Source organism: Strigops habroptila, chromosome 13 (genome assembly GCF_004027225.2).
Source record: "Strigops habroptila isolate Jane chromosome 13, bStrHab1.2.pri, whole genome shotgun sequence".
Lineage (NCBI taxonomy): Eukaryota > Metazoa > Chordata > Aves > Psittaciformes > Psittacidae > Strigops > Strigops habroptila.
In genome coordinates, this window is record NC_044289.2 from 4,548,573 (window position 1) to 5,125,288 (window position 576,716).

The window sequence follows — 576,716 nt, forward strand, 5'->3', positions numbered from 1 at the left end:
ACAGCCACCCCCTGCTGCTGTCTCCCCACTTGCAGAAGAGCATTGCAGCAAAAAAAAACCCCAAAAGAATATTTTCTCATTAAAGGAAGAAGGTGCGGAAGGGGAGGGCGAGGCGACGAGCAGGGAGATAGATTGTGCTGTGGTGCTGAGTGTAGAGAAGCTGTACATTAATCATTGAGAGGAGAGGGGGGAAAAATCCTACAGCTCTATCAGGAGAAAGTGTTTGTTGGTGTGAAATGATGCTGCAAAGGTCCTGGTGTGCCTGTGGCTCGGTCCCCGCTCGGGAGCTGCTCTGATCCCAGCTCCCAGGCCCCATTGCTCAGGCTGGGAACACCCGACCCCCCTCCCCTTGGCATGCAGTGCCCTCCCTACTCTGCAGTGACCTGCACATCTTTAACGTCTCATTAATTCTGTCCCCCGTGCAGGATTTGCCCATGTGGGAAAGAAGAACATTGTAAATAACATCCCGAGCATTGCTGCTACCAACCATCTGAGCAGAGTGCAGCACCCATGTGAGTGCTGGTCCCTTTGGGTACCCCTGGGTACCCTTGTCCTAGGTGCATTTCCATTTACACAGGGATTATGAGGGATGCTTCTGCTCTGGCTCATGAGTGCTTGTGGCGTGGTGCTGCTGCAGCTGCGGCTGGAAGGAGAGGTGCTGGGCGTATTTTCAAGGTAACTGATCAAAGAACTCAGCTGGACACGCAGTTCCCACAGTTGTCTATGTGTTCCAGTGTCCCCTGTCTGTCCGACATACATCTTGGTCCTTTGAAGCACTTTCAACCCTGCTTGGAAGAGGGAGAGTGATTGCTGCACAGTACAGCTGCCCATGGGTTCTTCTTCACAATTAATACTTTTACTATTACTATTACTAATAATACTATTCATACTATAAATGCTATTACTATTACAACAACAGCAAAAGAAGCTGAAGCTCAGTCTCAGGGCTCCTGTTAGCATCAGTACACACTAGCACTGGGCAGAAGGGAAGCTGGGCATGTTCTCAGCTGAAGCGCTCTCCTGCTCACACACAGGACCTCTGGGTGTCAGTAGTTACAACTGAGAAAATTGTTATTTATAGGTGGAATGAAGTTTGCAAAGGAGACAGCTTCGTCAGTGGTTAATAAAAACCTAATGCTTCCTCTGTTCCGACAATAGTATAGTATTACATATAAAGTTTTGTTTGGTCTTTTTTGTGTTAACTAAAACTGCATAATGTGTCTGTTAACGCTGGTTTTAGTTAAAAAACCTGCTGTCTTTAAAAAGATGGGGGGGGGAGGGAATGGTGTTGGTAATGCAAAGGTTTTAGTCTGGACAACAAAGAAAAGTTCAGTTATTGAGTTATTGAAGGAAAAAAGCATAATCCCTGTGTGCGTTGGTTTGATCTGAGCCGAATTCTATTGCAATTTATGGCACCTGCCTTTGACTTGAGAGAAAAAAGCCTAGCCAACTCAAGCACCTATAACTGTAATAGTAATTGCTATTATTTTTAATTTTGGTACAGAAGTCCATGGATTTAGGGGAGTGTGGCTGTTTCCATCAGCTTAGTAAAACTATTCACATGGTCAAAGTTAAGCACACAGCTAAACCATTTGAGGAACAAGAATTTCTGCAGGCAGATAAGAGCCTAATAACGTGATGATGAGGGCCCAGACTTCCACAGATAGCAGAAACTAATATTTGTGATGCAACAGTCTTGCATTATTCAGTAGTTAAAGATAATTCTAAGAAACAGAACAGCTTGAGAATTAGCAAAACCAGCAATAAAATATTCTTAGCTGACTCCGGGGGGAAGGAAATTGCCATGTACAGGATTTGCATTCATCTTAATGTTTATTAAAAATGAGACAGCACTGCTTTTCCTCGTGCTCGGCTGGAATAGCTCCATGCCCTGCTGGAACCGTGTGTCCTCCCTGGCCCCTGCTCAGCTCCAGGACCTGCTGAGATCTCTCACTAACTCATGGCATATGTGGGTTGTTATTGGTGTGAGGGTGATGGGAACCCAACCAGCCGCTCGGGGCATGCAGGAGGAGTTCCCCAGGACGATGCGAGTGCTTCTGCCAGTGCTAATTGCTGATTGTGTGCCTGGTCAGGCTCCCCACAGGGTGTTTGTGCCCCCTCCCAAGGCCGTTGGTGAAACATCAAGGGAAGAGCAGCTTAAGAAAAGCTAGAAGCTGATGGCCCTAAAGGAGGTGCATATAGGTGCATTGCAGTGCTCAGTAATGCCAACATGAAGGAGTCTGCGCACTCATGCACACATGGCTTTGCTTCTGCATGTGCAGAGAAGATGGAGAAATACAACTGGGAGCAGCCAGCTCAGGCTTCTTCCTCTGGGCATCAGCTGGCCTAGGGTGCTTGGTCATTCCCTAAATGTTTTTGAACCATTCCTGGCAGTAGAAGGGCTGGCTGCTCTTGGGAGTGCTGTAGCTCACGTGCAGACCTGCAGGGCAGCAGGCAGGTGAAGGGTCTGAATGTTCTGGTGCAGCAGCCATGGGGACTACCAATGTGCTAGTAAAGACCCTGGAATGTGCCCGAATTGCGCTAACACACAAAGATCTTGTGTTGCAGGAGCAAAATCACCACCCAACTGATGAGCACCAACAGTTCAGTGCAGCACAAACGCATCTGCCTGGGGGTGTGGGAGGAACTGCTGCTTGAAACGACAAGGGCTGGGGGCAAGACATACTTCTTGCTGTAAGGAATTAAAGTTTCCCACTGCCGGACACATGCAGAAGTACCCAAGACCTCCCAGGCTCCCACTGATGTCTGCACACGTAAGACCCACACCTGCCACCAGGCTATCATTAACCAACTCACTGCAAGGGTAAGCATGCGATTAGTAGTGAATGAGCTGGGATGGGCGCGTGGGGAAGGAAAAGGAAATAAGACACATAAAAATAACTGAAAAAAAAAAAAAAGCAAGTGAGACTATTCAAAAGGGGGACTTTATTTTCATTACACTGGAGCCAGACGTCAGTGCACCAGTTCAGCTTTGATACACAATAAATCAGCAAACCCGTCACTCAGTTTGGAAACCAAGATTGCAGTGGCACTAAAAACACACTGAAAACATTGACTTTCTTCCCTTTTTTTTTTTTTTTCCCTCTTTTGTTTTTGGTACAAAAATGGTACAAACAACAATACAAAATATTTGTGCTGTTGACGGTTACAAAAAAAGGTTTTTGAACTGGATTAACGGACGCAAACTGCTTTTGCGCTTCAGCGTGAATACAGCAGAAGTCTTCCTTGAGAACAACCACAGTCATGCGGGCTGCTACACAGCTTCTCCATCGGAAAAGGAAACATGCAAAATCAGAATTGAAAGAAGAGAAAGTGCTCCAGTTACACATCTATATGTTCTGGTTGCTTTTTGCCCCTATTTGATTTGTAGCTTCAAGCACTAACTACACTATGTACACAGTGTGTGAGCAATTGCATATGGGGTCGGTGTGTACTGGAAAGAACTTTTATTTTCCCCATGGAACTGAGTTAACTTTGCGTGGGAGACACCTACGTTGTCTAGCTGCTGTTTTAAACATATGCATTCATCGTTATACAGCATTCCCCCTCCCCCCCCGTTTTTTTTCCACAGTTACAATGAAGAGCTCCAAAAGACATCACAAATAAAAAAGTCCCGTATTTTACCTTTGTTGGTTTTTCTTTTTTTTGAGACTAAACAAAGTTGCAATCTTGGCATATTGTGTTGTACAGACCCTGCACTGACCAATATCATTCTCCAATGCCTGACCGTCTACCCTATGCGAAGCAGCTGCAGGTGATACAGCCATCTCCTAGAGTCCCACTTATTCCTGGAGGCTGGATTTGGACCTAACTATCCCTAAAACCCCTATGAGAGAAGCCCAAAGTGGCTCAGCTGCAGGGGAGTGAACTCCCCACCATCACTACCTTACATCCACCAATGGCATTGCCCGGTCCAACAAAAAAGGAAAAAACATAAAGTATGGAAAATGCAAACCCAGAAGCCAAGCTATGAATGACTAGCACATAGGACACCTAGAACAGGCTTGCCTGTTCACTGTCATTAATTACCTGCTGAGTCTCCTCTTTGCCTTGAACAGCATTTCTGTGACTGATGCTTCTCCCTGTTTACAGGCTACATAATAAATAGGCTGCACTGAGGTGTGGGCCCCACTCTGCCAGCGTCAGACCTGCATGGTCCTTGGCTTGGTGATGTGCAATCTTCATGCCTAGGAGGTGTCCAGTGTGCCCCAATGCCCTGGCAGCTCACTGTCCCTGTCCCTTAGTGCAGAGAGCTGCTGTGGTGTCCCCTGGCAGTGCTATGGGCTATGGGGGTGACAGTGGTATTTTGGGAACGGGCTCGCCTCCACCTGCCTGAAAGCAAGTCCTTCCCCACCAGCACATGGTGCGCAGAGTGGGGACTTGCATGTGTGGGCATCACTTCTTTAATTAGTTTAAGTTAAGTTTAATGTTTAGTTTAGATTAGTTGGAGAACAAGGATTCTGGTCTCAATGTGTTAACCACTTTTGTGGCCTGAATTGTGCCTTCAGACAGAGTTGCTGTTTCCCCGGCCTGGCTCCTTGTAAGCCACTTGTCACCTCACTGTCACTGTCAAGTGGTGAATGGCAATGGTGAATGAGCATCAGAGTGGGGGGACAGAGCACTGACACAGTCACCTTTTCAATGGGGTCCCTTGGATTAATGTAAATTTTCTCAGCTGGATTATAAACCATAAGTACTATTAACAAGCAAAAATGTTTGCAAGCACTGATCTGTTTTCATTGCTCGATGTGCTCCTCGCTTACCTTCTGCTGTTCCCACTGCAAGGAAAGGGGCCTGATGCTGCTGCTTACTTGTGGGGCTGTAAAGCTCAGTGATGGAGGGAGGAGGAGGAGGAAGAGGAAGAGGAAGAGGAGGAGGAGGTCCTGGAGAGGGAGGTTGAGCAGAACTGGGTCAAAAGACAATAAACTACTTGGTTTGATTTATGGGCTTGTGGAGTGGAATGGCTGGATTGCAAACGCTACAGAAAAAATATCTGCTGATTTAAAAAAAAATAGTCACCAATGGAAACAGGTTGATTTATTTTTAATCACTCAAACAGTTTTGTTTGACTTAAGTTGCATAAATGTTCTTAAAAGCCCAAAATGTTTAGACAAGCTGAAGTCTGACAATGTCACCTTCATGGCCAAGTGGTTCCTGTCAATGCATGGCACGCCCCGCCGGGTGACAGCGGGGCGATGCTGACTGGCCCTCCAGCCTCCAGCCCTGCAGCAGCCATCCCACACTGCTGCCGGTCCCTTCCCTACCTGAAAACCATCACATCAGCCAAAGCCGCAGCAGATGATAGCAGGAACCAAACGCTCTGCAGCAGGGACTTACTTAGCTACTGCTCTTGAGTAAGTGGTGCCAGGTAGATTGCACAGCTTGGCTTGCAGTGGAGACCCAACTGGCATTGTGGGATCCACATGAGCATCCCAGGAGTCGCCCAAGAGCTGGCAGGCAGCAGCAGCAACCCAATGGATAGAGAACCATCAGCATCACCCCGGCCCACGAGCTGCATCCTTCTCTTGAGTTGGAGATGAGGTTACAGTGATGGACACAAAACACTGACGGGTAGTCATTAGCAAGAAACACTAAGTGCATTTTTATTATTCAGTACTTCTGCTGTGACTGGGCAGCTTCTGTGGAGGTGCAAAGCCCAGATGGTGAAATACTTCAGCCCGTGGCTTTTCGGAAAGAAAGGGGAAGAATTAAGCCTGCCCGTGGGAAGAGAGCAGTGGCTCAGGGCAATGCAGCCCACCTGCGCCAGCCGGCTGAGAACAGGGGCTGTGAAGTTTGCTGAGGGTGGCCAGGAGGAAGTGTACAGTATGTGGCAGAAGCAAGCTAAGACTTTCATAGTGGTCACACAAGCAACTGAGTTCTCAGCTATGGAACAGGAATTTGGGAAGGTGTCAGGTGCCAGCAGTTTGCCAGGCACTGCGCTTCATCTTGGCTGAGGCATGTGCTGTGTGGCACAATGTCCTCACCTTGCTGCTGCCATCAGTGCTGTCCCACTCCTGAGGCCCAAGCCATCACCTCCTGCTTCCTCAAGAAACTTGGGTGAGAGAGCTGTGAAAGGACAAACTGACCCATCGACTGACTGACCAGGACAAAAAGAAAGATCGCATCCTTGGTAGTTATTTACATACCGGTAATGTTGGAGTCCCCTCGGGCAGACTTTTACCACATTCCACTTCATACAAGACACATTTCAAATGCTCATTAATTTACAGAAATTGCATTTTATAGAAAATATGATACAATGAAATATAAAATGCACCAGGAGCATTTCAAAAATCTATAGAGACGATCTTGCAGCCTAGTATACCCTCTGAAACGACGTCCACTCATCACCGCAAGCTCTCGTCCTCTCATTCTCGCTTCCCTCCCACCCCCCTTTAAACTCTTAGCATTCAACTTGAGAATTAATAGAGATATCAAAAAAAGCATGATTATCCCCTGGATAATCACCTTCCAATATTGTGCACATTCTTGGATTTAAATGAAAATATATCTAAGCACTTTTACAAGTTTTAGCGAACCCACTGCAAAATCGTCTGCAGAATATAAAACACAGGTAATCCAAGATTTCATAGCACATTAATTAAGTGGCTCATAATCCATTAAATGTGGTTTATATTACACATCCATGCAGTCTAAATCATTTTACAAACATTAGACATAAACCCACTAGTCCAAATCAGTAAAGGAAAAATGTAATAAAAAAGCTAATAACTATTTGTTATTGGTTAAACTGACCCTACATATAAACTAGGTAGTATGCTACCATTTATAATACTGATGTTGAATTATGCCTGGATGCTGCAAAACCTCTTGCTTACTTGGCAATGCTTGAGCATATTAACCACAAGATACTTAACAGGCCCTCGTTGCCCTTCTCCTCCAAAAAACCACATTTACTACAGATAGCAGCGCCTACCCATCAAATAGAAAGGACACACATTAGCTGAGTTACACAATATTGTTGAGCTTTGGCTACTAATGCTCCAAGGCATTAATATTGTACTAGACTAACTTCATACTTACGGATGGCAAAAGTGCTGATAAACTGCTCCTGCCCTTCGCGCTGCCATGGTCTCGAGCGGAGCCACTGCACAAACCCCTGCTTCCACCAGGAAAACGGCATCGGCTTTCCTGCTAGCAGGAATCCCCGGGGGTGTGGGACACCACCACCTAACCCAGTTGGTATTTACATCACTCCGGAGGTCATGGGAGCCAACACACACCAATAGCATAAAAACAAACAACTGGGCCTTTGGTCATGTCATGATTTACTTTGTAGGGTTTAGGCAAGGGCTGTCGGAGATTTCTGTTGCAATAACCAAAGGCTTTATCAACGCTATAGTTCTATGCAGCTACATTGAGTGTGACCAGGTGGCGGCAGAGCCCCTAGTCGGTATTTTGCATCTGATAACACTGAATTATATACAACATGATGACTAGTTCACCACCTGCTGAGGCTTAAAGATGGCTGTTCAGATTTTGACTCGAAACATCTTCCCCCTCCCCGACCCCCGCATCCTCTTCCACCCAGAACGAGTCACCCCCTTAAAAAAAGAGGCAAAAAAAAAAAGGGGGGGGGGGGGGGTGGAGAGGGGAAAAAAAAAAAAAGAAACAACAAAAAAAAGAAACAATCTCCAGAGTTCCTTTTTGTTAAATCCTTCCCAGCTAGAACTGGCTTAAGGTCACAGGGAGTGCTGCCCAGGATGGTTGTATGTTTGTTTTCATCACTCCTGAGATTGAAGGGAATCTGATACATGCACCAAAAGGCACTTTCAAATATATATATATATATATATTTTAAAAACAGTGCTTCTGTTCTAAGAAATTCAAGTTAAGACAGAGTGCCTTTCACTCTCTTTAGTCATAAAGCAGGTAAACGAGCAATATCCCAGCTGACATTAAAAAACCAAACCAAAAAAAACCTGCAGCAGAGACAAGTGTTCATGCGAGACAGCTCAATATTCTAAAAAATAACATTGGAAAGGAAAAAAAAAGGGGGAAAAAAAAAAAGAAACCTCCTATGTCACCACTAAAAATAACAACACAGTCAGCAGGGGATATTAATTAAAAAAGCTGCCACATCTGTACAGTTCTTGCTTCTGCACCGGCTCTTTTTGTTAATGTTGTCGTCTGTGGGTTTGTTTTTTGTGTTTTTTTCTTCTTTTTTCTTAATATTCTTTTTTGTCTTCTTCTTTTATTTGTTTTTAAATAATGTGAGGTCAGTTTAATCTTCCTCGCCTCCCCCGTACATGTCCGCCAGTTTCTTGAACCTGGGCCCCCAGTCGTTAAGGTAGTCGTAGTCCTGGTCCCCGGAGCTAGAGGAGTTGAGGGAGCTGACGGAGCCGGCAGTGGAGCCGCTGCCCTCGTAGTCAAACACCAGCAGGGAATCATAGGGGGGGGCTGTGGGGTCATTGTCGGCCGCACGCAGGCCCTGGGAGGGGCAAACACAGGGTGTCAATACCCACCATGGGTGTTATGGTGATAGTGCTAAGAAAAAAGTGCCCAAAGAAGTGGTAAATGCTCCATCCCTGGCAGTGTTCAAGTCCAGGTCGGACGGAGCCTTGGGTGTGAGGTGTCCCTGCCCATGGCAGGGGGTTGGAACTAGATGCTCTTAAGGTCCTTTGCAACTTAAACCATTCTATGATTCTAAGGAAGGGAGTTCAGGTCAGGGTCTGGGCTGGTGGGATGTTTGGGATCCCTTTAGCAAAACTAAAAGAGGAGGGGGAAAAGAGAAATGAGGATGGTGTGAAAATGAGGGTTCTGCAGCTTTCCCATGCTTGGATACCCCCCTGGTTGAACCCTCCCGGATGCCCCCAGCAGAAACCCACTAACTCCCAGTGCCACTGTAAAAAAGCCGGATTGAGTGGGAGGGGAGTTATTTCCAAGGATCCAAGTCTGGACCTGGAAAGCTTTCAGTTCTGGACAGCACGTTGTTTCTGGGGTTGCCTGTTAAGATTTCCAGCTTGACCAGCACTCAACCAATAACCATTATTTGAATTTTGATGATTTGGATTCCTTTAGGAAAAAAACCCCAATATTGCTCCTAGCAAAATTCTGCAATTAAGAGAGACTTGGGATATGAAATTCTGGGCAGAGGGTTGGGAAGCACTGCTGGTCCTGTGCATTGTGGGCAGCAGTGTAGGAAGGCCACGGAAATGACCTCGGGATATGAAGAAAAAGAATTGCTTTGCTGCAGCCCAGCATCAGGAAAAGCCTGGTGGAATAGACCTGCAATAAAACACAATGTTCTGCATTCATACCTTCCAAAACCCCAGTCTCAGCATGGGGAGATGGAGCAGGTTTTACCACAGCAAACAGCAGCCGGAGTGTGTGTAAGAGTGAGTCTTCACGCACATGGATGTGTGTAAATGTGTGTGTGAAGGATGGGCAGGAGCAAAGGAAGAAGAAACTTTAATGATGAAAATAAGAAAAAAAGCACAGCAGGAAGTGGATATAATAACAGAATTAAATTGCTATAACATTTATTTTTCTAACTTAGAAAATGAATGGTGTGTTTTGTCTCGGAGGAAATAATGCATCGATTGGTTTGTAACCACTCAATCACTCAAAACTAAAAACAAGATAAGAAACACTAAACGGATAGATATTTGTACAAGCAGATAAAGGAGCAGTAATCTAACACAAAATAAAGAAACCCTCTCTCATCTGAGATGAATTTCTCCGTTCTGTAAACTCTTTGAGGCTTTAGACCAAATAGAACTTACTAGGAAGGCACAGACTGGTGAAGTAACTACAGGAGCCCCAAATGGGACCTTAGGCTTTGGGGAACCCACGCCGCTGCCTTGCCACCACCTCCCTACCATGATGACACTCCTTTGCCCACATCCAGATAACTCCTTTACTTCAGTAGCTGCAATATTCCCAGTAATCCAAGGGAGACTGGAATCAGGTTATACTGCCCAGATGCTGAAAAGCATGGCGTTTGTGATATCTACAGATCAGGAATCTTCGTCTTTTTGCTTGCACTTTGGCTTTTTACAGGCTCAACGCCTTTATTAGGCCAAGTCCTGTGTCCTTTGCTCATGCCACTTATTCCCCTAGTTTGCACCTGACTTCTCATGTGAGTAATAGCATCACTTGGTCTGTGCAGCCAGGAAAATGTTGCATAGCTGATCTTAGCTGGCTGCTCAAGCTTTTAATATGTGACACAAGACACCCTACAGAACATACCTCATTAATAAAGTCACCAATATCCCCTGGATGTGGGATTACTGGTCTTATAGGATACTGCGGTTCAGCACCAATAGGTCTTTCATCCACCCTTCTGACTCCAGGTGTCTTGTTCAGAACATGATCCATGGTCTCTGGCTGCTGGAGCTGGCTTAAATCATAATCCTGTAACAAATGGAAAGGCACGGAGTGAAACGAAGAGCTTTTCGTTCAGATCATCTGCTCACCCAATGTACAAACAAGTTGAGAGGTCTAATCCTATTCCAGCTGAAGTTCAATGGCAAATCTGATCCGCAGGTGTGCAGCACCTCTAACTATCTAAATTACAGATGAACCTGACCTCTGAGTAGCTCATAAAATTGACCTCCTAAGAGTGTATCTTAAAACATGAGTAAAATGAAATATTTAAATTCTTTGTGAATATTTTATGTGGCGTCTAAATCTTTGGGATAAAAAACTGGCTTTTGTTTGCATGTGCACAGGGATACACGTAACTTTTAATGAAATATGCAATATAATGTAAAGACACTGCTGGTAGACATATTATTGCAATTATGTTTCTACAGAAGTAAAAACATTAAAATGTGCATTGCATTTATGCATGTAGGCCTTTCAAAGTAATTATGTTCTTTCTGCTCATGAAAAATCCCAACAGAATAGGTTTCTATCAAGGAATGAGAACCAGGTAATATTTTATTAAAAATGTATTCATGTAGGTAATGGTGTTTTGCTGCTCTTCCTTTGCTCTTATTTTTAACAAATCCTTTCTAAAATATTTAAGCCTACAGCGTAGTTGCCTGAAATCAGATACTTCAGCTGGTTTGAATGCTTATAGCAGCACTTTGTTCTACCGGTGAAACTATTCTTGTGCTCAGACGGGGATGATTGAATCTCCAGGAGCAATATTTATAAATAACTTGTCAGTGACGAGAAAAAAGAAATCCTAATTGCAAGGATTTTTCTGTGAAATAAGAACTTCTCAAGTTTTGTGCAAAGTCTCTGCCTCGGCTCCCCAAGATGGCTATCGCCAGGCTCACCTGCTCGCCTTCAGATGCCACTGGGACCACCCTCAACCATGACTTTAGGACTCAAGCAAGCAAGAATACAGCCACTATACGATGCAGAGTCACATAATTTGTGTGAACATTATATTTGAGAGTGTCACAGGCTCTTTACTTAGGTAGGAATAAAAACCCCAGTGTCTTAAACATGAGCAACCAAACTTTGCTATTTTAGTTGAGGAAACACATCCTTAGCAGAGGGAAAGCACATCCCAGGAGTGCAGGCGAGGGAAGTTTTCATGCAACATCAGCATCGGTGTCTGTAAGAAGCCACCGCAGAAAAGCTGACGCATTCAGGCAGACTGTGGCTTAGGGCTCCGTCACCAAGCAAAGCTTTGCCACCATACGCTTTGCAGTGGAAAAGAAAATCCCCAAATGTATTTAGACACTTCTCACAAACCACGTTCAGAAATTAAAAGAAATTAAAGAAGCATTAGAGATGATTAAGTAAATGCAGGGAAATCCCACAGAGGCTCTAGGTTCAAGCAAGCCAAGGCAAGTGCCTGCAGCCACGGTTCTGGGGAGGGTGGTAGCTGCTGGCTGGGTTTTATAAGGTCTCTGATGGGAATGGTAAAATACACAAATTTAATGACTGAAATAACATAAATACTGTTCGAATATGAGTGCAGTGGATTGATTTATTGTCCCTCCCCAGGAAGTTGCCTAGGGGGTAGAAAAATCCACGTGGCATCAGACTCCTGGCACAGTCCTGCTTCCATGGCAGAGTCCCAGTGACATGCTGAATCCCCTGGACCTCCACTGGCTCTCACTGATGCCCATGCCACACCAGGGAAGTCAATACAGCTGCCTGGGCACAAACAAGGGGAACACAACCCTTTGCAAGTACTTTAGTGAAAATACTGTGGTTTCTGCCTTTTTGAGAGTACAGATTGCACAGCTGCTCTTTGGCCAAGACCCACAGGCTCTTCTCACCTGGTCTTCCTCTCCACCTCCCTCTTCATCGTACTTCAGGATATTGTCCCTGACGTCATCCTCAGGGTCGATCAGGAGCTGCTTGGTGTGGCGCTCCTTCTCCCGGCGCTTCATCCACACCACGAACAACAGAACCATGGCTGCAACAGGGAAGAAGCTCGGTGAGCTGCAACCTCACATGGCGCAAGACCAGGCTGCGTGGGCCAGAGCGTGGTGGTGTGTCCCAGTGCCCCACCTGCCCTCTTCCATTATGGAGAACCTCAGTGGCTGCTAGTAAGAGGAGTGTAATTTTGTCCTATTCTATGTTCTCCTTCATAAGGGAGAACTCAGTGAAAGCTGTAAATGCTGTGACAGGCCTCCACTACAAACATTTCTTTAAGATCCATCACCAGTGCTGATGGGGCTGATTTTTACCAGATGTAAAACACATAATCAAATGGAAAGCAAACAGGCAGTGTGAAACCTGCTGCTTTCTGAAAAGATTTGATCTAAATCCTGAATTTTCAGGATTAGATTTCCACCTTTATTTTATTCAGGGGCACAAAATAAAAGTGGAGGGAAGAGAGCTGCAGAGGTGCGGAGAAGCAAATGGGTACAGATGGCCCACGTCTTGTGCACAGGCAGCTCTTCCCCCAGTGTGACACAGCAATGCCCATTCAGGTCACAAGCCCTGGTCATGGGAGTCATTTTGCTGCTGTTTGCAGTTGGCCAAGAAAGACTGGTTTGAGGAGGCTGCGTAACGCTGGGTGCTGTAATTGGATTTGGACTCCCTCATACTCCTCTTTGGTACATGAGGAAGGCTTTCTAGACTTCCAAGATCACATTAGCCAGGACATTAGCATACACATTTGGCTACTGACTTGCAAAGCAGATCTAAGATCATTTAAAATCCTTTCAGAGAGCAGGGCTAGCTTTGTAGAACAAGGGAGAGCAGATCTGGTAGCACACAGCCAACCTCCTCAGGCATCAGCATTTACATGCCAGGCCCTGTCAAATCTCTCTCAGCACAGTAACAGTGAGAGATGACCAGTTCTTACCACGAGAAGTTTCTCCCAACTTAAACAACTTTACCCAAGGGGAATGCTGGCTCCCTGATCCACAACCTCATCCTTCTCAAGTACACTCATGTCTCAGAAGCTGCGCGCTCCCTGTGACTTACTCTGTGGAAGCTGCTCTGGGAACCTAAGTCTCCACTAACGTAAGGCAACCAGACCTTGTCTTCTTCAAGAACCTGTTAATACGCTTGTTTTTGTTCTCATACTCAGTAGCTGCAAATAATGACATCAAAATAGAAATTAAACCTGGGCAGCTGATGCAGTCACACCTCCCAGTGCCTGCTTCCCCCTCCATTCTCCATGCAAGCCACACACCAAGCTGTGACAGTGGCGATCTGCATGAGAAGGGACAGATGGATGGACAGTGGAGGTGGGAACACATGGCTGAGGTTTGTTTCATCTGAGTCAGCTCTTGACCATGCCAAACCAATGCATCCAACACAAATTAACCCATGCAAGATGTAAGATCCTGAACGTTCTTTGTATTTTTCAGCTGCACAAGCAACCAGTTCTTCTTTCCCTACCTCTTCACTGAGCCTTGGTGTTGCTTCACCAAGGGCAAGGATGGAGAAGAGACCAGACCCTGGGGACATGGGTGGGCAGCTCAGCCTGCAGCCCCAATTTGTGAGGAGGTGGTGAGGAGGATCCGAGTTCTTCCTCCCAGCACCAAAGTGTTTATACCCAACAGGAATTCAGTGAAGTGAGTAGAAGAGGATTGGACAGCTAATTACTGCCATTGTGTGCCAACTGGCTGCCATCCCCGCCTGCCAGCTAACAGAATTGTTTTCAGATAGTTCAGCATTTCTTTAATGCTTATCCTGGATCTATTCAAGAGAGAAAAAAGAAAAGGGAAGAAAATGTAACTCTTATCGGCAATATAAAGCCTCAGCTATTTAGCAGACTATTGAAGTTCTTTTCTCGTTGTTCCTTTTCAAGTCTCTCACAACAAGATACCTGCCTAGTCCACAAAGACAATATTATAATGGTTACTAGGGTTTATCTTTTTCTCCCCCCCCTTTTTTTGATGCTACTTTTTCATGCAGTTGTAGAAAAAACCTGTGCCATTAACGCCTTTACAGCTACCTTGGAAAAAAAAGGGACCTTCAAAGTGTCAATAGTGGATGTAGCGCACTCTCCTTCCTTTTATTCACTCTGCAGAATGGAAAGTGCTATTACTGCTGTTAGACCCATTTTCACTCTGCATGTAGTTTTCCTTGAAATCTATTGTCTTCACCCTTCACAATTTTTTATTGCATTGCTTTCCTAAATGTGTTATTTGTGCAGCTAATACATCAGGTATTGGGAAGAAGAAAAAAAACCTTTGAGCAAAGGAAAAGGCAGAAACTTCCTTCACCTGAGCAACCTCAGATCTGTTCTCTTGCTGCTTCTTCCTTTTAAAGCCATCAAACTTTGACCGGCTGACTCAAAAATGGACAAATAGCACAAAAAAATCCCGCATCTGTCTTCTTCCAGGCTATTGTTTAGAGGTCACGATATAAAACAGATAGAAAGAAGGCAAAACACTGGAAGGATGTAAATGTAAAACTGCTCATCGCATATTACATTTTTCATCACTGATACAGTGCTTTTGCAGCTCTTGAAGTAAAAAAAAGTCAATTAGAATGACAACGAATGTAAAAACAAGCTTTTGTAATAAAACCCGTAATTTAAAATGGGATAATGTATCTGAAAATGAAAAAAGGAATCTCTTAAATCAAATGTCCTTCAGCTAAAGTTAATTTCAGTCAATGGGATTTTCAACTTTTTAAATCATATTTTAGCACTAGATTCATGCAAGACCAGCAAAATAAAAGCCCCATGTTTAAATCACCTTTGTGGCTTCCAGTACATCACTCCTGCATATCCCAGAGTACCAAACGTGGTGGGACTGAGGAACACCACATCTTCTTCTGGGTGTGCAACTGTGGTGTGTTTGCAACAAATGCCCTTGCTGAAGAGAGCAGCCTGGAACATTTTGCCACTGGGACCCCACACTCAGCGAAGGACAGGAATTGTGCATCGTGGCTAGGCACAGGGATGCTTCCACTGGCTTGGGTGGGCTGGAGAAGGAACGGGACTGCATGGCCACAAACACAGTTTTCTTGCTCATTCTCCAGACCAATACAGTAAATCAATTATACAACAATATATTCCCATTGCTGGCCCAGGAGGGTGGATGTTTGCCCAGAGATGACCCATTCTCTTAATGTACCACATCATATCCACATTAGATGACATCTGTAGCATACGTTGCTCTGTCTGCTCTCTGTTTAAACACATTGGGGGTAAATATTAAATGTGATTTAGCACCATAACTCCTATTAGCTTTAATGGGAGTCCTATGGTTTCATCCTGTGTTTCTTGATGAATATTTACCTCATTGTTCATTTCAACGCTCGTTTTTATCTATTCCTACTGTGCCAACTCCTGCTTGAAGTTATAATGGTATCATTTTTATTTTTAAGTGTGTGCACACATGGTTATTGGTAACGCTCATGCAAGCTTGGGACTAACAGCGTTGCTGGGCTAAAGGGATGGCTTTGCCTCGAGCAAAGAGATGGCCAGCCCTTCTCTGCGATGCACTGCCAGCTCTCCAATGCTCCTGACAAACTGGGGATCCTTCCTCTTAAAGCATTCATCATCCACCATGATTTTAAAATACGTAATTTTACAAGCAATGGGAATAACTATCATTGTCTTTTCCTTTTAACAACCAAAAAACTACAGCTATGCACTGGCTTGGCCAGGGACTAGCCAGACTCTTACAACCAGTGCATGAGGTACTGGGAACCAGTATATCCACAGCCAGCCAGGAATCTGAGAACTATGGGGCAGTCTGCCACAGGATTTTGGACAAGTCGTTCAACTTAGTCCTGCACTCACTACCTACAAGACATTGTCAGGTGTAATGATGTTTGTAAAGCTACTGGAAGTCTTAGAAAGAAAAGCCCGATGCATGCAGAGAGTGCTGTGCTCTAGCTCATTCTGCTGATGCTGCAGTGAAGGAGCTTCAAAGGCAGATGTGTGAATCACCCCCCACAGCTCAAAGCTCACAGCTCTGTCTCTTGCATGGAGCTTGCAAGGGTCTGGAAAAACACCATGTATAAAAGTGGGACAAAAGGGAATGGGATAGGAAACCTGATGTTTCCCAGCAACGTGAGCCTTGTTATACTTACTGAGTAAAATGATGATGCAGATCAAGATGGCAATGATGGCACCTGTGCCCAGTCCCGCCGCAGCCACCGCCCCAATAGTGGTGCAGTCGCCATTCTCGTCGCACGGGCACACCTTCACTTTGATGATGGACGTGTTGTACAAGGGGGGGTTTCCCGAGTCTGTCACAATGATTGGCACATCATACACACCCGCTTCCAGGTACGTGATTCGTAAACTAAGCTGGGCGTAATCGCCTGGAGAGACCAAGACAGACAGATGGACAGATGACAGACACTCTGGTAGAGCCCTACAGCCACACTTGTAGATGCAGGGCTCCTCTGCTACAGCAGTCTTCTGAGTCCTGAAGAAGCTATCAACAGCACACCCGGACAGGACAGTTTCAGACTTCTGCCCTAACAGTTGGGTCAACAATCAGCCTGCGCTTTGCAAAATATTGTGTTTGCACTGCTGCACTAAACCTACCTTGATGCCATTTGCAAATCCAGTTGCATGCGTTTAAAACAGCATGAAATGCAAATAGTAAAGCATCGATGATGCTCCCTCAGTCTGGGCTGCCACTGTGGAGGCTTTCTGCTCACCCACCCTCCCACATTGGGATTTTTGGGAAGCCCATTGCCTGTTGATGACATGCTCAACCAAGCAGTCCCTCTTGTGTTCCCTCCCATGGAGACACAAGAGCTGTGGGACTGAGCCCTGAGCTGTGAGGGCACAAGCCATTGCCCCTCAGCGAGAGGGACCAGCTTTGAAGCCAAAACCAGTCCGTGGCACCCTGATATTTTCCATCCTCTGCTGAAACTACCAATAAGAGGAGCAATTATGGCCATTTGTGGTTATGCACTGCAATGTAAAAATCCTTCACATGCTGGTAATCTTCACACTTACCTGGCCCTCCTTGTTCCATGGTAAATTAAAAGGCTGCCTTTATGCAATTATGGTCAGAGAAATGAACATTGATCCTGATTGTGGCTTATGACAATTACACTGGAGGAACATAAGGAAGACTGATAATAGCTTTTTCCCTCTTGGCCATTATGGATGATTTATACTCTGCTCACTACTGATAACTGTTCATAATTATGAACTGCATTAAAAAAAAGCCAAGTGCCAAGGCTTTTAGAGTTATGCTGCAGGTCTGATACAAATCATTTCTGATTAACTATCTTGTCTATAACATCGGCTATAATGTGCTTTAAAAAATAAAAATCAGATAAAAAAGTAGGAAAGTTTGGAAGTTTGAAACCACATGTGGCCTCATTAGTGAATCAGAGTCCAAATGTCCTCAGGATTGCCTGCCCCATTTACCATTCAGCCGTGTTATGGTCCAGTTCTTCCTCACTGCAGATGGCACACTTGGCAGCTCGAAGACAAAGGGCCCGACATTTGGATCGATGTCAGCATCCGCGGCTGTTATGTTGATGACATTCAGGTTTGGCTTTTCACAGATCTGTGCCTCCTTTGGCAGGAGCTCAGGAGCATTATCATTGATGTCGATTAGGTAGATCTGCAGAGTGCCAGTGCCGCTTGCAGGGGGTATACCTGAGTGGGAGAGGCAGAGACCAATGACCACCACTTGAGAAGCAGCAGGACTGACAACAGCCCCCTCTCTGCCATCCAATTTCAATAAACCAGGATTTTCACCCTCCCTCCTTGGACCTTATTAGGGACATACTGCACTTTCACGGTCCCTTGCTTTAAGAGGTATTATTAAAAGTTCCCCAAGCCTCCTAATGTTGCTGGTTTTCACTCCTGCAGAACATTGAGGTTGAGTTCTGCAGATTTGTAGCCTACAGCAATGTCCTTAGTCAAACTCTAAAAATACAAGCAGGCGACGTCAAGTTGCTAGTGCAAATTTTGGTACTGGCTGTTTTGAAGATGAATAACCATTAGAAAGATAGCTAACAAGAGGAAGAAGACGGCTTGGAGGGGAAAAAAGTAACTAATCTGTTGGTCAGCAGTTACAGTAGCACTTACTAGCCAGTATTTAGATTTGCAAGCTATTACACTGCTGCAAAGAACGCCCATCCCACAGTCAGCCCTAGCTTCACCAGCGAAAGGTCTCTGTTCAAAGCTATGAGCTAACCATCATCAAGCACATTGAGTGATGCTACTAGCCCATGCCAGCAGCAGTGTGCCCCAACATACAGTTCTTCATCCTCCCTACATTTGTCCCTAACAACAGGGATGCTGCAGCACAGCAGTCTCAGTCCTCCAGCCCCTTCTTGATGAAGAGCCACATCTGTATGACTAATGACCACTTACACAAAGTGATACCTGCCTTGGCAAGAGAGACCAGCCTTCCCAGAAATGCTGCAGCATTTTTAATTCCTCTCCCCACATATACAACTGGCAGCTCTTTGTTGGCCTGCCCACTGCCTCCCTTCCCAGGCAGCGTTGCTTCAGCAATTCTTTATTGAGTTTGTATTTTCAGTTCTGGCTCTTTCTCCCAGTGCTGGACGTAAAGCTACACAAACTACTTCCCCACTAGGCTTCCAAGTGTTGCTTCTGCTTCTACAGACTTTTCTTCCTACATTCCTTTCTCATTTCTCCTCCGTTTTTCAAAGGAGCCTTGAAAACTCTGAAGAGCCCTGAAAATCCTTCTTTCATGGTTCCTACATAAGCTCTTCAATCATTGATCTCATCCTTTCATCTAGTAAGCATGAGGTAGGTCTCCCTCTAAAACAATGTCTTTGATCAGCCTTGAAAGTTTCTGGAGAGACAGATGGGATGTTGGTGCTGAACATGAAAACTGACTTTTGGGACCAAGCAAAGTGGTTTCGCTGTTTTCACATTACCCAGAACATCTTCTGGGATGAATGCAAGGCTCACACTCTAACCTCTGAGATAGACTGAACAGGAACTAGCAGTCCTGAGAGGCGCTAACTGGCATGTGACTGAAATAACCTGCAATTGCTGCACATACAAATGCAGTTTTGTAGGGCTATTCGGTATCACTGGGCTCTGGGTCCTGGTATTTTGGTTCTTTGTGCTCCTGAGGGCAGTTCTGGGGCAGTCTCAGGAGAAATGAAAAGTAAACAGCTTTTGCAAATGTCCAAGTACTACAAACCATGGAACATTTCTCATATCTCAGCCTCAGCTGTCTCATGTAGAGAGAGCAAGTATGTGGATAGCACAGGTATCGATGGATTCTTGGACTTGATGCTCAAGAGATGAGGACCACCATAGCACCACTGACTCTAGTGGAGAAGTTGGTCTGCTCCCTGAAGTTGAGATTGAAATACTAATGACAGTAATTCAAAGAAAGAGGAATACACAACTGCTACCTCTGCATTTAACTGCTGCATTCCCCATCATTGCCTTTTTCACAGTTCCAGTGAAAGCAAGGTCAAGCCAACTGGCTTTCATGTTCAGCTGTAAGCAGGAGCCACTCCCATCCTGCTTGTGCAAAACTTTCTAAGGAACTTGGGCCACTGTCCTGATAAATCATGACAGAAATGAAGTAAACTGTGCGTGTGGTCACTAAAGCATCCTGGTTTCCTACAGGATTGGGCGCCAAAGGTAAGTTCCCATGGTGTGCTCTGATATTGAGGAAGGGGCAGGACATTGCTTCCTTCTGTTACAGAGCCCCTCTCCCTCCTCATCTCAGCTCCCTGTTTTATGAAACCTGTTGGAATATGATATATTTGAGCTCTCAGCTTCCTTGGGAGATTGGCTGAAACTGGCTGAAGGGTTCTAACACTATGAGGCTCCACACTTGTGCCGACATGGTGTGATCCAAGAGCCCCTCTCTCTCCTGGGAAACCAGGCTAAAAATATGCTGTTCATTAGGACTCCCCTTTCCCCCCTCCTTTTCACTGCAGAAAAGACTTTTCTTAAAGTGTGTATGTCTGCACTGTAGCCCAAGGAGAGAAAGAAAGCATGTCCAAGGAGTACTTGGCTGAACTTCTTTATCATATACTGAAACAGCAAAAAGAACTTCAAGAAAACAAGATGTTGCTGCTGCTTCAAGAAAAGAACACAAACCTCCACCAAAACCCTCGAGCCAAAGCCTCTTCTTAATGAGTACATGACACTGGAGAGCCTGGAACTTTGGAGAAATGTGGAAAGAGTCTATTAGCCTAGATGAAACTTCAGCTGTTATCCTAAGCACTCTAGACAGAATTTTAAATAACGTATTGCTTTATGTGCATTTTAATGGCTGCAATATACCAGTGACGGATTAATTTTTCAGAATACAGAGATTTATGTATGTCCTTACTTTCTGAGCTGCTGAATGATGGATGTGGAAGCGCTGATGCATTGCAGTGTCAGCACTGAAGCCAAGGGAAGGGGTTAACTCCTCATCACATTGTACTAAGTGCCTGGGATTTGCAAGGTCAGATGGTGAGGATTAGTTTGATGGGTTCAAGCTCTACCACTGCTTTTGTGAATAGTCTTGGCCAACTTATTTGATCTGTTTTGTGGGTCTTGCAGATGAACGCTGCTGGATCCCCTTGAAACTATTTTGGATTTTGCTGCCCTGGCTGCCTTTGTGGAGTGGAAGCTTAGGACTGGGTGAAGTCCTACCATTGATGGCACAAAGAAGGGGCAAAACTTGCTTTTTGGTACTGCTACTGAGCACTGAAAATCTTCCATGAGTTTGCTTTGCCCCTGTGACCCTGGATGCAATGACTGAAGTGAAGCCTGAAACCCCAGAGGGAGCAAGTTTTCATTAGCCCTGCAAGCACCACCGTAACTGCTCATAACGGACATGGCACCCTTCAGCCTGAGGGATGACAAGAGCTAACACACACTGCCCTGAAAGCACCTACAGAGTATGAGCAATATACTTAGGTGCTCACAGCTAAGCCTAGACTTAATTTTGTTGCTGAAGCATGGCTCTGGTTTGATGTGAGTGCTCAGCACTTGCAGGGGGAAGGTGAGGGTGGCAGAAGGGGAGGAAGACCCTCTTCTTGCCCAGGGAAACTACTGAGCCCTCCACAAAGGCTTTTCCAAGTGGAGGAACTGATGAATGAAATAACAGCATGGCCACATTCAGGTATCATTAGCAAAAAAGTCATCAACTCGTCCTAATCAGAATTAGGGAGAGAAATCCAGGGCAGCAGCAATGGACTGTGTGCCCTTAAGTGAGACCAGCACTGAGATTCACAGTGCTAATTTGACCAAAAACACTGTGTGACCTTAAATGAGTAATGAAGAGCAAGCCTTAGTGGGACTTCTCCAGGAGAAGATCTGTACTGTCCTCAATGGCTTTGGTAAGACAGTACACCTGCATTCAGATGCTATGATGATGGTGGGACGTTTCAGAAATGGTCGAGGCCAGAGCGAAATTAGCCCCGATGACAGACCCACAAACAGATACCTCTCATGAAAGCAACAGCAGTTCAATGGATCATCAGCTTATTTTTAATACCCTCCTGCCATCCCCTACAATTATTTCTGATTTCCTGAAGGAAGGTTTCCGGAATGCTCTGATCAGTGCCTTTGGGATGATTACCAGGACCGGTGTGTTTGGCAGCCCTTGGAGAGCATATCCCTTTGATATTTTTTTAAGTTCAGGCTACACTGAACTCCCCAAATCGATTTTCCATTTGTCCTCCCTTTCCCCTAAGAACACTCTCTGTATACTGTGCACATTTAATTTACTCCAGCAATTTCCCGTCCCACTTTCACATTTTTGACCATAAAAACCTGGGAAAAAGATAACTTATACTGACAACTCTGTCAGGGCATCATTTCTCCTAATGCATCACATTAGAGTCTTATTGAAGCATGAACAATGTGAAGCCTGGGCTCACCGTTGTCAGCCGCCAAGAATGTGGCCTCGTAGACATTATTCTTAATGTAGTCTGACTCTCGATCAAGGACAGCAGCAGTAGTGATCTGACCATTTGTGGCATTAATGTTCAGCCAGTTTGCAGGATCTGACAGCTTAGAGTATCTACAGAGAAAGGAAATAAATACACGGCAGTCTTTTCACTGACACATCCTTAATATTGCTTGAAATAAGGTTTGTCTGGACTCCTGACCCATGATTCAAAGGACCTCTGATAACTGGTTTTGTTGACAAACAAAACGCTAATTGAGTATCTGGGTTCTGACCTCTACAATTACTCAATTTTTTTATTTCTTTCATTTTAAAGGCTTTTCTTTTTACTAAGTGCCACTTACATGCCAGCTTCCTGCTGCTGGGAGTGGACATAGCCTGATGTCTCTGCAGCCAGGGAGAAATACGGTCTGTGATGACCACTGCATTTGTATGCCTGAATTAGAGGATGGATTCCTGCTCTCTCCTTCTCTTAATGTTGCCTTTCCTAAAATAGCTCTTGCTCTAAAGCCATAGATATTCTTGTTTTCTGCCCTTCGCTAATAAACAACAGTTTGGGAAATACCACACTGGAAGAATGTGAACAGTTTTCAGGCCACTGTTTTCTATCAGAATTGTATCTTTAGCATCAACTGCCTTGGGGACACTATAATGGGAACTCACAGCTGTATTGAGGCACAGACCCAGGTCTGCTTTCCTGAAGCATTTTTATATGTTCCTGAAATAGCAGGTAGGATGATCCTATGCATGTGTGAGCTTTGGAGAGAGCAGCAACAAGGGGGTCCTCTTGGCAGTCCCTACTGTGCCCTGGGGCTGGAAGAACCCAAGGGCAGATTCACCTCCCAACGACTCAGTCAACTCACAGACCAAGTCTGTTCATGTCCTACACTGCCAGATGTGAACATGGTTTGTTTTGGGCAAACTTTTTGCATGCTCTCCAGATCAATGTGTTTTGTTTACCTTTCCCACTTGCTTGTTTTCTTGGTTTTATTTTATTCCTTATTTACTAGAACAACAGTTTGAGTTGAGATGGACCCTTATCACCTAAACTGGAAGCTAATAAATGGCCAAATTACTGAAATAAACCAAAGCTGAGCTTATTTCATGGGTAACTCAGACCTGCTGATAGTTTTATATAAATTTTTGTAGTTAGATACACAGGCAGGAGGGAAGGTTTCTGGTGAATATCCCTTTCCAGAAATGGGCTGTTTGAAGCTGAAACTCAAAGTGAAACTTGAGCTGCATCAATCCATGTGAGCAGGAAAGCAACACACAGCTGCAAGAGCCCCTGCCAAAGGAAAGAATTACATTTCATGGAGCTAGACTTTTTGGGATGTTTTCATTTCTTTTTAATATCACTGCTGTGAGTTCCCTGCCCTTTCTCTCCTAAATGACCAGGGATCCAGTTTCAAAGCTGACTTTGTGAATGTGTCTGTGGCTAATGAGGATAACTTAAGGCGTGACATTGGTCATGCCAAGCTGTGCCTTACTGGAGGTGCTTCTGTTTCCTTATCTTTTATTTGTAAAAACTCCATTTCATCAAAGACTATTTAGAGGCTGAAAACTGTATGCAAGGGTCTAGCAGCTGGATCAGCTCTGAGAAGTGCTTATCATGGATCTGTAGGCTTACCTGTCTGGGTATCTTTTTCCCCTAACTCACCAATGCCAACTGTGAAGAAAAATCAATATATCCTTTGCATAGCTCACAAAGGAGGACCCCAACAATGCTCCACTGCTTTTTGCCAAGCCTTGACATTGGGCTGTCCCTGATCAAAAGGGGGTAAGAGGGATTGTACTTGGGTTTGGAAACAAAGTGCTGGTGTTTACACAAAATGTGTGTTCTGGAAGCCCTAGGAAAAAACAACTCAAGTAATTGGCTGCTCATATTCACAGAAAAGTCTTATAGGACCCTGCACTTGCTCTGTGTGATGACAGGAACGGTTTAGCAGAGCCGGTCCTTGTCCCAGAAATGGCAGATGCTCCTTTGGATTACAGATCATCCATCTCTGGGTTAGAGGGAGTATTCAGTCAGAAATGAGCTGTTCTCTCCTCTGAAAACCAGCCTTGGTACAGACATGAGGGAAATAAAGACCCTTCAAAGGCCAATATTTCAAAACGAATATAAGAAGAACTGGCTTGTTAGTGAGGATGGTCTCCCTCCTCAAAAGTCACAATACCTGTCTAAAGACAACAAGATAAGGCAGGGAGTAAACTATCATATTCTAGACCAGACAGCTCTGTGCCAGGTGAAATATTTCAAGCTCTTCCTGACACGAAATGTCACAACTGATGTAAGTTTAAATGGCCTTGTGCTCATGTTGTATACTCAGGTTTTGCCAAAAACACTGCGGTCCTTACAGACTGAGAGTAAAAAAGAAACAAACTTCTGCGCATGCAGAAGTAGACAGGAGCAGGAAATGCATTTCCCATCTGCGCAGATGGAGGCTGAAGTACTTGTGAAAAGTGCCACAAGGACTCTCATTTTCACACACACTTTCCTGCCAGTGCAATTCCTGTTGGGAATGTGTGTGAGCTGGGGTCCTGGACAATGGTGGGACAAAAAAACCCAGTGAGTGACACCCTCCTGGTTGCAGCATGGACTAAATTTGATCTTAAACTGCTTAGATCAAACATCTAACTTTTACAAGGCTAAAATTTTTCCAGCTGCATCCCATTCATAGCGAAGGCAACTAATGAGGAGGTTACATTTGGCGGCTGGTCTGAAGGGAAAAAGAAGGTCAGAACAAACCTCATTCACTGCAGAGCAGGCAAGGGCTGCTGGAGTGCTTTATGTGGACTGGCAATAGTCGGATAAAGACCAAGTGCCAATGGCATGTGAATGGGTGTTTGGCTGCTTGGGCAATATTTAACTATATGACATCTTAAAAGCCTGTTCAGCAGCTATTTGTAACCAAGCCAGCCTTGCTCTGAGTGGGCTGACAGCTCCTTTGTACTAGGCTTTTTAACACAGGTTGAACCTAAATCCTCTGGAAGCAACACAAGACATGATTAAAAATCCCAGTCATTCCCTTTGGAAACCTAGCCCTTAGCCCCTTCTGTGCCTCAGTTTCCCCCTGTAAAACAGAAAATAACAAAGCTGTCTTTGTCTATGCCTCTGTGTTTATAAAGTGCATAAACAACATAGGTCAAAGCATCCTTGACAAGGCAGAGACAAAACACTTAGTAGAATGCAGGTCTGACCTCTGTGGCTCTGTAACCATGCAGAGGCCCCTTGCTATTGACTGCTGGCACTTGAAGCTGCCAACTGCTCCTCTGCAAGCCAGTAATGTGGGGTCCAACTTTGCCTGCCCTCCTGCACCCAGCCACTCTGGCTTACCTGGAGCAGGGAGAATGGCGAGTTCACAAGCCTGCAGGATACTCTGTAGGCACTCGACTGAGGGTGCCAATCCCTGCCAAGCATTTTACTCATCTTGCATCAGTTAGTTTGTGAATTAGCTTTCAGCTGCTTTGCTCTCCAAACTTCTGCAGCTGCAATCCCCCACCTGTACATGCGCTCACTTGGCCGCCTGGTCTCCCACCTTACTGCCTGCTGCATGAAGCGATCAGGATCCACTGCTGAAAATGTTGTCAGGACCGTCCCCGTAGGCACCCCTTCCTCCAGCCTGATTAACTTGTGGTTCGTCGGGAAATACGGTGCTTCGTTGACATCTGTGACTGAAATGGTGACTCCTGCAGTCGACTGGAAGGACATCTGGATGCCACTGGCCAGGGGAGCTTGGTTTGATACCATCACTGTCAGCATGAAAGCTCTGTTCATCTCGTAATCGACTGCCTAAAACAAACAAGCAAGCAAGCATAGAGCCAAGCACAGGATAAATTTTACCTTCTGGCTGAAAGCTGCAAGATTTAGAAGGCAGATGATATCAAAGTCACTGCCTCAACTCGTTTCCTCCTGTGAGCTCAGTTCTTTTAAAGGCGTAAATCCAGACCAGCTTCAATCCAGTGGAGGATTTGGCCTTCCAGTATTTGGGTCAAACAGTTAAAAACCCCCACAAAATAAAAACTGCAAACAGCAGGGGGGATTTGCCCTGTGTTTTGTTCCGGTGCTAAGTGGTTTCCAAAAAAGAACTATCTGTGTTAGCTGAGCACTGAGTGAACAAATCCACCAAGAGCTGCTCTAAATGCAACACGCAGAGCCTGTTAAGAGGGACTGGACAGGTACTTAACAATGCTATTAGCATTTCGAGCTGCTGACTAAGTAACTGTGACAGTCTATGAGGACTCATGAGCTTGAAGTGCTCTTCATTCTTCCTCTTAAGTGAGTTTATAAGCAAAGGTGGAGCTGCAGTGAACAAGGCCTGGTCTGGTTTAATCAGGCAGCCTTTCCACTGAGACCTCTTGTCCTCTTGCAAGACACTTTGTGATTCCCTGAGGTTGCCTGCACACTCCTACAGATGTGATTTGCTGTTGGGTGGCCACCGGTCTCTTCTCAACAGAAACATAAAGATGCGTCTCACAAGCCAGAAGGAGTGAAAAGCCTTTGCTGGCACAACTGACTGAACCACAGTATAATAATAATTTCTAAACCACCCCACTAATTACTATGAGGGAAGTCACTAATCATCTGCCAGGGAGGCTTGAGTTATGCAGGATCACACCTCTGCTTGTTAAAGAGTGCTTTGCCATGATTTATAAATGTAGAAGTGTAACCATTCTCCCTAATCCCTTCTCCAGTGCTGAGTCTGCAGAGCGGACTCTTCCCAGTGTAAAATGCCACAGTTACATTGGCTTCAGTAGAGCTGTACTGATTTACATCCGCAAGATCTGGCTTCCATGTTCCGTTTAAAACTCCAGTATTGTCAGGAGAGAAAACAAATCACAGGAGGCTACATGAGAGAAACAAATTTCAGGGGCAAAAGGTAAAACACTGGAATCTCTATTCGATTGAAGTGCAAATGTTCCTATTGCTAAATGGTTTCCTGACAGGCAGGGCCAACATTTAATAAATAAAAGGAAGCATAAAGATTCCCAGTACACCCACCAGCACTGACTCACAGACTTGTCCCGCATTCAAACAAGACTCATGGTAAAGGATCCCATTTAAACCTTATTCAAGGCTTTGAAACAACTTGACTAATGCATTTCCTCAATTTCTTTTCACAACCCTATAATTTATATTTCTCTAGTCTTATTTATTTCCTTCTTTTTGTGCTGGCCTGTTTGCTAACCTTGCTGGCATGCGGTGGCAGTGTCCACAGCACTTTAGTCTTCAAGAGAGACCATCTGCCTCCTCCTCTTCTGTGTCTGAGTCCCCTTTCACATACTTTGTTGTCAAAAATATAAGGTAAAATCAAGAGTTTGTGCCTTCACGGCAGTGTTTGTGCTATTGTCCCCAGTGAGACAGGAGCCCCTTGCAGCCAGACACAGTCCAGCCCTAAGCAGAACTTCTTTTACACCATTATAAGCCATTTCTACCTAACAGTTCATACTTCTGATCCCTAAAACTGCCTCCTTCTGAGGATAACAGCACCCAGAGCACTCAGTGCTCTTCACAGTGCACTAACCCTTCCATCTTGATGCATCTCACTGAAAATGCTACATATTCATCAGTCCATGGTTTTAGGGACATGGTTTAGTGGTGGACTTGGCAGTCCTAGGTTAAAAGTTGAACTTTATGATCTTCTAACCTAAACAATTCTATGATTCTATGACAGCAGGATCCTAAAAAACCCCATAGAGCCGCTACATCTGGGACAAGGAGGTGCTGGGCTGTTGCTTACTTTCTAATTGTATGTCCAAGAACCACGTAACATGAAATTAAAAAGCAGCACCTTTGCAGATACCCCTTGATGGATGTTCAGTGTCTGATCTGGCCCAGCTGCTCTGAAACACCCACTTGGAGATGCTGCACATCCTCCTCCTTCACTAGCGTCTCTGACCTGGATGCAGCAGAGTGAAGCCTCGTGTCCTCCTTTTCTCAAGGTATTTTTAACTAAAGTGAACAAATTTTTCTTATGTTATTGTTGAGGCAAATAATAACTGAAGCCTCGGAAGCATCTCCATTATAAATTCAGAGCTCTGATCCATGCAGAGTTTATAATAACATTTTACTTAGCTGGCTGCCACAGGGCAGCCACTGCTGCTCTGGGAGATTGCCTTCAGACTCTGCAGTGTCTCATCTGAGTGCGAACTTTCTCTCTTCCCTTGATCGAGGCTTTCTTTGAAGATCAGGGTCTTGCACAGTTATGGAAATGTTTTGGAAAGGCATGAACAGAAAAAGGAAATGTTACACTTCTTGTGATTGGACTGGAGCTGGAGTTTTGCTGAGAGTGGCTACAAAAATGCCCTCCCCTACCCCCTCAAGAGCATCATCTGAACTCCAAAAGGCTTCTTGGTTTGGAAGCATTTTTGGCCTTCCATTTCTGACCCCCAAACTTCTGGTGAAGAGGTGGGATTCTTCACAGAACACCCTTTTTTGGACTGTTTCTGTGACTGCCATAGCCCAGATGCAAACCCCGTTGCTTGCGGCAGTGGGGAGTTATGTATAAGCAGCTTCAAAGAGCCACATAAAAATCCACCCATGTAGGGTCTGTAAATAAAAGGTTCATTACTTGACTTAATTTTTTACCTGAGTTTTCAACCTACATCAGTGATCAAACTAGCAAGAGTCTGCTCCAACACCATGAAGAACAAGCTCTGATTGGCCACCCAGTCTGACTTGCATACATTTCCCAAATCTTTAAGCATATTCACTTATTAACAGAGAACAAAATATTTCAAAGAAGAAGGTGGAATCCTAAGAGTCTTCCCTTCTTCACCATGAAAATTTAATCACAAGCAATTTTACTCATTCTCCTTGCTGAAAATACACTAAAAAGCCTCCTGGGTCGATAAGGGCAGGAAACTCTTGGTGCCCAGGAGGATCAGGTGAGGTTATATAGTGAAGACATTCAATGCAATTTCAAGCTTTGAGCTCAGCTTGACAATGGTGGATTTTCCTGTGGTTCTCTGCATTGTGATCACTGTGGGTTACACAGCAGTGCAAAGTCAACAGCAGCATCAGTGGTGTCCTGGCAAATCCTTCGTGCTTTTTGCCTGTAAGTTCTGAATAAGGGATGGTTCATTATGGAGAAGTCCTTGTGTAGCAGCGATGATCATGTAAATCCCCTGTTGTTCATTCTGATCTGCCTTTAAACTACAGCCGTGACACTTTACTAGGTTAAGGGGCCCTCCCCTGCTCCCAGTGAAAACATTGTGCTTCAATTTCAGACTGGCTGCTGATGTCTATGGAAGTTAAATTCTTGCATTTTACTTTGTTGAATGTTTTCTGTTTAAGCAGAATACATATATATATGTATATGTGTATACTTACATGCATATATGCATCCATATACATAGGTGTCCAGGACCACTCCTAAGCTTGAAGAGGTTTTGTAACCTTGCACCAGTTAAGGCTGTCAACCATCATTACAGAGCAATAAACAGTGGAAAATAAAAGGACCCTGCTGAAATACCATCTAGCAGGTAAGATGATGTCTCCCTTAAAGTTTCAGCAAAGTGGCATCTGCAGACACACACACATAGCCTAAGGGTCAGAGAACAGGACAAGCTCAACAAGCTCACACGTTCCTACCAGCATAACCTCACTGGCATTTCACTGATGTCATATTTCCTAATACCCAAGCTATGTATATTAAGAATGACTGCCAGTTATTAGCTACAAGGTGGTGGGGCTCTTTTTTTCATCATGTGTTTTCAAATCACATTGCTCTTTAAACATTAGTGTTTCATCCTATGTTGTTGATTAAAACTTTCTGTTAGAGAAGGCCAGACTTATCACAAGATGCAGGCTTTATGCATCACAACATGTATTATGCTTTTCAGATGCAGTGCACAGTGTGCATCGTGCGAGCTCTTACAGATCCCAGCAGCCTATTCGTGATGCCTTTGCTTTTTTGGTAGTCAGAGGGAGCATCCACAGGCATCTTATCTGGGAAGAGATTCAGTGAACTCTGAATGGATGTGGTTATGTTCTGGCTGTGTGCAGTGACTGCAAAAGCATTCACTGCCTGGGCTGCTGGCCTCAGTAACTGAAAGGGAAGCAAATGCTCAGATGAAGATAAAGTCATGTCCTTTGGAAGCAAGGAGGGAAACAGAATTTGATACTTGCTGTGGGTATCTTGAGGGCTCAAGCTCTCCTAATGCTGAAAGCAATAGATGGAGGAAAGAAGGGATGATGGATATTTAACAGTCTTATTTCAGTCTTTCAACAAGATCCTCTGCTGATCTAGGGAATGGCTTTCACGTGAGAGAAGCTATTCCGAGCTGAGGATCTGCCCCACACTCTGTGTTTATTGCTTGATACTAGGAAAAGGAAAATTTCTCTAAGATTTTTCTGCCAAGCAACTCAATCAGAGGAAAATCTCTCCTTTCTTTCTGTTACCAGGAAATGCACTCCTCCCGCAATCTCTCCTGCACTCCCTGCTTTCACAGAGGATCACTTGACTGACCCCCTGCAGTGAAACGCTATCCCCTGATTCACAGCTAATGGGGAGTTTTCTGGCTCAAGAAGGAGAAGGTGCAGCCTCTGCCCTAACCTCACCAGGCAGGGCAGGGCTGCACAGCCCAGGAGCCATTCCCTCTTGCAGTGCTCAAAAAGCTAAGGAGGAGCAGGACACGGAGGTCAGGCTCAGAGACTGGGAAGAGCCTTCAGCACGGGAGAGTTCATGAAAGCTTAGGGTGAGCTGGGAAATCCAGAACCAGTGGCATATGCTTGAAGTAAAAGTATTCAGTACTCCTGTACAGGGAGAAATGGGAAACAACAGATTTGAGCACTTGCATTTCTGGGGTAGAGAAAGTATGAAATAACTGCAGGCTTCCGGCAATCCCTGTAGCCTTAGCTAGCTTAAAGTGACAAGTCTGGATTTGCTTTCGTGTCCCCCTTACCTTCACAACGGTTACCATGCCTTCGTTGGTGACCGGGTCTGTCCGGATGGTGAAATGGCCGGAGGGGTCTCCGCTGATGATGCGGTAGATGGCGTTCCAGTTGGGGGAGTGAGGCTGGTCCCGGTCCATCACTGTCAGATTTGCCACCACCACCTCCACTCTGTTCTCAGGAACTTCTCCTGAATACTGCAAACAGAAGACAGGAGCGGTCATGGTGGGAGCTTTCCTCTACCTCTCCTCTTTTCTACATCAGCACACTGACTGGGAAATCAGTCTCATGAAGAGGACCATGGGGTCCACACATCCCTTTCTCACGTCAGGTTTTTGTATTTTTTTCCAAACAATTCAAAGCCTAGTTTCACCCCTCCACCTCAAGGAGAAGAAGCTATCACCAAACCATTGCCCAAGATTCAGCAAATGCTTGAAATAAATGAACAAAAAATGCTTTTGATGTTCTGTTCCAGCAATCAGAGAGTTAATTGTCAACAACAAGTAAAAATGGCAGACTAAAACGTACATTTTTTAGGATGACTATGCCCCTTTAACCTGAGGTATTTTGCCTCACTCAGATTTCAGTGGTGGCATTTTATTGCTTTTCAGTGATTTTACTTAATTTTCTTTCTTTCTTGCCCTTGATTTGATTTTGTCTCATTATTTGAAGTGTTTCTTGTGATTTTGCCACAGCCTTTCGTGGTGCTTAATTCTCTCATTTAGCACTGATTTTCATGGAGCATGGTCCGCTCAGCCGTATCCTGATGCATTAGCTGCATTCTCCTGCTTTCCAGCCTTTGATTTATCATACGGCTGATCAGGGATCCTGGCCTGTGAATACTTCCAGTGTTTGGGGCTGCCAGTAAGACACATTCCCAAATTTTCAACTGTCTTCATCTCTCAGCATCACCTATTAGCAGCACTTGCGAATCAACACTCTGATTGACATATGGCAAATTAAACACTGGGGAAATGATGGGAGCGGCTGGCTCTGAGTCTGCAACTGAAATCCTGGCGCTGAACTGCAGGAGCAGAGCACTACTGAAAACCTGGCCTTTGGTGTGCACAAATGCCAGGTTATGTAAATGATAATAAATCATTCCTTTGTTAGCACAAGACTCCCTTTCCACTTGTACCCCATACCCATCCATTGGAGTCTTTCAGTTATGTGTGCTTATATTTAGTATATATTATTCCACCACGGACAGCAAAAATACTCAATCTGGCTTATGTTAATGCAAATTTAAATTTGCCCTTTAGTGGTATCCTGAGTGGCATTTTGCCCTCTCTTCTGTTATGCACCTGTCCTAAACAAGTTTCATTAGTGAATGCAGATGGCATCTCTTTCCAGCCATGCTGAGTGGTGGGCAAGAACAGTGGGAAGCTGCAGGATGATTTTAATTCCAGTACACACTACAGCTCTTCTTTCCTCTTTATTTCCCATGATTTCACTCATTTTTCACCCATTTTCTTGCTCAATTTGGAATCTCTGCGGCACACAGCTAAAGCAGGGGAAATATCATACGGAAATTTATCAAAAGCCTCTTGAAAAATCCATTAGATTATGTCATATGTACACTCCTATTACCAATCTTGTCTGAAACCTGCTCCAAAGAACTGAAGGAGATTAGTTAAGCAGGATTGTCTCTTACTAAATCCCCACTAGTTATTGCCATTACATTAAATTAATGTTGTATGGCATGCCAGCAATGACAAGCTGATGAGCCCCTGTCTCTTTTAGGAGGTGGCTGCACTACTAACATCAAGCTTTTGTAGTGTAATTTCAAAGGTGTTAAGTACTTTGTGCCACCATCTCAAATCTTTGGCCTAGGACCACATTTCTTTGTCCGTTACTACTAAGTTTACGCCTTGCAGGACCAAACACAATTAACTCATCAAGAGCAATCTATCAGTTGTATTTGAGACACTGAAGAGGGCCAGTCCTACAGGCTGCTGAACACCACCAGCAGGTCATAACCCAAGACAGTTTACAAGACATTTTTAAAATACAAGGTGTATTAAAAATTATAATACACGAGCACATCTCAATATAAAGCCTGGAGAAAGATCCCAACAGCATATAAAGCTTTTTTATTAGTGTGAAACCCACAGTGCTTGGCATACACTGAGCAATTCAGCATACCTATTAGGTATAGTTAAGCAATGGTCAGTCCTATGCAGCACTGAGGGTGGATATTGTCTATTAATTACACTTATAAAGACAAATATTTTTCTGATGAGAACAGATTACCTTCACTGGAATCAAAGGAGCCATCCAAAACTCTCCAGGTTAAAAAGAAAATCTTGGTTAGATACACCATAAAGAACAATTTTCATCAGCTACTGGGAATCCAAACCGGCGCCTGCCTTTCCTCCTTCTAACACTCCCCCACTATCATTATTATAAGTAAATGCTGTAGTGTGTATTGTCCACAATTGTCTTTACCTTTAACAAAATTAACTAATGACATTAAATTACATCTACTAAAGGAAGGATGGCAGCTCAAAGCTACCCACACTTCTTTAATGTCATTCCTTCCCTACCCAGGAGTAATTTAGGAATAATGAACGATGGCATCTTTCACTATGCTGCTTTCCAGCATTCCTTGTGCTGTAAATTCTCTTTCATAAGATTACAATTGATTTTGAAATAAAGAGAAGCATACCTATCCAAACAAGGTAAAACAATGGGCAACGGAGGAGCTGCTGGAGTAAACATAAGATTGATAAAGCAGTGCTTGACCTATACTTGTAGCATTTACTCATCATGTTCCCTTGTATTTCACTTAGCTTCACTTTCAATTGTTGCATTTGAAGACCTCAATTTCCAGAGTGCCTTTTTAAAGACGATTCACAGGGATTTCTACGGCTCATCGTTACACACTTCCCTTCTCAGACAAGGATTTGTTCTAAACCTGGCATGTTCCTAAATCCTTAAATTCCATAGGGTCTTTTTCCTTCCCCTCTGTCATGGTTTAAGCCCAGCTGGTAACTCAGAACCATGCAGCCATTCACTCACTCCCCCTTGTTCTTTCCCCCCCAGTTCCGGAGGGATGGGGAGGAGAATTGAAAAGAATGTAAATCCCACAGGTTAAGAACAGTCCAGTAACTAAGGTATAATACAAAACTACTACTACTACCACCAATAATAATAATGATAAGGGAAATAACAAGGGGAGAGAATATAAAACTAAATGGAGAAAGGGAAAAAAACCCCAATAAACACAAGTGATGCACAATACAATTGCTAACCACCCGCCGACCAATACCCAGCCCGACCCAAGCAGCGACCTGGGCCTTCCAGGTAACTCCCCCCAGTTTCTATACTGGGCATGACGTGCTGTGTTATGGAATACCCCTTTGGCTACTTTGGGTCAGGTGTCCTGTCTCTGCTTCCTCCCAGCTTCCTGTGCCCCTCCTCACTGGCAGAGCATGAGACTGAAAAAGTCCTTGATTGGAGTAAACATTACTTAGCAACAACTAAAACATGGGTGTGTTATCAGCGTTGTTCTCAGACTAAAGCTGAAAACACAGCGCTGCACCAGCTACTAAGGAGGAGAAAAATAATTGTTACAGCTGAACCCAGGACATCCTCCCATAAAAGCCTGTGCTGGCATATGTCCTTCTCTCATTCTTCTGGAGCTGGCCTATCTGAAGTCATGTCTTGCTGAAAAGGTAATAATTCATTCTGACTTTTGGGTTGAATCAGATTATACTAAAATTGGTTAAGCCCAGAGTTTTCTTTCATCTCACTCAGTACCTGACAGCATATAAACATGCAGACAAATATCACTTTGGAGGAGAAAGGGATTGATGTAGGGGACAAATGACGAATTCACACAATGACTTGACTTTGTGCAATAAATCTGGAGCCTGGGCGGTGAAGCCATGCACAGCAGAGTAAAACCAATTAGCTCACTGCACCCACTCCTAGGGAGGTGTGGCATGGAGATGGATGAATACAAGGATAATTATTCAGGCTTCCTTCTAAAGGGAATTCCTTTTTTTCCAATGTTCTTGCTTTTTTCTAGCTGGTTTTGCTAAAAAGCTGTGAAAGCAGAGACTTCATCACATGAACATCTGCAGAAAGATTTTTGTGTTGTCTCCAAGATTTGCTAATGATGACACATTTGTTACAGGCAGAAGTAGTTTATGAAGGCTGAATTGTCTAGAGAAATAGTGTTTTATGACCTATAGCTACGGATTAATGCAGAAGAATAAGGGCATCTCAGTCTTCTTATTAGACTCTGAGCCCTTACCCTGACAGCTATGACTGCTGCAAAGTGCTGCATCTTCTCTCTAGGTCCCCAAAGTTGAAAGAAACTAAAATGAGAGCACACATGAGCACGTGGCATGGGGTGTCCCATCTCCAACTGCTTTCTGCCACCAGGCCACCCTGTTATGCAGCAAGCTCTGGATACGAGGTGAGGTGCAGCTGGGGAACCCAGGCACAAGTATACTTGAGGGCATACTCCTACTATCCAAGTGCTGACATGTGAGCCAACTGCTTACCTTTTCCACATGATATTTAACAAAGACACTTGAATAGCAGGGAAATTAATAAACAACTGCAGTCTGGTTGCCGCAATCTGTGTAAAATGGGGAAAAAAAAAAGATTAAAATCTCCTAATAAATCATTAATTGTGATGTGCCTGCCCAGCTGCAGCACGGAAACAAGCAAATGCCATCCTAATTGATTGCTTCTTATTCCATCTTTATAGGCCTGCATTTTGTATTGTGGGGGTTGAATAAGCCCAGAGGTGTAAAAAACCTCTAGATTGTACTCTGTGTATCTGCCAACTTGATATTTAGATCAATAATTCTCCTCCCCCCCAACCCCCCTACTCCTACTACCAGTAATTTAGCTTTTCTTTCTAGCAGCCTAATTGCTGTTTTCATAAGCCTTACTATCAATTCTCTGACCTTTAATTTCCAATATCATTTGCTGTACAGATGACTCTGCTAGGCTGCAAGTTATCCTACCCCTCCACACTGTACGGGTCAGACTTGGCCATCAGCTTCTGTGACACTTAAGTAGTGACTTCCAGGTTCTCTCTTCACCATTACCACTGTGCAGTAGAGACCACAAGCTCGCTTGAACCTCCCTAAGATCTCCATAAAGTCAACCTATTTTGCAAATCAGATTTTGAGATGCTCACTTTTTTATCACATTTTATTAAAGAACTACTTACTCTTCTGTGGTCTTGAATGATCATAGAATCATAGAATGGTCTGGGTTGGAAGGGACCTTAAAGCTCATCCAGTTCCAACCCCCCGCCACAGGCAGAGACACCTTCTGCTAGAGTAGGCTGCTCCAAGCCCCTGTGTCCAACCTGGCCTTGAACACTGCCAGTGACGGGGCAGCCACAGCTTCTCTGGGCAGTCTTATTAGATCCTTATATCTAATCTAAGCCTACCATCTTTCAGTTTAGAACCATTCCCCCTTGTCCCGTCCCTACATGCCCTTGTCAAAAAACCCTCTCCACGTTTCTTGTCAGCCCCTTTAGGCACTAGAAGCTGCTCCAAGGCGTCCCCAGAGTCTTCTCCAGGCTGAACAAGCCCAGCTCTCTCAGCCTGTCTTCATAGTAGATGATCATCACTTTGTAAGTACCAATGTCCTCATTTTTTTCTGAGGCAGCCTATGGCATTACTCCAGCCAGCAACCCCTGTGTAAGCCTCTTAGCTGTTGAGTCTTTTTCCTCATGCCCACTGCACTGCAGTGTCCCTGCTTCAACTTCACGTTCACTTGGATCTACTCCACAGTGCATCCATGTATGCTTATCATACTTCAGACTAGTTATATGCCATGGGGCAAATGCTTCCCAAAATGTTCTCTATAAAGCCCACTGCACTCTTGCCAGCTCACGGTTTTGCTCCATTGGTATGAGGCCCAGCTGTCATGGTGCTCATTCAGAAATGGATTGCTTGGGCTGACAGGCACCGGTTCGTTGCGTTCGGGCAGGAGTCAGCCTTGCCCAGCCGACCAGAGAAAAGCCCATGACAATTAGCTCACCAACTTTTAAAGGATGCTTTGGAAGTTCTGCCTTCATCATCAGTGGTTTGTGCTATCAAAATGCCTCACCTGCCTGCAAAGCCATTCTCACAGCTCCATGGTGCGGTGGATCCGGTGTACCCCCTTGTTTATTGGAAGTTTCTACAGGAACGTTGCATGATGTCCAGCATGGTCTCAGTGTGCTGGTTTCACTTCTGCTGGATGAGTTTGAAAAACAACAGCAGGACCTAAAGTTTTGCACTTCTGAAGCTGATCTTATGATGGGGTGTAGACAACCTCCATCATGTTCCTGCAGCTGATCATAGCCGTTGGCTGCATGCTTTGTCTTTACTGGTGGTGTTATTTCAAGACCTCAAATAATGACTAGATTTGATTAAATTACCAGATGTACTCTTTGAATATGAAGACAAAACAGGAACAGAGGACAAGAAAGCAAGACACTTTTTTAATTCGGAAGCAGCAGAAGAAAACAGTCTGATTTCAAACTCTCTGGCGTGAGGAAGGAACGTGGAGGTCTCGCCTTGGTTCAAAGACTCTTCGAGTACTTGCCAGGAGTTCAGAGACAAGAGCACATAATAGTAAAAGGATATTAAAGGAAAAAAAAGAAGTTTGCATGTCTGACAATGAGCACTATTTTTTTTTCATTATCAGATGTTATATTCTTGTGACAGTATGAAAAGATGCCACAGAACTGATGACACAGGACACTATTCTGCTGCAAGATAATCATTGCCAGATAAATATATGTTATGAAATGAGGTTCAAACTTTGCATAGAATTTAGATATTTTATAAAAATGCATTTCAACACAAAGGAGCTTTTTAAAATGTTCATATGAAAGGTTTAAGAAGAGATTAAAATTATGTCCTTGGAAAGGCATATAGCCTTGTCAAGAAAAAAAAAATTCTACATTAACCCCATGTAGGAAAGTTGTACTTTATTTCAAAGGCTATAAAGAACAACTTTAATCAACCTACTTGACTTTGGGGACTTGCACGTCTTGCTGAAACTCATGAAATCTGGCATAGTGTGGTTTCCAGAACACAAAAGCCTTTAATCTGTAACCTGGCACTCTAGCACATTCAAATCCTGATACTATCTCCTTGTTAGGAACTAAAATTGTGAATTTATCCAAAATGGGATCTCATCTCATCTAAATGATATAGCCTTTGCAACAGTGACCTTTAACAATAGTTATACTCAACAATAAAAGATTTTATGTCAGGAGCCAGTGGAAACAGTATATGTTAGAATTCTGATCTGATAGCAAAGCCTTTTATTTTCCAGTTTTAGATGAGAATCCTTTGAACATTTCATTTGCTCTCTTGTCTAACATACCTTTGTTCCTTGCCTTCAGAATGAACAGCAGGAAAAGGTAGCTGATAACTTTCTTCAGACTATTGGATTGTCAGGTGTAATTAGTAATGCTATCTTTTAAACAGAGGCATAGATTTTAAAACAGCTGCAACTGCCTACAAAATCTCATTCTTAATAAGGTATGTATACATATTTTTATATAATAAACCAGTTTTGCACAGATACATTATCACTTTACAGTGGCTGACAGCCCTATGCTTCCCTTCAGCTGCAGAGCTAAAGGCTAAGGGACTTGCCCCTGTAGTTGTAGAACTGGGGTTGGAACCATGTCCTGTCCTTTGCTGCCTGCGTTGGGGCAGGATCCTGAAAACATCATTAATTCATGTGCTACTTGATAAATCCATTAGGTCAGCCTGGATTAGTCTATCGATCTCCCTAGTGCATTGCCATGTAGCTTTGTGATCCCTGCTGAGCTACTGAGATGGAAAAGCTCCCAGACAGGAATGTTGGCAGAGATCCATGCACTGGGGATGATGGGCTGGATCACCAGCTCTTCCCCAGGCTCTGCACCACAATGGCTTCAACTGGGGAACATGAACAGGTTTGTACAGCTCGGGAAAAACAGGCCAAAAGAACCGTTTGTGAAGCTCCCACCATCTCAAAGGCCAACTGTGGTTTAGATACGTTGACTTTGAATTGCCAAAGCAGTGCTAGCATCCTGTGCATCACCCAGCGCGGCAGGAGGAGAGCTTTCCAACATGCAGACTGCCTTGTTTGCACTTGCTCTCCAAAATAACCATCTTCCTTAGAAGAGGACGAAATTAATTTGTTGGCATGTCAAGCCTCACATTTCTTTCCCCATCCTCAAACTGCGAAGTAGCAAATAACGCCCCTGTTTTGAACAAAACTTTGAAAACAGCTTTCCTGATTAACATGTAAACCAGACTGACAAAAATCATGTGACAGAGTTCAGCTCCTAAGCGAGCAAAACACACTCCACAGCTCTGACTCTGTATTTCTTGGTGAAATGTGTATAGAAGAGGATGTTTTAATTCAGACACCTGTAATAACATTTCATAAAGAAGAGCCTTAAGCTGATAATTCTGGTTTAAGATTTTCTTATTAACTGCCCACTCCTCATAATGAGTTTTTAATTTTTCTTTTTTTTTTTTCCAGATTTTAAGGCATATAAAAGCTGTTCGTGTGCCTTTGGGATCTGAAGATGCATATTTGGGAAAGGGGGAATTTTAAGAGGACTGAAACTGAATTTTTTATGTATGCTATAATCCTGGTATTAAGAATTTTAACAAGCTTCCCATGAAGCACAGCTCAGCCAGTCTGTGCGCTGACTCCCGCTCAAACTTCCTCTGCCCTGCAATTGAAATCTCTGTTGTTTCCAGATTAGTCTCAGAAATCAGCACACAAGGGGATTTTTTTCTTTATGAGTAGATTTGAACACCACAATCAGGTGCTGAAAAACCCACAGGGTCTGGTCATAAACAGGGTTATTGTTTATATTGACTAGACAGAGCATCTTTGTAGGAGAAAGTCACTGAAGCATGTTTTATTCTAAAGGTGCTGCTACCATGGTTTAAAGATGGGATTTTTTGAGCTGGTGCCTTGATGGCCAATGTTTATTTCCTTACTGCTGTATAAAATGTAATGGCAATGTTCATTGGTGGGGTGAGAGCACAGGAAGATCTGTGTGCTCCCACCTGCACCCCTGTGCTGTGGTTTCTATGGGAAGGGCGTAAGAAGTGTGGGACACATCTCCCCATTGCAGGGCTTCCTGAAGAGATAAACCCAGATGGTCCACAGAAAAACCCAGATGATTCAGCTGCAGCACTGCTCCGAAGTAAGCAGAGGAAACCTGCCCTTCCAACCTCACCTTCTGGCGGACTCCCCAGAATCACAGAATTGTAGAATAGTTTGGGTTGGAAGGGACCTTTAAAGGTCATCTAGTCATGAGCACGGACATCTTCAACTAGATCAAGATCTGGTACTACAGAAAAATGCATGCCTGCCTGCTTGCAGTAATTCAGAGCACAGAATGAAGACTAAATTAAATGCTGTGCAATTCATCAACCTTGCCATGAGAAAGAGGCTTCTCACTGAAATTCTGTTTACAACAAGAAAGTCAGCGCATGTAGCAGAGAAATGCAGTGAGAAATGGGAGATTATTGGGTTAAAGTGAAGGAGTCACTATATACTTGTAAATTTAGGAAGGAAAACATTGTTATTTCTTCTGTTATTTTTTGGCAATTAAAACAAGTTACTGCATTAAGCTGAACAGTTTGAAAAACTCTACCATGCTCAAAACCCCTATGTGAAACCTTTTAACCATCCTCTATGATTTTAGTTCTGCGTTTTGACCCTTTCTTCTACAATTGGGAAGTGTTAAGACATCCTGGACAGTTTGAAATGTTTGATAAGAGAAAACTCACAGCACTACCAAATCCTTTGCTAAATCTCCTCCCCCGCTTCCTCCCAGCATGTCACTAAAGATTTCATAAGTGAAATGTGCTTAATGAAATTCCAGATATATATCCTCTTAAAATGATATCCCTTGGAAGCAACTATTTTTAAGGCAACAGAATATTGAAGAATTAAAAACCTGCCGACCCAAGGAAGTTAGCCAACTTTAGAAGGGGATTTATTTCAGTGCCTTCCTATAGTGGAGTTACAAAATGCATTTAAATGTCTCAGCCTCACATCAGTGCCCGAGATGCTGTGTACTTTTAAGATAATGAAATAATCCACTACAAATGTGTATTTGCCTGAGACATCTGGCAGATGTGGAGATGTACCTGCCAGGGCTGTGTGAACAGCCTGGACGGTGCTGGGTGTCTACAGTCAGACAACTGAATTGGGCCCTCCAAGGCCAGGTGTGGCCTCAGGAGGAGAATTAGGATATTTAATACATATCCCAAAGCAGGAAGAGGCCCATGATCTATACAAAAATCATTAAAATTTGAGAGAAATGCTACAGGTGGATAAATGCTAGATAAGAAATGCTGGTGTGGGTAGATACATGAGATGCAGGAGCATTAGCATCTGATTTCTCTTTAAAATTTTATCTTGACTGACATACCAGGGATTACGGGAATGATGTCTAACCCACACACAGGTATCAGGTGGTGGAGACCACAGTGGTCTCCATCACAGCACATCCCAGAGTAGGAAGGGTATTTCTCTGTAGATGTCTCTTTGTTTCGACTACAGAGATCTTGTCGGCGACACCCAGTGTCACACCTCGTTGCACACACGTATATCTCCCACATCCCCTGGCACCTCCTTCTCTCTAGACAATTCCTCTACAGCACTATGGAAGGCGCAGTCTGACGATGTGGTCTACAGCTACTCCCTCCAGATCTCATACATATTAAACAGGGAAGGAGAAGGAGGAGAGAAGTCCCTGCTAAATGAGACATCGCACCAGGAGATACAGCACTGCCGGATGTTGCAAATGAAACATCTGATGACAAATGGGTTATGGCAAGTGATAGCTGATAGATGCCGTAATACTGCATGGGACAAGGGTGGTCTTGGCATTGTACAGGTATCATCTGTGTTTTGGTAATATGAACCTGACTGCATAAACCAGCAAAACAGCAGCCGAGACAACCAAATGTCATAATAAATTATCACCTATCATTACGATGCTGATGATGGATAGACACATGCCTCTCAACCCCATCAACAACAGCTACCTGAAAGCACTGTAAAGAAAGGAAAGCATCATGCTGTACATTACAGTGGGCTTATAATGCATGAGGTACACAGGCAGAGGTTGTGCTCTTAACTTGTGGATTTCAACTACTTAGGTGCTGAGAAGCAGGGCATGAGCAGCAGCGTGGGCTCTACCTCTTTTGTGGTGCTGTAGTTCTAACTGGCTGAGATTGTGCTCTCTAGCATGGAGAGAGGAGGTTATATTACTCTTGATTTTACACTGAGCAGTACACGTGTCCAATCTGAGAGACACCAATAGAGTATTTTTTCCTATTCCCTTTTTTTTTTTTTATTGTGACAGAAAATTGAAATCTGTAATGAAACTATCAGTCCCATTTTTTAAATCACTGGTCTTTGGCAATTTAAACTCCAAAGTCTGAAAAATTCATTACTACTAACTTCCATCAAGGGTGCTCCTGAAACTAAAATTACTTAATCAACTCAATTTAGCTTCTTGTATAGACCTAATTCAGAAAAACTTTATCTTCTTGAATTGTTATTGCAATTAATTCCCCCTCCTTCTTTTTCTGCAGCAGACGACATTTCAGTAATTAGATATTTTATAAAAAAGAGTTATTCATTCAGAGTAGCTTCACTTTTATATTTGATTAATCATATTACCACTGAGGCCTGAGTTTTGTCTCTAAGGAAAGTTTAATGACCTCATTTTAATCCTTCTTTTAACCACCAGGCAGGTGTCAATGAAGAGAAATAAAATTACCTTTTTTTCCCCCCTTTTCTCTTTTTTTTTTTTTTTTTTCCTTTTTGCAATCTCAAGATTACATTTGATGTTTGTTCTGTGTGACTGACCCATTTACAAGAAAGAATCTAGCTGATTCCAATTAGGTTCAGGACAGAATCAGGCTAAGCAGAGACTTGAACTGTGCCTTAATAACTAATGCTCAGTGTAAAGGTGAGGAACCAGAACTGTTTCACCAAATGGCAGTAGGTTTAAAGCACTGTACATGATTAATTTGGTGATAATTTGAAAATGAATGTACTGAAAGGAAATAAAACAAAAGCCACTGTAAATTTAGGTTTTGATTAATGGGGTCTATTAGTAAAAGACATATCAAGGAGACCACATTTTTTTACATGAATGCATATATAACCACAATATGTAATGGAATAATTCATATAAACCAGTATTTATCTGGGAGTAGAGACTTGGATATTATTGATGGCTGCTTGCCTTATATCAGTATCTATCTATGCTTTGAATCTAGCTATATGCTTATCTATATTTGTGTATTTGTACGTATACGTCTTTGTATCTCTCTATCCATTTTGCAGACTATACTAAGTAGTCTCAAAGGCATTTCATTCTTTCTGTCGTGTGCTACACTGGTGTAAAGACTTAGTAGAGATCACAGAAGGGGTTGATGCTCTTTTTATTAAGACATGAGGAATTTTTGTTTTCCCATAAACTGAGAAATATCTTTCATTTCAGATGAAAGAGGTGACAAAATAAAGAGTAAAAGTTGAGTATCCACAGGAGAACATGCAGCGTGTCTTGTTTTCCATAGCACTGCATTGAAAGGGCCTCCAGGCACTTAAAGATGCTGTGCCTGGGAAGAGCCATGCTGCTCACAAAAGATCTGCACCCCGAGTTGGGATCTCACTCATTCCTTATCAGAATCAAAACTGTGTGGGCAGCGCAATTCTTAAGCTCTGTTGTGCAGGCTTTGCACTTAGGTAGAGATCCATCTCCAAAGGTCAGTTTGATTCGGAAGGCTGACAGGATGTAAATAACTTCTACCAAGACGTAAATACTTTCCTAATCACAGCTACGTCTGGAGCAGCAAAGCCCCTGGCATTTGTATGGCAAGTTCTAGGCAAAGCTGCCACAGGATGAGAAGAAAGAACAGTTTCTGCTTGTGCTCCCTCTGTTTGTTACTGCTGCCTCTTGACCTAACATCCTTAGTCTAATTCATTGCTCATGACAAAAGGTTTTCATCAGGACCTGCAATGAGCAGCAGAAAGCCCATTTCAATTTATAAGCACCCAGTTCTTATTTAGAAACACTAAACTGATTTGTAGTTTTTAAGACTTCACCAACTATATATTTAATTGAAATGCACGCATTATTAGGTAGATGCTCACGTACTCAAATGCTACTGGGCATATTTGATTCACTTGAATATAATAATTTATTTCAGTTAGATGATGACAGCTCTATAACAGCCCAAGCTTTCCTGTGTAGTTTGGCTGAGCTTGGAAAATTGCAAGTGAACAGTCACCTGGGATTTCCCATGAAAGCCCAATTGATTTTTAATGACAAAGCCTGTCTGCAGGACTGTTCAGAGCTCCTGAGTTTGTTTGCATCTGTAGAACAACCCAGTCCTGTACATTTGCTCACCATAGTATTAGGTCTTTCCCCTTGCCAGCTCTGACCTGTGCTGTTCAACTTGATTTCTGCCTTTTACGACAAATGCCTCTAAATTATGCAAAGGGCATAATTTTGATGATTTTAGAATACTGCAACATCCAGGCTAATCTATATTCAAATGCCATTGTAGACTTTCTGAATGGCACAGATGTAATGATGGGGACTGTGAGATCTGAATGAGCAACTACATACAGAAGTTTATACACTGGGAAATTGGGCTCAAGATTTAAGACCTTGATTTTTCCAGGTCTGGACACATGCCCCGGTCCTGGGAGATAGTTAGCTACCCACTCCCACTGTTTTTTTCCTGGATCAGTGTGGTAAGACCACTTTTCAGGAAGCCCTTGGTCGGCATCCTGGTCCTTTTTTGCTGTCTGCAGGAGATCCCACTGAAATCCTGAAAATCCATGCATGTAAAAGGGATTTCTCATAATGCTCACATGTACTGAATGCTTCTGGCTACCTCCGTCTATAAATGTGCTTAGGAAACCCCAAACCGCTGAGAGGCTCACTTGGTTTCCTACTTTGATTTCCTACCTCCATTAAACACCCTTTCTCCAAACTAGACCTATTCACATCTTTGCATCGCACTCATTTGGAAGTCAGCATCTTTCAGCCTGAAGGAAAAGCTGAGGGTTTTCTCTGCTACTTTGCTATTTTTGAACGCTCCATTAAAACCAGAGCTCAGCAGGATACAACTGTGGGGCTGGAGACCAGGTGAAGCTTCACCCCAAGCTTTGCCACTTGCAAAAAAAGTCACATTCTTACTGCTATTTCTGCAGCTCTGGATAGCATTGCTCTTGCATTAGTTAATGCACAGCTATATTTTTGTCCTCAATTAACATGAGAAGAAATGCACACAGAACAAGGAGTACAATTTTGATTTATGCTTGTTTGCTTTTCCAGAATTTTGGCAAGTTCACAGAGCGAGAGGACTCAGCCAGCATTATGCCACGGCTGAGAAAAACGCACATTTGATTCCAGCAAATATTAGTGTTCTTGTTCAAGACACTGAAAAAAATCTTATCTGGATTACTATATACAAATTGGGTCAGAAGAAAGATATCTGAGCAGAGCCTGGAGCACAGCAGGGTCAGCCAGATAAGCAGGGGAATGGAAAGCTGGAATGTAACGAGGGGTTGGAGGAGCTTGGCTTCAACAGCTTCTCCAAACGATGTGCACTAGCCTATCAGGGTGGAGATGGGAGAGAAAATTGGAAGGAAACATCAAAATGAGAGAAGGAAGAACTATGGTAAAGGATAATGCTAGCATGGCAGTACTGCACTGAGAGCCTGCTCCACTTTCAAATTTCAAAGCATTTCTCAGCATGGGCTCACCAGCATTTTCAATGGCACTCAGTTGAGCCAGAATACCTGCACAGATTAAAGTCAGGCATTTTTAGCAGTGCAACGCCAAAACCAAAAAGCCCATTTAACTTGCATCTCCATGTCATTTTGCTCATGAAGCAACAAGCTCTTCACTCTGCAGATTTCATCGCTGACTGATTCAGCGCAGTACAAGCCTGGTTACTAACTCAGAGTTACTGTAGCAGCCAGAGATGAGTCTGATCTGACACGATTAAACAGCCCAGTTAAAGAGCAGCAAGAACTGCTTTTTCTGATGTACCTGCAACAAGTACTTGCTCCTCCAAGGACTAGTCAAATCCAGTTTGTAACTAGATTAACTTTATCCAGCTATACATGCTTTTCTGCTAGAATAGAGCCTCTCCATACACAGGGTGTTTGTTATTCTGTACCAGGTACTCTGCTTTGAGCTCACAGCCAGCCTTTGACCAGATTGCTTCTCCCGGGCCAGCAAGACTCAATGCTGCCTGGGTGCTGTGAGCTGGGAAGCATCCACCCATGCCCAACAGTCCGTTCCTAAACCTTTAGAGCTGTTCCTAATGGAATTCAGTGCCCAGATTAGCCAGAGAAGCAGCGTCGTGGGGAAGGGGATGCGGTCCTAGAGCTGCCTCTTTAAAACATACTCCACTGGATTCAGCCTTGGAAGAGAAGATTCTCAAAGCAGTGCCAAAGGGCAAATTTTAAAGTAGCTTTAAATAAGACCTCCTAAGGCTCAGGAGCTTAAAGAACTTCAATAACCCAGATTCTTTTTTTCCCTTCCTTTCTTTCCTGGTTTTTTTGAAGGAGATGTTGATTGCCAAGCAGGTTTTCCCAAGAACCCACAAGCTCAACTAATTATGAGCACTTCAGCCCTGCAAAATAATATTTCCCTTACACGGGCTACTATAAAAACAAGTTCTGCACAGTAGGCAAATTTAAAATAACTTTTAATTAACATTTAAGACACAGAAGTCTGATCATGCAAATTCATCTGCGTCTCCTCTCGGCGCCTGATTGTTCCTGATTGAATACGATAAAAATAGACTTTGTGTGAGTCAAGTGTAGGCATGGATTTCTTTCACTTCTCCTCCCCTCTGATTATGAATTTCCTTAGATAAAGTGGAAACCCCTGGATGGCCATTAACAGTATCAGGGGTCAGACTGGAAAAAGCATCCTACCTGATAGAGTTCACTGGAATTAAAGGCATTCCTTCTGTAAGCAAAAAAGATGCTCCCACATTACGCAAAATCTCACCCAAGACTATCCAGCGTTGTCTCAGCTGACTTTTAATCTCTGAAATACGAACACTAATTTCACTGCACCCCCTGGATCCGAGGTGAGCATCTGGCCAGAGGCTCAGCTACGGATCTGTATTAACACAGACAGAATGCAACTTGTCTGCACACGAGAGATAAACATTTGAAGGGAGGCTGAGGAATTTCCACATAAATAAGACATGTCAGAGGGCATGACCCTGTTATGAGGAACAAGGAGTCTGGTTAAGGGAGGACACACTGATACCAGTACCATTATCTTGTAACAGTAATGGAGCCAGTTTCCCAGTAAAACTTCCTACGAAGCCATTATAACGCAGCCCAGTTAAAATGTCACTATGTTACACCACTAAGCAACAATGTCACACGAAGAACACAACACAAAGACCACGCTGAAATCCCTTAGCTAGCCAGAAGAGTATTCCCTGGGTCATGGTCCTGCACTAAATCATTACAATTGCACAGAATAGCAGCCTGCAACGCTAGCAGCATTTCAGAGGATGCTCCACTGTCCTGGTACAGATTTGGTTCCTTCCCGATCTGGGACAGTCTCTCACGAGAGATTTCCTCACTGTTAGCTCTCTGATGCTTCTCAGCATGGCCAGATAGCATCACAGATAAGAAAACATTCACCTTCACAACAAACAGAGCTAGAAAGGACTAGAGGAGATCACCCTCGCCATGCCCCAGCACCTCACAGTTCAATGCAGGTAGCCCCGGTTGTGACTTCCAGGACTGGTCATGCCCCTTGCTGATGGAGGCTGCACTTAAGTTAACAGCTGGCTTTAGTTTAAAATTGTTTTCGCCTTGAGACTGTGATTCCTCTCACCTCCCAGTATAATTTCAGTTGGGGCTGCTTCTTCCCCTGCTCTTGTGCAGAGTCTTCCCCCAGCCTTTCCAGTGATGTTCTAAAGGATGTGAAATCCACACCAATCTATTTTCACGTAAGCAAGCAATCTTTCTGGAGTTTTACTGTGGTATCTTCAATTTGCACACTTAAGGATCTTTTGTGTCACTTCATTGCTCTTTTTCCACTTGTCATCTAGCACTACACTTTGATCACAGCCCATCTGGTATTTTGGATGTCCATTAGCTAACACACTTCCACAGGTTATCCTGTGAACTTGCATGCCTATGTCTAAACTTTCACGTGGTCTCTGCATGCAGTCTCTTCTCCCCCCTGCACAGTGTGCTCAGCTACAGACGTGACCTGACTTTCTTGACCATCACAGTGGCTGTTTTCTTCTCTCCCATCCTGTTGTTAAATTTTACACAGCAACATTAATTCCTGCTGCTGAATACATGAGCTGTGACACCAGCATGATGCAGTGTCCGCCTGAGCTACATTCTTACCCAGAAATGATTAAGTCTAAAACCACCCTGGCTGAATGACAGGTAATTTAGGAGCACTATAGGGTGGGCTTTTGTATGTGTCTATGCTGAATATGGTTCCTTGAGTTCCTTTCGTCTGCCAGCTTTCCAAGAGCAAACCACAGTTTCAGTTATTCAGCCTATTTTGTTTTTACAACAGCATCTCAAAACAGAAGTATTAAAAATATAAATATCCCATATCTCTCCAAACAGTACACAGTCTTAAAAGAGACCATGGGCTTTCTTACCCTCTGAGGAGCTGTGGATTTCCTGGAAAGATATTTTTGCTGGTTTTTAGAGGTGTTAAAATGCAAATCAGCCTATTTGAGGACAGCAAGGATATTCAGCTTAGGTTTAAAGAGACAGCCTAATGCTGTTCTCTCTGTCAGTCAGGGGAAAAACATATTATACTTTCATACTCATATGAAATTCATCCTGCCTATACCCGGGAATATATCAAAGATATTTGTTTCTGCAGAATCAGAAAATATAACTGTAAAACACCATTGGTTTTCAAATCTTTATAAAGTCCCATGTTCTACTGTGTGAAGCCCTTTGGTTCTTGCAAAACTCTTCAATGACTGAAATTAGATAAAGAATGGTACACATCAACCCTGCTTAGAAGAAGAGTAGTGTTTTCTAATCCATTTAACACAATCCTACATGTAATTCTCTTAATGGTTTTTATTCCTTCCAGGTCTAACACTCAGAGACATTAAATACTCAGAATTCACCTGAAAGCAAATTTCCATTATCCCGCCTGCATTAGATTCAGCTTTGGAAAGTGTTTTGGAAAGGCATTAAAACACACCACATGGGGAGGGACACTGCCTACTAGAAGGCACTGATGTGCACGTGTGATGTGACCCCTAACACAGCTCATCCTGCTACCCAAAGCCTCACCTCCTGACTTGGGTTTGGAAAGGACGAGGCAGCCTGGGTCATCTGGAACAACCTGTGCTTGAATGACATGGCCACTAGATGTCATTCCTTTTTCACTCAAATGGAAGTTAAAGTAGTATTTACCTGGCAGAATAAGGTCCCCCTGCAAACACTAGCAAGCTGGGGTGTGCTTATTGCTGTGGTGAAAAGTCCCATGGCCTGAGAGACACAAAACTCTAAGACTGGATGCTACGAAACTTTCCAGAGAACAATCCCATGCTGGCAGGAGAAATGACCACATGACCCAAGACTTGTATGACACTTTTATCTGATACAACTCTTCACAACTGTACATATCATATGTAAGAAGATATTTAATGATAGCTTTACAACACAAAGCTTGGTGTATTCACTATGACAGGTATGAAGCACATGTGCTGCTGTTAAACCCACCCTATACGCAGGCTGCAGATTGACACTCAGATCTGAAAAAGAGCTGGGTGCCTGTTTTTCTCTGATTCACGAAGAATTTAGTGGAATCTAGTCACTTTGTCAGAAAATTCTGGCACTGCTCAGGAGCTGAGCACACTGCATCCATGAGCACAGGCCCCAGTGGTGACGGGAGGGAAGGACCCAGACTCCATGGCTGGCATGGAGCACACCTGAGTCCACAGTGACATAAACTGGGCTCTGCACGACTTCCTTGAGTTCTGCTACATATTTATAGTTTATAAGGGTATGGCTAAGGGGAAACTTTAGTGCTACATTAATAAACACTTGCAGACCCCTTAAGGTGGAATGAAAATTCAGAATAATACAAATACTAAAAAGATTCCTCAAAGGATGTTCAGTGACTTGAGCACAATGCAGTCAGACTTCCTGTATTTTTAAAGATTTGGTATCAGTTTGAGATACATCATTTACTGCTTCTTGTAGACCATCATATGAATATAGACAGTTGATTTCTCATTTATTAGCATGTAGGCCTTTGTACTGCTCTGAGGTTTCTAAAATTGCTATGCATGTTTCAGATGTTCTGTGTCGTATCGGAAGGCTGTAAAGAACCAGAGCCCATCATTTCAACTCCCAACTCTTCATTTTTACCTCAACCAGCTTAAAATGTTGTTATTTGCAATCTATTTTTTCCTCCGTTGTCCCCCAGCAATAGCAACTGGGAGCAGATGAAAACGTAATAAAGAAATACTGTGCTAATATAAGGAAGACCTTTAACTGATTAAAACCAGATGTACTGAAGAATGTCTACACATTTACTGCCAGCACACACAAATACATCTGTTAGAGCTGCCAGTGAAGTACAAATTTTACTGGGTACCTGTTACCATACAGAGTATTTACTGCTTCCTTGAACTCATATTCAAGATAGTAAACCTAAAATATCTCTTACTGCTCAGGATTTCACTGCAAGTAATAATAACTCTGATATGTTATAGACAGTTGTTGTGTAACAACTGTATGCTCTTTGGTGTAATCAGACATCCTCTGCCACATTATTTCAGCTTCTTTAGTCTCTTAGCAAAACTGGTCACCAAACAGTTTTGCTAGTTCATGAATCATTCTATTTTATCTTTTTTCTCCCCTTTTTCCTGCTGAAAGTCTTTGTTGCACGGTTATCTATCACATTCCTTCTATCTACCAAACGGGCTAAGAGAAATGAAGGATATAAACACCTATGAATTACAAACATGTGTGTCCATGCATCATGGTGCTGATGTATCAATACTTACAGTGCTTGTAGTGAATTCGGGTGGGTTGTCATTCACATCTGTCACCGTAATGATTGCTGTTGCAGTGTTTGAGAGACCGTAGTTAAGATTTCCTTCCATATCTGTGGCTTGAACAATGACTATATACTGCTGAACTTTCTGGAAAACGAAAAGAAAAAGATCAGAAATAAAAATGCATCCTGTAAAATGCTTTGGTTTATTTTCCATGTAGAAGTGCAATCTTTACGCAGACTAAGAAGTTAATCAGATTCCAAATGTTAGTAAAAAATCCAGATAATATAGTCTATCGCATTTTTGAAGGGATTTTTGCAGAGATTGGTGGATATCACCTGTTTTATAGGAAAATAAAAATCTCATGGGCAAAATTCCTTGGTCGAAACAGACATTTTTGTTAGTTTTAAAGCCTCTTTGACAACATTAGCTTCTGCCCTCTGAAAACCAGTAAAAATTTTGCTAATGTGTTTTCATTGAAAACATCACTAAGAACATTATACTCCCAAAACTGACAGCAACATTACCCAGCAGCTCTCCAGCTCGTTCTGCTCACACAGCTGGATGCCCACAGAGCATTTTGACACTTAAAATACTCCCCATGTTTCAATCCTTAACACAATCTTGGTAAATAAGGAGAACTTTAGTCCAGTATGAAAAAACAACAACAACAAAAAAATACTCAGTGCAATAAACAGAAGTTCAGCAGAACTGATTCAAATTCCTGAGCACCCCAAGCAACATGGCTCTTAAAGAAAAAGCCTTATAGAGCCAGCCTTAAAAATCACACATTAAAGTTCTTCTAAAAGATGCTGTATGTCAATGTGACTGGAAAACAAACCTGAATAAAATAGAGGAGGGCATCTGATCTTGCATGTGTGTACATCTCCCTAGGATGTCTCTTTACTCAGAATATCTGCCCACTCCAAGAAAAGTCTCCTCATCTTTAAAACTGGCCTCAACAATAACTGTTTTATTTGGATCAGCAGAATTTACTATTGATGCCTACTCGTGTCATGCTCAGGGTACACGCAGAGCACTTCCCGGGTGGGTATGAAAGCAAAGATCCTCTCCTGAAACACAGGCACAGTGATGTGCCAAGAACCAGGGAGGGATCCAGCCAAAATCAGTGTGACTCAGGGCAAAACTACACATTACACCCTCTTCCTTAAGGTTTGGGGTGTAGTTACAGATGTGAGCTGGGATGCAAGGACCAAGTGTATCTGAGGGCGCATCAGAGAGCCTGAAGGGTGTGAAAACCAAATCAAGGCACAATCTTACACAGGAAAAGCTTTTTGCAAAGTCAAGTGGAGGGATTTTGCTGTGAAGACAGACGACTGCATGCTGGATTGCTCCTGCTCTCGGAACACAGCTTAGATACTCAAGGGCTGCTCCTCTCCTGTGCTGATGTTACAAGCCTGCGTAAAACGTCAATCGTCCTTTGAAATCTCAAAAGGCAAGAATCAGGTCAATTAGATCACTCCTAGATAAACATTCCTGAGGTGCTGTAACTGGCTTAATACTATAATTCTTCCAAATTGCTAGAATAATAGAGATCTGAATTTTATCTTTATTTTGATTCCAGGACTTAACTGACAGATATTAACCTGCTAAATTGACAACCCATCACATACAGGGATCCATCAGCAACTTGCAACTGGAATATATTATGGAAATTCACTTCCATTATCTCTTGCCACCTTGTATAATAGAACATGAGGGAGAAACTATTGTTAGCCTTTGGTTTTCCTCACACAAAGAGTTGCTGTTCATTACTCCATTGGTAAAGCACTGGGTAATTGGAAGGCTGAAATGTCCTTATTAGTGAATGTAATTTCTATTTCCTATTTAGCTTTTCCTTTCTTATTCTCTCTTATAGTCAATCTGGGAGGCTGACAGAAGTATTCTCTAACAGGCCAAATACTTGTGAGCCAAATTAGGTTTAAATCTTAGAAGAGGGGCAAGATGTTAAAAAAAAAAAAAGAACAAAACCACAAAACCAGGGGCAATCAGATCCCACATAAATGAGAAAATCAGGTCAGAGGCCCACATGAGAGATTCCATTTCAACAGCGCGTTTAAATGGCAAAGCCATCTCTAATGTTGCTCACTGCACTGAGATGGAGACACGTAATTCCTACCATCTCCGATGTGATGGCATAGCTGCAACATGTTAGTGTAAAAGCTTCAGTGCTTCAGCAGCAACTGCAGGAAAAAAATATGTTCCTTCCTTCCCACCAGCTGCGAGGGCAATAAAACAGCTTCCATTGACAGGGGTGCTTCTGTTTTAGGTCTTTTCCCCTACTATTTGGTGTTTTTCTATTTCACAGCTCTCAGATGTGCCCATTGGAGCGAGCTGGGACCATCGCGCAGTGCGCCTGTGGAGAGGGCATGGCAAAGGCAGCTCCGCTTCTGTGCCAGAAGCGATTCTAAAGCTTGTGACAGCGTTACCTGAACTCTGAGAACAAGCTGCAGACTGTGGGTAAGGTCACACCCTGTCTGCACAGCACTTTTTCATACCATGATCCAGCCTCCAAACTCCCACTGCCTTCAGCTCCTTTATTCACTTCTGAACCAAAGCATCCCCTGGAAAACTGAATTCTCCCATACAAGAGGGGGCAAGGGACTAGAAAGTTTCATTTAAAAGCTTTGTTAACTTCACCATTTTACTGCTTATTAGATTATACATACTCCGACAACACACGCACGTGTGTGTGAGCATACTCACAGACCCTGTCTTATTAATCTCAAGTTTACAATAAGGTTCTTTTATTTAATAAAGCACCTTTCCCTGAGCATCACAGCATAGTGATAATAAAATCCCACACAAATTCAGAATGATAAATTAAAGTTAAAAGAAAGATTTTATCAATCACATAATACAATGCCAAAAAAAGAAAATGCCCAGAATTCAGTGACGTACGAATGTACCAGCCACAAAGAGCTGGAGCATAAGGATGGGATGAAGGGAAGGATGGCAAAGGAGCACTGCACACGTGCAAGCCCAAGCCTAGTGCAAAAATACAAGGAATTATAGGAGATCTCAAACAGATGGAGTGATCAGGTAGGATCTTTAGGGGAATGCACATGTCTCAGATGGGTGCTGTATCTCTCAGGATACTGGAGGCAGTTGCAGCAATTAGGGACACATGAGAGGTGAGCTGGTGGTGGAAATCTAAGAGACATGACCAAAGTTGCACTGATTTCCATCTGCTGAAGAAGTAACTCACGTTTAGAGCAAAAGTGCAATCTGCCATGGAGAATGGTCTTGGTTTGTACGCAAAGTTGTACAAAACATAGACATGTAAAGCATAGAATGGAATCATAGAACATTTAGGTTGAAAAGACTTTTAAGACCATCAAGTTCAACTGTAAACCTAAGAGTGCCAAGTCCACCAAATGAAGTAGTCTGAGATTTATCAAACCTTTAGGCACTCACTTGGCGTCCATGTCCAGCTCCAAAAGGCTCCAGTGTGCACATGTAAGAGTGGTGCTTTTAGGTATCTAGTTTTAGTTTATAACTAATCCAATCTCCAGTGAGATTGGCTCCAGCAGATAAAAACAGTGATTTTTTGGTTTTTTTTCTGTAGCTAACCTTTTTGCTCTTGTGCATTAAGCTCATTTTATTGAACTATTCAATCAATTTCAACATGTCCTTCCAATTTGTCACAACATCTCCAGGGGCATCTTAGTTTGTTGTCCTAATATTATTAGTATTGTTACAACTATTAAAAAACAAAATAGGCAGCCACATGCCCCCAAGCACAAGAGACATTTTCTTGATGGCATTTTAATCATACAGAATAATTCTTATATTCTTTCTTTACAAAAATGACATTTTAGATAGCACAGGGCAGAAACGACAGCATTGCAGTAACACAAAATGGTCCTAACTCAGAGAAATGAAATGGTTACTGTATGTTTGCTCTGCTGGTGATGCTGTGCAATTAAAGAAATAAGCCTCTGCCCCAAGGGGTCTAGACTAAAGACCCAGCCCCAGTGAAGTCCCTGGGAGGTCCAGTGGACAGTATTTTTAATAAATCTAACAAACTGTCACGCTAGAAGAATGTAAATGCACTGCTTAAGCAGAGGAAAACACCCTCATCTTGATAAGTGCAGAGCTTTTAGTCTGACCTAAAAACTAAGAAGGGCTAAGCTTGCAGTATGAGCTTTGAACATACGGCAATATTAATTCCCTGTGCCAAGACTGAGGCCTCATCGGGATGCTGTGCACAATCCAGGTCCCCTGTATTCACTGCTGAGCAACCCAGATCCAACCAGATGCCGGCAGTGAAGAGCCCATCACAGGAGAAGAGCCTAGAAGAGCTTGGCTTGTTTAGTCTAGCCAAATGAAGGCTGATATCAGATATGATTGCTGGCTATAAATACATCAGGAGGATAAACACTAGGAAGGCAAAGGAGCAATTAAAACTAAAGGACAATGTTGACACAAGAATAAATGGGTCTAAACTGGCCATGAATAAATTTAGGCTGGAAATTAGTAGGTCCTTCACCACTAAAGGAGCGAGATGCTGGAGCAATCTAATACAGGGTCTGAGGAGCAAAAATGTTCTAAAGAATATATTAAATTAGGGATAAAATCCTTTTGGTCTAGGTAGAAATTATGACAAATGGAGCTCAAGCAGAACTTGGATCTCGGCATTCACTGCGTACAAAAAACTTCTTAGGAAGAGAAAGAATAAAAGTCCTTTCAGTCCAAATACCACAACATGTCTGTGTGAAAATGGTTTAAGACTTAACACTGATTGATATCACTGAACCAACCCATTCCATCCACACAAAGGAAAAGGTGCCTCAAACAAAATTATAGCTATTGCAAGTGGCTCTTCCCATCAAGAGACAGGCTGGCACGAAAGACAAATCCCTGGCTCAGCTGAGCACAGTCTTGCCAAGAGAGGTTATAAACAAAAGTAAATCATATCCAGAGAGAGAGTCTAAAAAGAACAAAGTATTTTAAAATGAAGTTCTTAGTAATGAAGTGCTGTGATCCCAATTTTCAAATGTGCAAACATAGTGTTTTTAGGAATGTGGCTGTTCCTGGTTTACACATGCAATTATTATAAATCACACAGGAGCTGGGTAACCGTGCATACTGAAGTCCAGAAACGCAGTAATTATGTGATTAAATTAATCTGCATTATGGACAAAGGGTTTGCAAAATTAGGACCTACATTTTCAAAGCTCTGTACAAATATTGTCCAATTAATTACCACTTCCTGAAAAATGTCTGACTAGCTAATTTTAGCATCGTGTCTGGTAAAGCAAATAGGGTTACCAGGATGTTGCTATAGGATGTATTGAGTAGAAATCTATTGGCGAAAGAGATAGGATTTAGATTTTCTATTTCTTTCCATGGTTATCCTCACATCTTCATTGTATTTATGTGTTTCTCCATCTCCCCTTACTCTTGCAATACCAATGGGAAGACTACAGGATGTTCTTCTGGATGTTTTCTAAGTCATTTCTTTACATACCAGTGAGGCTTTGATGCTTACTTTTTTTGGTACTAGACTGTTGACGGTGAACACACTAGTAATAAATATTGCACTAGAGCCAGGAAAGCTGATTTGAAAACAAATAAACATTCCCAAACATTCACTAGACTTTAGCAGAAATGCTTTTCCCAAGAAGATCTAACTAGCCATCATTTAAACAAAGCTCATAAGCAGATCTTTTAAAGCATTTACGCATTAATACTCCCTACTTAGCCATGGCTAAATACAAACACAGATTTCCAGAGGAATGCCTTATTCTGGGAGCTCAGTGGAGAAGGCAGCTTCCACAGAACCACCAGAGCACCTGACACCTTTCCCAGCTCCAACCCCCAGAGACAGCGGTGGTGGTGAGTGAGCTTCAGCCATGTGCCAGAGTCAAGCAGAGCCTTTGATATAACTTGACCTTTTCATTTCTTACACATAGCACAGCATTGTGTCATGTATGCAGCATCCTTGGCAGACATCAAACCCTGGGTCTGTGAATCTTAATGCACAAGCTGCTGCTTCCTGAGTTAAAAAGACAGTTTTGCTCCACCTTGACCTCGCTATACAGGACCAGCTACTATCAGAGGCGTTTGTGCTCCTGCTAGGGCAGGGCTAGAACAAGGGAGGGGACCCCATTTTTTAAACTAACTGGGCTTAGTGCTGCACAATTATGAACAGTGAAGCAATAAGACAGGTTTATTTTCTCCATCTGGCTAGGGTTATGTTGACTTTTCTTCCAGCATTGCGGAGTGTTTCCTGTCCATGGTGATCTGGCATATTTGATTTTCTGAGGTACCTGCGATTGCAGAGCTCCTGGGGCAGTGCCTTCTTGGTCTTACTCTAGCAAAGCACAGTTCATCTCCTGCAAACAGCAGCGTGTTAGTTAAGCTAGCTTTAGCAAAGGTGTCAATGTGAAACATCTCAGCCTCTGACATGCAGGTCAGACCCCCTGAATTCCTGCTACTTTCTGACCAAACCTGTCTTTCATCCAGATGTCAATGAACACCTTCAGCTCAGGAAAAGCCTCACTTTGCCATCCACAGCTCCCCAAATCACACCTCGTAGCACACTCCCAACTCTCCCATGCCATTAAAACCAAGCCCAGCAGCTCACACCATGGCATTTCAGCCTGGTGGCATTGCACAGAGAGCTGGAGGCTGGGGAAGCCAGCACACACCAAGCAAACACCGGTGGGAGATGCTCCTCTGCTGTTCTTCAGGGTTGAAGCACACCCCATGCTGAAGACCACCCCCAGCTCACACACACTCCACTCCCATGCATGTTGTACTTAACTGGAGCCTACAGAGGAGGCAGGAGAAGATGACATCTCATGCTAACCCTCTGCCATCATCACTGAGTGTGCATGACTCAGAAAGGAGGAAAATATTTATCCAGGAGTCTGAAGAGCACTTCTGGGGCTTGCTCTGACTCACTGCATGTCTTCACCCACTCCACCAGGCTGAAAGGGCTGTTCCACAAACCTTCAGAAACTAGCTTAACATATGCCAAGTCTCTCTGAAACGAATAAAGGTTCAGAGGCCACAAGCCAAACCCAGGATTGGCATTTGGCACTGCACCTATATTGACAATCAGCCTTTAATAGCTTTTCACCTGGCAGCCTGATTAATGAACAGCAATTAAACTTTTTAACACTTTCCCAGAGCACCAGAGACCTGTAACTCACGTTATATAGCTAATCTATTTCTCTCTAAAGCTACTACATTTCAAGATAGTATTTTAATGTGTTACAATTTACACATTTTAACCCATTCAGGACCAGCAGACAAACCATCAACTCTTCCAGCCTCTCCAAGGGTGGGTGTTTAATCTCCCACGTAGGTGTAAATGGGACCTGCTCCAGCTTAGCAGCTATTTTCTCTTCTGTGTAGCAGCTTCTGAAAGCAAAACAGCTTCTGGTGGTGGGTACGACACCCAGCAATAGTGAACTGAGCTTTTGTATTAAAGCATGAGGAAGTGCTCTAAAAGTTACCAGGAAGAAAGCAAATATGATCTTTTTATCACAGAGAGGTTATAACATCAAAGAATGCTGGAAAGCCTTTCAGGAGTCACTCTCTTTGGCCTTTCAGTAGTGTGAGACCAAACAGTTCAGTGGCTGTTGCCCCTGGTTGCCTTTTTTTCTGTTATTCAGACATGGAAAGTGATGGAAGTGTAAACCTTTCCAAAGGACATGCTGGGTACAGAGCAGACCCTAGCAGTCACACTGAAAGCCTTCCAGCACCCTGGCTGTGTGTCCCCGGACATACAGGACAGAAGATAAGTGAACCAAATTGAACGGCTCATCTGCCTAATTTCATTGTGAGCGCCAGGGGTTTGTGAACAGCCAGCTCCAGGAGCTGTGTTACTGACTGAGAATCAAGTCTCAGAAAGCGATCTGCTAGTTGTCAGGGATACAAAGGGAAGCTTAGAAATAGATACTGCTAACACTAAAAAGCCCAGAAGCAAAACCAGAACCCCCTCAGCAGAAAAAATGGTAACAATGACTGAGGATCTTGGTGGATCATTTTCATGACATTCTTAATGCTGGTGCTAGCAATGCTGTGCACAGGAAGGGCTGTATTCAACAAAACCAGAGATGCTTATGAGTGTGATATCCTGCAACCACATTCATATGACATACGTATACATACAGATATCTGTATTCTGTATTTTCTATAGTGAGTTTTATTCCCGAGGGATCAGACTCTGAGCCTGGGCTACCAAGATTTTGAAGAAACACCCAAGCTGAAACCCCACTGTGGTGGAACACATGAAGAATACGAATGCAGCGACTTCTGCCCAAGGAAAGGGACCCACTGGAAAATGTATCCACCAAAATAGTCAACTGACTCAAATGCACCATGCAGAGAATTTGCCACGCTCTGACCCCAGCTGGCCGCCACATGCAGCAGCAACATGGTTTGAAGTATGCTGTATACAAGGTTAATAACAAAGTTGGGTCTGTTTAACCTGATACTTGTTCTAGATTTTAAGTTGCAGAGGGTGGGGATTAGAAGTCACAAAATCTTTTAGCTGATGTTTGAGCACAGACGTTTGTCAAAACCTGAACGTAGTTGCTTAAAGAAATTTTAAGCCCAAAGAATTGTTTTTGTATCTGAAATAGTGCTTTAAAATTGTCCTCATTCCTCACAGTTCACCCAAAACGTAAATAGGACTGCAATACTTAAGGCTGTTGCAGTATTTTCCAGTTTCAGGAAGTTTTATAACATGAACATAACATTTGTTGGGATATTTTAGGTTTGTTTGGTTTTTTTTTGTTTTTTTTTTTTTTTGACAAAGAGAACACCAAGCCTGGAGCAAACAGAAAATAATGACTGGGCTGTCTCCAGAAAATACATATGAAAAGAAAAACACCATCAAAAAGAGGCCAGTGTTCTGAAGCATTTCTTTTCTAGTCTTAAAATGCTTCACATTCTGATGCTACCACTGGGGAACCTTACAGATTTCCATGCCCAGCCTATTGAAGCTATTCAGGTGCTATGGACTGACTTTAAAATTATTAACAGAATTATTATTAAAATTATTATCAGAAACTCTGTTGTAACAGTGTTTCTGTCCTTGGATAGTATCAACTTTGCTGTTTAGAAAGACAGTCAGTTAATAAGCCTCTCATAGGTTCTCTCATTTAATGCCAAAATTAGAACCACTGAATCATTAGAAATGGGTTACACCTCACTCTTCAGTGATCCAAACTGCAGATCAAACAGAAGTCCACAAGGAAGCAGGAGGGAAATAAGGGAAATGAACTACGTGCTTCTGATTGTCACCACTGATAGACATGCAAGGGGGTGGCAATGAGCTGGTATGAGCTACAAATAAATTTCATTAAAAAAAAAGAGATATGACAAATATCTTGTACAATGTGATTCTGACTACAGCCACTGAGTCGGTGCCAAAACAGAGAAGGGTTGTGATTAAGGCTGCAGGCTGCAGTTTGGAAGACCTGGATTTCTTTTGCATTTTCCCAAACACTCCCCAAGTGACCTTTAGTAGGTCATTTAATTTTTTCCATGCCTCAAAGAAATTGAAAATAACACTTCACGATGAAATTAAACCACTTTCTTATCTCACAGTGATATCGTGAGAATAAAAATCCATTAGTTTGCTGAAGCATTCAGCCACTCTGATGAGGAGGGTTGCAGAAGTGCCCTTCTCCAGCACCCTTCCCTCTGGTGGCATCCACACTGGGTACTGGTGCAGAAGTCGTCATTCTTCTGCATATTGGTGGAATCAAGAAGCAACTCTGACCCCGCAGATGCTGCTCTCAATTCCCATCAAGATTTTGCAGGCTTTATGCCCCCAAGATGCCAGGTCATCTAGCAAAGCACTTAAAAGGGGGCCTGAGGAATAAGCCTTCTAACGTTTGGCTGAGGCAATTTTTGTAAAACCATGAAATTACATTTGGCTTTCCTTGGGCAGGAAGAGATAAGCAATAGTTCAATGTCTAGGTGGTCACACAGCAGCCATTGCTGCTGAGAGGTGCCCTTTGGTAAATATGCCAGCACTAAATTGATGCTGCTTCCAGGCTGTGTCTTGCACTCTCTGACAAAAGGAACGAGTGTTGAGAGACAGAAAAAGTCCAAAAACCCCAGGCAGACCACAGAGAAGGGAAAGTAAACAGCAATCTGAGAAACAATTCTTCAAGTAAAAAAAGGACCTTCTTTGGACTTGTGCAAACTAAATTCTTCCTACAGTGTGTAACTTCTTGGTGATTACCCAAAGGCCAGGCTTTAGGAGAAAAAAAATATCCTAGTTATGTCCATTGCACTCTTACAATCCACAAAACCTTTGCTGTCAAATGCTGCCAGAGCAATTTAATAAACAGGGAGAATGCCTTAATACATTCTGAAACCTGAAAACTACCCATCATTAGCCCCACATGCTGTTTTCCTACTTTCTCTGCTTTAAGCCATTTAGCTGTTACAGCTCTTTTTCTTGTAAGTCTGAGTTCTGTTTTCATCAGCCTGATTTGTTTTCTGGTATATCTCGCTTGATTAAAAAGAGGAAGAAAAACCTTTCACAATTCAGGTAAAACCACCTTCTTCTTTAAGCTCTGTCGAGCTGGAAGCTTGAAAAAGATCATCAAGAAGATGAGTGTAAGTGAATAAATATTCATAATATTGCTCATTATTTATACTTGGACTCATTTTTGCAGATAGGCTTGAAATTCCACACTCACGACATTGCTGCTATAGTCAGACCTTTTTATTCTTAGGAGCACGAGGTTTTCTAAATCCTATCAATACAGCAATTAAAAAAAAATCAATGTAATATAGTCAACATAATATATGCAAACCATTTCCTCTAATCCTATACATATACACATGGTGAATACAACACAAGGATCCTGGATTTTAAAATTAATGGCAGGCAGGAGCACAATACAAGTCCTGGGAATCTGTACTGTGTTGACTCTGTATGGTCTAGATGAAATAAATTAATTTGGTGTCATTTGTTATCCATTGATAGGAATTATGTTAAGAAAATAGCTTGGCTAAGTCTTTGCTAGCTGCATATTCTCTATGCCTTCACCATTATGAACTGAAGGAAACATCCAAACAGCTAAGGAACAGGGTATAGTCAGAAAAGCTGCTAATTTAGATTTAGCAGAATGAAAGGTTAGTGGAAAATAGTCAAATAACTGAGAAGAGAGTAATGCAAGAATCTCCCTATTGTATTTCACTTAAAAGGTGTGTTACCCAGTATGGTAGGGTCATGTTTTGTCGATCTGCTGAGAGACAAGGTGATTGACAGAGTTACTGGAAAAGAAACTCAATTTGGTTGTGAAGTTGGAAATACTAACAGGGGCTTCTGTCAAAACCAGCAAATTGCTTTGTTTCCCTGGCTATGCTCTTCCAGGTGCTGTACACAAATACTATAAACACAATCAACTGGCCAGGTTAAGTCAGTGTAGACTCAGCTGGAAGACCAACCCCCCATTTAAAAGCCATCATGGGTACTATGCCTTGTATGCACCACTAATGTTTGGTCTACTAGATCAGCACCAGGCATCGAGCAACATGGGACATACAGAAAAAGTCCTTCCTGCCTCCTCCCTTGCCCTCCTCTGCAAACTTCGACCCTCAAAGCCATGGAAGCTTGCCAACTGTTTTGTTTCAGCAGAAACTGTAGAGTTGCTGTGTATGGCATAGGCCCAGCCCCTGCTCTGACTGCCACGTGGATGATCCCTGAGCTAACCTGCAAGCCTGCTGATCAGGGAAAGGTCAATGTTGATGTGAAAACAGGTGCAAAGGAAAAGGTCTTCCATGCTGTAGGAAAAGTAACCAAAAGCTTATCCTGTGAGTGAAGGACTTTGAGCTGGCTGGAAATTCTGACCCACAACATGAAACAGAGACTCATGAACATGAATGAGATCTGATCTTTTCATTTCATAGATATTAATAATGCTAAAGATGTAACACACAAGAAATAAAAATAAGCAGTTGATTCAACACTTGATTGTTGTACTACATCTTGGTGTAGAAGAAGGGATACAATTCAGACTAAATCTGATGGAAAAACCACCTCGGTCCAGACCAAAATACAGTAATAAAGTTTGTGATGACTTAACCAAATGCAACACAGCTACTTGGTGCAAATCACTCACTGAACAAGATCTAGGATTAATGGAGGATAAAATGCTATACTTTTCAGAACAGACATCTCAGCTGTTCTTTAGAAGCTAATGATCCTAATGCTTATATGTAGCTGTATTAGGTAAATAGAAAAGAAAGATTTTTTATTAAACATTGTATTAATAGATTTGAGTGAAGTCACAAATGGATTATTATGTGTAGTCTTACAAAAGGCAGGCTACCAAAACAAACAAATATTTGCAGAAAGCAGTCTTAACAGGTCAGTGCTTCCCATGGAGCTTACTGATGGTTCTCAGCACTCATTGGTCTCTGGGGTACAACATTTGGGGAATGAGAAACAGAGAGATCCTGGGAAAATATTGATTGCTATCTTGAGCAATCATAGGTTTGCAATAGAAAGGCTCCATGGCATTTGAGCAAACTTAGTTTTGGTGATGATGTCTGCATCTTTTGGGTTCAGTCAGCCTCAAAGACTCAGCAGAGAGACACTGCAGCGAGGCTTGAAACACAACAACTGGTCATTCGGATGCATTGCAGATGCCTTTTGAAGGATGTGATGCCAGCTCTACGGGAGCCCAGCTTCAGTGGGACTTCACCACCCTCCAGTGTATTTGTTTTCTGCTTTGGTGAGTAAAGACCTGTACAACTCAATATACTGCCTGCTCAGAAGGCTTCAGACAAGAGATAACACTGGGGAAGTGAGGAACAGGAATGAATGACTTCATGATAAACTGAAAAACTGCTGATAAAGTAAATGACTGAGAAGCTGAGCTGGCAGAGTGCCATTGAGAGTATTTGCTGTGATGAGCAGGGACATTTTCCTTCCCATATTGGGCCTGTCAGCTTGAATCAGATCTCCATTAGCAGAGTCACTGTATGTCCAGGTGAGACTACAAAGACAGCAATCATCGTCCAGGAAACAACCTGCTCAATGTCAGCAGCAGGAGGAGAAGGTCTGGTCAGAATAGTTTTGTAGACAGTGCTCCAGAAGCAGCATATTAATACACAAAGTGGGAAATGTAAATGCCATGTTTATTCATTTGAAAGAGGAGGGAGTTGACCAAGAAGAATTTTTGATAATCCTAAAATGTCCCAAATGTACAGGGAGACCTTTGTCAGGGCAACCTGGGCCCTTTCTTGTGACTGTATGTAAAATGAGGAATGAGCAGTAGCCACAAGTCATTTCAATAATTGAAGGCAGAATTTAATTTTCTTAGATCAGAGCCTTAATCAAGCAGCATTTAATTTCTACGCTTTTTGTCATCTAAGGGATCTTTGCAAGTGTCAAAGGCCTTTAAGTGACCAGAAGCAGGTTCCACCTTATGAGGGGAAACTTTATAAAGGAGTGAGCACCACTGCGACACCCTTGACAACCTCTCAGGTTTCTGTAACACAGAATTAACTTCAAATTGCCAAAGGCATGAAGGAAGAACTTGCCAATCACCTTTATGTGATGAAATGCAATTCTTGCGGTTATAAAATTGGAGGAATGTAACAGTTTCTTGGCTATTAGCTGCAAGAAGGAGTTTCAGCATTTCAGTTCTCTGCAGTTCTGGCTATGTTTTCTCTTACAAAACGTTTACGTATTGAAGGGCTGAATTTCACATATGAAGGAAAATGATCCTGAATTTAGTATCCCACATTACAAAATACCTAAAAGTAACAGACTGAAATGAAAAATTGCAAAGCATAATTCTGCCAAGATAATTAATCCTTGTTAACCCATGGCCTGATCATACATGGTGCTGCTCTGATGAATTTACTGAAATGCTATAAATAATGCCAGCATATTTTATTTTCTTTGTAGGCATAAATATTGACAAATTCATACTCATTAAACTTCTGTGGGCTAGGAATTATCCCTATTTCTCAAATGGGGAACAGGCAGAGGAATTAAGAAAAAGTTATTTAGAGACAAGCTGGGGTATGGATTTGCAGCGCCTTGAGTGCCTTATTCCCTCCACAGGATCTACTTCCATGCTCCCCTTCACCTGCAGTAAGCCTGGGGTATCTGATCCCATTTCAGGTGACAACAGGTTAGCTGTGCTTTGTTCAGGCTACGTTAGTTGAAAACAACAGTCCTTATTCTAGTACTGACACTTTCTCACAATTAGGGCATATCGTGGCATGAAGAATCCCTCAGAACTAAGCATATTTGCTTTGGTCATGATGTTGAATTCAAATGAAACCATGTCTGTGGCCCTGTGCTCTATAATCTCAGCTCCCTGTATGACACAAGGAAAACATCCCACAACTGCACCAGTATTTTTGTCAGAATCCAGTTTAACATCTTACCCTTGTAGCAGACTTAGAAGGGGCTGATGAGATCATAAGCTTAATGCTCTCCTAAATGCTGGTGAGACGTGAACTTTTGGATAAGAAAGTATTTATCCTACTACTATGGCAGTATATAATGTTAAGCTTCTGTAGACCTTCTTATCTCAGGTTCTGGAGGTGGTGTTCAAACTTACACTGAGTAAATGTTACATGCATTGCTTTATTCCTCCACTTCTCAGAAAACTGTCCTTTGAAAGTAGAAGGACTAGAAGGTGATGTACTTTGCAAACAAGAAGCAAGGCTGTAAGATCAGGCTCCATGTGGACCTTTTGGGACCATCCTCTTCAGGCAGGATGTGAAGGGATTTAGGACTCTAGTCCTTGGTTTCTCCTAAGAAGAAGCTGGAGGCTGTGATAAGTATTTGTCAAGATTTTTATGAGATGCATTAACTCCCTGTGGGGAATAAGGTGAGATCATGAAATGTATTTAATTTTATCCTAAGTTGCACTCACATTTGTGTCGCAGAGGTGAAAAGGTTGTATCTCATCCCACTAACTGCAGTGTTTACCTCACTCTTGGTTAATGGGAGCTGTATGGATTTTTTATTTCTCTTTTCTCCTGTCAAATATCAGAACAATCCAGGTTTAGAAATGCATTATCTGACAGCAGAAACAAAGTGTTAACTCAAACCAGCTGTAACAGGTCCTCACTTTGAGTCTTTAAGGTCTCTAACTAAACCATTAGCCCACAGAGCCATTGATTTAGAGGACAGACCTGGCTCCCCATGCATTCAGCCCTGTTACTTTGAAAGGGTAGAAGTAGAAAACAGAACACACGCCACAGAGATCCCATTTTCACTGCTCTATTAGAAACAGAAAAGACCATCCTGGACAGGCACCTTCCTCTGGTCTGAACACTGGAAGGTGCATATCTGTTGGAGGGAGAATTATCCAGGTATTACTGTGAGAGAGTGTGAGCTCGTGCCAGGGGCCTGGCATACTGTGAGCAGGCTGAAGTGGGCATCAAGGAGGTGAGATGACGCAGGAGCATCTCTTCAGGCAGTTTTCCATTTGTTTTATCGTGCACACACAACACAGCAGCGTGGGTGCCGGGTTAGCACAATGGATCAACCCGGAATGTCTGTTGTAAAAGTCTTTCCCTCTCTCCTGGAATACCGTGGTGGATAAACAGGCCCCCAGCTACACCCCAGGGGCACACAGCAGGTGAGGATTCAGAATTTTATGCTTCTGGAGTGCCATGCGGGGTTTGGGAGGGTCTGCATATTTGCCTGATGTTATTTTTCAGATTCTTTTTCAAGGGGAAGGGGATGTTCAGCCCCATGTGCCTAGTGCTGCTCCCTGGGTCTTTGTGTGCAGAATTGGGCCTCGGTATTTTTATAAAAGGGGAAAAGGCAAACAAACCAAATCAACAGATGGAACTCCTCAGATGGAAGGGGACATAGTGGTTATTTATTTAAAGAGCTGCTAAGGTCTAATGGAATTTTTCAAGCAGCATTCCATTTAGAACTAGCAGAGGTTTATTTAGCCCATATTTTCTGTTTGTTTTCAGTCATTTTTCCTAGCAAAGAACATTTGCTAGCAGTGCTCATTCTTACAGCATCTTCAACTGTGTATTCCCCAGCATTGCCCTGGTTGCTACGGAGACAACAGAGATGCCACAAACAGCGGAAAGCTGTTCTGGTGTGGAAGCAGTGCACTGAGGAGAGAAATGTCCCTCGGAAACATGAGATCTTCCAGCCCTTGTACACAGGCGTGGAAAATGGGTGAGATCTGCAGGACATACAATGTGCTGGACCCTGAGTCTAAATCGAGTGTTTCCTCAGAGTTGCTTCCCTGTTGCCAGCTGCTTTTCAAGCTGCACAAAAGCTGTGTGTCTACTACTCTAGACTTAATGCCAAAGAACATTTTCTACCTGGATTTGAATAATGTGAATATATTAATTAAAGTCGATAATGGCTGATAATGATTTCCATCAGCAGTAGAATGTTGCTATATTTATCATTATCTATGAGATTCTCGTACCTAACTGTAATTTATACAGAGAAGGCTTGAAGTAACGTGACTTGCCATCTTAACAACTTTTCTGATAACACCTTTAAAGTCACAGAACATTGTTTTCTCAGCTGACAGGTCCATTTCTCAGTATGTGAAGGAAAGCAAAGAGAGGAAATCAAGACCCTCAGGTTTTGCTTTAAGCAGCTTACCCTTGAAAAGGGGTAAGAGACTGGCTCCACACTGCCAAAAATTGGAGAATAATTTATTATTTATTATGGACATTGCTTTGCAGAACTCTGACATGGTTTGCAGACAGAAGTAGGGCTTCAAGTAAAGGAAGATGGGGAGAGGGAGAACAAACTCTGTGCCTTGGTCCTTTCTAAAATCCAACAGGAGATAGCTCAGAGGCATAGGGAACTGCACCCCAGCTTCCCTTAGGCTATGCTCAGGGGCCCTTCAAAGTGGGAGATTTGGCAGCAAGAAGTAAGAAACATCTTGCAAAAGCCAGAGAGGATGCAGCAGGAAGAAGGCTGGAAGATGTCTTCTGTGATCCACCTCTTGGGCTGGAAGATTGGGCAAGGACTGGACTTTCCCTCAAGGGGAAAAAGGGATGACTAGATCCTACATGGGAAGCACCCAAGTTCTCACACAGTGGAGGATCACAAAGACCTACAACCCAGTGGGGTGGAATTCATGAGGTTGTGCTGGTACTATCCCAGTCTGGATGCAGGAAGCATTTCCCCTGCTGCTGCTGTGCCTGGGCTCAGCAGGCTCCTGACGGGACAGTGCCTTGAAGAAGAAAAATCAGAGCTAGACACTGAATGTCAGCCAGTCATTATGCCTTCATGGCAGTATAACCTAAAACCAGCTAAACTATATCTGACTTCAAAAATGTTTTTTTATACCAGTCACTGGACATAGACATGCAACTGAAAATTCTGGGGAAAAACCCCACCAAAATAAGCATTTCCTAAGAAATAGGTCTTGGTGATATAAAATTTATAAAATATGAATCCATAAAATATACAAAACAGAGTCACTTTTAGCTAGCATGCACAAACCTCAGGCATGTCAGTAACTCTCATACAGAGGTCAAACCAGTTTGCAAAATAAAATAGGAATAAACCATCCAGAAAGCTCAAAATGTCTCAAAGCTGATGATGTAACTGCTCCTGGTTTCAGCAGACCTTGATCAAAGCCAGAACAACAGGAACCTTCTTAAATATTTGTTGTTAAGGTAAATCTAAAATGATTGTCTAGCACAATGTTAATTACATTGTACAGCAATCAAAACAGAGACGCTGAGTCTAATGAATTCCTGCTCTCACCTTTGGAACAGAACTCGAGTGTCTTGTTCACCTCCTTATTAGCCCATAAATATTCTAATTAGGAAGCAACTCCAGATGAATAGGATTAGCAATAAGGACATTTTAGACTAGGTACACAAGAGATACTCAAAACTCTCATGTCTTATCTAAGGCTCTCCTGACATTTATAATCATGTAGAAACGCTAAATTTACATAGCTCTGCCTAATTAGACATGGTTGCAATTATGTTTGTGGGCTTTCTTTTTTTCTTGCCCTTAGTATAACTTACACTGTCAAAACAGGAAGCAGGAACTGAATAGAAGCTTAGCAAAAAATAAAAGTATTTTCTGCTATTTATTTTTTGCTCGTTTTAATTTGAAATTCATATTTCAAAGCATTTTTTTTTTTCTAGATCCCAGGCAAGAACGGGCTGTTACGGATCCAAGTCCAGATCGCTGCTGCTTTAGATGTAAAAATGTGCTTTTTATAGATCAGCAGCATCTCAAGAGCAGGCACTAAAACAGGCCAAATTCTGCAAAAGGTGACACATGCTGTGCCTGTAGTAGGTGGGTTGCTCCTGGTCTTGATGAGAGCAGGAAACAAAGAAACTTGTTTCCTTTGAGGACTGTAAGCCCCCTAAAATTCTCACCCTGCTTAGTATTCTGCTGAATGCCCTGTGGTTTTTTTGTTTCAGTCCCTCTCCCCAGCCTGAAAGAGCCTGAGTCTGACATTTCTGCAGTAATTCTGTGTTTGCCTTCCTTGGCCTTCAGAAAGATAGTGAGAAGCAGGTAATCCATCAAGTTATATTTTCTGTGCAGCAAATTCTGGCATTATTGGGCAGGAATTTGATAAATGATGTGTACATTATAACTGAATTTCAATATATTGTCTTTGATGTCTACAATCACAGATAGAGTTCTTTCACCTGTGCTCAAACATTAATCAAAGTAAATGATACGCACTCAATTCAACATGCTTACACATTTCTGTTTCAGAACTAAACCATAATCATGAAAGCTCACCTGCATCGGCAGACTCCACCTGCACAGAGCTCAGGCGGCAGTCAAGGTAGGTGGAGATGGCCAAACATATGTATAAACTCTTGGGATCAGCATATTAGGAAATTCCCAGGGCAAACAGCAACGCATCCATTTTATTAACTGTTTATGATCTAATTCTCTCTACTCCTAAATAGTTTATTAGAAAACCAGCATCTTATCTGACTCCCATGTCACATTTCAAGCTTCACGCAAATGATGCCAGCAGAGTTACAGAGCCCTTGGAAGCCAGGCTTCCTGGTGGCAAAGGTCAGTGGCTCTGGGCACAGCAGTACTAAAGATCCCTTCTTAGTAATAAAGACTCAGGAAGGATGAGAGAGCAACCAAACAAAGGTATTGAAAACCTCCTGTTTACAGCTTCACTGCTTGGAACGTGGGAGAGGTGGCGAAACAACAGTTCTGCTTGTGCGGGTCTGTAAAAGCCAGACTCAATCAATTAAGAAACCAAGAATCCTCCTTTTAGCAAACTGAGGAAAAGCAGGTCACGCAGCAAATTGACTCATGTGAGCACTCTGTTTAATGCAGTGCCTAGAGCAGTAACATCCACCAAGTCTTGGGTCAACCCAAAACCAGCTGAAGCCCAAAGCCTGCTGAAGCCCAGCTGCAGCCTTCCAATGAATTTTACACTCAGGCTCCACAGAGCTATAAAGAGCTGGCACATTTCTGAATATCTGCATGAAATAAGTGCAACAGCCTGCTTCTAAAAAGACATAACTGGCATGTTTTCTTTGGCTAGGACATCAGTCTCATGCCTGTTTCCTTATCAACCTTTCTGATCAGGACTTTTATCAGTCCAGGTAGTTGGATCTGAAAGCTTATGATGACAGCCCAAGGAGTTGAAACGAAATCAATAACCATACAAACACCACTCCCATTCTCTGCTCGGCTATATTTAAGATCAATCAATATGCATAAACGACTAGCGACAGGCACATCTGCACTAGTCTAGCCATAATCAACTTTGTCTTGTCTCAGCTTAATATAATTTTCCACCATATTAGCAGTCTTTATGATATCCTGTCTTCTCAAATAGACATAATTCAGAATCACTACATAGTTCAATTGGATTATTTGAGTTGCACAGACCCACACTCGCGCACGCACACACACACACAAAGCCACTCTTCAGTAGCAGCCTCTCTTCACTCCACTGGGGTTGGGATTAAAGCCATGTTTAAAGTGTTTGCAAGGAGGTGACATCTGAGGCCATCACCAGCTTTTACCAATACCTCTGGCAGGAAAATTTATGTGTGTGTGTATACGTATACTTAACAGACTGGGAAAAGAAATGAACCAACTTATCAAATGCCATGCTGAAGCATCCATTAAAAATTGCATACACTTTTAATGACTTGGGTAAGGGTTGCTGTTGCATAAATTTATTTAACGTTAATGTCCCTAGTTTGCTGTAAATTTCACACTGTGAAATTACCAGGGCAATTCTAATGGAGCCGAAGCCTCCAGCTGCACTCTATGATAAAGGAGGAAATAATTATGAATTCCTCTGGGAAGCCAAAGAAAGTCAAAGATCTCCTTCGAAACTGCTCCCCGATGAGCTGCTCATCAGCGAGCTCTGGGGGTGCAGAACCCCTGCCCAGCGCCAGGGAAAGCACAAAGAGCAAGACACTCGTGCTGACGATGACTCCACCACCGACATTTAATTTGAAAGGATGGAAAGCTGGTGTCTGCAACAGCTTCTGCCAAGAAATCTATGAACAGTCAAGACAGAGCATGGAAGTGGGTTTTATGTTCCAAGTCAGGAGGATGCTGTGTAATTTTACGTTTAATCACCTAGCGTGAGACATAACCACCAAACATGCAGCTCCAGGAGCTCATGCCTGAAGCTCTGACAGATGCCTGTAGAATGAGAGGATGGTTATTCCATCTAGGATGGCATTTTCTATATCCCTTTGAATCCAGAGCTTATAGCCTTTGCCAGAGTTCACAAGAAGAGTGGAAAAAGGATAAAAAATAGTAACTGCCGAAACCCCTTTGTACCAACCTCCTTAATCCTCCATCCCTGCAAATGTCTCTTCCTCCCTTTTTGGTTTTATCCTCACTCTTGTTCTCCCTTGTATCTCCGCATTCATGAAGAGGCAGAAGGCTGCAGAACAGATGTTTCCCCCTTCTCCCTTCTTCCGCATCATTACAGGCTCTCCGAGCAGCAGGAGAGCCCACCTCGGCCATGAGCAGGTCAGGGAGACCCCAGCCCCTGCCTCCTCCCCACCGCCATGCTCCTTGCCTGGCAGTCAGCATCTTCCCTTCGGTCAGCTTTGAACTCAGACCCTGCAATGAGTGACCCCATAACTGGTCAGACTGCACCTCTGAAATGATAAAAGAACTCATTCCTGGTAAGGAAAGTAGAGAAATGTAAGAAACAAAATCACCTAATGGAACAGGCAGGCAGCATTTATTCAGTCTCTCCCTGTGCATCACTCACAATAACGTGTTTCAGTGTACTTCAGGCTTGTTTCCCAAGAACAAATATAATTCTTATTTATAATGCAACAAAGGATAAAGCAGGTTTCCTGATTCTGATAAGTGACTCTGTGATTATGTCTTCAATAAAAACCACCATGTCTTTCACATAATTCTTTCATATTTTACTCTGGTTTGGATCAGAGAAGGCACAGATGAGCTTCTCTGTGCCTTGAGTCACTTTGCTTATTTTCTCATTTATAAAACCCAGGGACCTACTGGAGAACACTTCAATGGTACTTAAGGACTTTTGAACACTGGATTGAACTTCGTAGTCTGGACTTGCAGCAGTGTAAAACCAATGCAGAACTATGGAGAGCGTCACCGTTTATCAGGTAATTGCATCCTGTGAGATGATAACGCGGTGGGGGGGGCTTGCAGCGTTATCACCGCTGATCATGATACAGCCCTCTCCCTGAATAGCAATCATCTGGCTTCCTGAATAAGCAGTGAACCAAGATGCTGCTGGGAAGCCTGGTAGCAAAACACCAGTACAGTGCCTCAGCGTGCTCCAGGTGTTGGCTTGCTGTACCAAAATGGGGTGAAAAATGTTAAATCAAATGCAGTCACCTCCTTGGACTTTCTACTTGCATTCAAATTCCTCTAACAAAAAACGTACCATCTTATTTTCTGCATCTTCTTTTAAGGTAGCTGTCACCATACGATTTAGAAATACCAAACATAGTAAGAATGGGAACTTCTGTGTCAAAATGTCCCACTGAAATTCAGACACCTCCTTCTCACAGTCTGTGCAACACTGTGAAGCCAACAGGGCCTGGACCTCATCGGAAAAAAATCCCCAAACAAATTCTGTGTTTATGTAATGATGTATTTATTTAGGGCCACTCCAAACACATACAGCTGGTTAGACTTGAAAATAACTGCATGTGAAAATGCAAACAATAATTTATGTAACTTTAAATGAGTTTTTCCAAGATGTTTTGATGTGTTTTCCCTCAATGTTCCCCTGCACATCTGCTTATTAAGTATGTCATTTAGCTTATCTTATTTCCTATGGATGTTGCAAGAAAAGCACCGTGCCTGTGCTCCTCTCTAAACCTGCCCTGATACAGCATCTGGGGTCAGCACAATAATGTGAAATCCATTTCTCAAATCTGCCAGTCAGCCTTTGAAGATGCTAATACTGCAGGCAATGGTCACTCTGAGTTACATTAATAGGCTCTTACTGCAAACAGTGGAATTAGTTTTCAGAAGATCATCCCTAAATACCCATTTTGATATGGTAGGATGACAGTAGTGGCAGAGACCATATAGAGAGCTGAAGGGGCCTGAGGATGAACACTGGTGGAGAATTATGACAAAGTGGTTTTTCATCAGAAGATGCCAAGAGTGAAACTGCTCCCATGGAAGGGCATTCAAAAACTCTCCCTCACTTGGAATTAATTTTTACATGGCAAAATTGTCCCTTTTAAAATTGTTTTAATGGTTTGAGATAACTTTGAGAAAAATTGATCTTTTAAAATGCCAAACATAATTTTAGCAGACCAACATCAATGTGACATTTTTGCAGCTATTATAATAAAAATGTTGATTCTCTCTGGATTTTTTTTTTCTTCTGATTGGTAATTACGATTTAAAAAATTCATTGTTTTGTCCAAATCTGGGGGTGGGAAACTTTTGTGGGACATTTCCTACCTAATCAGGATCATCTACATAAATGATTACTGATGCTTCAATTTCTGTTCCAATGCATATAGCCAAGAGATTCTCCACCTCTCCAGTTTGGGGGTTCACAGAAATGTTACCATGGCCAAAGGAGCTACCACCAACCCAAAGATCCATCCAACCTCCTGCAGGTTTCCCTGGTCTTTGAGCTATTTTCCTAGCACTAGTGAAGTTTGCTCACGGAAATTCAGTTTAAGTATATCTACATGTGCCATGGTCAGGGCAGTGACTGCTTTGCAAACAGGCCATCTGTTGAGGTCGCACAGTCATTCAGTGCCTCTCCAGCACATGCCACTGGAAGCTGCCTCCTTTCCCACCTGTAGGGCAGATTTTCCAATAGTGAGGAGTACTGGTAACCTCTCTAGATTTTCTCTTTATGCTCAAATATGCATTCATTCAAACCACATCTAGCTGCTGATTTACAAACAAATACTGTTCATTATGTTTTCTGTCAAACATCATGTCTTCCAATATCAAATATTAAAGGGGGAAAAATGCACATAATTCACAAATCTAATAATGCATTTCCCATCACACTCCTCTGCATTGCCATGGCCACAAATCAGCCAAGATGAAAGTATTTCGGGGCTGAAGTTTAATGGCTAAAATAATTGCAGAAACATACACATCTCCAAAACAAACCACTTCCAGAATGAATAATGTTTGGAGTATCCTCTCATCCCCTACTTCAGTTCACCTCAGTATAAGTTCCCCTGTGAGCAAAACACATACAATATATTGTATGGTATTTCAAACACTGCATATCTCTACAGCTGGACCAACTCCACTCTGCTTCAAGCAAAGCAAAGGGATTTGCAGAGAGAAGGATGCTGCTGCCCTTATCTCTCTGAAGTTCACCTTCCGAAGGTGAAAACAATGCTTCCTAAGTAGGGATTTCATTTGGCATATTCTTGCTTTGGTGGTATCAATTCCCTTCAGAAAAGCAACTATTTACCAGAAAAGCTTTACCAACTCTGCAAGAGTCACTCGCTGTTGACTTACAAACCCTGCTTCCTATCCTCAGGCAACGGGAACCGCCTTCGAGCATCTGCCCAACTTTTAAGCATTTAAACAAGATCCTTCCTCATAAACTGAGATGAATTCCATGTTGGTATGAAGCAAAACTGCAATCTATTTTTCAGAGATCTGTATAAATTAAGACTGGAAAGGCCAACTTATTGAATGTCTGGATAATATGAGTCACTGCATTTTTATTCAATTAGCTCCCCTTCTAAATTTTAGCCATCAGATTTGAGGTCACTCTGTATGTGACCTGTTTACTTTAACTGAAAGCTGCATTTACTTTTCTGGAAACGCATTTGGAACAGAAAGCCTTGTAAGTGCAAAACATGAATAGCTTGAATAAAACATGATTGTACTGACACATACTCTACTTAATGAGGATTTCTTCCACTAAATCCCCACATTTTTAAAAAAAATTGGAATAACAGAACAACAATGAAAGGAAAATATTTAGCCTAAAAATTGGGAGAAAAACTGGTGAGGTTACCATGACAAAAGAACAAAATGCCTCACTGTTCTGCTACTACAAGCTCCTAGATGCTTTAATGTGCAATGCTGGCTAAAATAAAACACAACTCCTTCCTTCCGGCACATGACACCGTGCTGGCCTTATCCAAGAGACCCTCTCTCAACCTGCAGTGAATGGAGAATATCCCAGATCTCAGCACCTGATGTTGTGATTATTTATAGCCAGTCTAGTGATGCTTGGAAGTGTCTAACAGGAATAGTTCTTTCCTTCAAAGCGAACCTTCTGCCATCTTTTTGGATACTAATTAGTACAGAACTCAAGGAATAAGACAGCATTTGTGGTGCAGAATAGCAAACTCCCACATTTTTGTCCCTGTGCACAAATTTCTGCCTTTTTGGAAGTGCTATATCCCCAGCAACTACGTACTCTATGATTCTGCCACTGTTCAAGTGCTCGGATGAGATGTACTATGAAGATACTTGATATATCTCCATTTTAACTACATTTTACAAAGCATGTAATAGCCTCTCCATTGTTTATACTGATAACTTTCCCTTTTAAGAATACTTTCAGAATACAAGACTCGATACCTGGTCTTCTGACAGCTGCATTCCTTTGCATTTAAGCTGCCTTTTTTTTATGCTCTGTTAAGAAAAGTCACTGCTGCACACTGAAAGATCCTGTACTCTCATTCATGCTCTATCAAATGTGTTGATGATAATATTTTAGTAAGAAATGTAGCCCAAGATGCTTATAGAAATTAGTTGTGTTATTAAAAAGACAGTAGTAGCGTAGGAAGAAAGAGTTAACAAAGCCTCTCTTTAAAATGCTAATAACAGACAATGGTCTGTGGATAAGTTAATTAGTGGAGCCAGCTTCTGCTTAATTATTTCACTTGACCTGGTGCAGATTCAGACAATAATCCCTTTAGAGAGGGGAAGGGGCTGTTGGAAAGTACGTGATGTACTGGAAATAAAACTTTAAATCTGCCTGAGCTAAGCAGGTAGACTTCTATCTGAAATTGGAATGATACACTCTTCTCCATTGTAAGACAAGCTCAAATGGAAAAAGAAATGCAGGTCTGAACCAGAGAGATTATGCTAAGGACCTCGTGAGCTTTCCACTCCGATACTTAACTTTTTTTTCCTCCTCCCTATTCAGCTGGGATTTTACTATTGAATAATGTATAAACCAACCTACTGTAGTCAGAGGTGGGATTTCAGGAGCAACTTGAAACAAATGCAACCAGACTGTACCAGAACTCTCTGAACATACTAAAATGTGTGTGAAGAAAGAAAAGGGTCTATAGACTATTAGTACAGGTGGGATTTTCTTATAGGAGAGGCTCTGAAGATTTCCAAATTTTAAAAAACAGGACTGATTAGGTTGGGTATCAGTTCTATTCTCGCTCAGACTCTATAACTGGATCCAGATAAACTCAAAGGTTAGTTTTATCTGGTTTGGGGTTGAGTAGGTCAACCCTAAACCATGCAGCTTTTCAATTTGGTAACATCTCTTCAATAGCATGCCCAAATATGAGTAAGAAGTCATTACAGATTAACATCTGAATCAGTACAATCTCAAAATCAAAGAGAGTCTAAGCCAAATGGAAAAAGAATCAAAAAAACAAATTAGGAGCTACTCTGGCAGGGCACTAAATAGCATCATATGCACTGTCTGAGTAGGAGGAAACTCTTCATTTCAGCCAAAGGCTAGGACTCATTCTTGGTGGAATCAGCTCCATGGGAGATGTGAGATGGCTGTAGGTTTACTTGTACATACTGGTTCTCCCTGTTCTATGGTTAGAGCATCCTTCTGTGCACGTCTTCAGAAAGAAAACACACAGGGACTCAAGCTGAAAAATTTCACAGAGCAACTAGAATGATAAAAGCAGCACCATTTCTCTGGTTGATCCTCTTTATTAAAAACATAATTTGATGGGGAATGACAGGACAGGAGCAGTGCCAAGACAAATGCAAGCTGTATGTGGCAGATCACTTTGTCAGATACTTATTGGAGAGAAGTGCCTCTGGTGCCAAGGTGGGCTCCCCATCAGCTCCTCTAACAGCTACATTTCACTGGAGCATAGGGATTATCATCCTCATCAGGAAAGATGAAGCCTCCTCAGCATCTGGTCTCCAAACATGAAACCAACTTCTCAAGAGGATCAGCATGCCCACAAAATCATGAGTTGTTCCTCATCCCTCACAAACAACTATGACACTCTCCTCCTTCAAAGGGCAAGAAGAGTGGCAAAGAAGATACAGTGTGTCCTGGTCACGATCAAGGCACTTTGGCAATGCCAGCAACAAGGCAAAAAATTACTGAAGACAAGTTCAAAATTAGCATTAAAAATATGGGTAGGACTGCTTAACCTAGGTCAACCTAACAGGTTGACCATGATTTTCTGAATCCCAAAGAGTTTATATTGCATAGACTGAAATAACTGGGAGAGCATGATAAGGTTTCATGGAAACTATCAGACTGAGCAGCTTGCTTAACCAAACTGGGTCTGCTCTGCCATGTTCTTCCAGGGCATGCAAATTGCTCCTTTGCCAAAAGCAGAGGTGTCAAGGATTAAATGCCACACATCTATTGGTCAAGGATTAGCAATATGGGCAACCATACAGTGCTCTCTGCCTGTCCAGGCGGTATGATTAAATAAGTGTTTGCTGTGCTTATGTCCTTCATTAGTGTCTATCTTTGCTTGTCAATGTTATTAACTTCCTAAACCCCACAGTGATGACAGGGACATTAGTGTCTAAGCACAGGGAGCATAATGAGTGAACATGTGCAGATGAAACCTTAGCGAGGCTGAGCTTACACAAACTCACATTCAAATGGTGCCAACAGATCATCACAATTTGTATAACCAGTTGGCCTCCAGCCCCTTATATTTCTGTCCTGATCATCTCGCTGGTGAATTATTTCTGGAGGTAAATACTATGGCTATTTTCCTATCTGTTCACTGGACTCCCATACGTTCAAACTATTTACCAGCCTCTTTTTTTGGAAAGCTTTTTTGTTCTTTTCAAGGCCAGTTTGGATGGGGTTTTGAACAACCTGGTCTAGTGGAAAGCGTCCCTATCTGTGGCAGAGGGTTGGCATTGGATAAGCTTTAAGGTCTCTCCCAATCCAAACCACTCTATGATTCTTTAGAAGTTTCCCCTATCATCTCCAAATCATCTTTTTTTTTTAGTGAAGCACAAACTAAAGCTATCATCTTCCAAGGCTCGTGCCTCAGAGCCCTTCCTCTATTGATTTTACTAGTCTACCTAGCTAGCAGGTTTTTATCAAGGAAAAATAATGAAAAAAAAACCTTTCCATACATGCAGGCTCCAAAATCTGATTGGCAGCATCATATTTAGAAAGTTGCAGCAATCATGCAGAAGACTGGAAGGTACAGATGATTCTGGAAACACCCAGCAGAAAGACACATAGCCATTGCTATTTGGGAAACACAAACAGGAAGACATATTCTTTCCAGGTACTGCAACAAGGCTTCAGAAACACTGACATAATTCCCCTTTTAATTAAAACAAATGACAGTATTTCTATAATGAGGCTTCATTCACATCTTTTCCATCCTGCAACAGGGGCTACTGAGGAATCCATTAAGCAATGCTGAACCAAGAGCACTCAGAGCAGATTCAAGCCCTCCCCATCTACTAACTTCTGGTATCTCAAATTACTACAAGTGGCCCTCCAGTGGGTGCATGACGCATTTCCACAGGCACTAAATGAGGTTAATAAAATGAACCTTCTTCACTGATGAGTGGCAGTGCTCCTCACCATAATTTGCTGAAAAAGGTCATTCTTGTCTGTAATAAGAAAATGAAATGCATGCTGGAATGATGGAGCGAGCTCAAATCAGTCCTATGCACAATGTGGAAACATAAACCAGAATCAACCATAAATCTACTGGCTAAATTCAGCTTATGGCTAATCAGCTCTTCCTTTGGCAGGATATGCTGCTGTGGAAATGGGATAATTTTATAACTGAATAATTTAAGCAGTTTTATCTTTAAGTAACGATTTCAGGCATATTAATATATAAAGCTTCAGTATTTATATTTTTGTTACATGGACCTGAAAAATTTTAAGGTATCAGGTTTAACACAGTATTCAGTGATAAATGACATTTATAGAGTGGCTTTCATCCCCCAGAGTGACTCTGCTCCACAAATCCCTGGGATGGCATGTGGCAGCCAACAAGGGCAGAGCCTGCTGTGCAACAGCACTGGGGCAAGCTGCTTCTCAATAGCAAAGAGAAACTGTCCAACACATTAAGGCCAAGTCTAGAACGGACAAGTAGATCAGAGCCTGACCTGCTGTTCAGAGGATTCTATAGTATTTTACCTGCCCATTCCTGTTAAGACTCTGGTAGTTTATGTCTGCCTTGAAGACATGCTCCACGGAGACTTACAGCCATTATTTGAATGCTGCAAGAAGTGGAAAAGCCACTTATCCTTGGAACTCTGTTATAGTCCATCATCTCAGCCATTGGAAAACAATTTGAGAGCCTATGAGTTTGGAGCCTAAATATAATGGCTTGTAGTCCAAATTCATAGAAATGGATGTGCCTCACTGGCAAAATAATCACTGATCTCTCACTCTCATTCTCTTCCTGTGAGTTCAGCTGTGGATGCATTTTTCTGCATGTTTTAATGCAGTGATATGGGAACTTCATCTTTAAAAGCAAGATCCTTGTGGCTCAGCAGAATCTAACTACCTTGGTTTAGTTCTTCTCTGGAAAAAATAATGGCGCGAACATGAAAACCAGAATTCCTCTCACTTTAAAGAACTCCTGTAATAGATAGAAATAACAAACAAGGTGCACGCTAGATTGTGCCTGTCAGAAGGTGACATCCTCTTACCAATTTTTGCATTAGTCCTCACTGCTCTTTGGAGATGGCTAATTTGAGTGAGGAAAATGGGAAACTCTTAGGATGCAGTTAGCCATTTAGATGTCACTTTCCCTCATTCTTTGTGTTTTGTCAGTACACATACAGGACTGATAATCTGCACAGATTCACTCATCTATCACTCATATTGTGTCAAGATCCTTCAGCCTCACGCTGCAGCAGATGTTCCTCCAGCCCTGCTCAGAGGAGGTGGCACAGGTTTGCAGAACATCACATTGATATGCAGTGAAGGGAAATAATTAACATAGGCAACGATAATTTAGAACATAATACATTCCTTTTGTTATATTCCAGGGGTGGAAAAAGGATTGAAAGCTGCTTGACTCTCCTGTTTCCTGGTACAGGAAGCAGAGCTCAGCCTGTGCTACTTGTTGGCTACATAGAGTATGTATAGAGTATATAAGAAAGGTATAAGAAGTAAGGTATTATAAGTATATAAGCAAGTATATAAGCAAGTATATAAGCAAGGCTCAGCCTGTGTTACCTGTTGGCTACACTTAGTAGAGTATATATTCTTAGAGTATTAGCTGGACGGAAGAGACAAGCCCAGATTACACCCATTGTATTTGGGTGATCTCAAACTAGTGGATTGCTGTCTACGAGACTGTTTCACAAAGGATGAATTACAGTAATCTAAATGGCTAAACTAATTCTTATCATCAGTGCAATACCTTGTTTACTCCCAGCCAACATTTGAAATGAAAGAACAAGGTTTTGAAAAATTGCTGCAATGACCTGGAGATAAATGCACCCAAAATAGTTACTACAAATGGTAAAACCCAATCCTTGCTCATTTTTTGGAGGAACAGAATACTGTTTTTTGTTTTTTAATGTAACATTTCAAAAGTCTGCTCTATCTGAAATGTCGAGTTGCACCAAAACCAGTGTTGGAAAAGAAATCAACTGTCTCTGCTAATAAGAAGAACTTTTCCTCTTCCCCACAAAAATCCTGCCATTTCATTCATAAATAAAATAAGCCACTAACTCAGTTGTTGGCAGGCTCTCCCTTTTATCTTTCACTCACTTGAGAAAGACTAGCAACATCACGTTTTTGGAAAGCCAAGTGCAGTAATCATAGAATCGTATTTCATGTATTTTTAAAAGCATTTGCAGCAGCTGAGAGCCAATCACTTTTGAAAGAAATATAAACATACAGAAATTTGGAAGAAGCAACTCAGAACTCCTGACTTTCTTCATTCTTTCAACATGAGATGAATGTGCTGGGAAGGGACTCCTTTCTCAACAAGATTTCAAAAAGTTAGCAACATTATACTACAACCACCACTTATTACCTCAAATAAGCTTGCATGACATTTGAGATGTCTCGACATCTATTGGCCTGGCAGCAGAGTGTGGGATCAACCAGCTCCCTTTCTCTCGTTGCTTTTTTTTTTCCTCCTGCTTGCTCAAAGTCCGTGTTCATAAAATATTTAGAGGAAGCTCTTCAGAAGCTGATATTGCCTATACTATAGCCCCAGAGCAGGTTTACTATACTACTGAGACAGATATTCTGCCACCAGAGAAATCAAAAGAACTGATGGGGTTGAATTTCTGCCCCAGGAGCTCACTGTCAGACTGACAGTCTGGACTCAATCCCTGCCTGGGATGCCAGTGTAAGCAGCAGCGGATGAAATGAGCTAATATGCAGAACATATCTGGTCCCTTTTGCATGGGTATAAGGAGAAATGTTACTTTTCAGAACGGAAAACAGAAATATGAATGTTCTGCCTGCTTCTGAGCCCCAGCTGGGGACAGCTGACCCTTTGTTACCTCTTACTATTTTCTTCCCACTGAAAAAAATAAAACCAGCTATGACGTGGAATTCAGATGCACTGCGAAATTAAGCTATGAGTTAGGTAGCATCTCCTAGTAGTACCACCCATTTCTGCAGCAGTCTGCCACAATTCAATAAGCTAGTATGGCCCCCTCCTATCCCCTGAACTTTGTTACAACTTGTTCATCTCATGTGTTCACAGCCTTCCCTACTAATCCACGCATTTTTGCTCTTAGCGCTATTTGATCTTTCCCTCCTAGCTTCATTAAATCAGCTACAGATTTCCTACATTTCCCTGTATTAGAGCAAGTATCTGCTTTTAACCTTTTCAGCTAAGCCTGGCTGTCTGAATGCACCTTTGAACCTCTGGCATACTCTAAATCCCTATCATTTTCTCTATTAGTTCAAGGGATAGAAGTTCCTTTGTTCCACCTTTGGCATTTCTCACCCTTAGGCATCCAGGAGCTTAAATCAGGCTGTTGCTAAACCGTCCTCCTTTAATAATTTTCAGGAAGTGCAGTCCAATTATCTCTATCTTCCTTGGGGATCCATTCAATTAAGCACAGTCATAATGAGTGAATGGATACCGTGCATTGTAACCATATTTACATCCAGATTAATGGGAACCAGGTAAGATAACTTTAAAGCCATCACTATTATAATACCTTGGCTTTTGATTTTGTTATTTTCAGTGTCAGAGACATTTAGAGTGACCAGCACAATTTGAGAGGCTGAGTTTTTAATTTCCTCTTTGGTTTACGGAAAAAAAGGCTTAGAAACAGCAGCAAACTACATGAATTTGTCTTAAAATAGGTTTCTTGCAGGTTAACCGAAACACTTCTCATGACACAAAACAAGCTGGAACATATTATCCAGTTTCTTGGACATTTAATGAATTGAAGGTAATGTAAGAAACCAGTAACAGAGCCTTGGGAGACATGGTCTAATGTGAGGTGTCCCTGCCCATGGCAGGGGGTTGGAACTAGATGATCTTAAGATTCTTTCCAACCCAAACTGTTCAATGATTCTATGAATATTTAAGTGGAGATGCTGGGAGTATTAGGCATGCAACAGAAAGGCTGAGCTAGAAACACCAGTTCTGAAACGACTTTTCTCCCCTCTGAAAGACAAATGCTGGATCTGGAACACGGGCCTGTCTCTCAGATATGGAACAGCTTTGACAGTTATTTTCATGCCTGCTTTGAGGCACCTCTGCATTGCAGGAGCAAGGCAGAAGGGTCCAATGGAGACTGAAAACCTGGTTCTGTTTCAACACAGCTTAACATAATAGTGTCATAGGCACTGATAAATGTGTCAATAAGCATTTGGAGAAATAACTGGTATCCAGGGAATTCATCTCGGTTGTAGTAGTTTCAGCTGAATAGGTCAGATTTGTTAACATTTTAATTTACACAAATCTGCATTCCAAGTACTGCTTTTCAGCTCCTTTTCCTAACAACAAGAAAATGTCAGCAGCAAAACCAAATTTACTCCTCTAATAGCCTTCTCCAGATTTCAGGAAAAACAAACAAAAACAAAAAATCCCAATCTGTGCTATAGTTATGGGAGTGCTTAAATACATTTTTCAATTTAGACCTACCACAATTTTATGTTCATAAACCAGAAACTTTTGCCAATTCCAGATGTAATCCTCCAAGGCAGCACAGAGTGCTGGGAATAAGCATGTCTTGTAGCTTCAGGGCAGCCCCAGGATTGTGCCCAGAGCTGGTTGTTCTGCCTCCATCCAAGTGTCTCTTGCCCAACCTGGCACCAGCCTGGGACACTCAACACACTATTTCCATATACAATGTGCCAGCTTGCCTTGATTTCCCAGACCCAGTGCGACAGGGGAACTAAAATGAAGCATATGGTTCCCCTGCAAGTTTTTAAAATACTTCAGATGCAATTAGACAAAATTGGGAAAAGACGATGTTCTGCTTATCCTTTCCCCCTAATTATCCCCTGCCTCTTTTTTTCAGCTGTTTTACTAAGATTGAAACCTCTCTCCTACTAAGCTATCGCGATCTGTGTCTCTGAAATAAACACAAACCAACAACCTTTCTCTACCTATAAAGCCGTACCTTAAAATGCTGGCCCCCACTGATGTCAAGGGGGCAGTAATACTTCTGTCATTTCCATAAAATCAGCATTTCCCTGCCAGAATTCAGATCTCTGCTCTGAGTACCCTGCCACCATCCGTTCCCCTAAGGGCTGCCACCAATCTCTACAGCACTTGTTTCTCCTCTTCCACTACAAGCATGCTGCAGGCTTCAGCCCTGCCTAGGATAATCCACCTGCTTAAGATTCAGCTGACTTTGTGGTTCTCTAAATAAAAAGAGCAGAGAAAGGTCAAATCTGCCCCAGGTTGTGCTTGCAAAGCCTGCCACGGCAGGTGGGAAGGAACAGGCTCTGGTGCTCCTCCTGCTCTCCCAGCTCTGCTTCTTGTCTTCACATCTGGAATGCTCTTCGCTCACCCGACCTTCTCCTTGGAAAGCTGTTTCACACAGTGTCTACCCCTGGGTTGGCTTGCCCTGAAACTGTGCCTTGGGCAAGCCCCAGATCCACGCCATTCCCAGTCAGCAGCCCCGTCCCGTGCTGGTCCTGCCGGCTGCCTGGGGGCACTCTGCTTGCTGCTGAGCTGCTGCCAGAGCTTTTATCCGCTCTCAGCAGCAGCTCCACAGCCACATTTGAGATTCATCCCAAAGCTTCTGTGCAGCTCTGAAATAAAAAAAAAACCCTCTGAGGTGCTGGAGGTTTTCACTCCTCTGAGTTGGGTGTCCCAGGCAGGAAACCCATGCACCAGCGCGCATGTTGGGCATCCTGCTCATGCCGTCCCTGTCATCAGTCACGGGGGAGGAAGGGAGAGAAAGGAGAACAAGACCAGTTTCTGGTGCCTCCTCTCAGGAATGCTCACTGGACTTATCTCTGGGGACTGGCCGAACTTAAACATCTGAACCTAAGACTATGTACGTCCTCACTTTTGTATCTGCTGTGTAGCCATCCTATCTGTGGCTGGTTGCTTACTGAACAAATGGTCCTTCCCATCATTTAGTTGATCAAGATCTACTAATTGCATTGGACAGGCAACACTACATGAACCACTGAGTCCAGTGGAGAAAAACTTCAGTTCTGGGATTCTTTCCCTTCACTGACCTCCGTCCCCTTCTTCCCCAGACACTCCAACCCACCACTGATGCTACATTGATTTTTATTTAATGTGTGAGGTATAACTGCTTTGTCCTTGAGCTATACTCACAACTAGAAAAGGCAGAGCTCTGAGAATTATACTATACAGCTTACACTGACAAAGCATGTTTTTAATCAGTAAAAATGAAATTTCTTCTGCATTTGGAAAAGCTGTACATTCCAAAACAACAGGGAGAAGAGGCATTAAAGGCAGAGCTTCATGCAAAACCAAAACCACTGGAAGACATTTTCCTAGTTTGGAAATGACACAAAGATCATGACACATGCAAAGTGTGTTGAGTACAGGCTGTGTAACTGCTTCCAAAGGTAACATGCAAAGAATTAAGCAAGACAGGTTTAGAAAGGGCTATCGATGTCTGGCACTTCGTCTCACAATAGAAGGGGAACAAATGCCAATTTACTCATCCCCCTGCTCCTTCTGGAATATTTTGTACACCTTTGAGTAGTACAAATTCACGCAAGAAAAGTATCAGCTTCAGGAGTTTGAAGATTCTCCCAGGGTTTCATTGACTGGATATGGATTCAGACAGAAATACCACATCAAAGCCAGGATGCTCCACAGCTGCTGCAGAAGCAAAGACTGCGATCTCCATGTCACAACTCAAACTTTTAGAGGCGTAATATTTAAAACAGGATTTGGGCTTTGCAAGTCAGTAACCCTCAACAGTGGGATCAACAGTAGGATGGCTTTTAAACTCACCTCTCTGTCAAGCCCAGCGGCCACAGTGACAATGTCTCCTGTCTCGCTGTTAATTGTAAACATATTCTGTGATGGGCTCTGTGGGGTCTGCGTCACGATGCGGTACCTCACCATCCCGTTTGCTGTAGTACTGTCATCTGCATCATTTGCCGTCACCGTCATCACGTAGGTACCTTGAAACAAGAGAAGATGAAACATCAGGACTATCTCATTGCAGAGCAGATTGCGGTCCATTGACTTGGAGTCATGCATTTTACTCAGAAACGTTATGGAGCAGACATCCCATTTCAACACAGCCAGCTAGGCAAGGCAAGGATTATGAAAATAGCAACACTGCTGAGACTAGATGATCTGTAAGGATACTGATTACACACAACTGGTACATAGTGAGAAGTCATATCAGGTTATCTATGATTAACTTCTAATTCTTTCAGTGATTGTAAGTTCTAGGGCAGAATTTTTTGTCCTGCCATTTCATAGTTTCTCACGGGAGATTTCTTTCCACCCAATCACTGCATTCACATGCACTTAGACATAGAGTTGAATACCCATCAGATTTCTTAGCAGCTTCAGAAGGACCCCACCAACATGCTCATGCCCAGTGCAGGAAGCAACTGCCTGCTGCCTTCAGTTCTTGGAGAAACATCCACCTTTCTGGCCCTTGCTGGGGGAAAAAAAAGTAATTCTGCAGAGCAAATGGAACAGCTGCTGCCCAGCAGGACAGAAAATCAATGATTTGGTGTGTGTGGCCAGCGATGTATCGAATCATTGGTTTGTTTCTTGCTAATCATCAGTGTCTTCATTTGCCTTGCAAAAAACAGTCCCTACTTTCTAGATACTGTTGGGAGTGCACTGATGCACTGACAGGCTCATTATTACTGGAGTTTGGCAGCAGGGTGTTGTATTAAAGTGGGAAATTATCATTATGAGGGTAAAAGATGTTACTTGATTGGATGGACTCCTGCAGCTGCATGGTCCTGTGACCCCCCAGAGCTCACAGGGCCTAGCTTTACGCTTGCTATACTGGTAGGAGAGAATGACTAAAAGGGCAGACACATACTGCTTACAAAAAGCAATCTGCAACAGTGGCTGAACCTAATGATATGAGACCTGAAAGGAGGAGTGGGAGGCAGAGAGAGACAGTGAAACCAGACACAACCTCACCTAGTAACCACCAAACCCAACAGCAGCAATGGAGAGATGGAAGGAACCACCTGAACACTGCTCATTTGGGAACTCTAAACAGATGAAACAATTTAGGAGTGCACTGTGCTGGAGGGATGCAAAGTGGTCCCAACAAGAACCTGAGCTGATTCAAGATAGAGCCATGTGCTGTTTTGCAGAAAGAGCTAAGTTTGTTCTGTTCACTTGCTTAGATGTGAGCCACTGGCAAACTTGAGGACATGTGGCTACATCAACACTGTACCATGTATCATCTAATTAGCCCAGATCCCCAGCTTGTCACAATGCTACCGAGCTTCTACTTCAGAGAAAGCAGAGAGCAGGAGAGCTTGCATCTGTTTGCGAGAGAGCTTAAAAACATACTCCATGCTCTACACAGGCAGATCTAACAATGGCTGTAACATGCCCAAATTTTGTACCCCAGCCAAGTGTTTTTAAGCCACGTGGCATGTAGACAATCCCTCCCCAGTATCTTCCCCAACTTTGGGAAAACAACATTTCTCAGTATTAGCAAGAAATGGCCTCATAAATTTGTATTTTTGCACTGTGCAAAGTGCTTTGCTGATCCCCTTCTTCCTGGCTCAATCAGGCTCTTTTTGTTCTCTGTGGGGATACATATTCCTGTGAGTTTTCCTACTTCAATAAGAATTCTAGATTAAAAAATAAATGAATGTGTAAAGCAAATTCTAATGATGAATACATTCCTATCTTTCCACAATAATCTGGATTCACATTTATGAAATGAAAACAAACTATTCAACAACTCGAACATTTTTCCAATCAATAAACTTCAGGAGAGGGAAGGAACACGGAATTGAAAGAAAGCTGTACAAGCAGTGAATTTTCTCCTTTCTCTTGAAGCATTCTTTTTCCACTCTTTTGCAAAACCAGTTATCATGAGACAACTGATACAAATAAAGAAGCCAACCCTTAGATAACTACAGGGGAAATGTATGGGAGAAATTTTAATAGGAAATGTGCTGAATGAGATGTTTGATTTGGAATTTATGTTATCTTAATGCATTCTATACTGAAAATATCTCTGAACAGAATGTCAAAACCTGGGGCTAATGAAAACAGAACTGGAAGAGGAAAACAGAATCTATTTTAGGACGTGTGCAGTCTTTGGACATATTCCAAAAAAGAGGTGGTATTTCATGAATCGCTTCTAGTGCAAGAAAAACCTCAGGAAGGAAAGTTATTTGGGCTACTAAGTTCAGACAAGGGCACCCCACAGTTGTGGTCCCTCCTCATCTGGGATCTCTCAGACTGCACTGTAGTTTCTAAAATAAACCAGGAAAGTGCAAGATGGTACGTTCCCAACTTGGCTGGGGAAACCAACAAGCTGCAGCTGTGGTGGGCATAGGGCGAGCTGACAGCAGCTATCCTGTAGATGGAGTGCACAGTCGGTCTCCTTCACTCTTTCCCGACCTTTTTGCTTCTTCCCTGCAGTGTAACATTGGACCGAGCACATCTGCTCTAGAAAAAGAGAACTATTTCAACAGCATTTGACCTACATCCCCATAAAGAGAGACGGGACTGGACAAATGTCTCTAAGGTCATGAATTAAGCACCATGGAGCTGTACTTCAAGAAGCAATCTGCTCCCTAACTCATACCTTTAATTTTGATTATGAAACCCAACCACAGAGAAAATAAAGAGAGGAATCTGGCATTAATTACTAACTCGTAACTTAATAAAATGGCTTCTGCAAAGGATCCTGTGTGGCTGCAGCACTCTGCAGCACATGATGGAAGTGCAGCAGCCACTTCCTTCCCCGGCTCTCCCTGGGGCTGCTTGTCTGACCATAGTCTGCTGTAAACCGGCTCAGATTGCTTCTTCCTCTGTGCAGTCTGGATGGTGGCTGATATACCCCTTCCCATTCCTATGCACACACATTTCCCACCTGGCAATGCTGACCCAAGGATAAGAGCACGATGGCATCTCCTGTTACCCATGCTAAGGCTACCATTCCTGAGGACCGCTCCATGATGCCGGTGTAACCTACATCACCATCTACATTCCACTCAGTTTTCTGTACATTTAGTCTGTCTTTAAGCAAGAGATATCCTCTAGATACCTGTGTGCTGCAGCAAATGACATAAACATACATCTATACACAAGAGTATTCAGTAGAGCAATGTGGATATATACTGCTACAGTCTCAAACATCTTCTGGGTGCTATATAAAGTCTCCCACTATACTAAGATGTTTGGTGATGATTTACCTGCTACAAAAGTAAATAATGTAATGTTTTTGTGTTCTACGCATGGGGATATATCTTCATATACTTTATATTAAAATAAAAGAAATACATCCCATACCCAGCCCCTATTACTACACAAATTAGGCACATATACAGTGGCAGACAGAACAGTTCTTACATGCTTGAGGATGGTATTGTTAGGGCTTCAACGAAAAAGCACAGACTGCCCAACCTGGCCCACAAGATGTGCGTATGTATTTTTTGGAAATCGAAGTATTAACCACACCACCTTTAAATCCCTATATCCTATCCAAACAGAGAGTGGAAGCAGTCACTATAGACCAGAAACACTAGGCAAACTTCTCACACTCAAGACTCACACGCTGTACTTTGCCAAGTTATCCCTGCCCACAGCAGAGGGGTTGGAACTAGACAATTTTTAAGGTCCCTTCCAATCCAAACCATCCTATGATTCTATGATTTTTGGGTCAGATCTTGCCAGTGGTGATGTTTCTATAAGAGAAGTGTATAAATGAGGCAAGAGGGACTTTATGCTTTCAGTGCATGAGAGAAGCATTAGCTTTACTTTTCTGCTCTGAAGGGCTTGCTCTCAAGCACACTGATAACATTAAGTGAATGCAAGAAGAGCCAAAACTCAGGAATTTACCCCAGTCTGTGCAATGTATTCACATAATGAATACCCAGTCCAGACAATGTTTGATATAACTGTATTAAACTACACACTTGGCCTACTAACTCAGGTAGATAACCTGTTGAAAGAAAACCATTTCTCATTAAATAAAGCACACAGCCTGTTAAATAAAATACCTAACCTAGTACATCATGTCAATATTAAATCAAATTTGTCGCATGTTGAACAGCTCTTCTGAGAAACAGATTGAATTATCATGCACAGCTAGTGATGACAAGATTACTGTGAATTAGCTTTCATTAACTAATGTGCCAAGTTCATATATCACCTGAGTTAAAATTAATGTATGGCATGATGAAGGAGATCTATCAATAAAAGGCAAGACCCCAAGAATTTGTAACTTCACGTGTTCCCTTTGATTGCCCAGAGACTGCCATCTCCTAGATGCTATTTATCAAATGAGGTATTTTTGTTTCAATCTAAGAAAGGACAAGGCACGTGAGAGAGATGCTTGAAAGCACTCCGTATGGAAAATATTCCCATTAGATTAATTAAGCTTTCTACAGGATAGGCAAAATAACACCTTACAGAACCTGGGGGGATGGAAACAAAGCGAGATAATTTTTACCTCTATATTCAGTTTTGTTTATCAATTTTGAAATTGATTGCATCTATTTGGAAAAGGATGCAAGAAGGTTTTGTTAGGTTCACTATATCTCTTTTGAACTGTACATGTTGAGTAAAAAAAGAAGCAAAAGAAGATAGTTGTCCTGTGTATGTGTAAGGAGATAAGCACACATTTCTAAACAAATGTCCCCCCAAATCACTCTGGAATCTGAGAATCAGCTCAGACAGTCCCCAAGCATGCCAAGGAGTGCTAATTCACATCAAGTTGTCTGCAATCTCTGCTCTCCCATCTATGCAACTTCACTTCTCCGTAAAGACTGAGCTTTCACGGCTTTAAGGCATACAAACAGTATCTTAGTTTTGCTCCCAAAGTCTTTGTTTCAATTGCTTCATAATTACCATTTTTCTAAGCTGGTTTGATATCCATTAGTAAGATTTAATGCATGTTTAAAAAAAGAGCTAATGGGCACTTATCAGGAATCAAAATAAAAAAAAGAAAAAGAGAGAAAAAAACCTTTCACTTTGCCCTTTATACCACATATCACTATAAAAATGCACAATCCTCAGTTTACTCATGTGATAGAAGCAGAAAAAGCTAAAACTTCATCCAGTTTTTACTGATAATACTAACTCTCTACTTAGCTTTATCTTACAGTTTATGTTTTTTAATGGCTGGTAATTGGTTGCAGAATCATTAAAGGTTGGTTAACCTTCTCAGTCTAATTTTGACCTACAAGATACTTAATTTAATCATTCCCCCATAGAAAAGGATTGAATCATTATGTGCAGACATGTGGTGATGGCCATATTACATTAGATCTTCATTAACCCAAGTTAATAATGGCTTAGTACTAATGGAAACCTCCCCTTACTCCTAATTTTTTTTCCTTCCAAACTGGAAAGCTCACTTAGTGAATACTCTGCATCTGATGCTAGATAGAGAGAAGACAGTAATTGCTGATGGGAAGATTAAATACTGAAAAGTGGTGTAAAATTTACAACATTTCCTAAAAAATAATTTTTTCCATTCAGAAGTGTTTCCTGGTATTAGTTTTCCTCCCCACAGAGGATGAGAATCTCATGCCCCTACTCACAATAGGAACACTTTACCCTTTAACTGATTTCATTCATTGCAACAAGTCTCAGGAACAGAAAGATAGAACACTAGAAAAGCAAAGGCGTCAAAACTAAGATGCAATGAGAAGGATGATAGGATCCTAAACAAGTCCTCAGAGTACAACTATACACATAATTACTTGTATACAGCTTCTCTATGCAAAATATGAACTTTCTTACCCATAAGCATGCTGAAGTGTGCCTGTGCTACAATTTTTTTTAATTGATCGATAAAACTAATAAGATTCTTCCATTCTAATGTGGGGATATGAGGTGAGGGACAGGAGGGGGCTGTCTCCAGGTATGCAGGTTGCAATGCTGATGAGCTATCCCAAGTTGGTTTTACTTGCCCTACCTGGGGTACCAGTAGCAGTCTGGACGGCACAGCACAGAGCTCCTTATGGGTGAATTTACGTTGCCAGTAAGTATGATTTTGAGAACAGTGTTTGGAGAACTGCTGTCATGTTAAAGACTAAAACACCTCAGCAAACAAATTTGTATCCTCAAGTTAAAAAAAATAAAGCTTACTCAATAGGTGATTAGAAGCACTTTCATGTACTCCTTGTTGAGGGTTTCAAATGAAAAATGGTATCATCAGCAAACTTGGTCAGGGTACACTCGATCCCGTTGTCTAGATCACTTAGGATGATGTTGAACAGCATTGGGCTCAGTATTGATCCCTGGAGGACCCCACTACTGTCAGGTCCCCAGTTGGAGAAGGAGCTATTCACCACCACCCTCAAGGCGTGTCCTATCAGCCAGCTCCCCACCCACTGCACAGACCACTCGTCTAGACCATAACACATCAGTTTCTCTAAGAGGAGGCTGTGGGAAACTGTATCATATACTTAAATTGCACCCCACATGCTGTAGATAGAAAAATAAATAGAAACGGCACTTTCCTTCTGAACGATATTCCTTCAGTCCTAACAGAGAGCTACCGTCATTCTCTTCCACCATTATTTTGTAATCATTGGCAAATTTTGACCTTTCAAGCAGCTAACCTAATTCATAAAGGATGCCACTTCCTAATTAGTGGAGACATCAGATTCTCAGCCTCCAACAAGGCAAGAGCCATCCTAATGAGCATAAAGACAGTAAGCAGTCTGAAGAGATGACTGAGCAAGTTGAAGAGGCTGCTGTCACCCAGAACTGAAATAATACCTTCTTACTGTTAAAAATGAAATAAATACCTCCGGAGAGGAAATGAACGGATGCACTGAATGCAGCACGCATGTGGGCATGGTCAGATTTGGAGATAACTCCTGTAGAGCAGTCTGGAGCCTACTGAGACCCTGCATATTGCAGAGAAATAACAGAAGTAAAACATTCAGCCTCTGAGCTAGTTTTGACTGCATAAATCAATGAGCCTCAGCTCAGCTGAGCTCCTGCAGATGAATCCTCTTGATTCCCAGAGCTGAATTCAGAAAATAGGGAAAGCGTGACTTCGGACAAGGTATCCTGAATACCACCACAAAACTGTGCTTGAAAGTGTGGCTGAGTTTCATGCTTAACTGAAGGTGTATGCAACTAGTGAATTCATGCAGACCCAGCTGCAAAACCTTAGACTTAACACGTCTTCCACAAGGCCTGAATCCAATCCTTGAATTTTGACAATATAATGTAATATAATAAATATATTATAATGTAAAGTAATACAAACACTGTAATATATATGATACTATGTTATTCGTAACTGCTGGTTAAAAGGTGGCAGAGAGTTTACTGTTGTAACTCCCTTCTAGCATGGCCTCAGAACACATTTCCACATTTTTTTTCTTTACATCAACTTGGCCATTTCTTCCGGAGGGAATAGCCGTCAGCCTGGGGATTTGCATTTTTTCCTCACCTACAGCCCTATAATTCACTTCTGTGCTCTTGGGACCGGATGCTTCTGAAAAGGAAATAAAGAGCACAGATTTCATAATCACTCACCTTGAAACAAAATGGAAAGCACCACCACATGTGTCTGCAGAAAAACAATTCCTTATCTTAAAATTGTGCTTGGCTGAGCAAAAGAACTCAAAAAAGACTATTGTGTATCTTAAGTCTGTGTGTAATGTGTGAGAGAATACATGGGTTGGACAAAGCCATTTCTAATATCAGATAAAGTGCAAGGATAAGAGTAGCACCTACTCAAGCTGCAGAAGATGGCACTGCATTGATGGGTCTATTTGGGCTTGTGATGAACCCAAAAGCAATGCACTCAACATGTGTAGAGCTCTAGGATGACTGGCAGAATCTGTTGAAAACTATTCCGGCTCTTGAAGATTTTACCATTTTAACTTTACATCATCTTTCTGAAGCATAGGGCATTGGGATTATTTCTAGGTTCTAGTGCTATCAACACCTTGGCTGCCCTGTGCCAGCAGCCAAGCCAGCTGATGTCCGCCAACCTGTTCAGGTGCTCTGTTGAATTAGGGCCTCCCTAACTGCTAAAATTAATTTGCCTCCAAGCTGGTAAAAGAACATTTAATGTTTTAATTACGAGCAGCACTATGGTGTTTTTGGAATGGTTTTTACTGGAAGAAAGGGGTTTTCACTCAGTGTTCTATTAATTTTTAAAGATGAAGCATCTTCTCTTCAGATCTCGGGCACTGCTGCTTTCATTTCCTCCCATGCCACCCAGCAACACCCGCTCTGTTCCTTCACTGAAAGAACAACCTGCAGGACACCAGTCATCTCTTTATGAATTGTACTGTCATGTTGGAGAAGAGGAACAAGCCAGAACACCAGAATACAAATTCTCCACATGAATATATATACAAACGCAACTATATGCCTTAAAAGATTAATTTCACAAGCCTTAAATTGCAGTTTAATTTGAAAACTAATTCAGCCTCATAATTGGCTTTCTGTTCAAATCACTGAGGCTAAAGATTTAAATTCTTAATATTCAGATGACTTTCAAGTTTCTGGCCCCATCTGTGCATTAGTCCATGGTGCTAATCTCTGAGGGAATCTGCTGGCACAGAAATAAAATAAACAAACTGGGACACTAGTAGAATAATCAGCTTTTAAAATCCTTGGATTTTTATATACTGCTTATTTTTATGAGATTTCTTTAACTCAATTTGCCACATATAGATTTGGCTTCTAGCTATTCCATTTTTCACATGGCATGTTATCAACAATTATTGTATCAGAGTTCCATGAAATCACGAGATTGGGAAATTTTAAATGACAGCATTCCTCATGTAAGAAATACTAATATTTCTTTGTTTTGGAGGACTGTCCACACTTAGCACCATTCACACCACTTCCAGGGACGGTAGCAGGAGGAAACTATCCTACACAGCAACATGAGCAACAAGGAGCTGGATGAAACTCTAGTTTAAAAGAAGCCACTTGGACTTTTGCTATTGGCTTGAAAGATGTATCCAGAAAGTTAGTGAAGTGGAAAGGATGAATGGGAAAGGAAAAGGCCAGTCTGACAAGAACAAATTGTTTTGGAGAGATGTGTTAATTTCTGACAATCTTTCTGTTAAAACAAAATAGATACAACTCAGAGCAAAGCACTCGAGTCGCTGCAGAGCATTTCACATTGACCTTTTCAGAACTGAACGCTTCAGTTAAGTGAGACATCCACATTCTACCGTAAGGTACATTTTGTGGTGGTTATATCAAAACTAAGCTTCTGCAGTGAACAAAACAATCTTTCCCCGTCACGTTTTTGTTTTGTGATTAAATTCGCCTTTTTTTCTTTTACATCTAAGCATTTTCATTCTATCTTATTGAGCAAAAACTGTAGAATTTCTTCTGAAACAGCACTCCCCACAGACACCCCTGGGATGCTGCAAGCTCAAAGGTACAAGTACAGGGCTGGGCTTATAGCAGGCAGTAATTGGTGTTGTAGACCCCAAGCCCCAGCTCCTTTCTGCTGTAAGGTGGTGGAGCTTGCACAGTGCAGCTCAGAGATGGGGGCTTTGGAAAGGCAGCATAATCCTCGCAGGGCAGGCAGCGTTGGGCAGTGAAGCTGTGCAACCCATCCCGCTTTATCAGTGCTTGAAAGGCAACTGCTGCAGCTCCAGGAGAACTTTGCTGATTAAGGCTGCCAGAGGGACCAGGGGAATTTCAGCTCGAGCTTGCAGCTGCATTTTTAAAACTTGGCTGTGTTCTTCATATAGAGGCAAAGTTCAAAGAGGCAGAACATTATTCAACATGAGTAAAACATGGTCTTTTAAGATACACTTTCAAACAGTGTAGTGTTAAATCAAAACAACTTCTGGAGGGGGAGAGTAAAGGAAGAAAGATGGTCCTATGGAAAAGAAAACCCTGCACCACTATTCCTGTTCTGCATTTTTGGAAGACCTGCATTTACACATTTAAATTGTCCAGCTGCATGACCTTAGGCTAGATAAGAAAGAAATGCATTAAAATGTTTTCCAGAGAGCGTCAGAAAAGGAAAAAGAAATGCAATTCACTTTAAGAGCCAGCACACATCTGAAGATGTACAGGGGCCAGGCTTTGACGCACGTGTTTGCACTACAGAGAACTTTACTCCACGAAGAATGAGCTTCTGATTTCAAGAACATTAGGCTATGGTGTAAGACACTATTTCAATTAAGTTATTATAATCTTAACCAGCAACAACAACCCATTATAATTAATAATACTTCATGATTTCTTTTCTATTCCTGTCAAGGGTTGCTTCAAGGTGACTTGCACACTGCAGAGAGCACGCTCTTTGGAAACCCAGGCAGCCTGAGTACTCCGCAGTCTGGGAACCCCTTCACTTAAACCCCATCAGACTGTCTCTAATGAGTCTCTTCACTTTGCTGCCAATTCTTCCAGCTCTTGGACAATCCCCTTTGAAGGATATTTGTATTTTAGACTAAAGCAAACTTGCTTCTTCTGTGGGAGGCTAAATGCCCATCAGTATCACACTGTGCCACAGGTTGGAGTACACATCCTTCCTGCATTCCCATTTTCTTGGTTCACTCTACCTCATTTTGGCTTATTCAGTGTCGAGTCAGTAGGCCATATCTTCCTTGGCCACCCTCCATACCCTGCCATGGCCAGGCACAATTTGCAGCTGTCCTACAGGGTCAGAGATGAGGCACAGTGTTCTTTGTCAGCTCACTGCATTCTGGCTGCTATGAGGGGACCACAGTGCCCCTGGTGCTGCAGCATCCTTGGAGACACAGCCCTGCCCGCACTGCCTGCACTCTGAGTGCTTGGCTTTGCCCTCTACCCTGGGGTGGGCTCTGACAGCACTGCTGAGCCCCTTCCTGTGCACTTCCAACGGGATCTGCTCTATTGATCCTGCTAAAGCCTTACAGGGCTTTCCCTGCAGCTCAAGGTCACTGTGCCCTGCTCGGTCTGTGCTCAACAGCATATTTCTGATGGTCTTGCTCTGCAAAATTTCCATGGGTAGAGCTTCAGCTCCATATGTCCTTTTTCTTTTTTTTCAAATCTGGGCAAAATTCCTACTGACTTCAAACAATCATTGGCTGCTTACATCAGCTACCCTCAGAGTCAGCATTTATTTGGGATACTCTAACACACTACTTTTCTCATAAGAGGTGTGCAAAATTATTAAGAACCTTGCAGATACTGTGGTAACTGAGTAATACTGCATTTTTAATCACAGCCATTATAAATGGGCATATGGAAGATGTAAGAAATAACAATTGTACAGGATATCCAGGGAAGCATTTTTAGTCCTCAGGCATAGTTCAGCAGCAATGAACAGTGGAAAATGAATGCTGAACTCCTCTAACATATAATAAGATTTTTTAGTTTGCTTGAAGCAAATCTGTACTTTATACATGGATATACACACATATGCATATACATATTTATAGATGCATAGACATATATAACGTACTGTTGAATCAATATTGAACACATTTTGCTGTTACCTCTAGGAATATGCAATGTCTTTCATTTGTCGACCAGTGCCACAAATAATCACGAATTCTGGCTGCATATTTTTATTCTTGCAACGGCTGGTGTGGCACCTCCTTCGTTACTATAATACTCTGAAGCATCCTGAACTATAAAAATGTTTCCAAATCTCTGCAAGATCTACACTTAGCTAAATACATTGTCTAGACTTGTCTCTGTACAGAACAGGGATACGGAACTTTGAGGCAAAGGAGGAGCACGCAGACATTCACAGAAACTATGTGACCTCTCTATCACTTTCTCAAAGACACAGCATCATGTTTCTTGCCAAGTACATGGAATGAGGGCCTCAGATACCCAAATTCCCATGAGGTTCTACAAAAGCTAAGAACAGCAATTCAATACTAATATAAACCTTTAAAAGAATAGCGATTAAACAGGAAAGAGGGAAAAAACAACCCACAACAAATACATCAAAGACAAATGTAATTGCTTTTGAATAAAACCAGATTGCTTTCTACCTGCCTGCCTTAAAGGCAAGCACTCCAGCCTGGGATACAAAACACCGAAAATCACTGGCAGAAGCAAGAGGCAGAAGTATTTTGTAGGCAAAGTTATCCTATTTTGATTTAATAGCTCAAAGGCTTATCTGGATTTCAGACAAGAAGAGGATGCAATTTACTGCTTTTTTCACACAAATGAGCAGAGCTAGTTAGAACATTTGGGAACACTTTGAATATTGATCTGTCCTAGAGTAAGATGTAAGAAATTTGGTTCGCTATGGAAATGTTGTATCAGCCTTCAAACCTTGATATGCCCCTAAGTGGCCTTCAAACGAAAGCCAGAAAATCCTCTGGGTAGATGTCAATAGAGGCTTTAGCACAGGGACTTCTCGCATCCCCTCTGCTGAGCAGGACCAGGATCAGCGCTTCGAAGCCAGTACATCCCCACCCAAAGCACATCCGGAAAGGAGCTGTACCTATTCTTTCCTCAAAAATAACATCATGTTCTATTCCCACAGCATGTCACCACAGCAGCCTGTTCCTCACAGTGCTGAAAGACAATCAATCACGCCTGTGAATCACCTTGTTAAAAACAGTGGCCCCCAGAGACTCTCCTATGACACCTCAGGCAGGGGAGAAGCCATGATAAATGTTTGCCGACACCAAATAAAGTCATGCGGGGTTCAACCCCTCAGCCAACAAACAATTGTGGATAAAATCTGCCTTGGAAAAATCTCCCTCTGATTTCAGGAGGCTTCCAATTGTACTGCTGACAGTTTTCACAGTATAATTTATGTTCCAAGAATGAATACACTTGGGTTAGTTATGCTCAGCAATAAGCTAAAACAACCCTGCTACCATATTGGAAACTACACGGTTACACTGCACTTAAATAATAAATCAACAATACAGTTGAAAAGAAAACATGAAAGACCTTTATAAATGTATTTTTCCAAGCACATAAACATGTTCATGTAAAAATCATCACTTGTATTCTGCGTACAGCTTACGTCCTCACTAATTTTTCACCCACAGATGGTTTTCCCCCATTTCTGCCTCCATAAGAAAGTCCATGGGGTGGAGGGTGAATCAAACATTTCAGTGGGAACATTCCCACTTCAACACGTTTGCATCTGGCCCCAAATAAGAAAGGATTTTCTTCACACCTTCACAGAGTTTTTGGAGTATTTGGAGTCTGCCTGGATTTCAGATACTGAGTTTGCAAATGACTAAGTATCATAGAGGCAGATACTCAGCATTTCAGACACAAGGTCAGGGAACAGCCACTGCCAGGTTGGCTGTCAGCACTCTGTAGTTAAACTAACAGCCCTGTACACGTGAGAACAGCAACACAGAGCATTACTCTACAAAACTGCTGCTTTTGCAAATTCCACATCTAGGAAGGGACCACCAGGATCCAGGTTCCTTCTAACCCCAGTCTGTGCTTTCTCTGCATCTAGAGGAAGATACACCAGATAGATTGTTCTCACCTCCATCAGCCTTCAACAAAGAGCTAGCAACAGCAAACCTCGCCTGCATTCCCTCCATCTCAAGAGGAAGTGAATCCACCACACCAGATTAATGTTGGAAAGCCTGTGAAACTTTAAGACTTCTTTTCAACTGTACCTGGTTTAGAGCCTTCATCAACAGATCCATTATAGACTTGGTTTATAAACTCTGGTCTGTTGTCATTCATATCAATCACATAGATGTACAGGTCAATAGGATTCTCCACCTTGTTTCCATTCATATCCACCGCATGAGCCCGGAGCTGGGAATAAGCACAGTGAAAGCACAGTATCAGCAATAGGATTTGTTGCAGAATGAGAGACCATGTTTTGCAAGAATTGACTTCACCTCATAAATACTTCCTCAAAATTGAACTGAGCAAGTATCTAACTCCAGCAGAAAGCAATGACGTGGCTTCCATCTCAACTCTACACACAGTTTTTCAAGGCTTAACATAATACTGAAATAATATTTTAAGATAGCAGCTGTTACTGGAAACACTTTAACTGGTGCAGTGATGTTATCTCCTCCGCTGCTAATAGACCACTACATTTTAATTTTTAAGATGCTATCTCCTCTGCTGCTAATAGACCACCACAATTTAATTTTTAAGATTGTCTGACAATCTGAAAAGCAAATTTTGCTTAGTTCCAAATGCAGTGAGGAAATGAGTTTGACTTGAGAAGTTTCTTACGGGAACCTGCAGCCTTTCAAAACCACAATAACATGGATTAATAAGTGAAGAGATTTCAGAATGACATTAGTATTGTTGATTGTTTAATCACAGTCTCCAGGAACAGCAACAGCTACTGACCTGGTTGCTCCATGCACCAAAGAACATAGAAACGTCCCTTTCCTTCAAATGATGGGAGCCCCTGTGGCACTAAGAATGAAATATTTTTCTCAGGCTTGACAAAAATATTCAGTGATGAAACATAACCAGAGCCACAGTGTTAAGCCCCTCAGTTAAACTGGAACTGTGGCTTTATCTTATTAGCAATAACCATCAGTAATGACGCTCGAAAACAAGAGCATCTGTTTTCGGAACAAAAGGGACAGATACAGCATGTCAAAATGAGTAATTAATAAAACAAAGCAATCAACAATAGTCTGGAACAATCAGTAATCAGGTGAAAAAAATGGATAGCTCTCTCATTAAAGGGAACAGATGGCGACTCTAAATGGAGTGTGCTGAATGGAGCTGGGGATGTCGGCTTCAGAGAACAACCCAGACAAGTGAGGAAACGGCTGCATGGCCCCTGGCTATGGCTGGGCAGCTATGCCCGGGGGTCAGCACTGCAGATTTAATTTGTCATCCCTTGTCATTTTGGCACCTGTGAGTGTTGCTGAGCCTCTGCACTGCCACCTCAATTGGGGATGGTGGTGACATCCCGCAAGGTTGGAGGGAAGAAGGGTGAAGGCTGCAGAGGATGTTAGCTTGGTGCAAGGGCTGGCTGGATGAGCGGGGCTGAGGGACAGAGGACACACCAGCTCCTGTCTCCAGAGGGATCGAGGCCTCTGGTCCCTCCCAGCAGCAACCTGGGCCATTGGGCCGCTGCCGGGAGTCGGAGCTCCTGTGCCAAGCAGGGCTCCAGCTCCTCTGATGCATGACAAATAAATGTGCTAATTGCATTAGCACTGGTTTCCGTCTTCCGCTCTCGCTGTGTCTGTGATTGATGCCACTCTCTCCTTCATCTATGGTGTTCAGAAGTCCAGAGCTTAACAAAAGAAACCGCACACTCTTAGGGTGGGCTGGATTAACATTTAATCAAGCAAAGAGAACAAACCTCCACGTGAAATGAGCCAGGAGAAAAACATCGCTTTTTTAAAGGAAGTCAAGCAGCACATTTCTTTAAAGACTGAAGAAATCTGGCTTTGATTTCCACACAGGATGTATAATTTGTATTTCACAACTTGTAATGCTCTTAGTATCTGCATTTCTTGCCTGCATACAAACTGCTTTGGCTCTCACCTGTTGAGTTATTCCTCATCACGTCACATGGAGCAATTCAATAACTTTACCAGTCAGAGGTCAGACTACCTTTGAAAAAAAAGTAATTCGGAGCTAAAATTAAAGTTATTATCTTCAAACTGAGGCAGCACTGGGCTCTCTCTTGCTGCATTTCCAGCAGCAGGAACAGTTCCATTCAGAGATAAAGCAGAGAGCAAAGCTGGTATCTCCCCCCTCAGATCTGGCTCTCTCCCTGCAAATTTTTAGTTACATTTGAAAGCTTTTGTTTGAAACCTCCAGGAGTAAGGGATTTCTCAGCAATGCACATCTATGTGCTTGTTGCACTTGCCAAGCACATGTACCCACAAACACATTGCTGCCTGCACTCAAAGGAAAAAAAGATTCAATAAGCAAAACTGGAAGAATCTCATCAAACCTGCGGTGACATGCACAAGTGTCACCTCTGTCTGCAGCCCAGCACCAGCACGTGGGCTGAGCTCTAGGGGAGGATAGTGCCTGGGCACACAGGCACTGGCGTCCTGACTAAAGGCTTTTGGGCAGCCAGGAGGAAGGTGCCCACTCCCCAAGCCCAGCCAGCAGACCCTGCCCCTTTACCTCCTGCACTGTGCCAGTGTCTGGGTGTCCCTAGCTGCACTTCTGTGCCCTCCAACACAGGCATTTCTGCTGTCCTTTCTGCACACTTTCTGCTCCTTTTCTGCCTGATTTCAACGAACTTTTCTTCTTTTTTCCTCTTGTGCTTGCTGGCATGAATTTTCTTTATTGGTATTTTAACAGCTTTTGTGCCAATGTCTCCCTACCCTTCCACAACACGTTGGTCCTCTGTGGCCAGTGCCAACTGCAGCAAAGGGAGAAGAGAGGCTTGAGCCAGATGGTTGAATCTCAAAACAGCTCAATGGGAGCTCTTCCTTGTTAGAGATCATTTCTCATTAGAGATCATCCCCAGCAGAAAGAAAAATGAAGGAGGGACACCAGTGGAGCAATCTGTCCACTAGAAAACTAGTTCTATCTCCAAGTCAGATCAGATGTTACATTTGGGATGATACACACAGGTGTCCCTGCCCACGGCAGGCTGGCTGGAACCAGATGATCTTTAAGGTCCCTTCCAACACAAACCATTCTGTGATTCTGTGATTTCCCCTCCTTAATTCACCTTCTTCCTTGTTCTCCTGCTGTACTCTTTAAATTAATGAGGCATCCTCAAACTGGACAACACAGTTTGTTCTGGAGTCGTTCATCAGATGTTGAGACAGGGCTCATTTGTGCAAGGCACAGTTTGGTTTGTGTGCTCCACAGCTCAGGCCTGTGACCAAGCGGGTGTTTGGGTGGTAATGATGGATGGGATGAAAAGCAGACGCATATGAATGCTTTATAGCACTGGGCAAGGCACAGAAGCTGATGGCTCTGCTCCGTCAGACACACATGCCGTTTAGAGTTGGAAAAACCACCAGTGGAAAGGCTGGTGAGCACAACCTGGGCCACGGGACACATGCCAGACACAGGTCATGCACAAGTATTTAAATGGAAGCTGGTGGCTAGCTGGAGACACAGTTAAGAAACATTTATAAAGTTGGTTTGAAGTATTTACATTGTCCCCAAGAGGGAGAACATGACAGGAGTAGAGAAGGAATAGGTAAAATGAAATGAAATACCTTGCAGAGGATTCTGAAAAATTAATATAAGTAGCTGGCTAATCTCTAGCTGGTGTGTTGCTGGGCTTACACCAGCCAAGGAGCTGGCTCGACATGATTTAACAAATATTGTTTAAAAGTATGACAATCATTGCTATCATATTCAGCAGCAGCTACCACAGGACTCAGAGTTTTTGTACTGAAGTTTCCAGTACAAACGTAGCTGTTGGCACACAAATGATTCAGTACTATGATTATTGATTATACTGGAGGCTGGTGGTATCTGAAGGTAGTTAGTCAAAGTCAACATAGTGAATTGTGTTAAATATGAGTATTACTTCAGCACTAATGCTACTAATACAAATATACACTATCCATCAGTGACAGAGCCTTTAAGCAATAAGCATACAATGTCATGCCCAATTTGTGTGCTCTTGATTGTGATTAAAAGTTCAAATTAGAGTATTGTGACACAAATGGCTGGCATTACTCACTAGAACTGGGTTCAAAATTCTGGAATTAACTCTTGTATCCCTTAACTTCTAATAAACTTTATTGTCTTCTTGCACTTCAAACAGACTATCACCCACCTCTTCTCCAGCCATTTCTGAGATAGTATTTCATCAGTCCGATGCTGAAGGTGTACACGTGTCTGGGACTGGATTAGGACTTGCTTCAAACTTTCCCCATAACGGACATTACATGAGTATCATAAGCAACGACTACTTATTGACATGTTTATGTTGATGTCTTTTGAAAATGGAGCTTGAAGAAAGTCTTGGAAAACTAACCTGCCAATTTACTATCCCTTTTACTTGCCAGGACTAACTGCAGCTTAATATGAAGCTGGTGTCTGGATCAGAAAAGACATTCAGAGTCACTAATTCTGTCAGCAGCACAAACGGGACTTTGGGAACGCAGCTAAATAAGGCCAAGAGAACTCATGCATATTAAATATTACTACCTGCCGAAACTTATTTGGCATGCAATAAAAATTAAGGGCTGACTACAAGGGGAAACACACACCTGCTGCAGTGAGATGGCACTCATGCTTGTGCTGGAAGCGTGCCCCAAGGCTGCGTCCCCAGACACTAAAGATGGTGGAGCAGTTCCCACAACATCCCTCAGTGCAACACGTGCAGTTCTGCACCACAACATGGTGTTTGGTAAGTGGCTGCAAAGCCCTTCTCATTTCTCTTTGCTCATACTTGCAGCTGACTCTGCATCTGGGATGTCTCAAGGTCCTTGGAGAGTTTGTACTCAGTTTGTAGTGCAGCCAGGAAAACAGATGAGGCCAAAATACAGCTGAAGTTGTGATTGCTCCCACTGCCAGTTGTGCTGGGATGTTAACGCAGGAATGCCAGCACACACTGCACCTGGGCAGACACTGCAAGTCCCAGATGCATATACATCTCTGCATATATAGTGCTCGGAATGATCCTCCCTGAAAGTTCAAGAATGATCTTGAAAACAGGGGACGTTCTGCTACAGAACTCCTGATCCAATTAGAATAACTCTGTTTCACCTTAGGGAAAAAGGTAAATTTCATCAGACAAATGGCTTGCTAAATGCAGGGAGAGTTAAAACACTAGCATTTTAAGAATGGTAGTCCTGAAGCAATACAGATAATTATGCGTAAGAAAATATGTGTTGAAGATGTGGGAGTTAATGAAACAGAACTCTTTGCATGTAGCCTCACAAACACTTGCAAATTATTCTTTTTTTTTTTTTTTTTTTTTAATATAATTAGGTTTTAGATTACCTGGGAATGAAAACAACAAGGACAACACAGTGACAGAGATGCTGGGAAGACTTCATTCTGGTTAGGACTACAGAAAACCTGAAGCTTTATAAACACATCTATCTTCAGCCAGAGCAGCAAGCCTGTATCAGGCAAGAGCCCTTGTCTTACTGGGTAAAAGGACCAGGGATGGTGCCTTGCAGCTCCACTAATATCCTCTACCCCAGCTGAAAAGTTAGGCTACTAATCCGAGATAAAGAAATCTCCACAGCAGATGCCAAACCAATTTATGAATGGCCAAGCTCTACAGTTCAGATCCAAGCCTACACCTCAGTCACTGCTCTTCCATTACTCTGTGTAAGTCTGGTTCCCAGTTTGCCTTTCCTTTCAGTTAGAGACTCAGCTATGAAGTGGCATAATTTCACTGACCTTTCCAAAACTTGCAACAACCAAGACTTTGGACACTATCTTGTTTCTGGAAGCTGGCCTAATTTTTCTAGTCTCTAGGATGGTTCATTGCTACTGTAAGTTTCTGCACTAGTGAGTCTTTGTTTTGTGCATGGTATATTTATAAATGCTTTGTAAAGGGTTTTCAAATGAACAATTGCTGGTTCAACATATCATCAATCCATTGCTACTGAGGCTAAAGGATCTAAAGGTTGTTTACAGCCATGGCTTAAAATGTTCTCCATCATCTTCTACTGTTCTGCTAATAAAATGCTCTATCACTCACTAGTCCTGTCTATAAGGTCTCATAACATACTTATCAGTTACTATATAAACTACATTTTCCTGTAACCTTCAGAGTGTGAATATGCTTATTTATGTTTGGATGTCACTGGTTCAAAGTTTCTGTAAGGAACAGAAAAGACTGGCAGTCCTGCGGTGTGTTTGAGGCACACCTACCCGGCCACCCTTGCCAAGGCAAGAATTCAGTTTACTGAATTCACTGTAACCACGAGGTTAAGTTTGTTATTAGGGAACACATGATTTGTTATTATGGAGGACAGTATCTTTTTCATCTTATGTTTTTGACTGAAAGCGTCTGATAGTAGAAATCACAATGGCTCCATCAGAAGTTTTAACTTGTGTATTGTATTACTGACTACACTGTTATAATAACCTGGCACTGCTGAAATAATACCGAGATGACACACACTGTATCTCAAACATTCCTTTTTCAAAACAATCTCTCTTCATATTTTCCTAGGCACAACAAGCAAAATAATTGTTCTTGCTCACAGAGGATAAAATAAATTTCCTTCAGATCTTCTTTTACCCAGGGGAAATCTCTTTTTCCACCCAACTAAAGAGGTAATCTATTTTCTTTATCCTTCCACCCCACTCCAGAAGCTGTGTCAACATGGTTAACTGGATACCTGATAAAGCTGTCAGAATGTGCATCTCCGACGGCGCAGTTAGGAATATGGTGTCACTGGAAGTGACCCGTGCCACTTCACTGACATTAGAGCATCCCTGGGAACAGCTATTACGATGCCTATAGATGTGGCTAATGCTGATACAAAGCAATCCATGAAACAACCTTTCACAACCATTCCAGGAGAGAACTAAAGCGTAGACGCAGGAAGTGTCTGAGATTTTGCAGGGCTATCATGCAAAGTACAACATATTTTTTTAGCAATTTGTGGGACTGTACCTGCTGTGCAATTATGCTGTGCAATATAGGGGCTAGGATTTATATCAAAACATAACAGCCAATTACACTCTAAATATTCTGCAGGTAGAGCATTTTATGAACTAGCATGAGGTACCACTTTTGAGTGTAATTAATCTTAATTAATTTCCTCATATTTAATATTAGCCTATCTGCATATTTAAAAACCTATCTGACACACCCCCATCATACTGCCTGAACATCTCCGAGTGATTTAAAATGAAAAATGGCTATACCAATTATTGCCTGTTTAACTGCAGTAAATGATTCTTAAATTAGTATTTTCTCCAGGCATGCTAGCGCAGAGATTGGCTTCTCATGGTTTTGGGGGGTTCGGTCTGCACACAAACTTGCGCGGATTTAAGCAGCAGTGTGAAGTTGTACCACTTCAAAGAAATGACTCTGACTTTGTGTCCAAAAAGGACATCAGTTTAATGCCAATTTGCATTGACTTGGCTGATTTAGCAGGTTACATTAAACGAAAGCAGAAACAAAGCCAACATCTCCATACACACACACAATTGCTCCAGCAGAGCGAGACAGAGACTCACAATGTCAGTTAAGCCCAAGCACCCCTGTGCAGTCAGCTCCTCAGGTCTGCTGACACAGGGAGCCAGTCCAAACTGTGATCTGGGCTCTGATGTTGAACAAAACCGCCATTCTTCTCCAAGCTGCGTGTCCCTCCTTGAACCCAGCAATGCTGCTACAGTTTCACTGTGAGCTTGTGAACCCAGTTTTATGCTTACATGGTAGGAAGCTCTTTCTTCTCTGTCCATCGGGCGAGTCACATACATCCTGCCAGACACAGGGTCAATGCTGAAGACTTCCATTGGCGGCTGGTCGGCTCCCACTCCAGTGATGCTGTATCTGATATGGATCTCTTTGTCCTTATCGGAACGAATCTGGATGAAATAACAAAGACAGCAATCAATAACTTTGGGACAAAAGCCATATGGATGTTTAAACAACTTAAAAGATCTGAGCCTGAAAGCTGCATAAATGTAATGCCGCTGTCAATTTTGACAAGGGAACTGTATGCCAAAGAATTGGTGAAAAGCCAGGAAAAGTATATTCCACATATTTTCAACTATTTTTCCTCTTCTTTTATTCACGACAATTCTCCAGGAACCATTGAAATTCTAACTCTTTGTCTTAGGATGTGGAAGAATCTATACGCACAAAAAAAAAAATGCTGTTTAGATGTTTTCGAAACCCTAGGCTCCTTGAAGTGCCCAAACTGTTCAGCCATACCTGGAGTCTCCTAGGCATTAATCACTTCTGAATATGCTGTCTGCAAGACCCCACTTTCTCAGTCCCTGTGACTGTGTACGCAAATACTCCCATGAAATTTGGAGAACTGGGGCTATTTGCTCCCTCTTTGTCCAAATCTGCTGGCATGACAAAGCAAGGCCAGGAACGCCCAGTGGGATGTTATCATTTCCTGTGGCTATTTCTTGAGGAAAAGTGTGCTTGGCACATTGCTTTTGAAACCCCTTTCCTCCCATACTTTGAGAACACCACCACAAAATGAATGCAGCACGATGAGTTACATGAACCTCGGATACAGAGCTGAGAAAATAAAACAGGGAGGTTAATATGTTGTCCTAGCAACCCCAACTATCTCTTTAAACCCAAATTTAATTTGCTGATCAAATGCTGAAAGAAGTTCTTGCAACAGCATGACTATTCCTGAAAGTGCAAGGTACAAATAAATTACCACCCCCCGCACCATCACAAACTGTCTTGGCAGTGTAAAAGCGACGTGCATAAATTTTTCCCCAACAGGTCTATGAATACAACAAAGTAGTGGGAAGATAATAGAAACTTCATAGCTGAGTGCATGTTAGCATCTCTGCTACAGCAGCTCGGAGGAGCCCAAGTGGGCTCAGTGGGATGCAGGAGGCCCCTGCACTCCCCAAACAGCCCCAATTTGGGGAGTGAAGGTCATTTCCCAAGGGAAGAGGAGGCTTTGCTTTGTCAGGCAAAGGAACAGGGATGGGGCTGTGGGCTGCTCTTGCACTCCTCCTGTATGTGACCTACAGCTATTTCTTCCTCTCCTGACGCGGGAGGCTGACAAGATACTGAATGTGTTGGTGCAGAGTAATATCAGATCCCCTGGCTTTGAGAATCTCCTTTGATGCCTTTGTCCTGATCGTTACCAAGTTTGTCCACTGTGTTCTTTGTACTGCCTCCACCAAATAGTCTGTTCCTGTTAACGGCTAATAATGTCAGTTATTACTAGACACTGCCGGGATTGATTCGTGCTGCACCTACACTTCTGGAGCTGAAGGTCAGGGAATACAGACAGTTTCATCTGTCTTTTCTCTACAGGATTCACTGCTTGTTAGGCTGTTAGTACCAAGAAAAACAGATTGGACTTACACTGGTATAATCACTTAAAAGAGGTACTGGGGACACTGTGAAAGTGCCCTCATGATGCACACAATGGTTTATACAGGTTTTTGTGGGCCCAGGGGGTATTTGTAATAGGGACCCAAGTAGACAGGCATGAAACCAATTTTCATTAGCAAATCTGTGGGCGAATAAGAGTAAATTAAAATCAAGCTTTGCTTGTACAACTGTGGTTTTAATGATGGCAACTGACTCACCAGCTCAACAATTGAAGTCCACAGTCCCCATTTCAGAAAGTCAGCTTTCACCCTGCCAGGCGGAAAGGGCTGAAAGTTGAATTCAGTGAATGTCTGTGCAAATGTATAGCTCAAGTCAGGGTGTTCAAGCTCTAACCTACTCTGTACACACTTGTATCTAGGCCTAAGGTAAGTGAAAATGTAGGAAGCCACTGCTGGACCTTTGAGCCAGTGTGGGGTTCCCATCTTAGAAAGGGTAACATGGGGGACACAGTTATGGGTCTGTCTCTATCACTGTGCATCTGCACAGCTCCAAACGACCTGTAACATGTCAGGATAAAAACAGCCCTTCACCCTTAACAAAGTTTTTCCTTAACAAAGGTGGAAGAAAAAGAGAAAACAACCAAACCCAAGGTCTTTGCACTTTTTCTGCTTTTTTGCTCACTGAAGCACAGGAGTCAGGAGAGTCTCGCCAGCCCCAAGCCCCAGCCTGGCTTAACTACGGCTATAATGAGCACAAGCACCAAACAGCACACCAGTCTCTTTTCAAGGAACCAAAATGGAAGCAATTTTAACCTGAATCGCAGAAGGGGAGAGCCTCTTACTTCTTCATGGACATTTTTCTGCTCTATTTCCTGTTGCATATAGTACCCAGATCCCATTGTGACAGAAGCATTAGAAATGCATAGAGAGAGACAGGAACAGGGAAAAGGAGTCTGGATTTAAATATTCAGTGCTAAAGGCACTATATTTTATTTTCAGGAAACGCAGATAAACAGAAGCTCTCTAAGGAAGCTATGTACAGCTTAATAAAGTGTATGCTATAGGATGTCCTTGCAGCACTTTTATTAGCATTAATAGGGTCTAAGTTGTCTGTATGTAAATCATTGGAGATCTAGGAGATGAATTATATATTAAGACCCACACAACTTACCCAATCATACTAAGAAAAATCCATGAGCTAATTATACTGCACTGAGCAAAATAAAGACAGGCAGAAATATGTTGCAAATATTCCGCAATAGCTCATTATTTGTTGTTAATTGACATCACACTATAATGGTTTGCCTGTTACCTGTACATAATTCCACTTCCAGTAAGAATACAAAGATGTGAAGTGTTCAGAAAAAAACATGTAAGAAGTAGCACTTGTCACAGAAAGTTGCAAAGACCACTGACAATGAAGCATGGAACGTAACAGAAAGTATTACTACCAGGGAGATATTCATCACACAAAGGAACATGCTTTTTATATTAGAACATGTAATTTTAGCACTCTTAACGAGATATTAAAAAAAAAAAAAAAAGTTTGTTTTTTTTTCCCCCCAGTAATCCTGTAACATTTTGACCAGAAGTTTCATTTGCATAATTCCCAGGGTGCAATTTAGTAAATCTTGTTGAGAAGTTAAGAACATTATCTGAATACAATGTAAGGTTTACTTCTTTTGTTGAAACCATTCCTGGAGCAGTTTACCATAATAATAATAATACTAAGAATACCCCTCCCCAACTCCCCCCCCCCCCCCAGTTCCCCAGGAGCTCGCTAGATCAGGAGAAAAAAAAATTACTGGTTGGGGAATTTTCTGGTTCAGCGAGTTGCTTTTTCCTTCATTTACGTCTGGGAAGTGAGAAGATGGTAATATATCTGTATTATATGGACAACATACACATGTTTTTTCAAATTCATTTATCTATCCTTTTAGAAAGCAGACAAGAGGTATGCAGGGTTCTGGATTACAGAACAGATGGCAGAAGAATAGTTTTCCTTAGCTGCATTTATACATTTTCTATTTGAAGAACCCTTGGAGCCTTGAGCCAGGCATGGTACAACACTGTGTATGATGTGCAGGATAGATGATGATGGCTGATGACTGTCGTAAGAGGAATTTACTTGTAAAGAAGTTTTTATTCTCTTAAAAATGCCTCCAGGATGGAGCTTTGAGTGGATTGTTCTACTGGAGAGGGAAGATGTCCCAGATCAAAAGGCAATTTATGGTGGAAGATGTGACCTCCTGATAGTACCTCATGAACAAACTTGAAATTTTCGAGGCAGGAGGGATGCTAAGAATCCTCACATACACTGACAACATACAAATGGACTATCTGGGAACTGCAGGACTGGCCACCAAAGCCACAGAGGGAACCTCCAGCAGAGCTGGGCACTGGACTTGAATTGCCAGACCTCCTCCTGGCTCTGGCAAGCAGGGACACAGTGGCCTTGCAGCCCAACAGTGAAGTAGGGGGCTGTAGAGTAGTCTGAGCTGAAAGCATCGATGCACCATCTAGAACAGAGCACAAAGGCTGCAGTCAACATTTGCAACTCAGAACCAGAACGCCAGGAGTCTGACTCAATCCCTCAATTCTTTAGAGTAATCCCAGGAACAGGAGAAATCTGTGTGATTTCATAGGTGGGTATTTTCCACTGTGGGTCCCGATATATAATAACTAAAATGTGTGAAAATGAACACTGCAACTCTTGAAGTAATACAGGACTAAGCCCTTCAGGGCTGGCTTTCTCCTTTGTAGCAATGCCATATTTAGATGGGCTTGAAAAGCAGCCTGTGCTTCTGACACAGGACTGCATCTCGCTTTTACAGCTAAAACCTTACGGTTCTTGCATCTCCATCAGGATTTACTGGGTAGCTAAGCTGTTCCCACAAGTTTTACTGGTAAGCAAAGTTTTGGTTGATGAGTTCCTCTGAGGAATCAGATTTTATCATTCTGTTTTGCTCCTGTTGATCCACATCCTTCAAGTGCTCCTAGCACTTCCATTTCCCACTGCTGGGTTTTGAATTTACAAGCCCTCTCATCCTAGCAGATAAGAACCACCAAAGATCCCTGTAACTCTCCTGTGCCAGGAGCAGAGGCAATGCAGACTATAGAAAGCCGTATGGTCAGCAGATTGGAGGACACCAGCGAGTCCATAAATTACACAGGTAAAGTAGCCCAATGGAGGTCGTTTAGATATCAGTAAAGGAAATGCCCGGAAGCCTAGGAAACTGAGTGTGCAATGAGAGGTTGAACAAACAAAGACATCTGAGCCTACAGAAGAGAAGATGGGACTGTAACAACAGTATTTCTTTACCTAACAAACTATACATAGAGGATTCCACATGGTCTGGGTTCTGCCCATCACCGTGTGATGGTGTATGTAAGTGCCTAGGAATGTATCTGGAGAAAGCATTGCAGGCCATTTACACACTGGTGCATTTTCTATCCACAGAACAAACTAGAAAATAAATTTCCCTTGAAGTTCTCCAAATTGCTCTATAATATGGAGTTAAGAATGCCCATTCAAAAAATACTTAGTTTTCCAGATCTCCCATAGAATACTATGCAACATTTGAACTAACATGACCTGGGGAGACTTAGACTTGATTTTTTTTTGTTTTATAAAACCCATTATAATTATTAATGAACACATAAAATAATGTAAATGATAAGCAGTATCTTTTATTATTAAGCTCTTAGCTATTTTGCCCATTAAGAAAACCAAATTAAAATAATTGAAGACTATAATCTGTCATGCATTCAAAATGCTCCATAGAAATTCAGACAGGCAAACATATTCAAAGTCTTTAAAAGAGCACACTTAAGAGTCAGTCTAAGCATTCCAGGATTGGCTCATTAATTTTAGTGGAAATACTTTAATTCAGCTACTCTTACTGCTTATTGAAATCCTTGCTAAGGACTTACTCATTTATTTTTAACTGATTCTGCAATATGTTTAAGACTCATTTATACAAAAGTTCCTAACTCTTATGTCACAATTGTTTTAGAAGCCAGTAAAGAGACACATCTCTAGCCCTGTATTTCCAAACAAATTACTGCATGCTGCTTAAAGAATCACATATGGTTTCAATAAATAGATGCAAAAGTCAAACGGACAGAGAAAAATTAAGACACATTTGTAGACCCAACCACGTTAAGGTGGTATTTATTAACTTCTGTCCCCTTTTATCATACTTGCCAATGATCCCAAGCTACTTCCCAGAAAGAAAAAAGAAAACAGAAGATCCTCTGAAATAATTCAGCTGTCTTCAGAGAAAACCATCTATTCTGCACCTTGCAAATAAGATGCTTTGACTTGGCAAGGCAGCTATCATTTTGAATATGTAGTTATTTCCACTAACTACAACACTGGTCTTAATAACAGCCTGCAAGTCTTTATCCTCTACTGGACAAAATGACTATCAATTGAGCCAAGTTTACCATGGCAGCGGTATTTGCAAACAAGGTTAAGTTAGGAAAAGTTCTCTATTGGCAGAGAAAGAACAGGTGGAAATGCACGTTTGTAACGGTGGATTTCTTTCTTCCCTCAACAGGGACTGGTTTCATCTCATACATAACTTTTTAATAACTTTGTATCTGGTCTAAAATAGCCAGATAAACAGAAGACAACCAAGCCTTTCCGGATTGAAATCCATCCTCCTATCTTGAATGCTTAAGTACACATCAAATTTCCTGGAAAAAGTGTTTTTCTCTTTCCACATATTGTAGAGAACGAACCAAGGATTACACTTAGACTAGATGTCTAATTTTTACATAGATGAGAGCCACTGCGATTCTTCCTGCAGTTACAAACAGCATTTAGCCACTACCATTACTACTAAGCAAAGGCTTAAGTTTCTACCTCTTCTTTAAAATCCAAATCCAAACTGTAAAAATGTTCCCTTTGTCCCCACAGCTGGATGTCTCTCAAGTTAAATCTTCCTCTGCTCCAGCTGTAATCTGTGCAAAGTGATTTATAATGCATTTATTTTGATGATAAACTAGAGTAAATCTAGTATGTCAGAGAGATTTAAGCCGTCATTTAAGTAAGTTCTTGATGTAGTTAATCGTACAGTCTGCATTAGAGAAAGAAATGAAACTACAAAATGTCTGAACCCCAAAGAGAAGAACCTCTCGCTCATGCTCAGCTCATGCTCTGCTGCCTGCAGAGGAGCAGGTTCCCCATCCAGCTCTCCTGCTTCTTACCGGGGGGAGTTTGCTTTCCCTGCACTGACCCTGTGAGAGCTTGGCTAAGGCACTTCGCTAAATGTTCAGTTGCTGAAAGCTTCCAGTGTTTCACAGGTTCTTTGGCTTTCATGTGTCTCCCTCTGTCCGAGGGCTGTTCTCCAATGCGGCAGCTCCCTTCAGACCAATTATGTCCACATGGGTACATCCCTCTGGAGCTTTCCCCCATGCCCGTCATTAGCTTTGATAGCCCTCACTCCCTTTCTCCCTTCCAGGTTTTTCTGAATTGTTTACCAGGGGTTTTCTGCTCCACCTGGACAAAAATGTAACATCGAGCAGATGGAGAACAGAAGCATATAAATCAAGTTCAATAAGGAGACTCTAATGCAGTGGGATAGAAGAACTTCTGCCTGCAATTCTGGCCCGACAGACTCACGGTCCAATTCAAAACTACCATTATTCTGCTTGGAATAAAAGCAAAATAACAATTGCCTAAGGGAACCATATTTCTCACACGATGAGATGAAATGGTACAAGTGCAGGATACCTGGTGCTCAGCAGCGCAAGCAGGCTCAGGGTCTGCTGCAGTTTAGCTTTGTTTTCTTACCTGCTGAAACAGCAAAGAATTTTTGCTGTAGCATGAGTTGTTTGGACACACCAACACTGAGGTCTGCAGATTCATAGGGCCAGTCTGGTCTCTGTGTAACTCTCCAGCCAGGCCAAAGTTTCCAAGTGGTGGCTTGGGACCAACAGCAGCTAAGATAAGAGCAGCCCTGCCAGGTCTCTGCCTTTACTAGTGAAAACTAACTAAACTTCAACTTGTGGCATGCTCTTCATGTTTAAATAATTAAGTATTTTTCATTACTTGCTATTATGAAGGTCAAGAAGCTAACGTGCCTGTACCAGGAACTGGCCAATGCTCATGGACCTTCCACATTTAATGGTAATTGATACAGCAGAGTGATTTCTAATGCAACATGTGCTTTTCTTGAGGCCTTTTGCAGCCAGTTCAGTTTTTAAGTACTCCACCGTGGAAATGCTTCAGACTGCAGCAAGATGAGTGAAAGGGAGAAGAGCAGCTCTGATGGGAAGAGAAGATTATTATGGACCAACAGAATACTGCCACGTGACTGCCAATGTCTTATCACTGCCAGCACATTGATAACACAAGCAACAAAACTAATTTTTACTACTCTTTCTCTTATCTTTTTTACAAGAGAGCAGATTCTTCACTGTAGTGACTTAAGGCATCCCAGTGGAGTTGCATGTGCTGCTATCAGGTGAATTTTGGCCCTCAAGAACTGATACTGGTTCATCCTATGCAAGATGCAAGGGACTGGTATTAACTAACTGGGATTTGAACCAGATGCACAAGCCCTCCTCTGCTATAGAGGATGCTCCACGACAAAAGGTCAAAACAAATACCTCTGAGAGTTTAAAACACACTGTTCTTATTCCTGTGTTAGAGGAGTCGTGACAGGCAAGAGATCATCCTTCATAATCTATTTATGAAGGGCTACACGCTGTTATTCTTACATAGGGCACGATCCTGTGGCACCTTCTTACAGCTGACTCTATTGCTGTCTGCTATGGTTATGCCTAAACAAAGACGAAGTCAAGAAAAATACATCACGGTAGTGGGACTTTGTCCTCATTTCTTTTTGAAGTGTGTCTGCCCTGAAGCCTTACGCCACATCTGCCACAAGGCCAGCATGGCAAAGAGAATCCAGCACCTTTCTGGATAAAGCTGAGCAGGAAATCCGAGTGCTCAGTGCAGAGGATAAACAAGGGTAGCAGATACTGACCTACACAGGAGTAACGTGACTACTGTAACTAACGATTGAAGCACTCGGCTAGTACAAATCAGTGTAGACTCACTGGCTTCAAGCAGAGGCATGCTGATTTATTTCAGCTGAAAATGTGGTCCACGGCGTTTAAAAATTAAGCTGCACAGCAGAAGAACAAGTGAATAACAATCTTTGTACAACAACACACAGCAATTTAACACAAGCAGCATTCTTGGTAGGACAGTGAGCTCAGACACCGGGAAAAAGTATTCAGTAGGGACAAACACACTTGTGTTTTTCCCAGACTCAAGGGATATAATTGGTCTTAGTATGACCTTTGCTTTGTAATGAGCTCTGGCTTTCCCAATCATGTATAGCCATGCACTGAATTCACATTTTGCACAACACAGATATTACTGATCATGGAGAAGTGGTGCTGTGGCATGATTGCGAATGCTAGTCTCAGCATAAAATTAAGCTTTTGGACCTGTTTGCAAATAGCTAACAATAGGAAAAATAATAAAACCCTCTAATGCGTATATTTTGGAGAACAAAATCTGCTGAGGCTCCTGTTTGAGATGTTACTTCGGGATGCTTGCAGAGCAGGATTTAAAAGCTCTGCAATTCTCAAAGTCTCTGTAATAACTTTAATTATAGGAAAAGCAAACTCATTTGTTTGTTCTGTAGGGTAGATTACATGGCACAGAATATGTAGAAGTTATTTCAATGGTCAGAAAAGGGAAACACCAAGTGTGAGGAAGCAGAAAATGAAGTTCCCCCTATGCACTTACAGGAGCAATGCTAATGGGCATCAGCGCAGGTCTAGACTTGATGATCCTTATGGGTCTCTTTGAACTTAAGACACCCTATGATTCTATGATTTACTGTCCACAGAACAAAACCAGTGAGATGACTTTGGTCCTAGGACTCACTCACAAAATACTGGATTGTCTATAGCTTTTCTGTGATGTCCAAACTCTGCCTCACCACTTCCAAGTGTCGAGCCTCCCGCATTCCTCTCCCAGCCAGCTCTCTTCTGCCCCAACATCCTGTCTCCTCCTCCTGCAGCTCAGTGACTTTGCTAAGGGTCCCCCCGGCAGCTGCAGCTCCACTTTGCAGAGGTACCTTCCCCTCTGGCATGAGTGTCCTCAGACTCAAACACCCAGCATTTCTGCTTTGAGTGCTAGGGATGGGAGATCACCTTCTGGAAAACATCAAACCTGGCTGAATCTGCTCATTTGGAATGAATTCACAGGGCTGAATTTTTGGCATGTTTTTCTTTTTCATTAACTATACTTCTATGCAGGTTACATCCAAGACCCCCGCTTACTTTGACTTGAATCCACATTAAGCTTATTCACATGACTTACTGATGTGCTTCCTGCCCACATGCTTTTAACACAAGAGGCAGACAGGTCTGCTTGAGCACATGACACCATACATTAAAAAAAGTATTTTCTGACATTTTTATGAGCATTTTTACATTTCACTTCTATTTACAGCACATTCAGTTTCTGAATTTAACCCCCCAAACCCAGTAGCAGTCCTCAAGAGCCGTAAGCACGGACACAACCACAAGCCTCCAAAAACCCCATAACAACAACTGTGTGCATGGTGGTACCTATACTTGCAGAAGGAGCAAAGCACAGATGCCTGAACAAGCAGCTGAGGTGCAAACCACTTGACAGATTTTCTGCGCAAACCTGCAGCTTGGTGGACTTGGTGAACAAGAATGGTGGAGTCCAGTCTCATCTGGGATGCTAATGCTCAACTACCTTTTTAATTACAGATACTCTGACAGACACACTGAACTTCTTGTTTAATTCTTTTGCAGTCTTATTAATTGATAATTTAATTTCCGATCTGGTGAATTACATGCAATTCCTTCATCATCAGTGAAATGACAAGTTGAGAGCAGAATAGTTTAGGTAAGCAGATTGTCAGTGCTTATGGCTGCAAGACATAATTATATACAGCCAACTGTGTAACGCGCTTGAAAAAATTATAAGCCTAGGCACAGAAATTAGAATTATTTCAAGATGAAGTTGTACAAATACAGCCGCAAAAAGCTGCAAAATCCTATTCATATATTCCAACTGTAGTGGGCAGTGCAGTGGGGTTCCAGCTCCTGCCACCATGCTAAAGAAAGTTTAGCTATAACACACAACATATAAAAGGCTGTTTAAATCTAAACATGGCTCCAGAAAACTATTTCAGATATTATTTATGTACTCGTAAACTTCTGGGCATCAGCTGATAGCTTGGCATGATGACTCCTCAGTGTGTCAGGGCAAACATTAAACGCTAAATTACCATATGTCAGCTTAGGGTAGCTAATAATTCCACCACATCTTGGACAACTTGAAGGCTTTTCTGAAACTGCTGTCAAACTGAATCTTTCCTCTGATCAATAAGGCAGCACAATGAAATACACTATTTGTGGTGTCTGAAAGAATAGATTAACAAAGCACTGTAAATGCAACTGGCAGGGGCTAACTCCATTTCTTAACCAGAGTGCCCAATACCCATGTCAATACTTTCACAAGGCAACCCATGCAAGGAAATGGCACGTGCCTGTCCACCACCTATCTGTTTCTCTGTTATGTGCACTTCTAGTTTGCCACCAGAGCCCCCCTACAACCCCTGAGCTTCATGTTACCTGCAGATCTAACAGGCAGCACTTAATTATGGGAGCGATGTTTGTTCCACACTGCTGGCTCTATCAATCGCAGCTGGAGGAGTAAAATAGAGAAGGACTGCAAGCATAGAGAACCTGTCTGACCCTCTGCTTGTTTTCCACACTCTAATAGAGATATCTCTGGCGATACTGAGAATAAGGACCAGCAGCAATCTCTGAGGACAGCCAAATAAGGTAGGAAGTGCAGAAATCTGCACGCTGGGCTTTATTTAAAGGGGTATTACCAACCCCAAATCGCACTTCTGCTGCCACTTTTACTCTGTCAAGTACAGCTACAACTAACACACACGATTACAGTAAGTAAAAGAGACTGGAAGGAAATGTTATTTCCTTTGTGCATTTTACAACATCAGTAACACATTTCAAGATACTCAACACTGGCAAATCGGGCCAGATTGTGTTCCTGCCAAAGCACCTGAAATGCAAGTCAAATTATTTCTAGGGCTTGCTGCACATCTCACTATGAATATGCAGAAAATCTGGCCCTGGCTTCTCACAGTGCAGCCACAGGTTGCTTGTAGCCTCTGTATGAGCCCTGGAAGAGATTTTTACTTAACAGAAACTGAAAGCAAAGGTGTTGCATTGCAGATGGCTTCACTGTGCAGCACCCGCCCTGGTCCTTGCTCCCACAAGTATCCCTCCAGGAACAAAGCTGGGAAACCCTGCCCCAGTTTGTTCTTTTGACACACAAACCAAAATTGAGCTCTTACAACATTTCTGTATTTTCTCATGCTCTTTAGTCTGTTCATTGTATCCACTGTCATATCAGATTTTATAGTTCGACTGTAAGTCAGAAATATGCCCTCTAGATCTTACAGAGCCATCCCATCCACTACCCACACCATCTTAAAGCCTTCTTGGAGACTGGTGGCAGCAGGAGCGGACCTGAAACATGGTGGTCCCCAACAACCATCAGCAGGCAGTCAATGAAAACCATTTCTTACACAGCATTTTTTGGAGCATTTTGAGTTTTTTTGTAATTCAGGGCACTCCATCCGATCCTCCATCGCTGATGGGTTTAGTTGTAGCAGTTGTTCTCCGGCTGCAGGTCCCTGAGAAAGTGCTGTGAAAGTCACTGGTGGCAGGAAATTGCCTTAATAATACTTTCAATTTAAAAAAGTTGATAATAATGCAGGGAATAGGTCCTATGGGAACTGGGAGGGTTGAAAATAATTCACCAGTGAAAGAATTATGAGCTGCTGACTTTCAGCATTTAATTGAGATGGAATTACAGGTCATCTTCCTCTATCAATCACATACTCAAAAGGTGATACTAAAAAGGAACGGATTATTATTTCATACAGTATCCTTTCTTAATCAGAGGAAATGAAAATAAAACAGTCTGTCACATACCAAAACCACGTGCTCCTTTGTAAGCCATGCCTCGGTCTCCAAGATAGCGTAAATCAGCATGGCTTCTTCTAGTTCAGTGGCTTTACACTGATTTCCACTGCCTGACAAGCTGACCCAGGATTTTTGTGGTGATTAGAGTGGGATATGGCTTCATGTTTATATCTAGGAAAGCTCAAAGTTGGCTCTTGTGCCTTTGAGAAGCTGGATGTATACGGGGGAATAATGTTTCTTCAAACCCTAAATCTTCAGGGCTTTTCTTTTTTTCTTCTTAATAAGTGGGAGGAAGATTTCCTGATCCTCTGAACTACCCCTGGGTTTGAATACGCTACATGGTATGCCTGTAAACAGAAGAAGAAAGCTCTTATGTGAAACTTCTTCAACTGCAGAGGATAACGGACAGCAAATGGGATGCAAGCCAAGGAACATGACAATTAGCAGAGAGAAAGTTTCCAGGGTTTATTCCATCAGTCAGCACTTAAGGAGGCTTTGAAGGGGAAAAAGCATCCTTTTTATATTAATCCACTACTTCTGCACTTTCCCCCTATTCCATGGATTTAGTGCTTAGCTGCTAAATATCTATATGCAGAGCTTTATTAAGAGGAGTTGGTTTACTTTTTGAAAGATTCCACATCCATTAGTTTACAGAGAGGGGGAAAAAAAAAAAAAAAGCCAAATCATTTTGCCTGCTGCAATATCCAGAGTTGAAATGACAATTTATTCTTCCCCAGCTTTTTCATACTTCAAGATGGGGATGAGAGAAGAGCTAGCATTTCTTGCAATGTTATTTCTGGTCACCACCTTACTAAAGAGTCAGGTTGTGCTACTGATGATAAAGCAACTCAATGAAAGCAAAGGGAAAATTCCCCCTATTTCACGCCCTTCCTGTTCTGTCTTGGCAGACTTCACATCTGAAGAGGCACCTTACTGTTCCAAGAGGAAATATTTTCTTTCTTCTTTAAAAAGAAAAAGTTTTCTCTAGCAAGAAGTTGGGCAACAGCAGGAGACATTATCATGCCAGTATTAATTAGCAAATCCAAATGAATCATAGTTTGTGCTTAGCGGGGTATGCTTGAAAACCATGAGAACTTTTAAAATGCTGTGTTGAGCATAATAGTTGCAGCTCATTTTTATGTATTTTTTAATAAGACTAACAAAGAAAGAGTAGCTTTGGAAGGGCACCTTATTCATTCCCTCCATGGCCCCATTCCCAGGCGTTTGTGCTCTTGCCCGTCTCTTTATTCCAAGGATGACTCCCTGCCGTAGCTCATCCCTTTTGGTTCGAGGCCACTACTGGGGGACAGCATTTTCCCTCTAATTGGGAGGTGGCATGTGTGGTTGTCCACACCGTGCCCTGAATCACCTAGCAGGAGGTGTGCTGTGACATGCCACACTTGTCATCTCCACAGCTCTTTGATCCCAAGTCCCCGGGACTCTAGAATTTGCCTTCCCTGCAGTGGAGCAGTGCTCCTGCTGCCAGGCTGCCTCTGTGCCAGGGCTCCCATCACTCTGTGGGTTGGTGCTTTCATGCACCCAACTCCCTGCCTCAGCATAGGAGGCAGAGCCAGAGAGTGGCTACATATGGCAGCAACTGCAGTGATAGGCTCTGATCTTAATTTCAGGATTATTTAGGTTGTGATTGAGCTGGGGCAGCTGCCTGTGCAAGGCTCATCAATTCTCTTTGATTTAGAAGACTCTCTGCATCTGTGTCAGACTGTGAACTTCAATTTCAATGCAGAGCTTCATTGCTGTTTTTCCCTCTCTTTCACTTCTATATTGAGTTTAAAAGACACAGGAGTTGAGGAAAGAAATTGGTGCACTGGCATGGGGTAAGCAGTAATGGGAGGTTGTAAGCATTCATTCAGGTAGCATGGGAGGAGAAAAACATGCCCTTACTAAGATGCCTACTAAGAAACACCAGCATTTCAGCTCCAAACTTCAGGGTGACGGTAAATAAACAAGAGATCAGACCAAAAGCATCTTTGACCATCTGATCTGAATTCCCTCAAAGGTTCAGAAGGTTGGTATAGAAAGGTTTCATTGGCTATGCTTGAGCAGGCAGCAGAAAGACCACACAGATATCCAGGATGTGGCCAGACCAAGCTGGGAAAACAATGCTGGTGATTCAGCTTTGGAGGGGAGGATGGATGAACCACCCCAGGTGCCCTTTCTGCCATAGAAGATCAACACCACTTTCCAGGGGAGAAGCTCTTTCAAGGTGGGTAGAGGCAAGGAAAGACAACCCAATTTTTAAAGGATTATGATCTAAACACAAAGAGTGCTCCAGTGCAACAAGAAAACTCGTACAATGAAACATTACGATTTTTTTCTTGGCCTGTGTATTTCTTGAGCCAGCTAAAGGAAGAGCAGTTGCAAGAAGCATTACAAACCCTATCTGCCTGTTGGCTGGGAGGAGAAAGAGAAAAGGGAAAACAAAGAAGATACCATCCCCTCCCCATTCTGCACCAGGATAACCCTGCTGCTTGCAGAAAGCAGGCTGTGGAATGATTCAGCCACTAGAATCCACATCGCACAGTGTGGGTTTAATTTATCTCAAACCTGTCCACTGTGATTCAGCAAGAACGATGATAACTGTGAGATTCACATGTCTCCTTACGCTCTTCCTCATGCTGGCAAACAGGATTGACCGTGTACAGAAAAGCTGGGGGCAATTACAACCTAAAGGACAACTGCAATGTCCACTGGGATCCAGAACATTCAGAGCTATTTTAACCAAATTACTATCGATTAGGGACAAACTAGAGTCTACTGAAGTTAATGGACAGATTTCCATCGACTTCAAAGAGCTGTAGAACAGCCTGTAGCACAGAAAACAACCATCAAAATGAGAAAATGCATTTTAGTCTAACCCTAATTGCATGAGATGAAAGAACTGTTTTAGCCAAAGCTTTCTGGAACTATTCTGCCTGAGACAAACATCAAACATCTCAAATAGTCAAAATCCAGCAAAGCTACCAGCAAAACAGAGTCTGATAACAGCAAGTGTGGCCAGCCACAGATACCAGAGACCTACAAACAGATATATTAGCTCTACCGACAGCTATGGAAGAGCTTTGCTAACTCAAGTAGGAAGAAAACTTTGCAGTTTTGTTGATGTATGGATATATACAGTAATCTAGTTTTACTTTCCACTCCAATTTATTTTCTCCAGAAAAAGATTTTTTTCTTCTTTTTCCCTGGAAAACTGTTAGTGTTTAAATCCACACCACGAATGTATCATTTGTCCTTTTGTCTTGACAGGACCTAATCATCTTCTCTGGGGGATGAATATGAAATCATGATACAAGTAGTTTGTTTAAACTAGCCTCTCTTACTGCCTAGAACATTTCATTGTCTTTAAAGCTATATATTTATGTGACAGCCAGACATCCATTATACCCACACATCTTAAGACCTAAGAGGCATAAAAAGGATTTCTTCTTTTAAATTTTTTAAGGAAAAAATTAGGCCTGAATACTGGGGTTCATGACTTCACCGACCTTCACAATATTAGGTTCTTCCCAGAGCTGGTGTAATTGAGTCTGTGGAAGAAATGTTTTGGGGTTTTTTTCCTATTAAAGCAGCTAAACTGAAAGAGCACTTCAAATAGCTTGTAGGAACCAGCAGCACCATATTTTTGTCAACTCCAGCATTACACTTCCCCAGCTTTCATGGATTCAAGAGGTTTAGCTGGTAAACAGATAAATCCCACTCGAAGTCACTTGTGCTGTGCTTCACTGGCAGTGGAGGCTGTACTGGCTTTCTTGATCACACAATAGTTGAGAAAATTTGAGGCAGTAATTAAAAGAATAACCATTCTGGGTTTAACGTTCCATCCTGTCTATTTCCTTCTTCTGTCAACATTCAATGGGACATTTTAGAATCATATAATCATAGAATAGTTAGGGTTGGAAAGGACCTTAAAATCATCTAGTTCCAACCCTCCTGTGATGGGCAAGGACAAGTCACACTAGACTATGCCACCCAAGACTCTGTCCAGCCTGGTCTTGAACACTGCCAGGGATGGAACATTTACCACTTCCTTGGGCAACCTGTTCCAGTGCCTCACCACCCTCACAGTAAAGAACTTCTTCCTTATATTTAACCTGAACTTCCCCTGTTTCAGTTTAAACGCATCACTTCTTGTCCTATCACTACAATACCTGATGAAGAGTCCCTCTCCAGCACCCTTGTAGGCCCCAAATGTATCAGAATAAGTACCAGAATCTGCCCATATAGATTTTTTTTATTTTGATGGATGGATGAAGATCCCAACACCACCATTACCAACAGGAAAAGAATGCAAACATACAACAAACATCTAGCTACCAGAGCCCTGATCACCAGGTCTTTTGGTAGAAAAGGATTCAGAACGTTACCCACCAAAAGCCCCAGGATTTCCAGACAAACCCTTCATAAAAACCCTTTGAGAAGTTCAAATGCAGAGCACTGCAGTAGTTGCTGGCAGCTCTTTCTGCAGCTATGCTGCCATTTTGAACTGCAACGTTCAATCAAGAGAGATGCTGTTTATCACTTTCCTTCACATTGCTTCCAGCTAAGTGTCACCTCAGTGGTCATGTGTGTGTGACTGGAGCACCGGCCAAAGAGCGTTTACCTCCATGTTGCTTCAGATAACCATGTCTGGGACTGAAAGATATGGTTCAAGCATCTCTTAATGTCCTATTATCCGTGGATCACTGACAGGGTTGATTGTAACAGTTTGACATGACTCCAAAGGAGCTGTACAGTCTATTGTATCAATAGGTGCCTAGGGAGCCTTTAATCCGCAGATGCATGTGTAATAACAGCATACTAAAAACACAGTATTTTTTTTTCCCCTTAAAAGTTGCTACTGCTAAAGCAGTACAAAGGAGCAAAAGGAATGCTCATTGTAAAAATAAAAGCCCTGTCTTTCTTCACATGACAAGCACAAAAAAAGTCTGAGACACAAAATTTTTCCCTTTTCAGCTGTAATACAAAAACAATCCAAAATGTTTATGCCAGGAGACAATTTGGAATGACTTGTTTTCCTGCTGAGCTATAATCTTGGTCAGCGGGAATGCTACTGATGTGACTCAAACTGTATTGCTGCTGTAGTGTGAAGGAAAGAAGGGGTGAATTGTCATAATTCTTAAATTAGCAAAAGTGGTTTTGTGTGTATGATGTGTGAAAGTACGAAAATAAGCATGGGGGGAAATGGTATGTTTCCCTTGGAAACTGGTAGATGGATTTGATTAAGAAACATCTACTTCCACGTTGGGTTCTCATGAGGTTCCTGGATACTGCAGAGACAGGCGTAATGTGAAGGCACACAGACAAAGACTATTTTAGTGACAGAACTGAAATGATACCTAGAATATACAATTATCACTTACGAAGTCATAGGCTCCTCTGTTTTTTCAGAGCAGATTCTTTCAAAACACCTATTTATGCAAGGAGGTCTTGGAGATGCCAAATACCCACAGCACAGAGAGAGGCATTCAAATTTGTTTTTCTAGAAAACGCTATTAAATAAAAAAAGATTAGCTTAATAAAGAATTCTGTTTATAAGAAAGGAGTTAGCAGATGCTTTGGAAGCATTTGATTGCTCATTCTTTAAACTGAACCTTTTTGCAAATACAGAATAGTTTTTTAGAAAGGGTATAAGGTACACAAACATCCAGGATCTCTGATGAGAAGAATGCAGACTGTTCAATCCTATTCCCATTTAGTCCTGACACAGAAACATATCCATAAGTTTTGTAAGAGAATAAACATCCATTGCTCTAGCAATTAAATCCTTTCTTGCAGAAGGGTCTTAAGGTTTCCACTGACAGTTGTGACAGAAGAGAACCACTATCTCCTGAGAATTTTAATGAAAATTTCTCAGATGTTGAACTGCACTTGTGTGACTTGGCACACTCCAGTCCCTAGGTCTTCAGGGGAAAACAAGGCTGGGTTACAAACCCCACATGATAAACAACGTTTGACAGTGTGTTTCAAAACATTATTTAAATAGAGACTTCTGTTCGAGTTATTAATGCCTTTAATATGGATTCACATCTCCTCTGTTTATTACTTTGTGTGTCTTTCTGGTTATTTAAAGCATTATGAAAAGAGCTGGTCAGCACTTCAGAGCTCCCACTGCTCATCAGCAACAGATGCTGACCGTAAAGTTAAAGCCAACACAAAAAAAAACCCCAACGCAGAACTACTTTTCCTTCTCTAAGCTGAGGGAAGGCAAACACATCCATCCTTCCCCTGTCCTGCTCCTCCCTGCTTCCTACTGGAGAGCAACACTGAGCCGGCACTGAGGTCGCCAGCTCGCTTTAACTAAGCACACAGGAGCTCTTTACAGCTATTAAGCACTGTATTACCTGGACCAAATCTGCTGTCCCATCAGCTCCCAGGGGAGTGCTAGAGAAGGCTCACAAGAACATCTTGCATCCTCAGAAGAAGAATCTGTGACTTGAGCAGTATGTGCCCCCTCCCCTTGCACTGTGCTGTCCTTTCCTCGGGGCAACACCTGGCTTTGACAGCCTGTGTGTTTGATGGTGTTGGGTATTACTCACATGGGAAAAGGGTCACGGTTTCCAAATCATGTGGTGGAGTAATGGGAAGACACAGCTCCCCAGAAGAAAGAGCCAGAACATCTCTGTGATCTGACATCATGTCAGGACACTGGGACAGTCAAAAGAAAAACAGAGATCCCCCATGCCCTGAATCATCTGGTCATCTACATTGGACCAGTCGTGGTGTCAGATCACGCCAAATGCATCTGGGCTTCCTTCTTGTTTGCTCCATCTTCCGCACCTTCATTCTGAAGTAATTCAAAGCTTAGATCAGCTGGTGAATTTTTAGCGATCATGAAAGCTGGGACCATTAAGCACAGGCAGAACAGGACAGACACAATCCAAAGGTAAAAACAATCAGTCCTATCTTCTACCCTACCTACTGGTGTAGTCCCAGGTGCTCTCAGTAATAGCTTCTTTCCCTGACATGCCAAATGTTTATATCACATTTTTCACATTAACAGCACAGCAAGGAAATGACAGTTCATGTTCATGAGTAAACTATATATATAAAGAGAGCAAGAGATCTAATCCATTTGAATACTGAAATCAGATCTCCGGGGACGCTTTAGATTATTGCCCTACAGGACATCTGGAGTTTTTATCTAACTTGATAGTTTTCCTAATAGCAAAATGCTACTAATGAGTAATATGGCTGGATGAAAACACTTTTGTAAAGTCACTTGCAACTGGATTAAGTGTATCAAGATGTTTTCTTTGATATTGTCTTGTCAGTTCATATCAAGTGACTCTTCCATGCTTTCATGTCAGGTAATTCCCAAGAAATTCATGGCTACAATCTAAAATAAACGTGTGACTTTCAAATCAGTGAGAGCTGAATGATAGGAATTTTAAATTGGTAGGATAAAACTGCTAGCTACTTCATAACGCTCATGCTGCTTCCAGATTTAATACCTGCCTTTTCAAACACTATCAATTCACTTAATATGTCAGTGGGGAATAACATTATTTTATTTTCCTTTATAAGGATCATGAACCATTTTCTCTTACAGAAATGTACCAATTACCCACATGCCAATTGTCCCAGACACACTCTGATCTTCCAGCATGGACATTCAGTTCAGACACACACAAAGCTTTCTGATGCTACAAAAGAACCACTATGGGCTAAATTCAGGACTGATGTAAGTAGGCAAATTTCTGCTGACATCAATGGAACCGCACTCCCCATCACAGGTTCTGAGTTTTGCCCTCTGCCCCAAGAACCTGACAAATGCCGATGGAAGTCAGAAAGAAACCTTTCATGTGAAAAATACCTCATTTAAGGAATTAGCAGAAAAAAGCCATTAAAAAAGAGGCTAGAAATAAGAGATTATATTGTTCCCCTTATGGTGGGATAGGCAAGTTGTGCCTTGTTCTACCAGCTGGAACACTTGAGGATTGGGAATTACTGCTGGGGCACGGCACGTGGTATTTGTACTGCTCCCTGCCCTTGTGGGATCACTGGGCTTGAGGAGTGCAATGGGAAAAAAGGAGCCAGTCTTCAGGAAAGGCTGTATTCAAGGAAACACCAAGGGGTCAGGTATGTGTGGTGGCACACCCTGGCCACTCAGTGTGTAACACTAGATGCCATGTCCACAGGGCACAGCGAGCTAGCACCAGAACCAGAAGCCGTGTATCTAAGGCTACCCTCACTAATTGGTCCTGCTGAGAGCTTGGGTCTATTAGCCAGGGCAGAATGCCACACTAATGAAGCTGTACTGCTTCTGGACCAGGGCTGGGAGCTCTGTAGAGCACTGCCCCATGCTGTTTAGGCTTTCCAGGCTGCTCACAGCCACCATGGCCATCCCTGCCTGCTGCTGCCCAGTGCTACGTTGATGTACCCCATGACTGTGCCACGGGAACTCTGCCTCCCACAAGCACTAATGACAGAACAAGCTCTGACCGGATAAAGGAGCTGTTATTCTGAAGCTGCATTCACCAACTACATCCCAGAGCTACCAGCTTGCTCTGTCTTTTGCAGGGTCCCATGGAGGAGACGCAGCACTGCTGTCTGATCCTGGGAGAGCTGGGAATTCTGCAGCAGGTCCCTGCCAATTGATTTCTGGTAATGAATTGTCTCTCTGTTTCAGCACTGTTTACAGTGATTTATTCAGAGTATATATGCATATACATTACATATGCAGCTCTCACCAATGCTTGGTAGACCTTATTCTGCATTGATTGGGGTGTGCTGGGAGATATGCCAAATGTAGTTAGCAGAGAGTATCACGTTGTATTCTGAAACATTTACCTTGAACTTACCAATGCCTTTCAGCAAGAATACTCATCTGTCCTGCTCTTTTGAGAACTATTAATAAAGCCTCACTTTGGGACTTTACCTCTTATACCACCGATGCTAACATAGGTTATAGACACAAATACCATTCTCAACAGACTGATGAGCTAACTGTGATATCCTAAACACTGGACGCTATCAGCCCAAAGACATAAACAGTGTTTTTTAGACTTTGCCCATCTAGGCAATACATTAAGAACAGAACTGTAGAAGCCAGCATTTCAAAACCAAACCTGCTTTGCTCCTGGGGACTGAGCATTGCATAATGTTCATCAAGGGTAAGAAATTATGTTATCCTCAGGCCGAAGCCATCACAAAGCTATGGTCAGAGCTTTGAGCTCACGTGGTTCTCTTTACCCCAGCAACATGTCCTGCATCTGTCAGCCCATTTTTATGATATCCCCAAGAACAAATGTTACCCTTCTGTACAATTTGCTTCTATCAACTGAAAGGTTAAAAACAATTGGGCAGACTTCCTCAAGAAACAGGGCTAAAACCAAACCACACTAAAAATCATTCCTTTGATTTCCAGATGTTCAGATGCCTCACACTGACCAACCTGCCTGAGCTGACAGTGAACTTGTGAGCAACTCTCCAAAACCCCACGTTACTAACCGTGCTGGAGTTGATCTGACCCCATTTGTGAGGATGATATAACATTAAGATGGGTTCATGGAGCAAAACTATAATGTCAGTCCAATACTGAACCAGACTATACATTTGCCTGATACTGTGGCTGGGAAATATTAAAGAGATGGGAAAGAGATCAGTCGCAACGGTATGATAAGTGACAAAGATCTCACTGTATCTGCAGATTGTATTGTAAAACCTCTACATGCCAGTATAGGAAAGATATTAATGAGAATCAGACAAATCTAATAGGATGTATCAAAAGCAGACACCAAACAGGGTGCAAATAATGAAAGAGAGAAACATGTGCAGCAAGAGAATAATGAAGCTAAAAATGGTGGTTTATATCTCTCGGACCACAAGTAACAATTTGATTTGCACTGACCTTCAGGAAGCAGTCACAGATTTGATTTTAAATAAGCAGGCTGCAGTGTCAGTGCTCATTCACTGCGCAGAATCCTGCCCATCTCCTCTTAGCGGCAGTTAAAGACAAGGGACTGAGGGGGCAACCCCCTCTTGAATTTTACAGCCGTTCCTGGCAGACCTAGAGACAAGTGATAAACCCCATGGCATTGCAGGAGCCAGGGATGCGTTACGGCCGAGTTGTTCTCCTACAACCCAGTTGTTTCATGGCATATTCCCCTTTTTAGCAGGTTGCTCTGGTATTGATTCAAATCAGCAAGAGCTGTATTGATCCCCCAAAGGGTTTGACTGTTGCACAGGAAGAACATTTCAAAAGACCTGATCCTTCCTTATTTTTCACACTTATTCCCAACAATGCAACAGGAGAGAGCTTGAGGCTTCCTCTGCATTCCTCCCTTTTACCGCTATACCGTAAAAACATTTCAAGAAGTGATCCTCGGTTGGCAATAGCATATTGGGCAGCTGAATTTCACCATTTAAAAATAGTTGGAGACCTCTCAGCATGGCTTCTTTGGATGAATGCCCCCCATGCTGGCTGGCAGGCCCCCAGGACTTCTGCTTGGATGAGGCCCTTCTTTGTTTTATTGGTCTTCACTTCGTTTTCATTTTAATGTGACAGTAAAAATTTTATCTTATAATCTAAACAAGGTAATAATTTATTGCTATAAAAGTGGCTGTCTTCTGTTGTTACTGCCACCATCATCTATTGGAGAGTAATATTTGCAACGTTACACAAAATTGTTATTCTATTAAAATGATAAAATGGCAGTGGTTTTATTACATGAGTGATTTTCCAGGCACTGAGATGCCCTTTACTGCAGACAAGAATCATAAACACAGTATTCACCAACACATTAGGGAACAATCCTGTGATTTTGGAAAATAATTGTAACAAACAAGTAAATTATGACAGTGACATGCTCAGGAAACGTATCCCCAAATCTTATCTACTGTAACTAAATAGTGCTAATAGCCAGGGACTCTGCTTGCTTTGCACTTCAGCAGTTTGTTCCCGAGAAGTTGGCAAATCATAAGACAGACGCTGAGAATTGTTCATGCACTTTTTGCAATCCCATCTGATCCAGGCTTTGGGATTTTAACCCTTTATTCCTACTGAAGTCTTAAGGATTTACCATCTGGTGCTGCAAAATCCACGAGGATGAAGAAGGGGAGAGGATTAAATTAATTAACAAATTCTAATCCTAAAACAGTGCTGGCGATGTTCAGGCTCTTCGAATTCTAATGAGGATTTAAAGTAATGCTGACTACTTCCCTATTAAAAAGAAGAAAATAATGTTACATTATCACATCCCCAGCCTTTGCCCACCCCATAAAGCATGCGTGGAGCATTTTATCTGACAGGAACTATTACAAGGATCGTTTGGTTATCCGAGGCACTTTCCCAGCCACATCTGCAACCAGGAGCACAAACCCATCTGCATGGTTCAGGGCTATGTGAGGCTGTTGCTGGAAAACATTATCAAGTTTATTTATATATTACTGTACATCCTCTAAGATTTTTTACAAGGTAATCCTAAATCAGGTAATACAACCTGATACATCTGACTGGCAAACAGACCTCAGATTTTACTCTCGTCTTTACTAACTCAAATGGACTTGCATCCATTGCCACCCAGAACTGGCTGACAGTCAGTGTCTGCCGGCAATGAACGGAAAGGTCAAAACAACATAAATACGCATCTTTGAGATGGACATCTATGGACAACTGTGACTCCAGTATGACATCAGAATGTGACAAACACAACGTGGGAAGGTGAGGCAAAGCAGGGAGAGCTTCAGCAGGGAAAACACAGTGTTCCCTTCCTAACACGTTCTGTTCTTGTCATAAAAATCAAGCATAGGATGAAAATCAGACTAAAATGATGTTTACCTGCATGTAACGCAGTGACATACAACATGCCCTCTCTGCAGCAAGCAACATTACAATGTGGAATAAAACAGTTCACAGACCCACATGCCATTAAAAGCACTCAGCTTCTTGGGTGAAAAGTGCAAATTTAAGCCATGTTGGGAAAGGAATTTTACCAGGGGGACCTGGGCCCTCTGTGCTGGGAAGCAACTGCAAATTTTCTGACATTGCTGTGAATTTGGAAAGGAAACATATGGAAACCAGATGACATGTTTCACAAACTGCCAAAGCAGATTTTGTGCGGCTCTAGAGAACATGTACTCCAGGGAGCGTCCACAGCAACTTGATGGTCTTGATGACTAACATTTGTTTTTGCATCTTTATGAAAAAGAACTAAGACATGATCATTCATCTGTCTTGTGTTTCCATACAGGTGCACGCTTCCCTCCTGTGCTAGAAGGGCAGATGTTGCTATCAAGTTCCTGTTAAAGGAAGGAAAATAACAGGATGGAGGGAGAGAGACTACTCAGGCGGATCAGAGCTTTGGGCTGCTCTCTATTCCGGAGAGCCCCTATGGGCAATGCAGATGCGCTGGCTGCAGCAATCACTCCTTGGAGCATGGGGTCTTTATGGGAACCGTACACTACATTGCAAATGAAATCAGTTTTCTTATTAGTCTCCATAGTGGAATAACAAACTTACAGAATTCATAATATCATAATATCTAGAGACCAGTGGTTACATTTTGATTCTCAAGCTTTTGAAACCTCTGTGCACAACCAACCTCTTCAAAATAAATGCAAATTTGGCAGTTTATGCAAGAGGGAAAGCCACTTGGGGGGATTAAAGGCTGATGTACTATCAACTGAGAAAATGAGTAACCCTGAAACACAGAACTAGAGCTCTAACATTTGTATATTGATCCTCTATAAACTAGTGCTGCAAGTAGATTCTTAAGGACACCAACTCCTTAGCTTTCAAGCTTTTTCTTTTTATTTTAGGTAGGAGGAAGCTGAAGAGATTTGACTGTTTACATGCCATGAACCCCGTTTTCACAAGCAGACCCTGAGTTTTAGAAGCACAGCCTGTAGCATACAAGCTCCAGGTTACATTATTTATATGTACTGATATCAAAGCTACCAAAGCCAATGGAAGCATTTGAGACCCTGTCAATAATTAAGCCTGTTGTATTTTATTCACATTTTGATGCTTGCTTTAGAGGAATGATTCACTGCACAATGGGAGGCACTTGCAGTTATTCCTCCATCTCGGCACCCTAAAAGATGCAATGGGTGATGAAGTTGCCTGAATCTTGACCAAACAGAATATTTGTTCTTAGGATGTCTCACCAGCTCATCAGGATGAGAACACATAGCTGCTAGTGAGCTTAAAAACTTCATTTCTAAGACAGTTTTCTCTAAGAAACTAGAGAAAAAAAACCAAAACCTTAAGCAACAGAAACCTGAATCCCATTCAAATTAGCCTGTCTCTGTTGAGACATACTGCTAGCCTAGCAAGAATAGAAAACCATTTTCTCTTCCATACATTGTGCTTCAGAATATTGTTACTTTTAAGACATTTTGTTCACTCCTTCAAAAGGCCTCATCAACGATGCACAATATGTTATAAAGACAGAGTAACCATGCACCCAAAATGTGCGTCTAAGTGTGTAGGTGCATATCCACTGGCAAAACTAAAATACATTTAAAAATACTTCCACATAGCCAAACAAAGCTGGAAGATGAGCTGGTAATTGAAGATGAGCTGGTAATTATATGTGCATTCCAAGTAGACTACACACAGTGGGGGGTTTAAAGCATTCATATAAATTATACCAATCAGCATAGAAAAGAGGAAAAGAAACACTGAGGACATCAAATATGACACTTCACTATACCTTATACAGGTAAGCACTAAATCATGGCAAAACAGTGCCTTAGAAAACAGGGACTAAAATGTCATCCTAAAATGAGTTCCATCTACAGCTTTGCTGCCTCTATAAATGCATATGATCATCTCAGTGATGGATTTGGAGGAGCCATGATAAATCACAGAGTTAAAAGACCTCATGGAATGTGAATACATGTGGAAATTTTCTTCTGGATAAAAAAAAAAGTACTGTAAATGAACTGGAGCCCTGCCTATTGCACAGATTTCTTTAATTGTGTGCTTAAATGTGGTGGTTCAACAGCTTCTGGGGTGTGGTAAGAAAATGGGTTTGTTGAACCCCATACAATGAGCACATGGGACGTGGCGGTTCTGGAGTGCCTGACCTACATGCCAGGGCAGCCAGCATAGCAATGTTTTGTTAGGAAATCTCCAGTCATGGTGCCTTGGGACAAAGGAATTAGAAAAAGAATTAGGATAATCTTTCCAGGCAGAAGATTTAAAGTCTGCTACAGTTATTCTCAATCGATCCCCAAAAGATTGCCAAGAAGTGTGTATCTTAAAACTGCTGCTAATTAGAAGGTTTTAAGACACTGTTATAAAACACCTTCTGCTTGGCTTGTAAGGGAAACCATTTAGACTAGTAGTACAGAGAACAAAACACTCATAAAATGTTATTTGTAGCTTCTATTATATTACCATTACGCTATATTATCACCAGCATAGCTACATACCTAACATAAAACCATTTAATGAAATGTTTGAACTTTCAGGAGACCTACCGGTAACCTTATTTTTAGCAATGGGGATGACATTTGTTGTTAGCAAAAATACAAACAATAATAATTACACATCTAGATGTTAATGGGAATGAAAACTTGTATTTACTGTTGCTGCCTGTTCATGACCACACACACAAATATACGGAATCCAGGATTAGTGATTTAAGAGTTTTTTTGGTTTGGGGATGTTTATTTTTCCTGTATGGGATGCTTTTTAAGTTTACATTAGAAGCAGCAACAGACAAGGAAGTAGGCTCCTTGAATGAATGCACATGAGCAGACTCAATTCTGCAAACTGAAGGACTCAATGTTCTTTCAATTCCTGTAAGAATGGAACAACCTTTAACAAGTTTTCATTATCAATTTGCACTCTATGCATTACGGCTCTTTTAAAACATGTATTTGGAATAAGTTGTGTTTAAATGCAAGCCGTGATGTCTGAAAACTGATTTTTTTTTTTTAGCCTGTAAAGATGGCTAATCTTGCCTGGCCAAATTGCATGACCTTTAACTACTCCTTAAATAGGAGCTGGCAAAAGTCTATCCCATACAATTACTTGAGATGACAATGTGAAAGGTGGGGAAAAAAAAAGAAAAAAAAAATTTTGCCTTTTTTTTTCCATGCTTTTGCTCTCCCTCTTTTTGTTATTTGCACTTTCCCCCTTGCTGCTTGCTTGTCTGGATTTCAGTGGTGAGCCACACACTTCTGCTTTTCAACTTTGGCATCAGAACTTGAGTTTTGTGGGATCGTCATAGACTTTGGTATTCATGCTATGCAGAAGACCACTTGCAACAACCAGATGTGAGAAAACATTCAGAAAAAAATACAGGTTGCCCCAAGAATTGATTTGTGGCGGGGTTTGTAGATGATTTATACTATTTTCTGTTTGTTTTCTTGCAATGGCTCACACAAAAAGCTTCCTTAAGACTTCTGTAAATGGAAAAATTGATGGCAGGTTTAGGTAAACAGAATTATGCCTGATCTCAATGCAATTATGAGGTCCCATTTCTAGCAAGCGAAGAGGGTGCAGACAGCAGGTCTGACGACTTTCCATTTGAAAGCTCAGCTACTCTGATGTCTCTATGTCTCTTTTTTACATGTTTTCTCATGATAATTTAGGATTAGCAGCTTTGAGAATCAAAACTGAGAACAAAGTTTCTTGAGCTTAAATTTAATTCTGGCTTGATTCTGATCCAATGCCTTTGTACATTCACCAACTGTGCCATAAAACATCACTGAGCGGAGGATCACCAACTGATCTTTAAAGTCCTGTAGGGTTTTTTTCATGTTGAAAAATGAAAAAAAGATTAAGAATTATGTGGCCTCAGCTTATTTCAGAATATGTGGCTAAGAGTTTAATATTACAGGATTTATCCCTTCTTGGATCCACTAAAGCGATTGTGTTTTAATACTGAATCACTGAAATCACCTGGTTTACGAGAGGGACCAGGTCAACTCCCGGTCATGACAAAGCAGTAAGATTGACAATTATTATTATAGCATGCCAGTGACTTCCAGGTGTGCTGGCTTTGCTCTAGAGACCACTAGAGTATAAAAAGAAAGGAAAAAGCCCATAAAATGCTAAAAAAAAACCTTAGCACACAGACATACAAGATTAGTCAACTCAAATGTAATGATTTACTGACCACCTGGACTACAGCCATAAATTCTGGGGAAAACCTTTCTTCCAGCTTCATCCAGAACACGTCCGTGTCCCGATTCTCTTCTACTCTCCCTCCCACTTTGTGGCTATTTCCCCCTATCTCTCCCAAGGGTGATATTAGCATTAGAAACGTCACAGTGGGCAACATCTTATTCCACTTTCACAGTGAAATACTCTTTGTAGAGTGTGTGTGCAAATAATAAGGGTGCAGTAAATTCCCATTCTATCTTACCGCATGCTCCCATTTGATCTTTATTAAGCTTTTAGCCACAACATAGGAAATAAATACTCAGCATAGCCATTCCTTCCCCTTTGAGAAATGTCCAACCAGACATGGACAAAGCTGCTTCGTCTGCAACCTTCCTAAATGTTTAGACATCCCCTAAAAGCACCATCCAAGCCTCCAAGCAAGCTGGAGCCCTCCAGTGCCAAGCATGAACGGGGAATGGACAAATGTAAGACAAATTGATCTTGGGGCAGCTGGAAATAGGAGGGAGATTCATGCAGGAGCTGAGAGTCTATCTGGAGAAATCTATTTCAAGTTGGATCAAGGCTAACCCCATTCCCAATGGTCATGCACTGTAGCTCACACCATAGTAAGAAAGAAAGGAAAAAAGCAGAGCCTGCAGGATCTGCTAGCAGGACACATTGCTGTGTATTAGGGGAAGGCCATAGGAAAGAAATGGTGAAATTCAGAGGGAACACTGGCTTTTTATGAAAAGGGATTAACGCAAGCAAGCCTTGGGTTTAAAATAGCCTAATTGACCCAAGCATAATGTAGTTCACAGTCACATGGTGAAAGTCAGGCAGTGTTTGAATGCCTCCTCATCATTTAATATAACATTTCTGGTAATAGAATATTTAAATCCTATTTTATCAAAATCTCATCACTCAAGTGTAGGAGCCTTTTGCATTGCTGGAGCATACAGTGTTATAAATTCATGAAGGTCATAATTGGCAAAGATATTATGCCCTTTGTAAACAAGATTTGAGTGACTGAAGCACACAGAGTTACAGAGTTTTCCTTTTCATGTGCCTTGCAAGCAGCAGACCATTCCCTTCTCCCCAAGATTCCCACTTGGAAAGAAATGTTCTGTAGACAAGAGGTCACCCCAAACTCACCACTGCCTCTTATCCCAGTGAGCAGACATGGAGGAATACTCCTCCTTTCTCATGAAACCGGACACGTAGAATGTTCAAATCCTTATTTAATTCAGGCATTTCACATCTGAATAATTAGTCAGGCAAGAGATCATTTCCCAGGATGCAAGGACTGATTATCCGTAAGTGTGACCCAAGCCTTCCCAGACCAGTGCTGCAGGTGACTTGGTGGCCGCAACATAACCCCAGCAAGCTTTCCTCTCTCTCAGGAGAGAACACATTTTTTTCCTCCCAGTTTTCTTTTTTTGATAAGGAAACTACTTCTCTGCCCAGATCTAAAAGAAGAACATCCCCCCAGAGCCACCACTGAGCTCTCGGTGTTCTCAGGCAGTGCTCAGATCTGTGCTGACCTCAGGCCTCTTGGGTCCCTTCCCGGCAGCAACTATTTAGCTCAATCCTTCCTCGTGGCACTGGGATCATGCAATGCTCTGCTCAAAGCTGGACATCTGAGCATGACCTGAAACACTGCAAAACACAATGCTTGTTACAGATCCCACAGCAACCACGTTGGCTCACATGCTGGAAGTGGTGGAAATATCAAGTGCACATAACAGGCTGTGGTTTCCTCTCCATAACCTCTGAGCAATCTAAAAAAGATTCACTTTGGGCAGTTGAGCTGCTCTGCATTTACATTATAAGAAAGGAGATGAAACTCCTGTGACAGTTTTATACAGGGCTGGCTCTCAGCAGAAGGCTGCTGTGTGGGGAAGCCGGTTCGTAAGGCTGTGACAAAACCAACTCTGCTCCCTTTGGCCTCATTTAGCTAAGACCTGGAAAACCAGTCTGGCTGCTGCCACTGGTATCACAAAAGAGAAAAAAAACCACCATAAAATTGCAAAATGGCAATGCCAACGCCCAGGGCAACCATTTCCATCCACATCGATCTTTCTCTGCAGGAACACAACTCAGCACCTCCTGGGCTCTCCACACTTGTCCCAGCTCCATCCCCTCCTTCCCACACTGTTTGGAAGCTTTGAGCTGGCTCTGACTTGGTATCCTTACAGCAGGTAGCAGATATTTGTTTGGGAAGGAAACAAAAAAAAAAGGGGAAGGAGGGGAGGGGAGAAAAACCAAACCAAAAAACCTTAAGAGCTTTATTCTTTAACCAAACCCAAAATTATTTTCAAAATAGGATGAATTGTCCTTCTATAGGCAAAACTGACCAAGAGGTTGGAGTCATCTGCATAAAATTCAAAGGCAAATCAGTGTCAGAGTCAAGACTGCAGAGATTTGAGATGAAGATTAAACATCTTTTACAGCCTTGTGCTTTGTCCACTTGAACCTATGCATGAATAAAAAGTGGCCATGTGGTTTTCCATGCTCCCCAGCTGTTCCCTGTGATCCAGGCCAGCTGAGTTGGCCAGTGGATTTTTCATAAGCATTCCCTTGGGGAACATCACTTGAGAGTCTGACCAGTGCAAACAAGAAATCCTTCCATGTTACTCTCTGCATGTTGTTTTCTGCTGTGCACTTTGCATACTATAGCATATCTTGGTACCCAGCTCTCATTAAATCAACATGTATCATCAGCTGCCCAGTGCATATCACAAAAACCAATACTTAATTTCATGCTCTAACAACCAAGTTGATCCACCAGTTACATACTTAAAACAGCCCCTGCATCTGGGGGCATACAAGAACAGAAAATACAAGTCTGCATGTTAGCTGAGAAGTTGATGTCTACTATTCAGCATTGCACAGCACAGTAACACATCTTAATAATTTATATATTTTACCAAATGTTCCCTTATGATCAGTAAGAACATAGTTTTTATATGGCAAATTCCAACAATTTCCAATTTTACAACTGCTCTAAGACTACGGAAATTGGTAGCATTTCTCAAGTGAGCGGACCAGAGTCAGAGTGGATCCTAACTGGGTACTAATTTAATATGAATTGTCTTACGGTTATCAGAAAGGCCTGTTTTTATTTGAAAAGGCTCATTATTAAATAAACCAGCTAGAATAGGATTTGACTGATTTTCCTAACATATCTAGTAAGCTTGATATAGCACAGCGTGAGAGGCAACCACTCCTCCCATTCAGATCTTAACTTTTGCACACAAGTGTCAGGTATATGACTTTTCTATTTCTACCATCGGTAGTAAAATCTGTCGTGAAACACAATGAGAAATCATATTTAAGATAAGATCTGCAGAAGTAAAAGGCACCACACATAAATGCTCCTGTACTAGTTTCTTCCTTCATGGTCATGACTTGTAGGTTGCTTTCCAGCAGGATATATCCTTAAAAGCCTTTTGTTCACATTCTTTATTCTCTTCTTACTTGCAAACACTTGATAAGAATCAAAGCCAACCAGCCACACAAAGAACACAGCCAAATTGCTCAGATGCAAATAAAGGGTTGAGATACGTATTTTTTAGTAATCAGGCCTGAAGTACAAAATTCTAGAAAAAATCTAAACCTTTGGTATCCAGCTATAAATGTAGGGCAAGGGAACACAGGCTGACAAGTAAATATTGAATTATACAGAGCCCTTGGTTAATATTTATGTTCATGCTCTAGATAGTCTAATATAATTGATCAGATCTGCACTTTAACATAAAATTATGAACATGCTTTTCACAATTGGTGTCTCTGCTGAAAGATGAGCTTTTGTGAAACAAAAATACTCCGCAGTTACAGTTACATTTTGCTAACGGAAAAGTGTCCATATTATTGAGCTCTTTGGTCACTTCTCACCAGAGACAGAAGGAAATTCAATCTAACAACAAAAAAAATAATCCCCAAACAGCATGTCCTTTTCTATTACAAAAAAAAAAACCAACAACAACCAACCAAACAAAAAAAAAGCTTTCATCCAACTGGGCTTCCCCAAAGTAAAGATGATGAAGGTGTTTTATTTTCTTCCTGTTACGAAACAAACACAAATTCAGAAGCTTGGGAAACTCTTGCTGTGGTGGAATCAAGGACGCAGAGATGCAGGGACACACTATGAGGACACCTGTTCTATGTGCAGTACATGGGGAGCTGGTATAGCACTTTGAGGGGCTGGGCACACAGAGCATGGCACGTCTCAACCATTTGTGCTGGGATCAGGTGGGCATTTTGGACAGGCAAGTACTCTCAGAGGTGAATAGAAAGTGGTGCGGTGGGATAAAATGATTCACAAGGGACGAGAAAAGGCAGAGGAGGTCTCCATTTAACCCCTTCTATGTAAACCTCTACCTCCAGTCAGCACTAAGCACAACCACTGCATTTTTATTACGTTATTAAAGTGGCTTTTGGAAGGCTTTTGTATTTATAAACTTACTCAAAGAAAATTCCAAAGAAGGCAGTGCAAGTTGTTATACTAACAAGACAAAAACCAATATAACCCACTGAGCTTTAGATGCTGAAATCAATCGAAGACTTTCCATTGACTTCACTGAGAGCTGGATCAGGATTTAAAGAGATTACAATTCTGAAGTTCATCTCTGTTGCAGTTCAGAATTCTTCTTTTGTTTCACATCACATTAAAGATTCAGCATCTCTTTTCCTAATGCTCTGAAATATAGTATGATCTATGAGAGAACAGAAAACAGAACTAAAGGAGAAAAAAAGCCCTCCTACACCTCATTAAGATCTAAAGTTTGTCCTTAATGCGCGTATGAACTCAAAATGAGTCTCTAAATAGAGACATTTTTTTGTGCTACAGGGTAAAGTGATTATAAATGTCTCTTTGTGCAAAAGCTTAGTGGTATTTTATGCAGCTGGCACTGCAGAGTTTGAAACAAATCCAAGAAAACAGATTGTATCTTTAAGGTTAGAAATCAAACTTTCCACTGCCGGAGTGCACACTTCCTGGTAACGGGCTAAGCTCTGACACCAGAAGCTACGCAAACGGGATCTTCACTGCTACATTAAGTGAAGTGTATTGCTGTCTTTATTCCCTATGGCCTTTTTATCTATTAAACCGTCATTAAACGGACATTATAAAGTAATTTAATGTAGTTTTCTGTTTTGTGTATTTCTTACCATTTTTTTCTAATACCCATTCAGCAGTCTGTTAGACATCTTTCCCTTAAGCTTTTTAGCCTACGTTTTCTACAGACCTGCAAACACCACAGGCACCTTTGTCAACCAGCAAAAGCAGTATCTTCAGTTTACAGGTAGAAATATCCCATGCTGCTAAATCTTGGCTACAATAAACCTCATGCAAGAATAGAGAAAGCTCACATCCACACACTGCGATTCTTCCCAGGCTTTAGAGGCATTTCAACACAAGCACATATTTTTGCATATATTCTATCTAGCTGATTGAGTTGACTCTCAAAAGCTTAAGAAACCCTATACAGCTGAATAACAAAATCCCACCTTGCCTTCACTTCTGAATCCTGCTCCCGCTCAGGGCTGGTGAGAAAGCATGGTCTGCAGGATCCCTGGAGGTTACTTCTGCCGGGCATGGCAGGAGCAGGCAGAAGGACTCTTGGGAGCAAGGAGCTCATTCTCCTCCACTCGAGTCATTTGGTGAAGCGTAGGTTAAAAATAGCCTCTTGAGGTTCATTCGAATCCCACAGAATCATGGAAGCCATGAAGTGGTCTGCTTTCTGCATGATGGACTACCCAACAACTGGCAGCTGTGTTCTAATTTGAGCTCCCAACCAGTCCTAATGAATAACCTCATGTACAGCACGGGCCGCAGAGAAAGGATTTGTCTCCTATTCCTAGCTAGAGGTAGATGAGGAAAAATCCTATTTTTGCCTAGAATTGCCATTTGATCTTCCACAAGCAGCCCTGCTTCTAAGAGAACTCCACACTCAACTGCGCTCAGTGGGGACACCGCAGTGAAGTGCAGAGGGCATGGAAGACGCAGGCTTGGAGAATGGCAAATGAGTCTGTGAACCAGCTGGATTTATGACCCACGGTTTGATCCAATGTGGTTTGTGGCCAGTAATTCCTGCCAGTACTGTATAGTACTGCCTTTTAGCTTGCTCCGTGCTACTCCAGTAGACTAGGGGAATCTATTCTTTCCCAGATCTGTGATTGCTGCCGAGAAATTTTGTCTGTGCTGTCATCTCACCTCTAGAACTTGATCAGGTGTATCCGGCATGGGTACAAAGCATATCCTCTGCCTAGGCACATAGAGCAGGGAGAGATTACATTCTTGCAGCACACTGCTGTTAGCATTCCTTACGTATCTGTAAACGTCTGGGTTCAGAGAGTGTGTCGGGTTAATACACAGCTCTGTGACTAATATCACTGGAGTCAACAGGAGCAGCTCCATGATTATGATCTGACTCAGCACAGGTACCAGAGTCGGCTGCGCAGCCCCAGCCTTGAATCTGTGAGATGCCCTTGCAGGAGCATCCATGCAGGGGAACTGATCTCAGCACATCATATCCCCTAGCTTAAAACCAGGTCCATAAATTCAAGTTTCCCTGGAAAGCACTGAGGGGAAAAGCAAGCAGATTACACTGAAAGTTTACCCACTTGGCCTACGACACGGGAAAGGCAAGTGCAAACATACTGTATCTCCCTGTTGGCATAATTCAGAACTTCGTCTCTTGTCACAGATACCTGCTCAAACACGACCTTGACTTAGTCCCTGGCAGCCGTGTATCACTAATAACCGATAGACAAACAGGCATATTTACTTTATGTTTACCTTTCTCTTTACCTTTGTTGCCCAGGCTAACGCTGCAGAACCAGGCCCCATGATTAGTTCTGCTGGCTGCAGTAACCTCGTGGCCCTTATTAAGGAAAAGCATTCCAAAAAACTGTATCCATTCCATTTTCTATCATCAGTCCTTTGTGAAAGTTGGATTGAAAGCACCTTGGTGATAAATCTACCTCTCCCAGAGGTAAAATGCAAAGAGCAGAGAATGATGCTCACCAGTGGAGAGAGGACGTGATTAAAATAGAGAGAACAGAGGATGAAATGTTGCCTTTAACAAGAGATGCTAAGGATAAATATTGAAATTCATTTTCAAAGAGGTGTTTTTTGCTTTCTGCTTCAAGAAAAACAACACAAAAGCCACAGCACGAATTAGCCTGTTATCATTCAGCAATCAGAGACAGCACCCTGCTCACTGGTAGTGGGAACTTCACTGATCCTACTAATACATTTCAAATATCTGGATCTTCCCATCATATTTACTATTTGCATAAACTGATATTCGCCTTTAAAAAAGAGCAGAAAAAAAGTTCTGGGGGGTAGCAAAGATGAAAGGCAGACTGACAGTCTGACTCTGCCTGGTTTGTATTTTCACTCCAGTGAGTGGAGTGTGTATAAATAATGCCTTTGATTGCTTCCAAGAGGGGGCTGGTGTCACCACGGTGTTTGAATCACAGCAGTTTCTCTTTGTATCACTTCTGTCAGTCAGGAACAATATAGAACTTTTTTGTTAAAGAAGCTTTTAATTTCACATAGTAATTACCTATTTGATCAGACAAAAGGTGCTGTGAATGAAAGTCATTTACTTGTTTGATGTGACTGAGACTGAGTGTCACTACAGCTGCGAGACTGTCAGAGAAAACACTAGTGGCTGATTAGATAAGCAGTCCTGCGTGGAAAAAAGGGTGAAAATGGAATGGGGGGAAGAAAGTCAAGTTCTACCTGATTTAAATACAAAGAATATAAGAAATCCTTCAGAAAAATAATTAATGCAATTATCAGAAGATGTAACTCCTACACAGCTTCACTGAGGTCAGCTTTCCAGCCACCAGGTTAAATGCTCTCCTCTCTCCCTCCACTTCATCAGACAAGGCCGATTTACAAAGCAACTAATGATCTGCTTGGAACTTGCTGAACACCTGCTGCTGTGTCACACGCTCATTCACACAGCAATAGAAATCACACTACAAGGACATGAAGAAGCATCATCTGCTTAAGGCAATCTACTACTATTCAGATAACAGTTTTGTATTTGAAATCAGAGATGCTGTCTCCTTGCCAAAAGGAGCCTTTTGGCACCTCCTGGCTCCCAGTGGTAATTTCAGGACACAGTGGGGATGACTTCAGCTTGTGGAGCCTTGTTGGCCTCTCCCACTGAATTATAAAAATTGTGGAAATTTGTGAGGCTTAGCTGGACTTTACACTCACCCAGATTGAAGCCCTGAGATCCTCCACCCCAGCTTCAGTTTTGGCTCTTGCACAGACCCAGCCACGAATGCAAATGGGACTCAGATCTTGCCTTCAGATCTGATGCCCTACCCTAAACAGAGTCTTTTGCCTCCCAGTATCCAGGCTGGGCCCACCTCTACTCTCTCTGAAAAATGATGAGGATTTTAAGGAGGGAAGGACCATCTTCATGGACAGGAAACTGATGAACTAGAACCTGCAGGATGAATTCACTCTTCTGATCATCCTGACTTGAGGCCAACAAAACCTTTACTTCACAGCAGCAGAATCCTCTCTGCCTTTTGTACAGGGGCATGCATGAAGCACAGGGCTGGTGGCTTCAGCTCCCCAAAAGCTTTCCCTTCCCTCTGCTTTCCTCTCCCCATCCTCCATGAAAGCAGCAAACAACGGGACTGCAGTTTCCAGCGGTTCATAACTGGTCGGCAAGAATCAGGAGTAAGTTGGGATGCAGGCTGCCTCACCCGTGCTAGCTGTTGCCCTCTGTGCACTAGCTAGTTAGTGCTGCACATGTTTAAAACATTAACCGGAAATATTTTATTCTGTTGGATAACATATCAAACAACACAGCAATGAAACTTTCAAGGGCTTAGAAACTGTGCCTGGAGCTACTTGAGAGGTCTTGTGGACTCCTTTCAGCAGCACACTGCCGGAGCGCTGCAGCACAGCCAAAGGAAGCCCAGAAACGGCTTTTTCCCCTTTTCTATGTCTTCAAAGTGACTCAACACGAGTGACTCACAAAGCACAGAGGCTGAATGCCTTGATTTCTCTTTCTACATGCTCTCGAACAAGGCAGAAGATAGAAGACAAAAGGAAAGCCCTCAGCTAGCTGACAATACTGTTTAGTGCATCCCAGATATGGAAGGCTACTGGTGTGATGTATATATTGCTGTGGGAAGGCTGGAGCTCCTATACAAGAGTCCTCATAGCCTCAGCCAGCGGGAGGGCATGTCCTCAGCTCCATTCATGTGAAGAGGGAAACTCTGCCCACTTCTGTCCTGCCTCCAGCCAGCACTGCTCAAAGCACTCACCTGTCTTATGTGACCCAAGATCTCCCCATTGCCTTGTCCCCATACCTGGCTCTTCGAGTGGTGGCTCTGCTGAACAAAGGGGCCCCTGCACTAATGACTGTCTCCTCAGATCACATGCTTCCAGCCTTGGCTGGGAACTGTTTTTGAGGAGCTGCTGCTGCACCATCTCCCAAGGAACCACACCAGAGCTACAGATGCTCTCACAAAGGCAAAGCAGACTATTTCTCTTTAAAGCCTGCTCTCAAAATCTAATTTCACAGCATGATCAGTTACTGCATTGGAATCACTTGCTTTCTCATTTGAATAGCATAAAAATGAACATATTAACAAATAATACTCGTAAAATTCACTGGACAACACAATGGGAAAAATTACACTGCATGAAGAACTAAGTTACAGAAGTTACATCACCATTTGAATCAGATGTAATATGCATCAACCTGGAGAGCCTCTATATGAAATTAAAAAAATAATTTCATTTTAAAGTAATATTTCATTCAATGCATCCCTTAGTGCATGTAACTGCTAAATGAAACACACTGCATGCTTGACAAAACACATCATCACCTTGTAAATGAAATACCCATGATATTAAAACTGATATAACATTTATTAAAACCATTATGCAAAGAACAAGGTTGGGTACTTGAACTGCTGAAAGCAAGCACTAGTTCTGGCCTCTCAGACATGCACCCACCAAGCAGCTTGTGGCTCTGAAACAATAAACGGAGACTTCTTTCTAAAGGTGAGAGTTCATCCAGATGGAAAGAAATCCACCTCTCCTTCCCTGAGTAGGGAAAAGCGCTGGACTACCAGGCAGAGCCGTGCCAGAGGAGAGGTATTGATGAGAAGCATTCCTGCCCTGGAGTAGGGCACCAAGGTGTCTGTTTTGTTCCACATGAGGTCACTGTAAGAGCACGTTAAATCCTCCACAAAGCTGAGCTTTCTGGTTTGACACTGTTCCTTCCCTCTAGAGTAATAGAAAAGTTTAATAGGAACATGTTCCAGGATCAAACACGACCTGTTTTCTCAGGATGGCAGAGGCTGAAGTACATGTTGGATTTTGATCTCTCGCCCATACAGATCTGCAGTGATGGCCAAGGGATATTACAATCCCCTGATCCAAAGTAAGGAATCATTCATTTATTTAGAGTCCCGAGTGGATAAGGAAGAGCTGAGCAGCAGTTACGTGCCGGAGGGAACACTGTGCTGAACCCAAACGGGTGATGCCACCTTTTCCAGAGTGGGTACGCAGCAGAAGGATTTGTGCAGCTCTGGACCATCCTTCTGCCTCCTTGCATAGTGCTCTTGCTGGTTCATCTTTCTGTGTATTTCAAGACATCTGGCAAGTTTTTCAATACAGCCATCTTTACCATCTTCTCCTTTTCAAAATCAAGCATTGTACTACTAATTAATCTGTAGGGGATAGGTCTGACTGCTTTAAAAGCACAGCTCTACTGTGAATGCTTGAAGCACAGTTTTAAAGGGAAATCTCAGAATTTTACTTTATACTATTGCTTCATTCTAGCCTATGACATTTTTAGCTTTGCACAAAGGATGCCCCTCTGCCGAATGCTAGCAGTTCAACCAAGTTACACATTATAAAACCCTTCTATTTGTCACTGCCTTCAAGACTCTTCAAAACGAATTCTGGTTAAGGTATGTGAATGTAAAATGCTCATTTCTAATGAATCACTTTGAAATGCTCTGTAGCAGAAGTTTGATTTTACCCTTCCACAGACACAAAAAGGAGTTCTTGCCTTTAAATGCTCTATGCTGAAAGAGGAATTTATGCAAACCACATATAGCTCAGGCTGCCAAAAAGGGAAAATATAAACCTTCCTCCCCATCCCTTTCAACAAATCTCAGTCTAGAACAGAAAGAAATGAAGCATACATTCAGCAAAAAGGGATTAAATGAAGGATGAGGGAAAATCCTTTTAAATACTAGTATCCACAGAAACTAATCTCCAATCACATCGCAACAGAGACAGGTCCCTGACAAAAAGAAAGAAAAAAACACACCTATACTTCATGCTGCCAGCCCTGCATCTTTCTCCAACCAATGTTACAGAAATCTACATGTATCTATATGAACTAGTTATCAGAACCCCAGTGCAAGCTGTGATTCCACTACGTATGTACCATCAGATGTGCTTACTTCTGTGGATGTCAGTACTCAGCTATCAGAAAAATCCAAGCAGATACAAACCCCATCACGGTCACTCTTAAAACCAAGGTAAACCTGGCATCTCTACATTTATTATAAACTGGTTAGAGACCTAATGAGGCTAAACAGTTTGGAGATTTCACACTGGGATTTGCACCAGTTTATGTACACAGCTGGCAGTGGCTGAAGCAGAAAGGTGTGCGTCCTGCAATAAAGCTTGCTTGCTGTGCAGCTCCTGCCTGAAAAACATCCATGCTTGTGTTTGAGCTGCCTGTCTGGCATGCTGTCATATACCAGATCACCTGCACTATTCTGGCAGGGAGCTGCCAAAATGTTACACATGTTGATGTCAACTTCATACCAACTTTGTATAACCCTGCACAAGACCAGTCCCCATCATCACACAGGCTGACACCAGATACCACTTATTCTCAGCTACCCTGACTTGTCATCAAATGAGAGTTATCCATTTCTAAGAAAAACTGAATTAAATCATGTCATTTAAGAACACAAGTTTAAATTTAATGACTGCATGCATAAAAGTATTAAATCTTTTGACTTTCAAATAGTTGAACATTGAGAAATTATACCACAGAAAATGTGCCTGGACTGACTTTTCGATAGCATCACCATCGACTGCTGGCTTCCATGAGTAACACGCAGTGTCCTGAAATGCTGGAGACTTTCTGGTCAGACATTTCTAATGTGATCAAGAGAACATCGTGACATTTAATATGGCAACACACTGAAAAAGGCTCTCCCACGCATCATTATGTAAACAGGTAGAGCTGCTAATTAATGAAATGGAGAAAGAAACTACTGGCAAGACTGGAAACTTGGGCCAAAACCTCCCCTGAGTAATGTTCAATCAACTGAACTAAGCCCAGCTAGTGCTCGCTGGCAGGTGCAGCTTTAGCACGCACTGAAGCAAGCAGATTTTTTTTTTGCAATATTCATTTTTTTTTCTTCCTTTCTTCCAATTACTAAGAATTTTTAAATTAATTTTTCTTTCCTACTACACGACTGGTATAATTTTGTATGTACAACAGCACTCCGCATCAGGCATGAAAACAAGGAGTCAAGGGTCAACCAGCACCTCTCCGAAGAGGGCACATATCCGAGTGGTGCCATCTTCTCCTAACCTCCTGCCATCCAAACAAGGCAACATGTTCAAAACATAGCGAAGCCGTGAACGCAGCAAGCTGTTCAAATACAGCTTGGCTGCAGATAGATCTTAGGGAAATTAAAGACTGTTTGGATTCAAATAGAGTTTTCACTGTTTCCATGCAGGAGGGAGTGGGACAAAGTTATGAGATTGGACGGAAATCTTTGGATGGTGGTAGGGAATACATGCTTCTGTGCAATTGGTAAAGTGTTAAAAAGCAAAGTATGAAAACTGAAACCAAGCTGGTTGGAACAAGGAAAAAAATCACTGTCTCTTAGTCATGCTCTAGTTTGCCCAGCTTTTATGCAATGATGTTCCTGGTTAGTTTTGCAATACTATTTTACACATGATGAGGACTGAAGAAGTACAATTGAAGCTTTACCATCAACATCAAAACCAGCACAGTCCGCCCAGTACTAAACTTAAAAAAATAGCAAGTACTACCCTACTCTACTCTCGCCAATACATTTTCAGTACAAATAGTTTAGAAATCCGGGGCTGAATGATTGTGAGAATTACCAAGTACTATTCAGGAACACAATCCAAGTGTATTCTAAATAAAAGCTATTCAGAAAGTGGGCTTTTTCTTTATCTGCAGAAAATTAATGAAGAACTAAACCTACATAAAAATCAGAATCTTAATTCCAATTAAAATACAGTCATATTTTGAGAACCAGTGCCTTTGTTCATAACTAAAAGTATAATACTGCTGATAATACAGAATGTGAACAATCAAAATAAATCTCAGTTTGGCTGAATTTTCAAAACTCAGTTTTGTGCAAATATCTATCAGCTCTGCTTTCAAGTTGCCACCAGCAGTATCTTAACAACTCCAGAGCAAATGCAAAAAAGAGGACGTGGGGATTACACTGGGGCATTTGGGAGACTCTGTTCAGTTCTCAAATATACCCTTTCTGATTTTTGCCAAGTAATTTAGCCTTTTCAGCATCAACAATATTTGTGCTCGCAATTCAATTGTGAATAGAAGTCTGAGAGCATGTACTACTAAATATCTGAGAACGAAGCCAGGTAGCTAAAGCTACAGATTCAGCCACATTCAATTTACAAGTGAGAACTGGAGCCACAGGAAGAGAGGCTGGACCTCAACCTTGCTGGATAATTTACTGCTTAATTTCTATCAGTTTGTTGTTTTACATTTTACCAGGTGTCAGCCATAACTCAGCTGCAATTGGTTTTTGTGTACTTGTATTACGAATATGCTATGCACTGTTTACTACTCAAGAGTGGTAACAGCAACTTGGATTTTACAACATTTTAGCATATCTATCACTTCAAATAGCTTAACAAAAGGAGATACCTCACCAGGACAAGCAGCCAACCTACCCATTCTGAAATAAATAAATCAGTTTTAAGATCAGACTTCAAAAGGGAAGTGGTAGATGCCCCATGGGTTTTCACAGAGCAAGAGCTGAGCGGCTGCTGCGGCAGCATCCTTGGGTGACACATCACAGTCCGTGCCCAGTGTAGATTAATGAGCAGCAGGAATGGAAGTGCTAATAATTAAGAAAAGGTTAAAATGTTCACACTGTGGGAGAATGATGCATAAAAGGGTACAACTGCTAAAAATCACTGCAGAAATACAGGTTTTTTTCATTTTTTTATTTTTCGGAAACTAAATTCCAACTGGGAATGTATTAAGAACGAGAAAAAATAAATCCTCAAGAGCAGAAAACCAACACATTATAAACTAAAGCTCTATTCTGAACCAAACATCATTTGAAAAAAGACACTCAGGGAAACACCCAGACATTACAAATCCCAAAATTAGTCTCAAAATTATTAAAAAAAATTATAAAAATCAGATGTTTTTCCCTATTAACGGTTTGTGTTCAAAGCAGCATTTGTCCCTCAAAACTCTCCTAGTAGAGCTCTAATTCACACTAAGAAATGGGGCCAAATTTTCAACGCACACATTCAGTACAACCTGTTATTCCATCATCACAAACACTCAAGTGATCAGCTCTGCACCAATCTAACCCATCATCTGCATGTTCCCAGGCCATGTTTCCCTCCTCCTCATGCAGCCTTTGTGCAAAGTTCACACCCAAGTGAGTTTCATATGCAAAAATTGCAAACTCTGGTCTCAGCTATTCTTATTCTTTTTAAACCCCTTCCCCACCCCCCCCCCCAAAAGGGAATTTATTATTTACTAACTGCACATTGAAGAAACTAAAACACACCACAAATTATTTCAAGGAGTCTGCAGGAGTTTCTTTTGAATAGGTTAAGAGTGGCCCAACTTCTGCATTTAAGAAGGATGTGCTGGCCAAGGCTCTCTCTATGATGGCATCTACATTAGGGCAGGCTCCAGGAAGCCACAGCTATAGAGGTCCATAGATTTGGGCCCCAGCAGCCAACTTCCGCTGCAGATAAAGTTGGTTCTAGCTGCCAACCTACACGTTGGAGAAGTATCAGTCCTGCTGTCCACAGGACAGACCTTCCTTTGCAGCCAGCACAGAGACCAGAATCTTGGTGTATGTGTAAAAAATTCTCCTTTACACCACAAGGGTCAGGAGACTTTTCTGTTGCTTTGGAGCAAGTACTTCAAGAGCAACTGCAACAGCCCCAGGCTCATCTGTCTTTAGCCAGCACCTGACACACACCTCTAGGGTCTCTGCTCTAGACAGGCTGGGAAATAATCTTTTTTGCCCATTTTAAAGCACATTTGAAAACAGAGAGGTGGTAAAATTGCCTAATACTGATATCCTCTAAGTTGCTGGGTCAAAGGCTCAGCCTCTCACAGCAGCTCAAGACTCTTCAGTTATAGGGAAGAGAATAAAGCCATGGATCCTCAGACAGCCTGGGCGCCACCTCTCCTCCTCCCAGCAATTCTGGACTGGTGGACTGGTCCTGTCCCCTCTGGGAACACCAGCACTGACAGTTACAGCTCACAAGCACCTTGCACAGCCACGTGCCAACCTGGTCTTCTCCATTCACCATGGCTATCTCCAGATATATGATTTACACGAAGGATTATTTCAAATCCACCCCTGTTTGATGCATGCATTTAGGAGTGCACTTTTCTGTATCTACAGAATTCACTATAAACCGGACTTAACACACTAAGAGATCACCACCTGTGAATTCTATCAGACTTCACATTACCTCATCCTCCAAATTTCAGCAGCCACATTCTGCTATCCATGAACTGCTTTTAACAATACAATGCGAGGAAGGAATTCCTATAACTAGCAGAAAAGTAACGTAAGGAATAGTGATGGCCCTTCTACAGAAGTACATTGAGATTTTACTATTATCTTTTGCTATTACCTTCATATACTTGTCTGAGATTACATATTTATCCTAAAATTCTATTTTTACACACACAAGTTAATTTCCACTTGTATAACAATTATTATTTGCAAACCACTAGTCTCAAACATAGAAACCAGCATATAAAGATTTTTTTCCTCAAAGATGGTATTAGCGTTGTACCACACAACACCTAACAGGAGAGCGGGGCCTGTAGAACATGGGTTGTCCCCATGTGTCCAAGGCATTCTGTCAGCAACTAATCTCTTAATCACCACAAATTCATTTCCATTTGCTTGCTGCTAGTATACTACTGAAACCCACAGGTCTCGTTTCTTTCCTCCCTTTCCTTACTCTAAACAGAACTCATTTTTAACGTCTACTGCAGAAGGCCAATATGATACAAAAAACCCCAAACATTTCACTACTCATGCACTCTTATTCATAATATCACATCAAATTGCTGAAGTAGTACCATATGGAGCTTGAGCACCAAGCCAGAACAAGTTGTTCAGCTTGTCATAATCTCAAAAGCTGTATAAAACTTAAATAATATCTCTATGAAGTGGAAGATCTTTGGGTTTAATATAACTCATCAGAAATGGAGTCTACATTTTCTTCCTATTATTTCCCATGTTTTCTCATATTCACATTCCATCTTCCAGTGTGAGCTATCAGCATAAGTGGCTAAAACTACAGGGCTGAAAGCCTCTAAAAGCATCCTGTCCATACTTTCTTCTTGATCATTCATCATCAAATTGAATGGATAAACATCTTTCTCAATCAGACAGATCTATAATTGTAAATAAAAAAAGCCCAACCACAGAGACTGAATGAAGAAGATTCATTAAATCTCCCATACTTTAATTCAATCCTTAAAGCAATATCCTCAGTTGTAAAATATCCACACTTGCACCCACACTGTCCTGTAAGAAAACACAGCAGCCTTTCAAGAAAACCGGAGTGGTGACATTTAACTGGTATGTAAATCCAAGGAGAGACAACAGTGGGAGTGCTCTGGGTTTCATCACCGATTGCTCTGTATTTACATTCTTAATTCCTGGAGTCACTGAAGATCTACCTTTTTTCTTTTTCTTTTTTTTTTTAAATTAATTTTTTATTTTTGTTTTTAAATATTTCTTACCCCCGTGCCTGAGCAGAAAGGTTTGGAGTGATGTAGGACTGGAGATTGAAGGTGCAAGAACTACAGACGTGAGACTTCAGCTGGCCTCCCAGTTTTTAGGGTTTGTGACCAACTCCCAATTCCGAATGGCAGAGCAGCAGCGTGGGTACCATCTGAGATGGGAAAACACATGGGGAGATCTTCCCAGGAACACACAACAGCAAAATTAAAACGTGAAGGCACAAGTAGATAAGACCCAAAATGGAGGGACAGAAGACAAGTCCAAGGGGAGCACTGGGAATGTCAAGACACACAGAAGGCAGGTATGTAATAATGTTCTGGAGGGGAGAGAAGGGCATTACATAACTTATTTTAGGGAAGGCTTATTTTAGCAGCTGTTTCATCAACCAAAGAATAAAAAGGACAGTACCAAATCGAGTACAATTTCCTAGTTCTTCATAGCATATATGTTCACACATATGCGATTAGGATAGGCAAGAACTGGTACTGAGAACTGCAGGCTGGCACAGGCAGTATAGAGACAACCACTATGCAGCCTTTTGTTTAAGAGAAAAATAGAACTGGGACATGTCTTCTGGAGTTAGCACGTATTGGGAGTTTCCAGAAAAACATTTCTATAATTGTTACATACGTGATTGTTCTTTTTTTCTTCACTATATGGAGAAAAAGTGACTTATCACCAGCCCAAAGGGAAAAGCACTTGGCTGCGTGGGGGAAGACAGGACTTGGTACATCTGTAGCTTCACAGAAAGAAAGGAAAAAGCAAGAAGTGCAGGGAATATCTAGGATAAATAAATGAAAGGAATCAGTCCTCCTTCCCTGATAAAAGCCAGCAAAGCCTGCTGGAGTCAGACTGGTGAGAAGGTGGGACCCATGTCACTGGGACAGGCAGCACTGACAGCCCTTGCCCCCTTGCACAGGGTAGTTTGGCCATTTCCACCAGCTTAGCGTGAGGTGTTGCTCTCTCCCTCAGGCCCAAGCAGGTTTGAGGACCAGCAGGAGGTTATCCCTGTCCACCTGTATTGTTACAACTCAAGAGGTCTGTATCTGAGCCCACAGTCTTCCTTATTCTGCATTACAGGTAGGAAATTGGAGGGCAACAGGATGGCTCCACAGCCCCAGGCCAAGGTTCACTCCTACCCTGTGGATGTTCCCACACTGCTATGCTCTTTCCTTCATGTACTTTTACCATTAAAGATCTGAAACAGCATAAAAAGTCAAGGAGGGCCATGCACACTTTCTGTCTGTCTTTATCATAAGGGCCTATCTCCTGACACAGCAAAGAAGAAACGGAAAATGGTCCTAAGCTATAAAGATCCACACTTTAAAGGCATCTGGGTATGAGGCAGGATTTGCTAAGCACCCAGGTACCTAACTCCCATCAGCCCATATGGCAATCTAAATCAACAGGGTTTAATTCTTTGCTGTGCCTGATCCTTCCCTGCACACCGCCCAAGGCAGAGATGTAGCTTCCATCACTGCACTGCTCCCAACACAAAGAAATACAGAAACATGTTTGTCTTCACGAATCCCCTGCAAGGCACAGCAGGGCTCTTATCTTTGAGACAGGCAATCTGGGCAACACAGGTAAGTGCCGAGATTGGAGTCAGGCAGGCTGAGCCTATGCAGGGTCTGCAGGCAGAGTCCAGCTCTGCCTCTGCTTGGGTCCCTGGGATGTTGGATGGGTCAGGGCTGTAAAGGGGTGATGGGAGATGGAAAGGAAACAAAGGCAGAAGGGGGTCTGGAGAGCAGGGCCATTCACAGCCCCACTAGAGAGCAGCCTCCTCCTCCCCTGGCCCCAGCAGCTCCTTTTGTGGCTCTTAATAAACACAGCACCTCCAAGAATTAAAATGTCTTTAAAATCTGGACAGGGTAAAAAGGAGAAAACATTATAAAATATGGGCTGCTTTGACATGCCTTGGGGTAGGTCTTCTGTCAGCACAGCCTCAAGGGAATCTTCCAAGTAGTCCAGAGAAACACAAGCCAGCCTTGATGGCTCGCTTACAGCAGATTTACCAGCATCAGGAGCTCAGACTAGACATTTTAGGTTCCTTTAAACAATGTGTTGAAAGCACCCTATCCCAGAGAAGAAAAAAGGAAATAAAAAAGCTGTTGTATGTAATTAGCAGCTCCCTTTGATGAATCCTTTCCAATGCTACCACCTTTTTGCAAATAATTTGTTTCTTGAAGAACAATTTTAATGGAGCCAAGACAGGCAGAACTTCAGAACAGGATTACAAGAGGGAAGATGAATTGTGTGCGACAGCACCCATTAACCTGGGCCACAAAACTCTCCCTGGTCTGCATTAACTCCTCAAATGTCTGATGCATAGTTATAGTAAAGACTGATGCAAAAGGAAACTCAAGTTTTCCTTCCTTTAAGATCATACCATCCAGCATTTATTCTCTTCTTTGAACAATATACACACTTAGTGCTCAGTACAAATGTCTGATGCATAGTTATAGTAAAGACTGATGCAAAAGGAAACTCAAGTTTTCCTTCCTTTAAGATCATACCATCCAGCATTTATTCTCTTCTTTGAACAATATACACACTTAGTGCTCAGTACTTATGAATACCCTCTATCCAATTAATACCCCATTAAGCAGCACGCCTGCAGTGACTTTATCCTCAGACCACTGTATGGGAGCTTTTAACTCCATAATACCCTGGCATTATTAACATATTAGACTACAAGGGATTGATCCAAAGCTCACAGAGGTTAATGAGGGCTCATTAAACTTTGAATTAGGCCCTAACTGCTCAGCAAACATGAAGTGAAACAGCATGTGTCAGATAAGATCACAGAAGGTGTAGTAAACTTTAAGGTGAAATATTGAATGCTGATCATGAAAAAGGCAGGCAATAACGGGGAATGTGTGTGGAAAGCAGCTGTGGGAATGAATTATGATTATATTACACTCGATATCAAGCAGGACAGATTTGTGTCTGTATAAACAGATATTGCCTGGTCTGACTCTGATGTGATTTTGTCATCATATGGTTAGACACAGCATAATATTGACATTACGGCTTTCCCTTAGATTTTAGTTCTGAATTTCAGCTGGAGAGTATGATACTAGAGACTTGAAATCAGTATGACTCCTTCCCTAATTACTGATTAATCAAGAGCCAAGGTTGCTTGCATAAAGAGTCATGGGGAGAAGGAGGAAGTCTCATTAAGAACAAGAGGTTAAAAAAAAAAAAAAAAGGAAGGGAGGGGGACATTTAACAACTGGATGGATACAGAATGAGAAGGAAAAGAGCTGATCTCCTAATAGCATGTTATACCCAAATGTTAAATTTTGTATTCATGTCTAATTAAAAAATTATAAGAAAATGTTTTAATACTTGCAGATACCATGGGTTATGGTTCAAAAAGAATAACAGAAAGTTATTTTTCTTTTAACAACTTCAGGAATACATATACGTTGTGCCATCCTGTTCCTTAGGTGCTCAAAAGACATAGCAGGTGTTTCATACATTTTGAATTGCATTTTCCTTTAGCATACAAAAATCTGTGCCATAAACATAACACTGTCTGAAAAATATTTGGTAAACCCAGACAGTTGTTGGAAATGCTTCCACCGATATTTTAATTCCTCTCTTAACAGGAGTTTCCCTGCAAAAACAGATGCTAACGAATAGTGTTTCTGCCATCAAGCTGAATGGGAATGCTTTGGTGCAGCGTTTTCTTTTTTCCATGGAGACATTAGAGGGTGCATTTCCCATCACTGAAAGAAAACTGCCACCTTGCTTCTCAAATCTTTGCTTTCAAATAATAAATAACTGCTATAATCTTCCACAAAAGATTTACACTCTGATGATGTCTGATTCTTCTACTCTAATTTCTTTTCATGGTGCAGTTGAATGCCATTTACTGGTAAGTAAATTGTATTATCACTTCACTGCAAACCACACCATTGAAAATGTAAGATGGCCAAACATTTATTTTTGTTTTCCAACTCACAGAAATCCCTTCAGAGAGCTGTAGATTAGCTAGCAACACTTTTTAGTGCAGATTCTTAATCTTAATTTCTTTCCCTCTCTCTACTATCATGCTTCCAGTGATATTACTTCAGAAATAACTCCAAATAGCTTGATGTGGTCAGGAACACTGCCTTTTAGCTGCCACACTTTTCACAGTGACTTGGAAATACAGCAAATTGGCCATTTCCACTGAATTATTCTAAGTCCCATAGTAACAGGGGCACCACAGCTCTGTATCTTTCTCCAGAGCAGTTTCATTAGCAGAGAGAGGGGGCTGCTGGAGGACCACAGGTTGACAGTTTTCTAAAGGGGCAACCACAGGCCTTATGCTCAATCTTTTCACAACACGATGTGTGCCTTTCATTTTTTGGACAGAAACAAGCCCACACAGCCTTTCTCCTTCCTTAAACTGCCCCACTTTTTACAACAATAAAATTAGCTTCTTTGCTTAAATAAATCTTACAGCTCACAAAGCCTCGAAGCACAAAGAAAGAAGTCAACTGCGAAACAGCTGAAAAGGGCTATAAACCCAAGCACAGATGCAAAAACCCCATTAAGGTCATGTAATGTTTTGTTTAAGATGAGTGGAGATCACGAGTGAAAGAAGGAGTCAAGAAGATGAACTGTCCCAGCACTATGGCATTTAAAGATCTAATATTTCCACTAGAAACTTCTAGTTTAGGGGTTTGTATCTTGAGTCATAGAGACTTAGGCTTAGTCTCCAAATCCCAATCCCCAAAGTGGAATTACTCACGTAAAGCTTTGCAAGGGAGGTTACACCCAGAGGGTTCATTATGACAAGGCTGAATACTCTGCATAACTTCTTTTCCAGCTGTACCCCATATAATGCATATGCATACATACATATACACATACACATACATATCCCAGAAACCATGCACAGACCTGAGGCAGGGAAGAGACCCCTTACATGGGTAATGTGAAAGTTTTCTAAACTATCATCTTATTGGCACAACAGTCTTTGCTGAGTCCTCACACTCAGCTGCTCTCTCCTCACTTGCCTGTCAACACCCAGGGATGAACTAGTGATGAAGCCCCGCACCACACAGTGCACAGCCTCACCAGGGCTGTGTAAGGCTGGGTGCATGCTCAGCAGCGCTCCACTGGTATGAAATGACACCACAAGCCACACCAAATCCTCATTTTCAAGCTTTTGCTAGCTTGCTCTCTTCTACAAAGGACACTTGAGCTTTGGTAAGAGCAGCTTCCTTTGCTCCAGCTGCTTCTAGCTAAGCCCTGAACTATGCTCCAAAAAATCACTCACCTTGAAGTCCTTTGCCAGCACATCTCTCTCATCCTTCATGAAGCATGAACACCCCCTACTCCTCCTGGAGGTTTTTTCTACAGAATATCCACAGCCAGGGTCTGCTGAAAACACATCTCACTTTCCCATAGAGAGGAAATCAAAACTTCCTACACCTGCAGTCAAAGCCCTGTCCCTCTTACAGGGTGAGCTCACCCTGCCCAGCTGCTCCAGGGGCTTTTAGGGGATGCCTGAGTTTCTGTTAGGTTGTGGAGGGAAAAGAAATTCATAGAATCGCAGACTGGTTTGGGCTGGAAGGGACCATAAAGCTCATCCAGCTCTAACCCCCTACCACAGGCAGGGACACCTTCCACTAGACCAGGTTGCTCCAAGCCTTGTCCAACCTGGTCCTGAAACCAAGCTCTGCTTGGGTGGCTTGGTTAGGAAAAAAAGGAATATGCTTGCATGACATATGCAAAAGATTGGATGTGTGTGCATATCTGGAAGTGTGGTCTCTGTGTGCTTCCAGTACATGAAAAGAAATGTAAATAAAATAGAGAATCTAAGAAGAAAAACTATAAGCATGGCCAAAGATATTGGTACTGCATAATGCTGAATGCTTGGTCTATATCCAGCATGGCACTATTCGTGTCCTTAGTTTCCAGGCACTAAATAGACTCAGACGAGCCACTGGAGCTACTTAAAGGCTCAAATTTAGGCACATACTTAAAATCTCTGTTTGGCTGAACAAGGGCCAAAACTTTCAGTACCATCTGCAGATACCCAAACTGCCTTGGGCAAAATGTTTTCCTTAATATAATCCAAGGTTTTGTTTGTTTGTTTTTTAGTTGTCTAACTGTTCAAATAGGAGGAAAATTAAGGAAATTAACAACAAATTTGAATGTTATTATAAATATGGTAAGAGCTATGGGAAAGAACAAACTGCAAAGAAATGGGGCCTTTAACAAAACTGTGGTAAACTACTGCACTTCCTCTCTTTGCTGCCCCATCATCTAACCATTGCTTACAGCTCTCATCAGTCTGCATTAGAGACAGCTGAGAAAGGTTTAGATGGTGACACCTTTATCAGTGAAAAATCTCAGCAGTTATAAATAAATTAACTGCAGCAGTGAAAGCTTAAAATTATCCCGAGAGTAAATTGTCTAAAATTTTAAAAGCTGACATCTGAAATTCCAAGGTGCTGAATTTAATTCTTCAGTAGTGCAGACTAGCAAGAAGATACGCTATAGTAAGGAATTAAAAAGCGTGGATGGTTTTTTTGCTTCCTATCTCACTCCAGCCTGATACAGTGAATTTCAGCAACAGCCTAGCTGTCAAGGTTATATCTGCACCATCATTCTGCAAATCCAAACTCACACCCACACAGTGCCACTATGTCTTCGGGACTCCATTTCAACTCATCACGAAGCCAAGTCCCACAGTAACCTATTACTAATGTGGGTGATGAGTGTTAAATAATGAACTACTGCAGCAAAGAGGCAGGTTGCAAGTTCTTTGTCTCCGTTCCTGTTTCAGCTTTTTTACCTTGTTACTATTTTTCTTTGGAAAAGGCATGAGCAAAACCAAAGCTTTTTTTCCTAGCAAATTAACCCACTGTTTTCATGTACACTCTTGTCTTTACAGATTTTCAATAGCTTTCATGAGCTGTGTACATTAGCTCTGACTACGCCTTCCTGTCTTTGCCTCTGCACATAATGACAGCCATACTGAACGGCTATTACAGTTATCTCACTTTCTGGAAAGGATGGGGATGTAATGATATGTTGCAATATGTGCAATGGGGTATTACAGCTAAATACTCTTTGGAGTGATTGATGAACTATTTTGCAGTATGCCTGGTACGACAGTTCAACGCGGGGGGTACTTATCCTTCTGTGCTTCCCACATTTCCTGCTCCCAACGTGAACTTGGAGCAGGAGCTAAAATGTAAGGGCAGGATGGGGGTGGTGGTGGAGGAATCGACTGAGACCTAGCAGAGAAAAGAAGCCGCTGCTTAGTGCCTGGGTCGTGGCGGACAAGCACCTTTGCATCATTTTAAAAACAAGCCTGTACCTTAGCAGACCCGATGCACAGATGTAGCAGCTGAACCCAGACAGGAAATGAAGTGATTGAATAGAGCCATCAACAAAAGATTTCTGAATACTCTGTAAAACTCAACTCCATTATGAGATTCTTCAAATAATCCAAGGACAGGCCCAGATGCTGATATCAGAGAGTGCTGTTCATGGCCATGGCAACAGCAATGTGGTCTTGAACAAAGCCACTCATCTTTCCTGCCTCAGTTTCTTCTTTGTGAAAGAAAGACAATCCCCATTTAGGGAAACAGGATGAAAAGATCAGATTCTGTACAAGAAAGTACCTAAGCAAAGAAGTATGTATGGATCATGGCTGGACTCGATGGTCTTAAAGGTTTTTTCCAACCTAAACAATTCTACGATTCTAACTTACAATATGTATTTAACAAGCAGCAGTTGGTGGCAGGGTCACAAATACCTGCTAGTATATCCCCCCCCACCGCCTTGCAGGGATGCTGAATGACTGGAAAACAGTTTAAAACATCTGACATAAGGTCAGACCAATGACCTGTTATCCCTGTACCCTCTTGGCTTGACTCACTGCACCCCAGATTTTCGCTGTCCTTCATTCTTCGTAACTTCTCCATTTTTCATGCTTGCAAAATTGGTGGCTATGTGATAGCTTTCCTTTTCAGGAATCTATTATCATAAATCTGGCCAAGATTTGTACCAACAGTAAATAATCATCCACATACATGAATGTAAGTTTTAAGACACCAAGTGCTCTTTAAACACTTTCAGAGCACTTAAAGTGATCATTACAGGATCAGTGTTGATCCTGTATATGATGGCACCTGGACCCCGACCCAACTTTAACCCATACTATCAACAATCAACTAAAAAAGCAACATCCTGAGATTCTGCTTAACTGTGGAGAAAATCAGAAATGCTACCAATGAATTTTGAAACTTCTGAAATATGCTGATACTTCTCCATCAGAGTGGAAGCAGTCTCATTGCTGTCAATGGCTTCTGAGAATCTCAGTTTTTATGTTGTGTGGAAAATTAAAAATTGGTTCCATTTCTTTCGTGCAGCTGGGACACCATGTTTGATGGAAATGTATCACTTCCAAATCACGTGGCATTTTATGATTTAGTGTTTCTTTATCATTTAGTGGGGCTTTTTTCCATTCATGTTACTATTCCCAAAGCATCTTGGAAAATGGCGAAATCTCAAGGGCAGTATTTTTAGCTGAACTGTGCAATGGGAGTCCTTGATATCTGTCTGCAAAGTGTCAATCACCTTAAAATCTCAACCTCACTTACGATGGTTCTCCTTGAGCAAGTAACAAGGCTGGGCTGGCAAAATGAAATTCTTCAGTAACACACTGACAAACTCAGACCCACAAAGCACCAAATTCCCCTTCAGTCTGGATTTGAATGCATAAATAAATAAGGCTCTTGCATTTATTTCTGTTAGAAGATTGTATTATTCCATTCTGCAATTATGGAAAAATGCAGAGCACAGGCAAGATTTAGTGTCTGAGTTTTTGCTGCAAGACTTACGTCAGTAGAAAGGCATTTGTGCTCTTGGGAATCAAAGTGAGATTCACCCATTTGTGGCAGGTGTTTTAAGCACTCAGCCTAACAACCTACCCACGCATGGCACTACAGCAATTCAACGACTAAATTAAATCTCTGAATATTAAATTAATGATGGAAATCTAAAATATTAATATATTCTAATTGAATATTCTCCGATAAATTATCTAGGCATTCTCAGCAATTTGATTTTACTTTCATTTCTTAAGGAACTTTCAGCTGCATAAATACAGCTATTAAGGCAATTCAAAAAGGGAACATTTTCTGCTCAGACAAGAGAACTCTAAACACAAAGAATCTAAAAATTTCTTTCATATGATTGATTAAATCATAGAGCCCAAGACAGCTGAATCATTAAATGACTGCTTTCCTTCAGTCCCTCTGGCTTTAGCAAGGACAATATAAATTCCCCATGGGTCTGAATACAAGGAAATACAATATGTATAATTACAGTATAGGCTTGAATGCTGTTGTAAGAGAATTTTAAATGGAGCATTTATGCTGTAGCTGCACTTTTCAATCCATAATGCTGGATGTGTGCATGCCTGTAAAGCCCATAAAGCACTGGGCATCTGCTTTCTTTGACCTAGATTCCCAAATGGTATTCACTGGTGTAGCCCCACCAGCTTTGGCAGGGACATGTGAATTTACATCAGGATCTGGCCTTCTATTTCTGTGAAATGCTGGAGATTAAGAATGACATCTTCACACACCAGGGAGAATGAATGTTGTTTGAGGAATATATATAGTGTGGTATGTGTTTAGGAACCTGCTTTAAACTATGTTTTTATAAGAAATTTCAATGGATGTGTCAAGAAAGCAGCCATGTGTTGTATTTCCCTTTCTCCATTCATTCCGAATGTGCCAAGCCCTTGTTTGGTAACACATACACAGAGGACAGATCAATACCAGAGCCAAGACTGTGGCAACACAAATGCTTAATGAACCATTTTCCTGCTAATCTTTCTCTCTTTGGTGTCAGGTTGGTTTGTGGCACGAAAACACAGTCAAGAGCTGCTACAATCTACACCCTTTACCCAGCTTTCAAAGAAAGGCTGTGCCTCTAAAGAGCAACACAACTTGCATGCTATCCTGTTTGCTCTCCACCCTCTGGGCTTGCTTCTTCCTATCTCTGTGTGTCACAATAATGACCAAATCACCCAATTTCTGAATTTCAGCTAGTGATGCTCACGGGGGTACCAAAGGCGAGACCTACTGAGAGCCAGAACTAGCAAAAGCTAGTAAGAACAAGGAAGATCTAGGCCTATTTGTAATCAAGGCTGTCCATGTCTTTCAGGAAAAGTAAGGTCTGATGTCCTCTGGGAAGCATTTGCAAGGCCTTTTCTCGGCCTTCTCTCATCCAGACAAATGCCATCTGTCTTGCAGCTGGGAGTGAAAGGATTCTGAACTGCCAATTTCACAGCAGTAAGCAATGCGGTTGATCAAGGAGGCATGAGGGATTTCCTACAATAAAACTATGTAAAACAGTGCAAAGGCACATGCTGAAATAGCCTTGATGAGTTGAAACAGCAATAGTGAGGGCTGATGGTCCAAGCCAGTGGGGATTTCACAGCTCAGTGTAACTCTGTGATTTTAGACTTTTGGAGAACTGTCTCACTACTCTTATTTCCTGCACCAGGCAGGAAGGATCTGTGTCCTACAGCACACAAATAGGCTGTGGAGGTCTAGAGTGTGCTATCAACTTTTTTCATATTAAGTATCCCATTTCACTGTAGAGCTTCACACGTGCTAAACCTGCCCATGAGTCCATCGTAGGGTTTTCTAGTGCACTAAGAAGAGCTGTCTGCTCCATCAACACGCACCGTGCAGCATGAAACCCAACCAATCAATACCTCTGCTAAGAAGCAATGCAAGAGTCTTCACGTGTATTATATTCTGCCAATTTTCCAAACCACTTCAGGACTTTCTGATTAAATTTACATAAAATGCATCCTTCCCTCTTATTCCCTGTTGTACACATTAGATTACTTCTAGTATGCTTGTGCCTGAGATTACCAGTGCTCAGATAGGAGAGAGCATGCTGTGCCTGTAGCATGCAATCAAGTCAGTTTGTAAGAGCACCAAGATCCTGTTTCAGTCATCCTCAGTGGATTTTCACTGCTGGTGTAATGATAATGAACAAGTTGTTTATCATAAGAGATCTAATGGGCAAATACCACATTTTTCAGTTTCAAGTTTAATAAAGGCAAGACGGAAAAATTAGGGTCTATGCAGATCAAGTTAGAGACATGCGATTCCTAAGAGATGTGGAAAGGTCCTGGAGATAAAGTTGGAAGTTTGGAGCATTCATAAAGGTGAATACGGTTGCAGTGGTTGATACAGTGGTTGATCCATGATTATCTAACCATGCCATGACCACAGACCAGTCCTGCACAAGACCGTTGGTCTTTTAAACTAACGCTTTTCATGCAGATACTTTTTGAAGTGCAGAAGAATATTAAATACAAGATTATCTAATAGATAACTGGATGATAGATAATTAAGAATTAGCTACACATGTAGCTAAAATGGATGAGTCAGAAAATAGAAGGTACTCAGCAAGGACACAACTATTTAATATATTATCTTAGTTGATCAGTGTGCCTGCATGAGTCATTTGCTTGGAGGAGGAGGGGGATTTCATATTGGTTTTGTATTTTTAATGGGAATTTTTATGGACCTCATAGTTGTAATAATGAGACTACCTGACAATTAGTAATGAAATTATCCTCACTACAGTAAAATATTTCACAGCATGTAAAATATTATTCCTAATACAAAGATGGAAGTGAAACACAAGGAAATTAAACCCAAGATTTTCATAAATGTTTACAAATAAATAAGCATGTATCAATAAAATTTGTTAACTGTTTTCTCAGCTGAAAGGCAAAACCAATATTTGCAAAACATTTTCATAACAATAAAAGTTATTTTTAGCTTATGCACGTCAGATGTTTATTTAAACTCTTTTATGAATATCTTTTCAATAGCCAAAACTAATCAGAAATTCCTATTATTATTTTTTACATATTATCTTACTGAAATACATTTCCTAGTTAGTGCGGTTGATGCATATGAACAGACATGGATGTTCCTTTGAAAGAAAAAGCCCTGTAATTAACAGAGGATTTTTTTTTTTTTTGGCAGGGATAATGTTTTGACATCTTCCTTTTTTCTTTTTCTTTCTAAAAACTTTTCATTTAATGTATTTTATCAGAATGAAATGGTTTAATGAGCAGAGAATTATAGTTGATCCCACCTGAACCAGACAGGTTCAGGTTTCGAGGTATGTGGCTCCCATCAAGCTGCATTCACTTTTACTATGATTTAAACTTCACTCAGGTACAGCCTTGCTAAAAATACTGACGAGTAACTAGTCAACTTCCATAAAATGGAATTTTCACCTTCACAATAGGAAGCAGGAGTAGGAGGGAAACTGAAAGATTTGCCTATGCATTTCAAAGTAGTCTAACCTATAAAAACGCAAACAGCAAGTGGTACTATGAAAATGTACTTCTGGTAGGGCTCTGGGGTTTTCAGCATTCAGATTTTTCATGCCATCCCTCCCTCTCCTTGCGGTTAACCAGAACCAAAGATAACATAATGGAGGGACTGGTTTCCATTAGCTACACCTATAAAATGTAAGCTAAAGCATGGTTCTCTGGACGAAAAAAAGCTCAGTGTCCAGGAACTAGCATTGGGTTTGAATGCTTTATATAAAGTAGCAGAGAAAACTGACAGACTCCATTCCGTACAAATGGACCTGAGCTGTAACTTCACGTGTGCACTTCTAGCTCCAGTCTGTGAGCAGATGGACACAAAAATACTCAGCACCCAGTGGGCAAAAGCATGGGAAATCAGATCAAAAATGTTACCTAGATCTAGGAGACAGCAGAATGCTCCAGGGCAATCTGAAGATTATGTGGATGGAAATAATCAGATAGTGCTGGTCTTTGAAGACGTTGATTTATCCTATTCTGGATAATTAAAGAGAAAAGTCTAATAGGGGAAGCTGTAACTCCTGCTAGGAATCACCCAAGCTTCAGGTTCAGAGGCCAGCACATGGCCCAGATGCTGCAGATGAGCAGAAATTCAACCCAACCCTGAAACATCAGGGGTGTCATGCTTAACCAAGTTGCCCTCTTTGCAGGATCTTCCCTGTCATTATGATACTTTCTGTATGTCAGGTGAAAAGGAAAGCAGCCCTTTGTAAGTCATTTCTTTCTTTCCAACCCCATATTTTACTTCATTTTCAGTGTTTCCTCTAGCATCTGTATTTAAAAGCTGCAATGGAATATATCACTGAAAATGTGGGAGCTCTGTGTTTCCATCAGCTAGGTAATCTTTCCAAGGTTATTCGTAGTTTAAGTGATGAATATAAATTCTTCTGTACCTATATAAAATTTATTATTTGTCACTTTTATTAATACTGGAGTTTTGTATTCTTGAGTCCTTCTCTTTCATCTCCAGACTGTAGGGGGAAAAAGCGACACAGAGATTTCAGTCCTTATAAATCAACAAATTGGTCATGGTAAGCTTGTGCCAAGTTGTCCTCTCACTGTCTAGTCAAAGCTCAAAAGAAATCAGCAGGGAGTGGGACAGGGCATGAGTTCATTTGCAAGTACCCTGCTTATTTTTCACAGGAATTAAGGAATTAATCTAAATTATTAATCTGATTTAGAAAGATATTCTTGACACATAAGGTTAGGCTTTTCTTCAGACATTTCTTCAACTTCATAGGACAACACACTAATGGGTCATTCCATATCCAGCTCTGCTGACCACACAAAGACTCCTTGGCTTCCCCCCCTGTTTTTCCAGGACAGACATAAAAACATTTGCCACCTGCTCCTTTTTTATTCCTTGTCCTAATTCCCTAATTGCGCAAAGAAATGATGCCAACAACTGGTTTGCCCAATACTTGGTGAATTGGGAACATGCACTCTCAGTCATTGCATGAGTAATTGCAGACTTCACCTGAACTTCCAAAGGACTCGGCAAGCTCCTTTTTTCCTCCCAGACATGGGCTGTGCAGAAGAGTATCAGATAATCAGTGTGAAGCAGGTAATGAGGACAACTCATCTGAATCCAGGCACTGTTTCAGGATGACTAGGTGAACTCCTGAGAAGGGATGCCAATGGCACAGTATTGTTGCTCGAATTAAGTTCTGAAATTTTATAATTGTCGCCATTTTCCTCCAAGGGAAGAGCTGAAAAAGTCTGCCAGGGAATTCTTTTTTTTTTGCAGCTAATCTTTTTACTGCTCCAAAACCTGAAACCAGCACCCGCAAGAGGAATAGCAGCATGTATGCGTATTTTGCTAACACTTTTCAACAGCAATAATGTATCAACCAAAAGTGTCTGTCAGTAGCCCCTTTTCCCTTCTTCTTCTTTCCTGTCATCCAATAATCATTACAGAAAACCACATGGGTGAACTTGATCTTGGAGATCATCCTTATAAAGAAAGAAACTAGTAACATACAGAGGATGAGGGATCCATCTGCAGCAGCGGCAGGCAGCCAACCTCCTCCAGCCCCGCCACGCATCTGTACCCCGGCTCTGCGATGGAAGGGATGGAATACAGCACCCCCTCCTCGCTGGGTGCCACCAAGCCCAGCTTTCCACCTGCAGCCGTTTTCTGGATGAGAGCACGGGCAAAGTGCCATCTTGGCAGCAACGCCAGCGTCTCTTGAGGGACTGGCTGGAAGGAGGCGATGAGGCTGCCGTTCAGCTGCGGGAGGGAAAACTGGGACACATCGCTTTGGAAAAGAAGTGTTTCAGCAGCGTGTAAAAGGCAACTTTTCCTGCACGAGAGATGAACAGCAGAGAGTCTGTGCTTCAAGCCAGATCTCCCATGGCATGGACTTGGAGCTTGCACTGCACCTACTATGTCACTAGACCCACTGCAAGATCACCACTATCATCATTATTTCTGTTTCTGTTTTCAACTTACCCGAACCAGCTGCTGTGGGAAGGGTCCCCTGGAGTTCTCCGGCACGTTGATGGGTGGGATGACCCAGTCCCGCTTCTGCCGCCGCAGGCCATTCGAGCTCTGATGCTGGCGCCAGGGGAGCAGAGTGTCGCTTTGCTGCTGCGCTGGTTCTCCAGGCATGGTCTTCCTTCCTTTTGGCTGTTTGGAAACAAGACAGCAAGACCAGTTAGTGTCTTCCTCGCTCCTTAAGACCTCGCTCCTTAAGACCTTGTTCCCAACAGCAGCGCTTCCCTGTGTGCAAATGGTCACACATAACCGTGAAAATTATTGTTATTAACATGATGTATTTCTGCATCACAAAGACAAAACACGCTCTGCTGGCAAGTCTGCTGCCACTTCATTTTCACAAATATATGGAGCTGTCACCCTCAAATCAAGATGCCTTCCAGAATATATTGTCTTCATTACACCAGCTGCAAGGAGATTTAGCAACACATTGGAGTAAAGAGGTTTCCAAATTTCTAATAAATGAAACCTACCAGAATGCAAGAAAAGAGAGAGAATTCCTCTACTGCCTATGTCATGGGTCCAGTTTCATAGTACAGAGTTACCCAGCTCCTTGGCATTAGCAGGGATACAGTAACCCTGTTTGTGGTTCTGCAGGTGTATCCTGCCAAACCACAACCAAAAGAGTCAGCTCTGTGGCTGCAAAGGTGAATCAATGCAACTTCTTAGTGCTTCATGACAAATGACCTTCTTATAAGAGCTGGATTTTGAACACAAATCCCAACTACACTTCTTCCCACATAGGCTGAGAAGTAGCACGTCTCATCAGTAACAACTTGTATTAGTTGGGGCACCTTTGAGTCCCTCTGCGTTAAGTTTTTTTTAAACTACAGATTCTGACCTTGGTATATTTCATTGTTGCACATTAAAATGTTGTGTGGCCATGGTTTGGACTTAAGGAGTCTGCTTCATTATTAGAAAATTTCAGCCTTATAGAATGATGAATCAATGAATTGTAGATTTGCAGAGGCTCTTCAGAGGTTAACCAGTCCTAATACTTGAATATTCTGTGGCTTTCTAGGATTCCAGGCATTACTTCTGTTAAGCCTGCAGAAAAGATAACTAACAAAGACAAGCTTTTTTTACCATATGGTGACCTGCACTCCCACCAGAAAATGTTTAAACTTTCATAAATCAGAAAGACTGCAAGTCATATTCTCTTCATTTGAGGTAAGATCCAGTGGGAATAACTATTCTCTGAAATTTACAATTTTCAGCTATTTTTCTTGCCCTCCCCCCCAAAAAAAACCGCAACAACCCAACAGCCAATGCCCTCCAAAAAACAGGACACACTAGGAAAAAACTCAAGGTATTTTCTGAGGCTCCTGCAATTTTAAACCACACTCACTTTTTCTCTTACTTCAAATGTAGAAACTCGAACATCCTACGCACATTTGCAAGCAGTTATCTGCAGACACTGATTTCAGTGGGAATCATTGCTTTAGTGTTTATGGTTTGATGCAAATACATCTATTAGCACATTTCAGTTCTTGAACTGGAAATGCAACGAAGTAGGCAGTCACCTCAAAACTATATAGTATATGAAAACTAAACAGTATGTGGAACTGAGTGGTGGCCTCAAAGCTGCATGGACCTTCTGGATGCTGAGAGATAGGCATCGCAGCCCAGAGACCATTCTCACAGTTTGATCACAGCTCCAATCCTTATTACATGTGGAGGGCAGACATCCACCAGCTGCAATGGTTGAAAGCATTCATGCAAAAATGCAGCTATTTTTTTTCTGCAGACCTTAAAAATGAGCCAGTTCCAGAGCTGAATTTCCACAGAACACACAAGTACGGTCTTTTTCAGTCACACACAGAAGAATGTTTCTCAAACCCTCCTCCCGCCACCAAGTTGACTTCTGTTTTGCGTTTTGCTGTGTAAACACCTTCAACAAGCATTGTCACTAAGCCCGTGCAAGATCAGTACACCACTGTTCAATATCTAGATGTTTTTTTCTAAAAAATACTTCCTTAAATGTATAATGAACACAGAAACAGCATCATGATGTGGCAGTAGATTTTCTGGGATATTCAGCATACTGGTAGGCACTGTTGACCTTATCCTTCCTATGGTATGCAATATGCTATGTCCGATAAAGTTTTCATCTAAAAAGGGTTTTATCACCAGAAAAATATCTTTTCTGAACACTGAGGAAAACAATGTTATCTAAAGAAGAGATCCAGAAATGAATGTCAACATGGAATAGGACTACCAGACATGAGCAACACAAAAGTGGATATCCCCCCTTTTTTTTTTTAATTCGCTTGTAATTCCCAAATGGGGATCCTTTGAGAGCAGGTATTTGGATCAGTTTGTATAATTGGGAAGTGAGCGTGGGGACAGATTATGAAAGGATGGTCAAATAATTTGTGCTCTGCTGAGTTTACACAGTGGAATGAGTCTGAACTAAAGACAGACTTGAGAATTAACACGAATCCCAAAGCTCCATGTATACTGAAATAATTAGTGTCAGCTCAGCAAGGCAGCACCAGCCTTTTTAGTCTTTCTGAAATACTTGCTGGCAGGTGACTAGACAGTGACTAGCTTGCTTGTCACTCTTGATGATGTTTTCCTACATTAGAATAAATCATCAACATGACTCTGAATTTGGTATGTAGAATTTCAAAAGCGTCTTGCAACAACAATTTTTTCTTTGAAACAACAGCTCTTTTTTATCTTCATTTGTTGACAATGCATTCTCATGACCTTAATTTCTCTGGTGTTGTTTAAATACGTTGTACATGTTTTCTGCTGTTTAAAAGCTGTGAGACAAATGCAGTAACAAAGTCTGGTGAGTATAAATGCCAGCACTATTCAGATCTCTGACTGAAACATCCAAGAACATCTCTGGAATAACAGCAGTGGCTGACCGTGAGCCCCAGAAAACACTCCTGTACTTCTGAGTTTGCAAGGATCTAAAGTTCAACTCAAAAGCAGAATGTGACACCAAATTAAATTAGTTACAAATACAGCTTCCAATTCTGGTTTTGCTGAATAACAGTTTTCACTGAGAGAACAACTGCTCCTTCTTTCATGGCCTTACTGGCCATATGCTTTCCAGAATCTCCGACAGACATTTTCAGAAGATTAAATATTCCTCTACCTTTTGCAGTGTCATCAGAACACAATCTGTCCAAAGTTCTTCTCATAGTCAAATCAAGCACCTTTAGTGCTACTGCTTTAGGGTGGTTTCGCACCAGTTGCTTTTCTGAGGTGCCATCACCTCTTACATATGGCCAAAGGATGATGGACATTTGAGCAGCAAAAGAGAACCCGGTCCATGAAGCGCACGCCCAGTGTGTTAAATTACTCTCCATTATTACTAATGGAGATAATAAATAAAATAAATTCACTCTCCATTCTGAAAATTACATCGTGACATTTATAATTCGTTACAACAGGATCAAACACCAAACATGGAACATGTAAGCATGGTCTTTGGCAATTCACAGACAATTAAATGAGGATATAAAATATCAGGTAATTCAGTAATTATGCCTGTCTATTACTTTAGGACATTGCTAAGCTAGAAAAGAAAACAAGGACAGAGGAAAACCTTCAAGTTCAAGGAGAAAAAGTGATTATAAAGCATGTGATGAATTAAAACAACAGGAGAAAACACCATGCTGGGATGTAAATTTGTTATGAAAATTTGGATCTGATGCCTTAGCATTCATATTAGGGCAGAATTTTTTATGGCTTACTGTGCTAGCTGTATTCTTTAAAGCCTACATTCTGGAAACCTTATTTTGAGTTGTCCAGTACCCCTCCAACGGGCTTATAAGCCCATAACTGCGATGTATGTCTGCACAACGCCAATATGGGCAAATCATAATGCAGCCATTGCATCCTCTGCTAACAAAATGCTCCTTTCTCTGAAAAGCTCAACTACAATATTTGTTGTGGGCAGAGACAGGGGAAGTCTCTCAGAAACCATCCTCCCCAAGTTCAGTCAAGAAGTCAGACTGATGAGCTGAGGACTAACAGCAGTACAGCGGGGCAGAATCTACCTTACAATTGCCTTGCCACTCTTTTGGGTTTTGTGGGACTATCAGTTAGAGTCAATTAAAAACATACTGAAGTCAACCAGAAACCTTTCACTGAGATGACAGGTCAAGCTTTCAGAAAGCAATGCGAGGTTGAAAGAGGAAGTCTCATTTGTAAGGATTATGCAAAGATCCTTCTTTTTAAAAGTTGCTCCACAGAAGGTGTAGGGCTTTCTCAAAGTCCATGTCAGTAACTTCAATAGCATCTTACAGGAGTAATTTCCAGTTCCTTTTCAGTCCAGCATTGCATTTAATGACGGTGAATACAACCTGCTGCATTCGGAAGAGGGTACGTAGCTAAACCCCTAGGAAATGTCAGACTTTAAAACCAAACCGATTTAGGAAATCCTACTCCAAACTGGTGAGGTTGTATGGTTCTCCAACTAACTCTATTTACACTATGGCACTGAGAGCTCAGGAAGATTCTTTGTCTGCATTTAGCACTGGCAATAAAAGATAAGTCAGAATAACCACCTAGCTAGCCAGTGTTAGACTATGTGGCTTGTCACCCTTTCATTTGTTAGGAGACTTGGACTAAACTCACAGAAGAGGTCAAAAAATAATTCACTGAAAGAACTGGACACTCAGGAACTCTATAGCCCCTCAAGCCCTACCCTGCTCATGCAAGTCACTGAATTTTCACTAGTCCACAAATAAAACCAGTGAGTGTGAAGAAATACCAGCTTTCACCTTCCGCTACACTTAGCAGTAGCCAGTCTCGCCAGCTGGCACGTCTCCCCTCCCAGCCAACCTGCCTTTGATATCCGTCAGCCTCTGGCTACAGAGACATCTGGAAGTTATTATCCAGCAGAGCGTATCACAAACCCATTTACATAATATAATATCATATTTTGTGTTCCTGCTTAGCTGAACATTTTGGATCACTCTAATGTTTGGGTAAATAAACCACCATTCTCTGCATATAAATAACAGTGCATTTTAGGGTACATTTGTTGGAGATTATTAATTTTACAGGCCTCAACCTGCAAAACAAAATGGTCTAGATCTAGCACTAAAATATATTATTCTTGGAATAAAAAAGAACTTGCAATCTGAGGAGAGGTAATAAGGCTTTTATTTCCAAAGTATCAAAATTATTTACGATTTAACCCGCGTTTTATTTATAAGCCCATCTTATTATTTTCCTAGTCTCTTTAGCACCTCCCACTAGATATTTTCAGAAAAGAAATAATACTTGGCTTGGTTTGTTTCTAGTGTCATTCCTGGGTTTAACTGAGACAACTTGTTTTTAATATATTTTCATCAATACAAAGGGATACAAAGCCACCTTTAGCCCATTGCTCAAACATTTTTCCCTTCATCTCCTATACCAATACTCATTTTGAAAACTGGTACCATTTTCCACCAAGGAAAAAACAAAAAATCTATTTAAAAATATTTAATCTGAAACATTTTTGCTTGTTTCCATGGTAGCTGTGGAAAAGACAGGAGAAAATGATATTTACCAAACAGAAAAAAAGACAATGAAAATATAGCTTAGTTCTTTAACAAAAGGAACATGAGAGAGCTGCAAAATAAACATTTGCATGAATTCTGTTCTAAGGAGACAACGCATTGCTGACATCAGGGATGGCAGTGGAGGACGAATGAGCCCTTTTTTCCCAAAATGCACTATTTTGCCAGTTTTTGATCTTTTAGCAGAGAGAGATATTTCATTTTGTGTTCTCGTACAGTATAATGAAAGGGTTGCAGAAAACAAACAGCAAATGTATTTATTTTAGGGTAATTGATTCTTTTTTATTTAGGTCATTGCTGAATTTGACAAAGTTGTAGACAAGAAAAAAGTAGTCTTAAGATCAGACTTTATTTTAGACTTTCACTTATTACAGCCATTCTATGTGAAGGTATTCTTTAGGAACTGCACAGGTAAGTAATCCATAATCTGTTCTTCTCCTTATCCACCTTCTAAAAATCTGTTATGACTAGCTGTATTAGCTCTATTTACTAATAGTTGTAAGCTGTGGTAAATTTAATCAAAGATAGCTTCATGTCACGTCCCATTACCATCATGGCATAAATTGCTATGCATGAGTGATTTGTGTCAAAGTGCTCTGAAAACTAGTGTTTTAGCAGCAAGATGTTCCAATGTGCACAGTTCTTCAGCAGGGGCATTAAATTAATGTGTTTGCAGAGAAGCCACTAATTGACAATGAGACGTGATTCTGGCAGTCGACTTCCACTTTAAAGATAATGAACAGTGTTCACATAGAGAGAAGAGCCCCCTCTGCTTCTAAAACTATACTAATAATTTCTGGTATAAACAGGAATGGAGGGAACCAATCCTGACAGGATACTTCAAGTGCCAAAACAAGCTGTTTGATCATCACGACTCACAAAAGCAAACAGTGGAATCTCAGTGTTTGTGACCTTTATCAAATCTAGCTACGTACAGCCAGGAATGTTATGTTTAGTTAGGAACTCATTAAACAAAATTACCTCTCCATTTATAGAAACCATACAAGTACAGTATAAAACATTTTAATTAAATCAGCTAGTTAAGCAAAAATTCATTACTTTTTTTTTTTTTTTTTTATCAGCTAGCAGTGGGGCTGCATGGAGCAGTTCACATTAGAGTCAATTAGTAAGAAAAATTGTCAGATTTGGCAAGTGCATGAGCTTCCAGAACACATTAGCTGACGGGGAAGAAAAAGTTTGCCTAAAATCTAACAGAGTTACTGCCCCCAGAGGAGGAGAATGAGCCACGTAAAATGCATATACATGCATCAGCCATGCCAAAGGCCCCTTGCTCCCAAGGAGTCTGTGTCAAAGCCGAGCAACTGCCTCTATGCGCTCTCTTCCTCGAGATCTGGAAAATGAGGCATGCATGCAAATTTGAGGTTGTTGGGTACCTGGCTGGCTTTGCAGGCTTTGGAAAATTTTATCCGATACAACTAATACAATCTGCTCAGTGTGACTGAGGAATAAAAACGTTCCTTCGTGCTATAGGACTGCAAAGCAAGAAAAAAGCTGAAGAAGCATAACAGGTAAAACCAGGGGATTTTTAAATAGGGAGAACAACACTCTGGCTTGTAGCTCTGGCAGAAGATCATCCTTTCTTTACAAAAGATGCAGCAAGACCCTTAGTGGGCAACTGTAACTAAAGACTGGACTGCAGATAAACGAGACATCCACTAAGGTGGACTCTTTGAATGAGAAAACTCTCATTTAAAAAAACCCCGAATATAATTTATTCTTTTTGATCAGAAAAACTAACAAAGTTCATGGCCCAAATAAGGACATTGTAGCCATAGACTGCAGCTTGCATCTTGAGCCAGAACATGGCTTTTCAGGTGGCTGCTGACCATGTGACCCACTGGGATAGAAAGAAGTTGATTTCCCAGTACAATTTAACTGAAATTCAGAAATCACCTGAACTCACGCCTTCTCTTTGCCTAAATGTTTGGTAAATGATCGCTGTTTTAAGCTGAAATCTGGTAAGCCACCAGCACACCTCAATATTCTTTGCTTTAGTACTAGCAGAACAGTGTGCTCACGTTCATTACTGAGCAGACATGAAACATGAAAGAAGTCTCTAGGGCAAGGGAAGTTTCGGCTGGGGTGGAGAGGCAGAGCTGTGCTGAAACTTATTTTGTAGTATGCACACCACAGTGATGATTAGAGGTATCTCCTGGACCATGCACTGCTTTCGAGATTTCAAATGATGCTCTCCCTCTTCCATTCTCTGGAAGAATCACATGCCAAAGCCGGTATATAAAGAATCCATCTGCCTTTGGTGGAACCTTTTGTGGTTCCCACAGGTTTCAAGCACCTGTGATACCCTTCTTGTCATTGTCAGGCTCTGAATACCACAAGATCCTCCAATGAACAGGAGAAGACGACATCATCTGCAAAGCACAGCTCCTGATGCACTTTTCTTTCTTATTTTAAGGCTTGAACATCTTATCGCAATATGAAAAGTTCTGATGAGGCTGTTTGCTTGTATAGCTCCCAACATCAACTTGACCTTTTCACATTCCCTTTGTAAAATCTAATCTCACAGTGCTTCTTAGGTAGGATTGTTTAAGAAACATCTAAATTACTGTTGTACTCTACCTTCTAGTGTTTACAAGAAGACACTTCTATCGTCAAGTTAATGTCATTCTCATAATTGGAAGAAGACATACACAATGGCTTCAGAACTACAAGTACTTCTCAAGAGCATGGCTATTAAATTACAGAATACTACCTAGCTATTACCTTCTCCAATACATACAGGACAGCAATAAAGGTAATAGATCTTGTCATATACTATATAGTAAACCCCACTACTTCAGCTTGATATTACTTCTCTCATTCTGCACATATCTTGTTGAGAAAAATGTGTGCAGTATCTGGGCTAACAAGCTGAGTTCTTCCTCCTAGATAAAACTTCTAACAAGTTATGTGAAAAATTGTTCCAAAACACATTTCTTTTGCTTCTAGAACTCTGCCTAATACAACTGTTCTTCATCACAGAAAGAAGCGGGAGCAAATCCACCCCTTAACAAGCCTGTGAAAAATTTTAATCTCATTTTATTTTTCTAAAGCCATGAGGTTCAGAAGATAGATGAATTAAAATAATCATAATGAATCAAATGTAAAAATATACCCTCTCTTCACAATGTTTGCAAGAAAAAAGATCATAAGAGATTTAAGAGATCACAAGCACCACTGCTACTTTAGCACAAAGCAAAGTAATTCATTCTAGTACTTCTCCCCAGTGCTTGTGTGCAAGTTTGCCCTTTCAAGTTATCCTTTGGTTATTTCAAGAAGCTCTTGAGAAAAGGCTGTTCTTCTTTTAATTCCTCAATTCCACAGCGCACCTAAGCAAATGCTTAAATCTGAACATGTGAACACATTCAATTCATCTCCATTTGCATGATGACATTTAAGCTTGTGTTTAAATGTGTCGCTGGATGGAGACAGTGTTTGAAATCCTGCTCTTCACTGGTGGCAACGACAGCCTGCTGAGGCCACCCGCCTCTGCCTGGCCCTCCTCACTCAGACCACGTCCAGAGAGCAAGGACCTGGCCTCCAGAGGCCGGGAGGAACCAAAGCTCTTCTTCACCCTGAGCTTCTAACCACCAAGCTGTCTCACCTTGCTGGGATACAGAAAAAGATAGGTGGACACTCACAGCCCCTAAAAAAAGGTTTATTTTAATGGATGTGCCTGCATGAAGCAATTTTTGTCTTCACTCAAACTCATGTTTAGACACAACTGTCAGTGGATAACCACAGTAGTGAAGGTTTCTTTACGAAACTCAGTCCGAAATATTTTTTGAAAGTGGCAGTAAGACTTCAGCAGTTAACAACAAAGAAAGTGAAACCAGAGGTCAAAGGCTTTGATCTCGCAAGAGCAAGGCACACATCACAGGCAGGCAGTATGCAGCAGTCCAAGGGTTTTGTTTTATCAGAAAAAAAGCTTATTTCCACATATGCAGTTCAATCCTCAGGACTTCTTTTTGTGTGAAGGAAGACAGATCTGGAGTGAATTTCACTTACAGATGATCTTTCTAGTATGGCTTTGAGCCCGACCCTTGGTAAGATGCTGACTATTAAAGAACTAAATGCAGCAAGTGCAGTGCTTGGAAACTTCCTATAGTGGGCTGATTTTCCAAGGCAATGAGCACCTGTATGTCAGATCTTATCTTGGCTTCACTGCAAGGCAATGTGATTCAACACACCTGAAAATCAGGCCAAGTATTTCATGTGTTTTCACAAACATCACTTTCATCTCATGCGATGATTAAATGCTAGATGTTCAAATTCATTTAAGCATGAGGTCAGACAAGTTCACCTGAAACATCTTCATTAGACTCCCACAATTAACATCAGCAGTCTCACTGGTAATTATATGATATTAATTTATTAGTCATCAGCTTTCTCATCTTTTCCACTGATCTGATTTGTTAAACCCCCAAACAATGTCTCACAAGCTACCTAAAGAAAACAGAAAGCTCTGTATCTACTCTCACTGACTGTGGTTAGTCCAGGCCTTGTTTCACTGATGAGGATACAGAAAAAAACTGATGCCAGCTCCTGTTTTACTGGACTTAGCTACTGTCTTGGATTCTCCCCAGAGGTAGTCAAACAGGACAGCCCCAGAATATTGACCCAGTACTTATGTGCATAAATATGGGCAAAAAAAGGCAGGATGACAAATACAGTCTCAATTCTTCAGCTCCTCTCTAGGGATAACACAGTTTGATGGGGTGGACTCCATCCCCTTAATGACATATACAATATCTCATCCCAATGCAGGGGAAGGAAGAAAACGGAACAAATGCAGCGGCTCTTTTTCCTATTTCTTTCAGGTACACCCACTTGAGAGCATCAGGAGGACCAGGAGCACTGGAAGCACAGCTCTCACTTCGGTTGTCATTTTCTTCCATCAATGGAAAGCTACATCTTCATTGCTCCCAGGCCTTGTGCAGAGAGAGCATCCCAGCTAGCACAATAACCGAGGTCATAAACAAGATCAGTGCTGAATAAGCCTTTCCTTGCCCAGGGACCTTTGTATTTGTGATCAGCAATAAAAGGCTGTACTGGAATTTAAAATCTCAGCTGGGTAAAATGCCAGAGATGATTATTTAAAGGCTTTAAATAAAAAAAAAAACCTCTGGCTGTAAGAATCAGCTTTTCAACATTCATATTGTATGGCTGTGGACTCATACCTGGGTTATGAAAGAATCCCAAAATAAAATGAAATGCAATAAAACACAAACTGAGCTTAAGCAAGGATTAATTTCTGACAGTAGTTCTGAGTGTTTTAAACAGTAGCTGCATACCCATATATTTGCAAGATTTTAATTGCACAATTCCCAGTGATTCAACATCGCAAGACTTTACATACTTCCATGCTCAGGATTTCAGAAACTAAGATAATGAGAAACTTAAGTTGACATAAACATGATTCAAAGAAAACAATGTGGTTTTTTCTAAAATAAGTCACTGGCAGCAGATGATTGACATCCTACATGTGCTGAATATATCCTGTATCTCCAAGCTCTTTTGCTGTGAATTCCTTTCTATGCTGTATTTCTATGATCTTGGTTTTAACTCACAAGATGAGAACTACAGAAAATAGATAAATAAATAAGAAAACTTGTCAGATATGCCTTAACCTGCTTAGACACATACAGCACTGAAAAATACAGAGCAATATGAAAGAGTGGGCCAGAACTTCAGATGGGAAGAGCCAACACGGAGTAGTGGAGGACGTTGGTTAGTGAGGAGTGATGTGGAGGAGCTCAGACTATGGCACAAATGGTTACACACCTATCCATGTACTTAGGAAGACTTGAGTTTCTGCAACTAAGAAGCAGAGGACAATCTGAAGACTGAAATCTCCAGCAATGTCACTGTTCACAAATATAATCTTCATTTTTAGACTTCTGGTTGAATCAACATCCAGTTGTTCAAAAGTGCTCATTGCACTGCTAATTCCAGATAAGTAAAGCCTGGCTTTACTTTGTTCTCTTCTGGAACATTATCCCACTCAAGATTATCTTTCATAAATGCTGACACAACCTACAGGGACTTTATGTTATTTCATATAAAAACCTTTTTTCTTTTCTTTCTCTTCTTCTTTCCAAATTATACCCACAGGTCCAACTGATACTTTCAATTGCAACAACAGGCAGCCAGACAAGAACAGTACAAGAAACTTTATCTAAGTATTTATTGTTATGCTAGAATATCACTCTGTTTCCTCTGGGGTAATTCAGCACTCCTGTGGGAAATATGTGACCTCATTTGCATTTTCTAATTGAATTGCTATCAGGTTTCCTGCAAGACTGAGCAAAAAAAGTTCCCAGAGTAAGTAACATCACTTGTATTAACCAGAAAAAAAGTTTATGTTCAAGTGGTTGCTGGGGAGGAGGGAAAATTGTATGCTTCATGTATCTTAAAATACATTCAAAGAATATTTACCTTCTTTGCTATCATTTCCTCCTACTAGCATGAAACTTTAACGTAGTAGTTAGAATTCTTTTGTAACAGCGGTTACCATGAAAATGTGTAGGTTTGCCCAGGTTATACAGTCACCTAAAGCAATTAGCACATTTGTAAGGCCAACACTATGAAGGAGAGGAAGCTGTTGTCGTACTGTGTCACTTACCATTAAAATGTCAGCTTGAGTGAGAGTAAGAGCACAGTTGTGGGACCTCATGTGCAGGTAGAGACACCAAACCCTCTGATTTTGTAATAACAGCACACACGGAGATGACTATCCCCACAGGAACCCCCCTGAACTCATATGCCACCGTGAAAGTATGCTGGCCACCATCAAAGCTCTCCCAGCCCATTACACAGATTTCCAGTCTTATACATTGTGATGATAAAGGATCACAAATCCAGAGGATCATGTATTGAGGGGTTTATCCTCTGTGCCCCCTCCTGGGAAGTAGACCACTGCCTCTACCTTGCAGGCAGGCTACAAGAGGCTGGGTTTGCTCCCTCCAGAACGCACCAGGAATTTGCAGCACAGCAGGGACCTCACTTCTGGTCCCCCAGGACCTCAGCCAGTATCCCAACAATGTTGACTTCTATAACATTTATTCTGTATTAACCTCCGTAATGAACCAAATGTCTAATAACTGTTATTCCAGGAGAGCTAATCATTTTCTCATGAAGCTTTAATCCATGGATAATCATGAACTAGATTCTGATTTATCCTTTCAGAGGAGATTCAGAGGGGCAGCACACAGTGGGGCTGCTCTAGCTGAGAGCCATCAGTCATGGAGAAACCTACAGGAACACAGAGGATGGCGAGCAAGGCAAAGGACTTGTTTGTGCTGCTGGTGCCAGCAGACAGGGATCAGTAGGTGCAGTAAGGCAAATTTAATGCCAATTATTTTTAACGGCTGGGAACTGTTGAGCGTTTTCACAAAATCAGTCACAAATTTACAAAGTGAAATGGAAATGGAGACATGTGCCAAAATAGAGAGATGGTCTCTCTCCCTCTCTCACATCACCTCCTCCCTTCTCTCCCATATTTGCTGTCTACACATCCTGAATACAACACAACAGCCTAAAATGTCTTTTAAAAAGCTATGTATTGAGTCTTACTGTACTATACAAAACCAAATATGAAATTGGTTGCTAGTAAAAGCCATGAACTACATTAGGGTCATGGCCTGAAACGTATTCAACTGGATATTTGATGCCTTTTTTTTTTTTTTCCGCATAAACACTATTATTTTTTAAAATAATCTCATAATCATATTTATTTCTTTAGTAAACAAAGGATTATTTTGCTTGTGAAAAACACAAGCATTTAAATAAAACACAAGTCAGATGCCTGCTATAGGGACTCACAATGAAACTGCTTATGACCCTGTCATCAGTCTTGTTTTCCATACTTTTCCAGCCTGAAACCACATACTAATAAGGCTTTAGAAAGGAGGGATATGAATTTTAAAAAGCTTAGCTTTTCCTATTTTCAACAGAGGCAGAGTTCAGCTAGATCAATTTCCAACCAAATATTTTACTGAAACAAAATTGTGTGCTTATTCAGTTTTCTTTCTGCTACCCTGAGGAGAAATTTAAAGCAATAGATAAGAGATCTTACTTTGTTCCTGCAATATTTAATTGCTTTTAGAAGAAAGCAGTATTTCTTTGGTTAGTAAATGGTAAATTCAGTTAACATAACATACAGGGCTTAATTATATCTTGCAAAAGCCAGAGTCTTACTGAAGAACAGCAGAAGTGTATTTATACGACTCTAAGCCATTCAAAACCTCAGAGGTCAGACCACTGGGCTACTGGTAGATTTAAATTTCTCTAAGTCTTTTCCTTCTTGTCTCATATGTGGCAAAAGTTCTCCAAAATGGCACAGACGCACATGGCAGCATTCTGACACTACGGCACAGAAAGTCTCTCCCTCTTTCCCCATCCTTTCCTGCCGTGCCCTCTCCTCCCAAGCACTGCAGAAAAGTGGAAAGCAGAATCCAGCCTTGATATTTTGACACCTACTGTGGCTCATTAATCCCAACTACAGCCATGGCCAAGTGACCTTGCCTGTCCCTGAACTAGCCACGACTGTTACCCAGGACACCCACCTTCATTCTTACTCTGCAGGTCTTCAAGATCCAGCAATAAATCAGGCTCCTCAAAACCAATTTCCTGCCAAATCCTGCTTAAATGTAACTGCCCAACCATCACAGAACTGGTCTTTTTTTGAGTAAGCGCCAGACAATATAACTGCATTTACACAGTGTAGTACAGGATCTTCAGCCCAGACTACACTTAAAAGGAAGGAGGAGAAAATGAAAAGGTGAACTGCTGCTGCCAAAGATGATATGGAAGAGGTGGGACAGAGATAGCTACTCAAGGAGCAGACCAGAAGAAATGTGTTTTCATGGAGCAGTCCCAATTACAACAGCACCATGCAGCCTACCGCTGTACTCAACTGAAGCAATACTGCTCTCACATTGCTGGGCAGGGACAGATCTTTCCTGCTTTTCAGCTACATATATGAAACTAAGAATAAAAGAAAGCATCTGTAACCCTGTGTCTCAAATACTGAAAGGTGCTGGCTTTTCACTCATCAGCTGTGGGGAAGGGAAGATGCTGGCACTGGGTGGAAGGAACGTCTGTGGTGCCATGTTGTGCTTCACTGCCTGGCTGGCCCGTGCTCCATGTTGAGCATATGTCCCTTATCAAGCAGCAGCAATGCTCCCTGTCCTTGCTGCACTGGAAGAGATCAAGCCCAAATTTCCCGTTTGGAAGCCCCCCTGGCGCTGCAGGGCCATGCAGATGGCTCACAGAGAGAAAGCAATGATGGCAAAAAACAGGGAGATGTCTTAGCACGGCAGCAGGAGCCTGTGTGTGACTCCAGGTCTATGCTGTCACAAAAGAAATCTGAACTTAACCATCAAGAATATGGTTGACTTTGACACTGGACAGAGGGAGGCACCCTTCATTTGCAGGTTTTATTTCAAGTCAGAAGGGTGAGATGCAAACACAACCTGTAGTATATAACAGAGCCAAGCAGTCATTTAAAAATACTAAATCATGAACTCAAAAAACACTTTTCTCACTGGTGACCTTAAATAATTTCTGTCAGAGAGATTCAAGGATCATTTGCAAGAAATTTGATGCTGCTCATGGTATCGTTGACCTGGATACTTCCTTGGGAAGCACAGGCCAGGGAACACAATCCAACGCCTCATGTAACTTCTAAAGGTTTGAGGAACACAGGCAAAGGAAGAGTGAAAGAAAGATTTGAAAACTTCTTACCTTGTGTCCACTGCGCTGTGACTTCTCTGCCATGAGAAGCCTGACAATCGCATCCCATCTGCCCAGGGTCTGGGGATCCCATGCGGTCACCATCAGGATCCGCTGCTTTGAGGGCATTTGCACTTGGTGGGCAGCATACATGGTCCCATCCGCCCTCACCTTGAAGTCCAGGCTGTTGGTTTCATACCGAACTCCCTTGTTACCCGCACAGTTATTAAATTTTACTAGAACAGAGAGTAAGAGATGGAAGAAACGTGTGAGATTGGCGTGATAAGGAAAGCAATCAAATACAAGTTTCAGACATTTAATTTTCACTGATGTCTTCTATATCTCTAATAACCATCAAGGAAATGATTTAACTGTTTCTTCGACCTTTCAGAAGCACTCTTGTGCTTGATCTCCATTCCCCAGGGAAGAAGTTGTAAGCCATTTTTAAAGTATTTGATACAGTTTCATTAGATTTCAAACACAGCTGTTCCCCATTTCTACAAGTGGATTTCTCCCTTGTCGCCATTATCTTTTAAATTCGACTGGAGTCTATTACCCACACTGTGGGTATTTTTTTGCACAGAATGTTCTCCATTTCCCTAACCCTTCAATAACCTACTTACCAGATAGCCTATTTGCACATTCTTAACTGAAATTCAAAAGCCCATAACAATTCCATTATCAGAAATCTAAAACCAAAAAGAAAATTAAATACAGAAAAAAAAATCTAAATTGTTTTACAGAACGCATCTGCTGCTGGAACCAGACCCCCCACCTCCCAGCCACAATCCCACCCTGGGCAACCCCTCCACACATTACAGCTACTGCAAAGAGGAACCATAAAACTTTGCTTCACAAACTACAACATGTGATTTAAAAGCCTGCACTGGCAGATCAAAGCTTCTCAGTTGCTGGTATATTTATTTTCGGTGATTTTTTGGTCAAATTCCTTCACAGCCTAGTTTGAAAACTGTTTTCATTGGCATTATGAAACATGTCACATACATTAGGCTGAAAAAAAGCTATTATATGACAAAATTGACGAATCTGATGGAAATGGAACCTGCAGCTAATCGCAGAGGAAACAAAACACTTTCTGCCATTGGAGTAATCCACGGGGCGGAACACACATGTGGTGAAGGAAAACATATTGTACCCATAAAAACATCTCAAATGAGTGAGAATGGATATATAGCTTTCCAGCTTGGATTGTTACTGGGGCTTTCACGCTGTGGCTTCTGAGTGCTCAGCAGTGATGCTACCAGCCTGCCCCAAGATAAGGAAAACCTGCTGGCCCACAGCTGATGCTTAATTTTTGCACAAGACAAACTAAGTCACATGAATCCTACCCAGGCTGGCTGTTGTGGGAGGAGAAGGGATGCAGTGGCAATCCAGGAGCGTGTTGCTCCTGAGCCAGTTTCACCTCAGCTGTCCCCTTTCTCCATACCACAGCTGACTGCTTCTGCAGTGCTGCTTTGAGCCCAATCAGGGAATAATCTGGATTGGAGTAAAAATATCCAAGGAATGGCACAGGAAAAAGGAAAAAGCAGCCAGGAAACTGCTCAACCAGTCCTCCTGCTAAATCCCCCAGGGCCATCACAATACGGAGAAATGAGGAGCATGCTGCAGTGGAGGAAGGGAAAAATCCATCCCCTTCTTCACCAAACTGCACCTCTCAATAACTGTGATCATGTCATAAGTATACATCTTACAAAGGCTTTCCATGCTACACATTCATTTAGTGCTCAGGCCCTTCTCCAGATGCCGTGTGCCATGCAGCATGCGAGCTATCCCACCCAAACCCACCTGGTGCTGAGAGCTACCAGCCAAGGCTCTGGCCTTGAGGTCAACCAGCATGCAACAGCTCATCTCCTGACAGCCAAAATTTCTTACTTCCCCAAATGAGCTTTCACTTCCCAATGGCCTGCTGGGGACAATGCATGGTCAATGCTAACTCCAAAACTGTGGTGCCACCATCAATCCAACCACGTGGGCAATCTCAAGTCAGTTCTCAGACCCAAGCCAGGCCCTGCTTGCTAACGACACAGTTTTTAGACTAGCCGGAAAAATACAAATTCATGAAAGCACTGAACAAGGTTAAACACACACATGGTTTGGTGGCACCTACAAGAACCAATGCTGCACACCCGAAGAAACCAAGATTGTCTCAGACACCCACGGCACGGCTCATGTTGCTAATGAAGAAACCTCACACCACCACGGACCACCCTGCTGCAAGGTCTCCTTCATCTCTCAGGAACTTCTGCAAATCTCCCTTGCATTCACAGCTACAATAAATATGTGTGAACACATCAAGTGCTTCGCTGCTAATAATGTTATTTATTTTCAGCTCCACACCATAGAATCATAGAATGGTCTGGGTTGGAAAGGACCTTAAGATCATCTAGTTCCAACCCCCCCTGCCACGGGCAGGGACACCACACCCTAGACCATGTTGTCCAAGGCTCTGTCCAACCTGGCCTTGAACACTGCTGAGGATGTTAGGAAGAAGGCACATCATATGGTGCGTTATTGCACTCCTCTGCTGCATAATGGCAATGTAAAAAGCGAGTTCCATTTATACCTCCAGAAGTACCCAGAGATCATATACAAAAAGATATCTGAAGAGAGAAAGGAGTGATAATGACTGCACATTAAAGACAATTCAGAACTTACTTTGATTTTATCGAGATTAAAAGAAAACCCTACAGCGTACTAGTAGTCTGAGAGGAAAAAAAAAAAAGAATAAATCCCTTCCTATACGTGTACGTTGTGATTTCAGTATTCAAAGTACTTAAACATCTGCTTAAGACACAGCACGTGGCTCCAATATGCTGCTCTGGTGTCATATGTCACTGTGTCGACTTTTATGCTCCATTATCTAAAAATGGCTACCTCTCAGACAAAGTCCCTCTGTGACTCACTAATTACTTCCATTAGTTTAAAACAAACTTGACTGGAGACAGAGAAAATCCTGAGAGGAATTGTCTGATTTTTTAAACAAGCACCGTCTCTGCTCCACACTGCTCTGCACAGGTAGCACAGGTGGATGGATGCTCAGCAATGAATTAACACAGCCAGCTCCTCTTTGAAGAGTCCTTAGGAGCTGCAGGCACAAAAAAGCTTCAAGGACATAGGGAATCCATAGCATTTCCTTCCTGAAGAGCAGCAGCGGACCATGGCTCACCACAGTGCCTTTGCAGAAGATCTCAACCACGCAGGGGAAATGATCCAGAAACTCATCAGGGCTGAAGTTTAAGGATCACCATGCTCACGGCTGTCAGGTGGAGCTGGTGCTGTAGGCACTGTTTATACACAGCATAGAAAACACATCTGCAACACAGTATAGACGAACTGTTCACACTTTCATCACATGGCTGCAAGGACTCTCATTAAGAATCCTGTGCTCATCGTCCTTGCTGCGCTCTGAAAATGAGTCCTTGGGATGTTATGTAACTACTGAGAGGCACTGCTGTAAGTATATGTCTATATATACATACACACACCATATATATACATAAAAAAAATATATATGATATTTTCCAAATATATGAGTATAGGTTTGGAAAAAAAATCGAACTATTGTTCTATAATAAATAACATAGCTCAAGGAAAGGAGATCTCTGTATTTTCAAATTCCACCTCTTACCACTACTCTTTGCTCTCACAGAAAAAGAAATTAAAATTTGAGTGGCAGAAAACTTTTTCTTTTTCTTTTCTTTTTTCTCCTTTGGAAAGCTCTAAGTCTACGTAATTTGCAGTTGATACAACTCCTGACTTTAAAATAATTTAATAAATAAGCAAACAAATATTGGCTCTGTTTACTAGACTTGGAACTCTCTGTGGACACAAATCCATCTTTCTTTGACCAGTCTGAAGTCTAAAGAACACTGCATGAATTTAACATTCAAAAGCTGCAGCATCAGTAATTAGGGTTTCAGATAAACAGCAGAGCCACACATCTATCATTTCTGCAGGATGGTAAAAACTCCACTTTTTTTTTTAATATGTGCTGGAAAAATGTTCAGTGATGCTTATCGAAAGCTTATGCTGAAAACAGCATCAAATGCCTGATGAAAAGAAAACCAAGAAGACACCCTCATTAGCAGGCTTTTAGGTTTAATCCTTTACCCTCATCATTTTTAATTGCTTCGCTATGAAAGCAGGAAGTAAGACAAAATGATATGTTGAAACAGGTATTGAGTGATGGGCGGAAAAGCTGCAGGAGTCTGCAGCAAACTGCTGGGCATCTGAGGGGAAAAAAATGGTATTTTTCTTCATTCTTCAAAAAAGACACAGGGTGGAAAAAAATCCAACAAGTTTTGCATTGTTCCCTTTTATTATTTAGCTTGTTAAACTAGCTGGACAGAGTCAAATGATCAAGCAAGGATCTTGAAAGATGTATGAATACACTGAACTTCCTTGCCCCCCAAATGTCTGAGAAATATATTGAATTTAATAGGACTATAAATGGTATAAACCAAAGAATTTGCTTTAAGCCTTACCCTTCTGGATTCTCCTTTAACTTCTCCTAGTCCATTAAAAAGTACCCCCTCTGGCAAGCTGCACAGGGCCAGAAAAGCAGGAGGGATAATACTTATTAGGATATACCCCCTGGCAGGACACCATCCCTCAGTTCAGGATATGGGTCCCTTCAGGACTCTGTTTTTCACTGTGGTTTTGGGGATTACTGCTGCAAAGATGTTTCTTTCCCAATGAACTTCAAAGCAGCAAACACTCACCATTATTTACAGTGGGATCCTATCTGCTTTTCAAGTTGTGCCTCGTGAACAGCTCCCTTCACTCTGGCGCGGCTGTGATAAACCTAAGCTGCCAAATCCACCCCTCACATCACTTCTGCGAATGCCGTTAAGACGAAGATGGCTTAACTGTAACCTCTGGAAATTTCAGATGTTCAGATAACCTGCAGAGTCCTGAGAATGTATGGAAATGTCCTTTTGTGTGATCTTTATCAAATCACTTGTATTTCTGCCCTCACACTTCTGGCCCATTGTTCCCTTATGTCTGCACTCATCCATCTTCTCTGGTTTCTGCTGGGGGGTGGCAGTCTTGGCCAGCATTCCCCTGCATGCACCATATCAGAAATCAAAAAACCCAGCCTCTTAGTAGATAGGAATCTGTTGCCTAAGCGCAGGCACGAAACCACTCAGTTAACCAAGGGAAGGTACGTATACCTGGGCACCCTCTGAGTGCATTAGATTGTTGCAAATGGATTCCTCCATTAAGTGCTAATGTGAACCAGGATGCACTTGCCTCATTGGGAAGCTTCATTTAGTTGGGAAAGTAAGTATGTAGTATGAACTTTTACATGGCCACATTAGCAAGCATCTTTCTTTATGTTCATGCAATTCCTCTGTGATTCCATGAGAAAAATGTTTCACACTAGTGGGAATGACCTGCAGTCAGTGAATTCCCCACGGCCACACTGGAAATTCCCTGCAAAGCTGGGATCTGAATCCTGAAATTCAGTCATCTCGCTTCTCATTCAAACTGCCAGATGATGCTGTCTCCATCACCCACATGCAAGTTAACAAGAAAAAAAAAAATTAAATGAGGAAAATAGACTGTTACGGACACTTCAAAAAGCAAATAGAGGCAGATTCTTAATCCCACAAACTGCTGGTGTATTTCCAAATTAGCACTGGGTTAAAAAATTAAGGAATATCACACAACTTATTATTGCAATCATTTTGTAAAATGGAGTCCTATAAACAGATGCAGACACATGGTGGAGTTCTGGGACTTAACTATCTTGCCTACAAAAGGCCAATGCTGAAAGGAAGGAAAGATTTTTTTCTCTTGTGCTAAAAGGAGGAGTGTATCTACTACAGCTACTACAGGCTCCTGACCACTCTGAAAGAATCCAGAAATGTCGCTGTTCCAGTGTTTAGTGGAAACAAAAACTGACTTGAGCCATTACACACAATGCTACATATAAGTCCAAAGTCCTATTTCTGTCCCACTCCTGTTTACAGTAAATCCCACACTATGGTACAATACACAACCAGATTTATTTCTTGCAGGTAATAAAACACTCAGAGACATCTCTTTCTGTACAAGAAAAAAATCCCATGTGAATAGAAAAAATGATGCCTGCAAAACCTGATAGAAACAATGTGTAATTTTCATCCTTCCATTACTAATTTTATAGTTTACATTTTCAAGCATGTCCCCATAAAAAAAAAATTACACTAATAAACTCTTGGTGTCTTTATTTAATATTTATAGCACTGAGGGAGAACCAAACTGGTAGAAAAACAGCAATTCAAACAGCTCCTTCAGAGTCTAATAAACATATCCCTAGTGATCAAGTTTAAGAGTATACAGTTTAAGAAAATGCTTTGATACAAAAAAGAATTGGAGATGAATGTATGTATGTTGGTTGGTATATGGATGTGTATGAAAATGGGCATGTCCACACCCCCAGCTTCACAAAGCATTGATTATCCGATAAGTGTTCTCAGAGTAAAACCCCAAAATAATGAATGAATTAGGAGAATTAATGAACTGCCCCACAGTCTATCATCTGCTGAAAATAGTTAGCATGCTTTAGCATGTTCTTAATGTTATTTTCTTGTAATTAATGGTACAGAAATCTGCTGCAATTTTCCCCATCTTCCGTATCTCAGGTCAATGTGAAACATTACATCAAATTTCCCAGTGCATTATTTATAATCTCCGAGCTATGACTGCTAATATTTGCCTTATTGGAATAATAATAAATTACCATAACAATTTACTATATGCAATTATGTTAAACAAAATCTTTATTTATCTTCTTGTAATCTTCAGTTATAGTGAATCCTCCTATACAGAATAAGCAATAACACGACATTCATGGCATTCCTAACCTATTATATGCTTGTTAAGAAGGACTACATGTGCTAGCCAACTGGCAATTCCTCTGAATCAGCAAACGAGTAACAATCCACCTCCAGCAGGAATTAAGGTAGACGTCAAATGGCATATAAAAGTATTTTACATTTAAAAATACATTTTGGATTTCCCCACTTTAAATTCTAAAGCTCAACCCCCTCCATGATCAAATTATCCATGTCGGTTTTGGACACACACTACTGAACTCCTAACCGCCCCATGTTCATTCACAGGCTGTTTTGTTTTCACAAAGTCAAGGCTGCTTCCAACAGGTTTTATGGGGAAAAGGGCAAGCCTTGTCATGCACAAGGCATTCATTAAAAATAAATAAAATATTTTTGTGGACTTGATAAAGCTACATGAAAATTCATCTTTTCATTTCCAGTCACCTAAATGCCTTCAACACCTTCTCCAGCTTTATATTCACTTGTAACAGCTCTTGCATACACAGGGTTTCTGTTTCCATGGCCAGATGAAAAGAAAAGGAACAATACAGTTCAACACAGTGAAATCAGGATCCTTTAGAAAGTCGTTCTGTCATCTGTACAGTCAGCCAGTAACAATGAGGAGTTAAGAGTACATTAAAAAAAGATCTAAATCCCATTCAAACGAAACAAAACCCAACCCTACAGTAAACAAAACCCAATTCCCAGACACTGCCTTGCCTCCTTCATATTCCCACCAGTGCTATTTTTCATTTACTGGAACGCAATCCAACTAAAATACATGTTTTTAAGTAAGTAAAAATAAAGAAGTGTATTTCACTTTTGGTATTGGAATTGGAGGGGAGTACAGACCCCTGGAGAGAAGGACTGTAGAATATGATAGAAAAGATGAATCACTCTGGCAACAGCCAGCCAGCCATTAATTTTCAGCAAGCCAGGAGTTGGTCCAATTAAACCAGGTTCCTTTCTCTACATTAACATGCTTTACTTGGTTTTTTTCCAAAGCTAAAACATCAGCTTGAGACCCCAAAGGCTTTTCTATTTAGGATCAATCAATCTACCTTGCTGCACTGTAAAACATACACTGTCAGCTCTGAGGCTAGCTCAAAAAAGAGCAACAGTGGAAAAATTTGATAAATCGACATGTTCTGGCAGTTAGAAGAGGGATTCTTCCTACACTGTCACTTATTTTTATCTGATTAGAAACAAGTATTAGTAAAGGGAATATTCCCATCTATTCTCTTCCTGGTATTTAGCACTGGGATAAGAGTAGTCTTTTCATCCCCAATTTTCTAAATCCAAGCCAGAAGCTTCCTATGACGAAGGCAGAGAGATACGACCCAGATTTCAAAGGGCAGTGAGTTTGAATTGGATTTGCATGATGTGAAACTCACATTCAAGCCTTTTCTTCAGCACAGGAATATGAACTTGCATCTATTAGCACCCCATGTTTGAGACCTTTTTCACTGTTTTCCACATTTTTATGCTCATGGCTTTTCCATGGGTCTGCAACCTCACTTCTGGGTTTCCAGCACCTGCATTGGCAACAATTGCTTTAATCGGGGTTTCATTGCCTATTTGGGATCCCTTTACCCTACTGAGACATTTCAGAACTGATTAACTAATAAATGAGCCAAGGACTGATGCCAGAGGCTGGTAAGAAGGACACGAATATGATCTGAAGTCCCCTGCAAAGAAGCACTCCAAGCTGGGATAACTCAGAGGATGACCCTTTTCTTCAGTGAATGCCATGGTAACTATGCTGTTGTTTTCCGTTCTTGTTTTCAACAGACATCTTTATCCTTCGATAAAAATCCTTTCACAATAGTTTCACTATGGCAGTCCCTCTCTGTTCTTAACAGTAAGGTTGACCAAAAGCTACTGCGAGGCGGAACTGATGTTTTAGCTTTTGATTACAAGGCTAAGAAAGAGAAGCTTGGTTTGGGCAATCTTGCAGATACCAACTGCACCACACTTTTTGGCCAATGCTCAGATTTCACAGGCAACCATTTTTGTCCTTTCTTCTTCTTTAAATCCCATGCATCTGTAGGACACTACTGACGTTCACTATGGCACTAATGAGATCATTTTGCAATTAAAGGCTAAGTAGCAACAAACCTCTCACCACTCTACAGGAGAGTTTGGGTTCTCTGATTAAGCAGCAGTAAATAAACCTGTTTCACTCTTGGTCTGGTGCACAGGCTTTCTATGATTAACTCTCCAAACGAGATGGACTGATTGACCCCATAGATTAATCAATGAGTTTCTCAGCTTCAGAGCAAAGTGCAAGTTGTGGCAGTTACCTGCAGTAGGATGTGTATTAATTATTATTACTACAGCACAGAGTAAATAAATCCCAGGGCACTTCATTTGGAGGTTTTACCCTTAGCACTAATGATTTCCACAACACTCTCATGTTTGTCAAACTACCTACACAGGAGAAGATTTTAAACATCACTACGCATTTCTTGAGGACGAAACTACAGATTGTAGGGTAGCTTAATGGGATAAAGGGAGGAGCCTATGTAATTGCAGGGCAAGCTCTAGGTTACAACAGCTGCTCGCCCACCTTCTCTGTCGGCTGGAGCGTCCCTGGGAGAAGCTACTGGGAGGCTGGGGCTGTATTTGAGGGAAACCCTGGGTATGCTGCACCAAGCACCTTCACCCCAGCACTCCTGGGCAGAGCAGAGAGCCTGGCCCTGCAGGTACTGGGAACATCCCTACATCCAGAGCAGAGGTGGGAAGCAGGCAAGCACATACAACTCCTGCACAACCGCAGCCACCCTGCCAGCTCCCACTGCCCCACCGATGGTGACCTGCTGGCCCTGGGGCTTCTTCCTCTCTGTGACAGATCTCTTTTCAACTTGCCAGAACTGCATTTGAAGGCCACGGGGAGCTGCAGGAAGACTTTTTTTTGGGGGGGGGGGAAGTGAGCACGGGCCATTTTCAGCCTAGGAAAAGAAGTTGAAAGAGATGGTCCAACCATAGCCGTGTCAGATAGCCTCAGGCTCCTCTCTCCTCACACTCTTCAAAACAAACAAACTCTCAACACCTTGAAACAGAGACTGCACATGTCATGAGGAAAAAAAATCAGACACACCAGTAAAGGCACTGAACTCTTCACGGACTTGACTTGCGTGTAAACACTGACAACTTTGGGCTTGACTGTTCTCGTCTTCCTTAGCCTGGCTCAGGAGCAAATGTGCATTGATCCAGAGAACGAAATCACAATGCAGTAAATGAATAGATGTTTCAAGCAAGAATATTAGAAATGGAAATTTCTGTTACCTATAGGAATCAAGGTAGGGTAGCTATATTTAACTTGCAGCTGCTGTGCACCTCTGCTCGTCTGCCTGCACAAAAAGCAGCTGCAGCCCTTACCTTCAGCTATAACCTACACAAGTCTTCAAGCTGCAAGAGAAATTAAAATTAGGTAGAATAAAACAGCTTGGTACCTGGTGGGCTCAACTGCTTTGATATTTAGACAAATTTAGAGAATTTTATTTATAGATGGAGACTCTGGGTTCTGTTTCTGGCACTTGGTCAGAGGGAGCAGAAGAAAAAGTGGCCTCAATGCCCAAGCTGCACTTGAGTGGGTAATAAATACTGGGCAAGTTGAGAGATGGCAGAGCTGCATTGCTGCAGAGCCATAGCATCCGGGGCTGGGCCTCAGTGTCCACTGAACTCCCAGGAAATTCACCCACAGAGCAGGAAATTAACTGGAAAAGCAAACCCACAATAAAACCCACCTCCACGCTCTCTGGTGTTGGTCATCAGTGAATAAAAATGAAGCTCCTGGCCCCTGCAGCCACCCTTGGATGGGCCATGTCCTGACAACTGCATCCCCGCAGCCGTAGTGCAGCTGCTGATGCTTCCAACAGAGACATAGGAATGAGGTTTACTGCAATTTTTGCCTTCCTCTTTCACGTTCACCCCCTCTGCCCCTTCTTACTCCGGTGGTCTCCACCAGAAAGGCAGCACTCTCCTCGCCTAAAGAATGAACTCAGGATTCAACTAGCAACCTTAAATTTAACAGAGTGCTTTTGGCAGGGCTCAGCACCATCAATTAAAACAGAGAGAGACTAATGCCAGTAAATTAGAGAACGTGACAAATGCAGCACAAAGCACCAACGATCCCAGAAGGTATCAAATTTAGTGTTAAAGCAAAGAAACAATAGGGAAGTCCAAGACATTTCAGAGTGTAGTGAATCAAATTAAATTGCCTGAAATTCCACATGGAATACATTTGACAAATTTCTTTCCCCCTCTTCAGCTTTCTGTTTGAGATGAACTGTCGTCTGGCAGCTTCAAACGTCTGGCACAGCTTCAGCTTCAGTTTGCTGGGGCTGAATCCAAACACGAACCTGAACTTTACCAGTTCTGCTCTTTTTGTAAACATACTTGCTGTGGCTGCCAAATGCTTTCCAAAAGCACACAAAACCCAGAATCCAAAAGGAAAACACTGACTTGCTGCAGTATAATTTGCAATTTACCACCTATCGGTAGCATCCTGCGTGCAGAACTGTCGGTCGATCAGAGCCCACCTTGGCTTCTGTTTCCTCACACATATTGAGAGGGGACTGGGAAGCAGGAGCTCCCACGGGAGGGATGCATCTCCCCTACTCGCAGTATGAGTCCCGGATCCACATCTTCCCCCAGGGCTGCGTGGGCAGCTGATAAGACAACAATTAGCAGTAGGATTCCTCAGACGTGCTGGGTAAGACAAGCAGTAAAATGTCATTATACACGTGTCGCTGATAGCAAAAACCAGTTTAGATTACCCCAGTGAGTAGTCTCAAGAACAAATTCATTTTAAGGCAGGGAACTTCAGGCAGAGGAAGAAACAGATATAAAGAGGGTTATGATCAAATTGTTCCTGAGCGCAGATAGCATCAGCCTTGATATATCACCTTTTTTTTTCCACTTTGCTTTTTAAAACAGAACTGTTTTTGAGAAATGCTTACAACAATGGCATATCCCTTTGAAGCAGGATGTGATTCTTCACAGCAGCATCCCACTACCTCTGCAGATTCTCTCTCACAGAAAACAAATCCTTTCTTCCTCCATTTTAAACCTTTTTAAAACTACCAAGCTGCATAAACTACCCAACTGCAGAAGGCTAAAGGAGGCCACCCTTAAGCTGAAGAGCAGCAAATGACAGAGGCGTGTGAATTCTGGCACAAGACACACAGGCAAGCATATGCTGTTAGAAAAGCATATTTTATTGTCCACAAAGCATTAGCCTGATCTCCGAGAGCCACATGGAGTTCCACCGCTGCCCAAAATACACAACATCTGGTTCATACCAACTCTGATTTATTTCATGTCTTCTCTCCCCTTGGATTTTAATTATGAGTAGATCTTGTAACCATTACATTTGTATTTATTTTACCCATCTAGATGTTTTTCTATGCTACTACCTGCAGACCAAAAGCCCTCTCTAAAAATAGTACAAAAATATACTTAAAAATATGCATCTGGCCTTTATTAAGGAAATCTCTCTGCTGAATTTTTAGGAAGCAGAAGTACCACTGAAACCACTGCTTAGCAAGCAAGCCTTTACCTGATTTCCTGAATAGGGTGAGACTAAAGAAATAGCTTTTTATTACAATAACTGACTATTGCTCCTCATATTAACCAGTCTGGTTACAAAAAAACCTCACTCATTACTGCACCCCTCTGCCTGTCTCTGGGGGCTGTCTGGGGCCTGGTGAGCCAGTTTCAATGGTCAGGTGTTGATACTCTAAAGAGTGATACTCTAAAGAGTGTATCTAAGGTGGCACATCCTCAGAGAAGAGACAGATCCAGGCTGTGCCTGAAGAATGAAATACTCTTTGTCCCCCGGGTAAGACAAACACAATCAGGAATGCAATAGTTGGAAGCTTTCATACTGAGAAGTTTCTTGCCTACATATTTTTCTGATGAAGCTCTTGATCTTTCTTGATCTTTCAAAGTTGATTTAGAAGTGACTTTTTAATTTGTATGGTTGAACAGCTACCACCATAAAAGAACATACAATGCAATAAATAAACACCACTTGCAAACCTCAGAACTCTCTGCCACCACTTCATCCATCAAAACTAATTCTGTAAAAAACAAAGGACGTGGCAAACCCAACCAACCTTTTTTTCCCATCTTACAAAATGACTGAAATCTATTTCTGGAAATGCCATAATGTTTCTATAAATGATTGAGTCTTCTGAAAATGTATCGTGGTCCCACACAAACACCCTCCACGAGGAGCAGCAGCCCTCCTCTCCCCAGGCCCAACGCACTGACTGGGCAGCTCAGGCCCAAGCACTTATGTAGAAATCCTGTCCTACTCATGGCACAGAATTTCTGGAAGTATGATGGAAAACAGAGATTGCTACAGATGTCTGAATTGCTGAAATTGGAAAGCAAAAAGGGCTGATAGCTGAGTTTCCCTCACCCCAATGTCAGCACATAGCAAGACTTATGTGTTGAACCCTCCTCTGCTCACCAATAAAGCCTCTGGGTGGAGTAATATGAATGTAAGGTACTCCTTGTCTCTGTACCTGTTTTTTAATTAAAAAGTTTTGCATGTAAACAGATACCTTCTTTTCTTCCAAATCCACACTGACATCCACTACTTATCATTCTGAAGTGATTGCTAGAGGAAACATGATTAAAATATAACGTATTCCAAGTTTTCCCGGTACTGCCCATCATCATGCTGTCTCTCCCCTTTCACATCAGCTCAATTGTGAGAATTTCAAGCTGACATCAAAAAGTCAGGCCATTTGAAGACATAAAAGCCAGCTATGAGGTTGTAATTTAATTTTTTATTTATGTATTGATTGGTTGAAAAAGCAGCATTGACTGGCTGATGTATTTTAAAGGTTAAACGAGTGTGATGAATGGTATCAAAGAAAGCCCTACCAAACTTTGATTCCCACTTCTTTTACAAACTACACGCTGTGTAAAACAGCCTAAAGATACATCGATCCCAAGTTACCAATAGGTACCACAGAGTGATGAACACACCTGAGCTGGAGACTCATCCTCTCCTTACAGATATGAGGGGAGCATTTGGCACTGACCGTAGGAGGACGCTGAGTTGGCTCTTACCGTTACCAACAGGGGTAGCACCATTTCAACACTTTTAATCACACTTTTGCAGTTTTTTACAAGACCACGCCTCAGTAAGGACTGTCAGCTACTGCTGTCAGTAACGTCTAGCTCAGTGTAAACATTTCCTTAGTAACGTGATGAAATTCCACCTTCAGGTTTATTCTAACTCCTAAAATAAATCTTTTCACAGAACATGTACGCATTCATTTATACTGCAGTGCTATGACCACAAGTTTTAATTCTTACTATTTAATTATTCAGCAGGTCTCGATTTAAGCTAATATGCAAAGAGAGGAAGAATGGGCACTTGTTTATCTCAGTTTTTACCAAATAATTCAAGTTGTTCATTAATCACATTCCTTTTCCACTATCTGATAAGAAAGAAAAAAAGCCCCAGCAACCATCCAAATAACAAAAAAAACCAACAAACAAACAAACAAAAAACAACCCAAAAAAAGAGACTCTCTTTATAGAAAAAGCAGCATATTCTAGAAAATCTGCTTGCATGAATAGACTTCATTAAACCAATAAAATATTTATGTATAGGGATGGCTCATACTATTGACTCAGCCTACAAGGGAAATTTTACTTCTTTTTTGCCCTTAGTGTCTAAAATATTAGGAGTGAATTGACCTAATAACAGATTATATGTTGGATTTTGGCACAGGTTTTATGAAGAATTTTGCCTGTTCTAAATTTCCCTCCTGTTCCATACCTGCAGTGACAATATAAAGTACATCAACCAGCAATTTCATGTCTATTACCAAGGGCTATACCTGAATCAATCAACCAAAATGGTCCCCAAAATGTCTACTAAATTAACCATCTTCTACTTTTTTTTTTTTCTTTTAATCAAAACTTGGAAAAAGTTGAAATAAGAAACAAGAAAAATATTACTCAGTCCATAATTGATACAGTTTTAATGACATTTCTGACCTTTAAAAGAAGTATGAACAACTCAGTCCATCGGGCAAGCAGAAAAAGTAACAAGAAAAACCAGGAAAGAAAAGAGGAACTAACCCTGAGGAGTCCTCTGCAGCTCTAATATGAAACCATTTCTGCTCTGTAAAGATAAAATGCCTTTAAAACTTCACCAGCCACTCCCCTCAATTTGTCTGAAGAGAGGTCTTATTGCTCACTCAGTTGTTCCTTTGATTACTCTAATACCCAAAAGTTTCTGATAAGTAGTCTGGTACTAAGGACATATCACTGTCTGGAATGTGGTTGCCAAAACAAAGAAGTATTTCCTTTTTCTTGCATGTAAATACTAGCAAGAGATCACACTTTGTCATCTGAATTTGTTACTGAAAATTGTCCAAAAGCGGATACGAACTCCAATGAGCCCTTCTGATTCATGCTCCATGATATATTAACAACTTTATCTTGTCTGTATGAAATATCAGGGTCCTGGGATTTTAAAAATATCCTGTATTTCACTACTGGAATATGTAGCCTTGATTATTTTTGTGCTCAAGCTTAGGTGTGTGCAGGCAGCCAGGACACCTCCGTGGCACCTATCTGCAGCATGCTTGGTTTGACAGCTGCTTATTTCCTTGAGCACCAAAGGGTTTGATGCTGTAAAATGAGAAGGTAGCGTGGAGGTATGACACCATCTGGGGAAGATGCCCCCAACCAGTAGTTTCAGAAAGAAAAATACAGACTGTCTTGCTTAAAACCACTGTCATACGTTTACATGGCCTTCCTCCTTGGGTATTTGTGCTACAGAACGCCCCTGTGGAGCAGTGATATTATATGTTAGTTCTCTACGCTGTTATTTCTGGCTGCTTAAGCAGCAAAGGACCAATATCCTGTTCAGCTATGCTCAGTTGGTGCAAGGGAAACCAGTGAGACGCTGCTCTGCAGCTCACTTCACACACCTCTCGTCCTTGTGTGGCACTGCTTGTTTTTGACAATGATTGACGACTCGCACCAAGCCCCTGCATTTCCTGTTACTAGAAACCAAATGGATATTTCTTCATGAGCTAACCCTTATCTCGCAAACTCTTTGAGCTTTAAGGGTAGAAAGCTTATCCTTTGAAACAGCCTTTCATTCCTAAAACACCTCCTCCTTTCTCCTGTGATTTACTGCTCATTTATCTTTAGTGGAAAGCTGATATTTCTGAGTTATAAACTACGTCTCAGCCTCTAGTTTATGGAAAAGCCAGCCATGGAAACCTGAGAAATGAAAAGCCAACACTCCCACCAGCATATTAGCTGGCTTTAGACCATAGTTAATGAATTGTCAATCAGACATAATTTTACATTAAATTTCATTTACATCTAAGCCACAGTGGACTGAGCAGTGGTGTACATATCCATCAATCAGTTTCCAATGACCATCCATACTTAATAACCTCTGTTCACCCTATAATCTTGTTTCCCAAATCCAGATTGACATCTACCAGGCAGACTGGCTTTCAAGAGAGTACTTCCCCAAAAAGTTATTCATACCTGAAACACAGAGCAGACACACGGCCATTCTTTTAGCAACAGTTTACTTCCTTTCCAAAATCACCTCTCTATTTCTGAGTACAGGAAAAGCACTTGGGGCATTTTGATTTAAAAGCGAGCTTCAAACTAAGCAGTGCCAAATATTTCAAACCAAGCAGGAAAACAACTAAGGGATTAATGAACTTTATGCACCTACTACTCAACATCCCACAGGAGAGCCACAGAAAGTGCTTCTGTCCTCCTCCAACCTCCTGCCCCAATGCTTGGTGGTGACAGTCTTGAAAATCTTGGTTCCATTTAGCATTATATGCCATTGTATGGTTTTAACTTTTATATCTAAAGGGAAGACTGAAGGATGAAGGTCCTCAGCTGCACCAGATCATACTCATGAAGTCAACTTCGCAAACAAACACCATCACTTTGTCTTTTGAAACTCTACCTAGTCTACAAGGGAACAGAGAAGACCCAACCAAAACATAGCAGGCTTAGGGCTGGTATAAATAACCAGCATCCAAAGGACTGGTAGGCAGCTACACTGCAGCCTCCTGAGCAGGGTTTATCTCCATTAGTTGTGAGTTTAGGCAGTTTTCTGACACTGTCTGAATGGCGAAGGACCAAAAGTTGATCAAGTCTGCAAAGAGTATGCTACGGATAAGCAAAAGAGAAAGCACTAACTGTTATTCTATTGCTACATCCTGCTAGCTCTGAGCCTTAAAATGTAAACTGAACAATATTTAGTGATTTATTCTGCTTAGCTCTAGATAGATAGAATACTGACGTATTCGTTTCCATTTTAGCAGCAAGGCAGGGTGTGGAGACATGAGGTGAATTCATGTCTGTTTACGCCACCTTTTAATTTAGCTGATTTGGGCTGAAAGGATTGCGTTAGAGATGAATTGCTCCTTAAGAGGTTTCTTTAAAGCAAGGAATTAAAAAAAAAATTCTGAAAAGCTTAGGGCCTCCTAATACATGTGACTCTTGCTGTATTTCAGCCCTGGAAAAGAAAATCATTATTGAAGCAGCAAAACTCTGTTTCTCCTAGTAATGAACAGTAAAAGCTTGTCTGGGGGAAAAATAGTGATTAGATTGTGACTGTGCGTTACTTCCAAATGTAAAGCCATTTTGCCTGAGACAACATTAAGATGCTAGGATGCAAGGTTTGATCATTAATTTTGGCTAACACTACACTTCAGTGTTGCTGCAGTCCTGGATTTTTTCTTCTCCCTTGATTTTAGACAGCCTTAATCATGCTTACAGTCTATTCTAATTGCTGAATCGTATCACTCTCCACCTTCTCTAAAATGCTTGGGGCAAAAGAAATAGTGAAGATTAATGACAGACGCATAATTAGAAGAAAATGTAAAGATCTTGTGTTAATCATTCAGAAATAATTTGAAAAATATGAAATTCTGAAGAGCTCTCTGAGTAAAAGATGATAAAATAAGCACTACGGCACAAAGCTAAGCAAATTTATATGTACCACACTGCTTGCAACCAGAAGAGGAGAGCTCACGCGAGCACATGCAAGTGTGTGGGTATGCAAGGGAGGCTTTATTAACATAATGGAATGCAGCATGGAAGACCATCTGTTTTAATTGAGCAAGCTTATTCATACAAAGCTTTGCTCCACTCATCTTGTTTAGATTAATGTTAATGTTCTATTAAAAGGTAGTTTATCATCCCACAGTAGAGTTAAAGTGAGCACACCCATAGTAATATTCTCACCTCGTATGGAGGGAGAGAGCTCGCTCATTACCAGGCTATTGATCATCTTACAGCAGAACTATTAAGGCTGGGAACCTTGGTTAAAAGTAACCAGAGGTCTTTCTTCTAGTGAGGGTAAAGGCATGATTAAATAACTTTTATTTAATTAATTTTAAAAACAAAAGAACACAGTCTGCAAAATTATTCTCAATTATACCTTTGGATAACTACAGGAATGATGCTTTAGCTAATAATACCTTTCAGGTTGTAATAGAAAGAGTAAGTATCAAACCAGGATAGGTTTTCTCTGGATTCCTTTTCTACCTGTGTCTTCTCACCATAACACTTGATCTGTCCTTAGCCTTTGCTTTAATGAGAAAGCAGGAAGTTGGGTGCTACTTGGAAGCATGCCTATCATTAAAAATACACACACAGGGCAGGTAAAAAAAGTGTGCAGCAAAGCACATTTTGTATATGAATCTGAAATCCCCAAATTGTAGGAGGCATTATTATATCCTGAAGGTTTAACTTTTTTGGGTTTTTTTCAGATTCTGCAAATATGGCAGAATCTGAAAATGAACTCCATGGCTGAAGAATATTGTACCTAACTGTTCTAGTTATTATTTTTAGAAGGTTATCTTTTTATAACAAAACTATGTGCCAGCCGAGAAATGAATCATTCCATCATTGTTTGGGGTGGGGGTTGGGTGTTGGATTATCACAATGGATTACAACCAACTATATTTACAACAAAAATAGGATATAATAATAAAAATACACCCATTAACATTGCTTGTAGAGCTTCATCCCTGTCTCCCTTCCCTCTCTCATTTTCTTAAACGCCATCTCGATCTGCTCAAGCCCAGCTCCAAGCCCCCAGTGAGGATCACATCTCCTGGCTGTCCCTTCCACCATGCTGTTTTGTTTCGTTGCACATCCCTGGGTCCCCTTTCTCAATCACACAAAGCAGCAGGTCAGTGTGTGACCACTCAAATGCTTCTCCCCCTCCCATGCCACCACAGCCTTAGCATTTGCTCCTCTTGTTCTCAACCAAGTAGCTCTTTCCTTTCTCCCTTGCTGCTCCGTCATTTTGGAATTGCTCCTGGTGAGCCAGCAGCAATGGTACCTTTGCATTTTCCTCCTTAAAACATACTTTGTCAGAGCAGATAAAAGAAGTCCTGACAGTGGCTAGGCAGCTGGTGTGCTGGACAGCTGCCTCTTGCGCAGAAACTGCTGTCTCTGAGGACTCACCCCATCCATCCATCTCAATTCATCAAACGTGTCCCGCCTCACATTGGAATGGCAAACTCACAAGGGCAAGGATCAAGTTTTTTGTGTTTATTTTGTACAGTTCCTAGTAGAATGGTGTCGACAACTGCAGCTGCCAAACACCATTACGGTACAAATGAAGTAACAAAAGAAACGACAAAAGGAGCCCCCCTTTCTTCCCCAAATTTCAAGCAAGATTTAAAAGAGTCCACTTACAATTTTTATTCTCTAAGAGAACATTTTATAATTACATTTGGACATATGAACAAGGAAGATGAAGGATACCAAGAAAAGATGAAATATAGGTGAAGAAATTCTTCACACACCATTCCAAACCAAATAATCTCACAAACCAATAGTTCAAGTGAGACTTCATCCCTGAATATCGAAACATGCCAGTCATTAATTAAAATTCAGAAAAGCTTCTTTGTGGTACAAAAGCATCACCATTCCCCCTCTGCAAAACCGGGAACCTGAGAAGGAGGAAAGTTAAATTGTTCACGCAAGAAGCCCCAGCTGACAGTTGCCAAATCATGAAACACTCTAAGCAACACTGGACCCTTGTTTTCACACTGGCTACAGGGATGTTGGAAACTACCCATTTTAGCCTGGGGTAAGTTTTAAGTTTCTCAATAAAACTAAACCTGAGAGTAGCCCAAGCACTGAGCTATTGAAAACCCCACCTGAGCTGACTCCAAAGTAATTATGCAGGACACAAAGGCATCTTCTCATTAAAGAGCCACACTCTGAGATTAAATCCTCTCTCAAATTGGTGAGCTCTATTGAAAACAAGACCAGCTGAGGATGCATGTGTATGAGCCACAATTTTTCACGGGAATGCTGGGAGAGACTTAAATGAACCCCTTAATTTGCAACATGGAATTATTTATGCTTCCCTTGGAAAGACAAGATGCATTTCTACCTCTAACAAGTGATATACATCTATAGCTAACAAGCCGTACAGCCTCTGAGCAACTGTCGACAACTTTGCAAGGGAGACGCACCAGCCAGAGATTACACTGGAAAAGTTGGTATGATCAGAGTCACAAATCACTGATTTCCTGAGTATTTGTCAAGCACCCATCCAACACTCCAGGCTGTGTCCAACACACTGAAATTACAAGTGATGAAATAAAATTACAGTACACAGACATCTTTGCCCCCATCTGTTTTCCCTGTTTATTGTCCTTTCCAAACAACTTCCCATGCTGAGCACTATCTACCCAGCCTGGCTGTCCACACTATGACCCACCCCTTTTGCAGAACAACTCTGGACCGGGGATGCAAGGTGCTTGCCTCACTGGCTGCTTGTTTTGTGGGGCATTTGCCACACTTTGGGGACAGTTATCATGGCACAGAATGGATCTGTACTGCACAAGGGCCTGCATGAAGCAGTTACAAGGTTGCCTGCCTCCAAGCACTTTGCTTCTTTGTGCTGAACCCAAGCAAAGAGAAGTGGGAGAGACATCTGGGGAGTGAGAAAATGCTGGGGCAGTGTGAAATTGTATGGGAAGTGTGAAAGGACAGGGACAGCACTCTTGAAGAATCACAGTGAGCAGACAATTAACTCCCATACGCTATTTCATTCCACCATCAGCTGTATTCAACATTACCATGTCCCAATCAGTTTTTTCTTTAGGCTGAAGTTAGACCGTGCAGTGTGTTTTCAGCAAGGTGTGCATGGAGCTGCCTGTCCTTCTGCTGGGCTCAGTATGGAAGCGGAGAAATCACATAAGCTATGATGTAAAACTATCTTTACAGCTTTGCTTAGATTTCCTGGCTACCTCCTACATCTCCACACACGGAGGGGAGAGAAAGCTGCTTCTCCAGAGCCAGCATCCTTTCGGGTCATTCCTCTCCCCTGACAATACTGAATGAGGTGCCTGCAGGTGGTCCAGGTGAACACGTGTACCTACATAAAAGGCACAAACCTAAACACCTTATTCAGTCAATAATCCAATGCAGAATGTGATTGGCATTTCTTCCTTGCAAGACAGATAAGAAATGCACTCAGGAACCTGTGACTAAGCTGCACAGGCTGTTAGCCAACACACTGTATCTACACATGACAAATTATGCATTCATCCATTGTTTGAAAGTTTTGAATTCACTGTTGGTGGTAAACTTTTTACTAGAACACACAGATGGTCCTGCCTGATCTTGTTAATGAAAAACTCTCACACAGCTACAAAAACAGACGTGATCATCTGTTTTTCAACATTCTGAAAAAAAAATCTACAGAGGTGTAAGGTGCTATACAAATGAGAATAATTAGCTTGTGCCATCTGTGGACATTAAAAAAAACAGATTATCTGTATTCCTATGCTTTATAATGATAAGCATTATGTCTCCAGCAAAGTACACACTTAATAACTTTTCAATTTATTGTGACCTTCTGCTCCAATTGACTAAAGGAACTATAATACTAGTGGTGCCTCATACATTTCTACCTTATAATTAGCAGTAATAAAAAATGCTATTAAAAAAATAGTGAGTCTGAAGCTCTCTGACAATTCACTGATTAATTCTGAAAACTTTAAAGCACATTGGAACATACCTGGCTAAAACATCAATTTTATCCAGTTCTCAGTTCCACTAACAAGGGTTGGTGCATGATCAAGTCTCACAGCTCACCTACACGTAATGGCAGTAGGAAGTGCACCCTGCAATGTTACATGGTTTGATGACAGGATAAGACTTTCCAGATCTTTTCAATCCAAGTTTAGTGGTTAGCTGTATACTGCCCTTGCACATGCAGTGCTGCATGCCTGAGGTCTTCTGGCATGAAGGGAAGGGATGCCCTTAGCATCTGATGAGGAATAGTTAATATCTAAGTACCTTAGAGGGAAAACAGTAAGAACGATCATCATCCAGGACAGGATTTCTGTATAACATCCCCTGAATACATTTAAACACACTGAGGGTGCAGAACTCATACTCCTCAGCCTCCAAAAAATGGGAAGTGAACAAGTAGACCCCAGGTGTACAATGCAAGATCCTGACCACAACTGCCGTGCCCCAAGCAGCCTGTCACCTAGAGAAGATTAAAATTGGTAACATATCCTGTGCTCACCTTGCAATCCTAGCACCAACCCCTGTAGCTGCAAATATAAAGATACACAGTCCTTACTCTTATCTATTACATGTTTTAATACCAACAAAGTTTATCTCTATTCATATTTGACTTGAAACCAGTAAAACTGCATGAGGGAACAGGCAGTAGACACTGAAAGCACTTTTTAATTGAGTAATCCGCACTCCCCACACAATTTAGTGGTTGCAGTGATTTAAAATCCATCCTGTACTTCTGGTCATTTTCATTTGTAGTTTCTGATTTGAGCTACTGTTATACTGGCTCACCTACTGTCTTTAGAAAACATTCACTGCTTTACCTATTACAGATGGTTAAGATTACAAGTGCGAACAGGGGAGGCCCAACTTACAACAGCAACTCTTCCTCGTCCATTTCCTAAATTTCTTATGGACACAGGTGAGGTTAGTCAGTCTTTCCTGTCAGTCTAAGGACTTGGTATTGCTTCTCCTATAAACCTTGTTTCTTTCAACTGACCCATTTTCATTTCTATTCCTGAAATACTTCCTATTTTCCTTCCTCTGATTGCATTCATTTGCGTGGTGCAAACGCACAGCCCTCTCTGTTCAAGGTTTGAGAGTACCCACCTTTATTATTACTGCTGTGCTCATTTAAGCTGAAGCATTTCCTAATTAATTTATTTTAAAATGTTTTATTCCAGACTCCCACTGGATAGGAAGTAGCCTAACTTTACTCTGAGATGACTTTGAAAAGCCTGCATGCACTGCTATGTCCTAAGTGCACTTTGAAGTCAAATCTGTTCACAATGTCATGTTCATAAAATGGGAAATGATAAGAAAAGAATGAGTTCTGTTATACAAATTACCAGCAATTCAGTGTGGTGCTTTAATGTCATTCCTGTTCTTTAAGGATGTCACTGAATGCATCCGGCAAGTAAAATGCCCATATGAAATTAAGACACTAAAAGTAAATGTTTGCTCCTATACTGTAAAGAACCTCATAAATGTCAGAGGTTTTTATTTCACACACACCACAGCTTGTAGAGACACCAGGAAATATTTGGTTCTAATGGGAAACTGATGTTCATTTCAGCACCATGCTGCCCATCAGAACCCATCTGAGTGATGCTCTCCTGCAAGTCTGAGCAGGCAGTCACTGCAGCTGACCCAAAGAGCACAGAAATGTGGTTTAGTTTCTACATTGTTTTAAGTGCCAAAGAGATGAGCAATTCACATACTACTCAAAAACACCTGTGTAAAGTTTTGTGTCCCTTCACATGGGCAAGCATAGGAAACCTTCGTTTCAACTCAACGGTAGCTCAAATGCTTTTGCACCGAACTCCCTTTTCTATCCTGCTGTGTTTGACAGCTCACCTATGCTTGTGCAGATGAAAGGTGACAAGTTTGTATGGGCTGGGCAGGAGGCATGGAAGGCTGAAGGAAACATGCTCTGCGTGCTCCTGCACTTTCCTACTTTTTGTGATCTCTTTTCTGCCCACACTGCTGGGCACAAAAGCAGCTGATGTTGCCACTCCACCAGTAGTCAAGCAAAATCCTACTCACTGTATTACCACATACAGCTCTAAGTCCCTCATCTTCTTTCCCTCACTTCCACACACTTCATCTCATTCCCATTTACTCAACAAAACTGTAATTTGGAATGGACAGGAGGCAAGGAGAGCTGAGGAAACAGGTAATTGGGTGATTGGCAAGCAGAGGAGAAAAGGGTGCTGAGGTTGGTGACTCAGCACATCACTCCTTTGCTGCTCCTTTCCTAATGTTTTGGAATATATGGTTATTTTGGGGTGTACCAACTGCATTAAGATGAGCTTGGCTGAATACTATTATCCTCCATTATGGTTTAAGCTGGATATTGCTATCATAACAATGGATCTATGTGCATCATTTTTTTTCCAGTATCTTCTGGTACCAAGCAATGCTGTAAAAGCCCAGTGCAAACACACGAGGCCAGATTGCCAAGAGAGACCAGCATCTCAGCAGTTCCTGCTGAAACACAGGTAAAAAATAACTAAGGGCATCATATCAGAGGTGCTCCATTCCCATTACAACATATGCAGACAGATGGTCAGCCCTCGGTGACTCAAACCTTGCGGTAAACCTGGCAACTTCATTAGGTGATTCAAAGAAGGCTCCATCCTTAAAAATCAGGTTTCAGCTATGAGAAGGGAACATCTGAGCCTCTGACCCCAGCCTTCTTTGGAAATAGAGGCTGAGCCCTTCTCACAATCCAGGTATTATCCTGGGGAGGAAAGGAAGGAGGAAACATCCAGGCACGAGTTCCACCTGTTCAAAGGCAGAATCCCCTTTCAAAGAGGAAAGCACACACTCAAGTGGCATGTTTTTCAGTCCTGGAAATACTTATAAGATTTTTGTGTTTGATTTTTGGCTTTAAATGAGTCAAATCAAAATTAAGGGATTTCCATGTGTGATATCGAACACCACACACATACACTTTTGCATAAGGGATTTGTGTTTTGTAAATTATAACCTTTAGCCATATCACTAGTCATTAACCTAATTTAAATCTTGATAAGGAGATTCTCTGTTTTTATCTCCAAAATTAACTAGCTCCTCACTTCGAAGATACAATCAGGATGGTGAGGTGAAAGGATATCACCAAGTAAGTCTGATTAAATCCACTTTTTATTCAGCAGCTCCTTGTACTCCCCTGCAGTGACACAAAAGCAACTCCCAAGCGACTTCCCCTCACTGACTGATAACGTGTCGAAGTATCCCTTTTGCAGTGTCTCAAAGGCTACTCGCTGCTTGCTGTTTCTGCTAACTGCTGTCTGTCATGTACTGCTAAGATTTATAAAGACACTGCTGGGATCACCTCGCGAGTGCCTTTCTACAATGTGTTCAAATGCAGAAGGTCACTCCAGGAATTACCCGTGCAAGAAGCAAAGGTAATCCTCGGGAACAAATCTGTTCGCTCGCTGTGCCAGTCTGTCGAGTAGCTGTGGTGGTGATGTGATCATCAGAAGTTTGCTATCAGAGTATGCCATGACCCCCTTGACTGCTCCCTGCTCTCTCGGGTGCTGCGGGATGCAGCTGAAGTCATGCAAAGGAGAAGGGTAAAGCTTTATCTGCCAGGAGCCAATAGGACAGTGCTTTTGTAAAAAATTCAGTAGAGATGCTGCCAGGACCTGGAACAAACTGGAACAAGAAAATCACATGTGTGGGAAGGCAGAGTTTGGAGGAAGAGCTGCCCTTGGGGCTCAGTGGTACCCGGCTGAAGCAAGGAGCCCTCTGGCTCCGAGCAGCAGCACAGGCCCATGGGATGTGCTGCAATTTAGGAAGAAATGAGCAGACAGGCGCTGCCAGGGTGCTAAGCAGCAACTGTACTCCTCTGGCTGCAAGCAGGAATATCAGGCAATGAAATCTCAGCCGTGCTGTTTAACAGGGTTTCAAGTATTCACGTGGGAGAATGCTGCAAGTCCTGATGTGAAATGAGCAGGTAAAGTACAAGCATCCAGATTTAATAAGCTGCTTAAAAAAACAGTTACTGAGGAACTTTTTTGGGCCAAACTGTAGCAACAGAGACACCATATGTTTAAGAAATACAGACAGACAGAAGTCTGGCTCCTCTATTGACTTGTGTCCTGCATCTCCAGACCAGCAGGAGAGAAGCCACAGAACTTTGAAGGCTGATTTGCCTTGGGGCATATTCTTCTGCATTTTTTTTTTTTTCTAGATAGAGCCGGGGTCAGCAACAACAGCTAGCAAAGACAAACAAAGCCCGAGTTCAAAGCAAACCCGAAGATAAGAGTTTTCCAGGGCTTCATCTAGAAAAAAACTTCCTCTCTACAAAAGGACATCCCAGCACTGACCGAAGTGCCTCAGATTTTATGGATGCTGCTGTTGAAGTAGGAAATTAACTGGATTGTGTATTTCACAGAAAACAGGTAAGAAGGATGTTGAAAAGAAATGTTATTTTAATTGGATTTCTTTGTTCTCTTCTTATCTTCAGCACCTCAACAATGCCTGCAGTACTCAAAATCTTCTGGGACTTAAGAAAGCTCCATTTCTTTGATTCCATTGTCATTTGAAACTTATGTGTGAAATATTATTGGTACGTGAGAAAAACCATTTGTATGCAAAGGACACCAATGCTAACTGCTGTAGGGTAAACCTGTTCCACACAACCAGCAACAGATGTAACCCAAGAATTCTAAATTTCAATCAAATGAATTTGAAGATTAATTGCAAAATCCATCAAAGTACTTTGGGGAAAAACGGTACATAAACATTCACGGACTTTTGCAAACTCCTGTAGCCTGTAATTAGATTTCCTGAATGCTATCAAATCTGAGGCTCCAGTGCAAACATGGACAGTTCTTGTTGTTTTAAGATGTGTACAGATACATGAAATGTGTCTAATTACCAACAGTTGTTTTGTTTCTCTGTTTAATTTCAACAGCAAAAATCCACTCAGTGCAAGAGTTTCATGTACACTGGAATAATTAACTGCAAAACCTGAATGCCTACCAAGTGAAAAGTAAAATACAAAACCAGAAAACAGTCATACGTACTTGATAAAGCTGTTTTGCCAGCAAAGTCAGGAGTCGTGGTGTCTACACCTCTCATGCAATTTATATCCAGATTCATTAAATTCTCATCTTTACTTTTCTCATTACAGAGAAATACAAAAGCCCTTCATCTTGCAATTTCATCTGGGTGAAGAGAACAGTTTGCATGAAGCCCTTCTGGGTTTAGCTAGACTGTCCCTGCAATGGCTCTCTGATGTCTGCAGAACAGGTCATCTTCAGTCACGGGATGTTTGGAAAGCGTCACCAATTTTCCCTAGATCCCCAACCCTCTATTCTGAGAACGAGTTTTAAAGAAGATTTTGGAAAGCAAATTCAGTTTCCCATGTGCGTTACATACACAAAGTAAGTTTCCCACATTACACACACAAGTTGCCTAAACGACAAGGAGACCACAGGGATGTTGCAGTGCAAATCATACCCTGTGCTCAACTGTGTTTGTGCTTTCCTATCAGCAAGGAATTTAAGTTGTCAGCATTTTTCCCTGAGAAACAGATGCTGATTCTATACCCAGAGCTAAAATCATGCAAGACTTACTCTCATATGCAATCCATGTCTGTATACATGTGTTGGAATAAAAATGTTAACACTTTTAGCAAATGCACAATTACAAACCATTTTGAGACTGAAGTCACAGGATGTTTAAATACACCCTCCCCCCCCCCCCCCCCCCCCCTTTAGGAACAAAATTACAGATGACATTCTTCAGCCTTAACTGTTCTATGGAAAATATTTCCCAAACTTGAAGAAAGAATACACTAATCTGTTTGCCAACAGAAGTAATTTTAGAGTTAACCAGAATACTTTTTATTATTATTGGTACTTGCATGTTTAATTTTAGAAGAGTAAATCATATAATTAGAGGTGATTATGTTCGAATGCAGCTCTCCATGCTATGAGAAAATACGGAGGGATGGTTTCAGATTTCTGTGGTTACAAAAAAAAAGGACATATTTTAGAAACACTTAAAAATACTGTATTAAACATCATTTTTCTGCAAGTGCACTGGAGTAAACCAATGGGTATCATCTTCATATGATGGGGTTCGGCATTTTGGCTTTCAGTGAGGCTTTCGTCAGGTTAACAAGCTAAACACGTTAGCTAAGCTTTTTGGTCACTGCCACACACATGAAACGCAGACATGTTCACTAAGGCCTGTGGGTTCTGGAGCACGTCAGCACACGCAGCAGCAGACCTGCACATAGGCAATGCCCAGGGCATGTGAGAGCTGCAGCACACGGGCAGATCATCTGTAAGGTGTTGATACTAGATCCAACACAGCCATCTCGGACATGCTGCCTGGCTGTCCCCCACCAATGTGTGTGACATGGGTCAAGAACCATTGTCTCATCTCACCCAAATTGCTCTGCTTATGCCATGAGGTAAGGAGATAGAAATAGACAGTGATCGGAGATCAGCTGGCACGTAATAACACGTTACTCCATTATGCCATGCATCGAGTTTCTGAGACTCCAAACTCAAGAGAGGTGCCTTAAGAAATTTTACACTCCAATGTTGCTCGGTGACATTGGGATTCAGATGACAATAATTGCATGGCGTCAAGGACAAGATCTTTGCCCCCACTCCATGATAGCACAACAAAGAGGTCCCAGAGCCATATAAGGAAGGCTGAGAGATTCTCAAGCCCCCAGAGCAATCCAGGACTATGAAAAACTACAAATTACTTTTAGCCATTATAACCATAATAAACTACTTCCATATGAGATCTGTGTCTTCCAAAGGAGTACGACTAAACCTCCTCTCTATTGCCAAACAGATTTAACTGCCAGACACTTTCTGCTGCTTTCCCTTGCTTGTCTTTTCCCCTTATCGAAAAGAATCAGCATTGCTGAGTTGAAGTAAACTGATAGCTACACAAGATAATTTTTTATAAAACACTTATAATTTCATATTGCATTAATAAGTTTCACATAATCTCTTAGACTTTGTTGGAAATTAGACCCTAAGGGAATTAGAAGCCTAACTCACCTTGACTTTCTATTGTATTTTGAGTCTAATTGGCTTAGCATCTTTTGAAAATTCTAGCTTTAATTATTTGTTACACTGGCTCTTAAAGTTACAGCTGAGTAAGAAAAGTGAATAAAAAGCTGATTATCCCACTTTCTAGGCAGGGTAACAACCTTGCAAGCACATCAGCTGAATCTCTTTTAGAGAAGCACTTTGGTCTCTCCAGTTTCCAGTCTTCAGGAAGCCAAATGCTTGGAGCATCCTGAAATCCAACAAGCCAAAGGACAGAAGCAGTAATGTTCACCTGTACTCCATGAGCTCAGTTTGAGCAACTGGCAAATTGGGGTATGTACTAACTTCTGTAACATGGACATTTTGTAAGTAACCTGTTTAATAAGCAAAACTAATTTTGTAGTCAGACTACAGTAATACCCCCCTGCACTACTTGTTTAGAGGTATAATATTATTTCCAACCTATCTAGAGCTGTGACGAAGGATGCTTCTATACTTGGTAAAGTAACTTTGTGGTTAAAAAGTTAACTGTGGTCCATATATTATTCCATTTTCCTAAACTCTGGGTGTCCTTCTAAGAAATCTTCATGTTCAAATTATGCTTTGCATGGAACTGGAACTACAGTTAGCAGAACCGGTATCCAAATCACAGCATCTGTGCATGCAGAAAGACCATCACCCAGTACCTCAAAAAGCAGTACAAGGCAATCAACTGTCATCCATATATGAATTAATGGTCTGTAATTTCTGAATTACATACATTAATGTCCACAGTACTATGAACACTATGGCCAACAGTAATCACTTCTCGGGCTTTTCTCAGAACTGCTCGCCAACCTCCTTCATGGTCCTTTTGCTCTTTCTGTGGTTCCTTTAACAGTGAAAAGATTCCTTTTTTCAAAAGAATAAAACCAGTATGTGCCACTAACTTCTCACTGCTGCACACTGGCAAATGTACAAACTGCAAAACTCAGTGAACTGCACGATACTGTACTTACAGTGCTTTTACATCTTGCTTGGCTTCCCTCAGGGCACAGCATCCAGCCTGCCTAAAGGTCTTAATACTAAGATACTTGGAAGAACAGAGAAGAAAATGCTTCCCTGTGAGTGGTGAGTCACTGACACAGGTTGCCCAGAGAAGCTGTGGCTGCCTCATCCCTGGCAGTGTTCAAGACCAGGTTGGACGGGGCTTGGAGTAAGCTGGTCTAGTGGAAGGTGTCCTTGCCCACAGCAGAGGGCTGGAATTGGATGAATTTTAAGGTCTTTTCTAACCCAAACCATGCTATGATTCTATGAAAGGGCAGTCTGTAATTGTGGCGTTTCTCTTGGAGATCTCCAGTACCCTCCAGTGCCACTGAGGATGGAAAAGAAAGCTTTCCAGTCAGATCTCTCTTCCACTGTCACTAAAATACTTTCATTAAATCTACACTGGGCTGACACTTGCCTCTTCCTCTGCATCTCTGATTTGTTAAACTAAACATTAGCATAGGGATCAGCTCGCAAAAATTGATACTGGGATAGAATATTTTCCTACTTGAGCCAGCCAGTGAGAGCCAGCCTGGATCAGCAGGGACTGAAAGCTGGTGCTGGGTTAGCCCCCTTTGGCGGTGGCTGCCAATGTGGAATTACAGCTGGCTCTGGCAGGCGGGCTTCCAAGCTCGGCTGGAGCTAACTGGCAACTTTGCAGGCAGTTTCATTTGCTCATAAAGTGCTAGGTAGGGAAATAATATGAATCAACTATACATAAATGAGGTGGTTTGTAATCAAAAAGGAGAAATAAAAAGAAGAATACACTCAAAGGTGTCTGTTCCTTTGGGTTATTACAGCAAATAGCCAAGGCACACACCTATAAATGCAGCTGGAGTCTAATTTCAGTCCTTATCTTAAATAGTAGCACATTCATGGATTTCACTGGCATTATTCCCAATTTACATTGCAGTAAATTGCACCATCTCCATTCCCTGCCTCTCTCCGGGAACAGAGTTCCCACAGGGCCAGGGCTCCAGAAATCCCTATGGAGGCTACATCTCTTGGTCAATCCTGTCTCTATTGAGAAAATGGATGCTTGCCTAAAGCACAGTCTATGATCCGTACATATCACGGCCCCAGGGAAGAGCTACTTTTACAGAGGAGAGGAGAGGAAAAAATGTATTTGTCCCTAAAGCTGGCAATTTAAAGCAGTGTCTCTATTGATAGATGGTCTATCTATTCGTACAAGCAGTGCTACAAGACCAAGGTGAAACACATTTATGGAATGCTTTAGAATTACCTGTATTAGAAAGCACCTCTCTATATAAATTATTGCTATTATTATTAGCCTCTAAAGTAGGTTTCATCCTGCAGAGATGCCACCTTAATAAATCTGAAGATGGTTTTAAAATGCAAACAGTTTGTTGGAATATTCAGCATTCAAACTTCTCCAACTGCTGGAAACGTAGAGTCCAGGAGAAAAGCCAAATAAATCTTACAGCTATAATGAAAGCAAGTTAACTTTATGCCTCTTCCCAATCTTGTTGCTATCCATGGCACAACTATATAACTTGGGGGGCTAAATTTGTTTGCACTGCAGTATGTGTTACTGCATGAGGATGTAAGACTTCAAGTACTCTATACCTTTTCTGAAGCATGGCAATAGGGTGCCCTGCACTGAGCTTATCAGTATTCTCTTGTTTGCCTGATCCGCGTGCTTCTGTTTGCAGACTGAGTAACCTTTGTGGAAGTGTGGAATGGGCAGCCAGTTAACATAAAATACAGAGAAGGTCAACGTGTGTCCTAGATGACCACATTTCACATTAAAATTCAAATACATCACCGTTATCTCGTATTGTAATGAGAATATGCAACAGCACAGAACAGTGTTTTTGTGGCAAGGGTATAAATATAATCACTTTCCAATATTCTGTGAAATGTGAAATCGTCTAGCCATGTTTTCAGAATATGACATTTTAAATAGCAACCCTACTTCCAAAAGGCATCTGATTTCCACAGTCACCAAAACGAGGCCTTTTACATTGGCATGTTTCATTGAGAATATTCCCACTGTGTGCTTCTGCCACCAACTTGCAGGTGAAAAGGGAACATTACATATTTAACTTGTTCTAGGTAACATATTAGGGAGTTTAAATGAATACTTGAAAATGCATGTTGGAGAGTTTTTCTTAAATTGCATACCAGAAACAAGCAAAATCTTTTGTACCACTACCACACCCCATACCACAGGGTAAGGGAACTGTTATCTGGGGGATGGCACAAAGGCAGAGCAAGAAGTCAGTCCTGTCCTACTGAATACAAAAATAAGAGAACAGACTGCAGATGGGCAGGGAGAGATGGATAAGGCAGGAGGCTTGAAAAATGGGACATACTTGATGAAAGTGATTTTTTTTTTTTTCTTAATTCTTCTAAAGGGACAAAATAAAAGTGCTTTTTTCCACTCTTAAATTCCACATTTTCATGTTCTCTATATTATCATCACATACTGTACTGGTTTCCTTGTCTGCCTGGTTACTTTGCCTGTAAACCCACAATAGCTCAGATCTCACGAGAGAATAAATTTCACCGATTCTAATATATACAGTTATGAATATAGTTTTTAGCAATATTGGCATCAGAGAACATCTGTTTACTTTGAGTTAATCAAGATTAATATTTTATCTTCTGTCTGGCTAAATCACCCACCTATATGAAGCATTTGGCTTCAGTTGCAAAGATGAAATCTTTTAAGCAACATACTAATAAGCACATACCAAATTTTTGACAGGGTTGTATCAGGGTAATAAATGATTAAAACTGACTGTTTTGCTTCATAGTCTATCCCATCCTGAAATAACTCAGGAGTACATGCTACACATACACATAGCCATATAGTGCTATGCTTACACAGAGAGACCAGCGTGGCATCATGGACACCTCCTGCTTATGTAAAGAGAAGATGAGTCATATTTGGAGCTCTCCAACTCTTTATTTTAACAATAACTATACCACAAGGCAACTGAGGGCAGACGGGGAACTCTCATGGCCCCACTGACCCATTTTCTCTCAAGCATCATTGCTAGGCTTATGGAGAATTCTATTAATTCCTCCAAGCAGGTACCCATCATTAACACGGGCAATCTGGATGTACAAGTTTCAAAGTCTTAAATTCCTTCTCTTGGAAAACACTTCTGTTTTGATCTTTTTTATGCAGCCAACCAGTAAAAATGTTGCACATATTTTCTGCACCTATCCAAAGAAAATTTTCTTTCACACCCTACTTCATGCCATATGTTGGAAGCTGAAAGAATGAAGGATTTAGCTGTCAGTCTCTGAAGGCAGTACAGGCCCTCTTCCAACTGCACACAGCGTCAGATCTGAAAGTATGACATTTCACTTTAGCTTCTGTCAGCACTATCTGCAGTGTATCACTGGTGCACTGTTGAAAATATTCTTGATAGGCAGCTCATATGCGCTGGATAAAGTGCTCATTAATCTTGCCTTTAAAGTACTGAGAAGTTGGGTGGTAAAATACTTCAGTGAATGCACTCGGCTGCAGTACGGAACGGATGTTTCCACTGTATTTCCCAGCCAACCAAGGGAGTCTTCAAAAAGCTGTCTGTGAAGTTAGTTCAGCGCTGTTTGTTTGCTTTTGGTATGCTGGTTTTCCTTATAGAAAATCTCCTTCCACACCAGTTGGCACAGCCACCGTGGTGGCATGAGTGATGCTGCAAGGCAAAAGCCCCAGTTGCCTCAAGAAATAAACTCAATGGGTGATTTTTACAACTGCTCTTCCCCCAATGCTCGAATACTTTGGTATTTAGCAAGAATAGCTCAGTCTGCAAGAACCTGGTTTTCTGACAAGTATTTTAATAATGTTTCCACAAAACAAGGACACTTCATGAAACATTTAATGAAAATATGGATTTTTGCTTGTTTTTAATCCCTTCCCTATTAATAAAAGATTGGGTTTTTTTAAAGATTCACTATTTATTTTTCTCCCTCTGCAACCTAATACAGCAGAAACAGACAGCAGGTTAGGCATTTGCCAACAGCAACAAGAAAGCAATAAAATGAAACAGAATAATATTTTTTACCCCCTACAAACACCTAAAACTCCCCGGGCAGAAAGTGTTTGATATGAAATTCATTTTGACAAGGGACGATCAATCACTTCTGGTGATGATCCTCCAATTTGTTATTACTGTTAAACTATTCTATGCTTCTATCAGCATTCACATAAGAAAACTGCTTCATAGCAGAACACACAAAATACTCTGCTAACAGCTGAAATACTGCATTTCCTAATAAAGTCAAACCCGTGTTTTGGATGGAGTCTTCTGGTGTAATTCTATGAGGAATAAAACGCCAAAGAAGAAAAAATTCTCGAAGAGACCAAACACCCTCTTTCTAGACATATACTATCAGTGATACCCATCATAAAATAATTGAATGCCATTTTAGCTTTATTGATCTTTGTAGTCTGCAAATATTCCTACGCTAGGTAGGTATGCTGGTTAAACCCTGACATGCCCACTTACCAAGCACCACATTAGATGGTGACATGAACCTGCAATGATCCGCTACAATAATAGAGCCTGCTGAAGCCTCAAAAACTCTTGATTTCAAATCAAGGTGGTAGGAAAGTGGCTGCACCAACTCTATGTCTACCTGAGGTCCTGCAGGAAAGATGTAGAAAGATATTCTTTGATTCATTCACATGAAAGCATGAATGAATCAAACTTACCCAAAAATGTTCCTTAGACTCCATTCACGCTTGTGAAACAGAAGCACAGACTCAGCATCCCACTCTCGCTAATGCCCATGCCTTGTTTTCCCATGATAAAACAATCTGACTGTCCACATTTATTAACATTTAAAAATATCTGCACCATGATCTCATATGCATGTAAAATCCTAAAACACATACACTTTACTAGGGGACCTCTCTCAGTAATAACATTCAGCCACAAACTAACAGCTTAGTGTTAACTACCCACTGCCAATATCTTAACATATACATTCTTCACAACCCATCTGCTTTGGAAAAATCTGGCAGAGAAGAAGTTCTGGCAGCGTCTATGAGCTATGCCCTACAGCACGTGGAAGATACAGGGAATAAACCATGGACAGCAGGTTCTGCAACAAAAATGTCCTGTCCCACCGTGCAAGCTGAATGACAGCTCAAGCCTTGTAGCTGTGCTGTAGCTGTACCAGGAGAAAAATGATCTCCAAGTCTTTGCTGAAAAACACCCTGCCTTCAGTCCTATCTTCCCTTCACAATTTTCAGGTCCCAGGACAAGAATAATCAGTGCGCTAACAGTGTCAAATGTGCATTAGTCAAAGGGGAGGCATGCATGCCAGAAACATGCCTCCCCTGGGAATTCCACTGCCAGGAATCTGGAAATGAACCATAGAGACCCCCAAATCTATTGCTCACCATTAGCTGGAGAAAGAGAGCACGTAAGTCTGAATACAACTACCTGCTCAGTGAGGCTCCTCAGGATAGAGCTTTGCCATACTTGTAGCTGGCTGGGATCACGAGGAAGGAAGAATGGCATTTCAAGGATACCAACCAGACAAGACCACACCAGTTAGAAAGAACACTTTAAGTGAGTGAAAGCACTTGCTAAGTCAATGTCTAATTATCACCCAAATGACAATACTAATATTTTCTGCCATGCCCAGGATACAAGAGGCTCAGACCAACTGATGTGTGGTACGTGGGAAGCGAAGAATGAGACCTCACTACACACATGCCTCCTGACTTATTAAGTCCATAGAATGTCTGGAATTGGAGTTTTGAACAAATAAGGCTTGACTCAGCCCTAGAGAAAGTAGAAAGAACAGTGTACAAAATGTTTTTTAAGTAAAACCTGTGTAAGCTTTAGACCTCCATATTAAGTCTTCAAACACTCCATCTTATAAAGGTACAAACATAATAGCAGATGCTCGCGTACACTCGGTGTGTGTGTGCCAGAACAACCGTTCTGTGCATCAAACTGCCATTCGTACAAAGAGCTACCCTAAATGATACCAGCCTATGGATGCACAGCTGTGCAGGGATTTCTACCTCCACATTTGCACACATACCTTATCACAAAGAGGAACTTAAATGAACGTGCTCAGTAGATGATGCTCATGCCCATGGTGATCCTGCCCCTTTATTCTGCTCTCGTGAGACCCCACTTGGAGGACCGTGTGCACACACTGTGTGGGGTGTCCTCAACATAAGGACATGGAGCTGTTGGAGCAAGTCCAAAGGAGGGCCACAAGGATGATAAGGGGGCTGGAACACCTCCTGTATGAAGACAGGCTGAGAAAGTTGGGGTTGTTCAGCCTGGAAAGAGAAGCTGTGTGGAGACTTAAGAGCAGCTTCCAGTATCTGAAGGGGGCCTACAAGGATGCTGGAGAGGGACTCTTTATCAGGGACTGTAGTGACAGGACAAGGGGTGATGGGTTCAAGCTAAAACAGGGAAAGTTCAGGTTAGATATAAGGAAGAATATCATATTCAACACCCTCTTTACTGTGAGGGTGGTGAGGCGCTGGAACAGGTTGCCCAAAGAAGTGGTAAATGCTCCATCACTGGCAGCGTTCCAGGCCAGCCTGGACAGAGCCTTTGGGTGATATGGTCTAATATGGGGCATCCCTGCCCATGGCACGGGGTTGGAACTGGATGATCATAACGTGCTTTCTAACCCAAACCATTCTGTGATTCTATGATTCTATGAGTCTAGTTCTGGTTCCACCCAAATAGTAGGGTAAATAGGGAGGGGGGATAACAAGGCAGATCTTGCCCTGAGAGGACAAAACAGGAGATCATTGAGGAGTACTATTAGAAAGGCACCTATGTGGTACGTGTGTACCTGGTGAGTCTTGCCTGAGACAATTTAATTGTAGCACACAAACTAAACAGCTCTCTCTGGCATGTCAAAGCGTGTAGCTTCACGTATCAGCACCTAAGCCATTTTCAGTGAAGCAGAACTGAAGTGTTTATGTGAAAGCTGCTTATGTGGCTGGCCACTTGAGAGCTCTCACTTTAAAGCAGCATGAAATAGGCACACTATTATGGGAATTAGGGACATTTCTCAACAGAGGGCCAGCTGGCAATCACAGGGAGACCTGGCTTCATCTCGAACGTGATTTTGCACATCTCGCCCTGACCCACCGCCCATCTGGATAAACACAGAGCACGCTGAAGGTTTACTTCCAGAGGCAAACTCTTCTCTGTAAAGACCACAGGAGACTCCTGGCAGTGCCTTTGAAAGGGAGAGCCCCACAGGCAGGGACGTCAGACAGACCTCGGGATGCTGGGGAATGTTTCACAAAGCTGTACTTGATACTGTGTTATGTTTTTGATTCACCGCTCTTTTACTTAGTAGACACGCTTAGAAGCATTAGAGTTTCCTCTGCAAAATTTAACTCTCAGAGAAGGCTCTCTTCTGACACATTACAAATTTCAATCAAAAAGTTATAACCTGCTGGAAGTGCCACATACAGTTTCCTATTAACCTTCCAGTGGCTACCATCACAGTATCTTATATAGGAGATTCAGTTCCATTATTTCCCTGAGGAAGTACTCATACTACCACAATAGGTAAAGCTGGCTTGAAAAATTCAGAAAAGACCTTGAAGTATAAATGCCCTGTGATAAAGTTGCCATGGCTTCATTGAAACAAAATCTTGCCAAAGGAATATTGAAATATTTCCAGTTGGAATTTTTCTAGGCACAAAGTCACATGAGAAATTGTCATTCCTTTTTTGAGGGTGAAATTTCAAAATTTCTCCCAGAATAGATATTTCCAATTTTACTGTGCACCTGCCTGAGGCTCAACCTGCCCTCAATTCAGTGGGAATACTGAAATGCAGTATATCCCCATTAATAAATCTGTATATATGTTAGAAAATGTATATTTAGCAATGGCAATTTCCAGCTCGGTACACACCTACTGACAAAGGACAGTTTCCATAAGGAAAAACCTCTCAGTATCTTGGAGGAGGAAAAAAACTTCTGAAGTTAATCAGTATTTGCAGCCTCCCCATGCCAAAGTCAGTCAGCACACACAAAGGCAGCTGGACCTGGCACACCTGACACTGAGCAAGGACCATCTTTTCCAGCTCTGCCACTGGTCTGCCCCATGGCACGAGGAGAACCACTTCTCTCAGCCTCCCACCCTAATGATATTGATGCTCTCCTTACCAAATGTTAGGAGATCTGGGGTTGAGGGATGATCCCATCTACACTCCATGTACTCCTGTGATTGTGAGACAGAGAAATCTCGATAACATCTCCGCTAGCCCATCCCAGCAGCTCTAGCGTGGACACTAGAGGCAGCGTGGACATTCAGCATGGAGGCTTGGGTATTCTTCCCTCTTTAAACTCTGCCACACCCCAGCTAGACCAGCTACTGTCTTGTCTTTCAATATGACTAACCACAAAGCTGGCAGTGAATATAGGACAAACCCACTATTTAGAATGTTTGCCACTGTTTGTGATTTCTGTTGTGTTTTGTATTAATTTCTTTCCAGAATGTGGTGGATATATTAATGATGGGGAAAGTTGCTGCTTTAACAGCAATAGAGTATCCCAATAATGCTTTTGTTTCCAAGTATTTTCATCTCAAGACTACAATTTAAGGCAACTAAGTATTTCACCATCCCTGAGAAACAAGTAATTATTGTCACTTCCATCTAACAGACTGAGGATCTGGCAAACACCAGTTGCTGACTAAAACAAACTGGAAATGGGATGTTAGGAGTTGCTGCACAGGACCAAACCTGGGAGCCATCTCTCCCAGCACGCTGCACCCTTCCCGATCAGAGGAAGATGGGGGGAAGGCAGTGGGAAAACCGGGCAATTCATCCTGACCCCAGGATCAGCTCACGTCCAAGCAGTTCCAAGCAGTGTCTCTTAGTTATCAAATATGATGTTTTGAAGCTGTGAAAGCTTCCCAGCCATTTAAATGCCATATTTCCCGTTGAAGATCCTCACTAAATTCTTAGTGTCAGTGACATCTTGTGGCAACAAACTCTTTGCTACAGCATATGGTAAACGCCAGCATGAGAGGACAGAAGAAAGCTCAGGGACAGGCAGAGTTTATAACCCTTTTCAGGCTATAACCCAAACACAAGGCATTATCCAAGTGAAAATCTACAGGCTTATAGCAAACCTAGAAACTATGTATGATTTTTCATACTTCTTGTCCTTTGCACCACTTGAATGCTTGGGCTTCTGAAGTCCATATGAATCATCTCAAGAGCTTCCCAGCTCAGTGTGCAAATTTGGCATAAAATACATTTAAAAAAATTGTTTGAGTTCATAAGAACTCAAATCATTGTGTTTTCTTTTTGTAGAATAAAAAGGGATTAGTGCATGTCCAGCTATCTAAACTGAGCTCTTTTAGGAAAAAATGTTGACAAAGGAGAATGTATATTTTTATAGCTCTGAAATCCATGCAGAAAATAAGTACTTCTAAGATAAATACCGCAACTTCATAACTTCAAAAAGTATTTGATGAAACAAAATCAATTTTCTTTAGCAGCATTTCATTTCCCTCTGTTCTAATACTTTCTTTTTTAGACTTTCTTCTGTCACTTTGTGTTGTTGGTCTAGTGAGTATATAAAAAACCACCAAGAAGTCTACGCCTTGATACACAACCTGCTTAAGCAACTGGGAATCGTCTTTACTCCCAGCAAACCTAAAGTCAAGCCCTTCGATAGCCTTAAACAAAAAGGTATTTTTGCATCATGGTTGTTTCTCAAACACTCACAACATTCAGCTTATTTACACAGGTTTGTACATATCAGCACTTGCTGTCAGTGGGAATTCTATATGTCAGTACTGCTATTAAGCCGCCTTCCATGCAGATTACTTGCATGGGATTTTAAAAGTTGAGGGAAAGAGGATCCTGGAAGAAGAGAAGCAAGGGAAGCATGGCAAACTAGAACTAGGTAATTAGGTGCATTCAGATTGCTAAAGGTCACAAGAGATGACATGTATGTGAAATATGTAGGCGTTTTTGTCTTACTGAATGCACGGTCTCGCGTTGTGAACTACAAAAGAGAGACAACATCCAGCCTTTTACAGCCTGAGGAGAAAACGTGTACAAAGGCAGAGATCTCAACAGGCAAACGGCACAGCATTAGGTACTTTCAAGTACCTCTCACTATCTTTCATTTGGAAAATTGTCTGAATCGTCTGCTCAGTGTCTAACACAGATTTCAGGCACTGGAAATCTCACTCCTATATGCTACAGCAAGACATTTAAAGATCTTCATTTCTCACTGCAGTTGTCTCTCAAAGCAGACTGAATGTTCTGGAAAAAACTCTGGACAAAACCAAATTTTTTTGTCAGGTGCTATTTAAACATTTGTTTAGACTCCTGCCTACTCTCCCATAATTGTTTCCCATTTAGACAAGTAATTAAAAAGCAATTGTGCTATTTCACACGTTACCATTAATTTACTTTTCCACTACATATCTGAAAAAATGCAAAATGAAAGCACTTGAGCCTAGATTTAGTCAGTCTAAATTCCACTTGAGTTCTTGCACCTCATGTTTCCAATTAGTGAGGTGTCTCTGCAGACCCAGCAACCAAGAATCAGGAGCCGAAAAGCCTGAAGCCATCTGCATCTGTGACTCCATGCAAGCATCCTGTTGCATAAAATACACCCTTATAGAATCACAGACTGGTTTTGGTTGGAAGGGACCTTAAGATCATCTGGTTCCAACCCCCTGCCATGGGCAGGGATACCTTCCACTAGACCAGATTGCTCAAGGCCCTGTCAGCAGAAGGGTGTCTGACCTGAGGCATTGCTTCCATGCATGGTTTCAGCCAAGGTTAGTTCATGGACTTGATTTAAAGACAGGTTATTGACAATTTATGTCATAAACAGGGATAGCAGCTTTTTAAAAATATATATATATATTATAGCCATAACCTGATCCAGAACTTCCCTGCAGCATTCATGTAACGCTTAGTCCTTCAAAAGACTCAAAGGCGGCTACAACAAACAGTTGTAAAACATGGCTTTAGTAAGGACTCTTTGTTGAAGAAAACCTTAAGAATGGAACTCTTCCTATGAGGAACCAGATAAGGAAGGGTTTCCAAGTACTGAGGGAAGTGTCTGATCTGTACTTATGAGCAAATATGAAAGAATGTCCTCTGTCCCCTAAAGGGTTCCTAGTTCACAATAGGCTGAAGATGAAATACTGGTAACAGAAATCTGTAAGTCCCAAGCCTTCAGAAAGCCAAAACTCTGTAGATATCTGTCACTAAGAACTGGGTTCATTTCCATGCCTGGCTTCATGTGTTCATTTTTAAATAATACAGTGCCAATTGTAAAAGCCACATACCTCCACAGCTGAGTGACAGTCCACTGTATTTGTACAAGCCAGAGTTACTGAAACAAGATTGCCTGTTGATATCTGTGGCCAATGGAAATGCATTTTGTAACATCAGTATGGACAGAACATAAGCAAGTAGTTAGGTTGTCTACAAACAGCATGAACCACAGCAACTCCACGAATGTGCTAGAGCAAGGAACCTATTCTCCTTCTGGGAAAACACTGGGAATGCATTAACTCTTCCTTTCCTATTCATTTTGATCAAAAGGGACACAGTAAGGATGGCATTTCATTTACTCAAAGAAAATAGTCAAGATTTGACCAGTACATCAACACCAAAGACAAACATGAAGCACACATCTAATGCAGAGAAAAGCAGTGCCATCTCCTGAAGACTGCTGAATCCCTTGAAGTCACCTGCAAAGCCTTCCAGGAGCAACTCAAGACTCCATAGTCAATGAAAGCGTGTTACATTGGCTCAGTCATCTTCAAGAAGGCAAATCACTGTAATTCCCTTTCAAGGCAAAACAATTTCAACCTCGCTTTCAGAAAGTTAGGCACCTCAGCACAAGTGGCCTTATTTCCAACAGTAGCAAGCATTGAGGCTCTCAAAAAGATGAATGGAAGCTGTGATTGCTCACCACTGCTGACAATCAGGTGGCTTGTAGTGTCTACATTTGCAAAAGAAAAAAGCTGGCTCAAAGTCTTCATTTTTACTGCAAGTGCAAGCTGGGGTATTTGAGTGCAGACAACAGCCTGAACGCCTTCCCTGCAAAGTCTTGCAACCTCCAGCAAAAAATACTAAAAGCATCGCATGGGTAATGCTCCTATTCACAATCTGAACTTGTACCTTCCTAAATATTTTAAAGGTTTGACATCAGCTGTAGGCATAGGTACCCAAGAAACGCGTGCCTTCTGCACCGCAGGCTCCCACGGGATCTCGGCAGCAGGCAGTTCTGTACTTACACTGAAGGGAATACTGCTGACGGAAGGCCATTTGCTGTGAAGGATGGACAAGAAGCTAAAAATGTCTTTAAATAAATTAAGTTGGATCCATTAGGCTGGAGCTCACTTAGGCCGTATATTCTTGCTGTATTTGGGGTGGGGCTGTGACTGGTCAGATATACTTAATAAACCTTTCCTCCATTTAGTCCATCTATTTGAAGAATCAGCTCCTCAGTAAAATACAGAGAAGGATTGCTTCTCAGCAGGAAAAGAGAATCAGCATTCCTTACTCTGAGATCCTGTCCTTCATGCACAGGAAAGAGTGCCTGTAAATCTAGAATTGTGGATCTGAAAAGCTGAAATAGGATTTATTTGGATGCCTTCCACATGCTGCAGGTACAAATTTCATAACCACTTACAATGCTCTCTAAATTTTGACATGGCTGTTCTTGAAAACACACACTTTTCATGTGGGGGGATAATTAACTGTACACCTTCTACCCACTCAAGAAGTATTAGACTGACTACATTACAAGCAAGATCTGAAATCTGTTGCGACTGCACCGTAATTCTTCTTGAAAAGGTGTTTAAAGTTCTAAGCATGATGACAATTCAGAACTATCTAAAAGCACAACCTAGGCCTCTTCTTTGCATTCTCACCAGGATCTCAGCTACCACGTTATCTCCATGTTCGCTGTCAAATTTTTTGCTTCTAAGCAATTAAAATGAGGAAGCATTATTCTGTGAACAAGGAATGTCCTGACATCTAAATCAAGTTAAAGAAGAAGGAAACAAAATTTTTTCTCTTTTAAAAATCATTGTGGGTTTTTTTTTTTTTTTTTGGTTGGTTTTTTTGGAGGGGGGTTGGAGGGAAAGAAAATAATTTCATCACCTACAGCACAAAACACTGGTTCAAAGCCTGACCTCAAGGAAAGCAAGAAAAGATAAAGTTGACTACTGAGTGAGAAGGGTGTCAGTGACTACACCCAGGAGAGGAGGAATTAAATTAATGATGAGAAATTAAGGCTGAATATTAAGACAGAGGAGAAATTCTTCATAGGGAGGCTTCTTTCTCTTAATGCAGCCCAACACTTCAATGCCTGCTTTTCGCCTTATGGAAAGATTTACAATCTCTGAATGTGTGTACTCAGTGCTTGACTTCCTATGGCTTTCGAAAAGAATTAGATGTCCTCACTGTCCTCTATGCCTTTGGAAGTTTTCTCCTCAGACCCTAACTAATCCTTATTCACTTCACTTGGTCCATTTCCAGGCTGAAAATTAAGCACTCAAGTGCTTTGCATAAGATTATGGGATGATGTTGCAGAAGCAAGGCTGAAGTCCCACCATGTGGAACATTTGAAAGGACCAGCAAGCATCCTGATAAACGTACAAGAGTGGCCAACCAATATTGTTCTGCAGGGTAGGCTGAAAGAGCAATCCAACACCTCTTCTCCATTTCTGATTCTTCGAAACAGAAATCCAGTTATGCAATGAACAAAGCCATAGTTTCAAACCAGAGTTGCAGCTTCTGTACAATCTGAAGCTCTTCCTAAAGGGAGTCTTTTTATGCTCAAAGTACAATAGATACTCATGTAACTATGAACCACCATTTTAATTTTTCTTTTTGCTTCATCAAGTATTTACTGAGCAGAAAGTACTACCTGTGATAAATGCTACCTGTCAAGACTTTACTTTGATCATGCTTCAAGAAGGAAGGATTTCCAAATCATTTGCTTGGAAATTTTTAATTCTTAAGTGGGTTGTTTGTTTGCCTCAAAGGAAGCACTAACCTATTTTACATTGTCAAAAATCTATTTTTAAACAAAATTTTCCTTTGTACTTTAAACATTCCCTAAAAATACTTCTTAGGCTCAATTAAAATGAAGTAGATGTTCAAACTACTGTCTGATTCAGCAGGTCTGTCACTGTGCTTACCCACTGCCTATGGAAGGATCAAATCTGGCCAATGGCTCTGTTCACCTGAATTAGGGTGTTGAGTTAATACTGTCATTTGTCATGGCACCAAAGTCCCTCTAACTGTGTCAAACCACAAACAGGAGAGATTCCTAGTTTTGCTTAAAATTCTTGTAAAAGCCACAAGCAGAGCACAAGTATTACAGCCCTCTCGCTAGCCCTTCCTATGGTTTATATTTAGTGTCAAAAATAAAAGTAGGAGGCTTGGTGTGGGAGGTGGTTTAAAAGGTCACCTCTATAGCTTATAGAAAGGATTTGCCTTGCTTCACTAAGCCCCAGACACTGTACTTCAATTTTACCAGTTAAATTTGACTTTGCAAGACTGGGCAGGAGGGGTGCAATTTATACAGTGTGGTCAGCAGAATCCACAGTGCAATGCATCACAGCCCAGCAACTGCAGAAGCAGCCCTGGGCTCGGCTCTGTGCAAGATAAGTTTGCAGAGAACCGAAGCAGCCTGTTTTTCTTGTAAAATGAAAGATTTGGAAATACATTGATATTCTGAGCTGTCCTGCTCTACGTGACTGGTAGCCTTCTTATGGAAGATGACAAAAAAATAACCAGAATACTACTATAATCGAGACATCACCTGTTAACGGAAGGATCCTAGCACTAATATTACCTATTTCAATCAACAGTAAAAGCAGTAGCAGGAGAATGATTCTCCTGGTAATGAAGACTTTGCTTTCTGCATTTGGAAGATGCTCTATTCCACTCCTTCATGTCATGTCTGAGGGAATTAATCACAGGAAGCACAGGAGCTATGGCTCTTTGTTTTGCACTTGCTGTTCTTAAGACTCAAGAATTTCATTAAAATCCTTTAACATTAAAAAAAAAAAAAAAAAGGAAAATCTTGGAGGAAGGGAAAAATAAAGCTTTTCCCCCATCTTATTTACAGACACTGCTAAGCTTCCTTAAGCTACTTTTGACTCTCTGTCTCATACCCCAACAAAGCAGATGTGAAGAACGCAGATATGTAACAGTACAGCACGCACAGCAGGGCTGCCAACTGTCAATAAATTTATGAACAGTTTGTAGATCTACAGGAGTTTTGTGAAAATCCTTATTCTTTCAGTAAAAACTGGCAAAGCTCTCCTGCATCTTGTAGGAAAAAAAAAAAAAAAAAGACAATTTGAGAACATACTGGTCCTACTTCCACCTGGGAAACACCCCCCCCCCCGCCCAAAACATAACCCTGACGTTGCTGGATCAGATCATTTCTGCATGGAGCCCTCTTTCAAATTTCTCTGATGCTGGAATGGTTTATGGAATTGCTGATCTTTAAAAGTAATTGGCAAACGAATTCTGCAGGATACTGAAGATTGTTCAACAGAACACAAATGCAGTTTAGTTAGCCACTAAAATAGAAATACTTTGTTTCAAAAATAACTTACTGACACTGGGGTTTTAAAAATAGCCACCCAGAATTACTTTTGTGACTAACCATATGGGATATTTCCCTTTCTGCCCCCCAAACCGGGTAGGTTGATATTCAAATGCTAATCTGCACAAACAGCTATGAGCTTTATTTTCACTGAGTGACTTCAATGTGCAAAATCTGTGCTTCCAAATGTAAAGGCTGTACCGAAACTGCTTTGCATAACTGGCTTAATGTGCATGAAATTATAGGGGCATCCTACAAATTAATCATTGCATGTTTTGGACTTGCACCTGCTTCAGTATCTGTAACTGCTATTTGCCTATACGGGTCCGGCAGGGAAAACCACACCTGGATACCCAAAATATATAAACCAGAGCGGACAACCTGGTGCAGGTGCAATTACAGAGGTCAGCTCGCTATCCAAAGCCATTTAAAACATCAGCCTCCAAGCTCCCTTGTTCTACAGCTAACTCCTAAATTCAGTTTTTGCCTCTCTCCAATTTTATGGATTGCCAAGGTTTGATTTAGAGAAATGGGGCAGGAAAACTATTGGAGAGAAGCTTTGCCTACAAATTTTTATTGTAACAGAGTTGAATTTATTCCAGTTGGCTTTTTGCAAATGCAAATAGGACAGCCAAAGATTTTACATTCAAGATTAAGCAGAATTTTAAAGGCAGGATCATGTCTGCCTGCAATGGCATCTCATGAGGTTCCACATCTCTTAGTGGGGTTGAAAAAATTATGAAGAAGCTACAAAACGTCCATTCTTCTCAGTAGTTTTCCTGGTCCTATAGCTAGAAGTAAAAGATTTTTAGGGCTCATGCTATCTGGCAGGCTTCACAATCATTTTGAACTCCTACTTCAACCACTAAACACGTATTATCCATGCTATGCTTCTACCAGCTACTTTTATCAGCAATATGTGTTCAAGGCCAGGTTGGACATGGCTTGGAGCAACCTGGTCTAGTGGAAGGTGTCCCTGCCCATGGCAGGGGGTTGGACCTAAATGAGCTTTAGAAGTCTGTTCTAACCTAAATCATTCTGTGACTCTATCAGGGACTTAACAAAATAAAATTAAGGAGCTGGTACTGTCTTCATCCTCTTTCTTTTTTTATTTGGTTTGGGCAATGATAAATACAAGCCTTTCATAACAGTGTATTTGTATTATTTTGAAAGTTATTTTAAATGTGTAGGCTTGAATAGTACAAGTGAAATCAATGGTGATGTTTCTTAGCATCCTAAACGTCAGAAGTGGTGTGTGTGCACACACAAACACCCCACCCGAGCAGGGGAGGGAAGCAGAAAGAGCAAGAACACACGTACAGACCCAGACAATCATCCTGGTGGGAAGAAAAAAAAGAATTGCCTTATATCAAACTGAGATTAAGTGGATTTCTGCCACTGCTGAATGACTTGGGAACTCTATTCACTTTAATGTACTTTGAGCTGTCATTCCCGTCTTTGTATAAAGACACTGAGTTTCTCAAGAGCAGCCTGAAAAAGTATTCAACATTTTCTGTACTTTCTATATGTATTTTCTTCCATTAAAATGATACTGCTGCATGTTAGCAGGAATAACAGAGGCCTCTTGTCTCCCCCAGTTTTCTGTTTGTATATATTATTTATGGGGAGAACTGGCTCCAACCACTGCATTTATGCTACCTAACACTTGCTAATATAAAATATTATTGTGACCTTTTTTGAGTTCTTAACACTGTCATTGTTTGAAGCTAGCCTTGGAAATTCAGAAAAAGCCCTGAAGGCTTTTCCTTGGTCCATGAAATTCATTTCAGATTTGACAGGTAATGATTCGAAAATCTCCATTTTGTTCTCTCCCCCTCAGCAATGTTCTGGTAGTCTCCAGACAGCAAACATCTGGACACATGGAAGTGCTGACCCAAGGCAGCAGCACTAAATGCAGGGGCAGTAGCACATTTAACTCACCTGCAAGAGCTGAGTTTTGAACTGCACTCCTGCCCTAGCCAGGGCCATGGTTTGTAAACTCATGCTCTGTGACACTGGTTTTAGCCCATCCAAAAGGAGTTCTTCAACATGGCCGCTGTTCATACAGCTACACAATGCCTTGGGACTGCTGAACCTGGTCTTTAGAGTCTCCCCTTCAAACTCTTGACTTTCCAGTGCCATGTCTGTGCATTATGTATGACTTCACATAACACACATTAACAGAGATCCCAGGGGACCAGCATTAACCTCTCGCCCATTTGTGCAGCAGAAAGCATGGGCAGAGCATGAACAGCAATTTAGCTGTGTCCTCGACTGGTCTGGGCTGGAAGGGATCTTAAAGCCCACCTAGTTCCAAGCCCCTGCTACGAGCAGGGACACCTTCCACTAGACCAGGTTGCTCCAAGCCCCCTTCATGCGCTCACTAGTCCCAAAACCATGTCCTACCACCAGGACAGCAGACACAGCTCTTGCTCTCAACTCTATCTAAGATCAAGTCAAGATCAAGCTGCAGCTACAAGCGCACCAGCCGCTTAAAGAAGGCAGCCTGGGGGAAAGCAGCAGCACTGAGAGCCGTTTTGCAGCCAGTGTGTACCTACGACAAGAACGCTTTCAGCTCCAGTAATTCCTTTATACCACAGTAGGGACAGGATGACAAATCTGATTATATTAAAGTTCGTTCTTTCACCAGCTTTCCAAAATTCACAAGCTCACCATATGGTTCAATGAAAGAATAACCTGCCTCTTTTTAGGTAACTATTGTTTCAGTTTTAACAGATTCAGTCCTTGCATGCATGCATTGTCATGTATACTGAGAATTCAGCTCTTGTATATTCATGGGCAAACAATCCTTTTGCCAAGGCCTTGCACAGTACGCCTGGCATACGACAATCAGCAGTTAAATAATGTTTGCAGATGGGTATTCTCCATTTAAGGGCACTTGTACCCAAATTTTAAGACATACTCAGGTGTCAATTTATCGATTATGTCAAGTTAACATTAGAAGCGTATGTATATGTATACAAAAATAAGCAGGGATGGAGGAAGAAAGATAAACTGTCTAATATATTTTGCCACCTCAAAATTTACCTATATTCTACTGCATCAGATTTAATATTTTATTTTTAATTTCAGAGAAGACGCATTGTTCAGTTTGTCAGTGAGAGGAAACTTATACTAGGTACTGCAAAGAGCTACTTGCTGGCACTGTATACAATTTGTAGGTAATTCACATTAAATTATGTCCTCCATTCCACTGTATATTACAGAACAAAAGATATGTCTGCAAGAATGACAATGTAACATCTGCATAGAGAATCTGTGACTATTATGCAGGAAGGCACATTCTTCCCACATACAACTTGTGGAAATGTGGATGACCTAAATCAAGGGCCACAGTTTGATACCACTTATGTCAATGGGACACTGCCGTGAAATAGGACAAAAGATAAATTCATCTCCCAACTACACCGAATATAAAAACACAGCATATACTGGAACGACAAAGTTTATTCTGAAGAAAGGATGGATTTCCACTTTTCAGCATCAGCGTGCACACACCCGCACCCATGTTCACACATGCAGGAACCCCAAAATAGGCATAAACAGCAGCAGAAAGTATGTGTCATACTAACCCAGAAGAGAATTCTGGGGCATGTAGGTGTGAGGCTATTTAAAGGACTTCCAAAAATGTCAAAATGTTAGCACAGATTTCTTGGGGTTTTTGCAAATAATCTGTTTTCAGCCCAGGTGGAGGCAGGGTTGAGGCACAGGTAAACATTTTGAGCCTAGATCAACACTGACTTTTTGTTTCCCTCCTTATACAAAGAAGGAAAAAGCAGAATGGCAGCCTAATCAGAAGGATGTTATCGAAACCCAAAGCCTGGAAGACAGAAGTAAAAATCCAGAGCAGTCTCTTGCATTCAGTGGAACAGCCCTTCCTAGTGTTAACAGCAAAACCCTAAGTCATTTTTCAGCAAATTTTCTCCTAGGAAGATTCAGTCTACAAAAGCAAATGAGAGACGTTCACCCCCCAGTGGGTGGCACCCACTCCATCAGATAGATACTAGGGATTCTGCTGCAAAGGAATTACTGGTTCTTCCTTTCTCCCTGGTGAGAAAGAGGAAGAAACAAGAACCCCACTGGGAACTGTGGAGGAATATTGCTGCCAGCCCCATTGCACACATTTGGAGAAGTGGCTCGGCATGCCTGCAAGATCTCACCAAGGGCCATTGCTGCCTAAGCTGTAACAGGAGGTTCAGAAAATCCCTGTGAGCACCATCAGAGGAGCAATCACAGGAGAAGTGGAATATTTTTTGAGATGACTCTTTTCCTCATACTACTTTCATCAGATACATAAAAGATCAAATAAACCCTCTAATTACAGTATGTGTATACATGCTAACTTACACATAACTAATCCCTATACTAATGAGTGCAGTATTTTAACATTTGAATTCTAAGGAATAAAGTCTTTGGAGAGCTTTTTAAAAACACCAGCAGTTGGGGTGCCTGATATTCTTCCTCCTGAGATTTTGTCGTTTAGAAGATATATCTAAAAACGCTCCTTTCCAAAGTGAGGCCCCAAATGCAATTTTTGCCCTGAAAGCCATCCTTCATAATTTGCATGTAGTTAAACACTATTCATTTTCTGTCAATTTTAACATTATTTACAGTACAATGATGCCTAGTTTTAATTGAATATTTAAATACATGCTTTCTAATACATGAATGCTTAGTGCTTGCAATAGGAAGGCAACCTTGCTCTACATAATTATTTCCTACTTTGGTTTGGAGTTTATTTTAATCATAAAACAAATGAAAGGAATGGGAACACAATTTCAGCTAGAATTGTATGTTTACTCATATATAATTAATAAGGCCCATATCTAACTTGCATTCCAAACTTCTCAAATGCATCTGTTTAGCCAGGAAATAATATGTCTAATCGGTCTAAATGGACAAGTTGCATCCTGTCAAAAAACCCCTTCCATTTGCCAGATGAAGCCCCTGTAGGCTACTGTACTGCATGCGTAACTTTTGCCAGGACATGTGGGAAGGAGGCTTTCGGATGGGAAAAAAAGGTCAGTTCCTATAAGGCAAACAACTAAGAGGAATAAATTCCCTTATGCTTGAATATTAATCACTTATATGTGAATAATAAACATGTCCCATGAGTCTAAATGATCCACTCATGTTTATAAATAAGCTATCCATAGAGATTATTCCCACATAATCTTCTGAAGACCCAATCTTGCTGCTATTGAAGTCAACAGTAACATCTTTATAAACCTCATTACACTTCCAATTTGTCAGACCTGTAATAAAATATTACAGTCTTACCATTACAGGATAGCATTTCTCAAACGTCAAGCTCACTGTCAGTTTCTCTAAGCTACGGAAACCTACATCCATCCTTTCAGAAACAACAATTCCACAAATTCCTTTCAAAATACACACACATGCACACATATACATAAAAAACAACAGATATATTTTATTGAAACCAACTGATTTTGGGAGCTGCTCCATCCAAGCTAATACGCACTGCATATCACACTAATCCATATGGTTACATTTTCAAAACAGCTACCTATGTATAGGAGAATTTCCAAATTAATTACACATAGTAAGGTTCACAAAGGTGCCCTCTCACTTAAAACACTGTTGCTGTCACAAGTGTAACACTTAAACCTTAAAAGGTGCCATATATTACCAGGTTTACCACTGCTTGTTGGAGTGGTACAAATAATTAAAAGCCACTCTAAGTTATGCAAGAAGATTATTCTTTGAGGGAGCAGTGCTTTAAAGGCTTTTGTTTGCTTCCGCAGCACTTAGCTATTTGTTTTCTTAGAACCGTTTTATTTTAATGAGTGCAGTTTTATATGGGTTGCACTGCCTTATTGTAAAACACATGAATATGAATCTGCAGTATTTACAGGAGACTTCCCCCCTGCGTTCTGCTCTATTTTGTCATATTGTCTGCAGTAGATATGTGATTTTTATTTTCCCTTTAGCAGTGAGGTAATTTGCCCATGTTATTTGCTCTGTGGGCATTCTCATAACACATTCTGAATTTATTTCATGATGTCTCTTGAAAGCACTGTGAATCCAAGACATGTCGAATCAAACTAATGAAGTAACCCCTGCACTAACAAACCCTCCCTGTCTCAACTCTGTTAGAAGCAGAAAGGACATAAGACTGATAGACAAATATTAAAGATATAATTCTTTCGGACTTGGTCCACATGTTCACGAGATAATGAGACCTTAACAAAGACATAGAGACTTATATGAAATATTAGATCTGACATTTCATTTGAGGTGAAAATTGCCAGTCCTCCTAAGGATATCTTTTCTTACCTGGTACAAGAGAAAAAAGGACTGAATTGTAAAAACTCGCTTTTTTCACAGCACTGATTTTGATCTTACCATGCCCATTTTCATTGAAGAATTTTAAACTGAATACAATGAAAAGCTGGTAAGGAAGAAAAAAAAGAAAAAGCAAGCTCCTGGTGCCTCACCAAGAGTTCTTTTAATTTTAAGACATCAACACCATGAAACAACCTTGCTGATACCACCATTATTCCCTAATTTGTGGCTGGCTCAGGCCCCTAAGATTTAAAATGCTCTACAGGAAGCAGAAAGGGTGAATGTAAAGTGAAAATGGGCCTCCTCCAAGTTAATGCTATTTATTTTGAAATACTGAGAGGGTTAAAACCAGTTTACATCAACTGAGACATTTTCATTCCTCAAGTTGCATCTCCAGCTGGGTTTGTGACCTTACAATGCAATGTGTCAAAAAAGAAGAGGCATCTGAATCTTTTATTCCAGCTGTAGTATTGCGTCCTGCATACATATATGCATTTTGTTTACGCTCCGATGTCACATCCCATTCCACATTGGTCACTCAAACACAGCTGCCAAAAGTTATTTTCATTAAAGCCTTTCAGTGTGTAGGTAGGGGAAGGGGATCAGGGCTGAGAAGCCGCCTTTTTTGTTTGCTTGCAAATTGCTAGAGGTTTTTTGAAGAGAAAATATCAAGAATACAGAAGAAAGGAAAAGCTTCCCAGGCAATACTGCAGAACACATAAACGCCATGGCAGACATTCACTCCAGGAAGATAAAAGAGTGTGTCTTTTACACATTTTACACATTTAATCATTAAGAGATGACAAGATTTGTAAAGTGATAATTGTAACTTCACTAACTTTGGGGCTTTATCCCAGCAAAACCAAGGGTACCCTACTGTAAACTACTGTAAATGGTAGAGAAACGTGGTGAGATATCCTCACGACTGGATCTTTTCCTAATCTTTAACTAGACTGCAGCAATTAGCCCTTAAGGTCTCCACAGAGCTCCAGTGTCATTCTTGAAGTTTGATCTCCAAATCACTGTGCACAATGGCCCAATCCAGATGGGATACTACCAATGTGCTTAATTTCAGTAATCTAGTTAATGTAACCACAATTATTGGCTATATTCTTCCTTTCTTCTCCTCTTCCTCACCCTTTCAGGAAAATTGTGAAACATGGGCAGGCTCATCCCTATACAAGCCATTTGTGCCAGCCCTTAAGTCCAGAACCAAGCTGGCAATAGGACTTTATCATACCATAAAGGTCTGACAAATGCTTCCAAGCTTTCCTGAATGAAAATCCCTGTGTCAAAAGTTACACAGAGCATCCTGCAGACCCCTGCATTTTCCAAAGCCATGTCACTGACCAAAAAGAGATCTTATACCAGCTTTCCAGTGCCTAAAGGGGCCAACAAGAAAGCTGGAAACGGACTTTTTACGAGGACACACTGGGACAGTACAGAGGGGAATGGCTTTAAACTGCCAGACGGGAGATTGAGATGAGCTCTTAGGCAGAAGTTCTTCCCTGTGAGGGTGGTGAGGTGCTGGCACAGGGTGCCCAGAAAAGCTGTGGCTGCCCCATCCCTGGCAGTGTTCAAGTCCAGGTTGGATGGGGCTTGGAGCAACCTGTTCTAGTGGAAGGTGTCTCTGCTCACAGCAGGGGTTTGAAATTGCATGAGCTTCAAGGTCCCTTCCAACCCAAATCATTCCATGATTCTATGATTGCTTAGCACAATAGTTCTTTATCAAGTTGCTAATATCTGTCGATATTAGCTTTTCCATCCTAAAATAAAGCTCATTGTAAACTTGTATAATCTTGGAGGATTCAGATGGAAGAAAAAATAAAAAGAAAAAACAGAAGTCAAGGGGAAAAAGGGGAAAATGACACATACCAGCAGACTGTGCCAGTTAACAATGTAATCTTTGCTCATAGTAGCAGCACAGCCTTAACATCCTACACTCAAAGGTCTCGGACATGTTTGATGTTAAATGACCCCAGTGAATCATATAGCAACCTTGCTCTCCTTGGCTACACATGCTTCATGAAAGATGAATAAACATAAGCTGGTATGCAATTGTGTATGTGTGCTCAGAGTAATCTTGAGGTATTATTGTGAATCCTTCCAGACTGTCTAAGCCCCTATGAAGAGCATGTTATAAAAGGCATTCATCATCTGCTAAGAAGCTACATCTGGGACATTCCAGCTCCTAGGTAGTCACTAAAACCATTTAACAGGGAGAAATGGCAATCAGCAAGATAATCAACTTGTACCACCCAAGAGAGAAACCACCCAATCCTTCTTTTGAACATTCATGCCTTCTTAGGGAGATTAATATCTGGAGTTGATTTTTAAGTAAAGCTACAGACAAAAGAGAGATAAAAATATTTTTTAAATTCTTCCATAATATTAAAACACAATCTGGAGTGATCAGTACCAATAAGAAGCCAAAGCAATTTTATTGGTTATTAAAACTGGACTGTTAAATGCTAAATTGGGGAGGCTAGAAAAATCCAAATTAATGCTTATTTATAGCACCATTCCCTTGATAGCTCTAAATAGCATCATTTTCATGGTTATAAAAAACACTGGCATGTGCTCCAATTCATTCAGTACAGGTCACTAGTTAGAGCCAGGACAGCAGTATCTGAGTCCCCAAGTGCTTAAAAAATCAGCTGTATCTGAGTCCCCAAAACGGGCCTCTATAAACAGTAACACTGCTAATACACCTTAGTATTTGAATAGTAGCCTCTACTTGACAGTTTCTTCTGCCCAGATATAACTATAAATATACAGTTCTCGACAACTGCTGGTGATTCTTCATTATTTTTGTTGCTGTTAACATGCTGGACACAATCCACTGAATTTCACAGCCTATGATGGAAGAACTGTTTCTCCTAAATTACAAGTTTTTGTTGTGAACAGAAATATCGATCTACCAGCAAATTGCAATTTTATTTACTCAATACCCATAAGAACAGGCCTACAGAAGTAATTTTAATTATTAAGTCTATGTTTAGCAATTATATGTTATGTACAAATTTCATTTCTTTTCTTAATTTTAATAAAAAGTCCATTCTGTGCCTGCTGTGTTCCTCTTCTACAAAGGCATTTAAAAGATTAGTCTTAATTATGGGTTTCAATATACAACGTGAAGAGAAAAAAACCCAACAAAACCCCCAACAACGATGGATGGACTGCATGGCTTTCTGCTAATTTCTTAGCTGGCACAAGCCCTGTGGCATTAAAAATACAGAAGGAAAATGACTTCTAAAGTTACTAAGGGGAAAATACCACAAAGCAAACTTATGCAATATCTGCATCACGCAGTGCATATAGAAACACAGACTCATAGAATGGTTTGGGTTGGAAGGGACCTTCAAAGGTCATCTAAGTCTAACCCCCTGCAATGAGCAGGGACATCTTGAACTAGACCAGGTTGCCCAGAACCACATCCAGCCTGGCCATGAATGTCTCCAGGGCTAAATCTTAGACATTTCCTATGCGCAATTAAGTCATATTTTAGATGAGTTTGGGGGGTCAGGTTTTCAAAGAGCATTTTGCTGGCCCAAAGACTCAGCTCAGTGCCTTGTAATGAGTGAATTATGTACCCAATCAAACTCACTTCACCAGGTTTAGGGAGCCAGCTGGTTTTGGCATTTTGCAAATCCCAGCAGGCACCTGCTGGTGTCCTTGGGGAACTGAATCCCTTTAGACAGCTGGATGCGCACTAAACCTGTCCACATGTCTGCCTAATGACAGACAGGGAGGAATATACATACATGCATACTGCCTGCATCAAACACAGCACCTTTCTGGGTCTTACACATCTTAGCACATCAGCAGTCAACACCAACGGATCTTTTCACTGATGTGCATTTGTACAACACCCCTTGATGCATGCTGAGGGAGGAGTAGTTGGAAACAAACATTAATGTAAGAGATATGATGATGATGGAGCTATGTGAACATTATCTGGTTTGGAAGTTTTTGCTGCTGCTGCTATGTCCTTATCACAGATGAGCACCTGGAAGCTGATGAACGTGTGAACATGCCACTGTCCTGGTGACAGCTCAGGAAAGCAGCTCTCAGCTCTTCCTTTCCACCACTCCCGTTCCCCCAGCCCAGCTCATTTATGGGGCCCAGACGGACTTTGCTCACTTTGCAAGTTATTCACTCCTCATGCCAAGTCCCTCCAAGGTCAGCAGCCATGCTGCTTGGACGATTCATCAGCCCCTCTCTGTTTGTCCAGGATCTCAATGTGCTTGTTCTTTTTTTTTCTCCTCTCTGCCCTTTTTCTCCAGTTCATTTCAGCCTGAATTTTTACAGCCTTTCTTCCTGGTGTCTCAATACATCTACATTCATCCACATTAGCTCTGAATGGCAAAGTCTCACTATCTGTTGGGAATGCTGACAACAGATTGTTTCATAATTAATTGAAAGGCAAAACCTGGACATTCTCAATCAATGCTGATGGGAATTACTTTGTCCAGCTTCAGTGAATCAGCAGTGCATGGCACAGGGAAACCAATGCTCAAGTTAAATACTAGTTACTTCACTGTGAGCTAAACATACAATTTAAAATCTGTGCTTATTTTAAGAAGCCTTTTAAAGACACTGCTTCGGTGGTGAGTAGGGTAGACATTTTGGGGTAGATTATATCTGGCTAAATTAGCTAATATTTGCCTTCAAGACAAGATTACATAATATTATAGCTTCCACTTTCAAAGTCAATGTGGATGTACAACAGGGATTAGACATTCATGGTTATACAACTATCCTAGCTGAAACATGGAAAAAGGGCTCTGCATTTTACAGCACCCATAAAAAAAATAAAGATCAATTCAGTGCACATTTAATCACTTCACTGCCCAACGGCTGTAACATATCTGCAACACACAGGTTATGGTGTACAGTATTTCTCACATGCACTCCTGTTCCACCAAGTATGGACTATATTGTGGTTTTGATAAAGCTGAAATAATTCTGTATTAAGTTATTCTATAGTAACGTTAATGCAGTTTATATCTGAGTGCCTCATGTGAACTGTAAGATAGAAAATGCCACTTCAGGTGAGGCCAATGGTCTAGAACCTCCTCCCCAGTTGCAGAGCCCATCTAACAACCTCCTAGCAGTGAGCTACAGAAGATATTATCAGCATAAGGATGTTGCTCATTACTTCCTTAATTAAAGCTTGCTCCAAAAGAATGAAGGTTTATGCTCTTTCCTAATCCAACACTGGCCACCTTTCTCACCTAAGTAATCAGGGCTCTCACAAATCCTATCAAGCTTTATGTCCCGTAAGATTTAATACGCTGGATCAGATTGAAGGTCCTGCTGTGATTTGCATCTCCTCCTTGCCAATGGCCAGTACTAGATACATTAGACATATAATACAAAGGTACATAAATAAACATGCATCTAGGTAGATTTATATATTCATACGTGTGTACCAATGCATGCAACTAGAATGCATATAACACATATATATAAACTTTCTAACGACGAACAATTTAAAATCCTTCAGTAATCCAACGTGCATGACAGCAGAAATCACACACGTATGTAGATGGAAACAAGGGAAAGCCAAAGGTGAGCAAACCTTTTTCTTTTAAAGGAGGAAATTAGGAAGAACCGATATGTTACACAAAGAAATGTAGCACATTTTTATTATTCTGAGAAGCTGACAGAGGAGCTACATCTTCTAAAGGAATCAACTTTTGTAAGGAACAGAGCACTGAAATACTTAACCATTTGAAAAGCCAAACCTCTCTATATCACAGTTTTGCTACTTATGGTCTCACCTGACTGAACCTTGGAAAGTTTTTCCTTCAGGACCCTTTTTCCACCAGTGCTGTTTACCCACATAACACCTCTCTTAACATTGGGTCAAACCAAATTAACAGAGATTTCACTAATACTTTTTAAATGCTTGCTTTATTCTGTTCAAGATACTTTATTAAAATCCAAGTTAATCTCATGCTCTATATTAGAGTATTGTACCTAGTGGCAGTAAAGGATCTGCCAGGCTTTTCATTATAAAACCCTATTCTAAACCACGCACACACACACACACACAAAAAAAAAAAAATCCCTCTGGGCTGAACCTTGGCATACAGGAAACTTGAAAGGAATCCGTTTTGTGGTTTTTGAATTCTAAGAGTGCAAAGAAAATTGATTTAAATTGTTTAAGAGACTATGTCATGCTTATGTAACTCAAAAAATAAAATTCATGTTTCTAAACAAACTCTTGTTCATTTATTAGTCTTTACCATAAGCTTTACAAAGAAATGCACCCCCCATCAAAATTAAAGATCTTCCACACTTTTCGAATGTATTTTCTATGTATGAGAACTTTTACTAATGCTACATAATGTCCTGCTAAACTCAGATGGGCATCTTCCAGGAAATATCCTGGTTACATCAAGAATGTGCTCAAATTGGTAGATATAAGTGATTTTAAAAAGATATGAAAGAAAATAATAGAAAAGGAAGAATAATAATGACTGCAACTCTGGAAGCCATAGGAAAACAGTCTGATTTTTGCCTTTGAAGGAAGAAGGGATAGTTACAGCATGAGTGGCTGCTCCCTTGCTGCTCCTCTGGTTTGGAGGAGGTTGACTAGGAGTTTTGAAGGGTCAATATTTTGCAATACAGGGGTATGGAGAGCGATGCATTGCTGGGGGAAGTGACACCTCTGAAGCAGGAGAGCCACAGCAGCCTCACATGCAGTTCACAGATAGCGATGTCCCCCACTGCAGGGACCCCACTCAGACAGATAGCCTCCAACAATACAGGAAAAACCCCACTGAGTTAATGAATCACTTCGAGGTTGCAATGCTTAACTTGGGTTATAGAGAAATTAAATGTTCTTAGCCCACTGGTCTCCAAATGTGGACCCATTTTTGCAGCTGATGATGCAAATCAGTGTGGTGAACACTCCTTGCCATGGCAAGGCACTCAACTCACCTTCCTGTTACCTTCTACTCATCATCAACACAGACACAACCCCCACATAACCCTCTTCCTTCTACACGCTGGGATTTAATCTAACTACAGCAACTGCTCTGCCACTTTCCTCTGCTGATACACATGGGTTGCCCTGTGGCCATACAATCCCCTTTCTCTTCTAGGGACCAAATGTCCTCCCCATCCCTCCCTCTGCTTTGACTCCTTTTAAATTCCTGTGGCCTGGAGCCAGCACGACCCCTGCCCCACAATCGAACTCGTCACAGAAACAGTGGTTGTTTCTTCCCTGAAGTTTTGAAATCCTCACTCAGTGGACAGATTAAAGGAAGCAGACATCGACTTCTGGCACTGCACTGGGAGCTGGATCCTGACTCAGCCCTTGCACTGACATGCTCCTGCTGAACTCAATGGGAGTTAATCCGTAAAATGACGGGCTAGAAATTGAATTGGGATGTCAAAAGTCAGTTCTTTATCTTCACAATACAAAATCTTTATTAAGTTCTCACTCAACCAAAACTTGGCAAAATCAATGGGGCAAATCTCAAAGTGCTTACTCAGTTTTTATAGTGTTAGGACTAAAGCAAATTTCTATTGACTCGAGTGGGAGCTTATTTGAGACAGGGCTCAGAAAACAGAGTAAAAACCTTGTGAGATGTTCAGAAGTAGTTTGAAGGTTTAAGCCCCGGGACCTTTTCCTCTCTAGGATGAGGAAAATGGGATAACCACAGAAAATTTTTAGAGCTGCATTCTTGTCAAAAAGCTTTTTTAAAAGCCTTAGTTCTTCCTTCAGTGCCCTGTTTCCACCAGTGCTGCTGTCTACCCATATAACACCTTCTTTTCACCCCTTCCTACAGCATGGAGAAACATTCTTCACATTTCCAAACAGATTTTGGCATTGAAGAAAGACAGAAATTTCTTGTAAGGTAGTTTTATAGCTGCCACTGGTGGTCTTGTTTTTTTATTTCCATGCCAGATTAGCAAACCGTGCTCTCCTCTGGTTACCCTTTCTGCCTCCAAATTTTACTGTGCAGCATGATACCTTGAGGGTTTTGTTTAGTTTCCTTCCCTGCTCCCTTGTCATTTCCTTCCCCTTTGCTGTCAGGTTAGTTTTTCTGTCTGCTGGTGACTCAGATTTTGGACTTCTTAACTTTCTCTTTTTCAAGCTCATCAGTAAAAAGCACTAACATCACCAAATCAAATCCACCAGTGTCAAAACTACTTCAAACTGTACTGCAAGGCCATGATGGAGTAGGGGCACAAATGCACCTCTGGATCCCGCAAAGCTGTGTTGTGGCTTCCATGTTTTTAGGTACAGTCCCTAAGTCCTCCAGAGCAGCATTTCTGCCTCATGATTTGTGAGAAGGCATATGACAGATTATATCAAATTATGTACCTTTAATACTGCATTGGCAAAGGTCCTGCTAAAAGTTCAATTACAGATTTCCTTCTTGTTCAGCATGTTCACTCAAAGCACAGCAATGTCTCTCTTGATCACATGGCTTTATTTTACTGCTCTGAACAAGGTTGCAAGGTTTGCAGCTACTGAAGTGGAATCCATCCTAAATAATCACAAAACACACCCTTTGTGATTTATTAATCTTATACAATAGGAGTATTTGTGTACACCCACTGAAGTAAAATGGGAGCACAATCATCCTCTGTTATCATTACAAGGCTGATGGAAGTCATTCTTGAATTTAAAGGATATTTTATGCAGATAACTCTACTAAGTACATAAGGAATTTAGGCACATAATATCAACAGTTTTCTGAGAAGAGGGTTCATTCTGTAACGAAGCAGCTCATTTATCTCTCTCAGTAGTGCTCTTTGCACTATCCACTTTAATTTTCCATCAGAAAGGTGAATAATAGAATTATTCAGATAATCCTCCCCAACCCCTCCCCCACTCCCAAAATCAATACAAACTTTGATTTGCCTTGAATTCTCTCCCTACCGTACAAATAACACAGAATTCAAACACTCACAGGTATGCATGTTTCATACAATATGAGGCATTAGTGCCTTGCATTGCCTTTGATTTGGCATTCTTTGAGTAACGTAGGAGCTGCCTGGGTGCTCTTTCCAACACAGGCGAGACAACGGGAGCTCTTACACTACCAACCTTCATTTACGAACTGGTACTAAGAAGCACTGAAAAGACAATCATTATTCTTTGTCTGGTTTCTAATTTATTCTGTGGCTGACAGACTCATTCCAGCACAAAATTCTCCATCCAGTACGAATGCAAAGAACCACTTACAGGTTAAGCAAGAAGGAAATGTTTTAATCTATGGATTGCTTAGCATTTATACATTTGTGCTCTGACAGATAATTACTTTCTTTGATTAAAAAAAAACAACAAAGGAGAAAATGAGCTGCACTATGCACTATTCAGTTTATTAAAAAACAGGACTAGGCAAGACAGTAAATTTCTCTGTGTCCCAAGTTCCAGGATCTTGTATCATGATGCAAAGCTATTCTCCTGGCTCACACTGTCAGCAAGACCAGATGAGTCTGATTAGTTCCAACCCAGAAATACAAATGGTTGACAGTCTGTACGAACCAACAGGGAACAGAGAATTCAGTGAAGTGAAATGCTAGAAACCTCCAACTGCACACAGATATTCACTGCTCCTCAGGCTACAATAAAGGAAACGCCAGGAAACGAGTAAATTTGGCCCTTATTCAACAAGCATGCTGAGCTAAAAGTAGAATGGCAATCCAGTTACTGCATGATTTCCTTTGTCTAATACATCAGTTACTTAAATATAGTTTTAAATGCTAAATCCTGAAGTTACATAGACTGCAGCAATGGGAGGGGTCCCCTGATCAAGGATATGGACATAATTACATTCTCTGCTCTAGGTGGAGCTGAAAGACCTTGCACCACAAGACGATTTTTTTCATTTACTTATCCTAGTGATGAACAAAATCTGTAGAAAGGTGCACCTCGCATTTACAGCATCAGATAAGTATTAGAGAAGCAAAAGATTAAGTCTGCTAAAACTTATAATAAGAGCGTGGCATCATTCAAATCACTGCAATTCTGCACAGCTGCTGAAATCCTTCTCTGCGATGAATGGAATTACAAAAAGTAAATGATAAACTCTTAATAATTGTGGAATATTGGTTTTGTTTCATAAGCTTAAATTACTTTTAGAGTGTTGCACAGGAGGAAAGGCCCATCTGCCTCTGAACATAGCCACATGAATGTTACGAGACAGTAATAACTAGGGTGGGATGGATCCTTGCTTAGGATTCAGGATATCAGAGTAGGTCTCAATTCCCCACTCTTCCAATCAGTCATTTCCTCCCTGTGCCGCCTATATTCCAGGAGATGTACTGAAGATGAGTACTCAGTATTGGAGATCACGTAAATACCTTAGAGACAGAAATATAATCATCTATTTAAAAAAGGAAGAAAAAAGCAAAAAACTGCCTCAAGGACAGCCTGGGTGAGCTCTGCCTAGTTGATTTAGAAAACACTTTAAAGACTCTATTAAGCTCATTAGTACCATTAACTAGATATATGCACTTGAATCCCTATAAATACAGGAGGGTAACATCATGAATAAGTATCTTCCTTTTTCTTTTTAATAAAGAGTTCCTATGGACCACGGATTATGGGATGTCTGGTTTCCTTCTGTGGTCACTCACTTCCTGACAGCAGTGCATAAATGGACCAATTGTTATTTCATTTATTCTTTCCTAGTAGAAATGGAAATTCAGTTAGATGAAGGCAAGGGTAACACTGTCAAATTCCCCGTCTTTTGTAGGAATCTCAGTTAATTTCCTACAATGAGGTTATCCTTCCTTCAGTAAAAATGAGGAAACCTGGCACAGAGCAGCTCAGGCTGAGAAGCAGTTGCAGAGAGCTGAAGAGCCACTTCTCCAGCCGCCAGATGCCCTTTCATAGGGCACATCATACTGTGTATTGCACATTTGTAAGCTTAATTCCCACTCAATCAGCACGTTAATTCCAACACTATTCGTCCTCTCCACCTGAACAGAAGTTTACAGCAACAGTTTTGTCAGCCACAGAAACATAATGGACCACTGGAGGCATGGGTGCAGCCTCCTCACTCACTGCTCCCAAACACCCAGATCCACACACCACAAGAGCAGGCGATAGCCTGGGGCCAGCAAAAGGCCCACAAATACCACTGTGGCATGCAAAATGATACCACTTGTTCTTCTCATTTTGCCCGGGAATTTTGGTCTCCATGTATAGTTTCAATAGGATTCTTTTATTAACCCATGGCAAATCATGAAACCTGATAGTTTTACCATGACCAGCCCCTAAAATTTTGTCAACTCTACCCAGGAGTTATACAAATCCTACCAAATTCAATGACAATATCTGTACCAACTTCAGTGGCACAAGATACAGTCCCTGCCTCTAAGTCTTGTGAAATGTTGCTGGCTTTTTGAGGGGCTCCAGCCTCAGGAAACATGTGACATCATTTCATGGCTCATTAAAAGCAAAGGGGTTTTCAGTAGTCCTCACTGTCAAGAAAATTTGAAAAAGTAATCTCTGAAAGCTCTAAAACTAAGATACAAATATAAACAATGCTGAATGTGTCAGGTCCTTCATATCACTCTCAGTTTTGGAGGTCTAATGCTTGTTTTGCATCGGCAGTACTGCAATATGCTATCTCCCACGCAAAACTGCATTAAAGTAATAACTACAATATTTACCTACTTCACCAGGGTGTTGTGAGAATGACTGCAAATGTTTCCACAGCGTTTTGAATATGTAAAATACTATATGTTTTAAATATTATTTTTATTTGCATACGACAATACAAACAAGCTGAATCCTGGATCTCAATCAAAGAAATAAAGGCAAATAAAAATCCAAACCTAACTGTCATGACTGTAAACGAAGGAAGCGCCACTGACAACAGTAATGCTAATCTAACCTCACCGCTGCACCATGCTTCAAATGGTCAAGGTCTTAAAAAAGAATAGATAGGACTACCTGCATATTCTGCATAATTATTTAAATGAAGAGTTACGTGTTTTCTGAGAGTGCAGGGAATCTGTCACTCCGGCAATGCCAAGCACCACATAGGAATACTTGTGCTTACACACAAACATAGCAGAACTTTGCCATTTATCACTGAAAAGACAACAATGATTTGAAGATCAAGGGCTTGCATCCAGCACATCATTCACAGCAAAATATCGTAGAAAATCTTTTGAAATGCAGAAATGGTTCTTCTGGGTGACATTCTTCCTTCTTTAAATCATTAGGAATGATTAAAAGTGGGGCTGCACTTTATTGGCTGGCAGTATTGTTATATCCCATCACATGGTATCAGAAGCTGTTTAACCCTGCCACCCTGGAGGAAGACGAGTTAAGTTCTGTTCTCAGAACAAATGAAAGGCAATCATACATCAGAGGTTAGACGACATTCATAGAAACAAAGACCCTACTCCTGCTTTGGATGTGTGCTTCCCGAGGAACCACCTGTAGGTACCTAAAGCCAAAAGGTTCTCCGCATCCTGGTATGTGAATACATGTGGAATCCAAAGGAAGAATTCTTGAGAGAGTTGTTTTGTATTTAAATCCAGATATAATTTTTTTTTTTTTTTTAAATCAGATATGCAGATAAAGGTCAGAGATAAACTAGAACCATGGCTGCAAACTTGTACACCTGGGTTGCCCTACATTTATGGGTGGCTTTTATCCAGAGCCCTGGTTTGGGTCCTATCTTGAATTATTCAAGACAGAAGCACCGTATAAATCTGAGTCTAATAAAGCCAGGGGGATCTCTCTGCCAGAACATCATTACCAACAGCACAAGAGATGGGGGTTTTGACTGGAATACAAAGATGCAGAAATGCCTGGAAGAAAACAGTAATTATTATCAAAGGTCCTAAAATCATCTGCAAAAGTGCTTGTGGCAAATGGTTGTAGCTGTACAAAATGAAATGTAGTGCCACAACCTGCAGACCCTCTGAGTGCAGGAGCCCTGTGACTTAGAAGGAGCTGGGCAAAGGCAGGAGGATGGTGCAGATGTGAGTGACCAGCACAGGGACAGCTTGTATTTTATTACTCTTCCTTCCCAAAGTGAGGGAGAGACATCACAGACCCGTGCCCTCACTCTTGCTGGCCTCTGATCATGGGAAGACAATGCAGGAAAATAAAAGCACCCACATTTTACCCTGGAGTTGCAAGATCCTCCAGGCTACCAGATAGAGAACCAGTTTGGCGCTTGCCTTTGAGATGGTCCCATAATGCTTACACTCATTCATCAAACATGCTGCTGGGATTTCCTGAAACATGCTCAGCCCATGTTTCTGCCCCAGGCACATCTCCAAATACCCTTCCCCTCAGCTGATACAACATAGGCTGTGGATGCTACCTCCAGGCTGCACATGGAGTTCTGCACACCAGACCCAACAGCACATTTTTCATTGCTGAGCAAAAGAAAAACAGAAGGAAGAAAGGAAACACTTGTTCCAAGAAGCTACTTACAAAATAATCACGGAACTGTGAGCTGGAGAGAAAAACCTGCCACCTGCACCTATCTCCTGAAGCTTTATCCTGCAGGAGGAGGACGGGAAGAGAAAAGAACAGGCACAAATAGGTGGTTCAGGAAGAAGCATCCTGGCGAGCAGCAAAACTGCAGGTCACCTGTGTGTTACCACTTGGGTTCTCTCACCGTTTGGGGAGCAGTGAATGTGACAGTCTCTATCTGGACCAATCCAAATATTGCATCCACACATGCAAAAATACACCATGTACAGAGGAGATTTATCTTTAACCCTGGTGCTAAGCATGAGCTATCTTTGGTTGTGATACAAATTCAAATCCACACCTTCTGGTAAAAGCAGGAAAGACAGATTTTGCGGTTGACCTCAGCACGGTCACCCACAATATAATACTTGTACTATGCAAACCTAGCAGCACTTAGACCGCAAGAGAGAAAGATGGAATAATTAAATTTAATTCAGGAATCCAGAATGAGGAACAGAAGGATAAATCTTAATAGGAACATGGGATTAATATCTTAGCATAAATAATAGTCTCAGGAATCGCATTTTGATGATTCAACAGTTCTGCTATAAATAATTCACATCAATAAAAGAGAGATAACATCAAATTCATTTGGAACATTGGTTAATCTGAGCATAAACTGAAGGACTTCACTCAAACTAAAGGACAGCTATAAGTAACTGCTCTACTATATGGGAATTAGCACTATTTCTGCACATTCACATGCATTACAACTTGCTTTCCAAGGTTGCAAGGGATAAGGGGTGAAGAAGGATAAAAAAGCTGGCAGTGGACAGAGCGTAAACACTGGCGGTGGACAGAGCTTAAACGCCGGCACTGTGGAACAGAAAATCAACACAGAACAAACTACTCTGCTGGGTGATCCCTTGCGTGCAACAGTAAGAACTTTTTCTAAATTAGAAACTATGCAGTACATCTAACTTCTTTTGTAAAGGGTAGTGACAAAAAGGGGTAGTATAAACCTGAATCCACATATGGGGACTTTCTGGTTGCTAATTCCAGCCTGCCTTCATGGTTTCCACCTCAACAGCACATATAGAAAATCCACCACCTGCACTAACAAAAAGCCCTTGTTCTGAAAAGCCTAAAAATACATACTGAATAAGCCACAGAGCAAAGAAGTCCAAGGGGCACAAAGGGATACCCAATCCCAGAGAGGAGGTTCGGATAGAGCTTGGTCTCATACTCAAGCTTCCTGAGTCCCAGGGTGTGACACAGACTGCAAAATTAACCTTCTCTCTGTCCCTTGGTTTGAACATGATCAACAAGATCAATATTAATAATGTATTTGTAAGGCTTATTATTTTTCAATGGTGCTCTTCACCCTAGGGAGGTTTCCAAAGCACTTTAACAATTATTTATATATGAAAGTCATTTTTTCCCAAAGAAATGCAGCCATCCTTGTGATGCAATGTGGCAGCTGTGCTGCAGTGCAAAGCAACAGTAAAACTAGTTGAGGCTAGAAACTAAAGAAAGAGACTGCACTGGGTAGAAACTGTGGGAAGTATTTAGGTAACAGACTGCAAGATTTAATTACACAAGTTGGAATCTGGCCAGCAGGCATGAACAAATGTTTTCAGTGTGTTGTGTTTAAATATCTTAATTTACTTTTTTTATAAATGCTATTGCAAAAATAATGAAAAATGGAAAAGGATACTTGTTAGACAGTGCGTTCCCAGAAAGCGAAAAAAATTTAATTCTCCAAAATGCTGTAAAATACATAAGAAGTTCAGCTACTATTGACATTTCCTTGAAAAAAGGCATAGATGCTTTACTGTGAAACACAAAGAACATCATCATCAGAAAAACAGGCACCTCTATCACTGTCTGCAGTGATTAGTAATGATTTCATTTTTCTCTCCTTAAGCATAATTAAAATGTCCAGATATTCTTGACTTCAGTAGATCATGGCTTAGACCCCCTGTCCTTAGTTCACTCAGTAACAGAACTTACAAATCCTTTTTTTCATCCCCCCAAGTTCTTCCAATGCCATTTTGTTTTAACGAACTGATATTTAGTATGTCAGAGTACAACCTATCTATCCTGACCCCACCTGACTGTGCTCCTTCATGCAACATGTACAAGCAGACTGAAGGTCACCAAGGCATGTCTGAGATCCTAATTAGCACTGCAGAGCCCTGAAAGCTAACCAGTCAATGTCCCACTATTCATCACATCCCTGAAATAACCCATCAGGCCTATGAAGATCTGAAAGACTGAATATAGGAAGCTACATGACAGGCCATGCATCAAAAGCACTGTACCACACAAACCAACAAAACATCATAGTGCATTTATTACCTTGGAAATCCCTGCTCAAATCTAGATATGTCCTTTTTGACCAAAAGATGTTGCTCCCTGAGAGTGCTAAAATAGGATTAGCTTGGAGAGAGAGCTTTAGCTTTCTATGGATAGGTATTAGGGCAATTAGAGATTATAATAGAGATACTAGTAAGTTATAACTGCATGGAGAGTAGAAATTTGCTACATTTAGTATATTATGTCTTAATGACAGATGAGGCTGGGATCAAATGACATGATAAACATGCACAGAACCTTTATTACTGAATATTGGGTGAATGCCATGAAGTTATGCACAAATAACGTATGTCACAGGTAATTGATAACACTCCAGCCCATCTATAAAAGACATGTATTCTTCACGGTTGGGCCAAATCACATCCCATACATGATTTAAATAATTTCTTTGCTATCAATTTTTCATCTCACACTTTACAAATCACCTTGACATCTGTCTGTCACTTCAAAGACCTTCTTTAGGAAAAGCCTTTTTGTGAACTTCATCAAACATCAACGGAATTGTATCTGTTTACTCGTTTGAACATCTTGAAATGGGCTTGCATCTAACATTTCTACCCATCTAACATTTCTAGTCATTCCTACTAGATTCACGTGTAAGAATTGCATGCCAGGGGCATGCCCAGGCACTTCAATAATCTTGCTTTCACACTTGCATTTTCAACTAAGCTTTAAGGCAGACGGACAAGCCCAGATTCAGGTGGTGTCAGCAGCAGACAGAAAGAAGGTTCAATCAACAAAGACCTGCTGGGTGTACCACCCCCACCAACATTTGAGAAAAAATATGGAAAGGAAATTTAAAAGATGTAAGAGGAATAGGAGTGTAAAGCAGTGAGACCAGAGGAGACACTCAGCAGATGGTGCCACAGGCATATTAGTGCTCATCTTCTCCCCTCCTGAGCACCTCTTGTTTCTGCTGCCTATCCTACCTTCGTCTATCTAAATTCTGCCCCAACAGACTTTAGAGAAGATGTTAGGCAAAAAATGTGATGCATCTGATCGAACTCCCATTCAAGTAAAAGGTATTATTCCCTGAATATCCAGCTTTTCTTGGTGCCAGCTGGAAATCCCTGCCTGTTGAGTTAAGGAAAGCCATACTGCAACACTTTGTCCATCTCTAAGTCAGGACGGGAATCATGGCCAGGGTATTGTACCACAGGGCAGCCAGGCTTCATCCCCATTTAAGCTCTTATTTGTACACAGCCCTGCTGCAAAGACACATTGCTGGGACCACCTCTCATCTCCCTTAAAGGGGTTGTTTATTTCTACTAATTCAGATCTGAACCATGAAATATTTAAGAAGATATTAGATAGAATACAGAAAAGTCTCTGAAAATAGACCAGTCCTGTAGCCACAGCTTTCACTGTTCTTCATACATTAATCAATAGTTCATATTTAATTAATTAGCACCAAGTTCACTTGGTGATGAAAGTAGAATTTCCATGAATAGGAAAATAAATTAACGTGAAAATCCTGCTACCAAGCTCTTCTAAAGACTCTCTCCCACGTGATAATGGATGTCCCTTCTTTATATTATTAGGCTTTTTCTGATTTTATTTTTTGGGCAAGAAATATCTTAAACTTTTATTGCAGAAAAGCCACCCGCCTGTAATGGCAACATCACAGGTTGATGTAGTTAGATGGTATCAGCAAACACCAAGGTACGTACCAGCACTGACTTAAGAGCACGTTTAGCACGTATGAATCCTAACTTCTCAAGACAGCACTAGAGTCTAAAAGTACAGAACATTTACCAATTAGAAAGCCAACCCAAAGCATCTATTTACAACCAGAAATTCAATAAAGTGCTGATATACTATAGAGTAAACACCTCTACTGATGCTGAGCAAAGTATGTTTAATATTCAGGCTCAATCTGCAATGTTATCATGTCCTTTTCATTAGAGCCTCAGTTTTGTTAATTAGCATTTACTCATGTAAGTAGTCCCTTTGACTTTAATTGATCCATTTTCATGAACATAATTTTATAGTTAAAGAATTCCTGGTGAATGCAACCAGCTGCCATTCTCAAAGTTTAATCCTTGGCATAATAAGGAAATAAAAATGAGTACAACACTTTTCATCAGATAGAAGAGTGTCGTGGTTTAAGCCCAGCCGGTAACTCAGAACCACGCAGCCGCTCACTCACTCCCTGTATTTCCCCCATCTCTCCCGGAGGGATGGGGAGGAGAACTGAAAGAATGTAAATCCCACAGGTTGAGATAAGAACAGTCCAGTAACTAAGGTACAATACAAAACCCCTACTACTACCACCGATAATCATGATAAGGGAAATGACAAGGGGAGAGAATATAAAACTAAAAGGGGAAAAGAAAAAGAAAACAATAAACACAAGTGACGCACAATACAATTGCTCACCACTCATCGACTGATACCCGGCCTGACCCAAGCAGCAGTCTGGGCCTTCTGGGTAACTCCTCCCGGTTTCTGTACTGGGCATGATGTGCTGTGGTACAGAATACCCCTTTGGCTAGTTTGGGTCAGGTGCCCTGTCTCTGCCTCCTCCCGGCTTCCCGTGCCCCCCCTCACTGGCAGAGCATGAGACTGAAAAGTCCTTGATCAAAGTAAACATTACTTAGCAACAACTAAAACATGGGTGTGTTATCAGCGTTGTTCTCAGACTAAAGTTGAAAACACAGCACTGCACCAGCTACTAAGAAGGAGAAAAAAATGACTGTTAGAGCTGAACCCAGGACAAAGAGAAACGTGTGTAAGACAACAACTGGAACAAGTTCAGGACAAGATTCCTGGCTACCAAATCCATTTTGTTATTCCTTACCACAAATACAAATCGTTTAGCTTGAGATAAGGTAGTATCTATTCTAATGGCAAGTCCTTCACCAGCTGTGCTTGTACTTTCTGAAGGGCCAAAAACCATCTGCCCTTCAAATATTTGGGAGTTAACAGACCAAAAGATGATCTGCTGAGAGCTGAGGTTTTAGAAGAAAGAGAAACAGTTCAAACTCCATCTGCTTCCCAAGGATTTGTTTTCAAGCTCTCACTTCTTATATTTGCTCTGTGCCTGTGACTGAACCTCCCTGTTTATACGTTTATCCTTCAAGCTAAAGGCTTCAAGATGGATTATGGAATTGCTTGTAATGATCCTTAACAGCATGATAGTTTAATAGAAGACTACAATAGCTGAAATTTGGAGGCTTTCTGAAGTACACTAATTAAAAATGGCAGCTAGTGTTTTTCTTTCAAAACTCCAGATCACATTTCAAGAATATCAGATTATGGATTTAGAGATACGAGTATGGGTCACTGTAAACTCCTCCAGGCTGACAGAGTGGGTGAGGGCACTAGATTACCTCCATTTCTAAAAGCTGTTCAGAGCAGTATCTGGCAGTTGTTCACATGTCATCATGGGCTTTATGTCTTTAAATTTATCCTTCATTCAGAGTCTGAGGACACACAGTGTAAGATCACCAAAAATCTTTAACTTTATAAACTAAAAAGAAGTCCCTTTAAATAATTCAGAAAGAATTAATATGTTTCAGGAAGCAAGCCAATTTACTAAGCTAATTGCTGTGTATATTTTTTTAGAGTCTATCTTTGAAAAGGTGGCTTTAATCACCAGGTGCCTTTAGAGTTTTCTCATGTGTCTGATTAGAGTCAGACATCTAATGGGCTGCAAAACCACGAATAAGAAATGCTGGTCTTTCAGATGCCCTGCTCCCTCTGATTACTTTGTGACCTTGCCATTTCCTAATTTTCATATATAAGGTAATATTCTTTTAACAATGTTCAACAAATGTCTAAAGGGACAGGACTGTGTTTATGTGAAACTGAAAAATAGAGGCCTCTTCAGTCAGTACCTCCCCCTAATGTGGTCAACCTGGTAACATGTCACCATTTTTTCCAGAAAGTCATTTGCTTCCAAAGAGACTGACATTAGGTTTGGTGAAAAAACTGACCTAACAGCTGTTAACAGAGTAAAGATTATGGTCAGCTTATGAAACCTTCTCCAAATACAACAGGTTTCTGATGCTTTAAAACTATTCCAAATCCCTAGGAAGAGAAGAAAAGGAGAAAGGAGAAACAATCCAACATCTCTTTGAAGATGCACTACAAAGTTATTTCCTTTAGTTTGGTAAAAAGGTAAATAGCAAACTAAACCAGGAAAACAGTTCTTTTCATGTGACACAGATGGATGACCTAGCAATTCTGTTTCAGACCACATTATGCTTTGATATATTAACAGTAGCATAATATTTATCAGCTAGTGCTACAAATTTCTTTGAAGATGAAAAACCTCACAAAGCAGGTTTGGGTGGTTTTGAACACAATTAGAAAGATGCATTTTGAAAACATCATTTTCTCAAATGAAATCTATATAAAAAGCCTGGCAGGGTGGTATTACAGGAGCTTTGGGGGTGGAGGTGTAGGGGATGAAGGGAATGAGGTAGAGTTAGCAAACAACGATTGGCAAGAACTGCTCCTTACCCATGGCAGGTTGGCGACAATCTGCAAACAAGTTCACAGCAATTAGCAGATACAGCCTGGAGCACATGCTCCACCATCTCTTTAGCTGGCAAATTCCCACTAACCACCTCATGGGGAAAAATGCTATAGATGGGCACTTCTCCATTGCATGGGAGGCACAGCACACCTTTGACATGCAGATATTTTGCAGGTTCTCAACTTGCAGCATAGCTAAGGTAGAAGACAGAGTACTTGTGTTTGCTCTGAGATCTCAGCAGCTCCTTCATGTGTGAGACACAATTAGGATTATTATTTATCAGTAAATTCATCATGATATGTTATAATATGCCATTCTTTGCCCTTCAAGACCTGAACACTTCAATTAACATTTTTTTCTTTTACTATAGCACACTGGAAAGGCATGAAGTATTCACTAACAGAGAGAAAAAAATAATGAAATACCACAAATTATATATGCAGCCAATAAAAGAAATCAATTAATTCTATGAGACATAAGATGTTAAATTACCAGTGGTTATCATCAACAGCCTGTTGAGTAATTGCCTTTGCTACTACTAGAGTAGGATGCCACAGAACACATAATTTAGAGACTCTATAGAGTCTGGACCATAAATGTTTTGATTATGTTAGCTAGGGGTCAGGTAGGCAGATAATAAATCATTATTGTTCTAGCATATTTAGTTCATTGCTTTTGATGAACCCCACGAATGGTGTCCAAATCTCATAGACTGCAATATTTTTACTTGGGTATGTACATACATATATTTTGGGGTTTTTTTGGACAGCAATATCCATTCTTGCTGGTTTCTTCTTTTTTTGCTTCGCTATCAGTGGAGCCAGACTTGATGGTGTCATCGATGGAGAGGGGGATAAAGGAGAAGGTGCAAATGTTGCAATCAACTTTACGCTGATGATTTCCTTATCATAAAGTCTGAGAAACTGCTTTGGTAGGTAGTAAAGTGGATGACCAAAGACAGCATGAAATTTGGATTACAACTGAATATACAAAAGGAAGTGGCAGCTGCAGCAGGGAAAGAAGCATTTCAGTTAGCTGGAGAATGTGAGAGGGAAAAGTTGAGCTTGCAAAAGTGGTTCTCCTACTGGGATACTAAAGATATATCTAGTGTAATGCAAAGATCTTCTGGAATATTCAACCCTTATAGAACTGAGCTTCAGGTTGCTGCTTTCTTCCCAGTCTCAGGAGGCAATGTATTGTTTCAACGAAAGGAAGATGACATGTTCTCTATTTGTGACGCTCAAGCATGCAGGTCATCTGGGAAAAGCCACCAGTGATTGCAGAGGTACCTAGTGAGCCAGGGTACTGAAAAATCATTATCATTACTGAGCACCCAAAGCTCATCTGCAGCCCTCCAACACACACTGTGCCCTCAATCCATACTGTTCTCCGGATTCTCTCTCCGACACTTGACCCCCTACTAGAGCAACAACTTCTCCTCTGCTATTAGTCTTTTTCTGTTGTGATGGGTATGTTGAGCTGAGGCTTCTAAGAATTGGTGAAGCAGATAACTAACCACCAAAGTCATGCCTTTTGACATTCCTGCTACTAAACACACATGTGTAGCTGCACACTGTCCTCACAGCGGAAACCTCAAGCCACTGTGTTTCTTTTATCCACCAACCAGGAATAAGAGTCTGGCCAGAGCTATCATAAGCTTATCTTTAGGCTGGGTTCTCCCATGAATTCAAAGGTAGTTTATGTATGTCCACTATTTTAAGAAATAGTCAAGAAACCCCTGCATTTTTATTTTTATTTTTTTTTTCCCCTGAACAGAATCAGAAGGAGGATATTCTTTAGATCTTCCTCTTCTCTAGTGGAAGATTTGACTTTGATGGAGAGAGAAAGAAATAAGAAAGGGAAGAAAAGCAAGGAAAAGGAGCAAAAACTAGTCTGCTCATATCTTTCCAGATCATTTTCTGGGGAAACAAGTTCTATTGCCCATGTCTCATTGTCTCAGCATGATTATTTAGCATATTTCAGCCCCATTTGGTCCATTGTAAATGCCATTTTGTCTAGCCGTGCAGACACAATTTCTCCCCCTACAGCCCCAAAAGAATGTCTGGCCCTTCCTTTTCTCGAGTGTTACAAACGATGGTGTGACTCAAGGAAGAAGATATTTTCTGTTACTTTGGCAAAGTTTTCAATTCCACTCACATTCTATCTTAGCTTCTCCTGGAACCATTTTATTATTTGGAGAACTCATTGTCTGAAATAAGAGGATAATCACTTTAAAAGGAAGGGATGCAGACAGAGGCCAAACTATGCATGGAGAATTTGAAATGTATATTAGACCAGGTAACTAAAAAATGAAGTGCTGAAACATCCTATTTGTATTGGAGTCAAGCTAGGATAGGAATGGGAAAAAAGTCAGTTTAGTAGCAATTAATTCAATTCCAGCTGTATTAGAGACTAATGTTTACCAGTAACAAGGAGAACGATGGTTGTTTAAGCCATTCTATCTGGTGTCTCACAGAATGGTAGCTAATACAGGAAATACACAGCAGGGTGATTTGTTTCTGCTTTTGTCCTTCACCACTTTCCACCATTTCCTTTTCCATTATATGAAACATTTGCACAGAAAACATCTGAGTTTTGCCCCAAGGTAAGGTAGTTATAGCAGAATTTTATGACATGATTCTAAGAAGAGCTGGCGATTGATATTAATTGAACAGCTTTTTTTTTTGCCCACCTCCCCCCAAATAATATTCTAATGGGCAGAATACATTACTAAATAAAAACAACTGATCAGTCATTTAATAATTTGGCAAGCTATAGCACAGGTAACAGAAGGTATCAGAAAAAAACCTTCACTGATTCAAGCAAGGCGTAAAAGCCCAACTAAAAAGCTACTCATGGTCATGCTAAAAGCTTGTATCCTATACAGCTTCTTGCTTCTTGCCAAATGCCCCAGCAATGTTTCAAGGAGCTATGATACCATCAATGGAGGTGCCAGAGAGGGGCTGACCGCAGGCAGGGAGGAAAATGCAGCTGCAATAGCTGAACAGGTAAAAAAGGCAAGAATGACCACTTTCATTACAAAAACACAGAGAAATTAAAGATGAAGTTAACTTAGTTGTGCTTATGCATGTGCACATGAGCAAGCAGAAGTAAATACAGAAGGAAGTATATGTGCTGGTGTGAAATGCAATATTATACCTACATCAGTAACTGCTACAGGAGGTTCAGAAGGTTGTGGATACACTGTAATGTCCTAGTCTGAAATAAATAGGTTTGCCACTGCTCTGAGAACAGGCATAAAAAAAAAACCCCAAAGCCACCCTTTAGATTAATACCCTGACAACAATAATACATTTATTAGCTTCAGCATCAGTATTTTTTCCTCCAATTCCTGCACTAGAATTCCTTTTCTCATGCAGGGTTTTTTCTTTTTCTCTCCTTCACCTTTTCCTCATTTTTTTGAATGTTTTCCTTAATCACTGCTGAAGAAAAACAAAACAGTGAAACAGAAAGGAAAAGGAAAGCATGTGAGAGAGAGCACAGAACAGGAGAGTTGTTACTGGACTTTCTTGCTTTGATTTTGCTGGCATTCATGAAAGATAAAAATATTTTTTAAAAGAATCTCTCTCACAATGACAAGGAGTGAACAGTTAAAATTGCTTAAAGAGCACAGGCCTGGGTTGTATCCATAGCTCTACCAGTGGGTTACTGAATGACCTTGCACACACCTTTCTGCCTCAGTTTCTCTGAGTGTAAAATAACTGCAATGATATTGACTTCCTGAAATGCCTCATTGCTTCAGTATCTACTCATGAAAAATACTATTAGAAGAGCTGAGCATAATTATTATCAGTTTCTGAGCCGTCTGCTGTTAGCTGGTGAGGTGAATCAGCTGACTCAGTAATGAAAAGTCACTTTTTCTCCTCAAGGTGTTACATGAAATTGTCATCTGAAAGACTTAGGACTTTACCTTAAAAAGAATTCAGCTCCCTGGAGTTCCAATTTCTGGCACTTTTTTAAACACTCAGGAACAACTGCACTTCCTAGAGACCTTCTCCCACAACAGATCCCACCATTTGCAGAAGGGTTCTTCTAAAATCCCCCAACTCCCGCTCAAAACTGGAACTCAGCTTCCCCTGAGGATCCCTCCATCCTTTGTTATCACCATGGTGCAGATTTCAGTATCTGAACCTACGTATTTTCACATGGGAAAGAGAGAGCACGTGCCAAATTTCTCTTGCTCTAGAAAAAAGCCTGACCATGTGACAAAGAGCAAGGAGATTTCCTCTGTCCTCCTCCTGTACCTGCTTTAATCCCACAGGCAGCTCTGAACAGCGAAAGCAGCAATGACAAAAATCCCTTCTCACAAAAGGACACAATGAACACCTTAGGGCAAAAAACCTTTTTTTTTACCCACAGTGTCTGCAGAGTCTTATTTCAGTAAGAAAGTGTTTTTATCCTAGAAGGGAAATGTAGTCTGAGGAAGGAAGCCAGCGTTCAGTCACTGTCTCAATGTACAGGATGTGTGCGTGCCCATGTGTGAAAACTGATGCTGTCAGCAAAACTTGCTGTCTTCTGACAGATACCCTGTGCAGCCTTCAAAACTTCTACAGTCAATCCCCTCACCTGTCAGCCTGAAAGATAACCTGGACCGGTCTTTCCTTCTTCCTTTTTCTCCATGAAAATAATAGAAAAGGTATGGTTCTATCATTTGGAAATATGAAGATTCTGGGATTCTCCAGCAGTCTCTCTCTGCGGGCTTATTTTAAGCATTTTTATCTTCCAGCTCAGTTAAAACTGTAACAAATAAAACTAAATGATGGTGTTAATTTCATCTGCTGCTCCATGTATTGCTGCAGTCTTCAGTCTTCTGCTGCGGTCCACCCTGCAGCGGCACATACAGCAGAGCCAGAGCAAAAGGCCTTCGCTGACTTTATACGATGCCTCAGCTAATAACAATCTGTCAATTTATCTTCCTCCACTGTTCTCTGCTGCTTTCCACAGGGGCTAACAAAAAGTGTTCCCAAAGCTTTTTTATTTTTTCCCTTTTGCAGCATATGTATGTCTATATAATTATCAAAGCATCACTTAACGTTCACTAAGACAGATCGCGTCGCTGAACAATTCATTTTCTAACACTGCAGCCTGGTATGACTGGGCCTTTTGGCAGTAATTGAATCCAGTCTACTGCTGTCAAAACAGAGAATTTATGAATAATAAATTGATTGTAGCCAGCAAAGCTAAGTCTGAGAGATAGCAGGTTATGTCAAGGAATAAGAAGAAATTTAAAACCACAATAAAGATTAATTTAGAATCAAATCTGCAATGCTTCCACAGTGCACAATGAAAGCAAATAAAACTGTCGTTCTTATATGACATAATCTATAGGGCCACAAAGTGCATGAGCTCACAGACAGAAATAAGTGAAGCCAAACCATACGCATACTCAAAACAGTAGTGCAGGTGTAAGATGCAACATAAGAACTCTACATGGTGGTGTGTTCTCACAGCCCTAATGGTTTTTAGGTTAGGTTGCCATGAATTATAGGAAGAGCTAATGTGTTTTATTAGACCAACTGACATGCAGAATAAAAGCAGGCAAGCTTTCTGACATGTACTTGTGAGGTCTTTGGGCTTGGAACAATCACATTTTAAGGTTTCTGTACAACCAAAAGGCAAAAATACAAAGGAACTCCACCCACCAACGAAATAGTAAGAATTAATGGCCACAGAGTAAAGGCAGAAAATAAGCTGTAGGGTTCAACCTTCCTTACAGCGAAGGCACTTACGAGATGGAACAAAGGGTCAAAAGGAGGGGCATGCTCCACATCTCGCTGCTTTCAAATCATGACCAGCTGCCTGTCTGGAAGGAGCATTTTAACTGCATAGACATTACAGGAGCGAGAGAGTCACTGGGTAATATTCCTACAGCTTCTGATCTGTGGAAAGTCACTCGGTGCCCTACCAGTCCCTTGGGGCCTCAGGCTGCGTTAACCTCTGCATGTCCTGTGAGCCACCAAGGGCTCTGCATGTCGAGGCTCCATGTTGCAGTTCATCTGCTAAAAGGAGATAATTAAGACAGCATGGTTGGTTCAGTGGGGATACTGCAGCAACGTCTAATAAATCTCCTGTTATTCCTGTTGTCTGGCAAATTGTTTTGTCTTCAGCAATCTTTAGCTCCTGGTGCTGATCACAGACTTAACAATCCCACTAAGCCTCCGTAAATGGCTGTTTCTGGATTCCTGCAAATTCAGAACTGGTCTGACTTGATGATCTTCAGCATTGCTTCAGCAGTTGTGGCTGAGAGTTTAGCAGGGCAAACAGCACAAGCACACGCCTGCCCATCACCCACGGGTCAAACCACAGGACTAGCATGCGTGGACTAATAGCTGCAGATGGTCCTCCAGCTTAATGGTTCCCAGGAAGCTGATGGGCTCACTAAAGTAATCATTAGCAACACATTATGTTGGTTTCATGACAAATTGTCCTCCAGGAATGTAAAGTTAACACGGGATCAAGCCTTCTCTTCAAAAGTTGGCCATTAACAGCTGTTTAATTATTCTACTTTCAAATAAAATGAGTAATCATGACTGAACTCAATTTATACAAGCCACACAGAAAAATTCTTAACTGCCTCCAATTCATGCTTCATCTAAAACAACAACTTCAAATAAGCTAAAAAAGAAAAAAATTGTAGAGTCTGGAGCCACCCTCTTTCACACAGTAAATTGGAAGTAACCACTTCCAACTCAGTGCATTTATGAAGATGGGTGATAAAGTAAGGAGAAAACACTGTTGGGATGAGGTCTTCTCTGGCAAATTGACTTCAGCATTACTTACTTTTTAGTTGGGGCATGTCCTGATACCTAGCATCCAGATTTCCAGCATGGCACTAGAGTGACCTCTGCAAAGCTTTGCAGAAACCCACCACACGTACAAAGCTCTATTCTGAAGCTGTAAATCTGAAGAAGAAAAAAATAACAACAAAACCCCACAAGCACAACACCACCACCGCCACACCAAACCCAACCAATCTGCGAGAAAATGAAGCCATAGTTTTATTGGCAAGATTTTCAATAAGGAAATGGTTCTCGGGACAAGATTTATTCCAATGACAAGTACAGTAATTGGGGCAAACGAGGGTAAACTTTCAGAACTATACGAATTGACTACCTGTTTGAAAACATCTGTGGATTCAGAGATACTCAGATCAATTCCAAGGGCAAAAGTCACAATTTCAGGTCAATGAAAATAGAAGAGGCTTTCTGTACAGCGTCTTTTGACTGCTAAGAACACAAACTCTGAAGAAAAAAAAAGGAGAGAGAGAAACCTATCTCTATTTGTATGGATGTCTGTATCCAGAAAAAAATTCTCCATGCCCTGACCTCTTATCAGAGCTGATCTTATTATATTCTTTTTGGATGGTATCAAGCGGTTCTATCATTATTAATAAGACATATTGATATGACATTAATAAGACAAGGTCTCTGCCGCAGCCCGACAGAATACAGAGCAGCTGATAGGCTTATGTTCTTCCAAAATTGATGGACTTTTCTTAGTGCTCAAATCTCCCCTTGCCAAGTGCTCTCCCATCTCACCTAAGAGGCCTAGAGAGAAGCAGAACTGTGGATGGGGAGGATGCAGTCAAATGTTCCACAAATTTATCTTCACCCGCCTTGTCTTCTCTTTCCTTCCACCCACTGCCAAACATCCGGATGAGGCAGTGACAAGGGACTCTGAATCCCATGGAAGAGCTTTGTAACACTCTCCCCTTCAGCAGACTCTCTCTCTAACACACATATGTTTGACTTCACTGAGGAAGTTGCCAGGGAACCCAGCCATGATTGAGAAGCAAATGTATTCAGGAGGAGGAATGATGCTTTTTCAAGGAAGGACCAAAATAGTATTAACGCTGGGTACACTTCCACCATCTTTTAGAAGAGGATGTTAAAAGTGCTTTGCAAATAAACAGCCTGCAACATCTTAGTTGGATAAGTATTGTTAATTTGCAGTGTCAAGCCTTGCACTGTATCAGAGATTAAAACCCACAAATGCTCAGGAAACTCTCCCATGCAGAGGATTATGATTATTTTTTTTTCTGCCTCAGGCTGCACCTCAGACATTTCACATACTTTTATTAAAAAAACACGTTGTGCTTCAAAAAGTCTAATAGTCCATGCTTACGTGTGAGGGATAAGACATACAAAGTCACGGCCCTTCCCTGCTGCTCTCTGACATGCCTGGTGGATATCCAGCTACTGGTGCTACCTGTCTAGGTATGTGCAGAAATGCCCTGTGGCTTTTCAACAACATCAAAAAAAATCCCACATTTGAGACTTTTACTCATAAAAGTGTCCTCAAAAGTTATATAACCTATGGAAAGCTTCAGTGTTCATTATCTGGTACTGTGTGACAACCCTTCTCTGTCAAACAGCGCTCTCCAACCTGCATGCCAGCTGGCTGTCATCCCATTGTGCTGCTAAAATAGACGGACATGGGGTAGGGAGCTCGGCTGTGCAGCTGCGGGAGAGAGCTGCTTCCTCAGTGCAGCAGGGAGGAGGAGGAAAAGGAGAGCAATGGGAAATGCTACCTTCTATTTTCAGGGAGAAAAAAAGAAAAACCCAACCCAAAAAAGAGAGTAGCCTTCCCTCCTCTACAAACCCTGTCTTGCCTCTAATTGCACACTCCACATGCTTACCACTGCAGCAATTTGGCCTTAATGTGCTAGCACTGTACCACCCTGCATCAAAGACCTCATGGTCTCTTCTGTCCTTCCAAAGTGGTTCTATGATATAAAAATCTATTTAGATATTGGGTGAAACCTTGGTCCTATTTAAGTGAATCTTCTTCTGCCTTAAATGAAGGCAACTGATTCCTACCCTATCCTTGTTAACCTGTACCCCAAATGCACGTGTGCTTTTAGGACACATTATAAATTTTATCAGCTCTACCACACTCCATCTGCAGAGAATATGCCATGTGCTTACTAAAAATGGACAAGTACCTACAAAGACAAAGATCTAATTCCACTTAAAACTCTTACTGTGCATATGATAGTACTGCATATAAAGTATGGCGTACTGCATATAAAGTCAAATCATCAGTACTGAATTTAGAAATTTTATCACTTTACAGCCATAATTCAGTTCTCTGAGATCCTAAATTTTGTGACACAATGCAGGTGTGCTCATAAACTAGCACTCATGTACAAAAGTACCTTCATCAGTCATGCAGTTCACACACATATTTATAGTCATCAACAATAAAAAGAGACATTTTCAAGGAAACCTTTCAAGGAACCTCTGTTCTCTCAGAACTAGTGAAAAGGTACAGATGAAAACTTATTTTTGGATACTGTAACTCTAATCTCATTCCTTTTATGCTCTGCAGCTCTGGGTGTCACTAGTCGGATTTTACCCTCTTTCATACTTAAGTGAATCTAGGCTAAATCCACTGATTTGACTGGAATTACTTGAGTTTTGAGCTTGTCTCCTAGAGCACGAAAAATGGTATTTGTAGGAAAATGAGTTACTGTATTTTTCTCTCCATTAACATTGATGTGTTCCATGTATCTAACAGTGGTGTAGTCACTGTTATGCACTACCAATAATGAGAGAAATGCAGTAGAAGATTGAAACCTAATTGTTAAATGATCTTTCTGATTGTCAGAAAATTAATGGCACACTGTGGGCCATGTAGTGCATGCCTTGGAAACCTCAATGCAAGTTCCTAACTCATTTCAATAATTTCAGTTTATACATCTAATTTGCTTTTAACACAGACATTTAATTTGGTTTTGTTTTGTTTTTTAAAGAAAAGCACCATGTACTGGGAATCTTTATGCACGCCCATGTACATAACAATCTCAAAGAAAGTGCTATTTTCAAGCAAATTATATGAAATGCAAAATTAACAAAATGCAAATAATATAAACAATCCAAATTAAATATTAAAACAATGCTATATCTGAATGACTGGATTTTATTTTCATAAGAAGCTGAACTATAAACCATTCTTACCAATGCAACACCCAGCTGTTTGGTGTTTAGCATCGGAATAACATTATTCTAGTGCAGCTGCTGTTATTGTTTGCTGTATTTCTGCCAACTCATGGAAGCCAGAGATGTTCATCTAGCAAAGAGGGACAGCTTGGATGAAAGCTCCAGTTTGACAGATGCTCCCATCAACAACTTTGTTACTCTGATTGACTACATGGTATTTTAGGCAAATTAACCTGTCCAAAAAAAATTCTTTATTGCTATGCATGAGGCACAGATGGAAATATGAACTTGACAATTCTGGGTACTAGCTTAGCAATTAACTGAGATGTTTCAATAGACTAATGAACTTTCATTCAAAGCATGCTCTCTGTCAGGAGAAGAGACAGGCTGTTGTTGGAGAAAGTGTTACAGAATGTCAAATAGATCTCGACAGCAATGTTACTATGAAGTCTGAAATATTAGAAAGGCACAGAAAGTCATTTAACACCTTTATAATCTCAGAGATCTGAGATGAATCTTTATTATCAAAGCCTGAAATTCTACCGCGTTTTACAGTCCTTTTGCTGTAATTCATACCCTGTGTAATAACAGTTCTGTAGTCAGTAAGGCTGTTCAGTTTTGAATGGTCACCTTTTATTGGAAAGGGGAAAAAAATATCAAGCCATCATTCTTCTATTTCATGAAGATATTAACATCCAGCTAAAAATTTATCTAAGAAATGACTACAGGAAAACCAAATCATAAGAAATACTAAGGCTATAAAAAGAACTATGTATAATTAGTATATATAGGTAAATATTAAAAGGATTAATTTGTGTGGGGATAAATGAATGTAAGGCTCTAGGGTAGCCTGAAGAAAACATATAGAAATGACTTAAAACCATGCATTTGATAAACTTAAGTGACATTTCTGGGATCAAGCTGGAATTGTGTATCTAGCACCCTTAAAGCAATTAATACTGGACAAATCACATCCTCATCAGCCTGTTTCAACAACTGTAATAAACATACTCTGTGGTCAAGTTGCCTTTGCTCTGCACAAAATGGCCATTACAGCCAAATCACCTGCTGCAAGGATTTACAGCAGGTAAAATCAAAGAGCTTCTCCCTGGTGCATGAATTCAGACTTCACACCACTCCGGGTTTACATGTTATCAGGACTGGGAACAAGCGGGGCAGGCCAGAAAGTGGCATTTTGCTGGATCAGAACCAAAAATCAGCCTGTTCTCCTGGGAATAGTTTTCAATCCAATTTATTCAACACAGGCAATATATTCCTTAATTTTTGACAGTTCCATTATATTTCTGTTTAGAAAAGACAGGCCAGGCAGATGCGGAGGGGGCGTTGCTATCTATGTCAGTGATAGGCTAGAGAGTATGGAACTCTGTCTAGGGACGGGTGATGAGGTAACAGAGTGTTTGTGGGTCAGGATCAAAGGGAAAACAGCAATGGGACACATTACGGTGGGGATCTGTACAGGCCGCCTGATCAATAGGACTCTGTGGATGAAGCGCTCTACAGACAGATAGGAGCAGCCTCACGCTCGCAGTCCCTTGTCCTCATGGGGGACTTCAACCATCCTGACATCTGTTGGAAGGACGGTACGGCCTGGCACAAGCAATCCAGGAGGTTCCTTGATTGTGTGGAAGACAACTTCCTCTTGCAAGCAATAGAGGAGCCAACAAGGAGAGGTACCATGCTTGACCTTGTGCTCACCAACAGGGAGGGACTGGTTGGAAATGTAACGCTCCAGGGCAGCCTTGGCTCTAGTGATCACGAGATGGTTGAGTTTGAGATCCTCAGGACAGTGAGAAGAGCGTGCAGCAAGCTCACTGCCCTGGACTTCAAGAAAGCAGACTTTGGCCTCTTCAGGAACCTCCTTAGTAAGGTTTCATGGGATACAGTCCTAAAGGGCAGGGGGGCCCAAGACTGCTGGTCGATATTCAAGAATCACCTGCTAAGTGCTCAAGAGTGTTGCATCCCAACTAGAAGAAAGTGCAGCAGGGGGGCCAGGAGACCTCCATGGATGGACAAGGAGCTGCTGAGGAAACTTAGAGGGAAAAAAGAAGCTTATAGAAGGTGGAAGTGAGGGCAGGTGGCCTGGGAAGAATATAGGAGCATTGCCCGGGAAGCTAGGGACCGGGTTAGGAAAGCTAAGGCCCAGCTAGAATTAAGTTTGGCAAGGGATGTAAAAGATAACAGGAAAGGATTCTATAGATACGTAGCAAATAAAAGACAGACTAGGGACAACGTGGGCCCTCTCCGGAAGCTATCAGGAGAACTGGCTACCATGGATTTGGAGAAGGCTGAGGTTCTTAATGACTTCTTTGCCTCCATCTTCACCAGCAAATGCTCTGACCACATCATGAAAGTCTTGGAAGGCAAATGCAGGGACTGTGAGAATGAAGACCTTAGGCCCACTGTAGGAGAGGATCAGGTTCAAGACCATCTTAAGAACCTGAACGTCCACAAGTCCATGGGACCTGATGAAATCCATCCACGGGGCCTGAAGGAGCTGGCGAATGAAGTTGCTAAACCACTGCCCATCATATTCGAAAAATCCTGGCAGTCAGGTGAAGTTCCTGATGACTGGAAGAAGGGTAATATAACCCCCATTTTCACAGACCCAGGGAACTACAGACCAGTCAGTCTCACCTCTGTGCCTGGCAAAATCCTGGAGCAGTTTCTCCTGGAAAGCATGCTAAGGCACATGAAAAACAACGAGGTGGTTGGTGACAGCCAACATGGCTTCACTAAGGGGATATCCTCCCTGACCAATCTGGTGGCCTTCTATGATGGAGCCACAGAACTGATGGACAGGGGCAGAGCAGTTGACGTCATCTACCTGGACTTGTGCAAAGCGTTCGACACTGTCCCGCATGACATCCTTGTCTCTAAATTGGAGAGACATCAATTTGATAGATGGACCACTCGGTGGATAAAAAACTGGCTCGATGGCCACACGCAAAGAGTTGTGGTAAATGGCTCGATGTCCAGTTGGAAACCTGTAACGAGTGGTGTCCCTCAGGGATCGGTGTTGGGACCGGTCCTGTTCAACATCTTTGTCGGTGACATGGACAGTGGGATTGAGTGCGCCCTCAGCAAGTTTGCCGATGACACCAAGCTGTGTGGTTCGGTTGATATGCTGGAGGGAAGGGATGCCATCCAGAGGGACCTGGACACGCTTGTGAGGTGGGCCGATGCCAACCTTATGAAGTTTACCCAAGCCAAGTGTAAGGTCCTACACCTGGGTCGGGGCAATCCCAGGCACTGCTACAGGTTGGGCAGAGAATTGATTCAGAGCAGCCCTGCAGAGAAGGACTTGAGGTGTTAGTTGATGAGAAGCTTAATATGAGTCGGCAGTGTGCACTTGCAGCCCAGAAAGCCAACCGTATCCTGGGCTGCATCAAAAGAAGCGTGACCAGCAGGTCAAAGGAGGTGATCCTGCCCCTCTACTCTGCTCTCGTGAGACCTCACTTGGAGTACTGCATACAGTTCTGGTGTCCTCAACATAAAAAGGACATGGAGCTGTTGGAGCGAGTCCAGAGGAGGGCCACGAGGATGATAAGAGGGCTGGAGCACCTCCCATATGAAGACAGGCTGAGAAAGTTGGGGCTGTTCAGCCTGGAGAAGAGAAGGCTGCGTGGAGACCTCATAGCAGCCTTCCAGTATCTGAAGGGGGTCTATAAGGATGCTGGGGAGGGACTCTTCCTTAGGGACTGTAGTGGTAGGACAAGGCGTAATGGGTTCAAACTTAAATAGGGGAAGTTTAGATTAGATATAAGGAAGAAGTTCTTTACAGTGAGGGTGGTGAAGCACTGGAATGGGTTGCCCAGGGAGGTTGTGGATGCTCCATCCCTGGCGGTGTTCAAGGCCAGGTTGGACAGAGCCTTGGACCACATGGTTTAGGGCAAGGTGTCCCTGCCCATGGCAGGGAGGTTGGAACTAGATGATCCTAAGGTCCTTTCCAACCCTTACTATTCTATGATTCTATGATTCTACGATTTCTTCTGTTGGGGAGGAGGTATACCTGCCCCATTATAGTCCTGTGCCTAACCTTGAGTGAAAGCCTGCACTGTGACAAAATGAAATCCACTTTTCCTACATACCTTGTAAACAGCTTGACCCTCATCATAAAATATTAAAGCCTAATATTGTAGTTGGTTCCTTCCGAGTATCAAGACTTGGAGTAGCCCCAAGCATGTCAAAAATGCATTGGAAATGCTACATTTTTAAAGCAAGGTAATGTGTTAACTGATATACTGTAATATTTAGTCTAAAAACCTCTAAACGGTTTTTAAAAGTCTTTAAACCATTAACTACTTGATGACCTAATAGCTCTAAAATGACCATTAAAATTTAAAGTGGTCTTTTTCAGAAGTCGTCAATAAATAAAATAATATGAAAACGCTGCACTGCCTCTATATTTAATCCTACTACAAGAAAATTGCTTCTCCTACTTAAACTAACTGCAATATTCCCACTGGTTTCAAATTCCAGATATCAGCTTGTAACTTGGACAGCTGCCATCCCATGGTGGTTCTTTGAGCTGACAAATTAATAAACCAGGTAAGATGGGCAAACAGCCCTGACCTGTGTCTTCACTTCACTTTCTGGGTACACCAAGGGCAAGTTGCCGTGCACCCATGCTCCAGCCCTGCGATGGCAGAGCAAAGCCCGACCCCTTGCCAATATACACCACTGGATAAAACACTTGATTCCTTTCTCAGACTGCTATATGGTGCTTACCTCTATTTCTCTTGAAATTATGCTCAGAGCCATAGGCAGCAAAATTAATAACGCAAACTATTATTGCGCAGGTCACACCTATTTCCTACATTTAACCACCACATCAAGCTGTACAGCAATGACAAATGAGAATACATGTTTCCAGTGTTCTTGTTACAGACAGAATCACAGAAAACAGGCTATTTTTGTTGAGCAGAATCTTACAGGAATGTTTTCTATCCACCATCTCACAGCAGCTTCCTCTCAACATTCCCTGTTTCACACAATTTCCCAATATCAAGTTAGGAGCATTTCATAACCTCTTGAGATATCATAAAAAACCTGAGGCAGCCAGAAGGCAAACATCCATTTAAGCATCTTTAGGCAGCTATACACGGTATTCACCAACACATTCCTCACCTAAAACACTTGCCCTGATGCTGCTGGATCAAACGATGAACACCATAGTTCAGAGCTATGGGGGACAATTCAAAGCAAACAGGGTTTGGGAAAGAGACTGAGGAATTATTCCAGCCAGAACAGTCAAGGTAGGCTGAGCCCCTTGAGAGAAACAGCAGCCTTGTTAGCGGCAAGTTGGAGGTCAACTGAGCCTTGTGAAGAGACAAAAAATAATGGGGAATCTCTTTGTTTAAAGGTGGTATTAGAGCAAAAAGCTCCGAGGAGCACTGAAACGGGATCTCTGGCATACTGACACATCACACTGAGACCAGTACAGTACTTCTGTCTCAAATATTTGTTTTATATTCTATATCACACAGGCCTGGGAGCATGATGTTATGCTGAAGCTCACCAGAGCCTCTTTGTCTGCGAAGGCTTCATTGTCCAACAGGGAGAAATGGGCAGACGACCTATTGACTACACACATCAATTCCTTTTGTTATCCTGGCCCATGAAACTCTGCCAAATTTTAGCACCAGTAAAACCATCCGAAATTCCCTTTTAACTTGAGAATGAAGTTTCCAGCTCTTTAAAACAGTCTCTTCTGATAGTAGGTAATGGAAAGACACTGCTGAAAGAAATGCTGTAGTGAAAGGCCAAGAAAAGTCCTGTTTGCAGGAAAGTGGAGTTAAAAGGCTTGCCTTAGTAACTGTAATCAAACAGTTAGATTAAAGGCAGTACTGGATTTCCTGAAGCCCACAGAAATCCTCAGGAAGGCCTCCACTCACACCCTCAGACAACAATAAGTTAGTGGCTGCTTTTTCTGTTTGAAAAGCTTTCCTATTTCTCCCTCCATTTTATTCATATCATGCTGAAGATAAAAGACCTGGTGACTGTCACATGCCTGGTACTACCTGCAGCATGGGGTGCATCAGAGTGCAGAGAAAATGAGCTCCATCACATAGGAGGAAAATAAAGCTGGAAGGACCGGTGAGGTACTGCCAACATAAAAGAGCAATGGTGGAGAATCACAGCCCCATCTCAAGTAAGTAATGGGACTAACCTTGCATGAGGACAAGTTTTGGATGTATTTTATGATGTTTTGAACTGATGGAAAGAGGAGGAGAAGGCGGCATTACTTGAAAAAGGAATATATCTACAGATATATATACACAAACATATATACATCAAAATATTTGCAGCTGTAAGCTTTCATAAATCACTGTACTGCCTTGAGTTTGCAAGATGTTTCTGGTGATTTCAACTACTAATTAACTGGTATTTTTCCCCTCATTCTTCTGGTTCTTTGTTCGCTACAAAAATGACAGTTGTAACTCCTATAAAATGTTGATTTGATTCAGAATACTTAATAAATTTACCCCCAACACTTCAAAAGCAAGATTAAGGAATGCCCTGCCAACCTGTTCCTGGTTTATAAATAAATTGTACTTCCTGACGCAGGAATTAAATGTGTTGTTTGGGTGAGGTGGTGAACTGCAGGCAGGCTTACGTTTTCTGTAAATCTATGACAAACAGGCTAATAAGCATTCTTTAATCTTTATTATGTTTTTAAAGATACCTCACCAATTTCACCTTTAACTTGCTAATTTACTACAATCACTAAGTTCCATTTTTTTGTATGAACAATAGTATAGAAGCATACTGTGAGCCTTCCTTTGCAAATAAATCTGACATACACACCCTTCTTCTACTGACTGATCAAAAAGAAATCAGCTAATTCTTAAAACCAAACCCTAATCAACCTTTCTTTTTCATTTTTCACAGCAAAGTTTTTACCTCCCTGAGACATTAAACTGACATCTATAGTCCCATTTTTGGTTGAAATTGAACTGTTTCAGTGCTCGCTGCTGTCCACACATCCTTCTTATGGGTGTAAACATTTGCTCTGGTTTCAGAATCAAGAGTTGGAGGCTGCATCCTGCCCATCATATCTAATCATCACCATACGGTCACCTACTCCTCCTGCCTATTACACAATGATGGATCATACCTCATACTATGGTTGCAAATTTTTCATGTAGGCACCATTTTGTTATTACGGTTTGCATTTGGCTTAGTATGGTAGGACTCTATCCCTATGTGGCACCATAAAACAGTAAGCATAAAATATTAGTAGTAATTACCAGTAGAAAATAATTAGATGAACATGGCTGTGACCTGCCAGTAACAAATCATGATAAAACACCAGTAGATAAGCATTCAGGATTCTTTAAAAGCATCAACACCAGCAGAAGCTGTGCTGGATAAGAGACAAGGCAAGAAGCCACTGTAATGAACCCTGGGAGCGCTTCCATCCAGCACAGACATCTGTCTGTGCTCCTCTATCAAGGAGAAAGACAGGTTCACCTGGAAGTTGAATCATCCACAGAAGCAGCATCTTTGTCTGCATCAACTACACAGAATGCCTGGGGAGAACAGGCTTCTGACTTTGTCACCTCATTTGGAGGCTGATACTAAGAAATTTAAGCACTCCCCTTTGATAAATGGGACATGGACTGCATGACAGAAGTTTCATTTAGAAAGGGGTGCTTTAGGACACTAAACCTGTAATGTTTTGCTCTGAACTTCTGTTAGATGATGAGATAACTCAGCAGTGTTAGAGAGGTTTCTTAGTGACTCAAAAGATGACACATTAGGAAGCAGTGTGCACCTTGTAGAGCATTTAATACTAAAAATCAGACATTCAGAAACAGAAGCTTTTCAGAGTCGATGATAAGCCACAGCAGCCACCCAGAGTCCTGCCCAGATTCTCTGGTGATGTCAATCAACACAGCTCCACTGATTACAATCACAGTTAAATACCAGACTTGAGCTGAGAATCCTTCTCATGGTTTCTTTTGTTCAGAGGCCTCTATATACTTATTTCTCATTTTTCAGCCAGGCAGCATAAAAACACTAATAGAAAAGAAGCATCCCCACGAAGGCGATAATGAGATGGTAAATCTAGCGATTCTCCTGGTGTTCCTGTAAGCAACAAAAAAGGAGCTGTTTGAAGCAAAGGTTTCCATCGGAAACACAGAGGGTAATCTTTTAAATACTGCATTTATTCAATAAAAATATTTTAGTGAAGTTGCATAGGCTACATTCTTGCATGGGATCCTCTCAAATCCTTTGGGTAATGAGCCCACATTCACAATAACAGCCGGGATCTCCAGGATCATGCTGCATTCTGATCTTCAGACAGAAGGTGCAGGAGCTTTGACTCCAGCAGGTCACATCTCTGGAGCAGAGGGCATATGTGGCTGTGCCACGGCAAAACAGCTACCTCCATCTCCATTGTCCTGGCTATATATTTCGCACTTTCTCTTTTCCCTGTAATACCTAGAAACAACCTATTTATTTGACATGCAGCTCAGAGCTGTAATAACTTTCCCTTTGCCATTACTGATGAAATTTGCATCCTCACTAATGCTTGGAATGGAGAATTATCAAAAATACCATTAAAACCATTAATGATTCTGTCACTAAATGGAACATCTTTAATGGCACCTACTGTATTAAACCAAGTATGCTGTGAGCAAAATGGATATTTATTGAAAAGTATGTTTAATTTGCAAAGCTTGGGTGTTGTCCAGCATGACTGGGTGTATGTATTAAGCAAATCCTTGTCCACAGATTACAACACAATTTCCCCTCATTAGTGAAAAGTGAGTGACATTTTGAACTTTTGTGGGCAGACGTATGTCAAGAAATAAGAGAAGCTGGTGTCTGGAAGCCAACTTGCCAGGTCGTAACTGCAGCAGGGCTGTGCAATGGCTCAATAGCACCTATGAAAACTGACCTACGAGAGCATCCAGGGAACGGTTCCTTCCCACCACTTACACCACAACCTGAAAAATGTACCAGGTAACTTGGTATACAGAAAACGTTAACCTGATACGCTCCCTCATAGCATGCTTTTCTATCACATTGAAAACAGAGAAGGTAGTAACGAACCTCTCTCCAGAGGTAGAAAAAATATCTGCCTCTACAACTCGCCTCCTGTTGATGGGCAGGAAACGGATTTGTACTAGCCTGGGATCACTATGCTCTGCTTTTGGTAGCAGCAGCTGGCTCACTGCTTCCAGTGCCTCGGAGGCATTATTCCCTTCATCAGCTGGAAGGGTGAAAAAGCTTTCTCTCCCTATTCCCTTCTTTGAAAACTCATACACACAGTGATATGCGGGAAGGATTGCTGGTACTCCACTGCTTCCCCGGAGCCTCTAAGCTGCTATAACTCAGCTGAGCACCATCTACCAAAACAATCATTTGTTTATATTAAATCTTACTTCAAACATGATAATGGTATCATTTTATATTTATACAGTGCTATTCATCCCAGAGGATCCCAAAATGTTTCAGCTACTTATGGGCAGCAGCTGTTTAATAGTGGATAGTACAACTGCACAGCAGTGCAGGACAGAAGCAGAGAAGAGCTCTGCATCCAACAGAAACTACAGGGGGAATTTAGGCAGGTGAAATAATTACCAAATTGCAATTTAGCCAAGACGCCTGGGGCCAACATCTCTCTGCTCACAAAATGCTGCCCTTAACAATTCAGAGGGCATTCATCTGTTGACAAATAGAGAGAAATGTCTTTGGATATTCATGCAGCTTGCTCAACTCAAAAGCAAATTGAAAATTATAATAAAACCTGTTCCACATTCTTCATTCATTAAAATTGTGTTTCTGCCACATTATTTCTGGGCATATTACCATCTGCTGGGAAGAGCTCATTAAATGACCATTAGGCTGGTCTCCTTTCCTTCCAAGACAGTGCAGAAGCTGAAAGTCTGTCCTTCCTTCATGGCATTAAACACGTAAATGCAACAAGACAAAATTTCATTTTGGCAAGAAAGATGATGGAGAAAGTTTTTAGTTGAAGCAACTGTGAAATAGAAGCAAAAAAAGTATAGGAAAAGTGGCTGTGGAACTGATGGGCAAAGCCTGCACTCTAATACAAAAGGAGAAAAAGCTGTTGGAACAATTAAGCTGAGGAGAGAATAAGCAAGAATCAGATTTGACATGGGAAGCACCAAAACCCAAAGCAATTCTCAAGTTCTCATGGCTTCCACACTACGGATCGGCTCTGAGACAACCTAAAGATGACACATTTACATTGCTTTTCTTTTCAAAACAAATTACTTCTCACTCCTACCAGCAGATCACAAAACATGAGAGCTGGAGTTAACAGTCACGAAAGTAATATTGCAACAGGAGAAACAGAAAGATGGCAAGAGCCTTGCACTCCAAAAAATAAAACAAGTTGAGAGCTAAAAATTGTATTTGGGGATTTCTGTTTTATGGAAGGCTTTTCTGGTGGAGAGAGTGCATCAGGGCGCTGATATTATGGCTTGTGTAAACGTCATTGCTTCATGGCTTCTCCCTCTTCTTCTCTTACCCCTTTTAATTTTTGATTTACCAGGAATATTATTAATAGGCAATAGAAATTGTCATACAGGATCAAGGCACTACAGTCATCTCCCTGGTTATCATGTCTGTGACATTCTTTCAAAACATCTAATTCAGATCAAGGTTCAGTCAGTGGCTGGTAGTCATAGAGTAATCCAGCAACTGTCTGCTGACCACTAAGTAAAATTCACAGATTTACCAAGGCAGGAAATTATGTCTTTCCCTGGAGGCATGACTATTTGGTGCTTTAGCCTCATTTCTCAAGGAAACAGCATTTAAGAATCTCTGTGTGCCACCCTTACTCACTCCCCTCCAGGTAACTTCAGAAGATTTTAGCCCACTTCAGCTCAATTTGACAGAAAGACAGAGATCTCAAGAACTTCATTTTCCAAGAAGTTGAAGAAAAATAACAGGCAGCTGGGGAGAAACTGTATTAGTAACTCCAGCGGGGAAAGCTGCAGTGTGAACTCAGCTCCTACCATATTCCCAGTAATCCCCCAGGACACGGTCCCCATGAAGGCTCAGACACAGCCAGCGCTGCTGCCGCAGTATGGGCTCTGGAGCAGGCAGGAAACCATGCTTCAGCAATTCACCTGCTTAGAACTGTTTGCTAATCTTTCCTGTTGCCACTGCTCTGGCCAAATAGATTTTGGAAACTTCCCAATGATATTGTGTGTCAGTGAGCTCCACAGACTAATTAGACACTGCAAAAAAGCTTTTCCTTCGGGGTGTCTTCAGTTTTACTATTTCCCCTTTCCTTGCAACCCAGAAGGAATTATATAGTCTCCATCTCAGACAGTAATTACCATCACCTCCTCTTAATTGATCTGGAGCCAGTGAGCAATAAGAAATTAAAATAATTAGCAGATATGCCTAGTGTTCCTGAAGTCCCACCTACTCTTCGTAGTCTATTTACTCTAGGATCAGCTGGGTCCATCACTTTGATGGTAATGCTGCACCATTCTGGCTCACCACACTGTTTGACTGGCCAAGTTTGCAGAAGTTTCCCGAATAATACACAAAGCCCAGCTGTAGCTGTTGCAGCGGGCAAACACTCCATCACCAGCACTGGAACCCTCATGAAACAACTCTTTCTGAAGCTCATTTGAAAAGAAACTGAGGCTCGCTGCTCTCCTGTCCCCTGAGAGAAAGAGGATTACGAGGAGGTCTTCATGCTGCCAACATTTATACATTTGCTCCACTTTCATCAGAGACAGAGAAACACATAAATGCAAGTTGCAAAGAGAAGCTTGGAATAAAAATAGCATATTTAAGGGATTAATTTCAGTTTTGTTCCTAGTGATTTAGGCATTGCATTAATTAATGTTCCATCTTGACTGCTGAGCATGGACAGATTTATTTTTTTTTCTAATAGGAAGAGTAAGCTTTGAGCACCATGTGGTTTTTCCCAAGCACTTGCTCCTCCAGTAGCTAAATGTGGAGATATCACTTAAAGCAAAACTATGCCCTCTCTCTGCCCTTAGCAAATAGTCAGTGGGTTTTAATTTTTTTTAGTTTTTCCTTCTATGCACAAAAAAGCTGCATCTATTGCCCTCCTTTCAGGAAACAGAGGAAATCCAGACCCCAAAGCAAAGTTCAATCTTTCTCCCCCTGCACTCTGTAAATTTAGTCAACAATATTAATCCACATCGAACAATTCTGCAGAGTACAACAACAAGCTGGTTACACAGACAGGGATGCATTTGGAATTTAAATGAGTTCCTGTTATTCTTTTTCTCTTGAAGCCTGCACAGTGCTGAAGAAGCCTGTCTAATGTCTCTTAAACAGTGAAAAAAATCAATTTAAAATATTTTTAACTATTCTGCTAGTACTATTGTCTGTACTCATGAAGGAGAGGGTGTTCTTGATTCGCCCCCCCTCCCTCCACAATTAAAGGCAATCATCAGAGATGATACATTACCCTGGTTGTCTTGACAATGCTTTATGATTAAAAGACTCAAACACCTTCATCTTACTGTGCATTTAAAAATCAAATGAAAACAAAGAATAATTCAGCATTCTGCAAGTTTGTTGTTTCTTCATTCCTTCTACTTTAAAATTCTTTTATTAACATGGCATTATTTCTATTGCAATACCACTAATGAGGCCAACTCATATCCTTGTTGTGCTAGGAGCTGTACAAACAACAAAATTATGATAGCGTATGATACTTATTTAACTGCATTCATACAATATATTCTCTCACCCTTGACTCAAAATATTGCCTAATGGTTGGGCTAATGCTCAATCAGGGGAGTGGTGGATATTTGTGCTTATTTCTTTAAGGTGAATCAGATCATAGCCCATTCTTCCTACACAACATTCACTGAATTAAAACACATTATTCCCTTGTTTTCTTTTCTCCAACAAATCAAGGGATTATTCAAATAAGGGAAAGAAAATCTTGGCTACCTTTCAAAGTAGGTTCATTTGTCTATTTGTGTTCTCTTGAACAGTACAGGTTACGTAAGTTAATGTGGACTGTACTATTCCACTTCTGGCTTCAAAGCATCCCTTCCACCAAAGTGTTCATTAGGGAACTCTCCAATCCATCACCAATAAGCTCTATTCCTTGCCCTCTTCTATTGTGGAATAGAACCTGAAGTTCCAGCCTGCCATCCTTAACATTCAGGAGAGCCTTTTTATTGATCCATATGAACTGGACACATGAACAAGTATGCCACTGGACAAGCAGAAGTGCTGAGTGCCCACAGATACCCTTTCCCTGAGTCAATAACAGAAATGAAGGCTAAGATTGAAATAAATGTTGGAATAATGACTATATGAAACAACCAGCTGTCAGGCTGAAGATAAAGTCCATTATTGGAGTCCCTTGCCTTAGACAAAACTCCAATTAAACTCTGGCCCTATGACACTGTACCCCAAACCAAAAACCCTAACATAACTTAGAGCGGACATTTTCACAGTAAAAACTGAGTACTATTTGCATGCTGAATTGACCATGACAAAGGAATGCATTTGCTTTTCTAGGCTTAAATATTAAATAGTATTTTCTCTGAAATCTTTGCTTAGGAAAAAAATCCCTTGCTCTCATTTGAGCTAAAAATTTTCTAGGTTGTTTTTTTTTTTTTTTTTCTCCTAGGCTCTTAGAGCTCCTTTATGCATTTTATTGTAAAGAAAGAAGGAAGAATTATGGTAATTTAATGTTTATTCTTTGTGAACCACTCTCAGCTCTTCTGTACAAATAACTAAATGCACTTATTAGTCCTAACATACTGAGAAATACATTCTATTCGAGACTGTCTCAGCGTGAAATCTATGGAAAATCAACTTCTGCCTCTTGCCCTTATTTTTCCAACAAGAGTTTGATATTTGCCTCTAGTTTTTTCTTACCTGCTGTTTCAACAGCAGCACCCCTCCAGATAGCAAGAATGGGGAAGGACCGTGCTCTTACTGGGACAGCAATTTTCTGTTTTATGATCAGACTATCCAGCCTTTGTACTTCTTTCAACAGCGTGCCTATCAGCACACACGATCAGTCCTGCAGGCTCCACTGGGCTGGGGCAGACACCATGAGAACAACCAGCAGTGCCAGGAGCATTGATGCCACTATTCCCATGGACTACAGCTAGAGATGTTCCCAGGACAAACCATCATGAATTGCAAAGATCTTGCCACAGCCCCAGGATGCTCACATACCTGTGCCAGTGGGGTAGCCAGGATGATGAGTATTGCACTAACACTGAACATTCCTCTCATTTTACTTTAAATGAAAGGCTCAGGAAAGGTTGCAATTTCTGAAGAAAACTTCACATCTCCAAAGTACCTGTGATAGTAAGTCAAACTGCAGTTTTTTTCCCCCAAGTCTGAAATTTCCATGCACTTCAGGCCAAAGCACTTTTAAAAGAGCAGAAGGACACATAGGTTGCTTGTGAAGTCAAGGAAGAGAAAAATGGCAGTTCAGATTTCGAACTGATTGAACTGCCCAGTGGAAATATCTCTCACTTCTCACTAACGAGGTAAAAAGCGGAGAAGCAACTGTGCTCCTCACTCAAGTGAAAGAGAACATGAAAATTAAGTACAGCATCTGCTTCGGCACTGGCTCTAGAGAGCTCAGCAAAGAGGAGCAGAGATCAAGCCAACCTGAATTTCAGCATCGGCTCTGAATGTGCCTTTTTGCCCTGGGAAAACTACAGCTCCTCTGGTGCCATTTTTTTGCCATCTGTAATATGATGATGATAATATTAATTACCTACCTGAGACAGTTATGCTGAGGTTTAGATTTTATCCCCACAGTACGGCACATTTCTGTAGAACTATAAAAGCAGATATGTTTGAGCTCTTAGAATCTTTTCTGCACTACAGCTGTATTTGTAAGCGCCCAGAGCTCAAATTGGCAAGTATTTGTTCTTCATTCTCATATTGATTTCAATAGGACTTCTGAGCACAGAGTGCTTTCAGGAGCAGTTCACGTGCGTAAGTCTCAGAGTACCACATCATTAGTGAATAGAAATAAATACACAATAAAAAATAACAGATGCAAAACACAGGAGGATATTCTACGTCAGAAACAAAAATCCGCAGCCTCAAAAGAAGAAAACAGATCAGAAAAACTTGGTTTTTTCTATGAAGTCTGGAGATTAACAAACATTAAGCACAAATACATAATATTATACATGTATCTCCTTAAACACATACTTTTCTGTCTTTCTAAAACAGTTCAAAATGGTAAGGAAGACTACACAAACGACTTGTTGATTGCACTGTGAATCTAAGAACTGTCTAATTATTGCTGCCATCCACTCAATTTCAGAAGCCAAGTTGTTTTAAAAGATTAAGTCAAATCCTGAGACTAATAATTGGATCTTTCAAGTTATTTTACCCCTCTCAGTACAGTAACTGCTTGTGTGTGTTAATATTCCTTTTCTATTTGTTTTTTAATAGCTTTAAAAACAAATGCAAATACTGATGATGCAAACTCTAAGAACAGAAATCATTTTTCAGCAAAGGACATAAACATGTGGAAAGGAAGAGAGAAATGCTGGGCTCAGGCAGCATATGCTGAGACCATTTTAAGAAACTTCTCATGTATTTGAGGTGGGGAGGTTGTGCAAAGATGCTCCCACTGATGGCTGAAGCGAGCCAAGCACCATGCTGCTGCATGGCTGTGTCTAATCCTAGGCCAGTTGAATCTGGGAGCTGCTCAGCTCTAAGTTCTCTTGCCAGCACACCTATTTATGAGAAATCCCTCCTGGCTCAATGGTCTGGGCCAACAGAGCATGTAACACTGACTGCGGCCCATAGTTCTTTCAATGCCAAGAGGCAGCAGGGAGAAATATCCCTCATATGGGCTTTAACCCCTTTAGCTTTGGAGTATACAGGCATTTTTGGAGGTCAAGGCACTGTTCAGTTCATTAGTGGGAATGCAGGGATAATGATGAATACTCATTGTTTGTCAGGCAAAGAGTTATCTACTACATCAGAATACAGCAGTAAGAGATATGCACTTTACTTCTCAGTCAACAGAAGACATTCGTTTTCTTTCTTGCAAATCAGTTCTCAATGGCAAATGTGCGCAAGGAAAGGTGGCAGCATTCTTCCTTCACATTTTAAGGGGAATAAGCTCTGAATTCTCCTTTCGCATGGTATGTTCCTTTAGAGACACATGACTGCTATATAGTTTTTTAAAGGGACGTTATTTGGCTTAGTACAGAGAGGTGAATTTGTCCTGATGGCTACAAGAAGGTGCTACAGAAAAACTACAGTTGTGACCTGCCCAACAAAGTTAAATGCTCAATTTTCTTAAAGAAGGCAGTTCCTCAAGAACATCACTGAGGCTGGATCCCAGAGAGGGTGACTGCCATGAACTCCCTGTCTTCATGCTGATCAAAATGCAACTTGTGCAGAAGGGGCTCGATGAACCTCAAGTGCACAGCTGCTTGTTTTACAGTTTTATTTTTTTATATTCTGAAAGTTTGTGTGATCTAATTAGCCATTTTATTTCACAAAAATACATTTTGGCACTGTTGGACTTGGAACGACTAAAATGCAAGGGGTTTGCTTATGAGGGAAGCAGATGAGTGCATGGAAAACAGGCATTATGCTTCCATTTCAGAGATACTACGATGGGAAGCAGAGCTAAGCTATACTTGCATGGAGATTACTTCAGTGATTTGAAGCTTTTACGTACTGTACTTTCATTTAAATCTAGCTAAGAAAAAATAGCAACAATGCCTAGCAGAAGCACCTAAGTATTATTCAATCTTAATAAAAAGGCTAAGAAAGAAAGAGGCACAAAAGGCACTGTGTGTTCACACGTATGCCCTGGGTCATCTGCCCCACTGACCCCCTAGCCCCACTGCAACCCAGCAGCAGGTCAGGTGACAACAGGGACTTTATCACAGAGCCTCCTTGCTTCCAACAGCCCTCTACTTCCTCATCACATACTGCTTGCCATTTCCTGTAGTAGCTCCTCTGCCTCTCATTTGATCTGGCTACCTGAGAACGTGGATTACATTACTACTCGCTCCCAAGCACCAGCACTGTTAAAGGGGTTATCCAAGATGTGGGTTATGCCAGAGAAAATACAGCAATTAGGTTCTTGTATCTGTAGTTACTCAGCAGCACAAACATTGCAGGGAAGACATCCCAGCCATTAAAATATCCAGGACATCTGGATAAATAAAAACGTATCTCTGGAGCCAAATGTCAACCAGCCACTTTTTAAAAGCACTGAGATAAAATATCTACCTGTGCTTAGAGAGCTGACAGAGCCCTACACACTACTTGACCCAAAAGAGCACTTAAGCAGGACCTAAGATGAATGCTGCTCCCACATTAACTCTCTTCCAAGAAAAACTTTTTCACAGCCAGTGGACAAAAATCTGCCCTTCCTCCTCTGCCTTACATTTGTATCACGAAGGAAAACCACCCAAATTAAAATGCCTGAATTGAGATATCACCAGGAGATTTGGAAAACAAGACAGAGCCTCTTGTTAACATCTTAATCGCTGTTTTGACACCATCATTTGTGATAAAAGCTAAGTATTAAAGCATAAATTAGCCTTAGAACAGCCGCATACTTAAAACATTCTCTCTACTTGAATTTAACTCCCAGGGTCCTTCCACATGATCTGAAGCCCTAGATTCATCATGATGGGATAAAAGGTAATAAGGAAGGGGTGAACCTTCACAGTTCTCTTCATTCAAAACCAAATACCTTGATAGCAAACAGGCCAGGTATCCTCTGGCTGTGGAACCCCACCAGGGACACAGAATAACTAGTGATTACTGCTATCACTGTGTTGCATTAAAACTGTAATTTGAGTAACCTAAGGCAAATCATTACACTACAGAACATCTTGAAAACACTGGAACAAGAAGCACTTTGTTTAAAGGATTTGTGAATGCAAACATGTCTAATCTACACACTCTGGAAGAAAACCTCAACCCCTTTCTGCTTGTCCTTGCTTTAATCCAACCCACAGGAAATGTCAACTAGCTCCAATTGACAGTGATTGATAATAAGGATAAAATACCTTTTTACTTCAAATGCCCATCTATCACTGTTTAGAATATAAATGCCCCTTGATGATGCAGGAAGGTGCATTTGCTTCTCTTAAACTGTTGATTTCTTTTCATTAAAAGAATAAATCTTACTGTGTATCTTACTGTTAGCAGCAAAATGATTGTATCCCAGCTTGGATCAGGCCCACTGTGTTTGACAGCATACATGTATTTGATGAAAGACAGCCCTAACAAAACACTTGGCTGATCATGGGGAAATCGCACCATTTTACAGTAAAAAAAATATGGCACAGATAATAAATGATGGAGCTGTCAGAACAAATAAAAGCCTATGCACTTGAACAGGCAGATGAGGAAAGGGATCAGATCTTTTCCTATAATTTGAGTAGCTGTTACAAGACTCTTGCCCAAAGTCACATCACTGCGCTGGCCCCCAAGTCTCAGCTTCCCTAGAAAACACAAACGCACATTCCTTAAGCACCTTCTATGGCCAAACATCAAATACACTTCTCATCACTGATTTAGATATTAACCATTTATGCAGGAGTAACTCAAAAAAACCCATAACAGCACATGAATGCTGGTGTATTGCAGTGTACATGCCATGTACCTAGTTTCTCTGCATGTATTATGAGATGCAGTGATGTGCTAAAATGGTTTTCACCCCATTATTTACTCTGCTCTAAAAGTTTTCTAGACCAAAGAGGTTTTGATTTTCCTGTGACACTAAATCCCACAGATTTCTCAATGCTTTACAAGGTTAACCATCAATCCATACTTCCTTGCTCCCTTTCTAGCTGATTTTTTTTGACAAAACTTTCAGAAAGACAATGCAAACAAGCATTTTTGAAGAGATCGAGAATACCTAAAGTATCGAATAAACAAAAACATTTTGAGTGAAGATCAGAAGGGTTACATGGGCCAGCGAAACTTTTTGCTGAAATCATTATGGTCTTCAGATGGGCACCCTAAGTGGTGGCGGGTTACCTCATACACTTGGGCATGACTAACTGCTGCAGAATACCTGCAGAATGGGGCCAGACAGGACATTAAACATGCAATTAATGGCATGGAATAACGTGCCAGAAGTTCAACAGTTCTGGCCCATTCCAATCCCAGCGATTAGTTGGACTTGTGCCCTGCATTTGATAAGGACAATTTTCAGCAGTGAGCCCCAGACATACTCCTTATGCACCAGTACGTAATTAAATTGAAGGACACAACAATGCATACTCAATCCTAAAAACACATTACCGGTGACACCACATGAAGATCTGCTCTGTTATAATTTAGGATAGATGCTTAATCAATTGCCTTGATTTACTAAGCTTTATTGCTTTCTAAATGAATAGCAATACGTAACACGATTTTCAGCCCAGCTTCAGAAACCTTGATCATTTACCCCATTAAATCAGAAGAAACACAGGCTGCTAGCAGGAGCATGTTCTCCTTCTTATAGGCAATTCTGTGACAGCAAAACACACCATAAAAATGCATTTGCTGTTTCAGCTGACATATAACACAGTATTCCAAAAGAAAATATTAGCCTTGCCACTGCTACAGCTAGTGATATGTCCCCTCGAATTAGTACATGCAATAGGCTAGAGGATAAAAACATCCCAAAGATACCAGAAGAATTTATAAGTCAATGATCTGCTTATGAGGAATGGAGACTGCTGATGCAAGCTGCAGTCTTACTGATAAAAAAATGGATTTCCCATAGCATTGCCGACAGCACTGGGAACTAATTGGCCTGAATTTACTCCTGCTGACTGTCCTGTGTTCATTTTGGCTTGCTCTGGAGGACCCAATCAATCACAAGCCCCAGCTGCAGCTGACCCGTAGGCAGCCACAATTAAAACTCAGTTTCTACTCACTTAAAGGTAGAAAGTGAATTTAACCTGATCTAAGTAAGAGGGAGAGGGCTTGAAACCGCTTGCAGTCCCTAAGACATTCTATCACTTTAGACAACCCTTTTACTTTTAAGCAATGCTGTTCATTGCCCACAATCTTTAGGAAAGCTCAAACACCATTTTCGCAGGTGGTTCCTCTCCCAGATGCGGGGTAGATACGAAAGGATGCTACAGCAGCTCAGGATTAGGCCCATCGTTCTTAAGGAACTCGCTGACTTGCTTTAATGAACGCTCTAGAACTAATTATGTGTCTGCATTCACAGCACTTCTCCAGGCATTTGACAATTTATTTGCCTATGCGCTACAGAAAAGCATTCCACAAGAAAAACAACTCTTCGAATAAGCCATGGGTTGCAATACATTTAGAAGTAGGTCATGCACATCCTTGGAAACCTAGGCACAAGCACACTTCCTGGTCTTGCATCTCATTCTCTTCGTGGAATTTGTTTATTTCACTAACACACAATCTAAACCCCACTCATCTCACATGGGGCAATTCCACTTTTAGGACTTTACAGTAGGGTTAAATTTTGCTCAGTGGTTTCTAAATGTACAGCACATACCTGAGAAGGAACCTGAACTGCTTTAGTATCACTACTGCTTCCAGGCAAAAGCTGCACCTAAAACTGCAGGTCATGGGGAAGTCAAAAGCAGTTACGCAGAAAAGAATACCATTAGAAAAATAAAAATCTTGTAATAGCTCATAGTTACTAATTCTGTATCTTCAGAAGCCTAATTTAAAAAAAAATAATGATTTTCAGTGGATGCTAAATTTCAAAACTTTGTCCTCCATATATTCAGCCAGGTAGCCCCAAAATCTCTTAGCCTCTAATTTATTTTTCAAACTCTGCAGTTTTATCACTCAGAGAGTAGCACTGTTTTTCTCAAAAGAAATCAGCTAAGGGACAAGCAAGTCATATTTCATGCTGGGCACATTTTTGGCCAGCTTCAAATCTCTTTGTATCTTCTTGTTGGAAATCTTTTCCCCCCATATAGCAAGAAACACATGTCTGGTCAGGTTAAAGAAAACAACTGACCAGTCAAGAATAAATGGGAAAGTTCTTCTCTGAAACAGCAGGAATTAGCTTTGGATGACTATGCTTAACACATTTCTTTGACTTAAAAAGCTGATCATGGAAAACATTCAAACAGAATTTAGGAGAACAGAAATTGCTATTTCATGGTCAAACTAAAAGAGATGCCAAACCACTGGATATACTGGCCTCTTCTCTAGTTAATAACATGCATTTTCTCAGCACTGAAGCCTATTCTCCTTTGTAACTGTCTAGGAAAAGATTGTTTCCTGTAAACTGTAACAGGTTTTTTTTAGCATCATGTGCATGCCCACTTCTTAAATGTGTTTTAAAAACATACAGCGTTTCCTATTCACAAAGTTACCCGAAGAAAGTAATTACCATTTAGATAAAACAAGACAGGACGACAACAATTCAACTGTTACCCAAATCGTAAGTTTTTCAATTCAACCAAGCATTTATTCCCTGGTTTTGGTGACAGCTACTGTTGGGGAGAAAGCTCTGCTTCCTCTGCAGAGTGAACATGTGCACCCAAACCCACCAAATGCCGAAAACCAAATCATTTCAATTTCTCAATGTTGTATTTCAATCATGACTTGGAACCTGAAAGGTCAAACTGACAGGTCTGCAGTTCCCTGGATCATCCTTCTGGCCCTTCTTGTAGATGGGCACATTTGCTAACCTCCAGTTAACTGGGACCTCCCGGATTAGCCAGGACCACTGATACGTGATGGAAAGTGGCTTAGTGAGCACTTCCACCTGCTCCCTAATTACCCTTGGCTGGATCCTATCCAGCCTCTCAGACTTGTGTCTCAGTGGTGTAGCAGGTCACTGACCATTTCTCCTTGGATTATGGGGGGTCTCATTCTGCTCCCCATCCATGTCTTCCAGCTCAGGGGACTGGGCTCCCTGAGAACAACTGGTCTTACTATGAAAGACTGAAGCAAAGGTGGCATTAAGTACCTCAGGCTTTTCCTCACCCTTTGTCACTATGTTTCCCCTGCATCCAATGAAGGATGGAGGTTCTCTGTGGCCCTACTTTTGATACTTACACGTTTATATAGAAACACTCTGTGTTGTCTTTTACGGCAGTAGGAATTAAGTTCTCGTTGTGCTTTGGCCCTTCTAATTTTCTCCCTGCATACCCTTGCAACATCCCTGCAGTCCTCCCAAGTCGCCTGTCCCTTCCTTCATAGGTCATAAACTCTTCTTTCCCTGCATTCCAGCTAAAGGTCTCTGTTCAGCCAGGCCCGTCATCTCTGGGCACATGGGTATGGTCTGCTCCTGCGACATTAAGATTTCCTTCTTGAAGAGTGTCCAGTCTTCCTGGATTCCTCTGCCCTTCAGGACTGCCTCTCAAAGGACTCTGTTGACCAGGCTGCTAAACAGGCCAAAGTCTGTCCTCTGGAAATCTAAGGTAGCAGTTCTGGTGCTTTCTCTGAGAATCAGAAATTCTATTATTTTGTGATTGCTTTGCCCAAGACAACCTCCAACCATCACATCACCCAACAGTCCTTCTCTGTTCACAAACAGCAGGTCCAGTGGGTGCCTTCTCTACGTGGGCCACTCACCAGATGTGTCAGGAAGTTCTCTTCCACACACTACAGGAATGTCCTAGACTATTTCCTCTCCATTGATATTCTTTCAATATCAATGAAAGATAATGGATATCTGGTAAGTTGAAGTCCCCCAATGAGAACAAAGGCTAGCATTGTGAAACTTCTCACAGATGCTTATAGAGTATTTCATCTGCTTCTTCATCCTGGTTGAGTGCTCTGTAACAGGCTCTGCCTTCTTGGCTTGCACCCTGATTCTGTCCTGTAAGCACTTAACCTTATTGTCAGCATCATTAAGGTCTGTTCAGCAGCTCATTCACCAAAGGTATTTAAAAGTAAGAAAATTCAGACAAAATGTGTGAAAAGATCATCATTAGTACCTGCCTTTTATGAGATTCATGCACAGCAATGGAGCAAACATAAGAGATACATTTCTAAGTATAAATCTCCTGCCTCTGGACCAGGACCTGGTACTGCAGTCGCACGCAGTAGCAGTGTATTTACCATTACAGTGTGCTGCCTGATAGCATGTGTCTTGTTCTTACTTCTTGCTGTTTCTGCCTGCTTGGTGCAGATAGGCCTGTTTTTTTAATTGCCAGGCCCTTCAGGTTGGAGTCACCAGTCTGCCATCAGGAGACGTGTGAGAGACTAGGGCAAACCTAACAATGCTCTCTTTTGCCAGCCCTGTTGCCCTTTCCATTAATAGGATTCTGCTTTATTCTATTGTTCTTTGTGCTTAAATCCCTTGGGCTCCTCAGGTGGTGACTGCTAAATTATAAGATGATTTTGAGAGGCTTGGTTAGATGTACCATCTTGTTACCTGATACCTTTTTATAGGGATCATATGGGAAATGCCAGCCCCTGTGGGTGCCACTCTCCCAGTCCCTATCCTTGGCTCTTAGACCACAGGATTTCAAGCAGTATTTTCCCCAGAAAAAATGGCTTTTTCTTCTTCTTGATTTAAGTTTATTAACACTGCCACATCGAATCTCAATGCAAAGTGATGGGAAATGCCTTACACTAAAAATAATGTGTTGGAAATGGGTCAGTACAGTAATATTTGCACTGTCTCCAAACCAGTTTATTATTTCCTCCAGTTTCAAGCTCTTTTAACCCAATCTTCATGTATACCAACACAACAGAGAGTTAAATTCTGATGAATTTGAGGAGAAATACAGACAGAACTGAGTATTTAGATCACTGTTAGTGAAGTTATTTTGAGGGAATTTCATAATTTTTGTGTAAAATAATTAAAATACATGCTTTTGAATTCACCACTCCAGCACATGTGGTTTCATACAAGCTGCTAAGGTGCCCACTAGGTACCCACAGTGGGAGGCAGGAAGACCACAAGCAAAGACCACTATCGAATAATTTAGGTTGGAAGGGACTTTGGCACATCATCTGGCCCAGCCCTCCACCCAAACCAGGAAAAAAGAGTGAAAAGGAGAACGATGCCTTGCCTGTTTTAACAAACTCAGAAGACACATAGAGAAAGGGAGATGGCAAAGATGGCTTGAGAGACAGAGAGAACTGTTTCAAAGCTTTGCCAGGTAAGTAATGAGCTGACAGACAGGATGCAAAGACAAGGAAGGATGTTGTTCTCTCTACCTTTACATGGAGAACTGACATATAGAATAAGCCAGCTGGGGGATAGATTATCAAACCAGCAGATAAACTGTGGGTAGTTTACGTATTTAACACAGCCATGTACTTCCGCTAAGATGCAGTAATGGGAAAGTACCTCTGTTAAGAGAGACATGTGCAGTTTACCGAAATAAACACAACCACAGTCAACAGTGTCCAAGTAGCTGTCATCTTCTCAGTAAATAATTAACATGAAGCTGGAGTATTACTCTGGGAAGTAGCTGGCTTGGGTTGTGCTGGGTATTGAACAATGACAGCCTCAGTCCTTCACAGCAAGTACAAATGCCCATTCCAAGTTATTTACTCCTTTGCACCATACACGCGCATCCTTCGAGGAATGGCTCCAATCCACCTGGCACCCAGAGACGTAGGAAACAGTGTCATAACATTTTAGAGTTTAAAGTGCAGGCACAATGTGCCAAATTGAGGTAACAGATGGGGATCCAAACATTGCTAAGTGCTACCTAGCAAGGCAACATATGCAGTGCCTGGAAATTGTGACATCATCTAACAGATGAAAAAGTCCTGCACCAATATCCAAACCGCATACTTAATCAAGACAAAAACTGGAGACCAGCAAGGAACAATGGCACTAACGGTATGAAAGATAACAGTGCTAGGAAGAGAAAATATAGTCGCTCTGGTATATTTGAGTGACAGAAGTGTGGATTCTTTGCAGTCTTCATCTTTTCCCCTTTCTGCTTCAACAGTTTTTGGCAGGCAGATAGAGACAACCTGTGAGATAGTTTTGTGTTGAGAGTTCTGGAAGGGTAGGCTTGTATCCAAGAATCTAAGATAAAAAGCTAAGTGGACTTGCAGAATACATTCATCTCCTGGAAGCTAAATATGTACTGTATAATTTGAGTGTCATCAGTTGGACTTTTTTTTTAATTGTTAAGCATGTATCAATTTTATGCAGTCTTTTATTTATATTATTTGGGGAGATTATTATGAACAGAAAAATCGGTCTAGAATGCTGAACACCCAGCCTGAAAATTCTGGCCTTCAGTAAGATGATGAAAACACTTTTTACTGATTCAACTTTCATTCTAAACTCATGTAATTTAATCAGATATGTTCACAGCTAGAATTGCTGCATGCTGGAAATCCTTCCTGGCAATACAGAAGCCACCACTTTACCACTCCACAGATAATTTTCTCATTACATTATATACTACAGTTAGAAAAATCTCAGTTATATTTACAAGCGTACAGTACAACCAACGATTGTAAAAATATGCATAATGCATAGCTAGCTTGCCCAAGTAATTAATGTCATTATGCATGCAAAGCAGGTAAGTGCAATAATTTGGTTGCTGTGCAAGCTGTGCAAGTGCATGCACAATTGTGCACACCTAATGTTTTGGGAAGTTTGCCCACTCAGGGAGATTCTGAAGCTCTGTTTTGCAATCACAGCTTAGAAAATAAAAATAAGATCATTTCCTGTGCCATAAACTGACCTAAGCACCAACGCTATTTTCCCAATATAATTAAATGTTAAAAGCCTTTAATTAAAGAATATAAATCAGAGTGAATAATTTCAGACCAAAGCAGGCTTACAATACTGGACGCATTTGTTGCTTAAATTCTGCATGAGAATGAAGCTATAAAAATGCCATTCACACCTTTTAATTGGTACATTTGAGTATTCCTTTTATTGCTCTGCCAAACCAGCAATGGCACCACTTTCCTTCTCAAAACACTTTCAGACCTTCTAAACTTCAATCCAAGTGTTGACAAGGACAAATGATGGCCACTGCTTCCCCGAAGTCCCACTCAGAACAAAGCAATTCTTTGTCCCAAAATGCCTGAAGCGTACCTGAGGTTTGAATTTAATTCTCTTTGATATAGTATTTCCTTCCATCTCAAGCTTTTAGATAGGGATTTTTATTTGTTTATGTAGTTATTTTTAGGATAGAAAAGATTATTGGTTCCCTTGACATGGCTGTGTTATTACACACTGAGATTATACATGGATTCCATGGATTGAAAGCAGGAAACAGAGCTGCACTTCCAGCTGCTGAAGGGTGGAATTATCCCCATCTCTCACCTTCTCCTTCCCCCTCTGTGCTCTGAACTGTTGCCACGCTCCCTTGTCAAAAGTGATGGATATATTTATGGATTATTAACAGAATAAACTACAGCAGGGTAAATATAATCAGATTTACAGATAAACTCAAGGCCTCTGTAAATCTGGACTTCAATAGAAATTAGAGAGAGATGGGGGAGGGAAGTAGGTTTCTTGGGTTTGAAAGTTAAGATTCAGGTTCAGTTCAACAATATTTACAAAGCTTTTATTACCACTTCCTAGAAACATTTGAGCATTCCAGTTTTGTAGCTAACATTGAGGAATAAGACAGCAACAGATTTTGAGCTTGTAAATAATTTCCAACTGTGTATTCAATTCTAAGTTTCAGTTTATACTGTGCTGGGTAATCATGTAACAGTCAAACACAGAAAAGGAAACCAAAGCACAGGATAATAGGGAAATCCAATAGCACCAAATTTGCCGATAATTACAATCCTAGAAGAAAGCAAAACCCCAGAATGATGCATGAAAGACTTCTACAAAGAATTTCAAATATGGAATGAACTCTAAGGATTTTGTGATCAAGTGTTTATTAAAAAATTTCTCAAAGGAAAATATTTGAATTATTTACTTAGCCCTGATCAAGTGAATAGAGAATGAAGTAGATGAAAATAATCAGAAATATTTATTTTAAAGTTGCGTTCTAATAGTAGAATACTGCTAAATAATAGTAATTAATATCCTCATAGCTGTTAAGTATACATAAACAAGCATGCCAGTTCTCCCTCCATCCCTGCAAGCACAATATGGGTTTACATCTGGTCTCAAGAAGCAATGGGCAGATCTCGAACAGTTTGGCTGTTCAGTTCAGATAAGCGCCAGAAGCATGGGTTCTCATCCAAAGCTTACTCAACCTACCTGGACCTTTTGGGCCAGCAAAACGAAGCTGGCAGCCTAGTCACAACAGGCGTTTGCCTTAACACTTCTGGCACTGACTGCTTCCAGTTGGGCTAGAGATACTGCAGGAATAATCTTTCTCTTTTGACATTTCATATTGCCATAGTGGCAGGAAGCTGGAAGTGTGAAGATGCACAACATGCAGCATGAAAGAGAAAAAATATTTAAACAATCCAACACAGAGTTTGCAGTGAAAGCCTGGTAGCCAGGAGCTGTGTTCTGCTCTCTGTCATCCACCCATGGCATCACAATCACACAGCCAGTTTTATTTTTTTTCTTTTTTTTAGCCCTTTTAATCCTTAGGAGATTATCACATGAACAAGTAGCTTCACAATGTGAAATCTGAGGAATAAATGGTGCCTCTCTCACACCAGTGTTTGAGGGGTGCACGCCATCGTCCTCAAACCATGCTGCCAGAGGCATGCAATACAAGTGTGGGGCAGACCCTAATCTTGCTGAGAGTTACAGAATTTCACTAGCTGAGACCTTGCAGAAAACACTGCTAGAGCAGCACTGCAGAGGCTGCACCTAGTCTTTGCTCTGCACACCGCAGATGGTGCAGGGGTCCTGGTTCCCTTGGCATCCGCATCAACTCTGTAGTGAGACAGGGTGTGGATGCTGGCTGGGGGAGCCACCAGGGTCTCCACGCAAAGCAGAGGATGGAAGGGGTCTGCTATGCTCTGGGGTCTCGTGCTGTTGAGAGATGTGGTATGATGGGGTTGGGGAAAGCATCAGGAAGCTGATGGAGCCTCCTTTGGAATGGCAGAGGAGGAACATCTCTGGGGTGAGTCAGGAATTTAACTGGTGAAAAACGCAACTGCCTGTAACAGGAAGAGGTGACCTTTTCAGCACAATGTATCTTTGAAAAATAGCAGCTTCTTGTGTAAGACCAATCTCCTATGATGATACTGATGCACCACCCACCATTTGCAAAGCACCTGTTTACTGAGCTTATATATATACCTTATACAAGCATAAACTATATAAAAAGAGCTCCTATTCTGCTGGCCTGTGATTTCACATTAAGGGCATGATGCAGAGCAGGCTTTCAAAAGCATGTGAACAATGAAAGATATTCCATACCTATGGACTCTTCAGGTAATGCACAAATTATAAAGTATCCTGCACGATCAGCTAGGTGACCCTGGGAGGATTGGGGGAATCATCTGAGAAGCTGATGTAACAGTTAAAACAAAATCAATAAATGAAAAAAAGCAAAAACCAACCAAACGTTCAATGATTTGATTGTGCTGAGAGGATGACAGACTTTCCCCTGGAGACGGGAGGCAAGATTTTCTGGCTGGGAGAGCTCCAACGCAAGCAGCATGCATGACCAGAGCGGTCAGCTGGGCAGCACGGTCCAGCAAACCGTGGGAGCCACTGCGAGCCAAGAATTCACAGGCTCCAGTCCGAGATCTGTCACCACTCACTGCACAGCCTTGGGCAAGTTACTTAACCTCCTTGTGTCTCAGTTTCACCATCTGTAGGACTGGGCTAACACTAACTTGGCTAGCAGATAGGGCTATTCAGAGGCTTAATCAAGGATAGCTGGAGTGATTAAGTTCCAGCTGCTCAGTTTGTGGCTGCAGAGACTCACTGCCCAGTGTCAAGTCCCAGCACTATGGAACTCAAGCCAGGCACAGTGACCTCAGGGCAGGGAGGAAGGCACTGCTGCAACACAATGTGTGGGTCAGCATCTTCCAACCCCAGCAGTCAGGGTGCTGACTTAGCATTACCCTCTGCCAAGCCCTTGGCTGATGCACACCAGAGAAAGCCTATCAGAGCTGGGAGCAGAGCCAGGTCGTGTCTCCAGGCAAAGCCCCGATGAGAAATGAGTGGACTGCCCCCTCCGCACGTGGGAAACTGGAGCCAGGTACACCATGCTCTGACTGTGTGCTACAAGCAGCGATGGGAACACAAAGGCATGAGAGTTGTACTCCATCTGCCCTTCTGAAGCACTGCCGACTGGCATCCAAGCACCCCTGGCCACGAGCCCAGGAAGGATTTGAGCACAGACTCAGCTCAGGTTGCCTGAGACTTGCTAAGGGAACTGGCTTGGTCAATCCCACCCAGGAGCTGAATCATGGACTGAGGCCACCAGACAGCACGAGAACTGAGAAACTGAGGTCTCCTGCATGAAAACCTCTGCCAGCTCCAATTTAGTTGTTGCTAATTTCACCACATACTCCCTTTAAAATTGAGCTCAGTGCCTAACCTCCCTCACAAAAGTCTCCCCACTTCTTATCATTGCATCTCTCATCATTTTTTGATTGTCTAATGTACCTTCTCATACACTCACTTTCCAAGCAGTTTACAGTAAATTTTTAGTTGTCACCAAATATCCAGAAAAACACAGTCCATCTTTCAGCTTTACTCCTGAGACAGTCCATTTGAACGAGGTGTTCATGCCCTTTTCAGTATTAATAGGACTATTCAGACTAAAGAGGACCCATACGCATATACAAAAATAGGCATTAAGTGCATCTTGGAATAAATGTCAAGGTACGAGTGATTGCTCAGGTTGCAAGGAGACTCTTTAGCAGGAAAGAGAAACTATTTCCCATACGATCAGTAATCAGTGCATTGACACAACATGAAAATAAGACAATACAGTAAAATGGCATGGTAATAAGTCAATTCCTACGAACCCATAAGCCAACTTCATTTCAAAGATCCATGCCTAAAAAAAGGTGCCAGAAAAGAAATTCCTTTATCTCTATAAACTTTATTTTTTAAACCTTCTTTCCAGCATGTCAATTCCTTCCTGTGACCTTTTTAGCATGATAAATCCATTTGAATTTTCCAAAAACTGAACACGGACAGAAATGCACTCCTATGCAGAACTCATCTGTAAGAAATGGAGTGCTTTGATTTAGGCTACAGGGCTTTTGACCACTACTTGCCAACACATTCAGCCTAGGAATATGCATCAATATTTTTCACATTACCAATATTAAAGTCTATTCCTGCACAGTCTTTGCCCACTGGGAAGAAAACTCCCAGACACAGCACACTGAGCAAATGAAGCTCCTGCATGAAAATCTTCGTCATACTGCTTTTCTTTTTAAACCTTTTAATATCCTATTAACCTGTCACATATGCTACCTGACTTCTGCAGACAATGCAGAGCACTGCCAGACCAACCCACACAGAGCAGGAGAGAGAGGGTCAGGAGGACCTGTCTCACAGGCACAGAAAACCATGATGTGTTGGTTCTTGTGCTGGCTGCCATCAGCATGATACTGCATTACAGGTGTCAATAGATTATCACCAACCCTTCCCACACGAGGCCAAACACTGTGTCGCTGACTCTAAATGCCAGGAGCCAGCCAGAGTTTTCCCACAGCAAACACCAAGAGAGGATTGCAGTATTTGGCTCTGAGTTTTCACAAACAACTTTATTTCTCTCTCTGTCCTGTGACCTAGATAATGAAATAACATTTAAAACTCAATTAGGGCATCTAAAATACACATCTCTCTTCTGACATGCAGGCATTAGTGGTACCGCAGATTTAATATGGTAAATGACTGAACAGATGTTGAGGAAATTTTGTAGACTAGCTGATGCTGACTGACAAAGGATTCCTATTACAGGTGTTTGACTTCTGGGGGTTTAAGCATGCCGCAGCCAAAAAAATCTGTTTCCTGCTTGAACATAAGTAACTATAAAAGCCTCTGTGCTTTGCCTCCATGGCAAACTGAAGAGTTGAACAAGTCAAAGCAAATCTCTCCTCCGTATACAAAGATTGCCAATGACCCAACTTCTTTGCATGTTTGCACCACAGTGAAACTACCACAATGCCTTTTACTCTGAAGAGTAACTCTAGACTCGCATAAAAACTCAGATCAGAGCCTAGTCCAAGTAAGAAAAACACACAAACTGCTTGTAAAGCACTACATCCTGTAACTTCACTTTCTGATAGAGTGATGCATACCACTGGATTACAGGAGACTATTCTTACTATGAAGCACAATTCAATACAATAAAAGGTGGCAAAATTGAGCCCAGATTGATCAAGAAGATTTAGCTTCAAATTGACAATATTGCTGAGCAGCGAGGCAGGCAGTGCAGGCATAATTTGGTTTCTTGCAGCACCACACTAAATGATGGCTATCAGTATTCCAATCAGTGGCTGATAGTTTTATTTCCCCCATGAGTTTCTCCAGGTCATCTCTGACAGTTAGAAAAGTGCTTAGGCGTTTGGGTTGCATTGAGCAGATGGTTACTGATCAGAGATGAGTACTGGAGCCTGGGGTCAGCAGGCTGCCAAACAAACTCATCCAAAGGCTGTCTTACAGTCACCCCTGGGACAGCAGTTTGCTGACCACTGTAGACAGGTGATTCGCTAGGCAGTGTTACCATACACGTTCAGACCTCTCTATAGTATAGCCAGAGCTTGCCTGATATATAATTTATGTCCCTGCGAATTCACTGCCTGGTGCTACAATATCACTTTTGGCTTTGGGTCACTCAGTATAGACTTGTGAAGAAAATGGAGGGCACACAGAGGTGGTGGAAGAGAATTACTAAAACCCAGACCATCCTAGCTCTGCAAGAGCGGGGTACCCACAACTGCATTTAAGCCAACTCACATTTTTCAAATCTCAGAGCAGCACGGCAACAGCCATCACTTTCCATAGGTTTATTGCTGTTCCAACAACAACTACAAAAAAGAAACAAAGAAAAGAGAATGGCAAGATTAAAATGTCAAAAAGCTGGCAGGCTTGTAGAAACCTGGGTATTTCAGGAGCAGGGTATTTTGGCTACTGCTATGCATGGTGCTTTTTTCTTTCTCCTGAGGTGGTTCGAAGGTGAGTTCTTGCACTGACCCAACTAAAATGGATTTTACATGCACACAAACCAGACATGATCCCTGTATCTCTACAGGTCTGAACTCTCTGAATGGTGCATATTTTTATTAAAACACAAGGACCAAGTCTAAGCAACGTGTCTGTATTTCATTTGACCTGAGGTTTTCCCAATTTCAGTAGGGTTTTGTTGCCATAGAACGAAGACAATCCTAGGCCAAAACCACTTTTTGCTGGTAAATGCGATGAAGGAACAAAGCTAAGCCTTACTCTAGTACAACAGTCATTTCAAACACCATTTTTTATACTAGTACAGTACAGCAAGAAGTATTCTAAGGACTAGAGCTCAGTGTACAGCACATGGCATATAAACGAACCACAGAAAGCCATGCCCTCCAAATCTGGGTCTATACAGCAGAGGAAAAGAAGAAGAAACAAGTAGATGGAAGTAAGTTGCTGAAGGTAATCTGGAAAGTCACAGAATGAGAACTATGGTCTCGACCCCTGTCTAAGTGTCTTCAAAACCACCTGCACCATAACAACAAGGAACTGTTTGCAGTCACCTCGTTTCAGGGAGTTGAAAAAGAAAGGAAAATGCATCAAGCTATTTCAGACTTTCAAAGAAGACAATCTTATTTCCTCTGATTACAATATCCTATAAAGAATGGGTACATGTTGCTTAGATACAGTACTACATATACAAAAATAGATTCCTAACAGTTTTCAATTAGGCATTACACAACAGTATTAGTTTGGGGACACTTTTAAATCTTGTTTACTCAATTCCATTTTAATCTACTTTCTCATATGTGCTTTAATTTCTATATGCATTTAATTATGTACTTCTGTGACAGTATTAAGTCAGATCTCAACCCTGCAAACACTTACATGCATTGTTAATGTACATACAGCCTCATCGTGAATTTACAGACGTTTCACTGTTTCCTGTTTATAGTAATGTTTGCCTTATTCATTCCTATTATTCTTTGATATTATTTCATTGATTATTATGACACTCATGCATTTATTCGCAAGCCAATACATTGTTTGAATTTAAAAGACGAAACTCTTCAGGAATTTAATGCAATGAAAAATGAAAGATCCAGAATTCTAAAAGAGGAAAATCAGGAATGTATCCTCATGTCAGAGAAGCACATTTAAAAAAACCAATAAATAACATTTAACTTGCCTTGAGAACTATTTTATGGTTGCACCTTGAAATCTGTTTGGAATTACCATTATGGCAACATTGCTCTTCCGATTGCAGCATTGTTTCTGTGTGGCTAATAGATCTCTGAGGCTCAGGTTCTGAACCCGGGTCTCTTAATCACCTCAGCATGGATACCCTTCATCATCTGCACTAAGGAAAGAAAAATATTCAGGAATGTTCAGAAAACTAGAAAAAAAAAAGTTATACATCATAGACAAACTATATTTTGTCTATTATACCCTACGATATTACTGGAGTATATTTGCCATGATAAAACTCCCTGCTTTGAGTCCTGAACTAGGAAAACAGAGCATCCACTGACGAACAGCTTCTTAACTACATTTAGGACTCAAAATGTCTTCAAGCATTTGGTACTGTGGCTTCAAGTAACTGTTACAGTGCAATTACAGCATCTGGTCAGCAGGATTTCTTTAGAAAAATATCAATGAGATTTAACAGACAACATGCTGCAATAGCAGGAGAAGCACAAACATGGTTTGAAGTCTTGAGAGCAAGCACAATTCCCAAACACATTCTCAATTTAGGCTTTCGACAAGTTTCTTCTTCCTTGCAATCTTGGGAGATATTGGAAACCTTCCATATTTACTTTGGGCTTTGACTTTGCGTCAGTTATTAAATAACCCTCATCCTCCTCAACACATGGGCAATGCCTCCTGCACACCAAGTCTGTTCCACCCACTGTTGGTATAGGTGACCCAAAGCAGCTGTCACATTCCATGGCAATAGCTAATGTCATGTTTTATCCCAGTAATTACCCAGAAACTTGCACTACCACAGCAACAACAACAAATAACCAAAAATCCAGCTCCAGCCAGAGGATTGCTGTGCAGTAAAGCTGCCATATTTCTGTTCAGGTTTTACCACAAATAAATATGCATGCAAGCACCGCACAGGAAGCAACCCTACTACACACATTCAAATGAACTGTTTAACACACGAGCCCCAAGGATGACTTTCCCTGTATGAAACTGATCAAGCATTGGAGAAGGCTGGCTGGATTTAAGACTTTAGGTCTACTCACACCTATAGCACAGGAACTCCTTCCAAGTGCCAGATGTATGGAAAATTTGGAAGTGATTGAAAAAAACCCCAAAAGATAAATCAAAATCCTTCATGGACAAATACATTGAGGTAGTAAAAGACGGTATGGGCTCTGAAATGGAGAGAGATGAAAGCCCTATATGGTGTGCTAATTGGAGTATTGCAGTGCTGCTTTCTCGAAGTTAGTAGAACATTAAAGGAACCATTTTTCTTTGTTTCTTCTAACAGACAGCCCTAAGCAGGGACTTTTGTTTTCAGGAGAAGCCCCAGAGTGCCTGTCTACACATCCAGGAAACTTCCTGAAATAACCATCAACACTTACTGCAAACGGTGGACATCAGCTACTCTTACCAGACTATGCAGCTTTCCAGAACATTACTGTGCTGCATTTTCTTGCTGTTTTACGCAGCGCCGGCATGGCAAGCTGCACCGATGATGGCTCAGTTCCATTGTCAGGCTGCTGAACAAGAACCCACAAAACAGCAAGACACAAAGCACGCCTCTCCCAGAACTGTTACCTCTAGTTTGCTGCAGAAATGAAAACTGAATTGTTACACATTTCTCTTTCATATTCTGAAGGTTTTTCAAGCAAAAACACAGCATTATTTGTGTGTTGGGGGGAGGTATTTTTAGTGCAGTAAACAAAAGCTTAGATTCCGAAGCACAAGCTACAGCAAATAAAGTAGATATGTCCATGCACTACCAAATACGAGCCAAAGCTGCCAATATATGCTACTTGCCAGAATTACTACTTTGAGTATATACCATTTATACCTTGAACTATGTGTTGGTAACCTTTTGAAGTAGGATTTGCTTTTGTTCCCTAATCTTCGAAAGAGATTTCAAAGCAATCAAATTCTACTGATGCAAATGCTTGAGCATACAGTGTATTTTGCTTGAGTGTTTACAAACGTTTTTCTTATTCATGAGCCACCTTGTAAGCAGGAACTTGTTTGAACAAGTATTCCTGGAAAATGAAAAATAAGTTACAAATATGATTGTTCATTAATCCCTTTTCATATGCAATATTCAAAGGAGTTCTTCTTTCAAAGGTGATTCGAGAATGAATTCATTCAGTTGCATAGTGCTCCAATTGTGTAAACTGCTATCTAAGTGTTAGGTATTATTACACTACCAGAGTCTAAGCATGCTTGTGGTCCCTCTTGGAAACATTCATGCTTGCACATCCGGAAGGAAGAAGCAAAAGCAGATAGAGAAGAGATAGTTGAAAACCTGTGTGGTGTATTTTTTCCTCCCAAATACTGCTTTTAATGTATAATCAATCTTTATGGTCTGTTGCTGCAGGGAAGGTGTAATAGAATCAAGTTTTCATACAATTGCAAGTTGTATGAATCTTTCAAAAACAAGATTATAGCATTCTTCATTCCAAATCAATATAGATTATTCCTTAAGTTACATATAAATTGCTTTTAGCCTCAGACTTTTCATGTCATATGAATATACTTAATAATGGGAAATATCCCTTCTACCACACTAACAATGCCATCCTACTTGCTGGGATCATTTAATGAGAAAGATTATTTCCTTCCTTGTCTCATACATTATTTTAAATATATTTTAGCTAACCTGCAGATCCTATTTTGCTCTTGTCACAGTTGATCTCTGCAGAACTTTCCAAGAATAAAGTATTTTGTGACACACAGCTTGCTGGTCCTCATCTAAAGGTCATTTCTTTTAATGCTGGTATTTCCTCACTTAAAGATTGAGCCCATTCTGAAGAGACAAACTCTCCCAGAAAGAAGCAGAATTCAAATTATTTATACCAAGGAAAGAGCAACGAATCATGCAGGAAACAAGTCAGAGGAGGCTGCCCAACACTGTAAGTGCTGCATGGGCGTTTGGCCCGCTGATTTCTACTAACGGCTCTAGAAATTCATACATGGGTTGAAAACATGAAGGTAAGCGAAATCTCTGTTCTGTTTCATCTTTATGCTCTTTTCTTTCTACTTTTAAAATATACTTTAAAAATTAAATAAATAAAAAACCCCCTAACAGTGAAATTTGTGTTCTTAATAGACTGGAGATAGACAAAGAGCACAAAAAGTAACAAGTCACTTGGATGAGAATTAGGAATTCAGCAGTTTCCTCCTTGGTTGGCTATTCAGCCACAATGGTGCAGTCCACTGCATCTAATCCTATATTCTGTCACTTCGTACATGGCCAACACAAGAGTCTGATCATCAGTTATTACAGCATATTTCTGCAAAAGGTAATAAAAAGTTCCCTTTGCAATAAAATGTTTTGTCTTATCTTTCATGGTTTTAAACCACAAAATACTCCTTACATTTTACTGCAGCAGTTAATGCTTTTTAAGTTTACATTTGAGTTGTGATGATTAACTTTAAGAAGCAAAGTAAACTGCATGTGTTTTTTTAGCCCCTAAGGACAGTTATTGCTTAGAATATAACTGCAAAGATATTTTTACATTGTAGGAAACTGAGTATAATGTATATTACAGCTCATTTTCCAACATTGGATTGCATCATAAATATACTTTAAGCTGCCAGCGTTAAAATTATAGTGGAAAATTAAAACAAGCATAACCCACATTATTTAAGATGAATTTTATAGCCAAGTAAGAACCACAACGAAATAAAACCACAGTATTTGCATCCAAGAAAACTTGGTAGAAATAATATAAAAAAACCTGTTACAGATAAAACCTACTTAGCAAAAAAAGTAGATGAAAACATTTGCCATCTGTTGAGAACATGGAACTGGTTTCCCTATTACGAGCAGTAATCTTAAAGCCAGGGATTAATAGCTGTAGCACCATCACCTCCTGCAAATCCAAGCAGAAAGGTTTAGAGTTCTGTGGTTCCGCAGCATTCCTCAGCCCCCCGTGGAGCCTGGCACACTGGCTCTGCACCAGAACAAGCCCTTCTCCAGGAATTTGGCCTGGCCACAGATGTCTCTTCATGCTTGCAAGATGGGCTGGGGAGCAGAGCCTGCTAATCAGCAGGTGGAGATTCAAATGTCAACAAGTCTCTCTAGCTCACCTGGGATTGAGAAAAGACAGATATTGGCTGGAAATAGCTAGGTTTGGGAGTTTGGTCTGGATTGCTTGCTTGCTTGGTAGGTTTTTCCCTTAAAATATGCGAACATGAATTCACCTCAAGCCCAAATTAGTTGTTGTGGCTGAAACTCCTATCAATGTGGTAAACTATGAAGGCTGAGGAACATTCCTTTTAAAACATCGATGTATTCGTGATCAACATTATATTCGTCTTTTCACATATATACAGATATGCTTAAAAGATTTATAAAAATCCTTATAGTAATTCCTGCATTTAATTAGAGATCCTGCTCAGGTTTAACAGTTCATGAGCACGTCACACAACATAGCACTGCTTCATGTCATGTCAGACCACAGGAGAGAACGTTGTCATGCTGAAGCATACATAATTAGAATATATTGCTCTTGCCTCATATGCTGATGCTGGTACCAAAGGTCAGAAAGGTAACGAGGACTTTGAGTCTCTAGACCTGAGTTGAAGAGCACTGGGGACTAACTCTGCCCAGGAACCTGATTCTGCATCAATAAACTGTGTTGCTGCAGCAGCAGCAAAATACAAAAGTTATTACTAGTTTGAGACTTCTGGCAGAAAGATGGATTTCTATCTCGACAACAAACTAGATTTTTGTTACTAAACAACACATTCTCAGGGTGAGTATTTTCTGCATTTTTCATCAGTCCAAAACATAATAGTCCAATATATATTTTTATCTATTTATACTTTTATCTATTTACTACCTTCAAAATACCTTTGAAAAACTACCAGAATTAGAAGTTACAAATGAAATCAGATACTGGGATTTTACAATGGTTTATTACAAAAGATCATCATCAATACAAAATATTTGAAGAAAATGCACATGAACTTTCATTGATCACAGAAAGCATTTATCAGGGAAGAATCAAACTTCTAGTGCTCCCTAAGCATGTGCTAGAGACCACTGCCTTTTATTCATTATGCTTAATGATTATTAACATCATAAGTTTATCATGTATATGTCATAAAATCAATGGCTAATTTATAAAATGATCCTATTTGTTGTTTCATGAGGCATATATTTTCTTTCTTAGTCGATGCTATGTTGTTATAACAGCTAAAATCAAAGCTGTATCACACATAATTAAACTTCTCACATTTAATGTTAGCTTATCAGAGCTCAGCCTGGTTTAGTATTCCTCGAGACTCATTTGGACATAACATTCTTGAATAAACTTTGTAACTTGCTTGCTATTAAACTGATACAGTATGACCTCCTCTTGCTTCAGAAAGCCAGATACATTTGTAAACTGAACACAAATCTTAACCATTTAACCACTCTACCATTTCAACTTCGTATTTGTGTTTATTCATTATTACAAGTATCAGCTTGCTTGGTGGACATGACCCCCCAGATATTTTTATTGATATGGTACTAAGCCTTATGGTCTTTAAAATATTTCCTAAGTTGTTACATACTTGAGTATATATACTATAATAAATATATTATATATATGGAGTATAATATACTCCATATATTTTTCACTTTAAAGGCTCCCATAATCCAGGTCACTTTGAAGGAAGCCACTGCATTTGTTAAGCTTTCTCTCACTTTTTGTATTTAACTAAAAGACCCTCTGCAGAAAATACATAAGAAAAAGGGGACTGAAAAACAACTTTATGTTATAATATGGAATATTTCATTAGTATTTCACTTGTTAGGGTAAATAAGGTGGAGAGGAAGAGGAACCCAATTTGAATGAAGAAAACATTTCAAGAAGGAAAGACAGGTAAAGTAACCCTCATACCAACTGCCATTACTTGATACACAGAAAATATGCACATGTCCCATTAAACCACAAAAACTCTGAGTATTTCTGATGGATGATAATAATTTCTTGCCTCCATCCTTATCTGCTGCCTATAAGATACTGGGTATGACCTTCAGCTGCTGTAAATCTGGGCGGGTTATCAAAGCCACTACACACCAACTTCCAGCTTTCTTAGTGTTTTCTGGCCATTTTGCTCTCCACTTACTGTTTATTGATAACACAAGTAAACCTGTTTTATGAACAGTTCAATAAGGGCACTGTATACTGCACACAGTCAAAAGGGGTCATCACCCTTCCCCATCACACCAAAAGCTCACATAAACCTGAGGCCAATGTTGAACCCAGGGAAGCACACAGTATCCTTGTGGTCTCACTATCTTTAAAAAAGTCCTTCACCAAAAGTAGACACCCACTGCCATGCTCAACAGGGTATGAAGGACCATAGGCTGTGGAAAACCTGTTCTTCCATAAAGGTCAATGTTAGATTCCATTTAAACAGATCCTCAGCTAGCTGTTGTTGTGATCACAGTAAAAGTAAATGCACAATGACATGGATTGTAACATCAGTTTCCTGCCAGAGATGCAAATGACCCAAGCAAAGGCATTAAAATAAGCAGCAAGACATTAATAATTAATTCAGAATTCACCGTAACAATACTGATTACGGTGTGTCATGTGGTATTATTGAGAACATAAAACGTGCTTCTACAGGAAATTAATTGTAATTCACCAATTAATGTGCTGTTGTGAAATGTATTTTTACCACTACCATTAGAATTTAAAAGCCTGATTTAAATCTTCACCTCGGTGACATGTTTTATGAAAGCAGAAAGCGTGCAGACAGATTTGATGGCAATTTTATCCACACAAGATACAGGGCTGAGGAGCCTACAGGGGGAGTAGAGTTTTGTTGGGTATTTCAGAAACCATATGCAATTCTTCTGTAAGGCTTATCTCTCATCTCCTCCCTAGACTGAAGGATCTAAGAAATCCCTCTGATTCAAATCAAATATCAATCCAACTCCTATTGTTCCTTTCCTTATCGGAGATGCAATCCTCTTGATAAAGAAGGATGCACAGTGCTTCTGTAAGTACTTATCAATACAACACCTGCAGCAGACAGCAGTCTTGTTCAAGGCTATCCGTCTCTGAGCAGCACAGACTGACAGAGGCTAGAAATCCTGCATTTATGAAAACCAAAACAGTACTGCAAGGCAATGGGTGGGTTTTAGTCACACGTTCAGTCCACAAAGTCAAACTCAGAGGCTTATCTGAGCAGGGAGTCTCATACCCCTGCCACACAAATACGTAAGAGCAGCGAATATCCTGTAGCAGGGCAGGAGATTTGATCAGGTTGCAGGTGAGAAAGAAAAAAACTCTCAGGAAACACGAGCAAAACATTTTCACAGTCATTTACAACCCCCAATAACGTCACTGTTTACCAGGGTGTTTTGAGACCCTACTCTCTGATTTCCCCTCTGGGCAGCATCTTCAGGACACCACAGGTCTGAGCAGTCTCCAACAATCCCATGCCGGCGAGGCTCGCACAAGTCCCATCTTCCAGACAACTGCACAGGAATGATATCGCCTTAAAAGGTGCAGACTCACAATTTCATTATTCAATCATTCAGGGGAACATTAATATAAAATCCCTTATGCCTGGAGGCCTGTGGAGGTAACAGGTCGAAGAAAAAACCTCTGAGAAGGGGAGCAGTGATATCCCCTGTGGTGTCTTCTCCCTCTCACCTCAGAAGAGGTGAAGAATTCAAGGGCACAAATGAATTGCCTGGTGCACAAGGAGAGGCTGACCCGTGCCATCGTGCAGCAGAAACACCCTAACTCACACCTACCATCCTTTTAAAAACTGCTGGATTGGATACCTTAATAAATTTGTGGCTTTATTAAGCTCACACGTTCTTTCAAAATCCCATCCCTAATTGTCTTTTTAACTGCTCATATGTCTGGATCAAAGAAAAGATGGATTTAGTGTATTTTTAAAAATGCTGAGCTTTGAAACTGTTCCTAAAAAAAATTACTAATTCAGTTTAGCTAAAAAGCTGAATCACACTTTTATTTAGGTGGGGAACAACTCTCTCCCTACCCCTAGAAATAGCAGGGATGAGGAAGTATTTCCCTCTCCAAACTTTAACCAGAGCAAAACCTACACAGCAAACAGAGGTTGTTATGGTTAATTCCTTCTCCATGTCCACTGGCAGGTTTGTCAAAACAAAATCAAAGCAATTTTAGTTCAGGCTGCAGGCCTGGCTCCCACTCTTCAGCAGGCGTTTGGAAAGGAGCACAACTGACCCTCTGCCTCATGCTAGCACACTCCTGCACACCTCCACTGATACGTCTGCCTCTATTCCAAGCCAACAGACCCCTTTCTCACTCTTGCCTCACAAGAATAATGCAGCTGCCTGCCCAAAGCAGGAATCTTGAGGCCAACGTCGACAAGCGACACTGCCACCTCAGGAGGGACCTTGAGGAGAGGTGCAACTGAGGAGAACCACCACTCACTCCCCATCCTTCCATAAAGGACGTGAGTGCAAGGAAGCTTTTACAACAGAACCATCACAGAGTTTCTCTCCCCCTGAACCTGGTGAACAGAGTCATAGAAGATGCACTAAACCGGCCTTGTGGTCTAAGAACTGTGACAATGGAGCCATATTCCCTGTGAGGGTGCTGAGGCGCTGGCACAGGGTGCCCAGAGAAGCTGTGGCTGCACCATCCCTGGCAGTGTTCAAGGTCAGGTTGGACAGGGCTTGGAACAACCTGCTCTAGTGGAAGGTGTCCCTGCTCGTGGCAGGGGGTTGGAACTGGACAAACTTTAAGGTGTCTTCCAACCCGAACCAGTCTGTGATAGTTCAGGCTTTCCATGTTGATCCCTTAACAGGCCCATTACAGTTTAACCTGGCAGACAGTGAACACCATACAGCCATTTGGTCATCCCCCCTCAGTGGGATGGGAGAAAGAATCAGTTGACAGAAGACAGTTTAATAGGATGGAAAGGGAATGGAAAGTAATAGCAATAATGATAAAAGAATATACAAAGCAAGCGATGCACAATGCAATTGCTCACCACCCGCTGACTGATGTCCAGCCAGTCCCCAAGCAGTGGGTCACTCCTTGGCCAATTCTCCCTGTGCTTCTTGTTCGGCATGCTGCCATATGGTCTGGAATATCCCTTGGGTCAGTTGGGGTCTGCTGTCCCGGCTGTGTCCCCTCCCAGCTCCTGGTGCACCCCCGGCCTCCTTGCTGGTGGGTGGTGTGAGGAGCAAAAGAGTCCTTGACTCTGTAAGCACTGCTCAGCAACAACTAAAACATCCCTGTATCATCAACATTATTCCCATCCTAAATCCAAAACACAGCACTGTACCAGCTACTAGAAAGAAAATTAACTCTATCCCACCTGAAACCATAACAAGGCCACAGTTTCCTTCCTGTAAAATGAGTTTAAAAGCCCTTTCTCATAGCACAGAGCTACAACATGGATAAAGGGAGCCCCTGCTCTGAGACAGTCAGAGAGGACACTCAGCCCCGTGTAGCACCAAGAGGTGCCAGTCCCAGCAGCTGGGGCAGCTCCATTCGCTCTATCTCCACCTCAGGGAAAACAATACGGAGATGACAAAGCTGCTTCCTAAAATAGCCTATAGCTACAATATACTGCCCTCAAGCTACCAAACTCAACGTTCATTTTTATTACCAGATTTTCTGAACACCCTCTGCTGAAAGAAAAGTTGCCTCGCCACCTTTTATTTTTTTTTTTTTTTTTTTTTTTTTTGAGAATTTTCCTTTTTAGCTCCATCTTTCAGACAGGCACACTTATCACGTTCAAGGCTAGCCCTGCAAGCAGGATGTAAATCACTTTACCAGCTCAGCTGCCACGTATTTAATAACTTATTCACAGTTGAAGGAGGGAAAGAAAGGTTAGATTATATGAGGGGGAAACAAAGACGGAATATAATTTCTGAGAGTTATACAGGACTTTTCATAAATACTTTGATTAAGTATCATGGTGGAGGGAACCCCCTTGTCATGGTTTAAGCTGAACCCAGGACACCCCTTCATCACACTGCAAGGGCTAAAGCTGGAGTCTGAGTTAAAATGAATGTTGGTGGTGTTTGATGCTCCTCATGCACAGGAGAGAATAGCTGCTTGTAAGCAAGAGCAAGACAAGGGGAAGTCAATTTGCTGGGGGAAAAAAAAAGGGAAAAAGAAAAAGGTTTTGTTTGTCCGACAGAGCTGTACAATTGTCTGCAAATGCCAAGGAGGGTGAAACTCTCTGAAGAGATGTCAAGCCCCTGATCCAGCTGTCAATTGTTCTCACAGGCAGAAAATGAAGGATGACATGTGAAATGAATTCATACCGTGCTTGTGCGATGGAAGCCCTTCTCATCCTCCCCAGCCAGCCCCTCTGCAGCCAGGGCCTGGGAGAAGGGAAGTGCTATGCAGATCTTGCTATTAGCATGATTGACCTAATATTGGATGACTCTGTACCCAAGTGCTTATGCGAAATAATAAGCCTGGCTACTGAGCAATTATTAAATACAAGGAATTGTTAAATCCTTGCATTGTACGTATTCTAAAGGAAATTAATCATTTTGAACTCTGGAGAATACAGTTTTATAAGAAGGGAAGAAATAGCAAATACACAATAGGGTATTTAAATGCTAATACAGTCAAACAGTTTAAAGCATAGCATACATTTTAATATTGGTTTACTGAATACTAATTATGCTCTACTAAGTAGCAATAAGTAGCATTTATTATGATTTGTTGAAAGTATTGATCCAAATGGTGACAAGTACAGTTTCCTTTTCTGCATATATCCTCAAAAACTACATATTATCAGATTACCCAGTCTTCTTAAAACATTTTTATTTGAATATTCTGCTGCAATATCATTGGCAGCTTGACACATTATAGCCCAGTATTATTTCACCTCAATGGTATGAGGCAAAGAGAGACTGTTATCTATAATCTAAAATTTATTCTCATTTACTACTCAAAGCTGACAACATTGCATGTGTTTTGCATCTGGTCACACACTAGACTATGGGATGGAGAAGAGTATTAAATAGCCATTCCCTGTGTTTCATCAGCAGAACTAACACTATAAAAACAAATGGATCATCCCACATCTGGAAGCATGTGAAATGGTGAGTTCCACCATGGGCTGATCGCACTGCTCCATGATTTGCAGCCCTGAAGATCCCCACGTGTGGGTCAGGCAGACAGACAGGTATTCAGCCTAATACCCAACCAACTCAGAGCACCTAAATTCCCCATATAATGACTATAGAGAAAGAAGCACTTCCATTGCCTCGATAAACCCCTCGTGCCCGTGCCCATTTTGAGAAGTATCAGCCTGTGAGCAACTCATCCATTTCAATTAAAAGAAACTGTGAAACAATGTCAACCAAGCAAAATTCAACCACGCTGCTACTAAATCAAAGAAAGTTGGCTGGGGGAGAAACTAGCACAAAATTTGTCCCCTTGCCTGTACTATACAACACTTCTAAATACATCTGGCAACAACTGTCACAAACAGAATTCATCCTTAAGAAATATTTTTAACAGTAATCTTCAATTTGATTAATATACAGTATCTGCTGCATTAAATGCAAATTAAATATGCACTTAGGAAATTCAATTTAAAGCTTTTCTGTTTTATCTATTACATCAAAGATATCAAAAAAGAAGTGGATTCCTTTTTTTCATGTGCTTCAGAAATATAACGTGGCTAGAACTGACTCAACGGGAACATGAATGCAAAAGTATATTCAACTCTATTAACTTTTACAATTTTGCTGCAGAAATTGCTTCTCTTTATATTTTAATTTCAACTTTGCTGATCACAGAAAGAAGCAAGGTCAAAACCTCTGCTGGTGTTCCTCAGTCTGCACAGGATCACTTAGCATAATTCAAGCAGTTGTAAAAAATTAGCACTGCATGCTACGACAAATGAGTTTATGTTTGTGCCTCTAATGTAACAGGATTAGGGTAAAAGAAAGTACCATTTCTGTAGTTCAGCTGAAATAAACATTACAAAAGGCCAATCTACACTTCCAAGATTACTTGTAATGACACAGTGTTTAAGAAATTATTTCAGCCTAGCATTATTCTGCCATATAGCTGTAAGTAGGCCATTCACTAAAATATCTTAGCTGTTTTTCTTACCAACAACAAATCACAAATGTTTTACAATTTATTTTTATCACTAAAATTAAAGAGAATAGTGCTGTGTTTACACTGTCATAAGGGTAATGTATCATGGCTGTGAAAGTAACGAAACAACCTGACACTGATGAAATTAGCATCATCTTTGCCTGTTAAAACTTGCTGCAAGAAACTTTACAATCAGAAATACCCATTTTTATATCAGTCAACTTGACACTAAATAAAACCCCAAGCAGATTATAAATAGCTCTCTAATAATTTGCAGATTCTGATGAGCAGGTAAAAATTCACAAGCCCTTTTTTTTTCCTCCCTTGACAGGCTTTCAGTCTGAAACTAGAGCTTTTTAAATTGTAAAGGTATTTGGGTATATACAATTAAGAAGATACTTGGTGCAAGCACAATGGTCAAATCCCCCTTCCTCCACTCCTACTTATACTTTCTTTTTGAAAGAAAAGTTACTCTTGGCAGGTGATGCACAGTGACAAAATGGCTTTCAAGAGATGAGCAAAAAGCTTTAAAGTGAATATCCTGTTTATCTGACTACAGCTATATGCAACTGGAAGTCGGTGTGATAACGCTGAAGCCATTCAATTCCAGTGTTACTGGAATACTGCCAAAGCAATTAAGGTTGCTGACTCGGCCATCAAACTGAGAATATATAAAATTATTTTACACCCATCATACTGCGGTAATGGGTACTTGCACCCACAGATGAGGGAGAACCAACTGTACAGCACAGATTAAATCAACTGGTAGAATATTTACCAAGAGCAAACGGCTTCCAAATGTGAGGTAAAGCCCCTGCCATCAGTCCACCCCCAAAACTGGGAAGCAGTTTGGGTCCTGTTGGGCTCATCGTTAATGGCACGTTATGAGAAGAGAGCCCCTTCCATGGGCTCCAGCACTGGCCAGGTCCCTGCCTGACCCCCCCCCCCCCTCCTGAGCACAGAAGCAGGACCCCAGAAGTGGGCCCAACCTCAGTTTATGAAAGGGAGATGTGACAGAGAGCTCTGGCTGCAGTACACTGCATGTCACTTGCACTGTAAAAGCTAGGGTATGGCCATACTTGAAAAAAATCCAAACAGACAGACAATAATAAATGATACACTGAAAAAGATGTCAGCTCCATGACACAGAGTCTCCTAGAAGCTGCAGTCAAAGACATGCTCTTCTTTCACAGATCTACACTTCTACTTAGAGTCCAGCATTCATAAATAGTGCTGAGATATGCTGCTGAGCAAATGCAACACCCTTAAGTCAGAAGGCTTACTTTCTGGTTCAGGGCAGGAGTGGGGGTTATTGGCTGGTTTGCCTTGTTTTCTTTAATGTATTCAAATGGGAAGTCCCTAGAGGGAGCAGGCACTATGCTACAATGCTAAGGCATACCCTTAACAAATCTGGTGATGTAGAAACGTACACTCAGCTTATAAATTTCCCAGCCCAGCTACACCTTTCTTAGATTCCCATTAGAACCTCATATTCTCCTCCCAGCACCAATTCCCAGCAGGCCTGTGCAAGATTCATCAGCCCAGCAGAGAGCAGCTAGTAGGAGTATAGAAAGTCCACCTCCGAGAACACCTCCAACAGCAACGCTCTCAGTCTTGGACCAAGCACACAAAAGAAACAAGCAGGTGCTGTGGCAACCTTTGGAAAGGGCTACATAAACACAACCACATATACAGGGTCATTGAACAGTTCAGTACATGGGCTACATGACCAGCCAGTCCGTACAGATGAGAGGACACCACAGCACACAAACACAGGAAGGGAAGTGTTTTCAGCATGAAGGGTATAGAGCTCACTGCAGCTCCAGGACAGCAGCACAGCCCTGCACCAGTTAGCAACCTTTACATCCTGCTTAATATAATTATCAATATATGGGTGAAAATAAAAAAAGGGAAAAAAGCAAGTAAATGAGGAGTTGCCATAGCAACTGCTACCTCCTAGGCATACAAAAGATACGGGACCACCCTCGCCAAGAGAATGTTTTATTTATTGTTTCATATTTTGAATGCTCAGTGAAGTTATGCTGCTGGACACTGCTGTGCATGTTGGAGACCTTCACTTGGTAGCACTTGCATTTTGTTGGCTAGTGCTGCCTCGAGTGCCTCAACCCAATCTCCAGTGCTGAGAAGCCACACTAAAGGCAAACTCTCTGATCAGCACGCTAACATCTGCTCATAATTCAAGCGCCTGCTGATGGTCAGCACTTCCCCTGCTAAATTACAACATGCTCCCAATTTATAAAGCATCTAAATGACAATTAAAAGTAGAAAGACAAAGGAATTAATTTCAATCTTTGCAATGATCAGTATATAAGGACCCATGGGTTTTTCTATTTGTTTGTGCCCTCTTTTGCCTTAAAGGTGCTGCTTTTGCCTTAAATCACTATTTCACTGATAGCTGAACTTCCATGCATTCAAAGTATTTTGAAGCATATGCGTAAACCCCATCAGTATTAATGGGACAAAAGCACACATCAAAACGCTTAGCTGTATAGAAGTGGTGCCAAGTACACGATTAAAGTTAAGTATAAGCTTAAGCTTTGAGGAATTGTAGCCTGACACTGTCAAATTTAGGCACATGAGCGCATAATGTTGTTACTGCTGCACAGAGCTGAAAAATTCAGACTTAGAGCAAGGGGGACAATATTCCTATTTCAAGATCCTGATCAGTTTCCAGGACACAGGAAGGCACATCACAAAGACATAAACACACAGTTTACATACTGACCTCATTAATACAATAAAATACTGGAGGTCATCTTCAGAGAGCACAATATTTTATAGATACTCTTTTTTTTATGCATGGACACATGAGAAAGGAAGTGAATTTGAGGGTAAAATGCAAGATTTAATAGCAGTACAAGTAGCAGAAGTAGTAATAACAAATAAAGCTAATCTCAATTCCATGTAGACCTAGATTATGTTCACGAACCCAGAAAATCATTTCTCACCTTCGTTGAGGCTAACTTTTGTCACTCTGACATCAGCAGCCTAGTCCCTTTCTTCTCCATTTTTTACTGTATTTTATCTCCTATTCAGCTTATACATTTCTCTTTATTCCTGCTGTAGTTTTCTTTAGGGATGCACTGCTCATTCAGCCAGAAGAGACAACAGGATGTTCATTCCCACTACCTATCATTTCCTTGAATAACAATCTAAATAATATTTCTAATCTACAGAGTGACATTACATTAGCACAGTGCAAATACACTTGCATATAATATGAAATATAAACTTCTAACAAAACAATTAAATCAGTATTACCAGCTGGAAGTAGAAACAGGATGATAATGCTGAAACACAAAATAAAACAATAATTAAACCCACCACTAAACAAACAGAAAACAAACAGCCTCCACTCCCTTGTGCATTTCTTTACCTGAAACAGCTGGATTTAAATCAATCTAAGTCTATGCTGAGGTTTTGAAAAAAGCGAAAATTCAAGCTAGCTCTGTCTTTTGGAAGCACAGAAAGAGAATTCAAATCATCCTTCTAAACAATTCTCATTTTAAAAGTGTCATGTATTGAGCAGAGCTATCTGAACAGCTGACAGTGGCAGTGTAATATTCACTTGGTTGGGTTATGCCATATGAAAGAAAGAAATTCACCCTTATTTTTCTACCTTGAAAAACGGAGATTTCTTTCCCACCCTGCAAAATGCCTACTCAGTAATGGAATAGAATGAGGCAGAAACTACACATGTGTGGAAGGGCACTAACAACACAGCCAAGACGGCAACGGTTTTGCCACCAACTAAGTTGTTCTTAAAGAAAGAGGGAGAGACAAGAAGCAGAAGTGTGAGGTAAGCAGGTGGGAGTGAGAAAGAGGTTTTCTGCAAGGAAGATGCATTACAGGACAGTCATACAACACGCTCTTCCCCTAGGCAAAAGACAGGCAGTGAGTAGCAATAACAGCTTTTACTGTGACAGCAGCTGTAGCAGTAAGAGCTGCAGCCTTAAACCACATTCCCGTTTTCTCTTTTCCTAGGATTTCCTTTCCTAACTTTCCATCTTGCTTCGCTGCCAAAGCTAAAATAACATCACTCTGTGCATCACATCATTTTAGAGAGAACTGTTAACTCCTGCACTCTCCCGCCAGACAGGGGATGTGAGCCCAAATATGTCACTGGTACAACTCAAAATGTTTGAACAAATGAGAACTCTGCCCCTTAAACACTGAATTCCCATCTCAGTATTCAGGGTAGAGTGGAACAGCTCCAGAAAGAGGTGCTCAACCCATTGAGATGTGTGCCCAAATAAAACACACCCGGCAGCTGGCACACCCGAGCACCAGAGCCTCTCCAGCAAGTGTCTGATTATTTGATCTAAGCAGAACAGCGGCAGCAGGAGGAACTGCGAGCAACATCTCCTCCTCCCAAATCCTCAGTGATGTGGAAATCAGGATGATCTCCAAGGACATCAGACAGTTGAGCTCAAGTCTTACAGGAGAAGAAGGGAAGGTGAGTTGGCAGCTTCCACATCTTGAATTCTGCTCGTAGGTGAGGATAAAGAGATCATTTTAGCACAACATCCTTCCATAGCTCTGCTCCTTGAGTTTAACGTTTCACGGCTTCTCCCATAACTGTCTGAAATGCACTATCCTGTATCAGGTCAGATGCAAGGTTTGTCTGACGAAGCTTCTTCTTTTGTCTCTCTCCCCTTTTTTTGGGGGGGGTGATACCAAGGGTTGGAACTAGATGGTCTTTAAGGTCCCTTCCAACCCAAACCATTCTAAGATTCTATGATTTCAAATAAGGAGCAAGAGAGATAAAGGGGGAGAAAAATAGTCTTTCAAAGCATATCAATCCACACAGATATATATTTCTACTTTTGGTTTTACTTGGAAAAGTGATGATTCATGCAGCCAAATTTGTAGGCAGAAAAGGATCACCAGCTGAATTTCCTGTGGGGACACCACAAATGCAGCATTGGCCCATAAACCCGTTAGCAAAGACTGCTGCACCACCTACTGGACCCCACTCTAAGCTCCATTACAGGTGACTTCTAGCCATGCCCAAGTCTAACACCTCTACAGATGGGCACCAGAAACTCTGCCTGATGGACTCACACCTCTGAAGTGCTGCCACATGATGGAAGCAGCCATGAAATCACTCAGGAGAGGAACAAGGGCCCATTCACTTCATCCCACCTTTATTTCAGTGTGGGGCAAAGCTCCAAGCAACTGCAATGCAAAACTGCAGCAGCAGCACCAAGACTTTTCAGTGCTCACAGAGCCATAAGGTCTTTTTGATGTCAAGCACACACAGTGACTGATGATGGCAAAAGAGGGTGTGGGGAGAAGACACTTCAAGAGAGATGAAAATGTTCAAATTATAAAAAGACCTATTTCACTCATGCACTTTGAAATTGCAATAATCCATTTGATGCCAAAAAGAAAAGAAAAGAAAAAAAGAATCAAAGATGCTCTGGCTTACAATTTTAGACTTTTCTTTACAAATTCTGTAGCCCTTTTTCTTCCTGGTCTATCATGAATCTTCCACAGTTTTAAAAGCCTTCAAGCTACAGACAAGTTTCAGTCCAGTAAGACTGCCTGTGGCTTTTTACAGCTGAAGATCCATGATGAAGGACTGAAACATCCTTGAGCTTGCACACTTGAACAACACTAGAGATAAGAACAAACTTTAAAATCCTGGATAATCCTCACTTTACTAATAAGCAATTTTATCTAAATCCTCCTTCAAAAAAAAAAAAAAAAGTGCTTCCCTGAGTGATGCTAGGGGAAGTAAGTTACCACGTCCAATTTCCAGCTCTATTCAGCAAGTATTAACCTCAGCCCCTGCCAAGTCATGGGGATTCTTTGGTCCTCCTCATCTCAGTTGGCTGGAGTTTCAGCTTCATCCTTTCTCCTGACAGTTTGTGGTTTAGCTCTCTACAGGCTCCCTCCTGCATGGTGCCAGGTATTCCACTCCCACTGGCCACCCTAATGCTCATGTCTCACAGTACTGTTCTGTAGCATTAAAAAACACTTATTCCCTCAACACCCTCAGGAGGTAAAGAAGTAAAATTATGCTTTTCTGGCTCTGAAGCTGCAGCAAAGGAAGGTGAAGAGATGAATTTACAAAGGCACTTACATTTTGGGGCCCTCAGCATTGACTAAATGACCTCCAGCTTTGGGTACCCAAAGCAGAACCTGCAATATTAAGTGTCCCTTCTCATTTAAAGAGAAAGGCTTCCTTCTCACACAGTTTGGGGCAAACACACTTGCTCCAAGTACGAACTGATGAGAATTTTTGGAGGAAACAAAGCTTCCTCCAAAATAGGACAATTAATTAATCACCATGTCCTAAACCTTTTCTTGAATGCAGAACACTTCCCAAAGGACCCTCTAGCGATCAGTGCCCCAAAACAAGGACATGCACACATAGAAGAAAAGCTCTTTTTTTCCCTTATCTGCACAACTTCCAAGAGGCTTGCTCCATGATAACATCTCCAAGAAACTGCATGTGACTTGCACACATTCACACCAAACCTGTATCACTCCATAATCAAACCCTGAGTCAAAGTGATGCATTTCTTCTAACAGGAGGAGTTAGAGTTGGTCTTGAAGATGGAGCCTGTAGACCTGCAGTAGCCTTCACTGTGTAGCTGCAGTTCTAAGGCAGTTTTTCAAATATGAGTTGTACAATCACAGCTTGAAAACATTTTCATTGTGGAAACTCTGCCTGGCTTCATTTTTAATTTTGTGCCCTGTTTAGAAGATTAACTGTGAACCACAGTATTGTATTCCAGCTGGCTCTGCTCTGAAGAAGCCCATCCAACAGCAACGTAGGAATTCTGCTCAAACCAGGATCTCCTTGCGGCATGCTGTACTTCCCCACAGCTCACAGAGCCATGTCCCTAATTAGTGCAACCTCATCAAAGGTGGTGCACATTCAGGTCAAGTCGCTGCGTGCACAGACGTGGCTGGCACATGTACTGTGAGAACAGCACTGCAGCAAGGGTTATATCTACAAACCTTCACCTGGCTATTTTTGCTACCAGGTTTGGACAACTCCAAAGCAGTAAGCTGTAATTGTAATACACAGGATGAAAGACAATAATTTGTACTGAAAATAAATTGAGTGCAGTTAAACAATCTCCTCGCTGCAATCTTTAATTAAAAAAAATGAAAGGAAATGAGTGAATAATTCCTTTCCTCCCTAGGGAATAAGAGAAACCAGATCTTCAGAAACAGGGAGTATAAACAGCAAGGCAAGATCTATTCCCAAACAAATTCATCTACAGAGCAAATACATTAAAAGTTTTTTTCCATTAAAACATATTTGTTTCTCAGCTTATGAACCAAACAGAGCAAACTGCACACACATTTGAAATTCTGCATTAAAAATGTGTACAAACATTTCCAATAATCAAGATGACTGCAAAATGCTTGTGCCAAGTATTTCAATAGATCTCCTTCATTTGAAGATGGTTCATATCCATCACATGGTATTGGTTCCAGGCCAGCGTTTCAGCCTGAAGTAGTCAAACATCATGAGTCAGCTCCTCTCAAAACCATTTCAGTGAGTTGAAATGAAACACAACACACACAACCCAGGTTCTTTTTAAACTGCCTTTTATCTTACACGTATCTGTATCACTCTTTTCAGGCTCCCTTTTTCTAACACTAAGTTAAGACATTTACTACAGAATTTAATATATTAAATGAGATAAAGGCCATTTTCTCACAGTCATGTTGTTCCAGGAACTGGAAGGTTAAAACACCATTTATCACAAGGGAATCCTGAAGGTCAACTTGCTGCTCCCAGACTGTGAAGGCAAGCTGAAACCTTCCTGAATCCTATGAGTACACTCAACTTATTTGATCGCAGGGGGGTGAACCACAGCAGCCAAGAGCATCACTCCAGGATGACACTGGCTGCGGCACTGCATGGGACACTCTTCACCTTAAGTTATCAAGCTGTCAAATAAATAATGCCCCTGGCAGAGGAAATGGATCCCTGGCATGTGGCACATCAGGGTGCAAATGCACCTGGGAAAGCTCCTGCTTCTCCTTAATCTGGGTTATATCTTTGCAGTGATTCTCTGTTTAGGATTCTAACTTGTTACTTTTGTTTATGGCATTTTCTTAGCAGCCATCACGCCCAAAACACACCACTTAAAAACAAGCAAACAAAAAAAAACACATATATAACCCCCTCCCAAAACAAACAAACAAAAGCCAACCCACACCCAAAACCCCATCAACCCTCCAAATAAAATTAAAGTGCCAAGAGCTCATCATGCACATCAGGTGGATGCACACTTCTGCAGGGATTTTATTTGTAAAGTCAATGCTCCCTATCTCCTACATGGGCAGAACCCATGCTTAATAGCCTTCCAAATACCAGCACCAACAACATGAAAAGCTACCCAGAGTTTTTAGTTCATCTGAGCCTTAACACAGCCTCATGACAGTTTGGTTAGTTTAAAGCCAGAGAAGCTCAGGATCAAAATATTCCAGCAAAGTAACCCTTCTGCAGCCTGTTGGACAGCAATGTTAAAAAAGAAAAAAAAAGAAAGGAAGGAGAAAATTCCCCCTTTATACTCTCCAGTGTTCATAGAGGAGCACTGCATAGAATTGTCACAATAAGTTAATATGACAGTATAAAAGCCAATACTCACCCTGGGATTACACAATAAATAGACTCCATTAAACTACTCTGTAAACTCTCTTGTGAGATATTTCTCTTTGATACAGAACTTAATAGGAATTATTTAATCATAATGAGATGGTAATAAAACAGCATCACCTGAATAAGCTATTTTATTACCTGTTTTATAATTAGCTCTTCTTCATTATAATTCTTCCAGATATTTCAAGCTCATAATGTAAAGGGCACATACAGAAGTACCTGGAGCAGACATGTATTTGTGCTAAGGAATCCTCTGCAGAGCATCCAGTATGTTTTGATATTTATAAAGTTTACGACTGCCCTCAAGGGGGAACTCCCTAGAGCAATCTTATCACACAGATGATGGAGAAAGAATGGTGTCCTCTCCACACAGACCATGCAGCAGAGGGCAGGAAGGGTGAGCTCTCTTTCTTTTTATCTAAATTTTGGCTTTTATCAGAAGAGGCAGGCTCTGTCTCCTCTCTCTTGCTCCTCTACTCCCGTATTGCTTCCCTTCCCATCAGTGAGGTCTAAGGACTCAGTTCAAAGCTTGGGGGTTTTTGCTGGGTTACTTTTCAATACCACAGCTACATATGCACTTGTGTCGGCACCAAGGAAATGACAGCAAAATCCAAGAAAGGCAAGACCTCTCCCATCTGGTGTTTATAAGTAAATCCATGGTTTAACCCATCTCTACTGACCACGTTCACACAAATCTTTTTTCAAAGACCAAGAAAATCTGGTTACAACTTCTGTAAGAAATAAACCACCCTTTGCCTTCTCCAAGCTTGTGCCAAATATTAAGTTCCTGCAGCAGTGTTATGCTAGACGTTAAAGACTGCCGATACATCACACAAGCTTGGAAAACCAAGATAGCTTTTCACCAAAGCACACTGTTGAGTATGACTAGACCACCATGACTGAAGCTTTCCAAAACTACCTGGCACACACAGGCACACACCATGCAAAATACATGAATCATTTATTTTCACTTGCCAAAGCTACAGGCAACCGAAAAGAAGTCTTACAGTGGAAAGCATCAAGAATCCTTAACTGAAAATAAGGGCATAGCGTGTGCATACACTGAGCTGTTTAAAAAGTAATGTGACATAATTAGATTTTACATTTCTGGAAAGGGTTTTTGATCACACAGATGTATAACCAGAAGCCCTTACAGAGCATCCTACAATTTTTAATGTTCATACACCCTGTACAGCTGCACATCTCTTAAACAAGGCTGTAAAAAACAGTGTTTCACCCTTATGTTCTTCTATTCTAAAATTTTATTTAAACCTATTAAATCTTGCCACTACTATGAATTTTCTCTCTCTAGCCACACATCCTCCTAAGTATTTTCACACAGATATCACAAGAGTTATGAGTATTAGAATAATTTTGTAATATGTTGGTATTGCTAATAATTTCCTTTAGTGCATATATTAAGTCAATCAGACCATGTTTTTATGTAGGGCTGTCTTTGAAACCTCAAAAAAGTATTAAGAGATGACTTGACAAGCCTTTAAATGCTGTTGAGCTCCCAACAAAAAATTCATGTCAGAAACCAATAGCCCTGGCTGAATGAACGGGAAGTGTTAGGCAAGTTTCACTCTAGTAAGAATGTAATTGGATTAAAACACATCATTTGATAATTTTGCAGTTAGTCACCGACATAAGCATGTAAGTGATTTTAATTTTGCAGAAAACTAGTCATCCAGCTGGACAATTTGGTAGAAACTTATTTTTAGGAAATATGGAAAGACTACACTATTTAAAACAATGTCAAAGATGTAACTGAAAAAAAAGGTTGTATAAAATTCTGTCAATATCTCAATTTGTGAATCACCCAGCTCTTGATATTCAACTACTAGAGTGATTATGGGCTAGGGCCAAGAAGGGGCGCATGTGTGATAAATCTCTCTCTTTTTATGCCTACATAAAATGCTCTTATAATATTAATAATAAAAAAAAAAGGTAAACAATCTGTGATGACAAATTAGCATTTAAAATTTCTAGGCTATCAAACCTCCTCTGCACGTACTCTGAACAAACACTAATAAAGTGTTCAGCACTACAATGTAGCTGTTTTGGTAGCTAAATAGTAATGGAGCAGATGCTTAGTATCAGCCTCTAAGCCTCAAAATGTACAAATACAATTAATTGCCAGCCCAGTCTTGGAGGCTGGGTTGTGGGAAAAGGAAGTGTCTTTGAAATTCTGACTGGAAACAGAATTGGAGGGGGGCGGAGGGGGTGGGGGGTGGAGACTGCTGTGTTATTTTTAACGTAATTAAAAGCTTTTTAGTACAAGCATCATCTTCACTGGTGTTCCTTCCACCCTCAGCCATAGATATTGACTTCTACTTATTTATATTCTTCTTGTTACATGGAGAAAGTCAAAGTCTGAGCGACCCCTGATAGTCTTCTTTAAATGGACAATTGCACTGTTCAGCTCTTAACAATGTAAGCAAATTGAGGTTATCAGTCTGTTTCTGCATGAGTTTTCTTTGTGCTCAGCACAATAAAACCCTGATCTTAATTACTGGCTACCAACATAAAAATAACACTATTACTACTAAGACCACTGAGTCATAAGCATTGTTTTATACCTGATTTCTAGAAGGCGAACCTTCCCCTGTTCAAGCTGAGTGAAGTAATACTGAAAATAAAATAGCCTTTTAAAATAAAATCAGTTTTCATAGTTTGAAGTGCTGCTGGAAATAGGACAATATAAGCTATTCACTCCCGACACTGTTTCTGCGAGTACAATCTGTGGTTTATAATTAACAGATATAGAATACTTTTCCCCTGCTACTCCTTTTTTAAGCTCTCCTACATTTATGACTGTGCTAATTCCCAGTGGACGCGCCTACACTGCAATGCCACTGAAACTTCCCTTATAGCAGAGTCCTGCTAATACAAGGCATTGATCCAGCAGCAATTACTAGCAGGGTAGTAGTAAAGTTACACTAATTCCCTCTCTTTATTTTTTTCCCTATGCTGCAGGGTGTCTGTTTCTCAGGCTGCCAGATGTGTGCAGCACCCCCTGCTAACACTGAAGTGCTCCCCAAAACCGAGGTGAAACCTCACTGCCTGGGTAGGGGGACACTGGGGCGAGCAGGAGGATCCAGGCTCTGCTCCCAGCTCTGCACAATATTATTCGTCACCCAGGCTTAGGGAAGAGGCCATACCTTCATCTAATCCAAAGCAGAAGGGCATTTCAGACAGGTCAGTGGCCTCTGAAGCCCACTGAAGAGGTAATGCTGCCTAAGTGAAGGTAGATTACCACATCCACACCCCTTTAAGAGTCCATACATTATAGAAACATAATCAACCTGATGCTGCTGAGGATGACTCTCTCTCCCGTGCCACAGCACTTGGCATTTGTTAAACATCATAGAGTCATAGAATCCTAGAACAGTTTGCGGTTGTAAGGGACCTTAAAGCTCATCCAGTTCCACACCCCTGCCATGGGCAGGGACACCTTCCACTAGAGCAGGTTGCTCCAAGCCCTGTCCAACTGGCCTTGAACACTGCCAGGGATGGGGCAGCCACAGCTTCTCTGTACCAGGGCCTTACCATTCTTAGAATAAAGAACTTCCTCTTAATATCTAATCTAAATCTCCCCTCTGTCAGTTTAAAGCCATCCCCCCTTGTCCTGTCACTATATGCCCTTGTAAAATGTGCCTCTCCAGATTTCTTGTCAGTTCCCTTTAGGTATTGGGAATCAACAGATTTTAGGGAGATTTATTTCATATCACTGCCCAGTCACACCTTCTCAAGAGAGGAGAAGAAAAGAAAATAAAAAACCCCATGAAGGGTTGAATTACACTGTCTCATACATTATTCTCAACTCTTATCAATTGCTTCTATTTCTTCTGTAAAATGAAGAGCAAAGTACACACTTTAATTTTGCTGAGACTACCCCTGATCAGTAAATAAGCATTCTGTATCAATATTTACTTCCCTCTGCACAAGGCAATAAACCATTGTTAGAATTCAAGTCTTTTTCGTCCTCTCTCAGAAGTGTTGGCTACCCTGAAAAAATCCATCAGCTGTAGCAGTCACTCCTGAACGGTTTATAATAGCTCAGCGCAGGCACTGGGCAAACTTTAAGATTATCATCCCAAAGCTAGTTCCTTATGAATATAGCTGGTACTACAAATCCTTCTTAAATTTATCAGTAGTTATTCTGAACAGGCATCGGTTCCTGTTCGGTGTATTTAGCGAGGCTGAGAGATACTCCCGGACATAACAGGCTCAAAGGCATCTCTATACAGCCCACCAGAGCTCGTGTGACTGCAATCCACGGGGAATGGCCAGAACATCCTTCCAGCTGGTGGCTCTTCAAGAGTCATCTCAACACTCAAAGCAATGTCCATGTTCTGAGAGACTAAACACACAGCAGGTTAGGAGTTACCTGTTTTGTTACCTGGAGAGAAAGCGAGTGCTGAAGCAGACTATAAAGGCAGCAGTCTCCCAGAAAGTCAAAGCAGCTACTGCAAACAGCAGCAAGGAAAACGGGGGAAGACACAGAAAGCTCCCAGCTTTCAGGCATATCAGTGTTTTGTGAGTTTTGTTTGCTTATTTTCTCGCCTCAAAGACAATCTCCCAGGGATGCTTTGCCCCTGACAGAGGGAGGAGGGAGAGCAATTCAATTAATAAAAACAGATTACCTTTTACCCAGTTAAATAAAAACTAATAAAAATGAACTACCAATGCACATGGCAGATTTATGCTAACCATTTCATTGCAAGATAGACACACCTGGGTATGATATTAAAAATTATCAAATTAAACTTCAGTGACTGCAACAGCAGGTGACAGAGCAGTGCTTTCCCTTACATCTTTCAACTATGAAGCATATTACTTTCTTTCTGCATGAATCAACTTTTCAACCAGCCCTTCTTGGGAAAACTAAATACTCTCTCCTGCACTTCTCCATGACTGGAATCCAGAGCTACAGTTTCTAAATAATGGAAAGACTTTGTTTTTGCAAAGTCCCATGCTGCTGCTGCAGAAGTTGTACTGTAATAACATGTATATAATGAAAACACAAAGCCATGTAAGGAGCCTTTTGTTTAGACACTATGAACAGTTTGACATCTTTCATCATAGCCAGCACAATGGCAGAATTCTTTTATTAGAAAAAGTCATAAAGATGTAGAAAACAGTAAGATCCCATATTATGTAAATGCTAACTGGGGACAAACAGCTTAATGTCTAACAACAGCAGGCAGTGCAAATTTAGCTGCTTGCAGTGAAGGGTGTTTTGCTTATTATTCTACAAAGTCATTATTACTTCAACCTTATTTACACACACGCACACACAACATACACAGCTGAATGCATCATATTCTTGTTAGTGCTGTGCAGGAAACGCTTTTCCCCCACTCCCTGGAAGTGAGATTTTCCACTCTTGTGCCACAACACGAGTACAGTCTTCAAGGATAAGACAGGGACAACCAATGAAAGGCTGCGGGTCTGGGACTCTGGAAAACCTATGGATGGCAGACAACCAACTCGTGAGTGTAGAAGCTTTTGGATTTTTAGCATCTTCTACTCTTAAGAGTCACCATCACACGTACCTTGATACCAGCTCCTACAGCATGTGCCTACACAGGCGTCCATTGACTTCCCTCAGTGTTTACTACAGGAGTGGGGCCTGAGCATCAAGGCCCCCTGCTTCCTGCCCCCACCTCAATTCTGCAAAACGCCTAAAATTCAATTAGTTATGCTTTCTCTCTTCTTCTACAGCCTTTGCAGCTAATTTCACATTGTGACAAATGCAGCTTGGTTTTGAATTTCAGCAGTAAAAGTTGACTGCCCAATGCATGCAGAAGGCAAAGAGCAAAGTGATACAATCATGACCAAGGTGAATTCACCTAAATTTTAAATGAACACTTGTAAAGCTGTTTCTTAACACTATTCACTTTAGCTTTCCTCCCTCCAGAAAGCAACACCATTTTAAACAATCAGAAAATCCACTATTTCATGTTTCTAGTTACATGTACAACATATTCTATTTTATATCATCACATCCTGGAGAATTATGGAGATTAAGTGTCTATTTATCTTTAAACACAGTAGTAGGACTGTTTAATTCCAAGGTAAGATGTCCAAGATGACAAGCTGAGGACAAACAGTCCTCTGGCACATCAGATACTTTAACATACAAATGTTCAAATGACTTCATGAACAGTATATGAAAAATTGTCATCATTGCTACATTTAAGCGTGGAATTACATTAGGTTTTTGGTTGGGTTTTTTTTTTTGGTAACAAGAAAACTATATATAGAAAACAGACAATAAACAAGGGAAAAACAAGGTCTTCATGCAAATGTCATAAAATAACATCAACAGCACTGTTGTCCATACAAGTTCACATCATGCTCCCACGATACAAACCCCATCTTCTCTGGACTAGAGAATTTTTTCCACTTGTAGTTCTTACATGTTCTTCAGATCCCCATAACCCACTCCCATGTTGGGATGCAAAGCACGTGAGCTTCCATTCCAGCACACTTCACATTTCCTAAGTGCAAGCACAATCTGTAAACTTTCAAATAGCATATATCCATTCCTAACTGCTTAGTAGGAAAAAGAAAGAAAAGCCCCCTGCTTGCCTTCCTTTCAAGGGGGGGAGGGGGGAGGGAAGGGGAGAGATGTCAAATGCAATTATAGTCCATTTATTTGTAATTGCGAACAATGGTGGGGTTTTCACTTTTTTTTATTGGTAACAGCAATATGAAATGCAGTGATGTACAGCAGCCAGGCAGTCTTACTTGGCTCTGAAGCAGCTGAATCATTGTAGATGTGTCCATGAAATTTCAGTGCCTGTGACATCTCTACCTGAAGCACACAGCTCAATTATACCTGCATGACAAATACCTAAAGCTCAAGAAAATGCTACCAACAATTGGCATTGGTAGACAAATGGGCTAGGAAGCAGAAATTACAGCAATCACTATTCATTGAGAGGTGGTACATTTGTTTAGGTTTGGGGGATTCTGGCTGACAGAAAAACTGCAACCTGAGTTAACTGATCAGGACTTCAATTTCAAAAAAAAAAAACCTTGAAGCCGAGAACGAACTAGAATATACAGGTATTACTTACTGCATATCGAGATAATGATGTTCTATTGTTATGAATCATCATGTTTCCAACGCTTTGCTTTGTTATTGCAATATAGAGTCTGATGGCAAGACTTTGCCTGAAGATCTATCTGCAAAACAACACTGACTTCAATAAAAGTCTTTTATCCATGAGAATTTTTCTGTGAAATGATGTGCGTGGGTAGAGTGGAGGCAGTAAGAGAGGAACAAACAGAGGGAAAGGCTGGCAGCATAAAGGAATCACTGCCATCTCCCTGCACTGTTTTACACCATCACTGCACGTCAAACCTCACTGCGCAGCATTCATGTGTGACCACTGCTGGAACCCCTGGAGTGAAACAAAGGCCAAAATTTTGCTTCTGACTGTACAGAATCATTAACTTTATATAAGCAAAGGGACTTATAAAGTAAGCGGTGAAATATATTTATGCCACCTCTTTACTCAGTGACATAACAAATAGCTTAACATAGTAAGAAACAATGTGAAACAGCGCAGTCCCATCCCAAGTGCATAGAGAACAGGGTCTGTATTACAGATGTGCCTCTTGATGTGGCCCACGCAGACAGGGTGATGCCCTTTGGGGTTTTGTATGCAGAATTCAGCACCTGCTGCTTTAAAAACCTCTGCCAGGGTTTTCATGCAGGCCAAACCATCCGTTACTTCAAGGTAATCTCCTGCACAAAATGCTCTCAGGGCCATGCGCCGGTGGGTTAGTGAATGCTCGCTGCTCTCCTGCTACGTTCACACAGGGGAGAAGCACCCAAAGCAAGAGAAGGATGGTAATGTGTACAGTGCATTTTTGAGAATAGCCACCAGATTTTTGTCCAGTAGTATTCTCACTTTTCATGATAAATTTGCACTTGTAATCAACACAGCACTATCAGGAGAAAACCTGTCAAGGCCAGGCTGGATGGGGCTTGGAGCAACCTGGTCTAGTGGAAGGTGTCCCTGCCCTTGGCAAGGGGTTGGAACTAGATGAGCTTTAAGGTCCCTTCCAACCCAAACCATTTTATGGTTCTATCATTTTAAGATTCTATAGCACCAACCAACCAAGCTCCAGAGCAGATGCAGGGGTAAGCACTTTTCCTGCCCACCTGGGTTAAGCAGGGCATAGAGAAGTCACGTAGTTTGGGGCCAAACTGCAAGCAAAGCCAAGAACACAAGTCCCAGCACTGCCCTGACCTTTTGATGTTGTCCTGCTGCTCATGTAAGCAACTACTAACAACCACTTCTAGGCTGCACTTACAAGCTTCACAATATATTTCTCCATTTACCCTTTTATCTGAGAATTAGTATTAAAAGGGCTCTTTCGAAAATTACTTTTGTCTATTTAATTAATCTTCTCCCCATATAAAAATCTTAAAATGATTATGAACACATTCAATTTTACTTCCATTGATTTATCTCCATCTGATGGCCTATTTTATGTTTCATAAGGCTCACAATAGCAGAACTGGGTCATAATGTAAGTAATACAGTAGTAATGTACATTTTAGTGAACCCTGTTATGAAACCTCTCATTCCTCTCTGCTCTGTTCAGAATGAAGCCTATTACAGCAATTGGACTTGTATAGCTTGGATAAAGCTTGGTCAATTGAACTGACTCACCCTAATTTTTTCAGTCTTAATCCTGACATTCAATTCACCAAAACCGATCCCACCAAGAGATTCCTTATGCAGTGCCTCTGCACGAAGGCAGACACTACCACAGCAGCCACAGTAGCGTCACGGGAGATTTTGGAAGAGACATGGAGAAAGCTAAAGGAGAAAAGGTCACCTGCAGTCACACTGGGGAACGGACAGAATTTACTTACTCCGAAATACTTTCAGAGCAGAAATTGCAGCAATGGAGGAGCAATGAAGTTAGACTTTGCTTTTCATCTGAAAGTCCAAGGAACTGATTCAACTACGTAACAGCCTTCACCAACAGTGCCAAGCACCCTTGCAAAGCTCTGCGGCACGAAAACAGCTTGGGATCATCCAGCTTTGGACTGGAGATGAAGCCCAGAAAAGCCAGTGCCTGTGAAGGGCGTTATTTGGTTTGCTGCTAAGCTTCTGAGCCCCAGAAGTCGACTGCTGCAGTCTGAAATCAAGATGAAATGAGCTGTATCTACTTTGCTGCAGGCTGCATATCAGCAGTGTGGAGACATTCCAGAGACTCATTATATACAATATACATGAGAGATGTGGAAATAGTTCCTTCCAATTTATTGCAGTATCAATGTCCTTAAGGGGAGAGATTCTGTCTTTTTGAATACTATTAAGACCATTGGCACATGGTTCTTCTGAAGCCTTTTTTTATCAGGTGAGATCCACCTCAATTAACCCAGTGAGTACAGAGGAGATGAAGTATATGGGCTGCTATTCAGAAGTTGCTTGAATTTCATTTCAAGTGGAAATTCATCACCATGGGTGAATTCACTCACTTCAGAAGGCTAATAAGAAAGCATTCACAGCACTTTGGCATACTTGCACAATAAGACCTGTAAGTGAAGTTGAAGTTTTGCGTCCAACTTGATGCTTCACTAGGAGACCACCATTCTCCAGCATCTTTCAGTGTATATTTTTTGTGCTTTTAAAATATTTATGAATGCATTCATCCGTTAATAAGAATTTAAAGGGCAATATTTGAAAGTTAATGCTAGAATTAATATACTTTCCCAGTTTACATGAATTAAATGTTCGGTTGCTGCTGCTGTACCAGTGCATTTGGCATTTAACTTTATGCAGTGATAATAATGGAAAATCATGGCACTGAAAATCGGATTCTTTTCTTCTTCAGACCTTATAGTTACAGCTCACTTTGTGAGAAGGAAATACAGGATTTTTACAGTAACCACTAGTCTGTCTCCTCTTACTGTACAGACCAGAAACCTGAGGAAGTCTTGTTAAACACACATACTGAGAAACAGTTTTCTCAGCACCTGGCTGACAGAGGCTCCAGCACTGCCCTGGATGGACAAGATGGGGTTTGCATATATGAGCTTCCCCACCTCTCCTCCTTCTTTCCTGAAAACACCCCAAGAAGAGGTTTTAATGCATCCTTCTCCATCCCCACAACCTCTGCTCAGTCCTAAGGCTGCACTCCAACCCCCCCAACAGCCTGTAGTGACCTACACAGCCTCTTCCCTGAATCCGAGAACAATGTCTTTCTGCCACTACTTCTCAGGTCTATCACGTCACAGGCAGAAAGGGAAAAGTACTTATCCCTGCTTGATTAAAATTAATGTTACTTCTGAACACCACACAGAGGTATTATTACTTAACCTAGTCTTCAAGGAAAGAGAAAATCCCATCAGCTTTATTTTGTCAATCTTTGCAAAAGTCTGTAATTCTTTTTAATACCTTCTCTGCCCATGGTACTTCTGGAAACCATTAAAACTGGAACAGGTCCCCAAGTAGCATGGAATAGCCGCAGTCACAGAAGATATTCTGAGAACATGGAAATACTGCATGTCCTCATTTTATCTCTAATTTATGAAATAGCTTCATGAGCCCCTCTCTAGAACTCAGTGAAGTGAACAGGGAAAAAAATGGACTGATTGGAAAAAAAATGTCCATTCACTACACAGAGATGTGTCTCAAGACTTAAAACACTAGAAAGACTCAGTGAGAGGGTCTTTTGTTCTTTTTCTTACTTACACTTTTATATATATACACTACTCTATATATACATGCATATATTATTTATATATATATCTATATAGTAGGTAGGCAAAAAGAATTCCAGCCCAGAACTTTATCATTCTTTGTATCAACCCATTTACAGAATAAAAATGTACAGCTTTTCTGTGGCAAAACAAAGATAACTGTTCCCTCCACAGCAATCACCAATTAACAAATTTACCTTTTATAACGGCTTCCTGCTTCGTTTACCTTTCACATTCTTAGCAGTGTTGAATTGTCAGACATGGAAGAATAATGAATGCTACAGGTGTTCCTTAAAAACTAGGAACAATGCATCACACAATGCAGAAGATCATGAAATAATGATGCCACAAGGGCTCACAGTGGTGTACGAATCACATATGATCAATTCTAATCTCTTACAGGTGTGACCGTCTCATTTATTGAATAAAAGCAAGATAGGATTGAGAAGGCAAGTATGTTTTCCATTAGGATGGGAAATAGAAACTGGCATTTTATGCTGGGCTGTGTTTTGAGGTAGACACACAACTCTTCATCAGCTGAAGAGTCCATCCATCATATTTGAAAAATCATAGCAGTCAAGTGAAGTTCCTGATGACTGGAAAAAGGGAAATATAATCCCCATTTTCAAGAAGGGGAAAATGGAAGACCCAGGGAACTACAGACCAGTCAGTTTCACCTCTGTGCCTGGCAAAATCTTGGAGCAGATTCTCCTGGAAAGCATGCTAAGGCACATGAAAAACAATGAGGTGGTTGGTGACAGCCAACATGGCTTCACTAAGGGGAAATCCTCCCTGACCAATTTGGTGGCCTTCTATGATGGGGCTACAGAACTGATGGACAGGGGAAGAGCAGCTGACGTCATCTACTCAGACTTGGGCAAAGCGTTCGACACTGTCCCGCACGACATCCTTGTCTCTAAATTGGAGAGACATCAATTTGATAGATGGACCACTCAGTGGATACAGAACTGGCTGGATGGCTGCACGCAAAGAGTTGTGGTCAATGGCTCAGTGTCCAGTTGGAAACCAGGAATGAGTGGTGTCCCTCAGGGATCGGTGCTGGGACCGATCTTGTTCAACATCTTTGTCAGTGACATGGACAGTGGGATTGAGCGCGCCCTCAGCAAGTTTGCCGATGACACCAAGCTGTGTGGTTCGGTTGATATGCTGGAGGGAAGGGATGCCATCCAGAGGGACCTGGACATGCTCGTGAGGTGGGCTGATGCCAACCTTATGAAGCTGAACCAAGCCAAGTGCAAGGTCCTACACCTGGGTCGGGGCAATCCCAGGCACTGCTACAGGTTGGGCAGAGAAGAGATTCAGAGCAGCCCTGTGGAGAAGGACTTGGGGGTGTTGGTTAATGAGAAACTGAACATGAGCCGGCAGTGTGCGCTTGCAGCCCAGAAAGCCAACCATATCCTGGGCTGCATCAAAAGAAGCGTGACCAGCAGGTCGAAGGAGGTGATCCTGTCCCTCTACTCTGCTCTCCTGAGACCTCACTTGGAGTACTGCATACAGTTCTGGTGCCCTCAACATAAAAAGGACGTGGAGCTGTTGGAGCAAGTCCAGAGGAGGGCCACGAGGATGATAAGGGGGCTGGAGCACCTCCCATATGAAGACAGGCTGAGAAAGTTGGGGCTGTTCAGCCTGGAGAAGGCTATGTGGAGACCTCATAGCCTACCAGTATCTGAAGGGGGCCTACAAGGATGCTGAGGAGGGACTCTTCATTAGGGACTGTAATGGTAGGACAAGGGGTAACAGGTTCAAACTTAAACAGGGGAAGTTCAAGTTAGATATAAGGAAGAAGTTCTTTACTGTGAGGGTGGTGAGGCACTGGAACAGGTTGACCAAGGAAGTTGTGAATGCTCCATCCCTGGTGGTGTTCAAGGCCAGGTTGGATGGAGCCTTGGGCAACATGGTTTAGTGCAACGTGTCCCTGCCCATGGCAGGGGAGATGGAACTAGATGATCTTAAGGTCCTTTCCAACTCTAACTATTCTATGATTCTATGAAACCCTCATGAAACCCAACCAGTACTGTCATTCTGACAGCAAACATCATAGCCTTTATCAGACATAAGAAAAGACAATGATTATGTTCAATTTTCATACCAACTAATGTGTACTGAGTATCTGCTGTCATCATTAACTCATGTCAGGTTATCAGAGTGGGGGTTTTGTGCAATATAACTAATTTTAAAAAATGCTCCTATGATCCAAAGCTTTACTTCATGTCTCAAAGTGGTACCTTTCAGATGCGTTGCAACTTGACTAGTACTAAATCTTTCTTTTGTAAAATCCTATTTCTCTGCTGTTTTTAACCAAAGCATTAGCTGGCTGGCCAGGATATGTCTTTCCAACTGCCTGCCCCAGGTTGAAAGCTCCAGCTGAAATGTCATCTGGTTTCAAGATCAATAAACATGGATAAAATGTTTGTATGCATTAAAACAGTCCGGCAATCTTCATTTGAAAAGATGTAGTATCTGCACAGCTTTGAGTAATGACTGGGGATTTAACACAGTGGGCTTTGAACATGAGATAGACCCTTTTTCTAGTCCTGTGAAAACTGGAATCTCAGTTCCCACATAATCAGTAAAAAACTTCTCTGTATATAGCTGTTTAGTATTTCATAGATAACAGGTCAGGGCTCCAGGGGAAAACGTGAATGACTGAGATGAAAGATGGAATGGGTCAGGGCAAGGCAAGAAGTCAGGCAAAGAAAGGCTAAAGGGGTGTCAGAGGTGGGGAGGACAAGACTGTGATGGGGGCAGAGGCCACAGAAGGGAAAGGATGTTCACACGTACACAGGGGAGAGGTGGAAAGGACGAAATGGGCAGGGAGCTGGTGGTTAAAGACTGCAGAGTCCAATCAAGTGGCCAGGACATATCTAACTAAGAAGCCCCTGCCAATGGAGTCCTTCCTCACCTTCATCAGTGTCTGCTCATATGGACGAACACAATCTTTCTACTGCTGCCTGTGATTTCATTATCTTAAGTGCAGGAGCTAAATATTCACAGTTGCAAATGGACTCAGTGGGAGCTGCAATTTGGTTGTGTAAAGTGCTGCACATTGCTAAGTAGGCTGAAAGTCATCTCAGATTGGACACCTGAAATTAATGGGTAGTTTTGACCTTAATCTCTTGTTGGTCAATTCAATCCTACAATGTGGGGAATAACTGGAACTCCCTTACCTCACAAGGAGTTTTAATTCAAGAAAAGAAACTCACAAGTGCTTATGAACCAGCCAAATACTAAAATGATGAGCATTACAGACGAGCCCAAATGGAAATTAATAATTCTCTCTTCAGAACATGGTTTGAATTACGAGCAGAAACAAGGCATAGGGGATACATTGATTAATGAAAACGAAATATCGAATAGCCTTTCATTAACTGAGCATCCTATTTTCTGTGCACTGAATGAGGCCAGGATGCTGTGCAAAAATAGCATAAGAACATATAAAGGTTTTATTGTAAGGCAGATGCGCACAAGATGCAAATAAAGGTTGCACAGACAATCTTAACTTGAGGATTTCTTAAGGTCTGTGTGCTCTTAGCAGCCTTCTAACATCCTTTAATGCAGGTATTCTTGTGTATAACAATTTACTGAGGAAAAGTATTCTGTGAATGCTGAAAGGGTTGAATGTTTCCACCAGATTAATCAATTGCCCAACCTCACACACACTGGTGTGACTGAAAAATGTATCTGACACATGATTTATACAGATGCTTTAAACATCCAGGTACACTCCTAGTGCTTTCTGATCAGCTAATTCAAATAACTACCTATATGAAAGCTCCTTTGAACTGACAAAAGCGTAAGGGCAATATTTTTACATGATATGGAAAACAACAGCTTCTATTCAGTTAGAAAGAGATGCATGTTTAAAGCACATTTTGCACAATGTGACAGCATAGTGTTATATGTGCCATTAAAGATACTCAGCATCCACGACTTTTGAACTTCGAAATTTTCCTTTTAGTATGGTCACAGTGTTATACTTTTAAAATGGAAAGGCATTTCAAAGAAAGAGCCCAGAGGTTATGGAATATATCACTACGCTAATCACAGTAAAGTAATATCATAAGCAATATTAAACCCCCAGTGATAACTGCCCCAGGTATTTAAAGTAACAGCAGTATTTCCTGTACTGCAATCCAAGCAAGACAGCCAGTATTACACCTAAAACAGGAAAGAGACTATGCCTTTTCCCCCTGATTTAAGGCCTTTATACCGAAATATGCCGATCTCTCTTCAGCTAATTTGGTATATAACTGAATATATACGTACCCTTTACTTTTCAACTGCCTTCACTTTCCTAATGGTATTTCCCATAGCATGTGCTTTAACAGGGCAAAACCAGCACAACGGGTATCAGACAGGGTAAAGACTAAGGCAAGGTGGTGCCTGCAAGGTCTTTGAGGACAAAAGTGCTGTGTTTACTCATGCAACAGCAGTCTGTCCACCTCAACCCCTGCACCCCAAACCAATACACATCAACATGCAGTGGGTGCACCTACAAGGATTTTTTTTCTTCCTGCCAAGGTGAGAGGTCGGATGAATCTTATTACATTTGTCTCTTGAGCCAGGACTGAACAGCGCTGTGCTGTGGCTGATTTGTTACACTTCAACCAGAAACGTAGTTACAAGACCTTCCGTATCATACCAGCCTGCTCTCATGGTGCACACGCAATGCTTGAATGGAGCATCTCAGGAACTACAAAAACGGGCCACTTGAGCATGATCTGAGAAGACTCAGTTCTATTTCTAGGGGCCATAACGTGCAGTACATGGATCAACCCAGCGAGAAACCTGCAGTGTTCACACAATGGCGGGGGGGGGGGTGGGTTAGAGTCGATGCAGTCAAACCGCATCGAGACAAGCCCTGGTAATGCCTCAAATCATAAGCACCATTACCAGCAGGAGGGTCTGAAACAAAAACAAGCAGAGCCAAGGAACACAAATCTGTAACGTTCCCCAACATCCAAGCAAGGAGCAATCACTGCTTTGAACAGTTCTGCCAGTACACTCAAAACTGAAGAAATGCCAAAGTGCTTCTCAACCATTTACAAAATCACAGGAATAGTGAGCATCACAGGATGTGTGTCCCACATAAACAACCGTGAAACATTTCAGAGAGTATTTGTGCCTGGAGAGCACACAGTGCTCTTCTGGACTAATATAGAGGAGGAGAAATGTTAGTAAACGTCTCTGCCCAATGCACCCAGCCTGTTAAAACCAGAGATGTCCATCTTTCCAGGGGTCTTCCCTGGCTCCCTTTTCCCTGACACAATACTAATAATAACATCTGCCCCACAACTACCTGACGCTTTCTAAAAGCAGCAGCTGAAACAAAGAAAGATTGGGAGGAATTTCTTTGTCATGGTCAAAACTGTAAGCCACTTTTGCTTGGCTTCTGCTAGAAATCGAAAATATAGCAAATCTACTTACAAAACAACTGTAAAGTGCTAATGTAATGCTGTATTATCTGAAAGATAGTTATTATAATCAAGACAGCTCTGGCTTACTCTGCAATCTTCTAATGAGAGACACTGGCAAATGCTATTCCAGATTTTTTTGGAAAACACTTTCATTATTTTTTACTTCTTTGTGTATAAAGCAGATTACACAGAAACACCAGCTTCATCAGTTCTGCTTCTTAAAAGTCAAATGGGCAACTCCTGCAAAGGGGAGATGTTAAAAGTATTTTAATACTATGCTATTACTGGCATTTTTCTTGTGAGATTGAAAACTGTCTTGACTTAGTGCTTCAAGAGCATTACACAAAACTGTTCTGTGTTTAAGAAGTCAGAAGCATTTGTCTCCTTAAACAAGACATTATGATCATTCCTTTTGTAGCTTACTAAAATAAGATTCCAGAAAAACTCCTTTCTAAGTAAGGGTAAACAACATGGTAGCTTGATCACAGCATACTGCCAGAACAATCACACTTATAATCTTAGCACTGACAGCATATTTAGCAATCTCAGTTACAATTACTTTGGTCTCATTTCACAATATCCTCAGGATGATGATTCTGAGGATGTGAGAGAGAAATCAGGAACCATTTTCAGAGATATGACTGCAACTCGGCAGCTCAGACTAAGGAATAAGAGAAGTCAACAGAAGTAAATTTAAATGAACATTATTTTTGAACAAAGCTACATTTTTTAAAATGCTTATTTGGAAGTATTTTTTCTCGATATCTACCTGGAATAACATCAGGCAGCGAATGGAGATATTTATGCAGCATTTGTGAAATGAAGCCATGAGGCTACGTTACACATAGTAATACCAACCAATTCTCCTAATGTTTAGTTCATATTTTTATGACATATATATTTGCCACTAGTAAAAACTGCAGCGTCCAAGGTTCCCCTGTCTAATTTCTGCCTGTTCAAATAAAAGCTCTTTCCAGTCTGGTAACCTGATGGAAAGTTTGGAGCATGATTTGTTAAATCAGATCAGCACAGTAGCTCTTACTTCAGTAATAGTCATTTCCGAGATGAATGAAAGCAGATACATGTTTCAAAATAATTTAAAAAGTAGCCTGGCATCACGTTTTTCTTAAGCAAAATGTTAAAACATAAGCAATGAAATCTGAGGAACGTAATCAAAAAGAAACACCTTCTTTTACATTAGAAATGCTCTGAACTGCTGTCTGTGTTGTTTCATCATTTTTTCCATTAAATCAGACACTTCTTCTAAATCAAGCCCTTGGGGAGTAAGAGACAAAAGTGATGAGAATGCAATGTGTGAATATAAAAGTGGAGCATGTGTTTTATAACTAGCTCTATTCAAAGATCAAGGGAAATGTCACTGTTTCTAGCCATCAGTAAAGAATCAATGTAATTATATTTGTAGTATCAATTCAGGTCATTAGTCTAATACATACACCGTAAAGCCACAATTACAATTTGCATCTGCATTCAATGGTACATTTACCTCTTAACCTTACATAAAAAACAAAACCAAACCCTCTCCCCCCTGCCCCGTTATTTCAATCTTGAAGCAAGATGCAGTTCAGCCACTCGAATTAAGTCAGAAATTAACACAGTGCACATAGATTTGCATTGAAACCTCAAATATTTGGGTTCAGAAGTGAAACCAGAGCACCAGGACTTTAAGCCTTTGAGACTTGGATGCAAGTAAAAACCTTCATCCAGGGGAAAGAGAAGAATTCCCAGATTTGGAGCAATTCCCACTTCAAAAAATGTAAGAACACTGCACCAGGATACCTTTCCCCCACTCTTGCTAACCCAGCCACTGCCAGCTCATTACTTTTTGGGAAGGTTGAATTTCACGGGATACAAGATGTGCTCTTCTGGTGCACTGTTCAAAAACCAATCTGCTGCTACCAACACCAAAATACAGTGCTTTGCAAACCAACTGTGTAAAAGAAAAATAGCACAACAGCCTTGAAATTTCCCTCCATGGCTTGAAACACTGTGAAGCTTAAAATCATAAGTATCTACATGGTAATATTTTTGTGGCATCATCAAGGATCCACTGAGATGAACAAGCACCGGATTGTTTCAGCCTGTCTGCACACTCACATGCAATTTAACAATTAATGTGACTTTGAGTCAACACCACCATCACAATATTTAAAACCCCCCCACACACATTCCAGCAGTGGACTTCCTGCTGGGAGTTGATTCTTGGTTTTACTCCATAGTCTTCATTTCAGCTTCAAACTTCAATATAAATTAAAAACCTATTTTGCACATGAGTCTACCTCCTCCTTCAGGAGCCCACCAACACCCATTAAGCACACAAAAAATTACACAGAGATAAAAACATTCTTATAAACTTAGAAAGCACTGCAAATCTTTTTTGACAGATTTTACCCAAAGTGAAGGGCACAGGAGCTGCACTTGTTCAACAGGCATCCAACTTTTCAGCATTCAGAGAACTTTCCTGCAGATTCAGAATGGAGACACTTACCTAGAGAAAAACAACAAAAAGAAAAAAGCACAATAAAGGACACATGAGGCAGAGCTAAAACTTCTGGGAAAGTTTTGCTTTTTAAATGATGAGATTGCAGTAGACAAATTTTCATTATAGATTAAAGTTACATATCATAAATACTTCATTGCAGTAAGGTTTCATTGATAAACAGATAGCAAGTATTAGTACACCATTAAAGCACATTTTTCAGAATGACTAACTAATTTTAAAAAGTTCAACAAAACTGAAAATTGCTGATGCTTATCACAACTTTCAGCAGGGATTTGTTAATACTCCCAATTTAGGTTTAATCAACTCCTTGTACACCAGCTGGTAAAGCAAGCCTCAAGTCCAGACTTTTACAAATGCATACACACTAAGCAAACTGGTATCAAAGTAAAACCCAAATATTAAGGTTCAAATTCAGGGTGCAACTCAATTCACTCATTTTAAAACACCAACTCCACCTCCAGAAGCCTTGTCCCAGCAATGAAGATCAGCACACTCAGAAACAGCACCCAGAGCAAAGGCTGAGCATAATGAGGTAGAGCGCAAAACATAAAAGAAAATTCACTGTCAAGAAGAATGGGGAAGAATCAAGTAGGAAGAAAATACGTACAACAGGTTTAATTTACTGCTGAATTTGTTTCATATGCCCAAAATATCTTGTGATCAGAGCTGGTAGAAATCTGGGTGAGGAGCTCAGCATCTGTGGCTTGTACTCATTAATCCTCCTATTCCAGACAGAATTTTAGCACAGATTTAAGTCCCAGTGACTCAACTGGACTTAAGTAGACACGAAAGTTGAACATCAGTTTACAGGCTACCTGGAAGGGAATTCTAATGGCTTACATCACTCCCATGCATTTCTCCTCCAAACAGGCTAATATTTCTAAGTTGAAGGAAAAAAGGAAAAGAAGAAAGTCTTCAATACTATTTTTATCCTTCTAAGCCTTCGGGACAAATGCTTTACAGACCTTCCACTCTCACAGAGTACAATTTATAAAGATTAAAGATTAACATTTATAGAAAAATGCCTTTCCCCAATACTGTAGAGATGCCATAAAAAGTAATACTTTTCATTATAATACCACTTTACGGTACATGAGAGCTTTAGTACCCCACAGGTCTTTTCCTTCTCAGTATCTTGAGGCGAAAGAACAGAGCTTGCAAAAAGTAGATTCTTCTTTCTTTCTTTTTCCAGCTCAGCAAATATATATCATTACTTCAGTCCCTTCAAGGTGAGCTTTGTTGTGAAGAGAGATAAGGCCCAAAGCAGAGGGAAGGTTTGAACAAAATTAGTCATTGTATATGCATTTTTATCCATTTTGACAATACAGAATTTTAATGAAGGAATGTTACAAGGATTCTGCTCTGAAACAAGCACTTTTAATTCTCTCTGTAATTCAGAAAGCAAGTTTAAGTAATGACTCTATAATTTTTAATTATCACGGAAGAATCCTTCTTACGTTCTCTTTTCGTTTATTACTCCAGTATATTCTATCAGAAATTCAATTTTCAACTTAGGCAATAATATTTTTCATTATTTGGCAAATAAAAAATATTACAAAGAACAAATCAGAGAGGGGCACATGCATGAAATGGCATCACCTAGAGAAGATTTGCTTCAGTTTTGCATCCAAGCAACGTTTAAAATTTTGCAGAGGTTGTAACAAGTGTATTTCAGTCTTTATTTTTTCAACATGACGGCTCTCTACACAGCTTGTACAGCCACATCTAGACCCAACTACGCATTCACTGGTTTTCATGTTGCACTACAAAGGATTCAGGACCAACAACCACCGTATCCACTGCGTCCCTCAGTGAAAACAAAAAAAGAAAACCAACCAAGAAAAGGACTCCAGAGCATTCTGGGGATGACTGACTGGGCTTAGGAAGAGGTTGGAAGTGACAGATCAGTTTACAGCCAGGTCAGTGAGATAAATATTTGCAAAAGCCTGCTCTCACGTTGGCTACAAGAGTTGTTGGATGCCCAATACAATCTACCCTGATGCTGAAGGCAGTCAAAGTTGGGAAGATTTGCTTTCAGCAACTGGCTCTGATTTTGTGTGCTCTACATCCACCCTCATGATAAATCCTGTGAGCTTTGACAAGCAGTTTGTCATCTGGGTGAAACTCCAGTAGACAATAACACAGCAAACATCTCTTCATCTCTGCCCATGAAGAAGTTAAGAGTTTAGTACAATCAAAAAAAACCCAAAAACCCAATTTAAAAAAAAGTCTCAGAACTAATTATCTGCAATATGTATATTTATTTTTACATCATTTTGGCACTTACCATCAAAATACCACACTCATAAAAGATAGATTTACCTCCTATACAGATGATCTATTGCCACCACAGCTCATGTTATTTCCTCAGAAGAAAATGAAAAGCTCCATTTGAAACTCACTTAGCAGCTGGTTATTCTGCATTTCATACAGAAAGCAACACCCGTAAAGGTGAAAATGAATAATGATACATTTGTGAAGAAGTCACAAGAATTCAAATGCAAGACTTATGCAGAGCTTCGACACTCCATACTCCAGTCCTCTTAGAGTTTATAAAATAATGCTCTGTGCACAGTGAAAAAGAAAATTCATTCCACCCACTGTATAAAACCAAAGGAAATTCACCTTATAAAAGAAAAACAAATTAAACAAACCAGGAGGTCTAGCAGGCCTGTAATTCATTAGGAGCAGCCTGTAGGTCCCTCAGGAGCAACCTAGCACTCTGCAGAGCTAGGAAACGTGTAGTTAGACGAAACCAAGACTGGAATCTGCTAAAAATTTGCAAATCCAATGAATAGTTCCATTGTTTAATTCATTTTCACACTTCAGTTGGCTTTGGTAGCTGTCTCCTCCTTTGTACTTCACCCAGAAATTGGCCCTACTCCTATCTCATCAGTCCAGCCCCCTCTTGCTCCACGGCTTGTTTTATCCCCAAGCCCACCCTCACACCTCCACACCAGCCACAACCTCCTTTGCACAGCCCATTGGTTCCCTCTGGATCACCAGGTCCAATTTTTCTGGACCCCTCTCCTGGCATTTCTGTGGTGTTCTAACATCTGTGCCTCCCTAATGCAGAAAGCCAAACCACACAACACTCTTACAATGAAAGAGCAGACGTGGTCTTTTCTTCTCTCTGAATGGCTTCGACCCATCCACCAAATGATGGCCAATGTGGTCACCAAAGATTTAACTTCCTGCTAAAGTCACTGAGGCTGTCAGAAGTGAGACAAGATACCAAAGTTAATGGTCAAAGGACAGCAGTGTCAAAGGCAAGTGCAAATAAGTATGTTTTGTAGAAAAAAAAAAACTCTGTTCTTGATATTTTGCCCCATCTTCCCAGTTTTATAAAGAGGACTCAGCTGTTTCTTCTCCAATACAGCTTGACCACAGACTCAGGAGCAAAAAAACAAACACACCCTTGTCCAGCAGAGAAGCTGCTATGCATGAAGTTACACTGAGCAAGCCCCATCAGGAAAAGAAGTTGTGTGGAATGGAGCAGACTTGGTCTGAAAACTCCAGCGATAAACATCTGAGCCAAGTTTACAGTCCAACAGCAATACAAATGGTGCTGAACATCTCTCTGAAACTCAAGCTCGTCAGACTGAAAACTTGCATAAGGATTTGTGTGCAAGATTACCCATGAGATGACAAGAGCAGTCAGTTTGGGGTGGATTGCTAAAGCAGCACAGTGAAGTTTAACAGGCAGGGACAGGAAAGCTTTTGGACTCCGGGCACACACAGTACATCAGCTGTGTATGATAAAAACAATCCTCTAGCAAAGGCTCAGGTTACTCCTTGATGTACGTACAATATGGAAAACGCTAGTTGCATTAAATTTTTAATGCATTCTATGTTCACAGAATTTCTTATTTTTGCTAAAAGGGAGCTTCTAGGCAATGTTGCTGCCTGTACACCTTGAAACACACAATCTCTTTCTTAACGACTCAGATGATGCATGTTAGGAAAGTCTGGCTGCTCTCAGCTGCTGGGATAAAATGGGGCAGGAGAGCAGAATATAAGAAGAGTAACTCCCACCAGTTGGAATAACATCTAAAACCACTGTTTGTACCTCATATTTTTCAAGCTGTCCTTCCATTACAGCACCCAGCTCAGACGAGAAGTACAGAACAGTACGTGATGCAGCAATAAAGATGTTCTGGCATCTGAAATAGGTGATAAAAGCACCAGGGGAAAGCAAAACTTTCAGGCACCTCATTCTCAGACAAAAGGGAATCATCCTCTGAAATGAAATGAATTGATGGGGACAAATGTGGTCAAGGTCATGGGGAATGATCTACTTCTTACAAGGGTATGTAGAGATAGGACAAGGGGGAATGGCTTTAAACTGACAGAAGGAAGATTTAGGTTATCTCTTAAGAGGAAGTTCTTTACTATGAGGGTGGTGAGGCGCTGGCACAGGTTGCCCAGAGAAACTGTGGCTGCCCCATCCCTGGCAGTGTTCAATGCCAGGTTGGACGGGGCTTGGAGCAACCTGCTCTAGTGGAAGGTGTCTCTGCCCATGGCAGAGGGTTAGAACTGGATGAGCTTTAAGGTCCCTTCCGACCCAAACCAGCCTGTGATTCTGCTCCCATGTCTCAAGGGTTGTGGAGCACAATTCAAATGATGAGGACATATAGAGATGTGTGGATTGTATTGAAAATATGTTCCTGCCAGGAAACAAAGCACAAACTAACCCATTCTCCGCACCTGCAGTGACTTAAGGGAAAACAAATAGATCTTAAACCAATCTTGTTCTAACTCCTTAAATTCCCATTCTGTAATGGTAAAGGCCTAACAAGCATTAAGAAACAAAGTACTTGGGATTTGTGTCTGTCCTGAAAGATCTGCAGCCCCCAAAGGAAACCCTGTACACCAGGACAGGGTAAAGTCTAAAAAAGGGGCCCCATTTGAACAGCAATGCACTTTCATCTTCTGAGAAAGGTAACAAATGAGCTCAGGATCACTTCACTACATTGTAAGAAAGGACATTTTACACATAAAGCCTGACTAATTTGTTCCTGAATCGGATAAAGACTTCTGGTCAGAAATAGGTCAGGTGGACCAGAATTAGCAGGTATAAAGAAAAACAGGGATAAGAGCAATGAGAAGAAGTGCAGCATCATTTGGTTTCAGTGCCATGCACTGTGTGCTCCTCTAGAGAATAATACTTGACAGTTAAAAGACCACAATTTTCTACCTAACCTACCAAAACCAAACAAACAAAAAAAAAAAAACCTTTTTGCCTAAAGAATTATCAATTTTTCAATGTCTGCTAAAAAAAAAAAAAAAGGGATAAAAAAGGGAAAAAAAAACCCCACCTGCCAGTCAAAAAAACCACAGCAATCTTTACCACTACACCTTGAAGACATCCTCCCAACGAATGTGCACACATAGCAGATCCCTTTGTAATCCCACACTGACATTCTGCAATAGCTACTCCAACTGATCCCCCTGAGATAAATGCTACAAAACTGAGCCAAATTATAATGGGACTTCGTATAGCAGGGCAACATAACATACAATTACTGTAACCTTGCCCTGAGGCATTTCCCAGGGAGATGAAAAAGAAAAAAAAATAGCCTGCATTTAAGTATTTATCAGTTTTTCTTAAGAGGAGCAAAAGACAAGGCTCATTTTCCTTTCCCTTCCAACACCAGCAGCGTTGGGCTGTATTAATCAGACAAAGGGAAACTGAATGATGGATCCCCTTCATGCAGGGCAGGCTTGTAGGGCAGACACTGGATGCATGCACCAGTTGCATGCACTAGTTTCCTTCTCTTATGAGTGTAAAGCAGTCAAGTGCAGTATTTCAGCAGCTTGTTAGTAAATGAAAGAGGCAGATAAATAGTGGAAAGGAGTTGCTCCCGTAGGCCAGCAAACAACCATGCTGTGTTTTGGAGTAACTCTGCATGGTCTGCAGAAATCAGTTCCCTAAGGACCACAGTGAGGACCTTAACTTTTCCCTGACACTGTCGCCATCGTGTCTGCTCATTAATCACATCCATGCTTTGCAACACACCTAGAAACACCCCATGCCTGAGGCATGACAAAACGGATGGCACTTGGCTATTCATGTCTCTGGCAGAGAGAGAGCCCGTTTCCTAACATTAAGGGAAACCACAGCCACTCAGTTGGCTGAAAGACCAGGCAGAGCTTCCAGAACTGGGTCTGCTAAGAACTGGTCTTCATGATGACAGGAAATCTTTCAGGACATAAGAATTGACACAGATTAATCTCTCAATAAAATCTAATTTAGTTGTTCCTCCTAAAAGAGCTGTGAATTCCCATTCCCACCCAAATATGAAATGCTCAGTTATTAAGCTCACCTGGCTAATCCTCTGCTAGCACTTACTTCAGTCTTGCTCAATAACATCCCCAGTATCACCTTAACAGTTGAGCAACCAAGCGAAAGAATGGCATTACTCTTAGGAACTGCTTAAGCAAAACACAGTGTTTATCTTTTTTCTTTATAATTGTTTAAATTGAATTTATCTCTATGGATAAAGATCATCCTGTCTAGACAGCCATCATAAAGTCTCTGCTGCGTACCATATAGCTTCATTACATGTATAGATACATAGAAGCCTGGTTTTGAGAATATTACAGATACAATAGTACACACTGTGTTCACATCTATCAGATATTAATGCCAAGTGAGGCTCTTGAGCATATGGCAAAAGCCACACAGATTTGTGTTTAAAGCAGTAAGTGCCCGGGCTGACTGGGATTGCAACATCTAGTTTTACTAGTGCCTCACTGGGACTTTCTGAACCTTGGTTCCTGGAGCATACATACTTTTATTATGAGGTGTATTCACAGGAATGTATTCAGGGTTCTTCTCAGCCTAACCAGTATCGGATAGAAACATGGCATCAAGAAGAGCAAGGCAAGCAATTAAATGCTCACACTGACGACCAAGCCACAGGGCACACAACAGGGCTGGAGCAGGAAGGAAGGCAGCTTGTGTCTCATTTGTCAAGACCCCAAAAAATGCAGATTAGATTTTGCATCTGAAACTTCAAGTCATCATCAGCTGTGAAGTAAAACTCTGCTTGGGAAGGATATGCCAATTCATGTGGAAACCCCACCACTACTCAGAGAAGTCAGAATTATGTTTGGTGACCACAGCACACAAACTCACCTGCAAGCATATGGGATTGCTATCAACGCTCTAATTCAGAAGGAGACCCAAGAAGCACACACTTGTGCATGTCAGCCAAACCAAATAACATGAGGGGGGAAAATAGAAAATGGCCTGAAATCATTAAAGACAAAATCCCCCCAAACCTCTGATTCTTAGAATTAAACTCATTCCTCTTGTTTTTCAGGGAGGAGGGGAAGAACCACATTTTAAAACTGTGTTGCTGTGACATCCCCTGAGTCCACAGGTGCTCACTTCACTGCTAAAGAGTAAAACCCTTGCCAAAGTTATCACATTAAAAATTAATCTTGCCAGTTTATCCTCTATAATTGAGCTGCTCTTTGGGAGACAGCTATAACTGCAAAGAACCAGTCTGTAAAAAAAACATTTACAAACACAGTAGTATTACCATAAGTATCTACTATTATTTCTTAAAAACAGGACTTTCTACTGCAGAGATTGCCGCCACAGAGAAGCTCAAAAAGAAAATTTTAAAAAAGAATCTTTCCCCCTTAAAGATCTGAGTATGAAGCATCCAAAACTGTGATATTGCAGCACCATCCTCCTCAAGAGCTATTTTATGTAGGAACAGGCTTTGACACAAGAGGAATTAAAAGGACAATATTAATCAGAAAAATTAGATACTATTTCATCTCATTGTCTCAAATGGTGCCATTAGCTGCACTTTAAATAATGGTAATTCAAGATTATTTTAATTATGTTTAATGCTATTTCAGGGTACCCTGATGGAGGACAGGGATAAACCAGAAGTTCATTGCAGCGGGTGCTGTCAGTGCTGCTCAACACCCCACACCAGCCAAGCAGACCTGAACTTCCCACACTCTGCTATTAATTCCCTGTGGATACCTTCAACTCAAGGGCTCTCAACTCCAAGCATCCTGGACAAATTCCAACCGGATAATTAGATTGTGTTTGAAGTGCTTGTTTATTTCTGGAGTTTTAATTGGATAAACATATACTTTCTTTTCTGGATAGTCACAAATGTTGCTGAGCGCTTTCCACTACCTTCAGACAGTTTATTCTGCAGTTGACTCCTGCTGCTCCAGGTCAAACCTATTCTATCCTGTTCTAGTTCTATGCTGGCTAATAATCATCCACAGATTCCTATCAATAGAAACAGTACAACTAAAAAGAGCAAAAAATTTCATCCTCCTTCAAAATTAGATCATAAAGCACCTACTAATCAATTTTTTCCCCTCAATGTTTATTAATAATTTTGAAATTGCTCTATCCTCAAACCTAGCAGCAAGTTAATTTTTAGTGTACCACCTGCAAATTTCCTGCAAAATCCCATTATAATGTAGCCTTCAGTTTAATAAAAGACTGTCATATATGAAATATGTTTTTCAGATTTCACTATCGTGCTTTAGAACATTTATTTTATCTGCAACTGTCCTGGGTTTGACGACAGCAACCATCAGCTAAAATGCTATTATTAATCATTTATATTTCCACGTGGACACAAAGCCTGAAGAGGTGGCTTTAATCACTCACAAGAGTATTCACACACCTTTTTACATGGTGTGAGTTTAGAGGTGTAGACCGTAACCCAAGCTTACACTTAACTACTACAGTCCCTGAATGATGAGTAGGAGTCCTCTGGAAACTTAATGGACTATCTAAAGAACTTGGGTTCCCAACAGACTCCTGAATTAGATGCCTGGTTTGAGATGGTGTCAGTGTCTCATGCTTTCTATTGGATTAATTGGAAAATGTGTCTAAAGCTAGTAGATCTCTTAAGGGGGAAAAAAACCTTCATTCTCTACTATTAAATTCTACAGGTTTGCAATTTTCTATATACTCATCGACAACTAAACCACTAGTTCCTGCACAAATATTTTCATAACTTTGACAATTACTTTAAAATAGGAAATAAAATTCTCAACTGCAGGCTTATCTTCCTATTCATAACACATTAAATACCTTAGGATATCAAAAATTGATCCTTTGTGCAGCCACAGTTTCATACTCGCAATTAAACAGCAGATTTTGATGTACAGTAAGCACATCAGACAGGCAATTAATTGCTTTTACAGCACAGAATACTCTGCTATAAATGTCTGTAGCAAGAAAACCGAAGATACTGTTTCTACTGAGCATTACTAAATCCATTAGAAATAGAGCAGAGCATTTTCACTGTCCCTCTCAAACCCCAGATATCCTGCAGCGAATGTATTTAGCCCGGAATGGATAAAACCCATAAACATTGAATCATCATCATCACATTCTGGATGATCCTCTTTTAACCTAATCAGCCTAAACTAGGAACAGTGCTGCTGAAAAGCGTGTGTTAATGTAGTAAAGGCATCATCATGCGCACCAGGTCCAGCAGATAAAAGGGCTCTGAGGCACATAATGCTACAGGAAATGAAGCATCAGTGATGAACATCAGTTTCTCATTCTAAAAATTAAAACAGGCCACGGGACTTTGCCCTTTCTAACTGGGGCTGAAGAGACAATTTGAAAGGTTGATTAAATGACTGACATGTAAGGGGGACATGGTGCAGTGTATGTAGAGTAAGGTCCATCCACGGTAAAACATGGCTGTACGTCTGCAGGCAGCAACAAGAGCAGGACTAAAGGCACATCAACTTAAGGACATTCAAGAAAGTTGAGGGAAATCGACTAATGATGTGCAGTCAATGTGCAGGAGTCGCAGTACATTAACCCCCAGTATGAATGCTCCCATGAGAACAGAGTCGTCCTCCTCCTGGGTTTTAACTTTAAAGCTGTTTTTCTCCTGAATGTCAACATCCACATACCATTTATTGTGCTTTAACTTGTGCTTCACACCCATCACAGAAAAGCTTTCTGGAACTTCTTAAAGCAAACAAGTCTGGTGGTTTTATAGCACACATCTCACAACTGTTGTTTTTCAGCTTCTCCTTATTGAAGATTATTTGGTTTTAAAGGTATTGCTGGCCATACAGCAGATGTGAAGGAAAGCAATCGGTCCCACCAACTCTGGCTTGAGAGCTCTCTGCTGCTTAGTCTTCACGAGCATTAGTTTAAGAAATTTAACAAAATACAGCAGGACTTTTGTGGTTTACCTGACTTGGACACAAGAGTGGTGAACAGCAGCATATCTGAAGTCACAAACTCTGACCAGGCTTCTTCATATCTGCACCTTTGTCCCCATAAAATTCAAAAGAAATCTTATCGCTGTCCTCAAAGATACCAGCATGTCACCAGTGCAGCACTTGACTCTGAACATCCTGCAGGCCACCCATTTCCATTACAACTTGTAATGTAGAAGTGTAAGTGAATTTAAAAATGAGGCTCTTTTGATATTGACAACTTAGATTTTACACAGAATTTATGTGCATGCACAGACAAAACTCTTCCCTTACTGTATCTCTGCATATATTATCGACTGATGTATAAATGCCCACATGAACTTTTGTTAGATTTCTGCCTCACATGCTTTTATGTCATTTATTAAAACAACTATCAATTGCATAAGATGCAACCTAGTATCTAAAACAAGGTGGTCAAGAAACTGAAATCCACATGGACAAGACTGAGATTTTTCATACTAGTCATTCAGGAGGGAAAAAGAAATCCATACATTTATTGCAAGCTTGGATTCCTACTACAACATCTTGAAGTGCTCAATAATTCCATAAAAGCTTTGCAGGTGAGAAATATATTCTGTCATGCAGCTACTAAGACTTTCCACTATTGTCAAGGCTACAGGAGCAGTTCTTTGAAACAGAAAACAGAAAGTGCTCAAGGCATTAAAAAATAATATTTGGAAAATAAAAAAGGCGGCATTAGATGTTGCAAACAATCATAATTATGCTTTAAAGAGAGGTTTTGATTGCTTAACCTAAGTTACCTAGGGCATGATGATTACCAAATTCATAACTCTTCCCCACCAGAGAGTAAATGGAAAAGTCTTAATAATCTAAAAAATATTGCAGTATCTTTCTCTGTTTGGAGTGAATCAATGATATTTATAGCCCCGAAGGTATTGAATTTCTTTTGTATCTAAGAACACCAATAATAATGTACAATTCCATTATGGAAGTGCATCTCAAGAAAGTGAGCACTGTCAAAGATTACAAAAAAGGAGAAAGTCAAAACTCAGTACGTATGATTCCAAGAGAACTTCCCAATCTTCCCCCCGCCAAATGGAATGATCAAATAATCTCCGGTGTTTGAAGTTCGCCATACAAAAATGGGATGAAAAATGAAGACTAGTAACTATCAAGATGTTTCATATAGTTTGACGGGAAAATTTACAGCCTAACTCCACCAAAAGAAAAAAAAATATTCTGAGCAAATCAGAGTCGATTAATATATATACACACATATAAAATAAATTAACAGAAGACAGCAGAGATTTTGAAATCCAAAGTAACTTGGAGATAGAAGCATTCCCTAGAATCATAGAATGATTTGGGTTGGAAAGGACATTAAGATCATCTACTTCCCATGGGCAGGGACACCTCACACTAGACCATATCACCCAGGGCTCTGTCCAACCTGGCCTTGAACACTGCCAGGGATGGAGCATTTACCACTTCTCTGGGCAACTTGTGCCAGAGCCTCACCACCCTTGCAGTAAAGAACTTCCTTATATCTAACCGGAACTTCCCCTGTTTAAGTTTAAACCCGTTACCCCCTTGTCCTATTGCTACAGTCCCTGATGAAGAGTCCTACTCCAGCACCCTTGTAGGCTCCCTTTAAATTTTGGAAGGCTGCTATGAGGTCTCCACGCAGAAATTGTCTGGCCTAATAACTTTGCAGACCTTCAGTAAAACAATTTTTTGCCTGCAAGAAGAGCAGTTCATTCTCTGGTTGCTCCCTGGCTTTATTCTCCCACCTATGAAGAGTGTCCTCAGGCATCTTCCAGCAGTTACAAAGAGGACCTATGGGAGTCATTAAAGTAATTAGAACTGCTTGACTGTCAGCAGCAGATGATGCCATGGAGGACAACACATCCCTACCCTACTGTTAATATGAGATGTTAATTTTGTGAAATCTTTTCTTTTGTGTTCTTTCTCCATTAACTATATAAAGCAGAGCCCAAGAGAAAAGACCTACAAAGATCTTGGCAAGCAGGATACCAAAACAGGCAGGGAGTTGGAACTAGATGATCTTTAGGGTCCCTTCTAATCCAAACTATTCTATGAATTTATGATTCTAAGACACTGGCATGCACGTATTTGTTACTTTAAACTACTTAGCATCTTCTTTTGCAGGACTTTTAACTATCTAGTAAGGCAGTCAACTGACACAGATAACGGGCATTTAAACATGTGACAAGTTAGAAATATCTTACTGCTTTTGAAAATCAGCAGCTAGCTTGATTCTTGTTTTCAAGAATGAAAATACTGCCTTAGCTGAAGGCTATCACAGGCACAATGCAAATTCCAGATGGTGCCAAAATCAAGCTCAGCACTTGAGCCTGACACCAGGTTCAAGCTCCCCTGTGTTCTGGGGCAACACGTGCCATGGAGTCCACCACGCTTGCTACTGAGCTTGCAGACAACCAAGACGAGCTATCTCAAGAGCTTTAATAAAGAAGAAATTTCATATTTAGATGAACAACAGACATTTGGGCACAGCTAAGCAAAAGGCACTGCTTACATTACCAGTAACAACTAAAAAATGCGCCCAGTGCATTCAAGATACCCAAGGGGACAGTGTTCTTGCCCCACATTTGCTGGGTCAAAGCATAAAGCAAGCATATGAAAGGAAAAATGAACATAACAAATCAGTACTTCATGAGCTATGAGAAGTATTTCTGGCCTTCTAGAATAATAACTGATTATTGTGAAATTGTGAGAAGTCATTACACTGTAAAGGAAAAAAGATCCTGGATATCAGAAAGGGCTACCACTTAAATCTATATGCAGTATGAATTCATTTTCTTTCTCTTTATACTTTGCTATTCTTAGACAGATAACAGCTTCATGAGACCAGATTTATTGTCTGTATGTATCAAAATAGGAATGTGCTTTTACGTTTCAAAGCATTAAATGAGATTTACTCTACAGTAACTTCATTCTGACTTACCAAAGCAGGATTTTCCATGCCCGGCACTTCTGCCACAATAGAAAATCTTCTCCAAGAAATGCAGAGCTTAGTGAAAAAGTTACTATTACTAGTGTCTGGATACTTAATATTGACAGCCCAGGCCATCAAATGTAACTAGTCTATGACTAGAACTGTCTGGAGGAAATAATGGATTAAGGAAGTGGAACCAGCGAAGTACAGCTGAAAAGACGTCAGTGCTGTTTTCAGGAGTCCTGAGGACTCTCATCATCCCAAACTGCATCACCACGGTCCCTGCAGCCGAGGCTGCCCAGTGACAGAGCAGGAGATGATGGGCACTGTGCTGGTTTTGGCTGGGATAGAGTTCATTTTCTTCACAGTAGCTAGTATTGAGCTCTGTTTAGGATTTGTGCTGAAAACAGTGTTGATAACACAGGGATGTTTTAGGTGACTTCCAGTCTCAACTACTCCACAGTTCTCTGACCTCCAACACATCTGCTGTTCATGTATAGGAGTATTACTTGCACAACATTTAGTAACTATATCCTTAGCTATGTATAGATTTTGAATCCAATTTAGGAGAATGATAAAACATCCTAGATTTTAATAGGTCATCACAGTGACAGTCTGGTCAATACAATCCCTGATTCATTACTCATATCGCATTCTTCTGTTCTCACAAAATAAATCATGCCAAACTAACATGGAAGTGCTTTATACATTTTTAACCGCTGTATTAAAAAAATAAAAATTAAAAGTTGTTTCATAACATTTCTGTGAAAGAAGGACTATATTTCTGATATTACAAAACCCAGGAGAAACTCAGAGACAGATTACAAAGTGATTTCTGAAGGCTATACATAGCTAGGATTAATTGACATCACATTGGTGAATACTAAAAGGGCAACAATAGGAAATCCTCTACACAGCATACAGAGCACCTTACCAGTGTGGCCACTCTTCCATCAATTTACTCACAGATGACAGGAAAATTCAGATTCATATTTTTGAATGTATATACAGCCTGGACCCTTTATTTGCATTTCATGTCAGGTGCTGTTCAGTACCTACTTGGTACTTGTTTCACTGCTTCATAAAGTTCTGCAATATTAAAGTATACGCAAATAGCTACAAAATCATGCAGTTGGAAGTAGAAATAAGCTGTGTAAATCACTTCAAATATAGGCAGTTATGGAGAGATGTTGCTCCATGCAAGCAGCATTTCTGTTCTAATTTCCTCCTTAAGAGCACTTGGGGATGGACCAGTACCTACTGCAAGATACTGACAACACCTGAACATCTTGATCCTGTACTGCTTATGATCAAAGCTTCCTTTTCTCCAGACCCCAGCTCTGATACTTGCATGTTTTGCCTATTACAACAGGACGCAGCAGTGTTTCACTTCAACTGCCAACTATTTTCTTACTAATATTATTTTAAGGATTTTATATAATAACAGACTGTTCAATATATTCTCAATAATGACTCACGCAGCCTGTCTCTGACAGTGGGTTTATCACATCCATTTGGTAAGTTTCATGGGAATCTATAACATTCCCCTGAATGATCACCCAAAGAACAGGCTGCAAGGGAATGAGGTCTTCCTGAGGAGCATATTATAGAGGCAGTTTTTATGATCCACATTAATGGAGGTCAGAGGCAAGGCTACTGTCCTCATCTATGGAGGGAAGACACTAGATCATAATGATGGCATGAGAATGATGAAAATAATAAAGTCATTCCCCTGGTTCAGGCAAGATTAGCACATTTTGCCCAGTTAAGTCCTTTCCACTATAAAAAGTACTGCCTAAAGGTGCCTTTAAGTATAGATTTGCAGAGAGTGTAGAACTAGGCATGTGTATTGCATCAGTTGCAGCAGGTGTCTTTCTGCCTAGAAGTTACTAGGAATAGATGCCCCATTCAGAGCACAAAATCAGTTCAGTGCTTATGGCACTTCTTGATTAAGACATGGCTCTTTAGACTAGAGCAAACAAACAACTGCAAAAGTAGACCAAAGCCTAAACAACAGTAATTTTTAATTCCTGGCTAATATTGGGAATTTTTATATGCTACTCACACGCACAGTGACAGTTCAAGTTTCTTTTGAGCTTGTAGATACAAGCACTGACCCATGTCTTTGAGGTCGTGTTAACCCCTGTTGAGTGCATACTTGTTACGCACATAATTCTTTTCTAAATTACTTTAAGATAAAAAAAAAATAGCCATGTAGAATCAAACAAGATTGCTTCCTATTAAATGGCTGTCAGTTCCACCAGATCTGCACCAACGTTGGCTCAAAGGCAGTCACACTTGGAGACTTTAATAGCAGCATTCATGCCTAGGCAGTGCTGGAAACCTTTAGCTGTGTTCTGATCCTATCTCATTACCTGAATGAGTACTGCATACTGTATTTAATGCCTTTGGCTTCATACCTTCATTCATCTTTGCATGAATGCTTCTGTTGGTAGAGAAGTACAAGTAACTCGGTGAAGATCACCTACTCCCTTATAATACATGGGCAAAGCCAAAACTTCTTGCCATTTAAGTTTGGGAAGAAAGAATTCAGACATACACAATATTTATAAAGCCTTTTGTAAAAATTCACCTCTCAATGAACTGCCCACAGGCCTACTCCCAATGCTGCCCTAGCTCAGAAATCCCACTGGAATCAGCCAGAAAGAGTCAGGTTTTAAACTGGAAGCAGGTCAACCAGCTATGCAGCAGCATAAAGTTGTGTTGTAGTGTGAGGTTTCAGCATTACGGTGAAAGCAAGCAAGTCAAAACCACTGCCCTAACCTAAAGCAGTACAGTGAGTAATAAGAAGCTGAGAACTCTTTTTGAAGAAAATGGAGAATTATTGTCCTAATTTAGAAAGGTCCTCAATCCAGCAGAGGTACCTGCCAGTACTCTGATCTCAGCTGTATCAGTAAGTGGATAGGAGAGCACCCCAGTGTATTCCATACATATACATTAACTTTTAACTAAAGGTATTAGAATGTGAAGGCTAGTATGCTGGGGTTTTCCATTTAAATAAGACAGAAAAAAGCCTGTCCCCTGAATATTCTTCTTGGGCATTCATTTCCATGCTCTGCAAGAGAACGCCTGCTCTGCTCCCACAGCAAATACCCTGCCAACGTTCAGTGCCTATGATCAAAGTTTCTCTTGGCTTTCAGTGGGGATTTGCATCCCAACCTTTAGATGTAAAGGAATGTTAAATAAAAAAACCCCAACACTGAAACCAAACCCCTTGTGTTTTGAAGACCTACAGTAACTCCAAAGACTTGCCCAATACACGCACCAAATTCTACATCTCCCAGGCTTTAGCATATTAGATAGGGAAAAAATGTAAAAGTGCATGACCTGGATGAAAATATCATTCTTCTCTGCTGTGTTCCCAAGTTTTTGAAGTTGGGGACTTTCTTAGTAAAACTAGTTTGGTAAGAACTCTCTCTCCATTGGATGAAAATCTACATTATTAAACTACCCAACCTAGTTTATAGTTTCACTATCCAGTTCCGCTCTAGAGAGACTCCTGATACAACCCAGTTATTCTGTACTACTTTTGATGGTTGAGGCATTCAAATTAGCCATCAGACTGTTCACAAAGTTGTTACGAACATCTTGCAGCTCTTGTGCTAACTCAGAGTAGTAGATGTATCAAGGACTACAGCTTCTAGCATTACACAAACCGATTAACCTTTGCAAGCATTATGCGCTACAGAACTAAATATAATAAGACATTTTTAAAGTATTGTTTAATTCATACTAAGTGTGTTTTCTCAGAGGTAGTTACTAACTGATATGCACTGAATCACAGCCTATTACTATGTTGTTCTGGTTTGCTCTGTAAGGCTCAAATTTGACTCCCTGTACCCAAAACCTGGCACTTGTTTCTCCTAGGTGAGCTAATTCTTCTATAGATAAAGTTGGCAAAGCAGCACTCAGGGCTCACAGACCTTCAAAACAAAATATCTGTATCTTACAGAATGGTTCACTTCTACACTGAGCATATGAATATTCATTTATATTCATATATATACACGTATTCAAAATGTTACATGTTTTTGAGTTAACAAAGTATGCGTATCTTTAGCCTTTCGGAAACTGGAAAGAAGGGTGGGTAGATGGACAGATAAGATGCATGTTTAACACTGATGAACCAAGTAGGAATTTGAGCCAAGAGTTCATTAAAACAGTCTAAAGTGTATCCTCACAAATTTCACCAGTGATGTCAGCACACAACCTAGACCAGATTTGCCAAAAAGAGATTACTTAATTTCCTCCTATTAACAAGTAAATCACCATGATATTTGAGTGTCTTTCTAAACGTCTATTAACCACGTCACTGTTGTTTAAGAAAAGGTTTTCATCATGCTGCACCTCCGAGTGCAAAATCGAAAGCACTGTATGTATAAATTCAATACTGAATTGCAAAAAGCTGTTTTGAATTTTAAAATTTGATCCAAACTCTCTCCCGCATGCACAGAGCTACACAGAACACAAACTACTATCAGTTATATGGACACAGAATATCCCATGGAGACTACCTGGTACATAAGCAGCACTTTTAGGTGTGTATGTTTTGTTCAAATCAGCCTTTTATATTTTGTCAAATGGATTATTTTGTTGTCACAGTCTGTTCTGCTTTTTTCCTTGGTGTTTACCAGCTATGAAGTCGAATTCCAAGAATCAAGTCTATTCAGCTTTCTGCCCCTCCTTCCCACCTGCCCCCACCATTCCCCAAAAAAGGAGGGGAAAAAAACCTTCCAGCTGACCATCCAGGAGTATCTGATCTAACAGGAAAAGGTGAACTCCATATGACATGCATTTTTTTTGGTCAGGTGGATGGGAAGCCTGAGGGTGCCAGAAAGGCAGACCAAAACCCTTAACAAACCCATAAAGTGAAAAAAGCAACATCTGCTCATGGAAAGATAGGAAGGGCAGGGTCTGATACAGACTGACACATCATAACCAGTATACTGCCAAAACCTCTAAAATTTCTAAATAAATTTCACATTTCACCTCTTGATCACTTCAGCATTCTTCTCTTGTCCAAATGCCTCATCAAAAGGCATTATCATGACTTAAGAACTTCAGAGGAACACTAGAGAAACTTAAACAAGGTCTATGAAACACAGCACTTATGTTAATTTTAAAATATATTCTACTTTGATGATATAAGGCACTATGTTCTGTGCCCTCAAAACTTACACCACCTCCCAGGGCCGGAATAAGAAAGCACGTTGAATAATTCTTATCACTTACTATTGAAGTGGAAAGTAAATCTGTTGCTGTTCAATAAAATTCCTCCTTGAAATCACAAGTCTCTCAGTTACTCTTTCTGTCTTGGTGGCACTGAGTATTCCAGGTCACTGCACAGGTTAAGTGAACAACCTCACAAATGCAGAAATAACACAAACTGAGATTGTTCCAATTTCCCCATAGTAGCACTTAAAAAAAAAAAAGAAAATGATCAGATCTACCATCACCTTCCTGATCCGCACCTCTTGTCTTTTTATTTATTTAGGATTTTGGTATTTATGGCCTCCTTAATATAACTGGCTCCCCCTTGAGCGTGCATTTCACAGTCAACTATTATCACCCACAGCATCCCCACTCTTTCCAAGCATTCCTGTTGGGAAGTGCCTGCTCTCAGAGCCAGTCTGATCTCATCAGTTTTTTGTTAAAGCTCTTTCCGATAATGGATTTGCTGAGTTCTGACACTCAATATGGGTTTGGGGCTTCTCACACACACACACACACACACTACTTCTCTCTCACTACTCTAAGTAGTTTATTAACCCCACATAACTGCCAATTAAGAGATTTTCTCCTCAAGAAGGAACATTCTCTCTATGAAACCCATTTAATTACAGAAAAATGCATAGCTTAAATATAACAACCTCCTTTCCTGTTAATTCAGCTGTGGTGAATTTTGCATGCTCTATTTTATCCCCTGGTTATGGCATAAAGGAATGCTGGAAAATAGTCTTTTTTTCTTTAATTATTTAAAAGTTCCTGCAAGTTGGGTAAATCCTGACGGTTTCACTCCTTTGGAGATTATTCCCATAGAGATCAGAAAGCACAACTTTGGGAAGCACCACAGGTGTTTATTCTAAGAGCATCCACAGGTCCCATGACTGTACTAGCTGAATGCTTACAAATACTTCTCATTTTACTCCTGGATACCCCTCTTGTAGAAAGAAAAGTTATCGTCCACTTACAGGATGATTGTGAGACCAGGCTATTTGTCCAGGCTGGCACAGGACATCTGTGAATAAGTACCAGACCTAAACCCAGTTCATCCCCTTGCAGGAGGCAAACATTTTGGTATCCTGTTCCCAAACTCCCAAAGAGATATAGACCCATAGTGCCAAAGAGACTTCTCCTGTCAATCAGCAGATTTTCAAGACATCAAAGAAGGAAAGAGGAAGAAAAAGAAGATTCACTTATCAAAAAGGGTGCAAAAATATTATTACTACGTTTGCACAACTTCGTCTATTTAGCATAATTTGACCACATGTAATGGCAGAAAGTGTGGGGGTTTAACAAAGCAAAGCTAGTTTGGTCCTAAGAGCATGTTCACAATACTAAAAAGCCACTCACTTCTCAGGTTTGCTTTGCAAGTCTGATTCCAGCTGGTATAAATTGATAAAGTTGCTCTCACTGTTCTTTTTAAGTCCACTGTGCTCTCTGTAGAGTGTTCTCAGCATAAGGCATAGTGATCGTGGTGTTTTCTACGTGAAGAGTGAGCATCCAATTGATGACATAAGATAAGCAGAGTAATTAAGTCTTTTATTTAGAGCTATGAACTCTGGAAAGAAATGTATGCAGATCATCGGGTACCAAAATCCAGCCTCTAATGAAAAAGAGATGATACAATTTGAATGCATTTATTCATACGCAGCCGTGTTCATTACTGTACCCTTTCACTGTATGAAGAAATACAAGAGAGACAACAGAAACCATACAGCAGTTTAATAAACAGTATTAGATGTAATAACCTTCCTGCCAGGCAACACATGGAAAATACACATCCTGCTATTGCTCTGGCTGTTCATTTCCATAATTTTCCACCTTTCAGCATCCATCTACTGCAAACAGTTTCTTGTGGAATGCTTCTTCCTCGCTGCTGCTTACATCTGCCAGCAGGAAAGAAAAATTCAAAGTGCTGCTTGGTCAGCATGACCTCACTCTGAGACAAAGCAAATGAGCTGAACATACCTACCCAGTGTGGTCCCTGTCAGATGGAGCCCTAAAGTAGCTCCTGAGCTCAAGTTTCCTACCGAGTAATGCAACACACATATCACCAGGTGGCTCTATTATGTAGCAGTCATTACTAAAGAAATCCCAGCCTTGCATAAGCCCTCGCTTTCATGTAGAGTAAGGCTGCATGATTATTTGAATAAAAATGCCCTGTTTCCCATGGAGACAGCTCCTGTGGCTTACACCTTGTGGGGACAAAAGAAACAATCTGGAGATGCTGTTAACCTCTGGAAAGATATGAGAGAGGCTCGGATGAAGACAGAAAAGTGAATGGTGGCACTAATTGTTTAGTGCAGAATTCATCATGATTACCAGCCTATAAACTCTGCCTTCAGTAAACTCATTCAGGGCATTTTCCTCTTCAGAGTCTGCAGTGGGATAACTAAGATGAGAACTGACCCTGTACACAATTTGAAGGAGGACGTCCTGCATTAAAACACAATAATTAGACATACAATGTCTTCCCAGTCATTTTATTGGCAATTGAAAGCAATTTGTCTCATATTTTGGTGATCAGATTTTAGCTCAATACATGTGCATAAAAACAACAACTCTCACTGTATATTACAAGTTTAACTACCCTAAGCTTGGAGCCTCTGCAAAATTATAGATACACATAAAAAGCTCTTATTCTTCCATCCCAATTAAAAAACAACATATTTTCCAAGCACGTTATCTCTCTCCTGTGGACCCAGTCACTAAAATTTGCAGCAAAACCAATTGGATTTGCATCCCCAGACTACATGGGGACAAGTAGGGAAGTACAAATGCAAGCATCAAATGACTTCAAAACTGGCACCAGTACTAACTTTCTATACTGCTATTTTACTATTTTATTATTCAAGTTAACGTGATCACTGCCAGTGCAAAAAGCTGAACATCTATGTAAGCCCTTAGTTGGTCAGGACTTTATCAACAGTTGCAAAAGTAGCTGCCATAATTAATGTGAAGAGATTTTGAAAAGACAGGAATATGCAAAGCAAAGTACTTTTTTCTTTTTTTTTTTTTCCCCCCCTTTTTTCCCAGGCTGTAAAGACCAGCTTTATACATCAGAAAAAAACACCCGTGGGTATTTTCAAACATACTACATCCAAGTCACTTGGCACACATTAATAAGGTAAGTCAATTTTCCAACAATCATTAAGCACACTGACTGGGAACACAGAAGCCACTCGAACTATAAAGGAAACCTCCAAGGACCAGAGATTAAATTCTATTTGCCTTAGGTCAAAAGATCTACCTTAGTCCCCCACAACCACTCGTGTACATCACAAAGCCATTGCACAATTCAGCAAAACTGGCAGCCAGAGAAGTCTTCAATTCTAGAATGCCAGAGGGATTATAATACAGAAGTGAGATGCTTCAGCTCAGCTACATTAAGGAAGATTCTTCCTCATTTGCATCTGCCTGTAGTCAGATTGTAAGAACCTGATCCATTACATGTGCATCCAGGAATTGCACCAATACATAACAAGAAAACACCAGAACATGAATCTATCATTTCACCCTCTTTTACATCAAAGGGTCCTTCTCAGAGCAAAACATGAGATCTATTTCGGTGGAAAGTTAGGTATCTGAGTGAGCTTCCTGGATTACTACCCAAGTCAGAATCCTGCCCTAGATGCATAAGATATAAATCACTAATAGTCTCCCATGTTAAAGTGATATTTTAATTGCACTGCATATTTTAATATACTTAATATAGGTTTTAGCTAAGTTGATTGTACTTCTTGATTTCTTTGTGGCATTTAGTCACTTATGATAAATTGACATGGTTAATTCTCAAAGTTTCATTTGTGTTATCTTCATTTCCTTGCTTAATATAGACTTAGAATTTGATGGACATTTGCAGATATATGGACATTTACATAATACACAAGACAGAATCTGAACATCCAATACATCTATCACTGTACTAACACAAGAACTAGCACCACAGCAGCAAAACAAAACCAAAACAAATGTCAGAAGAAAATCACCATATTAAAATTTGCACTAGCACTGCCCAGACAAGATCCAATACTTGCAGGTTTATGGCTATTAGACAATTCAGAACATGCATCATGACAGAAGTCTTCATTTTTGTATGCAGGTGTTTCCACCAGAAAAATGCATCTGTATGCAAGAAGTGGATGTCAATTTTGATACACATCCTTTGTAAGAACATAAAATGAAAATGCACTGTGCTTGCTCTGCCCTGTAACACCTGCTAATGCTCCCATCTCAGCAGTTATGAAAATCAAGTCCAGAGAAATAACCACTGATTTCCATACCTTCACTCGAATAGAAAATTCCTTAGTTTTATACTGTAGGTGTTTGGGGTTTTTTTATTGAAGAATATGAAAAGAATAATGATTCCACCAATGAAGAGCCCTTATAACTGACTCTCACAGTTCAGAAAGCACCTCAAGTTCATGCTGGCATTTAAACATCATCAGAAGCTGCTCACAGCCATATACGTTATCCCCCCAAGACCACTATTCTTTAAATATTTTTATTTGTATGCAAAGATGTGAAAAGAAATCAGAATCTACTTGAACTGATGATGAGGATCAGCAGAAATACCCACAGTGCATGAATCTACAGTATCCACTCTATTTATTAATTGCTACTTCATTATTTCATGCTCAAATTAAATCACCCCCTTGATTGTCTATGCTGAATAAGGGCTAGAGTCTCCAGCAGGGATTTGATCATGGGTTTATATTAGCCACCTGTGCTGCACCTTTACTTCAGACAGTTGGCTAAAAATGTTTAAACACTGGCTATCCTCCAGACATCTTTTCTGGTTCACTTTGACTTTATGCCCACAAACCACCCAATGTTAATTTTTCAGAAAAGGATCCCTAGAATTTGCATATACATTCTTCTTCCTGTGGCATCCCAGGAAAACCACCTCAGCCCACATTATCTTGTCTTTTCATATTGTTACCTTAATGAGGCTAAAGTGGAAACTTGTACAATAGAATATTAAAAGCTTTAATTATTTCCTTTTCTTCCAGAGTGATAGCATCTACCTGTCTCCACCAAACATGACCTCTGTTAAATCCACCCTTTCTTCTTCTTGGCACACATCTGCTTCTGTGTGGAAGCTTCCTGAAGAGCACTGCCAACATTAACACCATTTACTCGCACAGGATTCTAAGCCATAAACACAACACTGTAATAAAATAATCCATCAGCACCCACAACTCCCACCCCCAACTTTTCCAGTCTTCTTAATAAGCCATTAGTGACAACTCCATGTGTCACATTCACAGCAAACTACCAGGTACCTGGATATTTCTACTTGCACTTAGTGCCTTTTAGGAAAAGTCATTCTCTCCTCTCTCCACTGCACTTAAACTACTAGGAGTCTGAAAGTTTGTTTCTTAATAATTTTATCATACAGGGGCAGGAAAGCTGTTTCAGATGCTCCAGTGTTCTTATACAAACTATTCCCATACAACAAAGCATTTCCTCCTATGACTTGTTTGTTGTTGGGTTTATTATGTTTTTTAGTATGTTTTATTCTGTAGTTCATTCTCAGGACGTGCATATTTTCTTTGAATAACAACTTAACAAATGAAAATCTGCTGTTAGCAGCAGCAATCACAGTACATTCCATTAAAAAAGAGCCTTTAACAATATCTGTGATTAAATCAATTTGGTTTGCCCTTTTTGAAATACTTCTGGAACTCTCGGAAAACATACTGCATGCATTTATTTTCCAAGCCAATGTAGCAAATACAAATGAAAAATAAAATTACATTATACATTTCAGGTGATGAGACATGAAAGAGGCATACATAAGTAACTGTACCTAGCTGGACAGTAAATGGTAAATAACTCCATCCTGCCTTTGTGTGTAAGACTCTTGATTTTCTATTTTGTATTATCTCTCATAAGAAATAAGAGAGTATCTATGAAAAACAAACAACACTGCTGCTATGCCAGAACACAGCACTGCCTACTGAAACCTCTCCTATGGAAACAATTTAAAAAGCACCCAGAGAAGACGAAATAATTGGAATCACAGTTAACTGTAGCAACAAGTAGGTTTTTAAGCCTTAAAAGTAAACTCTGTAGCTGTAGCTTACAAGCCAGTGAATGAGTTAGACACTAAACCAAAACAATCCTAGAAGGAATTTCCCCAAAGGAATCCACTTTCAGAACCATTATTTTAACTCACACCACAAAGCACACTCAATTGCCCATGGGACTCAGCCACACTGGCACGGACAGGGGACTGCAGGGCCACCTCAACACCCATGACAGCGAAAGCACAGTGCAGGTCTGCATGCTCGAGACCAGGCAGGGAAGGACAACACAGACACCCCTACGGTGGAGTCACTGTGCTGCAGAGGGATGGGGAAGGCAGAAATGGAGAGGAAAAGTAAAGTTAGGAAGATCTGGACTTGCCCTTCAGCTTTTTGATGCATATCAGCGACTTCAGAAGGGGAATAAAGCAGCATTAGTTTTCTATGACAAAATTCACTCATTTCCTACCATTATTGATAATTATTCCTCAGTTAGCAGCTCAATGCTGGAAGTGCAGTGCTTCCACACATTTTTAACCAACACAGCTAATGCTTTTGAGGATTTCTTTAGTGTTTCATATTTAACCTTCAGTTTGGTAACTAATGGCAGAGAATCAAGATCGGCAGGTAAAGATAGCAGAGGTATTTGAGATTTCATGACTGCTACTAGAGATAATAGAGCAGTAATAATATTTATCTTGCTGACAAAAATGATTTGCAAAGGAGAAATAACACAGCAACGACTACTCCAAGTATTGTTCCTCGGCCTGATGGAGTGGGATCAGACAGACAGGACTGTAGGCACCTCCCTAAGACAATCAAAAAAATCCAGTCACCTCAGCTGCCAAGAGACATTACAGCAGATTTTTGCCATGAATCAAACGAACTTGAGTCTTCCGATATTTTAATAACTTTGCCAGCAGTGTCATCTTTTAAAATTAATGTCTGCTCTAGTAGTTTTCAGTTTTCCTTGTAAAACAATGACAGCTAATAGGAAAGCACTGTCATGTATCCTGACTAAAGGTAATGTATATGTGACAGCTGTGTGATCATCAGCAGGAAAGTATTTCCAAAAGACTAAAAGCATAATTAAAATGAGCCTACAGTCCTAGCTTTGGATTCAAATGTTTAAATGTTTTAATTTGAAAGAACAATGGCTCCTTGAAGCTCCTTCACAACCAGTACTGACAACCTGTCACTTCTGAACCAGTGTTCAGTAACAGTTGTGCAGGTCCAAGCACCAAGCAGCAGATTACGCCTCATGATCCTTAAAACTGCACCAATGTTTCCAAGACAGCATCAGAGACAAACAGAGCTTTGCTATCTTTTGAAGAAGATTATTCCAGTAGCGAAGCATCTTTGGAAATAAAGCTAACAAGAGACATGCAGTGTCTTTAACTCTCTTTCCATATGCAATTACTTTGTGTTACAGCACAGCAAAACCCTAAGTATGCTGTGTCCTGCCACTGACACAGAATCTGTGCACGTATGTACAAACACCCAGCCTCTTCCACTGATGCTGACCTCTGTTTTCCATCGTAAAGCTAATCCCAGGACACATACAGACTTCTGAGGCAACGGAGAAGGCATAGGGATGTGCCTGTATTTAGCATGAAGTCAGGTGCACATCAGAAGAAAAAAAAATATGCAACTACAGCCAGACAAGTGTTTTTTCTTGAAATACAAGGCTTCACTCAAGAAGCATTAAAAGCTTCTCAAAGTTTAGTTTTTTCACAAAAAACTGACTTCTCTCTTCCTTTGGAAGATTATGCCTGAAAACTTTATGAAAAGAACTTGGTTTTTCACCAAACAGCTCCAGGAAAAGGGGTTCCCTTTCTAGTGAAGTGCTTCACACACAATGCAGCATTCCTCTGTGATCTCCTTCCTCTGAAGAAAAGATCATCCACTGAAGCTAGTGGCTTCAGAACCACACAAGCGGGAATGTGCTTCAGATTAAGAGATTCTGCATTTTCTCTCTCTCTCTTTTGAGAGAGATATAATGAAACAGTAGTACGATGGTAATTATTTGCATTAAAGCTGAAACTCCAAGTCGCCATCACAAAATAAAAGAGTGTGGATGTCCAGAGTGTCCTCCACCCAACTACCAGACAGAAGTCAACATGCACAGGATAGGTACCCACCTGGAGGCATATCCTAATAGACCACACTGTCCATAAGAAAGACTGCATAAATAACATGGGAGATAGATAGTTTAATTGCTTCCCAATGTCATCAATGTCACTGGAAAAGTTGCGGCTCCAAATGTTTCCAGGTCCTGCTTCCCTATTTCCTCCACTTGTATCCTCTTATGATAATGCAAAAGAAAACAGAACATAGGTTTTTAATAGAGCAGATGTTTATTAGGAAAAGGTCAAACACTCAGAGAAAGATTGAGCCTCCAGACAGCAAGGCAATGCATCACCTGGCAGAAACTAAATATAACATTCTAATGTTGCTAAACTGCCTCTAACCACACAGCTAAAAGAGATTCTTCTTTTCATTTTAGATTATATGATTCCTAAAAGAAAACACTGCTGTAAATATTTCCTTTAAATAAACACTTTTTGAAGTGACATAACTAAAATAAATCCATCACAGCAAAGTAAAAAGGGGAAATACCAAAGTATTTTCCTGTGATTTGGGATTTTGACTTCATTTAGCTGTTTTAATTTTTCTAGTGCCTGAATTATTTATTTCTTCTCCTGTTGAGGGCATGCACATCATATTTCAAATACAGTAAGAATAGGAAAATCAATTTTGTTTGTTTCTTATTCATCTAAATAAGAACCAGCGTCAGACCTTGTATAGCCTTGGAGATTGTACTCAAGTACGAGGGATGGAGCTGCTAATCACATGAAAGAGGAGGTGCATCTATGAGCAAGAGGAGAAACATCTGCATGAGATTCATTAATAAGTGCATGTCTTCAGAGCACAGTGAGCAACACCACCAGGTACCAAACACTGATGAGTGAGTGCCCCTAAGGTCAGCAGCTCTGTCTGGCAAGGATTCCTTCCTGGTGGGGTAACCACGAACCTCAAATAAGATCCTTAAAACCAGTACCAAGGTCAAACCTACTGATCACTCATGATGGCACCAGGCAGATTCCTGAGGAGCCCAAGGCTCCTCCAAAGTTTGTTTGCAATTTTTCTCTTGACTTTTCCATGTAGGAGAAGGAGGTAATTATAAAACCAGGAACATCCCTCCCTTACATCCTCAAGGATGTAGCAGGACCACCAACACTATAGACCACATTTCTAAAGATGTGGTCTATAGTGTTGCAAGATCTTGAAAGGGGCCTTTGGCCAATACACTTTCCATTGTATGAGCATCTGAGGACTCTGCTGTGCTCATGAACAACGAAAATATCATCAGTTCATTTGAGCTCAACAGCAAAATTCCCACTCACTCCAATGGGTTAAGATTTCACCCAGAATATTTTTGCAGCAACTGAGTTTATATCTGTTTTTCCCCATATATTGATCAATTCTCAGGCAAGTATTTGCTTTGCTTTCTGCAGAGGACAGCTCACTCTAATAAACATTCTCAAGATGCTATGGAAACAGAGATACCTGGATCTGCAATAAATTTTGCATAGGAGATGATATACGGTAATCAGAAGACAGCATCAGTGGAAAGCCAAGTTACTCTTACTCCAAGCATGCCATTTTGGAAGACCTTTACATTTTATTGAACACTTGAAAAGTTGCAAAGAGTACTTTACACGTTTTCCTTTTACTGTAAAATGCATCTTCTTGGTTTATAATGTACTTTCAAGGAAAACAAAACCTAGTCTATAAAACTAAAATTTAGGAGAAAACATGACTCTCTGTTGTAAAGGAAACTCCATACTATCAGCAACGGGGACACATATTCTCATTATGTCTGATAGACTGATTGTGTTTTATTGTTGTTTACTTCACATAAATAGGAAAGAGAAGACAAAAAATGCAACTATAAACATAAAAAATAAATCAGTATTTCTAATGAAATGCATAATTTAAAGTTTGTTATTTAAGAAATTGAGAGCTGCTAAAGTGCATTTATTAAAAGTGCTAGACTGAGCCTTAAATAGGCATATGAGGAAAGTTGTTTGCTCTTCAGTGAAGACTGAAATTCATTAATAATTTACCAACTTTTCACAGCACTGTAATCAAGATTTGAGCATGTTCAGGATGGTGTTGCTGTTGTTTTTCTTCTTTTAACATTAACTTCTATTTCAATATTTTTTTGTTCACAAAGTGTTTTATCAAGATAAAGTGCAAGGAGTCACTCACAGCTGGAAATAGGGAAAAACTCTTTGATTCTTGTTATTCCATCAAAGCAATGGTTATGTTTCCACGAAGTAACAAAAATCAACTCTACCCTGCGAAGATGAGATCTGTGTTGATGTTATTCAAGCCTACATAGTAACTGCATCTGTTCTCATGATAACAGAAAAAAACACACCACCATATTTATCAAATCAGTTCACCAGAAAGGGGTTTTGTAGTAAAACATCCCAGAGCAATGCCAAAGAAATTCCATAGATAAAACAGCTGTCATTCATTTGCTAAGGAAAGCTTACCTAAGCTTACAACTATGGTGTAAAGACCTAACAAAATAATTGCAAGGGAGAGACAGTCACACTTTACAGCTCAAAGACATTAAAAACACATCACCCATGACGTCTTGCCCTGTTACCACTGTACATATAAATCTTACATTGAAGACTTTTTGCAGGAAGCTTTTTTGCTGGTATTGTTTGAGATGTGAAAGGTCTAACTCCTGCATTTGCAGAGATCTTGGTATGTACAGACCTGATTGGGAGTGCTTTTAAAACATGATATTAATTTATGCTATATTATCAGTTCATTTATTCTTGATTTATGATGTTATATATCCCAGAAGAGAATTCTGGAACAGCTGCTGTTCAAGTTACCCTGCTTTCCTTCACAAACCATACAGCCTCTGCTACGCACAGCAGTACACGCTTATATAGGACTTTTTTAGTTTTAAAAAGTCATGAGTCAAAAAGCACATCAATCCAGCAAACTGCTCAATAGCTTGGATTAAGAATGCAAAGAACATTATCTGGTATTGCTGGAGCAGTAGTTTTGCTAAATAAATATCACTAGAAAGTGTTGCCAAAAATCAGAAGCCTTTGAGTCTATCAGATGAAAGGAAAGCTGCTTCATCTGCATCCTCTAAGAGGAAAGAAAAATTAATTGAATGCCTCACTGGAAGCAGGATTCCTCTCCTAAGATTCACAATCTTTCTAAGAGGTCTGGCAATTCTTCTCCCTTCAAGCCCCCAGCTAAGATTCTCAGCTCACACTGGCAAGATTGGTCTTTACTGAAAGTTGCATTTTTCTGAAGGAGGACAGCCTTAGTAGGGACCAGAAAGATAGCGAACACAAGTGAAAGAAAATCCAAAATCCAGGGTGAGCCCAGAACATGCTACATTTAACTATTTCTTTCCATGTTACAAGATAAATGTTTAGAAGTAGATAGGGCCAATCTACAAGTAGGTATAGCCAGTAGATCTCCCTTCTGAAATCACCTCCAAAACACACCTTCGCAACCGACCCTTGCAGTAAAAAAAAAACAAAAACGGGTGGGAATGAATTCCACTCCATGCTTTCAAGATTGTTTTGTTGGTTTTGGGGGTTTGTTTTAATTTAAAACATACATTTGTACAGTTAAATTCCCCATGAGCAACATGAATCTCACAGCTGATAATGTCTGCAATTAGACTTTGAAATTCACACTGCTGTTAGTAGTTGTCTGAAAACCGCATTTAAGCCGTTTCCTTTTTCTCAAACTATTAAATTTTAAAGCCTATTAGATAAGATTAATTTTTCTTCAAGAATAAAACTAAATTGAGTTTATTTGAAAGATCAGCCTGTAAGGACAAGATTGAAATAAATGTTTGGCTGTGGCAAATGACCTGCTATATAAATCAAGCTCAGAACGCATAAAAACAACATGCACAAAAAAAGCAAACATCGGTTCTGCAAATTCAACTTACGAAAATGAGAACTGTAAGAAGGAACCTACACGATTAAAAGAAAAATAGCTGCAAGAGAGCTGAGAAAGCATCAGGTAAAACACAGGTTCCCTTAGTCAAAATTCGGACCACACAGCACTGCAAATGAGGGATATCCCTACTGAGAACCTCAGTTGTAAAACACATTAACATCAATATTGCTATATTTATCCTGAAGTAATTTAAATTGGACCTAAAGACATGACAAGATATTTGATGCATCTTTGTCTTTGATGTTCTCTGAGGGCTGCATAAATCAACAAAAGCTGTGTCAGCCTCCACCACCAGCTGGAAACATGTACCTCCATCCAAAAGATGTTACAATGTTGGTGCATGGAGATGGTTGGTGCAAAAGAGATGCAGGGCTATTTATTTTTTCATCCATGATTTGCCTTTGTGCCAGTCATGAGTTTTGCTACTTCTATAGCAGTTTGCTATCCACTTCTCTGTTTCCAATGACTTCTTTTGCCTTTTGGCCAGCTCTTCCATGGATCCCGATATTCAATTAAGATTCTGTTCACTGAGTAAACTTCCCAGGATCTTTTACAGCCCATTGCATCGTGCTTTAAGGTGGAAGAGAAATAAATGTAAACCCTAACTCTTAGTTATAAATATTTATTTTATATTTCAAATGAATTTTCACTGCCAGTTCTTCCATACTTAAGTAGCTTGTTGATACACAGATATTGTGCTACAACCATTACATCTTTTAGAGTTACAGGTGGACAATGTGTGTTGGTCTGAGTGTAGATTCCAACAGCAGATACTACACACAAAACGATACAAGAGGTAAATTATTTCACAGTGCATTTTTCCCCATTGTGGAATGGTCAGTGGGAGGAGTACTCTATTTGAATAATTAAAAAACCCCTTTCTCCTCCCTGCCCTGCAAGGCTGGATCCCAAGTTCTTAGCCTGGACCCCTATTTCTCCTCATATGGTATGTTCAATTTCCATTGATGTTTTGAGTGCTAATAGCGGCCTATGACTTCAAGTACTGCTATTCAGAGTCAGTGCATTTTCCCTGATTAATTACTATGGAGAGATACCACCTCTGGGAATCAAATACATCGTGTGCTTAACTCCAGAATAGACAGTTCTTGTCAATAACGTACCCAAGCAGCTTAAAACTTCAATAGCCTGGATTCTTATATACTGTAAGCGGTGCTGAATATTCAGGTTTATTTCTGTGTTTCCGTGCCAGTAGAAAATAAAGAACACACTTTTAGCTAAATGAGAACTGAAGTGCATTCGAAGAGTGCTATAAATTATATGCAAGCCACCAAATAAAATTCAATTTTCAGGTAATGTGAAGGTGTAATGCGTCTGGAGAAGCTGTTTTGCATATCACACAAGACAGCAGGCAATAAGGAGCAGGGAATGACTAAAACCTGATCTGTCACATGCAACTCTTTGATTGTTCCCCCTACTTTACCTACTCTAATCGCACTGTTGCAGTGTTGATTCAGAACACGGCGGCCCATGAAAAATGTCACCGTTCTGTCGATGTTGCGGATCCGCTGGCAATTTCAGCAAGCACTGGATGCACATAAAGGGTGATAAGGCACTATATCCTGCCATGCTCAGCAGGTTTTCCATTTCCTCCTGCAATTACACATCAAACTGTTTTAGCTTCACAAGCTTCAGCACTATAAATGGCCTGGAGGCAGAAGTCTGCTTTGCACACTGATGAGTCTATCTTCAAAGCAGAGTGCAAACTCAGGTTTTGGGGAGAGATTTTTTTTTTTTTAAATACCCTTTTTCCAGAGCTTTTAAGAGTTTACTTAGAGATTATTCCTACCATTATCTCCATGTACTCCAATTAACAGGCAGTTTTATATCAACATTAACTGGAGCTGCCTCTAAGAGGAGATGAAAGCCATGCATACACTAAGAGCAAGCCACCATCTGTGTAAGAAGTCTGTTTATAGCATTACATCTTTACAGACTGGGCTTTTATTTTTGCCTCCTTCCCCCTTTTTTTCCCCCCTACAAGGCTACCTGGAATTCCAGACTGACAACAGGCAGAAAAATCTGGTTTTCAGATGCTCAAAACCTTGCCTCATACTACAGCAATGCTGTCAAAACTCTTATCTTTCTCCTGTTCTCCATTTAAACCAATTCGTGCATTCCATTATAGACACTTGGAACAGTTTAATTTCACAGATGCAACACCCCTTCCACACTTCCTGCATGCCCGTGCTTCATTTGTAAAGGAGTCCTTACCTACACTGAACAAAGCCAGAGCATCCTTACAGACAGGGCGCTGCACACCTGGTCGCAGCTATGAGTAACCACTTTTCTCACCAGTTGCACCTCTTTAGTATACAGACACGAGAAGATGAGTAGCAGTACCAACCAGATTACTCTGACACTGCCAGAAAGCTATCCTCTGATTTCATACTTACTCCCAAAGTGTGCTAACACTTTGAGACTATAAATGGAGCTCTTGCCTTCCTGATAGGCTGAGATGTTTATAACTGGCAAAATTATTGTAGCATCTGAATTTCCAACATGCAAGCTGAAGGCTGGGACTGATGCTAAGATGGAAACAAAGCAATGTTAAAGTCACTGCTCACGAGCATACTGGCACTGTGGTTTGCTCAAACGCAGGTATCAAACTTCACATAAAAACAACTAATCCCAGGGTGAGCCAAACACAACTGCAGTGCCATCTGTGGACCCAAGCAAAGAACAAATCCCACCCAGCAATTACAGCTTTCACCTATGGATGAGATACAGCAAAAGCCATAAGCCCCACCAGCTCATGACTGGCCATGACTAAAACCTCCACCCACCTCTGAGCTTCAGAGCCCTCACGAGGACTTCACCAAGCTTAACACCACAAAAGCTATTACAGCATCTGCAGCTCCCGTGATGCATTTGGTCACTTGCACAGATTCTCTATAGCAACAAAAAATGCACAAATCTCCTGTAGATCCATTCATGAGATGTTGGGACTAAGAGAAGACACCACCATTACCACAGCACAGACGGTTCTCCTCAACCCATCCCCTCTCCAACAGTCACACAGCAGGGATCCAAGATGCCTGAATTATAACCTTTGCCAAATGACAGCAACAGCAATGAGACATAAGTCTTTGAATGGGTCTGAAGTACTAGATGGTTTGTGTGCCCTCCACCTCTGCAAGGCAGCATGACAAAGGCACTGTCAGGGAAAACATGAAGCAGCAGCATTCAGCCGCTGAAAATGAACAGGAACAAACACTTCCTTGCATGCTGTAACCGACAGCTTGTCCCCATGCCTCTCCAATGACCCTATCCATGAAGAACATGGACCTTTTTTAATATGCCTCAGGGTGTGTTAGAATTCATTCTCAAACTTCGGAAGGCACAGCTGTTATTGCTGCTTACAATAGGCTTTGGGTTCTTTTTTAAAAAAAACAAAAAAAAAGAAAAAAAGAAAAAAAGAAAATATCCTGAACTAATGATGTTTAACACACACCTAATTTTCTGATTAAATCAATTATCAAAGCATATGCATGTATGCCAGCCCTCCCACCCAGGACTGCACTGTATCCATTTTAAACCATGTTTTAACTTCCTGAGCAGCAAAGACCTTTCAGGAGGGAGTCAACAGCTCCAGGCAGCACATTCAAAGTAACAGAATGACTACTCAGATGATCCGACATAGGATTCCAAGCTGTCCACGTTTATGCACAGAGAGCACAACATACACACAGGGCTCCAAAGCTATCGGCATTCATAATCCAGCCAACCCCACCACCAGGAAGCAGAGAGGTGCCAGCAAGGAAGGCAGAAGAGGGTATCTCATACCTTAATAAAGCTTTGAACATCAGCTTGTTGGTGGAAAAAAAAACCAAAAAGGACTGTGAAACATGTCACTAGTGTTCCTGAATGGAAGAGAAACTGCTGGCCTAACAGGGAATGTAAGTAAACAGAAAAGATTTATCTACCTCTTTGATTGTGATCTATGTCTCAGCAAGAGCGGCATCTTCCCTGAACGTTTATCATCATTGCTACCTGCATCTTTGATTCTGCCTCTGCTACCCCATGATAAGATGTTTTCCAACCCTTGTACTTACTGCAAGTACTTACTGTACTTGTACAGACATTTGGCACTGCTTGCGACTCTAAGTTAGCCACCTGCCATTTCCTTCTTTCTTGACATCTTCTTTTTGGTGGCATTGTTACAACTCTCGTTGTAATTCTCAAGTGCTGCTCCAGATTCATCAGGAATAGGGAAAACCTCTTCAAAATTCCAAAAATAAGCAATTATTAAAGTATGGCTGGGTGGGATCTTTTTGTGATATTTTTGGTTTATTTTGTTTTGTTTTAAAATCTGGAGATGTTTGCTGGTCCTTCCATTCAGAACTACAAAGAAGAGAATGAGCAATGATGTGAGAAGGCAGGTGCAGAGGACACCAATCTGAAATAAAGACCATGATGCTATCAATAAAAGGAGAAACTCCAACAAATTTCATGTATAATAGAAGCCATTTATGCATAAAGTCCATTTGAAAAGAATGAAATCAGGACTTACTGCATTAAACTACTTGTTTAAAAAACCCTCATAAAACGGTCCTCCTCTAACCAGTGCCAAAACCAAACCAGACCCAGTCAGAACCACACCACCCTGAATTTGTCTTTTGAGAGATAGATCCAACATTGCAGTGAAGACATCAGTGGCTGTTTCCATGTCCTCTCACAGGTGAGCTTTGGTGATTAAGGAAAACAATTAAGCCCTTAAAGTCTCCTTATGAAGAGGAGTGTAAACAAGCCATGGTCAGAATTTAAGCGGCCTCTACTAAATTTAGATCATCAGCGAATAGCCCCTGCCCCACCATGGTTAATAATGTGGTTGGCAGAAGCACATCTCTCAACTACTGCTGTAACTTTTTTCAGTTGTAGATGCTGCCCAAGTTGGCATCAATCAGCACAAAGAGCAAGAGCATATTTCCATCTACGGTTTCGCAGAAAAGCCATATTTCAAAGTCTTTAATGGACTATTATATACTACTGAGGAAAACTTCACCACAATCACTTAACCAAGAAATGATGAGCATTTTCAAGTGAATCACCACATCCGCATCAGTAACTGATTTTAGTGAGTATCTTTCTTCACTTTATTCTAATGTGAGCTTTCTACAATCCATCTGCAGTGTATCTTGCCCGAACAATTATGTCAAACATACAGAAACAAAGCTGGCAGGAGGGAGGGAGGAAGAAGAGACTGCATGCTACCGACCAAACGGGACTGAGTAATGGAAACAGCCTCTGCCGTTTCACATAGGTACTAACTACTAAAGGTTCTGCAGAAGAAAATTATGTTTCTCAAATATAATAATTTGAAATTCAAGCGTGTTTATGGAATAGTTCAGCTCCTTCAAAGATAAACTGCAAGAGATGATGTTCAAGGCATTTCTATTACCTTGACACAGTTGACAAATGCACCATTGAATGATTTTATCACAACCATCAGCACACCACTACTAGCAACATAAAGCACTTTATAAAATGCCCCGTGTGAAATTTAAAATTTGACATGCCTTCTAACTGACAGCTATCACGTATTAAACTCACCTTTTAACTATGGTTAAAGCCAGGTGAGCACCCAAGTAGCCTTAGGTACCTTCACTGAGAATAGCCAAGCAGATAGAGTTCAGAGAAGCTAAATAACACCATTTACAGCATCAAGTTAATACACCATATTTCCTCCCAGTACAACGTGTTATCTTCAGATGCAACATCAGCCATTTATATGAATCCCGACAGGCAGTGAAGACCCATTGCAGTGACAGCTGAAAACAAAATTAATGCAGGTGGTTTTCCTGTTGGAACGTATGTTTTGCAGGGAAGATACACAGCTCTTAATCCTGTGCAAGTTTGGTGCACAGCAACACTAAGAAATTATGAGTACACAGACATCTTTATGTTTTGCCTACTTGGCAATCTATATTTTCTATACACAGATTTATTTTAAGTGATCCATATGCATACCATTCCCAGAGTTTGTATAAAGGCATAATTCAATAGCAAACAAAAACCAAATTACTCAGGGTGTGGCAACAGGCAAAAAAGGGGAAGGTTGGCACAAGTTATAATTCATACAAAGAGCTCAAACTGAATCTAAACTGAAGGAAATAAAGGAATTGGCTCCAAAACCAAACAGACCACCCATACTCAAAATGTGATGAGTTTCTTATTTAGGATTATTTTTAATTGTTGTTATTTGCTTGTTTTCAAAAAACTTTGTGTGCTTTGTGATGCTTAGCAGAAATCATGTCAGTGAACCGGGCAAAGTTCAGAACTCTCCAGACCTGGCAATACTGGATTGCTCCAGCTGCTCGGTTCATGCTTCTCCCCTTCAGGACCCAATCAACTCTGTGTGAAACAACTTTTTCATATATAAAAACATCTAATCCACCAAAGGCTATAAATAATGAAACAAGGAATCAAAATTCAGGTATTGCTGGATGAGCCAGGCAGCAGATCCAATTTGCATCATGCAAGCAAACAAAACTTCTGCAAACTGAAGCCTGGAGAAATGACAATACCTTCAATGTGCACATTTCTTGCCGTTTAATCAAAATTGTTTTCTTTTATATTTTTGTGTATGTTTGATGCAATTACTGGAGAAGTTTTTAGCTTGTTACGCAGGCTGTCAGAATTGATGATCTAACAGTGCCTTCTGGCCTTAAAATCTATGAATCTTTGATATATGTCTCAGGAGCTGGTGGAATATTACCATTACTTTTAAAACGCCTAGGTATACACTTCTCTGGCAATCTGCAAGTTATTACTCACATCTCATTTACCTAGTACTCCACTTTCCCAACAATTTGAATTAAACTTTCTATAAACGAAGCATGCGAAGGTATGCTCTCTATTATTTCTTTGAAATTAAATTCTAATTGCAGTGTATTATCTGCATTGAACATTTTAAACTGAAATATTTAAGCAACTAAACAGTCTTGTGGAGATGAATCCACCTGAAGTGTAACTGGACCCTGCTTCTGTCCATCTCAGCCTTGCTAGGCCAAGGGAATTTGCTGTGATTGACTGGGTGCACCCATGAGTCAATCAACCCTCTGACCCCATTCTCAGAAGCAGGGCAAACACAAAAGGCTACAGCACACTCTGTTTCACACAAATGAGCTTTCCTTCCACTCAGATACAGCACAGATGCAAAGACAAGCTACGGTTGGCAGTTAAATGAAAAGTGATTTACAGGAGGAAGGAAAAAAGAAAAAAGCTCAAACATGTTTTGAAGATGGTCTGAAGCATGAAAATATGGAAGAAAAAGCTGATTTATAACGCAGGGTCCAATCCCCTCCGCAGCTAGTAACACCACTCACTTGGAAATTTGCAAGTTAAAATATATTCCTAGTGCACTGAAAACATATGAAAACTCACACACCATTTCTTCCCCTGTTTCCTCTGTGTGCCAGCTTACTGCTGTACTTATAGTCATGGGCTTATTAATATTGTAGCTACACAACAAGAATTAGTATAACCAGTGCCCAAACTGAAGCTACAAATAAGGGGGTCAGTTTGTCAGACTACCAATAAACAACATTTATAACAGCTGAATTAGAAATGTCCTGAATGCTTTTCTGCCTGCAACAAGTCTCTGCCTTATTGACTTTGTTCCAGAGTTGCCCAGTAAAACTGCACGTTTAAACCTAATCTGCATCAACTGGAGCTATCCACAAGCAGGAGAATTTTCTGAATACAGCACTAGAAAGTAATGGAAATATTTCCTCCATAATCAGAATTATACTTTTCTCTTGAAGCTTCTCTTCTTGTGTTGAGCAGCTGCTTTGTAGTACTAACCATGATTTTTTTTTTTTTTTTTTACTATACAAACCCAAAACATACTGTTTCTACATACCTTATTTTAATAGCAATATGCTGTAAAGACCAAACCACTGAAAACGTTTAAGTCTGAGATTCATTTCAGACATACCCAATAGCCAACAGGAGGCTTGTGAGACATTTCCAGCTTACCCTTAGGAATTATGTCTGTAAACCCATTGTTATCGTATTTCCCATATTTGTCCAGTATTCATATCCCATAAAAAGCAGCAGTCAACAGCAGAAACAGGATGACACCACTGCAAAATACCTCCTAAAAGCCCTACTCTGTCCCCATCAGAGTGAACCAGACTGCAGCATTTTCCTCCTAACTTAGAAGGCCAAAATTTAGTAAAGAGGAAATTTCTCACGTTTTAACCAGTCTTTCTTCCACTTGGAGTTTACCAATTAGGTAAACTGCTTAATTTTAAACTCTTTCATTATGACTATACTTTGCTTGGAACAATTCCTCAACAGATTCTTCCCCTTCTATATTTTCAGTTTGGGGACATAATTCCAAATTGAATGATTGTGGTCAAAAGACATCACAGAGCAGCTTGGAAAAATCTGCCCTGGAAGAAAATGAGAAAGAAAGTAAGAATGGACATAAGTGAAAAATGGAAAGGAGACTGCTTTAAAATGGCATGAGAAAAAATGATCTGCCATAGCTGTGGGCCCAAGCTGGGAAAAAAGATGAGGTTCTCCAACATGAACATTCACGCAACAGTGCTGGTTTTATGCAAAGGCCCAGGAAAAGCATGGGAAATATAACACTTCCCATAAAAGAATATCCTTCCTAAAAAAGATGATCCAGATTGTGAGAAATGCTACACATAATTTTCAATAGATCATTCTCTTTTCATCATAAAAGCGAGCTCCAGCAGCCCTCCCATGGAATTCACTGCGAAAGAAAATTTGCAACCTGGCAGCAGTCTGATGAGCAATATACAATCCTTCCTGAAAGGCCCAGGAGGATTCCATTGTTTTGAGGCTTAATTTTCAATTTGCATCTTTAAAAAGGTATGATTTCATCCAAATTCACTGGTCTGCTCATTTATATTTATCTGTAAGAGACCACATTTTAGTTCCTTTGAAAAGAAACACAGTAAAAAATTTTATGTTCAGAATTATTCTAAAAGCGCTACTTGTATTTCTGTTCTATTGCAAGCTTGGACAGAGATGTGACTAATTTGTTTTGAAGGGCCTGATTCTGCAGGCACTCAATAGTCAGTAATCCCTTTGTGTTCTGTGTGTAAGGCAGCAAAAAGAGGAGGTCAAGTGGCATAAATCGCCACAGTTCCACTGCAGTCAGTGGCTTTGGGCTAATTTACACCAAAAGAGGATAAAAATCCTCTATGTCAGAATGAAAAATACAGACATATTTTGCCCCATGCCAAACAAGCTTCACCTCAATGACAAGCTGAAAACTAACTGCAACTGAAATCAATTAAAATTCTTTGCATAGCACTTAGTACCTTGCTTCAAACCAACCAAAAAGTTGTGCCTCGCAGCTTACAGTATCTTGGGAATGTTCAAGCCAGCTCCCTTCAGAAAAGGCTCTTGACTGTGCTTCTATAATGAACAACTTAAGAACTGTAAATGCAACATTAACTAGTGGTAAAACCTTCAGGATACACGATGATTTTGAAAGAGAGCAATTAAATGGCTAGTTATTTTGAACCTATGTCCCCATTTAAACTATTTTCTTTGTAGTCCATCTGCCAGAGAGCCTGTAAGGCAGACAAGAAGATGCAATACCCATCACAGAAAGCTTCTATTACACTAACATTTCCAAAATACCCGCAATGCTGACTATCATGAGTCTCATTAAGAAAATGCAAGTTGCTCCACTATTCTTAAATATATTAGTTCCATGGGCATTGTGTACAGAAATGAGATAGAGCTCTTACAACAAATGCGACAAAGAACAGCATTGCACCATCCACTCCTGCTGCTCTCCTGCATCTGGAGATAAAGTCATGTCCTACTAATGGAAGCCAGGTCCCATCTTGACCATTTGCTACTTTCTTTTCATGGAAACTATCGGATTTAATCAAAATGTGGAAAGGAGGATAGGGGGAGCCTTCACAGTTCTCTCAGCAGGAATGAAAAGTTTCTCTCTCATTCACAACTACCAGATGGCAAAACAAATTCCATGAGGAAGACAAATTTTAGGGTTGATATTTTTACTACTCATGTTCAATGTTGTAAATAATGTGAAGAAATTTATGTAACTCAGAGGAGATTTTCTCAGCACAGAAATTCAGGAATTAATTTAATTTCTGTACCTGAAGAGGAGACATTACCAAAGAAAATTCTTTACCCTACACATGAATTTCATTCACCATATCATGAATATTAGGCAGTATTTGCTATCTCCATCAAAGCTCAAAATACTCTAGCAGCACCCCAGGATGAAATCCTTACCTACTGGAAGCAATGGGAATGGAATAGCCAGGATTACAACATATGGATTTGATATGCTTACAAAGATTGATGAACATGATTTCCAGACTGAGTTCTATTTGGAAACCTTCCCGTCTTACCTTTCTTATTTCCTCTACAACGCTCTTTTCAACACTTTTGTTGGCAATCCCTCTCTGAAGGCAAAGAAAATCAAAAGGTCAAAGCCTTAATTTGTACAAATCATAATGTGCATGACTAAAAATTTACTGCTAACCTTGACACGCCAATAAATGATTACCCAACCTCACTTTGAAAGCTGTCAAAAACAAAATCACATGGAATTCACTTCGTGGTTATGAGAATCACTTACCAGCGACATCACAAGCCCTGCAACATTTATTTTTACTTCTAGATCCTGAAAATGAGAGGTTACTGAAAAAGTCTTCCTTTAAAACAAATATATAGAAACCTTTGTGAGGTGCACTACGAAAGCTTTAAAACATTAGATTACTGCACATCTGAACCCTTGAAACCAAGGAACAAATAAAGAACTTGAAAACAGAACTCCCTCCCCGCCAATCTCACAAACATCTGGAGACTGAGTCATGAGTTTTAGTTTGTTTGTTTGTTTTTTATTTTGAGGTTGGCACAACTCTGATGTAGTATGTTATGATTTGGCCAAATTAATCCTTTGGTGTAAAAGATACTGAAGAGAATAAAACAGATTAGATAAATACTATTTTTATATATTTCACTGACTTTTCCAGTCAATGTTATATTTGTGAGACATTCCACACTGCGACCTTCAAGTAGATCTCAATGTAATAGCATTAAGTGAGAATTGAACTAACAGAGCTGAAGTGTTCAGCAAAACCTATCACCGAGGCTGCTCCATCTGCTTTTACTTATTTAGGAAACAGCAGGTTTCACATATTTGAGATGAAACGAATGAGAAAACATTACAGCAACATAACTTCCTTCAACTGAAAATATCCACTTAACAGATTTTAAAACAGATTTCTAATACATGTAGGAAGGGTTCCCTGATTTTTTTTTAATTGGCTCAGTAAAGTACAAAGATGTTTCATTTCTCACAGGTTTACTTCTGTAACACTTATTTGTTTAACAGTTTTGCAGTGGAAACGGTGCTGCCAGCTCATGCTGCTTCTTCCTACATAATGTTGCTAGAACCCATCCTTTAAAAGAAAAAATAAATAAAGTGTGGGCCTCGATGGTGTAAAGTGTTTATACAGGTGGTTAATCTTACCCACAGGCAATGCCAAGGAGCAACTCCTCAAGCCCACATCCCTCCCTGCCTTCAGCAGCCCTCTCACGCCTCTGATCTCTTTGTGCATCCATCCACCTGCTGCTTCCCACACCTCCAGCTACACATGAGCTTCACCCGTACCAAGTTTTGGATTCTCCAACCTGGCCCATCCTGTCCACAGCATGCTCTTCACCTGCCTCCCCTCTCCCACATGCTGTGGGTTCGGGGGGTGCTGCTCCCCCAAAGCTTGCTGCACATCACCAGCTCCAAAGCAGGCAGCATTTCAGGGAAAACCATCCCTGATGCTTTGTGCTACAAGCTCGTTTTTGCCCTCCAAACTCCTCACAAAACTCCCTTCTTTCAATCAGTTTTCCAAACACAACTGCTACTACACTGGTCCATTCAGTTTACACCAGGATTGGTTCACCAGCCAAACCTCAGTTTGGGCTTCGAAGACTTCTATCCAGTAGGATGATTTGATAATAAAAGCCAAGATACCCTGTGCTTCCCTAAGGTAACCTTTCCCTTAGTACCATATATATATATATATAATCACACATACACACACAGAGGCTAGGTTGAATGGGGCTTTGAGCAACCTGGTCTCATGGAAGGTGCCCCTGCCGATGGCAGGGGTTGGAACTACATGATCTTTAAGGTCCCTTCCAACCCACGCCAGTCTGGGATTCTATCATAAATATGTATATAACAATGCAGAAAGCTATGCACTCACTTGAGCTGAACTAGGTCTGTTGATTTCAACTCATCATAAACTCAGTACACAAGTTCCCTACTCAAAAGAAATCTCACGCATCCACAATATATTGGACACTATGTTCTGAAACATTGCAATCTCTGACTACATGTGTAGTTCTCTCAAATGTACTATATACACATAAGGCACTAGAGATATAACACATTAACAGCAAAAATACGAAACTGGAGGAAAAACATAAATCCTTCAAGCCATCTCACACCTGACAGCATTATCATTTCCCTGATGCAATCATCATCAAGAATCATCATGTAGCTTTTTTGCAACCATCATAATTACAATTAAGTTTCAAAGAATTACCTCCATGGCAGGTGCTATACACAGTTTTAATGTCACTGGTCATTTCTGAAATGCTAAGCAGCATAACATTTTTCTGATGTTGAAATGTGACAGCAACCCACCATTGTGACAGAGTGTGCTGACTGTGAAAATTAAGTGAATTACCTCCATCTTCAAAAGATGGCATTTTTAAGGATGCTCGGCAACTGCAATGTTATTGCCTACGTGGGGAGGGGGGGGAAAGGGGGGAGGAAGGAAACCTCACTTTTCAAAGTAAAATGGAATTCTTTTACTTCTACACGGAAAATTAAGTCAAATGAATGGAATCAGGAAAAAGAGGAAACCGCAAATATTTTCTCATTTTTAGGCTGCCAATTTAAAAAAGCTTGGTATTTGTCATAAGCCTGTAAGCTTTATGGTCAATAGTAAGTGATAGTAGTATATATCTTTATCATTTTAATCTACCATGGTTATCAGTCATTTACATATTTCAAGAAAATAATTAAAACAATGTATGAAGATCTTCACATTTTCTAAAGGTTGCCTACTGTAGTTTTCAGATTTTACTGAAAAAGCAAAACCAATAGCCAAGGTCATGTAAGCATTACTTAAAAGGCACACTGTACAATAGGGGGGAAATAATCTTAAAACTTTATCCACATACTCAAATATGAAAATTCACTTCCTGGTAAGGGAACTTATTCAGTACATTAATATGAGAGCTGATTAAGTCACGTTTGTCCATGTTAACATATTTGAGGCAAAAAAGATGTTACAGGAAAACAAATTAGAGCCTGAAAAAAATAAAATTGTAGAAGTCTAAACCTATAGTCTTGTATTCAGTTTTAAACCAGTCTTTCAGCTTCAAATACTGGGGCTCTGTCTATCTGAACTTAAAACTGCCAGTAGTGTAACCACAACTCCTTAATGCTTGAGCTGACATGAGCTAGATTAATTAAAAACACAAGCAGAAATAATTTGCTTACTTAACGCATCAAAACCAGATGAAAAGTTGAAGATAAAACCAGCATGTCAATTGGTGTTTCAAAACTCAACTGACATTATGAGGAGTTACTTGTGAAAATAAATTATCACCTGAAAAGTTATGTAAATCATAGAATAACAGCATAAACCAGCTGTTTGTTTCAATAGGGTTCCAATCTTATACCTTGACCAGGTCGAAACACACACCTCAGTATTTTGCAATGAGCACACCGTCAAATCCTAACTACCACTCAACACTTGGATTTCACCACAGCAAAATTCATCACTGAATTTAACTGATGTTTGACCATTTCTACAAAGCCACCTGGCTGTAATATAAGCTCGTAATAAAAAAGCCAGCAGTGAAATACACAACTCTCCTACCTTGATAAAAGCCTCAGTTCCCCTGTGCTTCAAAGCGTAAATTCTGTCTCAACCGTTTCCAAGGACAAGTGCTGCTACAACGTAAAACTGCACTGCACACCAAGAGTGATTGTCAGATATGACTGACCTCGATTCTGGCACAGCATACTCAAATGCTGACCAACATTCGAGCCCATATGTAGTCAAAATCTATAAAAGCAGCAATCTGTTATCCAGAGTTTTACAAAATAGAGTGTTAATGACTGGCAGCACATCCATGGGCTACAAGATGTGCACAGTCATGGTCAACATCTAACACTCCTGTTGATATCGATGAGGACTACTCTAGCACCAACAGTCCCACTGTTTTACAGATGGGAGCATAAGAGAGGACAACAGCCTGGACACTCTGCTGGGAAGCTGGATAAGCCTCTAAATATGCTTTCATAGGGTTAAAGCTTCAGCAACAGCAGCAAGTATCTGTGAAACGCTTCATTTTCAACAAATTATCATCTTTCTTGCACATCTCTCAGATTCTCTGAGAGCCATTTAAGGCCTGTGAGGTGCCCAGAAGGTCAAAAATCAAACAACTAAACATCTTTTATTAGTTGGCCATGGAAGAGCTGCATCTCTCACCCCCCACCTTGCATAATAATGGCGATACATCATCCAATTTTGTTTTGTTATTTTTCTGCGTAACTCAGTAAGTTAAACATGTATATATCTCCCTTTTGAAATATCTTGCTAAAGGCTAAGGCTCATGTTTATTTGTACAGACAGGAGACACATCTCCCCACAACTGGAAAACATGCTTGTGGCTCAAACAAATGAATTAGTTACAAGAAAAGGGCAACTGGTTGATAAATGGAATATTCCACATAACTCCTTTTAATTACTAAATACATTTTGATCAGAGAAGGAGGCATTAAATGGCTGTAATGGCAAAAGATGAACCATATGTTATTTTTTCTGTCCTGCAGAGTGGCAAAGTTCATGATTCTAAAGAAAATTTCAATCACCATTTTGGCAGACAGAAAAGGGCTGTAAATCTAATTCCATGTGGCTTCTGCGAGGCTATGGAGCATTACATTGAGTGCACAGATCAAGTTCCTTCAGCATCCTCATTTCATGATAAACGAGGTTCTGGTCAAATCTACTTTAATACCATCATGTCTCAACCAGCACATGGGTGAAGATCCAGCACAGTGTTTTTGCCTAATGACTTAAATTTGGTGTTTGGGTTTGTTTGTTTGTGTTTCTTTCTTTGTTTTGGTTTTGGGATTTTGTGGCTTGTTGTTTTGGGATTTTTTAATGTGTTTGTGTTTTGAGGGAGTTGGTTTGGTTGGTTTGTTTTCCAGACAACCCCAGGAAGACAGGAATTCTCAGTAGCTATAACAATGCAATGCCCCTCTCCAAACCCCATATCCTCTTCTCCTGTCCACTCTATCCCATCCATCACAGCCATCCATGACCAAAGACCAACAAAAGTATGTGAGAAGTAGCTTTACTGCCCTACAAACAAAACTGAAAAACAAGAACAACAATAACAAGACATGGCCTTTCTACTTCAAAAATCTTCCTCAAAAACAGTGGAAGATTTCAGAGCACTCTCACAGTAGCTGCATAAGGGAGCAAGACACAAAAATCCATCTGAACCATGAGAAAACAGTCACACAGGCTTGAGCAGTGTCTGCTAAGAAGGGCATGTAGACTTAAATGCAAATACCAACAGAGGCCCACGGTCACCACATCACTCAAACAAATACCACAAAACTGTCTGAAAAACAGAGAAGTTGAGACATCCAAGCACTAAAGATCTCACCATGTCAAGAGAAAGAACTTGATTCCACCCACACTGAAGTCAGGTGTGCATCTTTCCCCTGTAAACACCCCTAAGAAGTTCAGTACCCAGCTTTAACTGCACCACTATAAACGCAACACAAGGAACACAGCTTCCAAAAATCACACTGGCATTTACAGAAGTCCTGGTCTCCCTCCCATCAACCTTGGGCATACATAAACAGTGCTGTGTGGCTGTTTACTTATCAACAATACTAAAATCAAACTTAGCATTTGCCTCAGATGTGAGATCTCTGGAAGATTTGTACTCAAATGTACAAAAAAAGTTTACATCCAGCAAGGATCTTCAGTTCAACAAAATCAAACTGAGGCACATAGGAAGCGTCACTGTACTGCAAAAACATACAGAAGAAAATCTTTAGTGGAAACATGTCATTGTACTTCCGATATATTTTCAGTTTCCACAGTACTTCATAGTTCTTACTTTACCACTGAAACATGGTCACAGAAGTTTACCACAGCCTGAGAGAATCACTCATTAGGATAAGGAATCCTTTTAGATTGAAACAATAATAGTGAAGAGATGCACAGTGTCTGACCCAAAGGCTTAGATACACAACTCCAGTATACTGTGTTATACTGTGTAACTCCTGCATAAGGCAACTTACTCAGGACTTGCTCTGATGCAGTCAGGTTGTCCCAAGATACATAGCATTATTAGACAGACCAGTAATAGGTTAAATTTCATAACTAAGACCATCAGTAAATTAAGTTAACAAATCTGAGACTACAAATTTAACAGCAGCAGCTGCTACTGATGCTAATGCAAAACTTTGATTTGGTAACAAAAAGGGAAAATCTGGGCAAAGAATGGCCACTGTCAAACAGTCCAAAGGCAACTGTTTTTGCAAGACAAGTAATAGTTTAATTTACCAGTCATGGTGAGTTCTGTGGTGAAACAAACTGCAATCTAATTATTTGCTGCAAAACAAGAGCTTAATTTGATTTTAGGAGAGGTTCTCTCTAATTCTTTGTTATCGTTTTGTCACTGTAAACTTACATTTTGCTACAGGGCCAGCGAGTTCAATTTTCAAATCAATCCTTGATTTATACACACGCCCTGACTGACGTGTGTGTAATGTGTAAACGGTAGGTCCCTAGGCATGCCTGTTATACAAACATACATAATTGGAAAAGCATCTACCTAGCTCACTTCTACACACACAGATCTCGAGCTTTAAAAATAATAATTACAGAAAGCCCTCAGCCACCTGCATAAGGAGAAAGCAGTACTGAAAATTCAAGAGCACAGAAAATACGAAGCACCTGGCAAAGCAAACACACACCAGTAAATAAGCAAATCTTAGATGCAAGCTCAATTTCTAGACTATCTGTAAAGCCACCTAGGTATCCAAAGTTATATGTTAAAAAATGAGTCACTTCACATAAGTTACAGAAAGTATAACAAGATTTCTGCTAAGAGTGATCTCTTGCAAGAGATGTTAAATCACCTAAAAATTACTCAGTTTATGACTCCACTGAAATTTATTTGAAAGTCAAAGAGGAGGCACATTGATTTTGCCACAAGATGCTCTTACTAGATTGCCCTGTGAGTGTAGGAGATCACATGACACACTACCTACATTATTTAAAACCACATTACACAGGTGCCGCACACATTTTCAGTTTGAGAATCTGACATACAATGCTGTCTGAAGGCCTCAAAGGTGTATTCTTGGAGAAAGGACTAAAGGTAGCAGCAAAGCCTTTGGCGTCCAGCACTGCCAATGGCACCTCATGGTGAGCTCTGCCAAAAGGCGCTGCAGCAGAGAACTCCCCTCACAGCTCTTTTATTCAGGCAGACCAGCAGTGTAGGACAACCATGTCCAAGATCCTTTGAAAATGTCAAATTTAACAGCATGAGGAAATGTCTTTTGAATCAGAAGATGAGAACTCAGGGGACTTAAATTAACAACATAGCACAACATTTTACCAAGTAATAGCACTATATTTTTTCTTTTATGGAGCACTGCTCGGGGCAATATTTAATCTCTTGAGTTTAATGAACTTTTAAAACTACTCAATAAATACTCAAGGCAATGACAAGTACAATCATGAGATAAATTTAGCCCTACTCCAGCAGACTATATCACTTTTTGTTATTTAAAAATGTTAATTTTAATATACTAGGGGACTTAATTTCTATAAAATAAGGTGTCAGGGTTTCTAAATTCATATCACAATGGTTAGCTTTCATTAAAGATGTTAACTACGTTGTCATTTTTAATAAAAATACATGGTGAGGCCTTCTTTCTAGGCTAATAATAGAACTTTGGATAAATAGCGCTATCTATAAAATGTTCCAGCTCTCAGCAAGGTTTCCTTTAGTCACTGTGGAGGTTAAGATTTCAGGAAATTACTTAATGAATTGAATTTTCACATCACTAAATAATTTGTGATGGACCTCAAAGTGAAGACCTAGCTAATTATTGCATATTAATGCATTATGCATATAAAAAAACATCGCTAGAATAAACAAATAGATGCGGCATCTACAGGAACACTAAAATAAAGTTAATTTCAAAAAGACATTTTTGTAATAAATAATACAATTCAAAAACTCGTATTTTGAATGCAATAAAAAAAAAAAAAAAATCAAGCAGCTGAACTGGTTCGGCATTTCTGCAAGATCCTGGCACATGTATACTGAATACACTCAATTATTTCATGGCTTTGGATGGATTGAAGGCTCCGGCAGCTGGGCAAAATCACTGTCACAGTACAGTCAACAGGAATTTGCCACTGTCTTCAGTGAGCCCACATCCCTTTCTGACACCATTCATGCAAGCAGAGCCACTCTCACAGTACTATAACTCACAAATAACACCTGTAAGTCTAATTATTCCTGTTAGCATTCATCCAGAACAAATGCATTAAAAGAATGCAAAAACTGCAAAGTCAAGTAGTCAAAAGGCAGGAAGCAATAAACCAAGTTATGAATGTGGGCTGTCAATTATCTTTAATTTCAAAGCATTTTTAGTTAGCACTATAGAGAGTATCCGCCTGCAGTTTTCAAGAGCAGCGCACAATTCTTTGTCTACACCATCCCCTGGGATCAAGATGGCATATCAGAGAAAATAGCCTCAAAGCATGAGGTGGTTTTGGTCAGTGGCATGAGAATATCAAAGAAACAGAACTCGATATATACAGGTTACCACATTGCCACACACACCCACCCTGTTTTAGGCAGCACATCCAAGGACAACATCCATGTTGCCTTCATAAATACATAGTTCCTTAAATACTATCAGAATTGAGTACATTTCTGTATACATGCTCCCCGAGTTATCAGACATGAAGTACTAAGTAGACTTCCCATTTATTTTTCATTACCTCCCTGAAAAATGGAGAAAATCAACTGCTGCAATTCTTTCTGAAATACATTTCTGAAAATCTGTATATTGATTTAACCTCTTTCATGCCACATTTCTTTCCATTCCCAGAAGCATGCCTTAGTAAAACATCCCTAATAGCTTCAAACAGCAGCCTGGATTTACTGTGAGAGTTATGCAAGGTACCTCCCCAAGGTACCAAATAACGTTCTGCTTGCTTTAGCTATGCATCTGTAAGAAACACAGTATTTCACTTTTTGCTAAAGTCAAACTTACTAGGCTCACCCCCCAAAAAAAGAAAAGAAAAACGTTTAAAGCCAGCATGCATTTTCGTATACAAAATATCTGAATGAGACCTAACTACATAAATACACTGCTCTGCACTGGAAAGGCGATGTATGGCATCTCTCAAGCCATACACATCATTGGTACTGAAAGCATCTATGAAAGCACCCAGGGTTACAAACAACTCATTTCACTGCTTCCTAAATTTCTCCTCAGTCTGATAAAGAGGTTTAACTGTTTCTATGGGACACAGGAGGCTGCCACTCTGGCCCACTACCGGCAGTGACAGAAGTGCTGTGCCTCATCAGTCACCACCAAAAAATTGTTGTTATTCTCAGCAGTGCTCTGTCAACAAGTCTGTGGGGCCACATGCCCGCACCTTCATCAGCTGCTCTTGTCATATTTAATATGTTCTTCAGGTACCAAAGCAAAGCACTTATGCTTTCAATTTTCCCTTCAATAAACCTTCTCTGCACCTTCTCCCATGTTAAATGATGTTAGTTCTTGACTGTTTGCATGAGCTGCTCCATCAGAAACACTTCCCTTGCAAACTGCCAAGACTGGCCAAGGTACAACTAGCATCTCTACAGCTCTTTTGGGATGTTTATCTCTCTTTTAGGTAACACAACTGCAACTATCTTTTTAGATATAAAACCACATTACTGACTTGAACCTACCTCAGTACTCAACCAGTCTCCTGGATGATCTCTTAAATCAGGAGAGCCCATTCACCTGGCATTCTCCCTGATCTGTACCTGCTTTGGCAAGAGGATGTAGAACAAACTCAACAGCACCAATGAAAGCTTCAGCAGGAGTGATCCTCAAGGGCTTTAAAACAGCTTTTTGCCAACAGCTTCTTAAATGATGCTGATCAAAGCTGCATGTGAAGGTGTCAGGGTGTGAGGTGTCTTCACTTCCTACACTTTCTGGTCTGCACTACAGGTGTCCCAACAAGAGCTCTTCCAGAAACCCAACTGCAGGTGAGCTCCCCAACTTTTACCCACTCAGGAGTGGCCACAGAGGTCCTCACACCCATCAGTTCTCCCTCCTTCACCACACCATTTTTCTGCAGGTACCAAACAGGAAACAAATTGGAGCCATCACAGCTGTGCAGGCTGGGCTTGTCCTCCTCAGAGAAAGGCACAAATGAGACCATTTAATGACTTAAGCACAGCAATGGCTTAGTCTTGTCCTTCTTCTGCACTCACACATTTCAATTAGATCACTGGTGTCAAGGAAACGGGGATCGGTCCCTGGGGTGTAATAGCTGGATAAAATCAATTAAAATTACAGAAAATACTTTGGGTTTCCTCCAAATAAGGAGAGTACAGAGCTCTCAAAGGCTGGGATCTCATATACTTACACAGTTAGCAAAAAGTTCTTGGGGAGGGAAGTACAAAAAGTCAGGAGTTTTTCACCTATCCATAGTTCCTTGGTCTCAGAATTTATTACAAGACCCACTCTTCTAATTAACCTCTCTCTGTTCTTTCTTATTTCCACTAGACAGACAATTCCGACATTTATATAGGGTCTTTCAAGAACAGCGACACACTGTATTTAATAGCATTCTTTTTAATCAATTGCTCTCTTATAAGCACTCTCTATAGTGTGAGTTTGTCTTCAGCTCAGCTGCTCCAGTCACCGTATGAACTATCACCACCAGACACAACCTGATAAGCCTCATTCATGTTCAGTATTAAAGTCAGGTTGTGCCACCCTTGCCACTCAGAGCACTAGGCAATACGAACAAATGAAGTTTAAAATAAGTAAATATGGTTCTTACATATAACTAATTCATATGTTATCTTCTGACACATGGAACTGCCTTCCCAGTTTTAGGAAGACATCTCAGGACTGGAGAAGAGAAACTGTGAAGTTTCCCCTAAGCCATAGGGCAAACAGTCTCAGACCCAGCCTATTCCCTCTTCCCTGATCCCATTACTCAGTGGACAGAGCTGTTGATATGAAGGCTTTAATACTAAATATATTTGCTGTAATAGCCATACTGTACTAGACATTTCATACATAGCTGGGGGGGGGGGGAGGGAAGCACTTTCCAACTTGCCAATTATCTTCACTGAACATAACACTACCCAAAATAATTGTGCACATTCAGTGCAGTTTTCCTATGGATTTTCTTCTCTTTAATTACATTAGAAAGCTGCTGATTGTAGCTGATGATTAAGCTTTGTCAAAATGGAGCCAGTGCCAGCAAATGTAGAGCACAAAAGGCAAGATGACCTTTCTGCTGTGTATGTGGCAATAGACCAAAGTGAAATGAATTAGATGGAAAATGAGACTAAAAAAGGAACCCACTGTTATTACAACCATGCAACCAGGGAGAAAATTTACACAGGAAACCTGTATTTGCGATTTCCCTTCAAACACAGAGCGAATCAAACAGATAACACCTTCAGCACTTCGCATCACCTGAGTTGAGCTAAACAAATCCCGTTGTGGACTGCAAGGTTGGCGACCCAGTAGATTCATCACTGGGAAAAGAATTAAGCTCAGTGCTTCCATTCGTATTGCTTCTATGCCATATACAGAGCTAGTTTAGATTTCATTGATCAGGCCAAACCCATATGCTGGCTTGCGCTTGAGCTACCTTAAAGAGTGGTTGTGAACAACAACAACAAAAACAATTATAAAAAAAAAAAAAAATCTGTATGTTTACCAAGTAAATTCCATTTCTTCAAATTTCAGATGGAATTTTCCAGTCTCATAGGAGTAACGGGACACAACCACTGACATTATAACTCAGTAAAGGGAAAAGAAATCATATCAGTCAGTCCATCTTTAGATCACAGGGCCTCTTTCTTGCTCCTCCTAGCTGACCTTTGCAACAAAGCTGTCAGCTGAGAAGAGCTTAATATCTTGAGAAGATAACCCTTTTAAATTTCTTCCCTGGCTCACTGACATTCTGTCAACTAGGAGAAAACCTAGCCCAAATTTGGGATCACTGGGAATTCTTTCAGATTGCTCAGTAGCATGCCAATGCTGTGCGCAGGGTAAACTCCCTGATCCTGTAAACTGTCAGGAGTCCAAGAACTTTGCTAATGCCTCTAAGTAGCACAGTGCTCACAAGTTAGGAGAAATCTGTGGGCAGAAAAGGTTTAATTGTATTTTGTCTTTTAAACGCAAAAGTACCATCATATTAGAAAATGCTGACCTCAGTCCACCTACATCTCTGACCCCAAACTTTGACATACTTCTAAGGAAATTTCCCCATCCTTTCCCAGTTGGAGGGACTTGCAAGGGCCTCCTTGACCAAAAACAGCAGGTTCTGCCACAAAGATGGACCTGATTTCAACCCAACAGTGCTAAGCACCACCCACACTCTTATATACTCTAAGAAGTTCTTATATACGCTAAGAACTTTAATTAAGGAGCCTGTGAACCTGAAACAAGGTTTTCCTTGTATTCTTCATGAATGTTTTCTGATAATTTATGGCAGTTCTGATTCCAAACAAATTATTTCTCTTTTTATACTCTGTCCTGTAACTCCCTCCAGGTGCTCTATACGAAAGCAAAGTACCTATATCTGAATGTCAGACTATGACCTAGGAAATAGGTGCTGAAGATGAGCCACTGAAAGAGTCTGTCTGCTCAAACACTAACTGTGTCAATGACTGAGCACATGGGCAGGGAGACATTCAGTCAGTTTGAGATCCTCCATCATGGCCCTCAAAATATTGCATTTGACAACGTTGGTGCCTTGAAGTGCCCTGTGCTCAAGCTTAGCAACACCCAGGAGCCTCAAGTCCCACTTCTCACAGATCTGCTCCTACTTGAAACCTTCTCACTCCCCTTTACAAAACACAACAGTGAGTGTTGCAGCATTTCTCAGCATGGACAGTTTCAAAAAAAATAAAATGCAAAGCACTTAAACAAGCGTGCTGGTAACCATTGGAGATTATTGGCCTTCAGACAAAAGAAGTGTTTACTTCTTGCACAGCTATTAAATAACATGTCACACCTTCTACGCTCACAATGCGGAGCTGTTTTGCTTTCTAATGATAGGAAACAAAACTTTTGAAGAAAAACCTTCATTATTCTTATATTGTTATAATACACAGGTATTATATGAAGATATTAAAACATTCATTTAAGGCTAAAAGCTACCACTACTAATTCTAAATATTGTGAGAGAAACCAGGATTTTGGGTAATGAACGTTTTGGGCAGTCAAATTAGCTACCATCCAAGCTGCTGCTTTGCTTTTTGTTTCCTGATTTTGCTGGACTTCTTAAGAAGTCTTTGCCATCAAAATCATTCACAATCTTAGAACCAGAATCAGTCTTTCATTATCTGAAGCCCATTTAGCTAAATTTTCCACAATCATTTTTCAATAAACTACAGCTTTTATGTTTCTTCCCCCCTTTCTATTCACAAGCACTGAGTGGATAATAAAGAACCAGGAGTCAAAAAACTCCAGGGAAAAGACAATCAATTCAAAAGACATTATTTATTAAACTATATTAAGTGAACATATATAATTTGCAAGCTCAGTTGTAACAACTGACATCTGCCCTTTGCTATGTTAACAGTAAGGTATGAAACTCACACCAGCCACCTTAATATTGGCATTTGGCAATTAGTATGTTTTAAAAATGCATGTAATGGGCAAATCCAATCAGATTTATTATAGAAGAATTTTAATTTAAATTGCTTGTTGTTGGTGCAATGGAGTATTACCATTTGGAGGGGAAGTTAGCAGGGGCTGCAGGGTATATACCTATTACCTTAAAAATCGACGTATTTCCGACAGTGTGCAGGGAAATACCACACATTTGGTGGATCTAAGGACACCCGAGCAACCAAGATTACCAGCCTCTGACATAAGGCTTTGCACACAAAACCAGAGATGGCAAGATTATTACATCTCTATCAGGGAATATGGCATTATAAACTTTAGCAAAGGAGCGGGATAAAGCAGAGACAACAATGATTAATGTATGAATAGTGTCCACTCAACCATTGAGGCAGTAATAAAGGTATTAATTTGGCTGCAAACATTAAAATATGTACAGTAAGATGGATTTTTGAACAGTGCAGTGTGGCATAACCCTAATACAGTACATTAAAATCATTCATTACAATGAATAAATAGCTTAATGAGATTTGAAACATCTAGCACTCTCTGTGCAAGCGGGTGATGAAGTGAAGCCTGATATTGGCACTACTGAACATAAATTATGCAAAAGTAATACTTTCAGTGTCATCTATTCACTCGCATTGTTGCTTTTGTTAAATATTCAAGTGTACATCTTTCTAGGACAATATCAAATTAGTCTGTATGAGTTTACAACAAATTCACCTACCATAGCCTGATTTGCATAAAAGTAAACAAAATAAAATTATGCCCATATAGTGTGATTTCCTTCCACTGATTTATTTTTGTGAGGAAGAGAAATACATCTTATCAGGGGTTTAATGTCTCTTCTTGGGCTTTTGTTGGGGATTTTTTGTTGGTGGTGTGTTATTCCCCAAAATTCCATTGCCACATTAAACACTGTATTCTGTGTTAAACAGCAGGAGTATGTAATATACCATGTTCAACTGCAGGGGTATAAAATGAACTGCTGGAGCACCTTTTTCCCCCCTATTAATTTAAACAACTTATTAACAAATCAAGCAGTTTCATTTAAATTACGCGCCTAACCATGTAATTACTTAAGTAAAGTCACCCATAGCACATTTTTCTTCCCATTTGAAACTGTGATGTTGGAGCCATTATATGCTAAAGCAGAAAGAAAAGCAATTACTCTAACAATGATTTTTTTTAAAAGGCTGGTATACAAGTTCTGTGCAGCATAGACAAGGCTGTGGATTTTGTTTAATGATCACTTATTTCTTTGCTGTGCACAGACACAGCTCTGAATTTTGGATTAATTTCAATAAATATAAAAATCTTTATTCTAACTGTTCCAAAGCACTTGTTATTTACATTTGGAAGTGCAGGATTACTCATGCATGGCTGCCTGTCAATTAATCCAATATCACCCTGTGGATTTTCCCATTTGTAATTGGAAAATAGAGCTTTTCTGATTCTCTGCAGAAACAGCAGCCATTTAACTACAGGTGGTACTTGCAGCGGCAATGCACACATTTATGCAATGTTTATATATAAAATAAACCCCTTATTTCCTCCAAAGATAGTAAAAGCATTTTTGGAGGTTATTTTCCTGGATCTAGTATTAAACTGAACTTTTACAACTGGCAGAGGTTGGAATAGCAGCAATGAGGAAAAGAAAATAACAATTGTAACAGCGTCTCATGGTTCAACCCTGGATGGCAGCTGAGCCCCACGTAGCCGCTCTCTCAGTGCCCTACAGTGGGATGGGGCAGGGAATAGGAGAAGTGAGAAAACTGGTGGGTTGAGATAAAGGCAGTTTAATAGGTAAAGCAAAACATGAACACACAAGCAAAGCAAAACAAGGAATTTATTCACCACTTCCCATGGGAAGGCAGGTGATCAGCCATCTCCAGGAAAGCAGGGCTCCGTCACACCTAATGGTGACTTGGGAAGATAGACACCATCACTCCAAACGCCCTTTCCTCCTCCTTCCCCCAGCTTTATATGCTGAGCATGATGTCATATGGCTTGGAATACCCCTTGGGTCAGTTGAGGCCAGCAACTGATAGCACATTTTTCTTATTCTTCTCAAAGGCCCAAATCCTGCCTCAATGACTGAGAAAACAGACTGGACTTCTGGTCAAATCCAAGAGAAAGCCACATTTTTCCTTCCCAGCCCAAAAAAGTATACTACAGTGGGATTTCCTACTAAGCTGCTCCCAATAGTGCACGTGAATTGCTGATCCCTTCTGCTTGCTCCCCACAAACACCAGAAGCAGAGGGAAAGTGACCCAGAAGAGTGCTCAGCCAGGACACCATGTGGGAGATGGTGACAGTGGCATCAGCCAACATCCACAGCCAGGCTGCATGAAATCCATGAAGAAAAGCTGATGGATTCTCTGAACACTAGCTCCCAGAACTCCTACATATTCAATGCCAAAGAGGAAAAAAAGGAACTAAATAAAGATTAACTGAGTGTATATTCCCTACAGCGTCCCAGAAAACTTGGTGTTTTACAAAGTTCAAAATCCAGCAAGTTTTGTCATATGGCACCTATTCAAAGTGGCCTGAAAAATGTTATCAGTGTGCCTTTCCAGCTGCCGGTGCTTACTCTCCCAAGTCTCTCAGATTAATAAAGTATTTCTAGACAATTATTTACATCCTTTTGTAATCTATTTTCTAGAAAGGATTCACACAAATGTTTTTATCATGAGCTATTCTGCAGGAACTTTCAGTTTTATTGGATGTCATTACGCTGAACAGTGATGGTGCTACAACAGCCTTGCTACAAGCCATCATCCGAATTCAAGGGGTTTGTACTCCAGAGGATTCTGTAAGGACAGTGCTTGAACTCTCAGGATGCCAAAAGTCCAGAAAGGAGCCAACGCTTCTGTTATCATGCAAGGAAACTGAACCAACTGGTCAAGTATCCCAGCATCCCATGTTTCTTATGAGAGGTCAGAAACTCAAGTAAATCCAGACTTGGGTACTATCAGGAACCCTGTCAAAGTCTGATTTCCAGACTTCAAAGAAAACAACAGCTCTGACAGTCTGATTCAACTGGAAAGCACTTGCTGACCAACAGCAGGTGGTGGTGGGATTTACTTTTAAAGCATACACAGCATGCTCCAATAAGCCAAATACAATTTAATGTCCAAATTCATATTAAAAAAAAAAAAAAAAAAAAAAGGTCAAATCTCAGGAAGTGTGACTCAGCACTAGAAATTTCATTCCAAGAAGTAATTTAGGGGGAGATAAAAACAGAGTTCAATGCTGCTGCAGGATAAATAGGTGTTTACCTTCATTCAAAGGCAGAACTCACAGCAGAAGAGTCATCTCAGCTATCACAATAGCATTAACATCACCTAATTATTCATCAAATGCAGAAGTGAAGCTTGCTGACCCAGTCAAACATCATCTTCCTTTCTCAGTACTCCGTCTCTCCCTATCTCTACAACACATGGCAAAACACAAAGGTGGCACAGCAGCTGCCACAACGGGGGCCTTGGACTCATGTTTGCGGAATACATCCCAACCTGATTACATGCTTCAGCAGCTATCACTTCTCAGAATTCAATAGAAAGTAATTTTCAGCAATGAGGGCAATTAAAAGGTCTGCATACTATGAAGTAAGAATACCTGCTCAAACAGCGACATTATTCCAGCAATGCCAATACAGCTGTAAACAAAGCTGAAACCCAATAATGATGACAGACATCAAATTTCCATGCCCTGATTATGGGACTGTTAATACGGTTAATGAAACAGCTACAAGTTTAATACAGTATTAACTCCAGCACAGCTTGTTGTGCAGTAAGTCACATGTAAATAAATTTTGTCCTCTAATTGAAGGACTTAACATTAAGTAAAAAGGAAAACTTTCATTGTATTTGTGGTAAAATGTTGTTAAAAAGTTCAAAACAATCAATGCAATCAACAGTTCTGGAGCTTATTTGTAGCCTTGCTTTCACCATTCAATACTAGTTGCTTCAACCTCCAACCACGCTTGAAATGTGAGAAAAAAAATAATGGTCATCAAAAAACTATGTTGATTAGTCAGTGGCCCAACTGCACTACCCGTGAAGTAGCAATTTTCTGAAAGCAAAGTCAGGTCAATAAGGAATGCCATGATGATCCCCACTGGCTACCTACTCTTCATACAAAGTAGCCAGAAGAGCCAGACGTGGTTGCATGCACCAGACCCAAAATGCCAACACACATCACTGTGCAACCCCACAACCCACAGGAGATGGAAGGATTTATTGTCCTGCTGTGGTAGAGGTAGACAAAGCTGAAGGAGAGGCAGGATGAAAAAGAAAATGGAAGGGGAGGGGGGAAAAAAAACAAAAAAAACCAACACAACAAAACCACAAACCCCCCCCAAAACCACGGACATGGCCTGTGCAAATCCAGGAAGGAATTTGGAAATCCCTGAAGAAAGCCCATGGAAATCTTTTTTTACCCCTGGAAACACAGCGAGGAGGAAAGTGCAGTAATTCCCTGGGAAAAGGGGTTCTCAATCCCTTTACACTCAATTGCAACTGCAACCCTCTAAACACACATCTGCAGTTCCCCCTCCTAACAAAAATCACATGAAGATCCTTCCCTTTGGCTAACTTTGATCAAAATTAAACACTTCTCTTCCTAGACCTAAGCAGGCAAAATCATATAGGGAGCAAAAGAAAGCAAACAGCAGTTTTGTTGGAAGTGGGCTGGCTTACCCAGGTCACCTGGCAGAGCTCCTGGGTCATGGACTCCTGGTAGAACACTTTGGCCATGTTCTCGGGTAACAGTAATTCCTTGCGCCCTCATCAAACATAAGTAAAAGTCTTACTTCAAATCAGCAGTGCCTGTGCCATTGTAACTCCCACGGCTAATGTACAAGTAATTGACATATCTGTATTTAAATACAGAGCACACATCTCCACAAAGGCAGCATGTTTTCCCTTCCTTGAAAACCACCCCCAACTCCTAAGCGCTCACGCTGAACATCTTTTGGGTTTGACGTATCTTCTCAGCAGCTACCTCAGACCCCTGAAGAACGCTCCCACCATCATACAATAAAAGTCTGACAAAGTGCCTTTCCTCACCACAACAGCTGGCTTTAACTAATTTTCAGTTATTGAACAAGCTAGTGCAGGTGTGGAACGCTTGTGGCACGCAGACAAATGAAAATACCAGCTTCCTACAGCTAACAATCACGCAGAACAGCGTCTGCGCCGGCTGCCACCGCTGCCGTCACAACAGAAACCGCAGGGTGTCATCAGAATTCAGGTGGAGTACACACCGTGCCGTTCCTTTCCATAATCATTTTATTAAGCAGTTTTCAAGACACCAAGGCTGCCGCTTATAATGGCTTGCAGACTGTATTGTCTTTGGCCACACATTCTACAGTTAAATCAGGAGAAGCTGTATGTCAGATGCAAGTTATGATTTGGTGGAAAAATAACCATATTTCCATTTTTCTTCAAGAATACAGTAAGCAAATTGTGCTGCCTTTATAGAGTTTGGGCAGGTTACTGGTGTGGCTTGTCACATTTGACGCTCAGTCTTAATGGCTCCAGAGCCCAACTCTTATCTTTCAGCAGAGCTAAACCACAAGTCAATAATGAAATTGCAGCACAAGAAAAAAATTCTAGTGGTCACAAGTTAGAAATTCTCAGAGCCAAAGATGACCGTGGGAAGCTTCATGAAGTGCGGGGCTTAAGATTCATAACACATTTTTGCAAATACTTCAAGAAACCAGGCCTTTGACATTGGACCTTCTTACTGCAAAGAGTCACAAAGTCTGAACATGTGAAGAGTTAATCTGCAGTCTAGCTAAGAAAAAGCCATCAGTCACCCAATGCAAAATGGAGTTAGCAATTTCAGCATCTAATTTGGAAACCACGATACAATGGTCCACACAACATTTGGGATGTAATTTCATTTTCACATATGGGAGTGAAAGGATCTCTCAAACTAGGCTAAACAGGCAAACACAGATTTTACTTGCCAAAACGGGTACAATTAAAGAGGCAATGTTTTCTCAGAAGCCAACTTCAAATTTACACTCTCTTTAATTTGGTTAAGTTCAAAATTGAAGCAGATTTTTCCATTCACTAGTACCAACATGTGCTTCAGAATGTCTTATCAGGGTAAGTTCGGCATTAGGGACAGATGCTAGCTCAGCATGCCAACCGGCCTGCGTTTGCCAGCCATCCTGCCCCAAGATCTGCTAACTGCTCTCCCCCCCCATCATTATCATAAACGTACTCCCCAAGATGTATGTATTCACTATGTCCTACTCTATAAACACACACTTAAGAAATACTTAGGCTTATAAATCTTTATGCTTAAACTTGTGGATTTTTCCAGTTTGAATGAAACAACAGCTTTCAAAATTTGTTGTTGGGACTCCTTTTGGCACTAGCTCCAGGACTTCAGGGAACACTGAGACCTCAGTAAACAGGACTTTCTCCTAATAAATTGTAAGAAAACTGGAACATTTGAAGGAAGGCAGGCTGACAGAAATGACAGAGTGCTCTAATGAACTGATTGCCAGCTGACAGCAATCATTATCCTATTACAGAAAAACTCCTTTACAATTTAAATACCACAACATCTCTCTGCTTTTTCAGTTCATATCATTCATCACCTTTTTTATGTTTGTATTGAAACACAGTGACAATTAACTAAGCGTAATATCACCGTGAAGGACTCAGCCAGACCAAAAGTCTACCTCAATATCGCCCCTCAGAAAAAGATCTATTTAGGTGATCAAATTGTGTGAAAACTTCAGAGACACAACTTCATATAAAATTAAGTGCACTGTCATTACAGGATTAGAGGGCAGCCCCTGGAGAAGGCTCAGCTGCTGGTAAAAATCACAGCATTACTGTGCCAAGACCAAACTGAACTTCACCGTTCCCATATTTTGCATTGCAGAACCTACATATGAAGTGCCAAAATATTAACAGCTGTTAAAACAAAAATGTTTTCTCATTTTTGAGAAACACTTTCATTTTTGTTGAAGACAAAAAAAATGGCACTTTGTTCATGCAACCACAGAATAAGGCACACAGGAGGCCTAGCGATCACATGTATGAAAATCCAGGCAATCCCCTTAGCAGCATATTTTCCTCACCACGAATGAAACAAGTAGATCTGGAAATACCAACACTAACAAAGCCTGGCTTCCCCATGGTTAACCATAAGCTTAGAGAAGAGTTTCTCCACAGTTGAAGCATTTATAAGGTTTTGCCTGCTGCCTAAATGCTCTGGTGTTAAATAAAGTACAAGGTACATTACAGATTTTTTGCTCTGGTAGATTTTTTCCTCATATGCCCACCTATAATTCTGGCAGGAACTTTATTATCTTTGACTCTTGTACTTCTTGACAGCAAAATCTGGAATGGATAGTGAAGCTGTCCAGGAGGTTGAAAAATTACTAGGAAGTCAATAAGGGAGGAGAGAGACAAGGTGTGCTAGAGCTTTGTTTGCTTAAAACAGGCTGAAAAAGCTCTTGATACAACCCTGCCTACTCAGAACTGCCAGAACACAAAATAAAACTTAGATTACTTATTTTACAGAATATTTCTAGACTACAAAATGAACATAAGCTCTAAAATAATTTCATTTATGTTCAATATATGAATTTAACAAAAGTTCCCTCCCCTAAGACACACCTTAACCCGAAATACTTCAGCCTAAGCAACATGGAAGGAGGAGAACTGAATCCACTTGACCTTTTCTTTTTAATTAAATTTCCCCTATTTCTACCATTCTTTCTTCTCAACGGGATATAGACAAATCCATTTTTCTCTGCTGCTTGTTTTCCGAGTCTGAATAGATACCTCATAAAAACCACACCAGCCGGTTTGGTTCTTGGGGCAGGGGTGGGAGAGCAGCAAGTTGTTTACTTGGCATTTCTAATGCCAAAAAAACCCACCCAGCATAAAAACAACCTGAAGAATAGAAGTGCCCGCTTCATTTGCAAGTACAAAGGCCTAAATTGCAGACACAGTCCAGCTGTACATACCCAGATATTTTTCCACAAACTCAATTGAATGCTCCAGTGCTTTTCAATGTTTTTCTGCTTGTCAGTGTAACAAGATGCATGCACACAGAACCTGCACAGAACCCTCTGCCTTTCAATCAGCCTTTTCATCTAGTCCCAGTACTTTACGGACAGCACTGCATCCTGTGACACACCACCACAGTGCCATACAAGTGGCCATGAGCCACACCGTGCATTTCAGTATTCTGAGGCATTAACTTTAGGTTTAGAGTGGAATACTACAGGTTTCCCCCCAGTCTGCAATGTGGGAAACCCCCTTTGGGGCTTTTAATCTTTAGGACTTTTCCAAGAAGCTAATAATGTATGAAAATTATACAATCTCAAATCCAAAACTTAGTTTAGCCTAAGCAACATCCCAATATTCGTCCTTTCTTAACAGAACTAGTTCACTAATTCCAAGTGAAATCAGACTTCAGCACTCTGACATTTCCCCCTCTCCTTTTTCTTGTTAAAAGAAATAATCCTGAAAGATTGCCTGTGCCAGGACTTTTTTGTTGTTATTTTTGGTTTCCCCCCCCCCCCCCCTTTTTTTTTAATTTCTGAATTATTAAGTAAAATTTCTGCCCTGGGCCCCATTTTATGCTTTGTTCAAATAAAGCTATTGGCACATGGCACAAAAGCTCCTTTTTCAGAAAAGGGAAACCTAAACCGGAAAGGAACTGGGTCTATACGATAAGATTATTAAGGAAACGTTTGTCTTTAAACCACCTTAATTCCCATTTTGCTGCTGTACGGTAACACTGGGCTCATTGCTTTCTCTGTGCCTACAGCACATTAGGTTGTGCAAGCACCAAGGGGACTAAAGTAAATTCTTTGTTATGTCTACACAAAGTAGTAAATGAAGCATGCAGCTCAAAACTCTCCTGCAGTGGCCAGATCCTTAGTGCTTTTCCTTTCAGAGCAGGACATTTAATGCTATTTTCTTTCCCATATGCTCCATCTCTAGCATAAAAAGGAAAGGAAAAAAATCTAAAGGCTTCATTTTGCACTAACTACTCCCTTCAGATTCCAAAACATATCTTGATGAAAGCTCGGTTGTGATGGAGCAAAATCAAAAGAAGAACAAATTTCACCCCATGAGATGATACCTAAAAGAGGGGGGGAGAAAAGGCCTCAGAAAAAAGTTCTTTATTGAGTAATTATCCATAATCTTAGATAAGACAACAGATCAAACAAATCCTCTTAAAAGAGCTGCTGTGGCAAAAAAGAAAAAAAAAGTGAGAGGCTTTCAGTGAGGGTTTACAAATAATGCTAGAAAAATTAAAAAGCAGAAACACTGGCAAGTTTTTCCATCAAAATTAAAACAAATTATGCAGTTTTGACTGCTCCATTGCATGACGTGAAATGGCTCTGAGAGAATTCCTGAGGGAAGAAGCTGTGAATAAGCTCTTCCCCAAAAGCAGAACTCCCAGAGGTTTCTGTTTTACAAGGTTTTTTCTAGCTACTTACTGTGGGTCCAGTTGCCCAAGTGAGACCCCAGGAACAGGTCCCAGTATGCTGCTCCCAGCTTTAGGTGCACAGCAGACTTCTTTGCCCTTTCCCTCTGCTGACTCTCACCACCAGATTAAAACAAGCAAGACTTCAAATCATAAACAGTTATGAATTCCACATTTGCCCTGCCACCAGAGCACTGCAGGGATAATATTATCAAAGAAACCTTTGTGTACCTGCATTCTCATTGCCTTAAGACCTGAGCCCATCTTATAAGTCTAATTTCCACAACTGTCATCTAGGAATTACCAGGGTGGTGGGCTCCCATGGACACTCATGTCTATCAACTCTAATCAAATTTTGGAAAAACAGCGGGATAAGCTGTGTATAAACTTGTTGGCATGAATAAACACTTCAGGAAAAAAAAAGCCAACCACAGCCTAAACTTGCCATCCTTGCTTTAGTCACATCCTTCCTTAGACACATCCATAATACATCTAACTTCCCAATCCCAAAATAGTCACACCCGATTCACGAGCTAACACTTACCAACCTGCCAGATGCAACCTCAGATGACAAATTTTGTTTTATATATGCGATGAAGACTGAAATCAAAAACGAACTATAAATATTTTGATGAGAGACTTTTTGTCACATTGTGAAAACCTAATTAAAAGGCTCGTTACATGTGAGAGTAAGCACTGTCTAAATAAAGCTGGTGTTGTCTTGCTTGTTATAAACCCAAGCTAGAGAATCCACCCCTACTCCCAACCCACACGTGGCTCATTGTCCTCCCACAGAGACTGGGCTGGAGAGTCTCTAACCCATCTGTAACATCTATCCTCGGACAATAAATTTGCTGGATTTAGGACAGCAGAGTCTCCGGCATCTCTCCGTCGTCAGTGGCAAACCACATGCAGTAGAAGGGCTGGCAATACTGTGATCAACCAAGCAAAGTCAGCTCAGGGCTGCCTTCCCCCCAGACCAAACGATCTGCGCTGCTGAGCCTGATTAATTGCAGATCATGCTAACTCTATGCAGTCTTTTTGCACTGTTGTTTTATTTGTGTTACTCTCGGACATCTAAATAAATTTCAAAGGAATAAACATACACTCAGTTAGATGTCAGTTTGTTTCTTCTTAAAATAAATGTTTCTAAAAAGGTACTTTGAGTCATGAAAACAAAAACATACAACAAACCTACAGCTGTAATTTGTTTGTTGCTTTTTCTTGCAATAGATTTTTAAACTCTAACTTCAAAAAGACTACAAGCAAAACTATTATGTTTCAGCTTAAGTGCGTACCTGACCTCCTTTCTAAGTGTTTTGCCCCTTCCAGGCAGGGTGCTATTAAGTTTCCAGAGGTGATTTGGAATTTAAGGCTGGGAGTTGCTGCCTGACCTCCTGTGCATCCATTCAGATTCATTTACTAGCCATCACGGTCCAGTGTGCCCTCCTCTCATACAAAAGCATGGTGACACTGAGCAAGCAGTGACCCAGGCCACCGTCAACCCACAGTCTCAAGAATCAACCAGAAAAGAACTTTTGAACATTTTTCCTTCTGATCTTTACATATATTTTATACTTCGCAGATTTATTAAATTACTAGTTTCAGCTGTTATTTAAATGCTTCTACCTCTACAATGCTTTCATCAACACTGCTTCTCCTTCAGAGCAAATTAATTATCCAGAAGTCAAAAGTAGGGAATATTATGCAAGTTATTGAACAAGAACTCTTCTATCTATATGATTAAATGGAATTATGACTCCTAGGTCTGCCACCTTAATCTAAATCTTGAAGTACTCAAAAATTATGAGCTAGACCATGGACCGATGTGACCAAAGCAGCCTTTATGTCATTCATTAATGACACAGCACACCTTGGTAGATGCAAGATGGGATTGTGCCAGTGACTGAATGTACAAGGTCTAGAAACAGAAATGCACATCCACATAGAATTTGGAATAAAATAGGCTTTGCACTCTGGGAATGTATCTTCACGCCTTTGCAAGGTTTGATCTTGGAGGTGGTTTTACTAAAGGAGGCAACACCAGCCAGGACACAGGGATCATCACTTCAGGTGTCCTGTGTTTTTTAATGGACTATGCCAAACTTGGAGGTTAGATTTACTATGCTAAAAGGATTCACAGCAGAAAGGATTTAGCTAGTTGGTGACGCAAACATTTTGGTGCCTCAGAGTATCTTATACATACATAAACAGGCACAGAACATCTCTCTGTTCCTAGCTCCATACCTGGGAGACAGTGTTTGTTTCCAACAATACTTTACATTATTTACAATCAATACAAATCCATTTAAATGTAAAGCTGTAACACACTGCTATTTGCCATCTCTTCTCAGATAGGTAGGTTACAAATACTTAAAAGGTACAAATCTCTTTAAGGGAGGTGACATTGTATGGATCTACCAAAGGCACAAAGAAACCAGTGTATGAATGAAAAGCAACTGATCCAAGTTCAGCCCTTTTCCTACCCAGATTCTGGGTAGGAAAAGGGAGCTACTATGGAAAATAAATTTTCTCTGAAAATCATGGAAATAATAACCTTTTTTTTTTTTTTTTTACCCCATTTTCTGGGGGTTTACTCTATTAAGCTCAATATGGTTATAAATTCAATTTCTTCCTCAAAACACAACCTTCATAAACCAAAATATTTTACACAAACAGATTTCAGCTAGCATTTTCTTAATGGAAAACTACATATGGGAAACCACTATATTTACCTATTTGCATTTAATTTTAATAACAACTTCATTTTTATTTGAGCATTTATTTTCTGACAATTTTATTTTCTTCAAAGTGCCTGTTTTCCAGGATAAGGTAAAGAAAAAGAGAATAAATTGTTCTACTCAAAAAATATTTGTGGGAATATAACCGAGTATTTCAATCAGTGATAGACACAGGCATTATTGTAACACCTTTATGCTTTAAATAGTTATTAGACTTTATAGAGGAATAAATGGGTGACATGTTCCTTGATGTGCTACAAAGGTAGTCAGAAAAGTCAAATGAAATCTAGTTGACCCTTTTGACCCTAATATCCATGAATTCATCAACTTTATCTCACATTCACTTGACTCACTAGCTTCCCCTATGTTTGTAAGATAAGTTAGCGAACTTTATGCATCAAGGTTTTCATCGCTTCAAGGTTAGACAACTCTGAATCAATCAGTGTACCTCCAACTGGTTACGGTTCAGCCAGAATAGCTGATGCTAGCGCTCATCACGCTATTGACAGCAGAAATTAAATCCTTACTCAAAACTCCCTACTTGCTTTCCTATGAACTGAGCTTAAAGGTCTACTGTGAAAGATACTTCACTGGTCCAGGAAGAAGAACTCTCTATCCTCTCTGTGTGCCAGCAGGGCCAGAGATGAATGGCCTGGCCGATGTACTGGGAGACATTTTTGCTCGTAAGATCCAGAACCTGTTTCAAGAGACTGGGCTGGATTAAAGCTGAGAAGGGCTCACGCCTTAATATAGTCCTAAAAATTAATGATCTTGGAAATACACAGCACAAAAGCTGCAGTCAGATGCTTTTCTACTCTAATTTATGCAACACATCTCAAGGTACCATGCAAGATTAGGGAACTGCTACTCGTTAGGAATCTGCAGAACGCTCGACGGCACCACCCAGTAGTGCATGTCCTACCCTGAACACTGCAGCATGTTTTGGACTTCTGTTGTTTTCTACACTTAGCATCCAATCTGCGTATTTCTTCCAATTGATGCACTAGTAACATTATTGCTCTTTAATGGCATTTTTTTATTAAATAATTATTCCAGAAGCCTCACAGACATGGAAAATATATATGCACTAGCATTTAATTGCTTTATCATCATGACTATAATCACAAATAAGGACTTTCCAGAACAGAGAGCCAACTGAGGCTTTTACTCACTCAATTCTACCTGTCAGCATAATAAACACTCGTTGGAAATCTCCCCCATGCTCTGCTGTGTTTTACACTATGTATCAAAGAGTCTCATTTATGTATTTGGAGCAGGTGGTTGCTTTTGTACAAAACTGCTGCAGTTCCTCAGGATAAAGCACTCTATGCAATGAGATGAATGAATGCCAATGGAGGTATTCCCACACAACCACTTATGGCACACACTTTGAGGCAAGCTGGCCATCCCATACTCAGGGTGGAATTGTGTTATCAGGGCTACAGCATGTGCTCGGGCACCTTCACAGCTATAGATGAGCATGCCCAAACACCATGTGTGCAGGGTGGCTGGGGACACCCAAGTCTCATCCAACTCCTCTTGCCCAGCTTGGCAGTTGCTTCCCTGTCTTCTCCTCATACTTGAGCATTGCACCCATCCCACTGGGAGCATGGGCATGAGGAACAAGTCCATGCAAGTTGATGGCACAAGGCCAGATGACAGTAATATCTCAGTAAAAATATTGCATGCAGAGCCCCAGACTGCTGAAAGACCAAATATTCTCTTAAAAAGGAGGTACTTCCATAGTAAAAATGAAGCCCCTCAAAAAAACCCATCACACACCAAATCCCTCACAATAATGCACTGAAACAGACAGGATTATTTTTAAATTAAGTGTGGCTTGCTTAAATAGTAGAAAAGCTGTTTGAGTTCAAAATCCATAATTTTAGAGCTCAGTCCGTGGAGTTAGATCCCATTTTATGGGGCTGTAATTGAATACCTACTTTTCCTAGGTGAAAAAACTGGGAGAACTCTTTTCAAGGCTATTTGAAGGTAAAAATTATTTTGCATGAAAGCAACGATTAATTAGCACTCAGCAAGGTTCCCTCTACTCTATGCTGTGAAGTAAAAGCAGGTCACTGCTGCAGCCCCCCACACCTGTTACAGGTCACAGATCCTTACCTGAACACAGTATCTGATTTGCTGTTTCAGCACCTCAAAGTTAAAGCTGGTTTTCCTTCCAAAAACAACAGCAAGTAAATTTTGCTGGTTTGAGTATGACTGTACCAAGGGATGAAACCAGAGATGCTCCTGTTTAAGAGCTGAAAAAATTCAGTCACTACAAAAATTTGTACATTTTTAAAAACTAACCATTTGTGCTCAGTTACACAGCTATGTTCCAGACCCCAAGGCTGGTGCAAGTCAGCACAGCTTTCTTCAGGCTGCAGACAAAGCCTGCTTCTTCCTCTTCACATCCTTTTTCCTAGAAGGACACCTTTAATGGAAGGGCCACCACATTCACCTTCTTTAAGCTCTTGCTTAAAGAAGATGAATTCTTTTCTGTCTTTACTGCCTGAGACAGGGGGCAATCTCCATTTGATTAGCTAAGACAGCTGGCTGGCAGATTTAAATTATTTGTATATCAGTATTGATGCTGCTCCACATTTAGTGTAAATGTAATTATCATTAGGGACTCAGAGCTATCAAATGAGTACTTTGAGGAATGTCAGTGCTTTAGTAGAAATAAATGCACACACACACACAGGTGGACTTGGAATTCACTTTTGGGCTCTTTATGCTCATCCTCTTCCCCATCAAATTTCTCCTCTATGTATCTCTGTTCTTATTTTCTCACACTTTTTACAGTAAAAGCTAGCTGGGAAAAGCAATCAAATCTGTATAAGATAAGCTTAAAAATCTCACCCACTGCCCTCTCTGGAGCTGTGATAGCTCTCATGATGTTAATAGTGTGCTCTGCTGAAGAGCCAGAAAAGGCTCTGGTCCCATTCCCATCAACATCCAGGAAACTTGGCCTTATATCTGGAAAGGAACTCAGTCTTAGTTCACCTCCGCAACCCCCATGCTGTAAATACTTTGCACAGGACTTGCAAGGCTGCTGGATCAAAAGGCTTGGAAAGGTTTCCATGAGAAACCTGGAGCACCAGGAAATTTCCAGGAAGAAAGCAGGAAAGACAAGGGAGAACTTGAACTTTTTTGATGTTGCCCTTCAGGAAAGATTCAGGGGCAGGGCTGCTCAATGGTCATACTCCTGGCTCAGTCAATGGCAAAGCAAAGATCCACTGACTGGGACATCAGACAGTGATACGCAAAAAATAAAGTGCAGGACACTGGTGTACCAGATATTTCCTATGTGACTTTGTGCAAGTCTTGAGACTCATCTCAACCTGAGCTTAGAATGCACAGTCTAAATCAGTCTCTATGACCAAAGATACATGCGAACAAAAAAAGCATTTAGATTTCCCTACCAGGAGAGGACAAATAATGTTGAGGACATTTCTCCCTCTCCCAGCGGACCAAAGAGAGCTCATAAAACTAATACCAGCTACGTGTCTAACAACTTCTGGCTAATGCCAGAGGAGAGAAATCCTTCAGCCAGAAAGAGAAGGGCAAGAGCAGTGTCTGCTATCTAGCAGTGCTGGGAGGCCAACTGACCCACGATGGGTGGTCTGTGGAGTATGCAGTCAGATTACTAAGATTGGTAATGAGGCCAGGCCTCATTGGAGCACAATGGTACTGCCAAGCTGTCTTCTGAAGATGTGATTTCTTCCAAAGAAATAGACCCACAAAGACTGAAACTAGACCCCACAAGCCAGATCCCCCCTACTTGACTAACCTGGGTGATGAAAAAAACAAACCAAACTACCAACAAAACAGAGGAACCAAACCAAAGACTCTAAGCCTCCTTGATCTACTCTAACACTTTTCTCAGGGAAATGACCGCAAGCTGCAAACAGAAGATGATTGCCAACTACAAAGAAAAAAAATTACCCTGAAAAGCAAGAATTTAATAAAGCCACTAGAGCTTTTCTCATTGCACTATTAGTTAAGATTTCTGAATACATAAATGAGAATTATTTGACTGACAGCCTCTTTATCAATAGTATAATCAGCTTTCTATTGTTGGAATAAGTCATCTATTTTAACGGCAGAAACATTTATTCTAGCTGTAAAAATATAACCCTATTTATTTCCAATCTGCAAAAGTAACCCTTGGTAGTATAAACGAATTTAAAGAGAAAGGCGATTTCTTATCTGCAGAAAGCAGCAACACCACCAGCACAGGACAATGGTCTGCATTTTTATTAATGCAAACACTAACCTTCTATTTCCACACTTGAATTTCTAGCCTCAGAACAATATTGATGTCTACAACTGAACTAAATTTATGGTAATCTAATTTTATCATACATTATTGGAGCATCAGGACATTTATCTATTAATCTATCCCTTTAACTCGTTAGTGTTAATATTCTCAGCCTGCTTACAACTTCCAAGGGCATGTCTGCTTCATCACCAGCTGTCATCATTAAAAAACCTATTTCTTGTATTTATAAAGAAAATGTAAAGTAGAAAGCTATGTCACAAAAGCTAGACAGAGAACATACTTTTGCATACAATGAAGTGCTGATACCTACTTGACTGAACACGATTGTATTTTTAGGTTCTATAATTGATAGCTAACAGCTTTCAAGTCTCACTAAATATTCATTATTAGAAGGAAAAAATTAAAAGGTCTAATTCAGTTTAAATGTCTCTGACAACTGCCATTAAAGCATCCTTGTGCAATATTTATATTTAGGCAGCACAGAGACAGACCATGGGAGTCCACATCCTATGTTGTTCCTCCTCTTTGTTACAGGTGAGGGGAAGAAGTGTCAAATGTGATAAAAACACCTTACAATTAACTCCTCTCCAAATACATGCATCTGTATATTTGCATTGAGGGAGAGGGGATGTGCTTTCTGCAAATCACAGAATCATAGAATGGGTTGGGTTGGAAGGGACCTTTAAAGATCACAGGGACACCTTCCACTAGAGGAGGTTGCTCCAAGCCCCATCCAACCTGGCCTTGAACCCTGCCAGGGATGGGGCAGCCACAGCTTCTCTGGGCACCCTGTGCCAGCGCCTCAGCACCCTTTTTTTGTAAACACATTTGTTCCTTTTATCTAGCACATGAAGTGCACCAGTGCCAACCTTTAAGGCTGTAGCATATATCCTTTTTTTAATGCTGCCCACAGGGCCATCAGGATGAGTGGAGTGGCTATGCAGGAACAGAGAGCCATCACTTCATTTACTGCTATTTGACCAAGAGGGACCCTTTCCTAAGTCAAGCAAAGCTGACCTCACCAGGAGCTTGAGGCTGCCCTTCCTTCCCTAGAACAACTAATTCTCCTTAAAGGTCTAATAAGATGCTACAAATGTCAGTCCTGGTCCTAAACAATAAAGCCTGTGCTTGCATTTTCATACAATTAATACTTTTTCCCCTGTTGCTTAACATAGGTTTCAAAAACCAAGGGTTTAAAAGTTCATTTTCTAATTGAGATTCTGTTTGGCTCCAGCAATAAGCTTTGCCTGCATTCAAGTCTGATGGAAATCCACTGTACATAATCAACATATATGATCTTTTTGGTATATATTTTTCAATTCTTATTACAATTCAGTTTTATTCCTTTTCTCGTGAAATCACTGGAAAGTTATGCTGCAAACCTCAAGTGAAGCACAGAGGTTCTGTGAATTTGGGAGGCCCAGGGTGCCTGGTACAAGCAGTTTAAGTGGTATGGACTGCTCTCATAATCAGCATGTTCTCTGAAAGCTAAAACTCAATTTTTCAGACCAAAATGCAGGACTGGCAGTAATTCAAAATCCTGACACTGTCATGGGTGCCAAAGGGCCTCCAGTGAGTGCTGCTTTGCATTTGCAAAAATGTTTTATGAGCTCAAGACCCTAGAATTAAGTATCTTTACTTTGCAAGCAACCTGCCATCTACTGCTATAGGAAAATCAAGCCAAATACAAAAACCAGCCAAGCACAGAACAAAGGATCTCTAACCCACAAGTAGAGTCTCTTTATCTCCAAGTCCTCCACTTTGAGGGCTTGAGTGTTAAAATCTAAGAGCTCTCAGCTTCAAGCCCATTACCATTTTCTCTTTTTTATCTGTACCAAGTTACTTTTGTTCCAAATGAACATTAAAAAAAAAAGGGGGGGGGGGGGGGGGGGGGGACAGAAGACAAACAGATGAGCCTACCACATGTACTGCTGATTTCTTACAAATGACCAGGCTTCCGATTAAGGATATTGTAGATTTAAGCAATAAGGAGATATTTACAGTCCTGGCAAAAGACGGACTATGTTATAGTGAATTAGGTCCCAAATCAATTTCCTAATTGCCAGACCACAAGTGTTTACTAACCTGACTCCAGAATTCCTTCATTCTCATCTCTAAATAAAAACATAAAACAGCCTATTGGTTATTTAACTAAGAAAGCTGCTGATGCAGCTCCATTTAACAAAAGGGCATGAATTTTTGTTTAAAGAATATGGAATCATGGAGCTCCTTATTCACAGCTGTCATCTCCACTGCCTTTCCATCAGTAAAGCAAAGAGGAAAGCAAGAGGAGAAGCCTGGAGCAGCCTGACCAGGATTATTCTTTCCCAAACACAGTCATTAAAAAAAAAAAAAAAAAAAAAACCAAAAAAAAAAACCACCAACAAAAAAACCAACAAAACAAAAAACCCCAAAACACACAAACAAACAAAACCCCAGAAAACCAAACCACCAAAAAACCACAACATTAGTTTTTAAGGCAAGTCACTGCTGTGATCCTGAATGGAGAAATACAAATTGGTCACAACTGGTATTTCATTAACATTTCACAAGAAACTGTGCTCTAGGACAATTTCTGCAGGTAAATTCTGTAAATGCTTTTTCTTAAATAAGGCTACGGATACTGAATAAGTGTATATATATGTGTGCATGTATCACACACACGTATATTAACACAAATTGCCCCAGACAATTTTTTCAAAGTGGTGCACAGACAACTTATGCATCTTTTTCTCAATCGTTGTAACCTAATATTTCTTTAGCCGAGACTAAAATCTCATTGCATGAACTAAGCAAGTGAGTAAGACTGAATTAGATCAGTATGTCTTCCAAAAGTACCTCAAGTGCCTCTGCTGAAGGGAAAGCAATGTCATGACTCGGATCGGGATGGCTGATGCAAGCAGGAGGAAGAGCACAGGCTTATGTGAGGCATCCCGCCTTGGCTGCAGCACCTACCATGCACAGGCATTGCTGTGCCTGGAGCAGGGGCATAATACCTCTAAGACCACACACCACCTGTAAAAACACTGGTGCTGAGTCTACCCAAAGCCCTTGGATAATTCAGCATCAACTGAGAGGCTCTAAAGAGCTGCGGAGGAATTCACATAAACTTAGAGACAGGCACATCAGTATGTAGTCAGCACTAAGCAAAAAGGACATCTTTACAAAGCATGACGAAAGGGCAGTATTTCGTGCTGGAAAACTGGTATCCTCCTGCAACTCAGCCACAACTGAACTCGTATTATTACCTCAGCTGAGACATAATCTGACCCTCCTTCTCCCACTCAGGTTTTACTCTCTCAGATGAAACAGAAAATCTCCAGCGTCCCACACTCATATAAAACTTCAGGTGCTTTTCACAACAGCACAGACATTCATCGTCATTATCCTACTCATTTTTAGAAAGGGTGTACATAAAAGATGCATATAATCTATATCTGCAATCCATATTCTTATTGTGTGCATTAACAACAGATCTGAACTACGCTGGCAATCTAGAAAGAACAGAGAAACTGTATGCATGGAAGAGCAGCAGAGCAGACCCTGCTCACTTTATCCTTAGGAAGCTCTGTAATACAACTATGCCAAACCTGTGAAACAGGTTTAGTTTAGCCACCGCCCGTATCACTGAGCAGGGGTGCTGTGAGATGACCTTCAAGGTCCCATAAAACTTCAGTTATTTCATGATCCCAAGTCTCAGTAGGATTGCAGATCCTTGTAAAGGGACTCCAGCCGTCCTGTGCTCCTCTGAGACATTTTTATCCTCCCCACCTCTACTTTATTTTTCCAGACCTTCCAAAGCAAGACACAGCATGAAAAAACTGGAACATTAGTAAACCTGGGACTCACGACAATTCCATTCTTTTAAGTGTTCTCTCATGACTCTCAGTATCAAAATCTCAAAGAAACCATGTTTGGCAAATCTGTAGTTTCTCACATAAAACCAAAAAGGAGGATTGAATCCTCCTGTAAAGTGACTGTATCAATTATCTATCAATATTTAAAAATGAAAACCTATCAACACAAATTCACTCATGCCAGCTTTGGCTCCTTTTCTTATGTCTTCCATCTGTCGGTCTCTATCTGACATCTCAAAGGCTGGATTAATGCTTCTTTAGTCTAGAGACTATACATCTTTCTACGGGTTTGTTCTGTGCTCAGCAATGAGGCTCTGAGGCACTATTTCAACACAATGCTGTATGAATTACTGTTGCTTAAGATGCTAAACATACTAAACCTGGAGGAAACTTACTAAAATTCTGCATGTGCTACTGTCATTAAACCATCGCTACCACTCATCCCTCCCTTGAGGTTACATGTCTGTCCTTCTCTACCTCAGGATTCCTCCAATACCCTGTAATGACCCACTGGAGCATCACACAGCACATTAACTTGGAAAAGAAATGAGAAACACTTAAAAACAAGAATAATGAAGAATTTTTTAGAAATCATTAATAAAATTTAAGATGACTGAAAACTATTGGTCCCAGAGTAGAATTTATTCGCAGACTAGCAGCTGGCATGTGAAGTTTCTGCCCATTATAATTTTTAATATTGAGCTATGATAAAACTAGAGAAATTAGAGGTAGTAAAGAACAATTAGGCCAAATAATCCATCCCCCACCAATACAGGATGGAAATAAACTGTTTAAGAAAAAAGCATTCTGGTACACAATGGCAATACCCTTTATGCTCACCTGCAAATCCATTTTAACTTCACAGTATGGTTAGGCATAATTAATACAAGACAGACTTACAGAAAGACACATGATGAAGAATCTCAACTGTTGTCTCTATTCAGGGATACATAATCAGAGGAACTTTGAATATGAAGCAAGCTCAAAATTTTCTGAAGTAACTGATAATTCCACCAGCCAGAAAAAGATTGAGTCACACACAACAAAACTGCATTTTCAACAACTAAATTTCTACATGGACTATCATAAACTTATTGATCATAAACTACTGATCATAAATACGATGGCTACTTGGAAATGCTGATCTGCCCTGTCCTCCAACAGAGCTCCAAGAGCTATTCGTGAAGAATGTGCTTAGACACATACTCACCTTTAAAGATATTGTGTGGAGACCTCATAGCAGCCTTCCAGAATCTGAAGGGGGCCTACAAGGATGCTGGAGAGGGACTCTTCATCAGGGACTGTAGCAATAGGACAAGGGGTGATGGGTTTAAACTTAAACAGGGAAGTTCAGGTTAGATATGAGGAAGTTCTTTACTGCAAGGGTGGTGAGGCTCTGGCATGGGTTGCCCAGAGAAGTGGTAAATGCTCCATCCCTGGCAGTGTTCAAGGCCAGGTTGGACAGAGCCTTGGGTGACATGGTCTAGTGTGAAGTGTCCCTGCTCATGGCAGGGGGTTGGAACTAGATGATCTTGGGGTCCTTTCCAACCCGAATCATTCTATGATTCTATGACAGTTCTAGTGCAGATAACGTAAATGCTCAAAGACTTAACCACCCTTCTGGAACTGAGGCTTCCGAAGGAACTCTCAGGATTGACAAGAAGGTGTGGATGTTTACCTTCCACACCTGTTAATCACTCATCTTCATTGTCTGAAAATGTTTTCTCAAAGCTTTCACCAAACCATTGGGCGTGACCCCAAACCAGTTCACATATTTAAATTAATATGCAAATTGTATGCTTAGATTTCCTGGAATCTGCCTTTGAAGGGCAGAAATTGTTTGACAAGCTTTATGATGACATTTCAAGAATGATGCCGGTGCTTGCAACAGGGCATTTAAGACGAGAGAAAGCAGCACTGAGCTACATAGTTATTCTGCCTGTGTTGATGTCTGGCTAAAACCTCATCCCGAGGAAAAAAGCAGATTTTTAATATCCAATTCCTAATCATTATCACCTGCTAGAACAAAAAGTTTCAGGTGAAAATTATATTGCTAAGTCCAACAGCTGGCTTTGAAGATTGCAGTAGCACCTCTAGCTGCAGAGATAATGGAACACCCTCCTGCAAGGCTCTAAGTGGGGTTTTAACAATAGAAGCTCAAATACCTTTTTCTCCAGGTACCTCTCAGATGGTTCCACCTGAGATCCAGACCAAGCAAAAGGCATTAGAATTCTGGGAGGAAGTGATACAAACTGCTGGAAAAAAATCAGCATTCTGAAAGAGCCGACAGATACAAACACACCATGCAGACATCTCTAGCAGGTATCCAAATATATCACAAACCCTCTCTGAAACACTTCTGGAGTCAGCAGCATGCAACATGACATCAGGGCTTCCAAGTCAACAGGGAGCAGGATGCTTGGCTGAAAATAGTGATTTTAGTTTCATTATACTGTGTCACCTCACTAGGAGCTTGATACTCTGATTAGCACCAAGAGAAACACTCCCTCAACATAAGCAATACCGTACCACATCCGTAGGAACAAGCACTGCATACAGCTTAGGGCACTAAGGTTTCATATAATTTTTAAAATATGTATTATTTCAGATCACTGGATGTGCTAGAAGTGGTCTGGATATTTTACCTTAATAGTAAGAAGCTAAAATATGAAAAGGATGATTGAGGTAGGACTTTAAGAATGATTTAACATCTCTTTTAAAGCATAGATCACGCTTCATCATTTAAGTGAATGTGCATGGACTAGACCCGTTACGAAAGCCACACAGACTGCAGCCTTTCAAACACTAACACACAGCAGTAATGACGAGGGCAAAACTACCAGGTCAATGGAGAGACAGGAACATTTCTCAAGAGGTTTGTACTCTAGAAGAAAAAAATACAGTCACTCTATCTTCACTGAAGTTGTCCCTTTTTTTTTTTTTAAGCTTATCTAATTAAATCAATGCACATACCCACAAAGCTAGACTTGTTTCAGTGAAAAATGCAGTTAAATTTCTTTTAAATTAACTTGGAAAAAAACACCAACTGTCAAATAGATTAGATATATGTATTCCTCCAGTTAAATTAAACTTCAGTTAAACTGATGGAATAATTAATCTTAAATGTCAAGAAAGTAGGAGATGTCTCATATTTACATACAAAAACAAGTTCCACAGAGTCCTTAAACTAAGATTTTCTGTTTAAAGATCTGGCTTCACACATGGTCAAATTTCATGGTTACTAACAATTTTAAAGTCAAAATTTTCAAAGAATTTATTGTTTTGAAGAATTAAAAAGTATTACTCCCTGTAAGTATCATGGTGGTCCACAGACAACCAGACTTCTAGGAGATTATGGGTTCCAGCTGTTTGCCTTGCCTTGTAATCTCCCTAAGGTGCTGTTTCCTCAAGATACCAGTAATCACTTTTCATGGGTTTACATAAAAGTTGTATATCATCAAATCAAAAGGTTATTGCTCTTTTCTTGTTATGCTGTATATATGGCTTAGTCCTAAAAAAAGAAAGCTAAAATAAAATATGCATTTTTACATTACAGTTGACCTACTAGTTCTTATTCAGTATATAAAACCAAGCATTTAAGTTGCCAATTAACTAATTGGCTTCATTACCTATCAAATCCTGTCATATATTCAAATTCTCAAAAGTTGTGCTTGTCATTGCTGACTTTTCAAGTTATATTCAGGCTGAACAATACAGATCCACAACTTGCCAACATACTTCATCTTACTAATTTCACTCAGCACCAATCTCAGTCATCATGTTGATTAAAATACAGATTATTCTTGTATCCTGTTGAAACCTATGGGAGATTTGCCACGGCAAAAATTCCCACTGCCTTGTAAGATCTTTCGAAGTTGGAGTGAAAACTCGAGCATTCCCTATATCTTTTCTGCATCTGACAGAAATAAACCTTGCATCCCTTTTTTGAGGCACAATAATCTAAAGTTCATACAGTAATTAAAATAGCTGAACAATAACAAGAGATTTTACTGGGTGGCTCACTCTGTTCCACTGTCAGCAGTTTCTCTGTCTGCAACATCTGAGCCACCACCAGTTCAGAAGAACTAAATGACCTTCCTAGTATTTGGAGCTAAGGACTCCCAGAGTCTCAGGAAGCCAAAATCAACCATTCTAAGGCATTTCTCACTTTTTCCAGCTGAAAAGCTGAATTTCAATGGAATTATGTTGACAGTAGTAAGGAAACAGCATCAGGAAGCACTATGATGTATTGTAATGCCCGTACAGTTAAAATTGTTCTGTAAAATCTAAATTCAAAATACCAGCATCTTGTAGACTGGCACTACTCTGTAAAAGCAAAAATCCAAAGCAAAACACATCATCTTCAGGAAGCTGCATATATACCATGGATCAGGCTTGATTAAAAGGCTATTGTTGTTTCTTCAAAGGCAAGCCAAAGACCCACCTGTACACTGAATTACTGCTGCTCACCAGAAAACCCTGCAGCTGTGTAGCTGGTGTGCTGAGCTGATCTAGAAGTCTGTCACCAGATTGCTTTTATATTAATTTCTCTTACTAAGAGAATTAATTAATTAATTTCTCTTAATAGTTGGGACCACAGATGCCCTCTCTCCCCTCCACTTCATAGTAGCATAAAATAGGGTATTTTAGTCCTACACGTCATACTGTCACACCATATTTCCCCAGACAGCCTAGAGCAGAAGTTTTAGTCGTGTTCACACAGGTCTATAAACATCTTCCTCTGCCACACTTCCTCCAAAATACTGACCCGGGACCCAAGCAAGACCACACGTCACTCTGCCTTTCTGCAGCACACACTGCTGGGATATAGCCACAGGGGCAGGTTTCTACATAAAATTATTTTTTCTATATAAACACATTTATCCCCTCATTTTAACCAGCGTATACCTCATTTTGAGGCTCCACAAAGCATCTCCTAAGTAAGAGAGACATTTGTGGAATTTACAGCTACTGCTCCATTAGTTCAGGGCTTATGGGAAAGAATCTATTGCTTCTACTCAGAATTTTAGTATCACCATACAGGTCACATTAGGATCGCAGTTCTGCTTATTGCAAGGTTTCCTTTCTATTTTTTTTTTTTTTTTTTTTTTTTTGGTAAGAACTCAACAATCTGGTACTTAGAAAGATCTTTAAAACAGAAAATCTGCAGTTTAATGAGACTGTATTAAAGAATGCAAAGGACAAAAAGAGAGTTTGGATAGAAAACTCATGAAATTCTGTGGTCTGAATAGACTTTTCACTGATGAGATTAACACTAAATATATGGCTAGACAATGTGAAGAACCTACATTTTCAAAGGGCGCAATAAAGCAACATTTCATGAAAACACATTGTTGTTTACATGGAAGATCTATTAGTGTCTACAGTTTAATAACTAAAACTACATCTATTACTCTCCAATAAATCAATTTTTAAAGCAATCCTTGTAAAAAACACCCTAACAGCATGTACATAGGTCTTTTCTACTACCCAAACAATCTTCTATTAAGCCCACGATTACAACCATCATTAATGCCTCTAAACACTGATAAATTAATGAATACACTGGAAGCACTGATCAGTTGGTGCACGTGAGCTAGGTGCTAAAGAGAAACTCTCCAGTGGCAGATCGTCAGATGGGAGCTCATGTGGGCATCTTCATTAAGAGTAAGCCATGTGTCCCATGGTGAAGATGCCAGAAAAGCCCATTACAGTGAAGCAGCAGCAGATGCCATTACTGATGATGCACAAGAGGCAGTGTACCTGACACAGGCAGAATGGGAAGAGTATGAACTGTGGATAAGGAAACGTGGTTGGTACTTTAGACCAAAAAAAAAAAATAAAGGAAATAAAATTAACATGGATTTTATAATTTCGTATCTTCTACCCATCCATTTTAGCATAAATAACAATGCAACTACAATCAGTAAGGAGTTATGTTGCTGGTTGCAGCAGAGCCAAGGTTTTACTCATGATATCTAAGCACTACAGACTAAAATATAGATTTTTTTAATTGTTCCAGGGTTTTCCCCAATCACAAGTATTTATTAAGAATGAGCAATACTCCTTATTTGCAATAAAGGCAGCACACAAATTCTGGAGTAACTTGAAAAGTCATATAACAAAACTGGCTATCTTAAATTGACAGATTACAATAATTTTCTCATATGTCTTCCGTGACAGTCACACAGCCACATCCATCAGTGGCTCTGGGGAGAACAGCCCCAGTACATGAAGCCCTACACAGCTGCTCAAGGACAGAGAGCGGGAACTGAAGAAGATAAAAACAGACACCAAGAGCATCAGTCCTAAATCCTGAACAACCCTGACTCCAATATCCTGTCATCCCTCCCTTCGCTGCCCCACTGATACAACAGCAAGAAGTTTTGTGACCATCAGGCACGTTACAGTGTCTTTTTTAAGATACTTGGAAAGCAGCATGGGGAAAAAAGCAAACAAATAAAAACCATTCACCATATATTTGTCAGTGACATGGACAGTGGGATTGAGTGCGCCCTCAGCAAGTTTGCCGATGACACCAAGCTGTGTGGTTCGGTTGATATGCTGGAGGGAAGGGATGCCATCCAGAGGGACCTGGACATGCTCGTGAGGTGGGCTGATGCCAACCTTATGAAGCTGAACCAAGCCAAGTGCAAGGTCCTACACCTGGGTCGGGGCAATCCCAGGCACTGCTACAGGTTGGGCAGAGAAGAGATTCAGAGCAGCCCTGTGGAGAAGGACTTGGGGGTGTTGGTTAATGAGAAACTGAACATGAGCCGGCAGTGTGCGCTTGCAGCCCAGAAAGCCAACCATATCCTGGGCTGCATCAAAAGAAGCGTGACCAGCAGGTCGAAGGAGGTGATCCTGTCCCTCTACTCTGCTCTCCTGAGACCTCACTTGGAGTACTGCATACAGTTCTGGTGCCCTCAACATAAAAAGGACGTGGAGCTGTTGGAGCAAGTCCAGAGGAGGGCCACGAGGATGATAAGGGGGCTGGAGCACCTCCCATATGAAGACAGGCTGAGAAAGTTGGGGCTGTTCAGCCTGGAGAAGGCTATGTGGAGACCTCATAGCCTACCAGTATCTGAAGGGGGCCTACAAGGATGCTGAGGAGGGACTCTTCATTAGGGACTGTAATGGTAGGACAAGGGGTAACAGGTTCAAACTTAAACAGGGGAAGTTCAAGTTAGATACATGGAAGAAGTTCTTTACTGGGAGGGTGGTGAGGCAGCGGAATGGGTTGCCCAAGGAAGTGGCAAACGCTCCATCCCTGGCAGTGTTCAAGGCGAGGTTGGACGGAGCCTTGGGCAACACGGTTTAGTGCAATGTGTCCCTGCCCATGGCAGGGGGGTTGGAAGCAGGTGATCCTACGGTCCTTTCTAACCCTAACTATTCTATGATTCTATGATACTGGTGTCAGTCTTTACTGTCAGTGCAACTGAAACCCTGCAAAATAATGAAAGCTCCGCAAATGTTGTTAGCAAAAAAAGTCACACTTTTTAATGGACATTTACAATTCAAAGCAGTCTTAATTACTTTGTTATTGCACCTGAAGGTTTGGGGGAAATGCTGCATTCAAATATCAGACTAGCAAGGACCACTGGATGGGGTCCAATAAGAAACTGAGATCGGACTAGTTAAATTAGCCATCTGTCCTAAATAGACACAAATCAGAATTACTTTTTAAATATTCTTTCAACCCAATCTAAAGTGAAAGAAATTTATAAAAGGCAGCAATTGTGATAAGGTAGACTCCAAGGAAGTTTATATCCATCTGTTATTATAATGTATCTTAGTCTCAATTCTTCAACTCTGTAACTACAAAAAAAAATGCCCTAGATACGGCATAAGAAGACCATATGATAACAACCAGATTTCAGTCTTTAAATTGTCATAAAAATGAATTAATGAATTACATTTGTACCAGTTACTGTTCTAGCTAAATTATTACCAGGAGAGTGGATTTATAATGTGCTGGTTCCTGTTCTCATTACAATCCATTCTCACGAGAACTTATAATCAGAATTTTAATGCCTCGTGCAGTCTGTGAAAGATAGCTGTAAAAATATATTAATTTGACCTTTTCAAAATTTTGTTATTTGATTTGGTGCCTATTCTTATTTGCTCCTATCTACAGCTCCTGCTTTTGCTCATATCTATAAATTACTAGAAAATGGAAGTATGTCAGTAAGTCAGAAGACTTTTTATTCATTTTTTCCACCCAGGGTAAGTACAATCTTCTGACACTTCTTCAATACCATATGTAGGCCAAAGTCACTGCCTTAAGCAATCATTACACTCTGAGTAATGCTTCATCAGTGATGAAGGAACAGTGATATCCTGGAAGTATAGAGAAATACAATTGTCGAACGGCTGCATGGTTCTGAGTTACCGGCTGAGCTTAAACCACGACAACAATAAAACCCATTCACAGTGCACATAGCCAATGAGCCCTTCAAATAGACAGTCCCAGAGGATGTCCTACATCGGACACCTATCTTGAGACAAAACAAATGCCTCTGGAGACTCCCTCCTCTCTATACTGGTTAGAAGAGCCTTGAAGACCTAACTTAGATTACAACATAAGGTGGTTTTAATTCTCCTAATTGTCCTTAGTTGTGAAAATATTCCAAGAAGCTGAGTTCCCAGGGACCTGGTATTAACCTGATACACTCCCGCACTGAGGCAGACCCAACCACCTGTGCCTGAGGAGCTGATAGAAACCAACTAGCAAATGCACAAAAAAAAAGACATTACAGTACTAAAAGGAGTGTTTTATCTCTTGCCAGCAGCCCAAAGGACTACTCCCTCTCATAAACTATGCACCACCTTGGAATCATTACACAACCCCCACCAAAATATTCCTTGATGACTTTATCTGAATTAATCTTAATTTCATAGCATACAAGGAGGTTAACAGGAAGCACATTTATCAGACAGCAGAACTTGACCTTTATTTCATAACCAATACTGAGCCGCCAATCTCTGCTCTGTCTCTAGATGTGGCACTATGCTACATGGCTGTGTGGTACCAGTGACAGGCTGAGGACCACTGGTCCAGACAGACAACATTCAGATGCTATCCTTCAGGCAAAAGGCTGATCTGCATTTACAAGTTTTGTGTGCTTTATGTGACACCAGATCCTACAAATTTTTAATTTTTTTTAATTGGGATCATAACACTGAACAAAATACTATATCACCTTTCAATCACTGGTATTTTAAACACTCCTTTAAACACACTTAGCCAATGTCCTACTAAAATTACACTTACCTAATTATGCGTGTATTATCCAGGAAATTTGCTACAAAATGCAACCTCATAGAATATTCTGTAAACTAAATTCATAGAATATGCTGTAAACTAAAAAGAGATGATACTTCTATCAACATCATGTCAGGACCACCAGTCCGTTCAGAACCCTGAAATAAACCTCGTGCAAGATTAGTAGTGTCCCCTCCAGGAGAGAAAAATGAAACACATATTATCACATAACTCTTATTCCTCATCTGGTGGAGTTTTCAGATTCTACTCATCCTGCCCAATTCAACCCTTCAATTCTCAGAGCTGCTTCAGTTATGATTTCCTTTTTTATCTGCCTTGCAAGCAAAGGCTTATCCTATACAGCTGTCTGTGATTGTGGATAAACACATACAAAAGGTAGCTGGGCAGAAATACATATATACACGCACACACACTTCTCTCCATGTCCTTGGTTCCATTTCAGATGAAGCTAGGCACAAACCAGAACTGTGATAGAGTAACACTTTAAGCAGTCAGTGATGTAGGAACCTGAACATCAGTGATTGCACTGTTGATGGATTTTGGTTTCTGAGTTGCTTGGGTACTTCTGAAAATTACCCCCATAACACATTCCTCATCATTACACAAATGAAAGTTGTTTGAGCCAAACCTGACAGCATTTCCCATTGTATCCATCACACGGCTGACGACAACAACGTTCAACCCCAAACAAGGACAGCAGGTGAGACAGATACCTCCCTGCCTCCAGCGATTTGCTGCTCAGAGGGTTTCAGAGACTTAAGTCACATCTTCTACACAACACTGCTCAGCAACATAGCTCCTCTGGGTACAAGTTTGAGTACCTACATACACACACCAGCTCAGACAACTCTTGAACTTCCTTCTCTGTGACAATACCAGCTCTAAAAATCTTTTTGTCCATGTCACAGTGATTTACTGGGACCTACGATCAACTTTCTCATTTCTGATGAAATTAATGTGTCCTACTTCTAAAGACACGTTGGCACAGTTTGGCGTCTTTTATGCAGTTAATGAAAACAACCCTGGAAGTTGAAGTTGTACTGTGCAGAGATGATGTTCCTGTTACCACGTTACTGATCCAATGAAGATAATCGCACGCAGTGTTGTTACAGCGAAGCTGTTCCGACCTTGAAATGTTAATTCCCAGAGACACTGGGGATTGCAGATGTCAGCGTGGCAATGTTTTTGGCTTCCACAGGGGACGGCATGTGTTTGCAGCTCTGCTCTTACAGCAACCCCTACAGTTTAGTGCATGGAGTGGAACTGATGCCTGTCTCCATAGAGACCTTCTGTCCTGCTTTCAAAAAGGGAAAGAAAATGGGAACTATGACAACAGACAAACCTGTGGGATGAGAAGGCATAAACAAGTCAGCAGGAAGCCCACAGTAGTACACTGGGGCCAAGCCTAGTGTTTTCGTTGTTATCCAGTATTAACATAAACAGATGACTAGAAGTACTGGGGAACAGAGCTGTTTGCATACCAGAATCCACACCGTCATGGGGCTGAGCCACAAGACAGCAGCTCAACACGCGTCTGGACACTGGGTATTCAGACTGATGGGGAAATACCTCAATTTCACTCCTGTAAAACCACAGTCCTGGTCCCACAGTGTTATTGCTGTCATCTTGCCATCACATAGAGCCTGAGACACAAACATGCAAGGCACTGCTAGACTTACCACAATATCTTTATCCAAGATCATTTCAGGTAAAGAAATGAAGGTGATGCAAAAGGTGATCCTCCCCCCCCAAAACAAACAAACAAACCAACCCAAAATCTTAATTTACTAGACCCTCTTTAAGATAACTTAAAAGAAACCCATCTGACAACACAGCTCTTCTAGACAGATCTAGACAGAAAATACCCTGCTTCCTCCATATGAACTATTCCTGTATACCTCGCTGGATTGGGAAAACTCTCCCACTTAATGGTAGAAAAATATTCAAGACTTCATAATAGGAGACATGCCTACCTAAAGAACACCCTTGGTATTTGTAAAGCATATTTTTTTCCAAAGGTAATCTGCTTTAAGAATGATCAAGTCAGCTCTTCACTGTTTTATTAGAAAGCATCCAGAAGGTCATTACCTCCAGCACACTGGGATGGCAACAGGCAGCTGTTCAGCAAGTCCAGAAAGAATTAGAGCTTGTCATCAACTTCTGGTTTATTTTTTATCTGCAATATTTGTTCAGCAACTCCTGACTTACACACCTTTGGCCTCTTCCTCCAGAGGAAGAAGTGCAGCACCATCACAGAGGTACGTTCTCAAGGTAAGGCAGCTATCTAAGAATGCTTTACTGGAAGCACAGAGCCCCTCCAAGACAAACAGTTTTTCTGTCCTCTGTACTATCTCTACATAAATATCAGTGCTTGATATTTGCTCTTTAGATGTTTAGCTATTTTGCAGACTTCACTCGACGAATTCATTAGCATTTCACCAGCTTCTCTGTAACACACACATCCTCAGTTTAGGGGATTACCATCCACTAACTCTTCCTAGCATAACATTGCAAAAATCAAGTTGAAAGGGATTCGAAGCAGTGCATTGTCCAGAACTGTGCATGCAGAAACATTCTGTACTCATTCCATTGTCGGTAATTAAATTTGCTGTTCCCATGTGGGACACATCTTCCCTGAGTTTGCAACAGAATCTCTTTGTCTGATTGCACTGATAGATTGAAATGATGTTCTCATCATTATGTACTCCAGATAACAACAGAGACTGAAAGAGACCACAGCCAATGAGGTCATATTATTTTCATACAAAAACAATATATTGCATAAATTATAGATTTATCCAATCACATCCTGGGATGCCCTCTTGTAGGTACATGCTAGATTTAGGATGGGAGGTTCATCAATACTGTAGTTAATCAACTTTTCTATTTCACCAGTAAAAGGAACAAGGCTGGATAACCTGCTACAAAGATACTATACAGTTCCCAATTTTAAAAGGAGTCATTTGAAGTTGTGTTTTTTTTTTAAGCCACAGATGTTCAGGTGAAGATACATAAGAATTGTCTTCTGAATGCTTTCACCGAGCAGACATTCACACAGAGAAACACAGAAGAGTTAAACCCACAGATGGACGTTTCCAGGCTTATTTACCAGCAGCAGCACCAGCAAGCTGGTTATTTGATGGTTGCCCCACAGAGCCATGTATGAATTTATCCACGAAATGCCACAAAGAGATAAGGAAGCTTTATCATCTCTGCCACACATGGAAGAATTGCACAAAAACCTCCTGAGGTCACACATGTAATTTATAGACCTATGAAAAGGGGGTGCTCAGGGAGAGCGTAAGATCCCTCCACGGTAAGAGCCTGCAAGGAGGTAATAGAGTGTAGCCAAGGACAGATGCCACAATAAAGGAGGAACCCATTATATCAGATATAAGCCATATTCTGGAATGCAAATCAAAACACAAATGGTAGATGATCCATGACACAGACTCATTTTTCATGGGTTCACAGATAAGGAGCTATTGAGGCAACAAAGCACAGCAAGAAAATTCATATTTTTGAGAGAAGTGCTTCTGCTCTTTCAAGTCCTAGTAAGAGAGGCAAAGCACTCAAGACCAAGCAGCTCCCCCTTCCCCACCTCTTTTGTTTGTAATTAAGGTCATGTTTATAAGCATGACCATAACTCAGCTAGCTGAAGGGTTTGAAAACCACACAATTAGCTGTAAGCACATTTTACTGTAAAGAAACTCAACCAAAAAAGCTGTAAACAGTTTTAATCCTCTTCCAAAGTCCATCAGAATCACAGACTCTCCTGGATTGGAATGGGCATTTCATCAATCCCTGTTCACGCACCAGTGAACAAATCAGGGAAATACTGAAGTTACAGTCTCATGTTTCATTTGTTAACAAGTTTATTTACTAATAAATATTGGAATCCATCAATGACATGACTACCCTGGTAAATCATCATCTCCAACAGCAGCCTGCTCTGCCCTTAGCAAACAGCGATTTACTTCCTCAAAAGATGCAGCATTATTTAATGAAAAGGCAATTCTTGCAAAAAAATAGAACTCTTACAGCTGAGAAGCTGAACAGTTCTCTTTCCTCTTTCTGCCCTACTTACTACCATATACCCACCAAAGACACCACTGACTATTTAGGAGAACTGCCCAGCAGACAGGAGAACAACTGGGCTGATTGCATGCAAAATCATCCCAACTTGGGGGGGGGGAAGGAGGCGGGGGGAAGAGTTAAATTAAAAAGAGCAACAGCAATTCACAAATTTGAAATCATCCGCATGAAATTTCTATTAAATCTGGGCTGAGGCCACTCCAAGGGTCAGAATTACCACTACAAAAAAAAAAAAAAAAAAAAAAGGAAAAAGGTAGACCCTCTCTCAATTTCAGGCTCTCATCTCACCACCTTTTAATATACTTATGCACAGAACAGGTGTATGCCTGAATAATTTGTGATATGCATTTTGAAAGGAATTTTTGGCAAATCGGCAGCTGAGAAACTTCAAGCTACTTTCTGTAATTCACATAGGCAGGGGAATTTTCACTCCACAGTTCATCTAATGATACTGAAACGTATTACAGGCCAACACGAGCACTATGAACATCTTAAAGGAAATGAGACTTATGCATGCCATGGAGGAGATCAGAATGATGCAATTGGTTTTGTTAATGAATGGTCCACCTCTTAATAGCCAAGTCTTGTCTATTGTGATTTATGCCTGTTGATCTGTGATTAACCACCACAGCAAGATTTACTGTAGCTCATGTTATAATTGGAAGTAAATTGACTGCTTATAATAAAAAAGAACCACTGAAAAACCTGTAATGACAACGATGGTTTAGACTGTGTTTCCTCAGAGCTATCATGAACACATTTGTCTCACCCATCACAGAACTGCTTTTCCATGTCAATCAATCACCACATTAACGGGGTACTCAATTTTTCATTGTAAACATGAATTTACTTTGTGGAGATGTGGATTTCCCGCAGACGGTGGGAATCAGTACTTGTGTCTCAGAGTGTGCTGCTTCTTGAAGAATTGAAAAAGTCAATGTTTATCTAATGAGGGGTAAAAGAAACAACCTGAGGTAAACATTCTCTTTAGGAGGGAGAAGGAACAACACGCATCTGTTGGATGGTTTGGCTCACACTGCCACATCCCTTGTGCACTGAAAACTCTGGTCAGGAGCACCATCACATGAATCCAGTGTTTGCATAAGCTGGTGCACAGCAGAAACGCCCTCAATCTACTCAAGATGAGGTGATTTTCTATTTTTATTCTACGTATGTAATCATCTTTACAGTCAACTTAGCTCCAGGTTGTAGGCTCATGCCTTATGGCCTCTCAATAAATCTCCCCACTCTTCTACATTCAAAATAGTTATGCACGAAAAAAGTATAAACCTGGCTTATGTGAGCAAATGGCGGAAAGCCTGCTTGCCTTAGAAAGCCAATAAGACTATTTATAATTAACAGTAAATACATACAGTGTGTAACTGACAACTCTGTAGCTAGCCAAAATCAAAGCACAGTGCCAACAGCTGAATATCTCAAATAAATACACTTTATGAAGTTCATACAGAAGAACCTTAGAAAACATCTTTTAATGTAAATGCACAGTGTGTTGTTTTACCATTACTTTCACTCTTTTCTGCACACAAGACCTCTCACGTAGAAGAGAAACACTGGATACTCAGACAAGATGGCTATTAATACACAGCAAACTCCCAAATAAAATCAGAATAGCAGACAGGAGATCAACAATAGCATGTGCGTGTGAACATGCTTTATTTAACATCTCAGCAAGTTAACACAGGTTTTACATACTACTTAGTTTCCAATTCAATAAAAGTTTGAATAGTTACAGTACAGCAACAGCTGGTTCATCACATTACCTATGCCTTACCCCTGAGATACAGGCCACTTTCCCAGAGCAATGCAATTTTTTGCATGCTTCATAACAATGGAAGCAGCAGCAGTATATTCACATTTACAGTACCATCTGCTTGGTACCAGTGCCTATGTGGTAAGCACTGCTTCAAGCGAGAACAGACCAGCCACAGCTGAAAGTACTCTTTCTTTACCAAGTGAACAGCATAGCCCTTTGAAAATTACTTCAAAAGCTTAGTTACATAGCTGTGATACTCCATATAGGTCACACACAGCAGGACAAGGCAAGTTACAGCTGAGCTTTAGGTGCCAGGTCCCTGGGAGGGAAAGCAAAGCCCCATGCTAGGCACCCGACTACTTCCTTACAAAAAACAGACATCTAGAAGTAAGATACAGAAGATGCAGCACGCTCAGCATCTCACCATTAAGAAACATCAACGAACCAGGCAAAAAAACCCCACAGTTTTGACTGTCTTTTATGGGTGTCCTCACCTACTTGAGAGCCACAGCCCCTGCCAGACATACAGACGAGTTCCTCAGCTCTTCACAGCAAGCATAGATTCACAGCACCCACTGGCCTCCTTAAAAACAGGTCACCCACCTGCAATCAGTGCAGGAGCAGCCACCTTCCCATCCCACAGCTGCCCCAAATTTCTGAGATGATGGAGGCTTCAGGTGCATATCAATACTGAAGCTTAGAGCAAAAGATTAACTGCTCCTTGCCTGCTCAGTGCTTGGTGCAGGTTACATTAGCCCCTTCTCAGCTGGTGGGGAGAAAGTACGTTCCTCCAGTGATTCGTATGAGGAGAGGAATCAGGGTCTAGAAACCTAATGAATTTTAGGGTTAACTAAAAATTTGCTTAAGGAGGTAGAGGTGTCTCCCATACTCTTGGAATTTATACTATTAAATTCTATTCCGCTAGTATATTGAGCTACCTAACCGTTATATGCCAGGATCACTTCAAATGCTTAGAGAAAATGTACATTTTAACCTTTTAATAATATGTTCTTCTATTCTTATAGTATAGATATATGAACATAACTTCATTTGGAGGACTAGAAAGCTCATACACGCAGGAAGCATCAGTATCTTGTTATCATGGGCTTTTAATTAAGCAGAAATTGCACAGTGCTTGGTATGATAAAGTAAATATCGTTAATGTTTTCCCTACTATTTTCCCTGTCCTATGAAGCATAATGCCATCAGAAAATCAATTGAGAAAATAACAACTTCACTGAATTTTCAAATTTATGAACAATAGCAGACTCTAAAGCCCTTATATACCAGTAGATGGCAATCTTCAGATATAGTGAAAATGTGTCATTAGTAAATGCAAAATTTGAAATTAAAACTGTATGAATTAAACATAAATATTCCATTCAAGGAATTGCTCAAAAGTTATTCAGAATCATTCAAGTTTCATTTTATAAAAGAGAAAAAGAGGCTAGAGAATGGCTTTAATTGGTTTGGGTTTACTTTTCATCCTTAAAATTTAATTTCTTTTTTCTTTATTTTTTTTTAACAATGTTTAGAAAAGAGCAGCATGGTGATATACATGAACCTGAAAATTGAATCTTTTTTCTGGGCAAGTGAAATAATTGATGTTTCCACTAAAATTCATGTTCCTGGTTCCCTTGAGAGTCCCTCACACAGCCATACACATGGCCAGTTTTACTTGAGCACATATGGCCTACTGCCCACAGTTGGGTACTCTACCTTATTAGGAGATGGGGAGGACTACACTGATGGAAATGGGAGAAGTTTGAATACTTCATTGCCATTAGAAAATAAAACTGCATACTCAAATTTACTGGTTTAAAATTCAACTTCAACTTTATCTCATAAACATGCAGTTAACACGTCATCAGGTATGCAGAAGAGTGCACTGATCTATATTTAATTTCTGTTTTTCAGAAAAGCTGCACTTGAAATTCTGCTTACTGCTGGTTCTCGATATTTTTAAGACCTCAGGACATCATGAAATGTGATCACACTTATAACAGCAGAAGAAACCCAATAATAGTTTCAATATCCATGCTGATCCTAGCTCAATGTGCATCCATGGGAGTGCTGGTAACACGTATGCCAGTCTACTGTGTCCGTTGATAAACACCTTACAACACATGCAACAAGGATATTTTGCCTATTTGACATCATATTTTAAAATAAAGAATATTTGTAAGATTCAAGTTAAAAATATTAAATGTTGCTTACATTGCCAATTTAAAGGCAAACTCTTGCACGAGATTTATACCAAGACAAGTCTCCCACATTCACATATAAAAGTACTTCTTCTACTCACTCAAGCCCAATTACTTTTTTTATTTTCAGATTTCCTTTGCTACCTGAAGCCCCATTTTATTCAGACATGGAATTCCCCTCTTGTTCAGGAACACTACTTCTCTTTTATATTCACACAGGTGAGATCCGACTCAAGCTTAATGTAATACTAACACAGCTCTCAAGAACACCTTTATTCGCCACCAGGTCTGAGGGTCTCTTCTATTAACTCAAAGAAGATTTCAACTTCTTTGAGAAGTCCAATTGTGACTGTCACCACATCACCACAAAGAGAAACATCGTGCACTAAGTCAGCTCTCCACAACTGCTGCTCTGCTAAAGGGGATATACCCAAAAGAAAATGGGCTCCTGCTGTAGGATCATAGAAGTTGCAAATTCATTGCCTGAGATCTTCTTTAAAAAGAGAAAAATCATTTAAAAATAATCATCTGAGGCTAGCTCAGAAACAAGAACCCTCCAGCCTGCTACCAGAACTCACCAAAGGAAACTCTCAGCCTCCAGAGAACAGAAGGGGTCAGCTCATCAGCTTTCAAGAGCATGACAGAAATGGAAGCTAAAACAAAATCCATAACAGCTGGAGCAATTTTCTTGGAATTAAAATTAAAAAGCCTGACAGTGCCATAAAAATAAAAGATCTCTGAAAAAAAAATGATGCAAAGTATGTTATTAAAGTAAGGCTTATGAAGTTCAAGAATAATTACAGATAATGTGTATTTATTACTCCTGAAGGATCAATCTGTGGCACAGATTTTCATATCTGAAGCCAAACGTACAGATACTTATCATATCTGTAGTTATCTTTGCTCTCAACTCCCACTCATCTCCCTAGCAACACATTTACTGTTTCCATTTGTGAAATATCAATATTCTTCATTTTATTTATTTCAGTTTTCTCTTTGCAAGAAAAAAGAAGGAAGCTTATTTTAATCTGTGGTAACAACCCCTACGTTTCTGAAAAGATCTAAATCTAAGGAGTAAACGCCTATGTCCCGATTGTCATTCTGGGCTACTTACAAAATGGCTGATCCATTTTAAGCTCAGAGAATAAAACCCCAGAGTTAAAGAAATACCTCTAAATACTCAATGTATTCTACAGCCAGAGGAAAGAGCAGATTTTCTGCTCTTTTGAGGACACCCATCCCAGCACATAGCAGGGGAAATTAATATCTCCAAAGCTGAAATACTATACACCTCACTGGGCTTAGCATCCACACGAGGAAGGTTATAGCTAGATTTCAATTTATTTAAGTCCTAGGATCAGCTGCAGACAAAAGGAGGACTTCACCCTGCTCCCACCGACTGCTCTAAGTGGGTTGAGCAGCAGGAATAGTTTATCATTACTAAAATCTCCTGTATGCATGGATAACACCTTCAGGCATCACTGCTTGGGTACTCCATTTTTCCCTGCCTCCCATAGCTCTAGCCCTAGCAATCCTGTATGGGAAATCATTTGTGAGATTCCCTCTGCAGTGTAAGATAGCCCTGTATAGGCTACATACAATATGCAATTGTACATCTTGTACAATTGTAATTGCACAATACGTACAATAATGTAATTGATTTTTCAAGAGTAACTCTTGCAATCTAAACACTTTTACTTCAGTTTTGAAATAAGAATGCAAAAGGCCTAATTTTAATTCTGAAACTACAATTGATCTTATTAAATAGTATATAAGACACCACTATTCAAAAACCAAAATCCAAACATGCAGGGGAAAGAAAACCATCATATACTTATTTCTGTAAATAGGTTTCCCTTTATTATGCATTAGCTATCCTCTTGGCCAAAGTACACTGAAGTCAAAATTCACTTTTTTTTTCTTGCATTCTCCACTTGCCTGGAGCAACCCAGTCACACATTTGTTCACAAAAAATCATGATGGAGGTAGGGAGCAGGGAACAAAAAAATATATGGTATTTTGGTTTTGAAAATCGTATCTGGCAGTAACCCTACACACTGGTAGCACGGGTTTGCTTTGCTAACACAATGTTTTTAAATAAAGGGAAAAGAAAAACAAAGATCAAGTAGCCAGGCAGACAAAACCTTGCTGTTTTCTTTGGCTAAGAACAGCACCTTAATTCCCCGTGACAAACGGAAACATGTTAAGAAATTTCCCTGCTGAACAATTTCTTTTTATCACTGTATCATTTTAAAAGTTAACTTGATCAAAACACACCATTTAAACATGTCCGGTCTGTCTCTAAGTCCAATTATCCTGCAGTACTACATCTTTTCAACATTTCCAAAAGAAACATCACCACCTTGAATACCCTCACTGATGCCCAAAATAACCTTACCTCCACATCCTGTCATGGCACCTATGATCATTGGAACTGAATAATTAAAGAGAAAGAAACCCATTCCAGTTTGAAACATTGAAAACTTAAACCAGTTGAGAATTTGACCCAGAGCTTAACTAGCAGATCCCACCATGCTGGCCCCAGCGCCCTGTAACCCTGCCCAGGGGGACTTTACCAGCATCCCTACTCGCTCTAGAAATACAGCCAGCATGACGATTCCATTAGATAGAAAAAGTCAGTGTTCTTGCACACCATCAAACAACCAAATCTTCAACCTTTTCAATGACAGCCTCAAAATATAAGGCTAAACGCTGACACGTTTTATTTTGCTTTTTTAAATCAGCAGCCAACGATGGTCAAATGTTTCATGGGAAATAGAAGAAAAACAATAAAGAAGGGAAAAGAAAGTCCTTTTCTATTTCTGAAAAACTTTTAGAAGAATTATTCTTTAGGAATTAATGGAAATAAACTATTTTTTATACACAGTATTAAGTGATTAAAAGCTTGTTCATCACTTTGCTTAGTTTAATTTTAGAAAGGCCTACTTGTAGATTCTTTGAAATGCATAATTAATTGATAGGAGCGTGGTTACATCAGTACAGAAGTGAGCGATAGATGTGAAGTGGTTTTTCCACAAAGAAAATACAACCAGTACAGGGCACAATTACAACATCCAATTCACTCCGCCCTCCAGTGAAGCTGTTTGATCTGCACATCCGATTGCACAATCATCCATAAATATCACTTGCATTAAAATTCTTACTGGTTTGCAACTCATTTCGTCTTGTGCAAGATTTTCCTTTTTTTTTTTTTTTTTGTCAATTGGATCTGACAGAAAAATTAAAATAATCCTCTTTTACCTCTGCATTATCCTTTAAGTACTTAAGTTTTAATTATATCTCAAGTCTACCTGAAGACATTTCGGGCAACTTCCAATAATGTGCATAAGCAGTTGAATACAGTGTAAAAGTGCATGTAATTTCCAAGTCCCCAGTTGTTAATGAAATCCCAAACATTCAGATTTTAATTGAACTAGATAAAGATTAAGAAGCTTAGCAGCAGCTGGCATTGAGAATTAGTTCTCAGCAGATTTTTATGTTGTACTCTAAATCATTGCTTTTGTAATCTTCCTAAATTGTCCTTTATCTTGCTAATGCAGATATGATTCTCCGAAAGCATTAGGCTTCCACTGTTCCCATTGCCTGTAAAAATTTTGAACTGTAAAATCTTAATAGTCTTTTTTTAATAAGTATTATGATCTGTATGTATAATGTGCATTCAATAAAATCTTACTGTAATTAGAAGAAAAGTTTTTAGGTTTCTTACGTGACCTGTTTTACAGATTAAATTTATTAAATAGCACAAACTGTCGGAGCCGCTTGCAGAGCTATTTAGAGCCGTCTGGTATCAGATGAAAAAACAGTGTTAGACCCAGTGCCGGGGTTGGCTCTCCAGGAGGTTCATTAGGAAGTTTTTTTCTCCTTCTGGTTCAGAAAGCTCAGCATAAACACACTTACGCTGCTTAAATGCCTGCAATATATTATCAGCAGTGATCAAGTAATATTTTGCTTGCAAGGACTTTCCAAGACTCAGAGAAAGTATTCAGGTTAATGCCAGTGTTCATCAGTTCTTCCCCCTCCACCAAAGCCCAGTGCTGCGAAGAACTCTGCACATACAGGCTCCTTCTGCAGCCTATGAACTCTGAAGCAAGGTCTGCATTTGAAATAACCACGACAAATGCTCTCTCATGACTTGTTCATGCATTTAACAGCTCTTAAGAGAATTACAAGTTCATTATTACTTGCATAGTAAAAGGGGTTATATTTATGCATCTCAGTTGAGGATGAACTTTTCGTATTCACACTACTGAGAATAAAATTGGAGTTCTTGTCTTCACGGGAAAAGTGGGGGTGGGAGATAAAAGACTACTACTATCATCATCAAAAAGCAAGAAACACTTCAGTTCATTTTTCTCCCTCATAAAAAATTCCAGTTATTTTCCCAGCTAAACGGTAGTGGTCTTTCAAGTCTGTTGGTAAGTGACCAAGTCATGCAGTTCTGTATGCACTGAAGAAGAAAATTATAGAGATAATACAGCCAACTGGCATTAAAGTTTTGAACAGGATGAAATTTTAACAGTTCCACTAAAGTCTTTTAATATTAAGAATCTTGGCTGCCCCATTTTCTTCCTAATAAAGGAAACATTTGGCAGAATAATAAACATGAATGTCAGAAGAGAGGAAACAACCTCATCTGCACTCCTTGATCTTTTATTACTATTTTTTCTTAAATTAAAAGCATGGTGGTACCCAGACTTAACTGATGGCATTTCAGTGCATTCTGTTGCCTCAGCCTCTTCCCAACTGCTTTTTAAGCTCTTTACCTCATGTACTGAACTACAAGGTAGCATTGATGCCTGCTGCCAGGTAGTCAGTATGCTCCAGCACAGAGATGGCTGCATTTCAATGATGAGTAAAGTGATCATTAGTCTACACCTCTCTTCAAAGAATTATGTTTGGTTCAGCAAGCTTTGAGATCTTTGAATGAAAGATGCTGTAAGTAGTGCTAAGCAATTTTCTCTCCCTCAAACTAAAATGAAGCTGCGGGCTTTTCATGTCTCTTTAGGCCCCTTATTACTTGCCATTTCCCCTTAGCAATCTTCTTATTTCAAATACTGACATTCTGGCAGCCCAGCTATTTTCAAAAACTATTATCTAAGTTTGAGATTGTGCACTTTTTTGCTAGGTATTTTTTCAAAGCGTGCATTTTTGCTACCTAAACTTCAGCAAACTTACAAGTAGATTCAGAGACACAACTCCACTTCCCTTCCCTACATTCCCCATAAAACAAGGAGTTAACTTCACCACACTGACTTCTCATTTTCTGAAGTACAGCTCCAGTTCTAACAGTGACTTAGGTAGTTTAGCCTCAATTTGCTGAGTCTTGCTTGACAACTTTTTCCTAACATTAAATAACACATTCTCTGGATGCCCCAAGTTCATGTAGAGTTTTGAAATGCCTGTTGCTGATTCCAAGGTGCCATAAATAGAGCATTCATTGAAAAACCTATTAAGAATTTTGTCCTTCAAGTCACTCTTGTAAGAGCAAAGAAGTCAGCTCCCAAATTGCTTCCAAGGCTGGAGGGTTTCTCTTGCTTGAAGATTATCCAGGATTGAGAATTTAGATCTATTTCTTTTAAATACAAAGTAAATATGCAAAAGCAAAAAGGCATTTTGTTATGGACTTTATTGCAAACATACTTGGTTCCAACCCTGAGAGTCAGTCATCCCTCCGGTGGCCTTATCCTCAAGTTTCTTCAAAATTTACCAATGTTCTGTCAGAATAAGAGTGGCAAAATTGGAAATATTTAATTTAGAACAAAAATTAAATATTCCATTTTCCTAAACATACAAAAAGGAATGCACAAGATCAATCACTCCACAAAATATTTGTCTTATTGCATGAAAATATGCAGGGTGGGAACTGCAAACAAATAATAATTATTTGGACTCCCGTTAAACAGAGTAGTGAGCCTTGTAATTAGTAACATAATCACTTTAAGACAAATATACTAAATAAAATAATGGATCTTCAGCACAACTCCACATAATAATGACAACAATTTATGCTTTATTAATTAGCCTGCTGCTTTACCAAAGTTTGGAATTTTGAACCTCAGAAAATTGCCATCTCTGTTGACTGGAGGATTCATTCTTGATTCAGGAGACTTGCAAGAGCAGAAAAGAACTTCCATTGAGTTCTCACACAGCTTTAAGACCTGCCTGTGTGGATGTTGGATGTACAGGACAATAAATCAATAAAATTCATGTATTTCAACCCTCTCCATCTAACACACCCTCACTAGCCCTACTTGATTTCTCTGCTGACTAATGACCAACCCAGATGCTCACTGACTTCAAAATGACTGACTAGCACTAAAAGGTGTTGTGGCTAATTCCGAAGGATAAATGTGATTGAAAAGAGCTAGATAAATTATTCTATTTGATATATAACTACAGATGCAACAACTTCTATTACTCACATCATAAAGCTTCATTAACTGACTACTAGAATTACTGGAATTACTCATTCAAGTGCCACTTGCAAGTGTTACAGATTCTTCATAAAATTTCACATTTAGGTGTGTTAATGTGTAAAAACTAAGAACCTAACACTAAGACGTGGACAAGGAACACCTGCAGCAGCTATAGAGGAGAAGGCAGAAGTGGAGCAGATCCACACCAGCCCAAGCAGTTCAGACTGGACCTTGGGCAGCAGGTACAGGCTGAAGCAGAGAAGCTGACATGTTCATCACCAACATGCAAACCAGTAAAGACACTCCAGGATCAAAACTCATCATGTACCAGGGTAGAAGTGTTTGTGCCATTTGTACAGTATCATAGAAGAGCCAAGGTTGGAAAGGACATCAAAATATCATCTGGTCCAACCTCAAAAATTTTATTGACTGCTCAGCAAATTGGTTTATGACTTCAGTTAAAAACGCAAGCTCTGACTTGCAGCCAGAGTTACAGTTTCTGTTGGTAGAATGATTTCAGGAATGTAGGTCTCAAATATAACATTTTCTTGAAGCTAGGAATTAAGAATTAGTTGACTACCAGCATGACTTTTATTAAAATAACTTTCTTCACAAGATCTTCACAAAAGGCTCACCACCAGCAGGTATCATTGTCCAATTATTCAACGAGACACACACACCATCCCGCCATCCAGATTATAAAAAACAGGTGCTCACTGGATACACGCAAAAGCTTGTGGGTTTTTAAATATTAAATAGAAAAAAAAAAACCCTACTTCTGTTTTGCTTTCCCTTTTATTACGTGAAAATAATTTACCTACTTTCAGACTCTATGATTACTTTGTTTTCACTTGATCTAAATGCAATGAATAATCTTGGCCACGGCTACTGAGATAAAAGTGAAGAGAATTCCTTTATTGTTCCACGCAGCCACAAGATGTTGGTGACACCTATAACATCAGGAATGCAACTGTATGCTGCGAGTACAATTCATTGCACTCGTGGACCTTAACGCACCAGCTTCCCAAACCCACTTCATTCAGTTTTCCAATAATCACATCAGTTTTCTGGACAAATATATAATGTCATAGGAACAGATCTATACTGACAACCAAGGCCAAGTGTATAATGCTCGCCTAAGTGGCAATGAGATTCATTAATTAGGTTGCTGCTTTAGAGTGTTGTTCCCTGCAGCTATATTCTGCTCAAGGGTATTTTCAATAGTATCGAATAGATGAAGCAATTACTAAGCAAAATCCACTAACCGATGGCCAGTGTCAGATTCCTCAGGCCATACTTTCAAAGGGTGTATATATATTTACTTGAATGAGTGACTGAATTTAGAGGAAACAAAGCAAAGCAAACAAAAATCCCCAGCGAGACAGCTTACCTGTTCTTCACTTCTAGGGGTGTGATCTTTAAAACAAAGCTTCCCATTCTGCAGACACAATCCTGCAGACACAATCCTACAGACACAATTAATATGTAGAAAGGCTAGCTACAGGATACCTAGCTGCCTGATTGCACATGCAAATCAGGTTGTTTGCTATCTAAAGGCACGTACTTACTCTCACAATTAACGGCAGGCAAAGAGCTTTATCTGCGGCTATTTGCCCTCTTTACTGGCAGCAGTATAAGCAACTTGTAAAAATAATAAAAGCTTGTGACCAGCTAAGTGTTTCCTGTTCTGGGATCTGACTTAAATGCTCAGGGATATGTCATCTTATAAAAATGACATTACTGGAATAAACCAATAAGTAGCATCTAAGTTAAAGAAACACAGCACAAATATTTTGGCTTTACTGTAAACATGTGAAAAGATTTTCTTCTTGTGACTTGCTGAGTTGCATTTTTTCCCTTTTTTCTGCCTCAGTTATTATGACGTTTAGACTGTGCCTCATTAAAGTTGGGAGCAAAAGCAAGAAGAATTTTCAGGCAGGAGCATTATTTTGAAAGTTGAGGATATCTGGAATTCTAACTGATCTTCCACCTGGCATTAAATCTTCAAAGAAAGTGAAAAAAATATCTTAAAAACTGGAGATGCCTGACTGTATACAGAGGAGGAACAGATGCACCTCTAGAATCTGCCCATAAATAAGTAAAAATGAAGGCTATTCAGGGCTGCTTGCATGCAAGCAGGCAAACACATCCTTTTTCCCTTTTCTTTGTCGTTTTTATTTTACAGTTTTAAAACATTTTCTGAACCAAACCTTACAGGGTGCTGTTAAAAAGCTTTAGACACTGATGTGTTTGTTTTTAGAAACTAACTCTGCAGAAGTGCCATCTCGTAACTCTCATCCTTAAATAAAACATTTAGCCAGTGTCCTTGGCTTCCAAATTCAGAGGGACCCATATATGGCAGTAAAGCAGGCATGCACAAAATATGTAACTTCTTCTCCCAGAATAGTGAATACTCAGTCTGCAAGAGCTTCCCTTAAGGTCACAGCATGTCAACTGCTGTAAAAAAAGTTAACATCATAAATTATACTATTCCTGAAACCCAGCAGACCCTTCACTGAGTTCTCCTATTTCCTCCCCTCATCCCTTTTTAGTCTCTCTCATGGTTTGAGGCATGCCTGTGAGTAGAAGTGCATTTAAAGACATTTAACTGAAGTTTTAATGAAGAAAAGTTTCAAAAGACAGATCCAAAAAAATCAAGTTTTGGCCAGCCCAGTACCACTTAAAGCATCCAACTTTGAAACTTCCTCTTTATTCCTTACAAATTAATAAATATACTCTTAAATACTTACTTAGGACACTGAGCCCACTTTTCTTGCAAATGATTTCATCTATTTATCTAGAAATAAACATGACAAGTGACACAGCAGGAGAAGAGGACTAAAGGACATGGATTTAAAAAATCCTTTAAAGTGACCTGTGCAGAAACAATACACAATCTGTGACTTGTGAATTCAAAATAAGTCAGCTACAGAAGCACAGGTCAGGATTTCAGGTAGTAGGAAATCCTTCAGGCTGGTGTGGTTCCTGAGCTTGTTAAGAGCGTGCCTGGGTAGGTGATCAGATGGGGTATCATGCTGATGCTTTGTTCTTTTCCGTAGGCTGTGCTGGTTTCTGTAATGAGCCAGAACATTGACATTTGAATTACACATCTATGGAGTAATCCTTTCATTCCCTTATCTAAAAGGAGCAGAATGAAAAGAAACAAAGAAATCAGCTGGTTTCTGACTAAAGATTTTCAGTGTAAGTTATTAAGCTGAGAATGGAGTAAGATGTACATCAGTGGCTGACAGCACATGAGCTCCTGCACTGTACTATATTATTTCCTGATTATCTTGTGTCAGAATTATGGCAGGCTTCTTCCTGTTTTCCTTGGCATTTTCTAGTCCTCTTCCAGACTGCACAATAAGACACAAAACTTTCAGTGCTACAGCACCAGCCAAGCCAACCTCTGCAACGTCACTCAGGTTGTCTGCCCCTCTCTCAGGGTCCACGCATGTGATCACTGCCTCCTCCCTGGGTCCATTTCTATTACTTTCTCCCATCCACAGATGATCAACATTGAAGAGCCCTCTTTCTCAATTATTCAAATCTAGCAACTGCCTTTCTTCTGCCTCATGTCTCTTTCTGAAAAAACGTGTCCTTAAAGACAACCACCATCAAAAATATAAACAAAAAATAATAATTAAGAAAAAACTGGACAGATTTACCACCCTGCTCTAAAACAACATCTGAGCAGGAGACTGAACAGCTACCCAAAGGCATCTCCTATTTGTTTCATTAATTATTCCCTTCAAGATATAAGCTAGGAGACTCCACACATAGCCAGGATCCCACTATGCTGTATGCCTTACAAACTCGGGTCAGGAAAACTGTCATCTCCATCTCAAAGATTATTTGCAATCTAAGAAAAGATTAAAAGGTAGTTACAGAAGAAGACCAGGACGCTCTGAAGCACTATTAATCAGTGTGTAAGAACATAAACAATACACATGTGGGGTTTTTTATTATTTGAAACCATTCATTTCTGTCACATGCTAAAAAACATAATACTAAGTGATCACACGTACACCTGAAAGGGAACAGGATGTCTGTCTAATACCTGAAAGATGTTAATTAATACTTTGCTACCACCTAGGCTATACAAAAGTCCTCATGCTACAATAGAGAATGTATCTTGAATCTGTATTTGAGGAAATAGTTACAAGCAGTATTCCCCTCCTTCCATAAGCTTTGATCAAGGAGATTGAAGAAACATGTTCTACCATGCTTTGATTTCACTTGAGGGTTTTTTGTTGTTTAAAGTAGTGAATAAAGATGACAAGCAAATAGTCTAATTAGCATAAATATCTTGTTTCTTGATACTTCCGGCAATTTTTAAACATCTCCTGCTCAGTATTATGATGATACTCTTCATTACCAACCCCGAACTAGTGCACACCTTTCTTCTGCCACAAGGACAGTTTTCTCTTCCCTTTACACAAGGAAACAAGGTATTCACACCTGCAACATCCCTGATCTCCCAAAAAGAAAGGCCCCTGGTGCTCCTGGAGGCAAAGGGCTGCAGGACCCCTGGATGCTCTCACCTGCCACACACATTCCATGGGGTCAATGAATTATACGTGGCTAAAGCACATCTGTTGGCAGTCACTCAAACCTCATCTGCAAAGTTCAAGGGTCAAAGCATATTTCGTTTCACTTGGTGGCTCCCTCCAATGGCAAGTCCCTCACCTGTTAGAAAATACATCAGTGCTCTCACTCAAATTTGAGTATTCTGGTTCTCCCATCAAACTCTTGTTATTCCCTTTTTTGTTAAGGGGACAACAATCACGATGACAGAGCACAAACAACCCCTGTGGATCTGCAGGACTTTATGACAAGAAGTTTCTTACATTGGCTGAGCATATGTCAAAGTGAATCATGGCAAACTTTATCAACGTATAAAAGACATCACTGCTAGAATGCCGTCAGCCTGAAGTGTAAGGTGACAGAGCCCTCACAGCACCAAGCGCTTGTGATAATTGAAGTCTGAAAATATTTCACAGACAGCTGGAATACCAATTTATATTTAAGGAATATATTGAATTACCACACATCACATAAAAAGGGAGAGTAGAGCAACACATATACTTTGTTGTTGGACTTTGAGCTTAGCATTTGATGAGAGGCCATCTAGTTTTAACCTAGATAAGTTGGAAAGATTATTCATCTAATGTCTTCTCTGGAAGACTGCAGCTTCAGTGCTAATAAGGGAATTTAATTAGATGGACAAGCCTTGACAGCAATCCATTTCCAATACACTTAGTATTGAAGTAGATCTGCATATTCTAAGATTTATAGAAGAAATCCACTATTCAAGTTAACATGGAAAAATATATGAAAGCTTGGACTACCCAAGATGTAGGCTCTTGTTTTTCCAACTTCATTTGTGACACACATTGCCTTACAAACAATCACACCAACTGCATAGATGAAATCCCTGTTCCAAATGCATACATCATAAAATTTTAGCAGAACTGATTTTGCCCTCGGCATTGGTAAATCTCTCGGATTCCTTGGAAATCAGCCCAGGACAACAGACCATTCAACAGCACTTCTGAGAGGGACTCCAACCACTTCACCTCCCTACGCAGCACCCAAAACCCCAGGATGGAGGAGAGCAGCTGTGCACAAGGGCACGGTGCAAACATGAAACACGGCATCTTTCAGTATATTTACCATAGGAAAAAAGACATGCACACAGATGAAATACACAAAGAAAATACAAAGGCTAGTACTTTCTAAAATTGTAGAGAGAACGAACCTGCCAGCAGGCTGATGAAACACTTGAGATAAAGTAGCATAATCAATAACAATGCTGCACCTTTAAAAAACAGCAAGTACAACGCAATCAATTCATATCCCAGTGAAGTAGCATAATAAAAATCTGCAACTACAATAAGCTAATTTAATGATACTTTATCAAGCGCTCCCATTTGCAACTACTGTTGTTCATGGCAGAATGAAGCCTGTGTAAAAATATGTCATGAGTCAATATGGCATTCTACTGAAGAGAAAAGACCCACATCATTAAAATCTTAAGTAAGCCTTAATTAAACAAAATACATGAAATTAGCTCCTTCAAAAGAATTTAATTAGTCAACACATGCAGGTTAAACTCACAATCTGCCATTGTGTTTTTTTAAGCCATTCATTTTCTTAAAGCTTTTGTTGTAAGAAAGAATTTTTATTGTTATTATTTTTATAATATGGTTAAAAAACCACAGTTCCTTTATGAAAAGGACAAAGTATCCCTTGCAAACAGCAAGACACATTTTCATTGCTACTGTAGAAGAGCACTGCCTTGTTAAGGCAATTTCAATCATTTTACGCATCTTCATTAAGTCAAAGATACACTTCAGCTTTTCAGAGAGAAACCTCAACAGCTGCAGAGAAAAGGAGGGACAACAAATTCTTAAACAGAAAAGAGGAATTACTAGTTATCTAGCTTGAAATGAAACCTCTGGGAAGCCCCATCTGCAGTCGCAGTCATTACAAATCACAATAATTACGTGAGCTCTCAGCCTATATATAAAATTTCAATACCTATGAAGAGCTGCAATGCTGCAACGTCCACAACACAAAAACATTGCCAGCTCATTTTGCGAAGCTTCAGGCTACTTGTAACACAGAGAGGATGAATCAATAAAATGTTATCAGTAAAACAGTTTGATTCCTGCACAGTTAAGCGCATGGCCACTTCTATATTTCAATCCCCTCAGGTCAATATAATTTTACACAGCTACCCAATTCTCAGCAGTGAAATGATAGTGGCGGATGTTTCAGATATTCTAAAGCATTTATTTCTACACGGGGGATTAAAAAGAGAAAAAAAAACAAAACAACAACAACAACAAAAAACCAAACCCACTTGTTTCCTATCTGGTTCAAGAACTTGGATCTTTAGCATAGTCTTAAATGCTAGCAGGCCTTTACCCCAGCTCCAGTAAATTAAGTCACTCCAAACATTTCACTCAGCCAAATCCTACATGTCCTATTCACCAAGTGCTTAAACAGGAGTTTGGGAAGACAAGCAAGTCAAATCTGGATTTGGCCTTTCATTTAAAGTAAATCTGAGACATTAAATAAGATGTAATTTCTGCCTACTGAAGAAAATCAGCGTATTTAAGTAAATTAACTATTCACCAATAAATTCTGCTAGGTTACTCACCACAAGGCCTGAAGAAACTGTAAATGCTGCTGACAAAGACTAACTGCATAGTTACTGTAACATTTTGCCCCATACCCAGATAATTCTTCATGCATAGTCTTTATTTCCAGCTTCCCACATGGGTATGCAATAAAATAATGCTTCAGGTTAATTACATACCTCCAGAGAGCTGCATTTTTTGCATAAATAAGAGCAACAAGCATACCTCTAAACCCAAGAAAGTAATAACCATAATCTGTAACGAACTACAGTGCTCTAGAGACAAGGAACATTGACAAGGAATCTCTTCTTAGACAAAAGTCCACTTTCCTTGATTTAATTGGACAACATCCTAATGAAACAGTATAAACCTGTTATTGGATCAGTCATGGGCACTGTGAAGTTAAAGGCAACTGACTTTAGATTCCAGGACTGTAGTCTCAAAAAGGCAAAAATACCTAAATTTTTTTTTCATTTTATTACCAATTGAATCTCATCCACTTCCTTCTTTAACTCCGGCACTACAGACAAGAGTTGAAGAAATACCAGTCCACTCAACAGCAAAGAGTGCCTTTTGGTTTTTTTTTATTGTATTATATATTGTTTATTCCTGTATTGAGTTCTTAGAAAAAGTAATGAACATTTTAATAACTAAAATGTCCATAAAGCACTATCTACTCTCCTGCTGTAGCTCTTCTAAAAAGTTTAGTTTCCTTTAATACTTGAAGGATGTTGGAAATATCTGAGAGGCAAAGTCCCTCGGTATATATAGCGCAATTCCCTTGCCACATTTCTCTTATTGGGAAACTACATTCATTCATTTCTAGCCCTAAATTTTACCAGTTTAAAAATCTGCAGAAAAGACCAAATAGCCAAGAATTAAAGCAATAAATTTATGAAAAGACAAAGCTATGCTAACCCATTAGCTTTTATATTTTGTTATATCACCAACAATCTTCTCATAACTTTCTTCTGAACAGTTTCATAATTGCAAATTCTCAGCCAGTAAAACTTTAGTGATCTCCATGTTCTACTTTCCTCACAAATAATGAACCAAACCATCACGGATGCACACAGGAGGAAGAAGCCTGTCTATTTTACTAGAAGACTGAGCTCATGAAAATCCAATGGCATCAATCCTTCTTTTATTATTCTTTCAAACTTCCCAAATCAAATAACTTTCTTGAGCTTGGCTAGAGCCTTCTGAATAGAAATTCCATTGGGGAAAGAAGTTTTAGATTAACAACACAATACATTCAGAAATCAATAGATAAACCCTTTGCTTGGCAGCGCTACCTGATACCATGAGACTGAACTAGGCCTCAGAAAATAGAAAAAACTGCTCAGAAAGAACTTTCCCGATTTGCTCATTTTTGTTTTGGCATTGAAACTAGCAACATCAACTTCACCTCTGTATCACACTCTGGGAATCATTGTCTGAAAAATATCCTGATTCAGTAATACTTCTTAATTGTAAAAATACATCCTCCTTTGTATTAAAACCGGGAGGCTTTGGCTGGTGGTGCTCATTTATTTATTTTTAAACCAGAGAGATAAAGCTGAAAAGCAATAAGGCAACTCAACAATAACCACATGTATGGGCTGCCTGTCCTTCTGATACAATGCAAGCCCCTTACAGTGGGAAAACAATGTGATTAGACATGAGGGAGAAGAGATGGAATGAAACTTGTAAACTTATTGTGGAATTTCTTTAGGCCTGGTCTCAACTTCACTGGTACACCTGGTTTAGACAGGACTGGCTTAGATCGTTCTTCATGCCAGAAGCAGGATGGCTTTTACTTTTTGATCTATTTGGAGTTTTCTCCCCTCATTAACAGTGTTGCTTTCTCCATTCACCAGAGTCCTTTTTGGACGGATCACGAGCATAGGAGGGGAGAGGGTAAATCAGAACATCAAACGCGCATGTTCAAAGAAAGCCAGACCAATTTTGCTATGAGCTGCAACCGTGAAGCCCAACTGGAGAGTACAAGCAGAGCTGGCTATGCTTTTTTAATACACAAAGCCAGTAGTTGTCAGTGAATAGAAAACATGCTTTCGCCTTTACCCATGTGCCGATTATAGTAGTCACAGACATCCCACTTCTCAGCTCTGTAGGATGTGAGCAAGACAAAGCTCACCACAAAGTGCATCCCGCTGCTTCACCCCTTTGGTTCAATTCCAAACCCACTCAGACTAGACAAGAAATGTCCATATACTGAGATGCAAAAGGAAATGGATTGCCCAAAATTCTGGTAAGTCACTCAAACAGTTCTCATGGCATAGCTCCTAGCACTCAGACAGGACGCCTCCCCGGTTGTACTGTTGTGTTATATTCATTAAAAACTTACATTCATTATTTGTTATCCTGTAATTCTGTAAGGCAAATCTAAAGAAACGTTGCCATGACAAACACACACAGTGGAGTTTTCATACTACTCTGATCCCCATGATATCCCTTCCTGCAATTAACAAAACCCCATTTTATTATGTCTTAACTAGACAATCAAAATATTTTCAGTACTGCTGGCGTTAGCTTATAAAGAGACAGATCGCCAAATCTAAAAATCCTTTACAGCAAAGCAGAAGAGCTTCATGCACAGCCAGACCTCTCAGATGCCATGGGCTAGGATACCATGTTATAAGGCTGTAAAACTATGGCCTGTGGCTCCAGTCCAGCCTGCAGAGTAATTTAACCTAGCACACAAAGAAATCAGGAAAATGGCCTCTGCTGTGCTGAATCAGCAGTGCTGGAAGCCGTGCCACCCTCTGTCAGCTAGTAAGAGAGCGCTTTGTCTGCAGTGCCAACTCCATGTAGAGCAACTATTGGGCAAAAGAAAAGACCAGCAGGAATATTATGTGCCAGATTTTCAGTAGATGTAAGTCAGAATAGTCCCAATTACTTCAGGATTTGCACTGATTTACATCATTTCAGGATTATAAGGATTTACATCCACTGGAAGTTTCACTTCTCTTTTTATTGTCTCTTAACTAAAAGACTGTCGTAGACTTGGCAGCAGCACGAGTCTTCAACAGAGTAAGATTGGGGAAGGATCTTGAAAAAGTTTTGTAAGGCTTGGGGAAAGGCAACAAGCCATTTTTAGTTTAAAAAGATATGGTGGCTAAATTAAAATTCACAAGATGTATATAAATCCTCCTCTATACATGAGCATATAATTTCACTCAACACTGGAGCTCCATAAATATAACAATGGCAAAAGGACAGCAATAAATGAAAACTTTGTTCATTCAATCTGGTTATATATCATGAAAAACTATCAGCACAGATGTTAATCCTATTTATGAGTCATGACTAGGGCCAAAACAAATGCCATGTATTACTTCACTTTTTTTTTTGTCTGCTAACTGTAAATGCCAAAAAAAATGACTGCCACTGGGATTAGGAAAACCACACAACTGGAAAGAACAGGGGGTACCGCTCAACAGGAAGGAAACCAACTGGGGCAAAGTGTGGATTGCTCTGATTTCCAAATAAACTCATAACTACTACATCACATCACAGTGACTTCTGAGCAGTTTTTGTTGCTTAGCTGCTCTCCTCTCAAAAGAGGAGACTGACCAAGACACAGTGTGCACATCTCTCATTTGTTTCCCATAGGTGACCATGATGGGGAAGGAACAGAATCATAGAATGGTTTCGGTTGGAAAGAACCTTGAGATCATCTAGTTCCAAGCCCCTGCCAAGAGCAGGGACGCCTCACACTAAACCACATCGCCCGAGGCTCTGTCCAACCTGGCCTTGAACACTGCCAGGGATGGAGCATTTACCACTTCTTTGGGCAATCTGTGCCAGTGCCTCACCACCCTCACAGTAAAGAACTTCCTCCTTACAGAAGAAGGAAATTGAGAATTATTCTAGTGCTTGAGATCCTTAAACAGGCAACAGATTTATGCTTTTAAGACTGAAAGTAAGCAGAACCTGCAGTATGGCCACGTGTAAAACTATGTGGAGTTGCTATTCATGCTATTCCTGTGGCGCAGTAATCCACTCCCAAGCCAGCTGAGCCTTCAGAAACACTTAGAATTAGCCTCATAAATAAGACACTGGTTACTAGTGCAATTTGGCTAATGTGTTTCACAAGAACTTAAAAATAAACTGTTTCACAAGCTACCTAAAAAAAGAAAAGCTTAAGCCCAAAACACTCCATACTCAAGAAGTAGCGTCACTCCATCGTATTTTTTCAGTACCCACCTCCAAACAGGTCAGTATTAAATCTCCTGCTCCCAGCAAGTCCAATTTAAGTGTTCTTCAAAGGCTTCTGCAATTTTAGGAGTATTAAATTTTATACCTCCTAAGCTATTTATTAGCTGAGGAAGTACTTAATTGACATTCACCAGGTATTAACTTCTTCTGAGCATATGTTACTGATTTTGGTATATAACCTTGAGCTTTTTGCCTTCTTTTTTATCCTCCCTTTTTTCTTTTTCAGGACAGCTCTCCTAAGACCAGTAGGCTTCTCAGTGTGCAATTCCCCACAAATATTTCCTGAAGGTGAGAACAAATATATTGCAATGAGAGACTGTTCACAAGGGACCCTGATACAGATGAAAGGTTGAAAAATCACTTCTATATTAATGAGCTGTTGCAGAAATGTTGTCTCCTCTTTAGGTCTCCATAATACATGCCACTTCTGGAGTTGTCCAAACCCAACATGAACTCCCAGCAGTTTTGTGGAGTACCCAACCCTACAGGCACCCAGTATCCTACATCTCTTCTTCCCACCCACCCCTATTTTAATTATCTGGATTTTTTCCAGAAGTAACCCCACTACACAGACATTAAACTCTCCATCTTACAGTCGCATTGCCAAAGGATGCTACTGCTGCATTAACAGAACTTTGCTTCATCATCACGTCTTCCCAGGCAATGAAACTTGCTATATTATTATAAAAGTAAAACCAGCTGTGCCACTATTGCTAAGTTCTGCTGCTATTTAACAGGATAGAGCAAACATTATACCTCAATTCACAGCAGAAAGGGAAAATAAAACTTTGTTTTATTGAAAATACTAGGAAAATTCATTCCAATAAAATGCATCATCTGCTCTGAGCTTCGCCAAAACTCCACAGTTAACTCACCACTCTCGGAAATTCCTGCAAAGACTCACACAACAGGTATTCACTGATCAACATGGGATTAAACCTGTGTTTTATGTCTAATACAATATGTCTCCCAGTATTTCTTAACTGCCCACTGCCACACACAGTCCTACATGGGTTTCACAGAATCATAGCATTGTTCAGGCTGGAAAAGACCTTTAAGCTCACCGAGTGCAACCACTAACTCAGCACTGCCACATCCACCATTGTTCCTAAGCACCACATCTAAACGTCTTTTAAACACCTGCAGAAATGGGGGCTCTACCACTTCCCTGGGCAGCCTGTTGCAGTGCTTGACAACACTTTTGGTGAGGAAATTTTTCCTAATATCCAACCTAAACCTCCTCTATTTCCTTCTAGTCAGGAGCTATCAGAACCATCCAGTACATTTAGAGTAGCTTGCTTGTTACCAGGCTATACCGACCAGCCTTCTAACTTTCAATTTCTCTTATATCTCAAACTCTGGGCAAAAAAAAGTTCAAAAATCTCTTTCAGTAAAGTTTGCACAGGAATAATCAATCTACTATTCAGTTACCTGAACAAGCATCAAGAGTTTAGTGACCTAGAGATCACTGAACTTCTCCTGATGAGGGTCTCTTCTTGTAGTTTGAACACAGTATAGGGAAATCTTTGGGTGCAATCCAAATATTTTTGATAGCTGCCACCCTTGAAGATTTTATCATACCAAATCTTGCCATGACCTATAGTTTTTCCTTTGTCCAAGCAACCAGATACATATTTTTCTTCATCCTCAACCTGTCCCTTCTCTCCACAGGAAGAGAAAAACCCAAACAACATGAAAATCTCTTTTTTTCTTTTTTAAATGCTATTTACCCACATTTATTTATCCTCCTCAGAGGATCAAAGGCAAAAGAGGGCATTGAGTCATTTGAAAAATGTTCAAAAGCCCATGAAAAGATAAATAAATGAATATATAATTCACCCAAATAATTCAGGCACAAAATAAAAACATTTAAAGTTTCTGGAGATGAGCAAAACAGTTGCCTTTCATGCGTAATTGTGTAAATCTTCTGTTTTCAGGGGAGCTAAGCAACCAGCCAGCAATAATTAGGCTTCCAAAAGACATGCAGCAAGGAATACAGGACCTGAAAGGATAACTTTTTCCAGTTCCCCAGGGAAGCACTTTCACCGAGGGGGAAATAAATACTGGAATTCCACTAACCCTGCGCTCTTCCACCGCCTGAACTGAGATGCTCCAGAATCAGGTCTTATCAGCAGAGGGAGTCTCTTCGTCTAACACAGAGATCAGCATGCATCTGGCTGTCTTTAGTTACCAAAAACATGCCAGCATAATCGGGAAAATTGAACAGAGATACTAAACAGTAAAATATTTAAGTGTGAGCTAGGCCTTCTAAAAAGCTCTATGAATAACACGGATATGATAAAAACAGGCAGTGTAAGACCTAACTGTATTGCATAGAGTGAACATCTTGCTCTCAACACATTACAAGATTAGACAGATCACAGGATGGGAAATGGGACACAGCAAAGGTCAAAATCCCTAACGAGTACAGTGAAAACAGACTACACCAGAGTCCACAGTCCACATACAGGTACAACACTCCCATCTGCTACTTAGCTTTAAATTAATCCTGTTATTTCAGCTCATGTTGGGATTAGTAACAGCTCCTTCAATAAAAATGTCTTCTACTGAGCAGACCTCACTCAAGCCCTGGGGGAGGCCATACTGAAAACCATGTCCTGTAGCCTGGAAACAGACCTCTGGAGCTGGCCAGCAGATGAGCTGCGGCATTTAAAAACCTCTCCAAGTTCAGTGTGTCCAACACTGGACAGACAACTGAAGCAGTCCTTCCACTCCAACAGCAACAGCATGAATTTATTTTAGGATTTTAATCTGGAATGTTTCCAGATGGTGAAAATTCAAGGATCCCAATGTTTGTAACTCTCGTGAAAGCCAAGAAAAGTACTGACAAATGGAGATGTCTGGATTTGTGTTCCTACAGATCCCAGATATACAGCATCAAGATACAAAAGGGTCAGATTACAAGCCACTATTTAAATTTTAGTTACTTCAGTAACTTTATCCAGAGCATAAGTTTTAATGGTTCATGGTCAAAACAGAAGGCTCTGTCACAGGGGCTCTGTGACAGTCTGTTCTGAACTGGTGTTGTTCAATGCTTTTACTAACAGAACAGATACAGGAATGTAGCATATGCTTGTTACATCTGCAAATGATACAAAAGAAGGATGCAACTGAAACTCTGTTGGAAGTCAAGATTTGAATTCAAAACAATCCTAGCAAGTCAGATCAGGCTGATAAAAAATATTTTATATTTTATATATATTGAATTATATATATATAATCCAATGGAAGAGGAGCAAGGTAACCCGATTCAGCAGGATTAATCAACTCCACATATGGAAAATGACTAGGTAGGTAGCAGTTCCTCAAAAAACGATGTGGGAGGTTATACTGGATCCCAAGCTGAACATGAGTCAACAGTGTCATACTGTTTAGAAGGGAAAAAAAAAGCAGTCATCATGTTAGATAAATCAACTGGAGTACTGCCTGCAAAACAGGCAAAGTAATCGTCCTTATTTGTTCAGCACTGCAAGACTTGGCTGGTATAGTCACATCAACTCGGGGCATCAAGCAGTAGCAAACGTAAGGGCTCAGAGAAGGGAGCCCAGGCACAACACATGAAAGGGAACAGATGAGCAGTTCAGCCTACAGACACTGAGAAAAAAAGGCAACAACTGTTCTCTGTGTCTATGACAAATAGCACAAATAGCAACAGGTTTAAATTACATCAGCAGCGCTTCAGCTTAAACATGAAGGAAGGAAAGGGAAACAATAGAATATATTGGCTGTGGTCCCTATGACTGGATCTTCAGGACCACACTGGGAACAAGCCTTTTAGAAAGGAGCTGCTCCTGCCTTGAGGAGGCATCCTCTTGAGTTCCTTCAGCCCCATTTTAACGTGAGTTCACAAAATACCAGCAAACAGACTGTAATGAGATGGTGCAGGTAATACTACGAACAGCTCTCAGTGAAATCAGCGAGACTTCTTGGAGAAAAAAGAAAAAAAAAAAAGCAGCACCTACAAAGCAGACTGATCAAACACTCAGGGTTGATTTAAATAGTTACCTATTAATCACCACTGACTGTATCAGGAGCAAACAGGTTATTAAATTTTATGCTGTAAACTAATCCCGATTTGCAGTTTTTCAAGCGCAACCATTTCTTTTCTAACATTTTCACAAGCTTGTTTCTTGATGCTTTTATTTCATATACCAATAAACCCAATATGCTTTTCCTGATACACGGTGAAGTAACAAATGTTTGTTTCACTGACCTGCCTTTGATGATTCTTTAGACATGAACTGACAGAGTTAGCCCAGACATAGCTTTGTATGGAACAATTTTTGTAACATTGACTATTTATCTTTGGATAATTGCTATATTCATAATTATTTTAAAGACAATTCTGTTTAATAAGGATTGGAATTACTACTAGACAAGCTCCATGTAACAAAATTTTAGACTGAAAGTAATTTTTGTGACTAACCTATGAACTGCTACAAAATTGTGATTTATAATAGACATGGTAATAGCCTTAATGATTGCAGTGCTTCTGGGTATCAATGAAACACACAGACTGGCTCATTTCAAAGCAGAAAGGCCATTTATTTTTTCTTTTCTCCTTCATGGGTGGCCCTTATATATCTTTGAGGTCCTTGGAGGAGCTTCCAACATCCCCACTGTGTGTTCCACATAGTGGCTGCTATTACCATGCTAATGTTAATAGGTTGTAGTTTATGTGACCCCTCCAAGCAGCAGCTATTGCACAGCATAACTAGCCGAGTGCTGAATTACTGCCACTGGCTCTCTATTACAAAACGCTGGCAAGTGCTGAGGAACAGTGGCAGGAAAGCAGCGAGGGCAAAGCAAAAAATAATTACAATTTTGTATCGGAAGAGAGCAGAAGGCAGGAATCTGAACAGGCTGGCAAAGAGGGATGCTGGAGCCTGGGGTCATGAGGCGTGGGGCAGCAAGAGAGGCTGAACGCTGCTGCTTCCAATGACAGAGCAGCCCATATGCCAGAACATTTGCCACTTCTCTCCCTCTGTGCAACTGCAATTCAAAATTAATAAATAAATTAGGGACAATGAATATAAGCAAGAAAAAAATCATGAAGCCTCTGGCAAAAAAAAAAAAAAAAAAAAAAAAAAAAAAATCTTGTTAAACCCAACTATTTTCTTGTATTGCAGAAAACTCTCCAGGGGAAGATACTGCTGAAGGAAGTGAAGTAGCCAGTTCTAATGACAAATATTTTGGGAAAACAGAAAGTCCATATGTTCTCCTTTTATTCTACTAAAAATAAAGAGGAAACCAAGAGCTTTTTGAATTTAAATGTAACATTTCCGTATGCCAGGAGACGAACTATGCCTAAGTTAAGTCTGGACATTAATGGAAGCAAACAGCAGAATGCTGGTCCCTGGTGTTTCAATTATTCTCTCTTTAGAGGTTGTGCTTCCAAGAAGTTAAAGAAATACAATTTCCCTGTAAGGATCATTATTTTGGGGGTTTTTTGCAGGCTGTTGCAATGTTTTTATTTAAAGCTATTTGATCTGTATTTGCAGAAAAGCTCAGTTCATCCCTCTGCCTTTTCATACATTTACCTGTAAAGCTTTTCACAGGGTCAGAGCGCAGCAGAGGCTGGACAGTGACTCTGCAGATCATCTCATCCAAGCCCTTGCTTAGCACAGGGTCAGCCAGAGCACGCTCAGGACTGCGCTCAGTTCGGTTCTAAGCACCTCCAAGGATGGAGATGCTACAACATCTCTGGGCAACCTCCTCCAGTGCCCAACAACCCTCACACTCACACCCTCACTGAATGTTTCTTCACACATTTAGGTGCAATGTCCTGCATTTCAGTTTACGTCCATTTCATTTTGCCCTTTCTCTGTGCACCACTAAAGAGTCTGGCTCTTGTCAAACCATTCAAAACTGGAATTTCCCAAAGCAAATATGGGTCTTTATATCTCAAACACCACTTTCTGGTCTTAGTTCTTGCTATTTCCATTTGCTTAAAAGTAAAATTAAGTTTTATACGGGAATGGCACTAATTCTTAATATATCAGTAACCTCAAATCAAACAGGAAGTCCCTTCTTTCCCTATGTTACTCAAACTCATTCTATTATACAAAAAAAATATTAAGAAGCAGATTTCCAATGAAATCCTATCCTCTGTAGTTTTAATCTCTTCTTGCCCTTCAAATAAAACTTAAGTATTATCTATATTACTAAAATATTATAAGCTGTGCACATGGCCCACGCTACTGTCAAACTAAGTATTCACCAGCTTTAGTTTGCAATGAAATAAGCGACCTCTAGAAAAGTATCACGCTCATTTCCAGGGCAGAAATTAAGGCAGGAGGAGACATGCACATAAGTATCAATGAAATTAGACAATGAGTACTGGCATTAGGTCAATAAAAATATAGCAAGAAAATATTTCACTGCTAGAATAAATAAGTTTCAATTGCCACATGGAAAAAAACATAATGTCCAAAATGCTTTCAGCATCTGCTCTGTGAGATCAGAGCTTATGAGCTCTGTCAGCGACAGTCAGTTTCTGCACAAAGAAGTGACTTTAAAATTGACATTTTGTAACCTTATAGACTTAACATTGGTATGGAGTTCAAGATAACAGGTATTTTATAAGAAATAACAAATTGTTACCATTCCTTACATGGCTTATTTCCTAAAAGCCTAAGCATAAAGAAATGAATAAATTAGAAATTGTTGTTTCATTTCCTTGCTTAATATCTATTTATTTCGAGTGCCTAATTTGAAGCAGCACAATTCTTTGACAAATTCCTGAAAACGGAGAGAAACTTCAAGACTGTTGTTGGAGAAGCAGATTTATTCAGATAAAAATCAGATAGCTCCCAGAAAGCAGAAAAGAGTAATTTTACTTGGGTTTGAGGAATTTGGTTCAAAGCTCTGATCTAGAAAGCAATATATACAGTTATTAAACAGTGTAACGGGATTAACTCTACAGTGTGTTATTGACTACTCCAGTCTCATTAACTGCAGTTTTATTTAGATAAAAATGTCATCTTAAACATCATTTTTGTGTCAGAAGTTAGATCTGAAGAATAACATTAAAAATAAAAATGCATCGGCAGTTCCCCAATCTGCACGAGCTCTTTCTGGGGTCTCCCCTGGAACTCTCGATTGAAATTAGGGTTTTGATTTACAGTGTGCCCATCAAGAGAAACAGCTTTTAAAAGAAGTTGTCCTGTGGAATGTGAGATGTGTTTTCTGAGAGGCAGCTTCACTGGAGCATGTACAAGCTTAACACAGAAAGCTGATGTCTGTCTGACTCTCTTTCCTCCAAGAAAGGAATGAAGAAAGGTTAGAGAAAGAGTTCTGGGTTCCCAGTGGACTTTCGCCTACTTTTGGATTTTAATAGGGAACTGTGAAGCTAATTATGTGTACGATAACTTCAGTAACTGCTTTTCATGCAGAATCACAGACCAGAAAATAATGAAAGCATGAATGGAAAAGTCTCTCTGCCTTTTAAACTTGGAGCAGCTAAGAGAAGGCACTGGATGTTTCAGCAGGCTGCAGCAGAGCTTCTGTACCGCTATGAAGACCAAGCAACCCTCAAGAGGTGCTCAAAAGTCCCACCAAACACCAGAACAAATCCCAACATTCCTCACAGTCTTTGCTTCCAAAAAACATCTGTATAACACCCCAAACAGCACTCAGAAGATGGAGGCACGACCAGCTGCACAAGTGGCACTGCAGACACCCTGCACTTCCTAAAGCCACAGGCGGGATGCCACCGGGATGGAGCATCCCCCTGAGTATGCTTCAGAGGTAGACTTTGACCTGCACCAAGCTCTGAACAAAATTAACAGCAGCTGGGTACCTATGCACTTTTTGGGCTCCAGATCCAGGAGAAGTGGGAAGCCAGATGCATAAACAGGCAGAGCATCCCCATTAGCTACGTCACATATTGGGGCCACTCAACACTGCAGATACACACTCACTTGCTAGGTTTGTCACCGCAGGGGCATGCTGCTCCCCCCGGGCACTTCGCAAAGCTGTTAGCATTCCTCCTGAAAGCTTTGTCTCGTGCTTTCAGAGGCCAGTCTTCACGGATGTAATAGTATTTCGGGGCTGTATGATTTTTTTTTTTCAAGTGAAGCTGCTGGTACATGTCACTGAAACACTCCACATTCAGTTTCCTATATCATTTTAACTACAAGAATGCAGCGCATCTACCTGCAAAAGGAGGTAGAGTATAACCCTACATTTGCTATTACATGAGTTATTAGCAACCAGACTCAAACCTAGTTCACAAGAGCTTGGTCATATTCTCCCCTCACCCTTTTGGTGTTTTTATTTACTGTTTGCTTCTACACCATCCCACGAAGAACTGGGATACTGGGGGTTTTTTGATCTATATGTTCTATACTTTCCAAACAGTATTTGCAGCCTTCCTATGTTTTACTATCGGAGGTGATGAGAGCTGAAAAAGATGAAGGCTTTGAAACCTCAGTGGGGAGAATAAAAAGCTCTGACCATGAAGAACATCCTACCTCTAAAAAACTTATAAGAGACGACCTCTATACTGAATTCTTATGAATAAAACCCTAGATATTTCCATGAAGTTTTTATATATGATTTTGTTTGGGTTTTTTTTTTTTTTTTTTTTTTTTTTTTACCAAAAACAACACTAGTAAAAATCTTACTATGGAAGCAACTACATTTTTATACATTTGCATGAAGCTTGGCTACCTCTGGTTTCATACACAGAACATGCTGGCACAGTTTATTCATCTTCCCATATGAAAATAAACTCTGCTTCCACGCGCTTCTACCCAAACGTAACTGCCCACACAAGTGAATTATCCTGCTACATACAGGCACTATTTAGGATGGGCAGCAGAAACATGAATCACTGAAGATGAAGAGATGCACATTAAAACAAAGAAGGGGCTGTACATCTCGACTGCTTACGTTGTCTGCTGATCACAGGGAAAGCTCCGAGTTGTCTTGTATAGCTGTATTTTTGAGAGGTGACCTGCTACAATCGTGATGGTACTATGCTGGAAAAAGAACGTATTTAACACCGTGATGTCATTCCACCCACTACCAGTTGCCACGGTCTCACAGCACACCAATAAAACTGGAATTTCTAATTTTGAAAAAAAATTTTTTTTTTTTTTAATTACAATCTTCAAAAACCTTACAAAAAATGAAAAGGGCATAAACCCAGTATCAAGAGTATCAGTTCCCCTTAGATCATATTACATATCACTTTCAGCATCCTACTCCTTATTTATCTCCTTCCCCAAGAGGCCAATAGTCATTATCATTCCCATACACCTGAGTTAATACTCAGGGATCAGATCTCCTGAGGCACTGCTGAACTGCCTTCAGTGCAGTATTGCATGTCATTGCTCTCCACCCCTCAGGACCAATGTTCTCACCATTTTAAGTTAACATTAATGATTAGCAAAGAGAAAGATACCCGTGTCATAACTGTCCTCCAACATACTATAGGCTTTGAGATTTTTCCTCAGGCTGAAGAAAACAATTAATGATCCCATTTTAAGCATCAGCATGCATCAGTGACCAAGACTAAGTTTATTATCCTGCAAACAAAAACGAAGACCAAATTCTAAGGTGGGCACTAGCTCCACAAATCAATTCAGTTAATACCCCATCACCAGGCTACAGTGTTGGTAGCAATGGATAATATGTGGTATTTGTGGCACTACTGGAGAAAACTATTTTAAGTCTAATTAACATGAAATTTTTAGAATGCAGATGCTTTTCATTTATACATAAAACAAAATGCCGTGACATTTCTCCCATCCATTTATCATAAACAAGTTAATTACTGGGTAACAAATAGCTCCTGGTAGAATCTGTATGTTTTGAGGATGTTAGAGAGCTGACTCAGGCAAATAAGATGAACCACAAAGTAGTAGTTAATAGCTTATGGCATACTTATAATAAAACAATGACTCTGTAAAAGCTTTTGTTGTCAAATTAAAGCTAAGCTATTTCCATTGGAATGAGTCAATTATAAGCAGTCATTATCTGTTTAAGTTGATTCAAACTTAGAATACTATAAGCACTTTCATTTTGATACCTTCATAACATCGCATGCATTTGAGAGCTGGATACAAAGCTTAAAAGGAAAATGCTGGGTTTATTGCCACACAGCTTATCCCCAAACCATGTAACATCTAAACTTCCCAATGCCAGCTGAAGACTGCCACTATGCCAAGGTCCATGTACCACCCGATTTCTGATGAACAAACCTTTCAGCTGTCCTTGCTGAGGACCAGGTGAGGACTACACAGCGTAAAGACTTTACGTTCGCCCACTGGAATTCCCCGAGAGCCATCTGAACTACACACACACACACACGCACACTTTATCCCCCCCAGTTCCATGAAAGCACTGACAGGTGAATTCCTACCTACTTTTTTTCAGGCAAACAGTCCCATTCGGCCTGAAAATGAATTACTGAATGCTGATGAGTAAGATGGTGGTAGCTGGCAGCAAAGCGTTGCGTGGTAAGATGGTGTGAAACAGTACATATGTCAATCTATCAAATATGATACACTAAGCAATCTGAACCCATTTTTGGTCTGAACTATTGTACAATACTTCACCCAGATGGAAGAAAGAGATAAACATTTTATGCTTCAGACACATCAAGTGTGAGGAAGTAAAATTAAACCTCAACTGGAAAACTACCAATTTTACATGCTAGAGTATATATAAAGAACACAAGCATGAAGAAGAATTTTCTCCTCCATTACTGTACAAATTAATTACCTATCTTTTTTTTCCTATGATAAACCACAGCATGTATTTAACTGTAGATTAAAAGGTGTTTATTTATTATCAAACACAGCATTTGCTTTTTTTTTTTTTTTTCCTTCAGTTGACAAAATGCTTACAAATGGCATAACTCATGATAGCGTTATCAGGACATGGATCTTACAAGTGGCGCATGCATACACAATATCCCAAGGGCCAGTTCAGCCCTAAATCAGAGGCAGGTTTGCCATGACTAATGTAAATCTACAGCTGGCCCCTAAAGCATAAAATTAAACAGAAATATATTTTCATTCAAATCAACTTGACAGCCTATCTAAATATAATTTCATATTTAAAAAATTATCAGTTAAAACTGAAATGAAATGACAGCCACTGTGCTGCCTTCGAAGTCACTGCCAGCTAACTCCCCTGAACAGACCTTCTGCTCCATCCCTATTGTCCACCTACATAAACACGCAGCACAATTTGTCAAGCACTAGACTGCAAAAAATACTCCTCCGAGCAAATACTTTAATGACAAGACTTTCTACAGTATTTGGAGGACATTGTTTATCAAACAATTTCCGAAGCTAAAAAGCATAAAATTTACTGTGAAATTTACTCAAACTGACCTATACAGCCTTACAATGTATAAGTTTGGGAAAAACTGATACTAAATATGTAAACAAGTGGTACTTGGTCTCTTTAAGTGTTGCTATATTCTTGGGCTTGTCTATTTCAAATCCCTATTTGGTTATCTTCAAAAGTAAACTCCCCAACGTTTACTAATTGATGCCAGGCCAGGAATTCAAGAGAATTCCTGAACAGCAAAACTAAGACAACTGGGCTCAGAAACAAAACTGACTGCCAACTCATGTACAGAAAAAATGTCCAGTCCTGGATTCTATTGAAGCCAGAAAGAATACTGTCAACTCTTCCTCTCTTTCAAGAAAAATCAAAGTAACTGAGCAGGTGTTTGCTCTGGAGGAAGACAGAAATCCCAGCTTTCTGGCAGAGGCATATGCATGCAAGTAAATGTACTCAGAAGAAAGTAGCAAAGGGTTATAAACCCTTGAGTAGAGCATCAAGTCCTGCTGTGCTCCCCAACTTGCACAATATACTATGTGAACTGCTGTAGCATCCACCAATGGACAGTGAATTAACTCAAGGGGGGTGCTTTGGGTGGGGGAAGGATTTTGATCTTCACAAATTGCCTTGGTTACTCCAAATAATGATTTTCTGCATGATGCAAATATGAAGTTTAATTATTTTTAACTTCAAACTGAGAGACATCAATGCACAGGATAATCTATTGTTATTTGGATTACGAAGATGTCTTAGAGTTTACAATCACAGAAGTGGTTATAATCCCGCAATTACTATAAAGCTAATTGGTAGTTTCTTTTTGCCTGTGTTTTCATGTTGTCAGTGGGGCAGTAATGAAAATGAATGCCACATTTGTGAACAGAATGTCTGTAGGCTTGTTTACCACATCTCCAACAACAACGTCTGCTTTATCATGCATTTCAAAGCAGAGATAATTTAAGGATCTTTGAATTTCATACATAAAATACTTTCTAAAATATCAAATGTAGAGTTCCTTCAGACAGGGTGGGAGTGGGAGACTTAGAAATGAAACAATGACCTCGCATACTACAGGCAAACAATCTACCTGAAGCAGACAGCACACAGACTTTGAATGATTCATCTGTATTCAAAACTGCACTCAGGTAAACCACTTAGTGTTTCATCCTCCTACAAACATAATTCTGCAGACAATTTCACCATCAAAACCTAGTATCTTTAAACCTCCTTTCACCTCCCAAAAATACAGTTATTGCAGAACCTATTAAGCTTTTTATTCCACTTACCTTTGAGTAACTTCTGCCCTTCCATGATGTTTTGGGAGACGAATGCTGTGTAGTCTTCTTCTGAAAAGCCAGGCTTGCATGTGGGTCTAACTGTAAGATCCCCATTGTGTGCCTGCAAAAACAAAATGAGGAAGACTCACACCACGACTTTTGTCATTGGGGAAAACATTTTGCACCCAATAACTACGTGTTTAGGCACAGGCAAACCTGAACAGTAAAGATGTGTACAAGTAGAAGCTGCTTGTGCTGAAGTGCCTATCTCTTGGAGCGGATCCATACTGTAACTGCAAAAATAAAATGGGCCAGCACATAGTTGCCTGACTACAAGAGAGCATTGTTTGTAGGAAGGCTGGGATACTGGGCACTATCAGAAGAGGGGAGAAAACAAAGAGCAGCAATTCATCAGGCTAGCACTCACACTGGAGCCACGCAAAGGCCTGATGTTGCAACATTCAAATCACCGAGTTTTGCTACTAAGAAACTGGACAAGCCCCAGGACTAGAAGAGGAGAAAAAACCCAGCTCCCACCGGCCTCAGGAGCTTATGACCAGCTACAGCTCCCTTCCTTCCCCTTTGCCCTGAAGCAGCACCCAAGGCTCTGCCAGCTGCTGCCTCTGCAACCCTCCAGGCTCCGCGCTTGCCCCAGCACTGGGGAGAGGATGCCTAATATAATAACGTTACTGAATAGCACAGCCCCACACGCAACCTGCCTGCACCCAAGGGGAAGCACCCAGCTAAAAACTCTGCTGTAACTTTGGACTGCTTAGCAGGGAACCAGCTCCTGCCACAGGGACAGGTTAGTCCAGCCATGGCATTCCAGGTTCCTTGGGATGAGGTACACATTTCCCAGCAAGGAAGGACCCAGACCCCAACTCCCCTCAACTCATCGAAGGCACATAAGCCAGTGATGTATGCTGAGGAAGTGCCAGGTGACTTATGCACATACAAGTGCCGGTGGCAAAGGATTTCTAACGCTCCCGGGCTGTCGGCAAGGCTAAGCCAGAGCATCGCTTAGCGATGCAGGCTGCACCTCCGACACCTCCAGTCCCCGCAGCCGAAGCCAGGGAGAGTCACTTCCCCAAGAAAGTGCAACTCCAGGCGTGCTCCTGCCTCCCCGGGGAGAGGAGCACGGCTGGACACAGACGATGCTGCATTACGGAGAGAGGCAGAAGGGAAGAGGAGCGGAGAGTCCTTTCGGAAGAGCTTAGTAAGCAGAAAGCAAGCCAACGTACTCTGCTAAAAATCACGCTCGGAAGACGGATGCCAGCTACTGCATGGGAAGCACAGGGAAGCGGCGGCTCCGTGGACTCTAACCGTCGCTGGCAAGATGTTGCCATTAAGAAATATTTCCAAAGGTATGACTGAAGATAATAGGCTCTAGATCTGAAATCGCCCAATTATTGAAACGGTGCTCGCTAGCTGAGAGCGCACCGGGGCTGTTTCTGCACAGACGCCAGCCTCCCGAGGGCTTGCACTCGGGACATCGTCACGGATTCAACTTGGCACAGGGGGATTCAGGGACGAAAATAAGCGGCTCTTGTTCCTGCCGCCAGCCCAGCACCAAACCCAGCAGCCGGCCCCCTCGCCCAGTACCGCTGCAGCCACGCGTTCCGGCATCTGCTGATGTTCCGCGGACAGCCCTTAATTTGGGGGGGGGACACCCTGAAAACCCCAAACTTTTCAGGCCGTTGGCCCCCAGCGCGGATCAGGCCCACTCGGTGTTTACGGGCTTGTAAAGACAAAAGTTGCAGGTGCGGCGGCAGCGGAGGGGCGGCTGGCGGGGTGCGGGCAGCGCTGCGCGGCGGCGCTGGGGCGCGGAAGCTCTGCGGGCGCGGCGGCACCGGGACGCACCGCTACCGCGAAGTTTACCTGGGGACGCGCACCGCGGAGGGCAAGTTTCACTGGCGTGGCGCAGGCACCAGATGCAACGCGATCGACGGCGTTAAAAAATAGTAATTCAGAACCGCAAAAAGAATAAAACAAGGGAGAAGCGGTGAAGGTGGAGGGGAGCTGCGGGGGCACCGCTCCCGCTCACCTACTCTCACGCTCCCGCACCCCGACCGCACAGACCGCGAAGTTGCCGCGGGTGCAGGTAGAGGGTGCTGAGCAGGCAGCGCAAGCTCTGCGGGGCGCGGAGCCCGCGGGTGCTGCTTCCCCCCCATACCCTATCCCCGCGGTGCGCCCCACTTACCGCTGCCACCGAGCCCCAGACGGGAAGGAGCAACGCGAGCAGTGCGAGCAGCACCCGCGAGCCGGTCCTCATGGCCCCGGCGGCGGGGGCACCGGCCGGCCCAGCCCGCCGGGCTGTGGCGCTGCGGCTGAGCCGCGCTACGCTGCGCTAAGCAGAGCCGGGGCCGGGGAGTCGCTGCCGCCCCACTCCCGCCGCCGCTTACTGCCCGCTCTGGGCTGCAGGTGAAGCGCCCGCCGCGCGCCGCCGCCACGCCCCGCCCACCGGCCGCGCGGGCACGCGCTGCCTTAAAGCGACAGGCACCGCCCCGCCGCGGCCAGGGGAGGCATGGGGGGGGGGAGTGGGATGTCGGTGTCTCCTTCGGCGCCTCCTTCGGCGCCCCGCGGAGGGCGGGCGCGCACATGGGAGCGCGGGGAGGCAAAGAACAGAATGCACACAGAACAAACTTACCTGTCCAAAGACAACAAACTAAAATATACAGGGAAAAAAAAAAAGCCCAGAATATTCACGTGAGATATGTATCCACTGAGAAAAAGTAGTGTATCCAGGGGGTCAACTAATACATCCAGTGGAAAGATGTACACATTAGTGAAAAAAGTAACATGTCCAGGTGGGAAACAAGTGTATGCAGTGAGGAAAAGCTGGCATGGCCACAGGAGAGACATCTGTTGGGGATGATGGACACATTCAGTGAGAAGAGTATGGCCTGGGCTGTGAGGGAAAGGTGGCATGTGGGGAGTAGCACATCTACAGGAAAAAATCATGTATTGAGGAGGAAAAAAAATAATGGTAGAAAAACTAAGATACCTGGAGAGAGAAAAAAATGACACCAGAAAGAATCACAGCCCCATCACCCTGTCCTGCAGAGGCCTTTGCTGGGTATCACCTTGTTGGGAGGGACAGGCCTGGCAGGGCAGCCATGGGGGACCTGGGAAAACATGGTCCTGGAAAAACCTCTAGGATGCCACAAGGACCTGGGGATTGGCAGGGCTGTGCAGGCTGTGGCAGGGCTGTGACGGTTGTGGCAGGGCTGTGGCAGGACTGCGGGGGCTGCAGCAGGGCTTTGAGGGCTGTGGCAGGGCGGTGAGGGCTGTGGCAGGGCTGTGAGGGCTGTGGCAGGGCGGTGAGGGCTGTGGCAGGGCTGTGAGGGCTGTGGCAGGGCGGTGAGGGCTGTGGCAGGGCTTTGAGGGTTGTGGCAGGGCTGTGAGGGCTGTGGCAGGGCTTTGAGGGCTGTGGCAGTGCGGTGAAGGCTGCGGCAGGGCTTTGAGGGCTGTGGCAGGGCTGTGAGGATTGTGGCAGGGCAGTGAGGGCTGAGGCTGGGTGGGCTTTGGGCAGACAGGGGTTGGTGTGTGGGTCGGTGAGCACTCTGGTTCAGGCTCTGCTCATGGGTTAGTCAAACCTTGGCCAGGAAGAGCGGATGGTACAGCAGGTGCTGTCCTGAGAATGATTTGAGTGAACGTTAGTTTTGGGATCAGGTAGAAAAATGGGTAGTGCCTGAACTAGCTCCTCAGCTGTGTACGTGAGCCAGCGTGTGCCTGGCCCATCTTTATTTAGAGGAAAACAGGCACGTCAGGCCCAATCCATATTCTCATCAGTAGCAGATAAAGCTAACTGCACTAAATGAGAGGTTTTCTAGTGTAAAATAAAGGCAGATCAAAACAGGGCTGGAAAGTGAAACTTAAAGTCAGTTTCATTTTCATAGACAACTGAAAACGGACAGTAATGGTTTTGAGTGCTAAGTATGGCTCCTGCTATTTTCCTACAGCGTGGCCCTAGAATCCAAACATGATTTTTTTCCTTTCTGAATGCAGCTCAATGCCGCAAATAGGAGTTCTCAGGCATGTATATTTTGTGCATATAAATCCAAGGGCAATTTGCATAAATAGATGCATTCTATCTGATGTACGTGCAAAATCAGACATTGCAGCTGAAAAATCTGGCCATTAAACTATTCTGTTAGATTCACACATTTCCAAAGAAACGAGACACATAAATCCACTGACGGCATCTTTTGCTATTGAGTAGATTTAATAGCATTGTGCTAACACCTAGAAATGTTAGCGAAGAACTGAGACCTCATTGTGTTAAGCTCTGTAGATACAAATAATGAAAAGATTGTTCCTACTCCACCAATTTACAGTCTTACTGGATTATGGGGTTTACTTTGGTTTTGAACAAGTATTTCTGAGTTTGTTACATAACGTTAAATAAATCCCATCATTGCACTGAATTTAGTGTATACTCTTTTTTTGTGCAGCACTTTCACAAAGGCAGAAATAATCGAGTGACATTATCATAGCAAAAATAAATCCTTATATGTATATATAAAATCTAAATTTGTTCCTTTTATTTTTATCCTAAATTTCAAAGTTTGGAGTAGATTGTGCCAGGTTGAAGGGCAGCTGCAGTTGTTGCTATTTAAATGAAACTACAAGTACTCTGGAGACTTCTGGGGATATTTTGGATTTGTGAAAGTACAGCGGGGCTGTTTCCTTGTGACTACCTATGGCCAGTTATTTTGACTCTTGCTGAACTACAGCTGTTGCTGTGCATGTGCTGACTCTGTTTGATGACTTTGCTAATATGACAAGTTCTACAAGTATTGTCAAAATAAGTCTGACACCACAACAGATTGTGAAGAAAAGGCAGAGCAGTAGTGAAAAAAAAAATAGAATTCTTCAACATGTTTACAGTTGATTTCTAATCTGATGAGAAATTGATTTTTTTCCCAAATTAGTTTGCCATCCCTCTTTTCTAAGCTCTGGTAACTGTGACTACTCTTCCCAGATATGTTTCTAATAACACCGGGTACTTTTCCAAACTGACGTGTTTCCAGAAGGACCAGAAGAGAATACACATCCAATATTCACACAGTGGAAATCAGTGTTTTACATATGTGCTGGTTTTCACTTTACCATTTTTCTTCAATTCTTGACACTCCGATTAGTTTTGGAAGGAATTAAAGTTTTGCTAACTGATTAGCTACTATTTCAACTACTTCCTTGTTTGGCAGCACTTGACATGAAGTGCTTATAAAATATCTTCCTTTGGATCTGTAAGAAAAATTAAAATATGCCATTTGCATTTTCGTACCTATTGAATTTTTCACAAACCACTGCATTTAAGCATACAGGTCCAAGCTGGGCCTGAACATATGTTATTTGGGAAGATTAACTTCAGACTCTCACTTCGCCTTGAGTCTGCTGGGAGACTATGAATTGGTATTCCTGCATAAAAAGGAAATAGGAAGCTCTACTGTCTAACATATGAATGCTACAAGATGTGGATTTGGCTGGATGAAGACATTGAAGAGCGTACACATGCACAGTAAATCAACTTGCTAAACACCTCAAGAGCAAAACTGCTGATCCTAAGAGCCAACTTGCTATACTGCATAACACTCAAGAGAAAAAAAGGCTCATAGACAAGACATCTACAGAACTGACTGTGCCAAGATAATGAGGAGCGTAAAGTACACAGGGGATTTTTCTCTCCTGGAGGCACACATGTAATTCCTATTGACAGCAGTGGGAGTTGTGCGTCCATACCAAGGGAACAATAGAACCCTTAGTGGTGGAGGTGAGTATCAGATGTGAGCTGTGTGACTGTGGATAGGAAATGAGAGAGAGGGAGGTGTGATCACTGAGGGACAGTATAACATACAATAGAATTGTCAAGCAGCCATCAAATATGTGAAAGCATGGGAATAACAAATTAAATGGACAGAAGGTGAGAAAACAAAGTCTCAAGCGGCTTTTGCCTTTCTAGCTTAGGGCTGATATCTGAATTCCTTATTTGGGAAATATTCCCGCTGGCTTAACCTGTTTAATCCTCTGATAAGTAAATGTTTCTCTGAACTCAAGTAAATAGTTATGGCCTAGATGCTAAGGATAAAAAGTGGTTTTACTAAAAAGTCTGATAAGCAAGGAGAAATTACATTAATACAATGTGCAGACCACACTTTAGGTTTCTTCCATATGATCTGATGGTTCTTGCTTCTTAAATAGGAGATAGCAAGATGATCGGTGATTTGGAGAGTCATTATTACTAGTTCTGGTTTGTGTCAAAAGTAGTAACAAAGGACAGAACCAGATAAATAATGATGATTCTGGATTGATAGATAATGGCAAATCATACATTTATGTCAGTAGTTCAAAACTACTGAAAACTACTGAAAACTACTGAAATGAATGAGAAATGCCTTCAGATTTTATCCACATTTGGGATCTTTTTATGATGTGTAGGGAAGCTGGGACAAGATGGAACTGAAGTGAAAGGTAAATCAAAGTTTAAGAGAAATTGACAATCAAGGAAAGACCCAAGCATCTACAAGACCTAGGCAGAAACCAACACAGGAAACAAAGGATGCTCCTGAGTAGGAAGATCACAACCATAGAGGGAAAATAATAACAGTAAAAGCCAGACTTTGGTACATTTATGTAATTTTTTTAAGCAACAGCAAATCACTGGAACTACACAAAGGTTGGGCACAGCTCAAAATTCTGGATTACCTATGACCTGGCTCCAATACAAAACCTCAAGACAAAATGATGAGTTGCAGAGAAGAAGGTGACTTGAAGACCAAATCCACAGGAAAAAGCAGCACTGAATGGGAACAGAATATACTTTAATCTAAGCTGATTCTGTACTACTCTGCATGTGCTAACTCTGTGCTGGAATGGTGAGAAAAATACATCTACCTTCCTGGTTAAACAGGATTTTTGAAGTCACATTTTCAGTCCTGCCAGACAGTGCCTGCTTTCTGCAGTGCCAAGGAATTTGAACTTCCTCTCTTTTACACTATCTACTGATCAAGTACATTGTGGAGCCTATTGATTCTCTTTCTGAGTTCATAATGTGAATGGCAATGAGGAAAATACAGCTTCAGAGGCCCTATACAAAACCTTCCTGCTCAGTTAATTACACTGACCAAGGGAGGCCAACTTTAGTGTAGTCTGACCTCCAATTATGAGACATACTGTGGCGTCCTCCCGGAACTATGCAAGCATTTATGGCAGCATGCCAGCAATGGCTATATTAAAATCAATTTAAAAATCCAAATTCTTTGTCTCTTTCACCTTAGGTGAGATAATTCACCTTATACTAATGTAACTCTTATTAAAATATTGTAAAACAAAATTGAACTATGCAAACCAGTAAGATTTCTACCTTTTTAAAATTATTAATTTATTGTATTCCTGCAAAAATGGAGAAAAAAGGCAAAAGTAGAATGATAGGTTTCATAGGTCTGTGTCATTACAGCGGGCTGCAGTTGGTGTTAAAAAAAAATAAACCGGAATTGGGTTTGTTCTCAGAAGATGTCTATTTTATGTGCCTATTTATGTTAATATTCCCCTTGTAACACCTTCAGAAAATGACCTCTCTGCTTGATGGGCAAACCTGGGTGCCTCAGACAAAAAGTCACCATGAGAATATACTCCAAGAGATGTCAGACAGCAGGCAGCCAGTTTCCCAGGCCACTCTGTGATGCAATGCTTCAGATCACTGGAACAGTGAAACCCCACCAGGTTTAGCAAAAACAGTGTTTAACAGCCACTGTGCCCTCTTACAAGTGAGAGGAAGGCCACAGATTCCCAGTTTCCACAAAGCCTCCACAAACTCACTGATTTTAAGATACTCTTCATACAAGCGTATGTTTAAACATGATTGCAACATCACCTCAGAAACAAAGAGTTACCCAAAGTAGTCATCATCTAAAAATGGTTGCTTTCACACTAGGCTTTATGCTGTAACAGCAATCTGAGAAGAACCTTATTGAAGTGATATAAACCAAGTGATTTCCTCCCCACTCTCTCCAAGCAGCCTCCTCAGCAGCTGAGGAGAAGGTTTTTCTGACAAGTCCTGTCTCTGTGATCTCCCATACCACTGCATATACTCACAGATACAACAAGGTACCAGGGGAAGGGGCAGGGTCTACCCTATGAATCCTTACAGCTCTGTAATTTTTACTCATCACACATCAGAAAACTCCAAATGAATACCAACATAATTAACAGGTTTTTATAGGGACTGCCAAAGGAAAATGTGAATTTTTCAGACTTGTAACTTTAAAACTTGCTGGTTTTAATGTGTATAGCAGTAATTCTCCTCATCACTTCACCATTGCCTGCCTTTACCCTTTTGATGGACATGGCTTTATCGACATTAAAATGTTCACATTAATATAGCTTATTCCAGCCCACATCTCAAAATCAGTTACACTGATACGAGAAGCAATATTAGTAAATGATCACTTTTCTATCTAGCAAAAAAGTGAGGTCCAGATCGGGCTTTCTTATATTACTGACAATACATGTTCTTTTTCTTCTTCATCAGAAAAAACCAAGTACATGTTTTCTTCTGCACAGATTGGTAAAACATAAATAGAAGTTATATTCTGAGCTCTCTCTGCCTTTTGTGGCATCCAGCTTTTTTGTATGCCTCCCAAATATTCTTTCCTCCTGCATATATCCAACAGTTTTAGCACCACAGCAGATTCTCAAAAGGTGTGTGTGTGCATGCTAAATGCTGAGGCAGAACTCCTCAGAGAAAGCCCCAGTTACCTACTTAATATGAAGTCATTTTCTGGAGCTGTCAGCATTTTTGGTCAAAACCCACCTGGAAGACAAAACACTTTACAAGAGACAGATTTGACAGGTTATGGATTTGAATAGGAGAACTGAAAAGATGAGAAAAGAAAATTTGGAGAGAGAGGAAGAGATGGGCTCTTGTAAGAGATTACTTTATGGCAAAATATCACACACCCAAAGAAATTCGGGATATTTCCAGTTTAAAAAGGTAGTGAGAAATTTAGTGTTTGTCTCCATGCAACTTCAGTTAAGTTACAGATGTATGTGAAATTTATCTGAATATCTGAATCACTATGATTTAGCTATAAATAAGGATAACAATATGATGTGGAGGAGTTCTACTACTAATATTACATGCCTAAGTGAAATAAAGTCTAGAGATAAAAGGGAACTATTTAGGAACGTTGTGTACATGGTAAGCTGAATAATACAGAGTGATTGCAGGCCAAAAATAATAAAACCCAAAGTCCTCCACACACATAAACAGAAAGGAAGAGAAAGAGTCACAAGGTAAAAAATTTTGGTAACTGCCATTGGCAATTGTAACCTGACTCTACTGTTCAACTGATATGTGCTATTTTTTGGTGCTGGTGGGGTTCTTGCGCAAGCCCAGAGAGTTCTGTGTACAGAATAACTGCTGCCTTTTGGCAGTGTCTAGAAATATTTGAACTCCAAAGATTAATTTTTCAAGTTCATGCATTCATCTAATGAGATTATCTGTAGTTACTCTGTTAACTCTGACCAATAGATCCTGTGGTCTCACATCATCTGATCTGTTCCGAACCACACACATGCTTTCAAGTCAGACCGTCTCTAACTGTGTCTAGGACACGTGTGTAGGCACTAAAAATATCGGTACGTACAAGACTGGGTAACCCCCAGCTAAAAAAGTAACTCTGATAGACAATGGATAATGTGTGGTTTTGATCTCTCTGAGAGAGAAATACTATGAGAGATATTCCTACACCATCTTCCATTATGAGTTACAGGCAGACTTGTGGTTTAATAAAGCATATTGTACATGACTGTACAATGATTGTACTAATCCATCAATAGGAAATGTCAAAATCACTTACCAGGTTTTACTGTAGCCTCAGAAGAAGCACAGGATTGAGATGGGACATTTTTATTATAGGGTTTCAACAACAAATACAAATTATATCTGGTGCAAGTTATGGGCAGAATTGTGTAACCTGTACTTCACCTATCCGGATATTTCAACAGATTGGTCATTTACACAGCTGATCCTCAAGTATTTTATGAGAGATAAATCTAATAACCTTTCTGTGAAAACCTCAGCAGGATGTGGATGCTATAATAACCCATATGCAAGCTACCACATTGTATTGTATGCTGTCAGACAACTCAATTATTTTCTTCCAGATCTAACATAAGCTTCTGTTTAGTAAACATGATGAGAGTCAAACTTTTACATATATATATATAAAGTGCTTAATTTGCATGCAAAATTGCCCTAAGTATGTATGCAAATAGGAAAGCTCATGCACAGATGACTAATTAAGTGCATTTATGTGAGAAATTACCCAATGCACGCATGGAATCTCAGTAATTGTACACACAACTCAGATGTGCGATTGCATATGCATTTTGGACACAACTGATTGAAAAAATTGGTTCTCAATACTGTGTTGGAATAACTGATGCAGAGCACATGATCAGAATACAGCTGATAGGGCTTTGGAAAGAAACTGCAAACGCTTGTGAGGAACTTTACAGTAAGAATGGAACTTACCATCTCTACCATTACTGTTTTCCTATTCACTTATAACCATAATGTGCTAATCTATGGCTTGAAAAGAGCTATTTCTATAAGTACTGTGAAGAAACACTCAGAAAAAATAAAATTATTGCGATGGCGCAAGAGATAGTGTCATTAAAATTAAACCTGAAGTTTGTAGCCTGCTGTTGCTTGTCCAGTATGCATTTTGGAAATAAACAGCAGATTTTACTTTATGTTTCTTGATGAAGCACCCTTTCTTCCCATGCAAGCAGGGCTGTAGTATGACAGCACAATATCCCTTTGGAAGATTCAGCGAGTTTTGGTGAGGAAAAAAGTATCTGTCTGTTTTAATTTTTCCAAGCATTGATGTTGTTATAAGTTCCTTTATCCCTAAACACTGAGTAGTTCTCTTTATATCCCCAAAGTTAGAAACTTCTGCTAACATTGTTAAAATTCACTCCGGTAAACAAATTCTTTCACTATTATACGATGAACATCCCTGACATTAATGTTGTGCAAAGAAAAATACCTGAGTTGTTTTGATAATTCTCTGGCTACTGAAAGCAGGGATTCACCCTCAGCTTGCTTTGTGACGTTCTCCTATTTTCTTTTCTGTTCACTGTGTTAATAACCAAGTATAATAGCAGTTAGGGTAGCACCTTTTGATTTACACACAACTTACAACTTGAGGCCAGCCACTAACACTGGCAAAAGATACTTGTCCATCTCCATGGGCACAGTCAAATGAGGAGCATGCATGAGGGGAGCAGGAGTAAAGAGACAGGGAAGGGATATGCTGCGATCGTTCTGCTCAGAGCCAGAGTGCTATTGTGCTGAAGAGACAGACTCGTAGCAGCACTGGGGGGCTCTGAATGTGCAAAATCAGGGAGGAGGGAAAAGGGTCATACTGGTTTGGTCTGTCTTGGAACAAAATTCCTCAGATTAGATTGCAGAAGGGAGAATTTGAGGTAGCCTTCTGCCACTAAGTGGTGCTATATACAGTACAGCATCTTTATGATGCCACACTTTTCAAGAGGGAATAAACCAGAACACTGTCAAGCTGATTAGACTGATGTAGACACTTAACAAGTGTCCATTATGCTGATTTAATCCTTCTGCACCACTGGATAAATCAGGAGAAAGAACAGGCCAATCCAAATGATTAAAGAAATCCAAAGATTGAGCCCTGGCATACAGCATGTGAAGCAGAGGATTACAGAAAACAATCTAATTTTTTAAAAGCTTTGTCTGGCTTATTTTTGTTCCTTTTTAATTAATTAGTATTGTTTTCTCCAAGTTTATGGGTGTTAGAACCTGAAATACTTACCAAATAAAACTGAAGGAAAAAAGCCTTGGTTTGAATAAATATTTGCGATTATTCCAGAACTAGTAATCTTGTTTTTAAAATAAATGTCCTATTTCATAACAACTGACAAAAAAAATTAGAACATGTTCATTCTGGAGTATATATCTACATGTTGATTTACTCCCTCCCACCCTCCAAAAAAAATGCAAATTAAAAATAGGATGGAAATTTAGAAGGAGAATGCAAGCTTGCAACTTCTGCTCTCCTCAGTCCCAGGAGAAGTGTAAATGCAGGCGGCAGAGGAACTGTTTTGACATTTTGAAACCCATGCGAGTTCTTCCGCCAAGCAACTGTACATACGTGTTGCCTCTCAGTTGTGGCTGCAGCAATACATCCTGGGGAGGGATTAGAGGACACAACAGCACTATCCCAGGAATGGAGACTCTGAGTTCAGGAATCACAAAGCTTTCCTCCTGTTTTATTGAAGGAGAAGGAATTTGTTTTACCACAGTCTCTGAAGCATCTTATTCCTTTGTTCTGCCACTGGTCTGTCCTAGGAAACAAAAGATGGGGAGAAGGGATAGAGCAGTGAACAATCACATTTCCCGATCCCACCTGGTCTGTCGGTGCATTTCTCAGCTCATCATGGAATGAATTCAGTACTTTGTATTTGGACACCCGTGTAGATGGTGTGTCAACAGCCAGGCCCAGACACAATCTGGGGGTCAGCATTATTTATCCGATCTAAGGACCCTAAAACATTACCTCACACTCAAACCCAATGAATATCTGCCTATATGAGTTGCTGTGCTGAGCAAAATGCCTTTAAAAAAAAGAGGTGGAACTTCTGGGGAGAGGATTAGTGCCTTTTGTGAACTGTACTTGTGTGCAGGGTGCTGCTTTATTCACAATATTCCCAGAGAAGTGATTTAAATCAAGAGTCAAAAGCTGAAAGGGTATCAAAGCTGTACAGGAACTGATTACTACTATAAATTTTGCTGAAACAAGCTGATGCTTTGCTGATTCTTTGGTCCTTTTCTGGTAAAACTATGTCAGTGCTAACTCACAACATTGACTTATCTGTATTTTTCATTTGTGTTCCACAAGATTATTTTTAGCTCCTGCGTATTAGCTCTGCTTCTGAAAGTTATTGTGGGTAGAGGTTGCAGGTTCTTCTTGAAAATCAGAAATGATTTATTGACAGAAACTCAATGATACAAATATATCCATAAAATTAATATTCCCTGCCCCCCCCCACCCCCCGTTTTCGAATGAAGTTAGAGACAGATGCTAGAGACAGATGTGAATTTCTCAGGAGAGAAAGAAGTATCACAGGTAAATCAGTTTTATACCAGAAAATCTGATAAAAATGAGTATAACAGGTGAAAAAAACAAGTAAAATCTTAGCAGAAGTAACCTTTTTCAATTTTAGAGAAAATGGCAACACCCAAAGTAACTTTATATATTATGTATATTGTAGCATAATTTCTGAGCCCCAAAAATTAGCTAGATGCAAACACGTAATAAGAAACAGTAGCTGTCCAAAGTGTCCTCTAGAGAAAGGAGCAGAAATGCAAAATTTAATTGTCATGAAGAGGGTCAGCCCCAGATCCAAAACCAGAGTGATTCTTCTGAAATTTCCTTCTATCCCATGCACCACCAAAAGTACTGGCACACCAAGAATTTGCATAAAGCAACAATCTAACACGTAAATGTTAGGTGATTATAGAAATTACTCCTCATTCATACTAAGCTTTTGACATATTAAAATAATAAGCTATCCCAAACAAGGAAAAACATGAAAACTCAAAAATCATTTTCTGAGTCAAATATCTGAATTAGTTAAAATATTATTTCAGAATTTTTGAAATGTTTCATTTACATTTTTAGACAGCCATTTACATATTTACAAATAAATTTATAGTGGTCCAAAATTCCTCTGGGAAGTTTTTGTTTATCAATGGCTTTGCCATCACAAACACAGAGCAGATCACTGGCCCCTCTGCAGTCAAATTCAGGTTTCCCAAGATTTAACCAGTGTGTTTCATCATTAATATCTTTTTTATGATGCAGGCTGTTACAGTATTTTCCAAGTGTTAGAATTCATTTTCCCAAGGCCAGCACTGTGTTGTGGCATCAGGCTGGCTTGCCTGTCTCTGTGCTTTTCCCACTGTTCCTGTACTTCCTTCTTTTTCATAACAGGCTTTTTGATCAGGATAAATCCAACCACAAGCAGATGAAGTCTTACTGTTGTATCTCTAAGCAGATACTACAAATTCAGTAGCAGCAATCTCAGTTCTTCAGCTGAGTTTTCAATTTTTATTGGCTTTCTGGTATTAATTTTCTTTATATTCCATTACCTGTAAATTTGGCCTCGGATCTTGCTACATACAATTAACTCTGGTTTCTGACATCTACGTCTCTGAATATGTTAAGTTCAAAGAGCGACAATGTCCAGTTTATGCCTCAAGAGCTTTGTCCTGGCTATACACGGCCTGGGTCAGACTCTGCTCCCACTACCCAAGAGGAAACACGTAGATGTTCCAAAACAATGGTCCCATCTATGCAGCTGCCTTGTACTGGGAAATTAATGTAAAATTCTTTCCCACATGGCTGATCCACCTTGTTCCAGGCTGGACCTGCAAGGAGGTTCAAGTATGAATCTCCTCATTTAGAAGACACAAGTGCCTTAGACTGTGAATGCTTTCATGGACCATTTTATCTGCGGTCATTACTTGAAAAAAAAAAAACCCAAATACACCACCTTCTATTTAAAGAACAATCAAGGGAAAATTCTGGAAACTTAATGGCTTTGTATTGCTTGGAGACTAAGATATTACCTCTCAGTGTTAGTCTCATTTACTAAAAACTTGTTTAAATATTAGGCATAATTCCTATAGTGGTAGAAATAGATAAGGAACTTGAAAGCTCCCATTTAAATTTGCAAGAAGCCTTTAGTTAAGAAAAATAGGGATAATAGATTTGGAATATAAATGAAGCACTGGGTAGGTCTTCCCACTCTAGAACATGTACATCTTGTATGCATATTGATCTGCAAACTACAGACCAAAAATTGATTAAAACTTGAAATAAAATATAAAATGACATTCAGGCCAAGTATCATAAACAACCCAATATCCTGTCATCTCTCAAGTTTATGAAGAATGGAGACAATAGCATTCTAAGAAGTTAAAAAATAGAATCAATATCAGAAAAGGAACTTGTAGATTCCCATATTTAGCAGAATTCCTAGCAATGTAAAAGGGAAATGTTTCTGTGGAGCTCACTGCCTAGGGCTTTAAATTGCTGTATACTATCATGCAGTATGGACTATATTAATTATCTAATTGAGACATTTATATGGTCATCAGACAAGTGGGGACCTGGAGAGAAATCCCTAATTAAGACTTTGGAGTTTGATAAGAGGCTGCTACTGCATGGTGATAAAATATTATTTTTGTCTTATCTTATGAATGTGCCAGGGCAGATTATGTTAAATGCTACCTACATGCACAATCAGATGACATATCTCTGGCAAGGCCCACAGATAACAGTCTGCAAATGCACATTTATTATTTCACAGTTCAGAGTGTTAAAAGCAGAACAAAACTTGTAGATCCAGAACTACAGCAAATGCACCTCAGCTGTGGCTGGTGTATCACAGCACTGGTATTTTCCTTGGGACTTGGGGACAGAGTATTTGGTCTGCAATGACAGTTACAAGAGCTGGAAGCCTGCTCCTCTTCACAGCACCTGGAACCATTCTGTTGGTTCTGTATTGCTGAACTCTCCAGGCATTCCCTTTCTGCTTGCTGACATGCTTTTATGTAATAAACCATTGGTAGGTGGATTAAAAACATCAAAAATTCAATTACACAAAAGGAATCCCTATCTGATTGCTCAGGTTAACCTTCATTACCTTTACAAAGAGAGGAGAACAGGGCAGGGAACCGGCCATTCAGCTTGCAAGGCTTCACATTTCATTTCATTCCAATTAAAATACATGTTTTTTGGCATTCTGAGTTTGTTGTGAATGTTGAATATGTAGTGCAAAAATACCAGCTCTGAACATCTTTTTTTTTCTTGACAGGCTTGGAGCTGCTCTATTTTTTGCATGCAGCCTTCCCATCCTTCTTCTCAGCTGCAGGATTGACTTGAACAATAGTGTTCACTTAAACATCTCTTTCCTCATTAGGTGTTTTGGCTTCCCAAGGAGGACGACCAGCTCTACCACCAAGGCAAAAGAAAGTAAATTCAGGGAACAAAACATACGTGATTGTTGGTTTTTATTTTATCCTCTTGGCATGATCCAACACTGTTGATATCAACAGCAAAACTTCTGTTATATATTCCAGTATTGGAGCTTAGCTGTTACTGCAAAGGGAAATGATAACAATATTATATATATATTTATGCAATAAATACATATATATTTATAAAAATATATGTAATGCATATATGCATTTATACACACGCACAGTAAATCTAACACTTCAATTATCATTTGGTATTATTCAAAGCTCATGTTGTAAAACTTCCATGACCTTCTACCTGGATAAGATCTTTTTTCATTTGCTGTTATTTACAAGTATGCATAATACAAACTGACAAGTGCTATAGCTGAGGAAAAGAGGCGAGAAACAAGGACCAAAGGTCCTTGCTAAGTAGCAGGATGAAAGATGGCTTAGTGTAATTTTGCAGGAGGGATTCAGTTTCACAGATTTCTACAGGAGAAATGTGGATATTAGTGGAGGTTTGCAAACAGCAAACTCAATAACAATCTTATTCAATTAAAAATACATGAAGTATTAATGAATTGTACCCCAGTTTATGTTTAAGGGGCTGTAGAGACTCATATCTCAATCACAGGAAAAAACCCATGTGCTCAAACCCCATATTTGTAAGTGTCATCCATTGCAAACAGCACTTCATTAACATGCAAAATGCTTCTATATTTTTTCCCAAATACTGATTAGGTTCAAGCAAGAGATGTAGGAGACCGGAGTTTAACCAGCCGTTCTATCTCAGAAGCCCAGAGAAATCTCAGATCTGTCCTCTCAGCTCAGTAGTTTGCTTCTCTCCATGTGCAAACAGGGGTTGCAGCGCTATGAGGTGGCATCAGGATAGATCCACCATTCTGAAGCACTGGATGCGCCATAAAGAGGATCAGTGAGGGCTGGAGCTACCAATGTGCATCAGGTGTACAGCTCTGTACCTTGAAAGCTTGGTAAAAAGGGAAGATTAATTGGAAGCATAACAGAAGAATAACTATTCAAAAGATATGCATGCCTGATTGAAGTCATTAGCTTTCATAGTGTGATGGCCCAAGCATGAAAAAGACCTGTCCACAACAACTGATATATATCTAATTTCCAGGTTTGAAGGAAAAGAACAAAACAACAACTTGCAAAAACTTTATAACCCCTCTGCAGCTTGTTTAGCCTGATGACTACATGTCTACATAAATAGGTGATGGAATGAACATGACCCAACAAAGCTTGTGTGGGTTTGATTAATGGAGTGCCCCAAAGTAAAATAGTCATGCAGAAAAGCTGAAGAAATGCAAACTTTTAATAACATTTTCAAATTATTTAATCATACAATCAGGCCTGACCTTGTTCGATATGAAACTTCATTACAGTCTGGAATGTTAATATAGGGTTCTAAATGCATCATAAATTACTGGTTTCTTCAGTGATGCATGGGCCTGTCCTGCTGTGGCCAACTGCAATTTTAATATTTTCTTAGGAAATGAAGAAATGAAGAATTAGCAAATAATGGCATGATCCTGAAATTACTGTTCTAGGGATCACAGTTTATTAATCGGCTAAAAAGGATAAAGACATTATTCACTTCCCACAGATAAATGATGTAGCCATTACTTTTTTTTAATTTTGTGGAAACAAACACTAAATGCTTATTTTTTAATAGATCCATTAATAACCAATCCAACTGACCTACCTTTCTGCAGCATGACAGGTCTGACAGTCAATGAAGGAATTACTACGTGTAACTGGCAATTTTACCATCAGAAGCATTATTTTGTATACAACTAGTACCTCGTAACAGCTTAAAAATGGTATTCACTGTTTGAAAAGGGTAAAATAAAAACACTTGCAGTATGACTGACAGAGATCCTTACTTGGAGCTTACAATTTAACAACAAAAGAAAAGTGAGTGGACTATTTAAATGGCTTGAGAACTCAGGGAAACTAGAGGCCACTGTGCTTTAAGTTTAACAGTACATTTTTTAAGTGATTTGCAGTAGCCACACATTTTTTGGAATTAAGAGTATTGCTAGAAGTTTGGTTGTCTTCAGGAATAGTCCACTCCAGTCATGCAGTTCAGCAATCCTGTTTAGTGGTTCTATTGATTTCAATATGATTAGATTGAATTATAATTGTCTTTGCTTAATCGCTTCTCGAAACATCGTGAAAAACTGCTCAGCAGTTCTTCTGTGGATGATACTCTAGCCTAGGAAACATCTCCCTTCATGCATTAACAGGCCTGTCTTCATGGAGGTCTGAAGATCCATATTGTGCATTGTCTACCAAAGATGAACAGTTTGCTGCTAGCACTGAATAATATAACAGGACAGTCGTGGAAATAAAGCTAATAAAACATTCTGCAGCAATTACAAAAAATTTCACACTTTGTCATATAATTTTCATATAATGAAAAGCATGAACATGTGGAGATTCAAGCAGCTTGAATACTCAATTAATACACATTTCAAGATAAATTCAAATATCATTATGATCAGCACAATGAACATTTTTCTCTCTCCTTTTTTTTTTCCCTTAGATCTCTCTTTAACCTCTTCTGCAGTCTCCTAAATTTGAACCAGATTCATTCTAAAAGCACTTAATGTAAATAAAGCAAACATGAGGCAGTTTGGCTTTTTTCTAGGATAGCCATCCAAAGCTTTGTTTGCCAAGAAGCAGCAATGCTGAGCAATATTGTGCTGAAGTCTATAATTTGTTCTATAATAACTTCAGTTTGCTTTATTCTTTTATTTCTCCTGGCCATGAGACACGTCAGGAGTTTTCATGGGCAACCCGTTGCCCAGAACTAATTGCTTGGAAATCACAGATAAGGGAAGAGTTTCATTGTTTTCAACCATAATATTAAACAACTATTTAACAAAGAAAAAAAAATAATGCAGAATAATTATTAATTGATGAAAACAGAACACATGAAACATGGTGAAACAAACTATTAGGTCCAATTATGCCACTTCTGTGAACATTTTTATGCTATCTTTAATGAACTCACATTTTGAAAGCTCCATTTTATGTTGGGCAATGGTTCAAAACCTAGAGACACATCACTTCCAAGCACTAACTCATAGAAAAGTGCTAGACTGTGGCTGACTGACAGCACTTCCCACTGCAATCTGGGTTTATCTTAAAGAGCTTTTATTCAGCTCTGCTTCAAATCAAACTTCATTTAACTAATGAAGTTTTCTAGCAAGGTCACAAAGCAAGATAAGTCTGCCTGCAGACACCAGCCATCCTTTAGTCTATTATACAATCACACATACGAGATTTTAAGAACAAAAATGCCAGATACCTTCTGTCAGAACAACCTCAGCAGACAAGATTGCCACAAAATCCAAAATATTGAATTTGCAACTTCTAAGCCATGACATAGTCTGTTTGTGAAGAGTACCACTGGGAAATGTGACTATGAACTTGCATTTATCTCAGTGCAAAAATGTAATTGGAAGAACTAATAAAACCAAAAATACAGCTGCACAGTGGACTGTGTCAGTTACAGAGCTGAGAATTAAAGCTACAGAGAAAAATAAATGTGTTTTGGTGAGAAGGACATATCTAGAGTTACAATTAAGAAGAAATTTGTTGCCTCTGCTTAACATCTGTTTTATATTTATTCACTCTGATAAAAAATTATATCCTGAATCCAAAGCTTCAGCTTCCAAAGTTGCAGAATAAATGTTAATTAAATATTTGATATAAAGCCTTTTAAAACCCCACTAAAATTACTCAGTTTACTTAAAATAAGACCCGGCAAAATACAAAGGCTGATATCACATTCCATAATGAAGTCTTTCAGTTTCCTTGAGGTCTTTGCATTCAATGTGAAATATAAAGGACTAACTTTTATATTTGTTTCCCTCTGGTATAAACAGACTGCATAATGAGCTGCTGTGTGATCTGAACTGAATGTCACTCAGAAGGCAACACATTCACAGCTCACTGGTGGCTTTACCCCTCTTCATCTTCACCTCGTATCAGAGATGTTCCTTTCCTTTTTCATGGATGCTCATTATGTATGTGTTATTCATTCACTTTGCTTGGTTCAAATAAGTATGGACTTCTAGATATGACATAATCTACCAAAAACTACTAGAGAAGTGAATGTTATTTGCTGAAAAGCCTCATGCTCCTGAACAGCTTGTCAATCTGCTAGCTCCTCAGAGGTCTGTTTCCCCATTAGTGCACATTTCCCCAGTTGTAGATTTAAGGATTTTTGCCCACTGTCACAATAAAAAAGAGGGAAAGGAAGCAGGTGCTGTCATTTCTAAAGTCCAAGTGTTTTTAATGATCGTTCTCTATTTCTTCAAGTGCAGAAATTTCAATTCCGATTAAAATGGAAAAATGACAAGCCACTTACAGACAACCTCCATTCTCCAAACGATCCGCTCTGAATACACAATATGTTTTCCTATATAATGCATGCACCATATTTCAGTATTAATTATATGCAGGTCTCTTTTGGGTCACATGCTAATTATATCTATTTAGAATTTATCATGCTACTTCCAATAATGTGCTGTCATTGTGTCCTGTTGTTTTTCCTTGCCTGAGGCAGAAGGAAGCTACAATAAACCTGAAAATATTGGCAAGAAACATTCATTTGAACACATATGGGGAAAAACTGTGCTGGCGGCCCTGCCCAGTGCTCATTGAAATCAACAGGAATCATTATATTAACCTCAAGGGAAAATTATTTGTAGCTGCTAAATGTCTACAGTTCTATATGACGAGCTATGTGTATCTCTCACAATACGATGAAATGGTTATGCTATAACCATCTGTAAATAATCAAGGAAGCATTCAGCATTATGCCAGAGAGGATATGCAAAGAGGAATTTGAGCTTTCCTCTTTCTAAGATGGTTGGACTGGTACTAAATAGTCACAAGATAAAGAAGAATCAAACCCTCTGTTCCAAACTGACTCAAATGTAAAAGCTTCCTATGTTCACGGACAGCATTTTGTGATCACTGGTTCTGTGTATCAGGCGATAACAATGTGCGTGTGTGAGGGTTATGACTAACTCCTGAATGCTATTGGATTCAGATATGTCAGATTTTAAAAATTCTGCTGTATTACAAACACTAAAGATATCAGCACATTTGCCAAACTTATTGACTCTGTACACTATTTCCTTTTATAATGACTGGTACTAGCCAGTCTGCATTTACCAACCCATGGGATCTTCTCTGTATGATGAATACTTAAATTTTTCTGCACAATTCACAAGTTAAATGGTGCTTCCTTCGTGCTACCAACTTAAGAACACGGAGCCAGATTTTCAACAGAGAACCTCACTGCATACATACAATTATTAATGCTGAAGATTCGCATCTGCTTTCGAGAAATAGGTGCCTGTGGGACTAACCATAGATAACACACCGAAAAAATGCAGGCACCAATGATAAGCATCTTAGACAAAATTATGCCCCTCAAGTTTCCTAGCCTTATAAATTGTCAGTGCTACATTACTAGTCAGCAATGACATAAATCAGAGTCAGTGACTTCAATTCAGTATGCAAGAGACTACCCCATGCAAATTTCCATGCATCCTTTTAACCCATATGCAGCTACTGTCAGTCCCTTTTCCTTCTGTGCCTTCCTGGCCCATTGACACTCCAGGACTATTCTAAACACACCACTCCTCTTGTTACTTCAGTTGTGCCTGTGAGTAGCCTGACTCTTAGAAATAAAACTCAAAAGATACAAATATGAAATGACATTTACATATCTGTATCTCAATGTGATTTTTTTTTTCCCTCTCTATAATGAGATGTTTTTAGACTAAGAAGAAAAACATTAACATTTAGCCCACTAACTGCTTTTTTTTGCTGATAGGTCTCAGCAGAAAGCAAAGTGATATTCAGGTACAGTAAATCCATTATCTGAAGCCAAATGTAATTTTATTTTGGTGGGCCAACAATCAATAAAGCAAATGCACAGTCATTTCAGTAATTGCCACAGCTCATGACAAATACTTACTAGAAACTTACAGCTAGGTAATCTCATCATCCTGTATTACAAAGATGCTCAGGACAAGAGGCACTATGCATCCTTAATGTATATAAGCTCAAATGTTCAGAGACACATGCAAATTGAGCAAGTATGTATGCATTTAATCTTTTTTTAATATCCAAGGTCATAAGTCAGATTGTCTCATCTTGCGTAAAAACTTTATAGTGGAAAAAGAAGCTGAAGCCTGAGAATTTTGCTTTACTTATCTATATAAAAGGCAGCAGTGCCCATTAACTTGGCAAAACCATATATGAGAACCTGAAAATGCTACTCCTAAGATCTCCTACATGAGGCCACCGTCTCATATGGAGCTTATTGCCTCCATTCCTGCAAGATGTCATCGTTGTAGGATCCCTACTGCAATTAGCTCTGCCTCATCAAACTGTAGTAGCAGCAGTAAATCCTGCTTCGACAATTGCAAAGCAGAAAAGGGTTTCCCGCTGGGGTCTGTCTGCTGCTTTTGTACCTTCTGGTCTCGCTTAGCCTCGAGGACTTTATTCAGCCCAGAACAGTGGGAGAGTAGATGTACATTCCCACCTGTAAATGAAGGAAGATATGTTGTTACAGTAATGATCTGGAATCAGACTGCCAAATGCCTCTGTCCATAACTGTGGGAGCAGCTCAGGGTGATAAAAGGTGCTGTATATGATTTCTCTTGTCTGATGAGGTGAGGAAGAATTGAGGCTCAGAAATGATGCAGGAAAGATGAAATGCCAGCAAGATGCTTCACAGTTCCAAAACCTAAAAGCTGCATCTCTGGTATAAAAATGGGGCTATTTCAATATGAAATGATCATGAGTGTTAACTATGGTTCACCATAGTGTTTTGGAACCTTTTGGAAGACTGAAAGCTGACATACCTGGGAAGATTCATGGCATTTTTAGGGTCTTTAGAAGCTCATGGAAGACCTGATGTTAGTCTATTTATAAAATGCCTTTTAGGAAATGACGGGTGGTGCAATCACCAATTCTGAGAAGGATTACAGAGGAAAAAAGTAAAAAGCACATTTTTCAAAAGTATATGACTTAGTAATCCACTTTCTCCTAATTTGCCCCAAGAGTTGAATCCTATTTTACTTAGATACTTTTGAATTTTTTACCAATGGCCATTCATCTCAGAGTTTCCAGTTATGCAGATCAGACACCTGGGAAACCGAGAACATCTTCATTTCCTTTTGTGTTCTGAAACAAGAAATATTCTTTATAGTGTCTGAGGGAACCTCCAAAGTATGAGAGAGACTTCAGGCATCATTTTTCCTTCGAAGGAAAGCTATTCTTTTGTATTATATAAAGGAAAAAAAAATCTGAAGATCGTTCAATCAAAACAAACTTAGCCTTGAGTGTTGTTGGGAGAATAGAAATTTCTTCTGTCAGATCTTTAAAGCACCCTTTTTCAAATGTAGGAGAAATAAAAGAGTAAGGCCTGTACTTGTAGTATAATCAGCAAAGCTTGCAAGAAAAGAAATAAAATATTATACAACATGTTTTTGCAGGGTAGGAAATGGAAAGAAGAAAATAATTCTGGTTGAAAAGAAACCCAGCCCAGTTGTAATTGTACATTAAAGTGTCATGTACCTATCTGTACAGGAACAACATGACTGCAGTTGGTCAAATTGAGAGACACACTGTAGTTAATTTGAAGTTAGAGAGAGGATGCCTACAAAAGCCCAAAGATACCTTTAAGCAGTGAGTGACTGATGGCAACTTTGGAAATTGTTTTCAAACCTCCCACTGTGAACATATAAGTTCAGAGTTACAGACAATTCCCATCACCTAACCAGGAGTATTGTTAGCTTGGTTCAAAGTGGCAATGTATAAATGCAGCCAGAATGTTTGGGGTTTTTTTCCCTTGTTCACAGCTGTCTCAATCTGGAGCGAAGTTATTTTAGTTGGTAGAGACTAGACCCAAAATATTCATGGAAAACCTTCCTTTAGACCAATCTTACAGTATGGTATCTTCAATGAACTAGATTTTCTTCTACATCAAGATTATGCTGCACTCAGCGACAAGAGGGAAACTTTGAAATCTCTCCAGTTCATGTCCTTGTTGCCTAGCCACAAGCTAATGCTGTATTTTAGTATGAGCATCATGGTGTCCCCCGTGCCCTCCTTTCTGCACTTGTCTGATCTTCCTGCTCTTAATGCTGACGGTCATCACCACTACAAGCCATGGGGAGGAAAGCTGGAAAGCTGGCTAGACTGGATCCATACTTATAAGGGTTTGTACCCCATTTGAGATAATCGCTAAGGACCTGAGGACAGTTTATGCCTTTTCTGTCATGTCTGACAGCAGAAGAGACAATATTTGTCCCATTAGCTAATGACCAAATCCAGAATAAAATCTCAAGCTTCCTTAGCCCACCAGCAGCATAAGATTAGATGTGGTTGTTCAAGACAGCCAGGTACTCATACTCCTAAGCTTTCACATTTACTTATTCTGACTGCATACACAAAATGGATAACAAAATACATGGTGTCCAAGTAGACTTATGTCTGCAACTCTCCAGATTTGCATATGTGGCAGCTATAATTGTGTATACAACTGAAACACAGCTTTGTTCTGCAAAATACTAGCTTTACACATTGTTTTCCTAACCCATTCTTAACTAAGATTCTTCATTTTACACTGTGAACACACACTACATTTGTTCTCATAAATTAAACTGCATAACTAAAATGTATATTGCAAATATAGTGGACTGGCTGTTCTTACCTGAAATGGTTGTTCTGTGTACAAAGGAACTGTAACTAAAAAAAAAAAAAAGAAATAAATCCAATCTAGTTGTGTTTGGCAACATGTAGCCATGTTAACTTAAAAAGAAGAACAAATAATGACTAATTAGCACTTATGTTTCCAAAGTTCTTGTGATCTTCCATGTTTCTGCTCCCATGCTACTGAGTTTGAACTGCTTCCCTACAAGCCTGCACATAGCAAAGTATGAGTAAACATTTTCAGAATACATCTCTCACCCCAAGGATCCATACTTGATTTTGATATAAAATGTTATTAACTTTAGCTCAGAGTACAAAAGGTCTTGATCAATAATTGTTTCTACCTGTCTGTCTTATTTCTGTGTATCTTCTAAGACACTTTGGGACTGCTGCCAATACATTTTGGTTTGTAAGCACATAACAGTGTATCATACACCTCAAATCTGTGCGGGTTTATCTTTTCATTAGGTAGAAGATGGGGTTTTTTTATCTACATAGATTAGATTAGTTTAAGGTCACCCTGGGAAAAGAAAAGAGAAGAGAAAAGCAGAAAGGACAAAAGAAAACAAGAGAAAAAGAAGACAAAAAGAAGAGAAGAGAAAGGAAAGAGAAAGAAAGAGAAAAAAAGAAAGAGGAAAAGAGAAAGAGAAAAGGAAAGGGAAAGGGAAAGGGAAAAGGAAGACAAAAGAAGGATAAAGAAAAAAGAGAAAAAGGATAAAGAAATGGAATAAAACATCCTATCATCATGATTAGCCACATCTGAAAATAATTCTTACTGATTTTTAAAGTCTAGGAATACAAGAAACAAAAGTAGACAACCGTAAAGGGGATCCTCTGAGCACCTGCCCATATACTATCTCTTGACAGTTCTCCAAAAATACATTGTCATCATTCAGACATAATATTCAAAAGGTCCGGTGGCATGGCCCGATGATCCTAGATATCTCATTCAGTGTTTAATTCTTGAAGAAGCAAAATCACTGCATGTTTTTTCTTTTATTCCCTTATTAACCACAGTGGAAATACCACCAGGTGTGGAAACAACAGACACAGAAGCTTGTAGGTTTTGATCTTTTATCTCAGAGTAGGCTATTTGTAAGGTTTGGTAAGGTGATTCATAAGTATACCAAAATAATTAGGGGGGGGGATGGGGGGAGAGAATCACTTATTCTGTCATCAACTCAGTATTAAACCTGAAGGCAAGAAGTATTATCTTAAGGATGACAATAAGTAAGGTGACCGCTGTGAGTTCCCCAATGACACCATCCCAAACGGGGATACTTAGCATACTGTTGCTGGTACAGTCTTGAAGGCAGTCATGGGCATCTGAATCAGACTGGATTAAGAGGGAAGTGGCTACCAACATACCAAGAAGGCCAAGGCTGTAAGTGGGAAGCATGAAGCTAGTCCCCAGAGATTGTAAAATCAGCAAAAGTTAAAGCAATGAATAAGCATTCTGGTGTCTTGGCAGTCATCAGTGGCTCATCCTTTCATCCAACTCGAACTTACTGCATTCCTTTACTTGTTAAAAATCCTGAACTCAGTATGTTTTCATCAGCCATGGTGGATTACCTTAGTGACAATGCTCCACAGGGTGCATATTTACTGAAAGCTAGGGTAAAAATAATACAACTTTCTGCAACACTATTGTGAATATATTTTAAAACAACTCTCCTTTGGTAGTGGAGAAAGAGTTGTGAGCAAACTGTCCACAAGCAAAGAAAGCAGGAGCCACTCTGCCACCTGCATACCTTTAAACTTTTATCTTGAAAAGACTGACCAGAAACTCCAAACCAGAATGAATTGCAACAGATCAAAAAATTTTAAACACATAAACTCTATTTCCTGTTACATGATACTTTTGCCATTGCTACATTTTAGCTAATTTCTCTGTGAATTATAGTCTCTTACTGATCTGCATTCAGAACATTAGTAAAACATTAAAAATTCTTCAGGCTAAAATAAAAATCAAAGTTTTTGAATGTTTGGAAGATAGTACAGAAAAAAAGAGGAAGTGGTGAAGAAGAAAAAGAAACATGCCTAGAGGTAGCAGGAGAGGTAACTTTTCTCCTCTCTCTCTTCTGATTGATAAGGGAACACTCAATTTCAGCGTTCATTCTACTTATTTAATATTTGAGGCAACTTTCTGAGACAAAACATAACATGAGCCTTTGAACCCTTTATTGTTGAGAGTTAGTCTCTAACTCATCAGGAAGGGCAAAGCGCTTTCCTCATAAAAATGTTGCTATCAAGACCCAAATATCTATCATCAGTTGGCTAATTGAGTGGGAAAGGTTAAAGGAGCAGGGCTCACACAAAAACCATGCTGCACAGCACGAACTGGCATTTCTTGTGTGTGATACCTTAACCGCAGATTAGACCGCGTTCATTCAAAGAGATGAACTCCACTTCTGTAGTGAAAGTCATTCAAGTCCTGTATGAATCCTCAACCTGCAACCTCTAACTCAAGCTTCAATGGATTTAATTGGAACACAGCCCTTAAAAATAATCTAGCATTGGTATGTTTTTACAACCATTATTTTAAGACCATTATGCTCAACACATTGCATTTAAAAGAAGTTCTGCAAAGTACATGATTTATATCAGATTCTCCCTTTCTCATGATCTACATTGTTGCACAAGATCTGCACTAAAGATGGAATTTTGGAGGCAGAGCGAGTGGGAGGCTGTGAATAGTTTATTCAAAAAAAAAGTCAATTAGAACTGAAATTATTCAGCATTTGGAGTCAAATTTGGCAAATAACTTGGGCTGATAAAAAAAAAAAAAAAAAAGAGACTTAGGTGACCATTCACGAAACTACCATGTCCCAACAACAATGACATTTGTCTCAGTACAGCAACATGTAGGTTCAAGTCTTCCTTCTGCTTTGTTCAGAGCAGGATTTTGGGAAGTGCAGTCTCCCATGTTCCAGGTGAATGCCTAACCACTGGTCTATGAGCAACAGCAGCAGCAGCAGCAAAGACACATAATTCTTATGAAAAGAAAGAAAAAAATTGGTGATATTTTGAATTGAAATATTCAACTGGTCTGAAGCAAACAAAAGATTCTAATTTTTGTTTTGGTTTTTTTCCTTTCAAGTGAGACAATTTCACTCCCTCCTTTCCCTTAAACTTGTATGTCATAAGGCATTTCCTTTCCTTTCCAGGGTGAGCCTCCTAATTTCAACAAATGGACTCCTCATTTCTGGTCTTCAGGGGGATTCATTTCACCTAAATTCAGGTCCCTATAATGGACCAAATATCTTTGAATTTGATCCTCCTGAGATCACTTAAGCTTTTCCATATATCTGCTGTCCACAAAGGTAAATCGCATGTAGGTGCGATTTCCCAGTAGATCTTTTTCCCATCAGGGGTGGTGAGCAGTGTGTCCGTTTGCATGGTAGTTATCTGTATTTAGTGACATGAATCCCATCCTTGATGCAGTCCTTGTTCCCCACCTAAGGTTGATATTAAAAGCAAACAGAAAACCCTTTCATAATCCTGTAGCTTTGCTCTGATACCAAGTTACTTTAGAAAACAGACAAATTGGTAACTAGTTACTCTAGCCCTCCTTTTGATTTCAGAAATGCAAATTAAAAATACTTATCTGCTGTATAAAGACTTGGCATGTTTAAATAACTATTATCCTTTAAATATATTCCAGTGATGTAGGAATCATTATTCTAACAGATAGAATAGGCATTAAATCCACAGGGGAGTCATTAAAAGATGGCTATTTCTCTCTGTTTGACCAAAGCAGCTGTAGTAATGTATTTATTCAGGATTTACCAAATGGAATTCAATTAGAACTGAAATGGTGTTAAATTGAGTAATTCCTATTGTATTTGTCTGACAGACAGGAGTGGCATGACCTGAAAAGTTAAAAGGAACAGTATTCAGCCAGGATCTCTGTGTTCTGTAGCAGTTGTTGACAGAATGTCACTAAACAGGTATGTATCTTGCTTAACTTCTTACTCATCTTCTTAACACCTGTAGTAAAAAATAAGGACCACGCATTTATTGACATTATGTGATAAAGTCAAACCTTAATAGGAATAATCTCCTTTATTCGCAGTGGCTGAAATAGAGCTTAAAATTCATTGTATTGCTGTTAAGCTTGAATCAAGTGTTCTGATATAATTCCATTCTGAACAAGAAGAAGAATTAAGTATTATACAATATCTTGTTTCTCTGGAACAGTTTTTATTTGGGAAAAATGTGATTCTAAGGTATGCAGCAAAATACTGGCTTTTTAATGTGGTATGAAAGTATGTGTATTTAACACCTTCTATACAAGTGTGTGCATCTACATACATAAAATGTGGAAAGCTACAAATGCATATGAATGTGAGGTGCATATGAATGAAGAAGTTCAAACATTGAATATACTGTGTATATCATTACATATGATGTAGTATAGGTGAGTTTCATAAAACAAGGCAGGTATGTGAGTTACCTATTTCATAAAAATTCTTCAACATGAGCTGGGGTGGCATTTCCTGTGATTACCCACAGGGAATGCAGCCTGATGCCGTTGAACACCAGACGCTGCTACTCATCAATAAAGTTGCAACCGTTAATGCATTTGCTTGGCTGTCCCTCATGTTGTGCATCTTTCACATGCACAAAAAAAATCAGTCTGGGAATGACATCTGGCACATGTTGAACGTAGAGGAAAACAAAGAAAAATGACATGAGAATGGTCTAGTAATTTTATGAGCCTTGTTAAGGAAACAGCTATGCTAACAATCCACTCAGGTACTTCAGCCACTGCCTCAGATCTTCCACAATAAAATACTGCATTAAAGCAGTAATAACAGCAAAGGACTTTATGCAATGTGGAAATGAATAATTTTTTTTAGTATTGGAAACAGTCCTCTTGTTTTGGTTCTGAAACACAGAACGTGACCTCAAATGAGGGAAATGATTATATTTTACTGTTCTGTTATTTGTATGGTTCATCTCTTTCTAGCCGTAAGCACCTATATGATTTCACTCACATTAGTATTCCCACTAGTTGCCAAATTTCTAATTCAACAAAATACTAAAGCTCATGCTTCAACTTGAGCATGTGCTTTAATGCTGGTGGCTGAAATAATGTCAGTTAGACTGAAAGGAAATAAAATGTCAGTAGAATCCTCACCCATACCCGTTGTGATCCTGACGAAAGGGTTTCATTGTAATTAGCATGCAAGTAACGGATTTTCACAGAAACAGAAGTTGCTCAATCAGGTCAATAGAATTCACAGTTGAATAAAGCTAGATTTTGTTTGTTCTTTTTAAAATGTAGATGTGATTGGTGATATTAAAAGGCATTTCTGAGAGCATTTTGGTGAGCAATTTTTAGGAGACTAAATACAAAGCTCCCATTTTCAGAAAATGGGTCCGCTGTTTGCCTAATTTAATATATTTACAATGACTGTACCAAAAAATGCTTTTGATGGGTATACAGTAAATATGTTATTAAATACGGAAATGAAGCATTTATAACTTTAACCTCGATTTGCTGAAAAATGCTTCCATGTGATTTTAATAAATAAAGAAGTATACTATTTAGAAGGAAGAATTATGCCTTTAGTTGTTCTCTAAAATATTCAGATGTTCAGAAAAGGAGGTAAGCATATGATAAAAATCCCGCTGGACACCACAGTCCCCTTTGGAGCACTGGAGAGCAGATGGCATCTTTAAAAAACAAGACAAGATCAGTCTTACCAAAAAACAGATGCTATCCATTTTCCAGGAAGGATCACTGGCAACTAACAAGTTCACACAATAAACTTCTGCTGATTCAAGAAACATATGAAAGAGTTTAGAATAAAGTAAATTATCGTGACTATTTCAAAAGAGAAATAACCTGAGGTTCTTTAAAGTTATTTTATTTTTTCACAACTATTACCATCTTCACATCAATCCAGACCTATATCCAAGAAAAAGATGAAACAGTAAAAGCTCTTGGAGGTGAAAACATCATCTAGAAATTTAGGAAAACAATACTGTTCTGACATTCTTAAAGTCAAATCTGGAAGTATAAAACACAAAAAAAGCATTGAAGGATGCAATTTTGGATACATAAACCAGACATCAGTTACTTCTAAGTCTGTAAATGTAAGTGCACAGAGCAGTTTACAGGGACACTACGCATGACAATCATTTACCCTGTTTGTAAAATGCCATGTACCACTCCACACGGAAAGCAATGTGAACTATTAAATTGTATGTATAGATTCAGCATGATATCTCTCTTTTTTTCCTAATATATACTGAAAAATTAAATCCACATTTTTTTCTTTTTAGGAATAAATCAGTCCTTGCACTTCACTAAAGCAGGAAAAAGCTCATAAAGTCAAGTTCTATAATTGGATTTTATAAAGGAGAATAATGTACAAGAGACTGCATAATGTAAATTTTGAAGACACTAAAGGCATTTCTACTTATACATTCAGAAGAGAGAAACCATAATTGTGCAAGTCATCTGATCACAGCAGGAATGCATTTTTATTTGTTGTTTCCATATGCAGCACTGGATAATTGACCAGTTGTGTTATTGCAGGGATGAATATTCCACAGAAATGTGAGTTATGGGCGTAATACAGAAAATCTCTGGAGTAAAACACTCCACTGACATACATTGGTGCAGTTCCTTTAATTCTGATACAGTATTTACAGTATATCTAATAGAAAAGGAATCTGAATTCTTACTTCTAAACACCAGAATATAGCGACATGTCACAAGTGGAGTTATCCTCTTCGTAGCTGTCACTGAGATGTGGCTGACATTTGAAAACAGTGTACCAAGTGTTGAAATGAGATGCAACACCTTTAAGAAGCATTTAGGGGTAGGAAGTAGAGAGCATTATACACTGTTGACTATTTAAAATAAGATTTAATATATATCTACAAATCGGTATCTATCAATCTAGTAATAGATATCTATCATAAGCATACAAGGAAAAGAATGGCCTGTGACAAACATCTGATTCCCACTTCTTTTAATGTGACCTTGAAGAACTTATATCTGTAATATAAGGATAATAACATAGTATTTTAACAGTGTTTATAAAAGATACATTCTTAACATGTCAAATGCTCAGATACTCCAGGAACAAATACATTGGGGTGAAGTTGTAAGATAGGTATTTTTCAGCCTGAGACATAGGCAATTCATACAAATGCAAACCAACAAAGGAAAAAAGGTAGAAGAAGAAAGAATGGACTTTACACAGAAGCTTCCCGAGTGCCACATTCTAGTCCTGCAAAAGTAATTTAAATTGAAAATAATTTCCATTCTGAACCTTTCACAGGCCTTTCACAGGGCTGATTTTAGAGCTACTTTCATAATAATTCTGCATTTGGCTCATCTTTCCCTCCCTTCTTTCTTTTAAATCACAATCAAACTTAGATAATAAAAGTTGAAAATAGAGAGGTAAAGACTTTCTGCTACATTTTTCTTATTCAGGTTAGAAGATAATTCTGTTTACTTGGTTCAGGTAATATTCCAGTTGTATTGCAAGCTACCACAGAGGAATGAAAAATTGATTTTCTTCTTGTAAAGTATAGTGTACATGAACACCTATAATCTCTATACATTTACTGTGATTTTTAAAAAGGCCACAGAGTAGATAAACATGTTAAAATCATAAAATATTCCACAGGCCATACTGTCTTTAGGTTCCTTTAAGTTGAGGCTGTAATATATGCAGATGCAAAATCAAAATGCAGGCTTACATGTACAGCTGCCTGCCTGCATCCACGGAAACTGCTTCCAGGGGCATGCTGGATGCAGACTTTCCAGAGGCATTCTTGGGTACTCACTGCAAATTGTAGCACAATTTCTCTAAGAGGTCTGGAGCATAGAGAAACACAGAGATGTACAACCTGGAAAGCGGAACTGTTCACATTTGTTGTTGCTGTAGTGTATGTCACTGCTCTTCTCAGAAGCCGAAGACCAGGCAGGTAGACATGAGTCTGGCTATTTCTCTTGACTCACTGCTGCACATTGAATCAGCTCAAACCCTTGGGGAGGAGATGGATTTTTCCTTCCCAGTCAACTGGGTTTCAAATTTGGCTTATCAAAACCTGAGTCATGGAAATTACTGACTTTGCAAACACAAAGCTTTGAGCTAACTTTTTATTCAAATGTCACCAAGATACTATTTATCAGCTTAATTAAGATGTAGAGAACAACAGACCCTTATTTTTCTTCCTAGCAGGCAGGTGAAAGAATGTTAAAAATTATATTATCACAATTGGAAAATATTCCATAGTAAAACATGGTGGGGAGGGGTGGGGGGTGGTGCTGTTTTGTGTGTTATAAAACTGAATGCATTTAAAGGATATTTACCACTTTACTGCATTATATGTTACAGCCTGAACAACAACATGGTTCACCATTTGGCTTTGCATCCTATGCAGCATCAATACTTTGCTGGGCAGAGCAAAACGTCCCAGCCTGCTGCAAGGGGAGCCGGAAAGGCATGTGGCAGCAGACCCTCAAATGCCTTAGGGCTTGTCTTCATGGGCAAATTTACTGCTGTAACCATACTAGTATAATATGACACTGGAGTTAGAGCTGTATAACTCCCCATGTGGAGAATCTTACTCTGCAGTGACTGCCTTTTCTTTGTTCAGCTTATGTGCTTTGAAATGTATAATTATACCAATATAGTTACATTGATGAATTTCTCCATGTAGACAAGTCCTTACATAATGCCAGGCTCATTTATTTCCCAATCAAATATTACAACCTTAAAAGCTATCATTGTTTCATTTACTTGTTTGGCATTTACCTTCTTTTTGATGTTGATATTGCTTGGCATATTATTCAATCAGTTGTTAGATAGAACAATTATGCCCCTTAACTGCTATTAGAAATGCCATCTATTTTCTTTTGTTAATTTCTCTGCATCAAAGTTATTAACTATCCAATCAACTAATGTTGTAACTACTACACATTTCACTGCTCAATGATATATACTTGCACCAAACATAAAAGGCAAACTGACTCTCCCAGAGACCAATCCTTCTCCACACTGGTTAGTATTCTCTACATTTCTGTTATTCTATGCCCACAACTGAATGAATTTAAATAGTTTGCTAAAGATAGATATATTATCAGGGAGTCTGTTATTTTTTTCATACATTATCAAGCATGGATCTCAATGCAGGATAAAACCCCTCAAACAATATAGGAGCAATACTGAAGAATTTGCTTATAAACTATCCATGAAGATATGCATTGCAGCTGGTGACACAGATTGCCTGTAGCGGTAGCTTCCTTTAGTTCCCACTTGTTTCAGCAAATAAAGATGGTAATATACAAATGAGAGCTGGGATGTTGTTCTCCAAGCCTCTGGAAACCATTTTATGTTTAGGACACTACAGTATTTTGAATGTTGTAAAAGGAGGATTGTTGCTAAAGGTGTGAGAGGGACTGAACAGTCTGCACATTTTAAACACAAATGAATACCCTGCAAATTAAATAAAAAATTAAACAAAAAAATTTCCAAGTTTATGAAATAAAACAAAAGAAATTTATGCAATCTACCCAGCTAGAACAAGCTTCAGGATGTTTTCCTCAACTCAACCAAAGTGTCAGTAAAATGGATGTGTGCCAACCAGTAATTAGTCCATGTATGCTAGATGGTTTGACTAATCTGAAATATTCTTATCAAAGCCACATAACTATCTTAAGCTATTGTTAAATGTCTGATGTCCTTCAGAAGCAAGTAATGCTAAAATGCTTCCTTAACTGTCTTCAACATTAGGGCAGGGCAGTCAAATGAAGGGTCTATGACATAACACTTATCCCAGCAGAAGACTAACATGTTTAATAATCATGGGTTAAATATCTGTATCCCCCTCTTCCAGGCAGTGACAGTAAGGTGCAAAAGGTGATCACTCTGATATCAGTATTCATAGAAAAGATAACCTAGCAGGACCAAGGTCTCCTTAACATTCTAGCTGGTTTTCTAATATGAAACATCCAAAAGATATGGTGAAAAAGAGTAGACAGGTAAAAAGGAGAGATGGCAAGGACAAAAAGACCCCAAATGAAGGAAGCAGTCAGTAAAAAAAGAAGGAAAGCATACAAAATCACTGTATTTCTTTAAAAACCTGTTTAAGGTCATTGTCTGATCTGTTTATTGGTAAAAAATAAAAATTAAAGACTTTGGCTGGAGAGACAGTCAACCCCATCCAAGAACTCACCTCCTAATAAAAACCTGTCCATCACTTCCTTTTCATGTGTGACAGTTTCTCCAGCTACTGCAAGCTTGTTTGTCCCGAACATTTTGTTCCTTTCTCCTCTGTACACTTAATTGGCCTTTACACTTAAGCCCACTCCAGTTTTTCCAAATATAATAAATATAGCTTTGCTATTTACCAGTTCTCAGGACTTCAGGGAGCACTGAGTTCCCCTGGAGCAAAGCAGTTTCATTTAGAAGCAACTGACGGCAAAGGTTGCTTTTTCCTAGGCTGGGAGGAGAAGAGGCCAAGCCACACCGTGCCCAAATATTCCCCTTCACACTGACTGAAATGTGCTGGGCAACCTTCTTAGAAGTTCAGCTGCCTAAGATTTGCCTGTCAAATCTTACAGCAGTATGAGGCAATGGAGGAGAACATAGGAAAGGAAAAAAAAAATCCCGCAAAACATGAAGTATTCCCCAAGAGTAATTTCACAGCACTTCCCATGGACTGCCTCAGCAGTTCTGCACCATGGACTGGAGCTGGAACAAGAGCAGTACAAACTCCTACATTAACAGAGATGCCAATGCGATCTCTCTTTTTTCTTAATCAGATGTCAAGAGGAAAGTTCATGATGACGGTGCAGAGAAACAGTGATGGACAGGCAGGTATTTACTGATTTTCACTTTGTTCTCCATGTCCCAAAAGGTCTCAGTTACCCTGGAGAAGTAATTCTAGCCTTTGGGAAGCCCTCCTCTGTATGGCCTGGCATTCCCCATCCCTAATTGGATCTTTCAACATAAAGAAATGTTATATCTATTTGACAACTTCAGCAAGGTGAGAAGTAACATCTTATGATTTACTGTCTTCCTTAGCAGTGTAGCATAACACAAGCGCCATTCATCTCTGGCATATATACTATAATATTTGCCCCAGCATGGACATGAATTCATGACCTTCTCTATATAATAAATATTAGGGGTTCTTGACTGTTACTGCACTTTGTCAAAATAAAATCATCTCCCCATAGAAAAGGGCCATCATAAATTAATATGAAAATAAAATTGCTCAGCAACTTTCACAGAGTAGGATATGGTGACCAAAACATTGTTTCTTAGGAAGACAGCAAGGCAAAGTAATAGCCCCTTTGCATTCAAAGCACTAATTTAATCAAACTATAATTGCTGCTATTAATGTGACTTGTCAGGTGTTCTTCCAAAGCTTCTCAGAAAACCTGTGACAGGTTTTGTTGTGACTTTATTTAACACCCTAGTCACTCAGTCTGTCATGATTTGCTCCTCACTTGTTACTGTAGATATTCCAGTCTCTTGCAGTTCGATGTTTCACAAACTTTGCAAGCAATATATTGGATTTGTCAAACAATTCTAAGCTTACCAAGCTTGTGACCATAATGTAAACCTACTTTTCCTGCCTCAAAAAGCAAAAAACCAAGCAAACAGTAAAAACAACAAACCGAAACCCAATCCCATCTCTGAAACGCTACCAGTAACCTCTGGGCAGCTTATCTAAGCACGTGTAGCCTAGGATGAATTCACTGCACGCTCAGCACTCCCTGCCAGCTCTCCACTTGGACATCTTGGACACAGGCTGACAGTGGAGTTGCTCACACCACACAGCAGGCACAGAGCCAGTGCATAGCACTTAACTTGCATAACATTCACACTCTGATACTTGAAACCAGGGTGGTTTGCACAAAAGAAAGCAGAGGAAGGGTTTAGTGTTACATGAGTATTGATCTCTTCCTCCTGTTTCTCCCCCTCTAATGCTATGTTCAATTAGAAATGAGTTTTGCCTTTTCCTGACTGGACCACTGTTTACCCAGAGCTGACTGGGAAATGCAAATGTTCCTTCAGAACCTGTAAGTGCCTCTATCACCAGTCCAAACAGCGAACAAAGCCACTGCCCTGTTCTGCAGTAACTGCTCCCATCTTAACCACCCTTCAGCAGCCCATACTGGGTGGAACATCCTTCCTGCTGAGCTGGATGAACTCAGATGTTCAAATCACAAATGAAAGCCCTTCTGTATTTTCAATCTAATATTTTTCATATAAACATACAACTTGCTAATCAGTTACACAATTTGAATTAATCATACTCCTGACTCGGATGAGAGGCTAGGTGTGGTGGTAATGAAATCACTTTGGACCGACTGTGGATTTGAGCATGCCTTCCTTCCATCCCTGTATTTGAGGGACAATATGGCAATTGCCTGAGGCAGAAAGACCTCTAGGAATGTGGTCTAAGGGTCACAGTATATAGGAAAACACCAAATGACTGTATTGAACTCTGGATTCAGCAGGAGATCCTTTTCTTCATAAAGCAATTCACCACTGAAGCTCACTGCTATTCTTGGTGCAGATCTTTTCTATTTACCCTGCTTTAACTTGCACGTGCCCTTTGAAAGCCACGTTGAGTGCTGGATTTCAGAGCAAACAGCTCTCACAACTGACTGACCTGGAGAATGATTTACACAGCTTTCAGTGGCAATATACAATGGTGATATTTATAGCCAGCCAGGGCCAACAAAGATACAAACACATAGCTGGGCTTAACAGCCCTGACTAATAGCAAATATCATTGAAGAAGGCCAGACAGTGACATTAGTAGTCAGTAACAACGCAAACTGTCTTTAGGAAAAAGGTGATGTTAGGAATCATTTGAAAGCCATTTGTCTTCATGTCCATCTAGAGAACTTTACATGTATTATTTTGCAAACTACGGTCAGCCGGACAGCCTAAACGTAAGTCAGATTTATGCAACCACTGACTAATATAAAGGTACATAAACTTGCTACCTTAGAGATTTGGGGCAGCTTGGAGGTGGCAGTATATAACTCAGTGCAGGCGAACTGAGTAGGAGTGCATGTGCTGCGGCTGCAGGGTATGCAGACCCCACAGTGATCTACTGTGCCTCTGCAGTATGGGTGAAAAAAACCTTGAATTTGCAGGGTTCAAACAAAATTCCTAGCAACCACGACTGGCTTCTTTTTTAAAAGAATCAACTTCCAGTTAGAACCTGGCAGAAAGACTATGTTTCTGTAGAGACCTGCTCATCCAGGTATGGCCCAGTTGTCAAAAACTCAACAGCTATTCAACCTTCCTGAAAATCCAAGCTCTTCTTTGATGCCTGAGCAGAAATGTAAAAGCCATCTTCAATAAATACATTTTCTCTGTCTTCCCTTTCAATGCACTTGAGTGCATTTAAACAGAAAATCTCCCATATTATCTCTTAGTCACCAGAAGTGTACAATACCTGGAAATAGTCAGATATCATTCGAAAAGAAAAAGTGTCCTAGAATACACTAAAGTCATGTTAGACTTGGTCCTTTCTGATTGTCATAAACTGGTTATGTTTTGGGGAGAGCAAGGAAGACTGAAAATGTTTGACAGACATCCTTGTTTCAAATATAATGAAGAATGTAGGAAAGTCATCTGTCATTTATTCTCATGTGGAGAGCACTTGGTCCAGGACTCAGCATTCGTAGGAATCCCACAGCATATAGATTACACAGCTCGGTTTTGCTTTCCAAATACTATTTCACAAATCTCTTTGTGTTAAACAGGGTAATTAGTGTATTGGGAGCCCCAGCATACCGGCATTTACTGTACTCTGGGACAAGTGCCCCTATTAGTGTATCATATCTACTAAAATCCAATAGTATATAGTGCTGATGCCAACAGCTCTAGTCAGAGACCTTTCTCTTGAGGACCGTTTTCAATCCCTTTCTTCTTGTTCAATGAAGATATTACTTTTTGGGTACTAATTATACATCAATGAGATCTAAATCATCTTCTTCTGGAAATGACACAGGAAAAAGGACCTTGCACCCCACAATCCTGTGGGCTGATTTCCAAACAATACTGCAGATATTCTATGCAGTTTTTTTCAGGTGTTTCAATACTGAAGTTTTGCAGCACTGTGTAAATTATAGTTTACAAATTAACAATGGCGATTTGCACAGTGATTTATAAAACAAAGACCATCTCTTATCCTGTGGAGAGAAGAAAGATAGAACAGAGGGAAGGCTGAAGGCCATAGGAGGATGTGGCAACTAGAGAGGCTAAATCATATGCTGAAGTTATCAATTTTATGTTCTAAGTCACAAGCAGGTTAAATACCACTGAAGTAAGGTGGTGTAAAATCTGCCCAATAAATGGAGCTCCAAGCAAAATATGTCTTGTTTTGGTCTTCAAATGTACTTCATAAATGAAAGGGAATATGTGAACAATATATGCCCCTGTATGGAGCCAGAAACTTGAAATAAAATCAAGACCCTGGCTAGTGCCACTTTTCTAAACAAAGACACATGGAAAGAAAGGCAATGACTCTTGTTTATGAAGATTTATGTGACAAGAGAACCAAAGAGAGAAGGCAGAAAGAAGCATCACATACAGCTCAAAAGAACTGGCAGACTAAGAAATCTTAATGAGCAATTTGGGGCCAATTAATGCCTGGAAACAGCCAGGAGTGATAAGCAAAAGAACTTTCCAGTGGCAATTTTGAATACTGCAAGTTATTTGCGGGGAAAACAAAAAGAAAGAATGTATCAACATAACCTGCATGCATCTATTTTTCTTGCTAAATGAAATAATCTGCCACATCTGAACCTCGATTAATAATTTAGGTCAAGCAAAGACAGTGTCTGCGTAGCGCACCTCCACTTTTATATACGATCTTTGTGCCAGACCAAAATAGATATTTATGGAATGAATTATACATAAATATACACACATACATATGCATACATACATGTATACAGGACTATGATTTATTCATTAGCCTTAGACATTCCATATAAACAAGTGGAAACCAGTACTGGAGGATATGCATTTACACTGACAGAGTAAAAACTGATGCACATTATTTTTGAAGTCTGTTCTGTCAAAGTATGTTGATTTTGATGATCCTGTTCGAGTGAATGCCACCCTTATCTGTCAAGTAAGAAACTCGCCAACCTACTACTACTCTGAGGGAGAAAAAAGTGCTCCTGAAAAATACACACCTTCTTATTATGAATATCCACCCAGCCATGATCAGAAAAAAACCTAAGCCTTGATACATACATTTTTTAATTGGCACCATATAAAAAATGTGCCCAGCATGTGTGTGCACGACATAGCCACAGAAAAGTATTCGCAGTTTTTAAATCAAGGTTTATATTTTCATTTCTGTTGGCGCTGGAGAAGGCAGAGAAATAACTGTCAGAAAACTGGAAAGCAGGAAAGGGAAAAGTAAAGATACTCTTGTTTGTCAGAAAAGAAGTAGTTCAGATGCATCTTGTCATCGAAACAGTTTTGTTCCTAATGCTTCATTTTTCCTCCTTGTAGTTGAAGACTATTATAGAAACTAACAGAGGTGGGCAGCAATCTGATTTTCTGTTGTACGTGTCATTCTGAGATCTTGACAAGCTTTAGGTTTTTATAATTAAACAAAACAAAACCAGAAAATAAGTTTATTCGGAACAAGAATCTGATTTGTGGGTAGTTGAAACATGTCATTCAGGTTCCAGAGATTTACATTTTGTAACGAGATAATCCATTTTCAGTTTTTCACAAAGAGAATGATCGGAGCTTGTGTTTCTGTGAAACGTGTTGTTTTGATTAATGAGAAAAAATGGAAAAACATTTCACTGAAATATTTTGGTTGTCTAGAATTTAGATTTTATGTTATGCAGGGACTCTGGCTCAGAACACTGATATATAGCAGTACAAAAATGAAGGAAGCTCTATGACAGCATTAAGTTAATTCTGGATTTACTCCAAAACAGCTAAGAGCAATGTTTACTTCTGGATTTTTAATAAGAAAAAATGTGCACAAGGTATAAAATATCCCCAGAATCACTAATAAGAAGGAAAACCAAATAGAAAAGAGGACTGCAAAAAGGAAAGGACTTCTACATGAACCAACAGTCCAGATTTTGCATGGAGTTTAATGAAGGAAGCATTGGAGATTTTAAGAGATGATAACAAACATCCATTTTCTTCATTTGCATGCTACAGCTTCTAAAGAATCTATCTGGGTATCAGAGCCTTCTGAGAAAATGTGTGAATATTACTGTAGAAAAAATAACCATTTTTTGCCCTCAAATTTATATGTATTCTTAAATAAGTGAAGTCCTCAAATGTTATTCTTTTTTATCAATGACAATCTTTCCCACAGCCCCCCAGAGAAAGCGTTCTTGATGGGGGTGAGGTGTGAAAATCTGAATATTGTCTGTTTTCAGTCAAGATAATTCATTTTTAGGCAAAATTTTGCCTCCAAGTTGCACTGGCTCAGACCAGAGCAATCCCACTAACCTAGGAAAGCACGAAATCTGTTCTTCCTGTCAAATCCATAACTATATTTGAAATCAAACACTTTTCAACTCTATGTAGTTAATCTTGAGTCTTCATCTGCTTAAAAACATTTCACATCAACTTCTACAATTTCCCCATGCAGCTTCCTAAGCAATGATTCAAAACTAAATTTTACTCTGAAAATCAGATTAGATCTGCTTACTCCAGAATTACAATGTCAAGATTTCAACAGGGTCTATAGATGCATGATGAGAATACACAACATTAATTGGGACCATAATGCCTGAATAGATTAAGCAACTCCAAGTTCTTACTCCATTATTCCTACCAGCCAAAGATGGAGAATAAATTGTAGGTCATTGATGATGAGATGATATTTTTGAGCTAGAGTTGAAAATAAGTGCTACATGGGTGGTGGAAACAACACAGTGAGATATGACTTCCTTAATTGCTCACTGTATTGAAAGCCATTTGCAAATGCACATGTATAAATGATCTCTCTTTGGTTGGCAATGTCCTCTTTTGAGTCCATTCAGCAATAGAAACAAGCAGTCTTTCCAGTGATTCATGTTGCAGATGTGTTATAAGTGAAGCCAGATCTTATTATCACAGCTGTTTTCCCTTTTTCTTGCAGACTTTGACCTCAGTAGGTCATTTTGTGCTAGAGCTAATATTTGTTCTGCATAAAGTGTATTCAATTTAATAAATATCATTCATTAATATAAAGAAAATAATATTAATTTTTAAATTAGCTGAAAGTGACGATTAGTGACTGTGGAAGCATTCAGGATCACTTTAAAGTTAGGATTGTCCATGAATTTTAAAAAAACCCATAGATTTTTAGATCTCATCTAATTTTATAGTCGTGGATGTAATCTCACCTCATGACATACAGGTTGCCACAGTGACCAGTGGGTCAAATCACTTCTCCTGTCCCCATGGATCTTGGGCTCTGAAATTCAGACCACTTGTGCTTTCATTAATGAATAGAGAGAGAAAATACCCAGCTCTTAAAATACTTCTTTCCATCAAAACAAAATTTTATTAATGGCCTTCAATTACAAAAATACTTAATGTGCTTATTGGGGCCAAATGGAGCCTTCATTTTAAACGTACAAAAATCAGCTGAGACTATATCTGATGAAACTGGAGAAGCTGAGCAAGTGTGTCAGTGGTCTACATGTCTAATGAAAAGAAAACTTATCATGTAGTGCCAGCTGTGAACAAACCGAAGCAATTATCTCTTCTGCATTTAATAAACAGAGAAAGGAAAGAGAGAAATATCATCATGGATTCGTTCTTCCTGCTGTTTTGTTAACAGCAAAAAACCCTTGAAGTAGTTGCCATATATTTAGGAAACACTCTCGACCTTCCCTGGAATATTTGCAATAATTCTTTTTTTTTATTATTTTTTTTTTTTTTTTAATATAAGCATAAACATAACATAAAATTTCACAAACAGCAATTAGGATTTTCCAATGGCATCCTCCCATTATTTTCCAGAGAGTACGTAGCCTCAGACAGGAAGCCAGCAATACTTACAAAAGTTTCACCATGTTAAAAAAATTCTTAGGGAACAAGTGTAAAGCATGAAGAAGATGAATGTAAATGTCTTCATAAAATACACCAAAGCTGTTAATTTTATTATGGCCAAGAGTACTTGCTAATGACTAGAGGGGAAAACTTCCTAAAAAGAGTTTGCTTGGAACGAGAGATTGATTTGAGTTTGCTAACTTAGACTAATGAGAACAACTACTGATCACGTTTGTAAGAAAATGTCTTGTAGCAGCTAAAATAGAGCTAAAACATTGAAAGGCAATTCAGTGCTAGGTGCTACAGGTTATGAGAATATGCTGCATTCATCAAGCAAAGCTGATAAAATGTGCCTGAACTAAACTCAGTTATGCTTAACAAAATGTCACTGAATTTCACCAGTCAATACTGTGACCTCACACCTACAGCAGCACAGCAAAGATCAGAATCTGTTCCCATTTTCTAACATCTCAGTCAATAATATATGCATTTTTATTTCACATTTCTGGTTTTAGGTCACGTATGCTGCAGAACAAACAGAAATAGTGACATCATTGGCTATGAACTGTATACCAAATATTCTGTAACTTCTATACTCATGTGACAGCACTGGAAATGCTGTTCCAGGGAACAGCTGAGCAAATAAAAACAGCCAATAGGTGGAAAATTACAATGGGACCACAGAGGATTTGCTGGAAATCTCTCATACAGCAGCAAATGAAAATACTGAAAGACAGGTTGTCTTGCTGCTTGCATTAGCTTTGGGACATTTAACAAGCATCTCATACACTTAGGAGTTCTAGTTGTATTTTGTTTAAGTATTTTGGTTTGTAAATGGATTACTTATGTTAGCTAATAACATTATACTCAGTGATATCATCTTTTATTGGGAAGGCTTTTTTAATTCAGTGAGACTGCTTGGGCAGTGCTGTGTAGCACTAAGTATATTTGACTTGTTCTGAATAAGAATATGTCCCATTTCTCCCAACTATCCCATCCCCATCCAGTCTGTCAGAAGTAGTCTAAGCACTCACTAATTAAAAATCACAACAACCTACATTAAAACTAGGATCCCTTTCATGCACTCTCAAAAGATCTGATTGGGCGTTTTTATAGATGTCTTGACATCACCCTGAATTATGTGTTCAAGGAAAATTCTCATAACAGGTTCCAGGTCAGGTCACCATTGCTTCGTACAGGAAACTGGGAGTAACCTGTGCAGTCCACACTGCTTTTACCAGGCTGACAGCAAAACTTGGTCTATGTGGAAAATTCAGAATTGTTGCCCCTGTTTTGTATACACCTCAGTGCCCTGGAAAGCAATACTTTTCCCCTTATCTCCTGTCTCCTATTTTGGAGAATATCCATCTTTAACTGTTCTCTGCTTTTCACTGAGTGCAGCAAAGACCATAACATCTTATGTATCCCTCTGCTGCTAAGTTGTGGTTTTGTGGTCAATAAAGGACTTGGTTGTTCTCTGAACCTTATCTGAATGCCTAATTGACCTCTCCAGATTAGCCAGTCCCACACCATTGTGGGCTACCTTCACCCTTAATAGCTGTTGTTTCAACTCTGTATTCTCTAATCATATACAGGACTGTGCTGCCTTTACCAGGAAAATACAAATCTTGTTCCCAATCCCATTAGAATAAACAGAAGAAAAATCTTATTTAAAAAAAAAAAGGGGGGGGGGGGGGTTCAGAATCAAGTCCATAATAGATACCTTTGAGGGAGGGAAACATGAGCTCAAAAAGGAATTGGTAGAAGAATGTGTAGAGGGAAGAAAAGAATTTCCCTATTTTTGGATTGTAGGTGATGTAAAAAAAAGCATGAGGGATTACACACTGCAAGGAAGAGTTGCTCTTTCTGAAAATGAAGGAGCTGATGGAGTTGAGGCTCTTGATCACCCTCTTGCTGACCCTGCAGGCAGGGGTGATTCCACATGCACTGGTGGGAGTGTGGAAAGAATTTCCTTTAAAAAATAAGTGAGCAATAAAGATTAAAAAAATGGAAAACTTTTAGAACATGGATTTTGAGTCACAGGTAAGGAATACATGTTCAATAACAGCAGCCCCTATATGTGCACTCTAGATTAGTTCATGTTGAGTTGGCAGCTGTTTTCTGTAAAGGCCACAAAGTTCATTCATATTTTATAATGACTTGTTCTGCGACCTGATACCACTCCCCACTGGTTTTATGCCAGATAAGCAAAAATGTCAAGTTCTAGTCATTGAAGAATTAGGCCCTGTGGCTTCCAACTATAGACAGGATGGGGACAACTGGCTCATCTAAGCCCCCAAAATATACTCTAGTGATCAACAAAGACAGAAAAAAGAGCACAATATAAAGCTGAATTTCATTCCATAGTGGCATATTTTCATCCTGCAGAACATTTTATCAATTCTACTAGACTTCTCGCTACTGAAGGGTGTTGGGTTTTTCCCCCCCCTTTCTTTCTTTCCTGATGCCAATGATAACTGCATTTGGCTTTTTTTATCCCAGCATGATAATTTTGTAGTAATCTTTCATAAATCTCAGCATGTTCTCAGAAAGTAAATGATGGCATAATTTATCACTATTGAAAATGCATTTTGTGCCATGACAGTATAATTAGACATTCTTTTCAGGAGACATATTAAGTATATACCAATGTATTAAAGCTACTGTGCTGCAGATCCATTTACTTGATTTATTCCTTGTCTCTGGCTTCCTTGCCTTATGATGATACCCACACAATCATGCATTCGTATTGCAAGAATAATAAAAAAAGCTCAGGCAAGGAAGCAACACACTGTAAGAAACAGAATCTATAGGTTAACTAATTCAAGTAGGAACAGGATGCAATTTGGCTGCACTTTTGTACCAATTCAGAACACATTAATTATGCAGTGATCAAAATAATTTCGCACGCATAATGCTGACCTCATTCACTAGAGGGCAACAAAACCCCAGTTTAAAAAGCCTCCACCTTCTACTTTCAATGACAGAGCACTTTTAATAAGATGCTGCATGGATTTCATAATGAATACCCTATTAATTTTACATAAGTGCAAAGTTACTTCTGAAAAGCCAGTTAGGCTGTTGAATATACATGATCAGCCTCTCAATAGGTGTCAGGAAGACATTATTCGAGTTATAGCTCCCCCCCAGCACCAGATCAGTGGTTGTGTTCATTTGTTTGAGCATTATTGTCTGACTCGGGCTACACCACTGAGCTCCATTTCCTATAGCCCCCTTGAACGTTAAATGTTTTTCTAGATCAAAGCATGTGGGCTTATCTAGAGATCATAAAGCTACCAATGTTCAAGCTACTTGAATGGTTGTAATGAAAACCTCTTATCCATCTGACTGAGCTTTGCTTTTGATCAGCATGTTTTGGGAGGCTATTTTCTCTGCCCCTTAGCTGCTTCTTATGACATTACCTTCTCATTTTGACTAAAGAGGATGTAGATTTTCATGCTTAACCAAAATGCAATAGAAAACCTTTGCTTGTAGTTTTAAGGATGTTTGTGAGGAGGTTTGAAAGAGTTGATACTATCTCTGCCAACAGTCTAACAACTAATTAGTTTACTATGGGCCACCACATTAGCTCTGCTAATTTAATTTTGAAAAGTTCACTCTGCATAATAAAATCTGGTTGCTGGATCTTCTCCTGGAGTTGTAAATAAGAAATAGCTATTACTGTTATGGTCTATTGAGAAAGGGCTTCATACACTGTGAAAAAATGATTACACAGACACAGACCCGACCAATTGAAAAATAATTATGTGAATTTGTCTTTTGTCCTTAGATGCAAATAATGGGTAATGCAAATAAACTGCCAGAGAAGTATTTTATGTGCTTATTATAGCATGAATAAGGATATATTTAACCCATTTTGAATGAATAGCTGAATTTTTTTTCCACTGTTTTTGTTATAGATGATGATTATTAGGACCAGATGCACACACCCAACTTTTATAGCAGTTGCTCCCAGAAACACATCGTGGCCTTGCATTTAAAGGGGTTCTTCTCAGAGGTGACCAGATATATACAAACACATTCTTGTGTTTCAGAGGCAGTGCAAAGATTAAGAAGGAGGAGGGGGCTCAGAAGGGGAGAGATGTACAAATACATTTTTCTATTACACAGTTGACAGCCCCTTGGGAAAACAAGTCTAAGAAATGTGCAACCTTGAAATGTTTGCATGCTGCAAGGGATATTTTCAATGTGAACCCTGTGTTCTGATATTCAAAGTCCTTAATCATTTGGCTCTGCTGTGGAAGAAGGGCATAGTGAAGCTCCTAAAACAAACAGAAAGGTTTGATGTTTCCTTCTCCTTGCAGAAAGGCAGAGTATACCATCCCTGCTACACCATCTTGGCAGTGTGCTACAGCCTACATGTTGCAAGCCTAGTTAGCAATATTCTCTCCAAACACTGCAGCATGACATGTCCCCCTTCCCACCAAAGTATTTAACAATTTCCTTTGAAATGCAACTCATTACACAAAAGCAGAACTAAATAAAAAATACTCCAGAGAGAGAACAGATTGCTAGATATAGATTAGATGTGCAGCCTAATCCTTCACAAGCATTAAATATTTAACATAATCACACCACAGGTGACAGGAAGATGTCTGCATTGTTTAATTAGACTTAATTAAACATAAGGAAAATCTAATACTAATTCAGGTCTAGCTTTTAAATGATTACAAAACTCCCTTTTTAAAGTATTTTTGTATCTGGAGAAATGCGTTTTTTCTTTCATTAGCTGGGGAATCCTTGCCATGCAATGCTCAAAACCCATGAACAGATGATCTGTGGTGTTCAAAAGCCCATGGATGATACTAACTTTACTCCACTGGGTTAAGGACAAAGCCAAAGGACTTGGCACTTCCAGCATGCTATAATGCTGTGTTCTTTTGGCCATATTTTGTATAAGCCATTATGCTCGGGACATCATTTTTGTATTACTTCTTTTATGGTCTTATTGTTTACAAGAAAATAGATAGAGCATTTAATTGAGATGGACTTAATGTTCTGTAACAACTCCTGTATGCAATACATTGCCTCTGGAACTCTGCTCACAAGTCACAGTAATGCAACAAATGAAAAAAAAAAAACAAAACAGAACAGTGTAACAGAGATGATGTTTTGCAAGAGGAGGGCAATATCTAATGCTATGAATCATTCTCTGAGAATATTCCCACGTCTCACAGATAAAGTAATGGTTTGGAACTGTGTTTAAGCACAGACGAACACAACATGTATTGTCAAAGAAGCAGAGAAAATTTATGACATATTACTTCATTTCCCAATTGTCTTATTTAGTGACATTAAGCCTGATAAGGGTCCAACCTAAAGGAGTATCCTCATGATCGGATTAGAACCTGAACTAATATTTCCTCTACAAACTAGAAGTTAGAAAGGATTAAAGGAATCCAGCCATAACCTTCCTACAAACAAATTAGTCAATTCAGTGAGCCCCATATCTGCCGGGCAGCCAGTATTTCATGATCACAGTCAGCTGCAAAGATTACCAGACTCACCAGTCTGTGTTGTTGTTGTGACATTATAGATCATGGTGGTACCTTAGATGAAATAATGTACTGATGCAATGCTCTAAGAAGAGTACTACAGCTCTAAGCTTTTGTCAAAGCTCTTTCGTTCACCAGATGCCATGCCTCCTTTTCTCCTCACCTCTGATTTCTGGGTCACTGCAACTAATTTTTTCTGGGGGGGAGAGGGAATACAAGTTGTAGAAATGGTATGTGTGGAATTTTGGTTATCAGTTGTGTATTCCTGAACATGAAAGCTGGAGCTACTGTCATTCAGCCTCACTGTGCATCTACTCAGTACGTGCACATCTTGCACATGTGAAGGAGTGCTTTTGTACTATGCATATGCAACATGCACATTTTTTTAATCTAGATCTATGGGACAGAATTTTAAGCCTCTTCTTTCTTTAAAAGAATTAGATCTTACTGAATTACTGCTGTAAGTGTGGAAGACAGATGATATCTCTTTCATGAAATAGCAGAACACCCATAAAAGCATTACAGCAATAAATACACATAATGCAGGTAAGTAGCACACGAACTCCTGCTCTGGTCACACACAGCCAAGGCCTATTTTTTTTGCTAGTGTCTGGCAGAAGGAGGTTAAGGCTTTTTGCTTTTTGCTAGTCTAACCTTTGTCATTTGGTAGTGGTGAATCACACTCTACTTATCTTTCTGAGTCCTTAGTACATACAGCTGTCTGACATATTTCTGTCCGCTTTGTTAGATAACACAGCTGATGAAAGCAATAGCCATATTCATGGTGTGATATCTTATTCACTATTGTCCCGTCAAATTAAGATTTATCTACAGAGAATAATTGGGTAGGCTCTGGAAATTGCCACTCTTACGACAGAGAATAGATAGTAAACTTACAGGAAATACATTTTTAAATGATGGGCAGAAATCAAGGGCAATTTCTATTTTAGGCAGGCTCTTTCCCAGGAATGAAGGGGTGGGGGGATGAGGAGAGAAACAAAATTCTACAAACGAAAATAAAATAAAGAATGTCAATCAGAGGAAAAAATCAGAGGGAAGCACTGGAATAGGAGGACACTAACAGAAAGATTGAAAATGAGCGAGAAGCACAATCATTCCATGTAGAAAGTACAAGATATTTTAATTCTAGACACAGAAAACTAAATTTTGTGAGTTGAAAACTTTTTACTGTCTTGGTAGAAACTAGGAGCATTAGCACCTAGCAGAAGGTATCCAGCACCTGAAAGGAGTGAATTAGACCATGGAGGTGATTACACAAGTTATACAAACTCAGCTCAAGATTGATGTAGTAGATATATTTTAGGGTTTTCTTCTATAGAAGGTACATTGATAAACTAGAGACACTACTGAAGAGTGCAATAAAAATGATAAAGTGGACACACTGCTTCTTCCAGGTAGTCAGGTTGAATGAAATGGATATGTGCCGTATGGGACAGCAGTGACAGAAAGGGGACAGGTTACCAACATATAAATAATTGATGGTTAGTAACTGAAACTCCAGAGAGAGTTTGGTGCATTTTAAGAAGTTGAAATACAAATTGTGAAGACTGTGATTCAGTAGTAGCAGCTTCTAAGGGTGCTAAGACCATACCATAAAAATCCCAAAAGTAAGATAATCCATAAACATACCACTGGTGCTACTTCCCATGTATCTTCCCCCCTGGAGAGAAAGGAGAGGCAATGATCCTCACCAGGAGGAAATGCTGATTAATCCTCTCCATTTCCCCAAGTCTCACCTTACAGGCACACTTGTACAAGACAGCAGGGGAGCGACCTGCCCACCCTACCCAGCCCCATGGAGATACATTCTCAGGGCAGCTCTGGATCTGCTGCCACATGCCTAAAATGCCGAGTGATGTCCAATGTGTATGCAGGCAGTAATGTTCCCTTCAGGCAGGCCAGAAATTACAGTCACAGTTTGGGCTCAGTTTTCACCTAGAAAAGCAAAAATGTCAGTATGGTAATGGGAAAACAACTTTATGCAAATTTCCCTGTTATCAGTCCACGGACAGAAGAGAACAAACAGTAGAAATGACTGAGCAGGAGGACTGCAACGATGTTATGTGTACCGTAAGCAGTGCTAACAATTCAGATGTATGTTCTCATTCATGGCTAAAGTCCCAAATATCTTTGATAATGTCTTGTTAGATAAGCTTGCGTTACGAACACGCATAACCAACACATTAATATAATGACTCAACTTTCTCTTTCAGAATACCCCATGATGTTTGGGGTCTTTACCATCTATAAACTGCTTCCAGCATGAAGACATCAGTGCAGAGCAAGCTACAGATAAACCTTAACAGATCTTACACATCCTTCTGTAGGCTGGTTTCCACCAGTGTGCAAGTTTCAGCTCTACCACAATCCCTCCCTGGAGGACATCTGGAATCCACAACTTTGTACCAGAGTTTCAATAAGGGAATATTAATGTTTAAACTGTAACGGGTCTGATTTAATCTGATTTCATTAACATTTTATTAACAGCTGTGTCTAGGCAGTCATTTTAATCATTTAAGTATATTTTGGGGGTGGGGTGGGAGGGTTTGAGCAATTCAGGGGAAATGACAATTCAAAGTCAATTCAATCCTGCAGTTTTTGTCAAGCACAACTCATATACTGTTAAAGTGAGTTGGCCGTTACCAGAACACAGTATGCACTGTATAAATGTCTTCTGACAGCACACATTCTTGTTGAACGTAAAACCCATGAAGAATGACATATGCTGGGTCTGTGCTAAGTCCCACTGGCAGATAAACGAATTAATATTTATAATAAAACCCCACAGTCTTTCAGACTTGTGAGTTGTCAATAAAGATATTTTGAGGTAAAAACCTCAATGCACTAGCATTTATTGCAAAACTCTTATTAACATGAAAAGATATTTCATCTCTTGATGAACTTTGAACTGCTGAACTTTGTGTTGGCAGTAAACCCATATATAGATCCTGGTTCTTCTAATTACTAAATTACAGACATCTAAACACTTGAAAAAGACCCCTTAGCTTTTGGCTACAGTTCTGAGACAGCTGTGATGCTCTGATGCCTTGCAGTAGAAGGCAGTGATGTGTAAACACACCAGACACTAGTGCAGAGAAGCTGCTTCTTGCTGGCATAAAATGCCAGCATTAGCAGCTGGCTTTTTAACCACTACTATGTGATGCACAGTCCTGAGCAGAAGAGGAGAAAGTGAGCAATGTTTCACTTCTTCAGGTGCAATCCAGCTACTTACTAGGTATATCATTTGCAAATGAATGACAGAATTTATCAACCTTATCGTTGCAAATAAAACTCAATATAAAATCCTCTAAGGCACAACATATTTCTGTACTTCTTCATACTTCTTAAAATACCTCCAGTTATTCTGAAGCTTTTAGCATTTCAAATTGCAATCATTTCTGGATCACAGAGAAAAAATTGTACATACTATACAGCACTGTAACAGATTCTGAAATTTTTAAACACTAAAGGACGTGAGAAACAACCCTTTCTGCCCCCCCTCCCAGAAGATAGCAATACACAACCAGAACTATAAAACTAAATACAGTTTATGTCCTCCATGACATATCTATTATATACCCTGAATTGGAAGAAGTTTGCAATAACAACTTCCCCTCTGTAATATGATATTTATTTCAGGCACTTGAAAACAGAAAGTAGCTCTGAACATTCTTGCTCCAAGCACGAGCCCTCATTTCTCTTTAAGTTTCAGCCTTACTCGTAATTTTTATCCTGGTTTATTCAAGAGCAAGCACTCCCTCCACCACATAAATTCTGCTGGATTTTCAATAAACATAGCCAGCTGAATTTGTCAGTAACAAGTAAACCATGGGTTCAGTGAGAGGTTTCTGATACCACAATGACTTAATTTAAGACTTAAATTGCAGAACAATAAGCTAAATTTACAAAACACAGGCGTGTCTGAAGCATTCTATTAAGCGTTTGTTCATGTGAACCTACCCAAATCGGTACTTTGATTTTTGTACTTATGAGGACAAATTTGTCCAGTTGTCCCATTGCTTATAAATCAGAACAGAAATTCCAAAGAGACAAATTCTCCTTTTAGACACTTCAGTGCTCAATCTACTCAGCACATCACCTGTATATGATTTACCGAGGCTTGCAAAGAGAGTCAGAGGACTCCAAGTCAAGCAATTCTGACCTGCATCTAGCCAGTGAGTCAATGGATGTTGTTATTGCTGCATCATTCTTATTAAGCTTAATATAGATTTGCTGCTCCATACACCTTTTAACAATTACCACCACATATTAGTGGGATGTTGCCAACACCATACCCTGTCAAATTAACACTGTAAAATACAGGTCTTTGTTTACAGTGAGAAAATAAGCTGTCGTTGAACAAACAAGTAGATAAACATTTACAAAGCTGAAGAAAAGACAGCAGAGCTAAAGCTGGGGTGAAGGTGGTGCATTCCTTTCCCCTTTAAGGAAAACTAGCACAGACTTATTCCAATGCAGTCACTTGAAGGAGAGTGACTTTTCATGGTTAGTTTTCTTCATGGAACTAAATGAACGTGAGCAAAGCGCCAGAAGGAGCACTGCTTTCTGAAAATATTTAACTTGAAAGCAAAGATGCTTTCTGTAGAGATAATGGGCTCATTGAACAGACATCTAGATAACACATTTACATGAAGACTGGACTGAATATAGCACAGCAAAAAGAAGAGATGGTGCATCGTTATCCTTAGAAGGGAGGTTTGGCTCCTTAACATCTCTGCTCTTCCTCACATCAAAACCTCAACAATGGTTCTCTGTGATACAACCAAGAAAGGAAAGCCTCACCTCACATCCCCAACAGGTATCAAACCCTCCAAAGCAACCAGATGCAAAGGGATTATAAGGCTCCTCCATGAGCATGCTGACTCGGACAGAGATAAGAGTGAGCAAAGTGGTGGGAAGCTTTGTTCAGTCCCATTTTTCAGCACATCTTTGTAAGCAGCTTGGGTCTTTCTCAAAGCAGTGGTTTTGTCAGGGTCTTATTCAAAGCAGTTTTCTATTGCGACCTCATTTAAGTCAATGGGAGATAAAGGAGCAAAGTAAAGCAAATATGTAGGAGCTGTATTTTTAGCAGGCTGAACTGAGACTTCCTTCAGCCAACACGATTTTGGAACTCAAGTTCATCCCCATGAGAGACTGTGCACATGAGGATATTATTTCTAGGAAACGAGTCCTGTACTGCTCATCATGTCTTGAGCTCACTGCCCTGACAAAATGTGTCCTGCCACAGACCGCCTCTGCAAACAGAAGTAATTATAAAACAGGTGAAAATCCAGAAATATACATACTTAATATAAAGCTTCACAGACCAATTGCAAAACATGCCATTCATCCTCTGCATGCCACTAAAATTGAATTAAATTCAGTGCCAGTCTTATTCCTGACCTGGAGTTGCTTTTACTATTGACTGACTTTGACAAACATCCCATTACAGTTTTGACAAGCAAAGGCTGATAGTGCTGTACTGTGCTTCTTACCATGAACAGCACTTTAGCATTATCGATAACCTAGTGCACTATTTCTTATGAGTGTGGCATGGAAAGCCCACATACATGAAGTTATTTTGTTCTGTGCGGGTCAAATACAGAAAAACATTAACTTCAACCTCTTGCATTGACTAAATCAATCATCCCAGAGCAGACACTTTCTCACTGTCATAAGAGAAATGAATATGGCCACGTCAGACACCAGAGCTCCCTTTTCAGCAGAGAAGACATGTTACTAATACACAGCAAAATGCAGGGACTAATCCAAGGTCATAGAATATTTTGCTCCTCTTGCCAACTGGAAATAATAATCCTCATTTACAATGGATTCTAGTGGCAAGGAGACACTGAGACGCTCCTTCAGCTTCAGGCCACTGCCTAAAGGACCATGTCCCAGCTGATGATGAGCTGGCTATTTTTTAAGACAACCATATTTCTCAGTTCTTCCATCTTTCTTGTGTGCAATAGATACACAGGGTTTGCTCAGTAAAGGGGAGATTAGAGAAAGCATCCTCCTTCAGAAAATGAACTTTCACAGCCTCTTCATTAGCTCTTATTACTTTGATGTCTCCATTTTGCTCTATGTACTCTCTCAAAGGCCAGAGTGCTTTCTGTCAACTGATTTGTCTGTCAGGGCTGTTTTCTATTCATATATCCTGAAACAGCCTACAGCCAACAGTCCTACACTCCTTGGATCTCTAAATCAGCGGGGCCAGACAGCCTGGTGCATGAAGAATCACAGCTGTGCACTCAGTAAAAAGCATGGTTACCCAACCTCCATATTTTTAGTGACACGCACATACACTAAAAGGTTTTTCATGCAGTTGGTACATAGATATGGAAATCCAGACAAGGTAATTGAGGCAAGTATTCGGAAAAGAAAAATACAAACTTGGTATGCACAGGTAAACTTGGGGAACCAAAAGGTTTGGACTATGACATCCGATTTACTTACAGACAATAGCTTACCGATATTTCTGTGTCTGGAATACCATTAATATAAATCAGCTCATAATATTTTGGTAGTGATATCAGTCTAATTTGAATTTTATATTGCACAGTAGTATTGAATGCTAGACTTGATTTTTTTAAAGTAATTAATGAGCTAAGCTACCTGAGAGAAAAACAAAATGATGATTATAATTAGAAGTGTTCCATGGCTGCTACCGACTGTTTAGATGTACTTACAGGTAGCATTTCTAATTAAAACCCTCTTGATGCTTAGACATCTCTCTGTTCATTCGTTATTAAAAAAAGTGGTTTTTTTTTTCATTAAGAAATCCCTTAATAGAAAAATAATAGAAAAAAGTTACATGTAATTACGTTCTCTGTGCTATTGTGGTGAGCAGTTCCTATGAGAAAATGAGCTGCAGGTGTCTAAGTGTAAGAAGTGCCAGCATTGATTTCACTTGTTTGGAGTATTCCACCTGGAAAGAACTTTGAATTGAGGCTGGGCAAACTGGGTGTCTAAATCCCTGAGGGCTCTATGGAAATTGCATTATTTGGGGGAGAAAGGAGGAGAAGTAAAATACCCTAGGTTATTCTGCTCAGAACTGTGTAAAATCACAGTAAGTTGCCAGCACAGTCCAGGATTTCTTAAAATGAACCTAAGCCATGTGAATGTCTGCCAAAGACAGGCTTGCAGTGAATAAGGTTGAGCAATGTTTTCCCAGTCAAAGTATATTTCAAGCCTCTGTTTTCAAACAAAAATTTCATTCATGAAAATGAAATCTGTAATGCTGCAGCACTGTTCAGTTAGCTTAGTTACCAGTCAAAAAACTCCACTATTCAAACTTCCAGTATAAGCTGAAATATTCTACATGCAGGGGGGAAAAAGCAACCCCCAAGCCCCAGGTGTAACTAGATTTGCCAAATTTCAAGGCTGGTAGTGAAAGTTTCAGTTATATCAAAGAGATAATTCCCTCTGCATGTTTTTTCCCATACTGAGGTCTGTGTCACTTGGCTATGGATTGTTGTCACTGATGCTCATGTTACTGATGCCGTTATGTTTATGATTCTGAAGCTCATTAACTTGCAATCAGAAAATGGAGCAGGACTAATGTAGCAGCCCTTCTGCAGATGCAAACTCTCACACCTTTACTGACTTCACTAATCTGATGCTGGTTTATATCACATGAGAATCTCATCACATAATTTGTGTTGTTATCCTTTGTGAGAAATAGCAGTGATGTTAATAATAAGTTCTAACAGTAGTAAATTCTGCCTCCCACTTTACATCAATGCCAAAAGGTGAAGAAGAAGCTGAAATAAGGTATAATTAAGCCCAGAACTGTATATTTGAAAAAAGAATAGCTGCTTCAGATGATCTGAGTTGCTGGGAGATAGTCCGTTTCCCCAACAAAATCCCTTTCCTGGCCCAGAATTTGGCTCAAAGTACAAAGGACAGAAACCCAGCCTTCTCACTTTCTCCAGATTGTACTTTTATAAGTACATTTGCTGTGTACAATCACCTCATGATCATTAGGTATCAAGGTTTTTATAAAAAGTATTTTGAGGAACCATCTTAAAAGGCTCTTGGAACAACAGACATGGCTTTGAAGACAAGTCGCGGAGTGCAGGATGTGTGCTCCTGTCTACCAAACCACAGGCAACTTTGTAGCCAGAAAACACAGTTTCACAGTGTGAAGTGAGGAAACCTGTTTGCTTTGATGGCAGATGCCTTGCTGTCCACAGTTTGCGCATCGGAGAGTGTTGGGACAGGAGCACATGTACTGGAGTGCCAGAAAAGTCAAAGTTAGAGAGAAGAGTAGAAAAAAGGAAAAGATATAGGTGTAAAAAACCCCACAACACTGCTTGGTTTGGAGGGCTAGGATTGTGGAAAAGAGCAATGAGTGAACAAAGCCACCCTGCTAAGTTTAAAGTGCTCTTTTGATATCAAGTGTGCCACTTCCTCCTGTGGGAAGAATGAGGAAAGACACAGCTCTGATGATTTCTCACTGATTTAGAGGGGTAGGGGTAGAAGCTTAATTATCATTAGTTTTGTTTTTCTTCATAAATTACAGCACTTCAAACTGTTCTCAGCCATAATCATGAATGTGGGAGTTTGGCTGCTTTGATCCAGGTCAATATAGCCCAGAAGAAGAACTACCTAGACTTTAATAATTCTTCTAAAATGTTACGCCTGCTGTTAAAATAGATGTAGAATGCTGTAGACAGGTACTTGGATTTCTGTTCTTATTGACCATTTGGACCTGAATTTGGTTTGTGAAATTGTAATATTCATAATGTGAAGCCCTTTGCCTCATTTCTGAGATTCTCTCTCTTTTCATTCACGTGCAATATGCTTCCTTATTAATGTGGATCACAATGACGCTCAGTTTGTAAAGAGAGCAGTAAGTTGCTGGCCTTCTAAGTGGTAGTATGTTTGGACACATGTAGCAGATACTCACCCTCTTTTATGCACATGCACATCCCGTGATGTCTGACTCTCAATGTGGCAAGTAAAAGGCTGGAGTTAAAAATCAAGACTAATAAAGAAATATAGTTATTGTGTAAATTTTAAATCAACGTTAAGAAAATCTGATTTGAAAAAAACTTCAAGCTGTTTCATTTCAAAGAAAAGGGTGTGAAAAATGAAGTTTGGTCTCCCTGTCATTTACATACTGTGCAATACATGCTCTTTAGAGAAATTAATTAGCCATGCAGGACATTTACCTACTGATGTATGTATCATAACAAAATGATGCAGGTAAGATAAATTTTCACTAAACAAAACTAAAATCTCATGCACAGCTGGTGAGTCAATGAACTAGGTACCCATGATATACTGCTACTTGACACCCATCAGCTTCTCACTATGAATTAGCTATGCAGCATCTTACAGCAGTCTATACAGACTGATTAAAGTGCTGCACTATGTGTAACAACAGAACTGATTTTTAATTTATACATGCTTCTTCAACCACTCCTCTGCCTCAAATTCTTAAAAACCAGGAGTGATGCAGGTAACGTAACATGTTAGAAAAGATGAGAAATAACTTTAGGCTGTAATGGTGTAATTAAATCTTTTGCAAATCCCCAGATTCTGTTATATACCCATCAGGAATTGACTATAGGTTCAGTGTTAGAAGGGATACTTAATAAAGGCAAATGCCTCCTTCTGGGTCTGATTAGGATAGAAAGATAAGCTTTCCTGTTTTAATCACGACAGTGAAAATTTCAAACAGTTACATGTACCAGAGATAAATGTGGGGTAATCATCTGCTACAGCTTGTTATATTCTGTCCCTTCCCTGCTTACTGATCAAATAATAAATAAATAAATAAAAAAAAAAAGGAAGGAGAACTGAGCCACAAAGTGAGAGTTCAGATCCAAAGCTTCCTCAAGCATAAGAATTCATCCTAGTTTATTACACAGGCTAAAAGTAATGAAATCTGAATGGACTTTCCAAGGTTGAAAAGATGTAAGGTTTCAGGCCAATCTTTAGTAAAAACATTTTCAAAGGCATAGAGGGAGGTTATGGAATAGCGGTGAAAGAGAAGCTATTGTATTATGCCAATCCCTCTGCATCTCACTCTACTTTTTCTCTCGAAGCACCTTAATATCCAAGGCTGCGTGTGAGCAGTGGCAAAGGGCACAGTGACAACTCCAAGTGCGAGTGCCAATGAACTACTGGAATTTCACTTCCCACTTCACAGAGTGCACTGGACTACTCATGCATAGAAGTCTCTGTGAAATCGAACTCTATTCTGAAATTCACTACATTAAAAGGAGATTTGTTCCTCAATCTTCCACATCACAGTCTTATCTCCATTGTGCATGAAATCCAGGGAAGAATACTACCTTACTCAGGACAAAATGACAGTAAATTATACTTATGTTATCATTGGGATATTCATATTGATTCTAAAAAAAATAGTCCTAGTTCTAGGAGTAGGGATAGGGAATGGTTCTTGGAAACATGCTTTTTCTTGCAAGCAGCTAGGTTTAAATCCAGGTTGGTAACACGAAAGCAACACCAAACATAAAATACGTTCTGCCTCCCATGAATGCTTCAGCATACAGGTAATATCTGCACCTCATCCTGAATTTAAGATCTACCTTGTGAACACCTTTTTGTTTAGAGAATCATGCCATAAAAGATAACATAAATCTAGAGCTATTAAAAATATACCATAGAGACACAATTCTCTAAGTATGTCATTCAATTTAACAATGAATAAAATTAAATTCTGGATAAATTATATCCATAATCAAAACTAGTAAAGCAAGCTTATTATTCTGATAATCTGGGTGCAAGGCCAAGGTAAAAGCCAGTTCATTTATTTTCTGTTCTTCTGAGCCAGGTGAAATTCAGAGTCCTGATTTTCACAAGCAGACCCGAAGAAGTCAGCAAGAGGAACTTCCCTTTGAAATTATTTTTCATCTGAGGCAGCAGTGAATTATATCTTTCATGACACCACGCAGCCGAGTTAATAACGGAATTCAATGTAAGCTCCCTACACTGCTCATTTCCTGGAGAGCTTCTTTTAGTGAGTATAAAGGTCCGAGCAGCAACAAAAAAGGAGTATAAGCTTCTTTTGTATTGCAGCTAATGAAACCTAGAAACTATGCACCATGATCTTAAGTGAATTTCTAAGATATATTGAAAAATTCTTGGAGAGTAAATGAGGCGCACACCACTCAGCTATGATGACAATACCCACCAGAACAGACATCACAGCCAGCCATTAAACACTTACAGAGACAAAACTTGAAAGACAAAGCACTCACATGACATTTTTTTAAGGAAGGTGGAGTGGGATTTAAGATAGTTAAATATTCAGTAAAGAAGCAAAGCATTTGTTTGTCATCCACCGCATGCCAGCTGCTGCCATGGGCATTAGTAAGCTTTGCCAGAAATTCCCAGAGTAAGGTAGTGAAGCATTACTCTCACTGTGGGAAAAGTTTGCAATGGGAAAAGTTCTCCTTGGTTTGTTCATGTTTGCCTGATGTTGTTCACAAAATTAACTACAGGCAAAAAAACATCACAGTATGCATATACATAACTATGGGATTTGTGCACTCAGTCAAGCAGTTATAGGTCCCAGAGTTCTTCCTATGCAGAAATGAAAGTGTGAATAACCTCCCAGGAGAAGAACATCACCACTAGTACAGTAGTTAGACAAGTCTTACTGCCAGAAGTAATGCTCCTTTATTAGACTAAATGTGAGAAACACAGAGTGAGAAGGGAGATGTTTCTGGGATATTCCTTCTTCAGCTTAGATTCATAGGCCTTAATATCTGTTTTGGTTTGTTCTAGTTGTTCGGGTTTTGTTTTTCTGAATACTGGTTGAATAAGGTATCAGCACTCCATAAAAAAGCAGGAATATATTTTCCAAATCTGCTCATATTCTGCCAAATGCCATCCCCTAAAATCTCAGTTTGCACATGACCAACAAAAAACTTACTAGGGTTTGGCACCTACATCTCTAGTAACTCATTCTGCACTGGCTCTGCTCAATGCTGCAAGATGCTAAGGACTTTCAGTTTCTCCTTTTCCTGGCTGCCAGGGACTACAGCAATATGAAACATTAGGTCTGAGAGAAGAAGTCCCTTTGGCAGAGCCTGAGTGACACAGAATGAAGAAGGAGACAATGAAATTCTCAGGGACAGGGAGCAGAGAGAGAATAGGGCCCCAGGGGAAAAGGATGGGTTCTGGTGTTGATTCCACTGAATACTTGTTCAATAGACTTCTGCAAGCCATTTGGAAACAGGACCTAATGTAAATAATATGGCAGTCTGGAAATATGGTTTCAAATAGTGTTTGTAACCACACTGGGGTTGGCGTTTTTCATAATAGAGTGCAGCATGGATCCGCTATATATGGGTGCTCTGGGTGAGATAAGTAACATTTCTGAAGGATCCAGTAAGACTTTCATGAATGGCATTTTATCTCTATCCTCATCTGTATTACTTCCCAAAAGCTATAGCCATAGATCACAATCCCAAAGCGCAAAATATTGCACAAAAGGGCCGTGACAAACCTGTGTCTGTGCCTCATGCAGCTTACAACCTGGGTTGCAGATAAACTCCTTTTCTCAGCTCTAATCTGTTTTGCAGACATTTTCACAGTACCATGACAAAAAGATACAAGGAACTTCCTGCAACAATACCAGGAGTTACACCAAGCGTGGTCCACTGACACTGTGAAAGGTTCAGATTATGACCTGATTGCACTATACAGCATACATAAAATTCCCAGAAGCTATAGATGGGGCAGGTTTTACCTAACACAACCATCAGCAGCAGAAGCCAGAACAAGCAGATTACCAGCAACAGCAGCATATATTGTAACATATCTCTCCTTTTTTGTCACTAAGCCATATGAAGCATTTGCTGTAGAATTATTCTTACATCTCTTCTATTGATAAGCTACTTAGCAAGGTAGAGTTGAAGCTAATCTGAGTAGTGTATGAGAAATGTTCTGTGCTATTTCACTGCACCACTGTTTGATATTTGGTCTCTTCTTTCCAAGCACTTTTTGTGAATTCCAGCTGATATCTCAAAGCTAAATCCTTTGGCCCATACACAGATCAGAAAAAGGCCCTGAAAGTAGAAGCGCCTCCTGAAAAGAAGAAGGATAACACATTTTTTCTTGGTTTGCATCTGAGAGCAAGGGAAGGAATTTGGTATCTTTAAACAAATTTCTTCTGCACTGCTCAATGAAGCAATAAGATTCTATTGTGCTCAAGTTCGAGAAATGACTTATTAATACAATTGACTCCCCTATTTCTGAAGAAGAAAGTTCATGTGAATGTATCAGGCACCATTTCAGTGGCCATATGACAGATATTCCCACAGTGCAGCCAGTATCTTGCAAATATTTTCTACTGTAAATCTTTTGACAGTCTAAAATAACTCAATCAGAGGTTTTCAGTCACTGAGTTTATAATTTCAAGGTTTTCCCCTCCTCTAATCAGCAGTTTTATAACCTACTGCTCTTCCTTCAAAAAGAGCTGGTGATGATCAGTGTTTATTCCAAACCATTTAAGAAGGCAGCTGTTTATTAAAGTGCCAACAGCTATGATTGATTTCTGATGCTCATGAGTGCATTTGTTTTCTAGTTAATGACATCACTGCAAGCAAACAGATATTGCAAGCTGGGGCTCTAATGGAGAACTAAAGCAGCCATGCCTTCTCTATAAAAAATAAATCAATTTCACTCAGAAAAAAATCTATTAATGTGTCAAATGTTCAAGTTACATTCATGCCAATTGGCATTCTTATATGCAACTGGCATTTTCTCAAAAAGAATCTCTGGGTTAACAGTGTTTATATTAAAATCTGTAAAGAAGACATCTGTTAGTTGAAATTCCAAAAGTGGTGACTGATTTATGATCTAGTAAATCACATCTGTACAGGGAAAAAAAAGGACTGAACTACAGTGAAACTAACATCTGTCATCAGACAAATGCAGACCATGATACTGAATGAAAAATTGAAGTATTTCAGGTTGGGAATGTTCCCCTTAATTCTCCCCTTTTTGCAATGGTTGAGATAAGGAATAAAAATGAGAGTACTCCAAGCTCCACTGAAACTTGCAGAAGTAATAGCATTTTAAACCTCATTTCTTAGGACTGAATTCCCATCTGGTGCAAACTAGCTCACTTTTTACTGGCTTTACCTTCTCCTGCCTCCTCAAGAATGCACTGCAGGCCATAGCATTGGCAAGAAAGCACTGATGTTATCTCCTTTTAAGAATCTTTTCTTTTTAATATAACTTGACTTATATTAAAGAAAATATAAAGACCATAAAATTCCTTTGCAATTCCTTGTATACAGCCAACAGGGATGTGGAGCTAAGAGCACTACTGCTTACCTGCCTGCTCCTGGGAATCTCTATGAAATGTTTTCTGTTTTATGCCAAACAGGGTTTGAGATGTGCTCGAGGAACAGGGCCATGACTCAGGAATCCCAAACTGCAAAGCACCTGCCCTGACCAGAGCTTTAGTTTTGTCTCTGAGAGGATGCATCAAGAGCCAGAGTGTGGAGCTCACCCCTGCAGGGAGTTCTGCCTCGTGCTGCTACATGCCTTAGTGTTGGCCTAGCTCAACTTTCTGGCATTTCCTTCAGAAGTCCCTGTCTCTTCAGCATATGCTTCTTTGGGTGTGCATGCATTTTGCCTGACTCTACAATACTGCGTACTGGTGAGAGGGAAATGAATGAGATGCACTAGATCTTAGAAAGGAACCATTTAAAATTCAGCTATTTAAAAAATAGCAAAGATAGTGAAATCACAGTTTGAGGCCCGAAATAAAGCCTTCAAATTTCTTGGGTTTTGAGTCCTTTTCTCCTCTTCGCTAGTTCTTGACCTGAGTAACAGTAGCTTCTGAAATTTAGAAACATTACAATGCCTGCTTTCTCCCTATTATTTCATTGTCTATGCTTTTCTTTCCACCCCCATTCTTCCACAGGAGCACCAGGGAACATTACTGTTCTCTTTGCAGAGAGCAGGAGATGACCTGTTCAAAGCCTAATGAGTCTCCTCACTCAGGTTTAAATCTTTAGCTTTGAGACAAAACTTCACCCTATGCAGCCAGTTTTAATTCTTTTTCATTTTCTAACTTTTCTCTCATATAACTCTGCATCTTATTTCCTCTCCTAGCTTCACTCAGAAATTCAATCCAACTACAAACAAAGTGTGTCATTCCCTATTTCCTCTTATCTTCTTGGATCTTGAAATAATTATCAAAGCATATCAGAAACAGCAGAAGGCACTGGCGAGTCACTTGACTGCAATAAGCTATCCATGGCAGAGCATGTCAGTGTTAGCTTTTTTTGGTGGAGATTGTAAATCTCCTTTTTTTAACCTAAGGAGGCTTCCTACAGCAGTTTGATCCCAAGCTGGCAGAAGCATGAGATCCTTATGGGCACCGGAGAGCTTGGAATCAAGTCTCACTGTTGCTCTGCATAACAGTTTGAGATCTATGGACACCTTAACTTCTCAACTTGTCTCACCAATGGCTCCATGCGATCATTCACAATCAGTTGTGAGATAATAAAACTCCATTTGCTTCACAGCAGATTTTGTGTGTATTATTACTAAATGTAACCTGCTAATGCATAAACCCATCACGCACCTTGGAGTGAAATGCTTCCACATGGTCCACAGACCTGACATTTGTATGCCTGACTACTTAGTTTAGTTTACAAACAGGGAAATAAGCATAAGGAATTGTCTGAAAAATCTCACCCTGTGTCTTCAGGGAATTTTGAGAAATGAAATATTCTGTCCTGTGATTAGAGTGGAAATATTTAAAATGGAGGGGAAATAAATCATTCTGCAGTAGGTTTTGATAATTCACACTTACTATCAAATCAGTGTACTCATTTTGCAATGTTTGAAACCCTTTCATTATATTAATTAGACAACATATTCGATATTTAAGACAAGCTTCTTACAGCTTTGGAATAAGCAAAAAAATTAGAGCTGTTATAACTTTTTTTTTTTTTTTAGTTATTTTTAATTTGTTCTTCACGAAACTTAGGAGAGAAATTCTAAACCTTGACCTTTTCTATAACAGCTTAGTGCATTATGCTGCCCTTACTCCATGAGTATGTGCTTTTCTAAGCATCCTTGATGCTGAACTTGATAACCTAAACATTTTCATTAAACTCATTTTTTTGGGCATGCATTATCACTTCAGGTAGCCAAGCAGCAAGTGAACTTCCCACTGTGATTATACACAGCAAGCCATCCAGTGTGTTCAGAATACACGCAGCAACTATGCAAACCCAGTCGCATCAAGGCAACCCCTTCTTAAAAGTGGTATGGAGGAACATATTGAACAAGTGATGACTGGGGAATTATCTAGCAGCAGAAACAGCAACAGCACTAAAGCTGATTAGATCATTTGAGAAATCATATTGACATGTTTTTAAATCTTGTAATTTCACTGCCATCATTTCCCAACAAACTAAAGATCTGGTGTATGGGTAACGTACCACGGCGCAAGATGTTACTAAAGGTAAGCGCATCTGCACAGGAAGCTTCTGCAGAACAAATGACTGGCGTTACATTTACACATGGGTTTGCCCAATGGTAATCAACAGACTTAAAATACTAGAGGGACAGAAATGACTTAAGGGGACTACAGGGGACCAAACTATAGGAAATAATGTCCCATTAATGCTGCTGCTAGAGAACAATCTAGGGTTTTCATTTTTTCTGTTTTGTCTCATTCTCAGATGACATATGGCTGTGGTTTCCATATTTAGCCTGCATTTAAACATTGACTGTAAGAGAAAACAACCCCATTAATTCAAAGCTTTAGGGAGGATAATTTTGCTGCCCAGTTTCCTCTGATTCTGAGGTGGGAAATTGCCAACTGTCCTTAAGCAGTTAACCAGGTTATACAAACAGATGCATTCAGCATTAGCATATTATGTGCTTTCAGTGCTGTGACTTGAATAAGAGAATAAGAAGGAATATATTATTCCTGTAGCCACCAAATTAGTAATGGCTTGCTGGGGTTTTTAATTCCTAGTCAGGAGAACACACAAGTTCAAGATGAGAAGAAAAATATACAACAAGGTAAATGTATTAAGCTGATCCCTAGAGCGCCAAGCACCATATGCACATGTTTGTGAGGGATTCTGCTTCAGCGAACAACTCAACACATAATTTCTCTGATCCTGCTTGATCCCTGGAGACACACTTGCAGGTCGCTGTTTAAATGAGGAGAAAATTGGTTATAAATCAACTTAATTTTCAAATATATTAATCCAAAGAGAACCCGGTTTTGTGTGAAATGGTAGCATTTAGAACGGAGTATAAGAAAATCTCAGTAAGAAAACCCCTTGACTTTAATCTTAGCTAGCATCCAAAATTTAAACTAAAGTTATGTTGTCTCTCTCATTTTCCAGGTCTCCAAATATCAGCAATGATACAGAATATGAAGGCATAATTAATCATAAACAGATTAATTACACTTTCTGTAAAAGTATGATGGAATATTTGCCTTTTCTTGTCTTACTTTGCATAAAGTATAGGCTATCAAGAATAGCAGTCACTTGTAATTTTTGACATCTTGTATTTCTTCTGGAAGGAAATGGTTTTAAATCAGAGAGAGGTGACATGGTTGTATTAAAGCCACAATTTTTAAGTAGCAAGAATAAAGGTTTGAATTTAAGGATATGTCACGATTTTCTCTGTTCTGTCACGTACCCACTGAATGAAAAACAAACTTGCAATTGTGTCCTGCACTGCTATGCAGCAATACTCTCCCAAGGAACTTGGTAACAGTTGTATCTCTAAAATGTTTTTGCTTACAGCACAAAACTACTACACAACTCATCACAATCACGCCATGTTCAAAAGGAAATGAGCTGCTTCGATAATGTCTACAGAGCTTCTCCTTTTGCTTCCTTTCCATGGCTGAAGTGGAGAAGAAGTAGAAAATTAGATTTCTGAGATCCTACATTTGTGCATCCAGACACTGATAGAATTTTTCACAAGAATTCACTGAAAGGGCTAATCCTGCAAAGCACTAGCTCTAGCGAAGTGGAGAGAGCTTGCCAGAGACGCTCAGCGTCTCACAGACTATACTCCAACTGACAACGCAAGAACAAAATGACTTCAAGGTCAGAGGAATGCAGAGAACTTAAATCCCTGCTTGCTTCAAACATCAGCTGTGCAAAGTGCCTACATTTCATGTTAGAAGTTGCCACATCATTTGTATTACAAGTTTTGGAAAATACAGAAGAAACATTAGAATGAGAAAAAATACAAAGCACATAAGCTTCAAAGACAAGAAACTCAGGAAGTAAATATATACTAAATATAGTAAATACACACTAAATCATAGACAAATTGGACCATACATCTTTCTCATTAGCTGGAGGACAAATTCTCCTCTGTTATGCTGATTGAGCTGTTACAAAGATAATGAATAAAGTCCGGCCCAACTGGCTTACTGAAGCCAGCATTTTTTTATACCAATAGGTATCATGCTGGTACTTAGCAATGTGCTTTTATCTCTAAAGATAACAGCATCTTAAAAATATTCATAAACCCACAAACCAATCAACCCACAAGAAAAACCCAAACTAGTGTTGTAGTGATGCATGTCTGAACCCATCAATAGTCTTGTCTTCCCTGAGGCAGAAAGTCCAGTGATTAAAGCACATAAATAGGGCTAAAAATCTCATCTTATCTCACCAGTGATTTACCATGTGACCCTCCCCACCCCCCTTCAGGCAAATTATGTAGTTCCTGTCCCTTTTTTTTTTTGCCACATGGTCAGGAAAGTACTATTCCCATGTTTCTGTAGCTCATACAAATTGTGAGAGCCAATTACTGCTTGTGAAGTGCTTTGAATGCATATTATCCAAGCACAACTAAGGAAAAGAATGTTAATTACTCACAGCTTTCATTTTCCAGCACATTTCAAACAATTTGCTGTGCCTCAGCTAAAATGATCACACCCAAACCCGATCACCCCCAAACCCCTGCTCTCAACATGTACATTATAGTGCAAATGTGTACAACAGACCAGATAAATCTGAGAGTCTTTAGTGAATTTGTTGGCTGTTAGATAAGGTGAACAATAAAATTACTTTCTTCAGCATTTGCAATTACAACACTTTCATCTAATTCAAGGCATTCAAATACAGCTTTTCTAGTGTCCTTTGGATAATGATGCTAACCAAAGTATGCTAAACACTTGAAAATGAAAAATCTTCCTTCTTGAAGGAGAGAGAAATGTATATACACACACATTTATACATACTTACATATAAAACACCCAGAGATATATGTAAGTTTATAAAAACATGAGTGTTACAGAGAAGTCAGGTATCTATAGTAACAAGATGCTGGTATTCTAATGTCACTACTTTCTCATAATAGGACCATTAATGAAATAGTTGTTTGATGTTCCATCACATATAATGATAGCTTTTTGTGCCATAAGTAGACAGCTATACAGATGTGTGCAGCTACATTGTTATTGCCAAAAAAATCCTCGGCAGGTCCATTAGACAAACCCATCATTCTATCCTCACAATTTTAAGAATGTGACAGTTTCCCATGTACAAAAGAAAGAAAGATATTACTAAAGTGACAGAAGGAGTTCATTTGAAATATGGAATGAGAATTGCTGGATGAGGATAGTGACATCCTACAACATTCTAGGACCCACCACGCAAACTTGTTGATCCTGCAATTCTCTCTCATTCCCAGGAACAATTGCACTTCACTGGCATGACATGATTTTCTTATCAGATAAGGAGATAGAGCAGTTTTGGGTAAGGATTTTTCACTACAGCATTTTTTTAAATGTGCTTTAAATGCCTTTGCTACTTCTTCCTATGCCACCACTGCTTTATTCTTCAGCAGATGAAGCAAAATCCAGACATTTGGGCAAACATCCTTGGCTGATCAGACTGTCTCATCCTTGACTGGCAGAAATGACATGTTGCAACAAAAGATCTATCTTTCTTTTGGTCGTAAAGTAGGGGAAATAAGTTTTCAAGCTTCAGATGTGAAGGTGGAATAAGGTTCTCTGTGGCTCATTTGAACCAACTCACATTAACAAAGTGTTTAAGGATGGGCTCATTTCCACTTTTCTACACTCCAAGGCCTCAATGCTGTAATTTCTCAGAGAAGCAGCTTCCTGCTGTTCTCAAGCCCTGCTACTGAGGAGTAGATGAGCTCATTAGGTGTTTACAACAGTTACTCTGACATGTAAAGCATGGCAGCATCCCACCCTCCTCTTCAGCTGGACTTAAAACTTCTGTGACTTGTTTGATAATATTATTACAATTATATTAGGTCTTTTTTAAAGAAATGAGAGGTTAGAAATTATGATTGTTGGAGGTGGTGAATTATAAGGGGTCATGCACATGATGTAATGAACTGCCTTTAACAAACCACTGATTTGTGTCCTATTTTCCAAACAGATTTATAAGGAAGGCTTCACTCTGGCTCTGAAATTTCGTTTTGATTTTTAAAGTAATACTTCTCAGCAAGACTAAAGCTTCCAAAAAAAAATAACAGCGCCTTGAAAACAAAAGTCAACACATTCAGACATCCGTGCAAATTTAAACAAATACCTTAGAGACTGCACAAAATCAGTACACACAATTCATACAAATGTGTTCCAAGGAAAATGACATTTAAGAGAAGTACAATGTGTGTACTATCCCATTCAGTCTAAGCTAGTACATCCTCAGAAATGCCACACCTCTGCCTATTATCTGTATGTATTGCTCTTCCTCACCCACACTACAACTGCGAGCAGACTTTTTGGTAGTATGGCTCTTAAATTTAGTGCACTGAATATCTTAATCTGCAATGAAGAGTACTAAACCTTCTCTGGTTTACATGTAATGATCCTAAAATCAAAAGGGGTCCAGACCACATCCCAGCAGATGCAGGAACCTACCCCACCATACAAGAAGACAGAAGAGAGTTTCACATGGCCACAGTCAGCAGGAGGGGGCAATCAAAGGGACTACCCAACCTCAGAGCCTTTCACTGGTAGACTGGATTAACATCTGCAGCACTTTCTGGATGTTTGGTAGGTGGCTGTCTTCTGTTACTGCTTTGAGGTACGTTCCCCTCTATTTCATACTTACTTCATTAGGGTTGGACCAAGACCTGTATCACACAACCCAGTGGCGTACACTATATCAACCAGTGCTGACCAAGAAGGCTGCAGTTCGTCATGACTATCCTCACAAACCCTTCTTATTCTGTATATTTTGGACAGGAGTTACTCTATGGTATTTATTGGCTAGAAAATTAACTATGGAACAGTACTGAAACTAATGCTCATTAATTTTTTTAGGAGGACACAGTTTTTATTCAGTGTTCTACTGCACATATGTGTAAATATTTCTGCAGGAAAAAAAGATAGTGACCGTCTTGCCAGAGCAAAAACATCAGAGCTTTTATAATAGAACAAAAGATGGATGTCTTACTATGTAAAATGCATCCTTACTAAGGACATTTTCACCCTGAATCCCATCAGCCATCACTTTCAGACGAATTCTGTTATTGTTTGTGTGCACTCAAACAGCAAAGGATGTTTTACACAGCTCCAGTTTTAAACCTGTTTGCCCTTGGCCGAGGCCCATTGGAACAAGCACAACTAGTAAACATCCTGCACAAACACTGCATTTCTTTTGTTATCTGAATTTAAGGTGTAATGAGTCAATTTTTTTTCTGAGTAATTACAAAGCATTCTAAGTCTTCAGACCTTTACGACATATAGCAAAATATGACTTACAGCATAGAAATAACAATAAAAGCTCTCTAAAAATTTATAGCTTCCTGCATGTTTTAAAAATGCTTGGCTCACTCATTATATCTCCTGCTGGAAAATTATTTCCATGGTATGCTTTAATGAATCTGGAGATGGTTTCAACACCTAGATTGCTGAGGAGCAAAACTATTATTTTTCCTATTGATAGATTGAGGCAACTTGTAAGCTTTCATGCGTTTAGTAGCTGGAACATTTTCTGACACAAGGCTAAATATTACTCGTTCCTTATAAAAAGGGAAAATTAAAGACATGTTTTGGACACTGAGTACTAAATTTTGATTTCACAAATATGACTTAAAAAAAAAAAGGGTGGTGGTGAAGAAAAGCCGCAACCTCTTCAGGGCACTGGGTGACTGAATTTGGAATGCACAATGAATTTTAAATACAGAACTTAGAGAACCACAATTGATTTTAGCCCATCTTTACAATGACTGGGATAGACAGCATTAAATAATTTTTGTCCATAAGCCTGTAAATCATAGCATAGGGTCTAGTCAATAACAGCTCAAAATTCACTTGCCTAAAAACTTACCTAGTCCAGGCACAGACATTTTTCCCATCTGTATGTATAAGCAGAGGTGCTTCTGCCCAAAGCAGAGTCTTTGCGTGTCCTTGCAGAGGAGAGAACAATGCAGTGCAGAAGTGGGTCATGCATAAGTTGTGCTGGTGTCAGTACACTTGTGAGTGTTTGAGTAACTGAATAACTGGTTGCCACTCTTGCTGAACTGAAGTGGAAGAAAAAGAAAGTCAGAGCTAGTGAATTAACTTTTCAGTGTTCAAGTCTGTCTAACTGTAGTCACAAGTGACCAACCATAAGAGCCTTTCCTGAGCAGCAGCCTGTGCTATTGGGCTGTGTCTTTCACATTTTTCCAGATCACCAGTCTGCACTCAGGTGAGGTTGCAGCAGGGTCCATGCTATTCCATACAATTAGCATTATGGTAACGGTCAGTATCATACCTGAGGGATACAGGGCATTCTAATGCCTACGATAGTATTAAAGGTAGATAAAAAGTGACAAACCATATTGAAATATTTCGTTGAGTTTTAGTTCCATTTGCAAATGTTTTAAATTATTCTTATGCATTATAATTTAAAAAAAACCCAAAACTAAAAATCAACAACGAAGATTCCCGAGGGCAACTCCTATATTACTTTTTTACTGCACAATGAAGAATTCCAGGTTAATAACTTTTCACCAGCACTAAGTTCAGCTTATTTCCTTACACATTTTCCTTATAGTCAAAACACAGCAAATAGGCATTAAAACTATCTCTGCGGAGATTAATTCTTATTAAGGCTTTACTCAGTTCTGTCATGAAATGTAAAGATTTTCTTTGAGCTGAACTAAATTACAAACATTACATTTGATGTAATTTCAATCAGTTTTTTGTGACATCTCTGAATTGCATGGGGGATATGAAGGCGAAATGTTGTCTGAGAGTAGCTCCTTGCTGTGAAGCTCCTCTTTGCATCTTTGTTTTCTGCTTCCAAACATTTGGGGTTTTTTTCCAAGTATAAAATAACATGATATCAAGAAAACTGCAGCCCAGGTTTTCATATAGGGCAGCTTCTGGGCCCACACATGTTCTCCTGGATGCCTGATCTAAACTGGACAACACTTCTTGCTGTTTTTCCTAACATGCTTGCATAATTCAGATCCCATGTCCATACCAAGATTGTTTTGCAGATCAAAGCTAGTTGTGCCCTAATGCCTGGTCTGAATATCTTTAGCTCACAGAAAGCAAAGGAACTAGTAGTAGCCTGTGCTCCCAAGGCTATCATCTCAAACTAATGATATTTCTCCCCATCAATATTATTAAAGCCTTTTTGTCCTCTGATCTATTTATCACTGTCTAACTTCCTTTTCTCATATCACACATCTCGGTCTAACCAAATCCTTAACATTAAGCGTCTCTCATGAGGCAGTGGTTACAGCCTTCCTGTCTTTTCCAGCTATACACACATAATTAATAATAATAATAAAAAATAACTCTGTGCAGCTGGATGAATTATTCATAAGTGAATATACCAAACTGCTTGACATTATCTTCATCTTCATATATATCCAAGAAAGATGACTATGTATCTTTCAAAGTCATTTTTCTATTAGAAGAGAAAGGTTTTTGATGTGTGCACAGTTAAGTACAGTCAAGTGAGCATAATGCAAAGCAAAACTTACCCAAACCCCACACGATTTTTGCCAGACCACACAGCTGACTATGCAAACAGAAGCCTTTGCACGTATTACCAAAGCAGTTATATATGAATATTGCCTGCAAATACAGATTAATTGGTGAAGATGTGCAGATGCACCCACTTTCATTCCTTCTTCCATGCATGCTACTTTGCCTTACAATGTACCAATGTTTTATATATTCAGTTCCCTTCTTCCTGCAGAACTGCAATGTTGGAAACTGCCTAAGTGAATGTTTTTTGCCCTATTTCCATTAGTCTGGGACCATGTTAATGAAGTAGAAGAAAATGCCACACAACACATTCTTCCTTATTCTGTCTTACATGTTAAAGTACAAATATAGTCAAACCGTGAATCTGGAAATGAACTCGTGGGCACTCAGACACCATAAACTGGCACAGATTCATCCTCTTCAGCAGAACTAGAGTCTACAGCTGAGAATTTGGCAAAGAAGCTTTATATAAATGAATTCACTTAAAACTACAAGAGTTTCTAAGGAAAAAAAATTCCTGCTTACCAGCCTGATAAACAAACTTTGTAATTTAGTGTCACTGTCCTTGATGTTGTGTAAGCAGCTATAAATGATTCTGTAATCAAAACAATTCACAACTCTATTACTGATGCAGCTAAATCTGCCTCCTGTGTTTGCAGGACCTTGTTTAGTCCAGTAAACCATGCAAATACAACATTGAGTTCAGACAGCAATTTACACTGGTACACCAGAGAATATACCAGTAATGTTATGGACTTGATTCCAGAGTGTAAGTGTACTTCTTGAGTTTTTATCCCTAATTTCTACGGACTTAACAAGCAGACCTGCAGACCTCCCACGATATGGCTGTCCTCCAGGAAAGACAGCAAGAAAAACACGGCTCTTCTAATGAGCAGCCATGACAACACAAACAGCAGAGCTAAAGCTGGTGGTAAAGAAAACAGAGGCTACGATGTGGGATACAGTCTTCTGAAAAGGAAATGAAGTCCTTGTTTAGATCTGTTGGACAAGTGGATAAAGCAGTCTGTCCACCAAAATGAGTAACCTGATGGAGAATAAGAGACAGCTCAAGCTGGTTGAAGGAACTGTAGCTTTGACCACATCGGTGAGCCAATCTAGTACATCTTCTAGTTCTAGCTTGTAAGCAAGATGTGTGCCAATACCTAACTTACACAGTCACTGGCTTCTGATAAATTTTACTGACTTTTAGAGACAGTTAACTAGCAGGTTTCTATCTTCTCAGTAATAGGAATACAGAGAACAACTTATGTTAAATAAAGCAAACTCTGAAAAAATTCATGTCCATTTTTAACTCTTTATTTCCACAAAACGGGATCTACCTGGAGCTCTCATGCTCCTAGACTTTGAATAATAGACCTCTAATATCAATACACAGTGAAAGCAGATGGAATTATCTAGGTCAAGTTATTTTTCCAATGTATTTAAAACATGTTAGTGATAACTTTTAGTGATGTAAACCAGTGTAGCTCCACTGATGGCAATGGTTCTAAAGGGAGATGAGGGCTGTACAACACTGTCTGCTAACAGACTAGAGGATATGTTACCATTTAGAAACTGAACTGGGTAATGTGGAGAGTGACTGTACTCTTTTAACATTGCTTTTTATTTCAGAGGCTCTTCTAACATGATTTATCAGAACAAAGTGTTTTGTTTATTAATAATTACCATTATTACTATAGAAACAAGGAAAACAAGCAGAAATTACTCTAATATTCCATTGTTGAAGTTCAAATTGGTGATTGTGCAACTGAAGTAAATCCCTAGGAATATGTGAAAAATTATATAATTATCTCCAAAATGTGCTAATAGCCCTAAAGCAAATGAGGTTTTATTGCATTTGTTACTTGTGACCTCATAGCTCAATAATTCAGGAGAAGGTGACTGCAACCACTTTCAATCTAATGGAAAGGGTAGATGCTGTTCGATTTGTGGTTATTGCTGGCAATCTCAAATAATAATTACTTCTCTAAAACAGAGAAAGTGATACTAGATAGAAAGACGCACAGCTGAAATACTGTGCACCACAGGAAAACACAAGGTTATTGTTTTGCTACAAAGAGACACTAGCGAAGAGTGACAGCTCAGTGTGGAAAAGGACGCTGCATATTCTTCAGAAAGAAAAAAATTGTGTCAAAGCAATGCCTGATCTATTAATAATTAATAATCAATATATGAACATCACTGATAATCAATAACTAATTGATTTTTCTGATGGAAACAATTCAGAGAGGCCCAAATCCTCTACTTCCCAGCTTACTTGTACTGACAGGTATCACCACAGAAACTTGACATTTTAAGCTTTGCCCGACACGCAGAACATTCTCCATGCTCACTTATTGAAGAGATCTACAAGTCTGCAGTCTTCACCCACAAAAGACATTGTCTACATGAGATTCTGGCACAGCAATTGGACCTTCTTTCCCTGATACATTATTGCTAACACCAGCTGGTCATCACAAACTTTACCCAGTAGCCCTGTCTGGTTTTACTTAACCACCAAGAAACCCAAGTACAACATTTTGCATAGCTCTTAGAGGAGAGGTCAACAGCATCATTGCCAGAGGCTCAGCTCTCTTCTTATTGAAACATGTAGTTATGGAAAGTACTTCTACAAATAGGAAGCATGGACTGTGCTGCAAAAGCAAAATTCACCAGTAATGAGAATACATGCACAAGCAACATGAATTTATATCTGCATATCTATATATTGCCATAAGGAAATACATACCTGTGCATGTGTGTATCACAAAAGATGTAAGCAAGCTCTACCTTTGCTGATTCCTTTAGAATATACTTGCTAGTCCACTTACTCATGTTGTACTACCACCTTCCCCATGTCTGCAATTCAAAAATCCAAAGAAAGTTAATCTTTCTTTACAAAGACTGTTTTTTCTGCCCCTGCAAATTTCTGCTTCTATAATCTCTGACAAATAATATGGCTATTTTGGGTTTCAGTCTTTTTATAAAAAAGATGGGTAACAGACACTTCAGCAGATATCTTCCTTTCCAACGTGTTTCATCTGCCCTCAGATCTTTCCACTAAACGATTGTCTGATAGGGGGGTGGGGAGGACAGGGAAGAAATTGATTTTAGAATTCATCATTAAATGCCCTTGGATATCCCCTCCACCCCCCTCTTTTTCTTTTTATCTAATAACATTATGGCATTGTCGGTGGACAGAATGAAAGAGAGAACTTCAGAGAATTCAGATCATTGGAGGCTTGGTGTCTCTATGTATGTTTTAATGCTTGAAACTTTATTATATAGGGTATTTTCTGAGTACTTTTCATGGAAACCGATTTTCCAGTGCACAAAAATATCCACATATTCATGCACATACAAAAAAGGGATTTTTTTGTTAAGTGCTCTTGAAGCGTATGGGCTGGGATGGCCTTTTCATCTCTACTAGTTGGCAGGTCAACTGCCTCACTGAAGCACTACTGTAGACTCCTAAAAGCATTTTCAGCTTTATGAACAAACCGATATAAAACATATTAAGTCTGACCCTGCAATTATGCTGCATTGACCAGGATCAGCATAGTTATTGCCTCTTACAATCTTTGTTTTGTCAGCTCAAATGCAAAGAGCACTGATAAACATTAATGGCAACCAAGTAATAGTTAAGCCTCAAAATTCATTTTTAACCTATTTCAGTAAATAAGTCCAGGGACTGTCATTTAAAGATAATGAGACAGCTGTCAATGGCATAGATGTGTTATAATCACTCAAAATTACATGGAGGAGAGAGGAATCGGCAGAATGTCTAAGCTATTTTGACAAAGATCCCAGCATCCTCGATTGTGTTGAAAAAGTCTCATGGGAAGCACTCATATTTTCTGTTTTGCTAGTGCAGCATAAATAAAGAAATAAAATGTGTAGGTGTGTCCCATTATAGAGATTACTTTGGGTTTGTAATTTCAAGTATAGCAAGTATATGTAAATATGCATAGGAAATGAAGTTTTCCTCCATGGACATGACATTTGCCTGGAGAAGAAATACAGGTGGACACTCAGTGAGAAGCAGCCCTCCTGTGCTGCAGACAAAAAGCCTGATCTGGCACAGCCTGAGTCACCTCTACTCCAGCTGCAGCTAATGGAAGCAGAGAGAATCCAGCAGTATCACCCCAGCCAGTTCCCAGCGGCTGAGCGGCAATTTATGAATGACACTAGAAGGCCCCTTAACAAACAGAAGTAATATTACATCTTCAGTGCCACCAAAGCTGGTATTTATTCTGCAGAGAACATGTAGCAATTAGTGGGAGCCTGTCAAACTATGCATGGCAAATTACATGCATCATGAATTTTGGGTTGTTTTACTCCTGTTTTCTAAATCATTAAGAACTAGTTCTGATCTCCAAGAATGTATTTTTAAATTGAAACACTGGCATATAATTTCCACTTTGTTTATGAGCTAATTGCTTTAGATAGCTATAATTTTTTTTTGATTAATACTACGATAGTACTCACATTATCTTTACAAAGGTGGCAAAAGGCTTTGGGTGTCATCTGAGCCCTCCCCGAAAGCATGATATTTCTCTGATTGTCACTTCTTATTTTATATTGCATGTGCTGTTTCTATGTCTGCTCTCTAGATCTATGGACTGACCTGCAGATTTGCATGGAACAGAAATTTCAGGACTTCAGGGTGCAGTAATCAGTTACCACAATCTTACCTATTTTTCGTAAGCATTTTGCCCACACGCATTCTTTCATGCTCTTCTGATCATTTACTCCAGATAGCACTTAATGCAATGTTTTTAAACTGAAAGCATATGCTCTGGAAAATTGCTTCTCAAAGCATTACACCCTTCATCTCCCACAGCCTGTGATTCAATGGTACAACTTTTCTTAGCAACAAAGATTTGCAACACATGCATGTAATATTACCTGCCTTCATACCTATCAGGATCATTGTGTTTGCAAATTTAAAGTAACAATTTCACTTCTATTTAGGATGGTTATTACACAGTTTAAAGACTTCATTAACAAGATTCAAAAAAGGCCATTAAACACCATTTTTCAGTTGTGGTGAATAGAAAATGTAAGAGGCCAAAAGTAACAAAAACCTCAAAACTGGTTGTAAAATTAGAAAAATCTCCCATGGTTGCTGATACATGGTGATCATTCTTGTAATTTTAAAATCAGTTATTATCATAGGTTAGTCTATCAGGAATGTGATTTTTTGGCACTGCAAGTACAGTTACTGATGCGAGTCCCGTTTTTCTTTCCTAAGCTTTTCGCTTAAGATAATGTGAAATCCTACCAAAAACAAAGCGGCAAGTAAGATCCAAGACACAAGGTTCTCACTCACAGAACTTCTAGAAATACATGACAGCAGCTGGATTGACTAACACCTGCTTTTAGAAGAGCCACTGGTCACTCAAATCCAAACCTATTCCTTAGCTGCTTCCAGAAGGTTGGTTTTGTTGTTTTATTTTTAATAATATTTAAAACTAGCTCGCAGTTTGGAGGTGGAGGGGATTGCTGTTGACACAAAACCTCAGCAGCTCAGTTCTGTTGCCTTACAACTCAGCTGTTGTACTGCAAGAAGCCCATTCAAACCACAATGCCAAGTGCAAAGGAAGTACCATTTGTGTATTTGGTTTCTAAAAAGAAACCTGGGGCCTGCCTATCCTGTAATTCCTGTCAGGTTGAAGCTACCCTTCTTTAAGAGCACTTTCCAATGCAGCTGGGAATGCGAACTGTAACCAAGCAACAGCATTGCATTCGCCCATGATTGACATAAGGACTTTCCAGCTGGAGCCTGCTGCCATCATTGCTGACACAAGAGGCACAGCAATACCCTGCTGGTGAGGAGCATGTGCTATCACTGCCTCAACGAGGGAGTGCTCTGAATGTGCATACCAGCACTCAACAGCTCTGGCTCTATTGGCTGGGACCTGGCAGCACTACAAGACAAGCGTTTGTTCTTCGTCAGGCTGGTTTCACGTATGCCAGTACAGGATATGAGGACTGCAGAGGAGCACCAAGTAGTGGAGGGACAAAGAAATTGTTTTGCTACTTCAACGAGTGCAACTCCAGCACAAGCAAGGCCTCTTCATGGCAGGCACATCAGTACCATTGTCACTAATTGGTCATCTCAATGAGACAAAATGTCTTGATCCATTTCCCCATAATGAACAGGGTCTGCATCCACGTGAATAGCTTACAACCCGTGCTAAGTATCTCTTAGCCTCAAGGGATCACTTATCTTCTTTCTGCTGTGCCTTCAAGCCTGAACCCAACACAAAGGCTTGAAGTTTTAGTTTACACAGACCCTAATCAGTAAGGCTATTTCTCAGAGAACTTTTCAAGCTAAAAAGGAATAAGGGAATTCAAACCATGTCTATGGTGTAGCATGAGAGCTCGGAGTTATAATATTCTCTACCTTACGCGCTGTGTCTGTTTTTATCCATCTGTGTCAATGACAACACACAGGGAGCCAACAATTCTGGCTATAATTGTTGGGAGCTGCAGGTACAAGTAAAAACCAGTTTTTCTCTTCAGTATACGCAACATATGGCACAGTACTGTAGAGATTTCTCAGTGTTCTGTGGATAGGTTTCTGATAGCATCTTTATTTTTTGGTGTTGCAAGCTTTGACATTTGTATGTCAAAGTATGACAGTATGACATTACTGTTTTGTTCTAGATTGCCTTGATTGAGATCAAAGTTCAGGGGCTGTATTATGTTGCCCCTAGATTTCTTTGCTCCTGTTGTTTTGAAAGAATTGCATGGATCTGTACTGGGCAGCTTAAGAAACAGTAAGCCTTGATTTCAGTCTTGCTAGCATTAATGAAAATCAGGGATGGAACAGTGAAACATAACTAAGTTCATGTAAAAGAGAAAAGAAGAGACTCCAGCCCTCACATTTTTTCATTGTTGATCATTTTTGTTATTTGTGGAGTGCCTAAAAAAGAAGTAAGTGAAAAGATGCAGCTTGTTTCAAACTGTTTTCATTGTTAAATCATCTTTCACTGCTCCTGCTTTTCAGGCCAAAGGCTTTCAGCCTAATTCTCATTTCAATGCCCTTTATACTTATCATATAACTCCACAAGGGAGTTGTTATATGCAGTGGATAATTAAGCATCTTTGCTGATGGTAGTCTTTGGCTATGGCAAGATTCTTACAGTACTAGTCTTATTTTCTGAACAATTTTGTCATTCACTAATTAGAATCTGGCCTTAAGGTCTTCTAGCAACATTTTCCTGAGCTCATCTTATTATCCAAAACTTTTCTGCGCATTTTCCTAGCCATCATACAGCAGCTAATTGCTAATGTATATATTCACTTACAACAAAATCTTTCTCCTACTGCCCGTATTCCCTGCAACAGAAGGTTGAAACCTGTTTCCCTGAGAAGGACAGAGAACTGATTTGTTGTCAGAGAGAACAGTATTCTATTACTACTTTAGTGTTCGTAAACTTTATTCTGAGGATGTCCCGAAGCGTCCTCAACAGGAGCCATCTGAAACTGAGGGTTATACACAGCTGAGAAGACGTGCTATGAAATACAGCATTACTCCAAGGTGGAATCATGACTTGGAAGCCATGGGGCAAAAATCAGTGAAATAGAGCAAGATTTACAGCTTAATTGTGTGAAGACTTTATTCTGTTTTACTTTACACAGATGGATTTTCCCTGTAAAACTAAAGCACTGTTTGAATATTTAAAATTAAGTACACAATTACATGCTTTCTGGATTCTAGCCAGACTGCTCAGCAACTTGCTGTATTATCCCTCTAGAGAGCTGTTAGTTTGCCTTTTGAAAGCAAATTTGTCCACCCTTAATGAATCACTACTTGTCTCTGTCCTCTGTTTTATTTCATTAGTTTTTACATACACTTTCATGAGATGAAATGACCATCCCGCCACCCTTCAAACACTTCTGACACCCCAAATATTCAGCCCAGGGTAGTGTTGAGACCCAATTCATGGCAGAACCAAGATCCATAGTATTACCTCAGGAGTACAAAGCGTGAAGTGCATAACCACACTATCTTTGCCAAACTTGAACAAAACTGAAACCCCAGAAAATTGCAGCTCAGGAGATGAAAAGGGAAGTGAGTCAGCCACATTCGCAACTTTATCACAATATAATGTTTCTGTTCTGCTCTACAAAAATACAAAACACAAGAGAATATGAAGAAAAATCATAACTATCAGGCTTATACTTCATAAACACATACCTAAGTGAACCACAACTCTGCAAACAATCTGCCTATGACTGACAAAACATTTATTAAATCAAACAAGATGCTCTTGGCACTTCCAAAACAATTGAAACGAGAGGAGAAAAGATGAAGTGAGGCACTTGGGCCTAGTGAAACTATCTGAGGCAAAGGTACCAAAAATACACAAACTACAGGGCCCTCTAAATGTTATTTTTCCTCACTCTCTAGCAATTCATTTTGCTTCAACACAAGCATAAAAAATTATGACAGCTGAACTCTCTTACCCACTAATTATTTCTCATGATAAAATACATGCTGTACAGTTTTAGTTCACCCCCTCCCATGCTCACTACACAAAAACTAAAATATCTGACAGTTACAAGAGATATCAATGCATTTCCAAGAGGAAAAAAGGAAAGTTTAGAGGAAGTACAAAGCCTTCGCAACTAGCAAGTACCTATAAACTCAACCTATCAAGAGCTCAGTGAAGCCTTTCAAATGCCTGTGAAGTGTATAAAAGTGTTTGAAAAACCTGTCCCACCATAGCAGCTAAAACCCAACTCTTCCTTTCCATGTCACTGGCTACATCCTCTGCTTCAGAGACTGCACTGAAGACATTAGCAAGTGTGCTTCCCATCTAACCAGAGCGATGGCAGAGACCTAAGCAGCCTGAAACGCTCTCATGGCATTGCAGGAAGAATAAAGGGGAATCAGGATGTGAGATATTGTAACAGCTAAAGTAGTCCCTCTATTTAAGCTGAGGTCTGTAATATAGATGTTTAGTTTTACACCTCTAGTTCTCCTATCTGATCGTTATCAGAATGATAAAGCTGATGAGAAGCAGTTATTGGGTTTTAGCTAGAGATTAACAACATAGCTCAGGCAAACTGGCAAATGAATGACAACACATTCCATATCTTTTAGCTTGTTAAAAACCGCTGCTTGGCTTTCCATGAAGTAATTCTATCACATGATATATTTTTGGGGAGAGACATGTTAAATCGGTGGTAGCAAAGCACATTCTGTCAAAACAAGGAAACATTTTGCTTGCAACCAACAACTTACTGAAACACCAAATGAAACAGAAGGCTCCAGCTCATCAGATCTACTGTATATTCATTATATGCATGAATACTGCTCGTAACAACAAAAACTAGCCCATGGCTATGAAGAAAGTATAAGATGGCAAGGCAGATTTTATCCTTTTACTCACTACCTGACTTGGGGTGGAAAGATAAAGCAGGTGTTGCAAGCACCATGCAAGATCAGATGCCACACACTCAGCCTAGAAGAACTGCACACATGAATGCAGATGGAGTGCCATGTCTCTCCCCATTTAATATATTTGTCTCTCCTGACTAGATAAATTTGGTCACCTGCAAAAGTTTTATTTCTGACAGTCTTTGGAATTAGCTGTGCTAGGAAAGCTGCCGTAGGAAGTGTTAGGGGTGTCCACAGCAGAAATGGATACTGTAATACTGAATGACATTTTATACTCTTTGCATAAAAATGTCTCTTAGTTATTTTAATCTATCGCATTGCCCCATGTGATGGTAGAGGGAGCCACAGTGATAAAATACCAGCTACAGATTCTAAGGCCTGTTCACTTCATCTATTTTTAGGTATGCAGGTTGCTATCAGCTCTTACACCATTACTAGGGGAAATAACATAACAGACCAACAATTCAGTGGAAGGACTTAGAGCAGCCTCTCAAGATCTGGCTGTCAGAAAGACCCACTTTCTGTGGGTACGTAGCTCAAAAGGCAAAAAAAAATTACCTACCTTAATAACCAAAGGAAAGCCTTTGGAAGAGAGGTTTGTAGGAAAGTAAATACTAATGAACTTACCATCTTCTCCCTATCTTCAGTTACTGAAAGAGAATCAAAGTATCAGGTTACTGAATTCCAACAAGATATCCATCTGCACAGACTTTGCTCAGATGGAGACTAAATAGCTAAAAAGTGACCATGGAATTTTACTTCTGAAGTTTCTAAAATCAGACAATTCCATAATTGGATCTCCAATACCTATGATCAGTTGTGACACTTGCAGCAGATTCTAAAAACACACACATTTGTGCGGGAACAAGAAAAAAACTTTTTCAGAGGTTAGCAATAAGATAAAAGGAAGGAAATGGCTCTGAACCTACCTCAAAAATTGTATCTATTTAAAAGTTCTGGCTATACCTCAGCACAAGTACACATAACCTTTAATACCTTCATTGTTAAGATTTGCCAGTTAAGAAAGCGCTATGATCTGCCTTTTATAGATAGGGAACAGTATACAGAGAGCCTGACTAACTTGTTCAGTGTCATAAAGGGATCACATAGTACAGCTGACAATTAAACTTTGTTCTCATAGCTCTCAAATAAATGCCATTGTCTGTGAGTTCTTTAAATAAAAAGCATTTAACAGGGAAAAAGAGAAGGCAAGGGAAGAGGAGTATTTTATCATTAGAGATAAAGTGTTAGCAGGAGCAAAACTCAATGCAGTTTCATAAAAAAAAAATACGATAATGGAACTTTAATAAATAAATTAATCTGACCACACCAAAACAACAACAACCCCCTAAAAACACTAAGAGGGTGGACTAAGTTTTATTTTATATTTAAGTGGAAAAGCAGATTACATTTTTAATATGAAACAGAAAATCAAATATTATTAATTCCCAAATAAAGTCGGAAGTGATACTGGAATGCATCATAAGGTCTTCATAGCTTTTAAAGGAGAGTTCTTCTAATTCAAACTCATCATCCATTCTGCAATGTTTGAAACAATCAGCAAATTACACCTTACCTGCACACATTTACTATGTTATCATTTATATAACCATAAAAGCTAATCAGTTAGGAGCTGCTCTGTGAGAATGCAAGGTTGAAGAAAATGTTTTTCAGCTTGAAATAATCAATAATTTAGGTCTGATCAATTCTAATTTCTATGCAAATCAATTCCATAATCCTGGTCCGTTTATTAACTGAAGCCCACACTGAATAAACTTGATCACACAAGTAGTCTAAATTAAATTCAGGCCTGTAACTTGATAATAAAGTGAAAAATTACCTTTGATGGTCAAAAGCTGATAGATGGACTCAGTCACTTCAATACCAGGAGTTTGGCCTCCTGACAGCATTAGAAATACTGAAATCTTTAAGTGTGCGCCCAATATCCAAGAAGAAACTAAGCAGCACAGTGGGTGATGTGCTTTTGATATTTTGAATAATTTTTTTTTAAATATTCTCTACAATATGGTAATTTCCATAAGAATATGGTTACACAGTATTTACTTATTTATGCATACCACATATTCATGCCTGTCAGGAGATGTCTGCATGAAGACTTACTTTAGTGGATATACTACAGTATCCCTCCAAATGATACCTCTTTTACTGGTGTTGAAACACAAACAGCATAGCTTCTGATGTTTTAAAATTATCCCCATTAACACCACCTTCTTAAGCAGTTAATTCCAGCTCTTGGATATATTTGTAGCTTGGCTAGTATATGGCTTCAGGAAAGAAGTACTACAGAAATCTGCAATCTGGCCTGTCTCCAGTTTTCGCCTCCAGCACATATTTTCTGTTTGCTTCCTCATTATTCTTCAGTTATATTCTCTGCTGTAACATAATTCACATAGAATGGTTTATGTTTGTTGTTGTCTTGCATGACGACAATTAAAATCTTTCATTGCTACTGAATGTTGCCACTGTCGTGTGTTCACTAAACAAGCATTATAAACGAACAATGAGGAAGGAAGCACACACATACAAAAGAGAAAATAACACAGAAGAAATGCTATACACTTTTCTCCTTAAATCACAATGAAGACCATAAAAATCCCACAAAAACAAGGGAATAATCCTGAATAGCTAGGAGCTTACATGCCACACTGGGTGAAATCTTCCTTCCGGTGCTTTCTTCCTCTCCTTTAATTTAATTGTAAACTAGCTTGGAATAAATTCTAAATTCTCCAAATATGCATTAAAACGAGTATGACATAGGGGAAAAAATCTGCTTAGAAATAATCTGCATGTAAGGCTGCATTGTTCAAAGAAGAATTTCTCCAAGCAGTACTCCGACTGCATGTCCCCATGACAGAGACTCCGTTCATCATCTAAAAGGCTGTAATTAATTGGGGAGGGAAAAAATCTGAAGGCGATTACTGAGCAACACATGGGAGGTGAGATAGACTATTAAATTTATTTCCATGAGGAGATATGGAAAGTATTACATTTCCCTGTCCAAATAACCTTAGTTAATATACATTGATCAACTACCACTTCAAATATATGCACAGCTTATCAGTTTATCAACATCTCAAGGTTCTGTGCCAATTGTTCTGACATGTTCTCAATAAATATAATAATAGCAAAAGGACAAAAAATAAATGGGGAGATCCATCCTTCAGTGACTACCACCACCTCAGTAGATCAATACATGTCATAACATTCTTATCATTTGGGAAACAGAAATCCTTTTATGGCAATGAAGCTTTAATATTTTAGTTATTAATTTAGATCAGCCATGACAGACTGAGGAAATTTCAGATTGGTACAGGAAAACCACAAATTTGTCCAAAATAATTGTGAAAAACATTTATGATCTCAAGTGAAAACTTCCACCCGTTTTGTGGCTTTGAGATTTATGTCCAGATTTTCAACCCCTATTTAAGGGGACAGATTCCAATTTGACCATGTGATGGAATTCTGTAAAATAAGTAAAATAAAGCCACTAATGTGCTGCATTATATTATAGTCATTGAGGGTATAACCAAATCCTGCTTCCTGGAAGTGGAACATGAGAAGTCATACCAAATAACATAATACTGCCAAACATAGGCTAGACTGCTCTGAGCAGTGGGCAATAGTAGGTGCTACAACAGAAAGTCTTGAAGTTTTTTCATCTTTAGGGATGAAAAAGTGAAGTTTTACTGTATTCATACTTAGGAATCCCAAATTCTCCTTTGTGAAAGGCAAAGAAAACTAGTTGTTTTAAGTGGGAGGGTTGATATGCCTTGTATTTATAAAATGATCTAGTGGAACTGGATATTATTATACCTATAGCTATCTATTTTTTTGAAACCAGTCAGTTGAAGTTATGACTATATCTATATGGTATTTTTTATTTGGTAGCCTCCATGCAGCAGCCAATTGTCAATATTTCCAACTTGAATGAGAAATAAGCTATTAAACCCTTTGCATATGTGCAAACTAAGCAACATAAGGGTTAAATAAGAGTCCCAAAATAAGTCCGTGACAAAGAAAATCCAGATTGTCTTGACTTTTAATATTGTGGCTCACTCAGCACTTTTAGAGAGCGACAAATGAAACATTTTTCCTGTAAAGATAAATTTAATAGTTGGACTTGATGAATGTAAAGGTCTTTTCCAACCTAAATGATTCTATGATTCTATGAAATTTAGCTCATTTTCCTGATTAAACACTGATAGCTACTATCTGGTCATGCTAAATAGTGATACAGGCATTCCTGTCTTCATTTGTCAATTAACACAGAATATCAACCAGGTTTTAAAAGCTAAATATGTGTAATTCTCTTTGAGCCTGTAAACTGCTGCTTAGTCTGTGAAAGCTGGAAGGAAGTTTAGATATAAAAAGTATATATAGGTTGTGTATGTTCATGAAAAAAAGATGGTAACAAATATAGTCAACTTTTCTCTTACCCAAGGACTGGAATTTATATAGGGCATATTTCAGGAAAAGACTATGGCTGTATTTCATATGTGACTGCACTACTATGGTGGCAATACTAATCTTTGGCACAGGGGAAAACTGTCATGTCAGACAGACTCCAGCTGTCCACTCTGACTGTCACTTCCTTCATCTTCAAGTTCGTAGCAGAGGGATGGAGGGGTCTGTGAGCACGTTAGCAAGGACTCAGCAGCAGGAACTCGAGGGAGAGGAGGACGCCAGGAGTTAGCTGAGTAGGGAGGAGGGAATGGGGAGAAAGGGACAAGCAAATTAGAAATGAGAAAAGTGTTAAGAGAGGGTAGGATGGGCAGAAAATAAAAGCCTGGACATGGAATGGAAAGAGAAAAAGAGGATAAAAAGCCAAAAGCCACTGGATGTCCCTTAGGGATATTTGCTTTTTGGAGAGAAGATACACATTCATATTTAAATGTCCTCAGTGTGCAGGTTCGTTTAAGGTAAATCTGGATGGCTCTCGGCAGGCTGCCATGTCACTCTGAAAAGACACCCCCCCCCCCGAGCAATGACATCAAGGCATGCATGATGGACTCCACCTGATGTTATCATCTGTGGCTTTCAGCCATGTGGCTCTCAAGGAGGCAAAGCTGAATTTGTGGAAGGCTATTCAAAGAGAAGAACAGCATTTCGGCAGGAGACATCTCTTGAATGAGAGATATTATCTCTTTTGACCCCAAAGTACACACATCTCAAGGTGAATAATATCTTAAATATCAACATATGTAGGTGTTCTGGGTTCATTAACATACAGAATAACACTCACATAAAGGAATTTTAGGTTTGGCTTCACCTGTAGAGCCTTGGTACCAAGTTTATGAAAAATTGGTTTCTGGATGTTTCTCCAGTCAGATAGCATAATCATGAATTGATTGCTGACCAGAAAGAAAGTGGTCTGAGCACAAAGATGAAAGTGCAGTTAAAGAACAAATCCTCTTCACTGTATCATGACCTTGTTCTTGCTTGCATTCAATAACCACTGGAAGGGAATGAAGAACAAGTAAATGATGTAGAAACATATATTGTGTTGAACATGGCAAGGGCCAGAGTGTAAAAAACAACACTACTTCATGACAAGGTAGTGTCTCACACCAGAGAGCACTGGGCCTCAGGGCTCATCTGAGCTCATCGCCTTGCTTCATCCTGGCAAGGAAGTCTGGCACGATTTCTGGTATTGTAGCCATGATGAATTACAGAGATAAGGCAATATCCACTTACAGGCTGTGGAGAATGACTTGTAGCATTTTCATACGCTGTAGGTGAGTTTTCATGGTAGGGGAAGTTGGAAATGGTTTCTGAGATAGGTGTTCCTACAGACTTTGTTATAGAGGTAAAATATCAGTCCTCCCTCAAAGGCATTACTTCTTTGTAACTAGTACTTACTAGTAGAAGAGGGGAAAAAAAAAAGTCCTTTGAAAATGCATGTTCAGTCATTATACAGTCTAAAATAATTCTGAAAAGTAGTTTCCCTGTGTTCAGATAGAGGTGGATATAACATCCATCCACAATCGAGGGCATCTTCATCCAGAGATAATGGAACAAGTAGCCTAAAGACTGCTTTTCCCCTGTACTTCTTATCAGTGGTCCTGCAGCTGGTCTTGAGAAAAAAAGAAATAAAAAAAAAATTACTTCGCTTTGAGTATTAAAACACTGAACATTCTTTGTAGCTTTATACTTAGTCTAGTACTTTCTATTTCTTTTAGTTTGATAAAACTTTGGTCTATAATTAAGCGCCCCACAGTGTAACCCCAGTTTTCAGAGGTCTGGAATATACTGGGCATATGCCCTTTGGGAAAAAATCAAATTGCATTCCAATCTTTTGTCATAAGTAGCATGTCCTATACCTCTGAAAAGACTTTCTTTTTGGTATAAAAGATCATTTCTTAAAAAATAATGGTATCTATAATGTCATTTAATTTTCTTTCAAGAAGGGCCCTCCCTTCCATTTTAGCTATTGTTTTGCTGCTTAGAACTGCACTTTAAGCTTTTCGGATTTGCAGATGTAAAATTTTGAAAGGCTGGTTCATTAATTTCTTTTCCTCAATGATTTCATCAACTGATCGTACAATGATATATGATGAAACTCAAATTCCAAGGAACAAATAGAATCAACCTATAAGAAATATGAAACTGACAATCAAGAGCCAAATAAATCTTAAGCCTACTTTTCAGTTCAAAAGTGTGTTGTGCTTTTGTAATATTTCTGTGTTTCTGTTCTCTTTGCCAACAGAGAGGAGATTAATCTTCCAGGAGTTAATGACCAACCCCTATGGGCTGTTCTGTGAAGTGGCACAATAGGCTGAATAATACTTGGAAAAAGAGTCACAAGTGCAATGCACAGCTGAATCTGCCTCATTCAAAACAGCTAATGCAGACCACAGGAATATGTTACAATCACATATTTTTACTCACATATTGACAAGCAATTCTCTCATTGTTTTTCTTGTTCCTCTAAGAATTTGTGTCTGCAGTTACTTTTCAGTAGTCCTATAAAATCCCAAACTGCCTCCTTTCAGTGGTGTTTTAATTAAAATACCAGGATCATGTACAGAATATTTTAGCTAATTTTAGGACATGTTCACAGTGCTTTTATGGAATTTCATTAAAACTCACTGCAGGTGTATTAAAACTTTGAAGTTTTGTTTTTGTCTATTTGTTTTCTGTTAGTGGTGTTTCAAGGGCATATCAGAAACACACTAAACCATGAAAGACTCTATTCAGCAAAATTAAGCTTTTTCCAGTGCTGAGTAATTAAAGCTCTGCAGGCTTCTATGGCTCTTACAGTGCTTAATCCTCACTGAAATTTAAAAGTAAAATAAATATCTGTTTACCAACATTACAAAAAGTCTTCATTAACTTTGTATTCTTGACCCTATTGCCCAGAAGCCATTAGAAATCTGCCTATTGTTATACACTGGGGGAAAATGGTCTTGTAGTCAGCGTGCTGCCCCAGCATTCAGCAGATAATACTCTGGCTTCAAGGGGCAGCTACATACATTGTGGTTGACCTTTCCTTTCTCTATATCCTAGCTCCTAGTTGTCAAAATGAGAATCATAATATATTGCTGAGGCACAAGAGTTACAGAATGCCAAAAGCATATTCCCCTGAAAAGAAAAAAAAAAAGCCAAAACACCACGGCTTTAGTACATTTATGGTATATGTAAAATAGCTGCATAGTTACTAAAAAGAGTTATTAGCACCTACAGGAACTGAGTCCAAGACTGTTAAAATAAAGAAATGTTAAAGAATACAAATAGTTAATCATTATCCTGGGAAATTTGATGTGGTAAGGTGACCTCATTTATTATAAAGCATATTTTATGTCTTTTTATAACTTTCTATAGCTTCAGTGTTGCCAATTCCACAGAATGAATCTGTAGACTGAGCAAAAGTCACTGCATAAAGTTAATATAGTTTAGTGCCTTGCAATATATAAAAACCCCACAAATTTTCTCTCACAGTTTTTCATTTCTCCAAGTCTAAATTAAACTTCCAACATCATATGCTGCATAGAGCCTGGAGCTTCTGCTAATATACCTGTTTCCAGAGGAAGAAGCAATTGTTTCTCAAGAAATGATTGTGAAGCCAACAGAAAGAGAGTGGTGATGAATTTGGAGAGGACAGCAAAAGTGGAACTCAGCCATGTTTGCATGTTCTATCCACTTTGCATTCTTGTGTCACATAAATGCAAAAAATATACAACTACAAAAACAAAAAAAGAAAAATATCCCTTGCTTCTCACACGTACAATAGGTCTTAACAAAACCTAAATTGAGTGTAGAACAAAATTTAATGCAAATCTACCTTCGGGTATTTTGTCACTTGCAGTCATTTCCCACACAGCAGTCAAAACTATCCTTTCTGTGAACACTTGCAAACCAAGCTACAGCTGCCTCACTGTTATCAGAAGCTACCACATTCCAATAGAGGACATTCATTAACAGCATACATCATTGCCTCTAATTGCCTGCAAAGGATGTTCAGATAGCTCGTCCGGATTCATCTGTAATGACTGTCTGCAGACTGATATTAGCAAGCTTGGATGCAGGACTGCTGGCAGCACTGAAGGTGAGAACCCAGGTGATGCAGGGTAGAATTGACAATGCACAAGCTGTTTGGTAAAGCAGTGATGTAATATGGAGGTAAGAGACAACAGCACCAACCACTTTATCTGCACTCCTATGAATAATGACAAGAAGAATCACTGAAGTTCAGCAACCTCTCCTCTCCTTGAGCGTCCACAGCCAGTACCATTGTAACAGGACACCATATGTGATCATCACTGACTAGTGAGGCTCTGCACATTAGTCTCACCTAGCACATGGATAGGAGTTCAAGCATGTGACAGTAGAAATCAACTTTCTTAAACTTGCCACATTTCTGCATGCCACTGAAACCTTGCTAATTCAAGAAGAAATGGCTGCGGAGAAAGCTGGGTAAACAAAATGTTAAAAGATGTTTTGCTTGAATTCGTTCCAACAGAGAAGGGAAGAGAGTGTCCAGACAATAAAGGAATATATGGATTAGTCACACACTTTGTTCATGGGATGCCTCTGTTCAGTTAAACTTGCCCTTCCTGACCTGCCTTCAAGATGTGTTATCATATTTTCTCTGAGTATTATTTTGGAAAAAAACAAGACAAGCAATTCTTTTTTATTGATTTCTTCTGCCAGGTTTCTTGATGCAGAAGTGCATTTTATGATCAAACTTCAGTCTTTACTTTTATGGTAGTAAACAATATATGGTGTATTTTTATTTTTATTTTTTTTGAAGAAGAGTATGTGTGCATGTGATGGAGGAAGGAGAAGAAATAGGTTGTTTGATAAAATCAAAGTTCTTTCTCTATGCATTTCCTGTTCTACTACTTCAACCTACTTTACAATAACCATCACTAAAGTCTACTGTTGCCTAGAAGATAAAAAAAGTGGAAATCAACTTTAAAACTTCCCTTCCTAATTGCCAATTAAATATGAATTAAGCCGTATTTAATACATATATCTGCAATGCAGCTAAACGCTATCAGAGCATGAGTCACAGCTCTCTTTGATGGCTGGCTAATGAAGTCACCACTGTGTAAGCACACATGCACATGAATGTCAAAATTTACAGCTACTGAATTTAATTCATAGTGCATTTTGCCCTTCTTGAAATATTGCAAATAAGCTTCCCATCCTGCCCTTTAAGACATCTGCAGATGTTACTGTATCTCTACTACAAAACAAGTGCTATATCTCTCTGTGAAGGCTTTGCAGGAGAACACCACATTTTTCTCACATAACTTTGAAAGAAAAGGACTGGCTAAAACCCAAAATGATGTAAGCAGGTATGTACACTGCCACCATTAACTAAAGACACTTTTGATGTCTCCCAGAAGAATAAAAAAAGTTGAAAATAGAACCATAGAGTCATAGAATGGTTTGGATTCTTTAGTTCCATAGGACTGCATCTTTAGACAGAATTAACAACAAAACCCTGGAGAACCAGCAAATTATTCAACAGCAGCAGTGACTACAGAGAGAAGACAAATGTGTCTAAAAGGCCTGCATGAGCCACTTCCCAAACAACTGCTGTTGCACCTACTTGCAAAATACAAAGCCTCTGCCAGCCATAGCACAGTTCTAAAATGAGTATATATCTCTCTAAAACAACATTTTTATGCTCCAAGGAGTTATAAAACATGGCAAGATGCAATATATGGTGCCACAGCTCAAGCTAACTTGGAAGCTAATTCATACAAGAGGCCACAGGTACCATCTTTGTGTCCAGAGAAGTCTGTTGCCTGACTTCCCTGCGCTTAGGCAGGTACCGACAGACCCTTTTGTCAACAGATGCATATGGTGCATTTTCAAAACCAATTTTATGTTAGCCAGGAGGCCACTTGACCTGCCCTCCAACCAAATTATTTGTTGGTGAAAATTAAGATCCAAATCACTGGAGACTGCCAAATGGAAGGTACGGCTCCCCACACATCATTTTTTAAAGGCAGAAAACAAGCCAAACGCAAACTGAGGTTAATGCAATATATACAAGAAAGAGAAATAAGATTAGAAGTGATGTATGTGCCAAGAGGCCTTCTGCAGGCAAGGGAAAAAAGAGAATAAGGTTAACATCTTTGATTTTTCCCCTCCCACTCCAGAAGAGCTGAGAGGAATCTTCATAGCAGCAAGGTCAATTCTAATCTTATTTCCTTATTTCTCACAGTTGTTTCATTACCTTCATTCCCATTTTTTAAACTTCACAGCAAATAATCTTTTTTTCCAAAAATCTTTGCAATTCCTGATCAGTTTGATATCACAGCAGCTCATTTTAATTAATTAACATGAGCTATATAAAGAAAGAAACCTCTTTAAACAACAGCCACCTGCAACAAATATTCTAAGGAAATGCACCCTTTTCTTCTCCTGAATGGTTGCTGCCTCTCATGAAAACATTAACATTTTGCATACAAAAAAATTATGTAATTAGCAAGAACTTTCCCTATTTCAGTTCTCATTATTGCTGATTACCAGAAATTATCAGGCAAATAATGGCTGCTTTCTCTTTTTATGATCAATTTATTCCCCCCCCCCTCCATTTGATTTCTTTGGTGATGAAGTGAAATTTAGGCCCTTGTGACTATGGCACTTTGTAAGAGAGAGAAAATGGGGTGAAGGAGATGGAGAGAAATTAAACAGCAAGTATATGTAAAGTGTCAGAAAGCACTGAAATAATCTCTGCCAATTTACAATTTCATTTCAAGCCCTGCAATACTTTTTTTTCCACATTTTTATTAAAACCACAGCTCTAGAATCATCTGATTAGTCCAGACATCATTTATTAATTATAAGAATAAATAAAACCAGCTTCTCACATAGCAAAAAGATTGAAAGCATGTTTTCAAAATAAGTTTGAAATAACTGAAAGGCTTAAAGGCTCATGCCAGATAAAGCCAGCCCCCAAAAATCTTTAAAGAGAGACCCCAAAGCTCATCATTTCAAAGGCACTGTCATAATTTTGGGGTAATAGCACTAAATTTCCAATACTAGGGCAAGACTCTGTTACCATGGCAGCTGGCAAGAGATGGGGATTGCTTCCACTTAAATACCAAAGCACAGCCAAGTTTTAGCAGTTGCAGCAACAGCAATCTGGGAACACTGCTTTAAAAAACCCCACCACCCAAAACCCCTGTGCTGAGTTCTACATTGCCAGAGCTGCTGTTACTACCTAATTTAAATCTAGTTGGCATACATCTCTGCAAGCTGCAGTCAATCTTTGGACTGCTGCATAGACACCCCTTTATTTTTGATGAGAGTTAGGAAAGATTTCTCTTGAACCCTTCCTGCTGTCTAGAGTATAGCCAAGCAGGCTCATCCTCTGCCCGGGAGGACACCCCCAGCCCCCTCCCAGGAGCTCTTCCCTGCAGGCACAACTGCAGTTCTCATACTTAAGACCAGGCAAAATGATTTGCTTTTCAAAATGGAGGGGAAAAAAAAATACTATTCTCAGCCTGAGACTTTGCATTTTAAGCTTTAGCCTGGAGCAAATTATTAAGGCAGAGTCACTGCCTAAATCCCTAGAAATAGGGGTTTATAGTGAAAATACTGACAGATCCATAACTATAGCCATGCAAATACAGGAGATAAAAATATGTATAAATGATAATGTAATTTAATGGCTTAAAGAATTTTTGCTGGGGAGGAGGGTAATGTCTGCTTTATTTTGACAGTATAGAATGTCAGAGCAGAATCCAAGGATGTAGCAGAGTCATACTATACTTCTTTGAGATTATTTGACAAGAACAATTTCAGTGTTCTATTTAATGCACTTAGGACAAATTTAAGTGATGAATTGATGCCTGAGAGACAGCATGGCTGGAATTAGGAGGACAAATTTTCTTGTTATAGGAGCAGCTACTGGCCAGTTCAGTGCTGAAAGGCATACTAAAAGTTTGGTAAAGGAAATCTGAAAAGAGTATTCTGTCAGTGGAAGTGAAAGTGGAAAGCTATATATTTATTAAACCATAATGTCACCAGGCTATACTTTGAAGTACCTCAGAGGCACGGACTCCTCAAAGTCTGTGTATACAAGAAAAGGATCAAAGTCTTTTTGGAAAAGTCGGTTTGTTAAGAAAAGCAAACATTACTGTACAACTCCAGATGTCACTTTTAGTCAAATATATTATTTCATTGATCTTCTCTAATATGGAGTAAAATTGAACAAACCCGTGTTTGTAAAAATGAACCTTCTGTAAAAGGTTCATTCTGTAAAAATGAACCTTCGCTTAATAACAGTGGAACGAAGTCAGGCATCTTTCTAGCGGTCTCATTTTTATATAATTTTCCATGCTCTGTAAAGAGTTACAGTCATGTTGAAAGCTGCGATTACTAGAAGTTTAATCCCACCAATGTTTCAGACACAGTATTTCAAGGGGTGATATACATCAATAAAGAACATTGTACTGGACATTTTTAAAGCATCATGCCAGAGAAAAGCCACATACAAGAAACATTTTGTAGAACAACTTAAAAATTATTCATGCCAGCTTGCAAAGATTTTCTGGACAGAAATCTCCTAACTCAGGCTTCTTCAACATTACCAAAGCATGGAGTCATCTTCCACTGGTTTTCAGCACAGTTGAACTGTTGACCTGCTTCTAGAGAATCATGAGCTTGAGTTCAGAAACTATTTGTTTTGCAGGATATGAAAAATCTTAGGGATCTCAGTAAACCAGTCAGCAGCCAAATACCTGCATTTGGGTTTATAGAGACTGCAGAATGACTAGAATTTGTACAACCATGCATTTTGAATGAACTGTCTTAAATTATTTTCCACTGCAAATGAAACATTCTTACTCATAGCACTGAAGTCGGCATGTACAACAAAATGCTTGGTTCAATATGCTGTGTCCTTGAGACTCAGCATAGAACTGGCATCAGCAAAGATATAAATTAGGATAGAGTCCAATGTGGGGAGAGAACAGAGATGCACAATGCTCTCTTCCAGGTCTTTCAAAGAAGGAAGAAAGGAGTAACACTTGCTAGCAGAACAGCATCTTGAGTATTGATCAGAGGAGAATATACAAAAATGGACTTCTATAGCAGATTTCATCAGTACTGGCTTGGAATTAAGCTAAAAAATTTAAAGCTGCTTCACCAAACAAAAATTTTCGAACAACAACAGGAAAATTTGGACTGCTGACTTTCCATCAGTTATGTATACGACTGAAGACATGGGTCTGAAACACAGGTGTAACTGTTGCCTCTTGCTTTGGATTTGGTAAATGGGATCTATGAAATCTAGACAGAAAACTCTATCCTGTTCACTTGAAGACTGATCCTCACTCAACAGAAAGAAAGCATCAGTATTGTATCACACAGTGATTACAGCTATTGCCTGTTGCCCTGAGACATTATGGTATCATAATTTGTGCAATTATCACCTCAGGCAGATCATGTAGCACACCCTCGGGAATGACGATTTAGGGAGCTGAGACGCACAGCTGATAAGTACTAAGGGTAGAGCAATCTAAAATGCCGAAGTTGTAAAATGCTGCCTGATCTATATGCTCAAAAGAGTCCATGTTTGCAGAAAGTTACTGGAAAGAAAAGATGGCCACTTGGTGAAGGAACAATGCTCAGGAGATCTGGATTCGGTTCTTAGATCTGCCAACACATGGCCTTAGCAACGTAATACGTTGCACTTTTTTGTCCATTTGTATAACAGAAATTTTCTCTCCCTCACAAAGTTTGAAGAAATATGCAAATGCAAGAGATTATTTACTCTGCACAGGCATACCTTAGTTGAGGATCACAGGCATAAACAGTTTGGTGCTGACATTCTTAACACTGCTTTTGCAAATTAGAGATGAAACTCTGAGCACAGATTCAGGCTGAGAATCAGACTAAAAGAAGTTCAAGGTAAATACGGCAGAACCTGCTGCTGTTACAGTTTTTTCCAAGCTTTATGCATTAATGATGTTAGAAGATAGGCTGAAACAAATTGTATATGTTTGGAAATACTGTAAATGCAGATGATGTACATTTTTTTCTACATTCTCATATTTACAGTCCATTGTAGTTGAAGGGTTATGCCAGATATGAGGGCTTACTTACTAAATGCACATTTAAAGCCTAGACTCCCTTAACCAAGAAGAAAATTGAACCATCAACAATTCACGTAGCACACCTGTAAAATCATGTTGTTGAGGCCATGGAGTCATCTATATATATTTTTGGACTTGAAATCTTCAAAACCAGATCTATGCTTCTTGGTGTGCATTCATGGTCTGGCCTATTTTCTTCCACAGAGCGATAAACCACAAATCCATTTGATTTCAGGTTGTTTTGCCAACCAGAAACTAAGTTATAATTGCATATACACAGTTTACAAGTTGGCTTACTCTGTTTTCAGCTATTGAACTTATTGAACTATTACGTGATGATTCCTATCCCCAAGTCTAACCTCAAAATTAAAGCTCTGAAGGTCAATTTGGCTTCCAATTAAAGATAACATTATTGCTCCATCACTAAAACAGACTACTTCCTATGAGATTTGGATTAACTAGGAAAATACATCCATAGCAAATCTTGAGCATAATGAAGTTACCTTGGACCAAAGTTTCTCCTTTTTACTGTCTATTAATTTTATGGTAGCTTACACAGCTTTGATGAATATAAGAGCAAAAATGGAAATTATTTATTGGTTTCTCCCCACCCCATCCCTCTCTCTTCTGATGGCTACTCCCACTAACATTTATCTTTACCCACTAACATTGTAGTCAATATTTTTACTGTTTGAAATGAATGGAAAAAATGTCTAGCGATTTAAAATAAAAGCCAAAACAGGAATTCTCCTGAACCACATTAATACTGAGGGATGTGAAGTCAATAATTAAATCAAGAAAAATTTACCATTACTGTATGTTTTATTTCCCATATTACTGTATTGTATCAAAAGCCATGCGCTAAGTGATCAAATTAATCTGAGGCATTTAGCGCAGGAACCACGTGGTAGCTTGCATAGCATTGGTTGTTTACCATAATTTGGACATGGCAAGTAGCCAGAGGACTCATCACAAATATATGGTTATTTATTTGCACTAATACAGCCTGCTTGCTGCACTACTTTATAAATATAACAAGCTTCAATAACAAAAAAGGCCACAAGTGCACAAAACAACTGATGAAAACAGCCCAAACCAACATGTAGAACCACTAACATCCCAAATCCCAAAGTGGTATTCTGAGTTCTTTTTCACTATCACTCAACAAATCCCCAAAGACTGGCTCAAGCTTAAAGTACTGTAGCATGTTTGTCTCCTTTGTTTAATCACATCTGAAACGGCATCTTCCAGAGTGGCACATCAGCTGAAAAAATTTAACTGTTCTGAAAACAGCATCGATCCATGTATTTTTATAAGGGCTGTAAGAGGTGTCTTTCTGTGAAAGGAAAAGGTGAGGGAGTGAATTCCATGTAAGTGGGAAGAAATGGGTAGATTTATTTTGGCAAGAAATAAATTCACTTAAAAATGTATTTCCTTCTTCTAACTCTTTCCATGAACTTAGATTCTTTACTCTTTGCCAAGTGCCACAAAAGAAATCCATAGAGGCCCATGGAATGTTTGAAGCCAAACAAAATAATCATTTTTGAATTAAAATTATATCTGCACAAAATGTTTTTTAAAAACTGAGCATGGTTCTTCCTGATTACCCAAATCACACAGGCTTTGGCTACAGCTCCCAAAGCAATCCTGCCACTGCTACTTCCCAGTCAGCCAGAGAGCTTTGAGCTGGATCCATCTACATTGTTTCCTTACTGTTAGCAAACTAAAGCCTGTTTGTTTTTAGAATGCAAACTAGGATGATTACACTTCTTAAATAGAGGAAACTAAAAAGTAAACCAGAAGAGAGATAAAAGGAATTCATAAGCGGTAATCTCTTTATCAGCTCTATTCTTGTAGGGAAACTCACTTCAAGACCTGAGTTCAGAAAACTGTGCTTGGCCCCATCTAGTCTTTAGAAAGCTTCTCCTTCCATCACCATGAATATTGGTGTTGTAACTTCCCTGAGCAGTGCTGGCTTGTGCCAACCCTCCTCTTCCTCCACTTCCCTCGGGCTGGAGCCACCCATCCCTGCACATCATCTGCAACTCCCAGAGTATCTCCTGCTTCCAAAATGCCCTGCTTGATCCTGGCATAGCTTTCTCAAAGGAGGGTAACACACGTGCTGCGGGAAAAAAGAGAGATGCCTTTTGTCAAATATTCCCGTAACTTCTGAAGTCAAACCCCAAGTAATTCAACACATTTTATGGCACAGTTTTCCTAAGACAACTGTGTAATCAAAGATGGAAGGACAGGAACCTGACCCTCTGCTGGGAAACATCATGCTTCTGGACCACCAGAGCACATTTTCACTTTTTTGAACAGACAAATTTTAGGTGAGTGGAGCGGGTATGGAATTAGGCTCTTCAATAAGAGTAATTCCCCCTGATGGGATCTCACTAGGGATCCTCAATAGCTCATCTGAAACCTCTGCTGCACAAATCATCGTCATCACAAGGTCTGTTGTATGCTAATGAAGAACACTGACTTCACTGTTCAGTTATTCAAGATTAAATGACATGATTTACAATCGGAAAATGCAGCTAGAGGTTACAGATCCTGAGGCTGCTGGAATAAAGCAATGGCAAGAGACTGATGTTTGGATTTTGCATTCAGCGAGGATAACTGTTTAAGGATAAACACTGGGAATAGGTTACAGAATATTTTCTCTGTATGTAAAATAACTGCATGACCTTCAGTGTCACAATCATTTACTACTTCAGTCTTTTGCAATATACTAATACTGTTAAAAAATAATGGTCAAATACTTAATTTTTAATAGGCACAGATATTTTTCTGTTAGAGAAAGATCATCACAATAAATTGGTAAGCAAAATATTCTTTTACGCTCTTCTAATGAAAAATAACAGAATGTCTTTCAAGTAAGATTTTATGAAGTATTCAGTCATTGCCTGAATATATGGATCCAGAGCTCCACCATAAATTCATCTATTTCCAGAGGTTTAAGCTCCACAAAAATGTTTACTGGATAAGAGGGCTGACACAACCTTATCCACAGTAGCACAAATAACACTAGTTAATTACATTAGAAGATATGCTGTCATTTTAGAATTTGCATATACAGAAGGTTTATTAATAATGATTACTAATTCTCACTTATCAAGCATTTCCTTGACAAATTCTATGTCTTTTGGAAATAAGGAAATGAAGGCAAAATAAAGGAGGGACAGGATATCGAATTTCCAGCTCTAAGCAAGGAACAATACAACTTCTGCAGTAGCAGCTAAATCTTCAGAAACACCCAGGTTATCACACTGAGGGATTTTATTAGCCAGCAGTGGAAATACATGGGTAACATCTGTGATTTTTGGACAGTGGACATGTGCCAAACCTTCACAAAAGCATAAGACATCCTGGAAAGGGAGAAGGAGGAAAGAAAGAAACTTAAACTGCCAAAGTGCCAATAATGTTTGCAAACTAAAGCCAGTGTAGCAGACAGCAGGACTGCTGAGGAAATTCAAGGCAACAGTCAGAACAGTCAGTGACCTTCCTAAATTATTCACAATATGTCATTTCTTTGCAGCCTGAAAACTTACTTGAAACTCACAATCAAAATTTGAATCGCACTTCTGGTTTTGTATAAATAAAAACTATTTCTCCATGACCCATTAAGCCTAATTTGAATCCTGCTATGGAACTTTCCTAATTAACCCATTGGGTATTTTCTTGTGCTTTATTTAAAGTACTATTGACGTTTGCTTTAGTGCATCCACACATGGGAGCACCAATCAGACTCTTTGTTTGTATGACATGCCAGGTTTAAGGAACAGCAAAATAACCATATACGTCGGCTTTCAGCAAAACATTTTTACCTCTTGGGGAAGATGTATCTAAAGTTAACCTACTGATAATCCCAGTAACTCAATTTACTATGTTAAATCTGTAGAAATTGAGATGCTAAAGATCAAAAGAAATGAGGACATGCACTAGCCTGAATTTTAGGTGCACCATTTCCAGTAAGATAGTACATAAGTAAGTTAACCTAATGCCTCCCTTTCCTTTACAACAATGGGTTTGAACAATTTCCCCACTATAAAGTGTCCCCAAACCTTTGGTTATTCAAAAAAATCATAATTCTACTTTCTCACCACCATGTATTTGCACTTTCAATTCAGCGTTACTGGAATCTGTGACTGGAAAATATTGCAAATAACTTAAAGACTCTTTCTCCCTCAGGTTTACCAATTTATACTTTTTTTACTAATTATCAAATACTAGCATCTTCATAAATATATTTTACTGAGATACACATCCAACTTTCAAAACACAAGCGCTGCGCCAAACATGTAAAGCATTTTATCACGTCAGTTATAAGACAATTTGTTACCATTTCATTCTTTTTTACTAGCTCCAAAATTCAATCTAAGGTTTCTCTGCCTTAAAGACATGATTACTTTAGATTTCTAGAAGTGGGATTTTTTCTATTCTTCATATTTAAATTAAGTTCCCTTGAGATGGAAGAAAAGCAAGAAATTTTTATCAAGAGACTAATAATATAACCAGTGAAAAATCTGAGCATTTTTATATTGCGTTTATAAATCACACTAGCAGTAACCAAACTGTTTAAATAATATATAGAGTTTAACTATAACATACTTCTTGGCATAAGTAATTTTAGTGCTTTTTAATGTAACAAATCACTCAGAAAATATTCTCAGTTAATCATTAACGTACTCAAGCCTAGAGAGAGGTATATGTATCGTTCATTTCAAAATCTGGTAGGAATGGCTGAGTCATAAACCTCACATTGTGTGCCAATTGATTTACAATTTCCTAGGGATGTTTGGGTACCCTGACAAAGTATCAATTTATCTCTGCATTATAAGCCACTATCTGCAGATAGAATAGCATGTAATTAAACTCAGGAGCAGGAATTAATTAAAATATACATGTCTGAGAGTGTGTGGATGTATAGTTGTGTTTATTATTATAGAAACACTAAAAAAAATCCGCTAGTATGAATATGGGTGAAATTAGCTTCTTCCATATCATCAGTATTTGCTATCATGGTTATCACAAAGCCAGAAGACAAAAGATTCATAGTAGTGACTAGACAAAGATACTGGGGGCAAGAAGGTATAATTTTGGGCTGTGACTGAGTCAGCAGCAATGCTGAATGGATTTCACGGTCTCATTCTGCACTCAATGGTTCATTCTGAACATTAAGCCACCATCTGCTCCTGCATACCCCGAACTACAAAATCTCTAGGTTCTTGTGAAGCAGCAGCTCTGCAATATTTAGAGGGCTTGGAGCTTGTCTTTGTACTTTGTTCCCTCCTACAAAGGAGCCACAAGAAGGGTTACACAGTATATATAGTTCAGAGATATTTTCTGAACAATAAGGTGGAATCCACTCAGAGCATTCAGTGTGAGAAGGGGCCAGAGCTCAGAGAGCTCAAACCAGACACACCATATTGTCAGCCTCAGTTACGTGACATGACATTTTAATTAGAAGGCGTCAAAGCTGTTAAATTTGTCTCAAGACCCTGTGCTGAACTTTCCTGGATTAACCATCATAACGTAAAGTTGAATTGGCTGTTGTTTTTCAGTCCCCTCTCTCATTTTCATATTGGAAACACTTCTCTACTTGCATTATTACCACCCTATAACTTTAAGGAGTTTTTCTTAAAATTTCAGGTATCATCTCTATTCTTCTTGTTCATTCAGTGACAAATTCCTGTTCACCTGATGTAGTTATTGCACTAGAAAGGTACAGATCTTTGTGAAAATCATTATTAGAAGTACAAGTATATTGAGACAATTACCTTTTTTTATTTTGTAAATTTGCTTCTTTGTTGAGTGCCAAGTCATTTACTTGTAGCATTTTAAGACAATGGAAATACTGGAGGCCTTAGATTTATCAAGGCTGACATGCCAGATTTATGTGCAAGTTTTTAACAGTGGCAAACACCCTCATTCAACACACTGTGTAGTTTTTACGCTACTGTATAAAATTAATTGACTTACTCTAAGGGTGTTCTGTGATGAGGTCTTCTGTAATCAAGATTTGAGATGAAATAGTGGGTATGAAAAAGCTGAAAAGTGCCCGCTAGCTTCAGTTTATTTTTTAGGCCCAAGCTACTTAGATTATCAATTAGCTTGAACAGACTATTTCTTCTTCAGATGTTTAAATATTAAAAAGGCCAAAGTCCACAGAAAATGTAGATTAAAGCCAAAACAAATGTCTTCCATATAAATATGAAAAAGATTAGCACAGCCATTGCAAAAATAGTATAACCTAATCCATGTGTAATATTGATTATTTAATCTTCTTGCAATAGTCTTTACACCTTAACCACACATTTCAGTTCAGGAGAAAAGCAAGAGTAGTTCCATCAATGTCTTTTGCTTAGAGAAGTGTTTCCACTATCTACAGAGAAGCAGGACAGAAGCAAGACATACTTGGAAGCAGAATTGCACTTCATACCGGACTATGCTAAGACAGAGTACAGTTAAGCAGCCTGCAAAATTAGTTCAAGAAGCAATATTTCTCCAGTATTTTAGTATTTCTAGTGTATATCTTTTCAAATAAAGTGATGGCTCCTTAATACGCTCCTTTGTCATCTACTGAATGGGAACCCTGGTGAACTTCAAAAAATGTCGTATGTAAGAAGAAATTCACTAAAATACACAGATGTTTTGTAGGAAATTTTATCTGATTGATTCCAGGCTGATAATAATCCAAAACTGGGCATTCTTTGCATCACACCCATCGATAACTTTTGTGCTCCCTAACATCTAGGACATCTGCCCGCATATAAAACATCCGTTTCTCTATACTGTGCTAAACTTTCCACTATGATTCCCTTCATCTGTTACTGAAAAATATAATTAATTTGCATTGTAAGTTCTAGTGGACAGGAATGTTTGTCTTGATTTTATTTTAAAGCATCAGGGACAAATGTGGCTACCATGGATTTGGAGAAGGCTGAGGTTCTTAATGACTTCTTTGCCTCAGTCTTCACCAGCAAATGCTCTGACCACACCACGAAAGTCTTGGAAAGCAAATGCAGGGACTGTGAGAATGAAGACCTTAGGCCCACTGTAGGAGAGGATCAGGTTCAAGACCATCTTAAGAACCTGAACGTCCACAAGTCCATGGGACCTGATGAAATCCATCCATGGGGCCTGAAGGAGCTGGCGAATGAAGTTGCTAAGCCACTGTCCATCATATTCGAAAAATCCTGGCAGTCAGGTGAAGTTCCCGATGACTGGAAGAAGGGTAATATAACTCCCATTTTCAAGAAGGGGAAGGTGGAAGACCTGGGGAACTACAGACCAGTCAGTCTCACCTCTGTGCCTGGCAAAATCTTGGAACAGTTTCTCCTGGAAAACATGCTAAGGCACATGAAAAACAACGAGGTGGTTGGTGACAGCCAACATGGCTTCACTAAGGGGAAATCCTGCCTGACCAATTTGGTGGCCTTCTATGATGGAGCCACGGAACTGATGGACAGGGGCAGATCAGTTGACGTCATCTACCTGGACTTGTGCAAAGCGTTCGACACTGTCCCGCATGACATCCTTGTCTCTAAATTGGAGAGACATCAATTTGATAGATGGACCACTCGGTGGATAAAAAACTGGCTCGATGGCCGCACGCAAAGAGTTGTGGTAAATGGCTCGATGTCCAGTTGGAAACCTGTAACGAGTGGTGTCCCTCAGGGATCGGTGTTGGGACCGGTCTTGTTCAACATCTTTGTCGGCGACATGGACAGTGGGATGGAGTGCGCCCTCAGCAAGTTTGCCGACGACACCGATGCCAACCTTATGAAGTTTAACCAAGCCAAGTGTAAGGTCCTACACCTGGGTCGGGGCAATCCCAGGCACTGCTACAGGTTGGGCGGAGAACAGATTCAGAGCAGCCCTGCAGAGAAGGACTTAGGGGTGTTGGTTGACGAAAAGCTTAACATGAGCCGGCAGTGTGCGCTTGCAGCCCAGAAAGCCAACTGTATCCTGGGCTGCATCAAAAGAAGCGTGACCAGCAGGTCGAAGGAGGTGATCCTGCCCCTCTACTCTGCTCTCGTGAGACCTCACTTGGAGTACTGTGTACAGTTCTGGTGTCCTCAACATAAAAAGGACATGGAGCTGTTGAAGCAAGTCCAGAGGAGGGCCACGAGGATGATAAGCGGGCTGGAGCACCTCCCGTATGAAGACAGGCTGAGAGAGTTGGGGCTGTTCAGCCTGGAGAAGAGAAGGCTGCGTGGAGACCTCATAGCAGCCTTCCAGTATCTGAAGGGGGTCTACAAGGATGCTGGGGAGGGACTCTTCCTTAGGGACTGTAGTGGTAGGACAAGGGGTAATGGGTTCAAACTTAAACAGGGCAAGTTTAGATTAGATATAAGGAAGAAGTTCTTTACAGTGAGGGTGGTGAAGCACTGGAATGGGTTGCCCAGGGAGGTTGTGGATGCTCCATCCCTGGCGGTGTTCAAGGCCAGGTTGGACAGAGCCTTGAACCACGTGGTTTAGGGCAAGGTGTCCCTGCCCATGGCAGGGGGGTTGGAACTAGATGATCTTAAGGTCCTTTCCAACCCTTACGATTCTATGATTCTATGACTTACCAATAAATATTACAACCTTAGGTTCACATGGTCAGTGGCACTATGATAACTGGAGGCACAATGTTGTGGTTTAAGCCCAGCTCGTAACTCAGAACTATGCAGCTGCTCTCTCACTTTCCTCCTTTTTCCTCCTGCTCCAGTGGGATGGGCCAGAGAATCAAAAGAGTGTAAACCCCATGGGTTGAGATAAGAACAGTCCAGTAACTAAAGTATAATACAAAACTAGTACTCCTGATACTAATAATGACAAGGGAAATAACAAGAGGAGAGAATATAAAACTAAAAAGGGAAGGGGGGAAATAACCAATAAACAAGAGTGATGCACAATACAATTGCTCACCACCTGCCGACCGATACCCAGCCCGACTCGAGCAGCGATCTGGGCCTTCTGGGTGACTCCCCCCACTTTATATACTGGGCATGACATGCTGTGGTATGAAACACCCCTTTGGGTAGTTTGGGTCAGGTGTCCTGTCTCTGCTTCCTCTCGGCTTCCTGTGCCCCTCCTCACTGGCAGATCATGAGACTGAAAAGTCCTTGAGGGGCTAAGAATTACTTAACAACAACTAAAACACTGGTGTGCTGTCTGCATTTTTCTCAGACTAAACCCAAAACACAGCACTGTACCAGCTATTAAGAAAGAGAGAAATAATTGTTACAGCTGAACCCAGGACACAGAAGAAGGGTGTTAGTTGAATTATTCTGATCCTTTCATCTCACCCAACTGAGACACCAGTATTTTTATTGAGATGATATGACATGCTTATAAAGACAAATCTTTCAACTGTCATCTTTCCTCCTTGGCTAGAAAAGCTTACTCATATTAACTGTGAATTTCCCCACCCCTCAAGTCACATCTATGACTCCAACAAGCCAGTCACTTTGCCCACGTTGTTCAAAAGTCAGCTATTAATTTCAGTGTGATTGAAGGATACACTCTAGATATCTCATGGGACTCTCATGACCTTGTTATATTAGCCCTTCAAATGGATATAAATTTTATTCCATGGTTCAACAGACATGGGTTCTATTCTTGGTTCTGTGATGTGAATCTATGAAAAAAAAAAACAACCCACACCACTCTGAGGGCCATGATATTCCAAAATAGAAGCGTTAAGGAAGGCTTTAAATCTCTGTGCGCTCCTGAAGAAGTGGCCAGCAAATCATCCTTGAATCTTCCTACCATGAATCAGAACTCGAATAGGAGGCACATTTTTTTGGACCATCTACACTACCGAGTAAAATTGACTCAGAAGATCCTCCAGGTAAAAGTGGCCACACTGATGCACTCTTGTCTGTTGGAGTGTGCTGTGTGTTGTGTGTGGGACAAACCCTGTTGTATCCCAGAGAGTACAACCCTGTATGTGAATGGCCCTGGCACTCTGGGCAGCTTTTAGCTGTCTTTAGCTCTGCTGGAATGACAGCTACATAAGGGGAAATCCACTAGTTTTTACAGATAACATCAGGGCTTTTAATAAATATTTTTTGTTTGTCTTTGGAATGTAAGTCACTTGAAGCATGTATTCTGGAGAGACAAAGCATCCACAACACAGCTCTCACAGTCAATAGTCTAGCTAAACCTACAAGATGAAATGAAATTCTAAGCCAGACTTGGTTTCAGTTTAAATCAATACCTCCTGAATTCAACAATAAAAATCCTAGTCTTAGAGGGAGCAGTTTTAGGTTAACACTATTAAGTTTCTTTCTGCATGTTTTTCAAAAACATGCACAAGTACCTCTCTCCAAGCACATTTATAGATTTTGTCTACAGGGGTGCATCTTAATATCAGGGAAAAATTCTGTTTAAAGGTGAATGGAAATGACAGGACAGATATCCTAAAGACTTTCCTCTTCTGCTGCCTTACACGCTGCAAAACACACGCATCCTAGGGACAAAGGATTTATTACAAGCTAAAGAGGAACATTTTTGTGGGTGCCCTTTGACAAAAGGTACCAGCACTATACTGGACAGGGACAAAATAGTACAATTTAGCCTATTGTATTCTTGCAAAAGAAAAGGTCAAACTGGGGATTGAGTTTTTATGGCTCAGCTCAGAGGAAGGATTAGGTAGGAAAGGTTGTTGATACCCACTGAACAATACCCACAGTTGCCTTTTGCGCTGTATTAATTTTCAGCAATGGAACAGCAGCCAGGAGAATTATGAAAGGACAGCTGGACCCCCAAATAGCTGACATCTATAAGATCCAGGTGATTGCCTAACAGGGATCATAGACATGCACGAAACATGTTATAAGATAAAATCCTTCCTGAACCTGACCAATTGGTGTGCCATTTTGCCCTATCATCATCAAACAGTGCTAGATAGCCAGATGTGTATCTTGCGAAAAACTGTTGGAAGAGCTCATGCTGACTGAAGGATATGGTCTGAGGACTCAAATGTCTATGGGGCTTCTGTAGACACTTTAGGATAATGCTCTACTGAGGTCCTTGTTTCTTATAAAAGATAGAAATCACTAATTTGTAATTAAAAAACCTAAACAAACCCTAGCTAATCAGAGACATTCAAATGTACAAACTCTGGGAATGCAGAGGCACAGTTGAGTTACCTAACTGTAACCTGGAAGAGATTACAGCAAAGTAGGTAGCTTACAGCTGATAATTCAAGGCAGTAAGAAGAACAAGAAAAAAACAATGGGAAACTAACCATCTGTTAATTAAATCTGTGAGGAAATACCCATGCTGAATACCATCTTTGACTGGTTTTCAATCTATACATAAAGTCAAGAAGTCACTGGACTTCATATGCTCAGGAAGGCTTCGTGTTCCAGTCTGTTATTTTGAGGCTGTAAATTCCAAACTAATGTATAGCTCTGAAGCCTGGTTTAGGACATTTCAGAAATGCTTTAGCTTTTTTAGCGAATGTGAGACAGAAAACACAGTAAAAATTGGAAGAGGAAGGAAGATGGGGAGGAGAGGCACAAGAAAGGGTTCCCACAGGCAGGACCAGGCAATAAACTTCTTCAGAGACCTGCTGTCTGACATAGGAATATGTTTTGAATGGATTCTCTAGAAAGATAAAGTAGAAAAGTAGCTGAAGACAAATCCATAGTCATCACACATAGACCAATCTTCCTTCAAAAATCAGTTTCTTGAGATGTCTCAGCTTGAAAACACCAGCAGTGGACACAGCCCAAATTACAACTGATTCTCATAAATCATAGCCCAAGAATACCAGAAGGGAAACATAGTAAGATGCTTAATAACCTTAGGAAGCATACTTGTTTATGCATTTGTCTTGTTTCAAGCAATGAGATGTTTTAAATATCTGTTATTTGCCATACAATATTTTGCCTTCTCTGTTTCAGAAATTTGAGTCCCATTCTTAAATGTTCAGCATGCATGATGGCTTATTTCCTAATCTACCCATGAAAGAAACTCAGAATATGTTTATATTTATCCTTTTTTTTTTTTTTTTTTTTGTAGGGAGAGGAAGAAAAGAAGGGTAATCACAGCATTGTCTCTAAAGCAGTTTCATGCTTTCCTTATAGGCATTATTAGATTAATCTGATAACTTTAAAACAAATTTTGCCATCAGTGATGGTCCAAAGACATTTTCAATTATAACCTTCCAATATTGTGCATCTCATGATTATGACTTAGTAGATGGCGGAACCATGCAGTAAAAGCCTTCATTGAGGAACTTTTCTCATAACAGTGCTAAACATTTTCACAAAGAGTGATTCAAAACAGAAATTTACCTATCAAATGGCATCCTTAGTCTTTTGCTATTGTCACTAAAGATGGTTTATTTTTTTGCTGCTACATTTTTTCCCTGTCAAGAAAATAACATTTAATTCTTTTGAAGTACATGAATAATATCAAACTTTATACCACATTGGGCTATTTTTTCTAGCAAGACTAGGATCCAACCTTAAATGCCTTTGCCTCAGCAAAATAACTCTCAAAGTGTTCTGTGGTTGTTTTTCTTACTGCTACAAGTTTTTTTCAGTGTTAAATTAACTGAATGGCCTTTGTGAACAAAATCAGTATAACAAGTTGTATTTTTCCTGCCAGCATGTTGGCCTTCTTACTTGTGGAGTCTAAGAAGGCTTGTGCTCAGGCTTTCTTTTTTATCTTCTACCAGGCACAGGCTTATACCATGGTTGTTACTCAGTCTATTCCCACCTTTCTCCTTGAAAGGCTTGAGCTGTATGTTAGCAGCTCTACCTGATGGATTCTCATTAAGCTGCAGCTTTTGTAAAGGTTTCACTGCAACTGCCATTTATCTCACAACTGAAAGGGTACTCTTCCTGTAAGACAGGTGGATTTTAAGCACCCTTTTTCTGTCTCTAGTGTTTTCACTCACAGTATCTGCTACAAGTTTTTAGCAAGTAAGTTATTAGGAGCACTCATCAAACAGAGGGATATACTGGGGTCTACAAAGAGTCTTAAAAATCCAGGGTTGGATACACGAAGGTGCAGGGAGATCTAAACTCTTCGGTGTCAACAGAATTTGAGGACACTTGGTGTATCACAGAATCTGGTTCCTAATGCAGCTCAGACCGAAAACGCATTACTGCTCATCCCAGAATAGGTGGAAACAAATCCTGTGCCTGGCTGGTATGGCTTCAGTCTGTATTTTAAGCAAAAACCAGAAACTAATGATTTCCTACAGAACTGTAAAACCACAGAGAAAAAGCAAAGTGAGCCGGTATCCCTTGTCTGGAGCCCAATGACATCCTCTAAGAAATTAGAATCAATTTGCAAATCCTGGTGGGTTTTTTGTTGATTTTTTTTTTTTTTTTTTTTTTTTGTAAATCCCACAAGCAAGTTAAAATCATGGGAGAAAATTCAAGCAATAAACGGGCGTTTGAATTTTAGCTTATGAATAGAAAGTACAGTGCCAGCCTGCTAACATCACCTGCAGCTCTTTGACTCTTTCTACAATATACTTTTTAAAGCATAGGAGGTCCTCCGAGTTTAAATGTTTGAAAAACACAGACCTTCCACTGTTATTCATGGAAATATAATGGTCCCAGAGAATTCAAACATCCTTTATGCATTTTCCATCTGTAACTATAACCCTGCTGCTCTCAGTATGTTTGAAAGGTGCTACTGGTATCTTCAGGTCTCCATGTTTTAAACACAAGTAATTTCCCAGAAGATGGCAAAATCTTTCTCCCAGTAAAGGAACCGTTAAATGCAATCACTGCAGCATAAACTAAACAAACAACCACCCTTTCTTTATCAAGTTATTTAATATAACATGCTTCTGTGAAGCTTTACACAAATTAAGGAAGCGCATGTGCACACAGATATAAATACATGTGATTGTGTGACCACGCGTAAGGGTATTATCATTCTGTACTGGTGCCCATCTCAAACCCAGATGCTGAAGCTCTCCAGAGATACAATATAGCTGCAGAGATTCAGTTGTGGAAATGAGTGCAGTTCAATAGCCATTATCTGTGGCAGGGTTAAGATGACGATGCAAAACCCCTGACAACCTCTCATCTTTCTGATGTGATAGCACATGATTCCTGTTCACAAGGAGCCCTAGAATAACCACTATTATATTACAAATGCACTGATAGAGAACAGCCAGCAGAGTTGTTTATAACACAAATAACAAGCCTAATATATTCATGGCAAATAATTTGGGAGATACAGCATACAAATACACCCGACTGAAATCAATGATCCAGCTGAAGCTGGAAATCATCTCAGGGATCACAACCACAAACTTGCAAAGGTTTATGCATGTGCCTTATTTTACAAAATGCTAGTATTTCCCTTTGGCTTCAATGGAAATATTCACTGTATCAAATCACACAGATGTCTAAATCAGTGCTGGATAAGTTCCCAAAAGCTGAACAAAGCAGCTACCAAGATGGACTAATTATATAGTCCAGAATAGACAATTCCAAAAGCCAAAAAAAATCATTTTGTAAGAAAATGCTTGAAACTTCATCCAGAATTTGAGCATGAACAGCATCTACCCATATTAATACTCTGCAGAAATACAGATTTTTACATTGTTCACCTAAACCTGTTTGCTGCAGTATTCAGAATTGATCTAAAAATTTGCAGTGCCCTTCCCCTTTTTTACCTTCTTTTCCCCGTATATGACCAGTGATAGATGAGATACGGTAAAGAATAACTGCTTGCATTTAAAATGCACATTTTCAAATGACAGGCTTTATTTTGGGGGTACAAGTCATACCTCCATCTGCACATGAATTGCTGGTGCAAATATTAACATTTGAATTGAAAATTACTTGATTTATGAGTATGTGCCAGGTTGCTAGCTATGAAAGTGCTGAATCCATATCTTAGTTCCAAGGGTAGGCAAATTCACTGAATCTGTATCTTAGCCAGGAAACGTGTTCCTTAAATATCTGTAACCGTTGATGGGGAGCTGCAATTCCAAAAGGCTAGAGATGGCTTATTCTAAAGTAGATAAAATGGAGGCTTCGTGCACAGGTTTGTTATAAGCAATATTTTGGCACTGGTTTTAACTTTTTTAATTCTAGGAAAAAAGAAAATTAGATTAAAAAGGCAGGTTCAGAAATACAGGCATTCTCCATTCTAGAAAAAGCACACAGACTGACCTCTTATTGTAATGTAGTTCAGTTGCAACGGACTTGTCTTCGGTTTTAATCTGCCATTTACAACCTCACCTTCTACAGTCACACACTTTGGAGCTGAGGCAATGACACTTAATTTGCATCATTTATTAAAGACAGAAAACTTTTGCTAACTCTCCTGAAGTCACAGAGCCAGGGTAAGAGTCTACTGAAATGCAATGAAAAGGACAAAATGGGACATTAAGCCTGTAAAAAATGAAACCAACTGCACAGTGGCAGGAAGGTAAAGAAGTGTATGTCTCTCTGAAGAGAGAAATGTAAAAAAGCACATTCATGTATCAGCAGATCACGAAGTGTCTGAGACCTACATGTACACCGAAGTAAAAAACAGATCTGTGATGATTTAAGTTGTGTTTTGGTTTTCAGTCAAAACTGTTCTTGCAGTCAGTTCTGGATGCCCACATAGAATTATCATCTATCCATCATGCTAACATGAACACCCTGATAACTGGCGAAACTAAATACCCCAACACAACTCTCTAGGCTGCCACCCAACAAGACTTACTTTACAGTTTTGATTCAAGGGGGCACAGGAAAGAGTATAACTTCCAGCAGTCCTCAGGACACAGCAGCAACCTTCCTCAAAAGAGTGGGAACAGGGAAAGATCAGGTTATCTTTCCCTGGTATCCTGATACCTGAAAGAACAGGTGTCAGGATACCACAGCATTGCCATGAATACTGAAAATCACCAGGGAAAGAACACAAACCATATTCAGACTTTTACTGTCACAGGCACATAGTCAGTCTAAACTCTTCTATAAACACCTTTCTAATTAGCCTTCCAAAGAAAAAGTAATGATTAAGAACATTTATCCAAACTTAATAAGATTATATATGTTTGTTTCAAATATTACATTAAGAAATGTTGACCATTTTCCAATTAAGAAATTAGAAGCCTGCCAATAAAAACAAGCAAAGGGAAACAAGACAAGATTATGAGAAATAGTTTCCATAGTTCCTGAACACCTTTTACAGGAAAATAAAGGCTATTATTGAACAGTCAATCTGTACTAACTCAGAAAAAGATAGGATGACTATCTCTTTTCTACTGGTTTGATATTCCCAGTGTATTTTGGAGTTTCTTTTTCCTTTTAACCTTGGCAGAATACAAAAAAACACCATGGTTGAGAGACAACGTTATTTTACTGCACTTTAGTAAGAAATAATGATTGCTTCCAGTTTTCATCTGTTCAGTTTTTTAAGAGCTGATACATATTATTATTAGACCCTAGGAGGAACATATTCACCCCAGTCCAATGTAATTCTAAAGTGAACAATCACCATCCTGCTCATACACAGACAGATCTATAAAAAAATGTAATGTAAAATTATGTGGATGTAATGTAAATATAAAAATACAATTCCATGGATAAAGACACTTAATGCTGAAACATGCTCACCACTCAAGTATGTGAGAATGCTTTGCTCTAACAAAATGTCATGTGGCCCCCAAACACATGAGAAATTGTTCCTCTTATGTAGGGTAGTGGCAAGTTATCTCCTGAATACATTGGAGGAAGGAGACATTAAGTCTGACTGGACCCTCGACAGTGGCTTTGCTCTGATGTGTACAGGGATGCAGGAAGACAGACTCTCTAATGACGTGTATGTCAGCAGCTAGATACAGGGAGAGATGCCTTTCAGAGTTAATCTAGGTATTAGCAGATTAAGCATGGTTTTCTCATCCTTCCCTCACCTGTGTCTTCAGCTGTATTGTCTTTTAAGAATGCTGCATGTACTTTATTTGCATTTTATGCAGAATTAAGAGGATTTTCAAAAGAGACTTACTAATTACTGTGCATTCTTCATCTGTGAGTACCAAAAACTTGTGGAGCGTCGTGCTGAGGCACTTAAACTCATTCTCCTGCTCCTTGACATGTTGAGGTTTTGTGGGGTGTTTTTGAGATATACACAGGGTAAAAGAGTGTACTCTTCATTCCTGTGCTGGTATCACAATGATCACGAAAAGAAGAAATGTCTTCTCATGCACCAAGATACTGGGAAATATAAGTGAACCAGATATTCAGGTAGCCTCACGTTAAATTAATAATCCTTTTATATTCCATGTTTCACATAGCATTTCTTATTTAACCAGAAGTACATAGAGATGAAATGTAAGGATATTGGAAAGCGTACCTCTTTTCAACACACACCATCTGTGTTAAAAATGTGTATATGCAGAAAGACTAAGTGATTTGCTGGAGACAGCAAAGAAGTACTATTGCAAGAAGTGAACCCAGGTGCTGTACTTCATCCACAAACTTCATATTTTGTCTGTGATGTCAAACATTTTGAAGCATAAAAGCTATCATAAGATCTTCTATTTGGTGTGAGTGAACACTGTAGAAAAAAAAAAAAGGTATTTATGTTCATAAGATTCAAAATGCATCTTTTTTTCGTGCCTGAAGAAGTCTGACACTTGATGAGGCTGAATCAGGTGATGCTGTCAGACAGACTTCACTCATACAAAGCTAACAGTCATGTACTATGGCTGTGTCCCAGTTAAGAGTTTTATCATCTCAGGGGTGTTTGCATTTCTGAGATGATTTGTGATGTTAATAAAAGGATCACAGAGATAGCGCACTTCAAAGCACATGTCCTCTGTGGACTGTTGGCTATTTCACAAGAGACCAACAGACATATTAGCTAGACGCAAAGATGAGTTATCATGTTCCATTTACCAGAACTGATATTATTTCAAAGTTCTGAACAGAACAATTTTTGGAAAAATATACCAGTTATCTCTCAGATATTTTGCAATACTTAATGTATAGGTTACCTCATTATAGGAAAGTGTTTGTTCTTGCATTTATCCTTTATCTGAACAAGTACATTGAGATACAGTAGACTGAAATCTTAATAAGGTAAATGCACATATTTCCTCACATTAAGAAAATATGCAGATTTACACTGACAACTGACAGCTACAAAGTTAAAAGAATAGTAAACCTCTATTAAATGAACTACAGCACTAACTAAATACTGCCTACAAAATTCAGCAGTCACACAGGACAGGCATAGCTCTAAACATGCCAGGATAAGCCTTCTCCCACCAACTGCTGATGAAGTACTTTGCTGGTCTTAGAGACTCTGCCATAGACTGGCAGATTAGTTCATCGCTCTGAATTGACTACAGAAAACATCTTTTTTCTGTCAATTTCATTCTTGGTTTCTCTTCTGAGCATATCAACTCAGTGGGCAAATATTCTGAATTACGCCACCATGATTTTCTTGCACTTATTACTTCTCCAACTTCTAGCAACTCATTTCACTGCAGGCCACCACATCCACGAAGATGATCCAGTAGAAAGTGGATCTTTCTTTCATCTGATCTGTATCACCCAATCCAAGCATGAAATAATTCCACAAAATATAAGCAATATAAAGCACAACATGAAAATATTATTATGTGGTTCTTCACATGCTTGACCTGAATCTCATTAAAGATGAGTAGATACAGCCACGCAGTATTGCAGGGAACTAGCTATTGAGGTAGCACTCATACTATTAAATGATGTAGGTGAATGTATCAAGTCAGCCTGAATACCAACACAACTAGATAGATCTCTGCTGCCATCCTGATAGCCAACAACTTATTCATGGAGATTTTGTCAGCTTTACTTGGTTACATCAACAAATCTCACTGAATCTCACTTGATTTGTTATTGATTTCTCAGACGGTATATTTGAAGTAACAATTTTAGCGATAGATCTTCCGAGTGGAAATGCAGGGCAAAGAAAAAGCTTTGCTTGTAAAGCAGGACTCTAATGAACTGAATTCAGGGGATTTTTCTGAGGCAACAAAATCTTTGCAGAAAATCTGCAGTTTTGGGGAAAATGCAAATAGTTTCAAACACATTATCTGCTTTACTAGAAATCTAAACTATTTCAAATTCTAACACCTGACTATTAAGAGATCTAAAAACAGGTATCTTATCTTAAACCTAGCATATTTGTGACAGCTGTCATATTTGCTGACATACCAGAGATTGAACTGTGGAGCTGTTGAAGCAAAACAAAATGAGGGCTGATATAGCCCTAGTTAATAATCCCTATGTCGAAGTGCAAGCAGATTCTTTCTACACAAGCCATAAAACAAGTTCCACATTCAGTTGCTAACTGGTATTATAGCATTATGACGTCTTCTGCAGGAGAGTAAAACTGTTAACATTCAAATGACTTAAATTTTTTGCTTCAACATACTCACACTTGTGGAGTATCGTAAGGTATTAGTAAGAGCTGGCTGCTGCA

General features: G+C 40.4%; 1 protein-coding gene across 3 annotated transcripts; it reads right to left on the reverse strand.

The window, feature by feature from the left end:
- Nucleotides 1-2,926: 2,926 nt before the first annotated feature.
- LOC115615267 (cadherin-4) lies at nucleotides 2,927-463,368 on the reverse strand. 3 transcript variants are annotated; one of them, XM_030503210.2, is made up of 17 exons: nucleotides 463,114-463,368; nucleotides 460,923-461,034; nucleotides 297,475-297,545; nucleotides 183,584-183,807; nucleotides 168,246-168,422; nucleotides 107,640-107,795; nucleotides 99,995-100,139; nucleotides 86,232-86,404; nucleotides 51,207-51,344; nucleotides 31,152-31,337; nucleotides 25,784-26,037; nucleotides 22,216-22,358; nucleotides 17,762-17,995; nucleotides 16,459-16,692; nucleotides 12,228-12,367; nucleotides 10,234-10,398; nucleotides 2,927-8,473 (listed from the first exon to the last, which is right to left on the reverse strand). In XM_030503210.2, exons 2-17 carry the CDS (start codon nucleotides 461,000-461,002, stop codon nucleotides 8,267-8,269), a joined length of 2,727 nt encoding a protein of 908 aa, XP_030359070.1. In that variant the 5' UTR covers nucleotides 461,003-461,034; nucleotides 463,114-463,368; the 3' UTR covers nucleotides 2,927-8,266. The 3 variants fall into 3 exon arrangements, with proteins under 3 accessions (XP_030359070.1, XP_032776172.1, XP_030359069.1); XM_032920281.1 differs by lacking the exon at nucleotides 297,475-297,545 and adding an exon at nucleotides 338,218-338,314 and having other exon boundaries at nucleotides 463,114-463,328; XM_030503209.2 differs by lacking the exon at nucleotides 297,475-297,545.
- Nucleotides 463,369-576,716: the final 113,348 nt, after the last annotated feature.

Excerpts from the sequence above, each read along its gene's own strand:
- LOC115615267 (XM_030503209.2), bottom strand. The coding sequence starts at position 463,185 with ATGAGGACCGGCTCGCGGGTGCTGCTCGCACTGCTCGCGTTGCTCCTT. Across the intron at positions 168,423-183,583 it reads CACAGCGCAGTGGACACAAG|CCAAAAGGAAGGAAGACCAT; the intron begins GTAAGAAGTTTT and ends GTTTCCAAACAG. Across the intron at positions 86,405-99,994 it reads TGATGAAGGCTCTAAACCAG|GTACCTACGTGATGACGGTG; the intron begins GTACAGTTGAAA and ends TCTTGTTTCAAG.